Source organism: Python bivittatus, unplaced genomic scaffold (assembly GCF_059951505.1).
Source record: "Python bivittatus isolate LINGU-HERP-01145 unplaced genomic scaffold, Pbiv_v1 ctg000020_np1212, whole genome shotgun sequence".
Lineage (NCBI taxonomy): Eukaryota > Metazoa > Chordata > Lepidosauria > Squamata > Pythonidae > Python > Python bivittatus.
The window spans coordinates 46,909,635-47,404,888 of record NW_028277030.1 but is presented as its reverse complement, the minus strand read 5'-3'; the positions used below and the strand labels follow the sequence as shown (position 1 = coordinate 47,404,888).

General features: G+C 38.3%; 6 protein-coding genes across 18 annotated transcripts; 3 read left to right on the top strand and 3 right to left on the bottom strand.

The window, feature by feature from the left end:
* Positions 1 to 1,818: 1,818 nt before the first annotated feature.
* Positions 1,819 to 17,685, bottom strand: PRSS35 (serine protease 35). The gene is made up of 2 exons (XM_007423872.3): positions 17,423 to 17,685; positions 1,819 to 8,567 (listed from the first exon to the last, which is right to left on the bottom strand). The coding sequence occupies exon 2, from the start codon at positions 8,553 to 8,555 to the stop codon at positions 7,323 to 7,325; it is 1,233 nt and encodes a 410-aa protein (XP_007423934.1). The 5' UTR covers positions 8,556 to 8,567; positions 17,423 to 17,685; the 3' UTR covers positions 1,819 to 7,322.
* Positions 17,686 to 59,959: 42,274 nt separating this feature from the next.
* ME1 (malic enzyme 1) lies at positions 59,960 to 186,003 on the top strand. Of its 2 annotated transcripts, none has more exons than XM_088138093.1 (14): positions 59,960 to 60,203; positions 80,099 to 80,232; positions 90,946 to 91,095; positions 104,017 to 104,092; positions 108,020 to 108,181; positions 129,828 to 129,931; positions 155,837 to 155,946; positions 160,385 to 160,482; positions 163,485 to 163,598; positions 169,498 to 169,603; positions 172,367 to 172,509; positions 174,856 to 175,029; positions 181,739 to 181,837; positions 185,550 to 186,003. In XM_088138093.1, the coding sequence occupies exons 1-14, from the start codon at positions 60,102 to 60,104 to the stop codon at positions 185,715 to 185,717; spliced, it is 1,740 nt and encodes a 579-aa protein (XP_087994219.1). In that variant the 5' UTR covers positions 59,960 to 60,101; the 3' UTR covers positions 185,718 to 186,003. The 2 variants fall into 2 exon arrangements, with proteins under 2 accessions (XP_087994219.1, XP_087994223.1); XM_088138097.1 differs by lacking the exon at positions 59,960 to 60,203 and adding an exon at positions 60,610 to 60,740.
* A 1,179-nt stretch (positions 186,004 to 187,182) lies between these two features.
* RWDD2A (RWD domain containing 2A) lies at positions 187,183 to 194,266 on the bottom strand. 2 transcript variants are annotated; one of them, XM_025164916.2, is made up of 3 exons: positions 193,962 to 194,266; positions 190,839 to 191,063; positions 187,183 to 188,022 (listed from the first exon to the last, which is right to left on the bottom strand). In XM_025164916.2, the coding sequence occupies exons 2-3, from the start codon at positions 191,040 to 191,042 to the stop codon at positions 187,348 to 187,350; spliced, it is 879 nt and encodes a 292-aa protein (XP_025020684.1). In that variant the 5' UTR covers positions 191,043 to 191,063; positions 193,962 to 194,266; the 3' UTR covers positions 187,183 to 187,347. The 2 variants fall into 2 exon arrangements, with proteins under 2 accessions (XP_025020684.1, XP_007425518.1); XM_007425456.4 differs by having other exon boundaries at positions 194,043 to 194,170.
* Positions 194,153 to 213,803, top strand: PGM3 (phosphoglucomutase 3). Its single transcript, XM_007425458.4, has 13 exons — positions 194,153 to 194,273; positions 196,516 to 196,721; positions 197,459 to 197,643; positions 199,967 to 200,034; positions 200,484 to 200,617; positions 201,175 to 201,370; positions 202,872 to 203,029; positions 204,105 to 204,188; positions 205,300 to 205,398; positions 206,336 to 206,452; positions 207,800 to 207,922; positions 208,680 to 208,853; positions 209,733 to 213,803. Exons 2-13 carry the CDS (start codon positions 196,518 to 196,520, stop codon positions 209,817 to 209,819), a joined length of 1,629 nt encoding a protein of 542 aa, XP_007425520.1. The 5' UTR covers positions 194,153 to 194,273; positions 196,516 to 196,517; the 3' UTR covers positions 209,820 to 213,803.
* On the bottom strand, positions 210,751 to 286,404 carry DOP1A (DOP1 leucine zipper like protein A). Of its 5 annotated transcripts, none has more exons than XM_088138078.1 (39): positions 286,335 to 286,353; positions 282,347 to 282,478; positions 274,792 to 274,982; positions 273,933 to 274,114; positions 270,885 to 271,055; positions 270,068 to 270,257; positions 265,261 to 265,359; positions 264,278 to 264,377; positions 259,862 to 259,971; positions 257,943 to 258,051; positions 255,917 to 256,037; positions 254,216 to 254,335; positions 253,644 to 253,758; positions 253,198 to 253,227; positions 252,028 to 252,258; positions 248,973 to 249,606; positions 246,582 to 246,856; positions 245,025 to 245,177; positions 243,485 to 243,585; positions 241,259 to 241,518; positions 238,498 to 240,499; positions 238,278 to 238,389; positions 237,340 to 237,522; positions 235,278 to 235,403; positions 232,285 to 232,419; positions 230,188 to 230,243; positions 229,797 to 229,901; positions 228,381 to 228,447; positions 227,608 to 227,752; positions 226,467 to 226,546; positions 225,116 to 225,225; positions 224,615 to 224,764; positions 223,832 to 223,893; positions 219,237 to 219,389; positions 218,268 to 218,404; positions 215,256 to 215,311; positions 213,878 to 214,042; positions 211,602 to 211,731; positions 210,751 to 211,056 (listed from the first exon to the last, which is right to left on the bottom strand). In XM_088138078.1, the coding sequence occupies exons 3-39, from the start codon at positions 274,927 to 274,929 to the stop codon at positions 210,751 to 210,753; spliced, it is 7,419 nt and encodes a 2,472-aa protein (XP_087994204.1). In that variant the 5' UTR covers positions 274,930 to 274,982; positions 282,347 to 282,478; positions 286,335 to 286,353. The 5 variants fall into 5 exon arrangements, 4 of the variants coding, with proteins under 4 accessions (XP_087994204.1, XP_087994200.1, XP_087994211.1 ...); XM_088138074.1 differs by lacking the exon at positions 286,335 to 286,353 and adding an exon at positions 285,703 to 286,287; XM_088138085.1 differs by lacking the exon at positions 282,347 to 282,478 and having other exon boundaries at positions 286,335 to 286,404.
* Positions 286,405 to 286,419: 15 nt separating this feature from the next.
* On the top strand, positions 286,420 to 376,518 carry UBE3D (ubiquitin protein ligase E3D). Of its 7 annotated transcripts, none has more exons than XM_088138045.1 (12): positions 287,170 to 287,699; positions 298,763 to 298,959; positions 300,631 to 300,721; positions 303,510 to 303,738; positions 309,033 to 309,102; positions 311,541 to 311,610; positions 314,397 to 314,505; positions 315,436 to 315,605; positions 326,187 to 326,325; positions 329,485 to 329,764; positions 342,991 to 343,460; positions 373,336 to 376,518. In XM_088138045.1, exons 1-10 carry the CDS (start codon positions 287,638 to 287,640, stop codon positions 329,674 to 329,676), a joined length of 1,329 nt encoding a protein of 442 aa, XP_087994171.1. In that variant the 5' UTR covers positions 287,170 to 287,637; the 3' UTR covers positions 329,677 to 329,764; positions 342,991 to 343,460; positions 373,336 to 376,518. The 7 variants fall into 7 exon arrangements, with proteins under 7 accessions (XP_087994178.1, XP_087994190.1, XP_087994171.1 ...); XM_025164918.2 differs by lacking the exon at positions 373,336 to 376,518 and adding an exon at positions 343,851 to 344,790; XM_088138052.1 differs by lacking the exons at positions 287,170 to 287,699; positions 373,336 to 376,518 and adding an exon at positions 286,420 to 286,518 and having other exon boundaries at positions 342,991 to 344,790.
* Positions 376,519 to 495,254: the final 118,736 nt, after the last annotated feature.

Below are 495,254 nucleotides of genomic sequence, written 5' to 3'. Positions count from 1 at the left end.
CATTGCTCAGCATATTTGCAGAAGTGATGCATGTTCTCTGTTAAACAGATGATCAAAAACAGAGATTTTCAAACTTTTTCATGTGGAACCTGTTTGTTTTTTAGAAAAATTCTTGGAGCCCCTGATCAAGGGGTGTGGGGCTTCTGAATGTCAGTTTGCAAGTCCCGCTCTTTCCCCTGTACATTAAAACAAATTGCCACAGATGCCCTGGATGGCAGGAGTGGATGTTTGAGTGCATTTTGAGAATGTTTTTTCTCTTAGCCCCTTGCAAAGGTTTTTTTCCCCTTGTGTTGCAAGGGGGACACAAGGGAGACTTTACACAAGTCTCTTGTGTGAAGGACTAAGGGAAGAAGATCTTTCTCCAAGGGGCAACCATTAAGGCTTGCTTATATATTTATATGATTTACCTAGCCACCCATCTCACACAAGTGACTCTGGGTGACTTATAAGGATTAAAACACAGAAAAACCCACAATATATAACTGCAGGTGCACAAAGATCAACAATAACTGCACTCACAGAAAAGGCACACTGCTAACAGCAGAGGTCATCTATCCACCTGATCCAAGGGCCTAGGGGAATAGCCAGGACTTCTATGCCTTGCAAAAGGTTTAGAGTTAGGGCCACACAAATCTCTGGGGGGATGCTGTTTCACAGGGCAGACGCTGCCACTAAGAAGGGACAACTCTGGGGTCCAACAAGATGCCATTGTTTAATAGAAGGGCCATGAAGCATGCCTTCTCTACTAGGTCAGGTGGGCTGAGCAGAAACAATGGGAAAAAGTAGCCTAGCCCTATGCTATGTAGGGCTTTATAGCTGATTTGCACTCGGACACTTCCTGGGAGCTCATGAAACAGCTATACTAGCTCCCCAGGAAGTGTTATATGGGCGTACAGGTAGCCCTTGTTTAATAACTGCCTCGTACAGTGACTGTTTGCAGTGATGACAGTGATGAAAAAGTAACTTTGGGACCAATCTTCACATTTACGTCCTTTACAGGTCTGTAAGGCAAAGAAAAGCTGAAGTAAGATCATAAGCATAGTTGTGGGTTCACTTAGTGACTGCTTTGCTTAACAATCGAGTTGCCGGTCCCAATTGTGGTACTAAACAAGGACTGTGTGTGATGAGAAACACCAAAAACTGCCCACACTGCTGAATTCTAGACCAGCTACAGTTCCGAGTTCTCTTCAAGGGCAACCCCATGAAGAGCGCATTACTGTAATCCAAATGGGACTAAGGCATGAGTCACCATGAGCAAGATCCCCTCATCCAGGAATGGGCACAATTGCTCAAAAGATGACCCTATGCAAAAGCCCCTCTGGTAATGGCTGCCATCTGCTCTTTGAGCAGGAGCCAAGAGTGCAGGAGGACTCCCAAATTGCACACCAACACTGACTGGGAAAGTGCACCCCTATGCAGAGTGACAGATGAAAAATCCATGGAGCCAGGGGCCCTTAAAACCAAAGGCCACTAAGCCTTGCCAGGGTTGAGCCAAAGCCTATTCTCCCCCATCCAGATGGTCACAGCCACCAGACACTGGGAAAGGACCTTGACAACATCACTTAGTTGGCCCAGAGTGGAGATGCACAACTAGGCATCAGCAAACACAGTCTTAGATTCCCTTGCAAAGAGGTTTCCCCCTTGCCGAGCAACTTTTTCCTATATAACCCAGTAATTAATCTTCATGGAATCCTAAGGTTCTGTGGAACCTTGTTTAAAAAATCCTGATCTATTTATTCATTTGAATCCACACAACTTCCAAGCCATGTAATAGAACTTAGGTCTAAATAATTAAAGTAAGTGAATTCCAGCAAGGTATACCCACAAACCTGAGTTATTTTTATTACCTTACATATACATACATACCTAGCCATTGTACTAGTCAACATTATGCAGAGTGCAGAATAGGAGTACAAAATGGTAAGTTTAAAAAAATTAAAGCACATGGTAAGAAGAAAAGGAAACATTGCACCAACACCATTCACTATACCTCTTTTTCTTTTCTTACAAACTATCTTTGTTTTCACCATATCCATAACCTGCTTCATCCTTTAATTAATTAAACTTCACGTATATCTTTTTCAAGATCTCATCAACTCCTTTTAACCACAACTTTTTCAGTCTTCCCCTTCCTCAGTCCATTCACTCTTCCTTCATATACTTGTTTTGCAATTTGATCTTAATTCAGATCTCTTTATGTCCTCCTTTCATACTAGTCACTCCCTTTTGTATTCAATATACATTCTTTTGACACACATTCTCAACTAAATTTCTTCCTGCTTTATTTTTTTCTTATTTCTTAAGTATCCTATTTTCAAGTAATTTTGTAATTCTAACATTCTGAACTCTCAAAGTGTGCAAAATCATACTTGTACACAGCTATTTTTGCAACTTTCTGCAAATATTCATTCCATATAACAGACCACATGTTGCCCATTACCTATCAATATTTTCACATCTAAAAATATGCCCAATTTTCCAGATTCAGTAAATGTTCTTCTAAGGTACATAATTTATGCACTCTTTTTTTACTATCTATGTAAAAATACATAGATAGTAAATCAATCTATCTCTATCTTGGAATTGTTCATTTTCCCTGTCAAATAAAACTACTCTTACATTTGATGTATTATTTTCAAATCTCTGATCCTCACTGCATCATACAGTCTATCTAACAATTGCTGCAGGTCATTCAGGTTCTCAGCAAACTACAGCATAATCTGAAACAAGAGTACACATATATTCAACTCCAATCAACATTCCTCTAATGTCACCACAGGCATTCCTTTCATCCTTCGAATGAAAAGCAATGCCCCCAATGTTTTACATCACCAACAGATAACAGTGCTGATGCTCTAGAAGCTCTGATGTATTCTAGCACGTGTTCAGTTGAGGGAAGCTGCTGCGAGAAAAGGTTGTACAGTACAGTACAGTATTGCTGCTGTTCATGAAACGGAAGCCTTCACCAAGTTCTCATCAGTGCACTTTAAGCAATGCATTGTGATTAAATTTTTGACTGATGAAGGAGTCTCTCCAACTGAAATTCACTACAGAATGCAGGTTGTTTATGATGTTGGCTATGTTGATGTATTATGCAGTGCTGGACCAAAAAATGTAAAGATGGTGAACTTGGAATAGCTGATCTGTGCAATCAAGAATTAAGTGGATGACTGACAGCAACCGTTGAGTTTCACATGAGAAAGGTTTATGAGTGGATTAAGGACAATTGGCTGATCACACAAAGGGAAATTGCTGTCAAGCTTGGCATTTCACAGGAATGTGTGGGCCACTCTTATCACATTCAGCAACATTTCAACTTCCTCTTTCACAAGGCAGTCCATAATGTATGTTTTCATATGCTTTTTCTAAATCAACATACAATTAATATTCTCTCATACGTACTTTTTTCAACAATATACTAACAAGCAAAATCTGGACTGTCCATGTCCTGCCCGGCATAAAGCCGCACTGCCCTTCTCAGACTTTTCTCATGATCTCTTGTACCCTTTCAGTCAGAATGCTGCGAAATGCCTCAATCACAGTTAACAAACCTTGTGCATGAATTGTTAACACATTTTGTTTGTATGGGGGAGTAGAAATGGCATTCTTCCAATTGGCAGGCACAGATTCAGCCTTCTCACACACATTAAACAAGTTACATAGCCTCTCCCAAAGTAAGCCACATCCATATTACACTATCTATACCTGCAGTCTTACCATTTTTCAACATTCTCACAATACTTATGATTTCCTTTTTATCTTTTTTTTTTCTTGGACAACTAACATTTATAATCTTATTTCAATTCTACTAAGAGATATCGCTAGAACTGTGATGCAGATCTCTCCAGCAATGCTTCTAGCATTCCCTGACTTCAGTTTCATCCCCAATCATTTCACCACTCTAATGAGGATTCATTTAATCCTCTTCACCTACTTCCAAAATAAATATTTATTTCTATGGATATGCTCTGCATTTTCTCTGCCTCTTTTAATCTTAACTTTTCCTTGCTTTCTTTGACATTCTTTGCAACTATCTTGTTCTATGTACACATTTTACAATAGCTGTCTCTCATCCTTCTCTGCAGTAATCACACTCTCAAATGCATTTTTCCCCATCCATAGCCTTTTCCTCTCCGTTATTTCACCATTTCATTCTTTCCATTAGAGTAACTTTGTAACTTTTCTGCACTCTGTAACATTCTTTTCACTCTGATCCAAGCAACTACCCCATCCTCTTTCCTTAAGGTCATTTTTCATTCATTCTGTTGGGAGTTGAATTCATTTTCATATACCTTTTCACACTTTTACATTTCTACCATGTCCATTTTTCCTAAGATCTCTCTTGAGACTACCAAAAAACCATTACAGATTGAGAACCTTTTATCATTAAAAACATGTGGAGGACAGAAAATGTGCTCTCTGTGAGTTCTACGGCTCCATTGCCAGGCAGTTTTTGGACAAAAGGAGATCCATAACTGTTTCCCTGCTCTGGAAATGGAATGTTGCATTCACCTTCTGGAGCACTGCACCTTTGGATTCTATCCGAAGCAGACCAGATTCCAATCACAGCAAACAATATTGTGCATGCACATTTCACTCCATACATAGGTTGTCCAAAAGCTATCATACTGTCTGTGGAGTGGTCTGCACATCCCCATTCGTCATTCTTATGTCCTTCACTAATTCTCTGTTTTCATCATAAATTAATGCTTTTATATTTATATGTATTCTTTTGCCATGTGTACTTCTGCTTAAATCTCATATTAACAACAAAGAGATATTGTCTAAACAGTAACCCATTCTTGTGTCTCCAAATAGTCTATAACTTTTCCTGTATTCCCTTGTTCACACCCATTCACTCATGATACCTAGAAGAATTTTTCTTCCTCTGGATCCCATTTATTCAGAGTATTATATAATTTCCCCAAAATTCATATTTGATTCTTCCATTCAGTGAATCCAGTGATAACCATTCACTGCAGTGAAACATGCAACTTTCACTTTCTTACTTTCACACTGAACCTCACTAACAATTTAATGATACCAATTCAAACTTTCTGATACAGAGCTTAGCCTTTTTAAGAGGGACGTCCTATGATCAGATTGCTGGAGACTGTGGCAGGAAACCCATGGTCCTCCGGATATTATTGAATTGGAATTCCCATTATCTATTACTATTGCACCTAATATTCTGTTGAATCTAACAGCAACTAGAATGCCACATTTTCTAGACACAATAAATCTAAGTTTTTGTTTTTGAATTACAGTATTGCAAACTTTTAATATGTTTTATTTATTATCTTGATGTCTTTTGATGGCTTTTGAGAACATCATGATGTACAAATGACATTTATTTGTATGTTTCTGTTATGGATTTCATATTTGAAAAAAAATTCAAAATAATATTTCTGAATAAGGTTTATAGATTATAATTAATTTGATCTGGGATATTTTCAAATGCACAATTCACTTACAGAGAAATAATAAAAATGTCTTTGCATATCAATTCTAAATTTAATACTTTTTCAAAAGTTATAGCAAAAACCAAATTTAAGAATATTTTATTCAAACTGAAGTGCTTTTAAGGATTTAGTAATTTTCACATTCATACACATATTTTACAACCTTTGTTTCTTATTACACATTTCCTTACAAAAATGTTGATCAATTCAAGTTAAAATGAAATTATTATAATATTAATAAAACCAAGATTATATATGGCCAGGAATATTCCACCTTAATGTTACATATTAAATAGAGTCCTGATGATTTTGTTTTCTCCAAATAGCCTTCACGTACATGACAATCTTTGAAGTAGAAAGCGCAGGAGATATTGTTTTGAAAAGCTACTGAAATGTGTACATTTTAAATAACAAGCCTACTTTAAATGCTTTTCTAGTAAAAGCTGAGGTTCAAAACTTGAAATGAACCCAAGAGAATTCTTGCTACATAATAAATCAGTAATATATTTACATAAAAGTTAACCTACATATTCTGTAAACATTAGAGCATGATTTAGCAAATAATTATTGGCTTTGGTAGTTGTGGTGGAAATTTGAGGAACTGTTTCCACACATTGCCATCCATCTGAAGAAAGAAAGGCTGACTGGTAAATCCTAATAGAGTGTTTTCCAACCTCAGCAACTTTAAGGTGTGTGGATTTCAACTCCCAGAATTCCCCAGCCAGCATGACCATTGCTAAGAATTCTAGGAGTTGAAGTTCACATGCTTCCAAGCTGATGAGATTGGGAAACTGTCTTAGTGCAACTTGTGCACCTCATGTTACCTTTATGGTAAAAGCTTTCACGTACACTTCAGCAGACGTGACAATTATGTCTGTTTACATTTGAGAGCACAGGGCTATTCTCTTCTCCTTCAAGCTTCCCTTACCATCAGGACCACATATATGGCTTCTTGGGCTACTGTCATCTCCTAGTTCTAACAGGATGATACAATTAGCTTTTTATAGTTTTAAAAATTAGAATACATAAATGTCACTATTGCACCTTAATAGCAATAAAAAAGGACAGGGATTTGTTCAAAGTGGTGACTGAATAAAGCAAATACAATTTTAATACTCCCAGTTTTATTTTCTAAATCTAATTTATAGGCATTAAATTATATAGTTCCTTCTCTTTTTTCCAAATAGGGAACATGCTACATTGATTAAGCTTCATTTTGCTGTTTTAGAATTCAAGAGAATGGGATTCCCAAGCTTTACGTATTACTTAAACACTAACTTGGCAGGGGCATCAAAGTGTGACAATCACATTTTTCTGTTTCTTGTCTTATCCCCATGTTTCAGAATTTGGATGATCTGTAGTTAGTAGACAATAATGAATGTACAATGCTTATTTGAGCAGAACCCTGAGACAAGTAAATACGTTGAAAATAAAATAATCAATGTTTTAATAATACCAGTTACCAGAGAAGAATCTTTTCTTTAAAATGTTAACTGAGTAACAAACTGAAGGAGTCAAGAACACTTGTCCTTTAATATGAACGATTCAAACTTACCAGTATGTATTTATGTATGTGTGTGTATATATACACACACAAACACACACATACAATATGTGTGTGTGTATGCATATACATACACATATACATACACACACAACCAGGGATTTAACTGCACCTTGTGTCTATGATTAATTTAATTATCCTAGGAAAAAAATTCTGGTAAATGCTCAGTCAATTTTATAAAAATTTATAAAAAAGCTAATTTCTGGTGTCAAGTTCAAATAAAACCAGACCAAGTCAATGTATGACTTTCATTGCGTAGCCCTATTAGATATTAGGTGATCTTGTATTATCTGTCATTAGCCCTGCACACAATTATCATTGTTCCCTATCCAGAGGCAAATCTGAGCATATTTGAGGGGTGTAATTCGAACTGCAACATTGTAATCCTGCTGTTCTCCATTAACATCCACCCACTGATGACCAGAATAAATGGCAATAATTTTGCGTTTCCATTTCTTCTTATTTGGTTCTTTAAGGCGGAGGTAGATTCCTGAACCAGTAGAACCAGGCTCAGCATCACAATACTGGTAGAAGAGATCATTGGATTCATCAGATATGCTGCAAAAGCGATAAACCAGCTGGCCAGCTCGGTCTGCATCATATCCAGAAAAGTGGATCATACTTCCAGGAATCATCTTGCTATTTGGACTGATGCCAAGATCCATGTATTTCTTCTTGTGGGGACGCTTGAGTTCCAAAACTGCATAGTCATAATCAACTGCAACATCTCCTGTCACATCTCTTATCCAGCCTTTGGGGATTTGAGTACTTTTAACTCTGGTCCACTGGAAGGAGGGCTTGCGCTCTGACTTCCTCTCCTTCAACACAGATGTCTTTTGTTTTCTGCCAGCTCTACTGCCAGATCCCCTTTTCTGGAGTTTGGAGTCATCCTCATCGTCCTTGACTTCTGGCACCTCCCTCTTACTCCTCTTGGCTCCCCTGCGTCTCTTGCCACTGCCTTTGGATTTCAGCTTCAGCAGCCCCACTCTCAGTTTTTTGCTGCCTTTAATGTAATCCTTACCATCATGCACACAATGGGCAGCAGTGAGTACATGCTTTGGAGAAATGAGGATGCCACTGCAGCCTGTGGAGATCTTCACAGCTGTGTTAAAAGGGAAGTTGGTCAGAAATCGAGTGTCTGAAATGCTGAATCTGCTGTCTGTACCGTAGACCTGTCTCTTCCTTCTTGGTAGCACCTTAGTGGTAGTGTTTACAGGTGAGTCAGGCTCCACCCCCAGGATCCCCACTTCTGTCAGAGTCCTCGTGCCGTTCTCAAAGACTGTCTCATAGGAAAGCAGATCCTTCAGATCAGACCAACGTGGCACTGGCAATGTCCTTTGGCATTCAATCCCACATACGCCACTCAGTTCTAGTTTGGCACTGGCTTCAAATTTAGGAGTGCCGAGGAAGAAAGTCTTTTCCTTCACAATCCGTGGTATTTTTTCTAACTGCCAGCTAAAATCTTGTAGATTTATTCCATTTGTGAGGCTGAAGGCAAAAGTGGAAATTAGCAGAACTAAGGCCATCATGCTGCTTTGTTTCTGTTTTGAAAAAACAAAGTATGAGAAAAATATTATTTTAATTACCATACATTTACAGAAGCTTCTATAAAGTCTTGTAATAAATGTGTGCCACAGCAAGGATATTAAAAATAGCCCTATAAAGACAATAAATGTAATAAAATAATATATTCATATAACTATCAGCAACTTTTTTTTTCATTTTTAGCTTTTTGAGGTTTTATTCTGCATCTAACTGTATGGATATCTAAGCATAGCACTCATGTGGCTAGCAAAGCCAGAAATATTTATTTATTTATTTATTTATAATCCCTCCCCCCAGTCTTATATGGTGCTCTAGACATTATATTATGTAGGGTTAGAAATAAATTAGTATTTTTTAGAGTTACATCCTTGCTTTTCTCCAGGAGTTCAAGGTGTCTTACATGGGGCTCTCACTTCATCTTGTACTCAGAACTATAATCCTGCGAGGTAGGTCGGGTTGCGAAAGAGTGCCTGGCCCAAAGTCACCCATCAAGGTTACTTTACTGAGTGTGGACTGAAATCAGAGTCTCCCCAATCTTAATCCAAGACTTTAATCACTCTACAACACAGCATATTCCAACTCTTGTATTCCATATTCATAAATACTAAACTGAACTAACTTAAAAAATAATTGAGTCTGAGGGAAAACCGTCACAGCTGAGGCCTTTCAAAAATTTACTTGTTAAGTCTTTATTTTTCATTGATGGTTGCAGTAGTTCTCATAACCAAATTTGTTATATTTAAACATATTTAACATAAAGATGGAACAAAACAGGATTGATCCAGAAGTGAAGTACCTTTCTCAAGAACCTTTGATGAATTTCCATGTTGACTCAGAAATTGAACCCAGACCTTTAGAATACTAGTAAACCATGTAAAAGAAACACACTAAGGCCCCTTTCACATGGCTCCCAGTTTCATCCCTCCAACTCCCAAAAGTATTTTTCTGCTGCTGGCTGGAGCATCTTCACATTTTTCTACTTAAGCCATCCAGTGCGCTCCCAAGTTGGCCAATGAGGCAGCACTAAAAGCAACATCTATCCTCTGCTGTGCTTTCTACCTTGAAAAGCAGCCACTGCCAAAGCCATATTTAGAGGAGAAAAAACTGGCAGAATAGCAACTAAGCACCATGGGACCTTCGCTTCAGGAGGAAAGGGGAAATCCCAAGAGCAAGGACAGGATGGGAAGAACCATCTGCCCTGCAGTTACATGGCAAATACAGCTGATCTGTCTCTGCTGCATATTTTCTGGAGCAAGAGCAGAGTCAGTTAACTTCCAAAGTTAACCTCTGCATGTAAATATGACCAAAAGCAATTAAAGGATATGCTTATTTCGAATTAGCGCAGCCCTTGCATATGAAGGCTTTAAAATTGTTTCCTATTCTTTGGCTGCAACTTTTCTGAAAACGGAGATTGCCTTCCTCTCCCACTTCATATATCTTGCAATACAGAAACTTTACACACGTGTAAATTAAAATGCTTCAAATTATATCACCAAAGTGAAGTATTTAAGGACATGCACCTGGATGGATGTTGTAGTTAGTGTTAAAAAAAATGCAGATCTGTAGAAAAATAATGTTCCCATTATATGACAACATTCAAAAAGGGTTGAAGTCTACATTACGGTGAAGAAAAATAATGTCAGTGTTAAAAACTACTGAAGAAATGCACTTGAGCATGGGCTTAAGTCCTAAAGTAAGAAAAATATAATTATTCCATTAAACTGATATATAAGATATATGAGAATGGCATGTAAAGATGCAACAAAGAGCAGATTATCACTCTTTTGATATATTTCCGGAATAAGAAGTCTTGGGCTCAGAGAAGTAACCTTTTGTTGGTCTCTATGCAATTCATAGAATCCCATGGAGCCCCAACCACCATTCCAGATTGTCCAGCTTATTAGCCTTCAGTTACATAGTGAGGAATGAAGTGGTGTGATTTTAATGGAGCTTTACCCTTCATAGCAATCCAAGTTCAGCCCAATTGCCATTTCTTCACTACTAACTGGGAGAACCTTGTTCTCTTCCCTGATTCTCTTCCTAGTAAGGACCTCCGCTGATTGCTAAGTGAGGAAGGTGCACGCTGGGCAGGGAGAAGTTAGTGCATGATGACAGAGAATATTTCAGGGATCAGTGCATGTATAACTTGAAGCCTGGCCATCCACTACAGTTTTGCTTACCTGTGCAACTCCTAAAAAATTCCTTAATTACCAGCGCATCCTTTCCTTCCATCCCAGTCTCAAGTTATTGTTCTACTGAATTGTGAATTAGGGTCCCTGTAACTTTAATATATACCTGTCTTTATTCAAGAGTGATGCATGTAGCAGAACAAGTGTCTGCTGGTGGACCTGTTGTAAAAATGGCACAGCAAATCAGCTGTGAGGTAGAAAAAGTTCCACCCTGCTATCTAAGGAGAAATAATTATCTCAGACTTCTTTTTTCAATATTGTGAGTAAAGCAAAGCAGAAGGTTCACCCCATTGCTTTCTCCATTCCTATTTGGGTATCCCACTGTAATCTACTTCTGACTTAATGATATTTAGGGCCAAAGAGAGAAGATGTGGGAATCTGACAGCCCCTTCCCTTTCCTCTTGTCCTGTTTCAGTAAAGAAGATCACTGTATATGGAGGACAAAAAAGAAATCACATGTGATAATTATTGTAAATACCATATGTATGAACAGATATTTAATAGGAAAAAGAAGTGGGGGGGGGTGCAGCTCACAAGCCCCCTTCTAAGTCTTTTTTTCCAAATCTGTGGTCCAGCTGAGCCATGATCAAAATGCTAAGCATGAACTGACTCCATCTACTTTAAGCACACAACTTTATCTTGTGAAAGGCATGTCAGGTTAAACATTTTATCTGACATGTCAATGGATACTGCATTATTTAGTCTGAGCAATTCATTAAGCATGGACATAACCTAGTCAGATGGCAATCCCCAGAATTCTGGGAGTTGTATTTTGAATACCTCTGGAGGGCACTAGGTTGAGATGATCTGCTATAGGTTGCCATGGTTGTATATTCAAAAGCAGCAGCAGAAGCAGGTTCAATATTATTTCCCTCCATTTTGATGAATGCTCAAACCAGCAGCAGGCATATTACATTTCTAGTCCTTTTCAACCTGCTGTTTCAGTAAGAGAGATCCTTTTTTAAAACTGGATGGTATTAATAGCATCTCTTGCCTCAGATGGTTTATATAAAAAACAGCTTGAATGTTGCAGTGCTCTGAAACTAGCCCTAACACAACCGCAAGGACCACACCAGCTTCTTGTATTGCATTTTGGTTTGTTAAATATATGCTTCTTACTGCAGCAAATTCAGGAAGGCAACTTGTAATTAGCTGCGGGCACATCTGATGTAATGGAGGATAGTGCCACAGTGTGACTGTGGCTATCTCAATCACAGCAGAGAAGTAAACCCTGCTTGACTCCTCCTCTGGCCACCATATTCTCCTTTACCTCAAAAATGGAGGAGAGAACATCAGTAAGCAGCCAATTCCCTGTCCTCTGTCTCTCATTCACTCCCTTCTCCCAATAGTGAAATAAAACCTGAGGTATCTTCTCCTTGGTCTTCTGCCTCATTTCCATATATACTTTTGTAGATACACAGTATTGTGAGAATTCCTTGGCTTCCAGCAAGGGAGCTTCTTGTAGGTGACAACAAGGCTGCAGCACCCACCACTCTTCATCTGCGGCTCAAATCAAGCAGCCCCCAATATTGCACCTCTGGACACTTTCCTTCTGTTCCTTTAGTAAAGGGAAGCACTAACATCATCACTGTTGTTTTCAAGATTGCCTCTAGGCCTTACAGAAATTCCTTGAAAATAATAATGGTGGGAACTGAAGCCCATTGTTTTATTTCAAAGTGTGATCATTTACCAGAAAAAAGACAAAGCCTGGAGGGAAGTGACAGAGAACATCTTAGGGGACTAGAAGGAGTGGTGCAGAGAATCTTCACCAGTTTGTTTTATGGCATATATGTTAATGACTGGCAATTCCCATCTTTGCAAGCATGTTCTAAACTCACAAAATCCTCTATGACAGTCACAACATAGCTCCAATGTTTAAATGTGCCCATCAGCCAAGGTGATGATGAGGTTGCTGCTGCTCTACTCCTTAAAAAGACCTAAAAAGATAGTTTAGCTAACTATATTCTGCTGTGAGTGTGTGGTTTCTTTCATTGTACAAGATGGGGAGTAGATCAGATGGAAAAATAATGCCTTTGGTGGTGTAAGCAAAATTACGGACATAAACTTGGTTGTGTCCTATGAGAAATGGTTCCTCTAAACTAACTCAGAGACTGATACTTTGCTAGTGCTGATTGTACTAATATCCTATGGACGAGTTTATAGAGACTTTTCTCATTTCTGTCAAGTCTAACCATCGTTTGGAAAAAGTACAAGTCATTTTTATTTAAACTAGATTTAGGGAAGATTAAATCTAAGAGCAGGTTGCTTAAATTTAAGCTACTGAACTGTATCTTTTATATATTGCTTTTCCATCTATTTTTAATTGTTTTGCACCCCAACTTGAAGACTGCATGGATGATGAACTACAGTAAAATAAATAATAAAGTTTCCCTTCATTTTAACTTTCCTTTCACCTTAAACTCAAATATGCTTGTGAAATAACCACTAGAGGGCAGAAAACTTATTTCAAAAGCACCTAATGCAGCATTATAAAAAATGTGTTTCAATAATTCAGACTCCGCTCTTTGAATATGCTATTGTTGTTATATGGTGTGAATCAGCCATGGCTCCCTGGTAGCACATATGTTTTAAATGCTCCCATATCTCCTAGTTATCTTCTGAGAGCAAGGCTAAGAAAACCCCTTACCTCTGAATTTGAAGATTGGTGGTGCTGTAGTGGGTTGAGCTGTTGGCTGTGCTGTAGCAGGTTTGATAAAAGTGCCTTGCCACTCAACCGACTTACAGCACAACCAACACAAGCTATGAAAAGGATAACATTACCATACATCAAAAATATCTCAGAAACAACCAAGAGACTATTACAACCACACAGCATCACTGTAGCACACAAACCAACTAAAGCCCTCCAAAACATCTTAAGTAAACCAGAAGACCCAGTAGCCCAAGAAGAAAAAAACAGGAGTCATCTACAGCATACAGTGTAAGGATTGTAACAGCCACTATGTAGGACAGACAGGCAGAAGACTAGCAGAGCGCATCCATGAACACCAACTAGCAGTCACAAGACATGATGAAAACTCCTTAATCTCACAACACATGGACAGACTCAACCACAGTTTCAAATGGGAAACTGTGAGCATCCTAGACCAAGCTAAATCCAAAAATGCTAGGGAATTCCTGGAAGCTTGGCATTCAGACAAATCAGCCATCAACAGACACATAGAGATAAACCACATTTACATACCATTCAAGAGAGACAATAAAAAAAAGCTAAAAAGGAAACAAAAAGACCAGAACATATCCTCTCCAGCAGCCAACACCCAGATAAGCAGGGATTAACACCAGACAAACAATCAAGCAGAAAACAGTACCGCAACCAAGGAACTACCAAAGAGAAAGCCACACCCCCACCAAGATTGGCAGGGCAAGCTACTGTATATAAACAGGCAGCAAACCCCACACTCACTTGCACTGATGATGTTACCTAATCAGGTAATGAAACGTCTGCAAGCAAACAGCCAAGCTCAGAGAGCACCAAGGACTCCACAAATTCCTATGTACTTATTCACATGGTTCCTCTTTGCTGTTTTGTCCCTTACTTTTAGACTGTAAATCTGAGTAGAGAGGATCTAACTTTGCTTTTTATAAAATGCTTCCTGAATTTTAAATATTGGCTTTTAAAAAATCCTATCTTATATTTCAAAAATATATTAACTATCAGTATAGAATGGAAATAATAATACTTTCTCTGGTGTTATTAATTCTTATCTCCATAAGCTAGCCAGGAAAAACAATCACCAAATAGTAAGTGAAGTTCCATGGGCAGAACTTTCCAACTAAAGGGCCTGAAGAAGATGCCAAGAAGGGAAAGGGGAAAAGTCCCTGTATGCAACCCACAAAGTATATGTAAGATACTTGATCAGGCCAAAGAGGTTTGCAGTAAGCACAGTTAAAGGAACCTCATTGACTGACTGACTGACTTCACCCTTCAGTTCTTTCATTTATTTCACCCATGCAACAAATGGTTAAGGTTTGCCAGAGTTAACAAGAATAACTCAGTTCTAGTTCTGAAATCCTGAAAACATTTTGCACATAGACAGAACCTACTGACTATCAATGGAATTTGCATTTACTCTAATCATTATTACTGTTAGATTGTAAAAGGTTTACAGTACAAGAGGATGCAATTTACTAGAAAGAGTGCCATTGCCATCTATCTTCCTGATATAATTTATAATTTGGAAGGACTCTTGTTTTTCTAATCTGATGAAGATTTAGTTCCCCCAAGGAATATGTCTACCATGTCTCCTAAGAACCACTGAATAATTTACAAGGTGGTGAGAACATTCAGATTTTTAAAATGTAGATGTCCTATCCTACCCTATCCTATCTCAAGGGTTTGGATGTTTAAGTATTACATGAAATGGACTGGATTATCCAGAAAAAGCCTCAAGATACAATACTTGGTCCACTCTTGGGACTCTCACTTAAGATTTTCTTTCCCTAATAATTACTCACTTCAGTTCTTTAACTACACCTGACTGTCCTTTTAGCTCTTGTATTCTCTTCTTGAGAAATTCCCTCCCATCTCCTCCCAATTTTTTTCTTACAATCCAATCATTTTTATGCCATTTTGGGGGGGGGGGAGGTCCCTTCAAGTCAGTTTTTTTTTTTTTTAACTCCCGGCCACTGCCTGGACAAGTTCCTGCAGTTTTCTTGGCAAGGTTTTTCAAAAGCAGTTTGCAATTGCCTCCTTCCTAGGGCTGAGAGGGAGTGACTGGCAGTATGTATTATCTGTGAAATTAAACTTCAGTAGCCTGTTTGCAAAATAAAGCATAAAATGTAGCTATTTCTGAAGGTGTACTTGTTTCAATGTACAGTAATCTGAGACAGATTCCAGAACCTCACAGTTATTTTCCACTTTCTTGAATACTTACATCCCAAATGCAATGTAGAATGGTAAGTTTCCAAAATAATGGCTCACAAATCCATTTATGAATCATTGGAATGTATATGCAAGTCATCAGTGTCACAGTTAAGGCAGAAATTAAAGAGTGGAGACTTTTCAATATCTAAGTGGCAGGTGACTCCCACAGGAAGACAAATTCTCCCCCAAAAACCTCAAAACTACTGCAAGGAGAGAGAAAATTACTTTTGGCAAAGAAACTGTTTTCTCCCCTCTGCGCTGGTAATGACTTAATTGAGTTCTTAGGGTTAATGCTGTCAACACTACTTCCCTTTCACGCTGCAATGTAAGAAGACCTCTGAAATCTCGAAGCACCTTTAGTATGTTACTAAATCACTTTCCCTTCTAAATAATTCCAGCTTGGTCCACAGGGAACAAAAACCCCTCACACTCAAATAAAAACAGGTATGTGGAACTTTGGTAGCCCCGTGGAATGCCTCATGTATAAAAGAGGTTCAGTTTTGCCAATAACAAAGTATAAATGTATAAATCATAAGAAGCCACAGCCAAACCTTCGGTGGGTCTGGTGTGAATGCAAGAAAAGCATTTCCATTCTTCGTGTATGAAATTGGGTTTAACCATAACTTCATTCTGCTTCATGTTCACTTGGTGTATGCAGAAGTGAAGGAGTCTTTTAAGCCAAAAACGTTCAAAGGGACACACGGAGCCTGAATTAACTATTGCAGACTAATCAAAGTGCCTTGTCTGTTTTTATTAAATGCAATTACTCTTTATGGTCCCCCCCCCTTTCTACTTTTCTGCTGCCTTCATTTCATTTATTTAAACAAGGTGTCTGAAGCTGAAAATCAAATAAGTAACCTTAGTAAAAGACTTCTGTGATTCCAACACACACAGCTCAGAGAGGCAATCTGGATAAAATTAGTGTCAGTTTTCCAAAAAGGAAATGCACGGTTGGTTCTGAATTTAAAAGCTGAGTGTTTCAAAGGAGCAAAATCTTTTGCCCTGACAAATCTGTACAGAAGCTCCGTAAACACTCAAAGACCTTTGTGTACCAGTTGTGCAAAACCAAAATATTTGTCATGGTAAATGCATCCATCAATGCCTAAACTCTACTTAAGAGTACACACAGCATATTCACTTCCACCCCGGGCTTCCTTTCCTGGACTTTAAATGCAAGTCTGCTTAATCTTGCTCTGGCTCCACTATTGCCCTCTTAGGAATCACAAAAGATGGTCTCACTTCCAAGAATGATGTCCAACCCTAAGAAAGTGGTGTTAAATTCTGGTCACAGATGCTCCTGAAGCTACCATTATTTCCAGCTAAGTTGTCTTTAACATCTTTGATTTAACAGAGTATTAGGGATGGAGGATGCTTCCCGTCCGTTCCTATGCAGATTCGCCCCGTTCCGTCGCACCAATTCCAAAAGGGGCATGGAACTGCAGCCAATTTTTTTTCAGATGTGCATTTGTACATTGCACTTCTGGTTCACCAAGACATTTTCATTTTCCCACTTTCATTAAATGCACCTTTTGCCACTGATCTTGATCCAAGTTGCCATTCAGCTTTCCCTGTGTCGCCAGGCGCACAAGCGTTTCCTGGGAAGATTCTAGCCCCGTTTAATTCGGGCTTTCTGGCAGGTACGCTCAGCACTGAGGTCTCCCTAAAAGCCGAGCAATGCTGTTGCTTCCAAACAAGCCATTCCCAGCGTAGGGGTTCTTCCTCAGCGGGAGAGGACTGAGGAGCAACGCAACCCCGGAACCCAGGGGCAACATACCTCACGCGAGGGGGCCACCGCTCGCCAAGCCTCTCGCCCGTCAGGCTCGCGCTCCGCAGCCGCTAACGCGACGACGTCCAAAGGGAAGAATCCCAGAATTTCAAGCACGCGCGGAGAGCCCGCCGTCCAAAGGGGCAGCCCCACCGGGGTCCCGCCGCCCTCAGTTGACTCTTGAGAGAGGGCGGTGGCGACGGCAGCGGCGGCGGCGGGAGCACCCTCAGAGCCCTGGCGAAGGCTACTGCAAGGGGCGGAGGGGGAGCCGCCCGCTAGGGTCTTTTCCAGCCGCGTGGGCGGGGAAGAGAGGCGCTAAAGGAGGGGGAGACGAGCCTCGGGAGCGACGGACGGGAGGAAGAAGTGGCGGGAGGACTCACGGGGACGGCGCTCCCGAGGAGGGCAGCTGTTCCGTAGGCAGCGGCCGAGCGGCTGGACGGGCCACCTTTCTGTCAGAGCCACCGGCGGGGGTGAAAGGCACTTTCCGCTCTTTCGCGCGTGTCTCGGGGAGCAGAGATGAGGGTTTTGCTCCCTCATGTGCGCTTTCCTGAGCATCGGGGGCGCTATTTTTGTGGCGGCTTTCTTGGGGCAAAAAGCAAGCAGCCGAACAACGCGGGCAGTCGTAACGGGCTCTCTGTGGCTGAATTGGGAAGTAATCTTCTGCAAGTGTTTCTTTGATAGAAGCACGCTGTGCAAAACCGTGCAAGAGTAATTGCAGAGTGAAATACACAAGCTGGCAATGCCCACCAATATCGCGTCTCGTTCCCCAGCAGTTCCTGCTCGGGACTCCCTCATCAGCCAGTCCAAGCGTGCTTCCGTTTCATCCCGATGTGGGGCGCTCCAGAGCAAGCGGGCAATTACGATTCACTCTCCTTTAGAGGGGCCGTTTAAATAACTCAAGGAGGGAGGGCACTGGTGAGGTTTTTTTTGCTGTATAATTAAATGCACCTCCAATTTAAAACAACGCTATAACAAAGAAGTGGGAGATGAGGTGGGCTTTTTAGATAAGCTGACTAAGCAGAGTGTGTTTAGCAAAAACGTATCTTGGGTTTCTGAGCAGAATGGTACAGTCCAAGTTAGCAGCACACTTTCCTGTGATACGCAGAAGTGTTGGTTTCTTTGTTCCTTACCCCCCCCACACACACACACGCACACACACACACACACACTAACATTTTGTTTTCTCTTCCCTTCCATACACAAATGGGGGTTTTGTTTTGTTTTCCCCCATTAAAGCGTCTATAGCTGGGCTGCAAATACCAGGTGGCAAATGGTAGCAAAGGTTTGAGGTTTCTGTATCCCTTTGCAGCCCAGGCCTCTTCAGTTGCATCCCTGGAGAGGATGGGAAGGAAACACCAGCAGAAGAGCTAAAAAAAAGGAGACAAAAGGTGAGTCGGTTAGAGAGTGGAGGTGGGCAGAGGGGAGACTTTTTGGTGTAATTCCAGGTGTCCCACCAACTCAAGTTCTCTTTCCAATTCAACCATGCACATATACCAATTTATCTTAAAACAAGTTAGTTTGCTACTGTTGTCCCAAGCCTTTTACTGTATACAATTGAGTATAATTTCCTTATCCTTCTTATGCATCACTTAATGAAGTTGGTTTGGTTTTAGCTTAGTGTGTTTTGTGAATTCAGGCAATGATTTCCAACACAGTTTATGGCTTAGCACAGTGTGTGGATCCAGTCATTGTGGCTTATGCAGTAAGCATGGTTAAACAAACAGTGGTTTAGTACAATGTCAGCCAACTGATTGATTTTAGTCTCTTACCAACTTTGGCTTGGGTTCAGATTCACACACATCTAAAGTAATCGTAGCCTGAGCCACATCTCCAAACAATGCCCAGGCAGTGAGGCCTTGTCAAACATGACATCATGCATGCTATGGAAGCTTAAGTCAATTGACTCTTACTGGTACACTAAAACAGGAGCACTCTGGCTTTCATTCTTTCCCCTAAAAGGATACCAAATTGAGCTGCTGGAAGATGGGAGATGGTTGAGATAAAAACATGATGCAAAAGCAGCAACTTCAAGAACAGATCCCCAGAAACCCCAGTTGGGGAAAGGTCATCCCAGTAGAAGACAATCAAGGTTTTGTTTTTACAGTCAACTCATCAGTTATTCTACCATGCATTCGCCTGACAGTATAAGCAAGAGACGGAAGTTCCTTGTCATTTTTGTATATAGTAAAGCAGAAGACAGGTCAAATGTTTACTTGCACCATAAAGAGCTTCCAAATTAAACAGCAAGGGAAACACATTCAAGTAAATTGCTGTGCTCAGGAAGGATCTGCTGTTTGCTGCCATGTTTTTATATGCTGATAATATTTTATTGCTTATTTCTGAACATCATCTTTCTAGCTCTGATGCACTTGATTAATTCCACCTGATATAAGTTGGAACTGATGCCAACAGACAAAGATATTTCTAAAACTTATTTTTGTAAATATACTTAATTTATTAACAAGTAAGGTATTCTTATCCCATGTGACATTTCTCAAATAATTGCATTAAATATCAGTAAGGTATGCAAAGAGGTTTCTTTGAATATTGATAAATGCAAGTCTTTAAGCCTCACACTTTGGGGCAGGGTTACTATTCTCAAAATGAATGTAATTCCCAGGATGTATACCTTATAGTTTGCATGGAATTCCCATATGCATATTTGAAACACATTCTCAAAAATTCTGTATAATGTCCTCTAAATTTCTATGGGTTCTTTTCGGTTCTGAAGATATCTTTGAAAAACATCCAATTGTCAGTTAAAGATAGGGGCTTTCATTTTCTGAATCTTGAATTACACTATTATGTATACCTTTCTAGTACTAAATTTTGGATATCTTCACTTAGGCCCTTTTGGAATACAGGTAGTCCTCATTGAACGACCACTCGTTCAGTGACTGTTTGAAGTTACAGTAGTGCTCAACAAGAGAGACTTACAATGGGTCCTTGTAGTTGCGGCCATCGCAGTCTCCCCGTAGTCATGTGATTGTGATTTGGGTGCTTGCAGTTATGACATCACAGTGTCCCATGGTCACATAATCGCCATTTGCAACCTTCATTGCCAGCTTCTGACAAGCAAAGTCAATGGGGAACATGGTAGGAGGTCACAAATGGTTATCAGGTGACCGCAGGACACTGACTGCATGGGATTCGCCTAATGACGGCAACTGGGACTGCCACAACTGCCGTCGTAAGTTGACGTGGTCACGTGATCTCACACTTTATGACCACATTGCTTAGCAATGGAGTTGCTGGTCCCAATTACCATCATTAAGCGAGGACTACCTGTATTCATATGTGATGTCTTTAGTTAATTGAATTGTTAGGAGTTCAAAATATAATAGATTTAGTAAGTCACTATCACATCGATTTAAAAATTGTGATATACTATTTCTGGAAAATTCCATTTTGATCTTTTTCTTCAAGCTAAATTGATGCTGTGGGGTAATCCAAACTGATTAAAAAAAATTTTTTATGGAAGATTTGGATGGCAAAAAAAAGCCCTCGTTTAGCCTTATAAATACTTGCTAGTGATAAATCAATTTGAAATACAAAATTTAAAGACTGAATAGAATAGGGAATTGCAGATCCTGATTTTGACAAAACAATGGGAAACAGTATCAGTATCAAAAATATCAATAGATCTTAGATTAAGAGGAGCATCCACAGTGATGGTCACTGGCTTGAAAATGGGGGGCACAGCCAGGCAGTCAAAGCCCTGTCCCTTTTTATTTGAGTGCAGTGCCCCTGACTACAGCTTATTCAACAAAAAAATATTATAAACTTATTGAACTTCATTACATTTGAATAGAAAAGGAATGAATAAAGTATGATGTTGGAAATGTAATGAGAATAATTAAAATGTGTTTTTGTGATGTTTAAAAGTTATATTCTGAGAGGAAGTAATAACTTATATTAATTTGACTCTGAAACAAGATTTAATATTTTCAGATGTCCATATTGTTTTAGCTAAATGGTTATTACATAAAAACTGACAGCTGGACAATGAAATGGGTTCTCCATACTTTTCTTATTGCTAAGAGACTAGTACTTCCAACATTGGAAAGATAACTTATGGCTCCAATTACTGAGCAGAGTGAAAATCTGACATTATTTGATATTTATGAACAAATTGCTTACAGACATAGACTGTGTATGGATGATGATAATGAAATGTAGCCATCCTTTATTGAATCTATTGTCTGAATATTTATATAAGTGTATATGGGTGAGAAACTAAGTTATATTTCTTTTTTTCATTTTGCTATTTTTTTGTTCTGTTTTATTAAAGGCAGAACAATTAAAAATTATTATTGCTACTGTTTGTTTATTTAATTTTACAAGTGATACAAAATGTGGCAAGTCATTGTTCAAAGTTCATTTAATTTAATGTTTGTATTTCAGTGTCATAAGTCTCACATTCATGTCTACTAAATAAAAACAAAACCTAATTTGGTGGTATAAATGAAAACATAAAGAGGAACTTTATGATGCCTCTGGCTACTTTTTTTTTTTAAATCCAGAGACTTGGGGCATACAGTACAGAAACAAATGCAGGTTTATAACTTGTATTGTTCAGTTCACTTGTTCAAATAACTATCAATCCCTTTTAAGTCAAAATTTAGTTGGCCAGCGGTTTCAAAGGGCTATAATTCCTGTCTACTTTTTCAATTTCCATCAAGGCTTGACAAGTCAATCCCACCTTGGTACTTTCTCACACCTCTCGGCACTTTTCCATCAGAGTGCCATTCCTTCATGAACAACATATGAGAACAAACTATTTTGGAGTCATCTCTTGCTATGAGAACTGCTTTTCATTGTGTCTTCTTTGAAGATGTCTTTCTCGACATGATGCACAAGCTGTACTCTTTCAGAGCTTTGATTCTATGGTCTGTTTTATATGTGATCTTCATACATGTGGATTCACACTAATATATGGTATAAAGTATACATTATCACTATACATGGCATTATATACTGAATAGCAGTTAGTGACAGTTTATTGGCATGAATGTAGTCATATATGGTTAACATATTCCAATAGAATTGGAGTATAGCAGCAATACTTTTGAAAGTAATTTGAGGTATTTATCTATTTAATTTTAAGCAAAGACAAGCGTGCAGCATAAACTATCTTTCACTTTCTAGATGTCCAGATGAAGTTCATGGGGTGTGGACTGGGTGACTGACCTCATTGGTAGCCCCATGTTATAGAACATATTACTCCCAGTACAGGTGTATTACATATACATACCCATATTACATACAATACTTTTAATAACAGTCAGATAATAAGCCATAATGTGCTTTGTTTGGTTTTGGCTTAACATGATATGTAAACAAGGCATTATTATTTATCAACCATAGTCTATTTTAATATGCTACCTGATCCTCCACAAGCAATTCTTATTTAACCATGATTAAGCAAACAGTGGTTTAGAAGAATTTGTGAAATAGATTTCCTGCCTTGAGATTGAGTTAACTAACATATCAGGAACTTTTATTCTTGCTATTTATGACTAATTCTTGTCTCCTAATTTATTCTATATTAGCCCTAATTTAATGGGATCAAATGAAAGGCCAGTGTATTGAAGGAGACCCAGATTCAAATCCATCTTCAACCACAAAATGTTATTGGCTAACTCTGGGCCAGTCATACATTTTTAGCTGAATCTTCCTTACAAGGTAGATGTTATGAAGCTGAACCTGGCTAAGTGCTATGTATGTTGAGGAACGATGGCTTATAAATCTAACTAATAAATAAAAATGACTTTTGTGAGAATCAAGCCTTCCCTGCCTGGCTTTTATTGCAGAATGACCTGCACTTACAGGTGGGGTTCTCATACCACCATTACCCAATAGTTGTTTTGTCTTTTCCCAAATCATAGATTTCTTTTTCATAAAACTGGAAAAATAGGGTAGTTGCCATTGACTTTTAGATGAAATACTCCATGTTGAAATTTTGACATGATTAATGGGTGCCATTTTTGGTGGGGGTTCTGGAAATTGTTACAGCAGGATGAAGTATAACAACATAATGCTACAAAACTGGTATTATTATTTTCTACCTTCTTTTTTTCCACCACCAAGTTTTTATTTTTATTTTTTTATTTATTTATTAGATTTCTTCCCCCACCCATCTCCCCCACAATAGGGGACTCTGGGTGACTTACAAAAAACATTAAAATTATAAATATATCTAAAACACATAAAACATCCAAAATTTAAAACAATACTAAAAAAAGGAAGATCCAAGAAGATGGAAAATCAGGCTGCGGAGAGCTGGCCACTATGGGGCTAGCATCCCCCTGCTTGAAGTATTCCCTCCCCACCTGTGATGGAATGGAATTATGAAGGCCAGACTCAGGGAGAAAAACATTTTCTTTCATCTCCTGAGGCGCAAGGGAGAGATAAGAGGATGAGACTGGCACCTCCCTGAGGAGTTCACAATGTTGTGGCTGGCATTACTTGGGAGCTGGGATTTCAGTCTGGGAAGATTCTTGCTAGAGGTTGTAGCTAATAAACATTGCTGGACTGATTTTGCATTGTCTCTTGGAGTTCCTTGGGCTAGGCCTGACACCACCCCAGGCCAAGTGGCAGAACCTGGTCTTCAAGGCCCTTCGGAAGGCCAGGAGTGAGGGGGCCAATCACACCTCTGGGGGCAGAATGTTCCAAAGAGCGGGGGCTACCGCAGAGAAGGCCCGCCTTCTGGACCCCGCTAGATGGAGTTCTTTTACTGAGGGGGTCCGAAGCATGCCCTCTCTGTGCAATTGGGTGGGACGGGTTGAAGACGTAGGGGAGAGGCGGTCCCTTAGGTAACCTGGACCCATGCCATGTAGGGCTTTAAAGGTAATAACCAACACCTTGAATTGAACCCAGAAGCAAACTGGTACCCAATGGAGCTCACGGAGCAATGGCGTTACATGGGCCCTTCTTGGGGCTCCAAAAATAGCCCGCGCAGCTGCATTCTGGACCAGCTGTAGCTTCCAGATAGTCTTCAAGGGTAGCCCCATGTAGAGTGCATTGCAGTAGTCTATCTGGGAGATAACAAGGGCATGAGTGACTGTTCGAAGGGCATCCCGATCCAGGAAAGGGCGTAACTGATGCACAACCCGAAGCTGTGTAAAGGCCCTCCCAGCCATGGCTGCCACCTGCTCTTCAAGCAGGAGCTGTGAGTCTAGGAGGACCCCCAGATTATGCACTGGGTCTGTCTGGGGTAGTGCTACCCCATCCAGCACCAAAGATGACAAAGTCCCGGATACAGAGGAGCCATTAACCCACAGCCGCTCCATCTTACCAGGGTTCAACCGAAGCCTGTTGTTCCCCATCCAGACCCTTACAGCCTCCAGACACCGAGAAAGGGCAGTCACGGCATCACTTACTTCACCTGGGATGGAAATGTATAATTGTGTATCATCAGCATACTGATGATACCTCACCCCATGGTGGTAGATGATCTCACCCAGCGGTTTCATGTAGATGTTGAAAAGGAGCAGAGAGAGAACCGAACCCTGCGGCACCCCACAAAGGAGGGGCCGAGGATGGGACTTCTCGCCCCCTATCATCACCGATTGGGATCGGCCCTGAAGAAGAGAGGTGAACCACCACAAGACCATGCCGCCCACCCCCAACTCCCTGAGCCGTCCCAACAGGATACCGTGGTCGACAGTATCGAAAGCCGCTGAGAGATCAAGGAGAGCAAGGATGGTCGCACTTCCACCATCCCGCTCCCGCCAAAGATCATCCATAAGCGTGACCAATGCTGTTTCTGTCCCATAACCGGACCTGAAAGCTGACTGAAAAGGGTCCAGATAATCCGTTTCCTCCAGAACCCTTTGGAGCTGTGAAGCCACCACTTTCTCAACCACCTTCCCCAAGAAGGGGAGGTGGGAGACTGGACGAAAATTGTCCAGTATGGTAGGATCCAGGGAGGGTTTCTTGAGGAGGAGGTGCACCAACGCCTCTTTGAAGGCGGCCGGAAACACTCCCTCCTGCAAGGATATAGTAACCATCGCCTGGATCCAACCACATGTCACCTCCCGAGCTGCTTTCACCAGCCAGGAGGGGCATAGGTCAAGATGGCAAGTGGTGGCCCACAGTCCCTAGGACCCTGTCCACTTCCTCAGGAGCAACAGGATCAAACTGTTCCCAGATAACTGGGTAAGAACGGTCCCTCAGTATCTCCCCAGACCCTGCCCCATGCTCGGAATCTAACTTGGAATGAATCTGAGCGACTTTGTCCTGCAGATGCTTTGAAAATTCCTCTGCACAGCCCTGCAAATGAACCCCCACATCCCCCTTGCCAAGGAGGGACCTAGTGATCCTAAACAGGGCCGCCAGGCGGCATTCTGCAGACGCGATAAGGGCAGAGAAGTATAAACGCTTCGCCACCCTTATTGCCACAATGTAGGCCTTAACAGCGGCTCTAACCTGTGTTCGGTTGGATTCAGTCTTTGTTTTCCTCCAGCGACGCTCTAGACGTCTCTTAACTCTCTTCAGCACCCTCAACTCCTCCGTAAACCACGGGGAGTGTCGGGGCTGATGTGGCAAGAGAGGTTGCATAGGCACGATCCTGTCCAAGGCCCCAGCCGCCTTCCTATTCCAAGCAGCAGCCAAGGCCTCCTCTGGACCGTGCAGCAGGTCCATGGGAATATCCCCCAGTTCCCTCTGAAACCCTGACGGGCCTATCAGGCGCCAGGGGCGGACCAATCGCATGGGTCCTGCCTCCCTGCTGAGGGGGGTGGCATAGGAGAAACTCAGGGTCACCAGGACGTTTTGTTCTCTATGTGCTTAGAGTGGTGGTCTCACACCTGGAAGCCTTCAAGAAACTTTTCAGGGGTAACAGTAGTCTTCTTGTGTCAAGCTCATATCTTGATTGGTACATGGAAATGTCCCTTTTGTTTCCTTGGCAACAATATGGAAGTGGTATGCTATTTCCTTCTAGGATTTTGTGTTGTTTTACTTCCCAGTCTAACCTGCAGTCCCATCCAAGTACTATCGAGGTCAAACACTACTCAGCTGTTTTGAGATCAGTCAAACTTGGCTAGGTGCTGCCACCTGTTGTAACGCTCAAGACAAGGTAGGGTAATCAGAGATTACAATTAGACTACTCCCTTAAAAATGGTTTTTGCAAACACTACAGGTGTAAGACTTGTGACATAATTGTAGGAAATAGTCTTGTGAGGCATTCATGAGCATTTTTTCATAGAAATCATGAATTGGCAGAAGAAACTACCATTTCCAGGACTTCTTATAGTATACATTCTATATTTGCTAGCAGTTCTTCTCCCAGAAATCTGTCCTCCTAAACATCTTGGATGAGTTTGACACAAGCTTATACAAGTCTTTATTTTAGAATAATACCATTGGTGGTTTATACAATATACAGCTTTCATGTGACCTCTAGTCATTTCAATACTACAATCTTATGGAATTAGAAATAATTGCTTTGATTTGATATGGAGTTTTTAAAATCAAATTAGGATAGTTTTATACAGCACACTTCTATAATCACAATCCCTATTTCCAATTAAAGATATTTAAAATGATCTCTCTCCAACTTAGAGACATATGTTGATTCGCCTCCCTGTATACTCTCAATGTTTTCTGTAAAGCTTTGTAACATTTTAGACTTTTCTCTTTTCTTTATAGCAATGGTTCTTAAAGTGTGATCTGAGGTCCCCTGGGGTCCCCGAGACCCTTTCAGGGGGTCCGTGAAGTCAAATAAGGAAACGTTTAAAAATTTCTTAGTTTTAATTTCTACCTCACAAAGTTGTTGTTGTGGGGAAAATAGAAGGCAGGAGCATTAGATATGTTCGCCGCCTTGACTTATTTATAAAAACTTTGGGATAAATAACAACAACAACGATGATGATGATGATGTAAATATTGATAGGTATAACCCACATAATTCAAAGCTCTTTGGGGTCTCCAATCATTTTTAAGAATGTAAAGGGGTTCTGAGACCAAAATATTTGAGAACTGCTGCTACATTAGGACCCACAGATTCAATGAATTATTGTGCATAAGAAGCGGTTGTTTACATACATTCCTTTCTCTCCCATGTGCATTATGAAGGAAGGAAGAAAGTTGCAATTCTGTCTTCTAAACAATTTCATACTGTTTTCAGCAAAGTTATAAGAAAGGCCAAATTCATAGTGTTAAATCAGCATACCTTAACACAGTTTAGGACTAAACAGAGCAGTCTTAAATTAAAACAAAAACAGTTGCATGGATAACAAGTCATATTTTTTATTTATTGTTGGTAAATCATTTCTTGAATGAAGTTCAGACCAGAGATAATTAAAATACAAATAATGCTAGCAATGTAGAACCATAAATAAATGCAACAATGGAGTTAGATATTTCTCTCACCCAAAATCTGACTGATTTGGTGTACACAATATCTACATACTGCACCTTACTATACAATATTAGATGTGTCAGCTGGGCAGGAAGGAGGAAGACCATCTTATGCTGTGACTAGAAGTATCAGTTCCCAGTGCTATAGGAGGTTTACTCCGAAAGCCTGTCAATAGGTGTGAACAAAGTAAGCACATTTGCACACCCCTAACCGTTGTGCTGGGTAGATCAGCAGGTTGTTGGATTTTTATATTTTTATATCTAAGCATTAGCATTTGCAGTTATTGCAGTACTTGAGGAAGGTAAGTTAAATGCTGCTTTCAATGTTCTCACCTGTGCCAACTAAACAATTCAGAAGTTGCAGAGTCTTAGGCAAACATCTTAGAATGGCCCACAGACAGCAATTAAGACTGGACATTGTTCTGCTGGCTTTGATTTTTCACAGAGAAAGAAGCTGAGGTCATTTGGTTAGGCTTTCTGCATTATTTGAATTTTAATGTAAAAATATAATGATTCTGTACAGAATATTATACTAAATTTGGAAGCTAAAACTCCCCATGCACTTAATGTTGTTACATCCATAAATTTAATTCCATATAGAAAAGTTTTGCCCATTGTTCAAAAAGGTACCACTGATAACCTAATGGAAAAAACAAGTTCTTAACTTTTGTATGTATAAGGAGAAGCAGAGTAAATGGTATGTAGTAGTGTTAGACAGGGAAGAAAAATGTTTTAGTGAAAGCATGTTATATTGACAAACATTATTACATACACACATTGGTTAATTCAGTATATGCTTCAGATATTTGGATTACATGATAGGGTAAATTAATGATATCCCCACTAGTGGTACCATTTTTGTTTGTCATGCCAAATATTAAGGAGCTGTGCTTTGACAAAAAAATGGCCAATCTATTTTTAAGGAAGCTATTAACTCACCTTTTACAAATGAAGCAATATTATTTCAGAGTACTTTTTCTGTTATTCATGTATTTTATTTAAATTAAACCATGCTGGGAATCAATTGAGTATTGAATCTGCTCTGTATGTGTCTAATTAACATAGAATGTGTTGCTCTGTTATGTCTACTACTTTTTGTTGGTTAGATATTTATCTATATTTTTTTCAAATAGTAAGGTAGGCAAAGACTGTAAGCTAAGGGGCAGATGGGAGAGCAGGACCTACTGCATTTGGCTCTGCTGAGAGACTAGAACCATTTCTTCACCTTCTCTTCTGGCCTTTTCCATCTGAGCTATCAATAATAATAACTACAGAACAAAGCATTAATGCCAAAATTCACTTGTTTACCTAAGTTGTCCACATAGTGGCTCACAACATATACTAAACTGAAAAGACAAAGCCCATCTAACCCATCTAAAAAGAAAGTAATTTTGCAAGAAGAAATTAATTCCCATTGGATTATCTAATGCCAATTTTTTCTATGATGTACTGTAATGGTATAAACATCCATCTTGCAACTATTCTACATAGGATGCTATGAAAGGAGAATATAGTAACAAGGTGTTCAGACATTCAGTCAATGCATTCTTTTGTATGATTAGTATACAGTATGTTTGCCATTCAATTTAATTCCTTTTCTGCTTAAATAAAAGTACATCATTTATCATATGCTACCTTGACATTTTTTTTGCATCTGTATAACGGACCCATCCAATCTCATTCTCCCTCTTTAAACTAACAGTATACAGCTGCTTCATGTGTTTTGTAAAGTTTTATAAAAGTACGTATTTAAGACTTTGTTCATACTAAACCATGGTAAACTGAATTAACCAAACTGCCTGGGTTTGTCCAACACACTGAATCATGAACTAGCCAACTGTGCTTTGACTAGCATAGTGTGCAAGTACAGACAATGGCCTGATGCAGGCAGGGGAGATACTTCCATTGTCTCTTGAAAAACAGGGCCACAGGAGTCATGGCTGTTGATGTTATGATGTCACTGAGTATATGGAGACAAATTTTGCAGCTTCTTTTCAGTGGGGTTAGAGATCTTTGGAGTTGGCAGTTTTGAAGTGGGAAAATACATACATTAACCTTTGCAGAAATGTAATACATCAGTTTTGTTCTTCCCTTCCCCTTTTGTGGGGGGCAGTTGAAAATATGTATTTCTGCTGGCAAATTTCAGCAGTATAATTTGAAAGTGCTTTCGGATTGCAAAATTATTGGTGAATTGGGATTGCTGGTGTATTGGGACTGCAAAATTAATGAAATGCATTAGCTTGGCAGTTAGTTAGATCAAGAGTTACTAGTGGTTGGAGTAGATGGTCATGCCTGTTTCCTTTAGCCATTGGCCAATGATACCAGCAGTGCTATTGGCCAGATGTTAATCAATCATTGGCCTGAAAATATTGGCAGCCATTGTATGAAGAAAAAGCACTTAGCTAAGTTTCTAGAAGCCTACTTCCTCCAACAGCTTTTTGTAAGCTTTTGAGAAAAAGTAGTTGCTGATTTTAAAGTTTCGTTTTTTTCATTTTTTTCTTTATTTTTGTATTCTGCTGCATGCTGCTCTGAAAGCTAATTGTGATTGGGAGACAAATATTAGGGGGAGACTATGGAGAGCTCTCCTGCTGTTACCTTGCCAAACAGGAAAATCCACGCTGCTCTGAATGGAGCTGAATGGAAAGAGTGCCCGTGTCAGTGTAGAACTGCTCCAGACTGCATGATACCCCACCTAGTCATCTTAAAATGGAGTACATAAGAACTAAATGCAAGAAACATGTAAAAAAACAGTCTATACAGTATTCGCCTTGGTTGTATTTATGGCACATCTCTTTTCATACAGTACCTACCAAATAATTAAATGATCTAATATGATTTTACCAACCAAATTTCACTTACAGTGTGTAATACTGAGACTGTTTTATCAATTACTAGAAATCAGTAGAGTACTGGAGTTACACCTTTTTCTTTTAGTTTTGTTAAATCCTGATTTCCAAGATACTCTGCATGTCTGATATTCTCGTTAATTCAGATGGGCTGCCAGGAGAAAAGAGATGCGTGCCACATGCAGTCTGGAGCAGTTCTACACTGACACGGGCACTCTTTCCATTCAGCTCCATTCAGAGCAGCGTGGATTTTCCTGTTTGGCAAGGTAACAGCGGGAGAGCTCTCCATAGTCTCCCCCTAATATTTGTCTCCCAATCACAATTAGCTTTCAGAGCAGCATGCAGCAGAATACAAAAATAAAGAAAAAAATGAAAAAAACGAAACTTTAAAATCAGCAACTACTTAAAAACAGTGGAAAGGCAGGTATCACAAGTTTAAGAGAATGGGAGGGTTCCTCTTCCACCTACCTTCTGACCTCTTTTGAGGTATGCCAGTAAAGGTGATATTTAAATACTAAGGCAGAGTTGCAAGTGTCCCTTTTCCTTTGATCCAGATTAAGGGAGTCTCCAAAATGATGAAATGACAAACTCCCTGGGGGTAATATTGTCTGCTCCTATTAATCTCCCTTTGGCGAAGTTAGTAAACACAGTAAATCTTTCTGAGCAATCTGGATATGTAGGAGGAACAATCTTTTCTAGGTGCACAGAAATCCACCTTAGCCCATCAGTCCAATTATGCAAAAAGATTTACTGGTAGAAAGTTAAAGAGATTAAAGTCAGGCATTTACACATTTATAAAAATAAATAACTCTTATATTAAGAAAACGTTAACTAGTTAAATCTATAATGTGATATGCTACGCTAGCCCACTATACTTCTCAGGATTCCAGATTCAACAGCATCTCTTAAACTGATCTTATTTGCCGAAACTCCTATAGACCCAACCAGAAACAGACCAGAATTGACCAGGAGCAAGACCAAATGACATCCTGTGATTTTTGTGATGTTGAAATGAGGTAAGTTTGAATAACAGTTGTTCTCTTAGCTAATGGGCATCTGTACACATAGACAGAGCTATCTACGGGAGCAATTAATCTCAGCACTTTCTTGAGGGAGAAGAGCAAGGAAGTGAGTGTCTTCCTGTCAACAGTCTTGCCTGTGTTTGCACAACACACATGCCTACAGTTACCTGAATGATGATTTACTGAATTAACCCAGTGTTTGGAGTTCACCCAACATACTGAGCTAAGCACCCAGGCTGGTCCACACACTAAACTAAAATATGGTTGACTTATTTGTGGCTGAGTGGACACACAAACATAGTTTCTTCTATATTTGCATGGGGGTGACTGGCTGGAATCTGACTAGGAGGAGACGGGGAACGGAACAGATAGCCTGGCCAGCTCAAACAAGATTTTAAATGTGTCAGAAAGTTTGAAAATATCTCATGAACTATATAGAGAGACAAATATAATAGCAGAAATATCAGAATAATATAACTTGTCAACAGTAAAACAGCCAGCTAAAAACTACTGAGGGCTCCCTTCTGCCTGCCTTCACCTTCTTTTCTCAAACTGTAGGGCCTGCACAGGGAATATTAGAATAAAAGGAGATCTGGTCCCTGGAAGACTGTTTGATTCTTCTACCTGCACAGGTAGGTGGTACAGCCTCCCTTCCCAGTACAATCTTGGAGTATCTTCCAAATGTTCTTTAACTGAAAAAAGGAAAGTGTAACAGAAATTAAAAGGAGAATTAATGCAAGAGAGACAGAGACTAAAGAGGGGGAAAAGGATATAACATTTAAGAGAAGAAATGAAAAAGAAATAACAATCCAAATAATGGATGAGATTATTTTCCTTCCCTAAATTACATTTGAGTCCTGAGATTCCCTCACAAAATGTGGAAGTTGTGTGATTATAATTTAACTTCTGTAGAATTGGTTTATGTTTTGTAACAAGATTGTTAACCAGCAAAATGCGATGAAGTTTCTGGAATGACTAATAGGATCTATGGTCTTACAGAATAGAAATCAAAGCACTAAAAATGGAATGCTTTGTAACTGCTGCTGCCCTTAATCAAGTTTAGCTGCAAACCTGTTGTAGGACAGTGCAACAAAGGGAGCAGATTTGGCCACAACACAAAAATATCTCATTTTCAGCTTTATATGGTAAAACATTAGGGAATAAGCCCATCAGGAGATGGTGGAACATCTTTCAGAAGCCACATGTTACCATAAGGGGAGAAAACTGAGCCAGGAGGCAGGGGAATGCAGACCATTGAATGGACACTATTAGAAGAGCCAAACAGCGTGCAGTAATATTGTTTGATTGGCAAAGCTCTCTGGAAAACTCACATCAAACGTCTTCACTGAACCTTAATTGTGTCTGGAAGTCCTGACTCTTTTTGGCTACAAAGTCTGTAAAACCTGACACCCTGTTTGGGTGAGATATTTTCTCAGTCTTAGGCACTTTCTGAGAGCTATTACCTCCTGAGGAGCCTGTGCTGAACTGCAATGTTTAGAAATCCATTTGTCATTAAAAAAAAATGCTACACTTCTGAAGAGGGGTGAAGGAAGGATTAATGTGGATAGATGGGCAGAGCAAGACCCTAGTGGGAATTGTAATATAATAGAGGATTGTATCATGTTAAGGATCTGAAAGTTTTGAAAGGTAGAGAAAGAAGTCTGTTCTACTGCTGTGGAGAGCTGTGAATTCTGGAGTTAGGTGGTTGTTAAAGAAATCCAGCTGGAAAGAGATTTTTGCTGTGTAGGACAAGACAAGCTGAAGTTCTGTGCTATAAAGTATACAAATACATGTACTTGTACTGCTTTGTATCAAATTTTTAAAAAATCAATCAAAATTGCTGTTACAAAAATAGTCCTTCTGTAATGCTGACTTGTATCACCTAGACACATGGCAATTTGCAGCAGCTTTGCTAGCTGTTATACCTCACACACAACCTATTGACACAACATGCACAACAGCAGCTAAGCTCCTATGTGTGCTGATCTGAATACAGCATCTCCTATAGCACCAGCAGTGGCTTCACTAGGCAATCAGGAAGAAATTGGGGATGCTCATACTTGGAGATGCTGCAAGAATTGTATCCAAACTAACTGTGTCTGAATGGCTTGGAGTATCAGATTATTAGAGTGTTATGAAACCATCTTTCAGATTATTCAAGCCCAATCTGAAAGACAACATACTGGAACATTTTCACCATACAGGTGGTCCTCACTTAACCACCACTCATTTAGCGACTGGTTGAACTTGTGACGGTGCTGAATGAGAATTAGTGGTACTTATGACCAGTTCTCAAAGTTCCATCCATTGCAGCTTCCCCACAGTCGTGTGATTGCAATCTGGTGCTTGGCACCTGGCTCATGATTATGATGTTGCAGTGTCCTGTGGTCACATAGTTGCCATTTGCAAACTTTTGCTGGCTTCCTACAAGCAAAGTCAATGGGGAAGCCAGCAGGAGGTCACAAATGGTGACCACATGACATCTTCACTTAATGACGATATGGGATTTGCTTAATGATAGAAACTGGGAAGTGCCGGAACTGCTGTTGCTAAGTGATGCAGTCACATGATGTCACACTTTAACACATGGCTTAGCAATGGAAATTCCAGTCCCAATTACCATTGTTAACCAAGGACTACCTGTAATGGCCAACATTATATTAGATGTCAAGCATGGTTCAAGTTTAAGGCCATAATAAAATTATTTCCAAAGAGAAATCAAATACCACCAATTGCAAAAGAATCTAGGACGTCTACAGAAATGAGTCAATGCAGAAACACATGGAACAATCTTATTACAATGATAGCATTAGAGTGCTCCAACTATTAGTCTTGTGATAGTGACATCAGCATATGACATCATCATATGGAAAAATCAATGAAGAGTTAGCAGATAAAATTGGTGTCCTCTTGCATGCATATGGAGATGCTAAATAAAGCAAAACTTGGGTTTAAGTACATACACATTTTCTGCAAGCGTATTTATAAATTAGCATTTGAATCTCCTGTTACTGTATAATGCAGAATAGGCTGAGTCTCCAAATGCTCACAAAGAATTTTGGAATGCATTGCAGAAAGCAACAGAGGCAATCTCATCAAAAGCCTGATTAAAGATGCACTGGCATTGCCCCTTTAGTGAGATGACAAAGTGCACCAAACCAGAATAAATTTTATGTAGTGCTGAAACTTACCTTAGAAGATATTCTCTATTTACAAGAACTTGTAGTACTAGAAGATGAAGTTAGACCAGCCCTCTGCTCATTACCAAGTCGGAAGACTACAGGAACTGATGAAATATGGCAAGCAACAGAAGTCGGAAGACTACAGGAACCCACTGAAATATGGCAAGCAACAGAAGAAGAATCAGTCAAGGTTCTAATCAATCTATGCCAGCAAATCTGGAGAATGACACAATGGTCAACAGATTGGAAAAGGTCAATCTACATTCCAATACCCCAAAAAGAAAATTTAACAGAGGGTGCAAACTATTGTACAATATCCTTAATTTCATCTGCTAGCAAAATAATGCTTAGGATCATCCAACACAGATTAGAGCCCTACATGGAAAAAGAGATGCCAGATGTTCAAGTGTGCTATAGAAAAAACCAACATGAGATATTATTGCTGATGCACACTGGATAATTGAGAAAGCCAAAGAATATTAAAAAAAAAGTCACTACATGCTTTATTGATTATAGAAAGGCCTTTGATTGTATTGATCATGTCAAGCTGTGGAAAGGGCTCAGAAAAATGGGAATCCCAGAACATCTCATTGCCCCCATGAGAAACTTCCCAGAACATCTCATTGCCCCTGTCCCAGAACATACAGGTCAGGAAGCCACAGTACAGAGAGAACATGGTGAAACAGACTGGCTCCAGGTTGGCAAAGGAGTGAGACAAGATTGTATACTCTCCCCTTATTTATTCAACCTATACGGCAAATATATATTAAAGGAAGCTGGATTGGAAGAAGATGAGTGTGGTTTTAAAACTGGAGAAAGAAACTTCAATAGCCTGCATTATGCTGATGACACTATCCTGATAGCTGAAAATGCAAAGGATCTGCAAGCCCTAGTAATAGAAGTCAAGGAGCACAGTAAAAAAATGGGACTAAAATCAAATATAAAAAAGTCAAACTAATGACAAGATTGGAAAAGATAGAACAACCAGCTTTAGAATTGACAATGAAGATATCAAAGTAGTGGATAGCTTCTGCCTTTTAGGATCAACTATCAACAGTAGAAGAACAAGCAGTCAAGAAATATGCCACAGACTAGCACTTGGTACAGCAGCCATGAAGGCCTTGGAAAAGATATTCAAATGCTGTGATGTGTCTATACCTACAAAGATCAGAATAGTGCAAGCCATGGTATTCCCTGGGGCACTCTATGGAAGTGAAAGTTGGACTTTCAAGAAGCAGGATAGGAAGAGTATTGATGCTTTTGAACTTTGGTATTGGAGAAGACTCCTGAAATTACTGTGGACAGTCAAGAAAACAAACAAATGGATCATCAAACAAATTGACCCAGAGTTTTCACTCGAGGCACAATGATGAGGCTCAAATTATCCTATATTATGGAATGATCCAGCTCTCTGGAGAAGGCTGTAATGCTGGGAAAGGTGGAAGGAAAGAGAAGAAGAAGATGACCAGTAGCAAGATGGATGGACTCAATTCATCAAGTAGTGATGAATGCATTGTTGGAAGAGCTGAAGGACCAGGTTAGGAACAGATCAACATGGAGCAACATCTGTGATCTTCACTAAGAGTGAACAGTGACTTGATGGGATGTAATCAATCAATCAGTTCTGAAAGTCATACCTAAATCTGGTGATGAAAAGCAATACTTTCTAGGCACCTGAGAACCCTAGTGGGTTCTATCATTTGCAAAAAAAGAGTTCTGGATACAGTTGAAGATGCCAGCAACAGTACATATAAGCCTCTCTCTCTCTCTCTCTCTCTCTGTGCGTGTGTGTAGGTATGTATTTGCATGCATACACACACATACACACACAGACACTGTGTGTGTGTGTGTCTATGTTTCTTAGTCTCAGATGGAACATTTGTCAATATAGGTGAGAAGTCTGGTTTATGACTCTCTTCCAATATAAAATAAGGGGAAATAATTAAGAATCTCATGTCTTGTTTGTTGAAGATCTGGTCAAATCTTGCATGGGGATCTGCAAATCACTTAGTGAAGTTGGACATGTATTTTAGCAGCTTCCAGGGTTGAACAAATGTTTTCACACATCAGGTCTCAGAGCCAGATAATTTTTGACCACTACAGAAGTTAACAACTGCCATATAATTTCATTCTCATGAAGAAGTCTAAATAGAAGGCAGTACATGAGTTTCTTACAAACCTCATCAATAATCTTTTACATCCATGCTTTCTAGCTAATATACTTACAATCTACAGAGGATACCAGAAGCAACTGCAAAGACATGGGATTGCTATTCTTGATGTGGAGAAATTGACAATGTAGATAAACTCAAAGCGATTGGCACTGAAAGAGCAACATTTGTTTGGTGAGTGGGTCAAGGCTTTCAAAGATGAAACTATTACAGAGTCAGATGGAACAGTGATGCTGAAAGAAATTCAGCTGGCAACAAAGTGCATGAACAGATGCAGTGAACACCACTAATATGTATCTGACAGGAGAAATGTTGGCACTGCCTGTAATGAAGTAGCAGACTCTCTTGTTGAATTCTTGAATTAGTGCTTTGAAGTTGATACTGAACTATTGCTGATTATGAAGCCTTTTGCCACTTTCCAATCTTCAGTAAACCTGGAAACAGCTCCCAAGGTGTTAAGAACAGACACTGATCTGGCAGGACTTTCATTAGAACACGGGGACATATTTTAACTTGTCAATCTGACCATACCAGTGAAGTCTGCAAGATGACGTTGGATAATGCAAGAAAATGGAACAAATGAGGCAGTCATTATAGAAATGTGACAGCCCTCATGGTAACACTCATAGCAGCTAAGCCTCATATTGCTAATGCTAAAAATCTCATTAGCACCATGCCATGTTGAAATCTGTAGCCAGAAACAGAATCTCAGTGGAGTCAGAAACGTAATACAGTAGGCCTTTTATTTAATTGACTAATAAGTGGAAGACTTGTCTGTTAAAATTGACTTACCTGTTGAATGGCAAACAGGGAAAAAGGGAATTTGAGACACAACAAGAGACAATGTTGTGACTAAAGGCGATTTGGCAATGGATTTGTACACCGGACAACAGGCAGTGTGGAGCTTGAGGATCAGACCTGTGGGTACCAGAGTTTCTAGGGGCAGTGAAGAGAGGGCAGACGAGGCATCAGACAGTTCCAATTGCTATCACCCTGCTTTGTCAGTTAAATCAAAAGTCTGCTCAACCTAGGTTTATTGAGTCGAGAATTTATTGTATGTGCATATTTATCATAATATACCACCACTCACTGAATGGAATCTTAAGGCATCCGTACAGTCTTGTGAATGACTAAACAAGACCACAGAACCAAGGACGCAGCAAAAGCAAGAGAGCAAATGTGGTTCAAAGGAAAGACTTGCAACAACCAGTGCTTCTCCCACCCAGTTCCAGATGATGATACTATCTTCAAACAAAGGAAATTATTCAGTATAGTGTGAGAGGAGGCATAATATACTGTACTACAATGTTTTCTTTCTGTTTTATAACTGTCATATATCTACACAGAGTGCCATACTGTTATATAACTGCCATATATCTACATAGAGCATATCTAGAGAGGATTCAAACAATTTATAACTATTTTAGACTAATTAGGTAATTTGAAAAGAAGCAATCTTAATTTTTTTCTTATACATTTCTACAACTGTTTCTTGTTAAACTCTGTATTTCCAACTGTATACAAATCTAGTTCCCATTGTACAGTTTTCCCCCCCAACAATATGTATCTAGCTACACATTAGAATAAATCTGGTTGTGTGCAGATAAGCAATGCATATACAATCCTGCCCAATTTTCCTAAATGTATTTATTTATGACTGTAACTGCAATTATTATTGCAATTATGCAATATTGTACCTGAAAAAAGCCCCATCAAACACAGCAAGGTGTACTTCATGCATTAGGTTTCTCTGGTACATTTCACTAAAATCATTGGGACAACTTAGGTTAATTTTGCACATCAGGCTAAGTATAAATGTGGTTTTATTTAGTTTTGGCATACCAAGAAACCATAGTTTTAAAAAATGTGGTTTAATTCAATGTGAACGTGGACTTCATGTCTGCAATTAATTTCAGGAAAACTCAGGCAGAAGTTCTAATTATGAATAGATCTGGAATCCAAAATCTTTTTCTTGTATTGACCTTTAGTAATAAAATTAAAATGAAACAAGTAGGCTGAGGGTCAGGAATATTCTGTTAGATTACAATGTTATGATACTTATCCTGGGGTAAGGACCCACTGAGCTGATATAGGATTGTACTGATTATAGTAACAGTAATACATTTGGGAAACCAAGTAATGATGTTCAGCAGCTACTTAAGAAGGAATTTCCTCAAAGACAATATGGGGATAAAATACATACTTTTGGAGATTGATGTGTTCATCAGTGTTCCTGAATCTGACCAATGGTTAGCAGTTGAAGCAGAAAGGAGATATATTTACAAGAAATACATTATAGGGTTAGTTAAAACCTAACACCTACCTAGGTACATCCTACCAGGAGGAGAAGCCAAGAACATGTTCTGTGGATCTGCTTGTGAAGAAAGGTAAAAGGAAGGGACCTAATAATCTGATGGACAAAACAGCACAGTAATAGACAACAGGTGCCTATTACTATTGGTACTATCTTTGCTTTCTTTTGCCATAGTTGCTCTACTTCTATTTACAGGTCTTTATATTTTGTGATTTTCTCCAGTCCTTTCTCTTCTCTTCTGCTGTCTCCAGGTATTGCAATGTCTGCTATCCAGAATTTTTTGTCTTTCTTATCAACAATTGTTAAGTCTGGGGTGTTGTGTGGCAGATGGTTGTCTGTTTGAATCCTAAAGTCCCAGAACACTTTAGCATCTTCATTTTCTATTACTTTGTTTACTTTGTGTTCCCATCAGTTCTTGCTTGCAGGCAAGTGGCATTTCTTGCAGATATTCCAATGCACCTTTGTTGCTACTTTGCCATGCCATTGTTTGTAAACAGTCTGTGTGATCTTCTTGGCTGTATATTCAGATAGTGTTGAGCACCGATTCCATTTCAGATTGTGTTTTTCCATATGGCTTCAGATTGTCCATGTAAAGGAGCCTAGCAGGTGTTTTGATGTTTGGTAGCCATGGCCTGATTTGTTCAGTGCTGTTGACAAAGGAATCAATGCAATGACAAACAGTAGTGGTGATGGTGAGTCTCCTTGAAAGATTCCTCTCTTGATGTCAGCCTCTCCCAGTCTATCACCATTGACCAGCAACTGTGTCTTCCATTGTGCCATTGATCTTTGCACAAAGCTTCTGATGTTTTTATTGACTTCTATTATTTTTAGACACTTGATTATCCAGTTATGCAGCAGGGAATCAAATGCCTTCTTGTAATCAGTCCAAGATACATTCAAGTTGGTCTTCTTTCTCTTACAGTTTTCCAAAAACATCTTGTCAGTTAGGAGCTGATCTTTTGTCCCTCTGCTGTCTGGGCAGTTTCCTTTCTGCTCAGGTGGAAAGAGCTTGTTTTCTTCTAGATGCTGTTGGACTGCATCAGACACCAGTCAGCAATTTGAAAGTTGTTGGCAAGCAGGTAATTGGTATGTAGTTGCCTTGTGCTGCCCCTTTTGTTGGATCTTTCATTATCAGGTAGGTTTTGCCAGATGTTAACCAATCTTCAATTTCACCTCCTTGCAGTATGTTGTTAAACTGCTTGGCAATGAGTGGGTGCAGACCAGTCAGATGTTTCAACAAAAAACCATGCAGTTCATCTTCACCTGGTACTGATCAGTTCTTGATCTTCCTTGCCCTTTTCTCCATCATTTCTGCTATTATTACAAGTTCTTTTACTTCAGCTTCTTTTTTTCCCCCCTTCTCCACCTCCTTTATCCAAGCTGCATTCTTGTTGCATTTCTTTGGGTTGCCCCATAGTTTCGCCCAGAACTGCACTGTTTCTTCTTTGTCAGGTGTTGGCTGGTTCATTGCAATCTCTCCATTGATGGATTGTATAAATGTTTCTGATTTGACTGAAATTGCAGATTCTGCCTGTAATGTGCAGTTCGAGCTTCATATTTGCTGATTTTCTTCACTATGGCTGTTATTTGCTGCTTTACTATTTCCAGTGCTTCCTTGACCTTGTTTCTAGGTGATATTTCTTGATCAGGTATTCTTTGGTTTTCTTGTTCTTCAGCTTCTTTTCTTTCATCTGTTCTAGCTTGCTTGCATCTGAACTTAGCATACTGATCTTATTTTTTAACCTGGTCTTCTACTTTGGCAGTGCACTGTTTGGCTTTTTTCTTTGTTTGTTGATTTGGCATCCAAGGTATTCAGTTACAACTGCAGCCATGCTGTACATGAGTAGGTTTGTTTCTTGCAGCGAGCTGGTGCTTATATTTGATATTACAGTATTGGCATCTTTTAATACTTGTGCTAGCTGCTTTTTTGTAACAAGCTTCAACACAGGCAATCTTATTCTGTTGCTTTTGTGTTGTTCTAGATGCTCAGTTATTCTTTGTTTCAATTCATCTTGTTTTTTAGTTAGAGGGCTTTGTTCTTTCTGAGGAGAAGGCAGAGGAGAGGGTGCCTGGTTTGGGAATGAGAATGGTTCAATAGCTATGCTGGCTTCTTCTACTACTGACTCCTCCTGGTTTGTTTCTACTGTCTGAGCTACTTCTGGCAAGGCTTTGTTTTCCTTGCCTTGAGTAGACCTTTGCAGTTCTTCCAGTTCTACTTCTGTGAATACTTTATTTCATATTATAAATCGACATTGATCTGCTATGCTCTGTTCTGCTATTTCTGATTCTGGATGTTGTTCTTTCCAGAACTAGTGCATTCTTTTCAGATATCCTCTTCTCGTTGGACTTGATTTGTAACAGCAAATCATTATTTCTTTGTTTTCAGTCTTTGCATAATTGTGACGAGTAAGCAATTTTTCTTCCAGTAGTCCTGCAACTGCTGGCCCTGGTTGCTCAGCCAACAGTCCCGAGTCCTGTAGCCCACTTGCCACCAGATGTCCCGGAGCTCCAACACCTAGCGTAGTCCTTGTTGACCCAAGTGATGACCGAACCAGTATAGGTTTCTGTAAGTTACGTCACACCATATTGTTTATGGGAGAGACACTCTTCATTTGGCTCCTATGATGAGACCTGTCCAGTATGGCTGAACCTCTGGCATTGTTCTCATCTTCCTCAGAGCACACAAGCCCCACAACCACATCAAGGTGGTGACTCACTGGGGGCAATTATTATTATGACTGTTATTAGAGTTATTAGAATTCTTAGAGAAACAGAAACAGTTGGAACATCTCATGAGAACTGATACCAAATTGCAAATTTAGCTTTCTAAGTTGAACCAAAATATTATTTTAATTAATAACGGAATCCGTTCTTAAGAATTCTATTTCTTGTTTGTTTGATTATTTGTGTTTCACAGTTTTGTACTCTGCTTCAATTCATAGATTGTGGCAGTGTATCACAGAGTGAAATACAGAATAAAAACAAAAAGACATACAGTTAAACCTGTGCCAAATCTTGTGCTAGTTACAATAAAGAGCAATAATAATGATTTCAGTGTAGAAATAACTTATGGAAATTACATCATAGAATTTTGTTCTAACTAAAAGTCAGAATAAGATAAACTTTATACATAGTGTTCCAAATAATTCAAACACTGTTTTTGTGCTACTGTATTGCTTTTAAGATATATAGGACATGCTGTATTTAGAAACATGCTGTGAAGGTGCAATCCAAAATATATTTGTCACACTGATCTCAGTGGAGCTAAACTTTTTTTCTCAGCAAATAAAAGTACCTCTGAAGTACAGAGTTGGAAGCACTGATTCTGGCTAAAGGCCAGGCCAAGTCATTTTTCTTTCTGGAACAGCGGCATCACCCAGCCTCCGAGTTGTTCCCTAAAGTCCCTTGAAATGTCTTCTTCTCATCCATCACTTGGGCCATGCTGGGCTGGAGTTTGTGGGAGGTGAAATCTAATATATTTGGAGGGCACAGAGGGGAAAATGGCTATTTACAACTTCAAAACGGTATTCCTTCCAACTGCAAACAGATCAGGGCTACAACATTTGAATTATATGATCCAATACTGGTCATTATATTGCTGGTGTAAGAAACTGTTGCGTGTTGTATTCAGTAGTCAAGCCTGAATAATTTAGAATTAGATTTCATAACTGGCAAAGTTCTGAAGACAGATAGACTAAACCTTTGCATTTTGGCACACCAAAGATATTCATTATCTCCATTGGGGGGGAAAACAGATATTTTGTTTCATGTATGCTGGAACGAATTAGAGAAGAAAACAAACAAAAATGCAGAAGTGTGAATGCTGAATTTATTCTGAAAAATGGTCTATTGACTTGAGTAGATATACACATAGTACGAAAACTGCAAACCATACACATATTGGCTTCAAACCCTTCATAGCAAGTCTTTTATGAAAAAGCTTCTAAGCTCTGGAATGTTTACAGGTCAAAACAGTAAAATGGAACTTTCTGTTCTCATAACCCACTTAAACTGCTGCCCGGGCAATTAGCTTAAATAATGCGGTATTGCATTTATACTAGCTGTGCAAACTTTCCAGGAAGCTTCATGATTGCTTTTGTGGAGATTTCAAAATGTGTGTTTAAGAACGTACAACCTTAAAAAAGAAAGCAGAACTATTTTTAAACTTTTTAGCAAAAAGGGGCATCGTTTTTGTGTAGGTTATTAGGCCTGATAAATAGAACTACAATGTTAATGTCAAAGAAATGTTGGGGGCCGTAATGGTTAAATGAGTATGCTTCATAACATTCCATTGTGGTGTTTCAGCATTCCCTTATAAATAGAGGATTGTCACTGAGCCATATGTCAGAGGTCAGTTCCCTTTCTTGGTGTTTGTTTTTTTTTCGTTACTCAGATGTTTTTAACTGAAATCCAGTATGGTACAATAAAAATAATTTTAAGATGTTTATATTTTTACAGCAAGGACTCCACCAATCAAAGCTATAAAAGCCACGGAAATGTGTTGCTGAGATATATTTCATGATGATCTTTGCAGGACGTAGAGGAAAACTGTATTGATAGTAATTGAATATAGCTACTAATTTATTATATTGTAGTTATGAAGTTAGGTGCCTGAGCCTTCTTAAAGGTTTGGGGTTGGTAATAATACGCGGTGACAATAATGACAAAGCTTGGCATTATATGTAACATTTACATTTTTTTAGTGGCTGATGTGCCGTGTTTCAGTGATGTTTACAACTCTGCTATTCTGATCATATAAGAATACAGATTGGAAACTGGGCCCAGCCATTGCTGTACCCAGGGAAATCTATATTAGGCAAGATAGATTAAAGGATTCGAGTGATATGCAGGCAATAGCAGCAGAACGCCTGTAACTGTTAATATAATAATTATCTGTTATAGTGACTGTTGAACCTGACACTCTGACTTAAACACTATATATTTCTATTCAGAAATATGACTCATTGAGTTTTACTGGATTTACTTTCAGGAAAGTAATTATATGATAACAGCCTTCATAAATAGATCCACAGAAAAATAAACATAAGTCTCTTGGTTCACAAACCTAGTCCACACCTGCATACTAAAAAGGGGGCAGCAAAAATTATCTGGGGCAGCAAAAATACAAATGACCATTAGATGGCAGCCACCAGATACAGAGTATTCTAGCTCTCTACTGCCATCTAGTAAGTGGTCTGAATTTTTGTAGCTCTAAGTAAGATTACTCCCCTTTTTTTAACGAGCAACTTGATCTTCACATTGCTGTTTTTGATCATTGTAAACTGCTTTGACAACTAGGATAAAAAGTAGCATATCAATCTTTTTCTAAAAATACAGCTTTCATATGCATTAAATATTTTGCCTATTGTTTTCTGTTGATAAAGGCACAGTATTAAACCAAATAACTTTCTTTTTCTAGTCAGTTGGCAACAATACTTAAGAATAACTAAGATCCATGTGGGTTGATACCTGCTCTTACCAGGACAGAACAGCCTTTTGTTATCTGGGAACAAATAAGTAATACTATGTGGGCGTGGAAACCAGCCAGTTAAGGCAACTATTATATGATGAAAACGTTGCAACTGGCAGAATGGGGGAGGACTGAAAACTTTTATCGCTCTACATTTATTTATTTGTCTAATAATTATTCATGTTAGAAAAAAAATCTTTGTCCAATTTAAGCCCTTAAATTGTTTGCAAGGCAGCTCTTGTGATATTCAAAAGCATTACAATTTGAAATCAATATACAAGGGAAAGTTAAACCTAATAAAGACATTAAAAGTTGTACTTATATGTTTACAAATACTATGTAATCAGTAATTCTAGTCTCTGCTAAATCAAATGTATGAGAAATTAGTGTAGTTATTTCTAACATTCAAAGAATATTAAAAAAAAATTACTCATCCAGGAAGTTCACCCTATTTCTCATGATCTAGATGGTATGGGAGATCATGTTTGCATTCTGACACATTACAGCCGCCCAGAGTCCCCCATTGTGGGGAGATGGGTGGGGACAAGTTAAATAAATAAATAAATAAATAAAAATTTAATTGTTTATGTCAATCAACTCCTAAGAATGAGAACTGTATTATTAAATGGTCTGGGATTTTATATAATGTATTAAAAATACACTATACTCCTATCAATCTTCTCAAAAAAGGAACGAGGCATTTTCCATGTTCTTTTTATGAAGTCTAATAGTTTCTCCTGTAAATGGTCTTTATATTGCACCTTTACCTCAGCAAGGTATGTTGGTTGAGAAACTAGTATTAAAGTAAATTAAAGTTGTGTATGCACTGGTAGCATTTTTGACCCAGATTTGCATGGAACTTTAATATCTTTAAATATATGTGATTTGGGCAGTTGTGAAGGTTTCCACACCCTGTATCTTGGCCAACCTCTGATTTAATTCCTTTACAAGCCTATTAATTATTTCCTGGGCCTTCTAAATAGAACTGGGTGTTAACTGAATAAAATTGAATGTTTTCTGAATCAATGCCTTAGACTGTCTTTATTCCAAAAAAAGCATGCTTATGAAGTAGAAATTCCTTTGAAATAGATTTCCCTCATTAGAACTGATTACATCTGTTCAGATTACATCTGAACACAATCCTATTCTATTTCCTCTCTCATATGCACAAATCCATACAATAAAAGTTGAAAGACCAAGCCAGGTTATAATGTCAGTAGCAGATTCTATCATTCCACAGGTACGTTTCAGAGCTCCAAAGGAACTTCTTGGAACTAATGCCTTTCAGTTACTATACATCTTCAGCAAATCAATCAAGATCTTTCTCTTTAGCCAGGGTTTGTAAGTTGGATAAATAATATCTCTAGCCATTTTTACTGGATATTTATTTATTTAGATTTATTGGCTGCTCAACTCCAGTGGACTCTGGGCAGTGTACAAAAGTAGAGAAAAGATAAAAACAGCTAAAAACATTGAATCGTACAGACAGCCCAGCCTAAAATAATCTACTGGACAGCAAAAACAACAAAACAAAACAGGGGCCATTGAACAAATAACAAACATCAAACCCAGGCCTGGGACCAAAGGCAGGTTTTCAAAGCTTTCTGGAGCCCCAGGAGAGAGGATGCTGTCCTTATTGCTGGGGGGAGGCTGTTCCAGAGAGTGGGGGCGCAACAGAGAAGGCACGCTTCCTAGGTCCTGCAAAATGGCAACATTTAATGGAGGGGACATGGAGTGCACCCACTCTGCTAGAAGGCACTGGGTGGGCAGAAGCAGCTGGAGACAAGTGGTCCCTCAAATACCTAGGCCCTACATCATGCAGGGCTTTAGAGGTAATAACCAGCACCTTGAATTGCACTTGGTAGCTAACTGGCAGCCAATGCAACTCGCATAGCCATGGTGACTCATGGGCATACCAAGAGGCACCTGTTACTGCTCACGCTGCTGCATTTTGAACCAGCTGTAGCTTCCGGATGGTCTTCAAGGGCAGCCCCATGTACAGCACATTGTAGTAATCCAATTGTGAGATGACCAGGGCATGAGTGACTGTCTTTAGGGTTCCTCTGATCAAGGAAAGGGTGCAACTGGTGCACAAAATGAACCTGTGCAAAAGTCCTCTTGGCCACAGCTGCCACCTGCTCTCTGAACAATAGCTGTGAGTCCAGAAGGACCTCCAAGCTGCGCACCAGTCTTGACTGGGAAGTGCAGCCCCATCCAAGACCAAAGATGGTGACATTCTGGACCCAGGGTGTCCAAACAGCCACAGCCACTCAGTCTTGTTAGGATTTTGCTGAAGTCTGTTCTGCCCCATCTAGACCTGAACAGCCTCCAGGCACTGGGTCGATACATTGTCAGCTTCACCTGTGCTGCTTGGGGAGGAGATGTAAAGTTGGGTATCATCAGCATACTCATGATACTGCACCCCAAACTGGTGGATGACCTCACCCAGTAGTTTCATGTAGATGTTGAATAGAAGAAGGGAGAGCGTCAAGCCCTAATAAAATATATTAATGGTTTATATTATAGTTTTGATTGTTAGCTAGCTTGAGTACCCCATGGTGGGTGGGTCTTAAATTGATATAAACAAACAAATTCTAGCTAATATGCTAGCTGTATTTATACAACACATTAAGGTAATAATGTGGCTTGATTTGGGCTTAATTTGTATGAACCAGCTACTGTGGTTTATATGTTTATGCTTTGCAAATTTAGTGCATTGTGGTTTTTCCAGCAAATTACCATTAAACAAATAGTTTGGCTGCTGTATTAATACAGATGTTATGTTGCTATGAGCCCACTAGACCTGGCATAACAAGTATTTGTACTTGTTTTATTATAAGAGTCCATCTGCAGTTTCTCCATAGTGAACAGGCATCAGCATCATGTACAGACATAACTAAATGGAAAAATACAAATTAAGTAGTACATGAATACAGCTATGTTTATAATTTTGTACTAAGAATTTCACATGTGACCACTGGGTCTCCAAATGATAATATTTCTCTGTTTAGCATAGTGTGTTAACTTGGTCCATGCAAATTTTCAATTCAATAGCTCTTACATCAAAAAATTCAGACTCAACAATCTGAAAATATACAGGGTGTACCAAGTCAGGCCCCATAGGCAAATCACAATATGTTTTATTAATTGCTATATCACACACATGGAGTATAGTGCTGAAAAAGGGAGGATTATATACACACCAAGCTGTTGATGAGGGCTTATGCAATAATACATTTGTCAATCTTTAAGTACTCTTTGTACAAAAAATAATATTTAGAATTTATTGGACTCCAGTACAATCCAGAAAAGGATTGTCCAAAACAGTGTTTTGTTGGAGATGTAATCAGGACAATGCCTCTTTAAAGCATATGTTTTTACAATGTCATACACTTACCAACTTTTGGGAGAAAGTAGTAGATTATATAGCATATTTTTCCATGAATAAGATGCCCCCATGTATAAGACGACCCCCACTTTTCCAACCCAAAATTAAGAAATCAGTATTTTAAAGATAAAGCAGAACACATTTTTATTTAGTAATTAGGTAACATTTACATGATACACTCAGTGGGAGGAGGTCCAAACTGTCTCTCTGCAGCTCTATTTCCATGCTCTTTTGCATAACTGATTATATTCAGTTTGAATTTTGCAGAGTAAGACATTTGCTTATTTATTTTTTTATTTTCTGTCATATTTATGGGCTCAGAATGCTCTGACATTACCGGTCCCTGTCGCATCTGTGCACTACCTACACGCTCTCCACCTCCAACGGGATGTATTCCAATTGGTTTGTTCAGCATCAGCTGACATCAGTTACATAAGGCTCGTGATTGGAGGAAGCCTGTTTGCAGAGACAAAGTATGGGCAGTTTTGTAACCGTGTAGTTCTCTCCTCAGCTTATTTCCTTGCATAAGATGACCTTCAATTTTTAGTGTAATGATTTTAGAAAAAAGTATCATCTTATACACAGAAAAATATGGTAAATATGATTGTGTGACAAAAGCTAAAATTTCCAGGGAATAATATTCTTTTGAACTATATACCTAATATATAGAATTTGACATCTGGACAACATAAATGGATTCTCCGTGCCCTTATTGGGGCCAAAAGACTGATTTTGCAGCATTGGAAAGATAAAGGTATGGCCCCATTTATTCAATGGACTGAAGACCTGATTGCACTTGCTACTTATGAGCGGATTGCCTATAGATTTAGACTTTGTATGGACAAGTATAATGAAATATGGGACTCATTTATACAAAATACAGTAGGTTAAAAAAAATGATAACCATATAAATGATGGGGAGATGGGCGGCATATAAATGTGATAAATAAATAAATAAAGAAATCTATTAGAAATATATATGTACTTGAATATTTGTCTTAGATAAGCATATATAGAATTGTAATTGTTTACTGATAATGACATATTAACACTTTTTTTCTTTGTTGTATTTTTTCACTTTTTTGTTAAAGCACTTTTTATGTATTTTTTTTTCTTTTTGTAATTATTTTTTTTTAAAAAGTACTCTGTTATTTATGCTACCGCTCTGGAATCAGTTTGTTGGTGTGTGAAGCTTTTCATATAGCTGAGAAAGCATTATCCTCAGACAGTGATTTCACATCAAAATACTGTTAAAAATAGAGGAACAGGATCTTATTAAAAAAAAAAAAAAAGTGGCAACTTCTGATTACTAGGAATCCATGGCAGAAATCTAGGAACATTTATTACATATCACAATGAACTTTGATATTTACTTCTTGAATTACTATTATTATGTGGCATTAAGTCATTGTCAACTTTAGCAACCACACAGATGGACCTTGTCTTGGATGATCTGTCCCCATCCTGGTCCTTCAGGACTTCCAATGGTGCATCCACTGCTGCTATAATTGAGTCCATCCACCATGCTACTGATTGTCTTATCTTTCTTTTTACCTTTCCCAGCATTATGAAATTCTCAAGGGAGCTGGGTCTTTGCATAATGTGTCAAAAATGTGATAATTTGAGATGGTCATTTGTGCCTCAATTGAGAACAAATGTTCAAAAACATCAATACACATTTTGTTCTGCAATTCTGATCTTTGTAGATATAGACACATCATGGGACATCTTTTCCAAGACCTTCACTACCGCCCTACCAGGTGCCACTCTGTGGCATCTTTTTGACTGCTGATATCTTTACTGTTGATAGTCAATCCTAAAAGGTGGAAGCCATCCACCATTTCTTATTTTCATTGACAACCTTAAGGCTGATTGCTATACCTGATGTCATTAGTTTGGTTTTCTTTATATTTAATCTTAGTCTCATTTTTTTACTATGCTGTTTGACCTTCATTACTACCGTCTGCAGATCATTTGCATTTTCAGTTATCAGAACAGTGATCAGCATAGCACAAATTATTGATGCTTCTTTTTCCAATTTTAAAATCACATATCTTTTTCCAATTCAGCCTTCCTCAATATATATTCAATATACAGTTTGACTAAATAAAGAGAAAATGTACAGCCTTGTCTCACTCCTTTGCCAATCTGGAGCCAGTTTGTTCTACTATGTTTTGTCTGGACTGTGGCTTCCTGTCCTGTGCATAGGTTTCACATAAGGACCATGAGATGTTCTGGAATTCCCATTTTCCTAAGGACATTCCATAACCTGATACTGTCGACATACAACTGAAGATATTTCCATAATCAATGAAGCACATATTGACTTCTTTTTGATACTCTCTGGCTTTCTCAATTATCCAGTGTTCATCAGCAATAATATTTCATGTCCATTGGCCTCTTCTAAAGCCACCCTGAACATCTGGAATCTCCCTTTCTCTGTAGGGGTCTAATCTGCATTGGATGATCTTAAGCATTATTTTGCTTGTGTATGAAATTAAGGATATTGTATGATAGTTTGCAAACTCTGATAAATCTCCTTTCTTTTGTACTGCTATGTAGATGGACCTCTTCCAATCTGCTAGCCGCTGTGTTGTTTTCCAGATTTGCTGGCATAGCTTGGTTAGAATCTTTATTGCTTTTTCTATTGCTTACCGTATTTCTGTTGAGCTTTCATCAATTTTTGTAACCTGTTGACTTGGTAATGACCAGAGTGCTTATATAACTTTAACTTCTAGTAATAGAGATTCTTGTAAGTACAGAATATTCTCTAAGGTATCTTGGATGTTGACATTTGTATGAAGAGAATTTCAGTATACTTCTTCCATCTGTGTTTGATCTTATTAGAATCATTTACTATTTGCCCATTGGCATCCTTTAGCATAACGATTCAAGATTGGAATCCTCTTCCAAGTCTGGAGATCTTTTGGAAGATTTTCCTTGTTTTTCTGTGTCTGTTTCCATCTTTGATATATTTACAGATATTGTAATATTGTTTCTTGTCTCTTCTGATAGCTGTCTGTCTTTCTTGGTTTTAGCTTATCTTCTTGGCAACTTCCATTTGTTTTGACATCCAGTTTGATTTCCTGTTTCTTGGTCTTCTGCAGTCTCTTTTCATATCCATTCTTTGCTACTTTTTTGATTCCATGGTTCCTCCCATTCTCTGTCAATGAGTTTCAGGACTTCAAAGTTATTCCCGATGTTCTCCATAAAAATGGTGGGTATATGGTGAATATCATACCGTGGAAACTGGCTGGCTTTGTTCTTCCTCTACAGCTTGACTTGGAACTTGCACATGAACACTTTGAGATCTGTGAGCTATTCCACCTCCTTGTATCAATGATGTAGTCCATTTGATTTCTGTATGCTCCATCTGCTGATTTCCATATACATAGGTATCATTTTAGTTGTTTGAATAATATCTTAACACTGAATAACTATGTATAATATATACTTTATCACATAAGATATAGGATTTTATTAGACAGAGATTATGGTGAAAAATGCTTATAGTGTTTAAAAACATTTAATGGGAAGAAAAGCAGAAAAGTTAACCACAAGAAAGAGGTATGGGAAGAACCCATTCTGAACAAAAAAAACAATGCAACTTGAACTGATATTGATCACATAGTCACATTAAGGGTGTAGTTCACAAAGCCTCATGAGCTCCAGGTATTTTATATATGTTTCATGAAAAGTAGAAAAGTTGCATTCAGTTTTTCACAAGGGCTTTTTATATGGAGAAATAAAGACATTTTGGTAGATTAAATAAATTCTGGTCATGCAAGTTTTTTGTGATCACACAGAGGGAGACTATTGGTAAAATGCCTATTCACATGATTCAAGTTACAAAATATATTCATCTTACCTTTCTCTAAGAAACTCAAAGAGATGATTGAACATTGTAGTAAATCCCTTCTCCCAAGTCAATCAGTAGACTCCAGTCTCTTTACCAGAGTAGGTTTCAGGCTATTTACATGAATAAGGTTTAAACGGACATTGTTTTCAGTCTTAACACAACTGTAGAATTCTATTCGTGTTTGCTTCTTTTCTCACTCCCAAAATTCTTCCTCGCTTCAACAGTATTGTACTGTATTGTATAGTATTGTATAGTTTTAAGACAAAGCATTTGTTGTGTATTTTGTACTCCTTATCCAAGTTGCCACCAACTTTCTTATAGTTTAAGACAACTCCTAAAGGCCTAAAGCAAAAAGAGAGGAGGGATGAGACACAGGAAGCTGCATTATTCTGTGTAGCTCAATGCAGTTCACACGAAGTAGCGTAGCTGTATTTTTAGGCACTTCCCAGTCTTAACCTGAAATACAGGAGGGACCTTTGGATGCAGACCTCTTCCCTAAAAACTAGGGGCATGCTCAATGCAGTACTTGTCTAGTTTGCTTTATGTTGGTGATTTCCTGTCCTGTCATTCCCCATGTTCATTATTTGTACAAAAACACAAGGAATATGCTTGCTTTTAAAACCAGATTATACACACACCCTTAATCCAACCTTTGAGCCAATAATTCATCACCCCAAATTAATCACTACCTTGGTACAAATACTGGGACATTTTTTCACTGCTTGTGAGATTCTCCATCCACATAATGTTCTTGAGATTTCTCACTATTGCATCATTAAATTGTGTAATTAAACTTTCCTCCACAGTGCACACTTGGCTTAGATTGTTTTCAACTAGTGCACAAGGTCCACCCAGTTTTCTGCATTAATATTGCTTTGCTTATCCTTTTAAACTCTTTTCACCTTAATCTGTGCTTAAATTCCTATATCTTCTGCAGCTTGACCCTATGTATATTTACTCGGTATGCGTGAAGTTCTTGGAAAATACTCCTTGAATCCAGTATGAAGCAATCCAGTTTGAACTCCTCCTGTCTTCATGTTTTCTTTCTATAAAGCAAGTTCAGGGTCCTTATTCTTTTGAATAATCATTTCAGGAAGACAACCATGGTTGAGGAGAATATAGGAACAAAGGATATTATACAATAAAAACCACAAACCAAAAAGTAAAAGCATACATAGCAGAGGTGGGCAACCTTTGAGAGGTGCATTTTTTAAAAATTCAGCCTCTGAGGGCCAAATTGGGGTGGGGGGTAGTCAATGGCATATTTATATGCAGGCAAGATAAAAAAAGCTGGGAGTGAATGTTCCTCTGCATGTAATCAGACACCATGAAAACCAATAAACCACCACAAGAGTGAACAGCTATTAGCAATCATTTACAATTAAGTGTAGGGGGGAAAGGGATTTACTTCTACTGAAGCAAGCCCTGGTTTCATTCTCTTCAATATATAGATGGAAATTTAAAAGTAGGCCACTTTTTTTTTTCCAGATCAGCTGGCTGACCTTGCCCTACCTATGAATGGATATTGAAAACAAGGAGAACAAGCTGAACCACCAAAGCTGTTTGGCAGGAAAAGGCATCAGAATCTCAGGATTGCATAATAATTACTTTTAGCTTAAATCATCTAAACTCCTGGAAATATGAAATAAGATTATTAGGAACTTCAGCTGTATTGACATAAAAAAGTCAACAGAGATTTAAGTTTAATTAGAAGACAGAAGAGATGCTTATATATGGAGTACAAAGGTCCTCAAGAAATATGTACTTGAGAAATGGGACTAAAATGAACTGTTCTCTTAGGTCATTCTTGATCATTATGTGGTTTATTAACTTAAACTTTTTTCACCTGTCTTTCTTGAAAAGTTCTATGAAAATAAATCTGTCAAATAACTGTGAAAATGTATTTTTTGGGTTGCTACCACATTTATAGAAATTGTTTATTTTATTCTGTCAAGTTGGTAACATAGTCTGCATGATAATTTCCAAAAAGCAGTCTCCTGGTTATGTTAATGGTTATTTTACTATGTCCGATTGCTGTGTGTTTTTATTTTTTGTATTGTATGTATTTTGTTTTTATGGTAAGCCACCCAGAGTCATGTATGAGATGGGTAGCTCTATCAAATGGTCTGCCATCATTTTCTTCCAGGATTTTTTCTAACTTTCCAGTCCAGCCTACAGCCCTGGGATTTCCTGATAGCCTCCCAACCAAGAATCAGGCCTGACCTATTTTATTTATTTAAATGATTTATATGGCTGCCTATCTCACAACAGTATCTTCGGGTGGTATACAAAGTTAAAACATCAACCCTATATTCTGCGGTATACAGCTACTGGGTTTACATGGGGATAAACCTGGTACAGCAAAAACATTTAAGTTTGTATTTCCTGCACATTCCATGATATTGACCAAATGGGACTTCAAGATAGCATTCGTTGGAAGAAGGGCAGATACGGAAGATGATTGCCTTTTGTTATTATATAACAAACAACACTGAAAGAGATTCTACTAGAGATTCCTTGGCTGGCTTTTTGTAGAATATTCACATTCTGAAGATGTTATTACATACATAAACAAAATAATGAATTTCAGTGTAAGGCTTGGATTTTATAATATAATTTCCCCCCATTCTGACTTTGGAAAAGGCAGCTAGAAGGCAAAAAGGTCACTGTGACTGAATCAGGTCAAGAGGTATGCTTTGTGGAAAGAATCTCATCTTTTAGAAATTTAATGTTGATTAGTAAAGGAATGGTAAATGTTCTTTCTGAGTAAGGAAAGAATAAATGCCACTTTGAATTGAATTTGCTGAATGTATTGCTGAATATCTAAAAAAACCCAACCCAGAACGATTTTTATTTTATTTATTTATTTTTTCAATTTATATAGCTGATACGTGACTCTGGGTGGCTTACAAAATTAAAATGCAAATACCCCCCCCCCAAAAAATAATCATACAAACATTAAAACTATACCATACAATCAATGGGAGAGCAACAATATAACCATTTTTATAAGACAGCAAAGGTATACTGTATGTCATCAGCCTTAGTCCTATTTTTGCCACCTGCAGCATTCTCTGCTAACAGAGAATTCTCTCCTAATGGTCAATTTTGGCACATTTGGGGCAGTATACCACAAGTGCCACCCAAATCCAGTTTTACCCCAAGAATGATCCTGCTATTCTATACAAGCTAGGACCGCTAATTTAGAGACTAGCTTGTAAGCCAATATACTGCTGCTTTCATCCCATCAACTAGGAGGCATATGCAATATATTGACATATATGTGCTGTCACACATTCAGGACAAATGTGAGAAAGTGTTGATTTAGATTTAGAGAGAGTGTATCATTTAACAGTCTTAAATCATGGAAAGTTTTGCAGAATTATGGAACAAAGGGTTAGTTAGTAAATATGATATGAGAGTGGTATATGAGGGAAATAAATCATGGTAGAAAATAAAGGAATATTTAGCAAATGGTTAGCAGGGAGTAAGACAAGGATGCGTGATGTCCCCTTAGTTTAATATATTCATGGATAAAATGAATAAGAAATGTTTCTAGTGACACAACTTTAGAGCTGTTTAGTTGTTGAAATGAACATGCATGTGTTCTTATGTGCAGATGATGCCATGTGGTAGCTGAGAACCCAAATGATTTGCAGCTAAATGTTAAATCGATTGTACGATGCAATGAAGAGTACTGATCTGAAAATTACTTTATCAAAGACCAAGATACAATAAAACCTTCTCCAGACCTCCATTGAACAGATGTAACAGACAAAATTTTACTTCAAGCTTCATCCTCAAATAACAAAGTTTACTGTTTCCAAAACAATCTGGAAAATTGATGTAATTGATGTCATTACATAACTGATATATTATTTGTGTCAAATTATGTCTTTGGTTTAATGTTGCGACTGACATAATTGACACAAATAACATAAAACATCAACTACTAAATTATGTAATTGACATCAATTATGTAATTTTGGATTTAATGGACATTTGGATTTAACAAATACACCTTCATCCAAATGATCCATTACTGTAGTTGTTTTACTCTAGACTTTTGTTGTTTAGCTTTATAGCAAAAATGGAGTGATTGCAAAAAAAAAAAAAAAAAATGGAGCAAGCAGGTGAATCTGTATTCCTTGGTAGAATGGTGACTAAAAATGAGAAAATGGATGAAAAAATGTGGTAGAAATGTAGTGGGTAATATACATGGTCCAATTCAAGAAATGAATGGTTGTTGAAAGAATGGAAAATGGCTATGTATAAGAGTCTACTTCTGCCTGCTTTCTTATATGGAAGTGAGAATTATGTCTGTCAAAGGAAACATCAAAGCTGAATGCAGCAGGAATGGGGTATTTAAAAGTGTGCGTTCTAGAACAAAAATTGTGGGTCAAGAATATATGGTTGCTGAATGAATATAGAAATGATTCTCCATTATGATAGAGGTACATTGACAATATTTGGTCATACAGATACACTGAATGAGGACTAAATTGCAAAACAAATATAGGAAGAGCGAATGGGGTGGAAAGAAGTAAAGGAAGATTAAAAATAAGTTTATGAAATCCTGAAAAAGAAAGAGAAGAGAAGCATAAAGAACAAAAGCCAATGCATGAAGTAGTGCCTGGATGTGGTGGAAGTAAGAATGGTTTGCAAGGACAGAAAAGTAGGAAATTATGATGGTGTACTTTTACCAATGTTCCCTTTTCTTGTTCTTATCTCATACCTTTATTTGGCTTACTATTTTTTAATCCTTTTCTGTGCTCTGCATAATGTTGCTTAACCAGAAAGGAATAGCATGATGGTGTGTGTGTGTGTGTGTGTGTGTATATGCACACATGTATGCTAAATATACTGGCATGACAGGCATAACTTCAGAATTTTCAGAAAGATTTTGGTTTTTCCCCAAACTGATACTCCTGATCAAATGCTAATTCAGTCAGAAGTGGGTAGAGTACTTTCTGAATAATATTTTTTTTTCACACTTACATGCTTCCATACAAGATGCTCTGGTGGGCTAACACCAAACAAAAGTTCAGGCCCTCTGCCTCGTCAGGAGTAAGCAGGACTGCCAGAATAAAACTGAGAGACAGTTTATTGGGTATGTTGTATCAGTTCAGGAAAGGCAGAAGACAGGCTAGAGTTTTGCTGCACTGCAATCATTATCTTTCTGAGCCCTTTATATCATTCTGTGACCTAGATCCAGGCCACCTCTCAAGACCAATTCAGTGGCAGTTTTAGGAAAGATATTCTTTTGAATCCTGTCTCTTGGGAAGGTTGCGATGTACAGTATATACTGAACCCTTGTCAGACTTTTACCCTAATCCCCTTAAAGTAAATGTTGGATGTAACATTTTCCTATTGTTGACTCTTTTTCTGTCAAACTCTGCCAACAGTAAAGCCAGCTCTGCAGTCTCCAAGACCTTCCTTCTTTTCAACACCCTTTAAGATATTTTATTAAAAATAAACTACTCAGGCAGATAAAATTCAAGTTTTTCATTTTAAAATATTTTTTAAAAAAATACATGTGGTCTGCAATGTACTTTAATATTATTCCTTTACAATGCAGTTATCTTTAACACAATTAACCAAGACCTGGTAGACCTTTCACTTAGAAGAAATTGTTTCCATGTTAATATTAAATTGCTCTTGTTAGCAGCAGCTCTCCTGGGAAAGATAACCTTTCCTGCTGATTCATTAAATGAAATTACATAATCCTGATTCTTAATGAAGTTTATTCAAGGAAATAGTTGGACCTATTTAAACTCAGTTGACCATAGAAAGGGCTGCTCACAATAGCACTGATCTACCCTTTGTGCTAGACTCAGGCCATATCATCTGAAAACCTTGTCATAAAAAAGAATGGGAAAACATTTTGTCCTTTTAGACTTGAAGGTTAAAGTCTGTACAATGTGCTGATCTAGGGAAGGCTTGCTTGCATATTGGTAAGAGCGTGCAACACACTGAAAGATCAGTTACCTTTGATTTCAAGGGACAAGGCATCCTTCTGCTGCTGGGACTAAGAGTAACAGTTCAGGGTACAAGATAAAATGAGCTCTCTCATTGCACAAGAGCGCTGCTTTTTTTGCTTCCCTTATGCTAGAAGTATAACCCAATGTTATACTGTAATCATTGCTGGACTAATGGTGAGAGCCTGGCACTAACATTATCTCACACGGCTAGAAGGCTGACTCAACCAAACTGTCATTCACATGCCACTTCTAGAGCATAGCCAGAAACATTCTTTGCCTCTTAGCAATTGTTGCATTGAAGTACAGGGTTGTATGCTAAGTTTAATTAAATAATGTATGAACATAAACAAACATATCAAGGCTGTGATCTATTTTGGGATAAGCAACTTCAGGTAAATATTAGGCTTTAAAGCATTCTGCCTTCTTACCTCATCCTTTTAACTTGCTCTTTACTAAAGAAAAAAAAAAGATTTTGATACTAGAACCTGCTTCTAAATAAAAAGGCAAGAGGATTTTCTTTGGGAACACCAGTTTGCTTTTGCTGGAAATGGGAAATAGATGAAATAACAAATAAGCTAAAAATATCTTTATATAAACTGCACTAGCAATACTGTGGGCTCTTCTTTCAGATAAGTTATATGTGTGCTGAAGAATCCATATACCCATAATGCCCTTGATTTCTCTGCAAGCTTAGTACACACAGCAGCACATAGTTGAGTTGTAAGCTGACACCATCTTAGGTAAAGTATGAAATGATGTGACATGAAATGTTTGCCAGAAAGTACAAGAGGTATTTCCTGACATGTACAAGTCAAACATCCACGCAGTTCTCAGGGCCGATCCCAGTAGCCTAAAGTGGAGCTGAGTTAGCAGTACTAGCCCAAGCAACTTTCATGAACGTTTTTTTTCTTCACAAAAATATTGTACATTATATTAGCATTTTAAAACTAAAAAGGGTTTTGCCTAATGAAGAAAGAGATGCTGGTAACAGATTAAATACATAGGACTGAAACTGAATCTGGTTGTTAAGTATTATGGCCCATTAGGTAGGCTAGACAATAGCATATTCTGAGAGATTGTGGCATTACTGTGTTAATTTTCAAACAGCGGTAGTGTGCATTAACTGCAATTGGAGGAAAGATGCCCAAATAATAAAGCCATTATTATACAGATTTTTTTATTCATGAGTTAATACGTATGTGAACACAAATACCCTTCAAACCAGAGTTTTTGTTCCAAAATCACCACTGTTCTGTACACACAACTTAAATTTGCCCAGAAATATTTTACAATTTATGGCAGATGTAACCAGGGTGGGTGGGGATAAGGCCACAAAGTAGACGATACTAGCTCAATTGTGAGAGTACCTTTTTGAGAGTGCCTGCAGTTTTTATTTTTATTTTAACCGAAATAAGCCTATTTTAGGGCCTATATTTTTAATCTGTTCCCTATCTGAAGTCACCCTTGGTTTTCAGCAGCCCGGACCAGACGGGCTTGCAAGGGCCACCGTCCTTCGCCCGGTCCTCTATCCGATAATTATGGCAACTCTTACCTCAGTGAAGGCCCCTATCCTACCCTACCTTTTACACGCCAAGCATGCACTCAACTTCCCCGGCATACTTTCCCCTCTTTGCTCAAGGGACTTCTTTCATGGGGCCACCTTCAAACCACCCTCGCACCTTGCCAGACTAGACTCCCCACGGACGCAGGTGTAAACCTAAGCTACGGGCGAGGAAAATGATCGCGGGTAGATCGATGGGGGTCTGCGCCTCTCACGCCCCTGCAGCTCTCCATGGCTGCGCCCTTCGCCAAGGAAAGCCTGACCACGCTTCGTGCCTCCCGCGGCTGCTTCCAACGACTCCTCCGGAATGACTCAGCGGCTCCCGTGCCCTACTGACCTCGGAGGAGGAGGAGGAGGAGGAGGAAGCTTGTCGAAGCTCTTCTCCTTCCTCCTCCTCCTCCTCCTCCTCCTCCCAAGAGGCGGCCGCGGCAACAACCCCGGCCATAAGCGCCAACCACCGGCAACAGGCGTCATCAGCCGACCGGTTCGGACCCACCAGCGAGTCCCTGTTCCATAGCTGGCCGACGCGAGCATGGAAGCCGCCGCCGCCGCCGCCGCACCACCTGCTGGGAGGAAACCGATGTGGACCACCAAGCGGGGCTGCGACGTCTTACGCGACCCGGCCCTCAACAAGGTACGCGCGTCGGGCTGGGTGGAAGCAGCTCCGCGGAGGAGAGGGGCGCGGGGTGAGGGCGGCTGCCGTGGAGGGAGAGCAGCGGGGAAGCCCAAGTCCGGCTCGCGCCAGCCCGTTTTCCTGGGACGGGCTTCAAGCAAGGAGAGTCTTCCGTGGGCGCCGAGGCTCTCCGGCGGCGTTACATTTTTCCACGCTTTCTTGGCGTAACCGAGCCGGGTGGTATTTTTCCGCGCTGGCTCCGCCTCAGCGCTCGCCCTGTCAGCTGGAGGCAGACAACAGCTACCGCCGCCCCGCGCAGGCACGGAGAGGCCCGCCCGCCGCTTTCTGCAGTAATTTGAACCCAGACTCCGTCGGTTGGTTGAGCTCTTTTGGCAGGCTCGACCCGCCGATCGCAGTTGGCGCTACTGCAGACTGGACGGGTTGTGCGTATAAAAGGCAGGATACGCTTCATGCAAGAGGAAGGTTGCCAGAAGAGAAAGGGATCAGCTGCTTTTAGGGCTTAAACACGTTGCTTTAAAGCAATGCTGAAAATAGCAGGTGAATAGCTGTTTCCGAGCGCGGTGGGTTGATGGAGGGTAAAGCCCTGTTAAAGGGACAGTGACAGCTACTAGTAGCCGTAAATCGAAAGTACTGTCCTGTACCTTCTTAAGCCACCCTTGTACCACCCACCCAGACTGCTTTCTTAGGGGAACTAGCTGCCCACCGTGTGAACCTTTTCTGTATGTGTGTACTGTGCACAGATAGTCAAACCCTAATGAGTTTTTGTTCTTGTCAAGGCTGCCTGGCTTTTTCAGCGAGGTCAACAAGTGCCTCTATCACGAGGACATTGTGCCTTTTCATTTTTTGCATCAGGGTGGGCTGTTTAAGGGAGCATTCATTTTAAAAGGCCTATTCCTACACCCCATCACTAGGCCATAACAATCCAAGCAACATTCTCCATAGCCTTTTTAGCTTCACCGCCTGACTAGAGGTGAAGGACCATACTTTGCAGATAAGGCCACAAAGAGGTGGGTGATGGAAGCTGAAATGCAATGAAAAAGCTACTTAATATGGGATGAAGGTGAATTAACTTTGCAGAAGGAAGGCTAACTGGCTAAAGAAGTTTTCAAGTTAAACTAAATGCTTGTGGCTGGACTATATTTTTAAAATTTTGTTTTTGAGAGAGGGAACAGAGTATTACTGCATAGCTTTATAAAACTTTCATAATACCATGCCATGTAGTAAAATATTACTTAGGAAAAAAAGTAACAATACTTGGTCTATAAAAGATGTGATAAGGAAGAAATCTTCCCAAATAAAGATCCTTGGTAACACTTAGAGCTTCTTTCATGTAGAAAGTAGAAATAGGATTTCCTCAGGAGAAAGTCCCATTGCATTTAATGGGAATTATTTCCCAAAGAAGTAATCATAGGACTGCAGCCTTGTTGATGAACTTTGTTGATGAGGAGAAATTCAAGTCATCTTGCATTATGTTGGAATAATGGAAGTGAAACAAAGTGAAACTTCCATTATTGTGCAACTAACTTCTGTCAGCATTTTTGCTCAAATGGCAGTAATTTGGGCATACATATCTATTTTTCATCACTGCTCTTTCCATAGGTTAGAGTTGGTGGAAGGTCTTACATGTTTCCTTGCCTTTTAATGGCATTTAGGATTTTTTTATTTTGTTTTTGTTTTTTGTTTTAATTATATTGTGTAATGGTTTTTATTGTATGCCATCCAGAGTTGGGCAGCCCTATACATTTCTAAAATAAAGAAGTGTGCCTAATATAACAGTGGAAAAAAGAAAAGTCTCCATTATATTGAACTTGACTGTTAATGACTACTTGGACATGTTTGCTTGACAAAAATATGGACGTAGTTTGCCATTAAATTTTTTTTCAAATTCCCAGTCATACAGCCCTTGGATCTTCTGTACAGTAGTCTCACTTGCAGGTAACATCCAGGTCTGACTCTGCTTAGCTTTTCTCAGATCAGACAAGGTCAGGTAGATGCTGCCACCTGCTGTGATAAGAAGGAGTGTCTGTAATAGTGCTAAAATGTTACAGGTCCTAGAAATTAAATAATACGGTGTATGCCCTGCTATATCTGATCACTTAGTCAACTTTATCCCTTTCCACTTTATTTATCTTTATGAATATTTAAGCATGTTGTTGTTTAGTCGTTAAGTCGTGTCCGACTCTTCGTGACCCCATGAACCATATTGCACCAGGCCTTCCTGTCCTTCACTGCCTCCCTGAGTTTGCTCAGTTTCATGCTCATTGCTTCAGTGATGCTATCTAACCATCTCATCCTCTGCCGTCCTCTTCTCCTTTTGCCTTCAATCTTTCCCAGCATCAGGGTCTTCTCCAAGGAGATCTCTCTTCGCATTAGGTGACCAAAGTATCTGAGCTTGAGCTTCATTATCGATCCTTCCAGTGAGCAATCAGGGTTGATTTCCTTTAAGATTGACTGGTTTGACCTCCTAGCAGTCCAGGGGACTCTCAAGAGTCTTCTCCAGCACCACAGTTCAAAGGCATCAATTCTTCGGCGCTCAGCCTTCTTTATGGTCCAGCTCTCACAGCCATACATTACTACTGGAAAAACCATAGCTTTGACTATGCGGATCTTTGTCGGCAAGGTGACTCTCTGCTTTTTAATATGCTATCTAGGCTTGCCATAGCTTTCCTCCCAAGGAGCAAGCGTCTTTTAATTTCATGGCTGCAGTCTCCGTCTGCGGTGATCTTGGAGCCCAAATAAATGAAGTCTGTTACTGCTTCCATTTCTACCCCTTCTATTTGCCAGGAATTGATGGGTTCAGATGCCATGATCTTAGTTTTTTTAATGTTGAGTTTCAAGCCAGCTTTCGCACTCTCCTCTTTCACCCTCATCAAGAGGCTCTTTAGTTCTTCTTCACTTTCTGCCTTCTTCTAGGGTGGTATCGTCTGCATATCTGAGGTTGTTGATGATTCTCCCTGCAATCTTAATTCCGGCTTGTGATTCTTCCAGCCTGGCATTTCTCACGATGTACTCTGCATATAGATTAAATAAGCAGGGTGACAGTATACAGCCTTGTCGTACACCTTTCCCTATTTAAGCATATTTCTGCTTAAAAAATAAAAGAAATGAAAAGATAAACCATTTTTCACAAACAGGAGTTAACAAATTTTTGATGTATTGCAAGGGTACTGTACTACTGACTGTGCTTATATAACACATTGAACCACTAGCTAATCACATTTTAGTTTACATGTTTAACAAACCAAGCCTGTGTTGTTTTGCTTATGGTTATGCAAACCCAGAAAATTGGAGAAGTTTGTGTGTGAGTTCTATACTCCACCCTTTATTTTATTTCCTGCTTTTCCCTTAAATCTCTTTTTATTTTTGGAGGTTGGATTCTAAATCTTTACTAGTTGTTGCAAAAGGTTCTGAAGAGAAAGTATTATCTGAGGGACTGGCTCTCCCCGATTATATCTGCCCGTCCCATCAGATCCCGTCTGCTAGAGAATTACATGCTGTGGATCCTGTCTGCTAGAGAATTACATTTGGCGGGTCCCAGGAGGCGGGCCTTTTCTGCTGTGGCACCCGTCTTGTGGAATCTTCTCCCCCCGGAAGTGAGATTAGTTCCATCCCTCTTAACATTCTGTAAATCCCTCAAGTCCTGGCTATGTGATCAGGCCTGGGGTTTCCAGGGGATCGGGGAGATTTTATGATGGCTCTCTTATTAATTTTATCCCCTCCTGTTTTGTGTGTTTTTGCTGTTTTTTATATGTAGCTGTTTTTATGTATTTATTTTTTTAATTGTTGTATGCCGCCTAGAGTCACCTTGTGTGAGATGGGTGGCTATATAAACATGATAAATAAATAAATAAATAAATAAATAAATTTCCATTTGGCAGTGGAAGAATGTCATCAATCTAATCCAGTCTTCCTCATCTGGGGTTCCATGAGTGATTGCTTGGGGTTCCAACAGAGAATGTGATGGAAAAAAATGTTTTTTGAACTTCCCTGTTGCATAATGCTGAACCTCATACTGGTGGGAATTTTTATGTGGCGCAACTCATCTGTCAGCCTGCCACTTTGCTGTCGTAAATGTTGTAAAGCATGGATTCTGTAGATTAGTAGGGATTGTATTGTGACATTTTCATATTTTTTGATGATTTTTATGTAGGGGTTACCTGAGATGTGAAAATTATTTCAGGGTTCATCCAAGGTAAAAAGGTTGAGAAAGGTTGATCTAGTCATTACATATTGGTATGTTGGGCTTAAATTGGCATTAGGTGTTTAACTTTAATTATTTTAGTTTTATTCCTAGAACCCATCCTAGCACTGTTTTGACTCTGCTTTGCCTGGTTTCTTTTATCAATTGGGATATCAGATTAAGAATAAGAATGATGAAACTATTTCTCAAGAGCTAGGCTTGAACATTACCCATTAAAACCTGTTTGGTCTTTAAGAAACTTCCAGCTTGGGTGGATGGGTGATGCAGGTATCCATATATCATCATGAGTGTGTAAGAACAATGTGTGGTGTTCCACCGTGTTTGCATACAGCTTAAGGTGCACGCTATACAGTATATCCTAAAGATAGCATGTACTTGGCAGCCCTGGGTTAAATTTAGGAATAAATGTCATTTTTTAAAATTCTGGAAAGGCCTACTCTTTAGCATCTAACAATCCCAGGTCTAGACATAATGTCAGTATGTAAACCTACAGCTCTCAAAGTGAGACCTAATCTTCTTAACCTCATTATAACATGCATATTTTTCAGTCAAAAACTAAAATTTAAATATGTTGGCTAAGTGTTTATGCAGAGGAAGGAAGACAGACAAACTATCAGTAATTCCATTAAGTAGAACATTTTCAAGGCTAACTATTTCCTTGTGGTAATAACAGGAAAGTTTAGTGATGCTATTTTAATTAAATGCTGTTAAAGTGATATTTTACCTTTTATTTTCCTTGGAGGTGAAATGTTACATGTACTGCTTATTTTCTGTCAGTCTTGAAAATTATAATTGACACTAATTCTTATTTGGAATAGGAATCCTAGTTCCAAAGTTTGGAAAGTTGGGCAATGTCCATTTTATTTCTTTTATAACATATGCAAGATAATTTAGAAAAATAAAGCCACATTTAATTTTCCAGGGATCCTTAAAGAATACTTTTACTTATTGCAAATCATTTTCCTGAACTTCATTAGAGGCCATATTTAAAAGAAATTGTAACTATAGTCCTCTCTCTTATAGATACTTATATTGTCTGTTTTTAGTTCTTTGTTTATAAGAACATGAAGCTGGGGTTCCTGAAACTTTGATTTTACAGTTTCTACTATTGCTGAACAACAGAAAAGTTTATTCTAACATACGGAACTTTCATATCTTTGAAGTTACATCCGCTGAGATGCTTTTTGCATCTCCCAGGCATGTTTTGTGAGCCATCCAGAGTTGTTTGGAGTTGGGCGGTGCCTAAATCAAATGAATTAAACTAAATTAAATAGCAAAAAGTAACAAAAAGCATAGTTTCCCAGATTATCTATTTAACTTGATTTTTAAAATATACAATTCAAATTTGTGGATTAATAGGCCTGTGCAGTGCTTTGAATTTAAGTCCAGAAATATGCTTTGGAGCATCTGGAGATGCAAGAATAACACCTTTCTGAATCTCTTTAAAGCAACTGTGTCTTCTCTCAGGATCATGTTACAGCTGCAGAGGGCATCTGTGCAATATCAGGAAATGATGCAGTTGCTATAAAGAGTTGCAGGCAGGCGCTACTTTAAGAGCATTTTTGGGAATCAAATCCAAAGTACTGGATATTCTTGTGTAGCTGTGATTTAACACTATGGCTTAGTTTACATGATAATATGTAACAGAGGGATGAGGGGTTGTAACTCAGATATGCCCTTATCACTGTATCTGCTATGGACAGGGGCCATTGGGTGGGATAGTATTTTGGATATGATATAAATATTAGATAAGAGGTATGGTATATTTAGTTATATATTATTTATATATTACAGTATTTATTTATTTAAATTTATTGGCCTCCCAACTCCAGAGGTATTCTGGGCGGTATATAGGTATGTTAAGCACCCCTTTGAGACTCAGTTGGGGTCTGTCATCCTTGGTTCTGACTGAAGGAGTTGTGCCAACGTGCATAGTCTCTATGGCTTTTGTGTGTAACAAAAGAACATGATTGTCATCCTGCTCAGAGCATAAGATATCAGCATGAGTTTTTCTAAATTGTTCATCAGTATAATTTTAATAAAGCAACCTGTATTGTTTATTTCTGTTTGTGTGTTTTAAGCATATCTGCATTTAACAAATATATATAGCACTTGCACTTATTTCTTGAACAGTAGTTTCGGGCTGACCACAGGTGATGAGCAGTTGGTAGGAAAACTCCTGTTTGGATTTAACTCCTACATGGTTCAAGATTTTACTTTAAGACTAATTACCTACCCTCTTAAAGTGAAATTTATAAAACCAGAAAGATGTTTGAAATAGTATTTGGGGCCTTTTTAATGAATTTAATGAATGTCATAACCAACTAATTTTTGCCGGACGTATATATAAGACTTGCCGCTGACTCATCCTATATTTAAATATTTCTTTAATTAAAAGTTCTCGTTCCTAATAGAAATCTTAGCAACAAACAGGGAACCAGTATTTCTGAATCACCCTCAATTTTCTGTTCTGATCTGTCAGTAACAATTTCCTTTAGGGTGCACTTTCTATGGAGTGTCAGCCAGAAGTGACAGGTTCTGCAACTACCTCTTGCTGGTTTGGTATTTCTTTAGCTATACTCAAGTTGGTTCAGCACAACACAGTTCAAATTATACATTATATTGTCAACACATGCAAATCATATATTACTGCATAGTTATATGAGTGTCTATTTGTAACAGTAGGCATCATTGACATGGAAGTTGAAATGCTAAAAGTAGGTTACTGTCATTTAGCTCCATACTGAACGTGGCAGGAAGGCTGAAAGAGTGCCATGAGAACACCTAGTGATTTTCGTACCAGAAAAGTTGTCATTTGTACTTCAACAATACCTATTCTTTTCTCCTCCTCCTTTATACATCCCTGGTCTGCCGCAAAATTAACTGGACAACTGTGCCCTAGTCATTCTTGGTTGTAATTAACAATTAGATGATCAGCTGTCTGCATATTGCTTTTGCTAGTGAATACTATAGTGATTAGCAGTGGGTTACTGAGAAGGACAGGGAGAGGAAGTGGAGTATGTGTGTAAAGGGGAGCATTGAGTGTATACTTCAATTGATGCCTGTGTAGGCTTTTATCCCACAATCTTTGCTATTTTGGAATAAAAAAAATTGTGAGAATAAAATTGGAGAGGCAGAGCAATTATATCATTTTAAAGAAAGAAATTTGTATCATTCCTTGAATTATCTGTAGTGGGAACATTATTTTGTTTTTTGCCTTTTTTGTACTGTCTCTTGCCTTCCATTTCTGTCTATCACATAGTAAAACTAAAGTTCTATTTCCTATTGTTAGTGAGGTGAGGAAATGAGGTATTTGTACATTTCAAATTACTTCATGCAGAGACAAAGTGATGGTAACATCCATTATGATTATACAATTTGAGAGGCATGTAGGCATCTATAGCAATGGTTCTGTTGAATACAGTGAATTGTTAATTATTTTTAGGTAGGTAGAAATGATGCTTATCATTCCAAAATATTGATGTTTAGAGTCCCAGTAGTAAAAAATAGGGCTAGAAGGATTCCTGGTGAATCCAAAAGTTAATCTTGCAAACTTCTGTAATATATCTCTCATGCTCACCAAAGAAGTTGATGACCAGAACTCCCATGCCACTTCTTATGGGTTCCACACAGGTTGTAATCTGTATGAGTAAACATAAAAAGAGAAGGGCAAGATTCAAGCAATCTCTATTAGCAGCTGCCAAATATATACAGTGCATTTGGAAAGTATTCAGACCCCCTTCACTTTTTTTCAATTTTGTTATGTTGCAGCCTGCTATTACAATCGTTCAAATTCATTTTTCTCATTAATCTACACTCACTACCCCATAATGACAAAGTGAAAACAGAATTTTAGAAACGTCTGTACATTTATTAGAAAGAAAAAACTGAAATATCACATGTACTTAAGTATTCAGACCCTTTACTCAGTACTTTGTTGAAGCATTTTTGGCAGCAATTACAGCCTCGAGTCTTTTTCGGTATGACGTGACAAGCTTTGCACACCTGGATTGGGGGATTTTCTGCTATTCTTCTTTGCAAATCCTCTCAAGCTCATTCAGGTTGGATGGGGACCGTCGGTGGACAGCCATTTTCAGGTCTCTCCAGAGCTGATCAATAGGGTTCAAGTCAGGGCTCTGGCTGGGCCACTCTAGGACATTCACAGAGTTGTCCCTAAGCCATTCCTGTGTTTTCTTGGCTGTGTGCTTAGGATCGTTGTCATGTTGGAAGGTGAACCTTTGGCCCAGTCAGAGGTCCTGAGCGCTGTGGAACAGGTTTTCATTGAGGATCTCTCTGTCCTTTGCTCCATTCAGCTTTCCCTCAACCTTGACCAGTCTCCCAGTCCCTGCTGCTGAAAAACACCCCCACAGCATGATGCTGCCACCACCATGCATCACTGTTGGGATGGTATAAGGCAGATGATGAGCAGTGCCTGGTATCCTCCAGACATAACATTTAAAATTGAGGCCAAACAGTTCAATCTTGGTTTCATCAGACCAGAGAATCTTGTTCCTCATAGTCTGAGAGTCCTTTGCAAACTCCAAGCGGGCTTTCATGTGTTTTGCACTGAGAAGAGGCTTCTGTCTAGCCACTCTGCCATAAAGCCGAGATCAGTGGAGGGCTACAGTGATGGTTGTCCTTCTGGAACTTTGTCCCATCTCCACATAGGATCTCTGGAGCTCAGTCAGAGTGACCATCAGGTTCTTGATCACCTCTTTTACTAAGGCTCTTCTCCCCCAGTTGCTCAGTTTGGCTCAGCAACCAGCTCTTGGAAGAGTCCTGGTTGTACCTGTTCTTCCATTTGAGAATTATGGAGGCCACTGTGCTCTTGGTGACCTTCAGTGCAGCAGAATGTTTTTGTAGCCTTCCTCAGATCTGTGCCTTGCAATAATCCTGTCTCTGAGCTCTGCAGGCAGTTCCTTTGACCTCCTGGCTTTTGCTCTGACACAGTATGCATTGTCAGCTGTGAGGCCTTCTACAGAGAGGTGTGTGCCTTTCCAAATCATGTCCAATCAATTTAATTTACCACAGGTGGACTCCAATCAAGGTGTAGAAACAGCTCAGCAACTATCAAGAGGCACCTGAGCTAAATTTCAAGTGTTGTTGCAAAGGGTCTGAATACTTATGCCAATGTGATATTTCAGTTTTTCCTTTTTCATACATTTGCAAACATTTCTAAAATTCTGTTTTCACTGTCATTATGGGGTACTGAGTGTAGATTAATGAGGAAAAAAATGAATTTGAATAATTGTAGTATCAGGCTGCAACATAACAAAATTGAAAAAAGTGAAGGGGCCCTGAATACTTTCCGAATTCACTGTAGATGGTTTTGACCTTCATATCTAGATATAATCTGGCCAGTTTGTGCATCATTCTAAATCAAGTGATTTGTTTTGGTTTTGCTTTAGCTTGTTATGGAAACTCTGCTATTGTGCTTTATAAACCATGACTTAGCATGCTACATATATTCATCCAATTGTGATTTATTCAACAAATCATGACTAAATAAAAGATGGCTTAGTGTGATATGTGAACTTGGTCACTGAGTGAGATAATTCAAACATACTATTTTATTCTTAAAGTTTTACAAGGATATAGCCATATGGTTCTGTATACATTTGAAATGGATCAGTGTAATTATGATGTATTCCTTGTATCTTCCCAAGATGCTCAGAAATTAAAGGGTTTTTTTTCTCGGAAAGCCATTGTTGATATATTTATTAGAAACTTTGACTTGTAATCAAATAATTGTAACAAAAGACCAAAATCCAGGAAAAAATTGTATAGATGCAGATATGTTTGAATTCAACCAAAAGAATTGCACATGGAGGTTATTAATGTGAACATAAAGCAGATGTGACTTTAAAAAGCTGTTTGGACCTGGTCCATGAACAACTCTTGAGGGATGTCTATAGATAAACCTTTCTTTTACCACATGTGCTGGATTAGTTATACTAGCTGGATGAATTCCAAAAACCAAAAGAGGGGAGATTTTAATTTATTTGTTTACCTTTACTAAAGTTTCCAGGCTGATATTATACCTTTTACAAATGTTCAAGATTATTGGTCTTCTATAAGATCAAATGAACATGTAATAATAAATTTAAAATGTTATTACTGTAATATTTTTCCAAATAATTTTTGAATATTTCAGTTATGAGTTCAAACTGTATATAATTGCACTCCTTACTGTATTCTGCAATTAAATGCAAATTAATTGAAATTTAATTAAATTGAAAATAACAATTTCACAAATGAGACTCAGTTTTTGGTAAAGTACTTAGTAGTTAAGATAAGTACTAAGCTTGATCAGAGGTCCCATGAACAATGAATGCATTTCAAATTCAGCAGAATTGTATATATCACCAGCTACTTTGAAATTGATTGAAATGATCCATAATTATTAAGGAAAAACTTGACCATAAAACTATGGTAGGATTTTTTTTTCTTTTTACAAACTCTTGCCAAGTTCTTTATGTATTTCTGTATTCAGGTCATCAAAATAAATTATACCATGTATTAATATATATGACATTTTTTGTTCATAGAATATAATTTCTGAGATTAAGCTATTTAATCGTATAAATTTGCATTGCATTTTGATTTCACATCAGGAACCTGATTACACACAGAAAGTTAGTACTTCCAAGTAAGTTTCCCAGAGTATGATGTTACTTTTGTGACATAAGTATAATGTGTGCATTTGTGAATGTGTGTTTATGTGTGTGTGTGTATAGTTGCACATGATTTTTTGAAGATAAAAGTAGAAACAAATCCCACAAAACGTGGCAACTCTGCAAATGTGTTCCTTACTGTGAAACAGATAGATGTCATTTAGTCTTGTGAGGAGGCTTTAACAAAATAAGTTTGAAGCATTGTGATTTGTATATTTCCTTTTATTTTACAGCAAGACATGTTTTAGATATCTAGGGAAACAATCTCTTAGGTATTAGATTCAGTTTTGTGGGGCACAAATTGACAACTCCCTTTGCCATGTTGCCCACGGCAACACTTTTTCCTTCCACCCTGCCCACCCAGGCAGCCTCCCCTCTTCCAAGGATTCTGTGAGTTGCAGAGAATGTGAAGGAGCAGATGGATTTGTTTTCTTTTCCACAGACTTTGCAGATGGTAGAAGCAGCACCAGATCTTCATACAGTGCTATTTTTGCAAGAGCCCAATACAAAAACTAAACCAGTACTGAAGACCTGGAGGAGAGCAGGGTTTGGGATTACTCCCTGCAGGGATGATTTGAAAGTCTAACAAATATTTTCCCATTATCCCCTTTGCACCAATAATATTATGGTCCCATAAAACGTAGATTAAATCCTTGTTCTCCTAATAGCAGCCTTTGCCAACTTTCTCCTCCCTTGGTCTAGTTCTTCTGGAGTATTTTCTGACTTCATGTGGAGCTTATAAAAATTCAGCAGGAAGCTAGGAATGTAACTTCCAGTTCTAGTTTTTGCTAAGAACTAGAGAAGGAGAGAAATTATTACAGCTATAATAAATGAATAGCTGGTAAGCCACAACAACATTCATGGAACTTTGCATTGGCTTTCATTAGAAAAATGCTAGTTTGGCTTATATTTTTAATATTCTTCCATGATATTTTGAGTATAAAATATAGTAATGGCTCTTGTGGTTGCTAGTTGAGGAAGGAGTTTAATCTGTTTGGATCATTACCTACTAAAAGAAGTAGAAATCTCATTATCCATATCTCCATCTGTGGTAGTAAGATAGTCAAAGTGATAGTCTCTCAGCATATGATAATCATCTGGGGACTGATGAGTTGAGTTTACTCCTCATTTTCCACTATGTCAGTGATTCCGACTGAGTTCATGATTTCAGTAACAATCAATCAGCCTTATTTGTTTGTTTCCTCTGTCTACTGTTTCCCCATTGCTTTTTGTAGCCTCTTCTTTGATGAAGAGATTTGAAGATCTTTTATATTACCTTTGTTTTGGCATGTGGAAGTGGAATAGGGATAATTTATTACCTCAATCACAGAACGTTTCCAAGGGTTCCCCAGTAAAATATTAATATAGGCTGGTCAGGCTGAACCTCTAACATATACTAGTCTGTCTGGCAGAGAATGCTTAGCCCTTCATGATGCATTTTTCACTTCAGCCAAGTCCTAGGAAAAACAGAAAGGAAGGTGCTTTGGATCTTCTTATTAAAAAACTTGAAATACAGCCCTTTACAAACTTTGTGCCAGTCCAGAAACATAAAAGGTAGATGTGTAACCATGCAGTTTTGTAGGTGAGGAAACTTTTAATAAGAAATTCCCTTATTAAGTCAATTGTCAAATCTTAATTTAAAAAAAGGGATACAGAGAAGGCAATAACCACACAGAATTCCAGATAAAATTAATATGGTTAGCTTAACTGAACTATTTATTTATTACCTGGGTGGATAAGATAATTTGTTCAGAATTCATTGTAGAGGGAATTATTGGAGAGAAATGATGTGGTATCTTTCTTGGTTATTAGGCAAGCCTTTCTTGCTATTGCTACTGCTTCTACTTTTTGAGCAACATCAGTTTTATAGAATGTGGAGAATAATTGAAAGACAGCCTCTTTGTGGAAATTGGGAGTTGGTTCCTTCAGTCAAGCAAAATGCTTAATCTCTGACGACATGGATCTACTAGTTCATCAAAAATTATCTCGTGGCTGAGCCCACTTTCCAAATTACTTTGGTTAAACGATAAATGTGCTGATTAGTTTTCATCAATTATGCCATTGTATAAAGCCATTTATATGGAGGAAGCTTTTTTTTTTAGGAAACAAAAGTGAATTTCATCTACTCAGACCTCTCAGCCAACTTATCAGATGCTTTAGGGAGCAGTGGGCTAAAATAGGGTTGTTTTTTTCATCTGAGAGCTTTGCTTTAAATATGTATTTTTGAATTTTTCTTATTCATACAATCTTGAGGGGACCACTTTTTTTTTTTTTTTTATCACTGAAAGCTTTTGAGAACCACCACATAAGCTGGGCATTAGCAATACAGTGCCTGTGGGTGTGATGACATCTATGATACTCCTCATTTGGTGTCTGTAAAACTTCAACATTAAATAAAAATGATTTATTATATTTTAGTAGCTAAAATTTCACTGATTGTGAAAACTTGTGGGATTTTGGTATTCCCAAATACCAAATCTTGCATAATTTGTGGCAGGAGCACCAAACACTCATATTTCAGGCAAGAATGCTAATAACATACATGATTTGGTAAGCTGATGAGATTTTTCCTATTTAAAATTTATTTCATCGTATCGCCATTTTCAGTACATTACAGATGACCAGTAGTGCCCCAAACCATTGGACTGCATAATTACCTTTGATTCATGGTTAATGCTGGAAGTGAGAGGGTAATGATTCCTCTGTTTCTCACAGCCTTTGCATTTCCAAATATCCTTTAGTTTACTGAGGATCTGATTTATTTGGCTGAATTCCAGGTTTATAGATAACAATATTCCAATGTTTGCAGTAGCTACCAAAATTCAAAGTGTGACATTTTGAATTTTGAATTTAAATGTTAAATGAGTCTTTTCATAAAATGTCTAAATTCTTCTTGGGATACCCATGAACAAAATTCCTGGTTTAACTTCACTTCAGACTTTCAGGCCTTTTGAAAATATTGCTAGTTGTTTTTTAGGCAACTATTTCTTAGTTAAGGATAAGCACATTTAGTTGCATGCGAAAGTTGTTTGGATGGGCTCAAAGTTGCAGAAATATTTTTTTTTATGTAGGAGTTGTGCCAGTGTTTGGTCAGTTAGGGATTCATTGAAGCATACATTTTGACAAAGGGTGCCTAAAATTTTGCATTCAACTGTAGGGCATTTTGTGTTTGCCATTCTTCTTCTTTTAAATAATGAATACATAAATATGGTTGCAAGCTACCCTTGGAGATGGATGGGAGAAAAACTGAATTAAGTCAGTGAAATATATTCTGTTCTTGAATATTTATTGAAGAAAGGGGACCCCAAAATGTAACTCAAATATATTGCTAAGATTTTTTCCACATTGCACACTATATGTTCCTGTTTAGTTCTTTTCCATCCCATTAAATAAACTGAAATAAATCTTAGCATTGTGTGCATTTGTAGCTTGAACATCCTTTCATTCTGTGTGTTAAACTGAGCATACTTAGAATACCTATTCTTAGACAGTTGCATTACAGTAGGAAACAGAATCACATTCTCCAGTCTTAAAGAATGTTAAGACCGTTTGCCAGTTGGAATTTCTGAATTCTGTCAACTGCAAGTGGCATGCGGCAAAATCTTTAGTGGTCGCTCCAGAATTAGGAAGAGGGTGCTTGTGTTTGTAATCTCCAGTGGAGTCTCTTAAACTGGACTACATGGGATGCTTAAACTGAACATTCTAGGAGGCTGAATTTGATCTTGCGGCTTCTGTACAAAGTTGAAAAGGTAGCATTATTGGGTGGATAAGTAAGGTCTCTGCTAAGTTCTTGATTCTTTCCCAGGTTTGAAATTGGGTTTGAAAAACATACAGCAAAAGAGCAAGGCAGATATACAGTTTGGTTGATGCAGCTTCTCTTTAAGCCTCATCAAGACAGGTATGGGACATGTGAAACAATCATAAGTGGTGTGTATAGAGTGGCTTCTGTATTTTCTTCTGTCTTTTTTTATATCTGCAGAAGAAGATAAACTATATAATCAGGGTAGGCCCTTAACAATAAAAGTTACTACTTTTCTGTAATACATACTGTCAGAATTTCCAATGTAGGTCACTACTGGGTATTTCAAATACAGTACCACATTTTGATGTATTACTTGAATAAACCATATTTAATCTTAGCCTTTAGCACAAGAAGCCTTTTGTTGTGAAATATAACTTTGTATTATTATAAGTGTAAAAAATGTGATAAGGCAAAATAAATGAGTCTGGGCCAACAGTGGAAGTGAATATCCATAACAGAATTTCCTCTCAGTTCATACTTGTCATATATTAGAAAAGAGAATCAAATGTTTTCTAGGTGTTGGGCGGTTCTGTCTGCCCAACCCCTAGAAAACAACTGGCTCAACTTTTCAGTGATTCAGTTTTTGAAGGGAGGGAGAGAAATCTTTTATGGTTCAGCTTTTGAAGGGAGGAAGATAAGCCTGCCACATTAATATTATTAGCCCAAATGAATTTGCACATTTTCAGAGGGACCTAAAACAAAACATCAATTCTCTCTTTTTCTACTCTGGTGAGTTTTAGTCCTTAATTTAGATATAAAGGTACAAACACCTACTTCTATAACTATGCCATTGGATACCAGTATGCCAGTTACACTGGACAAGATACCAGACCATTCTGGGAGCTGTGGAGGTTGAGGAAGACTACCCTATTGGGTAATTGTTAGTTATATATTTAAATAAATGGTCTATATTTATAAGAGCAGTGCAGAAATTCTTTGAGCTATACAAGTGCCGATCAATCTGAATAGTAAAAAATGTTTTATTTTGATAACATAATTGGAAAATACTGTGTTGTCTGAAATGTTTTACACTTTTTTTTACATTTTTACATTTTTAATCTTTTGCTGTTTAGCCACATCTCATCAACAGCAAGTACATTTATAATGAATAATTTAGATACTGAATGTACACATGGAAAACAGTAGGTTCAGTACTATATATACAAATACTGATAACCTTATAGTGCCAGTATTATGGATTTCACCTCATAGCAATCAGAGGAGATTTGTGATATGTTCTATTTTGTCTTCAATGGGATTTTCACAAATTAATATCCTTACGATTGCAGATAAATGTGTGTGTTATTTTCTTACTTTATTCACAGAACTTTATATGGGAGTCTAATCACTGTGCAAGATGGAAGTCCCACATGCTTGCTGTCTATTGTATTAATACAAGCATATAGAATTATTCCCAGTCTCACGAACCAGTAATCCATAAATTCAGTTTTGTTATTTAATCCACAACAATAACCATCACTTTTAGAGAGGGAAAGCAGAATAATGTCAGTACACATTCATAGGAGAGAAAATTCTCTCTTCCAGATATATTCCTATGTTTTGTCTTCCAAGAAGCCAAGTGGTGTTACTGTCTGGCTTCTGGGTTGTTCCTAGTATGTTCCACTGTAGACATCATAACTACCACAACAGACTTGTGGGATTTTTTTTTTCTTGTTTCTAAAATATTATGAAAATACTGAAAAAGCAAAACTTCAACAAATGATTTTATATGGCCAATGGTCTTAAAATCATGATTGCCTTATGATAAACAACACTAGATGGGGAGGGATTTGTGGTAATATACGTAATTATTTCCCCTCTGGGTTTTTGTAGTGTTATGTAAAGCAGAGGTGTTAAGTTTTATTCTCAGATTAAGAGAGGCTTGTCATTTTCCATCCCATATCTGCTATTCTTATACCAGGGGTTTACCCTTTGATCTGAATATTGTGTTGACAACTCAGTGCTGTGACCTAACTGGACAGCCAGCTTGGTGGCTTATTCTGTGACATCCTGACAACACTGTTGTTCCATCCTCTGCACTTAATTTAAAAGTCTTGTTGGGCAGTTGATAATGCTTCAAGGCAAATTAAATGGCTGCTTTTATGAGTTGTAAATGTACTGCAAAACCAGCGACTTTTAACACAAGATAAGGTTCTGTCCTCTTGAAGAAGATACAGGTCTTTGCTTTGGTTTACTAACACTGGACAAGCAAAGTTTATAAAATGGCACCAGATCAGAATTGATGAATCTGTCATTCATTTTAAAATGATGTACTTGAGATGAGGGTCATTGTTTTAAGATACTCCATCACATGCACAGACGTAGACACAAATAAAACCAGAGCCTTCTCTCTGATGGTTTTTGTCTCAAAATATTATGATGGAGTTGCACCTATTTCTTATTACTCAGTTAACTGAGTCTTTGATAATGAATTTAACTTTTTAAGAAAAGAACAAATGAACGTAATGCTAAATAAGCCATAGATAGGAGGAGTAGCCAAATGATTGGGCAATATGCAGCAAATGCTTGTTTGATCCTAATAAGAGAGGATTTGGGGCGGGGGTGGGGGCTTGCATATTGTGTCTTGCAAATTGGTGTAGAATCTTTTAATTTTTTAAAAATAAAGTTTTCAGATTTTCTGACTTCCATAGCACTGACAGTAACTCTGAACAAGACTTAATCTGAAAATATATAAGGATATAATATAAAAATATATAAAGATATTTTAAAATTTATATTTAAAAATATCTTTCAGCCTTTTTGTCATACAGTATGTGATGGAATCTAATGTACATTCAGGCTATTAACAGGTTTGTTGCTGAACTCAGCAAACTGATTTTAAATATTGTGTGAAAAAAACCCTAAAAGAAAAAAAAATTAACTGTTTAAAGCAGATTTGACATGCTTGAGAGCTACATCTCTCTTTCTAGTAGCAATAATCACAAAGTAAATCTCTTGTGCAAACTCTGTTCATAAAGGAACGGTTCTTTCTGTGATGCTACCTTCATCACATTTCCTCCCATATGTCCTATGGATATTTATTTGACTCAGTAGAAAAGAAAAAAGTAGTTTATCTTTTTAGAAACAGAAAAGATCATATTTGAAAGAAAAGGATGAAATAAGTCAAGTTGTGAAATTGTTTATTTTCACATACAAAAAAGTAATAATATGAGAGTAAAGAATGTGTAGTCCAACCAATAATATATAGATTTCAGGGCTGTTGTGGAGCTGGCCAAAACAAACGAATACTTGACATATAAATTCAAGTAATATGTGGAAATTGTTTTTATCTCTGAGTCCAGGTTTCTAATTTGGCTGCTTGTGGTGTGAACTTTTATAGTGTAGTTTGAATTAAATATGCTTTCTTCAAAATGAATCAAATCTTTCTGCAGTCATGGAAACTTTGTGAAATAGTTTTAACACCTGCAATTTTCATATTCTTGTGATATTTCCCATTTCTTCCTGGATGTTTTTGAAATACTGGAGAAACTATGAATTCAACAGATAGGACCATTACTTTGACTTTCTTAATATTGTTACATTAGAATGGACATTTATCAGTTCTTTTGCCACAGCAACATTGAACCAAAAACCTAGGCATTTGAAAGACCCCTAGTGATTGGTGTAGTCAATGGATAAGGTGTTGGACTAAGTGGGGAGAACCAGGTTCATAATCCACCCTCAGCCATTGAAGTTCACTGAGCAGCTTGGACCACTTACTCTCTCAGCCCATCCTACCTCACAGAGTTGCTAAATAGAAAGAGTGAGCCTTGAGCTCTGGTACAAAAAAAGGAAAATAAATATAGTGGTACCTCGGGTCACGAACTTAATTCGTTCCACGACTCTGGTCGCGACCCGAATCAAATTTTCCCATAAGGTTCAATGTGAATACGGTTAATCCGTTCTGACCCCTACGAATTTGGTTGCCAACCGATTTTGGTTGCGACCCGAATCAAATTTTCCCATACGGTTCAATGTAAATATGGTTAATCCGTTCTGAACCGTATGTATTTTTTTTTTAACTATAAAAATATGACATAAAGTACAGTACAGTACAGTATGAAGAGAGAGAACACTAACCTTGCTTGAGGCGTGGAGGACAGGAAGGCAGGTGGGGAGGCGGTTATTGCTTGGAGGGAGAGTCCCCCTCCCTACAGGAAGCCACGACCACGTGAGTCAGCAGGGAAAATGGCCGCAGATCCTGTTTGTCACCCGATGCGGACTTTGCGAACGGAAGCAAAATTTTGCGAATGGTGCTGTTCGTGACCCGAATTGGTCGTGAACAGAAGCATTCGTGACCCGAGGTACCACTGTAAGCAATTTCAGTCATTTTAATTTTTCTTATTTTGTGTGTGTGTACGTGCAAACAAAATCATGCAATATCATCTGATGGTGCCCGGTACCTGAAAAGGTTGCTCACCCTGCAATAGCCTAATGGCACTTGTCATCCAGGAAGGCTTGATGACTTTCAGAAGATTTGCTCCACAGAAAACTGGATGTGAAACTGGGCTCTAGGGAGGACTTTCAGTTTCTTGCTATTGTATCAGCTTCCTTGCTGTACGGTGATATCCTTATTTCAGCTGCTAGATTCCATTGAAGGTATATCACTGTGCTTCTGTTCCGAAGAAAGTGGAATAGATCTAGATAGAAATAATTTTTAAATAATGTGTATTTAAACATTGCAGTGAGATGAGCGGTGACAAATTTGAAATATAAATACATAAATTAAAAAAAAAAAGGCTTTCAGTTTTAATTCTTTTTTGTCCAATAACTTGTAGGCAATGTTCTAAACAGAGCTTCACTCCATTGTAGCATCCATACAATATATCTGTTATAATAATTCTGATTCATAAAGCATAACTGTTTTATGTTCTAGTCACAATAGACTGGTGTTTTATGTTATTTCAGTTTATCACTTTAACATGTATTCTAGAGAGAGTTTTTCTGTGGTGTACAGCAGAATTGTCTGCTTTACAACCAAAACGATAATATAACTTTTAAGCTAGGTTATGTGTTCACATTTAGACTTAAAGCCTTATATGTAAAATATAAGGGGTGGGAGGGGGGTTAGCATATATTTTAGAAGTATATTATGTTCATATAGTGAGGAAAATATATAGAGGCACTGCTGTACAGTGATTTTTCAAGCAAATTTGCTAATGATTTAAAATACCTATTCACTAAAATAGCCATTTTGTTTGTTTGTTTTTCTATACAGGGCCTGGCTTTTACTTTGGAAGAGAGACAGCAGCTTAATATTCATGGATTACTACCTCCCTGTTTTTTCAGTCAAGAAATTCAAGTTTTAATTGAACTGAAAAACTTTGAAAGACAAGCAACCGACTTGGATAGGTGAAGTCCTCAAAGGGCATGCTTATCTATGTCCTTATCCATTCATATACTGTGCGGAGAATTTTTATAGACACCTGAGTTCAAATAGTTACATATTTTTCATGCTAAATAGCTCTCCCTTTCTTTCATTCACAGCCCAGAACTCAAAGTCTATCATCTTAATTTCTAGTTCTCTTCCAGGAACATGTATACAAATATATTGCGCCATGCCTGCTTCCCTGCTTTCACCTCTCATGCCCACTGTAACATTTCATTATCTTTGCTTCACCCTTCACTCCCTTCCCACTTGTCTATCCCAGATTTCCTGCTTTTCTTTTCCTTTTCATTTAAATGGATACTTGTTGCATCCTTTTTTTACTAAAACACAGTAGGTCCAATTCTTTTTTTGAAGCCACAAGGTACGTTTCATCCTCCATCTGCTATTTCTATGTCTTGATAAACTCTGTAGCTCCGTGTGGACCTAAGGCATTAACTGAGGTGGCTGTATTATTATTCGCATCCACTCTTTACCTAATATTTGTTCTTTTTTTAGCCTTGTGTTTTTATAGTTTTTAAAGTTTTTAAATAATAATAATAATAATAATCTGTATATTTTAATGGTTTGTTAGCTTTGTTGTACGCTGCCCAGAGTCACTTGTTTGTGAAATGGGCGGCCATATAAATTTGAGGAATAAATAAATAAAGGTCAAATAAAGGCAGATTTTTAGAAGATACAGCTGTCAGGTTCAGCCCAAGAATCACACCAGACAGTCCAGAAATCAGCTCAGCTTCTTTATTAGCTTGCACCTAATAGACAGAATCTTTTTTTTTTTTTAATGTTTTTTTTTATTTTTACAACAAACACAAAACAAACATGAACAAACAAAAACATAAAAAGGCATAAAAAAGTATCTTCCATTTTATACCGTGTGTCAACCAGTTAAACTCGTTGGTGCCCCTTTCATAATCTTAAATTCTCATATCATCTATTCAAAATATACTTGTATACTTATCAATTAACAATCATTAATCATTCATAGCTAATCTATAAAATCATATATTACAAAAAATTTTAACTTTCAATAGGATTAGTAATACATTTCCATCTATCTATTATATGTGTATATATATAATAATTAATATCAAATTTCTATTATAAAATTTCTTAATCTATTACATTACTATATTTTCTCATCTAATCATTAATAAAAGCAAATCCCGTGTCATATAAAATTACTTATCTTCTTACTCTAGTTTCAAATCTCAGTTTAACTCATCTCTGCACATTCCATAATTTTCAATAACTTCCTCCTGCATAAGTACTTTTTAATTTTTCCAATTCTTAAGAGTTACAGTTCTAACCAATATCAGTTACAATATCAATTACAGTTCTAACCAAGTTACAGTTCTAACCAGATTCTTCACTACATATTATACAATTTTTAACTATATATCTCAGATTTATACTTTATTCCAGTGCTTGCATAATTTTGAGTTCACCCTTTTCATTCAATATCCCAAGATATCTAACTGTTCATCCCTTTTTCTATATTATTGGATAAGAGAAAGCAATAATAAATGTCCTTTTGAACATTCTGCTTTTGGAAGCTTCTGTCAGTTCCATCATTGTTGTATTCCCCTGATTTTTTCTTTAAACATCTCCAGTAGTTTCTTTCAATATTGTTTTACTTCTTCTTTTTGTGCATTCTCTTAGTACAATTTTCCATTATGATCTTGTATAATCTTTTTCTCACCCTCAGTGCCAAGAACAAATCTGTCTCTTCATTTATCAGTTGATTAACCCTTTTAATTCTCAGTTTATAGGCCTCACAATAATTCTGTTTAATGTTTCTGATTTCTTGTACTATTTCTTCCTTTTCCAATGATCCCGGTTTATATTTAATTAAGTCCATTTTAGCTTTAATATCTTTTTTTCTTTTTTTCTTTTTTTTTTGAGAATTTCTGCAGCTCTTCTTCCAATTCTTTATAGTCATCCTCAATAGTTTAAAGATCTTTTTCTGCATTGTGTTTCTCGTATAGTCTATTATCTTGATAAACCTTCATTGAGTCAAAGGATTCTTTATCTTTGTTCTTGCCAAAAATAAGAGAAAAAAAAAAGAAGCAAAAGGAGAGAAAAAAAAGAAAAGTAAAAAAAAAAGGAAAAGGAAAAGAAGGGAAAGGCTAAGCCTCTTTAAAAAAAAAAAATCCATCTGGGGGGGGAATAGAGAGCAAAGCAGAGCTTCTAGCAGAAAAAAGAGCTACTGCCACTAATCAAGGCTCTTGTGACTAGCTCAAACTTTCCATCTTAATATTTTCATAATCGCTTTCAACTCCACTTTCTTGTTTATAGTTACGGATGGCACCTGTATAAACATGCACATCCCACTATCTTTTTAGAAAGCACAGAGTCCTTGAGCGTGCATCACAATAAAAAAGAAAGCACTAAATCGAGCCTCTAGATGGCAGTGCAACTTTCTTTCATTTACTTTCTCTTAACTCCACTTTCCCCATTTCAAAGTCAAAAAAATATAAATTTCTTATAACAATAAAGAAATCTTAGTAAAAAAAAAAAAGGCTTAAAATAAAGAGTTATTGAATATTAAAAAGATAAAACCAATACAGTTAAAAATAAATTTTTTTAAAAGAAAAACATCTTATCAATTCCACTAAAAAGGGAAAGTTGAAAAGAAAAATTTTCTCCCCCTTCTTTTTTTTAATAGGGTTCAATCTCGCCGCTTAATCCACTTTTCTTCACTTTTAAAAATCTCTTTAAGTTACTTAAGGTGTTCTCTAAGAATAGTTGAATAGTAAAAGTCCATCTCACCCAGTTGACACCCCTCTCTTCCATCTTCCTTTGGAGCTGTCCCGGCTTTCGCAGCCATTTTTGGCTGCCTCTCCTCCGCCGGCTTCAAGAGCTTCTCCTGGGATCGATCTGGGACTTGCGGCGTCCCTGAGATCCGCGGGACGCGCCCTTTGCGTTCGCCATCTCTACGGGACGGCTTAGGTCCATCGGGACCGTCCGGGGGAGGAGATATCAGCTGCGATCCTGGGAGCCCAGGATCGCCCGCCGTATCGCCGCGACGCCAGCTCCGCCCTCCTCTGAATCTTGTCAGACTAACTCTAATCCTCCAACGATATCAACTATAACCATCATGCCCTTAGGGAGGGGCCAGTCTCTATCTCTTGGCTTTCCCACAGTGCATCTGGGGGCTGAGGAGGTGCTTCCCTTGGAATGTCTCTCCCCCCTCCCTGTAACCTTGAAGCTCCATCCCAGAATCCTTCCTGCTCGTGCCTTCCATCACAACAGCTTCTCCTTGAAATGCTTTTGGCTGTCCATTCTGAAAATTAAATTTCAAAGAATTAGAGGAGATTTTGTGGGCAAGGGGGAAGATGTATCCACAAGCACAAGTGTTACCTACTTCCGGAACAGATGCATCAATCTATAACTAGTTCCAATTAATTTTGCATATTTTTAGTTCTTAGTTCATTCCATACAATTTCTGCATTACAAAATAACCTAGAATGTTATTTTCATACATAATCTTCACAAAGTCATTTCTACCTGCATCTTTTGAACTGATAGCTTCAAGGAGTCATGGCCTCAAAACTGAAATAATAAATCACAGAAGTTGTAGAAATCTTAAAGTATAACTATGGTCAAATCTACCTGTTATTCTGAAAGAGCAAGTAAGTTTGATTCACATAAAGGTGGGAACTCAATATTTCCCTTGTCTCTGAATGTAATACAGGTAGCACTCAGCTTATGATGACAATTGGGACTGGAATTTCCTTTGATAAGTGATGCGGTTGTAAGGCGTGACCACATCACTTTGCAACAGCAATACCTGCAGTCCCAGTTGCCATCATTAACTGAATTCCATGGTCGTTAAGCAAGGCAACTTCCTGGTGGCTTTCCACAACCAAAGTCAGTGGGGAAGCCAGCAGGAAGTTGCAAGTCCCAGGCCTGGAGGCAGGTAAGTGGCTGCTGCTGGGTGAGGGAGGGAGCGAGGGGGTGTGCGGGAATGCGGGGGAGGGTCGGGGTGGCTGCGCAAGAAGCACAGTACAGTGCAGGGAGACTGCACAAGAGTATGCACGCAGGTTGGGGAAGGAGTGCGAGAGGCAGGGTACAATGCAGGGAGGGGTGCGAGGGGGTGCACGAGAGGCACCAGGTGGGTCAGGGAGGGTGCATGAGGGTGTGAGGGGTGCATAAGCGGCACCGTGTGGGTTGGGGAGGGTGCACAAGAGACGCAGGTCAGGGAGGGTGTGAGGGGGTGCGTGAGAGGTGCTTTGTGGGTCAGGGACGGTGCACAGGGAGGGGCAGTGAGGGTTGGGGAGGGTGCACAGGGGGCTGGGTGTGAGTGGCTGGCATGGCGTGAGTGCAGAGGGGCTGGGGAGGGTGTATGGGTGGGGGAAACTTACCCCAACAACTTGCAACCTTCCCTACTGGCTTCCCTTTCTGGCGAAACTGGCAGGGAAGGTTGCAAATGGTGATCACGTGATCACGGGGCGCTTAGCAACCAGTCGTAAGTGTGAACAGCTTGCCAAGCACTTAGATCACAATCACATAACTGCATGGGTGCTGGGATGGCCAGAACTCCGAAGACTGGTTGTAACCACCGTTTGATCAGTGCTGTTGTAACTTGGAACGGTCGCTGACCAAATGGTCATAGATTGAGGATTACTTGTATGTAGGCATGTGGTGTATTATAATGATGCTAGGTATTTGTAAAAGGCTTTGATTTTTCTTGTCTGTCTTAGAAAATAAAATACCTGTCCATCAGGTTTAGTACGTAAGATCAGAATTAGTTCCAAGGGCAAAGAATGGTTCATATAAAATTGAATCTGAACATATAGATCAGCCAAAAAAAGCAAACAAAAATTCCCAAGCTACAGGTCAATTTCACATGCATATTTTTGGTCCAGGAGTCAAGCATGACAGTCAAGAGAAAGAATTATTAGTGAATGGGAATCTGAACAAACTTCATGACATTTGAACATTTGAAACATTGCCTACTTTTTCCACCCTATAGAGAAATATTAGCATTAGCTGCAATATTCTTTGCAACTGTAATGCAGATTAAGTGTCATATAAAATGCAGAAAAAGAATTAATGCAATAATATTTAATAATACATAAACTAGGGATGTAAAAGTTTGTGTTTAAAATTATCTAATGTGAAAGGCCTCCCAGAGAGTATAATGATGACATTATAATAAGTAGCAAACCTACCTAAAATCAGAGTTTCAAACTTCCTTCAGTCAAGTTTGAAAGCTCTTAAGTGGCGCCTCTGAAAGAGCAGCTGGTTTCCCCTGAACAATCAAGCTCATTAATGTTTCCCTTTTTTTTTTTTTACTTTTTACCTCCAAAAGCAGGAGTGTTGCAAGGGCAGGCACGAAGGAGCTGGAATTTCTTTGTTTTATTACATTCCACTCCAAGCTCTGGAAACAACTATAATTAATAATAGTTATTATTAGCATAAGTAACCACACGTGTTTTTTTCCCTTTCAAATATGTTTCCTCTCATCAATAGAGAAATTGTGGATTTGAAAGAAATTAAGGAAGGACAAGCAACTTTATTACTACTAATAAAAGCTAGTTAGCTGACTCAACCATGTAAAGTAACTAAAATAGATTGGCATGTCCAGAATTTCACTTCTATTTCTGTTTTTGCTCTTTCTGTTGGTTGCATGCATTGCTCTGAGATCACTCTCTGCTTTCATAAACTTCCACTCCCACATCAGGAATATGGTTACATGAACCTTGTGAGATGATTTTTAAGTGAGGATAGGAATCCTGCCTTTCACAATTTTTACTCATTCTTTTCACTCTTGGGTTTTTTAAAAAATGCTGACCGTTGGTTAAAGAAAGATCAGTTATCAAGGGCAAAGCACAACCCTGTGTAGTTTGGCCTTGAGACAGAATATATGTGGGTGTCTTAAAGGTGGACCATATGCCACTGCCTTTCTGGAAGCAGAACGTAGTGCCCCAGGGTTCTCTTATAGCAGGGTTCCTCAACCGTGGCAACTTTAAGGCGGGTGGACTTCAACTCCCAGAATTCTCCAGCCAGCCTTGCTGGCTGGGGAATTCTGAAAGTTGAAGTCCACCCGTCTTAAAGTTGCCAAGGTTGAGGAACCCTGTCTTATAGGATTTACAGCTGTTCTTCACAGACTTTTCTCTCTTGGTAGTTCTGCAAAACCAAGAACAAAAGGAACCATGGGGATCCTGTGACTGATGTGAAAAGCCTAGGCCCCTTTAGCTTAAATGCCAAGACACACCAGCTTGTTTGGATAGAGTGCTATATACCCATGTAGCGACTTATCCCCAAAATATTTTGTAGGCTTGATAAACTCTGTATTTTTCAAAAATCACAAATTTCATAATTTCCCTAATTATGCTATGTGTTTTTAAAAAGCAGGCTTTGTTTACTGTAAAGGTGAGGACAGTTAAGAAATGGAATAACATCTCAAACTCATGCATTTTATACAAGTGGCTTTCTACTAGTAGAAAGATCTTTTAGCAGACCTTTCCTCATACTTTGCTCAAAAGATAATTTTTACAGAACTTACCAACAAAGATTACTCCAAAGAAATGAACAGAAGAATAAAATATAATTAGAGTTTTAAACAGAAGCAGCTGGTTTTAGAGAAAGAAGACATAAAAAGATATTGGGCAATTGTTCAGAAAAAGACTATGTTTCAGACTTCTGGCTGCCATGCATGCTTGCACAGTTTGGCATACTTTAGATTAGGCTGTGCATAATATGTTTTCCACCTGTCACTTTCCTATGGAAATGAAATATGTGTCTTAAAAAAAAGATTCAACCATCAAATTGTGTATTATTCAAAACCAGGGATTATAAATTCAGTTACTTTAGAGTGATAACCCTCCTGAAATTCAAGAGGGTCTAAGAGAGCTGAAACAGGGAGAAAAAAAATAATTAGATACCTGACACACAGCTCTAAAAAACCCAGATGATTGAGTTTTGTTATTTTTCTCTTTAGCAGATAAATTACTCACTGCCATTATATAGATTCGTAAAGGTTAGGGTTAACCTATAACTATTCTGGGTTGTGATTAGTTTACGACCTTCTGCACAATTAGGACTGGAGTCTAAAGGCACATGAAGAAGCAGATTTCTTTAATCTGCGGAGTCCTTGGAGTTCTGTGAACTGGTTGCAGTCGGTTTGTTACCCAGCTAGGTAATGAAATGTCTACAAGAAAACAACCAAGCTCAGAGAACTCCAAGGACTCCACAGTTCAACCCCGAGCGACATATATTCTTTTCTTTAATCTGCTTGATGTGTGATTGGGAGACTAGCCGGGGAGTACATATGTGGAACTGAGTTTTATTGAAGAAATACAAGTTAGAAACATAACAAATGTGAGTTCTGATTGCAGCATCTAATTTTCAGTTAAGAAATTGCTTTCAGAATTGAATGTCTTGGGAAACAGCTCTTCATAAAGCTTGACAAATGGTGGTGGGAAACTCTTCATCTGTAATACTGAAGCAATTTTATACTAGAGGGATCTTAACTTTTCAGTGTATTTTAAGAGCAGTGTATTTCTTGGGTTAGAAGAATTATAGAGCAAGAAACCAAAGAATACAGTAGAAATGTACTTGTTGCAAGGTATCCTAAAGTACAATGATATTCAGTGGGGCAAAAAAGTATTTAGTCAGCCACCAATTGTGCAAGTTCTCCCACTTAAAAAGATGAGAGAGGCCTGTAATTTTCATCATAGGTATACCTCGACTATGAGAGACAAAATGGGGGAAAAAATCCAGAAAATCACATTGTCTGATTTGTAAAGAATTTATTTGCAAATCATGGTGGAAAATAAGTATTTGGTCAATATCAAAAGTTCATCTCGATACTTTGTTATATATCCTTTGTTGGCAATGACAGAGGTCAAACGTTTTCTGTAAGTCTTCACAAGGTTTTCACACACTGTTGCTGGTATTTTGGCCCATTCCTCCATGCAGATCTCCTCTAGAGCAGTGATGTTTTGGGGCTGTCGCTGGGCAACACGGACTTTCAACTCCCTCCAAAGGTTTTCCATGGGGTTGAGATCTGGAGACTGGCTGGGCCACTCCAGGACCTTGAAATGCTTCTTACGAAGCCACTCCTTCGTTGCCCGGGCAGTGTGTTTGGGATCATTGTCATGCTGAAAGACTCAGCCACGTTTCATCTTCAGTGCCCTTGCTGATGGAAGGAGGTGTTCACTCAAAATCTCACGATACATGGCCCCATTCATTCTTTCCTTTTCCAGTCATCCTGGTCCCTTTGCAGAAAAACAGCCCCAAAGCATGATGTTTCCACCCCCATGCTTCACAGTAGGTATGGTGTTCTTTGGATGCAACTCAGCATTCTCTCTCCTCCAAACACGACGAGTTGAGTTTAGACCAAAACGTTCTACTTTGGTTTCATCTGACCATATGACATTCTCCCAATCCTCTTCTGGATCATCCAAATGCTCTCTAGCAAACTTCAGACGGGCCCGGACATGTACTGGCTTAAGCAGGGGGACATGTCTGGCACTGCAGGATTTGAGTCCCTGGCGGTGTAGTGTGTTACTGATGGTAGCCTTTGTTACTTTGGTCCCAGCTCTCTGCAGGTCATTCACTAGGTCCCCCCATGTGGTTCTGGGATTTTTGCTCACCATTCTTGTAATCATTTTGACCCCACAGGGTGAGATCTTGTGTGGAGCCCCAGATCGAGGGAGATTATCAGTGGTCTTGTATGTCTTCCATTTTCCAATTATTGCTCCCACAGTTGATTTCTTCACACCAAGCTGCTTGCCTATTGCAGATTCAGTCTTCCCAGCCTGGTGCAGGTCTACAATTTTGTTTCTGGTGTCCTTCGACAGCTCTTTGGTCTTGGCCATAGTGGAGTTTGGAGTGTGACTGTTTGAGGTTGTGGACAGGTATCTTTTATACTGATAACAAGGTCAAACAGGTGCCATTACTACAGGTAACGAGTGGAGGACAGAGGAGCCTCTTAAAGAAGTAGTTACAGGTCTGTGAGAGCCAGACAACTTGTTTGTTTGTAGGTGACCAAATACTTATTTTCCACCATGATTTGCAAATAAATTCTTTAAAAATCAGACAATGTGATTTTCTGGATTTTTTTTTCTCATTTTGTCTCTCATAGTTGAGGTATACCTATGATGAAAATTACAGGCCTCTCCCATCTTTTTAAGTGGGAGAACTTGCACAATTGGTGGCTGACTAAATACTTTTTTGCCCCACTGTACATGCCTATTCGAAAGTAAACCTTCAGTGGGAATGACTCTAAAATAAAGTCAGCTAGTGCAGTGGGATTTCCCTCCCCCCCCCATATTTTCCCTAATTATGCTCTGAAGGGTCCCTCACTGTTGCAGGTGCTTCCAAGGAGGGAATCTGTTCTATTGAGTGATGTTATTCTGTGGGCATATGGCTCACAGACACCCAAGGTATATTGCAAGGATGCACAATATTCTTCAAACATAGAAAACCAAACCAAAAACAATTCACACAGCTCTTCCTCTGGCAAGACTCTGATTAAAAAAAAAAAATAACATTACTATCTGGAATGACGTGGGAGGGAGGAAATACTAGGCGGACCTAGGAGGAAGAGCACCAGCTTCATGTGCTACTACTCTGGTTTCCCTGTCACCCAGAGCTAAAACGTTATTCCACTAGGATTCCAATGTGCTGTAGACCCCTTTTATATTTTCTTTCTTCCATAAACTTTGAAACTCTTAGCCGCTGGAATTGTATCATTGGTTTCTCCCAACTTCTATCCTTGCTGTTGGGGCTGAAAGGCATAGCTCAACAGCGGAGGAATACTCCGGCTCTCCATTTATCGAGAATCTCCCCATGCTCAATAAATCCGAAGTTCTTCAAACTTTGATAGATTCCAAATTTACAGAATATAAATTACTCCTTTTCCAAGCACCCTATTTACAAACCCATGAACATTAAACTTGCTTATCCTCTTTTGAGCAAGTGTATGCTTGTGGAAGAGTGATCCCTTTGGGCTATTTTAGCAGATTGCAACAGGGCTTCCTCCTCTGAACAGGAAAATAATGCTAACAATGCTAAGCTTCTGTAGACTGATTAAGTATTCACATCTATATACAATATATCTAGCTTTATGTAGATGTTATTTATGAAAAATAAAATGAAAAAATGATTTAAAAGCATTATTCATGATTACTGAATTCATAATAAGTTTTTGTCATATTTTATTTCAGTCAACAAATAATGAAAGTAAAAGTGAGATCATATGGGGTGTACAGGTTTTTTTTAACTATAGAAGGGGTCTTTATACTCAAACAAATTGGGAACAACTGATCTAGCCCACTCAAAATTGAACCCAGGAGTTTCTCACACTAAGCAAAACATAGACAATTTTTAGATTCTAGAATTGTGTTACAGTTTGGTGCATTGTAATATTATGTTCCATTTTCTAAATAGTATTCCTATTCTTATTCTAACTCATTCTGTCACTAAAGATGTAGAGTGAATAACAAAATAAATGATATATATGCCAAATAATTTAGCAGTTGCTACAGATTTCGTTTCACTAGCTCCACTGGTGATATAGTGAAAAGCTTTCGACCAGAAAGAAGCATTTTCCATAGATAAAAATAGCTCTAATGGGAAAACAATCCCTGTTTTATATCTTCTTTATACTTAATTCACTTCAGAGCTACATATGGAAATCTGTCTAATTTATAATTCATTTTTCACAGGTATATTTTGCTAATGGGTCTTCAGGATCGAAATGAAAAACTCTTTTATAAAGTGCTGACTTCTGACATTGAAAGATTTATGCCTATTGTTTATACTCCCACTGTGGGTCTGGCATGCCAACAATATGGTATAGCATTTCGGAGACCAAGGTATGTAAGGTTATACTTCACATTTAAGTAATTGTATATTTTTTTCTTCCTTTGCAGGTTTCTGCTTTTTTTTCCCCACCAGCATACTTGAGTGTAATCCAAAACTGGAATAATTAAGATAATTCAAACTATGTTAAGTACACTTTGCAAAAATAAATGGATACTTTATTTTTTTAAACCTTGACAATTAAAAAAGGTTTGGTTTAGGTGGCTTTACAGAGAAACCAATATTGCCTAATAATAATAAAAAAATAAAATAGGGAAAACCCTATCCTACTTAGATTTAAAATTTGAAAAAATATTAACATTGTTAATATGTAATAACATATAACCATGGATTTAATTACAAAGGGAAAGTATCTGGAGGATATTTCATAATGTATTTTTCTGTAAAATATTAAAACAGAACTTTAAAAAACCGCTTAAATGCTATTACTACCATTGGCAAGATCAGGCAGCCTCTGCAGTTCACATTTATTTTTCTTCCAGTTGTACTGATAGCCAATTTTTCTCCAGAGCTTTCTCACAGTATATTTGATTAACATTAGTGCTTATAGCAATTATCTTGGTTCTCTTTTTAAAAGGTGATAAACTTAATTATTGAACTGCTTGACCTTCGCTATTATTAAAATACTAGCAAACCAGGATTTTAGACCTTGACTTAAAGGGAATTATCTAAATTAGTAATTATCTGTAACATCAATGAATGAGTTAGACAAGGAAAAATTCTGACTATCCTTGTTGTAACATTGCAGCAATTATTGTATTTATATTACTACTAAGAAATAAATGGAATAGTCCTATAGACAGACAACCTCTTGGCAAGATATATCCTGGAATTCCCATTTTATTTCATGTATATGGATATTTGGTTCTGAGGATGCACCTAAATGATCTGGAACTCCATTATTTGACACATACCCTGCCCCCACCCCCTGCCAAGCTTTTTAAAAAGAAAAAACAAAAAACGGACAGTGATGGGAATCCTATTCTGACGGAAAGCTCTCTGAAGCTTGCTTTCAGGACAAACAGAGTTAAAGAAAGGGGAACAGCATAGTGGAAAATATATAAATTGAATGAAATAAACAAGCAAACAAATAAACAAACTTCTCCCAGTGGCTCATTAAAAAAAAAAGAGAAATCCAGGAACCTATATTTAAACTGTCTTTTAATGTGGCCCTGGCTTTTTAGGAAAAGTTAGAAATCTGAGCTAAGAATTAAGCAATGGTAGTCTTTTGGTTTAATGTTAATGATCAGAAGTCGACAGGGTGAGCCTGAGGTGCACAACCGGCTGCCCTAAGGGACTCTTTATGTAGTCCTTCGAGGCCTTTTCACCATGATTTGCTGAAAGTTTCCTACCCTTTGGCGATAGAAAGAAAACACAAGAAACCTGTAGTGAAAACCCTAATATAGGCATATCGCAATAAAAAACCCCCAAACATATGAAATTCTTCCCAAGTCCAAATGCATGTGAGGTGACCTCACCCATTTTGTAGTCTTTACTTACATCCCTTCCTACGTTATGTGCAGCCTATGGGATAGATTGTGAATGTGAATAAGATACAAAGATACTTGCCTTTTCCAGAATTTACTTTATAATCTTAATAGATAATTACTGGGTAGACCTGCTGGTCATAATAGCACATTGAATCACTGTATTACCAATATTGGATGAAGTTGCAACTGGCTAGTGTATAGCAGGTATGTACATATATATACATAGACACACAAAGAACCATCCAGGATAGACTTTAGCTGAAGTTGGCAAATTCTAAGTTAACTAAGTAGGAAGGGTGGGCATTTCAAACAGTTTTTGTAGGTGTTTATATATATATTTTTTCCTGTCTATCCTTTTTATGGACTATTATCTTTAAATCAGTCTGCCATTTTAGTAAATGTAATATGGCAATCATGCATAGGTATGTTTTTCTTTTACATTCTGTTATGGGTTTAAAGAAGAAATTAAAAGTTCAGAAGCAGCTTCTTTTTCTACAGGTATTCTGGTTTTACACAGGCATGCCTTTGACTGAAGAAAGTTAGGGTGGGCATCACACCAGTAGTTATCCATAATATTTAGTTAGATTTGTGTATCTGTAACTACGCACTGCTAAAATGTTTTAATTTTATCCCCTGTTGGCGTACAGCTGTGTATCGTATAGTAATACGTATACCTATACAGGTTTTTATATACTCTGTGATTTTTGCAAACATCACCACATTCCTAGCAGTGGCTGCTATTGCTAAACCATCCTTCTCCTTCCATCCTTCCTCACGCTTGATACCAGAAGGCAACCCCCTCATAGTGTGCTGGCCTCCACTTCACATCCTCTATTTTAGGGAAGGTGTATAAAGTTCCCGTGACCTCAGATTTCTTTTTATGGTGTTTTGGACTGTCTGTCTCTGTTTCCCATAAACTGTGAAAGTCCATTTCTTCTTTCCTTCCTAAAATAGTGTGGAACCATGCACTAAAATGTGGTGTGATTATAGATCCATGCATTTAATTAACTCTTTTCACTTTGAAAGCATTGTTCTGTGTGAATGCTTCCATTCTGTGTATTGTATGATACTTCAACAGGTCACTAGACTTGTTATAACTAACAGCCTTAAACATACAAAGTGTATGCATGCATGTTTTCCATATAGCACACAATCCATTGCCTCTTTCTTTGTGTGGTCTACTAAGTTGACTTCCCACACTATCTTGGTGGTCAGAAATACTCTGATTAAAAGAACCCCATGCAACAGTTGTCTTGTCAAAAGTACTTCAGCCCTTCATGAAGTCTGGTGGATTCTTTTTTTCATCAACGACTATATCTTTCATGGAATAATCTGGATTAATTTCAAATGCAAATATCTGTTTTCCTTCTTCTTAGATTTCTATATGATTTACGTAAAGAAAATTAAAGTCAGTTACATCAGCAAAGTGTTACTAGGTACTGTCACATAGTACATTTTATGTGCTTGAAAGCTAATAGTAATCTATCTCTGCTTTCATCTTTCAGTGGTAAAAAAAAGTTAATTTTGACAGACAAAAGCCAGTGTTTTTATTTAAATTAATATAATCTATTTGCAAATTTATATTCTTCCTTGTAGTTTAATTTTTTTAAATGCCTTTTAAAAGCATTTAGATTCCAGTTTTATGCTAGTGAATTTCTGCAGGTGGTCTGGCTTATATGAATGGAGTGAAACTGGATCTTTTTTGCAGTTAAAGGGTAAGGGTGACAGTCAGTTCAGATGTTTTTTATTTCATTTGAGCTTATTTTAGCTATTCTCTTCACATTCTTATACACAGGCCTGACATTTATGGATACTGGCTGCAGTGACTTATGTGATATAATGAAAATTGGCAACAGCCATATATCCATGAGTTTCTAGGTTGTAGGGTATGTTTGTTCATCCAGGAACACACTTAATAGCTTATTTAGTATCAAAATGAGTCTGAAATGCCTACACGTTCAACCTTCTTTTGAGAAGTTGCCATATTTCTTATGCATAAAATATGCCTTCCTGAAACTATATAACTAGAGAATTATATAGAAAGGCTTGTATATAGCTTCCTCTGAAGTTCTTTGGGAAATATTTTTATGCATTAAAAGAAAGATTAATTTGATTGTTTTGTGAATGAACATTATCTCTGAATTTTGTGAAAATTTTCCCTTTCTAATCAACTCTGCTTTATGCATAGTTGCATATAGTCTGGGGATAATCTATCATATTACTGCCTGCCTGTCTGTCTGCCTGCCTATTTATTTTTATCTATCTATCTATCTATCTATCTATCTATCTATCTATCTATCTATCTATCTATCTATCTTTTATACCCTGCCCAATTCTCCTGACTCCAGGTGGCTTATATACAAATATAAATATTATTTAAATATAATAGAACAATTATTATTTGAACAAGTATAATTAAGAGGGAACAAGGTGACAGGCACCAAAGCCCTTTGAAATGGGTGCATCCTTGCTGCTTTCCTGAACTCTACAGTTCTGGGGACTGTCTGGGCCTCAGGAGGTGGAGTATTCCAGAGTGATGGGGTTTCCTAAGAAAAGGAATGTTTCCTGCCTCCACCCTTCCGTGGAAGGAAACTTGAAGCATCGCTTTCCAGACTAGTGTAAGGCTTTAGAGTTCAAGAACAGAACATTAAATTGTAGTCAGGTACAGAGGTAACAAATGCAGTACTCATAATATACAATAGGTATAACACTGCTGAAACAGCTCCCACTCGCCAGCATTTGGGCTGTCACATTCTGCACCAGCTGAAGTTTCCAGGTATCTGCCAAGACAGCTTCAAATAGAGCATGTTGCAGTAATCCAATCTCGAGGAAATGAGTGACTCTTGCAGAAGCTGGGCAGAAGCATCCCTGGCCATGGGCTCCACTCCCAGATCAAGTAAAATCTGTGAATATAGAAGAATCTCTCCCTCCGCCCCCAAAAGTTCACACCTACTCTTTCAGGAGGAGTGCAGTTCTGCCCAGAGCCAACATAGAGTTCATAATCGAGTCAGATGGCTTTTGGACAAACTACAACTTCATAGTGCTAGGATTAAGTTTCACGTCGTTTCATCCCACCCAGTCCTTTACTGCCTCTAGACAGTAAGAACCTCCACTATATTTCCTGTCTGACTTGGGGCAGGCAATACATAACTAGATATTATCAGCATACTGATGTTACGTCACCTTGAATCAATGAATGACCTGACTTAATAGTTTCATGTAGATGTTAACATGTGGGAAAGAACCACGCCCTGCAGCATCCTATATAGAGGTTTGATCACTCATCCCCCATTATCACTAATTGGAACTATCTGCTTAGGTAACAGCAGAACAACAGCAAATACTGCCTGCCATTGTCAGTCCTTTTAGTTGATCTAGAAGTATTCATAATCAATTGTTTTGAATGCCACTGGGAGATCCAATAGGATCAGGAAGACTGCATTCCTCTTATCCAGCAAAACAATCAATGTAGCTTTAATACCATGCCTAGATCTGAAATCTGATGGAAAGAAATCTAATTAATCTGTTTAGTTAAAGTGTTGAACTAGGAACAGGGAGACCCAGGTTCTAGTTTGCCCTCAGCCACAGAAGTTTGCTGGGTGACTTTGAGCCAGTCATTCTCTCTCAGCCCAACTTACCACATTCTCCAAAAGCTTCTTCAAGAAAGGAAGGTTGGAGACCAACAGAGGTTATCTAACATGGTTAGATAAGAGATGGCCTTTTTTGGAAGAAGATGTAATACTGCTGCCCTCAAGGCAGGAGGCATGAACCCTTCCTTCAAAGAAATTATTATCACTTCTCAAATACAACCACATACATTCCAGGTAGCTGTCTGAAGGAGTCAGATGAAGCTCAGGTCCATCCCACAGGTGGCAAAGCATATGCTTCTAAGAACCCTACCTACTTTCCCAGAATCTGCAAGATCAAAAGAATCTCATATAATCCTATAAGATGTTGACCTAGTTGCTCCATTTGATCCTGCTAAAATGGGGTCTGTCAAAGCAAATATGAGCAGTTTTGATAGCAAAATGTCTTGCAAACATATCACAGTGACCCAAAGGGAGATATTCCACCTATCCTTTCCCAACAGAGGACAGGCCATCTTAAACCATGGAGCTTCAGAATGATACCTTGAATGATGGTGACAGAAGACAAGTCAAGACAAGACAACTGAACAGAGATTCAAGCCCAGGTTTGGATCCATACCATTGAAATGAAGGCAGATGCCTTGTTTATCATGGAGCCCACTAAACCTTTGGTCCAAGAAAGGCCAATTGAGGAAATAAAATCCAACATCCTCTTCATCTCCATGTACCAGAGATCAACATGGCATGCTGCAGAACTGCCTTACATTTCTGGGGAAATCTGCTGGTACCTGCTGAAAACTGAATGGAGTGCTCAAGGTTCTTGGGCAGACAGTTGACCACCTTAATTTGTTACCAATCTTGTAGAAGTCAGTGGTGCTAACAATGTGCAACTGTTGTATCTGTACTTAAACTTTACTGTGGTAGCTTTACTGACTTGATGGCATTAGTGAACTAGGCATTGCTTATTCCAGTAAATTAAACAATAGGACTTTTCAAATTGGTTCAGTCTATAGTAGCATGTATAATGGCATTTCTGTACTACTGAGCAAGTAAATTGCACTTGCATGAATTAGTCAATTTCTACTTAGAAATATTTGGGACAGTTTTTTGTTTTTTTTAATCAGGCTACTCTGCAAATGATACTTTTATTCTATGGACCGTCCCCACTACTGAATTAATGTTTTCCATCCATTTGTGAATTGGCAAAAGACTATACTTTGCTGTTCCCATTGCCCATTCCTCTTGGCTCTGCTTCCGGTCATTGCCAGTCACCTAACTTCCCTACAAAATAATGGGTGATAATGCCTAGTAGATTTTACCCACCTTGAAGGTGTTGCAGGACAGTGTCATATAAAGGGGAAAATAGGGGACAGTAGCGATTGCAGGATATGGGGAAGGAAGGTTTAACTCTTCCATTGCTATCCTGATGAAAATCTGTTCATCCAGTGCTGCAATTAAACTTAATAACAGAAAACAAAGCTTGTATTGTTGTCACTGTGCTAAGCTCAATTAAAAAAACAAATGAACCATGTTATTGGGAACTATGCCATTAATTTAATATGAAGGAATGTCTTCAATGTATTTCTGGGCTCAGAAAAGGTAGAGGAAATTGTGTGCTTCTGAGATCCTGCTACTTCCCAAGGTAATTGTACGGGCTATGTTAATTATGGGGAAGGAATTCTTTGGAAGCTGACTGTATTTCTTACAACTTTGCACAGTGCACAGAAAACAGACACATCGGGGTTCTTCTGAAGATGCCAGAGCATTAGTTCACTTTGTAATAGGACAGCATATTGATGCATATTTTCTAATCTAGGGTATCTGGATATGTTGATAGGGTGGCATTGTTAGTGTGCTTACTATGTTGTAAATCTGGTAGATCATATTCCTCTTATGTGAAATGTGTCAGGTAGTATTCCAGCAAGCATGCGGCTAATATATGGTTTTAATATTTCAATGGAAAATATTATAATTAAATGTTTTAATAGGTGACAAATGAAACTCTATTTGCAGAGATATTAGTTAATGTATTTAGAAAAGAATGTCAACATAAAAGAGTCTTATTTTCCCTAGTGAGTTAGATAGAGTTTTTAAAATTGATACTGAGCCAGATAAAGTCCAGATGTTTAGTCTTTCAAATGTTGTTTTAGGATTTCACTCCTCTTTAAAAATTTCCATGCTTAGCTTTTAATAGGCCTTTCTTAGTTAGACCCCTCACTAATGTATTTTAATTAAATCATAATTAAAATGTTATACGTGCAATAATTTTTAATTTAAAAATTAATTTAAAAATGTAATAGGTGTAAAAATCCCTTTTTTAAAATTAAAACAAAATGAAAACACTAGACATGGGATATATTATTTTTTCCTCCTGCTCTTCTTAAACATGCTTAGTGCTCTTTGGCAGGAGCAAAATCATGAAATCTTATATTTTCATGACTGTTTCTGTTTGATTGGAAGATCTCCTTGTTTGCAGGTTTCGTTTACTGAAGATCTCACAGTGGGCTGGGTTCATGCAGTATACTAGGCTAACGAAAACACAAACAAAGTGTGGTTCATCACAATGTGCGAATCCAGCATATTAATATCTGTGCCAGGGTAGTTGTTAGTGAGGGCAGTGGAGGCCTTAAATGAGCTACCAGCATCTAAACCTTACCCCCCAAAATTGTATTTTTTAATTTGTTGTTTTTTCCTCAATATTTGGCACTCTGCTTAACTTGGCACTGCCTAGTTTGTATATATAGATGGGTCACCCCTGGTAGAGGGCATTTGGTAAGTTTGCTTTGACCTTAATATGAGGATGGCCAATTTCAGTTTGGTAATGGCTGTGGTTTGTTTTTGTTTCAAAGGGGTTTTTGAGGGGGGAGGGGCGACATTATAAGAATCTGCAGGGGTAGCCTTGGCAGTGACTTAGTAATGTCCCCCAAGACAGATGAATGGTATGTGAGGGGAGGTATCCTGGCTTTTATTTCCCCCAAAGTTGAGTTTCGTTTAAGTCTTCTTTTTTTTTTGAGTTTCTTTTAAGTCTTTGTCTTAAAAAAAAACCATGAAAATATTAGCAGCATAAACCTGGGGACAGCAAAATGGGGCTGGATAGTCCTTGATGCTTATCCTGGGCTTAAAAGGAACATGAAGCATTTTATGAGTGTTGTTACAATTGCTTCTCCTTATTCTATCACTTTCTGCCTTCCATCAGGGCGAGTTAGACTAGCCATTATTCTTTTGTCAGATATCACTGTTTTCTGTTAATAACCCACTTTTTCTTTAGCCATTACTGTCTCTGTAAAGTATGTAGCCATTCGCATTTTGTTTCTTACTGGCTTTCAAATGTAGACATCTTGGGTGCAAGTAGAACACAGTCATCGTGTTAACATTCTTAGACAATGTTGCATTTCAGAGTTCAGCAAATGGTTCAGCAAACCATTACTACTAAACAACTAATGGTTCTTGACCTGTGGCAGATGGAAAAGACCAGATTGTTCTTCCGTATGCCACCTCATCTAAGGATAAGTTTGCTGGTATCATTGCTCATTGTTGCATTGCAATCCACTTGGATGAAATATTGTTCTTCCTGCATTCAATTCCTGTTCTGTTCCCTGTCTGTGTAAACTTTGGCTCTCCCTCTTTAGCCTTCCAGTACCATCCCAAGCTTTGAGCCCTAAATTCAGTTGTTAGCACATTTTCAAACCCTCTACTCCAGGAATTGCCCAGGTTCTAGTAGCTTGGAAGATTTCCAACAAACCTCTGTAGTCACACAAAGGTCATAGTATTCTGGGCCAGTCTCCAAATCTTGTCAGCGCTAGTTCCTGTAGCCTCTCTAATTAGCCTTAACCCTTCTCTTCAGAGTTCCTAGAAGACAAATGTTTACCCCATTAGCTTATTTACCTGAACCGGTATGGTCCAAGAGAAACTTTTCATCTCATTCTTCTTGTGGTTCCCATAATCTCCAGCTGACCCCAACAAACATTCATATTTATCTGTCATCAGGAGTTCACATTTTAATTATTTTCTCCTGTATATAAACTGTGTGTGTCAAACACTGAAGGATGTTGCAAATTAAAATGGAATGATTAACATCTGAAACAGACTGTTTACCAGGACTCAAGACTCTCTCATTTGCTGGATAGGCAGACTTGTAGGTATCAAGGCCCTGAGTCATATAGGCTTTAAAGGTGACAACCAGCATCCTGAATTACATCCAGCAGCAGACTGGTATAGTAATGATGTCGCAGAGATAAAGTATCTGGAATCTACCTGGGCTGCCACATGCTGTACCAGCTGAAACTTCCTGATGGTCTTCAAAGCAAGCCTCAGGTTCAGCAAATTGCAGAAGTCCAGCCATGAAATAACAAGGTCATTAGTAACCATGCACAGGGTCTTCTGATCTAGGAATGGCTGCATTTGGCACATTACATGGAGCTGTGCAAAGGCCCTCCTAAACACAGCCTCCATTTATGTTCAAGCAGGAGCTGTGAAAGAGTTCCTCTTCCCCTTGTAAGCCAGGTCTGTCCAGAGCAGCATGACCCCATCCAGAACTAAAGTTGGACCCACTTCAGATTCAGCTGGCCTTTGAATCCACAGCCATTTCACCTTGCTAGAGTTCAGTCCCATACAGAACCTAAAAGCCTTCAGGCATCACGTCAGAAATTCCATTGCATCCCCAGTCTGGCTAGGGATGGAGATATATAACTGGGTATCACCTTCATGTTGATGACACATCACCCTGAATTAATGAATGACCTCACCCAGTGGTTTCATGTAGACATTAAACAATATGGGGAACAGGCTTCTCTGGTTCAGATTACTTCTTAGCAACAGATGTGAGGATTTTTTTTCAAGATGGACATACAGCACAATTTTCCAGAAATCTTGTGGAATTATTTCTCAAGTGCTGCCGCAACTGATTTGTTAGTCTGGAGGTCAGAACAACCACCTTTTATTTCTTCTAGTAGAGTAATCTCAAAATAATGTAGAAGCAAGAAAGAATTTGGTAGTACTGTAATGGATATTAGTTCAAGTGCTACTTGAATATATTGGAAATTGAACCTGCAATCTTCTACATGCAAAAACTGCATGCTATTTCTGAATCAAATGACTTGGCCCTCGCAGCCATTCTCAAGAAATTATTTTAAAACTGTACATTTTTTAATGTTGGTATCCAAGTTAATATTTTTTCCATGAAACATCCGTGGAATATCCTGACTGAAGTATTTTAATGTTAATCCCTCTGTGAATTATAGAATATAACTAACTGGGGTTTCTTCCCAAGAAACATGAGCCATGTTATTTTAACCCTTTTCTCAAAAAATAGAGTATCTGTTACTGCAAGAATTTATTTTACATTCAGCTTTCCTTGAATAGAATGCCCCAAGCAGGACATTGTATTTCCTATGAGGTCTCAGGGAGATCTAGACTGTGTTTATATTTTGCAACATCTTCTAGAAACGACAGGCTTAATAATTCCATGTCACTAGTTTAGTTAAATATCTAGAAGTCGTGACAGGCTTGATCTTTAATCCTTAAGAAAATGTTAGGAATTTTCAAAAAACGATATTGTAAATACCTCATGTTACAATGCTTTAGGGACGAAATATCTTTAGTCCTATGACTTTTAGGCTTTTATAGAAAACTGCCTAATGGGATACCATGGGAATATTCGTATTAACTGTCTTAAATATGTCATCAGTGCATGAAGATAGCCACATTTGGTTTGGAGATTCTGTTTCTGACTTGCATGATTCTAGAAGTAGTTTTGTGTCTTCTTCTCTGTAGGTTGATCATACTACAGGGCCAGTAAATATAAACCGATCTAAAGATTGGTAATAATAACTAAAGCTGTGCAAATTCTTTGAAAGAGCTGCTTTGGAATATGTGAGTGTACTTGGCAGCGTCTCTTTTTGAACCATTAAACCAACCAGGTCTTTTTCCACACTCACAAAAGTGTTTTCAACTGTCTGTGTGCATGTGTATTACATTTGTTGAATTCTGCATGCTAGTCTTTCTAATCTTAGTTTATAATGCTGGAAAACAAACTTTCCAGAGTTCATATTCATTGAATCAGGAATGAGTCTAATTGAATTGGACCTGGTTAATTGAGGGACTGCCTATGTCCCATAGTATCTTCCTGTCCTATTTGATCTGGTGGGGTTGGCACACTTTGGGTTTCTTCAGTTAAACAGTGCCATCTATTGGGACCTTGGAAGCACACCTTCCCTGTAGCAGTGCCTGCCCTCCGGAACAACATTTTCCTAAGATCCAGATGGCCCCCACCCTGCTGATGTTTTGAAGGGCCTTAAAAACCTGGCTCTTCTCCCAGGACTTTAGTGAGAGACAGTGAGACTACCTTTGGATTGTGTGGGTGTATTTCTTTTTTCCATTCCTGTCCAGTTTCTGTCATCTTGCTATCTTTTCCCTTATCTTTGTTGTGTTGTGTTGTTGTTGTTGTTGTTGTTGTTGTTCCTCCTCCTCCTCCTCCTCCTCTTTACTTGTGGTGAGCCACCCAGTCGTTGGGAGTTGGGTGGCATACAAATTTAATAAATAAAGTAAATAAACTTCAGTAGTGTTGCATGTACAGTAGTTCATCATTAGACTCACAGAATATGTTGCCAGCCCTGGTATGAAAGTAGACAATTCTTGAGAATGCTATTAAATAGTGCTTTTTAATTTTTTTTTTAAGTGAAGTTTAGACTTCTAAATTACATAGTGGCTAATGGATGATCAAGTTTGAGGGAAAATAAGAAAAAAATCCATTCATTTCACAATTGTAATCATTTCCTACTTACTCATCCTGAGTGTATGTTAGTACCCTGCATAAGCCTCCATGATGTGATGTGGGCAAGAGTTGGTTGGCATATAGAGTAGTCTCTAGATTAGAGACCTTAGCTTGCATAGAACAGCATGAGCACGCTTTGGGTAAAATTGGGCTTTTGTTATGCTCTTGGCATTCTTTTCAAAATATGCCTGAACTGACTGATACTGTGTTTATTGTTGGCAAGGAATGCTACATGTGGCAAAGGTACAGCTAAAGCTAGTACCCTAGTCTACCCCTTCTCTAGCTTAAAGCATTGTGTGAAAGCTTTAATTGATTAAAACCATGGGTGGAGAAGTTAATATTTAAAGGCTCACCTGGCGATTACCATGGCACATGGAAGATTGTCCCTTGAAATGTAAAAGGACTAAATGGACAAGAACAAGAATTAACAGAGGAAAAGAAAGATAGAAAAAAAGATATGCTCTGGCTCTGTGGGAAAAAAGGGGGAAGTATATAATCAATCTAAATGAAGATGATCTTATTTATTACTTTGACTTCTGCTGCTGCATCAGTCTAAGTGGCTGATCTTATAGAGTGGAATTGATTGATATCTGTGGGTAAGTGAAAGCTTAATTATGAATGAAAGGGCTAAAATGTACATAAGAAAGCATGAATTGGTGCCATCTATTTTTTAAAAAATATTTTTGAAAGTCTTAAGTAAAAAGGCTATAAGTAAAAAGAAATACAAAATATATAGGAATGTAGGAGATAAACTACAGATAGTAAATATGGATAGATAAATAGCAGTAAAGACTGGTATATTCCAAAGTACAGCGTAAAATATTTAATTTTCTTTCTCTAAACAAAACCTAAATGTCCGCATTGAACTGTAAGCTAAACATGATTAATACAGTGCAAATCACTAACAAAACTATAAATTGTAAGCAATACATTAAATCAATACTGAAAGTTGTAGGTCAAATTAAGGTATAATTCGAGGGAGGGAGGGAGGGAGGAAGGAAGGAAGGAAGGGTTGAAGACTTCATATTTTAAGAACTATTTAAAGTTTGAATTCTTTCCTTACAGAGGACTCTTCATCACTTCCCATGATCGAGGACATATCGAAACATTGTTTAAATCATGGCCTGCAACTACCATAAAAGTAGGTGTCTCTTAGATGCATGTATGTGCATACTAGAATCATGCCTGTAAGTTACTGGTGTAAACAATAGTGTAGGGTTTATTTATTTATTTATTTATTTGTCTCCTGAAAATTCCATAAACGTAGTACCCCACCATACCATGCCTAAGAGAAAGCAAGTCTGGGACTTTGTAACACAGCAGGTTTTTTTTTTTTTAATGTGGGAACATTCAGATGTTTGGCCCTTTGACCATAGTCTTAAATATTTAGTACTAGCAAGAGTTCCACTGTACAATTTGGATGTGATATAGTAAAATGCTTTGAGGTTTATTTAAAATACTTTATCCTGCTTTTTTTTTTTTTATTCAAAAGCGCCACAAAAAATAACCTTAAAAGTTAAAACTGTTATTGCAAAAAATGAATTTTGGATTTTTTCCCCAACATATACGAATGAATAAAAAATATTCATGTGATTTATAGTATTCTAGTATCAAACAGACATTTTGATATCATAGTTTATAGTAGCACATATTGGAAGATGTGGGATATTAGACTGTTCCACTAAATAGTGTTACATAAAACTTCACGAATTCTGCAAAGCCTGCCAGTTATGGACTACTTAGCTTTTTCTACATACATGTTTGCTAAGCCACTAATATGACCAGCATTATTTATTAATTAAATATATTATTTATATTTCTAAGAGTATGCATTGTTTTTTTTCCCCTTTTGACTTTTATGAAAATAGCTGGCTAATATTAAATCCACATTTCATGTGAGAACAGCATTGTCAGCTTATTAAAGATTTCCCTTTGATTCAGTGGGCTCTGAATGGGAGCACTGAAATTATTTGGATACTGGGTACGCACCATCTCTACAGTGGAATGTATAATCTTCTCTAGATCTTGGCTGCCCTTTCAGGTATATGTGCTATCTGTAAAGGCATGCAGGGTTTGTAGAGCAGGTGGTTTGCCAGTTGCTGTTGCCCCATTGCCTATTATGTCAGTTGGGAGGTGGCTGTGACAATAACCGATGCATCTTACCCTCTCACCAGCTTTCAGATACTCCTTTTGGAGCCAGAACAGAAATATGTAACCACTGTGGAATGTAGCATTGAATACCTATTTCTTAAGCAACAATGGCTGTATTCTCAAAGGATTAGCAGAGAAAAACCAGAAACAGATTATTTTTGTTTATATACAGAAACTTTGAAACTGTGGTGAAAAATATCTGGCATGAAAGCTTCAGGTTCCTGAGATTCTTTCTCTGAGAACTTTGGAAGTGCTAAATGCTTTTAAAGAATTTTTCTGGTAGATAGCAGCCGATTTGGTTGCGTGATTCATGAACATGATTTATCTGAGATTTAAGCCATTTTCTCATTTGCACTATTTTTAAAGCAGCAGTGGGTAACCTCTGGACTCAGAGTTTTCTTGTCTGAGCCTCATTTGACTATGTGTGTCTTTAACATCTCCTCCAATTGTCATACTGCTTGCTTGCTTATTTGTTCGTTTACTTATATGGCTTATACCCTGCTTTACTACTCAGGTGGCTAACATTCAGTAAAATGTGAAATGCAAACAATTAAAAAAAAATTAAACCCAATGTTAAGTATAGTTAACAATTAAAAGACTGGCAAAAAGGTGTGTGCTTTGACTGATGTTCTAAAATGGAGACGTATGCAATTCAAGGCAATTCCACAGCCCAGGAGTAACGCAAGAGTATAATTCAGAACTGACATCAAGATCCCTGTACTTTGTACTTACTAGCAGCCTAACAGCAATATTTTAAATCAGTTGCAACTCCCAGTCATTTCTCAGTGTATATTTTACTTTATTGTGCTTAGCAAATCAACCAAATACAAATAAACACAACAGTATTAAAGGATCAATGCAACCTCAAAAATGATCAACATAGCAATGAAAAAGAGAAGAGGGTCCTAGAAATAATGTCCTAGAAATAATGTGATTAATAGAACAGCTCCAAAAATTTTGACCATGTTTAATTAACATTTTCTTCTATTCCAAGACCAATTCAGATGTTGACAACAATATGTTGCTGAGAACCAGGTGTAGATTTCTACTTTAAGTGTTGTATAATAATTCTTTTAGCCAACTCTCATTCTCCCCCCGATCCATAATTCTTGATACCATGATAAATTCCAAATACTGGAGATATAGCAAAAACAACATGTATGTCTTTAATACATATTGTTAACATTATCTATGTTCAGTCATGTTTTTCCAGTAGTCCCACGTAGTTTTTTTCTAGTAGTCCCACATAAACTGCATTGCAGTTGTCAACTGCTCCGTCCTCTTTTTCTTTCTTTTTGCATCAACCCTTGCGGTCACTCCTAATTTCCAGGAAATCCTGCTGGTTGGGAGGCTATATCAAAGAGGGCCTTTGCCCCAGCTGTTTTTCTTTTTTACCCACTGCTTCAGCTGAGCAGTCATTCTAGTAGGATTTTCTCACCCTCCAGCCATCCATATTTCAGCCCTATCTGGGTTGCTTTTTCCAATTCTCCAGGTGGAGAGAACCAAACAGCTACTAAATAAAAGGACAAAGAAGGCTTTATTAGTTAAAGGGAAACATCTTCAAAGATCAACATTTTGGACATTTCTGAAAACAGCCATGCCTGTGCAGGATTCCTCTTCTGTATAAATGAAAAATAATGTGGGATGATCTGTGGGTAGACACCAATTTGAGCAGATGAAATTATTAATGTAGGATGGGGGACTTTTATAAGAGATTAAGGGAGAATGAGGGGATCAATGCTTACGCATGTGCGTGGGGAATCAAGGAAGTCAAAGGAAGAAAGAGAATGATCCTGTCCATCTTGGACTGGCTCTGCTCAGTTCTGGCATGCTGCCTCAGGATGTGTTCCTGGAACAGATGTGACAGTTGGACTGACAAAGGCTCCCTATACCTAATTGGTTGATAATTAATAGCCTGTTGTCAGAAATTAAGTCCTTAAGTTGGAAAATAAGAATTGGAAATAGCATAGTGTCATTACTCAGAGGAGTTAAAGCAGCACATTAAACAGTTATGTTATTTAGTGCAAATGTCCAGAATCATGGTGCTGGGCTATCCGCACTCAATCACAGAGGTTGTGTCAGTAAATGAACTGATTTTTTCCTCCTTGCATCACAGCAAAATGTTGCAGTTTTTAAACAACAGATTCATTAGAGCAGGGTTCCTCAACCTTGGCAACATGCTGGCTGGGGAATTCTGGGATTTGAAGTCCACACATCTTCAAGTCACCACGGTTGAGAAACCCTGCATTAGAGCATCTGATTAAAAAGAAATGATTATCCAGAGCTCCCCAATTAATTGGGCAATAGAAACTGCAGATGGCAATGTCTGTCTTAAAACAAACATTGTCTCCTGTGTCAGAGAGATAACCTTTTATTTGCTTCATCCAAACACTTAAGAAAGAAATTACACCCACTGGTATCTTTTCCTTCACCAAAAGATCTTGGATATTTCAGAAGTAATTGCAAAGTTAAAAACATGATTTTTGCCAGTTTCTTCCACAGTCTTCTATTCTCTGCAAAATCCATTCTGGCAGAATGGGCCACTCTCTGAAATAGGGAAAGGAAATTGATCAAAACTGCCATTTCCTTTTATTAGTAGGGTTAGACCAACTGTCCATTCTGGAAATAAAAGGACATCATTAAAGAGAATCCAGTATGCTCACTTTGTTTGACATGAGTTGTTTCTCATGTACTGATTTAATCAGCCTAGACCCATATAGTTGATTGACCAAAGATCTATTTACTTAAGTAATGGCCTTAAAGAAAACACAGTTTTATGTATGTATATATGTATGGTGGTTGTTCTGAAAATAGTAATAACATGAAGGAGCTTAAACTGGCTTGCTTAAAACTGGTCATAACAAAGACTCCAGGATATCTTTGCAGTTCTATAATCCTTACCATACTTTTTCCATAGGCTATTGTAGTGACTGATGGAGAACGTATTCTTGGCCTTGGAGACCTAGGTTGTTATGGAATGGGCATCCCAGTGGGTAAACTAGCACTTTACACAGCATGCGGAGGATTGAAGCCCCAGGAGTGTCTGCCCGTTATGCTTGATGTGGGAACTGACAATGAGGTAACTGTTTGTTCATGCTGACATCAGTGTTTGACATATTTCAAGAGAGAGATAGACAAAACTGTGCAGTAATATATGCCTATTCAGAAAAAAAGATATGTTTAACATTTTTCTCAGAAAAAAATCTTTTCTTGTTCCAAAGTGATAGCATAGAGGTGTAATTTGTTAATTCCTTGCTTTCCATCCCATAAACATTGAGGCTTTTGTTGCAACAATGACCGTACTATCTTGAGTAGTGCAGGTGGGACAAAGCTGAATAGAAAGGAAGATGCATCAGTACAACTTTTGGCAAGGTAGTTGACTCCTAGGTGATGGTTAGGGCATAATGGTAACCTACCTATGCTTTATTCCTTGCACAATTCTTCTTATAATAATACAATGTTGGTTACATTAATAAATAGGAAACTGGACCTGTTTACTCTGGTTTGAAGTAAGAGAGCATGTAAGATTTTATGTTCATGCTTGGAAATCAACATTGCAGTCCTTTCTCTAGTTCTCTTCATGTAGGGTTGAGTTCCTATACTGAAAGAAAATTTGATAGTCATTACTTGTATTACTGATATATTCACCCCAAGAGGACATATTGTCTTAGATTCTAAGAACTGAAAATGAAGTTCTGCTCATGGAATGGGATTTTCCACTTCCCTTTTTACACTAATGAACTGTAACTGAAAATCAGGAAATAGTTCAGAATTGTCTTCAATGTATTGGTAAGATAGGCAGGCTGCGGTATCATGAAATATTTGGTAGACCTCAGCCCATCCTCTTCACACTCAAAGCAGACCTATTCACACTGAAGTTCCATTTGATCACAAGTATTATCTATTGTTTTAGGCTTATTTGAAGTGAACTTCAATATTAACTGCATAAGGAGAATGTGGTAGAAAAGGAAGATGACGAAATATTTTAGATGACAGAAATCTACGAAGTGATGAAATTAATACAAAACCATCAGATGATTTGCTAAATAGGTTTAATTATTTACTATCACTGTTTCAGAAAACCTGAAGGAATATAAAATTACTGCACAGTATATTTCCCATATTTAAAAACAGACAAGCTTGGAATCAGTTTGAAAAAGAGAACATATTAGTACATACAGCCTATTACCCTACTCTCAGCTGAAGTAAAAAAAAAAAAATCCTTAGAAATTAAACCTGTTAAGCCAAGTTCGGAATTACTGATGGAAACTTTTTGTTGTTGTTAAATACTTGCTTTTTTTAATGGAAAAGTGGAATGTCGGTTTGAAGGTCAACTAAAACTTCCAGCACCTGACAGATCTGTTTAAGTTTAGTTCTTAGTCAAAGGACTATTTGCTCTGAGGCTGTGTCTGCACAGCATTTTCACACAGTTCAGAAGAACCTGTTGTTCATTAGCAAACACAGAAAATTCCCTGCAGAAGAATTACCCCACCCTGATGGCTGGAAGTACTCTGAAATGCTTGCTTTCAGTGGTAGACTGTATAAGAAGCATAATTATTTATTTTCCTCCAAGTTCCATCTCATTGTTATTTATAAATTATGAGCCAAATTGGAAAAGTGGCAGCCTCCCTCCCCACCTTTTTTCCTTTTTTCCTTCAAAACGTTCCAAATATTGAAGGCCAGCTCTACTTCCTGAAATTTGTGTTTGGTCTAAAGCACTAATTAAGAATGATTTCTATGCAAATGCATCTTTTAAAAACTTGGATCCAAGAGAGGATTCTGAATCTGCTCTTCTTACATCCCAAGTAGACTGGGAGAAAAAAAGGAAAATTAGAGAACAGAACCACAAGGACTAAGGTAGCTTTTAAGATAAACCACTTGTGGAAAAAGAATAGGCCTCTCAGTTTGTATTTAAGAGGGTTTCTTGATAAAGGACAAATGTTTGAAATGCATACAGTTTGGCAATTAGAGAAGCAGCTATTTGTTTTGCTTGAGAAAAAATTAAATCCCAGAATGAAGTCAAAACTGGAGGATTTGGATATAACAAACGATTTTCTTCCTAAGGAATATAATAAATACAATATTAAATTAAAAATGCCTTTCCAGTCTGATACTCTCCTTCCCTATATGTTGGGATAAAAATACCACAAACTGGCATTTAGTACATTCATCACCAGATTGAAAGAAGCTGCATTTCAAACTGTTTTTCAGTTCTTCTCCTTTGTTTGAAAATAAGTAAGGAATTCTGTATATATTTTCACATGCAGATAATATGCATGTTTATTTACACAGCAAATTTAATTTTGATAAATCAGTGTTCAATAAATATATAATGTTGAACTATGTTAACCTCTGTCTTGGAACTCTTGAAAATATAGCTAACCATGTATTAGAGCTGAAAACGCAGAATTGTGTTACAGTATGGCCATAAAATTCCATTTCTGTGTTTCAGCTGCAATGAAATAGTGCTGTTGGAATTAGCAACAAATAATAATCAGTTGGAATGCCAAACAGGGAAGTTTATCAGAAGTTTCAGTTTGATGAGGCAGCTATCTAGACTGAACCTATGCATTTTAGTTAGAATGGAGTTGAGAAACCATGCACAAGCCCCGTTGTAACAGGCCATGTTTGTTGGTTCTGCACTCATGGAAGAGTTCTGTGTGATTGTGGCAGTCTTGTTTTAGGAGCCCAGATCCACCAAGGAGACAGCATATTCACATCAAAAATGCTTATAAGCCTTCTCCTCTGCCCTGATGCTTCCACTGTGACAACACTTGGTGTCTTTATCAGCATTTGGGTTCTGCTGATTTAACATTCTTCCTGTTCACATCCCTGCTACTTTCCTTTTGAGAACCCTCTCTCCACAATTAACCTTCCTGAAAATAAATAAAGAAAATTCCTGTGCCTCTCATATAGTTGGTACCTGATGAGATTAATAAGTACAACTAATTCCAGATATGTTATTGTTTTCTTTAAGATGTATTAAATATATTATTTAACTTTGAACTTTTCATCTTTGCAACATATGATACAGATTTAATGCTTGTATATACAAAAGGGGTCCAAAAGGATCTTTTTAGGAAAAAAATCAAATTAAATAAAATTATGACAGGTATAATACAGTTATGAATGAACCGAGTGGAATACCACATGGATACATCAGTCAACATACCACTTGGAATGTGTTTTCTTACATATTTGTGTGGCAGGGAAATTAAGATTTTAAATGCGTTCCTGCTGTGTTTCCTTTTTTTAAAAAAAGGGCATCATTCATTTTCTTCTTGGCTTATTATATCTGTGATTATTTTATTTATTCTAGATTATATTTATCAACTACATGCAGATGCTCATCCGTTATTCTGCTTATTAAAATGCCTAAAGTCTGACAGATGTGTCATGTGTGAATACTTAAGCTAAAGAATAGTCTTCTAACCTACTTTGTACTTTGAGGCTTCCATCTTGTTGCCAGCATTTGTGATCTTATATCTCTGTGTATGGTTGAAACACCACATTCTTGAAATGAAGTATTGGTTCAGATATGGATGGGCATGGCTGCCACTTGGCAAGAATCAGCAAATCTTTGGGTAGGCCTGTAACTCAGCTTAAATATAATACTTCAGGGAATGGTTGAAATGCTTGCAGTCACTTTATACCAAGGAGCCTTTAAAATGATAAACAGCAGAAGGCTGCTGTAGATGAGGTCTCTCTGGACCTTTTCCATGTACAGATGCCATGGTTTTCGAAGATGAGCGGGAATCTACCAGAGGCCTCCAAAAGAAAGAAGAACCAGAGATTTACAGCTGGTTCTTTTAAGCTGGCCAATTTGCCCCTTGAGCTGTTATTTAAAATGTCTTACTTTATTTTCTTTTTCTGCATTATGAAATATTACATCTCATTCTTCTGTCACCCCATTACCAGTCTGAGAGTTAATAACAGTTTAAAATTACAATACCATGTAAAAATACATTAGAAAAAAAGATGATAATGTATTTTAAGTATCATCTTTGTTCCTCACCTCCAACATTTATTAAAGATAGTTAAATTTTTGGAAATTGCTCTTTTTTATTTAAAGATCAACTATTAAAATAGAGCAAAATAGAATGCTAGTATATAGTACACTTCAAATTAAAACATACTGTGCTTCAACAAAATTATGAAAGCCTGCTTCAAATGGGTTAATGTAGCTTGAGAGAAATAGTTAATAATAGTATAAACATTATGAACATTATTTTTAATATAAACATTTTACAGAATACTATACCCATCTCTCCAGCTACTGGCACATGTCTAGTCAAGTTTTTTGGACTAGAAGTTTCACTCAGTCTTGTGTGACCTGTTGAGGATTATAAGTGGATTGGCCAGGAAAAAAAAAGTTGGCAAGAACATAGAAAGTAGTATGTACATTAATATTGCATACATTAAATAAATGAAAAAGTATTCTATTACTGGCAGCAGCAACTTAGAAGGTTCCAAGAATTTCAGCAGAATGGCATGAAAGAGAGTAGGACACTATTGTATATATTTTTGCTACCATTTTACCCAAAGTTATTTTCCTTTAAAATTGTTGTTAAACCTTTCAGAAACAGATATATGTATTAAAAAAAAAAAAAAAACACACCACAGAACCCATTTCATCTTTAAGTGGGCATTTCAAAAGGTAAATGAGCAATTTGAAAGTTAAACAGGTTTCCAAAATATGTCTAAGTTTAACTTAATATAAAGTTTACCCCAAAGTTTTAAATGCAAACTACTGTGCACATTTTTCATTTACCATGCTTTTTCCTAATCCTAGTGCTAAATCCTAAGAGACGATTTTCAAATAGCTCACCACAAACCACACTGCTACCTACTTTGAGTGGCACAAGAGAAGGGGAACGGTTGAGGCCATGCCAAAGTCTTGAAAGGACTATGAGTTGGCCAACTGGGCCTATGGAATAGAATATAGAATATTGAATACAATATAGACTAGAAACACCTAATGCTCTGATCATAAAGGTAGATAAATGCAGAAACATAAAAATTAAGATTTGCTGAGTAAGAAAGAGGCAGCTATTATAAAAATAGCAAGGCATAGTTTGAAATGCTATATAGACATCTCTAGATAAACATAATAAAGAGTACAACTTAATAAGTACTTTTGGAATTGGAGTCAAGGTGGGCTAGAACTTATTAATTTCTTCAAATTTATATATGCCGCCCATCTCACTCTACAAGTGACTCTAGGCGTTACAGATAAAAAACTAGAAAAACCTAGAAAAAATATATAAGTTAAAAACTACAAAAGGTTAAAATTAAGCTAAAAAGTTAAAACTACAATGCAAACTAAAGTGGAGAAAGCATCCTCAGGCTACCAGCCACCCCCAGTGCTGCGAACCCCCATTGGGTCCCCGTGCAAGTTGGTAGAGCCAGTAACCTTTCAGAAGGCCAACAGAGTGGGGGCCAATCTCACCTCAGGGGGCAAGATATTCCAGAGGGTGGGAGCCACAGCAGAAAAGGCTCTCTTCCTGGACCCTGCCAGGTGAAACTCTCAAGGCGAGAGGGTCTGTAACATACCCTTCCTGCCGGACCGGGTGGGACGGGTCGATGTAATAGGGACGAGATGGTTCCTCAGGTAACCTGAGATAGTCTGGGATATATTGATAGTCTGTGGAATTAAATGAAGATATTAAGGTGTTATTCAGGGAGGCACCTTGCTAAAACAAGCTGCTTGAATACTGCGGAAACATCTCATTTCAGAACAAAACATAGAAAGGAATCACAAAGAATTCTTTCACAGCTAATCTATCTTGGGATAGAGATGGTTCAGCCATACTTCCCACCAAGGTTCTGGACTGGCTGGACTGGTGCAGAGTATTCTTGTGAATTGCCTGACTGTGGTGTGGTTGGGGGTTATGTAGGCATTTGCTTGGGTCTGGATTTCCATCTAGAGTTCTATAGGAGCAATTTCAAATTTAATCAGTGGAGGACAAGCATCAAGTAGGCATACTGCCTCCCCATGTTGAAGCTTTCTTGTTCTTGGCATCCTTCAAGACTTTTGCTTTTGCTGTTTCTTCCAGAAGAAAATGGATTCTTTGGCCAAATTGTCTGGATGTTGCATTAAAATATAAAATACACATTTCACATGTAATCCATTAGTTGCAATGTAGCAGCATAAAAGCTAAAGAAATGCAGTCCATTCTATCCCCTTACTTTCCTGTTTGGGCATTACAGATCTATTCTGTGGTGGTATATATTTATATATAACACATGCCAGAACAGTGACAAATTTGTAAGAGATTCCTGACTTTCAGTTGCATTGGCTAGGTTATGCTGATGCTATTTGTTATTACATCGAAAACTTTTGGCTGACATACTTCATTTGCTGATAATTTGGCAGCTGACAGTTTTCAGCAAACTAACACATTTTTGAATTTTTTCCTGATAGTTAATAATTTCTTAAAATAAAATCGCCATCTTTCTTGAGAAGTGCTAAAACATTTACAACTACAGGGTGCTAAATGGCTATTTCTTTTCTTTTCTTTTTTTTTTTAGCTTTGGGATACCAGAGTGTTCAAAGCTTAGTGGTAAATTTAGATTAAATAACCAGAATACATATCAATTCAATGTTAAGTCTACTCTAACAACCAGTCTTTTATGAACAAAAATTGAATGTTGAAAACAGTTTTTGACCAGGTTCTGTTTGGTTGGTTTTGTTTTAAAAAAGGGATCAAAGTATGTTTTATGAATACATGGCTTTTAACTGCTGTAAATCTAACATAAATCTGGGGCCTTCAGAACGCTGTCTTCAAAAACCTGCCTTGTCTTTCCAAAAGGTCTACAAACACTGGACAGGTTTCTGAAGACAGCATTCCGAAAACTCAGGGAGCCACAGGTAGGAAGAGTTCACCAGGCAGCAAGGTGCTTCTGCTTCAGCTGCAGGGGCTGGGTACAAAAGTTGAAAGGTCGGTGTGGGGAACTGGGTGAGAAGACAGCTGGGCAAATGCATGCTTCCTGGGGTAGCTTTGTGTGGCTGAGCTGGGGTGGCTGCAGCTTCGTGCTGGGCTGTGGCTCAGGGGCTTCTTGCAGCCCCAGAGCTGCATGGTTCTGGGGCTACTTGGTGCCCTGTAAGGCGGGGTGCAGGGTGGCCAAAAGGACATAGATGGGGTGGGAGAGATAGGCGGATGGGGGAGTTGAAGCGCCCCTGCAGTCATAAGTGTGGGCAGGCTGCCAAGCACCTGAATTTTGATCACATGATCACAGGGATGCTGCAACGGCTGTAATTTTGGGCATGGGTCATAAGTTTCTTCAGTGCCATCATAATTTTGAACGGTTGCTGAATGAATGGTTGTAAGTCAAGGACCACCTGTACAACATAGATTTGAATTAATCTTTCCATGTACGCCATAACCTACAGAACTTTTTTGATACCTATAACCTGTTGTCTCTGTCCCATTCAACCAGTCCTTTTCCTGATAGATCTTACGGTATAAGTATACATAATCAAGAGAGGTGCTAAATCAGGATGTTCCATAGAATAACAAATGGATGTTTAAATGTTGTTCCTCCCTTTTTAATAGTTCTGAAAAGCTTCTGAGCCCAGAAATTTCAGTTCTCTTACTTGGTCTGGACTTGAGATCTCAGCTTCTACCTGATACAGTCACCTTACCTATTTTCCTGTCACCTTGTATCAAGGCTTTTTTGTGGTGGAGGGAAATTCACATGTTAGGTTAAAGTAAATTTCACACCGAAAGGATCTTAGACAAAGTAGTATTCAAGTATATACTAGGTTGGTTTTTGCCTTCTTGAATATTTATACATATTTTTTTAAAATAAGTACTTGTTCTCATGAAAAAGATAAAGTGTTGCACTCTTGTATTTAGAATAAACATCAGTCTAAAACATGAGTATGCAAGATTTAAAAATTGCCTCTGTCTGGAGATTCATTAGAAGAATAGTTAATGGGAAGTATCCACCATCCATTGACATAATATTTGAGCCAGACCAGAGCAGCAGAGTGTTTGCTAGTTAAAACATTTGTGGCAGAATTTTCTAATTAATTCTGGCATCCCTTTTGTTGCAATTGGAGAGAGCTAGGAGCTGAAGGGATATCATTTGATCAGGTAGTCCCACATGATACTATAGCTGCCTTTCAATGACCAGACCAAAGGAATGGGGTATTATAGGTTGCAGAACAGCAGCAGAGTGCTCAGTGACAGGATCTGGGTACAGAATGATATCATTGACATTGTCAATCTTCTCTGCTCAGGGGAATCACAAATTTGCAGGAACTTAGGCTTGCCTGACCCATTTGAAATCACTGTAGGCCTTGTCACTGTGTAAGCTGTAGAGACAGATTTCTTGGGGGGGCAGAGGGGGAGGAGGAGGAGGAGGAGGAAGCAGTGGCATAGTTTTAGAATTTCTATCCTTTAAGATTCTGTACTGGAATTCTACTTGAACAGTGGGAAGAACGCATTTAAGGAGTATGAGATAACTAAGGAAATGTGAGGCTCTTTCTGGTACTTCTGGCACCGGATCAGATATCAGAATTCTGTGGGGGATTTATTAAAACCATGAAATATCACTAGATATTTTAAACTGTGAAATAAAATCTTCATAGTACGCAACTCTAAGGAAAAGAGCACATTTTTTTGATTCAGAGAAGTAAGAACAATTTGACAATACTTGGCTGTATTTACTACTGTTTTGATTTATTGAACAGCCTAACTGCATGTTTCTGTTCAAAGCTCATCATGTATTTTCAGTTTTTTATCTTCAGACAAGAGCCACTGATAGAGACTGAATCTGAAATAGTAGCTGCTAGTTGGCTTCAGCTCTATATATTAGACAAGCAAATGTATTAAAGATAAGACATGGAAGACTTGCAAATGAAAACCTGAGCTAGACATCTTGTATTATTACTGTTACTAGTTCTACTTCCACTATGAGATCTTTGCAAAGAACTGGTAGTGCATTATTTGGGCCTATTTAAGGTCTATTTAAGATTTTAGTGAAGGGAGAGAGGAAATATGCTCATTAAATAATAATATATGGCAGTGTCTGCCATATAACTTTAAAGAAAGTTTTTGAAAAGGACAATCAAGGATTGTTGATACTTGTGAAGAAAATTGATTCTCAAAAGAAATCATGATCATAAAGATCAAAAGAAATTTTGGCATTATATGTGAATGTTTTCCAGCAGTTGAAAATTGTTGGAAAGGTGATACAGTGGTACCTCGGTTCACCAGCACTGTTTGCAAAATTTTGCTTCCATTCGCGAACTCCGCATCAGGTGACGAACATGACCCGCGGCCATTTTCCCTGCTGTGACACGTGGTCATGGATTCCTGTAGGTGAGATCGCGGTCTCAGACAGACACTGGCTGTGAAGCTTTTTGGTGTGCTTTTTAGCATGGCTCCAAAGAAAGTGCAGAACAAGCATGGTGGTAAAAAGAAAGTGCAGAGCAAGAATAAGGTTTTGAAGAAAATAGCCATTGAATTGAAGAAGGAAATTGTAGAAAAGCATGAGCATGGTATTCGTGTGACTGATCTGGGCGCGGAGTACAAGATGGCGAAGTCGACAATCTCGACTATTTTGAAGAATAAAGATGCCATCAAAGGAGCTGATGTGGCAAAAGGAGTAACAATGTTAACCAAGCAGAGGACACAAGTGCTGGAAGAGGTGGAAAAACTTTTGTTAGTGTGGTTGAATGAGAAACAGCTAGCAGGTGATAGCATTAGTGAAGCTATGATCTCTGAAAAAGCCAGGAAATTGCACAGTGATTTACTGCAAAAAAACCCCTCTACAAGCGCAGCAAGTGAAGAATTTAAAGCCAGCAGAGGCTGGTTTGATAAATTCCGCATGAGAAGTGGCATCCACAGTGTGACAAGACATGGTGAGGCTTCCAGTTCTGACAAGGCTGCTGCAGAAACCTACAAGAAAGAATTCGTGGAATTCATGAAGGCGGAAGGATACGTCACTCATCAAGTGTTCAACTGCAATGAAACAGGGCTCTTCTGGAGGGTTATGCAGCGCAGGAAAAACAAGTGACATTAGACAGATTTTTCGCCAAAACTCAGCCTACAGCTAAGAGACAAAGAAGAGAGGAAACCCCTGAAGGAGATCTCCCCGATGTCCTTTTGGAGGGGGACTCTCCCTCCAAACAATAACCACCTCCCCACCCGCCTTCCTGTCCTCCACGCCAGAAGTTGCCTCAAGCAAGGTTAGTGTTCTCTCTCTTCATACTGTACTGTACTGTACTTTGTTTCATATTTTTGTGGTTTAAAAAAAAACACATATGGTTCAGAATGGATTAACCATATTTACATTGAACCTTATGGGAAAATTTGATTCGGTTGGTGACCAAAATCGGTTGGCGACCACATTCGTAGGGGTCAGAACGGATTAACTGTATTTACATTGAACCTTATGGGAAAATTTGATTCGGGTCGTGACCAATTCGGTTCGTGACCAGAGTCGCGGAACGAATTAAGTTCGTGAACTGAGGTACCACTGTATATCTAATCAGTGAAAATTCAGCACTCTTAAGAACAGCTCTAAGTATTTCAAGATATAGTAATAAAATACCTTTGAGGAGTAGAATTATCTAGTAGATCCTGCACCCCACAAACTGCATCTTTAATTTTATCTATTAACTTATTTAGGAGTTACAGAAAATTGATCTTGTTATATTAAAATTCTCTTTTTGTTTCTGTCATTCGTATTACCTAACTAAAATGCCATAGTGGGGAAGGAAGTGGAATATTTGATTCCATGACTATAAATCTATCCTCCAATCAAAGTAATCCTTATGAATAGGCTACCATTTGTCACCCCAATTATATTGTCTTTGGAGATGGAAATATCTTGGATTTAAGAGGAATCTTTAGTTTATCATTTGCCTTGCCATATGTCACCCAGTCTTTTGTTCTGATCTGATAAATGATGACATTTTTTAGATCTCCATTAGCTGATTTCTCCTAGTAACTGGTTTATTTTATGGAAAAGATAATTGGGTTAATCCGGTAGGCTTCTTTCTCAGCTCCCCACAATCAGTTGAGATGAACTCAGGATTGAGACATTTTTTCCCTTATAGATTTCCTTTTGTACAGCTCCTGGCTCAATCTATCTGTTTGAAATTCAGTATTAGGTATTCCTTACCACAGAAAATATCATTACCGCAAACAGAATCACACTGTGGCCCGAAACAGCAAAGTGATAAAAACATTCTTTAAAAAAACTTGAGAAATTTAGTTTGAAAAATGCATTGATGCTTGCTTTATCTTGTCACAGTGGTCTGTGTTTAAAATAAATGTTATTGCATTTTGATGGGAGGAAAACAAAGTCATTTGTGCTTTCCCCCTGCTTGATTACAGGAGTTCAGGGCTATTTTTTTCTAAATCGCTATTCTGATTTGGTAACCAAATCAGGTTAAGTTAGTTCTAGAGCACATCAGGTCATTACCGTAGCTTTGGATCTGGTCCATAAAGCTGATTGGCTGGTCTCTGCCCATTCCCAATTTAAATCCTGAAGTAGAGGTACATAGTTTGAAGCAACCTCGATAACATAAAGTGCATTTAAACAATAATAGTTGATACATGTTGGAAAACTGATTATCAGACAGACAATACAATAATATAAGAGGTTTAGGTAAGTTTGACTTACTGTCTTTGGTCATATTTGTTTATATCTTATCATGCAAACTTAATATAAACTCTTAATATAAACAGATTTTCTTGGAAATCTGGAGGGTATGCTGATGTACAAAAATTAGAATGTAGAGACAGAAAGACAGTCCTGTTAAAAATCACTGAAAAGCAAAGAAACAACTTGACTTTCCTACTTGAACCAAGATACACATGCACACCCACGCACACACCCGCACAGAAGATAATTTCTCATTCTTGTAATATTGTCTAATAATTATGCACCTGACCTTGCCTTTCATAAGAAACAGGCTTAAAAAAAATCTTGTGAATTCCAGGCAGTATGAGAATGGAGGTTACTGAATAGATCATTAATCACATAACTGCTTATATATGGAAAAATGACAGTTTAGCTAGTACAGAACAAAAGAGTTAGCAATTTTTCATGATATTTATAAAAATTTTAGCTATCTTGTTGTGCCAAAACCATTTTAAACTAAGCCAAAACAACAACAAACCCCTTTTTAGAATGTGGCTTTGGAATGTTCGAGACATTATTGCTGATGCATGCTGGATAATTGAGAAAGCCAAAGAATACCAAAAAGAAGTCATAATGTGCTTCACTGAATATGAATAAGGCCTTTAACCGTGTTGTTCATGACAAGCTGTGGAATGTGCTTAAAAAAATGGGGATCCCAAAACATCTCATTGTCCTCATGCAAAATGTATGTACAGATCAGGAAGTCACAGTACAGGCAGAAAATGACGAAACAGACTGGCTCCAGGTTGGCAATGGATTGAGAGAAAGCTGTATACTCTCCCATTATTTATTCAGCCTATATGGTGAGTATATATTAAGCCGGATTGGAAGAAGGTGAGAGTGATTTAAAAATTAGAGGAAGAAATGACCTGCAATAGGCTGATGACACTACTCTGACAACTGAAAATGCAAAAGGTTTGCAAACTTTAATAGAGAAGCCACAAAGTCCTTGGAAAAGTTATTCAGATGCCATGATGTGTCTATACCTACAAAGATCAGAATTGTGCAAGCCATGGTATTCCTTTTGACTTTATGGAAGTAAAAGTTGGATTTTGAAGAAGCAGGATAGGAAGATTATTTGACACTTTTGAACTTTGGTGTTGGGAGAAGACTTCTGAGAATACCTTGGACAGCCAAGAAAACAAACACACGGATCATCGAACAAATTAACCCAGAGTTCTCACTCAAGACCAGGCTCAAATTATCCTACTTCAGACACATTATGGAAGAAGCCAGCTCTCTGGAGAAGGCTGTAATGCTGGGAAAGATAGAAGGAAAGAGAAGAAGGGGACGACCAGCAGCAAGGTGGATAGACATAGTTACGGTGGTGATGAATGCACCATTGGAAGACCAAGTTAGAGACAGATTGTCATGGAGAAAATCTATCTATGTGGTTGCTAAGAGTCAACACTGTCTTGATGGCACATAATCAAAATCAATTAGAAATGTTACCTTCATTCTAAAAGGAAAATTGTATTTTAAAAATGGTTTGAGTTTGGTCACATCAATACTAAGATAATAGATTCAAAACAGATAGGCTTATTTTCAATTATCTCGAGTTTGATTTTACAACTCGAGGATCTGATTCCCCTTTCAGTAAGTTTTAAAAAAGGAGTATTAACAATGAGAATCCCATAATGAGGGAGATATGATCCTTTGTAACCTTTTTTCCTCCAGAATGTCAGGTTTTTATAAAAGAGCATACTAAAAGGTTGAGCTATTCACAAATGTATGGCCTTCCTTTATTTTATAACAGGCTGTTCAGTAGGCAGTGGAAGAGCTAGATATGTGTGAAGGCATTTTTCTCCATGTATCACCTACATAAACCTTTTTTGGTAGTAGATGAAACTATAACAACCTTATTTATATGGTGATGGTGTCAGATGCTTTGAGTGCTATTATTTGTACCATGTTCCATAAAAATAAACAGCAAAGATAAATATTTGGAGAGAACCATTTCTATCCTAAGGGCTCTGTGGTGCAAAGCAACAGTAGTGTCTGACGGTAGTGAGTTTTGAACTGCTGTTTAGTTTCTAAGATATACAGTGCTCATCCAAATGACAGCTTTAAAAAGTTACTATTGAGCAGAGGCTGTTGCTTTTAAACTTGAATTTTGAACATAGCTATCAAAATGAATTCTCACAATCATATTTGCAAGTCAAGGGCTCAGGGTGTGTTATCTTTAAGTTCCAGTAGACAGAATGTCAGCAATGTGGGAAAATCAGTCCAGAACGAACTTAAGTAGCAAATGCTACTTGCAATGACCTACTGTATGACTTGCCACAATGTATGAAAACTAGTGGCCTCTTTGGACAATAGTTGCCCTGGGATTGTACGCAGGTGTTGAGTGGCCACTTCTGTCCTCACACCTCAATATCGTTTCCATTTATTTGCTGCCAAGCTGGCTAGTGTCTGCTTGACTGTCTTCCATTAAAAAGGAGAACAAGGCATCTTAACGGTGGGGGACTTAGATAATGTCCGACGCAGCTTGGGGTCTCATTCTTTTGCAATACTGCCTGCCCATATGATCAGGGCCAAATCAATTGCTAATTCTGATGAAAAGTGTATGTGAGGGTTTACTTATAATGACTCAATCTGGCATGTGCTGCTTTTATTTCCTTGCTCAGCCCATTTCTGAGAGTAGAAGTGAACTGACTAGGACAAAAAAGGCTTCAAAGAGTGCAAAGGCCAGAGCAAGGGTGGAAAAGGGTAGATTTTTCTCAGATTATTTCTAGAAATAGACCTTGCCCACCATTTTTACTCAACCCATTAAATGGCCTAGGGCAGCTGCTTCTTTTGGGGACATCATCAGTTGAATTGTTCCATTTTTCAGATTCACTTCCTAGTAGTTCCTCTCAGGAATCGATTCCTACTAGTTCCTTTCAGGATTAATTTTAATGAAAAGGTTTTGTTCGAATTCCCTCATGCTCAGTTGCCCTTGGCCTTGACAAATGTGTGTCATGGCATTGCCCACTACAGAAATAAAAATTGGCTAGTGAAAGTTGGCATATTCTTCCACCAAGTGGGATTCCTGGAGGAAAATAGAAGTGTGTATGTCAGAGAAAACGAGCATATATATTGTATATAGTTGCACATCAGTGACTGGAGGATCCAAGGCACTGAAAATCCTAACCCTGTCCCCCCAGGGGAAAAGGTTCTGCCTCGTCCTACACCATGAGACTGAAGCATGTGTTAGACAAGTATGAACAGGCATTATTCTGAAATTGCTCTTTTTGTAAAATTGATTTGGAAGAGCCTAGTTGTAGCCAACAGAGAGACTGTAAATACATTTCTGTACCAATGTAGCTGTGACGCTGATGCTCCAAGGCACAGTGTGACGTTAGTAGAGGCCTCCTGTGTGCCCAGACCAATCCTCTCAAGTTCAAGTTGCTTGCAATCCAGCCTAAAGCAGGTGAAAAACTGGGTTAAGTTTAGAAAAGGCACATTTTCCTTTTTTTGTAATAAAAGTTACATCTCCTTTGAGCTGAGCTAGACTCCTGATGACTTCATGGACATGGATGTGTAGTTTTCTTGGCAGCTGTACAAAGGTGATTTGCCACAGCCTCCTTTGGGGATGTTTTTGACTTCCTGTCTAGCCTAAAGTCCTGGGATTTTCTAGTAGCCTTGCATGAAAGCACTACCCAGGCCTGACAAGGTCAGCTACGTGCTGCCATCTGCTGAGGCTTTTCTGCAATAGCTACCTTACACTTCTGAACTGTAATTATAAATAGTTTCTGGAACCTTTTTGTTAAGTTAGATGAATTTCAATAGTTTGAAAAGTAAATAGTATTTTAAGCAATCTTAACATAAATGTTCTCTATAGATCAAGGGAGAATTTACTAAAGCAACAGTCCACATTTAAATTTTTAGCATTAAACATTTCTTTGTAAGCCATTTCTAACTCATAGCTCTTCTATCTTGCTCCATATATTCTGCTTTCCACTATTTCTATATGCAGGAGGTGGTTTTAGATCTGACTTGCTTCTTGATATGTATGGCCAGTCTTGCCAATTGAGAATGATACCAATTTTGAGTAATCTATCCTGGAACTAACTGATCATGAGAAACTGTCCTTGATTTAAAAATAGTGGTTTTCTATGTCCTCCTTTGGTGGATGAAAGTGGAAGTTGAGGCTTACAGTCTGAAGCTTGAGTGGGCTTGTTAAAGTGGTGAGAAACTGTGCCTCAACCACATAAATATGAGATGTTTTTGAGAGATCACTGAAATGTTTTTGAGCTTATTGCTGCATATTGTTTGAGGCTTCTTCTATTTACAAATAGTCTATGAAGAACAATACATATTATCCACTGTCTCTGGTGTGATCTGTGATTCAGCATACCAATTCCAGCAGATGAGGAAAGGTAATGTTGGTGCTTCTAAATGAATATTTCTGAACAGTGCTGTCTGGTTTCATATCCGCAACAGTGTATTGCTGCATCAATGCAGATATAGTTATATAGATGTTGAAAGTATTGAATATTCTTAATTATTCATTTGTTCAGTATTTTATTATTAGATTTATATCCACTTTTTCAGTACAGCTCAAGGCAGTGTACTTAGTGCTCCCTCATATTTCTTCACAACAACAATCAATATGACACTTTGGAGTATGAAGTAGTTCAGATGTAGTATTAGATCATATTTTGCTCTAATGAGAGTGAGCTTGTGGTTTGAGATTCAAAACACTCATTCTTAGCATGGAACAGCCATCATTTCCCCTGTTGTCTAGATCTGCCCAATTTAGTTTCTGCAGACTCTGATTTGCCTACAACCCAGGACTGCAATCCATGTTCCTTATAAGTCTTCTTTATGCCATTTGGTCAAACTGGCTGTCTAAATTTGCCATTGCATTTTATTTCATCTATATTGCATGGGGGGAACTACTTTGAGGACCAGAGCTGGCAAAGGGAGAAGCAAAGGGCCTGAGACCAGACTGGTCAATTACAATAACCATGCACTGATGCCGACGGCTTCTCCCAATGAGAAGTGAATGGTTCTCAGTCTGTTATAATGTAACAGTATGAGAAAAAGATGGGGGACTACTATGTTTAGGACTTGTATCCTAGAGTTTGCAGTAGCTGCTGTTCCTCATTATTAAAGGCTTTTCTGGTATCTGCAATGCAAGTATCTTATAAGAGCTCTTCACTGAATATCTGATTGCAAGCCTTCTGATTCAAGTATTGGTCTGAGGAAGCACTACATCTACAGTCCTTCAGATGTTACTGAACATCTGCTAAGCTAGCAATATCCGGAAGGCCATAGATTTCCACCCCTAATCTATATGCAAGGTTTATGTGTATATTTTAGTTTTACAAGTTCATAACTCACCCAGTTTAGCAGGGTATTTTAAAAGAAAAATAAGTACAGATAATCTCTTGATGAAGTGTCCTGAAATATGTTTTTAAATTGTTCAATGGCTGTTTAATCAAGTTAATGAAAAATGACAGCATATGGCTTGTGTATAGTGTTGTAGAACAAACTTGTCATTTGCTAAAACAATAGTAATATGAAACAACTGTATTTCCCTATAGTTTCAGATCCAGATAACTACTGTTTCTCATGTGGACCAGGAGTATCTTGTCATTTCTGTTGCATCTTCAATATTACCATCATTCCCTCCCTAAAAACTGATACTGAGGTTCAGAGTATTTTTGGAAATAATGTGTTATATGACAAAACCATATGTTCGCTGGAGGGTGGTTAGTTAGTTAAGCGCCATCAAATTTGATTCCTGACTGCATAGACCAACGCTTGTGGTTCAGCTGGTCTCCAGTAATAACTTGTAGTTCTCCTAAGGGCAGCTCTGTAACTTTTTGATCTTGTTTATCCATTTTATCTGTTGTTATTCTCTCTTTCTGCTTCTTTCATCCTTTCTAAACATAGCTGTTTTCTTCTATCCATCATTCACTTGCATCACATGTCTAAAGTATGTGAGTTTCTGTTTGCTGATCATCCCCTCAAGAGAGAAGTTCATCGGTATTTGGTCCAGGACTGACTGGCTCTTTTTGCAATCCATGGTAGCCCTTAATTTGAAGGGATCTCACTTCTTTGACCCTTTTCCAGTGTCCAGCTTTCATAGACATACATTACCACAGGAAAGGCCGTTGTTTAACATCGTTTAACATTCTGATCTTTGTTGGCATAGAAATACATTTATTCTTCACAATCTTGTCACTACATTCCACTCAAAGTTTTTTTTTTTTACATTTTTCACCTCCCTTTCTTGTGAAGTTACTGTAGATGTGATGGAATGGAATTATGAAGGCCAAGCTCAGGGAGATAAACATTTTCTTAGCTTGCCAGAACCGCGTGAGAGGAACAAGAGGATGAGACTGGCACCTCCCTGAGGAATTCACACTGTTGTGGCTGGAGGACTTTGGGAACTGGAGTTTGAGTCTGGGAAGATTGATGTCAGGCCTAGCCCAAGGAACTCCAAGAGACAATGCCAGTCCAGTTCAGCTATGTTTATTAGCTACAACCTCTAGCAAGAATCTTCCCAGATTAAAACCCCAGTTCCCAAAGTCCTCCAGCCACAACAGTGTGAATTCCTCAGGGAGGTGCCAGTCTCATCCTCTTGTTCCTCTCATGCGGTTCTGGCGAGCTAAGAAAATGTTTATCTCCCTGAGCTTGGCCTTCATAATTCCATTCCATCACATCAGATCCTAAATATATTCTCTCTCTGCAAATGTTCTGTCTATAATCCCGTTTGCAAAGGGCTTTCATAAAATCTTTCCCTCTTCCATTAACCTTGCATCTATGAGATCTCTTTCATATTTGATCTTGGTGCCCATGATAGTTTGTTTAAAGATCATTAGGATCTTTTCCTCTTGACATTTGGGAATACTTTTTCTGCTTCAGTTTTTTTCCCATAGCTCTTCAGGTCACTTTTTAAAATGTGTGCTGAATTTGTTCCTGCAGGTCAAATCTTGGTGACACATTTCTTTAATCTTGATCCATATCTTTGACACTAACAATTTATAATCTTCCACAATTTGCACATGGGACAGGCTTGGCTGCCTGGATTGGCCTTCTCTATCTTCTTTTGCTGATTATGTAATCTATTTGAGTCTGATGCCTGTGTGTAGACTCTGCATTTATGTTGCTTAAACCAGATATTAGCAATAAACAAAAATGTTACAAAAATCTATTTGTAACTCTACAAAACTTGTTTAAATGCTTTAGCTCTATCCATACAGTTTGCTTGGTAATAATATGGAAATTGTTTTCCATTGCCTTCTGGGTTTGATTTTGAGTTTCTCCAAGGGAGAAGCTGCCTTGCCTCTTATCTTCAGAACGCCACCTACTCTTACTCTCACGGTGGATTGCTCTTAGCTTCACTCCTTTCTCTTTAAACATACTGTCAAGGGTGAGCTTACCAGGAACTCCTGTTCTAAGAGTCACTGAAGTTACTGAGCCTTCCTACTATCCCAAGATATAATGTTTGTGAGGAAAAAGTCAGAAGTAGTTGCTCTCTCGTTCTTTGGAAAATGGAAGTGCAATTCTGCTTGCATTAGGAATCTCTGAATCAAGTCCACCATATTTGAATGTATTCCACAAGATCTAGAATCATAGATGACTTTTGGGATTCAGACATTATTTGCCTTGCTTTTATGAGGTTTCTGATAGAATTCAGTCTTGTGAGACAGCTTTTTCAGCTCTTTAGCCTTGTCTTGGTATTATCCAGTGGAAACCATCTGCATCTTTTCAGTGACAGTGGGAATGTAGGATTGAAAGTTGCATGTACAGTGGATTATTGCAAAGAAAACGAGAATTTTTCTTTTCTCTTTCTAATGTATTTCCTCCTGGACAACATTTCTTTTAACTAAGGGAAAATAAATTACTCTGGGGAGGTGATTACAATAGGGAGGGGTCAGGGAATATAGCGCTTCTGCCTATTGATTGTTGTATCTTGCTGAATAAATTATGTGGGCTTCTACTAGCCTTCTACTTCTTTGATTCTGAAATTTTGTTCCAATCTGGCCAGCCATGAGCTTGCATACTGAACTTTGCTGCCAGGAGTCTTATCTGGTGCTATGATTTCCATGCATGCCACCTTGACAGTTTGAGGAACAACGAAGTGTTCTGGCCCTTTGTTGTTTTCGTATAAGGATGGGGTATTTATTGTGTGGTATCACTTTGGTATAGAGGAGGAACATGTTCCTCAGGTTGAATGATACTTCTTCTGAAAGGGAAAAGAAGTAGGCTTCTGTGTCACTAGACTTAAGGGATGAATTTGGGGGGTTACCCATGAAGAAACACACAATGTACAGTATGTGTTCCTCAAACTCCCAAGGTGACGTGTGGAAGTCATGGTGCTTTGGAGTGGATCTGTAATATGCACAGCCTTGGGATGCTTCTTCTCCTAAGTATGCCTAAGAAATGGAAGGTTTTGAGCAACTAGTTGAGCACCATATTATATATTTTTCCTTTGGTCCAAAGTTGTTGCCATTCTGGAGGTCCCAGGAGTGATGGAGAATCCAAAATAAAGGATATGAATTAATAAGAGGCACTGGTATCTGAGTACTAAGTCCCCTTGATGGGATATCTTCTAAAAAAGTATCTCTGGCTATGCCTCATGGGGTTTCAAATACCCAGTGTCCTAATTGGTGCCTCTCCCAAAGCAGTTCTGAAGAGAGATAGATTTAATAAGTCCTCTGTAAAACCTGTGGTCACTGACTGCTCATTGCTAGTGCTACAGCTTTATATGGTATTTTGTAGCTTCAGTGTCCTTGCCCAATGTGAATGGGACACCCTCGAGTCTAGGCATGTCCATCTCTATAACGGCTTCAGTATGAATGGCATGTTGAGCTGGTTCCTAAGAAATGACTCCCCCCCCAGTGAAGATTTCCTAGTCAAACGTGAATTCCAATTTTGTTTTGGTTTTATGCTGCACATTATTGTCACCCCCCATTGATTTTTCCAAGGAGCCTAAGGACAGTACTTAGGCACAATTTCTAATGAGATCTAGAAAATAAAAATGATTCTGTGCTGTCATTCTGTAAGGCAAGGATTATGTGTGTCTACCCCAGAAAGAGGTTTCCTGCAATTGGAAGATGGTATTCGATTTTGTTGTAATTGGTAGCTTAGATTTAAATAACAGTACAATGCCCAAACCATATCTTCCTTCTGAAATACACTTTGCGGAACTCTCTGAAGTATAAAAATTAGCTGTGCTTTGATGTGGTCAGGGGTTCATTTATTCATTTCTGTTTATTTTTGCCTTGGATATTGCATGTATTTGGATTTGCAAATTATAAGGTACAATTTGATATATGAGATTAAAAGCTAACATTTAGTCTTAAAAAGGATATAATGTCTACTCTAAAAAAGCATTATGTTTTCCTTCTCACAAGAAAAACAGTTTCTGTTATGTAATCTGATTTTAGAAATGTATAAATAGAAGTTTTGTTTTTTCAGTTATAAATGACTGAAAAAAATTTATGTAGAATGCTGTCAGCAATTTTAAATTAAAGAAAGTGTTTAGTTTTTACTTTAAAAACCTACTGACCCTATGTGAAGTTTGACTATTGGAGACTATGCAAAGATATCCATATTGCTTTCTTGGCAACAATGCAGAAGTGATTTGCCACTGTTTCCTTCTGTAACTTTTTTTTCACTTCCCAATCTATCTATTTCCTGATAGTCTCCCAGGTAACCCTACTTAGCTTTTCATTCTTACAAATGAATTCACTTATACTTGTGTGTATCTCTAATCCAGGGTTTCTCAACCTTGGCAACTTTAAGACATGTGGATTTCAACTCCCAGAATTCCCCAACCTATCACCATTCATATATATTTTCCAAATGTATTTACACTATATGTACATATCAGTTTTATATTTGTTTAACTCTCATAAAGTATCAAAGGAATTATAGCTCAAGGAGTATACAGTACTAAAATCTTTATGTTGGAGATCTCCCACCATTCTTCTCTCTCATAATTCCCTGGAAGATAGATCAATTTTTCCAATTTAAAGTTGTAAGTACGCTCATACAGTCTTTTTGGATTCAGGGGTGCCAAAAGTTAACTATTATAATGATTTGTTTTCTTTTCTTTCGAACAGGAATTGATAAATGATCCTTTGTACATTGGTCTGAAACATAAACGAATCCGAGGCCAGGCTTATGATGATCTTCTAGATGAATTTATGGAAGCTGCAGTTTCCCAGTAAGTGGTTATATTTCTGCAGTTTACACCATTGGATGTTTCAGGATTTTACTTTCTTGAGGGCAGAAAGGACAACTTAACTTAGAAGTTAAGATGCATGCTTTTTGCAGACTTAGAAATACAGTGGTACCTCGGGATACGAACGCCTCTACTAACGAACTTTTCGGGTTACGACCAGCTCCAGCCGCAAAAATTTACCTCGATGTGCGAACTCCGCCTCGGGGTATGGTCATTTTTCCACCCTGACACGTAGTCCGCGGCCGTTTTCCCGCCCCTGACGCATGGTCCACGGACGCCAGAACAGATTAACGGTAATTACATTGAACCTTATGGGAAAATTTGCTTCGGGGTGTGACCAGATTCGGAGGGTGGAACGGATTAACCGGATTTACATTGAACCCTATGGGGAAATTTGCGTCGGGTTACGACCAACTCGGGATACGCCCAGAGTCACGGAACGGATTAAGTTCGTATCCCGAGGTACCACTGTACAGATGGTACTTTTAACTCATTTATGTATAATGTTGAGCTGTTGTGGATGGATTTCCTTTTTTACAACAACAGCAAGAAGTTGAGGAAGTTGTCATAATCTACCTCTCTCTTTTAAAATGGTTATTTTAAATTTAAGAAAACTAGAATGGGTGAATCAGAGTTTATGGTAAATTTATTGCTATAGTACTTGGCACTGCTTTTTATATCCAATTACCAGAGCCCGTGTCTTACGAAAGAAGCAAATAAAACATAATTTTATTGCAATTTGTGAACAAATTATAGCAGAAAGTTGTATATTGGATTTATTTTCCCTATGTAGAAGTGTGGGATGCTTATGGTAGGGAAGTCGCAGCTGATTACAGCTTCACTTTCATGTACAGTTACAGCAAAGACAAAAACTCCTTCATGTGTACAGTTATCACATGATCTATATATAATTTGCTATGAATAATACTAAAATCCCTTCCAGTTGATACTTTAAATGTGTGACGCACATATAAGTGTACAGACAGAGAGAACTGCTGAACTAGTGATATGAAACAATCCAGAATAATATGTAATATGCGGTTTCAGCAGCTGAGTTCAGCAGTCTTCATACCAAGCATGGTTACCAGATGTAGAGTAGATGTGGTGTGCAAAATCATTTTATCATACAAGTAACCACAATAGAAGAAATATGCAAGGAGTGAGAAAATTCTTAGAATGGAAGTTACTTCATTCATACTCAGCTACCTCAGCAAACACTGATACTTAATCATTGTCAGACAGCATAGTAAGGTGGACCTATCTCAGCAATCAGTAATGTGGTGAGTGCGAGTGTCAGGATATCTGTTGTGCCTCCAAAATGATACCCACAACCTCCCCCGAAATTAAATTAATTTTTTAAACTCTGTCAGTTCTTGCAGAAGAACACTGAAATATCACATGAGATCTCCCAAGATTTTGAGAGATTTTCACATGAACTTGGAATGAGATCACTAAAATTGTGTGAGATTTTTAGCAGTTTATTTTTTTGGGGAGGGGGGAGCCTTGAAGGGCTTGAGAAGCTTGCCAGTTCCTAACCTCCTTGATACAGTGCTGCTGTAGCTTAATTGGCAATGGCTACTTGTTGAAATTATATCAAAATGCATTTGATCGAGAGTAAATTAAGTAATTCTTTTGCTCATAAATAGTTTATAGGTGGTTCATGTATGCATGTAAATGAATTGACTAAACAATCTGTCAGTTCAGTGAATGCACTGACCCCATTAAAAATAGTATGTTTGTCTAGGGATTGAAATATACAGTAGATCTGTGGTGATAGCATCTTGTTAAGCTCTAAACAATCTATGCATTCAGTCAGTGCACAGAGGGGATCATGATAGTGTTGGACTTCCAATAGATAACGCCTCTTCTTCTGAACTGTATGGAAGATGGTGATGGGGACATAAAACTAATGAATACAGTTTCTTATTAATGACCTGCTGCATGTGTAAATCAGAGACAGAATGAGTGGGAATAAGAGCAAGGCAACAGTGTCTCTGTAGCATGCACTGACCACAGATTAGAATTCTTAGAGTTAGTAATATTTCTGTGGAAACCAATGCATAGATGTAGTGCTCATGCAGTTTCTGCTTGACTATAATAAGCAATCTCACTGATTTGAAGAAAATCTAACCTTATGAAATGATCGTGCCTTAAGAACAAAATCAGTAGTTTTTATTTGTTTCAGTAATATGAAATATTTGTTCACAGCAGCGAGAATAATACACCGATTTGTTGGAAAGTTACATAAAGGTTAAAAGAAACAGAAAAGGCACCAAGTAAACCCTTCTCCTTTCTTTGCCATTCATGCAGGATTCTCAGTTTCAATCTCAACAAGACTGATATCATAATAATATCATAAGCATTAGATGAAATATCCCTGTAGCACTAAAGGTGCATTTGGTCAGATGCTTGGTAAAACACAAGCTACATAGGAAGTAAAATCACATGGGTGTGGTTTTTTGGGGTATAGTAGGTTCATGCTTACTGATAGAACAGCGTTTTTCAAGATGACGATGATCTGACCTTAAAAAAGATCTTTACATTGTAAAATTTTTAGTACAGCCAGAAAATAGCATTATAAATTAACCACAATCCTTGTTTCTAATTTTCTAGGTTTGTAGCACCTTACTTGTTATGCATGCTTGTTTTTATGCAGGAAAAGAGGACAGAAAATGAGAGGTTGCTTTAAGCAGGATTGCATAAGCATGACAATTAAACAAAGCTTGTATTTTGCTTCCCTTGAATCATGGTCAAGGTATACACTACATGCAGCCATGTGCATCTTTCATAATTTTCTACTTTTTTTAAACAGAGGGTCTTTCACATGAAAGGCAATTAGGGGAAAGGGAAATGTTTTAATGGAAGATGGTCAGAAGAAATCAAAAATGAAGATGATGATGATAATAAAAAATGTTGGATAAACGTGTGTCGCTGAATATATATGTGTGTGTATGTGTGGGTGGGTGGGTGGGTGCGTATCTCTCTCTCTCTCTCTCTCTCTCTCCATGCTGTCCCTTGATAAAATAAATGTAGTTGCTTACCTTCATACGCCTTTGCCTATATGCTTGATTTTCAGTGATACTGTATAATTACTTTTAAAATTCTGTACAGTGTATTATAATTATTTTTTCATATTTGAGTTCAAAATGTTTTTACCTGATTTTGTGTGCTCAGGATTCAGTTGTGTTGTCATGTGCTGATCACTGGTACAAAATCCATTACCTTCAGCTTTATATAGTTTGCATGAAAAATCAGGATGCTCCTAATTGCCTCTCAGTGCACAGATTGTATGTTGCAGATATATGTGTAGAATGAACTTGAAATAACATAGTAATGTAATTGATGAGAAGTTTTGTATGTCTTAAATTATAGGTAAAGGGTGATTTGATACTGTATAGGCTCTCATACTCAGACAACGTTCTAAAACATCTCAAGCGTATATATCACTGCATCAGCAATTCAGCTACCTAAATATATAGATAAGTGTTTTTTCAAGTAGGCAACTTTAAGATATGTGGACTTCAATCCTCAGAATTCCCCAGCCATGCTACTGAAGTACAGTGGAACCTCGGTTCACGAACTTAATTGGTTCCGCGACTCTGGTCGCGACCCGAAGCAAATTTTCCCATAAGGTTCAATGTAATTACCGTTAATCCGTTCTGGCGTGGAGGACAGGGAGGTGGCTATTGTTTGGAGGGAGAGTCCCCCTCCCTACGACCGCATGTCAGGGGTGGAAAATGGCCGCAGATCACATGTCAGGGGTGGAAAAATGGCTGCGGATCACGTGTCAGGGGTGGAAAAATGGCCGTGGACCATGTGTCAGGGGCAGAAAATGGCCACGGACCACGTGTCACGGGCGGGAAAATGGCCACGGATGCTGTTCGTGACCCGATCCAGCGTTCGCGAACGGAGGCAAAATTTTGCGACCGGAGCTGTTCGTGACCCGAATTGGTTGTGAACAGAAGCGTTCGTGACCCGAGGCACCACTGTATTTGTAGATACTTCAAATTTGTAGCAGAAGTATCTGGTTTTCTTTCTTTTTAAAGCATCTTTCAGTGATCCTTGGCTTCTAGACTGGATAAGTTCCTTTTGTTTCCTACATTTGCCAGTGCTAAAATTCAGTTTCTGGAATGTCTACCCTTTAGGCCTCTTGTATTCTTTATTAAGCCCTTAAATTAAAACTCTGCCCATTTCTGACACTGTCTCTGGATCATGACTAGAAAGTACAGTTTGAAACCAATTGAAGAGTCATTCTGAATTCCATGGGAAAGTAATCCTGAAGTGGAAGAGATCTGATCACAAGCTCAGGATCTGAGCATAAGTTCTTAGAAAATCTGTAAAGGGAACAAGTACCAAACATCTGGTTTTCAGATTAGGACACGAAAACAACAAGCATGGGACAGCACAGATAATTAGGATTGTTAGTTTGTTGCAGTATAAGACAGTGGTTTGTTAGAAATGTAGTTTTTGTTTCTTGAAGTTCCATTTTTTATTGTAGATACTTAGAATTTAAGTGGAATATTTATTGGGGTACTTTGTAGTTTTCTTCCTCAAAAGTAACTGGAACATTTAAACTTAACCTTTTTTGTCTATTGCTCGATCAAGTGTAGTGCAGCCCTGGATTATTTTCTTCAGTTGCTTACAGACATATATATTCCGTAAAGTTCCAAGTTAAATAAAAATGTCCAGATTTCAGAACAATGGTTTTGTTTACCATTTCATTAGAATGTTATTAAAACTTGCTGTTAATATATTCATTTGGCACAGTCTTTTCCTTTGGCAAAGAAATACATTAGGAAGAAATGAGATAAATGTGGCTCTAATTGGAAATTATGAAGGAATGTTCGGCCACACAGAAACTTTAATAGAAAAATTTAAATATTTTTTAAGTCTAAAATTCTTAATTTAATAAAATCTTGGCCTATTATGAATTCTTAATTACCAGTAGGCCCATCTATACATTTCTAGTCATAGAAATTCTTCTGCAAGTTATTCCAGTGTTTATAATCATTGCTGGAAAGAATCTCTATTCTTGTCTGCTTGCAGATTAGCTAACCCATCCAGAATGGGGTGAAATGCGGTCAGGCTGGGAGATCAAGGTAAACCGTTATACCTGTTAAAACTAAGCAATAGGTACACAACGAAACAGAAACTTCTGTCCTTTTTATCTATCTGCCATATTTGGGGTTTGTTTTGGAAAGTGATAATGTATATTTTTCAGTTCCCAAAAGTTTTTGTTTTCTCTATTTCATTAAAATATTAAAACTGTGATGAAGTCACTTCATGACAAGTCTTATTTACAAAGGGAATTGAAAACTTAGAAACGAAACAATAATGTGATATTTGTGCCATAGTTAAGGATGAAGAAATTGCTAGATTAACAATAAGAGTAGATGATGTTTTACACTATAACAGTTTGGGCTTGCTTATGAATTGAGCATACACAAGGTATATAAAATTGGTTTTCCATTATAGCAATTATAGGTCACACAATTTTTTTTTAACTTGGAAAAATACATTTTGTTTCTGCTAGTTATTTTAAAATTTTATGAATCCTTTAGCAGCAGAGAAGACCCTTTATTATATAAAGATGACAAGGAACACACATGGCAATTTGCAGAATGGCTAGCAGAGCAAGAAAATGTACAGAATATATTTCCTTTTATGTCTAAGATCTTCAAGCTATGCAATTTATGATGAATGTCCAGACAAATCAGATTAGTATTCTAAAAAATGAGGTTTAAGTTTGCTGTATCCAGTGTGCTGTCCAAATAGTTTGTGTTTTTTTGTTTTAATATTTTGGTAAGTATTATATTCACTGTGTTAATGAGTTAATCCTTGTAAAACCAGGATTGAAGTATGGTGATGAGCCCTTTTTCACTTACTGGCTGTGTAAATGAGGGATAAGCAGACTTACTTCAGGCTTGTATGAACTTATTTTTTATTAGAATCTAAGGTCTACCTAGCAGAAACAGGATTGCAAATGTGGCTTGAAAACAAGTGGGGGAACAGATGCAAAATCACAGTTAAGGGTGAGCCAATGATCTACAACCCTGGAGCAATACTGTATGGGATGATCTGCTTAGATGTTAGCCCAGGAATTAATTATAAGTACTAGAACAATTCTGAATTCTGTTTCTGCACTTCAACAGATTAATTTAGCAAAGAAAAAGTCTTGTTGCTGCACTTACTAAAGAAATAAATGTTTAAAAGCTGCGCTGATCTGCAGTCAGATCCCAGTTGATGGTCTCTTTGTCCCTGGCCACATATGAGAGTGGGTTGGTGGAATAAGGGCTAATTTGGGAAGAAAAAGCAATGGACTGGTTGATGGAGTACATGGAGTTGCCTCATCTTTAAAGGATTGTACTAGATTATTGTGCACATTAGTGCTTAAACGTAGGATAACTTTATATATCTATATACAGTGGGGCAAAAAAGTTTTTAGTCAACCACCAATTGTGCAAGTTCTCCCACTTAAAAAGATGAGAGAGGCCTGTAATTTTCATCATAGGTATACCTCAACTATGAGAGACAAAATGAGAAAAAAAATCCAGAAAATCACATTGTCTGAATCATGTTGGAAAATAAGTATTTGGTCAATATCAAAAGTTCATCTCGATACTTTGTTATATATCCTTTGTTGGCAATGACAGAGGTCAAATGTTTTCTGTAAGTCTTCCCAAGGTTTTCACACACTGTTGCTGGTATTTTGGCCCATTCCTCCATGCAGATCTCCTCTAGAGCAGTGATGTTTTGGGGCTGTCGCTGGGCAACATCGACTTTCAACTCCCTCCAAAGGTTTTCCATGGGGTTGAGATCTGGAGATTGGCTAGGCCACTCCAGGACCTTGAAATGCTTCTTACGAAGCCACTCCTTCGTTGTCTGGGCGGTGTGTTTGGGATCATTGTCATGCTGAAAGACCCAGCCACGTTTCATCTTCAATGCCCTTGCTGATGGAAGGAGGTGTTCACTCAAAATCTCACGATACATGGCCCCATTCATTCTTTCCTTTACACGGATCAGTCGTCCTGGTCCCTTTGCAGAAAAACAGCCCCAAAGCATGATGTTTCCACCCCCATGCTTCACAGTAGGTATGGTGTTCTTTGGATGCAACTCAGCATTCTCTCTCTTCCAAACACTAACGAGTTTAGACCAAAACGTTCTACTTTGGTTTCATCTGACCATATGACATTCTCTCAATCCTCTTCTGGATCATCCAAATGCTCTCTAGCAAACTTCAGACGGGCCCGGACATGTACTGGCTTAAGCAGGGGGACACGTCTGGCCCTGCAGGATTTGAGTCCCTGGCGGCATAGTGTGTTACTGATGGTAGCCTTTGTTACTTTGTTCCCAGCTCTCTGCAGGTCATTCACTAGGTCCCCCCGTGTGGTTCTGGGATTTTTGCTCACCATTCTTGTGATTATTTTGACCCCACGGGGTGAGATCTTGCGTGGAGCCCCAGATCGAGGGAGATTATCAGTGGTCTTGTATGTCTTCCATGTTCTAATTATTGCTCCCACTGTTGATTTCTTCACACCAAGCTACTTGGCTATTGCAAATTCAGTCTTCCCAGCCTGGTGCAGGTCTACAATTTTGTTTCTGGTGTCCTTCGACAGCTCTTTGGTCTTGGCCATAGTGGAGTTTGGAGTGTGACTGTTTGAGGTTGTGGACAGGTGTCTTTTATACTGATAACAAGGTCAAACAGGTGCCATTACTGCAGGTGACGAGTGAAGGACAGAGGAGCCTCTTAAAGAAGTAGTTACAGGTCTGTGAGAGCCAGGCATCTTGCTTGTTTGTAGGTGACCAAATACTTATTTTCCACCATGATTTGCAAATAAATTCTTTAAAAATCAGACAATGTGATTTTCTGGATTTTTTTTCTCATTTTGTCTCTCATAGTTGAGGTATACCTATGATGAAAATTACAGGCCTCTCCCATCTTTTTAAGTGGGAGAACTTGCACAATTGGTGGCTGACTAAATACTATTTTGCCCCACTGTATATAAAGATAGGGCTCAGCTCAATCACCTGGCAGTTCTTGGAGTGATGCCAAGTCTTTCTTTTTTTTCTAAGTCCATTTCACTGATTTATTCCCTAGCACTATTCAGCATCTGTATTATTTCTAACACTTAAAAAATCTACCCACCAGTCCCTGCTTTTGCATTTCTAATCACTATGATTTATACATACCTGTAAAGAAGATTAAATCTGAAACCCTGGAAAATGAATGGTAAAATAATTATACCTGCTACATTTTACAAATGTAATACTCATTTGACGCCCACAATGAGTGTCTGCACTAACTACTTAGAAGGCCTAGATACTGTATCCAGTGAGTAGCCCAGTTTACTCATTTGCTTCAACAGATGTGGCTTTTAACTGGTCAATCAACAGGAGAGGGCTTGCTGCCCTCCTGCCTGTAACTTGACATCCACCATGCCTCTTATTTTTCCCAGTCATCTGGGCATTTGGTCAGAAGATCCAAAGGGCAGTTATATGTGCATCTTATTTGTTTATTTGTTTATTAATATTTTGGATTTATATCCTGCCTTTCATATAGGAGCTCAAGGCAACATACATACTTCTGTCTCCTCCTATTTTTCCCCATAACCACAGACCTAGGAGAGGTAGGCTGGGTTGAGAGATAGAGTGACTGGCTCAAATCACCCAGCTTGCTGTACAGTTTGGGATCATATTTATTAAGAGTTCTAAATCAAAGGGGGAGTTGTATTTAAGCTAATTCCAGTTCCTCTAAATATTTTCTCTCAACACTGGGAAGTTGAGGGAACATAAGGAAAGAGATGGGCAAAATACAGGGTTGTAAACAGTATGACCACTCTGTGTGGCCCATCCTCTACTCAGTTTCAGACCTTCATATATTCAGGCAGATGCATGAATTAAATTATTGTGTTTTATAAGTAAATCCATTTGATTCCTTCAAGTAACTGTTTCATTGGAAAGACTCCTTGCAGTGCTAAGTTTACTTACTTAGGCCTACCTTCTATTGACTCAGAACTTATTTTTGAGTAAACATGTAGGAGGGCTTTACCAGTCTTAGAATCTCATAAGACACAAGCTGAAATTGTGTGGACTTCAGTATTCCTATTTAAGATTTCAATTGAGCTTTGAAGTTGTTTAGCAAACCTTAATTAAAATGGAACCCTAATTCTGACAATAAATCTTTATGATGCAAAGTTGATACTATATTATGATTAGAATAGGAAGCAATGATTTGACCAGAATATGAACTCAAGAGCGCTCAACTCCATACAGAGCTTTTTATGTCTCACCAATTTTTGTGAGGTAAATAATAAACATCACTCAAATTCTCATTGTTAGCGAGAATTTGAAATATGGGTGCTTACTTAAATTCTTGGCAAAAACTAATTTGGAACTTATAAAATTGATTAAGTGTTTAAAATTGCCTACATTTGTTACTGTATAAAATCAAGAATTTGTTTCAGCAGTTAGAATTGCTATCTTTATTTGCTGTTTTTTCATTAGACCTACCTAGTGGGAAGTAAAATCGTAGCTTTATTTTTCACAAAATATTTTCGTAGCTTCATTTTCCACAAAATATTTTTTATATCTTGTATGTATATTTGGATAGATTACAAAATGATTTAAAATGTAATTATTAATTATTATGTTTATGTTTATAACTTGTCTTTATTCAGCTACGATGATCAGTCTTGCATACATATATACGTGTTGTTATATCTCTAATATATAGGGCAATTAACTCTTTCGGACTGTATATTTTAGAAGGAGAGAGGAGAAATTGTGGTTTCGTTTTTGTTTCCCCCACTCTTTATTATTTTTTTTTATCTATCCTGCTGGTTTCAGGGCTGCCTCTAGTTTCTAAGCATTCTTATAGGCTGGGAGGACTGTCAGTCCCAATATCAGCCCTTTCCCCCCACCCCCCTGCCAGTCTTCCTTTCTCTGTTCTCTAAAACTGGAGGTTTCGGTCCAGAACAGTAATGTCAGTCTTCCAGTATCTCCCATTCTGACCGTGAGGAAGTTCTGACACTATAGGATTGCAATAGTATTTGTCTAAACTTACTGATTCATAATTTTAGTATTATTAATGTTTTCCCATTGCCAATTTTATTTCAGTTCAAGTGGAAACTGCAATTGCTACCATGTGCACATATTCACATCTGACCATCAAGCCTAGACAGATTTTAATTAAAAAAAAAGTAATTAAGAGTAGAGGACATATGGAAGTTCTTGTCAAAATATATCCATCTGGAAAAATCAAATCAAAGATTCCTAGATGAATTGCTTCTTTGATTTATTATTTTTGTATTAGTCATAGCAATTCTCTTTTGTCAACGTCAAATCAACTTTCACACACAAAAAATAGTTTATTCAGTTTTTAATTCTTTATTCAGACATATAATGTTACGCGCTTAGTTTTTATTCTTATTAAAATCTTGCTAGAGATTGTTTTAAGACAGTCTATTATTGAAGCATGACTTCTTTTCATTCCAGAATATATCCAAAGGAAAAAGGCCAAAACAGAAGGGCTTTTTAATCCTTTTCCTTTCTGTTGTTCCTTCTCTGCTCAGGTTTCAGCCTGAATCCCTTCAAAGGGGTACCAGTCTATAGTCTGAGAATAACCTAGGGACTAACTCAAAATTATACCATATACACATAGTAATACATAAGAGTTCTGAAACCAAGTATTCATTAAATCTTGTATGAATATCAGATGCCCTACCTGTTATTAAAGTTTCCCTCAATCAGGCTCAACTCCCATTGACACAGCTATAGACTTTCATTGCTTTTCCAGATGCATAAGAAATCCATCTCCTTCCACAGCTTATTTTAGCTCTGAAATAGTTAATTTATGCTTGAAAGTGCTGGACTTTAAACCTTAGTCTTTTGGGGGAGCCTCTAATTTTTTTTTTTAATAGTATGTTTGTTAGCCTGAAATCTTAAATCCTGCCTTGCAATGCTAGTTAATATTCTCAGACCAGGAAAATATCACCTATTTATGTAATAAAATACCTGTCCTTTAGCAGCCCTATCAGAAAGAAAAGAGGCACCATTCCTATTTTCCTTCTGCTTGAAGCTGAGCAAGGTTCTTCTATGCACAGATAGAAGAAGAAAATGTGTGGTGTTGAGAAATGAAATAGAATTGGTTTAGGAGGAGGGGGAGAGACTTCCATTTGGATTTCCAAGGTCAGATGAGGTTTTGGGGAATCACCCATAGTTGACTGTAAAATCAAGATAAGATTTTGAAAATAAATAGTAAATTTTCGCTTTTAGTGAGTCACTTTTAGTGAGATGGGTGGCTGTATAATTGTGATAGACAGCAGACAGACTTACCAATATACTGCTGACATTATTATTTTTCAATATGTAATATGGAATGACTCAAGGCTGCTTTTCCATCACAGTGTTTCAAAGCTCCCAACTAATTTTGCAGAGCAATAACAGGGTCAACCTAGTAAAGATTTTGCATCTTCTGGTCTGAAGCCAAATTGACTACTCAACACAGGATTTTTCTTCTTCTTAAAGAGTTTGCCAGGAGACCACAGAAGCTGTAAATTATGGATGGAAAGTATTTTTAAAGGACAGTATTTGCAGACTAAATTTACCAAGTGCATCTGGTTTGTTATATTTTCCAAATCAGGTTTTAAAATATGATCCAGCTGTTTGCATTTTGCAATTAGCTGACTTACCAATGTTTTGTAAAAAGTCCTAAACTGACTTCCTGACTTACCATACCCTTGGGGTAATAGGCATTAAACTGGAGTCAGTGGTATGTTGTACTTTATAGATTTTTTATGTTAAATCAGTACAAATGCCTCAGTGTCTTAGCTTAAAGATGTCCATTTTGCCATGAAAAGTTAATACTAGGTTGACTGTGCCATATTTTCATCAATGATCTAAGCAGGTTAATTTTGTTAACTCTGTAACCTGCTGGCAATTCCAATGGTGTATCTCATCTTTCTGCTTTTACTCAGTAGTTCAGTTTAGTTTATATGGATATTAAGAACATTTTCACTGACAAACTAAATAATCAGACCTGGGTGTGCAGCATGACCTGTATGGTTATCTAGCTCAGGTGAGTCAGATCCATTGTGATTATTTCTAGATGCTTAGACAAGTGATTCATGTACCAGAAGAATTCATCCTGGCTTCAGTATTGATTACATGTCATCAAGTTGGTGTTGAATCTTAGCAACCATATAGATTTTTTTCCAGCTGGATCTGTCCTGAACATGGTCCTTCAGATCCTCCAACAATACAGCCATCTTCTTCTCCTCTTTCCTTCCTTCTTTCCCAGCATTAGAGTCTTCTCCAGAGAATTAGGTAAGAAGTGTGATCATTTGTGCCTCAAGTGAAAACTCTGGGTTGATTTGTTCGATGATCCATTTGTTTCTTTGTTTCTAGCTGTTCATGGTATTCTCAGGAGTCTTAACACCAAAGTTCAAACACATCAATACTCTTTCTGTTCTACTTCAAAGTCCAACTTTTGCTTCCATAGAGTGTCACTATTTCCTGCACGATTCTGATCTTTGTAGATATAGACATACCACGACATCTGAATGTCTTTTCCAAGGCCTTCATTGCTACTCTACCAAGTGCTAATTGGCAATGTATTTCTTGACTGCTAGTTCCTTTGCTGTTGATAGTTAGGCCTAGACAGAAGGTACAGTATCTATCACTTCGGTGTTTTCATTGTCATTTCTAAGGCTGGTTGCTGTACCTGTTGCTGTATTAGTTGATCTTCTTTATATTAATCCTATTTTTTTCACTGTGCTCCTTGACTTTCATTCCTGGAGCTTGCAGATCATTTGTATTTTTAGCTATCAGAGTAGGCTTCAGTGTACTGTACTGTTGAAGCTATAGTATTAAAACAGATTATTAAGGTGTTTGATAAAATCTAAAAATCAATATTTAGCTTCATGGAGTTGAATATTTTCCCTTTAATTAGGCTCAGTACTATCAATAAAACAAAAACACTTCATCTTTTTCATCATAACATGTATTTAATCAACATGTCTTTATTAGCTGTGTTTTCTTAATGATGATACACAACAGCTTATTTAATTTAGCACATAAAAACAATTCTAACAAATTTTGATGCAGATTAGGGCTTTTCCCAAAACCATGTTGTGATTTCCAAGAGTGAAATATAAAAAAGAAACATAAATTAACCATTGCACATCCTAAATCAACTTTATTTTCGACCTCATTTTTCAAACTGTGACTTTATGCATAAGCTAAAACTTTCTCATTCATTGCAAGAGCATATATGGAAAGGAAAACTGCTGGTTTTCACTGAAGAAGAAAATAAGTTTAACCAGTCCAGCTTAAAGCATGATTGCTGTTTGCATTCAGGTGAGGAAGTGATCACTAAAGGATGCAGCCTAACTTTATTTTATTTTGTTTTGCTTTATTTTACTTTACCTTTTGTCAAATCTTTGTAAATTAGGTCACCTTATAAGCCTCAGTGAGGTCAGTAATATATCCCGTAATATAACCAGTAATATGCAAAGAGTAACAATTGTTATTAACAAGCACCTATGGCTCATATATCAGTAATGTGTAAGGGCTGATGCTGGGAACCAGCATTACTCAGGCCAGACAGAACCATTGAGTAAATATGGAGTATATGCATTCCAGTCTCAAGACTGGGAAGAAAATGGCCCAATGTTTGTTGACTCAAAAGGATGTGAGGAAATGACTTAAGGTTTCTTGGTACAGATTCTACTTCCATTAACAGAGAATTGGGAAGTAGCAACAAAAAGTTGAAGTAATGCAGGGAAAGATAAGCTTTTCTTCCATAACTGCAGAAAATCACGAATGAGATGAGCTACAGCAACCACAGAAGAAGACAGAACATCTTAAATTTTTCTGTATTGCTTCGCTGCAGGACTAGTTAAAAAAATTGCACATGTACAGTCACTGGGAAGAAATCCCAACTCAGTGGTAGCTAACTAACATGAAAGTGCTGAAGAGGTTAATCAGAGAGCTGGACTGAGGTGTTACCAATATGTCAGTGCAATCCATTTATTCTTCAGCTTTTCATTGAATTTAGTTGATGTTCTGAACTAATGATTGGGCTCGACAAGGGACCGAATGATGGCCAATACACTGAAGCTTCATCCAGTCAAGATAATGAACGTTTTGTCTGTCTGGTTAAGTGGTGCTCACCTTGTTCTGGAGGAGACAGTTCCTCAGTTTATTGCTTGAGAGGTTTGGGGATCCTGCACATTCTGTAGAGACGTGGCTCATAATGCCTGTAATGAATTCAGACAAATAGATCAACTGCAACCTGTCTGAAAAGAGACAGCCTTCTAACATTTATTAATACGTTGATAATCTCCTGCTTGAATTTCTGCATGCATTATTTATGAGGCTGCCTTTGAAAACAGTCTGGGAACCTCTGTTCAAAACAGAGTGGTGAGATTGCAACGGTCTTTAATTTTAAAACTTTTAAACTCTCTTAGAGTTATCTCTCTCATATCTACTCAGACCCTAAGACAGGGATAGACAAATATTTGGGTTTTAGACTTGAAATTTTAAGAGCATGCTGCTGAAGCTCTCACATACTAGCAACCCTGGGAAGCTTGCTTTTTCACAAAACATGATTAAGCAAGGCAAACTAGTGGGGTGCTCCCTATTATACCACCTCTGGATACCCTCTGCCTTTGTGACATCTCTTCCTCCTCCTCCATAAACACATTTTTCCAAATGAGCGGCAATAGCCCGTTTTTTTTCCTAAGAATTATTGGTGGGATTTATGTGGGACCAGTTATTTTTCTTTTAATTTTTAAGATTAATATGAATCTGGAGAGAGCTAAGGGAGATGGCCACAGGATGGTTATTCCTGCCCTAAAGGACACTATCTAAGGTGGTCTTCCAGGTGCCATTTCTAAAGTGAATAATTGCCAATCAGAGAACCATTTTAGTATTACACCCCTTTTGTGGAATATCTTTCCCTAAGAGGCCCACTTAATATCAATGTTATAGAATTTTTGGCACAAAGTAAAAATTCTTTTTATTCTATCTGATATTTAAGGTCCATTTTTAGTGTGTTTAGATTTTTTTAACGTTTGATTCTTCTGCTGTTTTTCGCTTGAATTGATGTGTGGCATTCTTACTCTAGGTGCTAGTTTTGTCACATTTTTATGGCATTGCTTGTTTTCATCTTTTTTTATTATTTTGTGGTTTTTATTTGCTTGCACACCACTGGAAAGAACTCTGGTTATCTGGCAGTCTGAAATTGTAGTCAATCAATCATATTTTGGGAGACTCATGAAAAACATTCATGAAAATCTTATAAAAGCAGCTTTTCCTTACATCCCCAATTCTGATTTCAAGTATTATGACACACTCTGAATGAATCATGTGGGAAACATCAAAACCTGCTTTCTAAAAGTGCTTGTAAATGTTTATGTACTGTCTTTAATGTTTATAGCATGGGAAGGGGAGATTATTCTTAGATCTTATGTGTTCAGATTTGCATTCCTTATCTTTCTGAAGGATAAAGGAATATGTTTGGAGGTACACATATGGTTTCATGTGGCAGTTCTAACAGTGCTACAGAATGTTTGTTGTTTCAATAAAGTTATGTAGGTACTTTGTGCTTTACACTATTTTTTTATACTTGTAGCTGGCAGAAATGTTTGCATTTGCTATTGAGAGTAATGGGTGAATTATTCTCACTCCAGTATCCTTTTTCATAACTGATTCAGAATGAATGTAATGGGCCTCCAAAATTAAGGTGACCAATTCTGAGGTGGCAATTTGTGAAGGATCCTAGATGCTAATTAGTGACCTGTCTGGTAGAATTGTTTTTATAGACTAAAGATTTGTGTTAAATATCAATTGAAAGATTTATTTTCTGCCTTTTTGTGCTCTGTTGTAAATCTTGCATGGTAACAACAGTGACCTCATAATTAGGCAGGAAATCTCAAACAGTGTATTCTTTTTTTGTAGGTTCTTTTAGAAGAGGTTAAAAGAAATATCTATTAGCCACAGCAGAACAGTGCCATTCTGGTCAGTTTAATCCAACAACATATCAGGGACTGAGAAAATATATCGACTAGATGCTGGTTTAATTCTAAGCCTCAGACATGATAAAGTGAAGAATGTGCAAAACAAGAATGTAATAGTGCCAATGATCTGAAAGTCATTGGTTTTTCTATCTGATGTGACCCAGAATCATGCTGAACTGAAATAGCATTACTGGCTGAATATAAACAATTCAGCAAAATGTTATCTTTATAGTTAGGATACAGTGATTAATGCACTGCATGTAAGAAAAAGAAGGCTAGATTGCTTCCCACAAACATCTGTTTATAATTTAAATATTTTAAGATACCTAAAAACACACATACACACTCTACTGTTGCTCTGAGTCAGCTTGAACCACATCCTTCTGCTATTCAAAACCATGCTCCTTCTTCTGTCTTGGTCGTGTCTTGACTCTATTGAGAAGTACTTTTTCTCCTAGAGTTACCAGTGAGGATCATACAATGAACAACTCGAAATCTTTGTAGTTTGCTTTAATGTAACCTTTTAATGGCACTTAACTGACTCATTTAAAAGATCAGAAAGGGACTGCTTTTATCAGATGTATGAACTGTGGAATATGCACCAATGGACAATTTTTTTCTTTTGGCTTCTTAGTTGCCACTTCCTAATGCCAAGTATTATTTCTGTGCCATTCACCTAAAACATATTGTGATACCATTACTGGGTACCTTTGACATAAATTTGCTCAAGCATCCAAACAGAGTTCCCAAAATTTATTTTCCCCATTACCTTTGTTTTCTGCATTTGAGATCTGTCAGGAATGGCATTAAATTAGCCTAACAATTCTAAAGACAGTATGTCATTGTAGTACCTGCCAAAGAGAAGTATTTGTCTGAATTAAAGTATTCTCTGAAGTGTGCTGACATTTCCTTTTATCATACAGAAATGAAATTTGATCAAGAATGTGTATTTTGAATAATTCTGTACCCGCAAAACTTTCTCCAAACGAGATCCAAGATAAGAACACTTTTTTTTTATTTTTATTATTACCATCACATTTAAAATAGGTCTGCCAAATGAAAATGTTAAAAATGATGAAATATATATAATTTAAAATACTAAATGCGTATTTGAAAGATTAGCACATTTTAAAATATGAGTATCTATTATGTTGTCTAAGGGTTTTATGTCTGGAAGGAAAGAAATTAGCATTCTCATCCTTGTGCATCATTGAGGCTACAGGACAGTTCTGAAAAGAACAAGTCTGTCTCTCTCCACCTCAGTACTTGAAAAACATTCCTTTGTCAGATATCTCCTCTTTAATTTCAATAAACTGTACATATCCTTTTCAGGCATCTTTTACCGCTATTGGGGAGAATAGTTTTATTGGCTTTTCTTTAAGGAAGGTTTAATAAAGGTAAATTCAGAATTCAGAATTTTGCATGTTCTTATTTCTCTAGAAGCTTTCATATAGCAATATGAACTTTGCATGAGTTGGTGTTTGAATATCCAGTGAAGTATTCTCAGGAACACTTTACCATAAGCCGAAATTAGTTCAGCTACATCCAGACTTGCAGAATTGAAGTTTGACTTTATTAGTGTGTTTAAGTGTGCTGTACTGAAATTATAGGTTCTTAATCTGCTGGTTTTTGGTTTCCTGGGAAGTGAACAAAATTCTATAATACTTAGTAATCATAGCTAAATTCATTTTGTGTCAGAAATTAAAGGTATGCTTGAATACTTTCTAAGCTAAGTCACAAGAATTTCAGCAATATAAAATTGGCAGTAGTTTTAGTTTTGCATTGAAAAATAATAAAGTGTGAGACAATGTGTGGAATTTCATGTCAGTGAAATTGTTCTGTTTGAACAACATCAAATGAGTTTTGCATTCACTAGTCAGAATGCATTTCCAAGATCTCGTTAATTCAGTTCCTAGGGGGAAAATTTTCTGAACAGACAGATAGAGTTACTGCCCATCTTTCCAGACTGTAGTAGGGAGGAGGTGAATATATTTATGAAATAGTTACGTATTTCAAAGATTAAAATAAGGCTGAAATCTGTGCACTTTCTTAAAATTAAACCTTTAAGGCACCATATGTATACTCGTATCCATTTCAAGCTAATCATGTAAACAGAACAAAGGAAGCATAATCTTTTTTGTAAATGTCCCCAAAAACTGAATAAATTATTACTCTTAATAGTATTAAAATTCTAGCAACAAACTAGAATATGCAGTTAAATCAGTAATAGGTTCATAGAACAGTACTAGTAGAAAATTTTGTCTCATCTGCAATTCCATATACGGAAACAAAAATATGACCCAGTATATTTTGAAAAATCTATAACCATTGTATAATAAGCATTCCTTGAACTTCTTTTTTACTTTTATCCTAGTGAATCGATTCTAGCCTTCTCCCAATCTTCAGACTTGCAAAGGAAAACTGTTCTGTTCTTAAACTGCATAACTATCTTGTGTGGTGTAGTATAGACTTGCATGCTTGCAGTTAGATGCACAATTAAGTATTTATTTTTGCACCTACAAGCATGGATTTTATTATTTAAGTAATATTTTGGTTGTTTAAAATGAATCAAAATTCTAATAGTTTTGAATTAGAGATAACATATTACTTTGATTTAACACACAATTCCTGTCCGTTGTCTCTCTCAAGATTTCTGATCTGCAAAGATGTCCTTACAGGCCACAGAAGGCCTAGTGCAATTCAGTTAAAAACGTTAATCACACAGCTGCTTTTTAAACTTCAGCAGAACTTTATCAGATCCACAGATCTGGCTGCACTTCTGCAGTAAGCAGTATGGCGTATTTATTAGGGCAGTGTAGCACTTCAGATTTGATTCTAAAAAGTGAGTCCATTTTGGCTTTATGACCCTTCTACCTCAGATGATTGGAGAAATGATAAAGTGGGGCCCTAGTGGCTTTACTAAGGGGGAAAAAAACCCAAAGCCCAGCAGAAACATAGGTAGATTAGGGAATTATGATTATTTCTGCCAGGTTTTGAATACGTTCTGTGTGTCAGGCAAATGTTATAACAGCTGTGCTAGTGAAGCACTATTGCTAACAGTATCTGCTGCAGAAATTAGATTGCTAAAAGATGGCTACCGTTGACAGAGGTGAAGAGGCATTCCTGCTTTGGTGTAGCAGCCAATCAACATGCAAGGGTTTGTCCAGAAAAAAGTAAAGCTGGACAATAGTAACTTGAGCCAGCACAAGTCAGCATCTTCTATTTTCATCTCTGAGCAGGAAGACACGGATAAGGATTTTATTCATAGTGGACTGGGAGTGAATAGAAGATGACAATTTCTGTTCCTGACTTCCAGAAACAGTTGACAAGCCTGTACTCCTTTTTATTTATTGATTGATATTTATGAAGAATTTTAATTTTGTCAGGTTTGGCTTATGGTCACTTACTCACACACCCTGTTGAGGCATGCGGATCTTGTAAGCCCGCCAACCCCCTTGTTTTCTACCAGGTTTTCCAGATAGGGGCAGCTAGAGCAGACAAGACACACAGCCCTGGTCAGCAGCTGGGAAATAATTAGGGACACACACAAATCACTTTTAACTGAACACTGAGGCACAACAGGTTCTTTGGAATACATGGAGATGCAGTGAATTTAAAGTAACAGCAAAACTTTACTGGTTAGAATGTACATTTGCTCTTTCTCTCCCACACACACTTCTCCACACTTACCCACGTCCTTCTCAACTAGGCTGCCAGGCACTAGCTAGAGGGACAGAAGCTGCCAAGCATGGATCCAAAGACGACTCATGGAGTGGTCGGATTTCAGGACCACTTTTTATCCCCGAAAGTTCTTGCTTTGTTGATGCACAAGACTTGCAGCTACTCTTGCCTTCTTAGTTTACAAGCCTGGTAGCTGTTAATTGGATGTTTGGGGGGGGGGGTAGTTCCATGTGCTCAGGCCCAGCTTTTGTCTGGTTCAGGTGACATTTTTCCTTTGTTTCCTTAACAACTTGTTTCTTATCTACCTCCCTGAAGGAATCTTTTAGAGAGATTCCTGGCTTTTTGTCCTCTCTGCTTACGTGCCTCCTTCATCTTTAGTTACGGCAACTTCAGCCTACTCTCACACCTGGAAATCCCAGAAACCAAATTTCCTCCAGTAAAAATGTATTTTCTGAAAATCACATTATGTCTAAAGAACATATGTTGCTTATTTCAATCTTTTCCTTAAGCTAAAATTGCTGTCCCTGCTTCCAGCATCACAGTCTAAAATGGGATAAAAAGAATGGAATAATAATTAATATAGTATAAAAAGGTTTAGTAGGACTATTGCAGATTAATGAAATGAATAAAAGGAAAAAAGAAAGAAATTAAGTTTAAATTGTGCCAGTAATTGGTCCTCAGAGTGTAAGTGGCAAAATAAACATCATTAAATACAATTTGCAGTATGTAATCATAGCTAAATCCAGCTTGCCACTGTATGTTGTGCTTCCTGCAAACTAGGGCTGTTGAAATGGGTGAGGAGACCATCCACATCCTTTTCTCACACATGTGGGCTACAACACTTGACCATAATGTGCTGGCTGCTATTGTGTAGTAGGTTTTATGTCCTGTTTTCTGAGCAAAAAATACAAAATGCTCCCTTTCAGAGCTTTTTAATCCTATGCAACAGATGCATTATCATCTAGACTACATAATAAGAAGTATCTTGCATTTGAAGTGCCTAACCTTAGTTTTGAATTACCTATCCTCATAACTGTGTGGGATGGTGTTTTGTTTTGATGCAAAGAAGTGTGAACAGTTTTGCTAACACTTCCCAATGGAGCTTTCTTCTGCCTCCTGCTTTTTGCAGTGCAGAAAGTCTTGCTGAGAATAAAAGTTTCTCCTTAACTTGCTGTGGGAAGTGACAGGAAGGAAAAGTTCTGCTTGCGTGGGTGGCATTGTCTTCACTTTGTGGGAATAGTTTTATATCTTGTCCAGTACCAATAAGTTTTAAAATATAAGACCAAAAGACAAGGCATAATTAACTGAGTGCAAACATGCTTTAAACAGAGAATGATTACATCTTGGATATTTCCTGTTAAAGGCTCATACAGGACATAGCCTTGCACAGGTAAAATCTCGTGTAAATCACTGCATGACATTTCATAACATTTCTGCCAGTCTGAGCTTGATAGATCAGTGGTCTGTTGTTATTTTCCTAATAGAGAAAGGATGGAGATGGTTAATGTGATGAAGGTTTAGGATCTAAAAAACAAAAGAAGTAGATGAATGACACCCCTGCACTGAAGGAAGTGGGACAACAAAAAAGAGATTAAATAGAGTCATATTACTGAGATGTTGAAAGTAACAATGGCCACCATAATAACATCCCATTCAAACTTGGTTGCCTCTTTTTCATGGAAACATAAATTGGATATGTGGGATTCTCACTGGAGCAGAAGGAAGGAGGCAACCACAACACCAGATGGGAAAGTGGGCGGCAGGAATTATGACTAAGAAGCAGTGAGGATCAGGGAATCCAGATGTTTTCTGACTCACGTTGCTGGCCTGTAGCAACATTTCCTAGACTGTCCCCAGGTTTCAAATGCCCAATTAGAATACATTTCAGAAAGAGACAAAGGAAAGGATAGGATGATGATGGCAAAGCGGAAGCCTGAACTCTACTTAACAGGATCAAATGGCCAGAAGGGCTTATTGCTGAAGTGAAAGTTTTGAGTGTGAGATGGAATGACTGTTTAGCAGTCAGTAGAAAACATACAGACAGAGGTAGCCTTTTCAGTCCAACAAGCTACAGGGCTAGGCAAGGCTTAGTGAAAAGGGATAATCACTGTATCTTCCTTAAAGTGTTGAAATGAACTAGCCTAAAGTTAGTCTTTTGTGTTAGGGAATAGGACCTTCAAGCTATGTTGTTTGTTTATTTATTTATCAAGGCTTTACACACAATCACAAAGGAATTTCTACATGAAGTCTTGAAAAAAGTTGATTTGACAAAACTTTGTGTTTCTCCAAACATGTATTCATGTTTGATCAAGTTGGTCACCATTTATGTATGTCAGATAAATACTCCATGGCATTTGTCCATACATATTTGCCCATGGCATATCTGAATACACTACCAGCAAGTAAGCCATAATTTGATCCATGTGTACTTACATGCGCAGGTGAACAAAATGCATTTAATGTAGGTGGAATTACTTTTGACAGAATCTGCATGAGGTTTAAATTCTGAAATGGAATCAGATTCCTTGCAGAATTGCTACCAACATTTTTATTCAGTTCTTATTTAATAGCATTGAATTCAGTTGTTATCTAGACCTTTATTTCAAGAAATAACTCATACTTGGATAACCAGATTCTTTTCACATTAGCATTCTATTAAACAATAGCATTTTAATTCAGGTATGCCAATCCTTAACAACCATAAATAACAGTACAGCGAAAGAGTACATTTCATATTTTGAAATGGTTTTACTGTTTTGGTTTGACACTTCTAAGTTTGTGGGTAAAGGTTTAACATTAAAGTTTTGTGCTAACATCATTATCTGGTAGTGCCATTTTATTAAATGAACCTGAAAAATAAATTAGGATGTTTTGCTCTATACTGCTGAAATGATCTCATAAGTGCTATGTGAAGTTTTATGACAATTCTGTTAAGTTGTGATATACCTTGTGTTGATGTTTATTGAAAATTCTTTTAGTCATTTACTGAAGCAAAACTTAAATGCACTCTTTTGTAGCTGTAGTAATTAAATAGCAAACTAATGATTCCTATGTTAAATCCATAGGAAAAATACATATATTAGTAATAGATTGAACCTTAAAACTCAACCTATTGGGTCCTCATACCATGTAGGGTATATTAATTACTATAAGACTTACATAATTAGTGCTAATTACATTGTGTTGTTCCTAACCACCTTCAGAGAATTAATTCATATAGGGACTTGTGGACTAATGTATAAGAATTAATATGCTTGTATATGAGTCATCGTCACTATTACCACCCCAGATCAATCCACTGCAGGTTGAAGGCCTCTTCAGCTGCTTGCCAACTGCTTTGACATGCACGAATCATTCCCAGTTAACCCCTTTGAACTGAGTGACATCATTTGCCCAGCATTTATTTGGCCATTTTCTGAACCTTTTAAAGTCAACTGGAATCCAGTTGAGGACTGTTGTTGTCTAGCATTAATCCGTTCATTATGCAATATGGCCAGCCCACTGCCATATCTGTGAAGCTAACTGCTTTATTGTATCATATACTCCAGTCTGTTGGTGAATCCATATGTTTTGTTTCTTGTTACATTGTATTATGTTAAGCATTTACCATTCACTGTTTCTTTGCAAAACTTTCAAATTCTGTATAGCTTTTGCATTTAATGTCCATCTTTTTCAATCATATGTCAGCACAGATAATATATACTGATTACAACAATTTCATCTTTAAGCAGATTGAAATGTTGCTTTTGATTATAGCATGAAATTGTTCAAAACTCACTCTCTCTCTCTCTGTCTCATACACATACACATGCAGACACACATATGAAGAATATGCAGTCTTTTACTCTGCCAATATAAGTATATGTGGGTATGTTTATATGCATGTGTGTGCGCATGCGCATGTGTATGGTTTTTTCAAGTATTCAGAGTAGCATAAATAGATTTGGAGGGTAGAGGGTATGTGGGCAGGGATAATGCCCATTGGGGCCCTCCAGATAATGGTGCAGGCAGTGGGGTGACACCTATCAATCCCATAGTATTGTCACCAAGGGTTAGCAGTCATGATCTATTTTTTTGACAGTGGTGTTTTGTCGCTGAATAGAGAAATACTGTTACAGCTGGGCAAAGACAATTTCAAAAATAGTAGCATATTCCCACCTTTCACTTAAAGGAGCAGCCTGTGCTCCTGCCAGTGGGGATTTCTGCAGTGCATTTTCTTCCAGCTCCTAGATTCCCATGAAACCAATGTGCTGGCTTTCATGGTTAGAAAAAGGTGCTGAAATGCAGAATGGCTGGTATGCCAGCATTCAGGTCATACGGGTTTGAAAAGCAATTGAGGTTTGCTGCCATGGGAAGTGAAAAGATTTTGAGTTTTCAGCTTGTGTTTGTGAGGATGTATTTCATAACAATAGATTCAGATGATTGAAGTGATGTATAAATCCTGGCAATCAATCAATCAATCAATCAATCCACAAATACAGTAAGCATGCAATAATACATGAAGCATAGGGGAATGAGGACCCTAACAACACTTTTTGTAAAGTGGGGAATGGCAAGCTGTTTAGGAACGATTCTGCTGGAACCTGAGGTAGTAGAACATGGCATTCAATTACTAGCCACCTTGAACTGATAGTCAGCAAGCACTGATGATTGATCACTGGCCATACTCAATGACTGGCCAAAAAGGCAAAGTGTTGGATGCCTGGTTTTTTATGAACTCTTGAACCAGAAACATTTAGACATGACTTTGTTCACAATCTTGATATCTGAGTATATCCACAAGTAACCCAAACAGCCTGGATCAAACTTGGTTCACTTTAAATTAGGCTGAGAAGGTCCAGGAAATGGAAAGGCTGTTTGGCTGGAATATCTTGTTGTAGGAGTGGAAGCTACTTGCATATCATTGGATATAGTCCTCTGAGTTTAACATTATAACAGTGTAGTCAAAATAGTTCTTTGACAAATTGATTATAGAGAGTGTGTGCATCAAAAATAATGAATCGAGCATACTGTATTAAAAATAAGATAATCATAATTCTGGAGTAACCCTCTTAAAACTGTCACTGTAAATTCAGTTCTCCTTTTTTATTTAGTTAATGTAGAAGCCCTACTCACTAGGTTAATCTGTACAAGTGTTAAGTTACTAGTCTGCCAAAAATATATTTCATAAGAGTTGATAGAAATAGTGCTACTGTATAACATAATCAACAGAACTTTTCTTAGAGCTGTGTCAGTTCTAATAGACATAGTCTGAAAAAGACAACACCAGGAAATGACGCACATAGGAAAGGGCAAGGCTTTGATCATATGGATGGTGCCACCATCTTGACTTTTTTTGACTCCCCTCTGCAGACACCTCTGCTTGCTTACCAGTATATATAATGATGACAGTGAGTCTTATAAGCTTTATATAAAAGTTTGCACCTTAAAGCTGATTACTGTTGTATGAAATGACATATAAAACAAAATCTGCCCCAGTCCACTACTCTGCAACAGTTGCCTTGTTGTGTGGAAATTCAAAGCCTGAACTGTTTTTACTCCAGTTTTGGAGAAATAGCAGAGTCATTCCTTTCAGCACAAGGAGGTATGCAGCTATGTGCTGCCTGGGGTATTCTTCTTCGTGGCTGATGCAGGCAGTGAATTTTGCAGCATCACTGACTGCTATTTTTGCATGCAGAAGGAAATGTCCATAAAATGTTCCGTGTATGGATAGCTTCTAGTTAGTTAAAAGCCATATAATTGACTGCTTCAGTTTTGTATTTAAATTGATTAATTTAAAATAACATTTAAACATATAAATCTGTTTAATGCCTAGTCCTTTGATAACAATTTACAGTATCAGCCTTGTTATCTTTATTTCACATATATTCAGAGTGTGATTTTTTTTTCCTATTAGACTTTAAACAATTATAATAATGTCATTTAATTTATTACTTGTGAAATACTGAACTACTACCTCATTCCAATCAAAAGGGTTTAAATTGTTTGGATCTAGATAATCATTTCATCTATATAGTTCATCATTCCTAATCAGAAAATTAGAAAAATTTGCTGTATTGTACTTTCTGAAACATGTAAGCATGATCACATGTAATTGGAAAAATAGGATGAGCAATCATATGTTATTAATGAATATAGTTTAATTTTACTGCTTTCATTTTAAGTTTATAATGTTTTGTACCTCTAGGTATGGCAGAAACTGCCTCATTCAGTATGAAGATTTTGCTAACCGAAATGCATTCCGTCTTCTGAATAAATATCGCAACTTGTACTGCACTTTCAATGATGACATTCAAGGTAATGAAATATTTCTAACATGTTGCTTAGCAGAGGACAATACTCATTTAATAGTTTAATATTTGTAAAGACTATGTATCCTGTGCAGATACTCATTACACCATTAGGTAATGCTTGAAGTCCCACATGATGATAAGGATAATGTGTACAAGCCGTTTGGTGATTTGCTGCGGTGATCTGAAGAGACACACTGCATGATCTTTGCTGTGTCATTCTTGTCCCATTGTCACATTGTATGAAATAACCTCTAATGAAAGCTTTACTTGCATCCCAAACAATTCTCACAACAGTCTCTTTATCTAAATTATTTTCAAAGAACTCTTTTAACTTCTTTGTACAATCCTCCACTATTGCTTCTTTCTGTAACAGCATTTCATTTAACCTTCATCTGAGGTTTCCTTTTATAAACCAAACTTACTGGATTATGATCTTAAAAAGTCTTTGGAATGTCTATACTTCATGAAACTTGGTAACCAAATTCTTTGAAATCCAAATCATATCTATTCTTGAAAAAGATCTGTGTCTTTCAGAAAAATATGTATACTCTCTTGAATTGCCATTTTTATGTTTCCATATATCAACAAGCCCTAAATTGTCCATCAAGTCAAAAAAAACTTTTGGTAAATTTGGCCTTGTCTAATTTTAATATTTTTCTCTGAAGTTCTATTTGTGAAGAAATCACTCTATTCCAATCCCCCATTAAACACCAATTTTCATAAGAAAAGCCCATTAGTCTATCCATAAGTCCTTTATAAAACAATACTTTGTCCTCATTTCGGGCATAAATTCCCAATATCAGAGTCTTAGCCCCATGTAGATTGACTTCTACCCCACATATCTCTCTCCTTCTAAACAGAATTCAGTCAAAATCTCTGCCGTTTAAAAGTAAAAATCACTCCTTCCCATCAAAATGGAATCTTTTTCTGTTTAAGTCTATCAGTCAGAAAGAAGTTCTCTTTTCTTTTACGCAGTATTCTAATTGGAATTTCTAAAAGCACAATTACATCTGTGTTATCAATCTTTAATCTTGTATTAAAATGCTGTTGCAAAACTTGAACTTTTGTCTTCTTCCTGATAAAATGCACCAGGATATCCCTTAGAATATTTCTTATTCTCACAAATCATGTATTTATTTTATAAGCTTTATCAATTTCTGCCTTTGAATCCTCTTCATCCCGTTGGAAAAAAAAATGATAAAGCTTTAATTACATTTTCTTTGTCTTCACCAGAATCCTCTGGAATCACTCTGAATCTCAAGCAAAATTGGCTGGTGTGGGTCTTCCGGGTTGTGTGGCCGTGTTCTGGAAGTTTTGTTTCCTAACGTTTCGCCAGCATCTGTGACCGGCATCTTCAGAGAGCAGGAGCACAGACAGGAGCAGTTCTCTCTGTGCCCAGGATGATGTGACGATGCTGGCGAAATGTTAGGAAACAAAACTTCCAGAACACGGCCACACAGCCTGGAAGACCCACACCAGCCATCGTATTCCGGCCGTGAAAGCCTTCGACAATACATCAAGCAAAATTCCTTCTCTCTCAACTTCAGTAATGCTAGATTATCTAAATCTCTTTCCATCTCTCTATTTATAATTTCTGTCTTACTTTCTCTTTTTTTAAAAAAGAACTTTATTACATTTCAGTAAAGAATAAAAAGACAGGAAGGAAAAAGAAAATAACAAGAGAAGAAAAATACAGAAAAAAAGAAAGTAACTTCCGATTTTCTTCGGTACAGGTATAGATATAAAATGCATTCACCTCTTACTCTAGTATTTAATTTTTCTGTCTTACTTTCCAAAATTTCCACTTTGTCATTAATTTGTTTTACATCTCCAGTCCCTTGTTTTACAGAATTTTCCATCTTCTTAATTTCTTCTTTCATCTCCTCTTTCATCTTTACAAGTCTTTCATCCATTTTCTCTTCAAAAGCTGTTGATATAGTATTAAGTGATTCAGACAACTTTTTTCCTAATTCCTCAAACATTTTCTGAAGCAACTCTGGTGTAATCTTCTTTCCACAGGTTGCTCAAACAATCCTCTCCTCCCTTCTCCTGTTTTTGCCACTTTTCTGGTAGTTGCCAGAATACTGTAATCCAAAAGTGAAAGTGTCTCAATTATAAAAGGGAAAGTTGATCCAGAAAGAATGTTGATCACCAAGTGAACTTTTCTTATCCTGCCACTCAGAAAATATCTCTTTAACTGTAAATTGATTACAAATGGCGGTGATTAAGAAAGTGAGGCTTTTGTGAACCTTGTGTCCATATAGGCTGCATTAGAGGTGTGAGCTTTATTGAAATCCCTTGATGCCAGCCACCTGACTCACAAGTCGACCACAAAAACCTCAGTTCCTGCAGTCTTCTCTTAAGCAGCAGCTGTCTGGAGTGAAGTGGGTGATCTCATGATCTTTCCTTGTCCGGAGAGACTGCCTCAGCCAGAATTTACCGTCTGGCTGCAGATCGCCACTGCAGTGCCATCCCTGTTCCTTCAGGGATGTCTAGTCTGCCATGGGACCTCACCTGGAAGCCAGTGTTGGAGAAAACTTCTGAGAATACCGTGGACAGCCAAGAAAACAAACGAATGGATCATTGAACAAATCAACCCAGAGTTCTCACTTGAGGCACAAATGACCAGGCTCAAATTCAGACACATTGTGTGAAGACCTAGTTTTCTGGAGAAGGCTCTAATGCTGGGAAAGGTGGAAGGAAAGAGAAAAAGATGGTGACCAGCAGCAAGGTGGATGAACTCAGTTACAGTGATGATATGTGCATCACTGGAAGACTTGAAGGACCAGGTTAGGGATAGATTATCATGGAGCAAGTCTGTGCAGTTGCTAAGAGTCAACACCAGTTTGATGGCACATAATCAGTTATTCATCTTGTCGTAATTGCTTAACATGTCCTAAATATATACATGTAAGTACTCCTAAACCTCATTAAGTTCAGACTTATATTTGAGATCCCAAAGCCCTCCAAGCTCACAGTGCTGAAATTCTGCAGCAAAATGGCAATCTTCAATGCATAGTGTTTGTCATTTTATGATGTCCTTTCCTTGTTTTGTTCAAATTCTCTAGTATTAAATAAACTAGGCTTGTGATCAGCAGGTTCATTTCTTCACATCTTCACTGATTTTCTTAATACATTGTGTAACAGTATACTCTCTTTTATGGACAAATAATATCTTATTTTCCATTCATATACAGTGATACCTCGGGTCACGAACTTAATTCGTTCCGCGACTCTGGTCGTGACCAGAATTGATCGTGACCCGAATCAAATTTTCCCATAAGGTTCAATGTAAATACAGTTAATTCGTTCTGACCCCTACGAATTTGGTCGCCAACTGATTTTGTTCGTGACCCGAATCAAATTTTCCCATAAGGTTCAATGTAAATAAGGTTAATCCATTCTGAACCATATGTATTTTTTTTAAAACCACAAAAATATGAAACAAAGTACAGTACAGTACAGTATGAAGAAAGAGAACACTAACCTTGCTTGAGGCGACTTCTGGCGTGGAGGACAGGAAGGTGGGTGGGGAGGCAGTAATTGTTTGGAGGGAGAGTCCCCCTCCCTACAGGAAGCCACGACCACGTGTCACAGCAGGGAAAATGGCCGCAGATCCTGTTCGTCACCCGATGCGGAGTTCGCGAATGGAAGCAAAATTTTGCGAACGGTGCTGTTCGTGACCCGAATTGTTCGTGAACAGAAGCGTTCGTGACTGTATATATTTAAGTGAATTGCGTTCCTTGTGGGGATAATGTATTGCCAGTAATGCATGATCATAATACACCTATCATTTGATGCAATTCAGTCAGGATGAGGGGAGAAGATGAAAACTTGAAAAGGAGTAGCATTCAATTACAAATAACTTCACATTTTAATTTGTAATTCAGATGTGTTTCCCCCATTGTTTTTACAACAAGGTATTGCTTCATAATAGAATTACTATTGTTTTCTGGGCTTAATTATTTCCTAATTATTTCTTCTGTATAGCTTTCCACTAGCTGCATTCATTAGCAATTTTATATGCTCTAGTCTTTTCCTCCCATTACAATAATTCTCTAATTAGTGTAAGGCAACTGCCACTCTTGGTGTGCTTTCAGGAGCCTTCTTCTGATTTCAGGGGTGGTGGTGACCTTGATTTAAAATGAGTCCTTAACAGACCCCATGGCCTAAATGACCTTTTCAGTTCTCTGCTTCTGTATGTTCCTTTTTCACATTGATGTGCTGTGCTAAAACAACATAAGTTTACTGCAGATCTTTTTGGAGGGAGGGGACCTGGAACGAGTGCTTGTGTGTTTCAGCTTAACAGTAGAAGAGAAAAAAGCCATTAAGGACAAATTCTGTTTTTAAAGTTCACAAGAAAAGATGACTGGTTGGTTAACATTAGAGATAAGCCATTATTTTGATTTAATAACATTATTTATTATTTTATTCTGTTTCAGGAACAGCATCTGTGGCTGTTGCAGGTCTCCTTGCTGCACTCCGGATTACTGAAAATAAATTGTCTGATCATACAGTACTCTTTCAGGGAGCTGGAGAGGTTTGTTTATCTATTGTTCTTTTTTCATTTCTATGCCACCTTTCTAGCAAAAGGTGGGTATTATAATATATTGCTTGTCTAGGTATTTATTTGTTTGTTTGTCTATTTATTGATCTCCTTCTGCTGGTTGGGGATGGAATTGAGTGGTTGTGTGGTTCAAATTGACAAGATGGTAGCCAGAGCACTGCAGTGCAAGCCTCACCCTGTCTGATGTCACTGTGCATGAAAAATGGGTGGGGCTTACACTGTAAAGCTCCAACTCCCAACTTGCTGATTTTGACACCCCCAACCCTACCCCCATGGATGCTGCTGGCTGGGCAGATATATTTTTAGTAAGTCAGCCCTGCCAGACTGAATCCAGCAGCCTTTCTGAAATGAGTAAAGTCTGTGGCTAGTCAGTACCTAAATAGAAATCTTATTTGAATTCCACGCAGACAAGATATAAAATATAAATATGTTAAAATACAACAGTGCATGGAGTCTAAGTGGCTTGACATGCATTTGTAGCCATATCAATGTAGGCCATTTGTTATTGACACAACAATTGTCAATAAATGGGTGCACTATTTGGAGAAGGAATGGGGCGCGCAATTTGGAGAATGAGGTCTTCTGTAGCACCGCAAGAACAGGGCTCCTGCCGTTCTCCAAATAGCACCCCCGTTCTCATGAGACCTGGGGAAGACCACAAGGCTTCCGAAGGATCACAAGAATGGGGCACGGGATGTGGAGAAGGAAAGGCACGAGCGGCTTGAAGAATGGCATGAGCAGTCTTGGGAAGAAGGCCTGGCGCGGCTAGCAGCTGATGAGGCACACCCAGCATACAGTAGGGTCAGGCCAGGTGCGCCTCATCAGCAGTAGGAGAAAAATGGTGAAGATCAGCTGGGTGTGGCAGAGCCTGTGGAGTGCAGGGTGGCAGGTGCAACTGGAACTTTGCACAATGGTGCTGGAGTGGCTGGCTGTGGTGTGGGGCTTGAGGTGGCATTTCTCAGTGGCAGCGGTGGCACTGGGGCTGAAGTAGAAGTCTGGGGCGGTGGCAGCTGGCTGAGACTGCTGAAGGCCCTGGGCCTGTACTTCAGCCCCAGCCCTGGTGCTGCCGCTGACAAGTGCTGCTGTGCAGGGCGGCCAAAAGGGCATAGTTCATGGGGGAGATCGGCAGGTGGGGGAGTTGCAGTGCCTCTGCAGTCATAAGTGTGGGTGAGCTGCCAAGCGCCCGACTTTTGATCATGTGACCACAGGGGCACTGCAATGGCCGTAACTTCAGGCATAGGTCATAAGTCCATTTTTTCAGCACCGTTGTAATTTTGAACAGTCACTGAACGAATGGTCGAAAGTCGAGGACTAACTGTATTTGTTAATGTTTGAGTTGCTTTGAGTTTCTGTGTCAGGAAACTGAAGGACTCCTTTGTTACTTTGAAAGTCAAATTTTGCTATATAGAATATAATCCTGAATATAAGGTAAACCTTTTACATATCTGCATTGAAGTACTCTTTCCTGCTTTCCTTTTTACCCTTTTAGTACTTTTACTGTGAATAAACTCTGTATAAGAGATGAAAACAAGAGGCCTTGTAACATAGTGGTTAGGTTTTCAGACTAGGACCAGGAAGAACCAGGTTCAAATCCTAATTCAAACATTGAGATTATCAGGGGCTTTTTAGCCCAAGTTCCCTCTCTGGGCTGTTGTTGAGAGGCAAATGAAAAGTGACCCCTTGAATAGTGCCTTAAGCTCCTATTAAGCAGGATATAAATGTAAAAAATAATTACATTTTTTATTTGCTTCCTTTGAACCTCATTGTTTATATTCAGATGTAGAAGTTATGTCTGATTAATGAATAAACAGGGAGCTTTTTCTTCATCATTTGTGAGACCTGGGGCATGAGATGTTTTATGTGTATTTTGAAACTGTCTGAGTCAAAATGTATCAAGCTGTACAAAAAAAAACAGTAAAACTTTGCGCCAAATTATTTTTACTGAGGTTATGCAAAAAAGAAAACCCTAGTGTCAGCATTTGTAGATGTTCCAAGCCCATATAAAAATAGGTACAGATGTTAACTCAGAACTAATGTATTGTTTAGTCTTGGTTATTTAAAGAATTCCTTTCAAATCTGAAGTAAAAATTCATTGTATGATTATTCTAAAGTTACTTTTTTCTAAGGTGAGCAAATAGCATATTCATTCTGAACTACAAAGAATAAAAGTGGCAAACTCGAGTTTCCAGTGAAAGCACATATCAAAGGGCATGATAGCCAATACTAATTGAAATGTATCATTAAGAGTTATTGCTGGTTCGAGAGCCAGTTTGGTCTAGTGGTTAAGGCTCCAGGGCTAGAAACCAGGAGACTGTGAGTTCTAGTCCCACCTTCGGCATGAAAGCCACTGGGTGACTTTGGGGAAGTCTCTCTCAGCCTCCAGTGTCAGGCTCGTGCGACAAGCCGGTTGGTCGATTCCTGTCATAACCAGCGGATGAACATTCAGTTGATCCGGGAAAAAAAAGGGACCCTGCACATGCGGGAAAAACACTAGGATGAAAAAAAATTAAGAGTTATTGCTGGTGTAGCGCTAGCTTTCTTTAAGCAGTTCACCTTTTGTTGATCTCTGTAATTTGGAGTGGGAAGGGGAAAAGACACAGTGGGAGGATATTACGGAGATTGTGTGTAAGCACTGCCAGATAGACGGGTCATTCCTGTTGCTTGTTTTAGTAGTGCACTGTGAAAAATTAAAAAAAGGAAAGCATCTATATATTCCTGCAGTGAATATTGTTGTGTATAATGAGTATGTGCTTTATACAGAAATGCAAACATAACAACCTAGAGTTGTGCATAAGCACTAAGAAGGGGGAGTGATGAACATTTTATATAAAAATTAATATGTTTACATATGTATAAATAAGTGTGTACATGGGAAGAATTGAATTGATTTCTATTTTGTGTGTGTGTGTGAGAGAGAGAGAGAGATGGATTTCATATTCTGTTATGTGTATACTAATTCTTCCTTTTCTTACTAGGCAGCCATGGGCATAGCCAATCTTCTCATTATGGGCATGGAAAAGGAAGGGATACCTAAAAAGGAAGCCATAAAAAAGATCTGGATGGTAGATTCAAAAGGATTAATTGTAAAGGTAATAGCATTTCCCTTCCTATTAGAACTACACATTATGATTTAAACTTTGCTAGGAATATTGAACAATAATAACTGAAGTAAAATACACTCAAAACTGGTATTTCTTTTCCTGTACACTTAGACGAATAAAGATTGGATACATGGGATAGTAATACTGTCACTGAGAATGTGGTAAGTTCCTCTGAAAGCCTTCTTGGAGAAAATTAATAAAAATTAAGGATGCATTTAACCTTCTATTGCAACTTCAGTTTTAAATATCTATACATATGTGTTAAGCATCATGAATCACCCTATGTTTATAGTGAACCTAAAATTGTTTATTAAAATAAGCAAAGAAATGCTGATATAAAAGATAAATTTCTGCTGATATTTTCCTTTATCTATGCCAGACCTCTACATAAACTTCAGCTGTATTGCCTCAAATAACTTTTATTGCATAGCAATAAGAGCAGAGACCATGACCTGCACGCTGTGGTTTATTATGATATCAGCAGTGGTTAGACATTCAGATTTGCTCAGAGACTTGTCAAGGCATTCTTACCACATTTCTTCCATATGTTACAGCTAAGACAAAAACATGTATATTTCAAATACTAAAATAATAAAGGGATTTTTAAAGTAATAATTTAAACATTTCTATCCTCAAAGAATATATTATCTGATTTATTTGTCTTCTTGCTTACAGTAGGTTGTATTGGAAACAAAACATAAACCTAGAATTCCTCTTGGATTTCCATGCTTCTCTTTCAAAGAGAAATGCCAGTTCATATGATCGATTAATGATTTATGTTACTGTTACCTGCATGAAAGTGCATATCACTCAGCTCGGATTATATAACTGCTGGGTTGAGACAAATGAAACTTTGAGTGAGATAGATTTTCACATGAACTTATCAAATTGGAAGATATTTTATTATATACTTGATTTCTATCAGGAAGATTTTCTTGATAATATTCTGGATAACTGAGATATGCAAAAGGATTTATGTAACTACTGTTATTCAGGCAAGATTACTGTAAGGATATTCAATGTAAACTTTATCAACTTTACACTGCCACAGAATGGACCTCTAACTATCCATCTATTAGCATCCATAGATCTAAGTTTGTTGTTTGTTAATTGTGCTTTACTCCCTCCCTTTTACATTATAATTAATAGTACCTTATCTCTTCCAGATAAGTAGGTTCACACAATAATGCAGATAAATTGCTATCTACCAGTTCATTTGTTAATTTTGATGCCTATGCTATGCTAGACAATTTTGAACTGAAGGAGCAGAAATACTGAATTTATCTGTATCTAATTTGTTATCCCCCCCCCCTCCTCCTCCTAATAAAGGGTAATGGCATAACAGGATTGGAAGGCCTCACTAAAACCACTAACTAGAACACCATCAGATAAATTACAATATTTCATGGAGTGGGGTGATTGAAGAATTTTCCATAAACTGTTATTAACTAATGACCAATAGTGGAAATTCTGCAAACAAATTCTGGAGTGATTAAATAGTGGAACCAATAGAACAAGTAAACCAAAACGTGTAGTTCCCCCTAAACATGTTAAGGAGTAATTTATGGTTGATCCTCAGAAAAAAAAAAATCATAGGTTAAGCTGAGTTAATTATTGAGGGCACTCAATGAATTTTGTGTCTGAGTGAAGATTCAAAGACAGATCTATCCTATTCAAAATCAACAGGCAGTCCTCTTCATCAAATAGACTCATCTTATTTCACTTATTAAATTATTTCATATTACATGGCAAAGGGATTAATCAGGATGTGCATGAGGCCAGACCTTGGTTTCAGTTTCATATAATTTTTTTATTAAGAATTTTTATTATAATAATGAAATCTAATACAAACTAAACTTAAAGAAAGAAAATAGAATAGAGAGAAGGAGTAAAAAGTGCAAGGAAAAAGAAAGAAAAGGAAATGAGAAGAAAGAAAAAAGAAAGAATATAATAAAAAAAGAGAAAAGAAATATGTAAAGAAGTGACGGAACTTTCATCACAACAGGTATGTCTGAGGAAGACATTATAACCCAAGGCGCTCTTACCATTTCCTAGAGAGTTTGTGATTTAAAATGGGCAACGAAGAATATTAAGTGGGAACAGAAGAGGAGCATTTTAAGTGGAAGTGGCAAAGAAGGATTGCTGCCATGTGCTGTAGCTGAAGATGGGCCGCTAACTAATTGGCAGAGGCTCTGCAAACAGCATGCACATCCAGGGTGCTTAGAGTCTAGAGCAAGAAAACAGGAAAGCCAATAAGGAGTGGGAGTTGAAAGTTGAGGGGTGACTAAGTTTAGGGTTAGTTTCAGGGAGAAGGTAAGATGGAAAAACATTAGCAAGTGACAGAGAAAAGGCCCATCTGCTCTATTCTTCCTTTACCTCAGCCTTTTGCCCTGAAAGTAGTATCAGCCATGTGGGGAAAAATCAAATAATGAAAGAAGGAAGTAGTTCCAGTTAAAGGGAGGATAAATTGCATCTAAAGCATTATGGAATTTGTAGATGTAATCGCAGAGTTTGTGCAGGCTTTTTTCAAAGGTGGGCAAATGTTCTCCTCGTGTTCAAAGAAGACAATAAACTAGGTCCAGGCAATTACTGACAGTTTTTTTGTAACAGTATCTGGAAAGGCTTTAGAAGTCCGTAAGTAGTGTGTGAGCACTTAGGAAAATTTGCTGAGGTAATGGTAGACTTTTTTGTTTGTTTATTTGTGCCTTCGAGTCAGTCTTGACTCCTGGCGACTGCCTGGACTAGCCCCTGCAGGTTTCTTGGCAAAATCTCAGAAGTGGTTCGCCCTGGCCTGCTTCCCAGGGCTGGGAGAGAGGGACTGGCCCAAGGTCACCCAGCTGGCTTCGTGCCTCAGGCAGGACTAGAACTCATGGCCTCCTGGTTTTTAGCCTGATGCCTTAACCACTACACCAACCTGGCTCTCAACAGTAGACTAGCAGAAATTATTTAGACATTTGTTAGATTTAACAGTGCAGTGAAGAGAAAAGAATAGACTGAATCTGACAGAAACAGAAATGCTGTTGACAATTAAAATATTTCAGCATTTTTTAAAAAAAACAAAAATATTTAGGAACCAGTAACACTGCTAACTCCCACTGACAGCTGCTGCAGTATTACCAAAAAATAAAGTAAAATAAAATAAAATCAGCCATATTAGTCACCCAATCACTTTGTACTGAATCTGGTCTTCATGAGCATGCCAAAAAGCAGCCCAGACTGCCACAGTCTTGACAGATTGTACGTTCTCCATCCTGATCACAGGGACCAGATGCAAGTATTTCAGAAGAGTTTGCAATAATAGTCCCAGTGAAATGCTGAAAACTCGTGTATGTTCATTTTAAACTCCAATAATTCAGTCTCTAACAAAAGAAAAGGGGAATGAACAATAGTTAAATCCTGCCCCCCAAATAAATCAAGTGTGAGTCAAGAAAAGCTGGCATACTGGAGGTTTCGTTGCTAGCCACATGTCAGAACTATGCAATCTCTTGTGGTCTCCCTGCCACTGATAATATATTGCCTTCCGTTCTATAAATAACAAGACTTGTGGTTGCTGACCAGGAAGAAATGGAGAAAGAGAACAAATGCAATGATGTAATTTACACCATGGCAGAAACCTGGCAAGTTTGTGTCTGTGTGTGTATATGGTTATTTATAGCATAACATACTTGTGCTGGGCCTGCTTTAAAACCTTGATATTGCATGGTTAAGCCTTACATATCCAAGTATGTAATACATACATGATATATCTACAGGTAGTCCTCAACTTATGACCACAATTGAGACCAGAACTTCTGTCGCTAAGTGATGTGGTCATTAAGTGAGTTGTGCCTGATTCTATGACCTTTTTTCCCATGGTCATTAAGTGAATCACATGGTCATTAAGTGAATTCAGCTTCCCCCATTGACTTTGCTTGTCAGAGGCTCCCTGGGAAGGTCACAAATGGTGATCGTGTGACCCTGGGACGCTGCAACCATTGTAAATAAGCGTGGACTGCCAAGTGCCCGAATTTTGATCATGTGACTGCAGGGCCGCTGTGATGGTTGTAAGTGGGAGGACCAGTCATAAGTGACTTTTCAGTGCTGTCGTAACTCTGAATGGTTGTTAAATGAATGGTTGCAAGTTGAGGACTACCAGTGTATCAAATGGAAGAACAGACATTTTTTTCAAGGAATTCCAAATGAATTGCTGCTGCAAGCCGTCAGAACTATTTCCCTTCAACTGTATATATGATTGCATATTTCCCAGACTTTTATGTATTCAATTTAACAAAGTTCTATCTCTCTGCTTCGTTTGAATCACGGTGGCACTTAGGATTTTCTATGATTTAGGTCCCATTAAGAATTCACATTTATAGTTGAGGGGCAAAATTGTTGAAGGCAGGAAAACCCTTCTTTTTTCTCCAGAATTATTTGGGATTAGGTATGCTTTCTGTGTAGAGGATAACTATCCTCCTGTCAGTTGGGTCCTCCCACACAGCTGCAGCCACAGCTGAAGCAGATTCTGGTTCAGACAGTTTCCAGACCTGAGGTGATGCATGCTGTCCTTGTGAGTCAAACAATCCTCTGCTGTCAACTGAAGGAACTTGGAGAGTGTCCAGTCTCTAGGGGAAAATACAAGATAGCCTTGCTACAAAGAGATCAGGGGGAAAATGGTTTTTTTGGAAGGTTTTGCAAGCAGGGAGGTAGCATTTAATATTTTTCTCAGATGGAAAAATCTAAAATGGACAAATAGCTATTAGTTGTGTGGCCAGAGCTTGGGGCACAGTAGGCAACATGCCTTCTGCCAGCCCACATGTATTTCTTAGACCTCTGTCTTCCAGATATTCCAGCTGCTCACATTCTCCCCTGTTGGGAGTCTTTCTATCTCGCCTCCATGCTTTCATACCCTCTCCATGTACACGCACAATGATGCTGGCATATTTTCTTTCTCTGTGTCCTCTTACATTTTGAAAGAGGTGGCGTACATTACAAGCAGAGCAAAGCTGCAGCATATGTTTCAAAAGGCCTCTAAGAGAAGGCAGATGCAGAGGAAGGCAGCCAGAGCCTTGTTCAAGATATGAGGGAGAATTGAAGAGCTTTGTGCCTGCCACTGGCCTGGGCTTAATGGCATCCCTTATGGATACAACTAGACTTTGCAACTTGTGTTGGTGTTTTTATTCATTTATTTTTTTAGACTTAATAATACAGGGAAAAACACATTTCCCTCTTAATTCTGTTTTTGGTTTGATCATCCCGAAATGTCATCATAGCCATGACATTTGTGAGGGCTTTGCTTGGTGGGAGAGGACCCAAGGATTCTTCTGAGACCTCTCTGTCTGTATGCTGCTTGATACAGGAAGTGAAATGCCATCTTCCTTTCCATTTACCAATCAGTACAATGCGCAAATGTTATACCCTAGTAACATCTACTCCACTCAGGTTGAATTTACATAACCCATTTGCAACTTGTTTATGTTTTGTTACATCATCACCAGGCCCAGAAAACTAGTTGAGTTCTGTGAGGATAGCCTTTCTACATGTATTTTGATTAGGATGGTTTCTAAAATGCATCCTTCTCTTTCCCTTAGTTTGGGAAATTCTTAATTGCATTTCATCAAACAAACTTTGGAAAGTTTTCAGTGCCACTGAGTTCAGAGTATACCAGGAATTTCAAGGACTACATTCCCCTCAAAATTTCTGACTATGCTTCCAAACATGACATAAATGCTTGGTAAAACTCTTTGACTATAATGGTCATTTAATGGATGCCATATGTTTTGCACTTAGCAAGTATGATTAAGCTTACTGATGAGAAGGTCAAAGTAACACTAGTATGTTTTTAAAAGAAGACTGAGCCTTTTCATTAGAATACAGAATAAATATAAAACTGTAATCTTTTTTAACTTAGGGTCGTGCTTCATTAACATCTGAGAAAGAAGTGTTTGCTCATCAGCACGAGGAGATGAAAAATTTAGAAGACATTGTTAACAAAATAAGACCAAGTGTTCTTATAGGTAATAAACTATCTATATGTCAGTTTATCTAAGTTTGCCCTTTTGTTTGATATTTATGTCTGTCTATCTACGTGCATGCGCGTGCGCGTGCACACACACACACAGAGGATGTGTTTAAATTTTAGAGAAATAGGTACAAGTATCTGTTGAGAATATTATTTCCTAATAGTGATCTATGTGCACAAGAACAAATACAGTAAGAATATGCTGGAAATTCTCATAGCTTTGGGAACTAAGTGAGGTTATGGAGATTTCTGAATTATACTGTAAGTAATGTATGAATAGCATATGACCTCAGATGTATTTACATACTAAATAGCTAGGTTTTAGGCTAGGTCTGTTCTATGAATTTGCTCCCTGAGTCATATTAGAATAGTCTCCAATCATTCTTTTTCTCTCTTTAAAATTCTATGCTAGGAAATAGACTAAAACATACAATTTTTTGTAGAAATATTTCTGCAGTGAACAGATCAGATAAATTATTTTGTATCCAATACTATGTAATGCTCAGTGCTGAATATGAAAAGGATATATTTCTTTGAATGTTGTATTTACCTAAGGGTGCTGCATAAGCAAGAAAGACTGATCAGATGTCATATTCTTTTTCCTATTTGGATGATTGTTTAAAACCTTTCCTTGAATAGTTGGGATCACTAAATTATCTGATGTTTCCCCAAGTTTTTCATTAAACTCCAATCTCAGCAACAGCCATATATGGAATATTACTAGACACTACTCAGGAAAATGACTTGTTATTGTTGGACCAAGAACAGAAACAATTATTTTAACAAAACTAGCCATAAAGCATAAATGAGATTATGTTTTCTAATTTATTTTGCTGTGGCTTGGAGTGATTGTCATTTGTACCATTTGCTTTTTAAAAACTAAATTCACATTAAGTAGTAAAAAAAAGTAAGACAGTAACTTTTGGTAAGACCAATTTAAAAATATGGGGAGCTTTGAACTTCACATTCTTTAAGAGTTCTCAGTTGTCAGAGCAAGGAGAAAAGAATAAAGGAAGATTATATGTTCAAGCTGGTGATACTTTAGCTAAGGCTACATAGCTCTTTGGGTCTGTAGCATCTGCTTATTAAACGTAATGCACCTTAATTTAATTTTTGTCAAAGGCAATGTCCTGATTTGAACTTTTTTTATGTTATGACATTACTTTTCCATTTTGCTTGAGCATTCATACAGTTTGTTCTATTAAGATGTTATGCAAAGAAACCAAGATCCTGATGAGATATATTTGGCCTTCTACACCTATCATCTATCTCAATCTCTCTTCCTTTCATCTTACCTTTTTCATTACCATAGACCCAGGATAGGTATATGCAAATATTTCATAAATTGATTTAAGAAACCTTAAAACATATGGTTTTAAAAAATGAAGCCAAAATTTTAGGACTTATTGTTTTATAACAATGAAACAGATGTCATTTCCAACAACACATTTAATAATTGGACTCATAAGGTCAACTACAACAGATAAGAGTAGAGGAATTGTTCTTGCAGAATAAGAGTTTGGATATTGTCTACTTGAAAGTTGTCATTTGCTTCTTTCCCCTTCTCTGAATCACATTTCCAAAGCAAACGTGGAAAAAAATATATTTATAAAGCAGATTGATGAAAGAAATCTCTATGTACATTGGAAAATGTTCCTTCTAGATGAATCCAAAAGATAAAAATATGGGCCAAAGAAAGGTATCAAAGTATCAGAATGGTTATAGAAGAGCAATCTCTTCAGATAATTGCAATTCTGTTCCAAGTCTATCCTGTGAAAATGAATTATTTCCATTCAACGAGAAGGGGAAAAAAGGATGAAGATGACTTAAAAAAAACAGCAATGGAGATTAAATAATGATATTATCTGGTTGTCTCATGAAATTTTCATAATTAACCAAGCACATTGCTCATTAAAATCTTGTCTGAAAATAGCCAAAATTGTAACCATTTCAGATTCTGAAGTTTAATGATCCATTAGAAACTTTCCTTGCATCAGTTTCCTTGAAATGAAAGAATAGCACAAAATAGTTTAAGAACCAATATTCCAATGAAAATATGTCAAGAATATCTCAGAATACTTTATTCATGAGAGAAAAAATGTGCTTTTTGTTTTAAAAAAAATCTTCCCTATAAGAACTTCTATTCTTCTCAATGGGAGAATTTTATTATTATATTCAGTGAAACATCTTAGTGAAAATAAAGAAATAAGTTGGGCTTGATTTATGAAAACCTGTCTTTCATTAGGGGAGCTATGACATTTGTTCAAGAATAAACTGATTTTGGAAAACACCATTTTGGGTTTTATACTCTCACAAAGCAATTTACAGAAAACATAGTGGTGTTAAAAAAATGCCTATATCAAAGTTGCCTCATTCACTACAGCCTAACCCTTCTTATTAATTTCCTGATCTCCTCTTCATATCAGTGGTAAACATACTGTGATGATGATTAAGATGATGATAATGCCATATGTGGTGAATGTAGCTAATTTAAGATGGCACTTCTGCCTGTCTTGTCATTTTATCTTTTTAAAATGTGGAGTAGAAATAAGTAAAATAATTTTTCAATACCTCTGCAGAACAATCTTTTAGAGTAGTGTTTCTCAACCTTGGCAACTTTAAGATGTGTGGACTTCAACTCCCAGAATTCTGGAAGTCCACACATCTTAAAGTTGCCAAGGTTGAGAAACACTGTTTTAGGGCAATGGGCAAATATTGTACATTCTGTAACATTCTGTTATATTTCTGTCTGGCATAGGAGTTGCCGCAACTGCTGGTGCATTTACAAAACGTATTATCAAGGATATGGCTTCCTTCAACAAGCGGCCAATAATTTTTGCGCTCAGTAACCCAACTAGCAAAGCAGAATGCTCTGCTGAAGATTGCTACCACCTAACAGAGGTATTGGGGGGAAGAGAATTATATTTAAATTGATTATACTATGTGTTGGTACGTTATTTATGTATATATTCACACAATTGTCTCTGTGCATGTATTTATCCTGGCAGTTTTCAGTCAAGGCTTATTTGTGGGTGTCTTTAGCAATATTTCTCCATAATTTTAGGTTAAAAGGGAACCCAATTCCATTGGGAATTGAGCTAGCATTTCAGCAAAGTTACATGGCCAACATTTCAATTTATACAGGATTTCATGTATATTCCAGGATCTAAAATAATATATTTCTTCCCTAATAATTGTCACTAGAGAAAGAAATAAAAACTTGTAGCTATTTTAATGATTTAGAGAGGTGTTTTAGTAGCATTCCTGTGTGTTGCAAAGCTCCTCAGAATTGCTCTACCACAACAATTGCCTTTTACTGCAAAGTTTCTAGTTCAGATTTGTAACATAGAGATTGCTGGTATATATAAAAATTGAGAGTAATTATTTAGTTAGATTTTACTAGGGATTTACAAAACATTTTGGTGTTCAGAACAGTTGTTTTGGGTGATCCATGCCTGAACCAAAAGGCATTTGTCTGTGCAGGGAAGAAAACAGGAATGTTTGAGCAGGATAGGACATGCCTCACTGGGATGTTGATGACAACTAAGGAAAGAGTAGGAAGGAAAGTACTGGGGAGTTGTCGGGGGAGGGGCTAGGCCAGTGAAATATGCCATGTTAGGGTATTGAGACCAGGGCTGAAGGAAGGAGGGAAGGCTTGGGGGAAGTTCAGGGGTGGGTGGACTGCTGGGACATTCTCAGTGACTGAGAGGAGAGACGGAGTGGCTGTGCTGGGGAGATGGGGGTTGGACGGGCAGAGCGATCTGCCACATTGGGACATTAGGGGGAGGATGGTATTAGGAAGATGGAGATAGGGGCTGGTAGGATATGCTAAGCTGGGAGCTGTGGAGAGGGAACGACATGCACCAGCCTTGCCCTACCTGCCTGAGTTAGACTTTGTTTGACCCAAAATCTGGAGTAGCCAAAGGATTCTGGGCTTTAGTTCTAGAGACCCATGGCAGGATCTCTGGAACATATTCTGGGGTTTGAAACAAAATATTTTCCCTGTCCCTCCCCTCTTTATGTACATCCCTAGATTTTACCAGTTCTATCAATTTAGAACAAGCAGTTAGAATAGAATTAGATATAAAAATGAATGCAGGCCATATATTTTCTATGTTGTGTCATTATTTTTCCCTAGAATTCAAGATTGCTTATTATTTCTATAAATAGGTACAAAATGTAGCATGTCCTTTTAGCTTACTGAAAAGTGCACATGCAATATGGTAATGGAGCAGGAATGCAAATATTTTTTAAGCAGATAGAACATGGTTCCATCTGGTGACCAGAAGACCTAAAGATACACCAGGATTTCTAATGTTCCATTAAAACATATAAAACAAGCTATTGTAATTCTGCATGACACCAAGATAAATCATATGTTTTAAATAACTGGATGACGTTGATGTTTGTATTGTATCTATGTTTGCAGTTCTTTAATTGAACAAAACTCTTTTTTTTTTAATTAAGATGACAATTGTATGGTTATTCACACAGAAATAATTGATCTTAGTGGGATTTTTCAATAAACCTGTATAGGAGTGCATTATAAAACTTAAGATGCTGAGTTTGTTTCAGTATGAGCAATTTCACACACACTGAATGAAATGTGTACTTGTTATCAGATAACAGTATGTAGCAAATGAGTTAAGTAGATTTTTTGGACTTGTGTTCACTTTTGCAACATTTTTATTGTAACATAGCAGTTATGAACAAGAACAGCTTTAGAAAGATGTAAGGGTATCACCTCAAATTAAGATGCACAGATTCAAAAGAGAAGGTTTAAAAGTTGTGTAGAAGATAGAATTTCACCAGGTGCAGCTTGTCATGCAGACTTCCTACGATAAGAGACATTCAACATACATACACATGCACAGACAGAATCATCACAACACTCAGCCACTCAGCATTTGGAAAAATATGTATTTCGTTCTCCCAGAAGTTTTTTAAAAAAGGTGAATGAATTAAAATGTATAAAACATATGAAGTTCATTCTTGTTATCTATAGTTTAGCAGATGTAAACATTATGGTAAAATTATAGAAAGATTTCAAACTAATCTGAAACTTGCCAAGGTATCAGGGAGGAACCAGAGATATTTATATAACCTCAAATAATAGTTCTTCTGCTCTTCACATAGTTCCTAATATAATCACTTTATAAAAGCATTGCTATCTACATGAACATTTCACTGTATGTCCATCTTTCCCCATCAAACAACACTTTGCAATACTACTTTTGTTTTTTTCAGGGGCGAGGCATTTTTGCAAGTGGAAGCCCTTTTGATCCAGTCACTCTTCCAGATGGACGCACGTTTTATCCTGGACAGGGGAATAATGCCTATGTGTTTCCAGGAATTGCCCTTGGAGTTGTTTCATGTGGAGTGAGACACATAAATGACGACATTTTTCTCCTTACTGCAGAGGTATTAACTATTCTTTTGTATATATAAATGGATATACAAGGACTATAGGTAGTCCTCACTTACCAACTGCCATGTTTACTGATCTTTTGAAGTTACGATGGTTGGAAAAAAAAAGCTTTGCAACCAATGCTTGCATTTACAGCTGTCGCAGCGTCCCATGGTCATGTGATCGCCATTTGGGTGCTTCACAACCAATGAGTATTTACAACCATTGTCGCATCCCATGGTCATGTGATCGCCATTTGTGAGCTTCACAACTGGTTTCCGACAAGCAGAATTAATGGAGAATGCAAAAGCGAAATTGCAAATTGTGGTCATGTGATGTCTCGTTTAATAACCATGATATTTCTTTAACAACAGAAGCGAAAGTGATGTCATAAGTCCAGTGCTGTCATATGATTTTTCACTTAGCGACCATGGCACTTAGCAATACAGTTGCCGGTCCCAATTGTGGTTGGTAAGCAAGGACTACCTGTAATCTCATCATTTATCCTTGAATAGATATGCCTTTCAATAACCATCAGGCTTCTATTGCTTTTATTTTGCCCAGTTGAAAGCAATTGTTAAATGGCAATAATATAATGAGGGCTTAGCCTGTCATGTCTGTCTGTTCCAGATTAGTTATTGTGTGGACACCACTCTGATAAAGTAGAAGGATAATGTAGAAAGTGTCTTCTATATAAGAACTCTAATGACTACTGTTCTCTATGATTTTACTATCTAGAACATGTTATAACCACATTTATTCTCATCCCTGTGATCAAGACATACTCATTGGAAGGGAAACAAAAATAAAAACTCTTCATAGTGTGAACCAGTTTATGAAAGCCAAATCTGTGCCTTTTAGGAGGAGCAAGCATTCTGTTTTGATCCTTAATTACTGATGGTTTCATAGCTTTTTGTTCTACTCCTTCCGATTTCATGGATCCTGTTTCATTTGCCACAACTTTCAGTTCTATTACTGACTGTATGCAAAGAATGTTTATAAAATGCTGGGTTGATATGGTGATATGTGTAACTGCACCAAGCTTTTTTGGACTCAGAAGATGCTCATCAATAATGTAGTGGATAGGGACTTGTGAATGGACTAATACATGTATCAAACTTGACACGGTATTACTTTGAATTTAGGAATACCATTCCCCTTGCCCCTGGGCTTATCTATAATGAGTTTTGTTTTCACTTTAGAACTGAGATCAAGTTTATAACCCACATCAAGTGAATGGACTTGCATTTATACAACAATAATTTTTCTTCCATTCTTCCCAGTACTGTCCTTTCTTTCCCCCAAATCTGATTCAGAGGATTATCAGGCACACCAAAGCAGATTTGGTAGATATATAGGGGGAGAATTGGAGCAGAATCTGCTGGTAATACCTGTTCTGTTGATGGATAGATACAGTTGGATACCACACCAAATAATCCAGATTTCAACATTCAAAGAAAAATTTAGATACATAGAATTCTGGAAGCATCTCCAGTTACAGGGCAGCAGCTATTTCAAGATAACACAACCCCTCTCCTTATTTATAACCCAAATTTCAAAAGTGCTGCAACAAATATATTAGTGTTTTATAGAGAGCCTGATAACTACTGACAGCTGTTCATATCTTAGTAGTTTTGCTTTCTTAAACTAACAGCATTCTAAATTGCTTTGATTTTTAAAAAATAGAAGTTTATCTGTAAAATACAAACAGACTTTCAGGAGAACATTAGCCTGTCTGTAGACCTGAATGACTTGTACTGACATTTTCATCCTTAAGAAAACCTAAGAGAGTGAATCATAAATACTTCTCAAATAGGCAATGATCCATTGCAAAGGAAATTGGTTAATTTTATCCTTCATGCTAAAATATTTCCCTATAATTTCAATCGGATATGGCCATCTTTATCCTGTGTCCTCAGTGGCCATGGTTAATTTAAAGCAGTGCCTTTTAAATTCTAGATGTGGTTCGTTTTGTTTGGTGAAGCAGTTCATGTATAATTTGTAAAATGCTTTGGAAACTTACTACATGGAGTATGAGCTGGACAGTGATGTTTCTCAAATGTCAGGCTGGAGAGGAAGAGAGCCAAATAAGTTTTTTTTTTTTAATAGGCAATTTTTGCAGAAAATGTACTAGAAAAATGAGTTACTGTACTTTGAAATAACTCTTTTGAGACAGAAACTATCATGTGTGCTAGTTTTGCTGAGGTATTAGCTAAGTATAACTGCTATTAACACTTTAATTCTCTATAAACGTTTTGAGAAAATCCAAATAAATTCAAAGGGGGTTATAGAGTACACTTGAACAGGATTGCACTGTGAGTGTAATTAACACCAAGTGGGATTCACAACTGTAAGAATATGCAGGATACTGCCTTACTAGCTCACTTCAAGAATGAATAAAGCAGGTAAGATTTGTGTGCCAGGAGATACAGGACAAGTGTATCATCTCCAGAGGCTCTCCTTCATATTTATATAGCTTTTTACATATCAGGAATGTACGAGAGCCATCCTTGTACACATGGCCTTGTGTGATGCAAAACTCTATACAATCTAGTTTGTGCAATATGGATACAAAATTGTGCAAATTAGAAATGTGTACATTTGGACAAGGCACATAAAAAAACAAGACTTTCAGCTGAATAATAATGTTCATTTACAATAATATGGTATAAAATGCAGTCCAAGTGAAACATGTTTCCTAGTAGAAAATGCCACTCCCTGCTAATACCTACTTTGATTTCTTTCTGGGCTCTTCCTTGCCAGTGGTTCTTCCTCTCTCTTATTGATTAATACCACAATTCACAATAATATCATATAGATTTTTGCCTTTAAAATAAGTTTGAAAAGAGGTTCTTACTTTTGCTTGTCCCTACTTTTAACTAAGACATGTGAAGACATTAACTTCTTGCACTGGTTTGTCAGTGGAGGAATCTGTGGGGATATTTGAACAGGGATTATGGAAAATCTGAACACAAATCTAAGGTTTATATTCAGTATGTAATTATAGGTCTTGTAAATTGTTAAAGTTCTCCAGTTAAAGCTGATAAAAGAACGAGTTTAGTCATTGTAAGCAATGAGTCTTGTTTTCAGGTGCTCTCATTTTCATGCCAAGCAAAGGAGAGTTTGGGGTGATACACCAAGGTTCTGAAGGCTATAATGCCATAATTATAGGCAGATTCACTGTGATGACAAGCATCCTTCTTCTGTGCTTATAATATTTGAGCACTTTAAGCTAATGAAATATTATTGTAACTCTACATGCAATGATTAAGTCATTCTACCAATAATCCTAGGACCAGTTCATTATAGAAAAAAATAATCATTTATTGATTACAATTATTTTTATATCTCTGCATTCTAGAACAACCTCTGGTGATTTTCAGGACCATAAAACCATAAAGCACAGTAATCAAAATACAATTTAAAATATGAAATTAACTGCAACATTCCCCATCTGGCACTCAGTCTCAGTGGTGACCATCATATGGTGGCGAGACATGATTTCCCCCAACCCCTCGTATTTTATTGTTCTTGCTTTTTTAAAGTGTAAGCTGCCCAGAGTCGTTTGGAGTTGGATGGCCATAAAATAAAATGTCCCAGATGCCCTCTCTAATGCCATTTTGCTAAAGGAGAACAAAGGGTACAATAAAGAAACATTGCCTCTGCCCTCTCCCCAAACTGCACAAATAGGGGGACGTTTTTCATCTATTTATTTATTATTATTGAGAAGAAGAAAGAAAAAAAAACATAGAAAGTACTTCAACAAAGAAGTGAAAGAAATACAACAAAGAAAAAACCCGTTAATATGTCATTATAACAGTAAACAATTATAATTCTATATATACTTATCTAATGCAAATATTATTCTAGTACATATATATTTCTAATATATTTATATGACTATCATGTTTTTTTTTAACTTACATGTATTTTGCATAAATGAAATAATGAGTATTTCATTATATTTGTCCATACAAAGTCTATGTCTATAGGCAATCCGCTTGTAAGTAGCAAGTGCAATCAGGTCACAAATAAGGGGACCTTGAACATTCTTTCCTGGGTTGATTGTTTGGGCTGTATCAGTTCTACTTGGATGAGGTGGTCTTGAGGTTATCTGGGAACCAAGCCATGTAGACTATAGGAAAAACCAGTAGTTTGAAAGTGGACCCAAAAGCATATTGGTGGCCAGTGCCAGCGGTTGCAGAACTGGTGTCAATATGGCAGTAGTGGCTCTCACCTACCTATATAATGGAAAAGCCAAGTTCATCACTCTGGTATAATATCCATGAAAATCTAGCATATAATTTAAAGATCATAGCCTTGCCTATGATTTAGCCCACTTTTGCAAGATAATCCCTAGGGTACACATATCCTGTATGGGGAACAAATTGCAGACAACCACTAGATTGATTGATTGATTGATTGATTGATTGATTGATTATGTGCCATCAAGTCATTGTTGATTCTTAGTGATTTTCTCCACTAGATGGCAGCAGATAAAGTTGGAAAAGTCAAAGTCTTGGCTTCTATATAGAGGTCATCTGGATCTATAAGCCTACTTCAAGCAAAAAGGTACACTAGGCTTCTGTTCCAGAAGGCCTGGAAAGCATATTTTGAAATGGAAAAGGAAGAAATTTAAAAAGTGGTTTGTGAAACGGAGTAGGTAAATCTTCAGATAAGAGAGGAAGGGGAAGTCAATACTGAGCTTTCCTTGCATAAACATGTAGTGTAGATTTGTAATAATATACATATTAAAATGATAATGTTGATAAGGCAAGAAAGTCCCTCAAATACACTCTGACGACAGAGAACATTCTGATGCTGAATTTTAACTAAGATGCAGCAACTGATGTCACCACAGGACTTGATGAGATTCAGATGGCCCTTGTCACCCTGCAATCCTTCTGCAAGGCCTCCTGGTTTAAAAGAACTTGGATCTCCTAGACAAGAGCATTGCTTACTCATCAGCCACATCAAATATAGACTGTGCTGCTTTTTCTTAACAACTTCAGCTCCCCCTTGTGGATTTCAAGTTATTAAAAAAAATGTCAATTTTGATAACATTTATTCAACGTTTTCCTGCTTTTAGGGGGAAAAAGAAGACAATCATTTATTTATTTATTTATTTATATTTCAAATTTAGATTTGAACAATAAATCTTTTTTGCACTATAATACATTTGTATATATGTATGCATGTATACACACACAGACAATTTCAAAGGGCTAGTAATATGTTCACTGAGTGAAAACTTTTTTATGGGGAGAGGTATTCTTGTGAACAGAAAAATATCTCAAAAATAGGCAAGAAAGTGAAAATGAAAATGAGGTTTATATAAAATATTGGGTAGGACCAAGATATAGGAATTAAATGTGCACTTATACTCTTTCCATTTAGTTTCTGGGGTGGGACCCCTTGTGTGATTGGATGGAGCATTACTACTACTTGTTCTGAAAGCACTATGGCTCCTCCACTGCAATTGTATATTTGTTCCCCAAGGACTTTGGGTATGACAACATGGTGGGGTTGGATCTTCTCCCTTTTATAGCCTTCTTCAGGGTAAAGCCCTCCAATGGACAGTGCTATCAAGAGTCTAACATTTCTGTTGTTTGTTTTGTAGTTGCTGTTGATGATTTGTCCAGACCTTTCAATATCCAAAATGCTTTGCTACCTCTTTTGCCTCAGTAATTTAATTATAGCTAAATATGCCACAATTAAAGACAGTCTATTCCTGTTAGTTCTGATTAACAATGGGATTGCTGCCTTATGAGAGATTTAAAATACTGGTTCACCTTTCTTAAAGGTGCCTTTGTATGAGACTCCAATACTGATTCATATAGCTTTCTAATGTTAAAATGTAAGATTTTGCAGGCTGTAAGGGCAGCCTAATTAGAGAGATATTTTGTACATTTAGGCAAAGAGGTATATAAATAGCCTTGTCTGGACCTGGAAGCTAGTAGAATTGGGCCTGTTTATGACTGGGATGGGAGACAAGGCTGTACTGGGAAGCTGATAGAATATCCTGGAAGGCAATGGCAAATCACTTTTGTATTGTGCCAAGAAAATTGCAGGGAGTCTAATGTCCACCAGGAGTCCAGCTCCAATTGGAGACTTTGCTTTCAAAGTCAAGGAAACCTTTCTTTTAGCTTTTTCTATATGCCTGAAATTATTTGTTAGGTCTGATGACTTTATGCAACTGATAAAAAAGAGAAAAGGATTTTTGGGGTGCAAAAAGAGCTTACATCACTTTGATTTTGATTCTGTTTCCTTTGCCCTACATTTAATTCTGGTACTGAAGCAGGTCTCCTTAAATATGTACATATCTATGTGAAAGGAAAGAAGAAAATCCTTTTAAGATGATCTCTGGATGGTTGGTCTTCCAAGTCATCTCCATCCTAGCACATTCCTGGTGTTGATAGCAAACAACAGCAGGAGCAGTTGTTTAAATTAAATTAAATTAAATTAAATTAAATTAAATTAAATTAAATTAAATTAAATTAAATTAAATTAAATTAAATTAAATTAAATTAAATTAAATGAAGGATCAGGGCATTGGGGTAGAAAAAAGTAGAACAGGACAGGTATCAGAGATGGAGCTGCTGTCATTTTAAAACTCCCAGATACATTCACTCTTGATTTTTTTTTATTAAAGCAAGTTTTTTTTCTTTAAACAAAGCTATCAGTAATACACATATCTAAAATGTATGTACTTTTGCTTCCTAGGTTATATGCCAACAGGTATCAAAGAAGCATTTAGATGAGGGCCGTTTGTATCCACCTTTAGTTGCAATTCGAGATGTCTCTCTTAAAATAGCTGTGAAAGTAAGTTCATTTTTTACTGACTAATCATGCTGTGTGTCAGCCTTTTGAAGGTAGACCAAAGTTATGAATGCTATTATAAGGTTACGGTAACAGAATCTTGCAGGTCTGGACGCTCCTCTCCCCACCCTGCCTTTATGTTCAAGGGAACTAGGGAGGGTCAAGTCTGAGATGCTTTCTCAAATCACATTCCTGCTCTGGACTCAGGTTTCTCTTATCTGACCTTGTCTTGGTTGTGGCTCTTCTTCCTATTCCTCCGGGTTATTCTTACAGCCCATTCCACTGTGATTTGTTAAAAGGTCGTTAGGGTTTTTCTCAATTTCAGGGACAGAATATTTACAAAAATGCCTCAAATTGTAGTGCAAAAAGTTACAGTGTTGCAAACCAACCCTACATTGTGCCACTTGCTAGTCCCTGTTGAAATTATTTTGATGTGAATTCATTCTCCTCTTTAGCTTTTTAAGAAGGTTTACCTTCCAAGGCGTTGGAAGGTAAACCTTCTTAAAGGTTTACCTTTAGGTTAACCTTGCCTTGCCCCTTCTTTCCCTTTCTCTTCCTTTGAAGCTGTCTGGTGGGATATATATTCCCCACCACCCTTTTTACCCCAGAAACAACTCCCATGACGGTGGATGACTATCCAATCTATGAAGTCCCAAGTAAACTGAAACTGACTTTCCCTAGTCACACCTTCTAACATCAGTATACAAGGCATGCAAGTTTTGTCCAACAGGACAAATAACAGTGAAGCGGTCATTGAAACACAGTCCTGATTTAATCCAATTGGAACATCAATGGAGATTCAGTCACAAATCCTTGGCTTCTGGTGTAGTTTGACCATCTTTCTCACTCTCTGGGCCTCATTCATTTTTCATTTTCTACAAGCTGCCAATTCTTTTCTTCTTGCTTTGTTGTTATCAGTAAGGAATTGCTTCTCTCAGGCACATCTGGTAATCATTTTAAAGCCAGTTGTCATATTTCATTCTCTTCAACTTGAAAATGCAGGTATTTTATTGATGTCAAAGCAAATTTAACTGTCAAAGAATTTGTTTTGAAATCCTGCATTTTTTGTATGGCAAAATTTTTGTTTAGTATAATTTTTAAGCCAGTGAGAAAAATCAACACAATAGAGTGTATTATATAATACAAAATATTTTATATTAAGGTTAAAAAATACAATACAATCAATACAATTACAGTGATTATATTTGACCAATATATCATCTGTATCACCAAATAAAAAATAAGAATGTTTTTTGGAACTCTAACACTTAACTTCATCTTCTCTATACAGTGGAACCTCGGGTTACGAACGCTTCTGTTAACGAACTTTTCGGGTTACGACCAGCTCCAGCTGCAAAATTTTGCTTCGGTTTGTGAACTCCGCCTCAGGGTACGAACAGGATATGCGGCCATTTTCCCTCCCGTGACATGGTCCGCGGCCATTTTTCTGCCTGACACGTGGTCCGCGGCCATTTTCCGCCCCTGACACATGGTCCGCGGCCATTTTTCCGCCCGACACGTGGTCCCCGGCCATTTTTCCGCCCCTGATATGTGGTCCGCGGCCATTTTCCGCCCCTGACACGTGGTCTGCGGCCATTTTTCAGCCCCTGACACGTGGTCTGCGGCCATTTTCCGCCCCTGACACGTGGTCATAGGGAGGGGGACTCTCCCTCCAAGCAATAGCCACCTCCCTGTCCTCCACGCCAGAACGGATTAACAGTAATTACATTGAACCTTATGGGGAAATTTGCTTCGGGTTGCGACCAATTTGGGTCGCGACCAGAGTCACGGAACGAATTAAGTTCGTAAACCGAGGTTCCACTGTATATCACATATAATATCAAAAATATTTTGAACAAAATGTGCAGAATTGTATAATTGCTACCTTGTGAAAAAGTGAATTACAAATTGGAAGTGATGGTATAAAACATACATCTGTGTATTTAGTTCAAATCTGTACGTCTCCCAAAATCCATATCTGTATTTAGTTATTGTGAAAAGAACAACAAAGCAAAATTATTTGAGTTGCAGAAGACAAGTCTGCAGGGTTCCCCATTGATCTGATGAATGGCTGTGTAACAGGGTCAATATTTTGTCTAAAGCAGTTTTATTTTTCACATCTCTTTAAATTCATTTAAATGAAATACATTTAATTTCTAAAGCTTTCCAGAATAATTTTGCAAAATGTATTCTGTCCTGTTATTCCCAAGATGGTGTTTTACAGACCTCAGAATGTGAGTGGAGAAGTCCATTAGAGGTCTTCCCTGTTATGCTTGAGTAGTAACTCGGAAAAGAGATCTGACCTGCGGGATCCAAAGTTCTTTCCTCAAGTAGGACAAAAAAGTAGGTTAGCTGGGTATAGAGAAGTGGAACTTTCATACACAATTGCCAGGTAAAATAAAAAGTCACATCTAGCACCTTAAAAAAAAATACTTTAACTTCACCTTCCTCTTTTTAAGGAAAAATCTATGCCTTACACAAAAGATGTGATAATAAATAAGCATATTTATTTCAAAGTAACTTCCGAGGAAAAATTAGTGGGGCTGATTTTCAGTAAATATACCTACAGCAGAGGTGTAAGGATGATTTCATACATTATAGGTTGGATCCAGATGCAAATCATACTTAAATAAGTCCTGCTTAATTTAATGGACATAAACTTGTTATTACTACCTCCTACCTGCCCACCCCCCACTAATATTTAAGTTCACTCTGCCTACATCAGGATCTAGGCTTGTTATACTTCAGTGTAAACATACAAGGCTTTAAGTCTGCATGTGAACATAATACAGGTAGTCCTCATTTAGCAACTGCCTTGTTTAGCGACTGTTCAAGTTACAACAGTGATAAAAAGTAATTTTATGACCAATCCTCACATTTACGATCTTTGCAGTTCTGTAAAGCAAAGCAAAGCTGAAATAAGATCATAAGCAGAGTCATGGTTTCATTAGAGACCACTTTGCTTAATGACCGAGTTGCTGGCCCCAATTGGGGTTGCTAAATGAGGACTACCTGTACGGTATGCCAGTTGTATTGTGATATATATACAGTTCCCTGAGAGCCAAAATTATTAGAGAATGCTTTCAGTAATCAATTTTGCTTACTGCTAAATAATTTGTGAAAGGGTCTTAGGCTACTAACTAGGAGAACTGAAGGAAGATCCAGAAAATTAAACATACACTCTATTGGGAACATTAAGAGTCTAAGGTTATAGTCATTTACGTGCATTGAATGCAGTGAGGCTTACACTGTAAGATCATTTAAATTGCATTCCTGTAAACATTGTTTGGGAGTAAGAATGGGATATCTGAGAAAGCCAGGGTGGCAGGATTAAGTGTGTTGCCAATTATGACATATCACTGTCATAAAGACCTGAGTGTGCTTGGTGAGTTGGCCCTCTATTGTAATGAGTCTAGGATGCTTGACCCGACTACTTTAAAATAAAATGCTCTGAGCTGAAAAACCTTCAGCATTCAGCAGTGAAGCTAATATGGATTAATAGATGATGATTGCTACAGCTTGTAACACTTCCTTTCAAAAGGTATGATGCGCAGGAATGTTTATCTTTTCTTGGACACAACACAGATTTATTGCTAGCTATATGATGGGAATCTGATACCTGGTAATTAAATTTTGAATTTTCAGCATTTAGTACCACGCTGCCACTCAGGCCAATATGAATTCTAACAATGAGGGATTGTTCTTGTTCTCCTAGATTGCAGAGCTAGCCTACAGAGACAAGACAGCCACTTTCTACCCTGAGCCAGAAGACAAGGAAGCATTCATCCACTCCCAGATGTACAGCACAGACTATGAAAGCTTTCTTACAGACTCTTATACCTGGGCGGAAAAAGCAATGGAAATACAGACAAGAAAAGCGTAACCAAAAAAAAAATACTGTAACAATGGAGCACTCCAGAAGTGGGCAGATTCCCATTTTTTGTTAACTCAGAACTCAATTTTTAGCAGCAGTGTTTAAACCCATGGGTCTGGGGTTAGAAATGTTTATGTCTTTCACTTTAAGCTACAATCGTAAATATGTAAGCAAATGAAAATAATTTGGGTATAATTTTTTCCTAGTTCTTTTAAAGGGCCTCTGCTAGATTCCTGCTTAGGCAGCACTTACTGTAGGAGGAGAAAATTCAGTAAAGTTATTCTTCGTAAACGTTGACATCTGTACAAAATGATGGTTCTGTTAACTAGTTTTGCCATTAAACTCAGATGAAGCAATACTCTGATAAAACATTTATCAGTATAATCACAAGGCTTTTTAAAGTTTTATCCCTTCATTTGCCAGCAACTTGTCTGTAGTGTACCTTTGTGGAAGCTTTCCAGATATGTTCAGTGGTGTACCCTTGAGTCAAGGAAGACTACTCCATGCCTACTTGATCTATGGTTGCAGCTTGTAGATCAGTGAGGAGTGTCTTTTGAAACTTTTCTGTCATTGGTAACCTTTGCATTGGGATCCCCCCTCTCCACCATTCTTAATAGAATTCACAAACCTGAAAAATATTGACCAAGAAACAATCCTATTGATTCTTTTAAAGTTTGGTGTTGAATGATGATGATGATGATGATGCCATTTAACGCTTTGTATACAAAGGGCAGTAATAGAGACATTCACCTCACCATCTTAGAGCGCTTGAGGGGAATTCCTAGTGATTCTTTCCTGTTGTGGCTCTATCAGTGTGACAGAGCTAGACTCAAGTTACAACAACATTCTCATGGTGCCAACCTCTCCCCCTTTTTAAAATTGTATCAGGATGCTTCTATCTCAGGAGGCCCCTTTTGTAATGTTTCTATGAGTCCCAGCTGAAGCAGAATTGAATGGAAAATGGTAAAAAAGCTAAGGGGGGAGTGGTGAATACGGCAGATTCTGGAATTACAGGACACTTTGTGATCATCTCAAGATCACTGCTATACCAGAAAGTTTGTGCTGTTGTAGTGACCCCGTACAACTTGCAAATCCTGCAGTATGAAAAGTGTTTTCTGCTCAAAACATTGCTGAACTGCGTCTTCCTGTCACGATGCACAATATAGGTATGAGGTGTTAGTGTACTTAAGTTTGTGCCAATTCTTTAAAATATGTATTTTACAACACATGGAAGCTTAGAATAAGTAGGGTGCTCTGCATACAAAGATGTGGATCCATCTGGGAAGTTTATAAGTAGCCACACAAGCCTGGATAACTGACATGGCTGCTTTATGGATTTGAAGAGAGGTGCATATTGCACATTGCAAAGCATCTTTTTCAAAGGGGTTACTCAGTCCTACCACTTATTTGTGCTCTGCGCCACATGCGTTTTAATGTTCTCTTCTCCAGAGACGTAAGCATTTTGAAATGTATAAAATTTTAAGGACTGCATTTTATTAAGATGGTCATAATCACACCAACCCTCCCTCTCAATTTCACACAAAAATTACCCAGAACTGTCCTCCCACCACACTTGTTCTTGTTTGGTGCTTGGAGATTTCAAAACCTGGCTAGAAACAGAGAGGGGAATGAACTCGTGCTAAGTGTCAGGACTTTTGCCTTCAATGCCAAACAAGATCTGAAATATATGTTCACTTTGATGTACCTTAAGAAATTCTAGGAATTGACCAAGGTCCATGTGATAGTCATTTCTTAGTCCATAATCACCATGGGCTTGAAACTGTAAATCTTCAAATGTCTGAAAGAGACGAAAACTTTCCCCATTTCCTTCCGTTTCTCCAGTCTCAAGATGCTTGCAGGAAATGTGTTTCCAATTGGGATATCTAATAATATGCCAAAACTCTTCACACTTTTCTTTCATGCCCTCCACACAGATCACTCCAGGCTTCCCAGCTAGGCAAAAACCAGTCAGATTTAATTTCTTTGCATATTCAAAAATCTTTTTCCTCAGTTCTTGTCTGTATATGTGGTGGCTGTAAATCCACATCCGTTTAAATTGTGCTTTGACTACTTCTTTCCTTGTCGTTCTTTCACAAACTTCACTGCCTCCTCCTCTGAATATACTGTTGTCCTGTAACCACTGAACAGCTACACATATACAAAGTTCTCCAGGCTCCAAAGAAGCAATATAAGATGTGAGATCTTTATTGAGCTGCAACTGTTGTTGCCTGTCTAGTGTATTTGATCTTGCAAACAGTTGTGGTGTCACGTAGGGGTAATTGTGAGGCAAATCCACCTGCAAATCTACAATGGCCTAAAAAGGAGAAAAAAGGCAAACAGCATAATGTGTTACTTTGTAGTTAAGCAATTTTTGGGGGAAAAATGTACATCAAAGGAATTACAGGAATCCAATTACAATTAGTTATGATTTTTTTTTAAAATTTCAGTAAAACCTAAAGCCAGTTCATAAAAAGTTGATTATGGCCTTCTTACCAATACCTTGCATATCCTGTATGCCATAAAGGCTGAACTCTGTGACCTGTAGTGCTCATCTGCATACACATTGCACAAGATCAAAATTATGCCTAACAACTCTATGTACAGGCATAACCCAATATTTTCATACATGCCTGTCACACAACAGAGCCTTAAGTATGGTTACCTATAAATTAAGATGACTGCATGATGCACAGAGCTGACTTAATGCACGAGTTCTTGAATCCCTGATATAGGTAGTCCTCAACTTATGATGGCAATTGGGACTGGAATTTCTGTCGCTAAGTGATGTGGTTGTAAAGCGTGATTGTATCGCTTAGCGACAGCAATCCCTGAAGCCCCAGTCGCCATCGTTAACTGAATCCCATGGTCAAGGCAACTTCCTGCTGGCTTCCCACAACCAAAGTCAATGGGGAAGCCAGCAGGGAATGTCGCAAGTTGCTCAGGTAAGTCTCCTCTACCTGCGTAACTGCAAACTGGTTGCCAAGCACCCAGTTCATGATCACGTGACTGCAGGGGTGCTGGGATGGCCAGAACTCAGGACCAGTCGTAAACATTTGTTCAGCGCTGTCATAACTTCGAACGGTCGCTGACTGAATGGTTGTAGGTTGAGAACTACCTGTATAGCAATCTACAAAGTACTAGTTGTAGATCTTCTGCTAAGAATTATTAATTGAAGGGCAAAAGGGAATATCTGTACAATGTCCTGTGATACGGGATGTGGAAAAGACACAATCTTTCCCCAATTCTCACAAAACAAAAGGACGCATACCATTCTCAGAAACTTGTTAAAGCTGATTGAGTTGTTCAGTGGGCATTTTCTTCCTGTACCTATGCAGAAGGAACAAGTGCACCCTTGTTGCTGTATTAGGTAATGTTCATGATTTTATAAGCAGTGTGATTACATCAAAAAGCTAGTCAGCAATAACATCAGCATAGAAGAGATAATTACTTATAACTGTACTGTGACTCTTGATCGTATATAAAATTGGAGACGAGTTTTCCCTTACTTGTCATGAAGAGGGAGAAGTTTAAATAAAATCTCTGCAATTTAATTTTTTAGCATTTTGATCTGTCTTCCTAGTGGTAATTCCTCTTTTTCTACCAATTTTTCACCAAACCCAGCTTTCTTTCTGTTGCTGATATTGTTTTTCTTTATGAATCAGGTTATATTACAAAATGAATTGTAATATATCCACCATTGCAAGAATATCCACATCAAGCCTTAACTTCAAAGGCAAAGATACAAGCCTTGAGCAATTCTGAAATCTCTAATTCTAATGCTAAATGCTCTGTTTAGTGGGGTGATCTCTGATACAGTACAGCTTTCTGGGTCTAGAATATATGTCATATACTAACAATTGCAATGCTTTCATCTTCACAGTATGTTTATTTTAGTGTAGGATCTTGCTGCTCCATTGCCTAGAGCAATAATCCAAACAGATACAGTTTGGGGGAATAAGACTCAATGACACACACAGGTAGTCCTTGGTTAATGACAGTAACTGAGATTGGGAACTCCATCGCTAAGCAATATGGTTGTAAAGCACAACGTCACGTGACCATGCTGACTTACGATGGCAGTTCCAATTGCGGTTGTTAAGCGAACCCTGTGCAGTCATTAAGCATGATGTCACATGATCACCATTTGCTACCTCCTGCCGGCTTCCCCTTCTTACTGGAAGCTGGCAGTGAAGGTTGCAAATGGTGATCATGTGACCGTGGGATGCTGTGATTGTTGTAATTGTAAACCAGTTGTCAAGCATCTGAAGCATGATTACGTGACCATGGGAATGCAACGGCTGCAACTTCGAGGACCATTTGTTCAGTGCCATTGTAGCTTTGAATGGTCGTTGAACAAATCCTAGTTAACTCAGGAATACCTGTACTTACAGGTTGTAACAGAAAAATACTTGACCTTAAAAAGGTGTTATAAAAAGAGAAGATGAAACAAAAACTAGCGTATAACAAGCAACTGTTTTATTTAATGCACTGTTCTGAAATAAAAACAAAACTAGATATGTTCAAGCAAATACTGGATAACCATCCATGAGGATGTTTTAACTGGGATTTCTGCATTGAATAGGTTGGACTTGATGCCTAAATGGCCCCCTTCAACCTTATCTAGAATGTTCATTTATCTAGAGAAGCTATTCTAGATCACAGGATCACAGATCAAGATTTAAAGTGGAAGAAAACAAAACTCAGAAATGGAACAAAATTATTCAATAAACACACAGAGAATGACTATCTTGGGATCCCAGATAATAAAGGTTTATAAGTAAAAAAAAAATATATCCAAAAGTGGTCTGTAAAAATATGCCCAGTGAAGCATGATAGCTGCACTGTTAACTAAAGAAGCTTTTAGACTACCTACGAGGACACCTCCAGTATCCTTGCAAACAGGACACTGTATTGTAATAATATATTTAATCTCTAAATGCAGTATCATAATGTAATCTACAGCTAACAAAAACATATATGACTAAGACAAGATTCAAACAAATATGCACTAGGCCTATTGGTTCAAATTCATATTTTCTTGAGATTGGGCTTGATTCACAAATGTTTACTAAGGTGAAATATAATTGGGATTCTTCAATAATAATAACCAATGAAAACAGATGATCTCACCTTGGTTTCATTTATTGGAACAGCAACTGAATACTCAATTTTAGGTGGGAAATTTTCACTTGTATTGTCCAGGTATCTTTGAATATTCTGGAAAATATTTTCATCTTGAAGAGTTATTTCTCCTTTATTAGGAAACATAGACAAAAGCATTTCCAATTCTGCCACTTGAAGCTCAAGACTGTCTTTCATTTTGCTAGACATCATTACAGATGCAATATCAGCCACCTAGAAATAGGAGATATCAAATCAATAATGTTTTCTTATGCTTGCCAGAATTCTCTCCAAAAAAAGACTCAGACAGTCTGGAGAACCTAATTTTTTTAAAAAATGAAATACTACTTTTTCTGTAATAACAATGAAAACTACAATCCTTAGACAGATTTAGGCATTAGTTGTAAGGAGTTCAAAGAGACTGTTCATGAGTAAAAACAAGTCCCAACAGAGACATACCACATTATGGAGAAATACAAGAAGAAGTGAATCAAAACAAGACATAGAAAAAACCCTTGTAAGCTTGTGGAAGCAACTGAAGATGTCCTTCCGGCCACTCAAGGGATCCTCAGAAAGAATTGCTGCTTGGAAGGCACCAACTAAAAGATAAAGCAAATGGATGCTGACACTCAGATTGATACAGGTAGTCCTCAGTTAATGACCAGTTGTTCAGTGACTGACTGAAGTTATGACAGCGCTAAACAAATGGTAGTTATGACCGGTCCTCAAAGTTCCAGCCATCCCAGCACCCCTGCAGTCACATGATCGTGATCTCAGTGCTTGGCAACTGGCTTGCACTTACCACCATTGCAGCATCCCGCAGTCGCATGATTGTGGTTTGTGATCTTCCCTGCTGGCTTCCCACAAGCAAAGTCAATGGGGAAGCCAGCAGGGAAGGCAAGTTCCTTGGGTAAGTCTCCCCCCTTGTGCACCCTCTCCCATCTGGCAACAGCCACCCCAAGACCCACTGTGCTTGCCCCGCACCTCCCTGGCCACCCGCGTACCCCCTTGCTCCCACCCGACAGCCACTCACCTGCCTGCCTGCCGGCCTGCCTACAAGCTGCCGGGAACTCACAACTTCCTGTCAGCTTCCCTGCTGACTTTGTTGTTGGAAGTTGGCAGGAAGTTGCAAGGAGGTGCTTGCTTAATGACCATAATCCCTGCTTAACAACAGCAACAGGGACTGCAGGGACTGCCGTTGCTAAGCAATGTGGTCATGTGATGTCGCAATTTACGACTGCATCACTTAGCAATGGAAATCCTGGTCCCAATTGCCATAGTTAACTGAGGACTACCTATATTTAGAGAAATCCAAGACAGGACACCGCAAGAACAAAAGAACAGTAGCTTTGACTGATCAATGCTTCAGCTTTTAAAATGGCCTAAGAGAATTCTGCTGTTGTCCTACAGAAAAACAGCAGCTTCCCTGAGTACTTTCACAATTCTGGAAATGTATTTTGGACTGCTATAGCTGATGGACAACAATAAAAAATGCATCGCAGGGCCAGTATTTACTTAGGTACCACTTTCTTATGTCATTGACTGTTTTCAACTAGGAATTTGACAAAATTACCTTAAATCCAAGAAAAGTGTTATATTGTTCCAGGGTCCACATGTATCAATGACTCTATCCTTACATAATGCTAAGCCAGTGTCCACTGGAGTTGGGCAGCTTAATAAGTTTTAATTAATTCATTAAAATTTATTTTTAACATTTGGTTGAATAAACGTGTTCACTTTGCAGACAAATCCATGGCTTTGTCAGCCAATTCCTGATCTTCAAATCTTCTGCCAATGATATCTCAGACATACTAGCAGCAGTAAAAGGGGCGTTTTATGTTTTGATTATTCATAGCTTGGTGTTTGTATGTTTGTGAGTTGATGATTATTTGTTCTTGTGACATGGATACTGATTTTTTAAAAAAATGTGTTGTCCTAAGGACGGATGTCAAATGTCCATCTCTGTTCCAATCAAGGAGAAATGAGAAGCATGGAGAAGAAAAGAGTGAGAGTGGCTAAACTGAAAGAACAGTGCCTTTTTCAGTAATGTTTGCACTGGACTTTTACAGGCTGGCCAAACCCAAAACAGGAGCAAACCAGTGTTCTGTGTACAGATGACAAATCAGGATTCGTAAACCCAACCATGGCTTCTTACTGGGGTTTGCTGTCTAATATACACTTTGATATTTTCACAAATTAATTCACCATGCAGGCTCTGTAGGACAACTGAGATCTTACATTTTCATTATTGCAAAAAGTTCATATATCCCTTTCATTGTTTCCCTGTTAGTATGCAGTCCATTCAGAAGTGCCGCTTAACACGACTACAGCTTCCTTCTAGGTTATGCTGTAAATGGTAAAAATGTCCCATACCCACATCACCTCGTAGACTAACAATTCTTTAATAGCAAACTTACACAGAATTGTTCACAGTGAACTGAAAATCCAGGGAAGTCGTATTTAATTATAAAATGTATAAAACCTTTGTGACCGTGAGTTGGCCTCATCAAGATAACTGCCTTTTCCCTTCATCCTGTATTAGGTTTACCATGAAGGTTAACTGAGAAGCAAGTCCCACTGATTTTCATAAGCAGCCCAGCCCCTTGGCCTCAATCCTGGTTAGCCCAGAACGGAGCAACCGATAAGCCGCGCTGGCCTGCATCTGTTCGGCCTGTCAACTCCACAAATCTAGCCCCGCGATGGCGGGAAACGGGAGGAAGGAGCAGAGGGGCGGCGACCACTTTGGTCCTTCTGGGAGAGAGGGGCGAATTGAAGTCCTCCACGGGAGGACCTCGGGACCCCTGCACTCTCCCGCTCTTGCCCTTAGCCCTCCCTGTCCCGTGTGCAATTCCGTGCATAATGCAATAGCAACACCATCTCGTGGCCATTTGGTTGCAGCATAGATCTGGCAGGCCGATTATTATTACACGTCCGCTACACGCCTCCGGCCCGTAATCAATCTATTTTTCCTTTCAGGCGGTTGTTGCTGAAATTGTTTCGGTCGATCTAGCCTAATAAACGTGCGGGGGAGGCAGGCCTTTCCTCACACACGGGGAGGGCCAGGGCTGAGATGTGTTCGTCAAGAAGCAGTTTTGAGCTCTAAGCAGAGGTTCTGGCCTGGCACTAACCCACCTTCCGCCTAAGATTTCTGCCCGAGCTGGCTACAGACGCCCCGGAACAGACCGAGGCGCTTGATTTCGGAGGAGCACGTACCCGACCGGGCAGCTTACATGGCTGCAGATGAAGGAACGGAGGCGCGGCTCGCCTGTGGAATGGCGCCTGGGCGTCGATGGAATGTTGCAACAGCCTTCGTGCTGGCCCCCGCACGCTCGGCGCTCTGATTGGTGCATCCGGGAGAGCGAAAAGGAAACGTGTTCTGGGCCGCTCCCGGAAGGGCGCCTTGGAGGTGGACACGTTCCCTCGGAAGGCTCCGGAGCGCTGCAGGTAACCTGGTTGCTGGGGCGGCTTTGGTCGTGGGTCCTTTCCAAAAGGTGCGGGAGGCTTTCTGCCCACAGAGGCTCATGCGCATTACAGCTCTGCCAACAAACCAAACTTAAGCATAGCTTTGATTGTGGGAGGTTGTTGCGAATGAAATTGCTGTGGTTTCCTGTAATCTGCATCTCTAGTTTGCACCATCTCCTGGATGTCCAGAAGGAGACTGGTATGGAGAAGGAAAAGCTAAGTAATCCCCCTGGGTTAGTTCCGTTCTTCTCCGTTTGGTGCCCAAGCAGGGAGGCGGCCTGGGGTGTGCGAGGGGAAAGGAGTCATTGTGAGCAGAAGTGGATAACGAAGTTGCAACACTCTGTTCTGCTATCTGCGCTTTTAAAGGTCTTGTATTATAACCACCCTATCAGTTTCCTGGCTGTGCTGATAGCAGTACTCCAACACACCCGGAAGGCATTTGGCTGGAAAAGGCTAGGATAATGGGTACTTGGGACTGGGAGCCTTGGCCTCAGAACTCATTGGGTAACCTTGAGCCAATCTGCCTCTTTAACTTAACCCACATCCCAGAATTTTGTAGGGTTAAAAGAAGAGAAGTAGTGGAACACACACACACACACACACACACACACACACACACACGATTCTGAATTTCCCTTAAAATGGATACTATATAAATGCAATACATGCAGATAAAATAGCAAATGGAATAAGCCAAGTTGATTATTTTTTATTTTCAAACTGGCATAAAATGTGCCTTCAAAGGAAAACGGATGAAACAGATCAACATTTCACTTTCAGCCACACTTATTTGTATAAAGTGCTTTTTTTAGCCATTTCTAGAACTAAAAACCAAGGCAATATACTTCAAGAAATTTCAGTAACAAGAAATACATATATCTATGTACTCCCAGTCTCCAAACACAATTAAAATAAAAGAGTTTCCCAAAGTGTGGCCACTTCTAGTAATCCTTCTGTGTGAAGTGATTTATGCACCTACATGTTACTAGATGAAAAAGGCAAAAACACACAAGCAAGAACACTCCTTCCATTAGTGTCCCCATGCTTGGCGAATAGAGTTGGTCAAGAGACTGCAGTGTTGGCAGATATAGTGAAGTTTCAAGAGAAAAGGAGGCTACTTTCATGCTATAGGTGATATGCTTCTTCCTAATAGAAGGAGAACCAGTTTAGCTGCAAAGGTTAAAAGTTGTTGCAGCAGTTCTAAGGAACAGGAAACTGTTCTGCTAACAGTCACTGCAAACAGTAGAAAATTGGTCAGATGATTTTTCTCTGCTGTTGTCTATTAAAAGAGCCTTTCAGGAAATGCTGTGTTAGGATAAATGATTATGGATAGGAAAACGGGGATCCTTCTGTAGTAAGTCAAACCCCTTTTAATGATGTAGCCAGACTGAACTTAGAAATGTAAGTTTGGTTACAGATCTGGAGGTAGATGTCTGCTCTGCTGTCGTGCCTACTCCCTGTTTTAAGGCTGCTTCATTCACTGCCTATCTTGCTCTATTTTCTTAGACTGATCCTTTTGCCCTTGTCCACTCAGAGCCCAAAAGCATGTTGGGAGGATGAGGGATGATGGGCTTTTGGGTCCTGTGGTTGGGAAAGCTTGACACCAGCTATCTGAATGCACTCTAAAATAGACAGCTCTCTGATCCTCCCTGAAAACCAGAGGGCTGTCTAGATTTGGTAGTGTAAACAATATCTTTCCTGTATTGGCTTGCTTGATCTAATTCGTTATGGTTTTATGTAATTTAACTATTTGTATTTTGACTAAGATGAAAAGAATAGGGAGTCCTGTCTTTTCCTTTTAAATTACCCGATCTTCAAATCTAAGATAAGACATTCTCACACTAAGGTGAAGTCTTTATTTTGGAGTTTCTCATCTTTATATAGTAACTATTAAGACTTTGCCCTCAAACACGTTTCTGGAAGATATAAATATCTGGAAAAGGCAGAATCAGCATCAGACTACTGGAGCACAGGCAGAGCTCTTTTCTGCTGTGACATTCAGATTGGCCTAAATGCTTTTCAGAATGCCATTTGAAATAGTGAATCTGTCCATTCATTGTGTTGGCAAATAATGATTCTACTATTTTTTTTTACCTGCATTCCTTTCTACATAGCATAAAGAATAGATTCTACTATGAATAAAATTCAGTTTATTTTCCTGATGATTTATGGCACCTCTAACATTTCTGGCAATAAACAGTATTATTTCTTGTGCATCCTACAGAAATGGACTTCGAAGCAATTACAAAATACTCGAAACTGCATGCCAAACCTCTGGGACTTTCCCTCCACTATGGAACAGCTGGATTCCGTAGCAAGGCAGAAAACCTCAACCACATCATGTTTCGTATGGGATTGCTTGCTGTCCTGAGGTCCAAGAAGACCAAATCCACTATTGGTGTGATGGTTACAGCCTCTCACAATCCTGAAGTAAGAAAATGAGTGTTAGAGAGAAGGAGAGTGGCTTTTGTGTAGGAGCTCTGGTTCTAAGGTTCTTTGGGCCTTGAAAACAAAGACTCCTTAACTGTTGACTCTCTGTAAGGTTAAGATGCCCAGTTTAAACTGGAAAATATTTTTTAAAGTCAGCGTAATTTTAGGATAGGGGCTTAAGTCCTATTGATTTCAATAGGATGTAACTTGCACTTCTTGGAGCTTTTTCATAATGTGCCCAGTCTTCTTTGTTCAATTACTTACAACACAAAACTATGCATGTTTACTTTGAAATAAGTCTCACTGAGTTCAGGGGGCTTTTTGCAATATAAGCATGAACAGGAGTGCCATCTCTGACCTTTCTCTTCAATGAGATTAAATAATTTCCCCCTTTTTTGACATTCTTTTTGAAAAATTGCTTAAAAGTTTTGGTGTGATTGATTTGATTAATGTTTTATTTTATGAATGTGTTATACTTCAAAACAGAATTTTCCTTGGACAAGTTACAATACTATATCTTTTAAAGGTGTGCAAAACATTTCAGGCGTGAACCATTTCAAATTCAAAACAGTTCCTTTTGAGTTTTTTAAGCTTGAAATAAGTGTTTAGAGTTCCAAACACTTCAAATTTGAAACTTTACACACTTCTAATGTATTTCTTTGCTTCAATTGTCAGAGAAACTAAACCTTCTTTCTAAACCTGCCAAAAACCTTGATGATAATTTTCTGCCTTCCCAGGAAGACAATGGGGTGAAGCTGATTGATCCTTCAGGTGAAATGTTGGCCCCTGCCTGGGAAGAACATGCTACGTTCTTGGCCAACGCAGAAGAGCCCCAGTTATACTGTGTCCTGACTGACATCTGCCAGAGAGAGGCAGTGGACCTTCAGAGCGAGGCCTTCATTGTGATTGGTAGAGACACCCGGTAAGCCAGAAAGCCGATACATGTCTTGCAGGTCAGGGCCAAATGAATTTGCATGGACGATTCATATGGAAATTGTGGTAGATGTGATCTTGGAGGGCTGCAAAAAGAGTTGGATGGCCATGGTTGCCATGGTGCCTTTTTATTCGGCTTTTGAGTGGACTAAACGCATTCAACCCTTTCAACTTTACTTCCACAGCACAGTGAGAGGAGTGTGATGTAGCCCTGCATTCATCCATGGCTTCCTGGTGGCTGTTTATGTATCCGCTTTGTTCTGGCTTTGCTTATAAGGAGAAGCTGGGAGTAGAGTATAGTTTGGTTCCTCGTAGGAAGCATTCATGAAGGAAGGACGATGGGGCTTGTAGGCATTGAACTGGCATTAGAGGGGAGTCTTAAAAACAGGAGAAGAACTGGGGTAGAACTTTGGGAAAAGGTAGATGCTCCTAAACAATTCTATCTGTTGAAGATTTTTGGTTTTAATAAAAATGCAGGCTGGAAAAGCTGAGTTGGATTGGGGAGTGTTTGGAAAGCTGAAGGCTTATTAGTTCTGTGGGCAAACCCAAAGAAGATTGCTGACAAAACTACTAAAGATCTGAAGAGTAGGTTCCCTCATGGGACACGGTCTACCTTGTACAGATGACCCCCCAGGGGTTGAAGAGGATGGAAAATCAAAGGTTTTACCAACCAGAGGAAAGCCAATTGCTAGCCTGACTCGCAGAAAGAAAATTGCTGCCACTGCCCATCGACTCTTCCATAACTTGAAATTAGGGGGTTGGTTAGGTGTAGAAACAGAGCAGTGGATACACACATATATATTAAGCTAATACTGTAGAATGCAGACATACCCAGGCAGAAAACATTTACATGACATGAAATTAAGTAGAGAAAAAAAAGTAACTGCAGTTACTCTGCAATTTAGAATCAAGTGATTGCCCTGAACTGGAAACAGGAAGGCGCTGGGAAAACCCAAGGCTGGCATATGTAGCCGTGCGTAACCTTACCAAATCTGCTAAGGAGTAATTTTCTTGCTTTACTCAGAAAAAGCCTTGGTCAGTTAAAAGAAAAATTAAAATGTCCTCATCACTACCAAAGACTGAAAAGAAGGGCAATTGTGGTCATAACAAAATCTAACACAGCAGAACAGCAGCTATACAGGTAGTCTTTGAGTTGTGCCCACTCGCTTGGTGACCTTTCAAAGTTACAGTGGCAGTGAACAAGGGTACTTATGACAGTCCTTGAAGTTCTGGCCATTGCAGCATGCACCTCCATGGTCACGTGATTGCAATTGGGCACTTGGCAACTGGCTTGCATTTACGATGGTTGTAGTGTCCTGCGGTCACATGAGTGCCATTTATGGACTTCCCTGCAAGCTTCCCACAAGCAAAGTCAGTGGGGAAGTTGGCAGAGTAGGTCACAAGTCGCTCCCATAAGTCACTCCCACCGCTTTTTCTCTTGAGCCCCAGGGATCTCATACTCCATAGCACCCCCCCACCCACCTGCACTCTGTAGTGTGCGCACCTGCATCACCCCCACCTGCACTCCCTAGTGCCCGCCTGTGGCCCACACTGGCCTGCCTGCACTTCATAGTGCCTGCCTGCAGCATCCCAAGCCCTTGTGGCACCCATGCACCCCCTGTGCTCCTTGCCTGGGACTCTCATCTCTTCCCACCTAATGACCCCTGCAGTCTTGGGATTATGATGGCAGGTGGGACTGCCGAGATTGCTTAGCATGGAAATTCTGGTCCCGATTGCCATTGTAACCCAAGGACTGCCTGTAGTAACTGGAATGGCACATAAAATAAGCAGTTCTTAATGCAGCCATTTGTTGCTCTGCGCTTCCCTCTGGTGGCTTGCCTTACTCCTCGCAGTAGGACAGTCCAATTCCTCCCTTCTTCAGCACTTGCATTTCCCAAGGGCACCTTTTATCCACTCAGCATTGGCTTTAACCCTCTCTCAGTAATGGCACCTGGGACTGTAGCTCTGTCGGCGGACCTCAACTCTGGTGAAGGCAGTCACTCTTTACTAGCCCACGTAAGTCAGCTAAAGGTCTGTAAAGAAGAAAGATGGGATGCAGATGTATAAAATAAATCAGGTAATAAGTAGATGCCACATAAATGGTTGGGAAGACTATGTAAAATGCCAAGGACTTCTCAGTGGATGCTTATAAACAACTGCCTGGTACTCTTTGAGTTCCTTGGCTGCTACAATTCCTTCCCTTTTCAGAAAGAAATCTTATTTGGCTACTATTTGTGTTTCAGTTTGTATGTTGGTGGAGCATTTTTAACAAAGCATTTTTGTTTTGTTTTGTTTCTATGTTCTGCATGCAGGCCAAGTGGCAAGGAGCTTTCCCAATCAGTAATCGATGGTATATCTGTCCTTGGAGGTCAATATCAGGGTATGTTTGCCCTTTGATCACCATTTGGTTGCTTATCCTGATACTGATATTTCTCCTGTTTGGTTCATGTAGGTTTAAGGAAACCCATTTGGGAAGTCTGGAACTCAGGGGCAGAGCTTTGCATGCAGGTCGTCTCTGGTTCAGTCTTTGAAATCTCCAGGTAGAACTGGAAAAGACTCTTGCCTGAAACCCTGGAGAACTTCTTCCACTTGTAATAGATAATATAGGTCTCACCTGGCCAATAGCCTGACTCAATATAAGCTGGGAATGGAAGTTCTGGCCCTGCAAATGTACTAACTGCAACTCCCAGCATTCCTTACAATTGACGGTTGGGTTGTTGAGAATTGTAGTTCAACAAAATCTGGATTATTACAGGTTCCTTATCTGGTATAAGGCTTTAGTTGAGCATAGGTAGTGAATGATTGACTCTTCTATCTCTCTCTTATTAGACTATGGCTTAGTAACAACCCCACAGTTACACTACATGGTCCGTTGTCACAACACTCATGGCAGCTATGGAACACCAACAGTGGAGGGCTATTATCAAAAGCTCTCCAAGGCTTTTCTGGAGCTTTCAATGCAGGTAAAAGAACCTTGTTCCCTTAAGAGAAGACCTGGCTTGGATTCTTAAGTGCATTTATTAAAAAATCATGAAAAATCTTCTCCCTAGAAGAGTGTCCTTTTAAGAATAGCTATAACCCTGGCCAGGATATTAACACTCTCAAATCATGAGCTAGAGGACCAAAAATGGGTTTTTTTTCCTGCTGAAGAAGAACTTTAGGAAATTTTGCTGTCCTTGACCCTACTTGCTTTCGAATACGTGTAAAATATTTTTGCTGAAGTAGATGTATAATCCTATAAGCCCAAGTGGACAATCCTAGACCTTTTGTTTATAGTACCCAAGATCATATCACTGAAGTTCATTTATGAAATTTTTAGCTTTTATTTGTTATTTATGTAAAATATGTACTTAGCCTCTGATGAGTTATTTAATGAAAATAATTTAACGAAAACAAGCTGTAGTGGCAGGACAGACCCCATAAAGTGAAAGGTTGGGAGTTGGAAATCTCCTCTCACAGAAACCTGCTGGGGTCTGCCCACCCTTCTTTCCTGAGCTATCTTTTGGTTTCTTCTCTGCAGGCTGCCCCCCAGAGAGATGGCCGAGGGGCCCTGAAGATCGATTGTGCGAATGGCATAGGAGCCCTAAAACTCAAGGAAATGGAACAGTACCTTTCAGAGAGCTTTGTAATGTGCTTGGCCAATGATGGAATGAAAGGGAAACTCAATCACATGTGTGGGGCTGATTTTGTCAAAGTTCACCAGAAGCCTCCTGTGGGTATGCCATTAGAAGAGTAGCCCTTTTTAAGATGATTTTTTTTTGCAAATAGAAAGGGGAAATAAATTATCCCCAAAGCTAAATGGAAGAAAACCAAAGCTGGAATGGAGAATTGTAGCAGACCCAGGCATTCCTACGTGAAAAAAGCCTCTTTTAAAATGATTCTTCTAAAAATGTAACTTGAAGGAAACAAGGTTTAAAAGAGAATTAGAACACATGCTGGTCTCATTACCCCCAAAGGTGATTTTTCTCTATAATATATTTTGCCTGAAAAGACTATTGATCAAGCCCCAATTGTTTCCAGAATTTAGGAGGGGCTGGAGTTACTGAGTGAGCAGATTCCTTTTGTTTTAGTCAGTTGCCTTTCCCAGGGAAAGCCAACTTGTCCCGCTTGCCAGACACAAGTTCATTTCTTTGGTCAAGAAGATATTGGAAAATGCCAGAGGGAGATGAACCTGCTTAATCATAACTGAGTACAGTTGTTAGTGCAACCTGATCAGCTAATTTTCCTCCATTTCCCTTAGATAGGAATATAGTGCACGTGTAGTTTTAAGTATGTACAAAGGAAATTGGAAGTTGTTTTTTTTTAAGGTTCAGTTTTCAGCTTCTTCAGTTTCAACTTGAGCCACTCTCTGTCTCTGGGACATCAGTGGGAGATGGTTTTGATAAAGCAGCAGGTCTGTCTGAATCAAGAGGTCTTGTTTTAGATTAAAAAATTTTAAAAGACAGAATACTTATTTAATTCATCTTTCATTTCCATACTGGGGTGTTGTATAGGAGCTGATTTCTAGAGGTCTTGCTTCTTCAGGTTTATGGCTTGCTAGGGTCAAAGTTATCGTGATGCGACAAATTCCTCTTTTAAATTGGAATGAAACTTAATCTTCTAACTTGAATAGGAATGAAATTAATTCTATGATTTTATGAATAGTATGTTTTTTTTTACAAATACTTGGTCTTTGATGGCAAAAATATTTTATAGACACCCAAGACAAGATCATGTTGTATCTTGGTAATCCCTGGATTGGGTCTTTCCCACCACTAGCTTTCATCCTCTGTTATTTCATGTCATCTCCTGCTCCAACTCATTGCTATCAGGAAAGAGTATTTTGATAAGTAAATTATCTCTAATCTCTAACCATTTTAGGGACCGTGATCAGCTGTACCCCTTACTTTATTAGCATTCTGGCCCTTTGATAAAGTTGAGGTAGAACAGGAAGCTTAAAATTGGTATCTTGCACTGCAAAGGATATCTGTGCCTAGCTATTGATACAAGGTGGCCAGTGAGCATTGCACGAAAGGTTCTGGATTGTACCTCCAATTCATCTGTTTGCATTGGCCATACTGAGTAGGGCAGATGGATGCTGAACATCATCTGGAGGACCACATGTTGCCCATCCTTGGTTTAACTTGGCAATTCATCTAGGAAGTAGGGAAAACCCGTGATTTTTATGCTCCAAATTCTTGCCACTGAATACTTCTGCATTTCTGCCTTGTTTGATAGGACTAGAAATGAACCCTGGTGAGAAGTGCTGCTCGCTGGATGGTGATGCTGACCGAATTGTTTACTATTATATAGATGCTCCTGGCCATTTCCATCTTCTAGATGGAGATAAAATAGCAACTCTAATCAGCACTTTTCTTAAGGAACTTCTAATAAAGGTAATTGAATTCCTTTGGTTGAAGTATATTCTGCTGTGATTAACAGATAGATCTGGCCTGATGTACAGTGAACACATGCACCTGTATATTTGAGTTATCTCCCATGTGGAAGAAGTGGTCCAAATAAAATGCCATAGTAAAAAACTCTTACTTCTTTTTCCTCAAGAGACTCCAGCAATAATAGTAGCTGTATTGTAATTAACAATTTGTACAGTCACCTGTCTTATCTTTTCCAGACTGAGAATTCCTTTTAAGAAAAATACAGTAAATTATTTTCCCCCAAAGTATAGTGCTACTGTTTGAAGGGGAAGTGGGAGCTGTGTTGCGTTTTGCAAAAGACAACAATTGGCTGCTTCTTGGGCTTGAACAAAGATTAAGCATAGAGGGATCCTTGATCTAGGTGGAGCATTTCCTCAGCTGATTAAAAACCACTGGGTTTACATATCACAGTAAACTAAACGAACCACATTATACATATAAATCCAGTGTGGTTTATTCACAGGCAACTTGCAGTAAAACTTTAATTTTATAGACCTTCATTCAGGGGAATTGGGATACAGCAGACTAAATGTTAGTTTGGACTTCACTCCCAAATAATAGGCAAAGTTTATTTTTTCTGAAGCAGTCCACACAGTTGACTTAATCAATGCCACTTGCATTAATTTATGTAAATGGTTGCCAGTGACATTATACAATTACAGGTGTTGGACTTTAATGACACTCTTCCTCTCTAGACGGCCTTGTTAAATCAAAATTTTACTATACAGTGTAAAAATAATGTTAATTGTAAAAAAAAAAAAAATCTAATGAATGCTCTAAAACCTAGCCAGTATTATTCATAAGCGATGGAGTACTTTGTTGCCTTAGCGTTGATCTTAAAAGTAGGATCAGCTAACAGTTAACAAGTTCTGCCAACCAAAGAGGGAAGGCAGTGCTCTTGACCTTCATGCTCAGGTAAAGAAAATACTGCCATCTCTTTGTAAACCTGAATTTTTAAACTTCAGAGGTAAGGAGTCATGTAGTTCTTGCGAAGTTGAATCTTGTTTGTGGAACGTTCCTTTCTCTCTTTCTTCAGGCTGGGCAAACCTTATCTTTTGCAGTAATACAGACAGCATATGCCAATGGGAGCTCTACTGGTTATCTGGAACAAACCATGAAGGTATGAGATTGACTTCTTCCAATCTTAAACAAGTAAAAAAAAAAAATTACTAGGGCTAAAACATCAACACTTCCAACATGGAGTAGGGTGGGGATAGGGGATTGCTAATTCCGCACAAATGTGTTTTTTGTGTAATGCCTACCCAGAGAGAAACTCGAAGAGCATTCCCCAACGAGCTACCTTCCAGATGTACTGGACTTACAGCTTTTTTCTTTGTGGTTAGTGGCCCGGGATTGACAGTGATGCTATCCAACACATCTGGAAGACAGCAGGTTGGAGAAAGCTGGGCTACTTTTTTTTAAGAAATAAAACATTTACTTGTTAAAATCTTGTGGTTGATTTTTTCCTATGTATCCCAAGTGCTGGATTTCATGAGTATCACTTTTGTAAATAAATCAACCCTGCATGTAATGGATTTTAAACTGATACTTACGTGTGCTGCTTTCTGAGAATCTGTTTTATGGCAAGGTATGAAACGTTTAGTTTAGGAAAAAAATCCCAGAACTGATGTCCATTTTTGTGAGAGAGACTTGAGTAATTTGGCTTGCTCCTTGATGGGAAAAGCAGCACAGCAGGAATGCTGTCTCTTGGCCACAATTACTGACCACAAAACCAGCTGCATTTGGTTGCATTTGATTATTTTACTAGGATAACAGAACCCCCCTCCTTTTTTACTGGGTATCTTTCTAAAGTTCTCTGTGGCTGCATTCATACAGCACACTTAACCTGGTTGTGGCACGAACTGTAAACTAGCCAGGTGGGTTGGATTCGTACAGAGTGCTATGCCCCTGAAACCTAACCAAGGTTAACATTAACTATGCTTCTCCTATTGTGCCAATACTTCTGCTAGATCTTTATCTGCCCTAAGTCATGTTGTGTGAACCCAGCCAGTGTCCTTTTGTTGGTGATCAGTGACACTGCTGTAATGTGCTTCTTACCATTGGTCAAGCATTGCCCTTTGGAGTCTTCTCCCTCAAGGGAGTACTGTGTCTCCTCACATGGATGCAGAGTCTTTAACGCAAGTCCTGTCTTTGTAGGTTCCAGCATTGCATAGATTACGTTGCTTGTAATGCAGAATTACAGACCCAGAATTATGGTCTTTCTTTCTTAGGTGCCTGTCCACTGTGCCAAAACAGGAGTGAAGCATTTGCATCACAAGGCCCAGGAATTTGACATTGGAATTTATTTTGAAGCAAACGGTCATGGCACAGTAAGTATTTATTTGTTGACCCAAAGGAGTTAAGAGCCATTCATCAAAGAGTCTAGAGCAGATGAACTATATGAATATTTGCATATTTTTTGTACTTGTGATCTCTTACTCTCTCTGCCTTTTTATTATCCACTTCAGCCTTACACTTAAAACTCCGCATACACTTCATTTTGTACCAACCTTAATGGTAGCATCATTTTCCTTCTGCTCTCTATTGTATCAGTATAATGGGCTTTATAGTAGCCAACACGGTTTTGTGTAAGCAGCAGCAAAGATTCAAATGCCACTTATACCCTAAGGAGTGTCAGGTTGCAATGATCAACTAGGAAAGCCATCTTGGGATGTGGTGGGACATTAGATGAAAATACCAATTCAGTGTGGTAAAAGAAAACTCGATAAAGGAAAGGGATGATGTAGGAAAGATCAAAAATAAAACTGAGAATACCATCACATCTTTATGGAAATTGGTGGTGCAGTTCTCTTCACCACATGTCAAAAAACAAGTAGCAAAGGAGGGGCAGGTACAACGGTTGGGGTTTTTTGGCTTAGTAATTAAAGCAAGTATAGTAGTCTGTATGACGGAGTATGATGTATGGAGAATGGTGATATGAAGATGCTTTTCCATCCTCTCTTGTAATCCTAAAACCCGGCATCGTCCACTGAAACTGCTGGAAAGGGGGAACAGCACATTGAGGATTGAAGTATTTAACACACAGCAGACAGTTCAGCCATGAAATGTTCTTTCCCGATCCATAGCGGTTGCTACACATTTGGAAGCGCCTAACAAAAGGCAGTCTTGTTTTCAAAGCTAAACTGAAACCTTTTGTCCACGGATGAAGCATCTCCTTTTGAGTACAGGGGGTGAGACCATGTTGATTACCATTCTGTTCCACTCCTTCCTCGGTTGATGTTCCACTGTGTTTGTCTTTCTTTCAAGGTATTGTTTAGTAAAGCTGCAGAAGATAAGATAAGGTATCAGGCAAAAGAAGAAAAAGACATCCGAAAAAGAGAAGCTGCAAAAATGCTTGAAAACACAATTGATCTGATCAATCAGGTAGGAACTAAAAACTAAAACTAAAGCTTGTATGTAGTCTTGAAGTCAAATTGGGCTCCTAATTATATACTGGCACCTATCCATAGAGTTTCCTTGGCAAAAGTAGAGAAGTGATTTGCTATTTACCTCTTCCCAGATGTTTGTTTCCCTTCTAGTCTCTAATCCTTGCCTTCTCAGATATTCACCCAGGAGAGATCCTGCTTAGCTTTCTAGATCAGCAAAGGTAGCTTGGCCCTACTACCCAAAGATGTTCAAAGCTGTTACAAATATTTCTGTCTTGAAAAGAGCCCAATAGATGTATTTTGAAGAAAATTAATAATCTAGGCTCCATCTGAGCCACTCAGTACATACTTTGTTTTGTTTTAAATCAGTAAAAGTTCTCAGAGTATACCATCTCAAATCAGTAAATAGGGAGTCACCATTTAGAAGTGTAATTTAAAACAAAAACCCTGACCTGGTTCTTGTAATACCCCAGTATGACCATCCTTAGTCTGGATGCCTTACATAAGCGTAGACTTAATTCCTAAAATTCTTAGCTATGCAGTTGAGGATTACTGGGAGAATGTGCAAAGCTTTTTGGTGTACTGTAGAACTTCGTAAGGGTAGGGGAAATGGCTGAGAGAAGCCATGGCGGTGCAGAATTGTAGGATCTATCTTTTGACCAGTGTAAGATCCCATAGAGGCAGTAGTTTTTTTTCCTAAGCAATGAGAACTGGAAATTATCTGCAATAGCTCCCTAGCCATTTTTCTGTACTGGTGTGTTCTGAATCAGTTTCATGACTTAAAGTCTATTCTGTTCCACCGACTAAAAGGATGACTATATTTTCAGAAGGTGGTTCCAGATTCAGCAGTTTTGAAGCAGAACTGGGAGAAAGAATAGGGGAGCATAATTACACTTTGGTGATTATGAAAAGCCAGCATCTAATAGGCTTTTGTGTGGATTTTAGCTTGTTTCCCATTAGGCTCCTTCAGACAAGAACATTTTGTGAACAATAACCAAAGCAGACTTTAATGATTAGCTAAAAAAATGAAACAAATTGGGGAAAGGATAAAGGCTCTCAGTGTCTGTAGTATCATTTTGATTTAAGGAATAGATTATATAGAGACAAAAACTCCTTACAGGACTCATTCTTACCATAATCTGAGGCAGTTTGGATACTTGCTTCACTCATCTGCAAAGCAAGGTCCTTTAATTGGTGTTTGGAGAACAATGAAATCTAAGTAGGGCCCCGGCTTAGAATCAGTAATGTTTTACAAGGTACCTATATGTGAGATTTTCGGTTATCCAAATGTCGAAGAGATTGCTTTTTCCCAGTTGTTTTTCTTTCTTCTTCTTGTATGCACTAGACGGTTGGTGATGCTCTCTCTGACATGCTAGTGATTGAAGCCATCTTGGCATTGAAGAACTTCACAATTGCACAGTGGGATGCTTTGTACATGGATCTTCCAAACCGACAGCTCAAAGTGAAGGTTAGTTAGGAACCCGAACCAAATGAGTTGGAACTATCTGTGTGACATGTTTCAGATGTTTTTGTCCATGTCAAAATATAAAACTTTCTTTTTCTGGGTAGAAGTGGTCCAGAGATGGGGAGAGCAGAGAAAAACTTAATGATGTCAGCTGCAGGTGAGGAAGGGGAGTAAAGGCATTGGGAGGATTGGGGTAGACTGGTGGGATGCAGGATGCTGGGAGCTGTTGAGGAGAGGTGCGGGAGAGGGTGTGCCAGCAGCTGTTCCAGAATGTGATGGTGTGTTCTGTGTTTCAAACAAAGTATTTTTCCATTTCATGCACACCCCTTGTCCTAGATGTGTAGGCAATTTTTTCGCTATTTTTTTTTGTACTTTTCTCTCTGTGTATAAGCAATTGTACGTTTCCCGTAAGAGATGAGAAGTTGAACTAACAAGTCCTTTGAATAGCTTAGTCATCTCAGCAATCCAGTAGACAGTGTGATCGACAAAAAGAAATTGATAGGATCTAGGAATATTACATGGGGGCTCCTGAATAATGAGTAACTGTAAATGAAAAATCTTTGCAGGACTAAACCTAGCTTAATAAATTTCTTGTACCCCCATGGAGTTAGCATCATAGAACCTCTCATTAAAAGAGGATGGCAAACTCCCAGATTTGAATCTTAATTCTTTCCTATTTTCTCTTCCTTGGAGAATTGGTAGGACCAGTTGGAATTTTAGCAGGTCTGACTATATTGCTTGCTTTTACTTTGACTTGCAGGTTACTGATAGGCGAGTCATCACCACAACAGATGCTGAAAGACGAGCAATTACACCCCCAGGGCTGCAAGAAGAAATTGACCAGCTCACTCAGAAGTTTAAATTGGCTCGAGCATTTGTCCGTCCATCTGGAACAGAAGATATCGTCAGAGTCTATGCTGAGGCTGACTCCCAGGTCAGAATGGAAGTGATGCATTTAGACTCTTTGGGCCGTAGAATTGGGAAGAATTTCTAGAGTGTGCAGGAAGATCCTTTTCTGTGAGCATCATCTGCAAACTAAATGAACTGATATAATCCAAGGTTAAGCAAGCAGCAGTACACAACCCTCCTGAAGATTGGCCATCCTCCCTCCCATCCTTTCTTGGGTATATTTGGAGAAGGAGAAATGAGGATGGTTTTGTTGTTCTTTTCCTTTTCTTGATTTTCTTAAGTAGTTTGGGGCTAGGAAATATCTGCTGTGTTTCTAGCAGCTTTTCTGATGGGAAACAGTAGAGCTTGGGAGCGGGGATTGAAATTTGAACTCATTTGTCTTTCAAGTTGAACAATTTCAGAAAAATGAAATGGAGCAGAATAGGGAAACTTCTAAAAGGAAATCTGTCCTTATTTATACTTCTGCCATCTCTTCCCCATTTACTTTTCTGAAGGGAGTCTCCCTATTTGAGCCAAGCCAGACGTAACACTGAAGTATTTTTTTAAAAAATGCAAACATTCAGTAAATGTAAACAGCAGATGGGGGACAGGGTATTTAATGCTTCCCTTCACAGCTTCACCTCTGCTTAAAAAAATCCTTCTTTCAAATCTGCTATTTACAGTGGGAGGTCCAACAGTGGTATGCAATTATTTAAACTTGCTTCATTGCAGCACAGACATAAATTGGCTCCAACACCTTAACAGTGATGAACACTAAAGTGAGATACAGACTGTGGCATGTGTGGTTTCTGGATCTACTGAACGAAAGAGATTCTTTTGGAAGAATCTGAAGTACAGTATGTCTAAAAATTCCCTTAGCTAAGGTAATTGTATATTTACTTTAGTCTCATATTTTTCTGTCTAGGAGGATGCGGATAAACTTGCCCATGAAGTCAGCTTGGCTGTCTACCATTTAGCTGGCGGATTTGAAGAACCACCCAAGGCTGTTTGATGAAGTGTCACGCTTGGATCTGAATCATGAAATTTTGTCATATAAAACCTTTACTAGCTGAAACATACTCAACGTTTATTATTTTAAAAAATTCACTAAGAAGAGTTTGCTGCTTCCTGTTCTTGCTAAAGTTTCAACTTCAAAATGCTTTTCAGAAAAAATGTAGTATTACAGTCATGACAATCCTAGAGTTGGACTATCGTTCCTATAATCCCTGGGCAAAGTGAGGACTGGCTGGCTGGGGATGACAGGACATTCAGTCTAAGCAGCTGGAAGAGTGCCTGCTGGAGTCAGTGCTATACCACATGAAGAGCAGACTTCAACATTACAATGTACAAGAACCAGAAGGGTATTTGCTGTGAGTTATGAAGAAGCGTAGCATCCCGAAATCTCCCAGAGAAATGACATTCCATAGAAGAACTTATCTGTTTTGGGTGCCTACTTGAAGAAGGTTGCCATGTCACACTTACTTGCTTGTGAACTTGGAACACAGCATCGTTTGTGAAGATAATTTAGTAAAAAGAAAATAATATTCCCTGAAGATGAATAATGCATTCATTGAAATATTCAGTTATTCAAACTACTCATTCATTCCGTGTTGAGAAAGCGATTCCCCTGCAGCAGCACAGGTGCGTAGACAGACAACTAGAAAAATGTGCAACTTGTATTGTAAGGTTTCTTAAAGACAGACCTCAAGATGACAAAAACAAAATGTACCATAAATATTAGGCACCATAATCAATATGTGCCAGTGATATTTCAACTTGATCCAGGCCACATCCAGAACTTATTTACAAGTATTTAAATTAAATACATCCTGAAGTATACATTACGTACAAAGTATGAAAAAGGAAATTAGATGCTCTGGAAGGATGGAGTGGTTTCGTTTGAAATTAACATTACGTAAGATAAAGATTCTGCCATTTACACTTTATGTCTTAATGACCCCTTCCAGAAAGTCCTTCTCAACCATTTCCTCAATTTTTTGTCTCACTTTGCTAGAGAATGTCTTTTGGTTCTCCATTTTGATGTCTTTGTTGGGAAAAGAGTTTGGGTAAAGCATGGGGCTCCCTGAATGGCCAATGCTCCTGCTGGTGACTTTGCTGTTGAAGACTTGGCTCAGGACGTTGAAGAATGGGAGAAGCTGCTCAATGCTGCGGACAGCACAGAGGGTCAGGAGCAAGTGGCCGGGTTCCCAGTTGAGTATTTTCCCTGAGCTGTCCTCCTCTGGGTTTTTCTGTAAATAGCAAGACAAGTATCAGGACTACGCTTGGTACATTTTTCCAAATTCAGTCATTTGCACATTTCCACCAGCCACCAAAGCCAGAACTGACTGATACTACCAGCTTGCATTGAAGAAGATAATGAAACAACTTTAACTAAATTTTCTCATCAACGTCTTATTTTCTTTAGTGGTACTTACTTTTCTATTTTGTTAGAAAGCAAATCATTCCAACTGAAACCACTGAATGGTTCAAGTAACTGCTGTTCCTCTTATTTTAATGAAGTACCAAATGATGGGGGGGAAATGAAGTTCTGCTATGCAACAGTCTTAACACTAGAAGGCTTAAAAACTACACCTGGCGCTGAATTATTCTACCCTTTATATGTCTCCCTGCAATAACTCATGCGGCTAATGTTTAACTTTTAGCCTGTAAAGAGGAAGAGCAGCCTTGCTGGTACACATGGATGAAAAATCTAGTTTTCTATAGAATCTGGACAGTAGATATCATTTACCTACAGTTTAGTATCTGAACATAGATTTTTTAAAAGATGGAATACCTTTGCCCTTTTTCGTAACAGCTTTGCTAATCGCACAACGTATGGTTTGAATTCCCTCTGGTGTGTGCCTTGTCTTCGCACCTCTAACCCGGAATCATCTGATGCTTCTGGAATAAAGGCCCACCGGTACCTGATAAGAGAAAGAACAAATTCACCTCTGAACTATTTTGCATATTCAGCAAGCAAGATTTGGAAAAAAAAACCCCACTCCTGCTTTCCTGAAAGTATTAATATCCACTGCCACATCCAGGCTTAACTTGATGCATAGGACATTAACATGCAAAGACGAAACATGATGCTTTACTACGTAACAACTTTTAGCAGATCTGAAGTGCTGCTGTTTTTCAAGACAGTTATGTTCTGCACTTCTTGTGGAATGGCAATAAAGCCTGTGGTGACAGGGAAGGTTTTATTTCAAATGTATTCCCAGCTGTGCTTGTTGGAGCTTTGTGCAATCATGGAATTGGAAGGGGACAATTAGGCCACTGCACGCAACCCCCTTGCCTGTGAAGAAACCCAAATCAAAGATAGCTGTCAAGCCTCTGTCTGAACACACTGAGCAAAGGGATATCTACCATTTCCCTCAATAACTGGTTGTGTGGTTGAACTTTTACTATTGGGACTTCTTTTTCCTAACGTTCAGTTGAAATCTGCCTTCTACCTTAAACCCATTATTCTGTGTCCAGTATCCTGGAACATTAAAAAGCCAGTTTGGTGTGGTGGTCAAGGCACCAGGCTAGAAACTGGGAGACCCTGAGTTCTAGTCCCGCCTTGGGCATAAAGTCAGCTAGGTGACTCTGGGCCAGTCACTCTCTCTCAGCCCTAGGAAGCAGGCAAGGGCAAACCACTTCTGAAAATATTGCCAGGAATCAAAAAGCTGACTCGAAGGCACACATACTCACACATCCTTTCTGGAACAATAGAGAACTGCCCTCCTGTGTGATACCCTATCAGGTATTTGAAGAGGGCTATTGTATTCAGTCTTCTCAAGGCTAAGCAGAGCATATCTTGCTCCTTTAATTTCAGTTTACAAGACTTAGTTGCTGGTTCTGATTATTGGCGTTGCCCTTCTCTACTTTCTTCCACTTTGCCTCAATCCTCCTCCAGGTGCAGTTTCCAGTGGATACAATACTTGAGGTGGGCTATGATCCCCCTTCCCATGATTTAGAAACTCTGCTTCTGGTCATGCAGCCTAAAATAGCATTTGTTTGGCAGTCAGATTATAAACTGAATGTGAATCACAGTGTAGCCAATTACTATTCTTAGAGTACCAAAGTGAATTATTTTGCATTTCTCTGTTAAATTTCTCTTATTTGCAGCACATTTCTCTAACCCCTCAGATTATTTGGAATGTTGTTTCTAAATTTTAAGTATTAGTTCTGCCAACCAATTTTGTGTCACCTGAAAATCTGATACACAGTCCTTCCACCTCTTCATCCAAGTCATTACTAAAAATATTGACTGAACTTTGTGGCACCCAATGTGATACCTGATACCTGCTTGCTTATGATCTTTGAGTGTAACTTTTGAGCTTGCTATGACTCCATTTAATTTTGATGCCATTCAGCCAACACTTAACTGATTTGCTAATCAGAATTCATGAGTTATTGGTCAAATGTTTGCTGAAATTTACAGCGTTCTCAAAACCTACTAAGGAAGATCCCTAATAAGAAAACAAAGTAAGGTTAGTCAGGCAAGATTTTTTCTTAAGAACTCCACATTGAGTAATATCTTTAAGCATCTTGAAAACGATCTCTTGATAATCTGCTTCAGAATTTTGCCAGATATCTGTATGAGATTGACCACTGGTAGCTCTTTTCCATTTTTTTTTCTCTTTGAAGATAAGGACATTAGCCCTCTAACCATCTAGCATTTCTCCAGTATTCCTCAAAAATATTATATAAATGTATTTATCAGCATACATTTATATAAAAAGTCAGCCAGTTCTTGGGCAATTTCCTTCAGTACCCTACAATGAAATCCATCTGGTCCATTATGTAATCCATAACTGCAAAAGCATTAGACTCCCGTAAGATTCAGTAAATACTTCAGCCCTGTGTTTAACTCCTGTGCTAATTTGCTTCCGCCAACAGTGGAATGAGGCGTGTTTTTCCCATGGGGAGCTGTATCTCCAAATGCCATACTGTTGCTGCTACAAGCAGAAAAAGAGGACATCCTTATAAGGCAGAAGATAGCTTCTTCCACAAAATAGCATCCCTTTTACTACAGTTTTCTTCCCACCAGATATATTTATAGCATTTCTGAATTTTACTTACATCTGAAACTGAGGAAGATTCTCAGAAGGCAAAGCAAGGGCCAAATCCAGAAATTTACAAGCTGACAAATAAAGATTCAACCATCTCTGACTATTGTATGATGTGGAAAATCCATTGCCTCCTGTATATGTTGTTTCTAGCCCAGCCACAGATGGACCTGAAGTTCTACAACCAAATGAAATGAATATACACGTTACAGGTGTGCTTTACAAATCAGTCCTGATCACTTAAGTAAACCTTAAATCATAACAATATTTTCCTTGCAAAATTAGTAAGTCTATGTTATATTTGAACTTTTCTTTGGGTAAGTTAGCTTTAATACTACTGATAAATGAAGTCACCAGTTTTGGTATGCCACTTGCAGTTGAACATACTGGAAAGTACTCAATAAAATGAAGAAATTTTACTGTTGACAAGGCACATAAACTTATAAAGAAATAAAATGAGAAGGGAACAGATGTATAAAGAAATCCTGGCTCACTGAAACGGTTTAAGATAAGCATCTCTGCCAATCATCTGTTTACAACAGGAAGAGTTCAATTGCTAATTTGTTCAAAACAATATAAGTGATAGAAGCAGCAGCAAGTCACAGACCAGGTGTTGGGCTCTATATGCTAAAGGAAACCCTCCACAAATGAGGAGCTGAGCAAAATGAAAGTGAAACATGGAACATTTGCAACCTGTGCTCTAAATCAAAACAGAAAATTGCTCAACGGGAGGAATTACTCCAAGCTCTATGCATCTTGGTGTATAGCTTGCTTCCCCCCCTTTTTAAACAATTTATGAAAATGCAAAATAGAGCCTTAAATTGTGTTGGGAATATGTGTTTATGTTGGCTGCACAAATATTTCTGTTTCTGGGGAGAAAGGCAAGAGTGCAAACAAGCAAGTACAAACTCTGACAAAACTGCTAAGACTCGCACATTGAGTATGGTCGTGGGTCAGCAATGCTAGCAATCTGCAGAATTGTGTTTAAGCCAGAAAGGAGGAGAGACATGTCACATGGGCGGCTCTCTCCTTGCTTTTTATAATTTTATCAAAAATCACACAACCACTGTAATAAGTACATTTCAATTTATTGACTTTTCTTCATCACTTTATAATACAGGGCCCTTGGCTAAATAACATGATGTTTGTGATGAGATGCACCTGTACTCAGGGCATGAGTCACGGTTGGTAGAGTAATGTGTAAATGGGATGAATAACTTCATTATTGTGGTTTATTATTAGCACAGATTATGTTCTTTTCCTACCCTGGCTGAAAAAGTTTTTTCCATCCATTTAGCATAAAATAAAGCTCATGTAAAATATATCAGAATATCATTCAATAGCATTTAACTTATTATGCAAACAGAATGAGCAAACCACAGTGACTTTACCTTGAGATATCTTCATCAGCTGTGAGCTCCTGTTCCATAAGTAAAAATACTTGGACCTGAGGTAAAAAGAACAAATTATACATATTGTTCATAAACAGAAAAATATTTTAATTTATATCCTGCATTTACACCCTTTGGGTACTAAAGGGGGGATATCAGTCTTAAATATAATGTAAACCACTAAACATTAGTAAAAAATACTTAAAATTATTATTAATACACCCTAAAAGCCTGGCTAAAGAGGATCCCACTCTTTTTTCCCTAGAGACAAAAGGGACTTAAGAATAAGAACAGCTAGATGTTACGCAAACTAACATTTTTTGAAGTTGCCATCAAATCACCTGCATCATGCATACAGATAGTCCTCGCTTAGCGACTGTTTGAATTTACGACTGTTGAATGAAAGGACTTATAACCCGCGCCTGAAGTTATGGCTGTTGCAGCATCCCCGCAGTCATGTGATCATGATCTGGGCCCTTGGCAGTCGGTTTGCACTTATGACTCGTTGCCAAGTGCCCCGTGATCATGTGATTTCCATTTGCAATTTTCCCTGCTGGCTTCCCCAGAAAGTCACTGGGGAAGCTGGCAGGGAAGGTTGCAAGCCGCTGCTGCCTGCTAAGAGGATCCTTGGATTTCGGCATGGAGCCTTTTCAGCCAGGCCTCAGAGATGAGAGGGAGTTCTCTCGACTGGGGGCTGGCTGAAAGTGCCCTGTGCTGAAATCCAAGCAGGATTTTCAGCCACAGAGGATTTTCAGCTCCAGAGTCGAAAGGCTTCAGAAACCTCTCAACTCTGGGGCTGAAAATCCAAGTGGTTCTGAGGCCCTTGCACATCCAACCCACACTGTACCCCCATGCACCCTTCCCAACCCTCCCACGCACCCCCTCGCTTCCTTCCCCACCCAGTGGCACCTGGGGCCTGCAACTTCCTGCCAGCTTCCCCACTGACTTGATTGTGGGAAACTGGCAGGAACTTGCCTCACCTAACAATCCGCAATTCTAACTTAATGATGGCAGTTGGGAGTGCCAGGATTGTGGTTGCTAAGCGAAGTGGTCATGTGATGATTTGCTTAACAACCACATCACTTAGTGATCTAAATTCCAGTCCCAATTGTGGTTGTTAAGTGAGGACTACCTGTACAACTTCAACTGATTCAAGTCCATCATATAACACTATGCATGGGAACAATACAATCAAATTGGGGAAGGGATACAACTGCCCTGATTTTTCTGTACTAATTATTGCTCTCCTTCCTGTTGATCCAAGCAATTGACCCATGTAGTTACGTCTTCATGCGTACCACAGAACGTGGGCAGCTGCTTATACTTCAAGTTGTATATTATTACAAATGTATCTAATTGTAATATTTATTGTTTAGCCCAGATTTAGCAAATTATCTTAACTCATCCTTGGGAAAGGAAACTGGCAAAAAAGAATGCCTCCAATATATAGCCTGCGTATTCATTCATCTCCCTTAAAAAAAAAAGATATAATAAAAACAGTAAAGATTCATCTTTGCAAGAAGGAGTGGTCTTGGTGTAAAGACTCTTTCCAGATTTTCAGTTCATCCCTGAAAATCAGAGACACATGGCACAGAACTTTGGGACCATAACACTTGTGCAGGAGTAGTAACCTGAGGTCCCAGGACCACAGGTGGCATCCAGATCCCATGGAACTCCTTCCATCTACAACTGCTAAAAATTGGCAGCAGGCTTTTTCCGCTTACTATACATCACTGTCCCATCCAATGCAGTCCTTTCCATCCCCAGCTGTGAAAGGTAGCCCTTGGAAAGCAAAAGTATGCTCTACCCTGATGACCAAGCCAAGTTGTGCAAGAGGGATAAACAGGACTGTGTTTAACATTCTGACTGCTCAAATTCACAGCTGTGTTCTGTTTCATAGTATAGAAGCACTAAGAATGATACCTGGAATCAACAGCAGTCAAACTGAATGCTCATTTTCTTAATGACTGCTTAGGTGGGAAATTATGAATTTTATTGAATAAGGGATCCCAACAGGGTGATCTAAATCCAAGCAAGTTCTTTAAAGAAAATTCTTCTGCAAGCATGAAGGATTTCCTTTAACATCCCTTTTTCATAAAAGAAGAAAAATACATATCTGACAATGTATGGCTCCATGCTTATCCTGACAGCGAGTATAGGTCTAGTGGTTAGACACTGTACTGAGACCCCCTGTTCAAGTTCTTTCTCACTGACAGAGCTCACTGGGTGGATGTTGGATCAGTCAGTCACTGATTGTGGGGATAAATTGTGAGAGTGGAACCCTGCTATGCTGCCTTGAACTCTCAGAGGATAGCAGAACATAAATGTAAGATAATGTAATGATGATGATGTTGATCAGATCCATCTGGAAATGACTAAATTCTATAATAACAAAAAAAGAAATAAATTGGCTAAGGCATTTTAGGGGAGATGGGAAGGAAAGGAAGAAGCCCAGGTTCAGGGGAAGACAAGGCTGGATAGACTGACTCCCTGTAAAGGCTAGGCATTTCTTGGAATCCTTGGCAGCAGATTGGGGAGCAACGGCCAATGGCATTCATGACTTGCTGCTTCCCAGAGCCATCTGGGAAAGGGTTTGTGAACTCTATGGGATTTGGGTCTGATTTAGTTTTATTTTTAGGTAGTCTACAGTCATTGCAATGCTTTATTGCTGTAACTGGCGTATCAGTGTAAATCTGTTGTACCCGAATGAGCACAACTATGGTGACTGCTATCAGCTATGTGAAAAAGTTACCAACTTCTTTCTTTCACATGCAACAACAAATAATTAAATATAAACTTGGGCAAAGAAGGATGATGATTACAGAAGGCACTCTCTCTGTGTACAGGGATAACATGTAATCCAAGCTTTTGAATGAAGTCCATATATGAAATAATTAGGGACTGCTACTTTTAACAAACTTCTGGAATAGCTTAAAACCGATATTGAGAAATTCTTAGTTGTTCTTAAAAATGGTCTTACTTGCCCGATCGTGGACGCATGCTGGAACTCACCAGTTCTGTGATCATAGTAGGCCAAAGTGAGGTAAGATGCTGTGGAGACATTCTTAAAAGCAACACTCTGAAAAACAGGAATACTTGGGAGTGAAGGGTGGGCACTTGGGGCAGGCGGAGACTTTCAACCAGCCTTTCTAAAACAGAAAAGTTTACAAGGATCTGTCAGAAAACAACCACAGCTAATATTTAGAGCTACAACCTATTTAAAATATCTGCAATCAGTAAAGAATATATATTTAACAATATAAATTAATTTCATGCAGTAACATACATAGTGGAACACGTGTAAGAGATGCACCAGACTTTAGCCAAGCTTAAACACTCACTGATCCAAACAATGAGGTAGAAAAATAACAAAGTTAACACTGTGATTCAGGACACTTTTGCCCACTTTGGCCCAACGTTATGCCTGCCCCACACCAGAAAGTTACCTCCTTATTAAAAGTCAAATTTAAGCAAGAGATTTGCGCTATGAAAGCAGCACTGAATTTTCCCTTCCTTCTACCTATCTGGGGTCCCCTAATCCTTCTCTCCATCTCCCAAATCTGCTCTCAAAAGTCCTCAAACTCACTGAACCAGATTTGTGAACTGCTACAGAGAAGAAAGGAAATCCATTCGGCTTGCAGTGTTTGCATTGGTGGTTTAGTGACCCAGCTGGAATCAAGACTTTTAAAATTTTATTTATCCCATATATTCCAAGCAAGTAGCAGCACATGACTGATCTTGTCTGGACTAAGAAGTTAAGAAGGCTTGGGCCTGGTTAGTATTTGGATGGACGACTATCAGGGAGTATCAGTGCTGTAAGATAGATAGGAAACTAAAACGCGTGTGCATGCACGCACACACACACACACAAACCCACATATATCCTGGAAGAAGACAATGGCAAACTACTTCTGTAACATTGCCAATAAACTCCATGGTTCTATTCATGAAGTTATCAGAGTCAAGCTTGACTTGAGTTACCTTGTATATCTGGAAGGTATTTCTGGTACTGATCCACTTCACTGCTAAAAATGGCAAAGGCCAGCCTCTTCAGGAGCATAGCACGCTGTTCTAGTTCGACATCCCGATTAGCAAATAGGTTGAGGGAACTGCTCTGAGCTACTGCCACACGTGCTAAAAAAGAAAGGGTTCAATTTTGGCAATGCTTTTGGGGAGGGCTAATGTCCTTAGCTTCAAAGAGAAAAAAAAAAATGGATCAAAGAGCTACCAGTGGTCAATCTCATATGGATATCTCTGAAAATTCTGAAGCAGATTATCAAGAGATCGTTTTCAAGATGCTTAAAGATCAATATAATATTACTCAATGTGGAGTTCTTAAGAAAAAAATCTTGCCTGACTAACCTTACTTTGTTTTCTTATTAGGGAACTTCCTTAGTAGGTTTTGAGAACGCTGTAAATTTTAGCAAACATTTGACCAATAACTCATGAATTCTGATTAGCAAATCAGTTAAGTGTTGGCTGAATGGCATCAAAATTAAATGGAGTCGTAGCAAGCTCAAAAGTTACACTCAAAGATCATAAGCAAGCAGGTATCAGGTATCACATTGGGTGCCACAAAGTCCAGTCAATATTTTTAGTATGACTTGGATGAAGAGGTGGAAGGACTGTGTATCAGATTTTCAGGTGACACAAAATTGGCTGGCATAGAATTTTGGGACCGTAATACTTGTGCAGGAGTAGTAACCTGAGGTCCCAGGACCACAGGTGGCATCCAAATCCCATGGAACTCCTTCTACCTACAATTGCTGAAAATTGGCAGCAGGCTTTCTCCACTTACTATACATCATTGCCCCATCCAATGCAATTCTTTCCATCCCCAGCTGTGAAAGATAAGCTTTTTGACTATGAGATCGTTTTAGGTATATGATGAAAGTTACCAATCAGAACACTTTAACTCATTGTCTAGATACTACTCTTAAGAGCTTGATATATATGATTTGAGAGAAAATGTATGAGTATTTGTCACAGGCATTCTGGAGGTGGAAGTTAGAGAGCCAGTTTGGTCTAGTGGTTAAGGCTCCAGGCTAGAAATCAGGAGACTGTGAGTTCTAGTCCTACCTTAGGTAGGAAAGCCGCTGGGCAACTTTGGGCCAGTCAATCTCTCTAAGCCCACGATGTCAGGCTTGGGCGACAAGCCAGTCGGTTCGTTCATTCATTCATTCATTCATTCATTCATTCATTCATTCATTCATTCATTCATTCATATAGCCACCCATCTCAGACTAGTGACTCTGGGCGGCTAACAACAATAAAAACAATCAACATTAAAAACAGTACAAAAATTAAATATAATATAAATGCAGCCAAGAGATCTTAAAAAAATGTCGGTATTAACACAACCATGAAACGGGCCCTTCACACACTCAGGGCCCCAGGCCTGGACATAAAGCCAGGTCTTCAAGGCCTTCTGAAAAGCCAAAAGGGTCGGGGCCATCCTAATCTCAGGAGGGAGGATGTTCCAGAGGGCAGGCACCACAGCAGAAAAGGCATGTCTCCTGGTCCCCGCCAGCCAACATTCCTTGGCTGACGGGACCCGGAACATGCTCCACCTGCCAGACTGGATTGGACAGGTAGAAACAACTGGGAAAAGACACTCCCTAAGGTAACCTGGTCCCAAGCCATGAAGGACTTTATAGGTGACAACCAGCACCTATATTGAATTGTACCCGGAAACACACCGGCAACCAGTGCAGCTCCCAAAGCAGTGGTGTTACATGTGCTGAGTAGCCAACACTATTTACAACCCGGGCAGCTGCATTCTGTACCAGCTGAAGCTTCCGAATGCTCTTCAAGGGCAGCCCCATGAGGTGCGTGTTGCAATAGTCCAAACAGGAGGTCACAAGGGCATGATTGACAGCGAGTAGAGCATCCCGGTCCAGGAATGGGTGCAACTGATGCACAGCCTGAAGGTATGCAAAGGCCCTCTTAGCCACGGCTGCCACCTGCATTTCCAGCAGGAGCCGTGAGTTCAAGAGGACCCCCAGATTGCGCATCGAGTCTGTCTGGGGCAGAACCACCCCATCCAGAACCAAAGATGGAAGAACCTTGGTATTGGGAGGCCCAAACACCCAAAGCCACTCTGTCTTGTTTGGGTTGAGCCGAAGCCCATGGCGCCCCATCCAGGCCCCTACAGCCTCCAGGCACTGAGACACGACATCCACAACATCACTCAGACAGCCCGGGGAAGAGATATAAAGCTGGGTATCATCAGCATACTGATGATACCTCACCCTGAACTGTCGGATCACCTCACCCAGCAGCCTCATATAGATGTTAAATAAGAGGGACGAGAGAACCGAGCCCTGAGGCACCCCACACAGTAGGGGCCATGGACCGGACCTCTCCCCTCCTACCAACACCAACTGGAACCAACCCCGGAGGAAGGAGGCTAACCAGCATAACACAGTGCTGCTCACCCCCAACTCCCAAAGCCGGTCCAGAAGGATACCATGATCAATGGTATTGAAGGCTGCCGATAGGTCAAGAAGAGCAAGGATGGAAGCACTGCCCCCATCCCACTCCCACCAGAGTCATCCAAGAGCACGATCAAAGCTGTCTCAATCCCATATCCCAGCTTGAATCCTGACTGAAAAGGGTTCAGATAATCCACTTCATCCAGAGCCCTTTGAAGCTGCCATGCGACCACTTTCTCAACAACCTTCCCTAAAAAGGGGAGGTTGGAGACTGGACGAAAACTATTCAGATTAGTTGGGTCAAGTGATGCCCCTTGAGGAGGGGGTGTACCACATTTGGTTGATCCAGAAAAAAAGGTGGACCCTACACATGTGGGAAAAACGCTAGGAAGGAAAAAAAATTCTGGAGGCGGGAGTTATTTCTAGGACAGTCCAGGAACCTAATGTATTTTGCTAATGACTGCAATCAAGAATACCTGCTCTGCCAGATGCTATGCAGGCATGGGAAACAGCACTGGAACCTAGGCTGGAGGCCTAATCTGGTTTGTGGAGGGCCTCCATCTGGCCTGCAGGCTACTTTTATTAGCTGTCATTAATTGTTATTAACAGTTATTAATTATTAACTGTTTTTAAATTGCTACAGGTAGTCCTCGACTTAGGATGGCAGTTGGGACCAGAATTTCCATTGCAAGTGATGTGGTTGTAAAGCGTGACTGCATCACTTAGTGACAGCAATCCCTGCAGTCCTGGTTGCCGCTATTAACTGAATCTCATGGTTGTTAGGTGAGGCAACTTCCTGCCAACTTCCCACAACCAAAGTCAGTGGGAAAGCCAGCAAGAAGTTGCAAGTCCCAGACCTGCAAGCAGGTAAGTGGCTGCTGCTGGGTGGGGGAGGAAGCGAGGAGATGGGCAGGGGGAGAGTTGGGGAGGGTGAGTGAGAGGCACCGTGCAGGTCAGGGAGGGCGAATGAGAGGTGCTGTGTGGGTCGGAGAGGGTGTGCAGGGGTGCGGCGTGAGTCAGGGAGGGTGCATGAGAGGTATTATGTGGGCCAAAGAGGATGCACGGGGGTGTGCAAAAGATGCCATGCTAGTTGGGGGTATGGGAGTGTGGTGTGAGTTGGAGAGGGTGTGCGGGGATGTGAAAGGTGCCGTGTGGGATAGGCAGGGTGCATGGGGGTATGACATGGGTCAGGGTGGGTGTGCTGGGGTGTGCGAATGACTGGCATGGCACACGGGTGTGCAGGTGGGGGAGACTTACCCCAGTGACTTGTGAACTTCCCTACCGGCTTTCCCTTTGACTTTCTGGGGAAGCCGGCATGGAAGGTTGCAAATGGCAGTCACGTGATTGCAGGGCACTTGGCAACCAATCATAAGTGTGAGCAGGTTGACAAGCGCCCAGATTGTGATCACATGACTGTGGGGGTGCTGGGATGGCCAGAACACTGAGGACTGGTTGTAACCATCATTCATTCAGTACTGTTGTAACTTTGAACAGTCGCTGAATGAATGGTTGTAACTTGAGGACTACCTGTATGATAAAGTATCTCTTTGATAAAACATGGCCTTTTCCATAAAACAGTGATGGAATGTATCTACGAGGAGGAGAGTGATGTGGGAGATCAAGGGTATCAGGAAGGAGGGGGCGTATTCCAGCAGGGGAAAGGAGGCAAAAGGCAACACAGTCTGCAGGGGGAGCGGGAGAAGAGTAAGAGATTCAGAGTAGCCATTCCTTAGATTCCCCCAGGGTATATCTACTGGTTGCTGTAGTATAGATTTAGTTTGGCAAGATTCTGTCTATAAGGTGTAAGCAAATAAAGGGACTGTACTCGACTGGACTGTTTCATCGTTGTTCTTGGGCTGGGCCTGACAATAACAGAGTATCAAATACCAGCAATCAAATGGCAATAATGAATTAGATACTGGATGGAAATTAACATAATTTTATAGGGAATGGTCAATCAAGTCTTTGCTATCTTTTCAAGTGAAGGAAAATTTGCAGCAACTATCATCACAATACTTGCTTCCTGGCTCAGGTTTGAACTGGACTGTTGTACAAGCATTAAGGGAGCCAAACTTCACAGCCTGAAAATTAACGAAGAGGTATCTATGGATCTTCCACAGAGCAAAAAAAGTTAGGACTCACTCATCAAATCTCTAAAAGTGGTTTTGTCGTGTGTCATCAAATTGTCCATAATCGCTCTCCAACTAGAATAAGAAAAAAAAGTGATAGTATTTTTTTTTAAAAGCATAGTATTTTACTTTTGGTTAAATAAAAAGGAAGTATGGCTGTACAACATTCTCGCAGAATTTGGCACTGTGTATCAGAATGACATTTTGGATTGTTCAAATGTTAAGGTTAAGCACTAACCTGCTGCTTCAGCAATCAAGAATTGGAGGGATGGTACTCAAGAGTAATTTGGCTCGAGCTTGAGAAGGGCTGGGAAAACAAATGTGAACCACCCTCACCTTAGAATCAGCAACAGTGACTGCACTATCCAAAATAATAATTCCTGCCTATAGAAGAAGTGTGTCGAATGAAGCAGAAACAGGAAATGACATGAGAAACAGAAAGAATTTAATTGTAGAAATGGAAAAATATCACTAAGAGCTGAGGAGGTTTCTTGGCACAGCAAGAAGCAAAGCAGAGTACAAGAGATGTGGCAGAGCGCATGCTGAAGGTCCCAGGTTCACTCCAGCATTTCCAGGCTGGGGAAATACTCCCATCTAAGATTCTAACCAGTTGCTTCCACAAAAGCAACCTTAAATAGACGAGCAGCTCATTATTACACTCACACCAAAACAGAGTTTATACGTGGATGAGAAAGATGTGTAGATCACTGGATTTCTGTTTATTTGTGTTTCATAAGAGAATTTAATTTTATTTGCCAGATACTAATATCAAACAGGAGCAACAAAAAATCCTTACTGATTCACACAAGAAGCATCCATTTGAAAGAAACTGGAGTCCATAAAGAGATCAAAAGCTTCCTTTTTCCATGCTCTCCTGGTATACTGATATCCACTCAGACTGCTCAAGAGCTGGACACAGGCTCGATAACTGGCTGCATTGTGGGCACTGGAAGAAGAAGATCAGCCCCTTCTGAAGTTACTTCAAATACAGAACGTTTCTGTGAAAAATAATCTGAAAACACCAGCTTTACAAGAATTCAGAATTATTTTTGCTGGATTCAAAATAAAATGCATAGCAGATGATTGCTGTCCACTATGGCTTGTCCTTAACAGCTCCTCCCTTACTTGCTTCCTCCTTCCTTCTGCACTGCTCCTCTGCTGTGGCTCTTATAGAGGCCTCATGTGACTTTATTTATTTATTTCTAGATTAGAGGAGTGGGACAAAATATGGGGTAAGGGGGAGTAAAGGGCTTTTTGTACTTATAGGCTCTAAAATAGGAGTACTTTGCAAAGATACCTGTGGTTGCGAAGATAAGGCACAACATAGTGCATTATATTTACAAGAAGTGGAATAACTCTCTCCTTCTCATCACTATAGAAAACCATGTCTAGAAGATGAGCCAAAACCTAAAACAGGACAAGAAAAATGTCATAACGTTCATTATCAACCTATGAGTTACTGTTTAAAATATTTTAATTGTTTCAGTAAGAACATAGCAAAGGATGATTTCCAAGATTCTAGGTCATACACATAAACGCACACCCACACTTCAAAATGTTAATCAATTTATAAAGTCGTAAGTACAAGACAGATGATATAGAAGACTACTTCATTTTCATGTCAGTAAATAAACAATCGTATACCCACTGGCCTAGATCAGTTCCTTATACATATTTTCTTCTTGCATTGCTCTACAAAGATGAGAGTGTACAGGCAAAGCTCTGAAATGTTAGTGTATTTTAGAAAAGATACCAGATGTGTTTGAACAACTTGAAAATATGGAGGATGTAAACAAACTCAGTCTCCCAAATCTATGTTTTTGATTCTGCCTTCATTAACCACTGTTTGTTGTGCCATCTCAACTGACAAACCATTGTTAACATGAACTTATCTGGGCTTAGAACTAAGCAGGGTTGGCCTTGGTCAGTTCTTGGGTGAAGACTCTCAAGGAATGCCACAGCTGTAGGCTAGACTGGGGAGTTACAAAATTATTGGAAGAAGACAGTGGCAAGTCACTTCCATACCACTGCTAAGAAAATTACATGGACATACTCATGAAGCCACCAAAAAGTGAGTCTGAGTCAAAGAAAGTTTTATCTTTTTATGATTAGTTTCAAATACATCAACTTCAATCATGGTTTCTATAGCTAACTTTCACAGTTCCAGGACTGACATGGCAGTGGTTTAAAAAAGCGGAATGAAAAGCATATAAATATTTCCTCATGGTTGTGGAAATAAGCATAATTATCCTTCAGCACAATTTCACACAAAACAAAAGAAATGCAGAAATATCTGCACTGACGGCATCTACACTTTCACATTTCCTTTTCTTCTCTTTCTGTTCATAATAATGAAAACATGAAACATCTATTTTTGCTCCAGTTTCAAATAAAATCAGTTAGATGTAGCATGTCAAAATATTACATCTGACATCCAAAATGAGACAAAAAAGAAGCATAAAAGAGAGAGGTGGAATGAAGTACAGAAAATATTTTCATGTCTGTGAATCATGGAATAATTTTGCCTTGAGTCAACATAAAAGTTTCTAAGGTCCCATTTGGTGATTGCAGTAAAATTCAAGAAATGTTTAATATTTTATCTGCCATTACATCTTATGTATGAAATCAAGAACTACAGAAAAACTTACTTCTGACAGTAGTGTTAAGGCATGGACACTATAAACTGATGGAGTTATGCTTGAGGTTTCCAAAGCTGGAGATAACATATCTAAATTAAACATATGAAAAAGAAAAATAATGCTGTTTGCAAAGAAGCAACTTACTTTAACATTTACAGGATATCAAACAAATTGGAATGAAGGCTGAAAGCTTAATGGCATCACGCTTAAATAAATGCTTGCTTTTTCATCTTCACTAAGAAGAAATGTATTGCATCTGTATTATACTTATTTAATTTATTTATTTAGAATTATTTGCATGCTGCCTATTCAACCAACCCTAGAGTGATTTTATACATTGTTATTAGTGCAAATTGAAAGCCAGTTTGGTGTAGTGGTTAAGGCATCAGGCTAGAAACCGGGAGACCCTGAGTTCTAGTCCCATCTTAGGCACGAAGCCAGCGGGGTGACCTTGGGCCAGTCTCTCAGACCTAGGAAGGAGGCAAGGGCAAACCACTTCTGAAAAACCTTGCCAAGAAAACTGCAAGGACTTGTCTAGGCAGTATCTGAGAATTGGACAAGATTGAATGGATTAAAAAAGATTAGTGCAAATTACGAATAGCTAATAATTACTAAAAAAACCCCAAGCAGGAACATTGTTTACATAAAGTTATACCTATATATAGTAGTTTTGATCCAGCCCTCAACATATGGAACAGCTGGGCTTACATGGATGGATCCTTTCTGGGAAATAAGGTGGGAAGTACAGTTGACTATTTCAAAGGATTCAGTAAGTAGAAAAGTAGCTATAGGACTGGGGAAGAGAACTACAAGTAGGAAATGCTTATGTACATCAACACAGTCACAGCCATGTATATCTGTGAAGAGAGTGGCATTTGCTAGAAGAACTACCTGGATTCTTCCTCATCTATTAGCATCTTCTTGGGGTGAGGCTCTCTGGAGCAGATTTTGTCATGGGTGTGGGGAGGAGAGGACATTGACTGCATTTGCCCAAGCAGAATCCATAATCCATGTACATATGGAGGGTGAAGCTCTTAGCCAGATCTAAATGGATTTTAATGAACAAGACTCCTGCTCCAAATTATATTTAATTAAAGTATTTTCTAATTCCAGTCAGATATTCAGATGAACAAAGAAAAGTAAAAATCACCTTCAACATCAGACTCCAGGTTGTTTCCATCAACCATTATTTTGGGAGAAGGCTTAACCTCTAAATTTCGCCTCAGCCATGTAGTCTGTTCCAGGGATGAGCCTGCAATTGCACCAATGGCATCCACTATTTTGTGGGTTACATCCTGGTGAGGTGGCAAATAAACAGAAGTAACAGAAAAGTTCTTGTGAATAATAAAAAATATAAGTTATTGATCCTTCCTTCCTTCCTTCCCTCCTTTCTTCCTTCCTTCCCTCCCTCCTTCCATCCGTTTGTCCATCCTGTTTTGTGTAGAATGCCATTATGGGCTGACTGGTGGCATTCTGAGTCTCTATTTCTAATTACAAAATCTTACATAATCATTAATATTAAATGTATCAGAGATTTAAGGTGTCTGAAACTCTCCGAAAAAAACCCACACAATAAGATGATGAAAACCTGCTTTGTTGCAGAGTAAACTGGAAATGTACATAAATCTAACTGAGGCTTTGACAATGTTACTGATACATAGTGATCCTTTCTAAAAAAATTCAACCAGCTTATGAAATTGAAACAAAACAAAAATTCAACATCAGCATAGCACACATGCTATGACAGAAGATAGCTATTCTGAAAAAGAGAATCCAACAATGATTCAGGATTTAAAAAGGGTCAGAAAAACAAAACAAGGTCAGAAAAATAAAACAAGTGTCTTGGTAATCAGCAGGTTTGCTTTACACTCTTTTTCATATCATACTTGAATTCAATAATAATTGATTCTATATATTTCTTACCTGTAGATCTCTCTGGTCCTTCTTATTATCCAGATTTGGATTTTTCATAATAAACTCGTTTAACACACTTTTAAAGAACAAGAAAAGAAAAACATAAACTTTCACACAAAATCTTGGCTAATATAGGGATATCATATCTCTAAAGACCAAGAGATGACAATTTGAGGAGGCTCATATGATCTTCCCTCAGTTTTTGAGAGATGGATTTCAAGGGCAGAAAGGTTTCAGAAGCCTATGAATAGGAGGGGAAGGCATGTGGAAAAAACTGCAAGGGTTGAGCTAAAGATCATATCTATAGCCCTTTAGATTCCACACTTGGATATCACAATCAACCTAAGCTACTTCAATATCCTAATAGAAGATGCTGGGATTGATTTTAGCAATAAATATGGGGTATACATTTTTATAACAATTCATTTATTAAATACATTTTGGGGAGCTCTTCCTTAGTCTGAAGCCTCCTGAAAGATTACATCTGAGAACTGGGAAAGCTCCAAAGGGGAAAAGAATGGGCATTACAATAGGAAAATTCAGCAAAAATTACAATTCAAGCTCATCTATATGCAGAGGTGAATTACTTGTGGCTCCCTGCAGCCCCTGAACCCTATTGTGCTGTTCCAGAGCACTCCAGCACTGTTCCAGCAAAATTCAGTGTCACACTTCCTGCTGTATTTTGGGGAGGGGCAAAAACAAAGAACACACATAGGGTTAAACCCCGGATAGGTTTCACTCTTAAAATGGACAAAGAATGCTTTGAAACATAAAAATAAAAACCCTGAGAATAATTGGCCCTCGTAGTGTCACTTTCTTCTTCCTGAACAATACTAAAAAAATGCTGCTACATCCGCAAAACATTGCTCATCCATTGTTATCAGACAATAGGCTTATTTCTCCAAGGTTGTGAATTCTGATGAAAGCACGTTCATTCTTCACACTGTTTGGCAAAGGTTATTGTTCTGATAGAAATTACTCCCTAAAAAAGTCTGGGTTCAAAGGGCTGGTCTTTAATCAATTCTAACTAGCACTATTTTGGATTTTTTGTATGCTGGTATGACGAATGCTTACAGCACATGTTTGAACTCATGAAATTTGACCTGATCTTAAACTAAGTGAGCAGCAAGATGCAGCTACGGCATTCTCACTTTGAGCTTTGTAAAGGTTGTACTAATGGTTCTTACTATAGCTAACAATAGTGATAAGGTTATCCATGACATTTGCAAGATTTCAAATGTCTTGAAAGTTTCTAGTCTTCCCTACAACTGGAGGACTGAAAACTGTGCTCAATATTAAGGAGCAATCTAATTTTCAATAAAAAAGACCAGCATTTCTTCTAGATATTTAAATAGCTACTCCTTCTTGGCATCTTTCAAAAGGAAAAAAAAAATCATCCCTGTCCACAGTCACAGAATGACTCACCCAAGTATTAGAAACTGCCCTGGAGCTGGAAGGCCAAGTGGTATGGAATCCTTTAGAAGGAGCAGCAAGGAGGCCCAGCTGTCTACTAAGTTGGAGACCGGGATTCTACAGGAAAGAAAAAGAATCACACAACCATATCCAAAGGATTTTCATTATAATGCTTGGAAGGCTATTTTTACAGTTAATGCTCCAAGTGTAACGTCAGCATATAGATCTAAGGAGGAAATTTGAGGCTCCTACTCAGACTGAAGTTCTACTGATTTTTAAATAAGAGTCTTATCTAAAATCTGGAATTCTGAAGCTCAACTCCTTCCTTAATACTTCAATCAAATGTCTCAGAACTCTCTGACTTCAATTAATATTGAAGGGGATGATAGCATAGAAAACCTACCTCTGGATGTATGCAAAGAAAAACTGCAACATGCAGACTTCCAGTGAAAGATGCTTCTAGAAAGATTTTTTTAAAAAAAAGTGTTAAGAGATAAACATTACTTTTCAAGTCTAAAGTAGCTGTCAATTCTGTAATTAAAAGATAACATAAAATTTTGCTGAGACGCTTTTTTAACACCAGCACAATTTTGTCACAGTTGAGTGGCAGAAAGTCAGTGTGTGATCAGTTAAGAATATTTTAAAGAGATTTTTTCCTTAGTTATCTCTCTTTCTGGGGCTGGAACGTTAATTTTGAAAAAGGAAAACTGGATTCAGAAATCAATTTATTCTTTGAAAAATAGATAATATTCCCAGGAGAAAGGCAAAGGGAGAATTGTATCTATTAATAGAGCAAGAATCTTATGAACACTAGAAAAAGAACCATGTTCATATCAAAATACTACACTTTTTAAAATAACACCCATTTTCATTACAAAACACAAAACAACTGGCTCTTTAGTCTGCATTAATGCACTTTTAATGCATGGAACAGCAGCTTTAATAAGCTTTATATTAGTTTATTTGAAGTCATTTTCATGTATGTGTGTGTACAGGTAATCCAGTAACTGGGACTGGAATTTCTGTCACTAAGCGACATGTCATAAAGCGTGACATCATGTGACTGTGCCACTTAGTGATGGCAGTTCTGGTAGCCCCTGGTTACTGTCATTAAGCAAATCACTGCAGATTGTTAAGCAAGGACCTCATGTTATCGCAGCTTCTGACTTCCTGCGAGTTTCCCCATTAACTTTGTTTGTGGGAAACCAGCAGGGAAGGTCAGAAATTACAACCATGTGACTGTGGGACACTGTGACAGTCAGAAATCAGGGCTGGTTGCCAAGTGCTCAGATCGCAATTAGGTGACAGCAGGGGCGCTGCGACCGCTAGAACTTTGAGGACTGGTCATAACTACTGCTCGTTCAGTGCCATTGTAAGTTCAAATGGTTGCTGAATGAGAGGTTGTTAACCAAGGACCACCTATAAGGAGGTAAATGTTACTTGAGTATCCATGTACGGATGAGAGTTGAAGGTTGTAGGTGAGTAATTAACAGCATGTGTATATACTCATTCATATTAAGTTAAAACAGAACAGAAAACACTGTTTAATTTAACTGGGAGGAAGGTTCTTACCCTCAATTTCTAACACAGCATAGCCATTCTGGTGGCAAGAGAAATTGTATCCAGTTTCTTTATTTAAATAATTATTTAAATTATTTGGAAAGATAATTTCAAATAGTCCTTGTTTAGTCACTGCCTCAGACAGTGACTGTCTGCAGTTATGACAGTAATGAACTTTATGATCAATGCCAAGCTTTACGTCCTTTGCAGCATCTCTCTGTATTGTGTTCACATTATAGTCAGCTGGTACACATTATTCTGTGCCTGACCTGTTTTTTTCTTCCTCCCCCCCTCCCCCCACGCAGAGCAGAGAAATTGCCTAAACAAGAAATCTCTTCCTGAGTTGCTTTTGTCCACATCAAATCCCTAAAAAATGCTAAGAGCAAGTTAACAAGCTCAGCTCTGTGACCTTAAATAGCTGATTAGAACCCTCCCCAGCTGCTGCCTGAAATTGACAAGACCCTAATCAGTTTCAAACTAAAGGCTTTTGTTTGCTTCCTAAGTAGCTGGTGGCTCCCAGCCAGGAGCCAGTGCTAGTGCATTCCTTTCTATGTATATTCCCCATTGTGTGCCTGGTACTCTCTTGTAATTCCTTCCTCTCCAATGAATGTAAATACAAACATCAATTTTCTTCTTACTAATTGTCCCAGAGCATTCCAAAGGGAGGGGAGTAAGGAAAAAGGGCTATAAGATTTGCCCTTTTACCCAGCTTCCTCTGAGTCAAGTTCTGGAAACTTTCCCCTGTTTGGGGTTGTATGACACTGTAAAACAAGGGAAAGTTGAAGAAAAATCATAAGCGCAGTCGCGGTCATGTGATCCTCCACTTAATGCCTGCTTTGCTTAACAACCAAGTCACTGGTCCCAATTGTGGTCACTAAATGAAGACTACCTGTACTTAAACTGTTTGAACCATTCAAACATTATGTTATTGGTTCCATACCTTGTCCTTGGCAATCGCTGGTGGTTGCTTTAAGACTTCTTTCACTGTTTGCATTACAGTCTCAGTTCTCATAACACTGATGGAACGAACCAGCTCCACTAGCAGAAGCTGCTCTTCACTGGCACTAGGGATGACCTGGAAAGTACAATCACACCACTGGCACTGGATCCCAGAAAGCCAAGTCATGACCACTTCAAAGTCACTTACAAGAATTAGGCTGCAACCCTATACACCCTAACGTTCATATAAACACTACTGATATACAGCGTTGCATCAATGGCAGGATTAGCATTTTGAATTGACTTGGACTAAAAACAAGGAACTATAATTTAATTTTAAAAAGTTGGAGTATTTGTTTATATAGCCAAATTGGTTGTATTACTTCCACAAACATATACAGTACATAATACTCTTTCATTTTGGGATAAGCAACATATGAAAAGTACAGAAAAGGAGTTAAATATAATAAACTGATGAAATTTTAGGCATAAGAAAAAGAAAACCAAAAACAGTTAAATCTGGTTTATACCAATCATTTATGTCTCCATATCTTTCTATCCTTTCTTCCATCACATACATGTAGTACTTTATATACTACTTTTTGTTCTTTAAACTTCTCTTTTTTTCAGATCTCATCAACTCCATCAAACCAGGACTTTTTTGGCCTTCCCCTTCCTCTGGACCCAGTCATTCTGCCTTCATATATTTGTTTTGCAATTCACTCCTTTTTAGTTCTCATTATTTGGCCAAACCACCTCAGCATACTTCCTTCATAGTAAGCCCCTCTCTTTTGCATTCAATCCACATTCCTTCAGTGCCTATTCATTCATATTCTTTCTCTTGTTTAATCATGCACACTTAAGTAGAGTTAAAAACTCAATTATGAATTATGCAAATTCATGCAAATGATATAACATGTCAATTTTGTAATTACACAAATGACATAAATTACAATTGAACAGATTTAGGAAACATTTGTCCCTTATTTTGGGTGTGAAGCCTGAAGTCTGCTATATAGAAGTTTGGTGAATCAAGGTTCTATTTTACCCCATTCCCACTACATTCTCCTGACATATCCAACTCTCACTTCTGTATAACAAAGTGGTCAGAGGTGCATACAGATATTTTTCCTTCTTACACTGATATTCATTACTCACAACAGACTACACACTATTACCTAGCATCTGTACATTTTAAAATTTCTCCATTTTTCCATGTTTAGTAAGCATTCTACCAAGATACACAAATTCATGTACTTGCTCTAACTTGTAATCATTTGCTCCATCCTCACTATCAAACACTGGTATTTGATATATCACTTTTCAGATCCATACTCTTCTTTACGTCACACTTCATAAAATTCACATAGGTTCTCAGCCAACAACACTGTATCAGCTGTATGCAAAAGTACCCCACCTTCATGCTCCCCATCAATTTTCCTCTAATGACACCACAGCAACAACCAAGGGTATTTCATACAATTTTTGTTACTGTCTGCTCAATATTGAACTATTTGGTAATATTTCATTCACTCTCACAGATGCATTGCTTCTATCGTGTACCCCTCTTAAAGCATTCAGCAACCAACCTTCAACTCCACTTTTAATCAAAACATTTCATAACTACTATTTTCACTTTATTGTAATACTTCCTCTAACTCAATAAGCATATGATAAACTTTCCTTCTTATATGCACACACTTTTACTAACTTATTTAAGACCAGATGTTCTACACATCCTCTTGCCAATAGAAACCAACACTGCACCTCCCAAACACAGTAAGAATTTTGCTAAACACCTTCCCAGACACAATTAACAGAGATATCTGCAGTTTTTGCAACTCTTGCTTCCTTTCCCTTTGTGCAGGGGAACAACAAGGGCATCCTTCCAATCCCCAGAGATGCAGTCTTCATACACATTTTGTACATTCACTCCAAAACCAAACCACATCCATACTGTATCGTCCATTCAATAACATCATCTACTTCTGCAGCCTTACTATTTTTCAACATTTTCACAGCATTATTTTCTTTTTGTTGTTTTAAACAATACCATTTATAGCATTCATTTTTTTCTCCACTCTTCAACGTATCACTGTTATTCCAATACAAATCTATAAAATACTCCTTTCAACATTTGTCATTCTAAATCTATATCTCAAATCATTCATTACTTTTATTTTTAATTTGGTTCACTCTACTAGAGGTTCCCTGTTCAACCCTTTTCACCCACTCCCAAAACAAATGTTTTACTCCATCAAAATCACTCTGCATTTCTGTCTTTTTTTTTTTTTATCTTAACCGTTCCTTGCTCTCTTTGTCTACATTTTTTGCAATTACTTTTTCTCTATACACATATTATACAATATCTTTCTCTCATCCTCATTTTTTGCAGCCGTTCTTCTCTTACATGCATGTTTCTCAGTTGCAGTCTTTTTCACTTCCTTGTTTGACCAAGCAGCCAGTTTTATGCTTCCCATTAGTATAACTTCACTCGCTTCTGTGGCATTCTGCAACAGAATTCCCTTCGTTCTGTGTGTGGTGCCAATTTGGGTCTTTGTTTCTTGTGTTCGGTGAGGCTTCTCCAGATTGGTTGCCACTGACTAGCTTAAAGTATCCTGACATTTCTCAAATCATAAGAAGAGGAAAGGATTTTCCTTCTTTCAGTGTTGCAAAAGAAATGGAAGCAAATACTAGTTGAAGGCAATAAGTGCTGCATCACCCTCAGCTGTCCTGACTGGGTGGTATGAGATGAGAAAGCACTTTACAGTCATGCATTTGGATGTATTCAATATCTACAACTCTAATATCACTTCAGTGAACCCCGTCAGATTCATAATTTCATATATGACTGCCCAGGGGTGCCAAACATCTGTTTAGTTTAGACTGGCACAGTATGTCAATCTGCAGATTAATAAGCTAAATAAGTACACTAAATAAAGCAGGAATCTCCTGAGCTGAACTAATTTCAGACAAGTGCATCAGCTAACATACCTTAGTCCTTGAAGCTTGTTTGTGTTGTTTCCTTTCATTCCAAACAAATGCAATAGCTGCCATAAAGTGAACGCCATGGTTCATTGAAATTGGACCGAGCAATTCAAGAATCTGCTGCCTCAAATTCTGTAATACATAAAATACACTAAATTTAAAAAATAAACAAAACAAAACAAAATCCCAACAACTGATTCAGAGCAGAATACAGTTATACACTGAGGGAAAATACTGAGAAATGTAACTTGGACCATTTATTTTTTGGAACGTGGAAGAGAGGAAAATATTTTACAACAAGCTATTTCTGTGTGCTAATTTTTAGAATGTTTTGAATTCTTTACTGCTATGAAAATCTGATGTATTTCCTGGCACAATCCAAGTGCCTCCTGAAAACATACTTAAGAAAATTTAACCATGGTGTGACATGAAGTCTCAATGAACAAGCATGTTCTGCAGTTAGAAATAAATCAGGATCAGAAAGCAGAGACAGTTGGCAATGTTTTGCATTGCAACTGGATATGACACCTGATTAGAGAAATCATAACTATCACTATTTGCTCCTATACATTAGAAATAGCACTATTAGAAAGTAGAAAATGAAAATGTACAAGAGGTTCAAAACTATGGTTTGACAGATGCTTCAATGCTCAAATCATATTTGTCTTGGAAAACTATGGTTAATACAAACATATAGTTTGGTGAAATGTCTGAATGGCATTTTTGTATATATATCCTTTAACTTTTGTAGCACCTGAAGCATTAAGGTCTCCATATGGAACTCAGTTTTTTTTTTTAAAAGGATATTTGACCAAATATATTACCACCATCCTTTAAAAGGGTCTACCATGTAGTTTATTGTAAGAAAGAATATACATGTTACAACTGCTTTAGAAATGAAAAAAAAATAGTATCTGAGCATCTGGTGGTACAATATCCTCCCTTGTACATACACAAACTATATTATACAGTATACAGATATTAGACTGTTTTCTGGAAGAATGATTAAATGTTGGGATCATGTCAACATCCTGGCACTGGTTATTCAAGGATTTGAGGAAAAAAAATTGTGTGTGTCTTCGAGTCAGGTTTTTGACCCTGGTGACTGCCTGGAAAAGTCCCTGCAGTTTTCTTGGCAAGGTTTTTCAGTAGTTTGCCATTACCTCCTTCCTAGGGCTGAAAGAAAGTGACTGGCCCAAAGTCACTCGGCTTTGTACCTAAGGTGGGACTAAAACTCATGGTCTCCAGCCTGATGCCTTAACCACTATATCAAATTGGCTCTCTTATTCAAGGATTACATACACTAATAAGAAATGAAGAGACATGAAATGTTACAAATATACTTAAAATATAGAAAGTGTCTTTAAATTGTTTTGTTTCTATAATATATTTTTAGAAAACACTAAATCTTCAATCCAGATAAGAGAACAAATCCAAGTGCCTGAGTGTGCATTAAGCAAAGTGATAGTTCTGAAAAGTCACAAAGCATGACCAAAGTGATGGCCTGCAGAAGTGCATCTGTATCTTAAATCTGTGTATTGGTGGAACAAATGTTTTGTCAAATCAGATAAGCCAAATGTAGAATGTCCAGGTTTCCACTGTATAGCAAGTCACTATTCTTTTCTCTAAAACAGGGACGTGCAATTTCCAGCAACTTGAGAACCGCATGGCTAGGGCCATACTCTTTCAGTGGACAGGGCTAGAGCCTATTTTGGCAGGCAATGTCTAGAATTGTAGAGTGAAATGAGTGCCTTAAGCATCTGGAAAATTTAAAGTACCTATATGGGGGGAAAAGCCCAAGTTTTGAGCCTCTCCAGTAGTTTGGGAGGTCATATAAAAGTTGTTGGAACACTGCTTGCAGCTTTTAGGCTACGTTTTTGTATCCCTACTATAAAACAAATAAAACCATAGATATTATGGTTTATTAATTGGTATTTATTAGTGTTTACTATGACTGTGTTGTGCAAATACAACCACCATACAGATGATTTGTACATATCAATTTAAAGTAGGACAATTAATTACAGTTAGACAAAATCATTTGTACACATAACTCCAGGGTTCTAACCTTTGTTGAACCAAGATTAATAGTGGTTACAGATGCAGCTGCTGCAGCAGCTGTTTTCTCTGAAGAGTCTGCCTGGTACAGGATGCTCCACAAAAGTGTGACGGATGACATGATAATGTGAAGGATAGACAAGATCCCACTGCGTGCTTCAAACATGTGCTTCTGATCTACATTAACCAGAAGCTAGTAACAAGAAACACAAAAACATAATTATTGTCAGGGACATTAATGTACAGGAATGGTTCCCCTACTCCCCTTTCACACTCTTCCCTTTTCCCACTTGAATCCTCTCCCCATTCTGTTTCAGATAACATTATACCTTCATTGAATTAAATGCTAATCAGAATTATCTTCAAATCGGTTTGCAACAATAGTTTGAAATAAATTTCAAGATCTGATGGGATACAGATATAATGCTAACTACAGTTCTATTTTTATCAAGTTTTAATATATGAAGCACTTCCTTCAAATCAAAACAGATTTTATCAAGAGAAAGCATGATTTATTTATTTATAATTTACTGAAATTCTAGGTCCAGTTTCAATTAAAGATCGAAATCGGGTTCAGCAATTCCAAAATCGAGTGTCTCAAATTCTGTTAATTTATAAAATAGTATCTTAAGATCAAAATGTGTATCCATAACATTATGCTAATGATACCCAAAATGTAACTTAAAATCGCTCCAGTAATATTAGGCGTGAGATCAAGATACTGCAACATAGTAATAAATTGCACACACATAATAAATTGCACATACATAAAAAGTACAGAATATGCCAAATAAAGCTCTCTGTTGTTTCAGGAGTTATTTCTTAGGGCCAATGGACAGGCTGCAGAATGCACAGGCTGAAACAAGCTATCAGAGAGGCAAGAGGACAAATAAGGGCACATTGATAGCTGGAAAAAAAAACTAATTGAAAAAATCTAAAGATGTTTACCTGATGATACTGTGTGGATGGGTCAAGTAAGCAGTAGTGAATAACTGTTGTAATGCCTTCCAAAAGAGTAAGCATCATATCTGGTGGAGTAACTGATGCCATCCAAAGGGGCCTAAAAACGACATTGAATCTGTTGCAATTTTATAATATACAAATTATACCTTTTTTTAAAGAGAATGAAAAAAATGTCAAGAGAAACAAGACAAAGCAAAATACGTGCCTACTGTCAGACAGGCCCATTTCATATCTGTATTGCTGAATCAGATTATCCAGGTTCCTGCAAAGCTGTAGGGTCACTGAAACCACCACTCTTTGGAGCACTTTTCCCATGTACGGTAGAGAAGCAGTGATTAATCCGATCCATTGGGGATGCATTTTACAGGCACAATGCTGGTGTAATGCTCTTATCACAGCACAGAGGAACATGCCTTGGGAGGTTATTGGCTGAGAGTGTAAATATTGAAGGGAAGCCATTGGCTGTTGAGGATTGATGTGCTCCAAGTCAGTTACAACAAAATCAAAACCTGCCTCATTCTCCTCAGGCACAGTCATCACTCTGTGCTCTAGAACAATGAGCCGCTGGAGGACTTTTAAGAGCTGTGACTGGAGAGTGCTACCATTATCCAACTCATCCTCAGAGAAGTTGATAAGGCTGTCTTCAGAGAAACCTTCTTCAACAGTCCCTATATTTTTTCCTGCAATCTTCTCACTGTGCCACTTCTGGACACTGAAGATAGAGGACAGCAAACAATGCAGAATCACCTTCTGGACTTTGCATTTGGACAGCATGTCTGAAATGAAACTGGGAAACCCTTTTGTGGAGCTCTCCACCACTTTCGCCAGCTCTGCAAAAAGAAGGGACAAGATTTCAATACTTATCATCTGCATGTTACGATTCCCTATCAGGTCCTGTGAAGAGACTTTCACATGAGTTGGGTAGTGGCTCCGCATGTAATATAAGCACAAAGAAATGAGGATCTCAATATACATGGAACTTCGGAAACTATGGTTTGAGTCTACCGGGATATGGCTATAAAAGTCTTTGCCCATGACAGATATGCGATGCCTGGCCAAAAGATTCTGAAGTAAGGAAAGCTGGGGTGTGTAGGCATTATTGACACTGGTGGTAGAAATGGCATTCACAAAAGCAGAAGGATTGGTTTTCAAGATAGCTTTAATGGCAGAGAAAGCATACAGAGTCCTTGAGGAGTCATATACTTGAAGGTACAGTAAGACATGTTGATATAAAGGATGTATATTAAAATGGGGAGATTTCCGTGCTCCTGGTGACCCTGCATCACTCTCAATTTCCGAGATTTCGCCCTCTCCACAGCTATACCAATTTTCCAAGTCAAGGCCATCACTGAAGAAAACACTGGTTTGCTTAAGCTTCTCAGCTTGTGCTTTCTTCTTCTCGTCATCTTTCCTTTTAGCTATTTTGACTTTGGGCTTTGCTCCTGGGTGTTTACCAGATTCCTTCACAATGGTTTCCTTTTCTGACTTTTCAGGCAATTTCCCTTTGAAACTGAATTGGATGCTACTATGACTTCGTTGCCTTGACCTTTCTTCTGTTGAGGTGAAAATTTGGTCACTGAGAGACTGCTGGCTTACTGAGATGCATGGCGATGAACTGTTTCTGGAGATTTCATTAGGAATACTTTCAAGTCCAATTTCAGATGAGACAGATAATAGCTGAGTACTGTCATTGCTAAGCAAACTACTCTGACTGTCCTGAATGTTTGGTTCTTCAGATCTGGATGCCTCTTCATTGGAATCTAAAGTATTTAATTTAGTTGAAGTATCGTCTGGATATGTATCCTTGTCTGACTGTGCATCTTCTGCAAGCTCATTGTCTACTTTGCAGATCAGGTCAAGGACCACTTGTTGTATTATTTCATCTAGCGAATCTCCTTTCAAATGTTGAGAACTATCTGGTGCAGTCAGGCTTTCAGCTTCTACTTCATAGCTGAGGCTATCCCCAACAGATGACTGGGAGCAGCCAGAGTCTGAACTCTGCATTATTTCTATCTGATTATCAGGAAGGTCAAAATCAGATGCAGCCAGAGGAATAGTTTCACTGCTGGTACTCAGGAGAGAGATCCTGTCACTTAATGGGTTGACTGTAAGACTAAAATTCTCCATTTCCTCCAAACCCAGTTGCTTTTCACTGTTCTCTTTAGTTGACATGCCTTGTTCTTGATTTGATGGTATTGTGCCAAATGCTTAACAAAAAGGAAAACAAAACAAGTAATTATGAGCTTTTTCTTATTTGGACAGTCATTTAGAAGTTATTAGCATAAATCATATAATATCCATTTCTGCAAGACATCTTTAAGCTGTTCATTCTGATGTAAACTAAAAAGTTAATATGCAATATGACTCCAACAAGAATCTGTTTAAGTTATACTTTAGTAACTATTTTGAGCTGAGAGCAAAAATCTGATGGCACATACAAGAATTACAATAGGGACAATATTAGTGTTCAACTCTGAAATGAAAGAGAAATCCTTGATTGCTATGGATATATGGAGTGCTATGGGTATAGAAAAGATCTGCAGAACTTTGGATCAAACATTTCTACCCTATAAAAATGAGATAATATCCAATATAAAAAGAGAAAACCGCCAGAAAACTCTGCCAGTGGCCCAATCTACAATATGTGGAAAGATGTTACATTATTATAAGCATTATTTATATGTTATCATACTTGTATCTGCACACTTCTGGCAGGCCACCCTGTGGTATTTTACAACTCCAGATAACCGAAATGTTCAAATTATATAATTATATAGCTGTCAATATATAAAACAAAATCAAGACTAATAATATAATGTAAAAATAAAAATATGATATTTTATGTTATACAAAATGTTATTACATATAATATAAAATATAAAATGTTATTTTATACTACATTATATCACTATAATACCAAAGTGAAGATATCATGAGAAATCTGTGCCTAACTAGGCAGTACTTACAACCACTACTATGAAATTTATGCATAAAATGTTTTTCATTTTCATCTTCTGGATAAGTGGGCGATTTATTCCAGTAGCATTCAGCCTGTACCCTTTGAACAGAAATGCGTTGGGTTTTTGGATGGAGAAGCAGCAAAAGCAAAGGTTCCAGGACTCTTGCAATGTCATGCCGTTGGAGGACTTGATTTAACCAGGCTTGACCAACTGACCAGGTGGAGCCATCTAAACTGTTAAGACTATCTAGCATGATAAACAAGGATCTGAGGAGGAAAAAAAAAACAAAAAACAAAAAAACAAATTAAAATAACAGGCCAAAAAGTGGCCGGGGGGGGAGGAACAAGCTTTGAAACAGTTGTCATGATCAATTTCTCCAGCTGGGAAAGCCAAACTTTCTCTTGACCTGATAACACTAGTGCTTCTGGAGTCTAGTCTTCCAGGTCAAGGTCAGCCACTCCATCTAGCACAAAGTCCCCCCACACCTTTCAACTGGGGAAGTGGGACAGATCTACTAGATGCTTCATGGATGAGATAACTTAAGAAATAAATTAGTCAGGCCAGTGGTGTTCAGAGCTATAAGCAGAGGTGAGTTCCAGATATATTCTGGGGCTATCAATTAGCCATTCAGAAGAGTTACTAAAACATACTATTTTTTAAATAAAGTCATTCAAGGGAAATTCAAGATATGCAATGTTACACAAAATTTAAAACTCAAATTCAGTTATCTTCCGCTACTCACTGGGCACATTTCTATATGCCAGATGCGACATTTAAGATGTCTAGATGTAAGTATAGCTTCTTTTTTCCCACATGGCAATTAAACTAAAAATATGAATAAAATGTATAAGGAGATCTCTTTGGGTCTCAATAGCTGGCAGTCTTTAAATCTTACCTTTTTGGGCAAAGTTAATAGTCTTAAAATGAATGCATTTCCTAGAATATTGTACATTCTATGTGGAATTCCAATACACATACCTGTAAAATATTCTAAAAAAAAATTGTTTTTTAAAAAAATTTATGGGGTGATCTTTGATTCTGAAGATATCTTTTAAAAAGATGCAATTGCCTATTAAAGAAAGGAAATTTGTTTTTCCAAATCTTGAATTTCTGCATATCTATTGGCTAGTATCAGTATCAGTTTCAGAAACACCTAATTTACTATAAGCAAGTTTTAAATCCAGTTACACAAAACATTACTTTTTATAAAAGTCTGTTGGTGATGATATGTTTTGATAGGCAAACCTTAAAGTCTCAGAGGAATAAAGAAGTAAATGTTCCCGTTTTGCCTGGACAAAGAGAAGAGGTGCTAACATCAATACCAAAAATTTCAATACATCTTAGATTATGTCAGATCTATTGGATACCAATAGAAAAGATTTGTGTAAAAGATCATACTGTTGAAGAGGCAATGAGATTAATACTCTATTTAAATCAACAGCCAATCTTCAGAGATGGCTACCCATGTTATCTATTTTTTTCAGTAATTATTCTCCAAGTAATATAGTTAATTTTACATTAAATAATTTCTGCAATTTAAATAACTACTTTACCATTGAAATGGCAAATTGTATTTGTCATGTACTATTAGACCAGATTAAGTCTGCTGCTTTGCCATAAAGTATTTTATTTCTATTTCTCTATCAGTTGTATATAGATTAGGAGCAATTTTTAAACAAATATTGTGACAGATTCTTTTTCTACTGCAAGTTGGGCCAAGCTTCCTCCCATTTCTGTACATATAAATAATAAATATTAATGCTGATACATTAGGTCATCAGCTTTATCCTACTTTCTATTTCTTGTTTTCCCAAGGATATTCATCTACTGTAACATCAATTTATCAGAGCAGATTTTTTTTTAGATTTTTTTATCCCGCCTTTATTATTATTTTTATAAACTCAAGGCAGCAAACATACCTAATACTCCTTCCTCCTCCTATTTTCCCCACAACAACAACCCTGTGAGGTGAGTTGGGCTGAGAGAGGGGTGATTAGCCCAAAGTCACTCAGCCGGCTTTCATGTCTAAGGCGGGACTAGAACTCCTGGTCTCCCCGTTTCTAGCCTGGTGCCTTAACCACTAGATCAAACTGGTCTAACTTCATGTTCAAAACTATTCTTTTCTGGAAACTTCTATAAGCATAATCTGGCTATTACAGAAAAATGAATATGAAATTTTATTTATTAATAGTTAATACTTTTCTATTTCATCTATCCACGTATCTAACCAACCTGTCAAATGAACGACCATATGATGAGGACTTGTTAATATGGAGGTCTCTGGTGAGATGCCAAAGTACTGCAAACTTTGCATGAGCTTCCATTCTGATTTTCTACAAAATGAAGGAACAAATACATTCACACTTAACATAATCCATCAAATTGGGTAAGGAGAAAATTGTCCAAAAGCAGTAATAATCAGTATAGCTTCATGTGTTTCTTTCATGATTATCAGTCTGAAGAAACAGCAACAACAATAATTTTAAACTGCCCAATAGCCAGAGCTCTCTGGGTGGTTTACAACTTTATTTCTATGAAACTAAAAAAGTATTTTTAGATCTTGTAGTGAGCAAGAATTTTAAAAATTACAAATTCATGAAATGGCAAGGAGCAAAAGTCAGCACTACAAGTAGCAATTTACCTTTAAAGCAGAAGTGGTATAAAAATTTCAGAATGCCACCCCCCCCGGCCAAAGGTGAGGAGCTATTTTTACAATTTTAAGACCTACACAGTATGCAACTGGTCCATTTCTCCTGAAAGACTTTCTGACATCAGTGTATTTAGCTAGGAGCTGATTCTCCCTCTCATGCACCCTCAAAAATCTGCCCTGAAGGGGACTGGAGGACCTTCCAGAGCAAACTCAAAGGGTGCATGGAGACATACGGGAGGGAGTGGATGGATGCTCATACAATGAATGCTGTCCTAAAATTCCAAAATAGAAAACGAGAGTCTCACATAGCAGTTAATGTGCCAGATTTGGATAGGTATGATCCAGGTCCAACTGCCATTTGATAACAGAACTTACTAGATAATACAACTTACTAGAGGTTGAGTAAGCTAGGGCCAATAACATACCTCACAGAGTGATTGTTGCAGAAATCAAATAAGAGGATATGTATGCCATCTCAAGCTCTCAGAAAAGGCAGGATATAATTTTATCAATCAATCAATCAATCAATCAATCAATCAATCAATATCCCTAGATATCAGCAACAATAATAAAATTATAACTGAAGAAAACTGCCCAAACAATGATCAAGGCATTGCTACATGTCAGAGATCACAACCCTAACTCTAACCCTAATGAAAAAACACCTATCACAATTTCCTTTCAGAATTACAATGTGATCCTAAATATATTACTCAGAAGAAAACTGGAAGTGATGTTCACTGCTAAGAAAATATTCAGAATTGCATCCTGAGACACTTGTGAAAGTGACACTATAAATTGTTCAGCCCAGACTGCAAGTACAATGCCACATAGGAAGGGTGAGCTTGTCATACATAAAAAATTACACTGTTACATTAACTATTTCATACTGAACATACAATGATATAAACAATGTATAAAACTATTCAGATTGCATCTGGAGTGGGAAAGAGAAAAAAGACAGGAATGTCATGAAGAACAATCCATTTAAAAAGAAAATTAAAGGCTGCAGCAGAACAAAATTAGAAGAGCAGTCCTGGTTGCAAAGATCATCAGAAGAAAGTAAACATGGAAAAGGAGGTTAGACAAGGACGCAACTCAGAAAAAATAAGAAAGATTTACCTTGTCTCTGTGGGTCAGCTGCTGACTGATAACATCCTCACAAATGCTAGATGATGGAACTAGGTTATGCAACTGGAAAAAAAGTTCCACACTCTTCTGATGATATTGGGGTGTTCCGTCACCCAGTTGGTCCCATAGAGTTAATGCCACATGCTTTGGAAAGTACAACAGAATAATCACATATATAACAGCATTTGGTTTAAAAAAAGTTTCATCAACATAACCACTGAGGGATATCCTTTGGATGTTCTATTTCAGGTATTGAAAAAAGCACTAAATGATTTTGCTTGGATCCAATGTATTTTTGTATTCTTCTTGTATTTTAATACAAGGGGAAGGCACTTCGGTGCACACTGCTTTAAAACCAGAATAATGCTATGGCTAAGGTATCAGACATGACCAGGGAGGCCTAAAATGAAGTTCCCACTCAACTACAGAGCTCCCTGAATGACTTCAGTCTAGCCATTTCTCTCTCAGCCATTTTCCTAGCAGGGTTGATGTGATAAAGATAAGATATGGGAAGATCCCCATATATGATATCTTGAACTCACAGACAAAAGGTGAGATGCAAATAGATAAATAAATAATAAATATCCAGCATCTCTAATTCAGTTAATTCCTTCCTACTTCAGCTCCACATGTCACAACCCTTAGCATTCCACAGCCCCACTGCCAATTCACAGGAAAAGCTTTTCAGAGATCAGGGGAAGAAAAAGCCCCATTGTACAAAAAGAGTTTCACTCATATGGTTTTGCATCCAAGCCTATATAAAGCCCAGAAATAAACTTTGTAAAATGATAATTCAAAACTTGTAATAGTTTTGTACTCCAACTGAATGTTCTTAGAGAATTATGCTTAACACTGAATCACAGCAACATTAGTCTGATACATCCATGTAGCAATACAGTAACAAATTTTACTCTGGAGAAAAAAAATTATAAAAATAAAATTGTACCCCGTATAGGAGAGGGACGGCATTAAAATAAAAAATAATGGATGGATGGGAGTTTTGCATTTCATAAAATCCCATATCTCATGAATAAACACCAGCTTGTACAATGGGACTATCCCCTCTTCCCAGCAGCATCCAGTACTTCCTTCTCCAATCTGCTCCAGGAGATCTCCCAGATATACCTTTATGCCTACATGCTCAAAAACTATTACAGTTTAAGAAACAGTGGCTCCTGATCTTTGACTAATGTACTAGTGATGGCTAATGATTTTTTAAAAAACTAAAATTTATGCACATAATCCCTTTTCTGAATTCCTAAAGGAATAAACTAAGAATGAAAGAATGCTGAGTTTCCTAAAATGGAAGCACTTTTAGTCACAGAACAGGAGAACACAGTGATGCCCCACTTCAGCCCTTCTCCTGGAGCTCCCCACGTGCCCTCAGAAATTGTTCTGGAGGTTCTCCAAACTGGTTTTGATGGAAAGTGGGCGGATAGGAGGGGGAAGAAAAACCAAGGGAAATTTTGTTTACAGCTTCTTGATGCTGATAACACAATCTCTCCAAACTATAGATCTTGACTATTACGAAAATTTTATGAATGGTACCTTAAAAAAATCTGTCTTTTCAGCCATATATCTGAGGTTGCCTTGATTAAGAGGAGGTCTGATAACAACAGCTACTCTTCCCTGGTTTGGACTAAGAGGTTGCGAAGTTTCTACACTATTCCGATTTTCTCCAGTGACAACAGCAATTGACTGAGTCAATCCAACTAAGTCCATTATTAAAGAAATAGTAATGCCTTGGACACCAAAATCATTTGCTTGCCTGCAAGCACTCATAAGTGTCTGGAGCCACAAAAGGGGCTGCTCTTGCTCACAATCTGAAAAGAAAGAAATACATTTTATTATATATGTTTATAATATAAAAATATAAATGTATCATATATTATATGTTTTATTATATTTGATTTATATCTGGATAATATTTTTCCATCTTGCTTATCTACTCAACTATCACCATTACTATATGTCTTCATTTATAGTTTTGTGATACCTAACACAATGGATGATTATTTATTCATTTTCTATTTAGGCATTAAAGAAACATAATTTTTCAGTTACGTAACTTTTAATGAAGGGCAAGATGGGAAGGCTGTTAAGCTTATAGAATGCTAACCAGAGACTAGTTTGCTTATGGTTAGTTATGCCTTTCTGAAACTCCACCTTTGCCAGCACCATAGCAAGTAAAGTTTGATTTTGAAACTCATTACTCAAAAACCATTTGTGATGGCAATTAAAAGTAAAAAAACTTATTAAGCATTCATCAGACACATGGACCTATCTAAAATACCTCTCTAGAATGTGGCCAGCATCTAAATTTGTGATATGTAAACATTAAACAGAGAAGAAAAGACAATGTAGAAGAGAGAAACAGAAGGGGGCAAAGAAATGCACTCGAACTATTCTATTTATATCACTAAAGGCATCAGGTACAATTACTAAAGGCATCAGGTACAATTCTGCATGCTGATTTACAGATGCTACTGAAAACAAAAGTGTAGGTTTATAGGTTGTGTTTGAATTTTCAGACCTATATGAATTTATATAGATAATAAATAAAAACTAGGGATAAAATGCCGTTCAAAAAGCTTCATTCCAGCTTCCTGAGTGACATATAATATTATGGTGCACTGAGCTTTTTCAGGTATGACAACTGCTATTTATGTTCAAAAAGCAAAGTGCAACACACATAGCAAAAAGTAATACAAGCTTAAATGGCTGGAAGCACTGTTGTTAATACTTGGGTGTGAGTTCAGGTGCCACATAAAGAAAAACTCAGATAGATTATCAAAGAGGCAAGCCAATGACATTTCCCAAACTTTGAGACAGAATACAGAATACATAGTATTAAGAAGGGAATCAGATGGCAGATATAAGAATGGACTTTGGAGAAGAAACTATAGCTCATTTTTAAGAATCTAGAAGAGCTTTCCACAATCTCAGGGATTTCAAGACGTGTGGACTTCAACCCAAGAATTCCCCGGTCAGCATGGCCTTTGCTAGAATTGTAACAGGAGAAGTCCTCACATCTGAAAATCTCTGAGGTTGACCTAGAGCATGCTCACAGAAGAAAAACTTCTAGAGTTCTTTAAGATGAATAAAACTATGCTATTATTAGTCCTCTCCTCCCCAATGAAAGGATTAATAATGCCACATTTCAAGTGCATCACCAAAAGCTTTTCATTATGTTAATGAACCCTTACCCACTGGTCAGCCAGGAGTAGTTGATATATGCTGCCTAGATTCCATTGGAGTTGGGCAGCTTATAAATTCAAGTAAATTTTTAAAAATGTAGCTTGGACTCTATAGCCAATCAGTATTTGCAAGGCATTTTTGTGGTTACTATGTCTTGGCAGCAATGTTTATAATAAAGCACTTCTACTTGTCTTATTTCTAAGGAGATCTGACAGTCTGGGGATTGAACAACTGGTTGATTGGGTTCCTGGATTTACCCTAAACAGGGGAGAATAATTTGACTAGCAATTAGATTAAACTCTGCCTTCCTTTCCCCCTCCATAGTACTGAGTGGATTAGCAGGTCCAAACAACATACTTCCCTGATTAATTGTGTTGTACAAACCTGACTAATGTCAGCATGTCATAAAAAAACACTAAAAACATAAAAAACACTAAAAGCATTTAATTCAATCTCATGTCATGCTGAACTCTGATGGACACTAATATGCTATATGCATATTAGTCTGGAGCAGAATCTCTTCAAATTGATTCCCAAAATTAACTCTCAGCATATCTCACATCTAACTTTTATTGGGAAATGTTCTAATTTCCCAACAAAGCAAACATTGTTCTGTTCTTTTGCTTACACAAAACAGGAAACAAAGTAATGTAGTAATACTCTCCCTCTCTCTCCACCTCCCATGGATTAGTCAAATATAAAAAGAAACTTAAGACAAATAACATATACACAGTTACTCACCAATATCTGCTTTCTCTGCATGGATTTCAGAGGGGTGGTTTCCTTCTGCAATGTAAACTGGAAAACTTGAACATTCAAGAAAGAGCTGACATGCAGCAATAAATGCAGAGAGATACTCTTTTGGTGTTGTCTTCTTAGCTGTTTTTTTCCCTCTAGCTGCATCTCCTTGCGACTCTCTTGTGCATTGTGCAGCGTCTCCTTTCCCTCTTACAAGGTCCTCCTGAATCCCTGTTGCCAAAGGCCAAGACAATGAATTGCTTGGAATGATGTAGAGGTTGATAAATCTGGTTAAAAACTGTTGGACATATTCCAAACAGCACTGCATTGCAGTCTTTTGAATTGTCATTGTCTTCCCACTCCGAGATCCTGTCCCCTGGGTCAACTTGGAAGGAGGCTGCACAATGGTTTCCTCCGAACCCACTGTTGAGGCAGTCTCTGTCTCGGAGGAGGCACTGCCCATAAGGGGGATGGCAGGTACTCCAGGACCCCCACTCAACATCCTGTCAATCTCTTCGGTTGTATCTGCTTGGTATTGTACAAACTCAGTAAATCCACTTTCAGATGATTGACTGCTTGGGGGATTTTCACCATCCTCAAATACATCATTGGGATTTTCTACAGCAACTAGTGGCATCTACTCAAGACAGAAGAAGAAAACAGTAAGATTTAAGTAACACATAAAATGACCTTTCCCTTCTTTTAGATTATAAGTAAAAGACAACTGCAATAATATAAAGTTCTATACTTTAGAACTTTAATGACTCTCACCCTCAATTTACGAAATTCACCTAAAATTTAGACTGAAGTAATCCTGTTCAACACTCTGTGGCCTCTGCATACTAGAATGACACGAAGCATGATGATAAAATCCCTTTGATGAAGTTAATTGTTCTTAAATTAAACCATAACTAAGTAAAGACCCATTGATTTCTAGTGTATAAAAAACTTTGAGTCTGAATTATTTGAATCAAATTAAATGAATATCACTACCAAGCTATTTGATGCATCTTGATAACAAATTACATAAATTCTAAAATCATATATTTAAGTCTATAGAAGTGTTTAATGAATCTGAAGCCTTTCTGTTCTGTTTAGTACCAATGAGTTACTGTGATTATCTCTCCATATTCTTTTATCTGGTTTGTCTTCAGTTTTGCGGGGCCACTTTGTCAACAAGGCCTGCCAAAATGGGCTTTTGCAAAAGGCTTCGTATTAACTTGTAAAAGTAAGACTTTTATATAGTATACCAGAGCAATACAGTTCCTGTACACAGAGGACAAGCAGTGTGGTACAACTCTCCTATGCAAGAACCAGATGCATTTGTGGCTTCAGAGCCATTGCCTTTTTCTCTAGAGAAGGAAAGATGATTCAGAGCCAGATCTGATTTTTGTCTGGTGGATCTGCTCTTGACTAGGCCACGCAGGATATAATTCTGTCTTATTTTCCTGCTGATAGCTTCTTCTGTCTTCAACTTTGTTTTTCCAACTCGTCAATTGACAAAATTAAAAGATCCCAGGTTTTTCAGAGGTCTGCAGTTAAGGTTCCATTTATAACAAAAATTAACAACATTTAAAAGTATATTCCATCAGTAATCATAATTATTATATCTGACTAAATTATATTCACACTTAATGAAATCACCATACAGAATAACTATGAGTAAACCAAATTATGCATACTGTTGTTATATTAATTACATTATTGTTGATTTTTTTTATTGACAGTGGTATAAAAAGGAATACTGTATATATATTTCAATTTTTTTTTTAAATCAATTTTTATCCCTCCCCTGCTTTTCCCTGTAACTTCAAATGTTAGACATCTAAAAACTGAACAGATTACCAATATTAAGGATTTTTATCTTTACTTTCAGGGAAATATAGTATTGCTCAACTGTAAGGGCAGGAAATATCTTCTTTATTCTCTTCTATTACTAGAGAAAGAAAACAAGCTTATAAGCTGTGTTGCTGATGAACATGAAGTACCCAAGATAGGTTTTAGCAGAGAAAACATACAAGATCTTAGAGGTAGTGATAATCTGATCATTCCTGTTGTAGGTCAGTGACTTTTAAGAAGCAGAATAATACATAAGCCGACAGCACACCTTTTTAAAAAGCTACTTGTTCAGTCGTTAAGTTGTGTCCGACTCTTCGTGACCCCATGAACCATATCGCGCCAGGCCTTCCTGTCCTCCCCTATGATGAAAAGGGCATCTTTTTTTGGTGCTAGTTCTAGAAGGTGTTGTAGGTCTTCATAGAACCGGTCAACTTCAGCTTCTTTGGGATCAATGGTTGGGGCGTAGACTTGGATTACTGTGACGTTGAATGGTTTGCCTTGGATTCGCGCTGAGATCATTCTGTCGTTTTTGAGGTTGTACCCCATTACTGCCTTTCCCACTCTCTTATTGACTATGAGTGCTACTCCATTTCTTCTAAGGGTTTCTTGCCCACAGTAGTCGATATAATGGTCACCTGAATTAAATTCACCCATTCCCGTCCATTTTAATTTGCTGATTCCCAAGATGTCGATGTTCAATCTTGTCATCTCATGTTTGACTACATCCAGCTTGCCTTGGTTCATAGATCTTACATTCCAGATACCTATACAATATTGTTCTTTATAGCATCGGGCCTTCTTTTTGCTTCCAGATACATCCACAGCTGAACGTCCTTTTGGCTTTGGCCCAGCCTCTTCATTCTTTCTGGAGCTACTTGGAATTGCTCTCTGCTCTTCCCCAGTAGCATATTGAACACCTTCTGACCTGAGGGACTCATCTTCCGGCATCAAATCTTTTAGCCTTTTGACATTGTCCATGGGGTTTTCTTGGCAAGGATACTGGAGTGGGTTGCCATTTCCTTCTCCAGTGGACCACATTTTGTCAGAACAGTCATGACCTGTCCGTCTTGGGTGGCCCTGCACAGTATAGCTCATGGCTTCACTGAGTTACGCGAGCCCCTTCGCCACAACAAGGCAGTGATCCATGAAGGGGTAAAACAAAAAGAAAAAAAAGCTACACTGTAATCTTTAAACAAAGTAAGAACATCTGCAGGGTTACCTTTTTCTCTTCCCATTCTTTGAGAACATTGTGCCTGTTTGGTAGTTGTAGGACACCATCAGTACCAGCAGATAACAGCGGAGGTTGAACTTTGCTAAGAATCTTTGAGCAGAGTTTCAAGGAATCGGTCAGCTCACACAAGTGCAATGTCTGAAGGTGGCTTGTCAGTGCAGAGATCATTCTAAGTAAAAGCTGAGGCAGATGTTCTGTTTGTATTTCAATATAGGTTTCCTAAAACAAAATTAAAATCACTTTATTAAAATCAACACTATTTTATTAATCTAGTGAATTGTAACTACAATGTAAATATGCAATCAATTTCCAGAAATCAGATTTCTTTAAAAAAAGAAGTAACATACAAGTTATGTTAATAACTTAATCCAGAAGAATTAGATAACATTTCCAGACCTCTCTTTAATATTGGAAAACCCTACTCAGTGTGATGGGTTATAACACAGGGGCCTAAGGAGGTGAGGGGAGGGGCCAAAGCAAACAGACAGGCATGGATGCCTTCTAAAATAGGGGCTCTAAGAACAACAGAAACTGCCTCCATGTTGCTTTTATTGATTTCCCCCTCAGTTCCATGCATCACAGTTCAGCTTATTCAACAAATTTCTGAACTGACGGAGGCTTTAGGAGCCTGGTGGAAACTGAGAAACTGTCAGAATAACAGAAGGAAAGGGAGGGCCTTTCCAGAAAACCTTACACGATATGACCTTATATCCTACACACACATTCTTCATATCTATTTATAGGCAAATATACATAAATCCACATATTCCAGCATACAAGAGAAATCAGCACAACCTTTAAAGAATTTCAGAAGTGACAACTTTTGAGTAATTCTCATGCACTTCTTAGACCTTCTTTAAAGCAATGAAAACATTATTCTGGCTAATTCCTTTTTCTCAAATCAGTATATTGGTCACTGAATTCTTTCAATGTGAAAAATACTCACATATGTATCTCCTAATGAGATATAAATATTTTAGTTGTTCTGTTGATAATATCACTTGAAGACAGGTTAATAATGGAAATTGATAATTCAAAAATGATGGTCTAATAAAGCATTTTCAGTTTTCACAACAAATTTTACAAAATATATATTGTCAGAAGCACGTGCAAAGGATTGTTTTTAATTAAAAAAGAAAAACAGTAAGAATGCCATACCTGACAAAGCACTCTCATACTTCTAGTAGGCTTTGAAATAAAAAAGCAAAGAATTTGAAGATAAAAGAAAGATAACAGGGAAAAAAGCATTTCCAAGTGCGTCAATTAACATATATCGTTATCTAACAGACAGTTGTGATACACACAAAAGAGCTACTGTTATTTAGCAGATTTAACAAAAAAAATCAATCTATTCTATAGTCAAAGCAGCATAGTAATCAGGAAAAGAGAAATTACAGTGACAAAGAAATGAAACAGATCCTACATATATATATATATATATAAAAACTAGTCTTCATGTTATAAACTCTAATTGTTAATAAACTCAGAACCAAGATATTGTTTGTTATCTGGGTTAAAGCCAAAGATTAAGTTTCTCCATCCCTTGTTATAAAACAAAAGGAAGGAAGACTATAGACATAAAGAATAAGTAAAGGGAACCTTACCAAAGAGACTATATCCAACAAAAAATCAACCAGAAGGCAGAAATTGGTAAGAGGGAGTTCGACAGGTTCACTAGCACCTCCAGGCACAGCCTGTAATCGAGCATGCAGAGTCCGCCTATGAATTCAAGCACAGTTTATGCATTGGTAGCACAGCATTTGCAGGAGAAGAAAATATAAGCAGATTGCTTACTGTAACAACAGTTCCTAAACTGTTATTTTATGTTATAAACATGGTTATTTTTGTTTTAAAGGGTTATCAATGCTTTATATGTTTGTATTTTGGTTTTTAACTAGTTTTTTATTAGGTTGTAGTTTTAACTGTTGTAAGCCGTCCAAAGTCACTTAGGTGAGATGGATGGCATGGCCTGTGCACACTCTCTCAAAAAAAATAAAGTAACACCTTCCACATCAGTTCCCCCCTTTCTAAAAGATAGATCACTCTGAATATTTGGAATTTTGCAACTTTTCTTTCCTTCAGATCAGAGAAAAATATAAAAAGAATATAATAACCCTTTTATAAAATATACCTTATCAACAGCAATATACAAACACTTGCATGAAATGTACTTTACCTACAGCATTCTTCAAACCAACGGGCAATGTAATCCCACATATAATAAGGCTCAAAAGAATTAAACAGAAGATTGGCAGTTTTAATCAGCTCTGCTGTTTTCTTATTTTCCCTCAGTTTGCTGAAAGAAAAGCACAACAGCTCCGTGAACTATATAAATAGTCAATTATCTGCATTCTTAATTCAAACTTATTTCTTTGTTTCTTCATAGCAACGTTTCACTTTATTACCATCCTTTCTTCCTGAGCTTTCTGGCTCTCTCTCTCGCTTTTACCATTTTTTCCACACAGGACATTTCATAATACTTCTTCTGTATTAAAAAGCATTCGAAAAGGTGGGCAAACTAAAAATGTCTGCTGCCCTCCATAAGTTTCCTGAGAGTCATGTACAACTAGGTGTCAAAGAAGTTGAAAGTATAAATAAACCATTTTTTTTTTAATCCGCACTCAATCGTGACCGATTCTGTGGCGACTGCCTGGATGAGTCCCTGCAGTTTTCAGGGCAAGGTGTTTCGGAAGTGGTTTGCCCTGGCCTCCTTCCTAGAGCAGAGCCCAGATGGCAAGCGCAGGAGGCGGGGTTTCCATTGCTTCACGCCTTTTTTGGGTGTGCGCGGCTTCCGCGTTACTGGCAACTGGTTCCGTCTCTCCGTGCAAGGCGCCGCCAGCATTTTTCCTCCCACTGGGGTGAGAGTACCCATTTATCTACTCACGTAAGTTTTTGAGCTGCTGGGTTGGCAGGAGCTGAGGGGGAAGCAGGAGCTCACTCTGTTGCGCAGAGCTGGGCTTGAACTGCTGAAGTGTCGACCATTTCTGGCCGGCAACTTTCAGCGTCATTAAGCTGCTGCGCCACCGCGTCCCCCTCAAATAAACAAATATCCTTTCCCTGATACAACTCTTCAGCAGTCACACATTCATTTAACTTCATGAAAGTGACAAGAAGCAAAGGAAATAATAGCAGGGGTAGTGGAGAGTTAAGGCTCAAAGGAGCACAATAGGATGGCTGAAAACCAGAGAGAAGTAGGATCCCCACTTGTCACTTACGGCATCTTCTAGTGTTAGCCAACCATCACTGCATAAGTGTAACAGTAATGAAGTCAGCCTGCATGATGAAATAAGTGGCTAGTGGGGGAATGGCCAGAGACAAACTGGGGTGCCCCATCTTTGCTAGTCTCAGCAGGTGGCAACACCTGGTTAATGTGGTGTGGACTCAGAAGCTAACCAGGGTCTGGTTAATATCTGGATGGGGGACTACCTGGAAATACTAGGGCTGCAGGCTAAACTAAAAAGTCAAAATACATCTCAAAAGAAGGCAATGGCAAACCAACTCCATACTGGGGCCAAGGGGAAGAAAAAACACAGATGTGTTCTTAGTCATCAGAAATTCAGGTGACTTGAGGGAGAAAACTTTACTTTTTAAAAAAGATTCATTCCTAGAATATGACCCTACTCACAATTAGCATGAAATATTATCTCCAAGAAAATGCAATTCATGTCAGAAAAATTCTCCAAAATCCAAAATATGACCACCTATTTGGTGACACAATGCTTTCCCCCCCTCAATTTTCTGCATTTTTTTTTTTTTTTGCCCAATCAGCATGGAAGCCTGCTATTAACAGAAAACTAATTAACAGCAGCCTTGTGGGAATAACTGAATGATCAGGGCTATGGCAGCAATTTATTTCTTTTCCCCCCCTCATAATCACCTGCTTAGTTGAGTATGATCTTTACTGAAAGAAGACTCCATCTGAAGATCCAGTTCTGCTTTGCACTGGGTGTATAATGTCCTAAATACTTCGATCAGTACATCTTCTAATATTACAGGTCCTAAAAAGAATAAGGGAAAGATTTGCAATTACGTTGATAAGTATCCTGCACTGAATGTACATTTGGTATTATTGTTATTAACAGATTTCCAGAAATCCTGCAGAGATTTGATCAGCATATTTTCACTGCAGTTGAAGTGCTGGGAAAATATCTTTGCAAATGCTGATTATAGCAGGATCTTCTTACACAGCAAATGAATAATTGTGCATTGACTGTATGACAAGTTTGCTAGCTTATGTCTCACTGCTTTCAGTTACTAAGTATAAGTAATTATCTGAAAGGGCCCACTGACACAATTGAACAGTGTTTACATACATTTTTTAAAATTAATTTAAAATACAAACTACAAAACACAAAACCAATAATAACAAAAACATAAAACAATTCAATCAAACAACCAAATAGAACACATATAAACTTATCCTCTACGTGTACCCATTACCTGTGGGACTTACAACCCTCCTTATCTTTTTACTTTTTATTATCATAAATTTTTATTATTACTAATTCTTAATAAGCCCTCCTCTCCAAAAGGATGATATATATTGATCTGGTTTTACTCCCTTCCCTTTAACAAAAACATATTCCAGAAATCCACCCCGTATGACATCAAAATCATTCCTTTTTGCCAGACCCTTTTTATATTTTAGTTCACATATCAATTTATCATTAATAGCAATATTCCATATTTCTTTAAACCAATCTTCAAGCTCACATTCAAAATCCACTTTCCATTTTTTAGCAATTATTAATCTTAAGGCAGTAACAAAAATAATTATCATCTCTTTCTTTTGCCATTCTAATTTCATATTTCCAAAATTTAACAGTAATGCAATTCTTGGACTTATTTGCAAATTAATGGATAATATTTCATTAATCTCAACAAAAACCTTTTCCCATATTTTTTTTTACCTTTTCACATTCCCACCATAAATGCAGATAAGTCCCAATTTATTTTTTACACCTCCAACAATTTTTAAAATTACTTCTATTATAATAGCTTAAAGCTACTGGGGTCATAAACCATTTCCAAACTGTCTTATAACAATTCTCTTTAATTCTAACAGACATATTTTTCATAATTCTTTACATCTAAATCTTTGACCATTCCTCTTCTGTAATATTAATACCTAAGTCACTCTCCCAACTGTATGTGTTTACATACATTTTATGTCAGACGTTTATGTCACTAATACTATTAAATTTATCAGCTGGGTAAAATAATTTTTACACTATTAGACTGAGTAAAAAAATTCTGAAAACTGTTGAAAATGATTACACTGTTACCACTGATTTCAGGAGGAAGATGACATTTTGGTACTGGAAAAAAATGCACTAATATGATACCTATCATTGTGTTTGTTTTATGAATTCTTAACATGTGCATGCTACCATTAATAGTAAGGCTACAATCTTAGTTATAGTTGCATTTTTCTTATATTACTTATGATGTGAATTTTTACTCACAGTTTGACCCAATATTTGCCTGCTGACGTATCTAGCTGCACTTACATCCCTACAGTGCTAGACAGCTGTTAGATCCCCTAATCATTTCCCATGATTGTTACATTAGCACAATTTTAACTCTTCCCAGCATTCCCCTGGACAAGTCCCACCTTTCCTATTCTACTCCTAATGACAACAACATTGCACCACAATCTATGTGATAATGGGCTGGCGACAGCATTTGAAGATAGGACAAGAAGGGCATGGCTTCAGCACAGTAACTTAGATGACAAGAGAAGGCAAGGAGGAAAGGTTGACTATAAAAATCAGGGTTACTGCTTTATTTATAGTGCATGAACACATGTACTCAGAAAGTCCACGCTGGTGTTTTATCCAGGATCCAGTCTAATGCAACACTTGTCGTATGCTGAAACCCAGTGTCAACTAACATTTAATTACCTAGCTCAGGTTTGTCCAGTAAACTGATAAGAATCCGAAAAGGCTTTAGATCTTGCATCAGTGTGCTCTCTTCACTATGCACATTGACTTGCAAAATTCCCACCATAGCCTGTAAAAGAGAGTACTTTAGAATCAAAAAGTTTGTATGTATTTATGAGAAATTAGGCAAACTGCAAGGTTACTCACAAATCTGGTTAATGGATTGCATTAAGCTATGGTTTGCTTAACCATGTTTGTGGAAGGAATCACAGTTGGGTTTTCACATTGTGCTAAGTCATAAATCAAGATTTACAAGTCACAATGGCTGAGTATACACAATATCCTTATGTCAAAATCAACTGAAATTTACTATGGTTTAGCATATGTGGACCCAGATCCTGCAACCATGTGGGATAAACACTAATAACAACAGTAACAATAACAATAACAATAATATAAACAAAATATACATGAACCCAGATATAATGATGAAGTCTATCTCTACAAATAACACTTTGTAGGATCAATCTTGTTTCTTGCTCTTGTGAATATACACTCATATGGACCTAGAATAGTCTAGCTACAACCCTATGGTGTGTGTGTGTGTGCGTTTATTGCAAAAGTATATTGAACTACAACAAACTTTCTGTCTGGTTAATCATGAGAAGTCATGAGTCCATTAAGTAGCTTGCTATGTTTTACCTCCATGAAAAATATCGCCACCTGATAAATACGGAGAAACACAGAATTGGATCTAGATATCCTAGAAGAATTCCACTCAAGGAATGCTCTCAGTGGAGCAAGGAAGACATGCGAATATTCTTTTTGTCTATTTCATGCTGTCCCTGAATCCCTTGAAAAGCTGCTCTGGAGAATTAAGGGATCCTCTAAAGCAATACCAAGGGAATAGCTATTATTCTATAGCCAACCTCCCCTTTTTCCCTTGGGCTTCCACTATTGCCATTCACACTACGCAGGGCTGTCCCTGAAGACCATCTGAAAACTACAGCTGGTACAAAATGCAGCTGCCTGTGTGCTTACTGGACAATCACGGCATTGCTACATAATCTGTTTTGGGAGCTGCATTGGTTACTGGTTTGTTTCCAAGTGCAATACAAAGTGCTGGCTAATATCCGTAAAGTCTTAAATATCTCAAGGTCTGGGTAATTTAGAGGCTGCCTGTTCCGAGTAAATTCTGCCCACCCAATCTGGTTGAATAGAGTGCCTGCCAAAGGTCAGAGGGGACACAAAGGTGAACATTTTTGATGACTGCTCCCATCCTTTGAAACAACTTACTCCGCAGGAAAGAATGGCCCCCACTCATGGTTTTCTGGAGAATAATTAAGATCTGGCTTTTCCAGAAGGCCTATGATATTTAAAGAGCTACAGAAAGATCTGCAGCATTGTTGTTTTGTTACTGTTACCACTGTTTTTTATGGTATTACTGTTTGTACTGTAGTCTGATTATTTTATGCAGTACCTAGAGCCTCTGGAGTAAAGTAGTTTATAAATCCCATAAAAAAATAAAATAAAAAATAATTAGATTTGGGGGAAAAGCAAAATCCATTCTGATCTTCCCCAGTAGGAGATCTTGCTGCATGTTCATCCCTTCTGTTCATAGAACCAGCTAATTGGTGTACCTGTGGGATACATTCAGTGGCATTCTTGGAAACTGATCTGTAGAGTATCTCCCAACAACCCTAAGACAATTTAAAACCATTTTGTGGGAGAAGGACATTTTGGATATCACATTACATAACTGATGATCCATGTTCAGTTTAATGTGATTTGCCAAGGTTTATTTCTGATGCTACAGCATGCAAAAAAGCACACACCATAATCATGATTAACTTCAGCACTCAGCAAATTATACAGCACACAGAGATATATATCTTCCTCCCTCTAACACACACAAGCATATTGCCTGAACTACTGATTACCTGAACTAGCATTTCCTTAGAGAATGCATTGAAGTAGTATGTTGCATGTTCTTCAGGATTACTATGTCGAGTACTTCGAGGTCCTATAATAGCCCCGTTGTTATCAAAACCTTCAAGCAAAGAAAATAAAAGGCCAATCAATGCTACATTTAAGTAAACTGATAAAGAGCAGAGAGCACAATATCTGAGTTATGAGAACTCACCATTTTGCCATCCAAGTATTGTTGGCAAGAGGAAAGACCATTTTAAGTTAAATTTAATAAAAGGAAACTAATTTAATAAGAGCATAATATCAGGCTGCTTTTGTATTGATAAAGATCCCTGAATGCCAATGCTTTTATTTCACAAGGATTCAGGATACTGAAATAGTAACAATTCTGCAAAATGCACATGCATACATACATACATTTATATACGTATAGCTGAATGCTTAAAGTGCTCTGTGAGGGTTATCTTGCCCTAATTCTTACAGCAATCCTGCAATATGTAGATGTACCACAGAGAATAATGGTGCAATAAGACTGCACGTGACATTTTGCTGCCTTAAGCAAAGCAGACGGTACTCCCTGTTCTATGTACAAAAACTGATTGGACTAATACCTGAACTTCACTTTAATATGGAAATGCAATATACTGCAACATATCTGAGGAATAATTGGCTAGTTCAGGGGTGAAGGACAGCCTGGGTAGAAATATGAAGATCCATCCTCTAAGAAAGGAAAGTAAACAGTTGACTTATAAGGAAGAGCTATCTTAATTAAGCAACTGCCCTACTCTAAGGGAGGAGTAGCAATGAAGCAACTGATTTGTGCAGTCTTAAAGCACACCTAACAGGTAGTAAGCTGTACTGCATATAATGGGGAACTACTTCAGACAAAAAAAGGAACTCCACTGCTAAACGTTTTATAAGTACAAAAACATATTGTTTTTATTGTACTGCTTTGCGTTATATTCTGATTATTGTATACAATGCCTAGAGCCTGTGGAGTAAGGCAGTTTAAAAATCCTATCAATAAATCAAATAAAAAAGAGTTTGGGGAGAAGAGCTGAATCCATTGTCATCTTTCCCAGTAGGAGATATTGTTGTATGTTCATCCTTTCTGTTTATACAACACACCCCTCCCCTTTATTTTTTTGTGAGATACACTCATGGCATTCTTGGAAACTGATATGCAGGGTATATCCTGACAACCTATTTATTTATTTAAAATATTTTTATAGCAACCCATCTTAGAGCACAACTCTGGGTGGCTCGCAACCAGAATAAAACTACAAAAACCATAAAACTATATTGCTTCACAAGCACAAAAAGTTTCAAAGTTATTACCAGTTAGTGGAAATCTCGTTAACAAAGTTAATCTAGCTAGCATATTCATGATTCAACACAAGCTTGGTATTTCAAAACTGGAAGTCTTTGTGCATGAAATGGCTGGTTAGGAAAAAGCATTTCATTTACGTAGTTGCAGAACAAGGCCTCATGCTCTAATGTTTAAAACTACTACTTGGACTTGTGTTCAGAAACAGCCCAGAAATACTGAGTTGTTTCAGCCCAAGAATAATACTCTCCTTTGGTTCAGTCTTGTGATTAAATGAGAGATTGTATTTTGAATGAATTGAAGTCTCCCATCCCTTTTCAAAGGCAGCCCAGGTACCAACTAATAACACAGGATATGGTAAATTGTTTCTCTTTAAAAGATACAAAAGAAAGAAAAAGAAAAAGAAAACGCCCTAAGTGCTTCATTATGAAAGTAATATTTTGCTTTTCACAAGAGGTTACTAGAGTCTTACTGTCAACTGCCTTTCTTTTCCCTTACGTCCTCTCCCTCCAAGCTTGCTTGCTTGCTTGCTTGCTTGCTCCTTCCTTCCTTCCTTCCTTCCTTCCTTCCTTCCTGCATGCATGCATGCATGCATTCATTCATTCATTCATTCATTCATTCATTCATTCATTCATTCATTGCTGCCCATCTCAAGTACATGACTCTAGATGGCTCACAACATTAAAAACAATTAAAATATATACAATACCAAAAAAAAAAAAAAAAACAGCTGCAGGAAAATTATTAAAAAAATTCAACATAGCCAAGAAACTAATTTTGTCCCACATTTGGGAGCTCAGGCTCAGGCTCAGAACCAGGACTTCAAAGCCTTACAGAAAACAACAGGGTGGGGGCTAACCTAATTACAGGAGAGATTATGTTTCAGAGGGTAGGCACCATGTAGAAAAGGCCCTTCGGGGCCCTGCCAACTGACATTCCTTGACTGATGGTGCACGCAACATTCCTTTTCTGCTGGATAGGATAGGATGGGTAGAAATAACTGGGTAGAGATGGTCCCATTAGTAACCTAGCCCCAAGCCATGTAGGGTTTTAAAGGTGACTACCAGAGCCTTGAATTGCACCTGGAAGCAAACTGGTAGCCATTGCAGCTTGTGGAGTGGTGGTTTCACATGCACGAAATAACCTGAGCCATTAACTGCCCACACTGCTCCATTCTGTTCCAGCTGAAGCTTCCGAATGCTCCTCAAGGGCAGCCCCATTTAGAGCGCATTGTAGTAGTCCAAACAGGAGGTCACAAGGGCATAAGTGACTGTGGGTAGAGCCCCTTGGTTTAGGAACAGGTGCAACTGATGTACAACACAAAGCTGTGCAAAGGTCTTCCTAGCCATGGCTGCCACCTGGTCTAGGAGCCATGAGTCCAGGAGGATCCCCAGATTGCATAGTCGTTCTGTCTGAGGTAGTACTACCCCATCCAGAATGAAAAATGGAAGGTGCCTAGAACCAGGAGGCCCAAAACCCCACAGCAATTCTGCATCCCATCCAGGCCCCCACAGCCTCTAGGCACTAAAACTTCCATGGCATCAGACAGCAAAGGATGGAGAAATAAAGCTGGGCATCATCAGCATACTGATGATACCTCATCCCAAACTGTTGGATCACCTCATCTGGCAGCTTCACCTAGATGTTAAACAGGAGCAGAGAAAGTACTGAACCCTGCAGCACCCTACAAAGTAGAGGCTGGGGGCTGGACCTCTCCTCCCCATCAACACCAACTGGAACTGATTCCAGAGGAAGGAGGAGAACCTGCACAACACTGTGCTGCCAACCCCCAACTCCCAAAGCCAATCCAAAAGGATGCCAGGATTGATGGTATCTTAGCTTTATGGTTGCCTCTGTTTTAAGGCCAGTTAACTTTCTCCTCACATCTAATAGACTAATAAGATACCATTTCATCATAGGGGACATTTGGAATTTTGTTTTGCAGTAGACTTTATGCTCTATTTACACATTTTAAAAACATACACACTTAAAAATTTGCAAAGCAACTGGAACTTGAGCACCATTGCCATCTGGTGCTATTAGATCATCAGTGACACTCTCACCCCTGCCATTTCTGAATAGACGCTAGGAATGGGATAAATGTATGTCTGAACAGCATAGCTAATAGTCTCTATTAAAAAGGTCAGATACAGTAAATCAGGTGGTAGAGAAGGGGACGAAGCAAGAATGTTAGAGGGAAGAAAGTAAGCAGTGATACTGACAGAATGTTGAGGGCCACTGGGACCTCCCCAGTGTTATTCTCCCAGCCTAAATCCAGGAGCAGTTCTAAATCTGGAGGAGATTTCACTCAACCTAGCATCCACCAGATTTGGAATTATTCCCAGCCAGCATGGCCAAATTCTGTGAGGGTGCCAGACTGGGAAAGGCCAGCCCTAAAAGTACCCAAAAATTATACCTCTAAATTCTGTGCAGAGAGGGCAGAAACTGGAACTAATTGGAATAATTACCATATCAAACAAGCCTCTACCTATTAATAAGACCCCTTCTGCACAAATTTAACTTGAGGGGGAGAAAGAGTTATATGTTAATGATGATTTTTTGTCTGAAAACTTTAAACACATTCTCTAACCTATTTATTTTTTATTTTGAAAATAATTAAGGAAAATAGAAAACGTTGCAGACACATGGGACCAATCACAAACAGATACAGCAGCAGCCTTCCAACAGTAATGTCACTGGAGGTTACTTGGCTTCTTTTATTTTTTCTATCGGTGACATAAACTATTCAATGTGTGTGTGTGTGTGTGTGTGTGTGTGTGTGTGTGTAAGTGCACATGTGCTTGGCTTTGAGTCGATCTGTGACTCACGGAGACTACCTAGTCAAGTCCATGCGGTTTTCTTGGCAAAATTTTTGGAAGTGGCTTGTCATCTCTTTCTTCCTAGGCCTGAGACAGAATGACTGGCTTTGTACCTAAGGCAGGACCAGAGCTCACGTCCCCTGGTTTAACCACTACACCAAACTGGCTCTTATTGATTCAGTTACTCATACTTTTGCATTAGTGTTGAAAAGCAGATTACACATTTCAAATAAATATAATATATGCATAGATATAAATAAATATATAAATCCTACACCTACCTAGAAGCCAGGCATAAAGCCTTCTATTGAGGGACATATCTCTGCGCAGAACTACGTGAAGAGATGCTGAAAGAATTCGGATCATGTCTGGGCGTGTTGCCTAAAATTGGGAATGTCACATTTAAAAACAAGTGTCACATTCAAGAGCTTTGTTATACAACAGAAAACTGATTGTCTACTTCACTTTCAAGCACCTATACAAATTTATACAGGCTGCAAATTAGATCTGAATGCATCTTTATTAACAAGCCACTATCTAGAAATAGGTGAACATATCATAGCTCCCAAGTACAAGGCAATAAAATAATTAGCATGAGACAAGATGTATTTTTTTCTTCTTAACCCACAAGTTTAAGGCAAATTGAAATGCTCAAATTTATATAATCTAAGTACATTTTCAGTAGCAAATTCCCATGTATGAAATTAAACAACATGCTATAAGATATAAAGTGGTTGCACATGTTCATGTATATAGGGGCAGCCAGAAGCACTGAAGTGGCCTCACCAGCCTAGAAAAAGATTTATCTGCTTTAACTGTAAGAGACTTCACAGTGTTCCTGTAGTTATGAAGCACCATTTTTGAAGAATTTGTACAGTCCTTCTTTTTATCCTGGAAACATCATTAAGTAGCACGATGGCCCAAGTAAAAAGGGCCACACTTTTCCAGGAAAAGACTTGGCTTTGGAAAGTCATTTCCAAAACATAGGAGACTTTTGAGAGCTGTGTACTTTAAGATACGATGGGTTGCTACCAGAACAAAAATGGATTCTTTTGTTTCCACTACTCTATGCATGTACAGAAATTTGAGAGGAAGCTTTGAATACAGGAGATATGCTGAAATAGAAGTCTAGCAACTGAAGAGTTACTATTTCACACTAGAATATTATGCAGATCTTGGGAAATTTGAAGAAAGGAAGACTGAAATTTGTATTTGTAGGTAATATAACAGTATTTCACTCAATAAACATTCAGAGGTATTTTACCTGACTCATGTGGAATGGAAAACAGAACAATATGAGATCAAGTGTGCTCCTCTGCACTAAGACACTGGAATCCTGCACTGAAGTGCTTACTGCTTCTACCTGAAATAAAATTGCCATTAGAAAGTGGCACAAATTAATAATGCTGTTTAATTACTTTTCTAAAAATTGCACTTTTACAAAAACATTACATACTTGAATCCCTATTCAGACAATTTTTCTCCCAATTTTCTCTCTATGCATGGAATGATACACATAATTGTGCATTCCTCTCTGTCCTGTAGTCTGGATATTGGCTTTTAAACATGTAAACCTATGCATGGATGCCTAATAGCTGTCAGGAAAAAGGACAGCTGCATTACATAGGTCAGGAAAGAAGCTGAAGAAAGAAATCAATGAATTGAACTGGCTCAGTGCCAAAGTAATGTTTTACCCAGAAAGAACAGAAAGAGTGCAGACTTTACCAGCAGAGAGAAAATATGAACTATTAGAAGTATCAGCTACTCAGACCAAAAGTAATGTAAATAATAGGGTATGCACAATTTGAAAATGATCTGGAAGAAGTGCTCCTGTCCTTGTACAAGTGTGAGCTCAGTTGATGCCCAGGATAAAAATATATGAGTCTCACTCAATAAATAAACAATTATAATTTTTTTACTCTCAGTTGTGTAATAGTGAGTCAAAGGAAGAAAGTAATCACTTACAAGTTTGTACAATATACTGTAGGTCCTTAATAGACTCTTTGCATTTTTTGGATGGGACTGGGAATTGCCCAGTAATCTGGGGTTTCCAGGTGAGGTGTTATGGCTGGTTAGTCATCTCTGAGAGTGGCTCTGCAAGCAGGGATGGAGCAGCAGTGGAATTTTCAGCCAGGAGATGGTTCTGGCTGACAGAAATTTCTCCGGAGGAAGGAGAAATGGTGTGTGTGTGTCTGTGTGTGTGTGAACCATTTCTGCTCTGGAAGAGCTGCTCTTCATGAGAAAACTGCAGGAATTTAGTTTCTTGTGGTTGATTGTGGGTTGAGCGGCTTGGGAGCCAGGATTTACAACCTGACCTAAACTGCTGTACAGCCTTTATGGACATTGGACAGGCAAAAGCCTCCCCTTCTTAATCACTTTACAATTTAATTGCTTTACAACTTAAGAGAGATATTCTGAATGGCAATGAAACTCAAAAAAACTTGCGGTGAATACCTTCTTTTTGAAATTAAGATGAGAGAAAAGAGAAAACATCTTAAAGGATTTTAATTTAAAAGCAAAAAGCTTAATAAGATTGTGAAATAAGAAAGTGTCAAAGAGGACAGTGATTTTGAAAAATAGAAGAAATAATTTTTTCTGATGACAGTGCCTTTGAAAATAATAAAATTAACTAGATTAACAGACCAGACCTTCAGGAATGTTGTTTGTTTATTTTTAAGGACGGAAATAATTGGTGGACTTTATAAAACAAGAAGATAAGAGTAATATGAGCTAGACTGTATTACTGTGACTACGGAGTGCCTCTTTAAAGTATTAAAGATATAAAGAAGCAAAGCGGGAAAAAAAAAGCTTGCCTTTCACTTTTACTGTATTGACATACAGTGGAACCTCGGTTTACGAACTTAATTCGTTCTGTGACTCTGGTTGCACCCCGAATTGGTTGCAACCTGAAGCAAATTTCCCCATAAGGTTCAATGTAATTACCGTTAATCCGTTCTGGCGTGGAGGACAGGGAGGCGGCTATTGCTTGGAGGGAGAGTCCTCCTCCCTACGACCACATGTCAGGGGCGGAAAAATGGCCGCGGACCGTGTCACGGGAGGGAAAATGGCCGCGTATCCTGTTCGTACCCCGAGGCGGAGTTCGCAAACCGAGGTAAATTTTTGCGGCTGGAGCTGGTCGTAACCCGAAAAGTTCGTTAACAGAGGCGTTCGTAACCCGAGGTTCCACTGTACTTTCATTTTTTCACCATTGCAACCACAAGGAAAGCTGCAAAATTGGGGCAAGAATGCAGGGGGTCATTAGAACAATTTACAGATAAGGATATTTCAATAGATTTATTGCACAAAAAATTTGAAGAATTTGGCAAAAAGATGACTGCAACAGTTAAAAAAGGAAATGGAAGAATTTGCAGAGATGAAAAAAGATTTTAAAGAAAAAGTTAGGAAAATTGAAGACTCTGTAGGCAACTGGCTGCAGACTTAAAACTAATTACTGACAAAATAGAAGTTTTGGAAAGTAAGACAGAAGTTATAAATAGAGAGATGGAGAAGGATTTGGACAATCTGGCATTATTGGAACTGAGAGAAAAAAAATTCTGCTTAAGATTTAGAGCAATTCCAGAAGAACATGGAGAGAATATCAGAGAAAAGATTGTTAAATCTCTTGTCTGATTTCCTGGACTGGGAGGAAGATGATACTGATAGAGAGATTGATAAAGCCTACAGAATCAATACATGTTTTGCAAAGTTAAGAAGTTTGCCAAGGGATGTTCTTGTGCACTTTGTCAGGAAGAAGACAGGAGACCAGGTTCTACAGCAGTACTTCAATACTAGACTGAGGATTGATAATGCAGATGTAATTGTATTTAAGGAAATCCCAATTAGAATACTACATAAGAGAAAAGAGTACTTTTTTCTGACAAACTTAAACAGAAGAAAATTCCATTTAGATGGGACAAGTTGGAAGGAGTGACTTTTACTTATAAACAACAGAGATTTAGTTGAATTCTGTGCAGAAAGCAAGAGATTTTCTAAAACAGAACTTTTCCTTTTAAGATTAATGGATGAACAGAGAAAAGCCATGGAAGATTATTTAAATATATGATTACTGTGGTGAGATTGCTATATGCACAGAGATGGAAAGATTCGACACTACCCACTATGGAGAAATGATTGGTAAAGTTGACAGATTTTTCTGAAATGGATAAATTGACTTCTTTGATTAGAGAAAAGACACTATCTACATTTCTTGGTGACTGGAAGCGTCTTATAGACTTTTTGCGTAAAAATGAAAAAAATGAACTTGTGATTTATGGTTTTGATGATTAGACAAGATAGATTACAGAAAGAAGAACAATATTATGTACCATTAAAGAGAGAGATTATTGATAATTAAATATTTTCTATACTAAAGTTTATTAATATTATGCAACTTTAGTAATTTATCAGGTTATTCAACTGACTGGATTAAGTGAATGCCTATAGATTAAGTGAATTTCCTATAGACTCTAATATTTTTATGAGAATGTATACCATGAAACTTTGATTCAAGAGACCAGATGCAGAGAGGGAGCATCTGTTGTTCTGTTTCTGATAAACACATACAGCATTGGGGCAATTTATGTTATTTGTATGCTTGTCCTAACACAAATGGCATAAAATGCCCACAAATAACATAAATTCAATGGAATTTTCTGCATTTTTAAAGTTCCTCATCTGGACTATTTCATATGCAATTGATACTTTGGAGAAATGGTCAGATAGAATATTTTTATTCACTGCATCCAAAGTTGCTAAAAGGGGGTCCATTAAAACAAAGTTTTATTGTAATAATTGAGGATTCACTTGTTTGAATTCTTTTAAGTATCTGACAATAGTTATTCCAAGGAAACTTTTTATTTGTGGATATAAATGTTATCAAATCTTAAAATCTCAGATTAAAAACTGATACATATAGCTCCATTTTTAGCCAAAGCCCTGTTGTTTTTCCTGCATATAGGGTGCTAGGCACATTTGGAAGACTTTGGGTCAGGAGCATAATTTTGAACTTTATTCACATTCTATTATGAGATAGTATCAATTTGAAAACAGTAGCAAAACTTTTTCTTTGGGAGTTACAGGCAACTATTAATTTGTTATATCAGTTTATCGCCAATAAGATCTTCAAATAATTTGAGTTACTAAAACAGGAATTTGAATTATGTATTTTCAGACTTAAACAAAACCCTGAAAAAAAGTCTGCCTTAACAAATATCATAAAGGTGCTTTGCTCATGCAAGATCCAAAGCACTTCTGTGGCACTACTATATCTAACGTAGTAATACTTAAATGCATTATTTAAATAATTCTCTGAATTGCAAACATTTATATTGCCAAAAATGCATACCAAATGATCTTTCATAAAACAAAATATTTCTGTAATCAGAAATAGTATTCTGAAATAAATTCCACTCAGCATCATCCTGCTGGTGAAAAAGTACATAAATTTACTTATCTCCTCTTTTTCCTGCTGCCTCCAATGTCCCTTCCCACTTTCAAAGGGACATGTGGGAATGGGAGAGTGAAGAACTGAGGAAAATAATTATTTTCCTGTTTCACTAACAGGATACTTCCTCCAGATTATTTTTATTTATTTGAAAAAAATGAATCTATTCTTCAAAGCAAATTGTTTTCTGTCTGCAGGAAGTACATTCTGATGTAACCTTCTCTCTTTCAAATACATGATATACATTTATCTGTAAAATACTGATATACATTTCAGAGATACCTAAAAATTAAACATCAAACTAAGTTTTATAAAACAACAACATGAATAGGCTTCTTTAAAGTTACACTTATTCCACAGGTAAGAGTCGAATTTCTTACTGGAATCAACTGACAATGAAATGTGTTCTTTGATTTGCCCAGATTAAAAAAATAAATAAATATTGAAAATAAATATGTAAATAGGTTCAGAATTCATACCAGTATTTTAAAGGTACTGTTTTTCACCATTTAACATGCTGTTGGTTCAATATAGGCAAGATACATTTCTTTATACAATGATTATATCAAAAAATTAAGAAGGCAAAGAACCGAAGGCTATCATTATATATAGTTTCACAAATACTTACCATTAATTCAATGTCACTGCCTATTATATACAGCTGATCCTCCATAGAGAGCTTCCTGTTCAGATGGGAGAGGACATAAGTAATGCCAGGCAGCCGAATTGCAGGACTAGTAAGAAGACTACCCCATAGTGCACTGTAGAAAGCTGATTGGTCCACTGCTGCAGCAACTTTCTCTAGTAAAGTGTTAGTTCTGGGACATAAGCAACAGTAAAGGATAAAATAAAAATCAAGGAAGAGACAAGAAGAAATGATGCTTCTAGTCAAGGCTTTTATCATGTGGAATTTATTGGAAGGTAGGGGCTAATATCAACTTCTCCTGTACCTTTTTAGGGACAGATCCTTTGTTTGACAGGATCAAGAACTGTCTTGCTGGAAGCAATTTTGTGCCCAATTTAAATGTTAAATGTAAAAGCTAGAATTCTAAAGAAAGGATGTAAAGGAGGAATATACCATGGATGATGATTCAGACAGAATGCTAAACTAACTATGTATAGAGGCCTCCTTGCTTGGTTGGTCCTGCAATAAGTACCATGCATTAATTATAATGAATTCTGGCTGAACCTGTATCTCATACAAAAGTTAGGCACAATAGACTTTCCCCAGTTGAATCACAAATAGAATCTGAATCACAGATACAAGAAAGAATACAAGTAGTTTGATGTTGAAGCTAGAACTTACAAATAGTTTTTTTTAAAACATGTATAAGAATGTTTGATTTTTTTTTTTCCTTCAAAAAGTTAACTCCCATATCATAACCAATTAAAACAAGGGAGATAGGTTTTGGTAACAGTTACATTCCATTATTCTTCAGCCTTACCTTTCATAATACTCAGACCCCTCCTCCAAACCAGGAAGTATCCCAGTTAACAACCCTTGCAGGCCTGGTTTCAATGTTTTGCCCAAAGGAAGGTAATAAATTTCATATAAGCTGAGCAATGCTGGCTTGACAGACATTGCAGCATTAGCAAGAAGAGGAAATAGGCCAGAACTGTAAAAACATACAAGCAAAAAAAAAAAAAAAAAAAAAAGACAAAGGTCAATGTCACAGGTATGAAACACAAAACTGCTTTGTGTACCACCTCATTAACATAATATGTATTGTGGCTGTCCAATCCACACACAAAATGGAGCTTCCAGTTGCATACTGTGCAACATTATATCCATTTGAGAAACTCCAAGGATACATTAAATGAGTTTGTCCTGTACTAACTCTTTTTTGGTATTCATTATTTCAATATAGCAGATTGAATAAAACATATTTTAAAATTACTGATTACTGAGAGAATTGCAAAGGAAAGTAGTAATTGTTATATCCAAATGACAGATTTATAAATTGTGTTAAGTGATTTGTGAAACCCTGGTTTATTGAATAGTTGGATGGGTTCACGCTACCAGATGAAGCCATAAGCCATCATTTATAAACCATAATGCCTGGATTCATGCAACAAGTTAATTAATCATACAAGCCACTTATTATTTAACAATGTGTGAAAACTTCCATTGTTCATAGATATTTCAATGTGCAGTGTAGTGCATAAATGTGTGTTGTGTGATTTTTAAGTGCTTCTTTAAGATGAAGGGGGATGGAATTTACAATATTTTCACAGAATAATTACCCCTTACATCAGAATATTACTGTGCACATTGTCAGTCAAGTTACATTTATGTAATCACTGTCTATTAAAAAAACAAAATTATTTCATTTATGTTTAATCACACTTGTATCATAATTCTATTTTCAAAAGAATCAGACATTACACTAGTACTCATTTAAGAGGACCAGGGACCCCATTGTCTCAATACAGTTAGAACTAATGGTGCCATTCTGTGTGCCAAAAGATTCTTCCATGGCAGCGAATTTGGACCAATATAGTACAACAACTCTGGGTGAAAAGAACAGAAATTAACTTTAGTGCTGTGCATCTCTTAGTACACCATGTCTTGCACAAGGCTTCAAGAGGCCAGCTGACATGAAGTGGTGAGCAGCCTGGATCTTGCACAAATCTCTAGACTCATTCTGTTACAAAATTGCCAATTCTTCCCCTTCTGAACATATCACTGCTCCTTTGCTTTAATAATTTATCATGAAATTCAAATTCAGAACCTTAATTTAAACAAAATGCTTTATATTTAATAATGCATCATTCAAATTTGCTGCTAATCATATAAAGCATGCCAAAATAACATTAGAATTTAACTATATATTTAAATATCAAGAGCCAATAAAAATTCAGGAAGGAAATTTTCCCTGATTCCAGCTTCCCATGCAGTTACTTTATCACTTCTCATTCTATTTTGAACATCCTTTGATTCTTGTTTCAGGGAACAGAGGGGCTGTGGAAGAATCAGTGAATATCAACTCTACAGTGATAATATATTTCCCATAGAATATTGCATTATTTATTTACAGGTCTTATAAGCCATCCAAATCAAAACTGACTCTAAACAGCTTACATCCCCTACTGACATACATAAGATTAAAAAGGACAAAGTCTGAAATATAAATGACAATACAGTATAAAACAGTGCCAGAATTGCCTGGGTCATAGCCTAAATTTCAGATGCTAAAGTTTAAAATAAAACTACTGAAAAAGATTTGTACCTAGCTTAAAAATGAAAACATATTAAATTCCTGCTTTTTATTTACATTGGGTTTCAGTGCTTATACAAGTAAAAACAGAGCATAAATCAAGAGACTGACTTATATAGACAAGGCACTTTCCATTTCCCTTCACATTTGCCCCATTAAGTAACTAATTATTGTGGCAACTCCTGTAAGTCTTCTTTCAAAGACTTCTAGACTCTTTAGGATTTTTACTTAATTATGAAACATCTGGTTTTGAAAAAAAAAACCCATAATTTTTCTTCTAGTCTTAATTTATGCCAATGTACAGAATGAGGTTCTGTTGGGTTTTTTTTACAGCTACTGTACATACAAGCTGTAAGTACTTTATTCAAATACCCAGTTAGATTTAGCATCACAATCAAAACAAAAATACCAGAAAAGATCAGATAGAGGCAAAATGAGAGGATATTAAATTGTTTCAATCTATTTTTGTCTTGTTTCCACATTAATTAAACAAGATAAGAGTATGATAACTTTTGGTCTTAGAACAGGATAACTAGCACTACTTCTTTTTCTGAGTTAAAAGAAAAATGAAGATACTTATCTTAATATGCACTGCTGCTATTCTATTCTAAAAAAGTGCTTAAACAACACACAGTTATTGAATTAATTGACATTTTTCCTTTTGCATAATATATTAAACCATAAGGCAATGAAATGGGATGCAGAACATACTAAGCTCCAAAAGGTTAACACTAACCAAATTTAGTTTGTTGGTTGAGAGTAGCTATTTAATCTGACCTGGTTAAGAGTACTATATGAATATGGTCACTGACACACATAAATATACATATGCACTGTACAGTGAAAGCTCATTTTAATGGACTAATTGGAAGGAGAGGATGTCTGTTATTCAAAAATATCCTGTTAAATCAAAGTGTAAAGCATCATGGGGATTTATGTTACTTATGTGATAACCCTATGCAAATAACATTGTGTAATGATATAATTGATACGAATCACAGTGGAAAACTGGTCCACTGTGTGAGAAATTGGTTACATCAAGGTCTGGTAAACTGAGGTTCCAGTATATACATATACAGGAATAGCTTTCTCCAGCCTGGAAGTTTCTGGTTGACGTCTATATAACTGCCAGCTCAGTACAATGGGAGCAGTAATCAAGCACATCGAGAATATGATTTTGCACTATGGGGAAAATTTTATTCTATTGTACAAAATTTTATTACAGTAAAAGTTGTAACTAAAATAAGAGCATGATTGAAATGTAATTTTGTTTACCTGTACAGGAAGAGATCTTTGGCCAGACGCTTGGGTCCAATGATTTTGAAAACAATCTCATACGTCTCTAGGGCCTTCCGATGCACCCCACCAGGCAGGGCAGGATGAAGACATTGTGCAAGGCGCTTTCCTATGGTCAGCTTTTTAGGTACAACTTGGTACTTTGCATTATTTTGAAGAACCTGACAAGAAACATTGTTAGATCTCTTGAAAGGTACTGCAAACAGCTTTAATCAGAAAATTATTTATAGGATTAACAAGTCTGAAAGCAAATTTTCTGAATATATGCTATCAAGAAAATCATGATACAGTAAGAAAATCCACTCTTGAGTGTAGCTGCTCAAAGTTCTTATTTAGCAAACTGGCTTGCATTATTAACTTTCTGCCTTATTTACAACATAAAACTGAGCAATAGGCAAAAATAGTTTACTATTTGTTGCTACGTGTTATTTAAAAAAAAGCTCCATATCTGTACAGAGCTAGGATTTTTATCTAATGTCACGCTAGCAGAAGTGGCTTCATTAACTTCTTCATTGCCCCCTCAGGCCCTTGCTCAGTGCATTAAAGAGGTCTGTAAGGTCTCTTCCTAAATAGAATGTATTATGTTATAGCATCTGAGCAGAAATGAGGAATCTCCAAAGATCAGGCATAAAGTCTGCTATTACTTTTCCCTTTAATACTTATAAAAATAACAGTGAGATTTTGTCTGGTAGAACAACTAGAAAATAACACGCATATAAAATACGCAAAACATTTCACTCCAATTTCAGCAAACAGCCTATAGTAATAAAATGAATTTCAAGTCTTTTACTCCACTTCATATTTTTTTCCAATCAGTCAGAGGGCATCTCCATCTTACCTTGTTTAGCTTTCCAAGAGATGAGATCAAATCAGCCCACTCACTAGAGTACTCAAAGCTTTTCAGGGCCTTGTCAACAGCTGCTACATAGTTCCTGTACTTGGAATCACCCAGCAGCTCCAGCTCCTCTGCATTCATCCTCCTGCAGGATCCCACCACAGACCAATTTGCAATTCATGTAAAATTGTTAGCTGAAAAAGACAGATTCACACTTCACCAATCAAATCTTTTAACTTGTCAGAGTAATAATATCTGTTATTATTAATAACAAATTATTATTATTAATAAATAAGTAATACTATCTGTTTAACTGAGCTCTGTTAAATATAATTACCATGAAATCTGCAAAAATATTAGCTCCTATCAAGTGAGAGTGGAAGGAGTTCAGGTTTATACCTTCCACATCCTCATCTTCAGACAATTTCCCAAAAGTCACTCCTGAGGACTTGGAATGCCATCTTGAATGAGGTGGTTTGTGGGGCAAAGGAAGGGATTGTACACAATGGGCAGAGACATTTTTTCTGAGTATAAATTCTGTTATTGAAAGATGCCTCCAACCTGTGACGTTTGAGGAAGAGGGGAATCAGGGAACTGCTAGAGAATGAGCGGATATATTTAAAAAATCTGTAGCACCCTCTTTGCTGGCCATACTCTCAATTCAAAATAATATCAGATTAGTATATATAGAAAGTAGATCTGGAGAAACGTTTCATTATAGAAAGCTTTAGAAGAAACTCATCTAATTAGAATAATTGATACTCCAATAAGAAATTAATGTATTGCTAATCAAAGGTTTTTTTAAAAAAAAATTCCTCAGGCCTTTTAAATTATGATGTGGAACAGTTCTTGATAACATTATTATAGCTATTAGTATTCTTCTCCCTACTTTTAAATGATTTGCTTGGATCTTGATATATTTCCACATATTTTATTTCCACATTGTTTTAAAATATGTATTATTTTATTCTGTAAGCCACTGCAAGACATTTTTCTGATATTGGTAAATGCATAACAGCAGGCATCAATAACGGTTTTCTAAACCTGTTGCTCCTTGTAGGAACACTTTGTTGTTTTTGCAAGAAAAGGAAGCAATAGGAAGTGTTCCAAGGAAGACTGTATAAGGGGATGAATCATCAGCTTAATCATTTAATATTTTTACTATGGCTCCAATAAAAGAGGAAAGAAGATACATCTCATAATTCCACTGACACAGTTGCTAAGCAGATCTATCTGCAAGCAAAGTATCACTTTCAAATAGGTGCTGCAAAAACTAATTTTACACCTTGGTATGACACACAGATTTAGCATTAGGAAAGTGTGAAACAAAGCATCCTGCAGCTATACAAAATAAAAATGTACATACACGTCTACAGCCCAAAACTGGAAGAATCCAAAGTTTTAATTCAACCGAACAGAACAAAATGAATACAGAAAACGGACTATGTAAAACAACAAGCCAACTTTGAATTATACACTACTGGTATTCTTTGAGTAGTCAGAGATATAAAATACAAATTACAAATTAAGACCCACTAAGGTGAAGAGATTATTCCACAAAAGAAATGGGCAGATCTTTTATGTTCAATCCACTTGAAAGTGGCATATCCATTATCCACAAAAGTTTAGGGTAGAAGAGCAAACACTTAACTTCACTACAGTACTCAAAACTGTACCTATGCAGTAACTTTCACAACACCAACTACTCTGTCAATACTTGCAACCAAATAACTGCTAATAATTACTTGTCTCTACACATGACATGAATGCTGCGTGTGGCATCTAAGGCTCCCCAGCCAGAAAACCAAGTCCTATCTTTCAGTCTATGAGCTTGCAGAAAAGTATGCTGACATAAACTGCACTGCCTTCACGGCAAAATCTCTATTCAGCTTCACTAACAATCCTGGCAAGTGGCACTGTCCATTTTATTTTAATGCAGCACAAGTTAAAGAAAATGATTGACGGACCTCCCTGGCTTTGTATCTCCTCCCGCCAAGTATTACTTGCTGGTCAGAAAAGCAATTACTAATTGCTCTCCTTAATATGTGGTGGAGTAAAGATGGGCACCCTTGGAAAGATTCTCAGAGCAGTTGATTTGGTCTATCAAATTGCCTGAGTAATAGATTGCAGGTACAGAGGTGCTCTGTACCTATGACTGGGCAGTTGAGCTATATCTGAACATAGGTCTAGCAGTCTTCTGAAAGTGTTAAAACCTTGTCCAAAAATAACTTGGCTGACAGGCCACAGACATTGTGAGAGTTACTTTCGACCAATGAAAGGCATGTCAATTATCAAAACAGGGAACAGATGGAAAACACCTCTTTCTCAAAAGAGGGGAACATTCAGCCCTTTGCACAGAAAGAGCAGAAAGAAATAGGCAAGAGTATGCTGCTCTAAAATTGTCTGTGTCTTGATCTCTGTTTTTAAAGTACAATAATCACTTGTATTGTGTTGTAACTTTACCTTCCTCTTTGAATTGGAAGTCTTGATCCTTGTACTGTACCTTGGATTGACTGTTTCCAGTCTAAACTGCAAGATGGGAACTATGAGGGGGTGGAAGAAAGGCACAGGATGAAGCAGAAGGTAGTGATCAGTACAAGCAAATTCTGTCCTTGGCTACTGCTGCAAGAGAATGGCTGTGCTGCAATGAGAAGCCGAGGCCTGAACCACATGGACATTACCCATGAAACAGGTAAAATTGTCCCTTTCTAAAGAAATAAAAGCAATAGAAAGTACATCCACAGAAAACATTACAGAACCAGCTGGAGGAATGTAGTTCTCTTTTCAGCTTTGAATTAACCTTCAGTAAAACACAGGACCAGTACTCTCTAAAGAGAGCTTATCTGGTTTTTTTAAACACAGGTCCAGCATTCCTCTAAAAGTACACTAAACCCTGAGTAACAAATGCTTCAGAAAGTGTCAAAGATTTCATGAAGAGATGATTCTGCAGAAGCTAGGTGCCTAGCCTTTCTTGAAACACATATAGGTAGTCCTTGGATTATGACAGCAATTGGGACTGGAATTTCCGTCGCTAAGCAATATGGTTGTAAAGCGTGACATCACGTAACCGTGTCAGTTAGTGACGGCAATCCTGGCAGTCCCAGTTGCCATTGTAACCCCAGGACTGCATAAGTTGTTAACTGAGGACCTCATGTGACCATGCTCTGGGAAGAGGTGGGACTCCCAGGCAAGCAGGCTGGCAGGCAAGAGCTGTGGGTGAGAGCTACAGGTGGGCGCTACAGAGCGTGGATTGGTGGGTTGGTGCCACAGCCAGGCACTATGGAGTGCAGGCGGGTGGGCAGGTAGGTGCTATGGAGCATGGGCAGGTATGCAGGCAGGCAAAAAAGCGGTAGGAACGGGAGTGACTTGCAGGGAAGCTGGCAGGGAAGGTCACAAACGGTGATCATGTGATCACAGGATGCTGCAACTGTTGTAATTGCAAGTCATTGCCACGTGCCCAAATTGCAATCACATGACTGGGGATGCTGCGACAGCTGCAACTTTGTGGACTGGTCATAAGTCCCCTTCATTCAGTGCTGTCATAACTTTGAATGGTTGCTAAATGAGTGATCGTAACTCAAAGCATTGTACCAAAATGACCATGGGAGGCATTGCATGATAACCGGACAGGACAGGCTGTTTCAGAGCAACCTAAAGTGACCAAGAGAAGCTTGGCAGTCCCAATTCCTGACCCTGTTATCAACCATATTGTTCATGCATGCTGTATTGTATCCATGGAAAAAAATGTACCAAGGAAGAAGAAAGAGAACTGGAACAGCTAAAGACAACTTTAAACTACCTCAGTTGGAGATGAAATGAAGGCAATGTCATAAAGACATGGTATTAAAAAAATGGTTACTGGGATATGTTGATGCTGCATTTATGGGCTGTGAGGATGAGCCCTAAGTCTTAACTGTTTCATAATGAAAAAAAATGGTCACATGAATCCATAAGTCAGGATTAACCTTTTTAAAACTTACCCTTTTTAAACTTCTAATGTCTCCTGCAGCAGGTACAGACAAAACTGTAGGTTGGGCGGACTTTTTTTTTAGTTTTCTGGGATGTGTAAATGACATTCTTGGTCCCATAAGTCTTGCAGAAGCTTAAAACACCAATTTTACCCTCAACCTCGCCCCTTCCATAGCCCTTGTTTCTGGAATGTGGTTCTCAAACCTATGGAATTTGTGCACATCTCATTAAGATGTTTCCCTTCTGCATTTTCTCTCTTGGATCAAATAGGTTTTCCAGAACAAATATATTGTACATGATTCCTCTGCCACAGTGATGGTGGCATGAAAGAAAAAAGACATCACTGCCAGTACTGCAACATCATAAGTGTCAAATGGAATCTATAATGCTCTGAGGGAATTGGCAAAAATCTTCTACAACTGCATTTAAATTGATGAACTGTCCAAAAAATAAAGTGAACTGCTAATGTCAAAATGAACCATTTCTGAAAGATTAGTAAATGATATAGCCAATTAGTGCTACTTTTCTGGTTCATTTTTTTCTGAATCAGTATCTGGACTCATTAATGAAAGAACTAACATTCATTTCATGATTCTTCTCCCTTTCCACAAGTTTTTGCTACTTGGGACCTCCTTCTCTCTAAATCAAGCCTTTGCACGTTCATAGTTGTGCTGCCAAAATGGCACAAGAAAGAAACATTTGTAGATTCGGGGTAGATTCAAATCTTGACAAATTTTCCCTAAAAGGAAGAATTCCCAAAAAATGAAGAGAAAAACCTGGCAAGGAAAGGAAGACTCAAAATCATCCATAAAGATTCAGTTGAAAGAAAACCTTTGACACAGGCTAGAAGAAGGATTAATTTAAATAGATATGCTTTTATAGTTTTTATTTGTAATTCTTTTTATGTATTTATTCTTTTTAATTGTTGTATGCGGCCCAGAGTCCCTTTGTGTGAGATGGGTAGCTATATAAATACGATAAATAAATAAAAATAAAGAAATAGCAGGAAAGAAATGTCTAATTATAAAAAGCGTAGAATGAAATATTTAACTGTTTGGGAAAATCTTTTCTTGAGAAACTCTTTTAAAATGCCTTAGAGGTAGAAACAAAAATTGTTCTAGACAATAATGACTGACTGAACATGTTCAGTAAGAACACAAAGAAAGCCATGAGAGGAAAGAAGAATGGAGTACCAGGAACCCTAGTTATGGCTGGACCTCATTTGTTTTTCCAAAATATTTCCGGTTAACAGAAAGGAACAACAGTAATACATATGAGCCAAATGACATCATACCACAAAAAAGTGAAGTGTTTTGTTTGTGCATGACCAAAAGGGGAAAGCTTATTTATTATAATACTGATATAGTACCTAACTTTTACAAATGCTTACTAATGCATTACAAAATGTAATGCCCATATGCATGTTTAAAACAGATAAAGCTACAGCTAACACTGCACAATTCTACTGGTACACTGTTCCAGTTAGTGATAAACAGGCCACATTGCGGGTAATTCTTATTTGACAAATAAGCCATGATAGCTGGGTCCCCAAAGAATGTTAAATCATAAACCACAGCTCATAAATCATATGCTCAGGGCTGGTTTGGACACAAACCCACTCTGGAGTATATCATACTCTACTTCCATTCTTTCTTTAATAGCTACTAATTTCTATGAAAAAAACTTAGGAACTTTGAGAGGAATCATCCTGATCCTTGCCCCTGGGATCATTATTTCTGGGAGATAAAAAGATCTTGCCCCTTTTACTACACCCAATCTATAGAATCAAAGAAAACCACTTGTAATCAATAAATATACTGGTGAATTTGGATTATCATTGAATATTAAAGAAAACATTGTCAAACAACAGGTAATTCTAGAATTAACTACCATACTATGTGGCAGTGGTCTTTGATTTAGAGAGTCTTAAACTCATATAAGATATCTGCCAATGGTCTGATTGTTAGATAGATATAATACTGAATACCTAATACAATCTTTCTTATTCTGGATGGAGGTGATAGCTCTTGTAGCCCAAATCAATTCACAAACATAATAAGCAAGCCTATTTTACTACTTCTAAATATTGCCTTTAAGAAATGGAATAACTGTCATCAACAAGATATCTACTACAGAAATTGCTCTTCCAACTCTCAGTAATTATATAACAAATCAATATAAGATAGGTGCATAGTGATATAGATATGCAACTATATAACCCTCTGATATGATTCTTATTATAGATAACAGTGATTGAACACTTTACATAAAGGAGGTAAGCTACAGTACACATTTTAATGAATTCCCAGTTTTTTCTGTCTATCATTTGAAATGCTATACTGAATAATTTTTTTTCTGTAAAGAAAATTCCAGTGACATCTCATTCAACATGAAAGTTAGGTTTTCTAGATGCTATGATCAAACAACAAAATCCCAAACTATATATATTTTAAAACCTTATTCAGTATATGCTAGATATTCCATCTGGTGAAAGAATAAAAATAAGTGATACTTCATTAAGGGAATGGAAATATTTTAATTATTAAGAATACAGTAGTAGTGTGGTATTGAAATAGGCGACAAATTCAGGATAGCATCTTATTATGATAAACTGACAAAGAATATCTGAACTCTTCTGTGTGTTCAGGTAGCCCAAGACTCTAGATAGGACCTCATAATTAAGGTGCAAATATATCTTAATTTAGTTTCAATCTTATTTAGGTCTATCCACATCAGTAGCCTGGCTGTTTCTGCTTTCTGAAGCATCTTCTACTGTACATCCCTATCTCTGTGGCATAATATCACCTTTTAATTTAATAACAATATGAACAGCATCTTGCTCTGTTTCTGATTGTCACCTTAAATCATACTCAGATTCCAATACTGGTCTGTCTTGATGAAAAAGGCAACCATACTCACTTGTAGCAATAATCCAGTCCCCCAGTCAAAATGCTTCAAATAATTTATATTGAAATCTTCAATGCCTGGCTCTGTTTCACAATCATGATTCCGTTTATATTTTGTTGCCATGTTTTGCATTGTTTATCTTTTCTAAAGCCATAAAAGGCTTTCTGTCCTATGAAAGAATTGTTAAGACCAAGGTAGGCAATTTGAAGCCCTCAACCTCTTTTTCAGTAGTCACTGGAGCGTCCTCTAATCATAATTGCTGAAAATGAGTGATATATGATTTACCAATATTTTGAGAGGAAATATGCAGAAACATATGTGTGGTTGCATAGATTACCAACACATTTCATATACACTGTATTAGCAGTGATTTAAGATAGGGAGTAATAGACTCCTGATTTGCTAAACATAGTTGCATGTAAAAAGATCACCTTTGGTTACTACACTTTCAACATCAGTTACAAACAGTGCTTCATTTCTTAATTAAGCAAAAAAGAGCATGAAGACAAAAGAGTTTCGGAGAAAACAAGAAAATCAATTCAAACAAAGGATCTCCTGTACCAATATGATAATTCTACTGTGAATATGAAAGAGCAGTCTTTATAAAATAAAGAAGACCCAGTTTGGTGTAGTGGTTAAGGCACCAGGCTAGAAACTGGGAGACCATGAGTTCTAGTCCCACCTTAGGCACGAAGCCAGCAGGGTGACCTTGGGCCAGTCTCTCAGCCCTAGGAAGGAGGCAAGGGCAAACCACTTCTGAAATCTTGCCGAGAAAACTGCAGGCACTTGTCCAGGCAGTCACCAGGGGTCAACACTGACGCGAAGGCACCAAAAACAACAAAAAAAGAAAGTCCATCTACTATCAACAAAGCTACACATGTTCATTTACTCTAGTTAATGTTAAATATTACACATAAAATTGGCTATTCTGAATCTCCATTGCTAGGTAGTTACTCTGTATTGCTCAGAATTTCGTCTTCTTACAGAAATATAAATTTTTTCTACCTTGAAGGAATAATTAAAACTTTCTTTAATCAACTCTTCCCTGTAAAACAAAAGCGAGAGTTACCCTGTATTGCACTTTCAGAATAAGGACAGTTCTATCTGTTGTTATATGAGACAGCCCCATTTTATAATGCTTGTTTGAAAAATACTGCTATAGTCAGTCCCCGGATTAAGAATGTCCAACTTACAGATAACTCCTACTTACGAAAAGGCTGCCTGTTACTGAAAATGGTGGACGGTGTTCTCCTTCCTTGAGCCAATGAACTGCTGAAGCCGTGTGGTGTTTTGATGAACCAATGAAACTGTGCATTTTTAATATACAGCCGGTTTTCAGTGGTTCATGAAAACATCACACGGCCTCAGTGGTTCATCAGCTCGAGGAAGGAGAACGCCATATGCCATTTTTAGTAATAGGCAGCCCGTTTGTAGGTACAAGTTCCAACTTACATACAAATTCGAGTTAAAGACAGGCTTAGGAATGGAACTCATTCTTAACCTGGGGACTCCCTGTATTTTGTTAACTCAGCTTTAAAAGCTTTGCATATTCCATCACAAATCCTAAACTGGGGACAAAACTTCTGAAATACAATTATCAGTAATAACTGAAAATGATATTTTATGTTAAGAAGCATCCAACAACCTTTATCAAAGGAGTAATGATTTTAAAAAAATACTAGCATCAGAAAGGCACACTGTTGGGGGAGGCATAAGTGTTGACTTTACAAAATGGCAGAACATCAGTGCAACAGCAATACAAATGTACACATTCCCTCTATCACTCCTTAGGCAGCAGATATACTTATGTGACTCAGTTGATCACCTCAGATGTGTTTTCCTTTGTATCTAGACAATACAGCCTAACTGTGACATCGTGACAGTTCACTTGGAATTCTCCTTTGTGGACCTCATATACTCTGCCTAAGCTAAGACAAAAGCAGTACAGAACTACTGTATTATGCATATCCCAAAAGCTTCACTTGTTTTTCTAGACCAGGGAAGAAAATGCTGTGTGCCTGGCCTTTTTGCCCATGTGCAAAACATGCCCCAACAATGGCTCACAACATATTCTCTTCCATTATATTTGTTCCATTTACCAACAGTGAAACATTAACCAAATGTTGATTTTCCTTCATCTTAGAAACCAGTTCCTGTTTTCCTTTTTTTTTTAACCTTCCTGACTCGGTCTGTTGGTTTGTTCAGTTCTCCTATAACTTGTGACAGAACTGACAAACAGCTTTTAAGAACTCATATTCTCTTACATTTTCCTCTCCAGGGGTTGGGAGAGGTTAGCCTTTTGTTTGGTGACACAAACAATTTTTGCAATGTGATATTTGTGGTTCATCAAGGGCCAAGCCCATCATTCCACATTTTATTCAATAATACATCCTATCTCTGATAGTATAATTGCATGTGAGGTTTTACATTTAAATACTATAATTCCTTAATTTCTATTAGTTCATTTCATGAACAAGAGATAAATGTTAATCAAGTGGGTACCTAATATAATAATATTCAGATCTCAACAGTTCTAGTTAAGAAATCAAAACAGTTACGGCTTCTGAGAGTTTTCAGTTAAACAAGCCTGCCTAAATGTAAATCAGAATAATTCATTTGCATATATTTTACGTTCAAAGGTTTTAAAATAATTTCTTAGATAAATATCCAGAATTTTATTTCTACAGTAGTAGATTTCACTATCATTCTTTAGTGCCTATTGACAAGGTTTTATTTACTTACTTGTACCAGCAAAAACTTAATATGCTATTGATATAATGAAAAAAAATATTTTTGATGTAGTGTTTCCATTTTATGCACACAGGGTTGAACAGTGCACACCCTTGGCTTAACAGGAAGTATCATCAAAAATAATGAGACCTCCCATGCAAAGAACTGCATTGTAAGGTACAATTGTTCAAAGATTTTTAGATCCATGACATGCTGATTATCTACAATACTTGTAGGGCCCATAGCCACCCCCTCCCTGATGGTTGTCAAGCTCACAGCCCCACCTGACTTTATTTTTTTAATGATTTCAGTACATTAATAAATGGAAAGCAGATAGGCTTTGAAGTAAAGCTCCATCTTCCATCTTATTTGCAATTTCCAAGAATGTTTCTAAGCCCCAATAGATCCTCTCTTTATTCTTCAATGCCTTTCCTTGTGTGATTGATAGACAGATATTGGCCCCACCCACACTACACAATAGCCAAAATGGGGATACTACAGACTACACCAAATCTTTCATGAGAGGACTTCTACTTGCACAATACAACTCCTTCCACTAGTTTACTACAATACAACTCCATCCCAATAGTTTACTATTTCTACATCATGTACACTAGACACATTTTCTCTTCTCTTAGCACTTTTTTTTAAATTGAAGTCCATCCTCTGACTATATTAGCCACATCAATATTTCAGCCTGCATCATTAAATAATGGCTGAAGCTTCCCTGAAAACTTTACAGAGGGAGGTTCTGGCATAAGTAATCATCAAAAACTACTCGTTCTTTGACTGAGAAAAACCTAGATATGCAAAAATTGAAAAGATGAAGGCCGAATACAAAGCATATTTTCTAAGAAGCAAGAACAAATTTAATTTTTTTTTTACATTAAATAGTGCTATGAAAATTACTCTTTTTTTCAGTGAAAGAAATATTTTAGGTTCCCACAGTACCTCCTAAGTAAGAGGCAAAGCTTATAGGGCCTTTTAAACCTCTTTCCAGTGACCACAAATAAATAAATAAATATAATAAAACTACTCTAACATTAACCATTTCCTATGGATGTTGGATGAAGAGGGTAGAGGAAAAATTGATTTGTTAACTTTCCTGTGTGCAAACAGACTTTCAAAAAATGAAGCAACTCTGCATTATAGAATGTATAATTGGCAAAAGACAAACTGCATTTAAGGCACAGAAAGCTGAATGTAAAGAAGAGGTAATGGAGAACATGATGGAAAAGATATTTGTACACTACTACACATATTTAATCACAATAAGCCCCACAATGTTTAGCAGGGTTTGTTACTCACGCTTTTAGGACTGCTATTTGACTGGCAAACTAAAAGAAATAATACACGCTCTCAATCCTGGAAATCACATTATACATAAACCAATTTCAAATAACCACCCCAATTTCTGCTTCTTTATTCCCAGCCGCTAGAATCAAAATTCCTTAGAGTGGATTAGCTACCCCTTTACACATTTAAAATGAAAAATGAAAGGATGGCTTTTCCTCTTTTAAATTTAAATAAGATAAAAACCCACAGATAGTCCTTAGGCAAATAACCCCCAAAGTATGTAAAAATTCCCACTTCATCAAAACAATAAACGGCAGGGAGGGCGACATTTCCCAAGCAAAGGAATGGCAGACAAAAATGTAAGGATTACTTAATTCGTTTCAAGTACACCTTATTAACCAACAAGAACAAGTAAGTCTCCGTTGGCTACGCCTCCTCCCTGCGTTTACTGCCAACCTATCTCTGCAGCCGCCCCGAGGAAGGGGGAAAACCCCATTGAGTCTCTGGGGTCCAAACAGGGATGCCGCCCTCGCCGACCGCCATTCCCATTTCTCCCTCTCTGAACCCTTTCCCCCCTCAGCCCAACCCCATTGCTTGAGGAAGAAGGAGGCCGCAGGACCAGAGAGGAGAAGGAAAAGGGTTACCTTGGCGCCCCGAGCCGGAAGAGCCGCGCCGCAGAAACCCCCGGAGGCACTGACAGCTCCCAGCATGCCGAGCGGCTTCCTTCTTTCCTCCTCCCCCCCCCCGCCTCGCCTGACGTTATGACGCCACCTGCCGCCGCTCGGAATTAGCACAGCTTCTTCGCGTGGAGCCGGGCAGCGATTCCAGGTAGCCCCTTAAAGAGAAAGCCCGCTTCGAGGCGGGTGGGACGGCTCCGTGCCGTTTTCTTCTAGGCAGCAGCGGTCCAGAAGCGGGTTTGCACCTTCTGAGATCCCCCCCCCCCCACTTCCCAGCGTATCCTGGAGCTGAGGTGGTTTCCCGCCTGGCTTACTACTTCCATGCAAGCGGGGAGAGATGCAGGCTAGCCTAGTCCCTGCTGGGATTGATCTGCCTTGCGCGCGAGGAGGAGTCTATTGTCCCCACCGCGCGACTATGTGTGCTCACGTTACGGGCCAGTCTAGGGTTACGTCGCATGACCTGCAGAGTATTCTGCAGCTAGAGCATGCCTCTCGGTTGGAAACTAACACGTAAATCATGAAACCGGTTATTTGTTGAGATCCGTTCCTTTCTCCTTAATTTCTCGTAATCGAAAGCCCTGCCGCCCTCTTCTGAACGTGGATAGGGTATATATCCGTAGTACTAAACAGCCACATCAGATAAGCATTGTTTGGATGTAACCCAACCTGTAAAGCTTGTAGCCATGCCATAGGAAGCCACAGTTTACAATCGGCTGCACGCTGATCCGAAAGCAATTGGGTGCAAGGCGTTGGGTAATTCAGCACAGGACTGCAAACTACTAAAGCTGTAGAGAGACTGACTTCTGAGTAAACGTAGAGAGGATTGGACTGCAAGCTCTTCGGGGAAAAGAAATCAATCTTCCCGCTTATTCTACCATGGAGGAGGGATGCGAGAGACAGCGGGCAAAGACATCCATCAATCATGTCAAGCGGGCCCGGCAGGGGATACAAACCCTGTTAATGCGCAACCCTCTTTCGTAATCTAAGTAGTCGCGATCTCCTGTAAGAGGATGCCACAGTATGACCGAGGGCATCTTCGCGACGATTAAAAGAGCTGTAGAGCTTTTTATTTTTTTCCCGGCTGAGTCCGGGACTTCTCTCGCAGAGGGCGCTGTGTGAGACGGGGCTTCTCCTCTCCGCCGAGGACCTCAAAGCGCTTCCGGGATCCAATTTACTGCGTTTTCTCCGAGCCACGTGGGTGCGCTCCTTGCACGCTTCCGAGCCTTCTTGCTTTCCCTCGGCCTGGCCCTGCGTCGGAGCCGCTGCCTGCATGGAGGCTACTCTGTTCTTGGAGATTAGGGAGAGGATGCAGAGCGGATCGCTGATTATTCGGTACCTGACTTACTTGCTTTATGTCTGGCTTTTTTTTTCACCCTCCATTTCCCACTTTGAGAGAGGCATAACCGGGTTATGTTGTGTTCCATCTTTTCTCCATGGAAGGAACGCTTGTCCTCTTAAAGGCCCGCTTTCAGCTTTCCACTTTCCGTCCAGGGACGGCGGTGACCCAGTTTAATATTTTCGCAAAACTTCTACAGCATCCCTTTCCACAGCGTAATACATTAGAGGTGAATATGTGTAGCTCGGGGTTGAACTGTGGAGTCCTTGGGGTTCTCTGAGCTTGGTTCTTTTCTTGCAAACCTAGCGGGGTAATGAAACGTTTGCAAGAAAAGAACCAAGCTCAGAGAACCCCAAGGACTCCACACCATAATACCTTAGGAAATGCCGCAGGGTATTTGTATCTGTGTTGCCAGACAGCAAAGGCACTCCAGAGAGCGTGCTGTATGCCTTGGAAGCCTAATTGTGCCATGAAAGAAGTTAATGTTTTCCAAGCATCTTCCTGATGCAAACAACTTATTTCTTTAAACTTTGATTTCTGAAAGGATAGTCTTGGATGCAAGCTTATTTGAAAATACTGTATACCTTCTGGCTTGAAAGATCTCCCTAAGCTGCAGATGCAGGTCCTTTAAATCTTCTGAGAAGCCCAGGCTGAGTTGAATGTTCATTCAAGCATCCTACCACTGCTTCCTTGAAGGTGTACTCCCTGTCAGTTTATGTTTTTCCTCCATTGCTTTTTGTCCACTGAAGTCCAAAGCTCAGTAACATCATGGATAAACCTGGGATATTTTAATTGCTTTGCTGTCTTGAATAAAAACATATCAATCCACCTGATTGTATTGGATATTGTGGATGGGGTTCCCTAAATGAGACTGCCCAGGCATCTCCTCCTTGGTCTCCCTTTAAAATGCTCCTACGTAGATAAGATGTGCATAAGCTGTTTGTGTAGCTTATATGCTCAGCATACATTCACAGTGCTTCCTTCAGATTAAGTAAAACAGCTGAGGTCTCAGGACAAACCCCAGAGAGTGCTGCCCCCTGTTAAAGCATGTTTATCACTAGGGCTTGTATGATGGTCTCATGTGCTTATCTAGCAGTACTGTAACTGAACTGAATTCCTTGAACTGTTTGAATGGAAGTCACTGGCATGCTGGCAAAATCAGAAATGGATTTTTTATGTTGTGACCTTGTGATTCTCTCAAGCTTACCCTCTGTGTGAAAGATGGATGCCACTGAAAGGAAAGGGTTTGTGATGCCTAGGAAAATGGAAGCTGTCATTCAAAGAATAGTAACCCCAAGCACTAGATACTCTCACCTGGATTCCTGAGGGAACAGGTATAAAATAGGAGAGCTGAGGTTCCCAGAGGTTCTTCAAACATCAGCTAGAAGAGAGGGAATTGGGAGGTTGTGGTGGAAGACATCTTAATGTGAAGCTGTATGTTCTTACTCTTACATTTCTTCTAGCCATCAAAGGCACAGGTTCAAGTAACTGTAACTATACCTTTCTGCTGTGGTGTGGGAGAAAAATTACTAAGAATACCTTGGAATGCAAGAAAAACAAATCATTCAAAACTAGATGAAGTAAAACCAGACCGCTCACTGGAAGCATTACAGATAGTCCTCGTTTAACAACTGCCTCATTTAGCAACTGTTTGCAGTTATGATAGTGGTGAAAGAGTAACTTTATGACCAATCCTTGAATTTATGATCTTCACAGGTCTGTAAAGCAAAGGAAAGCTGAAGTAAGATCATAAGCACAGTCTCAGTTTCACTTAGTGACCACTTTGCTTAATGACCAAGTTGCTGATCCCATTTGTGATTGCTTAACGAAGACTACCTGTAATAATGAAGCTGAGGTTGAAATATTTTGCACATATAAATGAAAAGGAGTCATTGGAGAAGATCCCAATGCTTTGAAAAATTGAAGGCAGTCATCATGGGTCTGACAGAAGACAAGGTGTCTAGATACCATCATAAGCATGATCTTAAGAACTCAAAAAAGTGGGGCTTTCAAGGGAGATAGGGTGAATTGAAGATGGCTCTGCAAAAGCGGAACCAACGATTGCAGCAAAGACCAAGGAACCTGTGAGTAGACCAGTTCCTTGGAAATAATAATAATAATAATAATAATAATAATAATAATAATAGGATGGGAGATCGCCCACATGTACTCTGGATGGCTGCTTCTTGTGAGGGGACTGCAGGACAGCAGTTTTCTGTGGGTTTGAGAGCCAGGAGATGATGGGATTAGCTCACAACCATGGCAGTAGACACTAAATTTGCAAACCTCACTTTCTAATCACTTTTGGAAATTGCTCATTAACTACTTCTAAACTGTTGGAGACCTTCAGAATGACAAGTTTGAAAATGCCAGGTGAGTCTGCCTTCAATCCTGAACAAAAGAAAATTTTAATCATAAGCTTAAGAATTTAAAGAATCTGAAATAAACACCAAAAAGCTAAGTAAGATTTTGATCTTAGAAAGTTATAAACAGACTAAGGGTCCAGATAAAATTGGAATATTGAAACTCTTACAATAAGATTTTAGAATTTATAAAGTACAAACAGCTTCCTGTGGGAAATAGATCCTGTTTTGGGTACAAGACATAGATAAATAGTTTCATGATTTCAAAAACTGGACACTAGATGGGACTAAACATTTTAGGTAGAGGAAAGATATAGAGACCTGTAAGATGATGAAAAACATTATAACAGTAAAAATACTGAAGGAGACCTTTGAAGAATGGAATCAGAAAATAGTAGCCACAATATCAACAATGTCAGTAATAATGTCTCCTTCTATGGATAGACTATGTCCAAAAGATGTTACTGAAGAAATGACAGATTTAGAACAAATTTTATTGGATAAGATAGAGATGGTATCAAAAATGGTTTTACAACTGACACATCAAGAGAATGATTTAGAAAAGGATGTTTCACTGGATCTACAAAAGGAACTGGCTGAAGCTTTGAAATGTAAAAAGGAAATACATTCTGTGCGATGGGCAAAGAAAAAAATGAAGAGAAATCAAATCCTATGACAATATTTGAATGAACTAAAGCTTAAGACTATTAGAAGTAAAAGGAAGGAATACAAGGTTGGTTTATTCGATCAAGGTTAAAACAAGATACGCTGTTACTTCTGGCCACCCTTTATGGACTTTCTGCTGACAACAGGACTGAAAAGATGATGTTTTATGGATTTGTTTATAGACAAAAATGGGATATGGGATGAATAGATAATGTTTGTAACTTTAGAGAGGGTGAAGAGTTCCTAAATTTGTTTATACTTGTGACAAGGTTGGAAGTCACTTTTTAATATATTTTTTCTTTCGTTATTCTCACTTTTCTCTTCTTTCTTTTTCCTTGCACTTTTTGCTTCTCTCTATTCTCTTTTCTTTAAGTTTAGTTTGTATTAGATTTTACTATTATAATCAACATTCTTAATAAAAAAATTACATATATGTGTGTGTGTAATGAGAAAAAAAATGAATTTGAACGATTATATCAGGCTGCAACATAACAAAATTGAAAAAAGTGAAGAGGGCCTGAATACTTTCCGAATGCACTGTATATATGTATAAATTTGTGATGGAATTATGAAGGCCAGACTCAGGGAGAAAAACATTTTCTTTCATCTCCTGAGGCGCAAGGGAGAGATAAGAGGATGAGACTGGCACCTCCCTGAGGAATTCACAATGTTGTGGCTGGCATTACTTGGGAACTGGGGTTTCAGTCTGGGAAGATTCTTGCTAGAGGTTGTAGCTAATAAACATTGCTGGACTGATTTTGCATTGTCTCTTGGAGTTCCTTGGGCTAGGCCTGACGAAATTACTGAAAGACAGTCCTGGGGAAAGGATGTCCATGAAAAACCAGAAGCAACTGAATGATTGAACAGGTATTAACTGAAGAATAACCTTAACTGGTTAGCTGAAGTAGCTAGATCAGGTTGGAGAATAATCTCTGGAAATTGAGTTGTTACCCTCAGCAAATTTAATTGTAAAAAATACTTACGAAGCTGAGCCTGAGTATCTTCTAAAAGACTCTCTTGTCTGAAGAATTAAGGTCTGTATCCAAACATCAAACTTGTTACTTTATTCAATATAGAGAAATGCTAACTTAGCTGATTGAATAATAGATATTATTTTATTCTTGTTTCTAAGTGTTATACCACTGACTGAATCTATCCATATAGATTACTAAAATAGAAGAAATTCATTTCAGGAAAAAGATTTGTGGTGGAAACAACTATTAGATCTTATATAACTCCCTAGAGGAACATATTCCTTTAGGAAGTTATACAATACTAAATCACCTACTGGTTCCCAATAGGGTCAAGCCTGTGTTTTAAAGTAGGGATGAGTAATGTATAGGCCTGTGTAGCTCCAGACTCCTCTGGAGTCATGCTAGTGGAACAACATAATTTTTTTTCATGTTTTGGTGGAATAATTCTTTGTAAGCCTTCTTTTAGATTTCTCACCCCAAGAAACAAAATAAGAAAAATAATTCATTTCCCTAAAATAGAAGAAAAAAATCTCAATCCCACATACTACCGTTATGTCACTGTCTTCCAATACAGACAGTCCCCTACTTACAAAGGGGTTACGTTCTGAGAGGCTGTCTGTAAGTCCGTTTTGTTCGTAAGTCCAACAAGCAAAAAAAACATGCGCAGTTCGTACCTTGCATATGCAGCAGCATTGATGTAGGCACTTGCAGCGCTTGCATGCGCGCTTGCAGCAATGGTGTAGGCATTCGCGGAGATGGCGTAGGCTCATCCTCTGTGCTTTTTCCCACCTTCCTGAAAAAGTGGTCCAGTGAACTTTGGGTGAGGGTCTTCCTCTTCTCATAAATGATGCTGTAGCAGTGGATTGCATCATGGACAGCTGCAGACATTTTGGTGAAGCGCTCCATGTTAGGGTCCTGCATCTCAAACAGTGATAGCGCTTTCTCAAGCTGAACCCTCCACCATCAGCTTGGTCTAGAACTGCTTTGGTGGTTCGATCTCTTCCTCTTCCTCTTGTTTTTGCTGCTCCTCCAACTCCGTGAGGTCTTCATTGGAGAGGTCCTCTGTTTGTGCAGCTAGCAGTCCCTCTCCTCCAGGTCAAGCTGAAGTTCCTTGCTGAGGGCAACCAAGTTGCTGATAACAGCCTGTGACTCCCTTTCTGCCACCTCAAGCCCGCGAGAGTCTTGAACGAACTGAGGGCACAGACGTTTCCACACCCCATTCATGTTCGCAGGGGTAACCTCATGCCAGGCTGCATCAATGTTCTTGATGGCCTTGTAGATGTCGTAGGACTTCCAAAACTAGCACAAGGTCATCTGTGAGTCCACTTCGGTTGCCTGGACCGCCTGCCTAAATGTGTGCCGATGATAGTATTTTTTGAAGGTAGCTATCACTCCCTGGTCCATCGGCTGCAGGAGGGAGGTGATGTTGGGAGGCAGATATGCAACCTTCACATTTGGATGGAAATTGTCCGGGTAAGGAGGATGACCCAGGGCATTATCCAATATCAACAGAATCTTGAACTCAGCGTTTTTCACGTGGCAGTACCTCTCCAATTCCAGGATGAAATGGTGGAAAAACCAGTCCTCAAAGATGACAAGGATGACCCAAGCTTTCTTGTTAGCCTTCCACACAACAGGAAGTGAGCTTTTTGAGATGTTTTTGAGAGCTTGCCGGTTCTCAGAGTGGTAGACTAGTAAATAGTTTTAGGCTCAGGTCACCAGAAGTGTTGCCACTTAGCAGCACAGTTAGCCCATCCTTCACAGCTTTGAAGCCTGGCATGGTCTTCTCCTTGCTGATGTACATTCTGTCCAGCATTTTCTTCCAATAAAGCCCCGTTTCATCCACACTGAATATTTGCTGGGGCGAATAACTATCTTCCTCAATGATCTCCTTGAGGGTTTCTGGGAACTCCTTGGCTGTAGCCTCGTCTGCACTTGCTGCCTCACCACTGACTTTCATGTTATGAAGATTCATACAAGCCTTAAAGTGGTGGAACCACCCATGGCTTGCAGCAAATGCCTCTTCAGCAGCACCTTCACCAGCCTTCTGTTGTAAGTCATGGAATAAGCTCTTAGCTTTCTCCTAGATCATCATTAGGCTAAGCGGCACATGTTGCTGATGCTGATCTTCAATCCACATGCCAAGCAGCTCCTCCATCTCTTCCATTACTTTTTCTCTCCTCTTGCATATTATTGTGGATTGCATAGGCACTGAACTTTTCACATGTTCCATGATCTTGTCTTTGTTCTTAATGATTGTTCCGATTATGGAACAATTCATGCCATAGGAACGTGCCATATTCGCCATCTTCTCCCCCCCCGCATTTTCTTCAATATCTCCATCTTCGTGAGCATCGTAATGGATTGCCGCTTCTTCGCACTACCACCCTCCTCTTCAGGACTCTTGCGCTTAATTGCAGACATTTGCAGTTAAGCAGTTAAGCAATTTGCAGTTGCCACACACCAAACACAACCGACCATGCGAGAAATCAGGACCGGAAGTCAGCGCAAGAAGTCAGGAGATGGTGGGAAAGAATTAGTTTTCAGCGTGCTTTCTCCTGACTTCCAGCCCAACTTCCAGCTCCAACTTCCGGGTCCATCTTGTTTGTATTGGCCGAAGTTTGCAGCTTGAAAGTTCATATGTAGGGGACCTTCTGTAGTGGAAGGCATGTGCGAGGAGGGTACTGGAATGGAGGATCAAGGTTATCAGGAGGGAGGGGGAGCATTCCTGAGCAAGTGCTTCTTCAGCCCGCAGCACCGTGAGAAGGTGAAGAAGCTGAGACTGGCCCCTCCCTAGAGTCACATGGGGTATAGCCACTAGTTGCTTTAGCTTAGGTTTAGTCTGGCGAGATTCTGTCCATGAGGTGCAAGCTAATAAAGGAACTATACTGGATTGGACTGCCTCGTTGTTCTTGGACTGGGCCTGACATCTTCTGTATTATGGCTTTTGGTGGTTTTGTTTTGTTTTTGTTTTTTAATGCAGGCCTCATGTCACCTGAAATTTGTATGCCAGATTTGTTGGGGCCACCAGTTTTTTCACTCTATATTGCCCCCCCCTTCCCCATTCTAATAGGCTGCTGTGGGAGATACAAAACTTTTTCGCCAGAATCCTCAATTATTTGCTTGAAGGGGGATTTTAAAATTAGATAGAAAGGCACAAATTATATGTTTGCCTATGAATAAGCCTTTCTTCTGAATAGATGTGGGTGCTGCTAAGCCTCTCCCCCATAGTTATCTAAGGAATTCCTCACTCTGCCAGTAATGAAGGGAGGCTAAGATTTCAAATACAATTTGCACAAAAGGTTTTCAATAAAAAGGGGGCACATGTATACAGTGATTCCCAAGAGAAACATTTCCTTCCTAGGTAGTCTTGCTTTCTCTTTTTATAAGTGGGTCTATTTTCTCTTTTCAAGATGATTGCCAGAATCTTTCTTCAAAAATGACATCTGGTGAGGTGAACTCCAGTCCACACAGACTTATGGCACAATAAATCTGTTAGCAATGAAGGTGCTAGTTCTGCAACATATTCAGTTGGCTGTTCTAAATTTGTCCTGGTAGTCTAGAGATCTTAACTGAAATTAGTACGTTGCATTAAGGAGCACCGTACCGTACTCTGTTTAACTGAGCTGATCCATTGACTGGCTGGTTTCTTAATCCTGAGGTCCCTGATACAATGGTGATGGGTATTAGAATGCCCTCAGAGACTCTGGTATCCTTTTCTTGTTATTTGCTGTCGCTCCTGTTCCTCCCATTCTTTCGCTTGCAGTAAAGTATCAACCTCTAGTCCCTTATTTCCATGAATCTATGTGCCAACCTGTCTATACAATGAATGGGATAATGCACAGTTTGGATGATAGCGAGGTTTTGGAGATGAAGGTGTTGGGGAGACTCTTAGGGGGGGAATTTACCATGAAGGGAATGTGCTGTCTCAATGTGTTTACCCCCACATCCTAGGCTATGTGTGTAAGTGCATCCCATATCAGTGTGTTTTTTCTGTGTATATACAGTATGTGGTACATGTTTTGGGGGTCAATTTTTGCTTTTGGGTTTGTGCATGTGTGTGTATGTAGGTATAGGGATTTGCTTGTATGTATGTGTTTCCCCAAGCATCACCTGCTGTGAACTGAAATTTTGGTTTTGATTTTGAAATTTTTATTTGAGGTTCAAATATATCAGAAATAAGAAACTTTAGCTCTCCTATTTTCCTAAGTTTTCTGAGAAGGCAACATTTTAGCCTCACAGATTACCCTCTTGTGATCAGTTATGCTTTCCATAACAGCTATTTTGTGAATAGACATTCCAACCCATATTTGTCATTTTTTTGTGAGGATACATGTGGTAGGTTTTGGAAATTGCAAATATGCCCATTGACCCAAAAAGTTGAGGTCATGCTTCTACAATCCAAGTCCTGCTGCAGGTCATCAGTGATAGAGACCGGTGCAGTTTGCCCAGTCTTCAGAGGTGAGTTACAGTAACAAAGAAATATAATAATAACATAAGAAGTAAATGATTTCTAGAGGGATGACTAGGTTCCACATTTGCAGTAGAGACCAAAACATCTTGTGATGCTTTGGAATCTTAACAGATATATTATCACATAAGCTTTCATGGATCAAAATTTACATCAGCAGATGTATGAAGGACAGTCCTGACAGAATATTACTACTTTTAAATAACATGGATGGGAGAGAGAAAAGGGAAAATTATTAAAAGAGAGGCAAGATACTGAATTGCTTAAAAATGACACTGATTATTCTTGTTGCAAATAGCTAATTACCATAATTTCCAGAAGATTGGATCTGTGAGAAATCGTGTTCTCTCCTCCACTGAATTCTACCTTGACTATTTTATTGGTGCTGAAATCAGTTTCTGTAACTTCTTTTTACAAGGACTGCTGCCTTGAGATCAGTATGATCCAGGGAATTAAAATGCTCTCTTGGATTTTGGATGTTGATATTTCTCTGCCCATTTGGGGCTTGCGTGCAACATCATAACACCCGTAGACAAGGGGAGGGGTGGATGACCCTCCTCTCTCTCTGCTTTCTTGCCCCCCCCCCTCCATGAATGGGCTTCAGCACCATTCTTTCTTTGGTGCAGAGATTGGCCAGTTTGTCCAATGTAAAGTATAGTTGGACATTGGTGACATTGATTTTACTGCTACCAATTTAAACAGAAATTACGGTTGGGTATCATTGTGCTATACAGCATATAACAAATTAACAATAGGGATGTAAACTCGTTTTTTTAAAAGCTGATATTGCCATTTAACAGGATCTCATTGGCATTTCTTTCATTTGCATGGATATATTGCTTGCCTCTTTTCAGGCTCCGAAGCAAACTTTTTCTTAAAATAAAACCAAACATAATCAAAATCAAAGTAATTTAGTTAACAAGCACAGTTTATGTTAATGAGCATATTCTGGTATACCAGTTTTGCAGTATATAAAGTAACATGGGCAGTTCGACATAGCTTTAATAACAGCAACAGCAACAACCAGGTCCATGGGGAGGATTTGATAGGTGGATAAAAATGCTAAATCCAGTCTAAACATTTGGCTGACTGTGCAACCAACAATAATTTATTAAACTTGTATACCACCCAAATCTCAATGACTCTGGGCAGTTCACAACAATCAAAGAAATTACAATAAAGTTAATAAAACATAAAAGACAAAGATAAAAGATGGCAAGCACAATGAAGTGAAGGGTCTCCCTCTCCCTCCCCGAAGGCCTTCACGCCTCTTCTAAACAACAGCAGAGTGGGGGCCATTTGGATCTGGGGGGAACCTCATTCCTGAGGGCAGGCGCTGCTACAGAGAAGGCACTCTTTCAGGGTCCTGATAACGTTATTTAACTGAAGGAACCCAGAGCGTGCCAACCCTGCAGGATGGAATCGGTTGGGCAGATGTTCTGGGAGACAGGCGGTCCCTCAAGTAACCAGGCCCTATGCCATGTAGGGCTTTATAGGTAACAACCAGCACCTTGAATCACACCTGGAAGCAAACCAACCAGTGCTGCCTGGTAACAGTATGGAAGAAGATTGTCACGGCCTTCTTCTGGGATGGTGTTTTGATTTCCATGGGATTTTCTGTCTCGACTTACCCCTTCACTTTTTTTTTTTGAGTTCACTCAGAAGTTGGTAACATTTTTAAGAGATAAATATTTATTTTATTTTATTTTATTTTATTTAAATTGGTCTTTCCGGCTTTTTCGCCTGAAAACCTTTTTTAACCTACTTTATTTTTAGGCCTCAGATTAAAACATGTTCATTCTGCCAGGCATTTTAATGTATCATTTAGTCGTGTGTGTGTGTGTGTGTGTGTGTGTATACACACACACACACACACATGTATCATATTGGAAGGATGTTCTGCACTTAGTATTGGAAATAAAGTTTTCCACTCTGTTGTTTTAATTGATCTTTAGCTATTTGTGCTACTTGTTTTATCAGGTAAACATCAGTGTTCAGCGAACCAAAAAAAAAAAAGCTTGCATAAGGATTTTTCACACCTGCTACTCCCTGAAACATCTGTTCACAGGATCAGGAGACCTGCAAAATATAAAGAAGCTCGTCTTTTGCAGGTGGGACCCATGTGTGGTTCCAGGAAAAGGCACATTTAGTTCCAGCAAAGGTGTGGTTTCTTTGAGGAACTGCCAGATGCAAGAGGATACTCCTGCATCTGAAGCACATTTTGCCTAAAGCCAAGTAGAAGACTCTTGCACCCTTCAAATCCCATGCAGTTCCTTATCTTGGCATTTTCCCATCCCAGTGCAGCCTGGGATGACGTCATTCACAATCTTTTGTACGTCTCCCAGTCCTGATCAAGGATACAGGAGCTCCATTATCAACTTGCTTTCCATTTCTGCTGTGCTGCATTTGATTGATTTAATTATTGTGTCTGTCTTTTTGTTTACATTGTACCTATTTATGAAGTGAGGTACAGAAATGCCTTAAATAATTTCAAATGTGTCCTTCTGAGAATTTCCCAGCCATGTTGATTACTATTGCAACTATCTACTAATGGGGTATCATTGTTCTCTCTTAAATCCCTGTAGTGAGTTACATCCAGAAAGCTGGCCCGTGGATATTGCTGTGATGCCTTCTTTAGTAGAGCTAAAAAGTGGTAAAGCTTGCAAAGCTTTCAGCCTTCCACCAGGGGTCGCGATTGTGCCTTCCTCCTGTCGAGGGCTGCAGTATCTGCCTGGGGAAGGCTTACATCTGAGACTACTCGTTCAAGTAGATTTCAGTGCAAGTAAGAGTGGACTTTTTCTTCTTTCTTCCCTAAACTATCTAAATTGGGATCGGTTAAGAACATTTTCTAGGAAAGATGCATTTACCTATCAAACATTGGATTAGGAACAAAACAATGTTTAGTTGTGAGATGTGGATAAGGGAATCCCGATTTAGGCGACTTCCTTTTTTCTCATTGCCTCTAAAGTTTCATTCGTCTAACTCGGATTTTGTTGGATTTATTCCTTGTTCTGACCCTCATAGAAATAAACATTATTAATTTGTCATGCTTCATAGGCAAAATATTAAGAGACTATTAAAACAGCTTTCTGTTTCCTGGCCCAAATGTTGAGACTTGGAGAAATTATTCTGTTCTCTCGTATCAGAAAATGATATTTTTAATCAGCTCCCAGTGCTACATGTTCTGCACTTTACTTTTCTCTTTAGGAATCTTAGTTCCGCCTACATTTACTAAGAGCTAAATCTCACTGGCCTTGTGAAGCTTATTTCTTAGTAGATGTGTATAATTGCACCATAATTTACAGGAAATGTGGTTTGTAAAGAGGAGACTTTCTAATATCATGTTATTAACAGATTGGATATAGTATTGCTTGACTGGATTTGTGCTATTTTATCAGATCTTTGGGATAGCAGATTATTTCTTCAAGGACTTTAAAACACCTTTTGAGAGGGACAAATTACTTAATCATATAATAACAGAATATATTTTAATAAAGTTAATTTTAATGAGGCCTTTAATTTTTAAAGTAATAATGCTAATACATTTTATAAAGGTTTTACTCTTCAAAAACATCTAATTCTAACTTTATTTAAGGCATAATTACAAAGACCAGCCAGATGTAATGAAGATATTGATAGTTAAATAGAACTAGGAGGTTTGAATATAAGTCATGGAATAAAGCTGGTGAGGCAGAAACCACCAGTTCCCAGACCAGGCAGAATCATAACGTCAGCATCAAGTCTTCCAATCTCGAGGCTGTGAAGAAAATAACCAAATCTCCATTGATTTTAAAAAGGCAGGATGAAAAGGCCTTAAATTTAAACCCTCACACATACACTCTTTCTGTGTACTGCAGGAGACAGATGGCTTCTTTTTTATCTGCAATAGAGTAATTAATCTAGTTGTGTCATGTCCACGCGCTTCTGTTATAAGAAATTCCTGAATATGGGGAGTCAAGATTCATTGTCATGTCTGGCATGAAGCCTGATATTTGCCTTTTTTATCCTTGAGGATCAGGAAGACTCCTGACTAGCAGTCATCGAGTCACTGAAATCTTTATCCTCCAGAACAACCTTTCCCAACATGCAGATTTCTAAATGTGTGGACTTCATCTGCAGAATCCCCCAGTTTGCATGGTTATTTTTAAGAAATCTAAAAAGAAGGCCATCAATCCAGTCATCTCCAAGGTCGGGGAAATTGCTCCAGATCTTATTTCAGCTATGATCTTGCCCTGTAATCCTTATGCTGTTAGGCTAAAACCCATTTTGTGGAATATGGGGTGATAATACAAGACTCCTTTTCAGGAATGTTTCCTCATTACTGACATGATGTGGTGAACAATTGAAATATATAGTGTAAGATTATTATTGTTGTGAATCCAGTGCTACACTGGGCACCTTGTGTGAACATGACTGTAGTTTTACCATTGTTATATTCTTCAATATCTTTCAGAATTGATGCCAGCTGTTGGTGATGGCCTGAAATCCAAAAAGAGTTGTACTTTTTACTGCCAGTCTTGCGGGGAGAGTGTAATTAATAATAGGTAAGTACTGTACTCTGTGAGAATTTTCCTATTGATGAATGTTTTTGCAAATCGTTCATACTAGAAGAAGTGGAACAACTTGGTGAAGCTTGAACTCAAATAATCTGGAAGTGAAGCCCAGACCAGAAAGATAAGGAGTTAGGAGTCCTTTTGAAAGTTTAAAAATCACTGTTGCCCGTATACAATAGTCGTCGTATACTATGAATGGCATTTTTCTTTCCCCTCTTTTTACTTTTATTAGCACCATTCATACTTTTAGATGTCTTGCAATGTTCTGTCTTTGAGACCTTTTTCAGCTGAAGAGCAGGATATTAAGATTTCCAAGCAACAAGAAAATTGCAGGTCATTTTTAAGCTGGATTTTGTTTAAAATCAGCTGTTGAGAAAATGACAGTTACGTTCAACATGTGAATGTTGTTAATAAATTAATTTAAAAATATTTTTATTGGGATGTACCAAACATGGTGAGTTACTGCACTAGCAAGCTTGTCAGGTTCACTGTATGTTTCTGTAGGACATTTGGCTTTTAATTACAAAGAGGGACGTTTTTGCTTTCCCATAGTCCATAGGGGCAGGCCAGGAAGATTTCCCCCCACTAATTGAAGCTGCAGAGACTTGGCTACATTATACTACTCAATTATAGACTGCCTATTTTTCTACTGCATAGATTGCAAAATCATACGATTGTTGAGGACCCGAGAGGTTGTGTCACCTGACTATTGAGCCATGTTCATGCTTTTCACAGACTGTTTTTCTGCAGGAGGCATGGGCGTAATGCTTTTCATGGTATTGCCCTTGCATTCAAAAGATTGGAACCGGGTAGCATGCCCTTTAAATTAATTTTCCTCAGCTCACTTTTTTGGCCTCGACCCTTCTCCATTAATCCCAAATATCACTGCACATTTGCTTTATAGGAACACTGAAAAATAAATTGCAGAAGGGGTCATCTGTTTAAACTACCCTTTTTGCATTACATTTTCTGAGTCTGTGGAAAAAGACCTAGCATTGCTTGCTATCAAAATGTATTGCTTTAGCATAACCCTATACAATATGCTCTTATTTTTCTTTTCTGTTGTTGTAGAAACTGATTTATTTGTGTGTTTGTGTTCTAAAAAATGAAAACAAAAATATGTAGAACTAAGTACTGAAGTGGTTAAGAAAAAGTCACTAGAATTAGTTGAGCTGCCTAAAAAGAAAGAGAGATTTGTGTTATCCTGGCTGGATTTGTATATGGCATGACTGAGAAGATGCCAGTTGGCTATAAGAGGAAAAGTTTGCTCCAGACATTCTTGTATGGACTTCTGCTGAACAAGTACCATCAAAGCACATTCTTGTCAGGTTTAGCATGAAATCTGAGACTATGCTTCAAGTCATTTTGTGTCTGAGTTATACTGTTTGGCCACTTGAAGGTAAATCTTAAACCACCATAAGATTTTCATGAAAGACTTTGTAGGCTTCTCCTGGCTAATTATTAAACTAGAAGGCTCGCAGGCAGTGATTCAGAGGCACAGCTCTTTAAGAGGTATGTTGATTGCAAGAACTGGGAAAGGTTTGTTAAAGCAAAAATCCAGCAACTCCCAAATGTAAGATACAAGCCCTATTTATAGTAGGAACAAGGTTCAGCTTCTGGACCCCTTTCTTCCACCTATGTGGGATAATAGGCTGAGAAATGCCAACTGCACATTGTTACTGTGATAATCTGGTCTCAGACTGTATGTTTCCCCCTTTACCAAAACTAGCCCTTGCATGTTGTCCATATTTCTTCTGAAATACTAAATCATAAAATTTGTGGCTCCTTTTGATAAAGTCTCTTTAATGTTATCTTTAGGGTAGGATTGAAGCTTTTATATGGATGTAGACATGCTGTTGAACTCATTGCTTTGCCCCTGAACTACTCAGCTCTGCTTTTAAGGGTTCATCCATGAGGCAAGGAAGTACTGCGGGGTGGATGACATTTTTCTCCATTATAGCATTCCTGGAAATGATATAAGAGGATGTGCATGTCCCCACTCTGCCTATTTTTGAGTCAAACTGATTAAGTTTGTATAGCACTAGCTGATACTTAAAAACTGGCACTGGTGGAATACGTAATATGATGAAACAATTATAAGTAATAAGTAGCACAGAAAACATAAAATCTATCACTTCAAGCCTTGCTTACTGTAGGAATAATACAGGGAAATGGATCGATTCACTGGCATTACCAGTGCAATACAGTTTCCCCCTCTCACCTCATTGTCACATCTAGGCATAGCCATAGTCACATCTAGGCATTTAATACAGTGAATGAATGCATACATACTTACCTGCATGAATATTTTTCTTATTTCAAAAGAAAAAATTTCCTAGGTACCTAGTACCTGCTATTTTAAGAACCTGTTTTTAATTTCCGAAACCATGCGACTTTGAACTATGCCTGTTCTCCTGATCCAGCCCATCTAACGGTTAAGAGTAAATTGTTTTTTTGTAAAGTATATTCAGTCAGAAGCTGCTTTGTGTCCTGTCACTGAATCAAACCATTCCATTCCATTAATAGCCCTAGACCAATTTCTCCCCTGTGGATGCCTTCCAGTGGTCCAGAAACCATTACTAGCATACTAAGATACACAAACATAGGTTCTCCCCTGCAAAGTTAGAATTATTCTCCATTTTTTTATATGGTTCTCAGCATGAGAAACAATAGAAAATCAGGTCCCATTTCTTTATTCAGAAGAATGTTCTGAAATCTGTACAGCCTGAATTTTATGTTGCCTCTGTTACAGTAATCAACTCATTTTCTTCTTTTTTAGGACATTTCTCCGAGTTCTTTCCCTTCCTTTTGAGAACTGGAATGATTTGGTCGAGGAATGGTGTTGCCATCCTAACCCTTTCAATGACAGCCTGCTTCATCCCCAGAATGATGACTGTTTTCTTGGGCACAATTACCTCATGATTAATTCAAGAAGTGAGTTATCTGGGACAGAATCTGGAATCCTGTATTCAGAAGATGAATGGGCTACAAGTTGTGAGTCTCCCTCGGTAAGTATACACAAAAAATAAAGCAGAAGACTCCATTCCTTTGAATTGCAGAATTAGTTCTCTGCTATTTTCATTAAGCCAGGTACTAGAAACAGTGTTAGGTCACTGCATTCTGGCCATTATGGGACTTGTAGTCGAACAACACTGCAAGGGTCACAAGGTCTCAATTCCTGGGTTGGAACTCTTATATAACACTCCTTGGGGTTTGTGCCAAGGATTTTGGAGATTATGTTAGCCAAGAGAATTGTTTGCTTGGGTTCACTGATTGTGCTAAAGCTGGGAAGGCCACATTTGGCTGATTAACATAACATGCTAAGCCATAAACCATGTTTTGCAAACCACAGTACTTGAGTTCGCTTATTGTGGTAAGCCAAACCATAACAAATCATGTTGTAACATGGTGCAATGTGCAGACCCAGCCAGTGTAAGGTTAGTTAACATATGCTTGTGTTACTGCACTTAATGTTCTTTTGTAAAAAAAAAATATAAAAATAACTATAAACTGTCACAATATGAAGAGTATGGCTTTTATAAAGAGATTTGCAAAGTGCAAGCAAATTAATGAGAACATTATAAAAGGAAACATATCTTTCTGATATCTGTGAATTATTTTTCACCCCTCTGGTTCTGGAAAAACACAATGATGATCTGTTCTGGGGAACATCCAGAGGAATTCATTGGCCATTCTTGGCATCTCTTCTGACAAGGGTGGAAATTGCATCCCTCCAGCACTGAAATATTTTGAAGGCAAAATCAGCAATCAGTTACTATGTGGGGCCCAGGTGTGTCTGATTAAGGACTTTGGAAACCTGGTTATTCAAAAATGGCTCCATGTTTGGAGTTTAGGTGATCTCACTTGAGACCTGAGTGTAGCTCTTCTGCTTTAACTACTGGCTTAAAGTAGTTTTCACCTCTGGATCTTTTGACACTTTTGAAGAACAGTCGCTGTTTTACACCACAGGTTTCAGTCCTCTTGGAGATCTTCAACTGAAATTGAGTTGCACCTTAGTGGATTTGCAGTCCTTAAATTCCTTGGGTTAGACAAAGCTAAATACTCCTTCAGGCATGTGTATATAACACTGAGTTTCAAAAGATCGGAGTATGATTTTTGTTCACTATTTGCTTGGAAGAATCAGGAGTTACTTGTTTAATATTACCTAAACAGAATGCAGAAGAATTTATTACTCTAGGTTCAACCTCTTAATAATGGTCTTATTGATGGGAAAATGCTATAATATTCCTATTGCTACTCATGTCTGTGTGGAGCAGGTGAGAAAGTCAGTGGTCCATGTGTAATTACACTGCTAGATTTATAGGGGGCCCTATTCATTTTTATCATGCCCTTACTGGTTTAAAGGTCAACTAGAGCAGAGGAAGTCCATGTTATTTATTTACTGTCAGTGTAAATGAAATGGTGCACAAAAAATTACACAATCATGGCATCTATTTGTCAGTTGTTATTCAAAGAATATTAGGTGTTTTGTTATATAATTAATTATATATGATTTAAATTTTCTTTTAGGTCAGTGCTATATTGGTAGTATGATATTTTTAATTTGGCTGGTTGTGGACTATAACTGAGAGTCACCAATGTTAACTGGGGAAAAAAACCCAAAATCAATAACATTCAATAAAATCATGAGCAGGATCTAAACCCTTGTATTTATAACTGAAAAACCTAAAGGCCTGTAACTTAATCTTCTTCCCTTGCTTCCTCCCCATACACAAACATCTTAAATTATTATGTGTGTCTTGCCTTTGAAGGCTGTTGTTTCTCGTAAATCTTGGAGAATGTTGAAGTGTATTTTCATCACTTGGTAATTGTAACATCAGGCAATAACCTGATCTGTGAAGCAGCCATCACAGAGAGAGGACTATTGACCAGTCCTCCATATCATTTGAAACAGGACTCCTTAATGGAGCGGTTCACCCATTTTGCTGATCCTCAGCAGGTGATAAGTCATTGAATAATGAACCCTGAAGCGGTGCACTTGCACGTGTGCCAACCTGCATGCCACTGACACCGCCTTATTTTCTGTGTCTCAGACAATTCTTCTTCAGATCATCACATGACATAATTTTAGATGCCCCAAGGTCGCAGACCGTTCTAACACTTATCTCTAGGGGAAAATGTTTTCTTGCAGACAATATCAAGGACATTTTCAGATAGAAGTGGGCGGAAAAATTAGTGTGCAGCTAGCCAGCAGCTGAAAGTTGTCACACAAGATACATTGATTTAATTTGTGTGGCAAAAACATACTGTTATTTCTGTTCAGGCCAGCGAAACCATGGAGTTCTTGGTGTATGACTCTTTTATCATTACATGAACTTCTAATCAGGAGAAAATACATTGGACCATGGAGTGGTAACAACAGAACTGTCTGTGAAATGTAACATAACCTTTGAATATTTATTTTGTAAGAAAACTTTTTATAAAATAAGCTACTTATATTCATTATGAATTAGTTAATGGACAATAAGACTTTAAAACCACTAAACCGAAAGCAATTAGCTACAGTGGTTTTGTTAAAAACAAAAATAAAACCCTTCCATGTTCAGGAGCTTCTGCAACTGCCCAGAGTCACTTTTTTGTGAGATGGGCGGTATCTAAATTTGAAATATAAATAAATAAATATTGTACAATAAGATGGAAAGAACAGGAGAAGCACCCGAAGGTGAATTTGTATGGTCCATAGAGCTAAGAATTAGGTATGGTGTTAGAGGGAAGCAACTTGGTGCCCCAAACAATATGGCCATTGGCAAACAATTGTGGCAATTTTGGAGGCACTAATTGGGTTGCGCTGGCTCTTCAAAGTTTGAGAAGTCTAGTTAGCTCTCCTTGGAGATACAACAGATTACATTTCTAATTGCTGGATCAGGAGGCCCTCCAAACAGCCACTCATGTCCTAGTCGCCTCATAGTTGGACTATTGTAATGAGCTCTACATGAAGCTGCACTTGAAGACCACCCAGGAGCTATAAGTGGTCCAGAATGCAGAGGTATGGGCAGTGCTGGCAATGCCTTGGGGTACCTATGTGATACCTCTACTCCACAAGCTGCCATTGAGTTTCCAGGTGCAACACAATTCTTTGTTGTGGCACCTGCCCACTGGAACAATATTCCCCCAGAGATCTGTATAGCTCTCATCCTGGTGATGTTCAGGAAGTCTTTAAAAACTTGGCTGTTCTCCTGGGCCTTGGGGAAGGGTGTTTGTTGAGTCCTGTTGGTGATGTTTTTTGTTAGAGGGAGTATATTTATCTGGATGACTGGGATTTTCTTTTTATTGTTTTCCTTTCATTCTTTTTATTTTTAGTGTAGGTCACCAAGAGTCATTTTGGAGCTGGGCAGTCTCTAGTAAATCTAATAAATAAATAAATTAAATAAACAAACAAATAAATAAATACCTTTTTCTAGAACCATATGCTTGGATTCAGTTGAAAGCAAGATAAACTTAATGTTCCAATCCAGATAGGCTTTTTAAAAATATTTTTAAATTATCTAGTATAGTCTTCAGCAAAAGTCTAATCAAGACTAGTCATTTTGCATACTGTATCTAGATGGCCCTTGTTATTTGCAGGAATTCTCTTCCAGCTGAGCAACCTGAGATAATGAAACCACAGATAATGAGACTGTGAAAAAACATCCATCTTTATGTGTATCTGTAATATTCACAAAAATGTGGCTGAAATTGTGGATATGCAAAACTGTATGATACAGATACTAAAGTCTAGTATGTATTTTTAATTGTGGATATATAAAGAAACCAGAAAATGAGGCTGTAGATAATGAGTGCTGCCTGTATGGACTAGGTAATTCCTCTCTCATGCCATAGAATTGGGGTTCATTTTAACACAGAATTTTGTGTTAGGTGTGGTGCTGGGGATATTCAGTTTATGTTGCAGAAGTTCAGAATTGCATAGATCCTTGGCTTTGGACTGCTTGTAAAATTTGGAAAAAGATATTTTCAAGTCCACGTTTGGCCCTTTTGAGGAATCTTAGCTGCATAATCCTTTATTAGTCTAGGCAGTGAATATAGTTGTCTTCTAAATGTTGGATTACAGTCAAGCTGGTGGGGATTATGGGAGTTCTGGTCCAACAGGTCTGAAGAACACCAATCTAGGTTCAACTCTCTGTTTAGTCCTGAAGCTTTCTGGCTAACTCTGGGCTAAACCATCCATTTGTTTCTCTAGCACACAGTGCTTGTTTTAGTCGCTTTTCATCTGAGAGCTCATATCCTTACCAAAAGAAAGGACATCATAAAAAAAGACATTGGGGTTTACATGTTGTGTTGTGGGACTTTAAGTGGCAATGAGTCTGCACAAAGCCAGTGATCTGGAGTTGTTTAACTTTGCTCTACTGCTTTTGTCATTGTATAAAAATAACAGGATGCTTTAAGTTGTGAAAAGTCTTTGCATCTGCTCCCTCCATCCCAGCCTAGAGTTCCGCTTTCAAGGTGTTTGAGTATGTTTAGCAATCTGCGGACAGTTCTTCTCTTTGGCCTTCTTTCCCCCATCTATCCATCAAAGTAAATGTCTTATGGGCAAAGTGTCATATCATCGGTCCACCTGGCTCAGTTCAGCCAACTTGGACTGGCAGCAGCAATCCATGTCCTCTGGTAAAGGGGTTGTCCCATTTGCCTGACCACTTGGAGATGCCACAGGTCTTCTGCCAAGGAAGTTATGTGTCCTGCCACTGTACTTTCCTCCTCCCTTTTTCGTCCAGGATGTTGCAAAATGGAAATAATTATTCTGACCAACACAACTTACAGGTTTGCTTATGAATTACTAGAGCACCTTACATTTTTAAATATGGGGTTGACTACTTTACCTCTTCTCCTATATGCAGCTTTCTCTGCTTTTGGTAATTTGATGCTGAAATTGCTAGTACTTTTCTACCATGCACGTATCTAGAGTTCGTGGTGAAGTCTTCAGTCTTCTCGGTGATTGAGTAGATACATCCTTGCCCTCAATTTTAATAAAATGTTCTCTGCAAATAAATCATCAGCTTTACAGTTTAATGACTGTGCACTGGTGGGCCCTTTGTTGTAGACAGTAATGGCGGGGACCAGGTTCAGTAATTTTTAAAGGTTGATTGGTCATTGTCATGGAATTATAATAGTCTTCCTTAATAAGTTCAGGATGGGAGTTTGAAAGAGACATGGGCTCATTTGTCTGGAATATAACAGGAGAATATTGTCCAATAGATTGAATTATTCGTAGAAATTTTAAACACATTTTCTCTTCATATCCCTACTAAACAGGGAGACATTTAAATCTTATTTCTTTGCTTTGCAGAATTCACAGGCAAACAGTACAGTAATTTGCAAACGCTGCAAGACATTGTTGGGAGAAGCTATGCCCTCAGGTACTGAATTCTAAGACAAAAATTTTGGAGACTGTTTTAGTCACCTGTTGTTAGAGATGTTTTAAAATGGCCAGTTAAAATTGCTGTTATTTATATGGTTTTTAAAGGGTTGAGGTCTTTCTTTCTTTTACCCTAAATATCTTTTCATTAGGCAGCCATAACATTTGTCTGGATTTAGGAGCAATAAAAATAATAATTAGGGAGAATATTATAAATGTTTCCTGCAAAGTCAGGGAACATTTTACTACCAAGCAAGTAAAGTTGTCCATCCCAAAGAGTTAAGGAGAAGGGTTGCTATTTCCAATGATGGTGTTCTGTTAGTCTGTCTCACCACCACAAGCGTCTTTCTAGGGTAAAATATTGCTCCCATTTCCCTATCAGTCCTAAGCAGAGTAACATCATTTTGAAAACTATCCCCTGTGATTTTTTTGAGGGGGGACAGTTTATTTGCCTTGTTTTTGTTTTTCCTCATTTTAACAAAAAATGTAGCTAGGCTGCAGCAGCTGGGTAACCTTGACTGATCTTGGAAAGCTAAGCAGAGATTAGTCGTTGAATGGGAGGCTAGCAGGAAGCCCCAGGACTGTTCACTAGACTGGGGAAGAAAAATACATCTCAGAAGAAAGGAACAGCAGCCCCTTCTGTATATTTGCCAAACAAAGGATATAGATATGTCTGTGATGTCACCAGCTATTAAGCTTGACTCAAAGGAAAGTTCACTTTTTTTGGAATGAGCAAAGGGTGTTTTGGTGTTTTAATATGTAGCAGATGGGAGCAAGGGAAACAAGGTTGCCAGTGGGGCTGGGAATGGAAAAAGGTTGAGTGAACAAAAGGGACATTTCAAAATACCTTTAAGACTCTTTCCACATGATTTCAGTTTACAAAGCAAATTTTGGTTATTCTTCATACAGTTCCCCTATAGTTGAAGATATTGGAAGGATTATATTCTCAGAGTGAGGAATTATACAAGTATTTTGGAGTTCTAGACCCAGATAATGCTGGGGGAGGGGAAGAGAAAGCCACGGAGCAGCACTAGGGAGATATTAGAAATGACGAGGTGACAGCTCCCTTAGGGCCCCCCATACACTTCAGCTCACCAGTTGTCTCTGTAGAAAAAGTAAGAAGCTCTTGCAGATATCATTAAGAACTAGAGAGCACAGACTCTCCCTCCAAAAATCAGTTCCAGGTTTTTCTGATAGAATAATTTCATTGTTCTGCAGCCTTACTTCCTGAACAGTTTTGGCCTTACCTCAGCCTTCCCCAACCCTAGTGACTTTCAAAAGTCTGGTCTTCAGCTTCCAGAGTCTCAGCAAAGGCCATCTGTCCTTGGAATTGGGGGAGCTGAAATACACCTCTCTCCAGGTGGCCCAGGTTAAAGAAAGCTGTCCTAGCACACCACTTGGTTAGGCTGTTAAAACCTAGTTTTAAAATCTTTTGGGAACAATTTCAATTTCGTACACATTAATAATGTATTTGAATACTATAAGCATCCCTGCTACATCCCTAGCAGAATGTAAATATTTATGAAGTTGCCACATATTTTTTCCAATTTGCCATCTACTCAGGTCTTTAATAATTGACTGACATGCAGAAGTTTAACAGGTAAAGATTTTCTTTACTGCATAGCTCCATGTCAGAAATGGAACATGATCAGGCCCAGTAGAAAAGAGTCCCCTCCAGCTCTGCTTATGGATAACTTTGAATAAAGCCTCAAATTGTAATTCTTAAGAAGAGCCAGACTCAAAGGCTCATTTTGCCTAGTGTCCAACAGTGATCAACCAGGTGCCTTTGGAAAATTGAAAAGGATTATTGGATTTATACCCTGCTCCCACTGTGGACCATATGAGATGTGTTTAATGGTGTGCTGTGCTCTGAATTAATCATTAATCATCATTGATTAATCATCATTGTGACTAATTGCCACTTTGAAAATGAAAAACCTCTTGATCCTGGAATGCTTCTCAGTGATCTTAAAGCATCATTTCAACTTATGGGGCTTCCTGACTGGCAGGCAGAATGATTGGCTGGCCAGGCTACCTGGAAGAGTGAGCACTTTCCCAGTTGATCCCATTTTGTAAGGGTATCAATGTGTGTATGGTGGATCTGCTTGAGAAAGAAGGAAAGACACTGGGAAGGGGAAGCAAAAAGCAAATACCATTTTGTTGTTTGATCTGGGCGCACATGGAGTTAATCTGGATAGGCTTGAAATTGTTGCGATGTTGGGAGCAGGAAGAATATTTCAGCCCCTTTCTCCATTTTAGTGTTCTCTCTATTCCTAGTTCCTTGTGGTTCCTGTCTTATCTCCTTAGTTCCATGTGACCCATGTCCCTGAACTTGTGTATTATTTCTTTATGATGTTTTCATGACTTACTGACTTAAGTTGTATTTTCATTGTACATAAATTCATATGGTACAAAGATTTCATTTTTTTCCCCTCATAGGTGTCATAAAATACTATTTCACAGAATTACTTGTTCAGCCATCTGAAGACAGTTTCCATGTAATACCAAGGTAGTAGTATGCATTTCTATATTAAAATGGTGTGGCTTGTCAAATATTGCATGTAAAGCAACTTTTCCATAGATATGGCTCTCTCTGGGAAGATTAATTTAAAACCCTGTATGTAGTTTAAGTAATGATAATTGTATAGTTGCTAAATATATTTGTTTTTCCTGCTCTCTTTCTCTCTCTCTTTCAGATGGGTAATTAGGATGGGACATTAGTGAATGGAATCATTGAAATCAAATATCTTGAGGATCATTAGATGACTCCTATATCAATTTCTTTGATATCAAATGGCCAATTTTAAAGGCATGATCTCTCTTCTGCATTACAGACTTGGCCAAGAGTATAAGTACCCCTCCACTTTTTCCCAAAGAAAAAGCAATCACGAAAATGCAATAATGGCTTTTAACTTCTAAAGGGTACCAATAATTATGTCCATGCCATTTTCATTTGTTTTATTATTTACAGGAATATATTAAGTCATACATCAAAAGCAAAGTGTCTGCTCTGTGGAATAAAGAATTAATGATGTCATTTACTTGTCTCAGTTTCAACTTATTTCATGGCAAATGGGGATTTTTTGGGAAAAAGTGAAGGGGTACCAGTACTTTTAGCTACAGCTGTAGATTCAAAAGACTGAATCGTGTCATTTTGTTCAAGAGATGGCTAGAGAAGATTGAATTACTCTTGGCCAAGTCTGTAATGCAGAAGAGAGATCATGCCTTTAAAATTGGCCATTTGAAATTGATATAGGAGTCATCTAATGATCCCCAAGATATTTGATTTCAATGATTCCATTCACTAATGTTACCTGCTTGCTTGTTCCCATAGTGCAGGAATCAGTAATCTTTTCAGATGGCAAGCACTGTTGTGTGATTTTGCACATGTTGCATGTCACCCCCAATAAACAAACAAAATTGGAACATTAATTTAAAAGAAAGAAATAATTAAAAATAAATCACCCAAATCTTATGAGACTTCATGTGAGAACACAGACATTTTGCACAGTTTAGCATTCTTATATAATTTTTACAATTATGCCACCCAGAGTCACTTGACTGTGAGATGGGTGGCTATATAAATATGACAAATAAACAAACAAACAAACATTAATGTAACTTAAAAAAAAGTTTTAAAGGTCCTTCAGCACTAGCTGTTTTATAGCTTTGAAGATGTGGTTGCCCCATTGTTGACCCTTCTTCCCAAACAAGTTTTGGACAACTTTGGTAGCTGGTAACAAAGTAATTAGAGGGGTACCCGCTCTTGCTGTATCTGCAAAGTCAAATCCAGAGTTTTATCAGAATCAGTAGTACTTTTATTCTGGACTGCCAACCCAAGTATTCATATTGGTTGTTCTGCCCTTGAAACTGTTCTTAATGTCTTGACAATGTCCTTGTAAAATCATTGTTTCCAGTATGCTTACAACAGAATTAATAAGTCCCCAACCCAATCATTCATTTGCTGCTATAGCAAGTGTTAGGGTTAATCAGTAGCACATTATGCAAACCTAATGTTGCTTCAATTAATTTCTGCCAGGAATCATATAATTGCCAATTAAAAGCTAGTATCTAGCCATCATTTTCTAGCCTATACAGCTTTCAGATTCATTAAAGTTTCTTGCCTTTTTAATTGTAGGATGACATTTAACTAAAACACACCACTTTGAAGGCAAAATCACAGAATGTAGTCTGTTGTGATCAGTATGTAAGGGGGGATTTTCTAGGACATGTTTTATGCCTGCATCACACTGGACATCAAAAATGTAGTGATGAGCAAGAATAAGTGTATACTGGGAGTCATTGCAGTTGTATGCTTGTAAGTATAATAAAAATAGTTCTGAAAGAGGCCCTAGCTCTGTTGGTGGCTGGACACTGGGCTTCCTTCATGCTGTGGGCCTGGTATATACTCATAGCAGGTGATCTTAATAAGATTGGTGCATGTTTTAATTAATCTAAGATACTTTGCCTTGGACCCTTTCTGAGTTCTGGGAAAATAGGTGTGGTAATTTATTAAGATGTAGGGAATAAGAGTTTCTGTAACTATGGAAGAAGGATGGGAATAGGAAGGGAAGGAGAACAGATGGATTGCTATTCTTAAAGAATTCAAAACTGCTTTGGACCGTAATTTGTTAATGATACTCTGTTTTAAATGAAAAAAAATCCATTTCCAAAGCCAGGCTCATCTCCAAAGAAGCTTTTGTATTGACTACAGCAGAGTTTTATGCCTGCCTCTTCTTCTCTTGACCCGTCTTTTCCAATAGGATCCCTGTCTTTCTCTGTTTCATATTTGCTACTGCCCCAAACCTTGATAAATATTTTTACCATAGTGGAACCCAAAAAAGGTAGAGATGCTACTAGAAAATGCTAAATCATCTTAGGGTGGCTAGGTCAGGTATAGCCTTTCCAGCCTGATGCTGTCCAGTTAGGCTGGGACCACAGGTCTTACAGATGTTGTTCTGGTATATCTTAAGGGCAGTGGATGAGAGAAGAATGCCCTAGAAGATTAACAGGCAGCATTCTGGCTGTATGTGACCCTCAGAAGTCCATTTACAGTCTCAGTGCCCCCAAATGGATGAGGGCAACATTTTCTTCCCTGTTTTCAGGTGGTGTCAAAATATCACCAGTAATGTGTTGCAACACCCCCTAGCAGTTATAAGCTGAAACTACAGCTACTGGGATATAAAAATGTTGGTTACTCCAGCCTAGAATGTTTCTTTTATGTTCTCACTTGTTTTTCAAATAATGGTGTTTCTGGGTATTTTGTATGTGATTGCCTTTTCTGCTCCAAAACAGGTCTTCCTTTATACGGAGTGTTATAGCCCGGTGCTTCATGGAACTCGCTTTTTCTAGAAGCACATTTAGGTTCAGCATCCAAGGAATGGATGGCACAGTATATATCTTGGTAAGTCAGAAGTCTTAGTGCTGTCTATAACAAACTGCCTCATCTTATTACAGACTTATCCAGCTGTTAAGATCTGCAGGGGGGCTCTTTTGAAGAAGCTCCCACTATCAGTTGGGCAAGCCAAGGTGTTCTCCTGCATTGTTCCAAGATTGCAGAATGTACCTCCACCCAACTTTTAATTCTTAAATTATTTTAGTACAATTCGATCGCTAATTTAAATCTGTGTTTTTAGTTTTTATATTCTGTTTTTGTTTCAGAATTTTGATAGCTGCTTCGAATATTTGCCAAAGTAGAAAAATGGAGTATAAACCTAATCAATCAATCAATCAAATCAAATCAAATCAGTCAATGCCTTTGTTTTCCTAGAAAGAGTTCCATTGGTTAAATCCAACCTGATAACTTGATCTTATCTCCTGGCTAAGCAAACTCCTTTTATCTTTCCAGCAGTTAACGTAAAATGCTGCTTGGATGTGGAACCCACACATCATGGCGGGGCGGGGGGGAGCATTGCCAACTTACAACAGGGGCTCATTCCATCATCGAATCATGAGTTGTGAGGTCATCATTTCTGTTTTAATTTTGAAGGCACGTTTTCTACATTTCTGAAATAACAGCCAGAAGCCTTTCTACAAGCCTTGAAATACCCTTTCCTCTTTTTTTTACCTTTTAACAAAACAACCAGAAGAACATTTTTCTATAAAGAGAAAGCCAATACCGGCATTTTCCAGAGAGCACAAGAGCTTTAAAACTGGATAGCATAGTAGTAGTGCCTTCTGGGTCCTCTTGTGTGAGAAAAGTAAGTCCTTGGGATAATTCCACTTTCGTTTGTCCCCATTTGTGTTTGCTAATAAATAATCTGGCCATAGTAAGATTCTATATGTGGACTAAGCCCAATAAAATGTGACTGGTAAGAATGTCCCTTATCCGTAGATCTGGATATTGAATTGTGACACACTGATGGTGGAAACTTCAGGAAACCCAGCTTCCAATAATGTTTTTACATTACTTGAACCTGAGCTGTCATCTTCATTGAGGCCTGCTGAGATTCATAAGGCTGTTAAAGTTCTTTACCATCCTTGCACTGAGAACAGAAATAAGGAGTAAGTACTGATTCTACATTTTTCTTTTTAAATAATAAAAGTACTGTAATAGATGATCCTCATTCCCAAATGTTAGTATAGTATAATTTTTGAAATCCAAATGTCTCTTCAAGCCAGTGAAATCGGTTTCACAAATCTCTTCAGGAAAGTTCTAAGTTGTATGTATATATATGTGTGTGTATGTATGTATATGTATATGTGTGGGTATATATGCATATACATACACACACACACATGCATACACACACACACACACACACACACACACACATATATATATATATATATATATATATATATATGCTGCCAACTCCATTCAGACTCAAGGCAACTTACAACATTAAAACATCCTCAGTGTAACACAAATAGATAAATAATAAAACATGCATAACAAATCTGTACAACATTAACACCATAAAATTAAAATGTCCATGGTAAGAATAAACACCAACCAATAATACCAGAACCCAATTAAATCATAATTAACATCACTGAACACATCACAAATAATAGCATAAAAGAAAACCACAGAATTAAATATCAGACAACACCAGCAAGGCAACAGTAACCCACCAAAAGCCCTTCCGGAACAATTCAGTGTGTAAACATTTCTGGAAAATCATTGCATTGGGACAAGCCTGTTATTAAAAAGGACATAATTCCTCAGGATTGGAGACATTATAGAAAACCACTATGTCCCAGATTCAGCCACTCTAATTTCACAAACAATTATAAAAAGGAAACATTCCTTTCTGTGTTGGGTGTGTATACTGTGTGTAAAAACTACAATTTATTAACAACAGGCTATTTTGGTTAACTCTTGGATGCTTAAGCATAGTTCTTTAATATATTGCTTTTTAAAATAAACATGTATGACCTAGGAGCCTTGAATGAATGCAAGTGTTGATATTGCTGGGACATGAATCGATTTGCTGGGTTTTAATTTTCTCTGCTTAATTTTCCACTTAATTTAATATATTTGAATTCTGAGCTTCAACAAGAGATTATTTCTGTTCCTCTGGAAACAACAAACCTACAATGGAGAACATCTTGAAACAGCTCATGGCTGGCTGCACTCTTGTCAATAGCTTTTAAAAAGATAACTGTTTTTAATTTTTTAAAATGCATCCTCTGCAATCCATATTTGTGCAAAATCTTTTTTTCTATTCTTGTGGTTTTAAGAAATGTTTTAGAGCTCCTTAGAACATACAGCCAAGCAACTATTTGTCATCTTCATACCTCAAACATACAGGAATTTTCTTGAGGGGCTTGAAATCTAATCCAGAAGGCATCTGGGCTCATCTGAGAAACTATGACATGGGCTGAAAACAGGGAGTTTATAGTGACCAGAACAAGAATAGGGTACCTTATGGCCACAAGGTGTGTTGAATTACAGATCCTCAAAGCCCCACCTAGCATGGTCAGTCTGAGATTATAAGAGTTGCAGTCCTAAAAATATGGAGGGGACCTTGTTGCCTCTTCCTGGGCTAGCATGATAAACTACAAAATATCCAGTGAGAAGTAGTTGAAGAAGCTGGGTATGTTTTCCTGGGAAAAGGAGAGATTATCTGGAGACAGGATTGTTCAAATAGTTCTAAGTCTGTTATGTAAAATGTACCTTAGGATATGTTTTAGTGGCACAGACTTTATAATGTAAGAATTAGTTGTAGAAGAACTTGTCTTCAGAGTTACTGGGCTCTTGTGAAAAATACTTCTAAGGTTTATGGACTAGTTTTATAAGAAAATTAGCAATTACAGATTTGTGCACGACTAAATCCACGCTTTCCCCAGAATTCCTAATTAATGTGGCCCAACAATCCTGACTCAAGATCCAAAGAGCTGTTCTGTATTCTCAATACATCTGGTGTATACCAGATTAGGGGTAAGTATATAGTTGACTTCAATGATTATATGAAGGGTAGGCAACCTAGTGACTGTAGACACCAGTGGGCTCACTTTCTGTCCTGACTTTATTTTTAGATACTTTAAATTATATAGGAAACTGCCTTCTGCATTATTTTTATTTCCAAGAATGCTTGTGTATCTTGAGTGCTTTTTAGAACATCAAAATGATGGTTGACTCCAGCCCAATCTTGGTTTGAAAACGTGTCCACTTGGCCAGAAAAAATAAGTTAAACAGAGGTGTTAGAGCAACATAGGAAGGTGGGGGCAGACAGCCATCTTCCAGTTTGCCTTCTGGTAAGTGAGTTGTGAGTGGCCACAAACTACACAGCATCCATTTTGTGAGAGTGCTCATAACAAATTCTGTATAGTTCCAAATGTGCCTAATAGCCCAAAACAATTTACTTTGAATTTCATCCAGGATGTTTATAGATTCCCTACAAGAATTTGTACAGTGAAGGAAATGGGACCTAGTCAGGTAAATCGTTCACTACACAGTTTTTGCATATCCTGTCATGACGTTCTTTCCAGAAACTCATTTTTCCAACACTGCTACCACAAATGTAATGACAAATGTTCTTTAGTGCTCATTTTTATCAACTGAGCTTATTAAGCAGGGAACATGGGCTTTTTGTTTTCTTGGTGTTTGTAAATCTCCTAGCAATTACTAAGCACTTCTGTAATTTGAAAAGACATTATGGAGAAGGATTTCAAATAACAAGTTCTTAATCCGTTCAAAAGCATTTACTGATCTCCTAAAACATTATGAATTCAAAAGACAGAGTTACTCTTATTGAGCTGATATTTTTCATCTGCATGCAGTACAGAATGCAGCACAACTCACTTTTGTCCAAATCCCATTTAAGTTGTCAGAAATAGGCCTGCATCATTAATTGGAAATGCAAGACAGTATTTCTCTTTGGGTATCAATGAGATGAATATAGCTGCCAGAAATTAATTAAGTAATGGGCAGTGCTTATAATCCACCCCAGTCCTAAAGGACTCTAGGTAGCATACAATAGCAAAACAACAACATATAAGAAAAACATAATAAAATCCACTAATGTTTAATTTTCAATGGAAAAGCTGGGTTGTGCCAACAAGGACAGACTAAAGATAGAAATAAATGCATCTAGTAGATGTGCTGTCAAAGTACACAAGAACCATTAAAGTTAACTATCTGATGTTTTATCCATGACAAACCAGCTCCATCACCACAGTTGGATGCTGGCATTGAGCTAAATTTGTATTTGTTTTCTTCTGTTTTTAAAGATTAGCAATGGAACTTGACCCCTGGGGTATCTTGAAGACAAATGAAAAATGTGAGGAAATTATTCATTTCTAAGGTGTATATTTCAATTTTTACAAAAGTGATTTCATAATACTACAACAGTAACTAAGACAAAAATGATGCCACCAAGTCAGCAGGAACAACATACAACCATAATTGGGTGGGACAGCGATAGCTAAAAAGGTCAAGAAACCCCATTAGAAGCTTCAAGGAAGAGCAATGAACCTGTGATTGGACTCTCACAGTTATTGGCTTCTTACTCCCATTATCCTCAACTGAAATAGTCAGTGGTCATAGTGCTTCTGATTAGAAAGGCAGAATATAAATCAAATAAATAAATGATTAATCATCATCATCCTACCTGGAGAACAGCAGCTTCTCCACCATTAACCTAAATGAATAAAACTGAATAGGTCTAGTGCCTTAAATATAGTGATAGCTGACCATGCCTGGGAAAGGATTCCATGGTTAGAATGTTACTACTGAAAAAGTCTCTTGTTTCCTTCTGAAAAACAGCTAGAAAATTACCTTTCACAGATACCATAATAGATGAGCAGAGGAGAGAAAGCAGATGCCGTAATTCTAGACCCTTTGGGCTTCAAGCCCCAGTCCAAGACCTTGAACTGAACTGTAACATGAACTGGTGGCCAGCAGAGATCTAAAGTAGTATAGAATGTTCATGGTGGCCACAGTACAGGAGTTGTAGCTTCCACATGCAGTTTAACCGTGCAAAACAATGTGCAGAATGCTGCGGCAGTGTTGGTGCTGAGACTGTCTCCTTTAGTGTTAGTATTTTATATGCAATACGGTTTGTATGATGGGAGAATTGAAATACTACCCCCACCTGCCGTTTCTAATAGTTCAGTCCCTAAATGAAACCACGGACTTTTTGGCTTCCTGCAATCAATCATTGGGCTAAACAAGAGAAATATAGATTTGTGCCCTCCAGAATCTAAAATCATGATACTTATTTGATTGTGGTTTTCATTAGGAAAGTAGCTAAGGTTCCTGATAGTTGGACTGCCTTTATAATTTTGTTTACTTGGAAACTAGATTATTATGTCTGAAAATAATCTGTCATTAGCTACTGTTTCCAATGATGTATCATAATTGGCTGCTTTATATCCATTTCAAATAGTGAGGCACATGAATTTGGACAATCTCTTCCCCAAGGCGACATTAGTCAGTGTGAGCTCAAACTGCTGGGTCAACATTTTCCTTCTCCGAAGTCATACACAAGTGTAAAAATTTTATGAGGTGACTTTAACAAGGCCCACTGGGATTTGGGATTATTTGTTTTAAGTTCTCATTAAAGAGAAAAAGTTTTGTCTGTGTTTAGGTGGGTGAAGTAAAGCTAGTTCAAGGCTGTACTGTTGGTGTAGGGGGAAAAATTGATAGAAAGTATTTGAAATCAAAGAGAACTTTTCTTCTTATGTGTGCTAAATGTATTTTGCCAAAGTTTTAACTGTGACAACATACCCCAGAATTCTAAAGTTATTTCTAGATTAATAAGAACAAGTTTCCTTTTGTGCTTGGAAATAATCTAATAAAAAGGGATGCCTATTGAGATTTTTTTTTTTTGCAGTATATTCATACAGCATTATATTTGGAAAAAGCTACCGCCTCTCAAGAAAATCAGGTTGGGATCATGATGAAAAGAGTACCTTACTGGATTGCTGAAAAAAGACAAACTAAAAAGAAATACTTTTTCTTGCTCTCTCCAACCCAAAAACGAAATAAGGATGATGCATTCTATTTAAAAGTAGAAGGCACCCTTATTTTGAAATACAGCTAAAGTCCTAGTTATTTCATTGCTCAGCTTGGACTATGGTTTGTTGGGCTGGGTAACCTTAAGCCAGTTTAGGATCTCTTTCTCTCCAATGGGCATAGCGACTCCAGCAGGCAATATAATGTGTTTCAACAACAACTACATAGATTTATTGATTCGCCTACAACTCAATAAAAGAACTACCAATTCCAGCTGCCCAAAGATATACACAGTCGACTATACTGTCTTCTTAAAGGGGTAAGCAGAGTGATGTCCAAACTGGGGCTACTGGGAATGAGTCCTGTTACCCTGCTGTTCTAGGGAGGCTTGTACTCAAGTTAGGAGTACAAGCCTAGGCTAGGACGGGATAGGTAGGTCAAATCAGAATAATAAATGGAACGAGTTATTTGATCTTACTAATTTTAATCTATTCACCACCTCCACATACTGTTCCTACTCCCTTGGAGCTTAGGTGAGCGTAAGTTGCCACTGGAAGGACAAGTCACAAGACCACTCCTGCCTCTAGACCTGGCTCCTGCAGAGCCAGGATAGATAAGCCACCACTGACATCTGAGCAGAACGTCAGTAAATCTGGCAGGAAGCATGGTTTTTCCCAATTTATTATGCCCGATATCTGTTTGGATTCTAACACCAGAATTTATGTACATCTTCAGTTCATTCACTTTTATGTGAACTGTTGATCACTCTCCCCACTCACTCTCACTTACGCATCACTCCAACCAGCAAGGCACATCTTAAAAGAGTTAGTTTTGCTTACCTAACTATTGTTCAGTTGCAGGTTACACCAATAGAATTGAAACTTATCACTTGCCTAAATATTCCTACTCAAAAATAATTAAAATGGCAGAGTTGGTAAGGTGATCTATCTATCTCCAACTTTGTTGCAGATGAAAAAAGCATGGATGGCTAATCATACATCGTATTTTCCACCTGTCAAAATGAAAGCCAATGAGAAAATGTTAGGAGCTAAACTACATCACTGGAGAGAAAACTGGATGAAGGGCTGAGTTAATTAGCCCTTCTTTCTTTCTCTTCTTATAGTACTAAGCAGAACATTGTATTAGATTCTGACTAGTAATTTTCACTTAATTTAAATTTAAGCATTATTACAATTTTACTCCCTGTTTGGAAAGGAGAGGTTGAGACCTGTGATTTTCTTCTAATCCCAGGAATGTTATCTTCAGATACTGGCCTTCCACAGTACCTTCACCCATCAGAATGAACAGTTTATTGATTGCTGGGTCTCATTTCTCATGCCCTTCCAGCCATTCTGTGTTCGTCTTTGGTATAGTAGTGCTGATCTGGAATGAAATTATCTTTGTATTCATTCTGGTATGACCTTCTTTTCATGTAGTAATGTTTGTAAATCAGAACATTCTGGGATGCCTTTATTCATTAAGCTGTCAGCCATGCATTGTATATGTTCACACAGGTTACTTTTTGCTCAGACATAGATGGTCTTAGGTTTAATCAGGTTCTACGTGTCTCCATATTTTGTCTCAAGGTAGGCCAGGTTTCTGGTCTATTCCGTTCTTGTTCTCAGTCATCTGGGTTTTGTTTCTTTTTCACATACTCTCTGGATGATGTGTCATATCAATCCATGTTCAATATAATTCTAAGCTTCATTGTACCCTTGTTCCCTACTCTTGCTGCTGCTGCTGTTTTCTTGAAGATAATGCCCCATTAGAATGCTTCCAAGCTAATTCAAAACTTTCCCTTACTATTTGGCTCAGCTCAATTTTCCCCAATAGGGAATAATCTTTCACATCCCTCAGAACTTTTTCTTTGACTTTGAATGTTAGGAAAAGCTTTTTATTTCCCCTACCCTCAAATCAAGTACCTACGTTTAGCCTCCAACTCAGTAAAAGGACTATCAAATTTGTTTCTACTCTCTGCCTGAAAAGAAAACAAGTGTTGTGGCAGTTCTGAATATTTAGCAACCGTTCTATATTCTTCAGAAATGCAAGAGTAGCACTGTTGTCATTTTGACCCACTGGTTTATTTTATTTATTTCTTTATTTGCAAATTTTTTCTGGCCCCCCATCTTAATCAAGTAATTCTGGGTGAATAACAAAGCAGAAAACAGAAACCTACATATGAAAACAGTAAAAAAAACAATAGAAGATGACAGGTAAAAATAATCAGCTCATCAAAACTGTCAAACAATGCAGAACAAAACACACAGACTGGGCTCCCCTACCATTCTGACCTTGAAGCTGGAGGGAAGAGCCAGGTTTTTAAGGACTTCCAAAAGGCCAACAGGGTTGAGGCCATCTGAACATCAGGGGGGTGGGAGAGACTTTCATGAAACCTAATCTGGTTTATACCTCCAGCTCCCCCACGTCAGGTGTTCTTGGCATGTGCTGAAAACTCCCTGAACTCCCAGCCAGCAAAGCTAATGGGAAACTTTTGTCATGTCCAGCTTTTTCTTCCTCTTCCTCCGCTCCCCCGGGGATTTTTGTTTGTTTAATTTCCAGCCTGGATTTCTTTTCTGAGAAGCTTGAAAGCATGCTCACTCTTTTGTAGCAGTAATTAACATTCATAATATTGTACTATTGTTAGAAATCCCTTTGGGCCAGACGCTTCTCCAAAGGAGATTAATTTCATAAAGTCAGCATTTGCTTATTTTCAACAGAGGCAGAAGTGTTGATACGTTTTGGGTTTTAAACTACCAACATCCCACAGTAATGGGGCTCTATTCATCAGTGCATGCTCCAAAAGGCTGTATAATGAGCTGCTGTTGAAAGAAGTGAGATTCTTCGTCATGCGTCGCTCTGCAGGGACTGTATGTACAGGATAGGTTGCCCAAGTATGATGAATACAAAAGCATTTTTAATCAAATGGTTCAGCATATAGACTCATGTAAACCTCAAGGATCTAACTGAAGGATAAGCAGTTTACAAATACTTGAAGGCTGTTTTTCAATGTGTGCTTCATCGGAGCAAGGACAGTTTTTCCCTTGTCAGTTGGTGAGAATTAAGGTACAGTGGTTACAACAACAATAGCAACAATATATTTTATTACAGCTGTTGGCCTGCAAAAACTACAGTGGTTGTGGCAGCCATGGCAACATAGTAAAGATTTGGATCACCAGAGAGATACAGGTTCAAGTCTACCAGCAAGAAAGTTTGCTGGGTGACTCTGGGCCTGCCACTCTCTCTCAGGCCAACCTATCTATCTCACAGGATATTAACCAAAACTGGCCTAACAGTTTTTAAAAATTTCCCAAACCCTGGAAGAATTACAGAACATTCAATCCCATCTATGTTTTTGATGTGATTCATTCCACTCTTCTTTCCCTATCCTCCCACAAATATCAAATGGCTCCATGGATTTCTCTATCCTAGCTGTTCCTTCTTAGCTATGGTATTTTATCCTTTACACAATTATTGAAATGTAATAATTATATGCTAGAAATACAAGAGAATGTTATTACCTATAAGATGAAAATCAACAGTAGTATGCTTTGTCAAGGTGTGCCATACTTTTAGCCAACCTTCAGTTGTCCAAGTAGTAGCAAACACTTCCTAAATTGCATATGATTTGCTTCTCTTTTATATTCTAGTTTTATCAGTTGAATTGCCCTATCCTCCATCCAGTATCTTTGGGGCCTTCATTAACATGAACTTTAATAAAATGGTTTGTTCAATGAGCAAAGCAATTAAAAGAACGAAAACCCTTTAAAACACACTTGAAAATTGAATTGTGTCTCCTTTAATGAGATTTTCTCTGACTTTCTGCTGAGCAATTTCATTGAATGGGTATTAATGAGCAACTGTAGTCATCTTCTGTCTTCGTTTAACTGGAGTTTCAACTCATATTTTCTCTCTCCTCGCCCCCCAGAATCCATTTATAAGAGCTGATAGAGCTGTATAAAGTTTGCATTTAAGCTGCATGCAGATCTGCAAGGAGTGAAAGAGAAACATGGTCAAATTCCAAGTAATTGGCTATATTAGACAAGTTTTCCCCAACTCACTGCCTTCCAGATAGGTGGATATTAAAATTTCCAGAATTCTTGGCCAGACTGCAGCCATGCTCATTGGTAATCTTGGGGAAAGTAATCCCAATACATCTAGGAGTACAAGGTTTGGGAAAGCTACATTAACCATTATATGAGTGGCCACATATAGAATTGCTGTCTTAGAATGAAAGCAGTCAAGAATGAAGAAATCAAAGTAACTAAGGAATTCCTGTCCTTTTGGGGTCTCATGGGAAAAAAAAATCCCTTCTCACCTCTGTAAGTGGTATGTGTCTTCTTCAATCTCAGGTCCTCTACAGGAGGCCTGAGAGTTTGAGGGTTCTGCACAGTATCTTAGCTGTTCCTGGCACTGCGCTCTTCTGGACAGAGAGCTCTGATGTTGTTCCTGGGATCTGTTGGAGCCACTCTCCCAGCTTAGGAGTTACAGCCCCGAGTCGTCCTACCACCACTGGGTCCGCTTTGGCCTTTACTTTCCACATCCTCTCTAGTTCCTCCTTCAGGCCCTGGTATTTCTCCAGCTTCTCATACTCCTTCCTGATGTTGCTGTCACTTGGCACTGCTACATCTATCACTACTGCTGTCTTCTGGTATTTGTCCACTAAGCAGCTGGATAATGTAGTGGTTAGAGCACTACCTTTGATGCAGGAGACCAGGGTTCAAATCCCAGCTGGTACCTACCTTACCAGTAGGAGTCCTTGGGCAAAGACACCCTAATGCTTCACCTGCCTACCTCAAATATGAGAGTGACACGAACTAAGAGAGTCATGCCAGCTTGGACGTCGCCTGGCTTAACAAGGTCAGCGTCAGATGTTGGGGAACCAGGACAATCTGACGATAAGTGGACTACTGGAACAAATCATGCATGGACAAGACAAGTCTCATGGAGATAGATAGATAGATAGATAGATAGATAGATAGATAGATAGATAGATAGATATGCATGCATGCATGCATGCATGCATGCATGCATGCATGCCACCCGACTCCCAGCAACTCAACTCTGGGATACATTTGGAGAATGTGTCATGGGCCCCTCTTGAAAAATCTACTTCTCATCACTTATTCATGCACCATGCTCGGTCCTAGCCCTGCTTGTTTTTTGCACATTCTTGTGGATAGATAGGAACATTTCCAAGCAACTGGAATAGGTACCCTTTTTTTTTTTTTAATTTTCTAAGTAAATTATGAATCCAAGGAACATCCTTGGAAATAAAGATGCAGAATATTTGTGCCTGACTTTGCAGAATGCTAGCTTCTATATTCATGTGTAAAAGAACAGGTGGAGCAAGGATCATGGCAGAAACCAAGAAAAGTATTCCTAAGTACACTGGGGATTCCAGGAGTAACATCTTTTGGTATGCCTTAACCTTCAGTACATTTAGCTGGCTGCTACTGTAAATGGAGTACCAAAATAAATAGATTTTTTTAATCTGATCTAATTAGGCATTTATGATTATATGTCAACTACTAACTAATTGAATAAGATAGTGTTGTATCTGTTAGTCTATTCCTGTATAGCTAAACCTGCTTATAAGCAAAATGTATTGTGTTTCATTTATTGAAAGTTTAAATTCCCTGCATATTACATAAACAGGTAACAGTATTCTTGTTTTTTTCCAGTCTCGTTGATTCATGGGGAGAGGATATTGGAGTCTCTTCTCTCACATTTCCATCAAAAACCTGTTTGGAACTTCTGTTGATACTGTCCCAGAGTAATGCTTCATTGCCCCCTTCCCTTCGCTGGATGAATTCTTTCCAGGTAAAGAAATCATACTCTTTTCACATAATTAACTAACATTGCAAAAATAAGGTTTAGAATCCAAATCTTTATCCAGATTGAATAGTTAATAATACCAGATGTTACACTGACCTTTCTTTGCTCTCTTCATTTATTACCCAATTATGGTTTGGATGAATCATTTGTATCCATATCTGCACAAAATGGAAGATAATGTATGAAACTGAAGATAAGGTTGCATTTGCGTCTTTAATTTACTGAAAATGTTACATGTTCTTCCTCCTTTGTGCAAGATGTGCTGAGTGCTTCTAGACAGTGATTCTTTTCTGCCTTTTGAATGGTCCTCTCCCCCATCAGTCATACAGCATTGTCTTGAAATGTTATCTAATGCGCTCATGGAAGATAAATTTCCAAAACTCCAGTTACTCACTGTCTTTGGGAAATCCCTTTCTCTTCTTTCTGCTTCACTTCATAAATGGATGAAACCCAAAAATCTAATGAGTTCATCATACTTGTGGGCATATTTTTTCACTGGAGTGACTATCTGCCACATTTTTAGCCACCAGCCGTAACTAGTGCTTTTAGTTATCAATTTAGCCCAATCTAATAACATGCTGCAGTGATCCTTGCTACCAGGGGAAAGCTCCTGGATGCAGTTTTGCTGACATACTACTCTCTGTTGTATCCCTAGGGGTCCCAGAGTCAGGAGCCAAGCAGGGCTCTGACAGGGACTCAGACCACGATGAATCTCAGTTTATTCCTCTTAAGGGGAAATGCTCGACTCCATTTCCTCTGTTTTAGGAAAGCCATCAACACTCTCGCAGATGGCGGATATAGCCCTCCAATCACCTGATAGGGTTTCTAGGCCATTTTGGAGAAAGGGACAGCTGGATAGACAGCACCAAGAGGGTACTGAGCAAAGGAATCCTGTGGCTCTTAGGACCTTTCTTGAGGAGAAATAGGAGCTGGGACAGTAGTTCTTAAAGTAAGCGCTAATCCAACCTGTACTTTCTTACTCTGAGCTTTATTCTCTGCCAGAGCCCAGACCTACCTCATTTGTTAGGAATACCTGTCCTTAGCTAGCTATTGTAAAGACTTCAAAGAAGCCAGGGGACTGTCTCAGGTTTGCCCCCATCTCATCCTCACAGGTTTTCCTGGGATGCCAAACTTCCCAGGGCTTACTAGAATGCCATCTTAACCTTGTTTTTTTTACAGCACAGTTCTGGCACCATGGTAAAGAAAGATTTTGAGGCTTTACCATGCATTTGTCACTATATTTAAAAAGCAGTTTACCTCTTGCAGTCACCTTCATAGCAATTAGTTGGGAAGATTCTTTTGCAAACCACCAGGAAAATGTACAAATATTGCTATGTTATTTATAAGTTGCTGATTATGATAAGACCCCAGGTTTTTATAATAAAAGAGTACATTCTGGATATTTTATCTGAGGTCAATGTGATTTCTGTTTCAAGTAGAAATAAGAATTCTCTATTCTGTTCAGCTATGCGGATATAATCATTTAAGGGAGGCAGGTACCTTGATATGCTTGTGTAATAAAATGCTGAAACGGCTGTAGCTGGCTTGAGGGAAGAACTTTACCAGTAAATGGAAAATTCAGATAGGAAGACTGTTTGGAATAGAATATAGTCTTCTATAGTTGGTGGGAAAGCCACTCCTAGGAGCCATTCTGTTAAATTGGATAATAATAATACATTTAATTGCATTTTGGGTCTTATTTTATTTTGGAAATATGTAAGCTGTATAAATAAATACATCAGAAGTAATTCCATCACTTTATGTCATATAGGAGGTTCAGCATCACAAAGACAGAATACAGGATTTTTTTCTAAACCATTGGAAAATCCTATTCCAGAAATACAATTTTAAAGCCACATAGAGATTTTGTTTTAATAAAGAAAAAATGGAAATGATGGTTCAGGAGCAAGATGAAATCACTGGATTTGACAGGATCGATATATTTTCAACATAAATACCTATTGCCACTCCTCTTAGAATCTATTCAATCTGTTTAGATTATGGCCTGATGAGAAATGACCACAGAATCTACAGATACTATTTTTTAATGCAAAGCATTAGGATACATAACTCTGCTGTTATCCAACACACACACACGCACACACATACACACACACCTGCATGCTATCCTTGGCTGCATTGACTTTATATTTCTTGCCTGAAAGAGCTAATGTACATGCACATTTTCTGTTATGAACGGCTTAAAGAGAAACCAAAATTACAGCCTGGAACATTACATTTCTCCTCCCCCACATTCAGTTTTATATACCCATAAAAGAAAACATCAATGGTCTGTTTAATTCCAGCAATCCCTGTTTCACTTTGTAACCTTCAGAGTTAATGTCTGACAGATACTAAAGTGAAATGCTTGCTTTTTCCACAACAGCAGTGCTGGGAGAAATGTGTTAAGTTGTCTGATGTACCATCATAAAAATTCAATATCTAAAATGTTGTATGCTTGAGTTCTTGTTTGCTTTGGTTTTCTGTAGCCCAGATGTCAAAGAAGTCAAGGTAACACTAGCAAAACACCAGCAGAATTTGTTTCTTGTTTTCATGCATTTGCTTATATTGTCATAAACACTAAAGCTTAATTCTATAGTATCACCTTTTTATGCTGAGAAGCTTACCAGTTTGATACATACACGTGGAGGTTTTCTATAAGTTTTATTTACTTTAAACAGAAGCTTCATAACTAAATGTTATTTGAAAAATACATCACATAGACACAGATGGAATTAGAAAAAGGAAATTAACCAACAACTGGGAAGGGCAGAGACACTTCATGGAGCTGCTTGGAGCCTGGATTCAAATGCAGAGCTTTTAAAATGTTCTTAACAGACTGGCTCAATTTGGACAACTGCTTTTCCTCTCCCCTTCATTTATTGCTTGTTGACTTTAGTTCAGAGACCCTACCTGGCATCATGTCACGATGCCCTTTATATCCAAACTGGGAAACTCACTAAATGCTTATTAACAAGCCAGGAAAGGGGAGTTCTGAATGCAAGTTAAAATCTTCACCCCAAACCAAGAAACAGTGGAGGAAAAGGGAGTATCCCAGGTCACACATTTTCATCAGCAAACATCATTCTTTTGGAAAGCCATCTGAACGGCTATCTTTTTTATATTGTTCTTGAATGTTCCCAGGGAGGCCAAATTGGATACGAGCACAAGTCCTATAACAGAGAAGAGATGGAATGTATTCTCATGAGTGGAGGCCCTTTATTGGGAAGAAGAGATTCTGCAGCCAAAATCCCAGGACGTTTCTTTTTCAACATGTATCAGCCTGTCAGTTTCAACAGAAGTAGTCTGAAATTTGGCAGAAGGCCGTCTGGCTAGTCCTTTCCGTCTAAAGCTCCAAAGACACGTGGTGCCAGCAGAACTCACAACTCTGATTCCCGGTTGAACGCAGGTCCAGAACAGCAAGGTTTCCATATATGTACCTTTCTTGTCTGTTGTCTAGTGCTGAGCACAAATGACTTGAAATCGTGGCCCCTCAGCAAAATGTTAACATGCAGAGCATTTTCAGTTAGTGAAATGTTCTGGTTTATAAAGTAACTTTGGCTGTAATTTCTATAAAATCTCATCATTTCTAATTTTAAAATGAAGATCGTCTTTAAAAAAAATATTCTATTCAACTCCTAGAAAAAGAATAGAGTAGGGTTTTAAAGACTGGTGCATCTGATGCTTATTATTTACCAAGCGTCAAAAGCGAAACAGAAACCCACGCCATGCTGATAAATATCTCTAAAGTCTTATTGAAGTGTGGTGGTATTTCATAGCCGAGCAAATGTGTTTGAAGACACTAGGGATTTTAAAGGAGAGGACTCTCCCCCACCCGTTTCCATTTTTTGTTAGGAAACAAAACTACTTCTCTGAAACACCATTCCATACAGGAAGAGTTCAAAAGATGATCTGGTTTCTGAAAAGCCAAGTGACACTGAGTCAACATTCTTTCCGAAAGGAAATGTGTAATATTACTGAGGCTTGTAACACACTGCGAGCTATGGTTGTAAAACCGAAAAGCAATTTGGATGTGACGAAGGGTACTGGGCTGGAGAAGAGAAGTTATTAGACATGTCTTGTATTTGCTGAAGTACAAGAGGTGCTTGAGTGTATTACATCCTTTCCTTTGGTGCCCCAGAGTGTCGTCTCTGACAGCTACATGTAACTTGCCTGTTCTCAGTGAAATCAGAGCCCTTTGTTTCCTCACATTGGTAATGATGAGGATTCATGTTCCAATCAGGCCACCCCATTTTTAGTTGATGGCCTCTCGATAAAGAATTGTGGGCTGGTTAGACCCCAGAAAGAAATAATTGAAAATGGGCCTGCTGCTTAAATGGAAGCATCCAAGTGATTAAATGTGCCTGTTTTAGAGAATGACAGAATCCTAAGAAGTTGCTAGACATGAAGGAAGCAGTTTCCTACCCTTAGTTTGAGGCAGGCAGGATAACAGTCCTGTTCATAAGCTTTCATTTGGGTTAAAAGACCAGAAGGAAAGGCGCAAAGTTATCATGGGCCACTTGGTCTGACTTTGCAGCTCTGGTTCCTATAGTCAGCAAAGGAGGGTTTGCTTTTCTTTCAGTGTGTAGAATCACATTGCTTTTGGCGTGTAGAAGAGCAAACACCTTACTCTCCTGAAATCTCTTCCTCTCCAATCTCTCTGCTTTTGTGGGGGGGAGGGTCAGGCAAAAGAGAGAGTGCCTACAGAAATTGCTTGCTTTTTTCTCTCCATTCCTCTCACAGAGCGAAGAAGTTGGAGAAAAAGAGATTTCAAGAGAGTACTATAAGCTGTTTGTGTAGTGGTCCTGTGCCTCCCAGCCCTGGGCTGTGGTGCAATCGCATTGCTTTCAATGTGTACAAGACAGCGGGCATTGAGTATTCCAAAGGGCAGGGGAGTGGTTAGGAGGCAAACAAAAGCTGAAGGTGTGAAACTCACTAATCTTGTCTCTTTCCAGCCTTAAAGCACAGTTGTGGTCACATGATTTCCCACTTAGTGACCACTTTGCTTAGTGTGGAGTTGCCAGTCCTAATTAGGATCGTTAAGTGAGGACTACCTGTACCTGTATGTTACTGAAAACTTCTCAAAAGTGAAGTTGATAGAAGTAATTACAGTTTAAAATCTTTTCATGTGTTTTGCCCATATCTGTTGTGTAAACCAAAAGTAATTCTTATCTTGTGTTATTAATTATAAAAAATAAATTATACAAGCCTGTTGCTCTCCAATCTTTTGCAAACAACCTTTTGCTAAAGCCCTCTATTGCTTATGGTCTCTAGTTTTGCTCTCCTGAGATTGGTCTGACTCTGACCATTGTTTCTGTTGCAATGATGGGTGCAAATGTCTCTCTTACCTAATGTGTCTAAAAATTCTGAAACCTCTTTTGGGATGAAAGTTTTCTAATGTTCTTGCTTCACCTAGGCCAAATGATAGCTGGGCAGATTCTGATGTGATTATCCCATGACAGTAGTTTGTAGGATTAAATCTAGCCTGGAGCTAAAGCCCAAAATTGGGTTAGAGTTATATTTAGGATTAGGATTATATTTGACCCAACATTGATATATTGGACATCTGCAAACACACACAAAACCAGATGTGTTGGCTTTCCTATACAAATGCCTACACTTAACATATTGATGCTGCAGGATCAAGCCAACAGGACTACATCATCTCAGGGATGGGGAAGAGAGGCAGCCTTGTTCTGTGTTTCTCCTTAAGGAGGTTTTTTTGGGGGGGGGTGCCTTCAAGTCAGTGTTGACTCCTGGTGACTGCCTGGACCAGTCCCTGCAATTTTCTTGGCAAGGGTTTTTTGGAAGTGGTTTGCCCTTGCCTGCTTCCTAGGGCTGAGAGAGAATGACTGGCCCAAGGTCACCCAGCTGGCTTCATGCCTAAAGCGGGACTAGAACTCACATTCTCCTGGTTTCTAGCCTGGTGCTGATATGAAAAAAACTTTGATGCACCATTATCAAAAGATGAAGACTGGAATCATAGAGTTGTGTCTAACTTATGGCCTAAATATACTTTTAGATTCTTCTCACTGTGAATATCTTACAAATTGATTTGTTGTGCAGCAGTTAGAAAAGTTTGATGACTTTTTAGTAGGCTTATGGTCTTAGTTTATCAAGGAGGTTCTTTTTAATATGACGCATTCTTATACAATGCATTTGCAAAGTAAAGCTACAGCATTTGGGTTAACTTTCTGAAATTTTAAAACAGATTTTTCTTTTAATATCCCTCTGTCCATCACTGACATTTCTATATTTCCTCTGAAGAGGAGAGAAAATCTGAATAATGCCATGTGAAAGCAGCAGTGAGGTTTGAAAAATTGGATAAGGCTTTCTGGTGAACTGACTTTAATGCATCTTCTGTTTCTAGTCACATTTTTCTCTGCCACAGTTAATGAAAGTACTTTCAGGTGTATTTTTTTCTCCAAGTAGTAACTAGTGATGTCTGCAGTTAATCGCAGAGTTGGGTTCCTTCGGGGTATCTTGAGGATATATTCCATTAAGAGATGTTCTCATTAAAACAAAAACCTATAGTTAAGATTGCCTCTAAAATTATCCATTTTGTAAGTATTTTCCCACTCTTGACATTAGATAGATCCCATTGTACCCATCAAAATTTAACTGCTTTTTAACTCTAAAATAAGTACTGAATTGGGCCTGATGCATAGACAGGAGAGATTCTTCACGGTGGATGCTTTCAGGATTTGGAATTACTGCTAATTGTCCAGGCAGAAAAGTTGGTTCCTTCTAGGTTATCCTTCTGTCAACAGACAAATGTATGTTTATTTAGGTAGGCTTTTGGTGCAAGGACTGGGTTTGTTGCTGGTTAGGGTGGATGCTTTCTGTAAATGTGATATTAAACTAATATTTGATTATGCTTTTAATTAGTATTTCTCTTTATAATTTAAAACTGTTCTGAGTATCCTTCCTTGGAGGAAAGATAGGACATAATTTTTAATTGTTTTAAAAAATATCAAGCAAACACCGCCTTTTTTTGTTAGATAATATAATTAAAGGGGGGAAAAAACAGTTTGGGAGCAACCATAAATACATTTGGAATCTTAGGAACAGATACATAATTTTAAATATATATAATTCAGTATTTCTGCCCTGAAATACATTTCTAAGTTTCAGATAATGTATTAGGAATTGTTTTGTTGATACAGCTTAAAAAATAATTTCATTAAATAATGGCAGCTCTTAAGTACTGATATTTGCACTATTTAATAGCAGTATAAATTGTCAACTGAGAGCCTATGTTTTTCAGTCTGTGTGTGTGAATCCTATTTCATACAACTGTTTCATGTTTACATGCTGTTAACTATTACATGTGGGAGTAAATCTTTGAAGTTATGTATGCCAGGTCTAAACTATCTGTTCCAAGAAGAATGTGCCTCTAAACTTTTTGATTTTTTTCCATTTCTTAGTTTTAGGATCCCAGTGAAAGTAGATAATAGCATAGACATTATTATTGATAAGCTGAATGATGAGATTAAATGGGAGCACACCCACTTTAAGGGAGGAGTGAGTGGCTTCAGGTGGAATTTTTTGAAAGAAAGAAAAATGAAAATTGGTAACTTTAATAAATGATTAAAAGGAATTCTTTCTAATTCCTTTTTGAATACAAACAGTTGAAGCTTACTTGACATCTTCAGTCTGCTATGCTAAAGAGTGAGATGTTTATACAGGTAGTCTTCTTTTTACATCCACTCGTTTAGTGACCATTCGAAGTTACGACAGCACTGAATGAGGGTACTTATGATGGGTTCTCATAGTTGCGGCCATTGCAGCGTCCCCATGGTTACATGATTGTGATTCAGGTGCTTGGTGATCGGCTTGCAATTATGATGTCACAGCAAACTGCAGTCACGTGATCACCATTTGTGACCTTCACTGCTGGCTTCCGACAAGCAAAGTCAATGGGGAAGCCAACAGAAGGTTGCAAATGGCAATCGCATGACAGTGGGATGCTGCAACAGCACAGGATTTGCCTAATGATGGCAACTGGGACTACCAGAACTGCTGTCGTGAGTCAGCATGATCATGTGATGTTGCACCTTATGACCACATCGCTTAGCAATGGAGTTCCTGGTCCCAATTACCGTCGGCAAGTGAGAACTACCTTTAGTTCATTTCTGCTTGCATTGTGTGGTGTTTGTGATATAGTAGTTCTACAGTATATGCATGGCTACATAGTGTTTTTGAAGAAAATGTGTTAGTTACACTAAATAAATCTTGTTGGAAGTTCTCTTGTTAAATTTCATTAATGCTTTATGCTTCCGCAATGAACTAATTTAATTTTACTCCTGCTGCTAAAGGTCTAGGCATTGTCCCTCCTGCCTCCACAAGTTTTATTAAAAACATACATCAGTAAGGACAAATGCAGCAGAAATTCTGCATCTAAAATTACTTGTAAATTCACTGCATCTGTTGCTTCTTGGTGTAAGTAGATAATAGTTGTGAATGGTAAGCTCCTGATCACATTTCAATCAAACATAGGTTACCAGTTATTTCCTACCTATAATTTTGCTAAGTAAATTGTGTACCCAGCTTCTCCTCAAATTGTTTTTATCCTCATTTTAAATCTAAACAACTCTCTGCTCATATTCTTTTTCTGAAACTTTCTACCCATCGAACATGATGAAGGGAGAAAATCAGGGAGTTTCAGAGGTGCAGAAAGTCATTTGACTTTCAGATATAGTGAAATTAATAGATTTGTATCTCTTACAGAGCCATCTAAGACAAGGTGTTCCAAAATTAATTGGTCTTTCACTCCTTCTTTTTACTATTCTATTAGCTTTTTTAAAAAAGCTGTCAGTAGCAATACATTTTGAAAGTCGCTACATCCTGTCTTAGAATGTAGGGTCATTCCTATGGATATGGCATCCATTTGAAAGCATGTATATCACATTTATAAAAATAAATTCTTCTGTGATCATAGAAACACTTTTGTCATCTATTAGAGTGCCAGCCCTTCAAGGTAGATCAGACCAGGAAATCAAAGTAATGAATGCTAATATTACTTTTATTATAAGGTCACAGTAACAGAATCTTGCAAATCTGAATATGCTTATCCCCTCCCTCCCTTCATTTTCATGAGAACTAGGGAAGGGAGGGTCTTGTCTGAGATGCTTTCTCAAATTACATTTCTGCCCCGACTCAGATTTCTTTTATCTGACCGTTGCCTTGGTTATGGCTCTTCCTCCTGTTCCTCAAGGTTATTCCTTCTGCCTATTACATAGAGATAGGGCAGACTCAGGACAAAGTTCCAAAGTTGCTTGATTTAGGTATTTCTAATTGAATGAGTATTAATTAATCTCTGATTCCTAGTACATCACCTCTCAGCATCTGTATTTGTCATCTTGGTATGCACTGAGTTGCTAAATTTCTAAAATGACTCTTTTTCGGGACTGCATTCAAAAGCCCTTTCAAGTTTAGACATAAGAAGCATAGAAACAGTTTAGCATATTTATATGCCAGAAGTTCTCAAAATGAGTGGGGACCCCCTGTAGGGTCACAAGTAATTTAGAGATCACAGATTTTTAAAAACCTGTTTATGCTTGTACAGGCAAACTGGGAGCTTGCTTCAGGCTTTCTTTTGCCTGTACATGCCCCCCACTGGTTCACAAAGTTGGAGAATCCCTAGGATATATAGATTACATTTTAATTTTTAAAAGTAAGCAGTATATTAATTTCTTGCCCACAGCTAGCTCCAATGCAGTTATTATTGTATTCATAGGGGGAGGGTCACACACATTTATAATTTTAGAGTTCTCAAGTTTAAGAAACCCAGTTATAAGAGACAAATGTGAAGAGTACCAGTATATGATTTCTGGGATGGAAGATAGATCACTATGGCAGAATTGTTACTTTGGTCTTGACATGTCCTGATCAAAGCTCCATTCAGATGGAACTGTGTAGTCCAGCTTTCTCCTGCCCTTCCCATTTTTCCTAATAAGCCATTTTGTTAATATATCTTAGTAATGAATATACCATAATGACAGTATAACTTGGTTCATGTGTAAATGGTGGTTAGCGGCAAAGGAAGAAATTTGCATTAGGATTGGTCAGCACTGCGAAGAGCATGAAACTCATTCAGGTCAATATCAAATCACCTATGTCTCATTAGCTGATTCCTATCTACACAGGAAGAGATAATGTAAGAAGAAACAGTGATAACATAGATGTAGACACTGAGACAGATATTCATTTTCTAGCTTCCCATTTCCTACCCCACATGGTGAGCATATGCAACAGGCAATCATAGGTACACTGTACTATTGAAGCTGTATCTCACCCTAAGTCTTTCTGATTGCCTAAATTTGTACTTGAGATATAGATATCCATCTTGCTTCAAAACATATTGACGGTATGCAAACATGATAAAATAATTCAAGTATAACAGTATAAGACCATTTGAATCAGCCCTGAATCGTTGCTATAAAATTGTTGGAGAGAGAGAGAGCTTACTTCATGTGTATCAGGACTGATGACCTAATTGAGTAAAATTGCTGGACTTCCATCATATACAGAGCCACCAGGCTGGATGACATCAGTGGGCAAAACTTCAGGCAGACAGCATCCCCTCCTTCAACCTAGACACAGAATTCCATTCCTTTGTGCAGAGGAAGATTGAGAGGAATCACTCCCTACCTCTCTTGCCCCAGAAAAAGCCATCTCTCTGATCTGGGTAATATAAAATGAGTGTGAAAGTGGCAGAGTCAATAGAGTAAAGGTGTGTTGCATATAATGAACATCCCCTTCTTAAGTCCTACACTGACATACCTGAGAATTAAGGACGTTTTGGGCATAACTCAGATACCTACTTTCTCAGGGCTTATGAGTGTAATGCCAGCATCAGATTCTAAATATGTTCTACATTCCATACATGGCTAAATCCTGTTTAAAAAAATAATGTTGCTGCCACCTATGAATTTGAATTCTTTCTCCCAATCATGTTAGATGTCATGCACACGTTTACTTAGAGCAAGTTCCATTGGCTTCAGTGAATTACACATTTTAGTTTCTTTTAGAATTTCCATTGATTAGAACTTTTAATGGTTTCTTAAAAGAGAAAAGACCTGGTGTCAGCAATATTTGTGGATCTGTGCTTTCCTGTTCAGGGCTTAACAAATGTTGCAATAGGATTTTAAGAAACCTCAAAGAAATCACTATTTCTGTGTTAAGAGCCCCACATAACAGTTTGATGCCTTCTAGGCTGGAGAGGTGCAGTCAGGTGCCCATTCTCTCCTTTAAATCATCTGGGACTGAAATTTTATTTTCCACTTTGCTATTAGCCAAGGTAGACCAGGTTAGAAACAGGTGTAGAAGTTTGACTGAAACTATACTTCATTGATACACGCTATGGAAACTGAATCTTGAAAGCATGACTGTTTTCCCTTCCCTTTGTCTTGGGCTTAAAGCATGCTTTTGTTTTTATAACCATTTCTGCATAGTTATGGTCAAACCATCCCTATGGCTCTTTAATTTACTTTTCTTTTTTTTTTCATTTTTTTACCACTTTAAATTTCATTTTTGGCTAATGGAGTTCATAAGTAACCTCTACATTTTCACCTATCTGCTGCTGCCATGACACAGTGTTTTCCAGTAATCTTATTTGTTTAAAGCAATTATGTCCCACTTTTACTCCAGAGAGGTCAGCTAAGTGTATACATAAAACCTTGTTAAACTTTACAATAGAAAGTAGAGTCATAGTCATTGGCATCCTTTGGAAACTCCAGTTATGCCATTATGAATATGCATCAGTCATGTCATTGCATAAACATCATGCAAGATACATCATTTGCATGCTCAGTCATGACATACATGATGTCACTCCCCTTCCCATGGATACTCATGGTCACATTTTAAAAGTCAAGAAGTAACAGATACATGCTATAAAGTGATTTTAAATTCTGATATTGTTAATAAAGAGAAATGCAAAATATGAAGATTACTAGAATTCTGCAGTTGAAGCCAAAATTCTGAAGATCTGAATAAACAGAACAGCCGAGGGGCCAGAAGAATTAAAGGTAGGAGAGCCCACTGCCAGAGTTAGGAAAGAACACTAGTTAATTTTCTCTTTGTAAACAGCGCTCACATATCCTAACTAGCTCTGAGGCACAGTCTTCTGTTTGTTTACTGCCATCTAGATAATTTAGTATAGGGAATTCAGTAGCTGAGGCTTGTAGATTTTTGCAGTAACTATCATATGCAATATCATCACTAGGAAACTAGGAAAGTCCTTTGGGGACCTTTTGAAGTTTTTAGTTCAAGTTATGTTAATGTTAATCAAGATTAGAAAATGTTAATGAGTATAGAACCCTAGTGCTAATATTAGTAAGATAGGCAGCTTAAATCAAAGTTGTGTAGCCTGTGATCTTCAAAGGAGCATCATTCTTGATTTTGCTGAGACGGTGGTTAGAATGCTCTTTTCTGATTGGGATACCCAGGGAGAACATCTGGTCAAACCCTTCATAGCTTCTTAGGTACAACTTCTTCCCATGTTCCTAACGCAATTATGTGAATCTTCTTTTGGATTTTCTAACCCCAATCCTTTACCAGAGGACTGATTAATCATAGTTTTGAAGAATATGAGCCAGGAAGTTCCTGGTTTAGATATCAGTTTTGTTAATTCATTGGATAATATTATGACCAAGCTAGAAATTCAACTGGAGATTCATGATATAATTCTAGTCAGGTATTTAGTTTCCATTATATCAGGAAATGCAACAGTGGGAAGTTGCAATTGGGACAGGAAGTATTGTGGGGGCAGATCTGGGTTGGATCAACAACCTGTTCACCTTCAGTTCATTTGGTTAAGTCAGTGAGTGACCATGGCTGCTTTTTAGTGAAAGGAAACCCTCAGGAGATGGTTGCATACATTTACTTTTTCTCCTAGCCAAAGCACAAGAGAATGCATAAACATTTGGCAGAATTAAGAAGGCAAAATTCAAGATACTTGAGAAGACAGGTTTTATTTATAGTCTTTCAGCACTTTGTAGGAGATGTGTTCTTTTGAGCTCTTGCTTGGAAAATTAGAAAAAGAAAATAATAAAGTACAGCTATAAAGCCCCAGACCTTTGCCAGTTTTTTTTTTAAGCAGTTTTATTTAGACCTTTTTGGTTGTCTTAGGTTGTGTTTTTGTTTTCTCTTGCTCCAACCCTCACAAATACTGATCCATTTTGCCGTACTATAAGGAGTAATGACATAGTTCATACAAAATGAATTGGGTTACATCAAGCATCATCTTGCCAAGTTGAATCTGCCTGTCTGGTAAGAACATCACAAGGTGGCCTGTTTGGGTACCTCCTCTACTTAAGGGAAGGAGAACATGGACCAGGTGGCTGGCCTTTTCTGTGCAGTCCTTGTATTTTGGAACTCCTGGCCTCCAGAGGTTCAGGCAGCTCTTCCCCTCCTGAGATTTCATAAAACTGTTAAAACAACATTATTGTACCATGCTTTTAACTAGCATTGAAATAATCTGTTGGCCATCTGGGGAATTTATTTTAATTCTATTTCTTTTATTTTTGCTTTTATTCTGTATCTTTATACTCTGTTGTACCTTACCCAAAGTCTATGGGTTAGGGTGGGTTAAACACACACACACATATACACACACGGAAATAGGCAAGAATTTACAAAGTGTATTAAATGACTCTTGCACTGGTACCTATGTCTACCAGAAATAGATCTGTTTGAGCTTAGTAGGAATTACTCTCACATAAAATATATATATATTGCATCCTTAGAATCTTTACTATATATTTTATATTTATATTTATCTATATACCAAATTTGTCACCGCCCATCTTGTTGAAATGACTCTGGACAGTTTACAACTAAAAATATATATTGCACAACTGCAACTTTTGACAAATCAAGAATTTAATGGGTCATCCACCAGTACCCACCTCTTTGTTTTGAACTTTTGTAGGAAAAGGAAAAAAAAAAAAAGCAGAAGCCAAGAACTGGTGGATGAATTGGTTTCTGAGCTGGTATATCAAGTGATAATAATGTTTTTCTCTTGCTATATACAAGCAGGAAATTCAGTAGAACTCTGTAGTGGTTTTCTTTCTGTCTCTTGAAACACCAGAAGTTGGAATTAGAATGACATACAAGCATTCAGTAGAGAGTTTCAAGTTGATATTGGAGTGTTGCCTATTCTAAAGCAACTAGACTGGTAAAACATAAATTCATTTCAAGAAAAGGAATTAAGTGGGTATTTATGTGTGTATTTATGTTTTAGCTTTCTTCTTCTGGGATGAACTATAGAAAGGCAGGGTTAGCGTTATGAAGATAATATTGTAAAAAGTTGTCATTTTTAAGATTAGGGGGAATGTTTGCTTTGATTTATTGTGTTCCAATGAAAGCACGTTTCAGGTGACACATTTTCCCTAAAAAAGTAGGTCCTCTCACCACACAGGTCACCTATACCTTTGAAGATTATGATTTGTCCCATTCACTTGAGAAATCAGTTGCCAAATTGGGGGAGAGAACAACGTTCCTGTATTGATACAAGTGCAGATTGTCTCGTGAAGGGTTGTCGGCCGCTGTGAAAAAGCAACCCCCTTCCCACCTGAAATTAAAACTTTTATGCTAGGAGAATTTTAAAAAGTAACTAAAATTCATAGGCACTTTGGAAGTTTCATGGTTCTTTGGGGGGAAAAAAACCCTTGTGACTAATGTCAGGTCTTCATGTGTCATGTTGAATTGCTTGTCCTTTTTGTAGCCAAGAGGGCAGTATTGAAAAATAAATCCATTTCTTTATCTTATTCAAGCCACATTCGGTTTGCCATCAGAAACTTTGGTTTCTCCTTTGACTTTGAGCTTTTCTTACCTTCTCATTCATTTCTTGTATCTCAGCATCTCTATTGCCAACTCCATAGAATTTGGAAGGCCTTGTTTTCTTGAAATGCAGTGCCTGTCAAGAATAAGCTTTTCTTTCCCAGCTTCTCTAAACAAGCTATAGCATCTGCCACGTGGTGAAATTTGCCATTGCAGTTGAAACTAGATTTCTTCCTAAGCATTTTCAAAATGCTAGGTAGTAATGATTGCTAATCTGAAGATTTCATATATTGCTAGTTGAGAAAAGTAATCTCCCCTTGATAAAACATTAAACAAATATGACATAGATCTTGCCCGATGACTAATGTTCTGAGTTAGTCGTCGGAGTTTGGAAACCAAAAATGTAGGTTAGGTATATAGGTGTAGCAAAAGCACTGCATACTTAAACTTGTGAGCATTTTCTTGGATTAACAATAGCTTCAAATGTCTTAACTGCATATGCATTTTGGGGAATCTGCTTGTGTTTCCACCTTCAGAGAAGAAACAGGGATGTCCTTTGCATGGCTATTCGTAAGTAAGCCTCATTGAAAAAGAAAGAACTGTTTTGTACACAGAAAATCTTTGCTCAGTCTCAAGCATCTTCAGATAGGGATGAGAAAGACCATTATCTGCTGCTTTTGAGCTACTTTGTGTCAGTAAAGACAGTGTGCTGAACTAGATGGACCAATGGGTCAAATCAGAATAAAACAGTTTCCTGTATTATTACCATCTGCAGCTACTTGGATTTTTTGCATTTCATTTTCAATATGAGCAAAGTTAGCTGTCTTCAGTTAGCTGCCTTCTTTGCTATTTTCCATGATACATGGCACCTCTTAATAAGAACCGAGATACATGGAATTTTCTAACATGACAAATAGAATAATGTTGATATGGGGGCTACAGGGAAGCACTATATCTTTAATTGTCTCAGGAAATAAAACATCACTGTTCCAAAAATCACAAAGGGGGGGGAGGGAGATCAGGCTCCATGTTACAGGGCTCTTCCTGCTATGTTCATGTAGTCCTAGAACTATTTTTCCTGGGTCTTTTCCCTTCAATTTTCAGTAATCTCTTAATGATGCAGTATTCAAGCAGAACATCCAAATGAAATCTAAGAATCCTATCAAAAACTGCCCTCCTGTATATTGAAACCCCAGCTCACAAAGCAAGCCAAAGGAGATTGTTTAGCACTGCTTTTGAAAAGTCCCATTTTAACCGGTATGCCACAATGACATGCAATCACTAGCTATCAGCTTTTACTGATTTTATATCTGTATTCATCCTGTTGTTTTTATCTTAGTGATTACATTTTCTTTGAATTATTGCAAATGGGTGTTTATGTTTATTTCATAAATTGATGTATATCATCATAAGAAGTGTATTAATGTATTAAATGAGTGAAGATGGAACTAAATGCCCAGATTCTGTCAGTGAGATTCTTCAGGGCATATTAAGTTTTGAAAGGAATTTTGACTAACTCAAAGCAGAGCATTTTTTTGTTTCTTTGTTTTCATGAAGTGAAAGTTTCTGTATGTGCTTGATGTTAGTAGTAAATGTTGTATTACATCCAGTGCATTGAATGGTTTCAATCTATGATCAGAGGTCAGAAGAGATAAAAGTGAAAATGCTGTTTCTTGAGAGCACTTTCTCCTTTGTAAGTGATTGGAAGACTTGTCTGCACTGTTTATCTGGCTATAACTTATTGAGAATGGTTCTTTTCATTTGTGTGTGTGTGTGTGTGTGTGTGTCTGTATATTGGTGTGTATGTGTTGAAGCTTAACTGTGCCGATGCTAATTTTTTGGTTATATTTTGTTTTCTTGCAGGTTGCATTTCTGAAACTGTAACAGGACCTGTAAAGAAAAAATCCTCCTAGGCTAACCTTTGTCTGTAAAGAATTGTGGAATGTAAGAACTCAAGTGGAGATTATCTTTCTCAAAGTGACACTGATGATCCTGAATCAAAAAAGAAAGCTGTATATTTCAGCTGCTGTTTGTTGACTTTGGAGTCTTGAGATATTCAGAACATTTGACAGAGGCAAGTTGTTCAAGCATAGTTTTAAAGCAAGAGTTCAGAGAGTGAATTAATTTGAAATGTCAGGAGTCTGAGATCACTGTAACTAACACCCTACCAATTCCCCAAGGAGAAGGCAATTATCTTCTGAAACAACATCAGCTTTACAAAGAAGGCATGATAGCAGCTCCTTTGCCTTTTTTGAGGAATAAAAACTAGCTGCCAGGATTATGTACTGGATATTTCGATGTCCAAATGGAAAAGTAAACTTCAACCCTTTATGGTAAGCTCTGTTTTAGCTATAATACTTTTGATAGCCCATGCAAAGCTAATGGGTTAAAACAAGGGTTCCTAGATTATGGGTTGGGATTTCCCCTCACTGGAGAATCTAAGCAACCTAGAGTGTCACAATGCTGTAAAAAATTTGTGATGGGGCTTGTGCAGGTAAAGTGAGAGCACTGTCAAAACCTACTTTGGGCTTTGCTTTTCATTTTGCTTGAGTGAGCCCAGAGGGAGCAGTTGCTGTACCACAATGTTTAAAAATCTCTGTGATGTATGAAGTAAAATTGAATTATTAAAAGTGATAGATTTATTCCTTGCGCATTCTTAACCCCAGTGAAATCAATAATTTGATTTGATGGGGGCATTCACACAAATTCATTTATCATTTTAGGGGGTGACAAATTTGGAGAGCCATTGGAGTAGAGGCTGCTTTCCATATGCATGTGCTCCAAACCAACTGATTTCTCACCATTTTATGACTGATACAATTGTAAAGGGCTATGTCTGAATGATATGAAAAAGGTGGAGCTGGGAAATGATGTGGTGGACATGCTCTGATATGCCCCATTAGAAAAGATGAAGTTTGTCCAAGAACAAAGGAGATGAAGAAGATGTCACTGGGAATATTTCGTCCTTATAACTAGACATGTCATAAGAAGGAGTGGGATGTTGCAGAGCCATGCAAGCTGTGTGATAAATTTCTGAACATCATGTTAATAAGCTTTTAAGAGTGCCCAAAGTGCTTTAGCCTAGCTATGTGGCAGTACCCAGCCGACCTTGGCGGAATTTGAAAGCTAAGTAGGGTTGACTTGGTTGTTACTTGGATGGAAGACTATCGGAAAATCCCAGGACTTTGGCTAAATTGAATAGCCACAAACAAACTCAACAAACTAGAAAAAGGCAGTACCAAACCATTTCCTACATTGTTACCAAGAAAACTACATGAATTGTGTCATGAAGAAGCCAGGATTTGAACTCAACTTGAAGGAAATTTACTTTTTAAAGTACCTTAGTATTCCCCATACCTCAGACCAAATATTAAGGCTATTTTCCCCCCTTTTAGACAATGGACAATATGAATCCATGTACAGTATATAAAAAGACTGTATGATATATTGTGTCTTGAAATCACATAAATTATATTGCAGAGCATAAGGCAGTAAGCCATGCAGATCTCAGGAGCACTTGAATTCTTAGGCTTAGTTGCAAAGATAGTGCCAATGCGTTATCAAATGGAACAATGAAATGCCTTATTGAACTCTCATGAAAGTGGTATAGAATTGATCCATGCAAATATGCAATGATTTCGAGAAATAAAAATATGCACCATAGTCTTTAGTGAATTTTCTTAATTGGCTTTCTTGTTAATTCTATATAAACAGTTAAAGACTGCACTGCTATATACGTCGTTAAATTAAGATGACATTTCTAATATGCATAGTTGTGTCCTGCCACTTGGGTTTTTTTTTTTTTTTTTGAAGTTTTACTTTATTTCAGCCAGCACAAAAACAAACATAAAAACAGTTCCATTGCACTGACTGTTTTTTCAGGTTACCAGACTTGGCCTTTAATAGACTTTGATTTATGTGGTCCTAATAAGAGCAGAACAGGCAAAAGCCTTTATTGGAGCGTTGAAAAGAAAGTAGATACAAGACAATTTACAGTGTGCTTAGCTGCAAAATGGTATTGTGCAAATAGCTGAGGAAATATATCCCAGGCACTTTATTAGGAGAGCTTTAAAAAAATAAATGGCATCTTAAAGCAGAAACTTGAGCAGTTATTATCGTTCATTCTTACTTTCTGTTAAAATCCTAGTATGAGGCTGTGACTTATAAACATAATTTGGCTGTTACCCATTCTGCTCCTCAGTTTGTGAAGTAAGATGTCCTTTCCCATCTACAAATGGGTTTGTAGCAATCCAGGCATGTTGGCAGTTCTCCATTTATTCAGCAAACAAATAATAGGAAATCCCACTAATTCACTATCAGCCAGAAAGCAACAGGAAAAGTGTCAAATTGGCTGCTTCCCATGAAGGAAACAAATTAACCAACCTTCAGAAGAAATATTTAAGATCTTCCCAGAGTCTCTGCAAAGTAATGTGTTCTTTGTAAAGCTAACATCAGCAATGGAGTTTCCAATAGAAGAGAATATCTGTAGCTCAGGGTTGAACTGTGGAGTCCTTGGTGCTCTCTGAGCTTGGCTGTTTGCTTGCAGACGTTTCATTACCCAACTAGGTAACATCATCAGTGCAAGTGAGTGTGGGGTTTGCTCCCTGTTTATATACAGTAGCTTGGAGTTTTCCTTGCTAAATACTTTTGTATGTTTATCAAATGCACACACTTACAGAGGGAGAGTGCTGTAAAGGTACCAGCATTTATGAGTCTTTTTGTTAACTCACTGTATTATTCTTGCATTTAATTTTGTGAAAGGAAAATCCAGAAGCGTAGTAATGTATATTTTAAAGCTGTCCTACAAATTTTATGAGTATAGATATTTCTAGCCTGGCCAATTCTTGGCCCCAAATATATTCCAGTTAGTAAAAGATATTTACTCCAGATTTCGGCATATATTCCTTATTCCATTGGGAAATGGTATAAAAATACAGTTTCTCTCTGTGGTGGAATCCTATCCATACATTCAGCAACTAGAAATCTGAAAAGTTCACCTTCCGGGTGGGAGAGTGGGCAGCTGGGTGAGTCTCTTCCTTTTCTCCTCTTCCCTGCCAACTAACAGCCAGTGGATTTTAGTTTTTTTTTTTTTTTAAAGATCTCCAGATATGCATCTTCTTATTTAATACAAATCATTCACTGCCCTGACTGTGGGCAGTTACTTACTTAGAACAATTACTTATCTGTTCTGTAGTTATAGTGTAATGTTGGGTAATGCCCTGTATACCTAACTATAATTTCTGGCTTCTCTTCAGTGATGATTACCAAAAAAGTTCATTCCTAAATCATAACTTTTCATTATGGAGAAAGAAAACTAAAAAAAAATCCTATGATTATAAGATTCAAGAGATGGGAAATGTTATCTGATGGAAATAACAGAAGTAAGTTGTCCAGAAAGAGAAGTCTGTGCTGATTATTTGCTTTACCTGGTTTGACAGGTGTCACTGATTCTCATCCCTTGTCACCAGAGTCTCAATAACTGTGTGTTTGCACATAGGGGCAGGTGTATCTTTGCCAATACTGCAGATTTAATTACTGCTTTGCCTGCTCTGCTTGCCTGAAACCTAGCAAATGAGGAGCATTTAACCAGCATGCCACTAGCACTATCCTTGGTCGTCTTATGTCAAATATGACTAGAATGGCAAATGGCCATTTAAATTTCTCAGAATGCCATGATAACTTTACCTGGGGTCTCTGCAAATAATCAGCACAGATTTCTCTTGTGGGAAGATAGCTGTTTCAGCCACCTAGGAAGAATTGCTGTTTTGCTCTTATCAAATATGCCCCGAAAGTCCCATCAGCATAAAATGTCTGATGTCCCCTCAAACATGGAGCTTCTGTGTATATACTTTCCAACACAAATTATGTGGGATTCGGAACAAAGGTACACTGTGAGGACAAATTGCAGCATCAAAGTCTGCTGAGATAGAAATATCCCTTTCACCAGGTTTGCCAAAAGCTTATGGCTAAACTTTTGAGACAGAGCCAAAAGTACCACTTACAGGCTTCTCTGTGTGTGTGAATGTGTTTGTGTTGATTTCATTGCATTGAAAAGCTTTGGGCTACCTATATCTCTTCCAAAAAAAAAAGATATTTCTTCAAGAAAAGAGTTTCAAAATATACATACCGGATGAACAAGGCACAAATGTTAGAAACAGATGGAATTATATTGAATTATATTGCTTGTTTTGTTGGTTGAATGAAATCTATTGAGTGGAAGGAGTATAGGTTTAGTACTGTCACACTGTAGTTATTTCATTGGATTTTAATATTGAAAAAAATAAGTCTCCTCAAGCTTTGGAAATTCAGATGTACTGTAAAATCTGCAAGATTAACCTGGCCTTCAGAGTTGAGATGTAATCAGGAGTTGCCAGGAAAGTTTGAAAGTCTTCCCTTACATGAGCCTACCTCTAACCTTAGATTTTTGTCAGAAGCTTAACTGAGTCCCTCTCACTCATTCTCTCAATGAGGACAAGCTTTCTCAGCAGCGGTTATGTGTTATTTTCGAACCTTATTCCCACAGCAGAGTTTGTTCCATATTATACACATACATCCATTTTGACATCAAGCTGAAAGAGTTTTATTTTCAGAGAACTCAAGAGCGCACTTGGCTATTCTTTTGACATATTTCACTTTCTTTGGTATCTGATTTTAGTTATGCTTCTTTTTACTATTTAATTATTCTATGTTTTATACTTTACGTCTGTTCTCATTGCTGCCCTGTAGTCCCAGAGTCAAAAGTTGGGAGATGGATAAGGTCCGAGTGTACTTCTCTGGGAATAAGTCTTTAGGAGAAGTAGAGGAGGAGTCTAATAAGTTTTTAAATGCTTGTGTTTCCTTGTGAACAGGCTCTAATCTCTATACAGCCACAGTTCATTCTTGTATTTTAGAGTGTACTTGGCATATATTAGAGAGCTTGTTCTACTCTTATCTGCAGGTATAATCTTCCCATGCATTTAGTTCTGCTAAAATATTTGTAATGGATGTGAGGAAGTATATTGGCCATAATCCGATGGTAACCTAGAGTTCACAGACATGAGCCAAGCAAGAGGCCCCTGGCAGATATCCAAATTTCTTAAATTCAGAATCCTTTTTTAGGCTTATCCAGATGGGCTGCTAACTAGCCCAGATTACTACAGTAACTCAGTATTTAATTGGATAGCCTTTTCAACATTTTTATTGCTTGCATAATTCACCAGGAAAGGGAAATTTTTGACCTGACAAAATCTGACAAAAAAAATTCTGCAATCTTGATATTATCCAGTAAAGAAACAAACATACACAACACAAAGCTCATTAATAACTTGTTTTTTTTTTACTGTGATTATAAAGAAATGCAAGCATAGAGCAAAGCATCAGGGCGCTTTATTATGAAAATGAGGGCCATCTGTCCTGACTAGTCATTCATTTTTCTTTCTGTGATTTATTTTAAGGAAAACAATTCTGCAGAATTAGCATGCTTGATTATTCTCTCTATTTATTAGAAACTCCGTGCCCGAATGCACTGAACAAGTTAAAGCTGCTTGGCAAGAGCTGTCAGATAGGAGGGCTGCAATGAAAAACGATCCCTGTCAAGTAAAAACTGATTTGGCATCATTAAATTTAGGCAAGGTTTTCATGCTGCACAGCCGGTCAGACAAACTCCCACATTCAGGTGTGCCCATTATACTCAGGGAGCTGTTACCTGCCAAAAACATCTTGGACTTGCATCTAGGAACACTTGTTCCTTGTCAAATTATATCCAAGTGTACTGTATTACAACTTTAAGCGCTTTTTTTAGCCCTGCATCTCCTTGTACCAGAAATCTCTCCTTGAACCATAAATAACTCATCACACCAATAGAAGCGAATATGCGTAGCTCAGGGTTGAACTGTGGAGTCCTTGGGGTTCTCTGAGCTTGGCAGTTTTCTTGCAAACGTTTCGTTACCCGGCTAGGTAACATCTTCAGTGCAGAAATGTTTGCAAGAAAACAGCCAAGCTCAGAGAACCCCAAGGACTCCATAACTCATCACACCTTTGCATTTTTTTTCCTTCAGAAATCAGTGTTGCTTGATTTTTATGTTGCCAAGACACACACATGAATATATATGTTTTGTAGGTATACGTTGTCCATGGAACTAGTTCAGGTATCGTCAGTTTTCAAGGTAGGGCCAGGTCAGGAAATAGACGCTGCAAGGACTATTGGAACTTTATTGTTGTAGGGTATAATAACAGAATCTTGAAAGCCTGCCAGACTTTCCTTCTCTGTTATACCAGGCAGAAGCAAGGGAGGGTTATTTTGAGTCTCTTTCTCACACTCTTTCTTTTCCCAGGGCTGAGATGCCATTTACGGTTTCTTGTATCTGCTAATGGTTTTTGCATACCTTCACCAACTTTATCTCATCTTTCCTCTACAAATAGATATATTGGACAACATTATTCATATGAGCAGAAAAGCAGCTATGCTGCTCCCCATTTACCACTATGAAGATAATGTGAGATTTGAAATCTTAGTATCTACATGAAAACCAACAATGTTACATTTTGCATTCTCCGTTAACGTTTGACCAAGCACCCAGTGACATTAGGATTAACAAGCTTCTTAAGTATAGATAGGATGGTGTTAAGATTTCTACCTAAAAGGATGGTAAATACACACATTACATAAATTGGTACTGGCAGTGTCTTATGGTTTCTGATAATGTTGTTGTTGTTGTTTAGTCGTTAAGTCGTGTCTGACTCTTCGTGACCCCATGAACCATATTGCGCCAGGCCTTCCTGTCCTTCACTGCCTTTCCAATGATAATTTCTCAGATTTTAAATGCTCTAGGAGCTAGCATGTACCTCTTTCCAATCGTCTGTAGATGGAGATGAATTTTTTTCTGATGGGGAAGGTAGTAATTATGAACAATAGACCAGTGTTTCTTTAAGTTGGCATTGCACATAGGTTTTTAAAAGCAAGACAGCTAAATCCAGGGGGACCTTCTTTGCAATGAATTAATTATTTTGGTGGTTCTGCATTCTCTGAGAAATTAGGGAACTATTCTTGACTACCCTCCAACTCTAATGTGTATGTTGACCTTTGAAAAATCAATAACATATCTCTTAATGATCACAGGGAAGTTTTTATTATTTAAAATGGGTGAAGAATGGGTAAGTCTGAGTAAGTCTCTTTTTTAAAAAAATGTATTTAAGCATTTATTACTAAGAAAATTAAAAACCCTTCTTAAGAGATCTGGTTTGCTTTCATTTTTAATAATAGTCACCACCACCACCACCACATGAGTAATTGGTTTTTACTATTGCCTAGTTTAGCAGTTTCCTTCTTAGACCACTGTGCTCCTTCTGAAATTCCCTTTCATAACAGAGCACATATTGGTGTGATGAACTGAACTTACTGCATACATTCTTCCGACTTAGCTTCTTTTCCACCCATCCTGATGACACAGGTCCACACGATTTGCAAGACTACATACTGCCACACCAGGGATCCCCAACCTTTTTTAGTTTGGTAGGCAAATTTGGAATGCTGAAAACAAATTGTGGATGCTAGAAAGCCTTGCCCATTCACCATATAGCTGGTGTATATATATATATCAGTGTTGTCCAAACTTGGCCACTTTAAGATGAGTGGACTTCAATGGCTGGCTGGCTGGGGAATTCTGGAAGTTGAAGTCCACTCATCTTAAAGTGGCCAAGTTTGGACAACACTGATATATAGCATCGACTTATTAGAATGTAATGTAAAGATAAATAAGGGTTAAGAGGCAAACACAACCCTCCAATACAAGTACAGCAGCCTGTCATCAAGTTTATGAGGTCAGTTTGGGGCCCAGAAACTTTCTTGCCAATAAAGGTGATGCTGGGGCCTGGCACTTCGCTACACAGCCACCTGCTTCCTTAACATATTTTTTTTCAAAATGATTTTTCCCCCTTCATTTTGGAATGGGAAGTGCCATTGGCACATGGATTCCCCCTCTGACTATGCTTCACCAACTGAAATTTACCTCAGTAAATATTTTCCATCTCTCATTTCCAGGGATTATAATGTGACAACAAATACTTATGTAATCCTCAGAGGGTGATTTGCAAAGCAAGCAATTTCAAAGAAATGCTTAGCATTAATATTACTTGACTGTAAACTGAAACATGCTGATCTGCATTTTTAGAAGAGATTGCAGTCGCATACTAAACACTGAATTCTGATTGTTCAAGTATCTGCACATAGCCGTCGGGATGTCTTTTTAAAATTAAGAAATGCAGCTTGCAATAATCTTCTGTAAGTACCAGCGGGTCTCATTTAGCTGTAAAGTCATTATCTTATGCAGAGGGAATACTGTATGCAGACTCTAAAATCACTGGATGCAATGCTGGATTCTCTGTAATCATTTCACAACTTAGTTTGACAGTTTCTCTTTTAGAAAGAAAAATTCCGTGGAGAAGGATCTGAAAGAGGAATGTAAAACCATGTAGGTAAAAATCAGCAGAGAAAAAGAGAGGATAGATTACAAGCTTGGAAGAGACAAAGTTGCTTCCTCTTTCACTGCTCTTGAAATGGCCAAAAAGAATGTCCATCTGGTCATCTGGCAACAGATGGTAGAAGAGATTGTGTCATTCTTTGTGTATGCAGTTCAAACATGATAAACAATATGAACTTTCTTGATTAGTTCAATTGCTCGGGATCTGTGGGTATGCCAAACAAGGTCTTTGTTATTGTGATGGCCCAGTTGTAAAATCTGCTTCCAAAGGATTCCTGATTTCATCTTGTTACTGCCTAGTTATGGGATAACAACTTGGCATTTGAGAGAATTACTGAGGCATCCATGGCTGATTTGTAATGACTGGAGGGCTGTTTTTTACTGTCACAGTCATTTGTTTCATCATCTCTTTTTAAATTGTAATTATGTTAAATATGTGTCTCTGATTTTTTAATTTTAATGTTTTGATAGAAAAAAGTAGGACTTTATAAGCACAACTGTTGTGATCAAAGCTGCTGTTAAAATTTTAGTCTAATACCTAGAGATCTAAAGTTGAAAAACACTGGTAGAGTAGAAACCTTTGCTTTGGACGGATTAACCAGGAATTCCTCAATGCAGTTGTTTCTATTTCTGTATTCCTTTAATAAGCTGAACTTCACTAGAAAATTATGGTTAACTCATAAAATGGGACTACAAATGGTTTGCGGTTGTGGAGTATTGTGAAAAAGAGAGAGAGAAAGAGAGAGAGCGCACATATACTAATTCAGTATTATTATCTTCCTTACTGACAAATTTATTTAATGCTGTGTATGTGTGTGTTGCTTCAAGAAAACATTTAATGTTCCAACCAATCTATTTCTTTGGCAAATACTGTTTGATAATATAGCTACTTAAAACAGAACTTTCAAGTTGGTATCCATGTCTAAGGATGGTGAAAATTGTGGTTGATTCAGTTCCTAGAAGAGAACTGATAGATAGGGCTATATATGAGCTTTGCTGGATCCAAGCCAATGAAAATTAAATCCATCTGTAGTTGGTGGAATATCTGATAAATAAATTTGTTTTTATAAATCTTCAAACAGGAGCTAAATTATAAATAAACCTGAGTTATCTAAATTATCTAAAATTATCTAAATCACTCTTCCATATACTTATTTGTGATTTTTAATGTGACAACTACAGTTATTCAACACTGGTAAAAATACAGATTTATAGAATATTATTTTATATAGTCAATATCCAAAATATGCTGTTCAAACAGGGAGCCAGAGTAGTTGCTACAACAAGCAACTTTCTGGATTCAAAGTTTTGTAATAGGAATGCTTTTCAGAAATTTTGGGACAGAATTTTTCTCAAGAAAACAGAAAGCCAAACTGAAGTTTCAAGCAATTGACAGCTGAGAATCCTTTGAAGTCTAATCCAACTTTAACATTGTAAAGGTTATAAATGAATTCAGATTCATGTATAACCTTTACAATGTTAAAGTTGGATTAGACTTCAAAGGATTCTCAGCTGTTTCTCCGTCTTTCCTCTGGAAGTCAGTTTAAAAGTTGCTATGACTCTTTTCTGAGTTTAATTCTTTATTATAATATGTGTTGAGCATAGAAAAATCAATACACAATAAGGTATATAATGTATAATATCGTTCTAATGAAGACAAGCTTTATAACCATTGAAATCAATCAATACAGGTCTAGATGGCGATAAGAGGTTATACATTTATTAGCTTCTTAACAAATCAGGGGGAAAATCTCAACTATCTGCCTGCTATATTTTCCTTTAATTAAGTCCCTTTCTAAATAAAGAAAAGTTTGTGTACCTGTAGAAATGGTGAATTCTTGATGTCTATAAAACTGATTTATCAGTGCCTTTGTTTGTTTGTTTATATATTCATTAAAGGCTCCTGAAGCCCAGAAACTCTCAACTATCAGTCTTTTTCTCTATGTAATTACTAATGTGACCATCTCAAGAACGGTAGCTGGCAGTTGCCTGCATTTGACATATCTTGAATGTGCATAAAAAGGTTGCCTACAGTTGCAATTCAGTAAATTTTAGTGTCCTATGCTACAGAGTTGTTACGGAAGTTGTTGTGACCTTCAAGTGCTAGTTTTTATGGCATTGCCTCATATATTATAATATTATAAATGTTGTTATGGATGCTAAGGATTCAGTCTATCTTACTGTTTTCATGCATTTCCATAATCTGGAAATCCCTGACTCAGCTCTTACACCTATTGTGCCTAATGCTTTCCTCTCAATTACAATTTGTCATGTAATTCAGAGTTTATGCCGTTTATGATGGAACACCAAAATAGATATTGTTGCATTTCTCTTTTGATGGATTCCAGTAACATTCATAATTTGATAAAATGTAGGGTACCTATGGACATACATTTTCTATCAGAAAAAATAACGTTCCCAACCAGTGGAGAGTTCAGTTCCCCTGATAGACTAATTCCCCCTCCTCATCGCAAAAGTGGCAAAGGAACTGAAATTCATTGTGTGAAGCAGACAAGCTGAAATCCTCTAGAAGATTTCATACCGTTGCTCATGGATTAAATACACACCAGAGCTGCTTACCACATTTGATTGTTTTCCAGTCAGTGCAAAAATGTGTCTCACTAAAAGACAAAAAAAAGAAGCAGCTTTAGTGAATTCCAAGGCAGTTCTGTATTTTCTCTTTCACCATTTCTCCCCTGGGGAGCTGGACCCCTCTGCAGCTAGCAGCTATGGGGCGTGTGGTTCCCATTGGTGGGAACTCCTACCCCATTGGGCCTCCCAGCTCCTGCCATTTCCTGCCTTACTCTGGTAGCTTTGGCATTGAATAGCACCTGGTCATTACCCTCCCAGAGGGTTTGCTGCTCTTCTCCAGCCCGGTGGCTGGTCATTCTCTCCTTCATTTCTCTTCTCCTTTTCTTGCTTTGCAAAGCCAATCTGGCCGGGGAAGAATTGTGTCCATCTGGAGGAAGCACTGACTGACTCACTTTTGGGAATCCTCTCTTAATGGATGGTAGGGAGGACCTATGGGATATAGGGGATAAGAAAGGGTGGGAATAAGGACCCTTGGAAAGGATTGAAGGCAAGGCCAAGGAACCTATGCTGGTTACTATCTTGATCTTGGTAGCGGAATTCTGGATAAACACAAAAAGAACTATTTATGGTGGCAACATGGGGGTAGGGTTTCATTATTGCCTCCATTCTTCACACTTTCAGTATGTTTTTTGCATAAAGTCTGCATTTTTACACTGAGCAGTTCATAGGGATAGAAGGCCTGCCAGCTAGGTACACTAAATTTGTGTATGATTGGAGCATAGCCTGATGCCCCAGTTCTCCCCAGTTGTTTCTCATCTTGTCAGGTTTTCAAAGTAGACATGCTAAAAAAAACAGGCTTTGGAGGGATTCCAGGAATGTTTTATTGTTGTAGGGATAATAATAGCATCTTAAAAGCCTGTCAGAGTTTCTCTCTACCCTACCTTGTACTAAACAAAATGGGGGGGGGGAATTTTTAGCTTCTTTCTCACATTTTTCTCATAGGACTGAGTAATCTTTTCTCAAAGCCCCTCCCCCCTTTATAGTTTGCTCCTTCTTTCCCCATTCCCAAAGCCAGGTCTACATTCCTTCATTATCTGTAGATTTGAGTCCAATTATATTGCAGGTAGTCCTCATTTAGTAACCACAACTGGGATCAGTACCTCCGTCACTAAGTGAAGTGGTCACTAAGTGGGAAATCATGTGACCGCGACTGTGCTTTCTGGCTCGAAACTGACAAGAGTAATCAGTTTCACACCTTCAGCTTTTGTTTGCCTCCTAACCATTCTCCTGCCCTTTGGAATGCTCAGCCCGAGCTGGGATAATTAGCAAGAAAGGAATTAATGTTTGCATTTACATTCATTGGAGGGGAAGAGATTACAAAAGAGTAAGCAGGCACACAATGGGAAATACACATTGAAAGCAATTCACTTGGGCTGGCAGCCGTGAGCATACTACGCATACAGCCTGGTGTAGTCCCCATTGAATGCCTGCTTATTCTCTTGTAATCCCTTCCTCTCCAATCTCTCTGCTCTGGGGGGGGGGGGGGGGGTCAGGCACAGGAGAGATTGCCTGCAGAAATTGCTTGGTTTTTTTCCCCCTCCCACTCTTGCAGAGGGGAATGGGGAATACACCGGCAGTATGGGTAGTATGCATTGCTTTCAATGTGTATTCCCCATTGTGTACCTGCTTCCTCTCTTGTAATTCCTTCCTCTCCAATCTCTCTGCTCTGCAAGGGGGAGGGGAATAAAACAGGTCAGATTGCATACTGACTGTAATGGTGATCACGTGACTGAGGGATGCTGCAAAGGTCGTAAATGCGGGCATTGGTCCTACAGTTATTTTTTTCAGCACTGTGGTAACTCCAAACAGTCGCTGAACAAAGCAGTCAGTAAGCGAGGACTATCTGCACTACCAGCCTTCATGCAAACCTTCAAGAAAGAATAGAAAATCCTGGTTTTCAGTGGCAGTGTTATAAGCGAGTACCATTCATCTAGCCTTTCTTTCCTCATTGGCAGCTGATTCTGTGATGAGCCTGTTCTCTTGTCAGCAGTAACAGCTACTATCCCTCCACATATGTGAGACCTGCCTTCAAAATATCTCAAATGCTTACATGCTTTCTGGAACATTTCAAGTTTAGACATGGTGCAGCCAGAGTTGCAAGTGGATCACAGTTACCTTAAATCAGAATTGTAAAGTTGCACATTTTTTGGTATCTACCAATATATTTTGTTCAGAGCCGATGTGTTTTCATGTGTGTGGATAGGTTGTCCTGTGTTTAGCACTGTAGTTCAACTGTGTGCATTTGTGCAGGGCAGGAACCCTGCCCTCTTCAAAGAGAAAGAGAAATAACGAAAATGAAAATCACACAGATGATAAGGTGGCAAACTCAATGACTGGTTGCACAGAACATTTTAAATATCTAGGCTAGTAGTCAAACATCACATTGCATCACATTCTTACTCAGAGGTAAGTAGGATGGCAGCCTGAAATTCATAATTTTAATGAATATTCTTCAGAATATATTCCTTTATCCACAACTGCAAGTGTTCTGTTATGTCAGAGCTGTTCCTACAAGAACCAGGACATTATTCTGAAGCTGAACTCATTATCCATAAGTGTGAGATCTTTTTATTGACCTGCCCTGTTTCTACAGCTAATAGAACTGTCACTTCTGCTGTCATTCTCATATCATCTGTTCCGGAAACCTATTAGAAACTTTGAAGGAAACACAAGAAACAGCCCTTTCGAGGACACAGAACTTCCCAAAATAAAATGGATTTCTACCTGAACTATGCATTGTGAACTAGTCTTTATAATTAAAACTTTTTAAAGAGTATCTAAAATTAAAATGTTAAAATAATTTTAAAATAGTAACATTATTTAATCTTATTTCATATGCTATCCTGGAAATTCTGATACAAACATCTCAGCCCATTTCAATTTATTAAATTTATAAGGCCACTAGCGTCCATTATAACTTTGGGCAGTATACAATGTTAACACAATTTAAAACAAAACAAGACTCTGTGTGTGTGTGTGTGTGTAGAGAGAGAGAGAGATCTGGAGCTATTTGTTTAATAGCAATTAATGTCCAGACTAATTAATTTTGTAATTTAATTAATAGTACCTGGCTGATGTTGTCTGGGCTCAAATGCTAAACAGGATTGGGTCTGTTAGTACTTGGATGGGAGACCACCAGGGAATCTTAGGGCTAAAGGCCAGACTGTGAAGTCAAGAAAACACCCCAGAAAAAGGTGATATACTGCTGTCAAAAAAGCTCCATGGATAAATCCATGCAATCACCAGAAGTTGTGCTATACTGGAAATAAATGTTACCCTCTTTCTGTTAACAATTCTAGTAAAAGTACTTTACATTTTCCTAAAGTTGGCTGTGATTTCAGCTTCTTCATATTTGGGAGCCATTTTTAGTTTGGGCTATATTCAATTTTTTTACACTCCAGTGAATCATTTTTATGTAAATAAATCACATCAATTAAATTAAATTTATTTTGGAGTGGAAATATCTGAATCACTCTTTTAAAAGCTTCTAATGCAAATCTTCAAAGTTTTGCAACTTATTTTAGGTTATTGTCTAGGGGAGCACAAAAATTTAAATATTAAAACAGTTTTTTTTAAAAAAAAAAAGGTTAATGTATTTTTTTATTTATCAACTTTCAAGGCTGCCCAACTCCTTAGTGAATCTGGATAGCATACAAATAAAAAGACAATACGTACAAAAAAGAACACAACTGTAAACAGAACATACCTACACGTATGATAAATTGTTCTGGATGTTCTATCACCAACAATCTGATACCCACCACGCAGATATTCTCCAGGTAAGGATAGTGTTTAAAATGCTTTACCAGGCAAAGCATTTCTGGTTTTTATTCAGTGTGAACAAAACTCACAAATCCACAAAATATGTGGATCAAAAGTGTTGATCTTTGCTGCTTAATGGATGGAGTAATGTTTGAAGAGTAGTGTTTATAAAGCTTCTATAGGACAACTGTAAACTAAATCCAGCTGAATGCTGTAGAATCTATTTACTACACATTTTTATATATCACCCATTTCCACTGATTTAAGGCAGTTTCCAAAAAATACATTAAATAAAATCAGACAGAATCCGAACCAAACACAAAAGGCCGCTCACCCACCATTTGCATGGGCCAGCCATAGAGAAGGCATATCATTGGGCCCTACCCCGCCATTTCACTTGGCAGGGAGTGGGGACCCTCAATTAGCCCTCTCTGCAAGAAAGCCTGGGGTGGGCCGAATCTTGCTGGAAGACGCTGTTCTGTAGATACCTGAAGCCACGCCATTTAAAGGGATAACCAGTCTTTGAAGATCAGCAGGCAGTGCAGTGACCATAGCATAGAAGTTATATGGCTGAAACTACTACCATCTATTAGCTGTTAGGCCGCTGTTCTCTGGACCTACTAAAGCTTCTGAGTCATCATCAAAGCCAGCAGTCTAACCATGAGATGGCGTTGCTCCCAGGTAACTGTGTTTGGATTGTAGTCTCACACAACCAATGTTTAATATGTGAAGAATAATAAATATTGGTTGCACCTCTGTTACTACAGCAAATCCTGGTTTACTAAGCCAGAAGATACGTAAGTCCCATATTCCACTCTCACTCTGTTGGCTACTGCTTTATAGCATTCTCTGTGCATGTGACAAAATACACCAGAAAGTGACAGTAAATCAAACGATCATTTGTTTTGCATAGGTAATCAGAATAGCCAATTAAAACAAACATGACTGCTAATCGGACAATGTAGCTATGGCTTGTTTAATGTTAATTTCTGCAAGTATTCCCTAGTGAGCTCTGGCTGGAAGTATTCCCCATCATGAATTTATAATTGTGTAGGGAGCTATGATTAGTGGCTTCTAAACAAGCCAGACTAGAAAGACTCTAAACTGTCCTGATCGTTTTTGTTGTCCTTTTCATAATTGTACAATTTATGTGATGCAGAATATACATACTGTTCAAGGATGATCACATGATCAGTTAATAAAAAGCCATTGCAGTATTGGAGGTTATATTTTTGATCCTTTTCCTAAATATCCAAACATGGAATCTACCAGCTTCTACACATTGAGTCGATCGTTTTATCAACTTCAACGACCCTGAAAGCTTATGCCTTTTAATAAAATTTGTTAGTCGGAAAAGGCACTACTAGACTCCTGATTTTTTTACTCCAATCCCAGGATCTCTCTCCTTGTCAGTCACTACCACCAGAAAATCCATGCATATGTGTATGGTAAATTGCACTCTTAACCCCATTGTACCTCACTTTGTACCTCATCTAAATTTGCCATGTTATTACATCCATGAGCAAAATCCTTTTGGAGCTCATTTTTTTGTTTAATGACCCTGAATAATTTAAGAGTTATCAGCAAATTTTACTGCACATCTCACTGCAAATACTCACTGCACATCTACAGCTCCAGATCATTTATGAGCAAATCAGAAAGAGTCTTCATACAGATTTCTGAGGACCTAACTGTATTTCCTTCCCTAGCAAGAACAATATCTTAATTTCTTCTCATGTCTTTTTGTTTTTTAACCAGCTCCAAAGCCATACAACAATCTATCATCTCCCAGCTATTACATGTATTCTCCTTTGGTTAGCAGCTAACAATTTTTAAAGCGCAGATATATTTCTGAGGGTTTCTGTTGAAACGTTACTTAAGAGATTTAGAAAACTGAGTGGTCAGTTCTAATCAAATGCTTGGCAAGCTTATAATTCAAATGTCCAGTTGCTGGTAGAGTCTTTTAAAATAACAAAATCCTTATTTTCCCTTATGGCACTCATATCAGTAATCGTTATATATCATTAGAGTTTGTTTTTTTAAAAAATTGAAAGTAATTGAATTACAAATAAAACACAAAGTCAGTCAAAATATAATCCATCATCCAGATCATTATTTTCCCTCAAGTACCCTGCCCTAATATTACAAATGAAATTAATGAACAAGAAAAAAGACTAATCACATGCCTGTCCAAAAATATTAACCAACAATACTCAAATTTTAATTATTTCAAATAACTTTATACAAACGAGATCCAGAGAAAGACTTTTTATGTTGGTTATTGCAAGAAACAGTAATACTATTCAGTAAACTAATTATTTTTGCTACTTAAACCTTTAGCAGTTTATATCATATATATTATTTTTCCATTAATGCAATGATTTAAATTCTTTCTCATAATGTTAAGAATGTATTACAGTCATTAATCAGTATGTAACAGAACTAACATGTATAAAAAGGTGAACCATCATGTTTAGTTATGAACATTTAAGTAAAGTTGATCAAATATGCAATTTAGCTACTTGGAGTGCTGGGAAGGAGAGTGGGATCAAATAATATATAAATAACATCTTTTATTCTCTTTATTTGGGAACTTGTCCAGGATGGAGGAAATTAAATCTGTCCTCAGGTCTTTAGAAAAGGTACTGTGCAAAAGGAAATGGGTGATATATTCTACTGTCCTCTCCCCACAAAGACAATGATGTCCCACATCCAGTATCTTCCCAATATCTTCCTTCTGTTACCGTGGAGATACAGCATTATAGCGGGCCAGGATATAAATCCTTAGGAATTTATATATGTCCTTAGGATATTGATAGGGAAGAACAATAATCTGCTGTGGTGTCTTTGCTTATATTGGCCATCAGAGGGCAGCACACGACTGGTTTCATTCTATTTGGAACTCATCAGGTGTACATAGCCACAGGTCTTACTTTATAAAATCTTGTAAAATAAGGGCATGACAAAATATTGCATCTATACCTCTCTGAGAGTTGAAAAGGAAGGTGGACTACATATACCATTATCTAAAGATAGATAATAAGCTGCTGGAGAACTCCTACTGCTACATTTAAATATAATGGGAAGCCATATTCATTGCCCACTCTCATTTTACATCAACTCTACGCAGTCATAACCCACGGCCACAGCAACTCAGTGAACAGACCGTAAAGCCAGTTATGCTTAATGTCCTTCTTCCACTGTGTTTCATAGTAACAAGATCAGTGGGATTAAGAATTACTTTATGGCAATAATTGACAGTTGCGAACCATGATATTTTAACTATGTGGCGATGCCATGTGGAAGATGATGATGAAGACAGTGATGATGAAGATGATGGGGGAAAGGAGCTTGATTGTTATTTTGCTGTCAAGAATATAATAGGGACATGTCCATGTATTTTTGATGGACTGCATGGCTTGAAGAAGTAACAAACAATTTAGTTATGCAAGCAAAATTGTCATCAGCCTGCTCTATGCAGGCTTTAAAATCATAGAGGCAGGTTATTAATAGATTTAAGCAAATCACTGTTAAAGGTAAATCATAAAGCTTTCCATAACTTTGCATTAAAAGCTTGGCTTGCCTCCATTTTGGGTATCTCTCCCAGCCAGCTGCTCAACATTGTTTATAATTCAATTGCAAGATGACTAATATGTATCTGACAATAGGTAACCTCTACACAATGAAATGTTTTTGATGAAAATGCTAGAGAAATGTCCCTTAAAGGACATCTTGAAATAGTGCGTGCCCACTGCCATCCACTAAGCACTTAACTGAGACTGCTGTATTGACAGGAATGACACTTGCTTAATAGTTACTGGGTGTGAAATATCCTTGGTTAGCCTTTGTATGATGATGCCTCTATCAGCTTTATCATCTTTTAGACATTTCTTGGTCTGCCTTTCTGTTTTCCAGCAAAAACGCATCCTAATAGAGATTCTGAAACCTTGAAAACTCAAACTTCTTAAAGTGACTTTAATCTGATGAAAGCTTCCTTTGCACTTGAGATTCCATTCAGTGGTAAAAGGATAATGAACAGAGGCATTACAGAGAGTCCCTGGGTTAAGAGTGCCCAGTTTAAGGATGACCCATTGTTAAGAATGAAGCCTATTGTAGCAAAATTTGAATTAAATACACAATGATTCAAGTTAAATACACAATGGTTCAGGTTCATTACCCAATACTACTTATACAGTACTTATACAGTATAAGTACAGTACAGTACTTATACAGTATTATACAATAGTACTGTTCCAGCTTACATATAAATTTGACTTAAGGACAGACCTTGGGTATGGAACTCATTCTTAAATTGGGGACTACCTACACTGCCAAATCTTCTTCCTCTTCTTACCCCCCAGAAGAGGACAAAGGTGGACACTATTTGATACCTTACAGCTTACCCTCATGGGGAAGGCTGTGGATATTTATCACTGTGCTTACAGGTAGTCCTCGCTTAACAACCCCAATTTTAAGGTATAGCCTTAAAATCAAATATTGTCCAGCTTTTTGAGTGTTTAGTGTTGGGACTGTTGTTGTTCTGGAGTGTTTTCACAACGGTAGTCATTTAAACTTTTATGTATTGTGACCTTGTAAATTTTCTGCTCCTTACTTTCCCCCACCTGTCAACAGACTCAACAGTCTAGATTAACGTTATTTAATTGATTCCAGCAGTCGGCTTCAATCCAGCCCCTTCAAATCTGTGATCACTGTAGTCTGTAGATCACATGATTCCTCATACATTTCTATGGTGAAATTTGAAAAATCCATCTATATTACGGTTAGCATATGTTCTTGAAAATATAGATTTGTTGGAAAAATATTGCAATTGAAAAACCAACAGTAAAAACCAACAAGAACTAATATTAAAGAAAGAAAGTAAAAAGAAGAAAGAAAGATTAGAAAAAAAAGAGTAGTCAAAGTCAAAAGTGCAGAAAACAAGAAAAGAAAGGAAAAAGCAAAGGAAAAAAAAGAATTGACTTCTGACCCCCCTCACAACAGATATAAGTAGCAGTATACATCAAACTCTTGCTCTAAGTTTACAACATAACTTTCATTATTTCTATTTACCCATATTATTTCTAATCATCAAATCCATACAACAAAATTTCATATATTTTTTTTCTGTTTCCTCGAAAAAGTCCAGAAAAGCCAGTCTTTCTGATGCTGGAAAAAGTAATTTCATATACATGTAGGCTCAAGTACTTTTTGCGGGGGGGGGGCAATTTTTTTGCTGCAATTCTTTTCATGGATGCCAAAAAAATTAAACAGTTACTGTGTCCTCCTTTCCCCCTATCTGTCCTCCTTCCTAATTGTCTGTGTCCTCCTTTGCCTCTTCAGATATCTGGTAACCCTACACCTAGCTGAGTTTGGCTGACCTCAGAAACCTCAGGGGCTTATAGGTTAGGCCTTGGATGGGCACTCACCAGAAATCCCATGGCTCTAGGCTAGGGTGAGAAGGTGATAGCAAGCCACTTCCATGTTGCTGCCAGGAACACAGTGTGGGCTATTCCGATAACCCCCAGAAGACAAGCTGGACTTCTGGGAACACCTTTCCTTCTTACTGCAGAGTAGGTCCCCTTTAAGGACAACAATTTATTCATAACATAAACAGGCACCTGTCTCATGTCAGTGTTTCTCCTTCTCTTTACAACTGGATCAATCTAATGTTGAGCCTCTAAATTGCACCTATAGTCCTTCAACCAGCCTCTCTTAATCAAATGTGAATATAGGCATCTACACAAAATTGGGGGAGGCAATCATACAATGTGAAATCGTTCTGGTGTGGTGTGATGGCCAAAGACCAAAATCTGAAATTAAAAAACCCAAAGTGGATAAACAGGTAGGTAGCTTAAAAAGCAATATGGAACATTTTTTCAACAGATTAAAAGGCCATCATATATATTTTTTCAGTATGTATCATTTAAATATTGCATTTAAGTTGTCATGCTCTGCACGGATAGTTACAAACTAAATGAATTAACCTTTTCATTAACAATGTACATATTTGTATCATACATCGGATTCTTTTAACGTATCTCTGATGAATCAATTCCCTGGACTCTAGCAGTAAGCATACCTAGTAAAACAAAATATTATCTTCTTAATACTAATACTTAATACTATTTTTGTCATTTTTTAAACATTTATTTTCAACATCTCTTTCAAAATTTTACCAAATGAATACCTATCCATTTCCAGCAGAAATCTAGTATACTACAAGCAATTTAATATATCTGCAATTCTTCCTGTTATCTGACCAGTAGATTTCTCAAAACCTTGAATATCAGTTTATGTTATAGGCTTTCAGTATACTTAATTTTTAAAATCTAAAAATCTAAAAATTAAAATTCTTGTTGCTATGGTCCATTTCCTTTATAATTACAATTCTCACACTCTGTTAATGTTACATATTATAGAATCTAGTCCTGATGATAACTCCAGCTTTGTCTAAGTTCAGCCCCAAATTTGTGCCAGGTCTAATGTCTTTAGAAACAATAATAAAAAATGTGGTGTTTTATCAGCTGCAGATCACATGCTTAGGTTTAATATATATACACAAAGATTTGCTATTATTGGTGGATTTTTCCTTGCTGTATCTTTTTTGAGGTGTCAGCTGCTGGCATATTGTCTTGCATTATTCAGATAATGCAAATATCTTTACAACATTCAAATGTGTAATGTAGCAATAGTAAAATGAAATTATATGAAGAAATTTAGATGAATTATACGAAGAAATTTAGAAATCAAATCTCCAATTGATAGTTACTGAGAAGAAACAAAAGGTGGAACAGGTGGAGAGCAAAGGAAGACTCCCACATCCTCAGATTCAATAGAATGAATTGAAAAAAGATTTCTACTACTAGGAAATTCATGAATCCCTCTTACTTGATATGTTGAAAAATGCTGTGGGTAATCTATTTTATTTTTATGTATTTATTTTAATGGGTTTATATGCTGTTTCAGTCATTGACCAACTGTGTAGTTTTCAATGCTACAATGCATAAACAGAATTAAAACAAGTAGGAACTGAACCAGATAAATAACAAGCATTCCATCCATGGATTTAATACAATAATTTTAAAATATAGATTTTTAAGTGTTTTGAGTTGACCATTGTGGGATGACATCATCTTTCTTGTTCCCATTATTGGGAAGAGAACAGTTTGTTTTTAAGATAAAAACCAATTAATTTTATTAAGAAACTTAGTGATAACAGAATTATCTCTCTATACTGAGGACAGACATATTTTGTTAGAATGGTTATGGCTTTAGCAACAGTTTGGGCAAGTAACCAAGGCACTTGGCAAGAAGGATCAGTCCAACTGACAAGGACACTTGTCCTAACCCATTTTTCCCCCTGCCAGGAGCCAATCTCCATCTCCCATTGTGTGAATGATTGGAATTCAGTGAGACTTTTCCTCTTTGCTTTTCTGCTACTCTTCCTTTTGCTTTTATCTTGCATTATAACCAAGACAACTAAAGTTCACAAGGAGCTCGTTCTGTCAAAGTTTTTGCACATTCACAAATAATAAGTTTAAACAGAGTTGGCTGAGGGGTGGGGGAGTGGGAAAGAGAGGGACTGAACTCATTTGCCTTTGAGCTATGGAGCCAGGAAAGGGCTCTGCCAAATCCTGAACCTATTTACAGTGAAAAGAAAGTCTTGGGTCTCTTCGCCAGATTCTTGGTCTCCATCTGAATGGTTTGGTGAGTGATAATGTTGCTAACCCTTCAGCTCTTGCTGAGTTCAAAATGTGGGTCTCTCCAAATGCTGCTTCAACAGTTATGGGGTGAAGTGTCCTGTGTGAAAATATTTTTGGTGAGGAAGGAGCCAGATTATATATTAGTGGCTGGAGTCTGCATTAACTGAGGAGGGTGTTATGAGGGCCACAGAGGGGCAGTGATGGTGCCTAACATGGGACTGGGGCTAGGATTTCTGCTTTTCCTTTGGCTTCCTTTTAAAAAAACAACAACAACTAAGCCTCTCATACGTCAAAATGCTAGCACCTAATGCTAATTTTATTCCACCGTAGTTAGCAGGGGATTTGGGAGCTGCCCAGAAATGGGTTCTGAGCCGGGAAGTGAAACTGGAGGCTCAGGTTGCTTATCAGTTATATAATATTATCTATGAAGTTTGGTATGCTTTTTATTTCATTAAAATAGAAAAAAAGCTGCCCAGGTGAGAAAAGCCTACCAAAGGAAATTGTCCTAAGTGTCTTACCTCAATTAAACATCTTCCAGGATGGCCTAATGATGTTTCTAATATTATCTGTGCCAATAGATAAACTTCTGGGTAGGAGTTAGTTATTGCTTTAATATGTAGGAGAAAGTCCTGGGCCCAGTCTTCTGATACCAAGCAGCTGTGCTCTTTCTTTGATTTTTATTGCTCATGGCTCAGGTGCTTCTGGTGGGGAAACAGGAAGCATTAAAGTAAAATTACTTACTTCATCATGGTGCATTACAGAAATTTGTTTAGAAGAGTGTGTCAGTATTTGGTTGAGGTTGGAGGCCTTTGTGGGTTGATAATCGTGTTATCAGGATGGGATCTGGGCCAGATACCTGAATGGCTGCCTATTAGAGCCAATTACATTTCTCATTTCAAATTTCCTCACATTTGTTCTGCATGAAAGATTGCTAAAAGCAGTCCTGGTTACCTCTAATTAATTTTAATCTCACCGCTTTAGGAAGCCACAGATGTTAAATGCTCACGGAGGCATTCACTTTTTCTGCAGCTCTCACCAAAGGTTCGGGGTAATTTTAAGATCCATTTTATAAGACTGGGGATTACACAAAGTCAATTCCACTAAGATTCATTGCAGGGAAATCCTTAATGTTAGGCATGTATTCATGTTTATATTCACTCTGGAGTTTTTCACCCTGCCTTCAAGGCTATGGGGAATAGGGGTTATGATGAAATTGGGAAAATAAATGGAGAGTCGAATCTGTCTTTCACTCATAGTCAAATGGCTATTCAAGCTTCCTCTGAGTATGAATGGATCCTTTTTTTGTTGGAAAGTAACAATAAGTGACCTAGAATGCAGGTAGTCCTCATTTAGTGACTGCCTCATATTAGCGACTTTGCAGTTACAATGGTGGTAAAAAAGTAACTTTGCAACCAATCCTCGCATTTACAACCTTTGCAGTTCTATAATGCAAAAGAAAGCTGAAGTAAGATCATAAGCCTAGTTACGGTTTCATTTAGCAACCACTTCGCTTAATGACAGTTGCCAGTCCCAGTTATGGTTGCTAAACGAGGGCCACCTGTAACTGAAAAATATCCAAATGCATATTTTGAGAATATATATATATATATATATATATATATATATATATATATATAACACTACAAAAAAAAGTTCCAGTGATGTTTCTAATGCAAGAAAACTGTACAGTGTTTTCCTGCATAATGCAAGAGTTTTTTGTATAATGCATTCCTATTTGATTGAAATCTATCGATGTCTCAGTAGATACTCTAATTTTTTTAAAAAAATAAATATATAATGTTTCCTCCAGCATGATTTAAATTAATCATGTATGGGCAATTACGTTATCTTCCCTTCAGGAAGAAGAGTGTAAACTATGAATGAAATCCTCTAAATGCCTTTTGGATTTTATTACCTGTGAAATTTGGCAACAGTTCAGAAATGTGTAAACTTAGCCCATGCTGCCCACTAAGAATATTGGACTATATTTAGCCTTTCACAAAGTTTCTATGGATGTTTTGCCTTTATAGGTTTGAAAATCCACCTTAATGTTTGATTTAACGGAAATTAATTGGCAGCTCTACCTAAAATGCTCACAGATGTAAATATTCTGCCAAGTCAAGCCAGGTTAGTGACAAATTATGAACTAAGTGACATGTGGTTGCCAAGGGCTCTGCTGAAGTAGATAATTATAAAATAACATTGCAATAGCCTAGCTATCCATGTCAAGATATAATGCATACCATCAATAAACAAAAAATGTAAGCTGCAAAAATAACTCTATTCTATTCCTCTTCCTTTGCTGATTTCTAATATCATAATTTTTAATTTTCTGAACTGTTCCTTGTAATGTTATTGATCTGAAAATCAGTATTCAAATATAATGAATGAATGAATAAGTAAAAAAAAAAAAGTTTTCACTTTTCATGTGACTAGAAGAACAACCAGACTAATTCTCTTCAATCAATTCCCATTGCCTATTGTCAAGTCTTACATTGCTGGCAAACCAAGGAAGCAAAACCACATGGGTTTGAGGAAAGCATCTTTAATGTGCTAGCCAGACATTCATGAATTAGGGGGAGTAGGGGGAGTCTCTTTGAAATGCTTGCTTTCTACACTGCCGCATCTGGGCGGTGTTTGTTCCCTCCCCTCCTTTGAACTGCACTCTTCCTCTGCTTCCTCCCCACAGTCTTTCACACCCATAGCCTTTCTCTGCTTCATGTCCTTCCAAGGCATGGGAACTCAGACTCCCAGAATTTCCAGACAACACAGAGAAAAGCAGAATAGGAAGTGGAAGCTAGAAGGTAAAAGCTGGGGACTCATTTTCATCCTTACCGAAACAACAAAACCTATAGACCCATTATGATCATTTCCAGTGGTGTCTGCAGGGTGTGGTCAAAAAAGTCAAGATGGAAGCTATGATGACACATATTAAAAAGGGCTTCAATCACTTTGTTGTAATGTGCATTGTCACAGCTACCATCTTGACTTGACTTGACCTGACCATACCACTTGGACAACCCTGATCATTTCTGTTCCTTGAAGAAACAGAAAATCAACAAGAGAGGATGACATTGTAACATATGAGCAGCATCACAAAAATGTTTTTATAAAAAGGGAGGAAACGAGAAAAAATAGGGATAAGAAGAAGCAGAACTATGTGTGGTGTGGGGGAGAGGAAAGATAGGAGGTTCATTACAAGTAATAGTTGTGAGTTATTTTTGTTGTCTTTTCCACTTTGCATAAAGCAATATTATAAAAGTTAGTTTATTTATATTTATATTTATTTTTATTTATATAGCAAATTTGTCACCACTCATCTCATTAAAAAGCGACTCTGGGCAGTTTACAGAAAAGATAAAATCAATTAAAATACAATATAAAAGTAGTCTTAAATAAATAATAGGTTCCAAGATTATCCATTATCCATATTCCAAGTTGGATTATCCATAGATTTCCTTACCAGTAATTTTGCTATATTCTGGAAAAAAAATATAAAGCAATATTTATCAATTTGGCTTATTGCACAATTGAAGATGTAGATAACTGAAATTTTGGATTTGCTAATTTCTTATAAAATGAGATGAATTTATATTAGGCGCTGAGAAATAATAAAACGAAGAAGAAGAAGGAGGAGGAGGAGGAGGAGGAGGAGGAGGAGGAGGAGGAGGAGGAGGAGGAGGAATTTTTCCTTATTCATTTGTAGCTTCTTGTTGCTAGAAGTACAGTGGGCCCACTTGTCCCATGAGACATTAATTCACAGTAATCAACCAGGAATGGAATAATTCCTGGTATCTCTGTGTCCACACTTTAAAAGAATTATCACAGCTCATTTAATATAATTATATTGAAGAGAAAAATATATATAGAAGCTATCCTAATACCCCTAACATCTGTTTCATTAAAACATTAAAATATGAAACAGTAATTAATTTCTGGATATTAAAATGTTTCCTAATATTCATTGTGCACCAGCCTTCTCCTTTTAGCTCCAAATCATGCTAATTGAATTCAGGGTTTAATCTGAACACACACATACGCACACACGGTAAATCTGAGTTATTGGACAGCCCAATTAAATATTCAGACAGTGCTAAAGTTGATTTAACTCTTTATTCCTGTGCCATAATCCCAATGAAAATTGTCCTTTCTATCAATGGTATTTTCATTGCTGGTTGATGACAGTTTCTATCCCCATGCAAATAACAGCTTTACTGTAGGAAATTTAATTAGGGCTGCAAGAAAGAAATAAAGAAAAGGCTCATGGGTATGGTTCTTAATCCTTACCACTCTGTGACTCCTTTTTAACTAAAACCAAACAGAAATACTTGATATGCAGCTTGGTAACTACTAAATATTCATAAAATATGAAAATAATTCCAGAGTGACAATGATGATGATGATGATGATGATGATCCATCAAATTGTTGTTGATGCTTAGCGATCACATAGATAGATTTTCTCCATGTTGATCTGTCCCTAACCTGGTCCTTCAGGTTTTCCACTCTTCCATAGAGTGTCACAGAGAACACTCATCACCACTGTAACTGAATTCATCCACCTTGCTACTGGTCATCCTCTTCTTCTCTTTCCTTCCACCTTTCCTAGCATTAGAGCCTTCTCCAGAGAGCTAGGTTTTCGCATAATGTGGCCAAAGTAGGATAATTTAAGCCTAGTCATTTGTGCCTTGAGTGGAAACTCTGGGTTGATTTGTTCAATGATCTATTTGTTCATTTTCTTGACTGTCCACAGTATTCTTAGAAGTCTTCTCCAACATCAAACTTCAAAAGTGTCAATATACTTCCTATCTGCCTTCTTCAAAGTCCAACTTTCTCTTCCATAGAGTGTCACAGAGAACACCATGGCTTGCATGACTTTGATCTTTATAGGTTTAGACACATCACAGCATCTGAATATCTTTTCCAAGGCCTTCATGGCTCCTCTACCAAGTGCTGGTCTGCAGTGTATTTCTTGACTGCTTGTTTCTTTACTGTTGATGGTTGATCCTAAAAGGCAGAAGCTATCCACCACTTTGATATCTTCATTGCCAATTCTAAATCTGTTTGTTTTACTTGTTGTCATTAGTTTGGTCTTATTTATATTTAATTTTAGTCCTTTTTGTTCACTGTGTTCCTTGACTTTTATTACTAGAGCTTGCAGATCCTTTGTATTTTTGGCTATCATGGTAGTGGCATCAACATTAGCAGGTTATTAATGTTTCTTCCTTCAATTTTATTATTTTTTTAATAACTTTATTTCTTCCTTCCTTCTTTCAATTGTAAAGCCACACTCATCTTCTTCCTATCAAGCTTCCATTTATATATATGTAGCATAAGTAGAGCAGATTAGTCAATAATGCTTGAACTCCAGTTCAAGGTTTTTTATTTGAATCTCCAGTACAGGTGAAAGTGCAATAGCCCCATTATAAATAAATGAGTTTCCATAAAACATCGTAGTGTGAAAGTAAGAGAGGAATCATGTGTTCCTGTGCTTGTCTGCCTTCAAATCAGAGTAATCTTGCCCATCATGCTGGATATTTGAGTGATAGTCCTAGTTTGGTGGCATTTGCTGGTTGATCTGAGCTAGGAACCAGCTGATGTTTTTGAAAAGGCAAATAAATTCATCCTATTTACTTTCTCTACCACTCTGAACAATCAGTTCCATAGCATTTCAGAAGGGGCATAACTGTTCTTCTTGAACATGTCTTCCCTTTGCACAAAACCTCTATCTGAAATTTAGGATAGGTGATTGGTACCAAATATTGCTGCAATTTGCATCACTTTCTGCCCCAGACAAGGATATTCCTGGAGCAATGCATCAGATCCCCAAAGTCAGTCAGATGGTTTCTACAAACCTCTACTATTTTATAACCACCACATACTATTTTACACATAATAAGATTCCACAAACAGCAACACAGTTCAGAATACCCAAGAATATATGCTGATGACACCCACATTTACTTGAAACATTTAAAAGGTTAACATAATGTTCTAGTTTGTGCTATATCCAATCTCTTTCGGGGCTGCAGGTCATTCCATAGGAACAGTGTTGTGGAGATGAATTGGCCTGTTTGGATGAAATGTTTAATTTTAGCTTCACTTTATAGATCTATTGTTTTCCCTTGGGTAAGACAAACCTATCCAAAAAAGGCAACATGGATTCAGAGGCAAGTTCAAAGAACTAAACTTTGTTATAGCAAACCGAGCATTAAATTAAATGTTTGTTAGGATATTCAGATTGACAACTAAATAAGGTGAAATTTATCCACGACTCATACAAAGATATGGGTAATTAAAAAAAACCCAAACCTTTTTTCTTATCAGGAACACTTTATTTACATATTTGTAAATGCAGAACGAAACACACACAAAAGCAGTTCTCTTGTCAATCCTGCCTTTTCACAGGAATTTACCTAGGAATTTAATTCTAATGCATGAATCCCAATGCCAAATGAATGGCCTTCAGTTTCGGATTATGCACATGTTGTGAACATAATGTAAGTTTCAAATATAACATCACCAAAGAGACTACATCCAATAGTTCGGATGGCTATCAAATCATTACTAAAAATATTTTGCTTATCTATGGGTGTCCATAGGGAGGGGCTCCAAAAGTCAACATGGCAGCCGCAACCATGCCATGAAAGCCCTGCCCCCTTTAAAACGTGTGTGGTGGCACATATAAAAAGGAGTGGGACTTGGATCACATAGTTGAGGCCACTATCTTGACTTTTTTGGACCCCTGTCCCTGCAGACACCTGTATGCCTTGATCTTATTCTCTCTTTCTTATACCATCATTTATTGTAACCACCATATTTATTTATTTATTAATCAGATTTATATAGCTGCCCATCTCACACAAGGTGACTCTGGGTAGCATACAACAATTAAAAAATAAATACATAAAAACAACTACATATAAAAACCTATAAAAACATACAAAACAGGAAGGGATAAAATTAATAAGGGAGCCATTGTAAAATCTCCCCAGTCCCCTGGGAGCCCCAGGCCTGATCACGTAGCCAAGTCTTGAGGGACTTACAGAATGTTAAGAGAGATGGGGCTAATCTCACTTCCGCGGGGAGAAGATTCCACAAGGTGGGCGCCACGGCCATATCCACAGCCATATCCAATAAAGGCTAGTCTTTCTATTCCTGAATAGTGGGTTAGTGGGTTTTTTTCTGCATCACTCCTCTATTCTTACAGAGTTGAAATAACCTCACTCTTTGCACTCCCCCAATGCCCTCAAAATTTATTGCAAGCTCCAGCTTTTAAGGGCATTACTGCCTTATTTTCCTTCCTTCATAAACTGTCCTGAAACCTGCTGTCTCTTCTGTTTCCCTTGGCACTAGCTAAGATGTTGTTACTATTGTTTTGAAACTATGCACCTGTGTGAGGGTTTTTTTTTTAATGAGGTGTCTGGTGAGAGCTTTTAAAGTCTCTTGCCTGTGAAGATCGTGATCTAGAGTAAACAAAAAAGAGAAAGGATGCTACTCTGTATCCCTCAGTCTTATGCTTCGCAGGTGCATCTTACAGTATACATACTTGGAATCAAGTCCCATTAAAGACAATGGGCTGTTTTTTGTATATAAGTTTGCACTATCCTACCTTTATCAATATAAATCTAAGAGTTTGCATTGCTCCTAGGGTCTGTGTAAATCCTCCTTCTCTTTACCTTCTATTTTCCTCAGAGATGCCTCCACATGGTTATCAAACTTCTGAATGGACCTCACAACAGTACTTCATGCCCTCATCACCTGGACTACTGCAATGCATTCTACATGGGGATGCTCTTGAAGATTACTCAGAAACTTCAGTTAGTCCAGAATGGAGTGACCTGTTTATTAGCTGGTACTTGCCACCATGTTACAACGTATTACTTGTACTCTGAGCCCTGCACTGGTTCCCTGTTGACATCTGACTGCAATTGAAGGTGCTGGAAATTACCTATAAAGTCCTATATAGCTTTGGCACCGAAGTATCTTCAGGACTGGCTTCTCTCGTTCCCCACTTGATTTGCAGCTTGACATGCCAAGAGAGCTTGTCTACTTCAGCCATGCTGAGGCAGAAAGAAAATGCAGACAAGGAAAACCAGCAATGTGATGGACTGATACAATAACAGCAACCATGGAAGCCATTCTAGGAATTATTAGCCACCTGACTGAAGATCAGGTACACTTCAGGACAACTATCCACAGGACTGCCATGAGCTGATGTCTTGACGGCCACTAACAACGACAATGTAACACGGAGGCTTGTAGGTGCTGCTTTTCTGTGGCTGCAACTCTACTTTCAAACAGCTTCCCACGTGGCCTGATGTTGGCTCTCATAGTTTCAGTCTATGAAACTATTTTCTATTGAAAATAGAAAGCCTGTGGTGATTCATGATGCCTAGGAGGGCTTTATGATTTTTCAATTATGTAAATTTAATTTTTTTTTTTTTACTACAGATCTTTTATTTCTTTGCTTGTTTGATCAATTTGTATGGCCACTGAAATTGCAGTTGTGATTCTGGATGGCTAACATGTTAAAAGGAAATAGAGAAAAGATAACAAAAATAAATTAAAAGACAATCACACCCAAGGCCAACCTTAATTACTCTCTTAACTCATACAGAACAGCCTCATCTAATGCCCCACCTTAGTGCCTCACGGGACTCCCACAGGGTGGGGGCCATCTAAATCTTAGGGGCGTATGCTGTTCCATAGGGCAGGTACTGCAACAGAAAAGGCACACCTCCTGAGTCCCGTTAGATGACAGTGTTTTATAGAAGGGACTCAGAACATGCCTATTCCATTGGGATCCATGAGATGGGCAGAAATGATCAGAGATAGGGGTTCCACAAATAACCCAGCCTTGTGCAGTGTGGGACATTATGGGTGATAACCAGAACCTTAAATTGCCCTCAGAAGCCTAGTGGGAATCATTGCAGCTTGCAAAATAGTACCTTTGAGATAGGCCAGATGAGGAAAGTGACAACACAAGGAATACAAGAATGCTACTTTATTGTTGTTGGGTATAATAATAGAATCTTGAAAGTCGGCTAGAATTTCCCGCTGCCCCTTCTTATACCAAACAGAATCCAGGCAGGGTTATTCTGAGCTTCTTTTTCATGAAGCCTTCCCCTTTCCAGGACTGAATTGACTTTTATTTTCCCTTAATTATTCCTGCATTACTTGTCAAAGTTATCTCTGCATTCCTCTACGCCTGGGCATATCGTGGTATGCCCATAACTACCCATGCTGCTGCATTCTGGACCAGTTGTAACTTCCAAGTGATCTTAAAGGCAGCCCCATTTACAACACATTGTAGTAGTCCAAATGGGAAGCAAGCAAAGCTTGAGTGACTGTAAGCAGGATCTACTGATCCAGGAACAGGCACAATTTATACCTATGCCTGATTGTATTTACTCTTCATTCTCCACCATCATCATTCCATGTGTTGATTCTGACACTTCTTCTCCTGGAGTTCCTTAGTTTTCAGAATAGTGTAGAAATAGATTGTACAGAACCAACTTATCTGTAGTCATAATGTTGGCCAATAATTCAATATTGCTTGTTCCTCCAGTGATATAGGTTACAGCTCCTCTAGTCTCTTCTCATTGATTCTGCTGGCTGGGCCTGATGGGAATTGAAATCCAAAACTTCTGGAAAATATCAGCTTGCCTAACCTTGGTTTGCTCAGATCTCAGGCATGGCTGTTACTCCCTCTGCAATCTTTGGCTAAAATGGTAGGGTTTGCACTGAAATGGTCTATGGGCAAATTCTATCCTCGGTCATAAATTATGGACCCTAGTATTCTATTATTTTAAAAATTCATGGAAAAAGCTTTGCCTTGAAGTTGCATTCTAATTTTGGCCCCAAATGTCAACTTTTAAAACACCTTTGATTTCAGAAGCCCTTACTTAACTACTCTCCAGTGGAATAAATAGGTTATAGATGTAGTAGTCTCAGCCCTAAAAATTTATTTCTTTTAAAATCGTATCACAAAACAATTTTAAATTAATACCTTTCTTTTGTTCAACTGGGAACTAGTAGAGGAAAGAGAGATATATCATTATGCTACTTTTCATATTTCATTTGTGAGTTGTGAATGTGAGGAGATTTTTAGTATTATTGGAAAACAATAATAAGTTACAGTAGAAATGAGGAAATACATCTCCAGTGGAAAATTAGTTCAGGTGAGGAGGGAAAGGTTTAGGGAAAGATATGGAGTTAATAGGAAAATCTTACATTATTTTTCATCAGAAGACAATAGGGAAAAGTTGCTAAAATCATTAGTTGAAGTTATTAATGAAGTGCATTCTTGTAAGTAAACAAAACCATTTCAGTTTATTACAGCTACACTGGAAATAATAAATCATTTTGTTTAAAAGAGAGGGCTCAAATCATCACTGAGTGCATTTGATGCTTTGATTTAATAGCAGCATTAATGTGTCAGAATTCTGTGTTATATAAGTGCCATAACCACATATTTCAGAAAAATACATACACTCTTATTTTATCTGTGATAAATGGAAAAATGCCTTTAAAACTAAAGAGAAATGAATATGATTTTCTTAAAAATGTGTGCTTTGCAAATGGAAATATACATTAAATAGAGTATAAAAAGGAAACATCATAGGCATTTTTATTCACATTTTTGTATAACCAGTATATGTTTGTATTGGTACACAACTGATAAGGTTTACATATGTATGCTTACACCTATATAAGATATAGGTGGGTTGAATATTTTGTGAACGTGCCATCTCTCTACAAAGAGTTCTCATCTCCATCTAACAGCTGGCCTGAGACCTGGAAGCTAAAAGACAACTAGAAGATTGTAGTCTCTATCTCCCAGAAAAAAAGAGCGGGGAGATGTACCACTCCTTCCATTGATCAGATAAAAGACAGTTTCTGGGAGACAGAGTTACTTCTCCAATGCTTGTTAGTGCTTAGAAAAATGTATACATCTTTCAAGAGTCAAATAATAAAAGAAATGTTAAGACAATCTCCAAAATAAATAAATCATATTTCTAACCTAATCTTAGCATTGGTGACATGGCATAACATTTAAGACTACTCTAATACATGCACTAGTATTAGACATGGACTTAAAGTGTGTTGGTCAATGGTGGTTAAGGTGCTGGGCTAGGATCAGGTAGACTTAGGTTCAAGTCCATTCTCAACTATGATTTGGGGACAGTCACTATCTCTTAACCCACCAAAGCAACTTCATTCCACAAAATTATTGTAGGCGGAAAATGGAGAAGAAAGTACAATTTTGTTGCCTTGAGTTCCTGGTAGAAGGCAGGATATAATTTTAATTTTAAAATGGAATGGTCTTCAGCCTCTTTTCAGCTGGGTTAATTTTGAAGTCCAAACATGCATGTGAGCACTCCCCTCTTAATTTGGATGAGGATGGAAGGGCTGTGGTTTGGATACACTTTAGATCAAGCAGTGAACCTATAACCTGTCTGCTGAAGACCAATGCATTATATTCTACCTTTGATCCAGACCTCATTGTAGATGAAAACATGACTCCTATTTGAGTAAGTCTCCCATTCGCTTTTGCGGGTGGAACAAATAAACAGAAGTGTTTCTGTGCAATTGAGGGTGCTTTGAGCAGAAATGTATGATAGGATTAAACAATGATTTATGATTCTGTAGGCCTAAATTATATCTTGTTTCCCCTCAATTCTTTGAATTACTGCCTAATTGAGCTCAGTGCTATCTGATTCACTGAGTAGCTATGGAATTTGGCTGTTACAAGCAAAATGCAATAGCAGATATATTATGAGCTGTGCGGGCTTTTTCCAAATAGCAAACAATGTCCAAACTATTGATTTGTTCTTATCTTGGATGACTCACATTGCATGTAAGGGAGTAAAAAATCAAGGCTGCAGTGACAAAAATAAACACAAGTGACTGATACTTTATTGACTTCTATATAATCCTGTGTAAAGCAAGTGATTCTCTATAAATTCTTTTCAGTTACTTGAAAGAATTGGAATCTTCAAATCACAGAAGTAAATTTGATTGCAGTTCTGCATAAATCTGGAAGCATAAGTTTAAACCAAATGCATAATTTGACAAACTGGGTGCTAAAAGGAGACCATAGACAAAACAGTTATTGATCTGAAGCTTTGTTAAGTCCCTCCTTGAAAGAGCAGTAGCAAGATTAAACACTTTGGCTAAGGAATAACTCCACAAAATAAGTGAGAAGTAGCAGGCAGGCTCTGAAATATTTCAGATTATTCTACTTTCTCCTCTTCATTTACTGTATAAGCATATTTGTTGCTAATGCAGGCAGCCAAACAACATACATTTCAGTCAAGGTCTTTGCCATCTCTTTTCATTTCTATGTTAATGTTTCTAGAGATGCTGTTCTTCATCTGCTATTTTGTACTCTGGACAAGGAGAGCAGGCAGTGAAATGGCTTTGATAAGAAAGCAGATTCTTTTCTTCTTTCCTGCCAGTCATTTTTAGACTGTCATTCCACTCTTTCCTTCCTTCTTTCCTTCCTCTGTCTTCCCACTACTACAAATATCAAAGTAGTTTAAAATGAAAACAGTGGAATTAAGCCAGTATCAGTCAGTACAGAAAAGGCCATAATGAATTTAAAATTGAGGAAAAGGAGGAGAACCAAATAAAATCAAAGCCCTACATACAACATTCATATATGGAAGGCCTTGGTGAAGGCACTTATTTGCAGGCTCTTCATAGCTGCAGTTAGAGGGTCAATGTGGTATAGCAGTTAAGGATTGGATGAGCAGCCGGGAGATCCAGATTCTAGTCCACCTTCAGCCATGGAAGCTTATTAAGTGTCCTGGAGCCAGCTATTCTCTCTCAGCCCATCCTACCTAACAGGGTTATTGTTGTGAGGAAAAATAGAAAAAGGGAGCTGTTGGCAAAATCCTCAAGATCTGGAGATGGTATCTTCAGAGGTGGGCAGACTATTACTTCATTCAAATCTAATAGCACCTTTCCATCATTGCAAAGATACATTCTCCATCCTCCATCCTCTGAACCTGTCTAGTCCGCACCACCTCCTTCAGTAGCCTGAATAAACCTAGTTGTGGTAGGGCCCGTATTCTATTTTAGGTACCCAGCTGCCTCCTCCTCCTCTTCCTCCTCCTCCTCCTCCTCCTCTGATGCAAGGCCACTCTTGATAGAAGCTGAGTCAAGAGCTGGAGTCTAACAGGGGCAGTTCTGCTGTTAGACTGGGTTAGGCAGCTGCATCTAGTAATAGATGATGGAGGACAGAAGTGCAGTCTTGGGGAGCAGACCTATGTGGGCCAGCAGTGTTCTTTATATGCCTGTTGCCTTCAGGTGAAATGGAAAGTCACCAGCAAAGAAGCAAGATTCCACTATTGATCTGGTTGGCTTTTTTACATTAAATAGGAAAGGATGCCACTTGGACCTTTACCTCTGGCAGAAAAATATCTGGCAGTAAATTATCTTGGGCGGCTTCTGAGGCTTAGTCCTCAGCAGGTTATCTAGACTGAATTTCAGACACCCCTATTTAAAGAGGGGGGGGCTGGCTGAGGCAGTGATAAAGTAATAGAAAAGCCAGGCTGGCTTCCTGAGAGCTGCCATCTGTCCTCTCCTGTAGTAAGGATTAAAGCCACTGACGTTCTCTCCCACAGAAAGAAATGGGGTATCAATCAATCAAATCTTTATTATGGTCATAAACCAGCATAGAATGGGGTATAAAAAGTATGTACTTTGTCTTGGAGGGAGATACAATCATGCCAGTTGCAGCCAAACTGAGAGTTGTTCTGTGCCACAATAAAGAATATGCTGTATTAATTCAAAACAGTGTGATGGGGAATCACATATGGTTTGTTCAAAAATTAAATCACAACAGGAGACCTGGATTTCAATTACTAAATTTTCTATTACGATGACAGATTAGTTAGTTTCACAAATTACATCAGGTCTCCATCTTTCATGCACAGGTTTTATATTTGTGGAACTTGAAAAATTGGTCAGGGAAGAGAACTACATGAACATGGTTGAAGCACCCCCCTCCCCGATAATTTGTCCATGACAAGTTGGAGCTGTCCCACTTTCTCAAAATTTCCTGAAGGCTAGCCTTTAGCTGCTTCTGGAATAACCCACGGCAAACCCTTTAAAAACTTGACAGGCAGGTTATTCACACTATCTCCTATTATTGGAGATAAAAGCAGTGCATTTAATGCTTCTCCAATATGTGTTCTCCAAGTTTTATCTGGATGTTCTCCTTATTTAACTTTTTTTTTTTTTTTTTGCAGACAAGCAAGAGAGGACTTTGTGGTTATCTTTGTTATTTACAATTTTTTACATTTTGATCCAATCTGCATTTACTAGGTTTTCAATCTGTTCTCATAATTTATTTCCTCTAGCAATGTAACATCCTGGAGTTTTTCCACAGCTGTATTGGTCTTCTTTCTTTAAATCATCCGTTTTTAGAGCTTGCTAAGAACAGATTCATTTTAGCAACCTGAAGTAAGCAGTTTGGTCTGCACTTTAAGATCCACTGATATTTTTATACTTCTGCATTTTAAAAAATTGCTCCTAAATTTATGGAAGCTTGTCATAAAATAGATACCTTTTAACTACAACACTGATAACAGCTGGGTGAAATGTCTGGGAAGCAATTCATAAATTATGAGAAATTAAAATGATTTGGTGAAAGTAAGAAGAGGCTGCTAGATCAGACCAATGGTCTATCTATGGATGGATGAATCTATGGATTCATCAGCCTGTTTCCCATAGTAACTAATCATATAATTCTGGGTAGTCTACAAGCAGCACATGGAAGCAAAAGACTTATCTTGTTGTGTCCAGCACCTAGCTAGCATATTCTACCTCTGAATCTTAAGTCTGCATGTAACTATCATGTCTTACAGATACTGGTGGTCTTATTCTTTGTATTGTCCCCTTCTAAAGCTATATGAAGCTAATGACTATTCCCACATCTTGCAGCAGTGAGTTCCATAAGTTATAATAGAAATACCAACAATGTCAGGTCACTATCTATGGATCTATGCTCTGTTACAGAACAATGCTATGCTATGTAGGCAGAACAATGTGTTTAATGCTCTATCACAAAACAAAGGATGCATCTAAGATCTTTTGGGATTTGGTAACCATAACTGGTTCTCATGGTGAAAATGACATCTGTAGGAACACTTAAGACTGGCAAAATCTGGAATGTTTTTCTTCAGGATTGAAGAGGACATACCAACAGAGGAACATACTAGAAAGTCTGAGGTTAAAATAAGCTGAACTACTGTAGTTAATTTGCTAGTTGCCATTGAGTGAGGTTCAGCTTTTGGGACAAATCTTTATTTTGGGCAACAGTTTCTACATTGAGCCTCCTGAAGTTAAATGCCTGATTTTCCCATTTTACAAAACATTCATCCCTTTTCCCAGTGATTATACAGACAACATTTTTAAAGGTTGCATAGGTTTTATCCCCATAGAATAGCTTTCTGCAGTTTGGGGTTCTCTAAGTGTGCTTGATGGTGTTGGCTGTGATTACGAGAGTATCAGTCTAGAAAGGATAAAGGGCAGTAAACTGGGAAACCTCAAAGAATCACCATTTAATCTATTCCTGACAAATAGATTTGTTCTTTGGCCATTGAAGTACCAAAAGAAGCATAGATTAAACATTATCATGGACAGTATCAATCTGTAAATACTTCAGACTGATAAATTACAAATTGTTGTACACCTGAGCCATGGTGGAAACAAAAGCATACAATGCAGGTAAAGCTACAGGAGCTGTTTAAAATGCCCAAAGCTTGAAACCAGAATAGCAAAAAATTGGTGGTTCAAAAAAATCACCCCAAGGAAACATTTCCATGTTATATTTTAAAAATGAATGACTCTGTTTAGCAAGTTCATCAGTTTTATTTTCAGGCTGAAGAAGCAGCCTGAATTGTTCAGAGGAACTCATGGCAAATGTCAGCATTGAATTCAGACCAATTTTATAGACTTCCATTTTAAATGCTTTTGAGCTTCTGTGCTTCTGGTGTGCTTGTGGAAAGGACAGAAATTCAGTTGTAAATACTTTTATTAGACTTTAAAAGATGGATTTACAGAATACTGTGTTGGAAGCTGCCAACATTTTTATGTATCTGATGAATCTATGCATCTTTCTGAAATGAACAACTGTTCTCCTTTCCCCACCATATTTTCCATAGAGCTCTACATATTTGGGAATAACTTCCTCCCTCCCCATCCTGTATTTAAATTGCACCTCCCTAGAGAAAGAGATAACGCTTTAGTTATCATAACAGGTACAAAATGTGTCCTTGGCCCTTGGACTCTTTTTCAGGGAGCATGGGCTGGCCCCTGAATTTATGAATTGTGTGGACAACACAGGTGGAAATAACATGACTTGTCAGTTTCATCAGAAGAGGAAGTAGCGCTGGGTCAAAAAGGGGAAATACGCACAGGCTGGCTTTGTATGTTATACTAAGCCATAATGAGATTTGTCTGGAGGTATTTGAAGCCATCTATTTTGGTTCATAAACCATAGTCTGTAGCTCAGCTGATCCTACATGAATCAACCAGCTGTGGTTTATTGGGGATGTGCAAAATGTTTGGTGCACAGAACTACTGCTATTGAGTGGCCATGCCCAAACTGAAATGTGTGTTTTGCATATTTTGGTCCACGAAGGGAAAGAAACAGGGTTGTTTTGTTCTGGATAGGGAACAAAACGTGGTGGTTCTGGGCCGAAGCAGTTCAGAGGCCTGCAAATGGGCAAAAGCCAAAGGTGAGTGGTTTCCTTGGTAACTGCCAGTGTGGCAAGGATGGGGGAATATCCCTGCAAGCCAGTGGGATGTGTGGTACTCTGATACCAGCAGCAGCGGCTGAAGGTGGCACACAGGAAGGGAGGAAATGGAAGGCACTAGGGGGATTGAAGGGCAGGTGGGACAGTGAAAAATGCCCCATAAAAATCACAGGGATGGCTGGAGAATTCTGGGAGTTAAAATCCCCACTTCATAAAGTTGCTGAGCTTGAGAAACACTGGAATAGAACATCAATTGTAGGGCTACTAGATCCAGGCTACAAAAATCTGAGCAACCATCGATGGCAGGAAAGAGGCACAGAAATCTCTGCCATTTGGTGATTGTCCAGGGGTGGGTCACCTTCTTGATGCAATTACTCTGCAGTTTTCAGAGCAGGTGATGGGCGCTCTCGCTAAGTGACCTCCAGTCACCAAACATTCACCAGATTGGAAAGATTGGTCCACCCTTTTACTCCCTCAAGGTGCTCCTTACCAGTCCAGTTTACTGTAGTCTTTCTGTCTGGGTATTTCAAACAAAGCAAAGGACTTCAGGCACCAGTTGTTTTTATTTTGTTTAAAGGAAGCTTAAGGAGCACATTTGAGCTCATTTGTGGGGATAAAGATAGTGCCGGAGGCTGATGTTCCTCTTTGCAACATGCCAACTTCAGATCATGTTTTAAAAATGTGTTGTTCGGTCATTCAGTCACTTCTGACTCCTGTGACCCAATTAACTTTTTTTTTTTTTGAGTCAGGATTGTCTGTCACTTACCGTTCTTTTGAATTCTTGTAAGCTGTTTGTGTCATCAGGGATAGTATCTGACTACGTTGTTTTCCATTGGCTTCTTTTTTGATTGCCTTTGATTTTTCTGAGCATCTACATCTTCTCAAAAGTCTTTTGCTTTTACAGGACCTGTCCAAAATATTTCAACTTTAGTTTCATTATTAGTGCCTCCAGTGAGCTCTTTGATTCACTTCAGGAAGTATTGTTCTCCTTGAATCCAAGGTATTCTTAACATTTTTCTCTAGCACCACAATTCAAAGGTATAATGTTTTTCTTTGTTCATGTTTTCTGAATGATCCAACTTTCCACAGCTGTATGTTATAACTGTGAAACTTACAGTCTTGACAGCATAAACCTATATTGTCAGTGTGATGTCTCTTCACTTTTTATGGCTATAATCACCATTTCTGTGAATTTCTTAGCCTAGGAAGAGAAAGTCTATTACTACTTGAACTTCTCTGCCTGTTTGGATTGGATTGCCTGTTGATATGATCATAGGCTTTCTTTCCTAAAAGCTGCAGCCTGATTGTGCACTCTCTTATTTTACCTTCAACAAAACATTCCTTAAAAGTCTTCCTATCAGGCCCAGCCCAAGAACATCAGGGAAACAGTCCATCCAAGTTCAGTTCCTTTATTGCTTACACCATATAGACAGAATCTTGCCAGACTAAATCTGTATCACTCTGACCTAGTGGCTATACCCTGGGTGATTCTAGGGAGTGGCTATCCTAAATGTCTCCTCTTCCCACGCTCCTGCTCCGGACTGTGCTGACTCTTGTCTTGCCCCCTTCCTGGAATGTGCTCCCTCCTTCCTGAGAACCTGCTGTGCTATTGCATCTCCTCACTTCCAGCCATCTGAGGTGGTTGATATTTCTTCCAGCAATTTTAATTGCAATTTCTATTTTTTCTAGTCCAGCATTTCTCATGATACATTCTCATGATAACATTAAGTAAGTAAAGTGACAACATGCAACTTTGGCGTACGCCTTTCTCCATTTTTGAGTCATTTAATTGCTCCTTTTCTGTTCTAACTGTTGCTTTCTGGTCATCGTACAAAGTCTTCAATAGGCAGGTGACATCAAAATACTTAGTTTAATCAATAAAGCAAAATTAGACATCTGTTTGCAACTCCTTTGCCTTTTCCATGTGTTCTTAGATCCCTCTGCCTCTTCTGAATCCAGCTTGTACACCTGACAGTTCTTGTTCCATGTCTTGTTGAAGTCTGGATTCCCAAACCAAACATTATCCTCCTAAAAGAACCTTCAAAATGTCAGATGAAGCAAGAAAAGTATCCTTGAATATCAGGTTGTTACCCTGAGTTAGAATAAGTATATATGTGCTAAAGTTCTAACCCAAGAACAAATAATTCTATTATTGTTATGTGTCTAAACCTATGCACTCAATGTAGATCTGTCTTTCATGAGTGATCAGAAACTTCAGCTGATGCAGAAAGTGATAGGCTGCTTCATGAGTGGACATGTAGGTATCCTTACTTACCCCCAAATGCCTTTCTAAAGAACCCTGCTTTTATGGTTATCCAAAAATATAGTGAGAAACTCAGTGAAACCCAGATGGGCACAACTCCCCCCTTAATATTCAATAAATGTATTAATGCTTACCATAACTTGGTTTGTTTGGGTATATAATATCTAATTAGTTTTGTGATGATCTAACATGCTTAAAAAGACACCTTCTTTTCTTGTTATAAGATCGTGATCAAACAAGAGACTCCATTTAATATTGTGACATGTAACCTTTTTTTTATAATGTATTAACTTTCTTAATGTGCCTCATAAACTGTGGGATTGTTTTTTCCCCAGAGATTTGCCATAGTTTAGGACTGTGTATTTTATTTTAACTGTGTTTCTGCTATTGGGGATAAGGTGACAGAGTAAATCCCCTCCCTAGGGTTCATTTCTTTTTAATTTGCCTTAATTGCATTGGCAGACTAATATTCATAAACTGATCGCCATTCCTTTAAATCTCCCAATGAAGTTGGAGATTCAGCCAGAGGACCACGATTCACATTTTGGGAGATGCAGTTAAGACAACAAGAATCAGTGGTACTATCAGTGAAAAGTTTGTACAGTACACAGAAACTATTGGCAAGAAAACTTTACAGTAGATTGGTATTTGGAAGTGAGCAACAAATATTCATTCATTAGGAAATACGCTGGTTTCCTTCCCAACAAACATTCTCTTAAGCTTTCCAGCATATGACATATTATTTCTGTCTTTGGAACATTCTGGACTTTTTCAGTATTCCCCCTGAGTCATTCTTCTAGCTGTAGAAGTCACTGTGTTTGCAGTTCACTTCCCTTTCTTTTTTGAAACAAAAATCCCAGTAGGAAATTTGGCCTATTTACCACATTTTGCTTGGTACTGCACATTTGTGATTTTTATTGAAAATTGGTTAATAAATAAAACCTCTAGATTCTGATATTAGGGCATAGCTTCATTTCCCCTGCTTATCTATCATAGTCACAGCAGTAAAGATCCTGTACAGCATAAGAGGGTGTGCTCATTTGCAGCTAGTTTACTCATCAACTTTCCATATCTCCCTCAATTAGTTATAAAATGGCAAAAAATAAAAATATCAGTAGATAATGTAGATATTCAACCAGAGCACTGCTACCTGAGGGGGAACAGGGGAGTCAGGTGTGCAGCATCTCCTGATCTCTCTCTCTCTCTCATACTCTCTCTCTCTCTCTCTCTAATCTATCTATCTATCTATCTATCTATCTATCTATCTATCTATCTATCTATCTATCTATCTATCTATCATGCATACAATTTATATGCCACTCCATTTCCAGAGACTATAAGTGGCTTATAGTATTAATATCAGAAGATCTTAAATCAATTAATACAATTATAACCTATCAGTCTGATCATCATTTGGATTAACATCTGGAGTAGCATGATCTTACTTACCCCCAAATACCTTTCTGAAGAATCCTGCTTTTATGGTTATCCAAAAATATAGTGACAAACCCAGTCAAACACAGATGGGCACATCTCTGAGCAAAGAACATCACCACGACCACTAGTCTGAGTGATAGCTGCCAGATCTACCCTCTCATCCAAGACTGAATCATGGATGAGAATAGGCTTATTATAGGCAGACCTGGCATGCAATAGCATCAGCTAGAACCCATGGTACAATTCTCCTCCCCCTAGGATAACAGAAAGGAGCTGGGACCATTTTGTAAAACCAGTCTAGAAAATGGACTGGGGGAAAACAGAGGTTAAGGGAAGGGAGAAGGCCAAGAAAGAAGAGAATGACTAGAGGAACAGGACTGTTATAAAACAGCCTTTCCCAGTCTCGCTTTGAATCAAGCCAGCCTCAAGAAAAAGAAGACTCACATCAGTGCAAGGCTGAGGATAGGGAGTTTAATACACCCCTTGTACTGCTTTCTTGTTAGGGTTAGGGTCCACTGGGAGACATGTACAGTTACTTTGATGAAGGGGAGGCAATACTGATGAGTACTAGCCCTTTTTCTTTGAGTACCATGATTCTGATCTAGTATGAAGTCTTCCCACTGCACGCAAGCTACTTTTTCTTTAAAATAACAGGAGACCCAGTTTTTCTGGATTTCTTAACAGATGTCTAGCTGACATTGGGTTTCTATAATTAGAAAAGAGATGTGGTGAAAGTCTTCTCAGTAGCTATAGAGCAAAGCCAAGAGCAAACTAATATTACTAAGTTAAAGTTTCTGAGCAGCCTACCTAGGAGATGGGTGCGTACCAATCCCAAATCTCTAGGGGTAAAAAAATGCAAGAGGAGGGGAGGGAATGAGGCAGTGACAACAGGCAGATAGATGATTGCTGAATTAGGGCTTACACATTCACACGCCAAAGAGTTTTTGTCCTATTGTTTTCTTTGTCTGATTTTCAAGAAAAGACATTGATGGGGAAAGCAATTTCAAGCAATGGAAGCACAGGCAGCAGGGGTTCACTCTGATGCATTTTATGAACTCTGCCATTCAACCAGCTATTCCATCTACAGTACAAATAATTCCCAATGTTCTTTAAATCCAACCCACATTTTTCCAACTTTATCCTCACCAATTGTAGATCAAAAGCATGATATTGTCTATAAACTTGCAAGTCTGGAGTTTGCAGATAGCACCTTCAGCTTATCATTGTTCAGCCCAAGTCAGCCAATAATTGAATACAGAATGCAAACCCATCAGTGCTGGTTCAGCTTCAAACTTGCCAACTGCTGAGTTGTCTCCCTTGCAGCTTAACAAGGAACCATTTCTCCAGGCTTTATAAGAAAGCAAAAAAGTTTCTCATTCCCTTTGCACCATGTAAGCATTTGCTCATATATATTTGTAAGTGTGTATTTGGTAATCTGCAAAAGTAGTGTTGCCTGCAAGGGAAGTTTGAATTGTTAAACTTATCAAATACAGAGGAACCTCAGAAGGGTTCCTTTCATCATGACACCAAATAAGCTAGCCCTGAGAAGCCCCCAAACCCTTCCTTCCTCCATGATGTCAGATCTGCAAGCTCTGAGCAGAATGTTGACAAAAGCCAACTGTGACTACGATATTGCAGATGACCAAGTATAGGAAAAACCTGATGAATGCACTTTTCATCTCTTCCTGAAGCACTGAAAATAAATATTTTTAAAAAAAACTGGTCTTCCAAGGCTGGCCAGGAACATCTGTTTGAATTATGTTACTAGGACTTTCTGCTGGCGTTGTGCAATGGGGCATGGGCAGGGTGCCTGCAGAAAGTGTCAACAGCATCAAAATGGCAGGTGTGACTGGGGCAATCAAAGCTCTGCTCATTTTTACATGCATGCAAACACATGTTAACACATGTTAAAAAGGAGCAGGGTTCCCATTGACTGGTCACGCCCACCACTTGCCTCTGGAAGCATGCAAATTGTCATTTACACACATGTATAAACCATGAAAAATTATGAGTATTTGAGTGGCAGGATAATACACTCACAATGAAATCACACTGTTTTTAATATTTGGGGAAATACCAAATAATGGAAAGTTAACAAGCGCAACAAATATTAAATAATGGACATAAACATAGCTCAACATCCATAAACAGTAGAGAAGAATTTAATTGACACACTGAAGCAAACCAGAAAGCACAGGAAAATCTTCATTAGATTTCTAGGGGAGAAAATGGCTGGGTTAGCAAGTCCTTCCCACCATAGGGTCCAAGGCGCTGATTCTAATAATCCAGACCTAAGGAACCAAGGCAATAGGAAAGGCAAACAGCTAGGGAATTAATGGAAAGCTTGGCTGCTCTTTAAAATGAGGGACTCAGTGACAAAAACTGATAGATATAGAATGGGGAAATAGAAGAAACAGAACATGTGAAATTTAATTACCTCCAAAGGAGCAATATGGATTACCTAAGTAATCAATATGGATTACTTCTGAATTCATAGAAGGATGGCCGGCATTATTTCATACCGGTTAGCCTCTACAGTCTAAAACCAAATTGTATGTGTAATATATCAAACTATGTTGATATATTAGGGAAAGCCATACCAATAAGATAACTTTTTCCTAACAACCTTTCCATGGCAACCATGTAGAAACCAAATGGAGGCTATCTATTACCAGGGACTCCGGAACTCCAGTTGGTTAAAAGTAGATTTGTAAATACAGGCAGTCCTCGTTTAGTGACTGCCTCGTTTAGCAACTATTCACAGTTATGATGGTGATGAAAAGGGAACCTTAGGACTAATCCTTGCATTTATGACTTTCGCAGGTCTGTAAAGCAAAGGAAAGCTGAAGTGAAATCATAAGCACAGTCGTGGTTTCACTTAACAACCACTTCACTTAATGACTGAGTTGCTGGTCCCAATTGTGATCACTAAACAAGGACTACCTGTATCCAACAGTTACAAGTTAGCCCAAGATTTTTGCAATATTTTGCTGATTGTGAGCAGCCATTACCTCAGATGCAGCACTGAAGAGACAAGCAATTATGAATACCGCTGTGCTATGCATGCAACTGGGCTGTGGATTCAATGGATACTTGAAAAAACCCATTTTGGACTGATTTCTCTTAATAACAAAACAACAGGCTGATTGGTGTTGAAATAAAAGCTTACATAGTACAAATTAACGAACTATACATGAGGAACAAAATCAATCACAGGTTAATTTTTTTAGCCAAGATTTAGATGATGGTGGTGATGATAAGGATGATCATGATTTATATTCTGTACTCTATACTTTAGAAATAAAACCCGTAGGTAGCAGTTCTGATTGGAGAGTGGATAACGGCTGGCTTAATGATTCAATGCTAATCTCTAGACTGTTAAAACAGAAAGAACATTGTGATGGCCTGGATTAGAGGCCTGTTGGCTCAGAGAAATAGCAACCGAGGGCACCTCTTCTCAGTTTAAATTCCAGAGGCAGAGGGGACCAAAAAGAGAGCAGTTTGGCTGATGTGGGTAGAGATTGCCTGGGCTGGGGAGCAACCTGTTTCCATTTACCAGTGGGAGACGGGTGGGCCTCTCTTGCCTGCTTGCAAGCACTCCAGAAGCATCTGGTTGGCCACTATGAGAACCTAAATGCTGGACTAAGACGGGCCTTGCCTTGAACCAGCAGGGCTGTTCCTAGGTTCTTACGGATGTCCTCTCTATCAAATGCCACGTTCACAGGAAAGGCTAAATGCATTTTAAATGGCAACTATGTTAACAATGAGTCACACTGAGTGCCTTCGGCTGTGATAGTCATAAACTAGCAGCCACCTATTCTTAACGCTACAGATTAATGCTAACACAAGCTACAAGAACAGGATAGGTAGTTCAGTTCCACCTCTGCGGATTCTTACATTACTTACCTAATCTACAATTATGTTGGCCACCCAGTCTCCTTCACTGCACCTATCCACAACTCATTTATCATCTGCAAAATAGCCTTTCCGCTCCTTCCATGCAGCAGCGTGAAATGCGTTGATATTATTCTTACATTGTTGTGCTAAAATTACTGCTGTCATTGTGGTTGAGATTTTCAGCAAATAGTTCCCTCCATGTAAGCATGCCTTCTAAGGCTAAGGAAAAGATGACTGAAGATAGGGCTCGACTACTGTGTTGCCCACTTTGAGAAATTCACTCCATTGACATGTTCACTGGGTGTTAAAAAATCTATTTTCTTTGAGGTGCCAGGCAACGTACTTTTTGCATTCCGAAACTTAAAGAAGACTTTAAAAATATTTAAAAACCTACTATTTTACCTGCTGGCCCTGTTATTTTTATATTTTGGATCAGCTCCAATTGTCAATAATTTTCCCTATTTCTGTTGGTAATAAACCACTTTGAGGTACCTTTGTCAAATACAGGTAATACATCATATATGTAAAAATCAAAAAGGAGATGCCCAAAGATCTCTGTTCCTTGCCAGAGCCACAGTTTGTAGGGTCAGATCATATATAGCCTTGATTCCCAAGTCCTACAATGACTTTGGTATCCTCTGGAAAGCAAAAAGGCCCAGAAGCAGGAATGTGATTTAAAGATGATCTAACTCTGCTGGAAGAGACAAAATGGTATCCACTCTACTTGGAATCTTACTGGGCCCTGCAACATCTCCAATCCTAAAATACATTGCAATATCAGTAGACAGAATTCAGTATTTCTGGAAAAAATATGCTTCAGGGAACCTCTGATTTATAAGACAATCTCAAAAACATCCCAAAGATATGAATCTAGTTATTTTACATAAAGTCTGTTCCAAAAGAATGAAACTGTTTTATAAGTAGATTAATAACATGAATTTATTCATTTGGTTCTAAAAGGTACACTCAATTCTATTGATATGAAATTTAAACAAAGTGAAATCAAATCTATTGGAGATGTTAATCCATAAAATATGGGATCGTATGTAACTTTACTTTTCTCCCATTTTTCTTCAAAACACAAAGCACTCTCTAAAATATAAATTAATTCTATAGCTTGGAAAAAGACCGTCTAAAAAAAGCACATATTCATAGGGAGTGGGGTTGTTCATTACATTCATATTCTGCTTTTCGTGCAAGATTTCAAGTGGCACGATATCTTATCATGGCTACTGGGGCTACACAGAGCTTTGGGTACCATCTCCATCAAGTGCTTTGGAATGCAGGAGAGGGTGAACATGGCATCTATCTTCAACACCTTAAGGGAGCTGCATCTGTTCCTGGGATCATCTATGAAAAGGGATGGTTACTTGAAGGTGCTGTGTTTGTGCTTTTGTGTGCTCCAAAATACCTATGAAAATTGAAACCATAGCTTTTGATTGATTGGTTGATTGACTGATTGACTGATTATATGCCATCAAGTCAATATCGACTCTTAGCGACCACGTAGATAGATTTTCTCTGTGACGATCTGTCTCTAACCTGGTCTTTCAGGTCTTCCAATGTTGGACCCATTGCCACTATACCTGAGTCCATTTGCCTTGCTGCTGGTCATCCTCTTCTCTTTCCTTCCACCTTTCCCAGTATTAGAGCCTTCTCCAGAGAGCTGGGTCTTCGCATAATGTGTCCGAAGTAGGATAATTTGAACCTAGTCTTTCGAACCTTGAATGAGAACGTTGGGTTCATTTGTTCGATGATCCATTTGTTGTCTGCTTAGCTGTCCACGGTATTCTCAGGAGTCTTCTCCAACATGAAACCATAGTGCTGTTCTAGTAACTTTGACATCTTCAGCTGATATTTTTGTGATGTCTTCTTCTTGAACATGACCTACTATTATTAAGGACTCCAACAAATAATGAACATTATAAGAGGTTTACAGTATATTACTTTCTCTTGCCAAACTGTCCTACCACATGGTATATATGGGTGAAATGTGTTTGAGTGATGGGAGCAGGAGCTGCAATTCGATTGGAATGTCAGTGATAATTGCAAAGCATGACCTCATTTGGTGAAATTGCAATTTTGAGCTGATAGACTTTTTATATGTCACTGGGACTCTATTAAAGCAATTGTACTTGAAAGGAAGATAACCCTAAATTTAAGGAAGAATTATAAAGACAAACAAAATCCTGTTCAATGCTCAACTTCTCCATTTGATCAATCTATGAGTGCCAGGTCTAGCTGAATCTAGTCTTGCATGACTGTTATCATCACCAGTTGACCCATTGCTATTCCTCTAGGGAGCCAAATAGCCTGGGCAACATTGGAAATTGGCACTGCAAAGTACTTAATTCTCCCACAGCCCTTCACTGAGGGAAAGAAAGCCTCCAACTGCTCAGTTGTCTCTACCAGATACATTCCCTCCCTGAAGCCCCCCAACCTTCTACTCCTTAGAGACACCCAGGAAAGATCATAGTATTCCAAGTCGGGCCACTGCTTCTGTGGATCAGGGCTGCATCTGTGACCAATCAAATTATGGAAGGGAAAAAAATCCAAGAAATTTCTTTTTGGGAATACCCCAAAAGTGCTGTGAATCACAGCACAGGAGGTCAGAAGAAGGAGAGGAAAACAGTGTTGCTTCCCATATCTCCCCCTCTTCTTCTCACCAGAAGCCTCCTCTCCAAATCTTCATTGCAAGAAGACAAACCAAACAACCAAATGGAGTAGAGCAAACAGTCTCCCCTCCTCCTATCTTATGTGATTCAGATACTGGAGTAGATAGATAGGGAGGAGGGTGTCAGCTTTTTCAGGTAGGCAAGGTCAGGAAACAAGAATTACTAAGAGTCTTGGAATGTACTTTAATGTGGTTAGGTAACAGAATCTTGGAAGCTTTCAAAGGTCCTCTCTACTTTAACTAATACCTAACACAACCAAGGTGGAGTGTTTTGAATTTCTTTCTTACATTTTCTATTTGCCCAGGACCCTTCTGCAGGATGCAGCATTCCCCTCCCCATTCTCAAAGTCAAACCCACATTCCATCATACCATCTCCCCTGTAAGAGTCAGTCCTCACTCCTGTGTGCATAGACAGGCCAAGCAGCTTAGTAAGATCAGTGGATAAGTTTGAGATAGAAAATTTAGACAAAATTGAAATGTGCCACCTCCCTTGTTGCCCAGCCACAGCAACTGGAGAGATCAATGACAGCAAGGAGTTCTTTTTTTTTCTAGTGATAATTGTCTGGTGAGTCTGGAGGCAGATTAATAACATGAATGTATTCATTTGGTTCTAAAAGGTACACTCAATTCTATGAAATTTAAACAAAGTGAAATCAAATCTATTGCAGATGTTAATCCATGAAACATAGGATCATATGTAGCTTTACTCTTCTCCCATTTTTCTTCCAAATGCAAACCACGCTCTAAAATATACATTAATTCTATAGCTTGGAAAAAGACAAACTAAAAAAAGCACACATTCATAGGGGGTGGGGTTGTTTGTTACATTTATATTCTACTTTTCCTGCAAGAGTTTCAGGTGGCATGATATCTTATCATGGCTACTGGGGCTGCACAGAGCTTTGGGTACCATCTCCATCAAGTGCATCAAGAATCCAAAATATACTCTATCTCATATTCCTTTTCCCTGTCTAAAAGAACTGATGAGGGAGGGGAGGGTGCTGAAAGTAAAGGACAGGAAGGCTGATCCTGCGCAAGGAGAAAGTGGTGAAACACCAGAAATACTTTCACTGAGGTGGGCAACTGCAAATGAAAGGCCACTAGGTTGATCTATCTCTGAGAAGGAATGGAATCATAAATTTTGAGTCTATGAGTTCCTTGGATGGATAGGAGGAAGGTAAAAACTTAGTATAAAGTCATACCAAATCCCCTATAGCAGTCTTGGTGCCTTCTTGCCTATGCACATGTGCTATATGTCCGTACTCAGTCTTGGCTAAATCTAATTGTTCTTTTAAGAGCAACTGTGCCACCTGTCTCTCTTGGAGAAAATCAGAGACTTGAAGAACCACGAGGCAGCAATTTTAGAGGGAAAAGGTGGGGATTATAGCCATAAACTGCTTGAAAGCAGAATATGGTAACTGAGAAATGCAGAAAGTTGTTGCAAATTCTTCAAATGACAAAAAAAAATCAGGTCAATTGTCTTGTTGGTTCCTATCAACTAACAACTTAAAAATTGCTCCAACATATCATTAATTTTCTCTGAGTGCTCATTTTATTGCATGGTGATGAGACAATGACAAATGAATAGGAATATTTCAGCAAGCAGAAGAAAGCTTTCCAGAACCTGGATGTAAATTGAGAGCCACAATCTGAGATCACATGATTGACTAAGGCCCTATGCCAGAAAATGTGGTCTGGAAGGAGTTGTGGAGTCTCCAGAGTAGATGGTGGCTGCTTACATGGAATAAAATGAGCCATCTTGATAAACAGGTCCACTACCACCAAATGGTCATGTAACCTTGCACATCTGGAAGATCAATAATGTCTTCCATGGTTTTGCAGGAGAGGGGAGTGAATGGAGCAAATTGGTCGAATTAGCAATGATGGCCTTGACCCAGCAATAGACATGACAGGATGATAGATAGTCATTGATATCTACTCTCACCCTTGACTACCAGAATTGTCTGAGCAAAAGATGCAACATTTTGAATACTCCCCAAGTACCGCACATGATAAAGTTGCACTATGTCTTCCCTTAGAAAGAGAGGAAAATATAAACAGCAAAACAGCTATCCTGTGGGGCTTCCTGCAGGTCATCCATATGAAACTTGACGTATTGGTCTTGTTGCTGTAAGCCAATCGTATTCAACAGATTTCCTGCTTGCTTCTCCACACCTAGATTCTCTGGAATGTCCCTTCTGGGGGAATGCTAACTCTGTCTTTGCCAGGGCTTCAGTCCTCTAGGGCAAACAGATGCTTCAGCTCATCCCTTGAAACATAGAATACTCCGTCAGGAGATGAATGAACCAGCCAAGACTGCCATCTTCATTTGGCAATGTTCAGTTCTTAACCAGAGGCTGGTATTTAGAGTGGCTTCTAGGAGACAACTACAGCTGAAGAATGGGAATGTAGATTCTAAATCCAAATTGATACCAATATCAAGCCCAGTTAAAGAGGGCAAACTGAAGAAGCCCTAATTTCTTAATGTAGCCTCCAGACTTAGGATTTCCTGGTGATTTCTCATCCAAATACTAACTAGGACCATCGTGCTTACTTCTGGAAATCAGCCAAGGTCACCTAGATGCTGCCAACTAGTTGAGTCTTCAGGAATAATCTTAAGGAATGACCAGTTCTGAGGTTCTAAGCTACATAACTCTTTATCATGTCATTCAGTTGTAACAAATCTATGTTTACCTTTAGGCAGTCCATATTATAAACATTATTCTATTAATTTTGCAAGAGCTAGGGAACCAAAGAATATTTCAGGACTGATGTTTTCATGGATGCAGACCAAAAAGAAATGAAATATGGATCCTTAGTCCTCCAAAGAAAACTAGAAAATTGGTGAATAAAAATATGACCTTGGATAAAGCAAATGTCCACAATGTAGAGGTTTGCCAGAAAAATAGTGTTCCCGGAATTCATATTTCTCTCATCTGAGTTTATTTCCTCCCTATGGAGATAAAATCTAGACTCAGGGGAGGGACTATAGGGCAGTAACAATGCAAACCTATTGTATTTGCAGATTGTATGGATGGGATGTGCTGGCAAAGCTGCCTATTCTGATGTGGTTTCTGCCATGCCTCTCCCAGACTGTGACATGAGGATGGGAATTTGCATCTATATGCTTATCACATGCATTAATAGAAATTGGTAATAAGAACACTGCCCTCAATTTTGATACAGATTAGACTGTGTTCCAGCATTATGCTGTTGAAACAGATAATAATGAAGTTGCTTGTTTTTTCAAAAATGTTTTTCATATTTTCCAGGCTTGGCCAGGTTACATTTTCATTAAACTTTTAATGGGGTTATTTGATTTTGCCTTTTGATTGATAACCTCCCTGAAGTAACTCTATGCAATCTTTGGGCAGTTCTTTATCTAATGTTCTGTTGTGATAACTAAGCTGTTTATTCAGGGGGTTCCTCCCTCCCCATTGGCAATCACACAGCACCAATTTTATATGTAGCTAAATAAAGTTAATTTTGCAGAGGTATGCAAAATCTATAACACAGTAGGTGCTAGGCCTTTGATCATGTTTTTGTAAGAGGATAACACAGCAGGCAAAAGACAGGAGTATGTGTGGTGTGTGTGTCTGTGAAGTCAAGTATTATACAACAAATTTGCAAACCAGCATCCTCTAGCACTGGGTATAGGATTTAAATGGTTTCAGACTTTAAATTCAAGCATGTGGCTGGTGTCAGTACAGGGAACACTGGTGGATTTACAGAGGTCCTATCTGGAATATTTTTTGTTTCTACAACACCTCTCTATCATAGCAAACCAGTTTTCAATAGGAAAACTCCCTCATCAAAATGCTTTTTAGAGTTTTACCCATCCCTCTATCACTATCTGTCTCACATATATTCTATATCTTTAGATAAAAGTGGTTGCTGGATATATTGGACTTTCGGGGCAGAAATGGAGAACTGAAGATGGTTCTGCTGAGAGTGGAGCTGATGATCGCAGCAGAGTGAAGAGCCAGTGAATGGATTGACTCTTTGTGATTCTCTCCAGACAAGGAGAGGACTTGGGATCACCCACAAGTGCTCCAAACAGTTTTCCTCATGAGGAGACTGCTTGTCCTGGGTCAGTCCCTTCCTCAGGACTCCAGTGAGGAGTCAGCAGATGAGCTCTCCCTGTTGGACTCTCAGGAGGCTGAGGAAGAAGTGGCAACAGAAGCACTTCAGCCTCACAGCTCATCCCCAGCCCTCAGCCAGCATCCAGCTGAATCTACTCAAGCCCTCAGCTCTCTAGAATCACCTGTGGAAAGATGCAGGCATCGGCTGAGGGCTGAGTTAAAGGAAAGGTGACATAGTGCTAGGCTTACATCTGACATCTGACACAGGACTCTGAGTCTTTTCAGGATGCATCTGACAGTCTGCCAGCTGAAGATAAACACGAGGAAGACAGAGAGCCTGTTGTGGATGCAAACTCATGCATTCCTGAGCTGAACTGCTGACACTTTGAATCTGATTCCTTGGCTTCTTGACCTTTAGACTGGACTCAGACTTTCTGACTTCTGCATTCCTGACCCACAGCTTGTGTTTGGACTACACTCTTTGGATGCTGAATCTCAGCAGCTTCTGGCCTTGCAGCTGCTGCAATCTGATCCCTGGCCAAGCCAGCACACTGCAAGACAGTGGTCTCCAGCAGGCTTAGAGCTCTGGGAGATGAGGGAATGCCATCTTAGACCAAACCATAGTTTGGTGCCTTTCTAAAGGACACTGGGTTTGCCTGCTTCCTTTTCTAACCACTTCTGGAAATTGCTTGTTAACTGCATTTTAACTATTAGGAACCTTCCAAACAACAAGTTTTATATACCGGATGAGTTTCCTTCAATCCTTAGCAAAAGAAGTTTTAAATGCAAGTTTAAGGACTTAAAAAAATTTTTTTTTGTAGTAAACAGCAAAAGGGTGATTAGTACATTGATTTTGGAAAGTTACAAATGGACTAAGGGTCCAGATGAATTTGAAATAAGATTTTGAAATTAATTATAAGAAGCCTTCCCATGGGAAAATGCTCTTGTTTTGAATTCCTAAGAAAAAATATGACAGGATGGGACTTTGAAGGTTGGCCACTAGAGGGAACCAGAAGGAAATAAAGATTACAATTAAAGGAGAAGAACACTTAAATTTGACTTACTAATATAGAATGGAACAAAATACTTTAACACTGGAAGACATTTGTAAACAATGGGCCCAGAAGCTAATTTTAAGAATGTCTGCCATTATAGATAGACTGTGTTTAAAAGATGTTATGGACGAGGAACAAGTTTTACTGGACAAGACTGAGACTGATTTGAAAGTAGATTTGAAAATGACTGAGACTGATCTGAAAGTGGACTTTAAAATGACAGGCTACAAGAATTTTAAAAAATGCTACACTGGATATACAAATGAAACTGGCTGATGTCTTAATGATTAAAAGGGATATGCAAATAATAAACCAAAAGAGTGATCTGGATAACTTTTCTATATTGGATTTACAAAAGAGACTTATTAAAGTTTTGAACAATTTTGTGAGGAGGGACAAATAAAAAATGAAAAAGAAATCAAGTTCTAGGACATTATTTGGAAGGATTAAAGATTAAGATTGTTAAAGTAAAAGGAAGGAATATAAAGTTGGTTTATTTGATCAAAGTTAAAATAGATACTATGTTGTTATCGCTGGTAACCCTTAATGGACTTTTGCTGATCAGGACTGAAATGATGAAGCTTTAAGGATTTGTTTATAGATAAGAGATGGGATATGGGAAGAAGAGAATATTTGTTGTATTTTAAGAGGTGGTAAATTACTAAAATTGTTTATATTTGTTGTGATGAAGGGGGAAGTCATTTCTTTATATATTTCTTTTCTTTTCTTTTTTACTATATTTTTCTTTTTTCTTTTAAAAATTTAATTATATTTTATTTTTTTCCTTTTTTCCTTTTCCTTTTTCTTCTTTTCTTTTTCTTAGTTTGTATTAATTTTATCTTTTTAATTGTAATGTTTAATAAAATTACTATATTAAAAAAAAATAAAAGTGGTTTCCTTGGCATCTCACTCTTTGTTGTGTCTTCTTCTCTTCCCCATTGGCTGTTTTGTGGTTTAAAAGGAGGAAACTGATCGAAGCATCTTTAGTCATCAAACTACACAAACCTGACTCACCAGTATTTACCTGGAAGTGTTCCAGGAGATAGATCATAAGTCTTGGCTTCCTTGTCCAACCTTCTACATGGTTCTTTATCAATAGATATCAGAACAACATTCATTTGGGTATTTGGGCCCCAGGCTGTTTAAGGACCAGACTGTATGGCATAGTCTGTTGCCCGGTCCAACAGAGGCCTTAGTCGCTGCTTGGAATGAGAGGGTGGCTGTGGCCTTGGATTGGATTGTGCCTTGTGACCTCTCCCTCCCTGTGGATCTGGGTGCTCTCCATGGTTTACAGAGGAGCTGAGGGAAATGAAATGGGAGAAGCAGCATCTAGAGCGCCGCCGGGGTCAACGAAAGATTAACTTGACCAAACATGGGTAAGAACTGCTGATAAGGCCTACCTTGTGGCAGTAAGGGCGGCAATACTTCTCTGCTCTTATTGCATCCATGGATTCCCATCTGGCAGCCTTGTTTCAGGTGACCTGAGCCATTTTAGGCAAGGGGAACCTGAAGATTCATCTGCAAGGCTGGGTGGAAGAATTTTGGGAGTATCTCTCAGACAAAATTGCTTAAATTCATTTTCAGTTAGATGTCAACTTTGGTACAGGTCCGATGGAGATGCCTGGAGCACAGTCTTGCCCTATTATCTGGGAATGGTTTGAACTTGTTCGGCCTGAGGAAGTGGACAAGGTCCTTATGACTGTGAGCTTGGCCACCTGCTCCTTAGATCCGTGCCTCCCCTGACTGGCGAAGGCCGCCCAGGAGGGGACATGGGGCTGGGTTCTGGCAGTGGTTAATTAATCCTTGGGAGAGGGGTTGGTTCCTTTGTCTCTTAAAGAGGCACGGTTTGTCCCCTTCTCAAGAAGCCATCGCCGGATCCTACCATCTGGACAATTTTAGTCTAGTGTCCAACCTAAAATCTATATCACCCATCAAACGGTAACTGAACTTTCTAAGATTTTCTACATGCAAGAGATCACTGGCTAGTCTATGGTGTGTAACTGTAGACCATCTTTTGCTGGAGAACTGTCTTTGTGGCAGAGGCGTTCCATATCCTCCAAGTTTTACATTATCTGGGCTTTCAAAAAGAAAAAAAAACAAAAGAGAAAGAAACAAACAATTTCACAGCTAAAATGGAACAGATCATATTTCTTGGGATGGATGCCTTTTAAAGCCATAATGGCATTTTCATAAATATCTATGCAAATTATCATTCATTTCTAATCCATTGCCAGACTGACTTTTGCTATAGCACTGTATCTTCCCCATTTTTCCCCCTGAATGCATAGCATAATTGTGTATGCATGGAAGCACTTTTTTTGTAACAGAAGTAGAAATTACAGAATGGTTATTTTCCATGGATCATTTAAATAAATGTCTATCCAGTCAATTGAATAACGGGGACAAAAGATCTTTTGTTACTATTATCATTTTTGTTTCATTGATTGGGCAGGTTTGCATAATGCCTGGCTGACACAGCTGTTCCAAAAAGGACCTTTCCTGCATTAGACGGGCAGCTCCGGAAATAGTCATGTGTGATCAAAAGAACCACCAACAACCTCTTCTATGGAGAATTACTTGTCAGTAATGCTACCGCTGCAAAATGCCATTTTCTCAGGTTGGAAATAGGGAAGAGAGTATTTAAAGATTTTGCTCTCGACTTGTTACCCAATGAAAACCACTGCCAGGGATGCCATTTGCCTTAGCGGAAAGTGGAAGAGTGTTTCGGCATGCATGTTCTTCTTTTAGGATAGCTAGCAATTTGGAAGAAATAATTTAAGTGTCGTGCAGAAATGATTCAACTCCCTGGACCTCACGACTTTTCCTACAAACAAAAAACAAAAACACCCAATTCACAGTAGCTACCTTTCAGTTTTTCTAAAAAAGAATGTTTGGAAATAAAATATGGATCTCTTAGATGTTGTTTAATGGGGCACCTAGAGTATAGGTCAGAATTGCAAGGGAGTCTGGAGTTGCATTCCTGCTTCCAACCCGAGCTATTCTTTGCAGAATTCAAACAGGAGTGAGGAGAATGTGCACCTCTCTGCACGTGCCAAGAGCACTCAGTGCTGTACTCTTCTCCAATCCACAGATACCATTCTACTGTATCTCTCTAAACATTTCTGAGAAATATTCTTGCCCCATTCCCAGGATTTCAGGATTTGGGTGAATCTGATGCATAACCCTAGTACTTTGGTATTATTAAAATCACAATGGTGGTTGAGACTATTTAAAAGATTATACTCAAATCATGGGAGCATGGTGTGACAGTGAATGTATGCTCAGCTCCTTGGGTAGCCCTAGTCTTGCCCCTTGAAAGAGACAGAGGTATAATGCTGTGGATTGGGAACAGAATATAGAGTTATGTACATAGTACACATTTCAATGCTATATGCCTGAACTTTTGTTAACTTAAAAAATGTCAGGATTCACACACACACAAACATGTATCGCCTCAAAAAGAGAGGGACATCAAAGGAGGAGGGCATTTTTATGAGGTTGACCAGATAAAATATAACAATTATATTTAAAGGCTAGATTTAAATTGTTCAAGTTCTTGCAAAACACATGAGGCTCTTGGAAAGTTAATTATTGATGTTTTTTTCTTTTAAAGATTGATGCCTCAAGGTCAATTACAAAATCTTTTCTCTCATAAACTTCAGGCTGTATGTAGGACCTCACACAAAGCATTTGGTATGCCTCTGAGAAGTGTCAAAAAGTGATTAATTACAAGGGTTAAAACAAATTTGAATCAGTAGATTGTTAATGGCATTCTTCAGCCAGGTCTTTTCAATCTCCTGCTCTGGCAGATGGAAATTTATCTCTTAGTGCTGCTCATTTTCTAGAACACCGGCTACATATTTTTGGTCTGATTTTTTTACTTCCTTTTTGTTCCTGTTTTAGTTGCTAAATAGAAAATGTCTTATTTTTTTCATGAACCATGTTCCATCATACCCAAACCATTTCTCACAGAACAATTCTAGAATATTTTAAGATACCTCATATTGCCCTAAGGCAGGTAAGGGGCTCTGAATTGAAAACTCATCTCCAGTTATTTTTAGTCATTAAAATGAAGATTTCCAGAAAGGTTTTCCATCTGGTACTATAAGAAAATGCTATGGTGAACAGCCTGAGAATAAATTCTCCATTAGTCCCTGTCATGTTTTTAGCAATCTCCATGCACATGTAGGCTACAATTTCTCAATGGTGGTACTTTCCAAGAACAGATGGAAAATGGTTTTTCAATATTTACCTTACCTTGCGCTGTTGCAAGTCCTTCTGTTTATTGCTTGAGCATGCTATATCCCAATTGTCTGAAAAACTTTCTTCTAAAATTCTGTCCAGACTTATATAGCCATTTCTGACGGGGTGATTCTCCACCATCCTTTTAAAAAGGCAATACTACTCAGCTCTGATTTTGCCAAAGTTTTCTCCATGAAGAGGCTGAGTATTCAGCCCCAATTGCAAAGAACAGTTTGAAAGGGCAGAATGGAAAGTTGAGAGCTGATAGAAATATAGTCAGAGAATATTTATTTATTCTGAATGCGTTTAATCTCCAGGGGCAGATGAATGGCATCCCAGGGCACTGAGGGAATTTATGTAATATATAAAACGTTTTGCATTATCCTTGAGAAGCACTGGGGAATGGGTGAATTGCCAAATGATCAGAGGAGGGCAAATGTCCTGATATTTCAAAAGAGGGAAAGGAGAATCTAAGGAGCTTGTCTTGTATCTACACGTGAGAATATGTTGGAGTAGGTCATAAAAGTGTAACCACCTTGAAAACAATCAACAAACAGTGGCTTTGTCAAGAACAACTCTTACTAAAGTAAGTTCATTTCCATTTTTTAATCAGATAAATGTTGGGGATGCTGTAGACATAAAGAGGTTTCAGCAATGCATCTGACAAAGAACACCATAAAATTCTGATTACCAAGCTAGTTAAGTGTGGGCTGCATGTCATTATAATGTTATAATACAAGTGGATGCATAGCTGGCTCATAAATCATCAGTAGTTCCTCAACTGGAGGAAGGGGTCAGCTGGCTGCCGCAAAAGTCAGACCTAGTTCTTCTACTTTTCAACATTTTATTAATAATTGGGATGTGGATATGCTAATCAAATTTGCAAATGATACAGAATTGTGTGGAATAATTATCTTGTGAATAACCATCCTGCATTCAAATATTGCAGTGTTCTTGCCCATCTAAATGCTAGCCAGTATCTGGCTTTCAGTCAATACGCAGAGGGAAAGATCCTCTTTCTATCATGTATGCAGAAAGCATATTCCTTCAACCCCTTACCTCCTAGATAATTTGGTTCATTCTTTAAAAAAACCCTCCAGGGACATGGAATAAGATGTTTCTGTGCCTGAGCTAGGAAGATTATTCCTATTTCTCTGAGCAAGTAAGGCATTCTTAACATTTTAGGCTAAGTTCAAGAGTTACTTTTCTCCTTAACTTCTTTGGAGTTGATACATACCTGAAAGCCATCTGTTAGCCCCACTAGGTAGACCAGACCAGAAAATCAACTCCATAGGAAGACTATAATGATACTTTATTGATATTGGCTATAATAACAGAATCTTACAAGCCTGATTGTGCTTTACCTCCCCACCTTCTTATAACCTAGTAAATCAGGGAGGACCTGCCTGAGGTGCTTCCAAGTACTATCTTGCTTCACAGGACTTAAACAATGTTTTGGCCCTCTTTGCTTATATAACAGTTGTAGAATATTTCTTTCAGCGTAATCTCCATGATGATGATTGGTCAACTCAGGTTGGTGAGTTCCTCCTCCTCCTATTTTCCCCACAACAACAACCCTGTGAGGTGGGTTGGACTGAGAGAGAGTGACTGGCCCAAAGTCACCTAGCTGGTTTTCATGCCTAAGGTGGGACTAGAACTCACAGTCTACACCAAACTGGCTCTCCTACTATCTACACCATCTCCCCCCTGATCAGTACCATCTTATGTTCTGCTGAGAGTATTGCGTATGTTTTTATAAGTTGGGCTTCATATATCATATATTTTAATTTATTTTTTTTTTAAAAAGTTTGATTTTGTTTATATATTGTGAGATTGTTTAATCTCCCAAAAAGAGGAAGGTTGAAATTGCTAGTCATGCATCTTTATGCTACATGGCCCGCAGGTCGTATTATAGAAATTATATCTAAAAGACTGAAATATAATAAAAATGATTTCAATAGGTTAAAGAAATAGATTTAAAAAATAACAGAATGAAATTTAATAGAAAATTCTTCATTTAGAAAACAGAAATTGAATGCACAGTTATAAATGAGGATATCAGGCTTGGCAATAATACCTGAATTAACAATAATCCAATAGTAGTTGGTTACAAATTGAGTATGAGTTGGCACTATGACGTGGTTGCAAAAAAAGACAAATACAATTTTAAGCTGCATTAAAAGGACTACGTTTTCTATAAATCAGTATTCTACTTTCTTTGGCCTCAAAAATTATGTTTGCACCTTGAATATTTGACCTCACTTCAAACATTATATCCAGTTCTGTCACTATACTTTAAGAAGGATTTGGACAAACTGGAACAAATTCAGAGAAGGGGAACAAGAATGATCAATGGAGTAAAAATTAAGTCTCATGAAGAGAGTTTGAAGGGATTGTGGATATTTATCCCTTAGAACAGAGGACCGAGGGGAAACATGATAGGATTTTGAACTATAGGTCAAAACTATTTTCTTAAACCCTTGAGTTCCTAACACTGCAATAGATTTCAGTTAAACAAAAGGATTTTCTAACTGAATATTAGGAAAAAATCTTCCTAACAATAAGAGCAGTTTAGCAGCTGAAATGGAGATGATGAGCTTCCCTTCAAGTAATGTCTTTTACCATCAGTCAGGGATGTTATACAGTGGTACCTCTAGTTACGAACGCCCCTCCTTATGAATTTTTCGAGATACGACCAGCTCCGGCCCCAAAAATTTACCTCTACTTGCGAACTCCGCCTCGAGTTACGAACCGGATCTGTGGCCATTTTCCCTGCTGCCACGTGGTCGCGGCTTCCTGTGGGTGAGATCGCAGTAGCAAGGAGACATTCGGTGAGGCTTGTGGGATGTTTTGTGGCGTTTGGAAGGTTTTTGGTGTGCTTGTCAGCATGGCTCCAAAGAAAATGCAGAGCAGGCTGGCAACTGACTTTAGACAGGTTTTTCCCCAGAACTGAGCCTGCAGCTAAGAGGCAAAGAAGAGAGGAAACCCCTGAAGGAGATCTCCCTGATGTCCCTTTGGAGGGGGACTCTCCCTCCAAACAATAACTGCCTCCCCACCCCATTCTCCCTCTTCATACTGTGCTGTACTGTACTTTTTTTCATGTTTTTGAGGTTTAAAAATAAAATGCATATGTTTCAGAACTGTTTAGCCATATTTACATTGAACCTTAGGGAGGAAATTTACCTCGGGTTGCGACCAAATTCGGAGGGCGGATTAGCGGTATTTACATTGAACCTTATGGGGAAATTTGCCTCGTGGTGCGACCAAATTCGGAGGGCGGAAAGGATTAACCGTATTTACATTGAACCTTATGGGAAACTTTACCTCAACTTGAGACCAACTCGAGTTGCAACCAGAGTCACGGAACGGATTAAGTTCATAACTAGAGGTACCACTGTAATTTGGATTCCTGCACAGAGTAGAAAGTTGGATTCCATGCCCTAAATGGCTGCTTCCATCTCTGTGTTTCTATGGTTCTGTGATCTGTGGTGTGCTAGTAGCTCATGGATCAGTCTTGCGGTTGAAAGAAAAAGATCACTGTTTCTGAGCACCCTCTTAGTGGACTGTTCTTTCTAGTCATTGTCACATTCCTGAAATAGAAGCCATTCTCTAGTCATTGTCACGTGCCTGAAATACTCAACAGAAGACTAAATCAACTTTTCTCCAGTCTTTTATCTGACAGTTGTCAATGATTACATAAGGGTACAAGAGTTGTCACTGAAAATAAGGTTACAAAGGATATTACTGGATAGAAGGCATTTTGTAGTTTTTAACTCCTTGTGACTATTACCTACCCCCCCCCCCCCTAATCTTCTTGTGTGGATCTGAGGAGAAACATGAAAGAAGTTGACTGATGCTGTCAAAAGAAACTAAAGGGTTCAAATATTTTCTGCATCTTTTTGGTTGAGGAAGAAAGGCTTTGTTTTTTGCCTTTGTAGAAAGCAATTCTTACTTCTTTTGCTGTTGTTGTCGTCACCTTTTATGGCTACAGATAAATATTTCAGAAATCTCCATCTAATTGTCCTGCAAGAAACAGGAAGCTGATGTTTTGAAGCTTTCCAAACATAGTGGGCTATGTTGATACAATATGCTTAACTTGATCAGGTAAAGAGCTTAAAAATGCATTCATGCAACATGGTAAGTCTGGTTACTATTAAGCTCAGTTGCACGTGTGTGTGTGACTTAGTGAATTGCATAAACCCAGCTCAGAAATTGAGTGAATTAAGAATGAACAGATGAAGTCTGTTCTGTGACTGCAGCCATGCAGTAGATCTTTGGAGCTGGGATGGATCCAGAAGAGTGAACTGATTATTTCACACTGTAGAGAGAATGAGGTTCAGTCTGCACAGATGGGAAGGAGTTTGGCAGAGGCCTGGAAAATAAGGTTACAATTGCACCAGCAGGTTTCTGTGGTTGGCAACCTAATAAAGAAAGCAATTATCTAAACACATTCTTCCCATTTTGCTTCTAATTACTGCTAACTACAAGCTTAGTTCTGCACTTTAGGTGCACTTTAATTACTCTCCTCAGTGTTGACTTGCTACATTATGATCTCTTTTACATACACTGGAGGAAATAGACATTTAATTAACCAGATGGCATTCAATAAATCTTAACTGATACTCTCTGAACTGGAGAAGAAAGCCCTAGTTATTTAAAACCCGGAGTGGGCAAAGGTAGAGTTTTGTTTATGTGCTAAGTTAATACTTGTAAGGAGGACCACCTGGGGGTTACACTGAGAAACTGGGGGGAAAAAAACATCCTCAAAGAAGGCAATGGTAAAACACTTCCAAATCAACTGCATGGATGTGTCCAGCTAGTCACCGGAGTCAAGCTACATTTGAGGCTGCTTCATCTTTAGAGTTCTTTAAAGGCAAAGAAGTTCATGCCTGGGAGGCCTGAGAACAAATTGCAGACATAAATGTTCATGAGCGTATCGTTAAAGAACCTTCCTACTGCTGGTATCACTCTGATCTCTTGGAATTATAGCTGTCATCATTCCTGACTCGGATGGCCATCATGCTGGCTGCACGAGAGAGAAGTAAATTCTGAAACAAATCAGAGTCCAACGGATTCTGTTTTTCAGCTGCATCTCCTATAGGGAAGAAGAAAAGATGGGAAAAGAAAAGTCACAGAACATGTAAAAGGAAAAAAACAAGCAAACAAAGCAAAACAAAAAACCTGGAGGCTGTAATTGCTAGAACAGTAATCTTATTAATCTGTGGCAACATAATAAACAAACAAAGCATGAGACCTCAAGAACTGATATAGACTGAAAGGCACCTAGATAGTCAGTTTCTTTTACTACTAATGAAAAAACAGTATGCACATTTCCCCTTTAAGAGTTTTAAAGTAAAAAGAAGGAAGAGTTATAAATGGAAGATGATAATGTATGGATTCTTGAGACATAGCAATTCTATATTAGTTTTGTAATATAGAAGCCACTTCCAAGATTCCAGTCCTGAAATCCTCTATTTGTCTACTTAGCCTATTGAGTTCATTGGCTCATACTCCCAGGTAAGTGGGTATAGGACTGCAGCCCCATAGGCTATTTTTTGTTTGGGATGCTGATGAAATTTCAACCGAAAGGAACAGCAGCAAACAATATAATATTCATGCAGATGATCTCATTTTCAATTTTGGTCACCTACAATTGAATAGATAACAGGTAATGGAAAATAACTATTTGTGAGATCTTAGAAAGCCACTGTCAGGGTAGATATTAGGTGAGATGGCTGAGTTCATACATTATCACATACTATAATGTGATTTTTTTTTTTTTTGGTTTTGCCTTACTACATTGTGTGAACCAAACTATTGTGATTTGTGGACCATGATTTATGGCTCAACAGAATATGTGAATCCAGGATACTGAACCTTATTCCATATGGGTTATAATATATGAATTCAGGTCTGCTTGACTATATAATTAAATCTCCTAAATTTCAAATGGGACTTTAGTTGTTCCTAGCTTTATAGCCAGGTTCCACCACTGATAAAATGTTAGTCAGAGCTACAGTACAACCAACTTATAAATTTCTGGATACTATATGTTAAACCTGCATATTCCAACAACACATGTCTCTATCCTACAGAGACATCATATACATGAAAAGAAGTCCTGAACAGGTTGGTTCAAGAATCAGAACTGTTATTACTATGAAATATATACCAGTTTTACAAACATTTTATTGGCATAGAACACATCATTTCTCTGTCCTGGATTATGTTCCATAATTTCCTCACTGATTGCACCTGAATAGCTTCCCAGAAGTCCACCAGATTATATTTAAAAGGAGAGCTGAAAGACCCATCTTCTTGGCAAAGTACCTAGAAGTCTGTCCTGTTTTCTTAAGCTTTTGATTTCTGAAAACTCTTAGCTACAACTAGTTTCCAACATTTCATTTGTTTTATGCTTTGTTTCTCTTTAAAATTACAGGTGGTCCTCATTTAACAACTACTCATTCAGCGACCATTTGAACTTATGACAGCGCTAAATGAACGGTACTTACAACTGGACCTCATAGTTACAGCCGGTGCAGTGTCCCCATGGTCACCTGATCATGATTCAGATGCTCAGCACCCAGATACTGATTATGATGTTGTAGCATCCCACAGTCACATGATCATGACTTGCGACCTTCCCTGCTGGCTTCCCACAAGCAAATTCAATGGGGAAGCCTGCAGGAAGTCAGTCATGTGAGGTGCTCACTTAAAGATCTGCATGGTCCTTGTTTAACAAAGGCAACTGGGATTGCTGGAACCGCTGTCACTAAGTGCTGTGATCATGTAATTTTTCGACTTACGACCATATTGCTTAATGATGGAGTTTCCAGTCCCAATTAGCATAGTTAAACGAGGACTACCTGTATTGTGTTTTTAAAAAGTATATGAATGGGGAAGAAATATTTCTTTTACAGTAATATAATGGTAATGACTTCTACAATTAAACCAATTACATGGCAGCTTTCAGATAAAGTCAGTATCTGCCTCATCAAGGAATTTCACTTAGGGCCCAAACAAGGCATTTTCTACCTGTAATCCTCCTATATTCTGCACTGCTTTCTTTCATTCTCCCATTTTCGAAAAAGGTATGAAATTGGTTGCAGAGAAAAACTAGAATAGCAACACAGATTCTCTTAATTGGTGGAGCTGGGAGGCCATCTGCAAACACTCCATCTTTGGTGTCGGTATCTACCTATAGTAGCAATATAGATAGAATGGTGGCCTCTGTGCAGAAACAGGAACGATGCCCCTTCTGTTAAGGATTTTCCCCATTTATACTTTGTTGTTACTGTCACTGCAGGAAGCAGCCACCCGAGAATGCCCTACATTCATTCTGCTCTCAGGAAATCATCTGCATAAGAACATACCCCCTGGAAAGGTGCTGGAGATCTGCATAGTTCATTCGTGATCATATGCCTCTGCTGGGCAACTGCTGGGAGAGAGAATTTGCCTAAGAGGGAATTTATTCTGCATGCAGTCTTAGATTAAAAGAAAGAACCTTATATTTGGAAACAGCATTTGTCTTGCTGGCACTAGGCTTTTAATATTGATGTACTGATACCAAAATGGTACAACGTTTGGATCATTTTTTATAAAAGGGGGAAAATCAGCCTCAGAATTGCTGAAGTTGAGTTACCGTGTTGTTTTCTTCCCCAGTAAAAATGAACTATTTCTGATTTAAACATTTTTTTACATTCTTTAAAAATATTTCTGATTCTAAACACGGAATGGTGTATTCAGAACTCTACCTGTATGAGAGCGCCGCTAGGCATTATGGGAAATGCATGGCCGTCGCCTGCTTCATATTCCTGAGTTTCGACATCTTCACAAATGGATTCCAGTCAAGAGCAGGGGAACAACTGCACCTCAGCTATCCTTAGCTCTTCTTTTGTTATGGCCTTTGTTAATTTCCATTGCATTTTTACCATACATCACTCTGAGACTTCTTATTATAGTTAGATTAGCAAATGTTGGTAGTAAAGTAAAAATAGCATTTTATTTTAGCTGGAAGCTACTGTGACTATGGGACAAGACAAAGTTTGTATTATAGTGATACTGATGGCTGGATTAATTCCACCTAAAGAGAAATTAACAGACACATAGAAATATTCCTGACACTGTGCTTGAAAACATTCAACAGCATATATCCTGAGTCCTCATTTTAAAACTTTAAAACATAATCTGCTTTATTTTTTCTTGGCTGAGTGCAGTGTGCAAATCCATCTTTAGCTTTTGGGGTAGTGTTGCATGTGAACTTAGCCATTATGTTTTTTTTTTTTTTTTAACAACCAAGGTTTTAAAAACCCTAGATTAGCATTGTGTGAATATAACCTTTGCAACCTCCAATCATCTTCCTTTTTAAAAAAAATAACTAGTGGATATGGGAATTTCATTTTTCTAGGGCAGCTGCAATGTATTATTAGCTTTTTTTTTCTTCACTAAACATTTGCACTTTCATTGATAAAGGAAAAAGGGAGTTAGATACCCCAGTGGTATCCTCTCCTGGAAAGGTTGGATTATCTTTGGAAACATCCTTCAATCTTTATTATGATAAAAATAGAAAGATTCTTGAACAGAGATTTATTTATTTATAATTATATTTAATTATCTGTTGACCTTCAAAAGGGCCCCAAGACTGTTCACATAGCTCACATGACTTCACTTGTACCTCTGCTTCCATGAGTGTCTTTCCATTTTTGAACCCAGTTTAAACTGGAGGCCATCAACACCTAGTTTACCTTGGCTGATCTCAAAAAATTAAGTTAATTTGGATCTGGATAGTACTTGGATGGATGACACTAGCACATCCCAGAGCTGAAGGATAGAGCGGGAAGTTGGAAAAAAAATCTCAGGAGAAAGCAATGGGAAACCATTTCTAAATTCTTGCCAAGCAAACTGCGTTGGAATGTGCACAAAGTCCCTCAGAGACATTAAGTGTAAAGTAGGGATAATCAGAGTCTTTTTGGGATGAGGCCCATAGTGATGGCAGTAGTAGGTGAGGCTATGAATCACCCAAACAGTCTATCCCCCCCCCACACACACACACACACCACTTCAACTTCTCGGTGATGGTTGGGCTTAGCAAGCCTTTGGTGACCAAAACCTCTATTTCTTACCTGAGAATAACAATTAGAAATAAAAGTTTATTCCCCCTAATCTCTTATCATTACTGCAGGGTGAGGCTGCCATTTAAGTCTTTCCTCTCTAGAGGAGGGTAACAAAATAGCATTCTCACCCTCCCCACTCCCAGCAGTCAGAACTGCTGTTTCTTTCCTGCAGAATATGCTGGGGGTGGGGGTGGGGAGTTAAATATGGGCATCTGAATAGGATGGGCTTAGGAGGGGGCAAGGGGAGATTGAATCTTCCCAATAAGTTTCATAAATATAATTGGTAAGATTTTTTTTCCAGGGCAGCTGAAACATCTTGGGCGGAGGGCATTCCTGATCTAGACCCAGATGCACATGTGTTTAGCTCACCTCACAAATGGAAATCTATCTCCAAAAATCATTGGGTTCAATAAACCCAGTTTGAGAATCTGTATTTGAGGATACATCTCTCTTCTGCTCTCTTTGCAGGTGAATATGGTTTGAGACAGGGAACTGGATGACTAGGAGGGAAACTAATGATTCCCTTTTTGCAGATGATTCTGCCTGTCTGAGTTTCATTATCAAGAATTTGATGGAGATAGGACAAGGCCTTCTTAACAGTGAATATTTGCCACAGGCAGTGAAAATCTGCCACAGGCAGAAAATCTGCCACAGAATCTGCCACATTCAGTCACATGCGATAGATACTTCAACTCACTTTTTCTGATTGTTCTTTATTGAGATTTCTGTGTTGTATGACAAAATGTTCTGTTTTAATTCTTTTTTTAATTGTTGCAGCTTTATTTTGTATGGAACCATTGATGAAAAGTGCTCTTTGATTAGGGGTGAGGCTATCACTATGCCCTCAGGACAACACTTGGCCGCAATTTGAAAACTGCCAACAAAAAGCTAATGCCTCAAAACTGTTGCTTAGCATTTTTTCAGTGGAAGAGATTCCAAAAGATTTCTGAAAAGGCTAAAATTTTCTTTCATTGTTTAATGATCTAAAACATTTGTTATTAATCTACTGACAAGTCTGTTAAAGCTTTCAGGGCTTTTTCAAGTCGATTTTGCTGTTCTTGTTAATGCTGTATCAAAATCTGTCTTGTGATTTTCTCAAAGGTTTTCTTCCTCCTTTCTTTCTGTACCTTATTCTCAGGATGTTTGAGCTTTTATGTTTTTCTTGGTGATTTTTTTTTGGGGGGGAGGGCCAAGGTCATGACTGCCAAGGGGGCCAAGGTGAAGAGGGCCAAGATCATGACTTTTCTGTATTCCTTTTCCCACCACTCTGAAGTGTCCCTGAACTTCCCAGTCTGAACAGACCCAATGTTTGAGTTCCATCATGAGGCCTTCTTTTGGGATTTAACTGAAATATGAGAAGCCCGGGAGTCTGCAGACTGCTAGGGAGATTATTGTACAATGAAAAATAGTACTTTCACATATCCATTTTGACCATTTAAATGAATGTACATTCCACTTGTGAAAATGTAACTGATACTAATTTCTTCTTTGAAATAACCTTGAAGAAAATTCTCTCAAGTGGAATGAGAATTGGTAGGGAAAAAATGCATAATAATGTTTTGCATTGCGACTTCCAATATAAGCCGTCTCTCAGACAAAGAAGTCAGGATGGAGGTACATCTAAACAGATACAATGGCTCGCTCACTCACTCACTCACTCACTCACTCTATCTATCTATTATCTATCTATTATCTATCTATCTATCTATCTATCTATCTATCTATCTAATCATCTATCTATCTATCTATCTATCTATCATCTATCTATCTATCTATCTATCTATCTATCTATCTATCTATCTATCTATCATCTATCTATCTATCTATCTATCTATCATCTATCTATCTATCTATCTATCTATCTATCTATCTATCTATCTATCTATCTAATGACCACCCAACTCCAAACCAACTCTGGGCAGAAACCATGTATGTCCAGAGAAGACAAACTGCATATACTACAAAATACTACAAAAAAATACACCTGACAGGGACTCAGCAGCCACCCTCTTCCAAAGCCTGGGGAAACAGCCAGGTTTTTAAAGACTTCCAGAAGACCATCAGTGTGGGAGCCACACCGGACCCTGGAGATGGAGACATCACACAGAGAACTGTTCTGCTCTTGTTCAGCTAAGTCTGATGGAGAATGACCAAAAACAACTTGTTATATATGATACCTGCCAAAGATCTTGAAGTCTTTTCCGAGTAGCATACTGATGTTGTGATAGTACTAATATCTGTAACTGTTTTGTTTTTCATCCTATGTTAAGCTATACCATTTTTTCATAAGCCTTTAGGTATCAATCCTAATCATATAAAGAAAAAAAATCTGGGAATTAAGATATTATTCTTGAAATGTGCAGTTGCAAATTGGACGGGTGTTATTCAAATTGAGAAGCAATTTGAATTGGTGGAGGAAGGAATTCAGGGAGCAAAGTGATGCCAATGTAGATTCTGTAGATCTTTGTACTCTTTATACTCAGCTATTGGCATTCTTTCCATCAGCTTTCTATCTCTGAGGCAATTGTCTCCTCTATCCACCCTCGCTTCGATGAAGAAATTCTGAGGCATAAGCAGTCTTGTGTTTTGTTTTTTAATTAGTACAGATATTACTGGGCCAGTAGCTGGGGTACATTTCTGAAGCTCAGTAGTTAGTTAAAAGTTTGCAATGTAGTCTTTTCTGAAGAAGCAGATTCATCCAATATGAATTAAATACGGATACTGTACATATTCATCCAATATTTATTAAACCAAATGCCATGATGGAATTTGGGTTAGTATCACATCATGCTAAGCCAACTAGATTTATTTAGTGTTTACTGACAAATGACATTGTTTGTATTGCAGTTGTTAAGCTCATTACATCTTTTCCACTTTCCTACAACGTTAAAAGAAAGAACGCTAATGATGATTATTAGATTCATCTGCTTCTTCAATAACGCCTCAGGACTTAATTGCTGAGGTTAATTATCTTCCTTCTTAATTGATTGCTTTGGATAACACTGGAAAATAATTTCAGATAATTATACCAATCTCTTGTTTTATGTCAATTCTGTTTTTCAGTGTCCTTTACTAAAGTTGTGCAAGTGCATATATGTGTCCTTGGGAAACTTTTCCAACCAAAAGTATCCAAACGGCCACTTCCAGTTCTGTGAGTTTCACTCCCAAAATATCAGGACAGCATGATATTGGAGACGTTCAGAGTAACCACCCAGTCTTTCTATTTTATTTCCTTTCCAAAGTAATAAGCGCATAACCGTAAACAACAACAAAATTGTCACATGTAAATTGCCTGATATGGCTGTCCCGGGTCCCTTTTTAACCCATACCCAACTAGACTGACCCAGACTCAGGAGAGACACAAAAGCATTGGACCCTGGACCAGGTTGTGTCTTTATATCGCCCTGCAAGTGATGGGGAGACTTTTTATTTTGTAAAACAAAGGTATTTTATAAAAGCGATGTGTAAAACTTACAAATGTATCTGTGAGTGCTTCCTATTACCTCTGTCCTGTACTCTATTCTATTGCTATTACTTCTACTGTATATTATTACTATGACAATTACAATTACCTCTGTGCTATATTCTACTATTACTTTAGTGCTATTACTATCACTATTACAATTAGCTTTATACTATTACTTCTATACTATTACTATTACTATTGCCTCTATACTATACTCTATGCTATTACTATTATACATCTGTGTGTTGTTACAGAGCCTGTTCTGCTTAGTTCCTCTCTCTGGGCTTTCTTCTACTTTTTTCTTCTCTGATGTTGCTTTCTAACGGCCAGCACGTACAGCTGTTGCACCTTTCCAAGTGGTGCTTTTCCTCGCTGGGCCTTTAGACTTCTTTTTTCTCTGGACTGTCCACTCCCTCTGAAGGAGAAACACCTTCTTTCTTTTGGCTTCTCCTGTCGCTGGTGGCTGCAGAGCTCCAAAAACCCACCAGGCCGGGCCTCCCTTCTCCTCCCATACCTGTCTCAAGGTTGCTGCTTTATTGGCAACTCCGTTGTGCTGACCGCAGGGAGAAGGCTCAGATGGGAGGGAAAGGAGCCTGCCATTTTCTCCAGCAGCCTGCTCTTCCACAATGGTGCCACTAACCCCTTATTTGCATTGGTGACTAGAGATTAACAAGAGACATTTTCCCAAAGAACTATGAATTGATAAAAAATAGACATGAGTGGTTAATCTGATGTCAAATTGATAAACTTCCATATTTGATTGTGTGACATGTCAGTTGAATTCATATGCATGTAGAGGCAGATTCCCAGAGGAAAACTGGGTGGGAAGAAATAGCTGCCTGAGGGAAAAAAAGGGAAGGCAAAAAATCCCAAATAATTTCATTCAATAGTTTACACTATGGTTTTTATTACAGATATGATGCCTCTGAAGAATGGCCAGTTCAGTTTGAAATGCACTGGGCATGGAATAATTACATTTTTCCCCAACAGCAAATAGATTTCTTCTGCCCTTTTATTTTTTCTATCTAGTGGGCAAACTTCTTGACACACAGGAGAAAAAAGAGATGGGTTGATGCCCCTTGCCTATAACTTTGAAATCCATTCATGAGGAGGCATAGAAATTGTATTAGTTAGAAACCTGATGAAGAAATGAAGGTGTTGGGCATATTTATTTATTTATTTAATTTGTATGCCGCCCATCTCCCTCAATGGGTGACTCTGGGCGGCTCACAATTAAAACAAAAAACCCAAGCCATTAAAAAACAATATCATATAAATAATTAAAATTAATTAATCAATTAAAATCTGACTATAAAACAACCCTATACATAAATACTAAAAAACATTCAAGATGATGGGGGGGCAATATGAATATGAATATGAATTTGCTTCTGCTGTATAAGATGCCCAACACATTCTTTTAAGGCAAGAGAAAAGACAGGGGTGCCTATCACTAACTGTAAATAGGAAATAGGGAGAAAAGATACAAAAGAGTGAAGAAGAAGAGCCCAAATAAGGGCGAGAAAGAAGGAGAATGAGGAAGAAGTAGGAAGGAAGATGTGGCACTAGGAATATGTCTCAGGGATCTCTTAACCTGGTAGCATGACTGCCCACTTAGAGCAATCTCTTTTTTTAAAAAAATATTTATTATTTTCCCAGATATAGGTAAACCTGTTCAGCAGTTTTGACTACGTTAGTCTTCCATTATTCAAATCTTAATCTTATAACTGTAGACTGATAGAATGAGAGGGACTGATCAACTCACCTTCCCATCTCATTCCAGAATACATTTGGATCATGTGCGTGTTGCTCTACTTCATCCTGTTGAGGTATTCCAGAAATGACATAGCCCTCGGCCAAAGCTTATATCAATCTGCACTAGTAGGTGAAGGGCATTTTGATAAGAAGTCTACCTTGCTACAGTTTCATCCATTGCCAAGTTTTAGATGTAGGAGGAGGGTTTAGGGCTCTCTTTCCCTCTCCTTGCATGTGAAGAACCATCCAATATTGGTTTCTTTGTACATTGCATCAAGTCCCGACTTCATGGGGACTGAAGTGCAGTGTTGTTTTCTAGTCCCTTACTTCAAAAATGTCTTTCTGAACATTTGGCATTAAAAGAATCTGACTTAAAATGTATTCATTTATTTCATATATGTGGAACCTCCTCTCTTTTTAGTTGTCCCACAAATAATTATGGAAGATATATGAGTATATATAGTGTATAGTGAGATGGGCGGCATATATAACTTTGAAAAATAAATAAATAAATAAATAAATAAATAAATATTTATAATTATTGTTCAATTGATTTCATCTTGCACTAATTTCTCATTTCTAATTTGTTCACTTCTTGTGAAAAGTTTCCAGCCATTTTAACTAGCTGTATAGACTGACACTCTTGCATTGATTTTGATATTTTTTAATATGTACTTGAGGTTTCTGGGAATTATCTTATTCCATGTTCATGTTGTTAGTTGGCAGAGCCTCTGGGAATGGGTGGCATACAGGTAAAGTAAGTAAGTAAGTAAGTAAGTAAGTAGATAATAAAAAGTCACTATTTTTTCTCTGAAGTCTTTCTAATTAATGTAATTGCAACTGAGGAATTAAAACTCACCTTAATCTTGGGGAAAAAAAGACAATTAATTATTCTTCTTGTCCCACTTTCTTTGTGTTCTGGCCAGAAAGGAGTATTATGTTCCATAATACTTCAGGAACACACTATATTCCATTCATAATGGAATTTATAAATTATCAAGCCTTCAACCATGCATGTGAGTTGATCTATTATAGAACTAATTCACAGTTTTCCAACTAGAACAGTGAAACCAAATCCATTAATTAGTTCCATTAATTTTTTTAAACAGGTGGTGATGGTGGTAGAACTCAGAAGGAACTGAATTTTACTGTGTGAGTAGTGGTACAGTAAGGCTGTATATAGAATTTATTTAGGGGATTTAAAGGTGAGGACTGACCTATAAATCTGCATCAGCCCATCCATAGGCCTGATATAATATTTACCATGCCATGGCAAATCCTGGAATAAGGATGTTGCATGCAAAACTAGATTTGTTCTCTTCCCACCACATATTTTAGAAAGAATTTTATTTAAAAGATGGCCACCCATCTTAGAGCACAATTCTGGGTGGCTCACAAGAACTTTAAAACCACAAAACAGTAAAACAACAACAATAAAAACAAAAAGAACTCCAGCACTTCAACCATCCTCCTATATGAAAGATGGCATCTAAAGAGGGCTTAGAATATGGTGGAAGGACCATTCTAAAACCACTATGAAATCTGGCTAGACTTCCAAAGAGATCTTAAGAAACTGCTTTGATTCATTATTGGGTTGTAGATGTGGAACATCTGAGTAGCTCTTGGAAGTTAGAATCAGCAGAGATTCAGGGAGCCGTACTAAGATTAGCTTTGCTGGTTTTAAGTTTTATATTTCACTTTCTCCAAACTTTTTCAGGAAGCAGTGCTCAGTCTATGGATTTCTCCATGTGTGGCACTACAGAATCAAGTATTCAGGAAATACATAATTTGCAGTGATTTCTAATGTTCTCATATAGTTCTCTTGAAAATTTTACTATACCAAAGGGCTGAACAGTACCAGCACTGTCCTCAGGCAGAGTGAGGCAAATGCCTCATTCAGTCAGAGCACAGAAATCGCATTTGCACATGCATCAGAATTCAATAAGTTCCTTGTTGCACACTTGTGCCAGTCCAATTTTTGCAATCAACTTTTTTGCAGGAGGATCAGTGGATTGCAATCTCTGGAAAAAAGTGAGGAAGGACAGATTTGGAAAAAATATATAGGCTACAGGGATGTAGGGGCTGGGGGAGAAGTAACCCCACATCTTCCTTATCCACCTCTACATTTTAAATTGCCCTAAAACAAGATAAGAGAGCCAATTTGGTGTAGTAATTAAAGCAGCAGGCTAGAAACTGGGAGGCTGAGAGTTTTAGTCTTGCCTTAGGCACGAAGCCAGTGGGGTGACCTTGGGCCAGTCACTCTCTCTCAGCCCTAGGAAGAAGGCAAGGGCAACCTATTTCTGAAAAACCTTGCCAAGAAAACTGCAGGGACAAGTCAAAAACTGATTGGGAGGCACACAACCTCCCACTGATGCCCAATAGAAGCTTTTTCCCCCCCTTTTGCATGCAATCACAACAATCTTTTAGACGTCTAAGAAATTCCTAAATTTTGAGATGATTGGTTTTTACCTATTACTGTCATTCTTCTAGTTCATTAAAACTTCTGTCGTTGTTATGGACATGACTTCTTTTTCTAATCTAGGTGGCCTTTTCAAAAGAGAAACAAAGTCAAAATTATAAAGGTTAAAATCTGCATCCCTACAAATGCCATCTGGTTCTGTGGGAGTTGAAGCTATCAAGAGAGATATTGTATAGGATGCTGAACAGTTTGGTAGGATTTGTACAGGCTTTTGAGCCTTGCTAAGATGACTTAGTTCTGATATCCAAGAAGATTTGTCAGGACATTTTTAAGACAATGTCCTGCGGCAAGGGGATCTCAAATGTTATACAAGGCTCAAAAAGTCAACTTTCAGGTTCTTGGGAAACCTTGTGTGTTCATGAGAGAGAAAGAGAGAAGGATAAGATTTTCATAGTTGTGGAAATAATTAGCTTGTGGAAATGATGTGTAAAATAACTGGTAGGATGTTTTGGTTGGTATTTGTTTCATATTTTAAAATCTCCCCTTCGCATTGGATTGTTGTAACGATAAAATGCAATGCATGAGTCGCTCAGAAGAATGGTAGAATATGCATGTGGAAAAAAAGTAAAAAGAAAAAAGAAAAAGTCTATGGAGACTGAATCATAAATATTAAATATTGCTGGTATTGGATATGATTTCTTTCAGAATATCAAGACATGTATAGCCAAATTCTACCAACAGAAATTTTTTAAAACCCTGAACTTTAATTTTAAAAGGTTCAGTTTTTAAAAAATGTGATCGCTGTTATTGTCAGGTCCTTGACAAACTTGACAACTTTTTTTACATAGTTACCCTTTATTTTACAAAGTTTAGCTTAGAAAGTCTCATTTTCCAATAATACAGTGCTAGACATATTGCTGGAAAATGTGCCTCACTGCTTATTTCAAAAAATAGCTCATTCCATCCACTTTCAGTCAAATCGTCAGCTTTAATATGCAAGTGTTGTTGCTGGTGGTAATGGTGGGGAGTGGAATTATGGTGAAATTCCACTTCACAGGGGAAAAAACAAATATTTTTATCAGAATATTTTTATTCAGTTAGGTAGTTTTAGTATTTGAATGTAACAGGCTTAAATCCCCTTCCCCCAACTTCCATATTAATACATTTTCACTTCAAAATCTGATCAGCACATTTCAAGAAGCTCTCCTGCTCGTTTTAATGAATGGTATCATTTGGGAAGTGGCCATAAGTCCATGGTAAAGGAACATGATTTGCATGGCAGATAGTCCCTGATTTGGTTAGGGTTAGGAAAACCATTGTTTGAAATCTGGGAGAGCCATTGCTAATCCAAGTCTACAGTACCGGACTGGATGGATCAATTGTAATTTCTTATATTCTTCCTACATTGTAGGAATGCATCTTCATGTGGACTTCTTGGTCTGAGAATAAAGCTAGAATAAAACATCTCTTGAAAGCTCACATTGATGTCACGTTGTGATTAAAATAAACTGTTTTTTTTTACATTTAATTTGCTATAAGCTGATAAGTTTGTGAATGGAAATTCAGGAAAAGGGTTAGGCTACCTGGAGGATTGTGGGCAGTTTTATTGTCCAGAAATGAGATGTTTGGATCCTGAATTGGGATTTGAGTAGGAACTCAGTATATTGCCTTATTTATCATCTATCAATCTATCAATCTATCTATCTACTTATGGTGGTTTGTTATGAACCACCCAGGGTTATGTGTTGGGCAGTCATAACATTTCTAAATAAACAAATAAATAAATAAATCGTATCCTGGTATAATAACAGGAACATGTCCAGTTATCTTGTACAGCTTACTGCATATAAAATCCAGCAGTATAGACTGATTTTTGGAACAGATAGCTCAAAGAATAATTTACCTTATTAATTGTTCATTCTCTCTCTCTCTCTCTCTCTCTCTCTCTCTCTCTCTCTCTATATATATATATATATATATATATATATATAGTTACAAGTTTAATGGGGTGAATGTAATTGGTGGTGTTTGCAACATTTCTGCCACTAAGTAATGAAATATTTGAAAGGGGTCATGATGAATAATAAAGAATGATAAATTCACTATTGAAGCTATCTAACCTCCTGTGCTAATTTTTGTCCTTCCATTATTGCTTTTCAGAAAGAGAAACTCTTGGCCTAACACTATCAATCATGTATAGTTACTAAATTAACAGAAGTGAATTGCAATGATACGCAGTGCACTATTTTTTTTTTCTTACAGTTACTTTAATATTGTTATTTCTAGCAGTGGCCCAGTGGTTTGCAAGAAGATAAAATCATGCTGCTCTCAAACATGATCTTTCCTTCATACAAACCAGCTGTAAGCAAATACCTTCACCATTATAATAACAAAATAAACTTCTAGAAGACATTGCCTTCTGGCTATTGGCCACCAACAGATTCCTAAGGGAAAACATTCCCCTTAAGAAAAAATAAATCCCATGTTTATATTAAAAGAGCAGTGACAAAGATGTATAATTCTAAATGATGTGTTTGCAACTTGCTTGAGTAATGGCTGGCTCTCTCATATTATCCAGCCTCAAAAAACTGTGAAGTTAAGGCAATTATGTGTTTGAGAAATGAGTTGCTGAATCAAATTATCAGCATCCATGTTTACTTTCTGTGAATAGCTAGTTTGCTGGGTCATAGCAGCTGTTTGGGGCATTCATGGAGGAGATAATGATATGATCCGGGCAAACAGGACAGAAGACATTCAGGTCATTAAGAATTTCAAATCCTTGTGCGAAAATTCTCTGAAGACTAAAAGAAATATCATAAGCCAGACATAACAATCTGTACGTGTTTGTGTATGAAGAGGTAGAGGATATTCATGTTGAGAGAAAACTTGGGATCTGGTCTGAGGGAGATCACCAACAAGAAAATCCCCAAAAATGTCCACACCAAACCCAGAGGGTTCCTGAGCAGTCATATTTTTCATATTTTCAATCTCAACAATTGAGATTCTTCACATATTAGCCTGGTCCATTTGACAGAATCCAGCCATCCCCTCTTCCAGTCAGTAGATTCATTATCATGTGCTGGCAGTACATGATCAGGGCTGAGTTGGTCTCTATGGTGGCAGCCATTACTTGAGACTTTCAGCCACTACAAATCAGGAAGGGAGGTGCCACTTTCTGCCCCATTCCCCCTCCCCCCTTTTCTTCTCTTTTTCTAACCTGGAGCAAAAAGGAAAAAAGAAAGGAATCCATTGCAGTGCCACCAAGTTGATGCCATTATGCACAGATTTGGAGTCTTATCAACTTCTCATCCATTTCTCCTTTTTTTCAATTTCTCCATGTGGTTGTGGGTGGAAGTGGTGGGAAAAACTGAAATAGTCATACAAATTAAGTGCCAATATTGATCTGAGTGCCTTCATATTGATTTCAGAAGAAATAAGTCTTGGTTAAACTCATGGTCAGCAGATTCCACAATATAAGTGACTCGATGGAGTTAATTTAACTTTGTGCATTCCTAGATTAATGGATGGCTTCAATGGGTCTTTGCACCTTTGGTAGGTGTCTTGGAAGACCTTTTTGATCATTTTCTTAGTTATTGTGATGGAATGGAATTATGAAGGCCAAGCTCAGGGAGATAAGCATTTTCTTAGCTCGCCAGAACCACGTGGGAGGAACAAGAGGATGAGACTGGCACCTCCCTGAGGAATTCACACTGTTGTGGCTGGAGGACTTTGGGAACTGGGGTTTTAATCTGGGAAGATTCTTGCTAGAGGTTGTAGCTAATAAACATAGCTGGACTGAATTGGCATTGTCTCCTGGAGTTCCTTGGGCTAGGCCTGACATCAATCTTCCCAGACTCAAACCCCAGTTCCCAAGTCCTCCAGCCACAACAGTGTGAATTCCTCAGGGAGGTGCCAGTCTCATCCTCTTGTTCCTCCCACGTGGTTCTGGCGAGCTAAGAAAATGCTTATCTCCCTGAGCTTGGCCTTCATAATTCCATTCCATCACAGTTATTCAGGTCTTCCATGGATTTTTATTTGATGAAGAATTTGGGTCTCTACACTGTCCCTGGTCTTCCCTGACTTCTTCTGTGCTGTGGATAGGAGGAAGTCACTTGCACACATTGACTCTGATGGGTAGGCACCCTGATCTGACATGATGCTCTGTATGAACTAGAGCTGGGGGAGGGGTAAGATGGAGTCCTGTTGGATTGCTGCCCGCTCCAGAGGTGGCTGGGGATGGCGAGGAAGTTGGCATCAGGATGATGGTATTTTATGAGGACTGGGTAATCCCTAGCACTGTCATGCCTGGTGGGGGTGGGGGGCAAGAGAAGTTCCCTTGGGGCTATACTATGCCTTCTGAATGGATGGGACTAGTGTTGGTTTTGCTGTGCTTTCCAAGAAGTGGGAAAAGGGGTCTATCAGGATGTTTGGATATTGGCTTGTGGGAATGGATGTCAGGGTGGCAATGTGATTTGACTTCAGTTACAGCTCTATATCCATAGGCCCATTTCATAATTTATGATACATTTTGCTACAAAACATGCATACAAATAGTTCAAAACAAAACCTATTGCAGCATCTTCCTAACAATGTTAGAAAAGCAAGGGGTGGGGGCGAGAAAGAACCCCCCCCCCCCCCCGCAGCAATGAAAATTACATGTTTAACCAGCCTCTTTGGTATTGATTGGATAGCTATCATTTGTTTTTCTGCTTTAACCTTATGTATTTGGTTACAGTTACATTTATACAAGCATGGGTATTTCTCAGACTGCTTGAAATTAAATATTGGGGTTTGCTGAGCCCAGACATTAAACTCTCTGAAGCAAAGACAGCATTTTCAGTTGGGTGAGGAGGGTCAGCCCAGTGATCCTGATCAAGGGCTTTGGGCCCTGCATTGCACAGCTAGTAAATAACAGCAAATAATCCCAAGAATGTAAAGAGATTGTAAAGTTAATGGAGCAGGGAAACGGCCAATTTAGACTGGATTTGCAGACAAAGCATCTGCATGTATGCATGTGAGAAAGATACCTTGGTTTTCTTGGCAGAATGGGATGAATAGAAGGATATAACAGAATTAACAAGTTCAGGGACTGATGTCACATTTAAGATAAATACACTGACGTTTTTATCAAAGTGCTTTATGATGTATAACCCTCCTCCAGGGTGGTACATACACACAAATGAACTAAGCTGTTGCCTAGGACACCATGTTATGCAGGGCACACCTTTCAAGAAAAAAAAATCAAGTAAAAAAAAACATTTTTGGGGGGTGGGATGGGGGTGCCCATTTGTGGCAACTAATCTAGGGCCACAATTGCTGTCCCAATTCAACTGATTTTCTGACATGGAAGGCAGACCCTCTGGAACCAGATGCCCACATTCAGCAAGGAATATAATACTGGAGTTACATTTGCTACTGTCAGAGTTATGATGTTGATAGTATCCAACTCATGACTGAGAAGTCGAGAAAGTGGATGTGAGCCAACTGGCAGGTACAGAAGAGATTGCTGCCTTGAAGTAATGGGTCCCTTGAATGACTAGGCCTTGCTTATGAGTATCCCTTATTGCCAGTTTCTGGGTGTGCTCTGAAGGCAGGGGCATAAACAGAGGCATTCACAGCAAGCCATGATTTCATCACAATGATGAAACATATGTCATGCTTTGACAGTACAGGCTCCACCTTTTATGTACTTGCATGCAACATTCCAAAGTACATACATAGTACCATGTTTTATCATTTACCATCCCCTCCCCCTGCGGACACTCATGGGCACTCATACATTAAACTTATAATAGACAACATTACCATTACATTGTTGCTCTGCTTTGAACCTTGTTTGCCAAGCAAGTTCTGGATATTTTGCATGTGAATCCTGGATCTCTTGCATTGTGTTTTCTTTTCCCTGGTACTATTTACCTAGTTTCTAATTCCTACTGATTGTTGCCCTCTTCCTTGTCCTTTACGGTTGCCTCCATTAATTGGGGGGGTTTCATGACTAACTTACTACTACTACTACTGTAAAACAGCCTGTGGATTGATACTGGCCCTCCGTTAGCCCATCTGAAAGGCTCTCTTGGCAGAGTTTTGTGCAAGGTTTTATGGACCAAAGCAAGCAGGATGCTACATTACTCTGTCTGGTACAGGTAGTCCTCACTTAACCACCACAATTGGGACTGGCAACTCTGTTGATAAGCAATGTGGTTGTTAAGCGAAATCACATGACCATATTGGACTTATGATGTTACTTCCACCCTGGTCATTAAGCAAATCACCTGTGGTCATTAAATGAGACATCACATGACCGTGACTTCTGATTTTACTGCCAGCTTCTCCATTGAATTTGCTTGTCAGAAGCTGGCTGTGAATCTTGCAAATGGCAATCCAGTCACTGTGGGGACATTGCAGGGGTAAGTTTGAGGACTGGTCATAAAGTTACTTTCTCAGCACCAAAATAACTTTGAATGGTTGCTAAACAAGGCAGTTGTTAACCGAGCATTACCTGTATTAGAAATCAGCTTTCCAAAGCGTCCGTTAGCATTTCCGTGTATTGTTAGAGAGCTCAACCCTAACTGAAGTTCAAGTCCAATTCCAATGTAAAAGCCCAAAACTTACCATATACCCAAAGTCAGAAAACTGCATTTCCACCTGAAAATGGAATGTCCTATCAGAACATCTGAGTCCCACTTAGTTGTCTAGCCAAAATAATGTTTTTTTGATGCATGAAGTCCCAAGGAGAAAGACATTAACAATGGTTAAGAATTCTTTCCATAATGCTGTTTGCATTTTAGATGGAAAAGTTCATCCCTATAAATGCTTGTATGACCTTGGTTTGAAATTGCAGGCGTTTGAAATTCCTGCGAAAGGGATGTATTCCTCCCACTGGAATGGGTGAGTAATTTCCATTTGTGGAGAGAAAAGATCTTCCAGGGTGAATTGTCCCCTCCTCCCACAGGAAAACAAGTTACAAATTGCCATGTAAACCAGTTTGTTGGCAGAGATTGCATTAAGTGGGAAATGAATGTATGTGATAGTGAGGGTTCCTGAAATCATAACTTGTCTTTCCACATTTAGAAGTCAACAAAGAACTTCTTTGAATTAATTTCCCAATGTTGCCAAAAGTCTAGGGCAGACTCCATGTAATTAACTGTGAGCGGACTTTCTCCAGCTAAGTTCTCTGTAGTACACTGATTTTAAATTTGTTCCATTTCTTTTTTCCTTTGGAATTATATTTTAGTCTGGAAGTTCTACCAGTTCTCTCATTGCTTACAGACAAGTGATGAGTGTGAGTTGCAGTATGTGGAAGAAATTCATTAGTGTCATGCCTCTTATACACCTAATAAACATAAAAAAGAGAGACAAACCTTTGCACACATGTACTTTCACAACCCACAGTAATATAAGATTATAGGTTCTGCAGGGATGCAGGCAGCACTATTATTATAACATGTAGAAACCCTATTTTGAGACCCTCCCTTTAATTATTTTGTCAACAATTCCTGAACTGCCAGGATCCTAATGACTCATTATCAGGGCTATCAGGACCAATAGTGGAATTCCACTCTCTTTTTCAAGAGCAATTATTCTTGTCCTTGTACTATACAAAGAGGTGAAAGCATCCACATTACATCATAAAGTTCTACTATCATTACTAGCTGGAAGAACTCAAATGATCCTTTTTAAAAAAACCTACCAAGAGCAAACAGTAAGGAAAAAAGGATCTGTCAATATTGGTTTAGCAAAAGTTTTATTTTTATCTCAAATTCTTTTTGTCTTGTTTATGAAGGAACATGAGTTTGTAGTTTCTTTTTCTTTTAAATAGTATTGAATGGAATTTTCATCCATCTGGATTGATCAAATTCAGTCAAGAAAGATATACCTGTGATATAGCTATTAAAGATGAAAATTCCCTACCTCAACACTGCAAAAATGGTGAATTACACAGTAATGCCAATCCAGACTTTTCAGAGCATTTCAACTCCCTATGTTTATATTACGGTATTAAACTTGTCAAATGTCCCAATTTTATGTTGTGTGTGGGGGTGGTGGAGAAACCCCAAATTCCTGCCATTCTATCTATTAAGAGATTTGTGAATTTTGATAAATTCCTAAACGAATTAAGCAAAAATCTCACCCATTCCTAGGAGATAAGTGATACGTTATGAAGCTCCAATATATAGATTCATATCAGTTTAGTTTAGTTTATTACATAGACCAGTTCAAAATAAATTCAAAATTAAAACATACAGTTCCCAATGATGAGTACTGATAACAAAGAATAGGTACAAACTCTGAAACCTACAGTATATATGGCTGACTAATTAGAAAAACTAAAAATGAGTAATCAGCTTGTTTGGACAAAAGGACATCTAAAAACTGCTTGTTGGTATGTTATGGTGAAATACTAGACAACAAAACAGCATTTAGCAACTTTCATTGAGACAGAGTCAGATTGGTCAGACAGTTATAGGTGGAAATAAAATAAATCTGAGTGACCAGGAATATACTGATGTCTTCATATTGTCCTTAAGCACTTTGGTACATAATGCACATACTGTCTGCCCTCCTGAAGGACGAGAAATTCAAGAGGCAGCACTTCCAAAGTTGGCCTCTTTTGTACCTGGGAGGATCTTTTCTTTTGTACAGTTTGCAGATGAATCATTTTTGTCATGGCTAAATAATACCCAAGAATATACGAATTTCTGCATTATTGGAGAATTGATACAAGATGCCTTAAAATTTTCTGTGTTAGAGAGAAAGAGCCTGCAGTGTTGAGTTTTCATACCAGTGGGTGGGAATCCTAGTTCCTTGGCCATGGAGAAGCCCGGTGAGCATAGAACCAAATGCTTAGCCAGTGGGCATATAATCAGCCATCAGGTGACTTGGCCTAGGGCAGTGTTGTCCAAACTTGGCCACTTTAAGATGAGTGGACTTCAACTCCCAGAATTCCCCAGCCAGCCATGCTGGCTGGGGAATTCTGGGAGTTGAAGTCCACTCATCTTAAAGTGGCCAAGTTTGGACAACACTGCCCTAGGGTTACGTGAACAGCTGACATACGGGGAGCAGAGGCAGCATGGAAGGAGCAGCGTCCGTAACCAACTACAGTGTCAGCAAAATGATGACATATATGCAATGACCTCATTGTGAAAATGCCTCAGTTGTGTGTTATGACACTTACGCAAGTCAGAGTGTTTGCATGTTGTCAACATGCATGTGTCCTTGTTTCCTCCCCTTGCCCTCTAGTGGACACTCACTCTGCTCTACCCTGCACTGCACTATTTTAGGGGCATCACATTTGGATATGGCTAGAGATGAATGTTATGAAATAACTGGAGATTTTTGTGCAAAAAAGGGAGGAAGGAAGGTAGAGAAACATGAAGACCACTGGATAAGAATGAATACCTGGAGAAGACAACCTGTATCTGAGTTGCAGCTGAGTTTCTTTTCATGTTTTTTAATAGCTAAATAAATGGACAGCTAGCATGCTATGAAGTGAAGTGTGAGCTTCAAGCATAGTCTTTATTTTCAAAACTGTTCTGCCCCTCAGTGTATACACTGAAGGCATTCTTGGCAAATTATGATACAGGCTTCAACCCAATGCTCAGTTTGGAAGTAAATCCACCCACCCACAAAATATTCCAGGGCAGAGAGAAGGAGTGATGGGGGACATTGCACCAGTTTGTCTTCTGCTCTATCAGCGTTTTGTGACTGGTCACACCCATCGTTGTAGCCATATTGTGAGGGTGTCCATAGCTTGCATTCTCAAACTTCCAAATATGCTCACCAGTTCAGAAATGTTGGGAGTTTATTTTATAGATAGTAGCAGCGCAAAAAAGAAAAAGGAACAAGGATTTGTGCAGCAGAGAACTGATGCATCATTCCTTCCCACTGAAACCTTGTCTTGCCTTCCATACTAAACCCATGCTGGACAAGAAGTACCTAGACCAGGTTACAGGTACCAGGTTTCCCACACTGTGAGGTGTACCTCCCTTGGGGAGGTGCAGACAGGGTCCAGGGGAGGTGTGAAGAACTTTTTAGTTACATTGGTACAATAAATCCACCTTTCCCAAAGTTTCACTGTATTGTTTTCATTGTTCATTTGTGTTCATTTTGGAGTTTGGATTTTTAGGGGAGCTGTGTACATTAAGATTACACTAAAGGGAGGTGTGATGGCAAAAAGTTTAGGAATCCCCGGCCTAGACTATTCTTGTAACAACAGGGGCAAAAGCATGTTATCTGATTTCTTCCTGGCGTAGTGAATTCACGGGTTCCTCTCCATTTCATGAAAAAGATACATGGCTATCTCTTTGAAAATGGAAGCAGGGTAATAAACTGAAAAAAACTGATTATTTCACAGTAGCAAGTAGCTTTATTTTATCATTTGGGCACGGTGTCCATGAAATTTCCCTGACATAAATTTTATGGATCGTGTGCCTGTAATTAGTTTAGAATGTGCTTAATGTTGTCAGAGAAGGAGCTCCTGAGGACTCTGGAGCAGAACAGAAGTGTCAATGTTCTTGCAGTAAAAGCCCGCATTCCCAGAAGGCCTCACTCTGATGCACAGTTTTATAAATGGGATGAGAGGAAACTTAGACAAGAGGACTTAGATAAGACATGAGAGGAAACCTTAGACAATTTCAAATAGATTTCCTACCATATGCTTACATGTGGGAAAATGCCACTATTCTTTTAACCACTCTTCGGGAACAATCACTTCTTTGCTTGGGATCCTGGAAAGTTAACATAAAAGGAAGATATGTCAAATATGCTGGTTACTATAGATAATTCCTTTCATTGGCTTTTAATCCTGTTGCAGCAGAAGAATATAATTTTTTTATGGAGAATGCAACGAGATGACAGACCATGGGAAAGATGGAGGAAGGAAAAGATGTTTTCAGCAGTGAAAACAACAGGACAATTTTAAGTTGCAGCTTTGTGACAAGGAGGATGCCAGGTATAATATTTTGGCATTTTTGTTCCTGGATTCAGGGCAGTAATTCAGAATGCCTGGGGTTAATCTTAGGCTAGAGAGTCCATCCCAGGATTGCAATTAAACTGAACGGGCATGGGCTTCTAAATGAAAAAAAATTAGAAACTGTCTGCATGCCAGGTAGGGATGTGAATATTACACTCTGCATCTGCTAAACGAATCATGCAGTTAGATTCCAATTTTGAAAAGTGTTTGAACTCAACACCCAGAAAAGCTTGTTTGAATCTCCCTATTCTTCTAGAGAAAGAGAGTAATTTAAATAGCCCTTTTTATGCCCTTTCCTTCATTCTTCATTCTGTTTCCTCAACATCTCGCTCAATTTCCTGTGCCTCCTTCTCGACACTCATTCTCCAAGATGCTCTGAACTCTGCCCTAGACATTTTGTTCCATCCACAAGAACAAATGAAAGGAGCAATATCAGTGATGATGATTACTAAGCCAGTGCTGTTCCTCAGGCTTCTGACAGCTGAGATAAATAAAATTAGAGACATAACTCAGTCATACACCTAGACAGGTTTACTAATACGGCATGAAAGAGTAACTTAAGACACCCCCCCCCAAAAACGAAAACACCTAGTCAAAGGAGTCGCTCTTTGTCTCTCTATATAAGTCTTTCTTCTTAATTGAAGGAGCTGTGAGATGGAGAGAGGTGAAAAGCAAGCTCCCTCTGAGCACAAATTGTAAATCTGCCACAACCTTGCACCAAGAATAACCAGAGGGATGCAACCATATTCCATGGAAGGATGCAAAAGAAGATATTATTTATGGCATTACATTTATATTATGCCCTCCCTCTAGGAGCAAAATCAGGTTATATGGAGGGTATGGCTTCTCCAAACACTTTGTATGACCACCCTGTGGTGTAGACTGGGTTGAGAGATAATGCCTTACCCAAGTCACCCAGCAAGCTCGGTGGGTCAAGTGGGGACTTAGGTCTCCCTTGTCCCAATCCAAGCACTACATTACCCTGGTTCTTACTGGATCAGTCTACTCTCCTGTCGGGATAGTCTAATATAATGTTTTTCAAACTTTTGACAACTTTACGATGTGTGGACTTCAACTCCCAGAAGTCCACACATCTTAAAGTTGCCAAGTTTAAAAAACACTGGTCTAATAGAAAGAATCCAAGGCAAAACTAATATATTACTATGGGGCAAAGAGGGAAGTGATCTGGGCAAGAATTGTTTGATTGCAGGGCCTGGTTGCTTAGCTGCATCGTAATCTACCTGTTCTACAGGCCATGCCAAAGTGCTTTAAAGCCAAAACACATTTCCCTCAGGTTGATCTCACTTATCATTGTTCAGGAGACACTAGAGAGGAGAGAGGGGTCAGAAATTAGCAACTATCTTTTTTCTAGGCTTTTTCAATTCTTTTGCGGAGAGAGTTGCTTGAGTGCAAGTGGTTTCCTAAACAAACAAAGTAACAAGTGTGAGTCGGTACACATCCCTTTTATGCCCAAGATGTGTGCTTGGCCATTGAACTAAGGCCCTTTCCCCTGTGGTTACGTAGCCCGAACCATTTGGTAGAGCCAAAGTGATTCTTTTAAATATATGCAACTTTGGAAATAATTTGATCCCTTCATCTTCTCCTCATTCAATTAGCATCTTTCAGGAGATAAATCATAATCTATATTAAATGTATATTCTATGCACCCATCTGCAGTTCATTTATAAATTAAGCCGAAGAAGCCGTGCTGTCAACCGAAGATGAATCTTGCATATTTTAATGCCATCTGTTGAGCGTACATTTTGTGCAAACTCATCTTTTTTTTTTCTTTTTCCCCAATTTTGGATTTGCTGTGCATTTTTATCTTGTAAACCACATGTACTCTTTTGGAAGGAAAAAGGTGCAACATAATATAGACCATTGCTTAAAAAAAAGGCATAAATGCTTTCGGCAAATTGTAGTTACATACTAATCCCAAAACATCTGGAGGGCAACTGACTGTAGAAAATTACTGTTAGAACAGTATATCCCATCTTTCCTTAGATGCCATACTTCTCTTTAGCCTGATTTATACTCTCTGGTTTCCCAGAAATATATCTGTGATATACTGAGTCACTGGGTTTCTTCATGGACTCTCTTTTTTATTTTTAGATGTTTCCTTTTTCTTTCTTGGGGCAGGGCGAAACCTGTATTTTTCACTTGATCTCCATATAAAATAATACTTTAACTGGGAAAAGAAATATTAAAGTAAGCTTGGTAATAGATTATTTTAAAAAGAAAACTGTAAGAAAATAAACAAGAAGAGAATCATACATAAGGAGGTCAATGTAAAAACAGTTCAAAAACAGTTTAAAAATTTGGTGGCAACCAAGATCAAGGCAAACCCCAGTCAAGTAACCATTGCTAGTGTATTTATGAGTTTTTGACCTCTACTTGTATGTCATGTTCCAGAATCCTACAGTTTCTTGCCATCAATAGTTAGGTGCTCTCTAGCTGGAAACCATAAGGACAAATGTTCGCCATCCTGTGCTGATCCCAGTGACAATTCACAGAAACCACTTTTCTTGAAAGATTAAGCAAAGAGATATTTTCAGCCTTCTGGCCATCTCTCAAGCTTTCAACCACCAGAGCTTCTCATTTTCTCATTCCTCAACTGTCATGCCCAGGTGCCAGTGGTATTAATTTGAAGAAATGCCAACATTTGCTGTTACAATTATAACTTCCCAAAACATAACCAGACAGAATTCACCTAATGTGCTGAATCCTCAGAACTCCATATTTGTAAAAGACATGAATCATTGGCCACCAAGATTTTGAGCATTACTGAACTAGGATTTTATACTCTTAATGACTAGGCAGTTAGATTCATTATCTGTCAAAGATTGATCATCCTTTCAACTTTTTTCATAAATGGTTGCTTCCTTTTTTAAAAATATGTGATTAGGACTATAGTGTCAAGGAGTACATTAGCTGAAAGAATGGGGCTACTTTAAGAAGAGCGAGGAAGGAAGACTTAAGAGGTCTTTGCATTCCTTGAACTGGAAGCTGCATTCCAGCAAGTATTCCCCAGAAATAAATCCCTGCGCATTTACTGGCCTTGCAGCTATTAAGGCTTTCTGCAGATCTCAAGTCTGTACACAGAAGGATTAAAGTCCCTATCCCCATTCGGTGTCTTTTCTGTAGATTTCACACATTGTAAGGTCAGCCGAACGCCTGTAGAAAATCCCTGCAAATGAGGACACTGGACTTGTGTTCCTAGTTCTTTATAAGCACTTTAAGCCGAAGTATATATGCATTGAAGGCCCTATGGCAAACTATCCCTTCTCAGCATCCATCCATCTGTAAAATGTCTAGGATAATATCCATACACCTGACAGGGTTGTTAGAAGGATTTCAATACATGCTTGCCTTTTAAAGTATTACAACTGTATTTTGGTTACTGTATCGTTATTAAAAATTCTTGAAATAAATGGAGGGGCATGGTATACAGGACCAAAGGATTGTGGACACAGACCTTGACTTTCAATTTAGCTGGAAGGGCTGTGACTTTCACCATGTGGTGTCCAGTTGCCCCTCATTTTTCTCTCTAGGTGATCTCCTACTGAAAGCAAGCCTGGATTGTCCATATGAATAACTAGCCTTAGGGGAAAGAAAACCATCTCTTTCTTTTACATTTTTTTCCCCTTTTCACAGGCCTCTCCTTCCCCTTTGGGCTGCCCAAGGGGCCAGCTGAACCATATGCATTATCAGGAGCTGGAGCAACTGAAAGGTCTCCATGCTGAATTTCCTGGCAGGGACCAGAAGTGCCGAGGTGGGTGGAAAAGATCAGAACCACCCAAGCTACAAAATCTGGAAACAGTTACAGAGGCTTCAAAGGAACAGTTTCCTTTTTTAGGCAAATTTTTAATGACAAGAAGAAAGGGGGAAAAATGTGATTTGATAACTGAAACTTGCTGAGCCCCAGCTGTTGCTGAAAGATTGCACTGACTAAAGCAGCTCTACTTGTGGGCCAGAAAATAAGATTATTGCTCTACTTTGGCTTGCATCTCACAGTATGATGCTTGTATGATATGATATATATCTTAACAGGAAACCCTTTATTACCACCAGTTGCATAATCAACAAAAAAGAGTTCTGACAATGCCAGTCCCTCTTTCTTAGGGCTCATCCTTCCTTACTCCCACTTAAAAACACACACACCTTTTGTGAGGGCTACATCCTTACAGAGGAGGAGCCTTTGTCTTATGACCAGCCCACTGCCAAGGCAGGCTGGAGTAGTCCAACCTTTGCTGAAGTCCTCCAGTGATGGTTCTTGCCCTATCCTCAGGTGCTATGAAGAACAAATCCACACTCCCTTCCCGTGGCAGCCCATCAAGTATTGGAAGGCTATCATTCATTCATTCATTCATTCATTCATTCATTCATTCATTCATTCATTCATTCATTCATTCATTCATTTTGTATAGCTGCCCATCTCCGCCCAGAGTCTTAGCCACCCAGAGTCACCCTCTGGGGGAGATGGGCGGCATATGAATTTAATAGATAAATACATAAGTAATAAATCTCAAAGCAGTAGCTCTGGTTGGCGAACAATCATAAAAACAATTAAACAATTAAAACACAATACAAAAAAGAAATTAAAAACAAATAGCAACCAAGAGATATTGTAATCCGTCGGTGTAATTTCATGTCTCCTCCTAGGCTTCTCTTCTTTAGGCTAAACATACCCACTTCCTTTAACTGTTCTTCATAGAATTTAGCCTCCCAGCCCCTCACCATCTCGGTGGCTCTTCTTTCCATTCCTTATTATCTTTGTATTGTGGTGACCAAAGTGGGCATAGTTCCAAGTATTGCCTGATCAGTGCAGCACAGAGCAGAACGATCACTTCCTGTGTAAGTGATGTTATACCTCTGTGGATTCAGTCCAAGATTGTATTAGCTCTTTTGGCAGTTGCAGCACAGTGGTGGCTTGTGCTTAATCTGTGGTTCTCACAAGTATTACTGCCAAGCCAGGCAACACCTATTTTGTGCCTGGGCATCTAGTTTTTCCTACCTAAGTGCAGAACCCCCTACATTTCTTGCCATTGACTGCATTCTGTTGGATAAAGCTCAATCTTCAATTCTGTCAAGATCCTTCTGATTCTCAAGTCATCTTCTGAAATGTTAAAGCTTTGTGTTCTCTGAAAATTTGGCGTGAAAACAGATTCATAGCTCAGAAAACATTATGGGACACCATTGAGATGAATTAGGCTGAGAAGTGGTGACTGGTCTCAGATCACATGACTCAACAATAATAAAACTATCATTCATCCCTCTACAGAAGCCATGATGTACATAGTAACATTTTTCTAGATTTCAAATTTCTTTTTTAAAACCAATGAACAATCATGACTAGAATAATTTGGCCCTATTAAAAACTACTGATACAATCTGAAGCACTCTGTCAGTAAACTGTTTCTGTATGAAGTAATCTCAAACAGGAATGAAGGAAAGAAAAATAACTTGCTGAAAAATGTGATTCCTTTCTTGGAATACAATGATACTGATATTCTGAGTGCAGGTGATAGATTAAAGAGAAACATTTTTTAAAAGAGTACTGTGTGTGTGTGTGCGCGTGCGTGCGCGCACCTTCAAGTCAGTCTTGACTCTTAGTGGCTGCCTGGACAAGTCCCAAGGTTTTTCAGACTGAAGCTCTGCCTATTAAATGACACACAAAAAATAAGCAGAGTTTTGATCATGCTATCCTGGCCACCATCTTAACTTTTTTGACCATGCTCCATGGACACCCCTGAGTAATCTAAATTATCCAGCTGATAATTTAATCAATTTATAATTTAGAACGGATAAGCCAGTTCCTTAATGCTGCAGAAAATATAAGCATAGGCAGGTTTGCTAAATATGGTACTTAGTTTATGATCCCTGGATGTTTTGCTGTTTCATTCCTAAGATATACCTATGCTGATAGTGAGCTTAAAAAAAAGAAAATTTACCAGTAAACAGACCCTTAATATTAATGAGAAAGATGGTGCAAGAAAGGAATGGCAGTGTTAAGAAGCAACATCAGGCATGTTCATATGAGGACCCTGGGCCACTTCAAAACTGGCTCTAAATCTTCCTGCAAATATTTTGAGATCTGAGTTGGTCTTTTTCTGACTATGCTGGGGGCCAGTTGACCTTGGGGTACAACTGAGTTCTTCTTCCCAACGTTGTTGTGCAGCTTATGGATGGTCTCTTCTCCAAGTGCAGGAATTCATGCCCACCCATCCTGCTGTCTCCTGGATTCAAAGTGGTTTTTTCTGGTACCTGTCTTTAGGCACTATTTAAAATAAAGCTCCATCTTTTCCCCACTTGCCCCCCCCCATCCCTAGCAATATACAACTTTAGAAAAGAGTACCTAGTTGCAAAAATACTAACACAGTATTCTTTTACTGCTATAGCTTGCAAGAGCTGTTAATGGGGAAGAAGAAGGTGACTTTGAATCTCTCCCTCTTAACACCCTTTATTTATACAAACACAGAGAACATGAATTAAAATATGGGTGGAAGACTCCATTCATTCATTCATTCATTCATTCATTCATTCATTCATTCATTCATTCATTCATTCATTCATTCAATGTCAAGTGGTAATGAGGGGATTTTCAGTTTCTCCGGTATCTGTGGCAGTTCAGGAAGCAGATACTGACTGAACAATGTTCTTTTCACTTTCCTATTGCTCAGCTGGAGACAGCACTGACTGGCTTATGGTGTTTTCTACAAGTTCTCAGTATTTCAAGGTTGATAAAAGTAAGGATGATTACAAGTTGGCTTTAAGCTGCTTTGGAGGGTTTGAGGAGTGGAAATAGCAATGGCATTGAAGAGTCCGCATGTAATCCATGTAATGTACTAGAACGGTATCATCAGTACACCAATCTCAAAAACACTCAGCTAAATGAAAATTCCTTCTTCATGGTACTGTTAAGCTATTAAGCTACAATAGGTATGTGAATGCCAGGAGTCTGTGGGAGGAACTGAGTTACTGTTTCCTAGCATGTGAACTGGGTGGCCAAGTTGCCTGAAAATGAGCCAACCCATGTGGTTAGAATATTCATGCATATCTCCCAGCAGCATGGGATTATGCTATAACACTTTTTAGGTGTTCCTTTTGTTTAGGACAGACCACAATTTGACTAGTATTCTTTGAAAAGTTTTTTGGGAGGGAAAAAAAGTCCGAACAGCTGAGAGCTCACAGCTTCTTCTTTGAATTGGACTGCCAGCCACCATTTCTAGAGATACTGGGGAAAAAAATCTGTAATTATGGCCCTCTGTCTCTGTCACATACACAGAGCTATACATACATACATACATACATACATACACCAGCCCTGTATTTTCATACAATACTACTGTAACAAGTTATCATATCAGTCTTTTTGGTCAAAGTCCAAATTAAAGGGGAAAGCCTCTAGGTTTTGCATAATGTCTCTTCTAGATAGGCTGCAATCAAATGTCATCAAATCAATTTGGGGTTGGATAAGAAGGAAGAAGACAGATTTGGTCCCCAGGGCTCAGAGTCTGTAGTTGTAATTGTTCTAGGACGGAGTTCAAGATGTGATACCCAGATGGAATGAGATTCAGTATCTCAGCACAATCAGTGGTCCAAGCCATCTCCTGTTTGAAATATGGCATGCCCTTTAACATCCAATAATTTTAGCTCTGCCTGTAAATGGGGCTGATTTATTGAGACAAAAGGCAGAGGAGATGTATGCTTGTTTTCTTTCATGCTTCCACTAACCTTGCACAAATTTCTGTATGTTTCTTCCCTTTAGACCAAGAAACTAATTGCTCTGGGATAGCTTTTAATTCCTCCACCTGAGATCCCCATTTGCTCTGCAGATTCCCGGATGACACCATTATGCAGCTTTTGCAAACAGTTATTTCCAAAGGAAATATTGTAAACAGCAGGGAATGAACATAAATCTAAACAAATGTTTCTTTTTTGGAAGAGAAAGCTAGGGATGGTGGTGGCGGGGGGGGGGGGGGAGGTCCCAGTTCCTAGCAGAAGGACATATTGTTCTTACAGAGAAAACCTTCTCCAACCCCTCCAAAGAAGTTGGAAACCAACCCGTAATTGTCTCCATGCTGTTGGCCTCAAAATAGAGGAAATATGTTGATATCACCGTGACCCGGCCAGTGCTCCCTCCAATTGACTAATGGAAAAATGGAAAAGAAGCACTGCTTTGGGTCTCATACAAAGAAAGATCCCCTCTCCTCCAAACCAGACAAAACAATTAAACAGCAACAACAACAATGAACAAGCAAAATTGGCCTCTCCTGTGTGTTGCTATGATGGGAAATTACATGAGGAATGATGATCTGTAAAAAAAACCAGAAGCATCCATGACTGCCACACTACAAGTAAAATTATCCAAAGTTGTAGTCATCTTACACTGTAGTGTAACCAGATGCTTTCCCCAGTATCTCTAATTATGGTGGCTGGCTCCTAGAGGAACTAAGGTGGTGAGAAGAAAAAGCTAAATCTTAAATAGTGCAGACAGGCTCCAGCAATTGTACTTTAAAATGTCACCAAACTGGATCTGGGCTGGGTTGATTGTTTGCAGATCCTTGCCATGCTTCCTGCAGGCATGCTAGCATAGCATGCTAGCCCAGAATAGACAAACAAGAGCGAAATTGACAGAGTTCTGTTTCCCCCTTCCCTGCAGTGGGGGACCAGCACCTACGAACTGGCTGTCTGCCTGGATTATTTTCCAGGGATTGCCTTAAGACAAAAGGATTCACTTGAGCCCAGGAGTGAGAGGCAAGAGAAGACAGAATGTCCCCAAGTCCCAGCCCTGCAAATGGGGTATGCCGGGAGGGGTGGGGGAGTGAGGTCAGCTTTGCTCTAAGTTCAGATAAATTTGCACCAAGTCTGAAAACCCCATCTCAACCATGCCAGTAAGCTAAGCTCATCTGATAAACAGGTCCAGAGCCAATTTTGAATGTGGAAGTGTCCCATGATAAAAACACAGCAAAGGAAAGAAGAAATTGGAAAAGATCAGCCTACCTTTTCTCAGGTATGTCTGTGCACATACCATTCCCTTCAAGAGATCATCTGCAGGATAGTTTGGGCTACAGCACTAAACTGAATTGCCAGAAAATCAGACCTAGTGGGAGCAGTGAGATATAGTTCTGAGCAAGTATGAAAGGCCGAGCTTTGGGTTGTGAAGTTTTGCCATTTCTGTGCTATCACATTTTGTACTGGATGGCTCTGAGCAAATTGGAAGCCAAAGTTGGATTAAGGAGCAATCAAGTCAAGACTGAATGGCAGCCAAAGGATTCTTCCATCAGGGGTGTAAATTTTAAGTTGAGAGAAAACTGTTATACAGGAAATAATCATACTATATAAACTATAATTGGTAAAATTTTAGTTTCAGTACTTCTATTATATTCATTTTTAGACTTATATGCAGCCTTTCTTCCAGGAGCTCAAGGAGGCATACATCACACTCTCCTTTACTTTTTCCCCACAACAACTGTATGAAATAGATTGGGCTGCGAATGAATGAATAGTCTAAAGCTGCCCCATAAATTTCCATGACTGAGAATGGACTTCAGCCTGGGTCTCTCCAGTCCAATAGCTTAACCAGTACACTGCACCACAGTTCCTCCCTCCCTCCTTTACAATTCACCCCAATTCCAAAGGACCCTGGTTGGTGTGCAGTAAAAAAGAAAACAAAAAGAAACCATTTAGAAATAAAATCCAATACAGAACCCAAGGTAGATGCCATCAATCAATCAATCAATCAATCAATCACTCAATCAATCAATCAATCAATCAGCCACCTAAGGCCAAAGGCTTGCTGGAACAGATTTAACACACATTTGGAATATCAACAAAGTGGAGGTCACATGTTCCTCTGGAAAGAGAGTACTCTAGAAAGTAGGGGCCATCGTCTGTGCTCCTCATGAAGAGGCCTTCTAAAAATGACCAGACCAGATAGGGATCTAGCAAGGAATTCCTGACATATCCCAGTGGTATACCATGTAGGACTTTAAAGGTAATGACCAGCACTTCAAAATGAACCTGGAAACTCACTGGTAACCAACGCAGTGACTTTAGTATGAGTCCTATTCTACATTGGCAGGGTGTGACATATGGGTTTTGTGGCCAGGCTGGCTACTATTGTGCTGGTTTGAGTCAGCAGAAGGAGAGATGGAAGAATGGAGAAGAGGCTCAGGTATGGCCTTGAAGTCCATCTGTGCTGTCATGAGGGCAGATGAGCTGACCTGGCTGCTAGCCAGGGCTGTTGTGGGGAGATGTAGAGACACCAGTCCCATTAGCCAAGCCTGGTATATAGGTGCTGGGGACTAGACCCTGGGGGGACACCCACCTTCTCAGCTGCTGGGGGACATGCTGCCAGTCTGACCCAAAATTGAAGCGAGAAAGAGAGAGAGAGAGAGAGAGAGAGAGAGAGAAAAGAAAGAGAGACACATTGCCGTATTTTGAGCCTGTGCCACTTTGAGGAATTGAGGCAGTAGGTGTCTTGGAGTGACTGTGTGGGAAATTGGTGGGTGGAGAGAGACATCGCTGGGAGTGCTGGTCTATTGGAGTGTGCAGGTGCCAGTTCCTGGCCCCAGAGAGAGAAGAGAGTGAAAATGTCAGCTGGTGGCTTCTCTGGGGGAAGAGAAGCAAAGACCTGGATGGAGTGACCTGCTTCACCCAAGCCCAAGGGAGACGGGGACAGAGGTAAGCCGCTGCCTGAAGAGGGATGCCTGGAGTCTTCAGGGACGACCCAGACTGGAAGGGCTGGGCAGAAGACCCAGAGGGAGGTGCATCCCGCAACCTCTACACCAGTGGTTCTTAAACTGATGGTAGTATTTGGGCAATAATTTGGGCATATCCTGGGTGTAATGGAGCGGTTTGTAAACTGGAGTTGAGGATCCCGTTTGAGACTGCTAGTGCTGAGATGCTTGTATAAAACAATAGAGCTTTTTTTTTTTTTGGTGGGGGTAATGACATTTTATGAGATTGGAAAAAGAGATAATTGAGTCAAACAGCTTAAGAGCCACTGATCTATGCAGAGGGACAAATGATGAAGTCTGGAAAAGCACGAAAAAAGGCTTCTTTCAACAAAAAGTACCTATAAGATTTCCAGTCTTTCAAAAAGGTCTTTATCATTTTTCCTCTGACTAAATGGTCAGCTTTGCCATTTCTGCAAGTTCCATCAATTTTATAATCCAGTCTTCTACTGTGAATATTTCATTATTTTTCCATCTTTGTGAATACAGTGATCTTGGCCTGAATGGTTCCCAAACTCTCAGTGATATGGGAAAGATGAAGAAATTGTCTCTTCTTTTAATTCAGTTTTATCTATTCCACTGCCCTCCAGATGTGTTGGGATACAATTTCCATCCAGGAGTGGGTGCTTTAATAGAAAGGAGATTAGGATACATATATCAGTATGTAGATGTAGCTAATGCTCTTTCCTGTTCCTCTTGAAGTATTGTTCCTGCTTTGCATTGTGCTTACATCATAAATTTGTCTCACTTGGAATTATTGTATATTTTAAAGAAAGGAGTTATTTATTTATTCAATCCAGATGCATTCCAGGTCTATGGACTTCAATCCCAGAATTCCCCAGCCAGCATTGCCATCTGAAGGTGCCCAAATTCAGAAAGGGATCTTAAGGGAATTCTGCACCTGTACATAATTTACAAACTGACTCCAGTGTGTGTGTCTCTCTCTCAGACCCTGATTCAGAAATTCTGGGAATCTGAATAGAGAACTGGGTAGCACATTTCCCTTGCTATTTTTGAGAAGTCCAAATATCAATCAAACCATCAGGAAAAAGAAACTGGCATATTGGCATCTGTGCTGAGATACTGACCTGGTGACAATTGCTGTTAAATTGCTGCAAAACTCTGAAGAGACTGTTTGCTCTAGAAAGATTTTGGCACAAGGAGTTGAGTTAATTATCAGTGTTATAAGTGTGCAGAATACATTGATTTAACTGAGCCTGAAGACCAGACTGGCAACTATCTGGTTTCAGTAAACTGTATATAAAACGATTATGCATGAAGATTTCAGTGCTTTGCTTGATAGATCATCATATATACATCCGTTCGCTGCAGCTGTGTTTGCCAACATTCATTTCAAATCCTCCTCTCCTCTCTTTCTTCCTTTCAGAGAGCTGGTTTGATGATGCTCAAACAAAACTGTGAAGTCAAGGTCTTCAGTTTACTATCGAAACATCAACCTGGGAAAGAGAAGCTTGCTGAATGTGTTCCTCAGGAATACTTCAAGAACACAGCATGTTCACAGGCTCATAAAGGATATTTTCAGAACTTCTTTAGAGACAGATAATGCAGCCAGCCTGTTCATGAAAGGAGTTGGGGGCAGAAAAAACAAAGTGTGATAATAACTGCTATTCCCTTGGAAATATCACTGTGGAACAGATGATCTCAGGGATCTTATCCAAAAGTGTGTCAGTTCCTCTGCTGCAAAGGGATGTCCTTTGCTCCCTGTTATTGGCAACCCCTTGGATCTCTATATATTTCTCACTATTTATCATTATAATTGACTTTGGCAGACTTGCTGATTATGGACCACAGGTATTTTAAGCAATTAATGTTAGCTGTCATTTAGGAAGACATGATATAAGGTAGGAGTTATGGAGAGCATATAGTAATAGCAGATCTACAGTACAATGTTTACCTTGGAATGGAAAACATGATTTCACAGTTATTTACTTTGCAATGTCCAATACTGCAACTTTCAGCATCCTCACTGTGACCATGCTGAATAGGGGTGATGGAGCTAGAATTCAGGCAGAAGAAGACCACATATTGCCCATCTCTGGTTTAGTTGATGAATATGTTGCCAGTCTTCTTTACTGTGTATAGACTGACATATCACTGAACATTTCTGATTATATAGTCCTTCGGCTCTTCCAGCAGTGTACTCACTGCTATTGTAACTCAGTATATCCACTTTGCTTTGTATATAAATCCACAATTGCAACTGAAAATGATATTATCTTATGATCAAGGCAGATGTGTGGGAATGGAAATTAATTTTTAGTATATCCACTTGCTGCTAGTCATCCTCTTCTTTTCTTTCTGTGGAGTCCTTGGGGTTCTCTGAGCTTGGTTGTTTTCTTGCAAAACTTTCGTTACCCGGCTAGGTAACATCTTCAGTGCTAGCCAGGTAATGAAACACTTGCAAGAAAACAATCAAGCTCAGAGAACCCCAAGGACTCCACTGAGCTACAAATATTCTCTTCTATGGGTCTTCTCTTTCCTTCCACCTTTCCCAGAATTAGAGTCTTCTCCAGCGAGCTAGGTCTTTGCATAATGTGTCCAAAGTAGGATAATTTGAACCTGGCCATTTATGCCTCGAGTGAGAACTCTGAGTTGATTTGTTCAATGAATCATTGGTTTATTTTCTTGGCTGTCCATAGTTTTCTCAGGAGACTTCTCCAACACCAAAGTTCAAAAACATCAACATTGTTCTTATCCTGCTTCTTCAAAGTTCAACTTTCGCTTCCATAAAGTGACAAGGGGAACACCATGGCTTGCATGATTCTGATCTTTGTAAGTATAGACACATCACGGCATTTGAATATCTTTTCCAAGGCCTTCACGGCTAAGGAGTCAAGTGGTAGTTCCTTTATGGTTGATCCTAAAAGACAGAAGCTGTTCACCGCTTCGATATCTTCATTGTCAATTCTTAGGCTGTTTGTTCTACCTGATGTCATTAGTTTGGTTTTCTTTATATTTTAACTTTAGTCCCAATTTTTCATTGTGCTCCTTGACTTTTATTACTAGAGCTTGCAGATCCTTTGCATTTTCGGCTATCAGGTTAGTGTCATCAGCAGGTTATTGATGTTTCTTCCTTCAATTTTAAAACCACGCTCATCTTCTTCCAATCCAGCTTAATATATATTCAGCATATAGAAAATTTTTGAGGAACATCAAATAAAGTGGGGGTGGGGGGGAGGGAACAGGATGCACGTGATCCTCCCCTAGATGGAATCCATAAGTCCCCAGAATTAAATGAAAAAAAAAAATTAAATGGCTGCAATTTTGTGAGGCTCGTCAAATTTTATGAAACTTAAAGGCTTCCTTTTCAGGGAGGGCTGACTTTTATGGTACTGTTTTAGAGAGCTTCGGGATAACTTTAAGGAGCAAAAGGGGTTCCTCAAACCTTAAAAAGTTCTATGGCACCCACTGTAACCCTTAAAAACCCAGCTTGGGGCACTTTTCCTATTTTTGCCCCAATCCCTCCAAGTGCACAACAGCAAAACAGGATCCCAAAATTTTGGCCCTACCTGTTTTGATGATGTCACATGACTAGCTATACTCCCTGTAGTCCTCAGCCAAGGTAGCAAAGTATAGTGCAGCCCACTCCAAACCCCCCAAAGTGGTCCATCTTGGGACTAAATGACCTGCAAGCTCCCTCCCAAACTTGTGATGCTAGAAGGTCCTTGTTTCAAGTGCAGATATTTGGGTAATAAAAGGCAATCACATTTGGGGACAATGCCATGTCTTTGCTCTTTCATCAACAGTTTAGGACACAGATTCAACTTAAGTATGAGGATTAATACATATTTAAAGATCATACTTTTCTATTCTCTTCTGAGAAGGATGCAAAGAGTTTTTGATAACACCCAGTCTTTTAACCAAGGGCTATTTGGGCCAGAATCTGGCTGTGGTACCCTTAAATTCCAAAAGGATCAGGGCATTTCCTCAAATGTAAATCATGCATGCGTTTTATGCCCTGGAAAAAAAAAAAGATGCTTGAATAAGGAGATGGCAATTTCCCTTTAGCTACTAGTGAAGCTGTGTTGGTTTAATGTGACCTTCATTATATGGGAGCTTGCAGACACAGGCATCTAGTATAGCAAACAATCTATAATTGTGTCCTTCATGAAGATATGAGAAGAGGAAGACATCAAACAGATTATCCTGTAACATTTTGTTTTGGATATCTTAATGCAGAGGGTTTGCAACTGACTTCTTTTAAAGAAAACATAGCAATTGATCAGGCTGTCCTTATTGTATCAGTCCCTACCAATATGTACACATATTCAGGTGTATGATCTCACGTTTAACAAGAACTGTAATACAGATCCATTTTTTCCTTGAAAACGTGATGATTGATCACTCTGATTATTTCACCAATGCATCTCCGTTATGTTTCACATTGAAATAAAAGTGTATCCTTAGCTGGCAGCAAATGCTAAGAACTTGGAAGTTATGCAAACTGTGCCTTATAATTTCCTGTTGGTAAGGAGGTAAGGATTTATGGAGAAAGAGAAGAAGCAGCTCTTTAGTGCATTGAAATCTTTTTTTTTTTTTTTTTTGAGCCCAAAGTACAGTGATCTTGGTGCACAGCCATGAACAACGATCCACCACTGTGATGTACTAGACAGAAAGGTGGAGTGGCTTTTAAGACACTTGAGTTCATATCTCTACTCCATGGGAACTTTGCGTACTGGAGGCCTCAATTTGCACTGAGTGACCTAAAACTGTCTCCTAGTTTACTTATGAGAACAACAGGCAATGGGAGAGCATGTGTAATGCTTAAGCTTCTTGCAGCAATGGTAAGGCTATAAATGTAATGACTAAGAGTAGGGTTTAGAGTTGGTTAGGTAGTGCAACCTGCTGTGACCCAATTGTGTTTCTTATGTCTTTCTAATAAATTGGAGCTGAAGAAAAAATGTTGCTTTTGTACTGTGGTGCTGGAGAATACTGTGGACTGCCAGTAGAATAAATAATCTGGTATTAGGTGAAGCTAATGCTTACATATTTTGGATATATCACATGAAAGCAAGAGTCACTGGAGAAGACCCCAGTGCTTGGAAAAAATCAAAGACAATTGAAAAAGAGGCAGACAGAAGGATGAGTTGGTTAGATAAGATCACAGCTGACACAAACTGGAGCTTACAGTTATTGACAGGCAATCTTGGTGAAATGGTGTCCATTCCGTAATGAAGAGTAAAAAATGACTGAAACAAGAAAGAACAATAATAACCCAGCCACAGCATGAGAAGAACTCATGGCCTTGGCTGAGCTTGAAAAAGCTAAAAATAGGCCTTGCACTACACTTAGGTGGAAGTGCCTATCAAATACAGTTATAATAATAAAATCTCTCCCTCTCTATTCCAGAAGAAAATGGCAGTTTTCATATTGCAAGAAAACTCCACAATGCACAGATGTATTTACAGTATATGGTGTGTGTGTGTGTGTGTGTATTATATAGTATATAGTATATGGTATATAGAGTATGTAGCATGAACTTGATTCAGAGGAGGTTTTATCTTTTTTAGCAAGTCAGTATAATCCAATGTAAACTTGAGTATATTTAATAGAATTAGGAAAGTATTCATTTAACTTTATTAAGCTGATTTGATGAACCATATTTTGTAATATCCCTAGCTTTCCAACCTTGTAATGTCTGTGCTTCACATGCAGATATCTGACTAGATGCATAACCTTTCTATCTTTTGTATCTTTTTATTAATGCAATGTATCTTAAAAAATTTTTTTCTGTTAACATGTTATCATGCTTTTTTCCTTTGTTGGAAAAAAACCCTTAAGCTTTTAAAGGCATTTTTTAAAATTGTTAGCTTAGCACTAGTAACCATCTGTCTGAGAGCTCTCCAAGATATGTCATCATCTACTGTTCTACACAATTGTCTCTGGTAAGAGAATAAGAGCTTGGGAGAAGTTGTTTCCCTGAGACACCAAACTGCAATGCACTGGGCTATGTGATCTCTATGTTAAAAATACTATATTCAACTTCAAACTAAGTTTCCAGGCAAACTGCAAAAAACAAGATAAAGAAATGAAATATAAAAAATAGCATATTAATTCAGCAAGAACTCTATTAAAAAAACCCAAGAAAACAATATCAGTATCTAATGGACCAATGTGTGTCACAGTGAGCACTCCTTTTTTTTTTTTTGCTCTGGCCATGTTATCTTGAATACCAGGAACATCTAAGGAATATCTCTCAAAAGGACCTCGGGATAAACCATGATGGCTGGGGAGTCCATTTTCCTTAGGTACTTTGACTTCAGTTGTTCTAAAGAAGATTACCAGCTCTTTCATTGAGATTCCTCTACTAGCTACTGGCCAGATCTTGTCAACAGCATGAGGGCTGTGGTTGGAAGTAAGTATGTTTCCCAAGCAGTCCTGAAGGGCAATCCCATGCAATTTGTTGTGTTAATCAAATCTGAATGTTGTCAAAAGAGCTGGTGCACTCTTGACTGTGTTTATGTATTGTGGGGAAGGTGTTCAACATTGTCAGAAGCACTCTTTATCATCATCTAGTGGGAAATAGACAAAGTAGTGTGCCCAATTTTTTTTTAATTCCTGGTTGATTCCCAAGAGAAATACCTGTTAAAAGGAAATAAAGTTAAGTGCAGTCTCACTCAGCAATTTAGGACTTTTTGAATTATTATTATTATTTAATACCTAATACAACTGTTATCCTAGAGCAACATTTGCATGGTTTGCATCATATACAGATAATGCAGTGAACATATACACATAGGTTATTCTCACCATGACTGGCATACATTTTTAGTGGATTATATAAAAATGAATGAAGTTACTTGGAGCATTCATTTGACTGGAGATGCATCTTGGATAAAGGTCTTTCTCATCACCTGCTACCTGATCCTTCACAGAGGAAATATTTGGTATCAAACCTGGAATCAACTTTGTCAAGAAGAAGCAACCTGCATCCATAGCCCTAATTTCATGCAGACTCTAGTTCGGTGATGACAAACCTTTTGGGCTCGGTGTGTCAAAAATTTGGAAAATACCTATCTTGATTCTGCTGATGTGTCACACCTCCCACCCAAACAAAAGAGAAACAATTCTGTACATATTCATTTATTTTAAAGAAATACAGTCCAGTCATGTGTGGTGCTATGTATTATATAAAGAAATGTCAAATAATTACAAAAATGTAATACAAATAAAACAAATTCAGTTTCTTTGGTAACTCAAGCAGGGAGAATAGTTGTTGTCAGGTGTTGGTGAACATTGGTGTGTCACCCAAAATGTTGTGGAATGTCACCTTTGACACATGTGTCATAGGTTTGCCATCACTGCTCTAGTTTCATTTCAAAAGCCTCCAAGATATCAGTTCATATTTCTGTAAGAACTACCCTGAAACCTGCTGCTTGTGGGAGAGAAATACTATGTTAGAAAGAGAAAAATGGGAGTATCAAGAAGAGAATGTGTGCTGTATTGTCAATTCTCCCCACCATCCAGACCCCAAAATACTACCCCAAGGGAATGTGGCCCTGGCAGAAAAACATTTACTTACCATGTTCTATGTTCTTCTGTGTTCCACTGAAGTTTTGCCCAAAAGTGACATAAACTGAAAAGTTCTGAAATGAAAACATTTTTAGAGCCACAGACTTCCTCCAGAAGCATTCTCATTCATTTGTATAATGTTGGATAAGAACATGTACCTCTCTTGCCAGAGCCAAGCAAAGAAATCAAAAGGCCTACCTGAACCCAGTGGTGTAGGAAGGTGGGACTGTTGAGCTGGAGAGTTTGTTTTCTGAGTTGCAAAAATCAGAATAATTCTCTGGCTGAAGGGAAGCCAGCTATGGAGAGTGGGAGAGTCAGAAGTAGAAGATGGCCTTTAGCACTGCCAGGGCCCTGGAGAGCTCATCTGTAAGTGGCTACAAGCTGGGTTAACTATCAGCAAGAGAGTTGTTGCTCCAGCACCTTTTTGTACTCAGGGGAGGCCTTAACAACGTTGACAAGGCCAGATAATCCCTTTTGCTTTTCAGACTAGCCTGAATGAATCCACAGTCTTTTCTGAATGATCAGACTCCTGCAGGGCTGAAGGCCGCAGAATCTGTGGAAGAGTCATCCTCTAAGACGGAATTCTCAGGTAACAGGAGGGCATCATCTTCAAGCTGGATGGCACAAAAGATACTAGCCAGGGCTTCTCTTGAATCAGGGTGACCTGGGTGCATCATACACTTAGTCCTCTTTAGGGTTCGATGCTATGGCCATCACCCCCTGTGATATTCTTTGTATAGAAATCTCACTTTTCCCCTCCCAAAGAGTTATTCAAATATATAGAAAATATAAAATATTTACTAAATATCAGAACAATAATAACATTAATAAGCTAGAAGCATAAAGACTAGCACAGCAAATAAAATTATGTCACAGGAGATAGCTGTATCTGTTAATGGAACAAATATAAAGAGAAAGATTATCTAAGCATTTGTAAAGTGCAGAACATCCAGATAATGTTCAGAAACTGCTGAGACACCTCCCTAATTCACATAAGAAAGGGGAGGAGGTACAGCACAATCAGATTTGTAAGATTCTGTTATTATAGCCAGTCTTAATAAAAGTAGTTTTAGCCTTTCTCTGGAATTGATTTCTTGGTCTGGTCTACCTAGTGGGGCTGACACTATATCCAAAAAAGATGGACCTGAGCAAAATATTTCTGACCATAGCAGAAGCTTGAGCATTTAACAGCAAGGCTGGGTCCTGATAAACTCCAAATTTATGACCTGATATTTTAAGTGGAGTGCAACTCTATCCAGAACAGGCTCGTATCCTATTTTTGGACGGATATACTTCTTTATCAATAGCATTTGTTTTCTTTGATTTAATTTTAGGTTGCTCAGTCTCAAGCAGTTTTCATTGTCTCCAAACACTAATTCAAAACCAAACAACATCTTCAAAGTATGTCAGAAAAGAGATCTAAACTTTTGTGAGCTGCAGCTTACTTCATCAGATGGATAGGGTGGCTAGACTGTACAGCTGTAGGTTACATGTGAGACAGATTACAACCCTTATCAATTAACAATTGTAATGTGTTAAAAACCCATTATGTTTGTTGAGATCTTCTGAGATTGCCTGAAACCTTTTGATGTGTGTGAGTTCAACAATTTCTTAGTGGTGCTGTTAAAGTCCTTCTTTTCTAAAACAGTCACTTTAAGGTCTGTTATGGATTGTCCTGGGAGGTTAAAATGCTCTGATATTATTTTGCCTTGTTTTGAATCATGATTTCAAACTTGTGTCTGTTAATTATTTTGTGCAAAGTTAGTCACATGTTGGGGCCTGTGATGGTGCTGTTGGTGTAGGTATGGGGGCAAAGTAGACATCTGGTTTTCTTGCAGAGTCTGGTTTCCATCCTGGCATCATCGTCCTGTTGTTTTTCCTAGTAGTTTCATGTACTGTAGATCAAAAACAACATGAATCCTAGGGGATAGTTTTGACCAAAGGGCAAAAGTAAGTAGGAGGCCCTAGCATCACTTTTTGAAATCTATCTGCAAGGTAGAAATGAGATGACCATAAAATGGTCCCTCAAGCATCACCCCAGCAGGATGCAATGCTCAACAATATCAAAGCCTTTGACAAGTCCAGGAGAACCAACAATAATATGTTCTCCATTACCACCTTCCAAGGAGAATAATATATTAGGGTAAGCACTTTCTGTCACAAAACCAGAATATTTATTTACATATTTTATAATTAGAACACTCTGTATAAAATATAGTTCAGTATGTAGGAAAGTCCTACATACTGAAGTTCTATCTTTTATCATCTGCCTCTACAAATCCCTTCTTAATATCAGAATTTGCTATCAATCCATAAATTTCATGACAGTAGGTATTCATTCTGGGGTTGTGATTCATTCATGCATCAAACTGAGCAATCATTTTTATCACACTTGGGAAATTGTTTAATTGTTGGACTGAATTTTACCTACAGGTTAGATTTATGGGGTGTTCTTCCTTATTCATCTCCTTCCTTCTTAGCCACCTATTGCAGTTCTTTAACATTTTTTTATAAGTGAAAATGTAATTGTTGATGTTGGTGCTCAACAGAATACAGTTGGGCCCATCAAAAAAGTTCTATCCATCATTCTACCACTTGGGGATAGTAAGCCTATTAGCAGAGATTTCAGCCTTATTATATTTTAAGTGTGCATTTGAAAAATAGGCTATTAAAATAATGGATGAGTGCTGTAGAAATGTTCACCTCTGGATTCAAATCTGGGTGGGCTACAAGAAGAGGAAAGCTTCCAAGTGACGCTAACAGTGCACAATTAAAGTATTATGAATTTGATTAATACCATTCAAACTTATTTTTAGAGTGTATTCATTAAGCTGCCAAAGTCAAGATGCAAAGGGCTAATCTCCCTCTCTTTTGATTAAACAGGTTTTTATCAACGTTTTTGAAAAAAATCCTATCCATCAAAGGGAAATGTAGTATTACTGAAATGAGGAAGAAAGCTGTATTTCTTAAAATCAGTATTTCTATATTTCTCTCTCTAATGTTCTTAAGAGAACTGCATTCATATACCGAATTAGCATCCCTAGTTCTCCAATACTTTGGATAATCTAGTACTCTTCTTTTCCCTCTGAATATCTGGAACACCTTTTTTTAGGACTGGAAAACAGAGCACTGGCTGTGAATCAAATTATGGATGGAGGCTTCATAGTCCTCTGTAATATGACTGGGCAGCACTTTATACACTTAAGTTACTTTACATTGAAACTTTGTCCAAGTTCTCTTCTTCTGTACCTTACTTTTCTGTGTGAACGTTCAATGCACAGAAGACAGGTAAGTGTGAGTTGCTGATAGATAGCTGAAATGAATAAAGGGGATAGCTGTGAAGACTGAAGGAAGGATGAGCAGAGGGTAGTTTCAGATCTGCTGATGGAATTCTGGATGATTTGAAATAGATTATTTAATGTTGTACCAAAATGTGTATTTCAATTTTGTCAACACTTTTCTTTCCTAGTAAAATAGGCTTCTGTTTCTCTAGTTCGATCTCAAAGAGCTTGAGAAATTTTTGTGAATTTATTTTGGTGGTGTTTTTGAGCTGACTACTGGTGGAAGTGCTGAGGCATGTTACTGCTAGTATTTTCTTGTAGGTATGCATCTCCTCAACACTGTGAAGTTTTCTTTCTTTCTTTAAAAAAATAACTTTATTAATTTTTTTTTAAAAAACAGTAAAAACTAACAAGAACTAATATTAAGAAAAAGAATAAGAAAAGAGAATTTTAAAAAAGGATAGTAAAGATCAAGAGTGAAGAAAAAAAAGAAGAGACAAAAGGAAAAAATGGACTTCAGATCCTCCTTGCAACAGAGATACATCAAACTCTTGCTCTAAATGTACAACATAACTTCTATTATTTATATTAACCCATATTATTTCTAATCATCAAATCCATACAACATACTTTCATTTTTTTCTGCTTCTTGTAAAAAGTCCAAAAAAGGTTTCCACTTAGCATTAAAATTACACAATGTCTTGTCTTGAAACAAAGCCGTCAATTTCACCATCTCAGCCAACTCCATCAGCTTCACCATTCATTCTTCCATTGTAGGTAGTATCTTATCTTTCCACTTCTGTGCATATAAAAACCTTGCTGCTGTTATTCTATATAAGAACAAAGTTCCATAAGTTTTTTCCAGCTTTTTATCCATCAAGCTCAAAAGGAAAGTCTCTGGTTTTGATTGAATATTAATCTTTAAAATCTTCTGTATGAAAATATGTATCTCAATCCAATTTTTTTTTTTTTTTGCTTTTTTACAAGTCCACCAGAGATGATAAAATATCCCTTCTTGTTCACATTTCCAACATACATTCAAAGTACCTTTGTACATTTTAGATAATTATTCTGGCAACAAGTACCAACAATACATCATTTTATAAAAGTTCTCTTTAAAGGTATAACACAATGTGAATTTCAGTCCTTTGTGCCACATATTTTCCCATTGTTCCATCTGTATATTATAGCATAGGTTTTTAGCCCATTTTAACATACAGTCCTTTACTTGCTCATCATCTGTCTCTAGTTTCAATAAAAGTTTATATACCTTTGCAATAATATTCATCATTAGTACATAATTCTGCTTCAAATTCAGTCTTACCATATTCAAAACCATAAGTCCCTTTATTTATTTTAGATCTTTCTTGTAACTGTACATAGGAAAACCATTGACACATGTGTCCTTCTGATATCAATTCATCTCTTATCTTTAATTTGAAATTCCTTTGAGAAAAATCCAATATGTCACCATAAGTTAACCATATATGTTTAGTTAACATTTCTCTTCTGTAAAAAGCTTCTCGTGGTGACAATTATAAAAGAACCTTCAGAGACACCCTAGATTTATATTGACTCCATATTCTCAATATGGCATGTCTAATAAAATGATTTTTAAAATCTACATTAAGTTTAATTTTATCATACCATAAATAGCCATGCCACCCAAATCTTAGGTCATGTGCCTCTAGTTCCAATAACCTCCTATTTCTCAAAGTCACCCACTCTTTCATCCAAACCAGACAACAAGATGCAAAATACAGCTTCAAATCTGGGTGACCTAAACCTCCTCTTTCTTTAGCATCTTGTAGAATTTTGTACTTAATTCGCGGGTTTTTGCCTTGCCACACAAATTTAGAGATGTCTTTATGCCATTGTTTAAAGGGAAGGTCAGTTGTCATAGCAGGTATTGTTTGAAACAAAAATAACATTCTAAGGTAAAACATTCATTGTAATTATAGAAATTCTTCCCAGCAATGACAATTGTAATTTTTCCCATCTTAACATACCCTTTTTAACTTCATTCCAAGTCTTAACATAATTATTTTGAAACAACATACAATTACTATTTGTCAAATTCACCCCCAAATATTTAACCTTTTTTTCAATCTTAAAACCCATTTTATTCATCAGTTCCTCTTGTTCTTGTATCCTCATATTTTCTGTTAACATTTTAGTCTTTTATTCATTTTAAAACCAGACAAAACACCAAATTCTTTCAATTTTTTAATTAACACTTTGATTCCCTTCAAGGGATTCTCTAACACCAACACCAAATCATCCACAAAGGCTCTCAATTTATATGTCTCTTTCTTAATTTTTATGCCCATTATTTTCTCATCTCTTCTTATATCTCTATTCAAAACTTCCAAAACCAGAATAAACAACAGGGGAGATAGTGGACAACCTTGTCTTGTTCCCTTTGGTATCTCACATGATTTGGTTAAGTCTCCATCCACAATAATTTGTGCTTTCTGTGATGTATAAATCAATTTCACTCCTTTTATAAAGTTATCTCCAAAATTCATATCTTCCAAAATTTTGAACATAAAAGGCCAGTTTACATTGTCAAAAGCTTTCTCTGCATCCAAAAAAATTTAATGCAGCTTGTTTTTCATTGTGCTGTTGCAAATATTCTATCATGTCCAACACTGTTCTAACATTATCTTTTCATTGTCTTTTAGGTAAAAATCCACACTGATCTTCATGAATAAATTATTGTAATATAACTTTCAGTCTAGCTGCTAAAATTGTGAACAGCTGATGATCATTATTCAATAATGATATTGGTCTATAATTTTTAGTTGGACTCAAATCTTGTCCTTCTTTAGGTAATAATGCTATATTAGCCTCCTTCCAAGACTCTGGCATCCACCTTCTGCCAATGTAGAGTTCATAGATTCGTCATAGATTGGAGAGGTTGTAAAATTTCATCCTCAAAATTTTTCTAGTATGCTCCTGAAAACCCGTCTGGTCCTGGTGATTTACTTGGGTTTAATCAGGGACATGATACACCACTAGGACTACCTAGTGGATGTGGATGCAACCATCTCACCAACCACTAGATGCAGTAAAGAGTTGGGCTTTTCTGTTTTTTGCTGCCATCTTGTGGTTATCCCAATCCAGTAACCCTATACTTCACTGATGGAAATTTCTCTGAAATCCTCTGCTCCCTTGAAATTGAGGAAGAATGGTAGAAAAACACAGCGTGGCAGATACCCTTGTAGACACAGAGGTGGGGAGCTGATCAACAAATAATAGAAAACAAACACTGGACTCTCCAAGAGGTAGAGAACCTGCTGAAGTTTATTCCCCCCAGTCCCTTGAGCATTCAGGGACAGGGGTTGAAAATAAAAACACTCTTGGAGCCTCAGCAGTTCAAACCAAGAACTCAAAGCAACATTCAAAATAAAACATCTATCCAAGGAGGTAACAGCTGGTCTGGCAGCAGCTGTTTGAGGCTTGTTCTCCTGTTTTGCACCAAAAGACTCTGTCAGCTTTTCAGCCTCAGCTGTAGGAATATAAGCAACTCCTTACTTGTGTAGTCTCTGTCTCCCACTTCCTTCCCTCCAAGGAAGACTTTCCAGCTTGAGGAACCAACTCTCTTCTCTGCCTGGACAAAGAGCTGAGTCCCAGCCAGCCCCATAGAAGGGTGGGGTAGTTTGTTCATACAGGCTGAGGAGAGTAATCCAGCAGGTGCTTCTCTGCAGGCTTCTCTTTGTTGTCCTCCGCATCTGCCCTCAATCTTCTTCTCCAGCTCCCACACCTGCTCTTTCTTCAGAGCAGCCTTTTTGTTCAGCATACACTGAGTCTGCAGACATTCATATTCTGCTGCTGTGGCTTTTTCAGAAGGAGGCTGGTGTTTTCCGTTCACCACGCACAGGATAATATTTCCACACAGCATCAAGATCCGTGGTTTAACAATTACAAGAATGGTTTAAGTCTCCCTTTCCTGATGAAATAACTCTTCTTTGTTGTCTTGGTTTGCGATGAGTTAAACCAACAAGCGCAGTCGTGGGTCCTGGCATTGCTCAATTCAAAATCAAGCTCCTTTGGAAAAAAAGAAAAAGAAAAGAAAGATTCTGCTGTGAAGAAATATTGTCCAATGTCTTAGGCCAGGATTGAGTAAATGTTCTGTGGTGAGAGAAGGACCACGCTTAAAAAAAAAAAAAAAATGAGGGGGTAATAACGCCAAATGACATGCCCAGTGGGTTGTGCTAGTCTTTTTACTTTTTATTTTCAAGATATTTGTGTTTTTTATTTGTTTCTTGTAATTTTGTATCTAAAAGGTTAGCATATCTTAATTTCTTACAAGTAAATGATAGGAAATTGCACTACCAATTTTAAGTGATTGAATTTCTCTTAATCTCTGAATTTCTGCTGTGCAAATAAGGCTTTTATGGATTATTCTTTAACATTAAAATATACTAAGATATTTAATTTGTTCATATGTTAAACAAACAGCAGCCCTTCTTAATAGAGCTTTTCAGTCTGAAATTTCCAGTCAGTACTGTAGTGAGATAAACATATTAGAAAGGCAATATGAACTATCACTGGGCTTTTTCATGCTTTTCAGTTTTGCTCCACTGATGTAATAGAGAAACATCATTGTTGCAAAGCATGCACCAGGATCACACACACTTATAGAGAAACCATAATGTCAGAATCTGCATCAAGTTAGAACTAAAGAACACTGAATTTTTGTTATGTTAATACAAAAATATGCTACAGTTACTTTTTGCCTGGATCTTAAGAAGCTTGGAGAGAATGTGTGTGTGTATCCCCTCTCACCCCTATGGGTGGTATGTGTCTTCCTCAATCTCAGGTCTTCTACCAGAGGCCTGAGAGTTTGAGAGTTCTGTGCAGTATCTTAGCTGTTCTTGGCACTGCACTCTTCTGGACAGAAAGCTCTGATGTTGTTCCTGGGATCTGTTGGAGCCTCTCTCCCAGCTTAGGAGTCACAGCCCCAAGTGCTCCTACCACCACTGGAACCACTTTGGCCTTTACTTTCCACATCCTCTCTAGTTCCTCCTTCAGGCCCTGGTACTTCTCCAGCTCCTCATACTCCTTTTTCCTGATGTTGCTATCACTTGGCATTGCTACATCTATCACCACCGCTGTCTTCTGGTCCTTGTCTACTACCACGATGTCTGGTTGATTGGCCAGCACCTGCCTGTCCATCTGGATCTGGAAGTCCCACAGGATCTTAACCCTGTTATTCTCCATGACCTTCTGTAGAATCTCCCATCTGGACTTGGGAGGGTCTAGCCCATACACTGTGCAGATGTTCCTGTACACAATGCCAGCTACTTGGTTGTGCCATTCAGTGTATACTGCTCCTGCCTGCATCTTACACCCTGCCACTATGTGCTGGACTGTCTCTGAGGCCTCTTTGCACAATCTGCACCTTGGGTCCTGTTTAGTATGGTAGACTGCTTCTATGGATCTGGTGTTTAGTGCGCATTCTTGTGCTGCTATGATCAGTGCCTCAGTGCTGTCTTTTAGTCCAGCCCTTTCTAGCCACTGGTAGGATTTCCTAGGGTCAGCCACCTCAGCTGTCTGTCGATGGTACATCCCATGCAGGCGCTTGTCTTGCCATGGCACTTCTGCTTGAACTTCCTCCCGTGTCTGCTGCTGCCACACACACACACACACACACACACACACACACAAAATCTATATCTATATCTGCATCTGCATCTACATCTACATCTGTAACCCTTTTGACATATCAAGACAATCCTATAGATTAGTTCATTATTGTATCTTAACTAACATTATAGGGATAGGTGAATTAGGGTTAAATTTCAGTTATATCTAGTTCCTCTGTGAGAGACATGTATGGTAAATATTTGAGACACCCACACTGTCAATTAATACTGTAGCTCGGTGCAAGTAAAATGTGCTTCCTACTCAGTCTAGATTCACTATATTTAGCTCTGTGCTGAGGCAATTTGGATAATTGGCTTCTTAAGAGGATCTCCATGTTGGAACTGTTTCCTGGGTTGGACGTAGATTTCTATGCAACACCCACCAAAACAGAATCTGTTGTGACACAAATTGTAGCATTTGCTGAACTAGCATCTATATTTCTCTGGCCAAAGATCTTCATTCAATCCTTTGCTCGTAAGACAATTTCTTCGAAAAATCCAGTATTTTTTTAAAGTTGCGTATGTACCATTGAAGCAAAGACATTTGTGCTTCCAGCACTTTATAGTTACAATTCTGGTTGCTAACCATCATGTTTTTATGCAATAGTTTTTCATCTGTTGTAGGAAATATAGGCAGTAAACCCACTTGGGATTCATTTAAAAAGGCAGTGTGTGATTTTCTGTTTCATTTAATACTTTTGACTAAAAAAAATGGCTGATTGGACATCACCACCAAAGATGAAAACGTATGCCAATTTGTTTACATTCTTATCAAAACAATGTAGAAAGATTATAATTAGTTTAATGGAGTTTTAATGGAAGATAATGCTATGATATGTTCATCTTTGTCATGACTTGATGATTTGCTGAAATGGTTTTAAAAGTAATTTGATGTCACAAAGCATTTGACCAAGTTCAAAGTCTAAATCCAGTTTCCAAATATAAATGGATAAATTTAAAAAATTTATATAAAATGATGATATGATTTGTAAAGAAAGGAATGTTCTTGCTTTGTCTGAAAACAGTCTGGAGCTTCTTTTTATTCCACCTGCAATACACATTCAAGGTAACAGGTTTATTCTCTGTAATTAGGTCACTGGCTTCATTCTCCCAGTTGTATTGTTTTAATTGTTTTCTGACTTTTATGTTGTTGTGAGCTTCCCAGAGTTGTGCTCTTAAAATGCGGGGGGGAGGGGTGTCATACAAACCTTTTAAATAAATATCTTGACTTGATCAAATTTATCCTCATACTTGTAAAGTGGAGGATCAAAAAATAGCGTAAGGGGAGTTCAGATTAGAAACCCAAATATGTTTTCATTTTATCCAAACTTCTATGAACAGTTTTAAGTAGGGGCTTATAAAGCTTTTACTAGTTGCTTAGCATCCAGATAAAATGGCTAAGCTCTAACTGAAGAAAAGACAAGTGCCATTTCTGTTTATATCCACGGTAATTTAATATTTCTAATAATATGAAGTGCTTGAATTGAATGTAATATTTCAGATTAACACTTATTACCACATGTACTAGAGACTTGCTTATAGAATAAATTCGTATCCAAATTCCATTTCTGATAGTAACTAAAAAAAAATGTTTTCCATCATGTAAAAAGTTTTAAAAATATCTGTAAAATGCAGAGTTGTGGAGATTTAATATGCTTTGCATAATAAATTTTGTTTAACACTCTTCAGAATGAATCACCTATAGTTCTGTTAGGGACAAACTGTGCTTGAATTGTATTAGTAATTACACGTAATAAATGTGTTTAACTATTTGGCCATAAGTGCATTGTTTTGTTTTATCGTGATTTAACAATGCAATAGGTGTATTTGATACCATCAGTTGGGGGTCCTTATTTCGTTTAGGGATTATTACCAATCAACTTTGCTTCCATGGCTCCTTTTAATATCTTTAAATATGTTATAGTATAACTAGTACTAATACAGATTTAACTAGCACTTTATAATATTCAGGACTAAGCCACCAATCCTTGGAGCTTTTTCAATTTTTGGTTTTGTTCTTATACTGTTTATGGATGGATAAAAGGAAGGATGTAGGATGACTTGGAGGAGGACAAAATTTTCTAAATACTTTTTTAAATGCTTATTTTCAGAGGCCGTATTCAGACTGTTGTTTGAAATCCATTTTTTTCAATCCAATTGTTTTTTTTTCTTTCATTTGGATAAACCAACCAACTGGGCGCCCATTTAACATGAAGGCTTGACCATGGTTATGTCTAGGGTCCAGTGTGTGCTGAGAAGTTGTGATTCAAATTCTGCTCCTTGCAGACTCTTACCAAACATCAGGACCCAAGTATAAAACGAGTTTCCGTTGTGATGTCACAACAGAAGTGTCATCATTTTGAAGCAATCTTGGCTTTACCTGCATTTATACTTATAATTAGCTTGCAAAATGCTTACTCCTAAACAGACTAAGTAAGATAATGCCACATTGCTTGGCACGATAGAGGATTCCCAATATACTGTAGAAAGGCATTTTGGTGAGGATTTTTCTTTTTGACAGGAGGATGAGGAAAAATTGGGGGAAGAAAATCACTGCCCCAAAGACCTTGTCTTTTAGGTGTCTTTTCTGTTTCCCAAATGATGATGGTGTACAAAGGTTTCTTCACTGGGAATTAATTAATTTGATTAATTAAAATGGGCTAATATTTTAGTAGAAGCTGGCTTTGTGTTATCACTGCAGAACAGATTCTGAAAGAATAACTTTCAGTCTTTCTGCAGGCGTAAAGGTTTATCAATAGCCCACTATGACATTAAACAGCAACAGTGACCTACTTAGGAGACATAAAACGCCTAAGATAAGTGCTTATACTTCTGGTTCTCAGAAGGGGAGCTGGAATAAAGGGGGCTGCTCTTTCTTGCTACAGCAACACATATTATTTCATTTGGTTATAGAATCAGGTAAGTGAGTGGTTCCTAGATAGTTAAGCTTGAATGAATTTGGTTGAATTCTTTTAAGTTTTCTTCCCAAAGTAAATGCTTTAACAGAAAGGTGGAAGTGCACAGAATGAATTTGCACAATCTTGAAGTCATCATTTTAAATTATATGCTCAGCTAAATTTGCAGGGCTTGGAGAAGAGAAATGCCCCATTTACATATGAAGACTTCCCATTTTAGGAGCATAGCAAGTGTTGTCCCTTTTCATTGAAATCTGTGGATGCCAATTTGAGGCTGTCAACCAAGCTATGTTACTGTGAAGGGTGGGCGAACATGTAGATGTTGGTTTTTTGTGTGAGCTATTGGTTTGCAGTAACCCAGCTGAGAATATGTTGGACAAACTAAGAGTGTCAACCTTGGACTTGAGAGATCCAGATCCAGAGAGATCTACTGACTGTCCTATGAGTAGATATTATCGCCCATCTAAGCTATGTAAGGTTATTATGAGGGTAAAATGAAGCAGAGAAGAGATTAGTCTACCAGCTTGAGATCCTTGGAATAAAAATAGATTTTAAAAAACTAAAGAATCTTGTCACAAAACAGCTAAAACTGAAAAGCGATTTCTCTTGAAGAGCCAAATGGCATAATCTAGGCCAATGGACATAGATGGGATTTGATGTCACTGTAGAATGATGTGTTGGGCAGGTGGGAAGAGCTATAAAAATGTGGTATATTGGATCGGATTATAGTTGACATACTATCCAATGCAGTTCGGTGCATTTTTCATTAAAATGCAGAATGGGAAAGACCTTGAAATACTTAGTGTAGGAGACTTACTCCCAGACAGGAGGTCATCCTTCACTAAATTATTTAGAATAGTTCACTGTTTCCCAGTGGGAAATGTTTATACTTGAACAAATATTTTTATTTCAATAAAACTTTTTTCCCCACAGTATACAAGAAGTGGAAACCCAGTGTGCAAGAAATTGGGCATAACCTCTAGCAATTTCAATAATGTCCATGACCAGAAACCCTGGAAGAACAACAACCAGAAATCTGATTCAACAGCCTTCTCTGATGCGGTGCCCTCCAGATATAGTTATTTATTTATGTATTTATTAGATTGATATCCCACTTTTCTAGTCAATTCAATATTCAGGGCTGCTAAGGACAATGAAACAGATTACAATATGAAACACACAAACACACACATTAAAAGCTAGTGCTGTTAGCAGTTAAAGGTCCAGTGAAAGAGATGCATTTGGGCTGATTTTCTAAAGGTTTAGACAGTGGAGACCAAACGTAACTCCTAAGAGAGTGGATTGCATAGCCTGCTTTCTTGTGCCTAATAGGTAGGACTCAGAAAGAAGACTCTCCTGCAGGTTTTAATGGTCAGGCAGATTCATAATGGGAGATACAATTAGGCCATCATCCACTTAAGACTTTAGAGATAAATGTAGGCCTGCAAAACAACTAGCAAGCAAAGCAGATCTTTCAACACTGGCATCATGTGCTTCTGCTATTGTGTACCAGTTAACATATTAGTTGCTGCATTTTGCACCACTTAAAGATTCCAAACACTATTCCAGTCTAGATGAAACCAAGGTGGATAACCATTGCCAAATCTGGTCAATTCAGAAATAGTTTGTGCTCCTTGTATAGCTGCCATCTAGGATTCTAATGACTACTAAGGATCAAACAGCTCTCCCAGATCACAGATGTGCTCTTTGAAACATGAACCCCATCCTCAATTGGGTTTTTGTTGACCAGCAGTAGCTTTCTCTTATCTGGTTTTTTTAAGGGATTGGGCAGATGATTATGGTCCTCCTGATTTGGAGATCCCATGTTGGCCTTACTGGAACTAATTTTAAAGAATTCTTAATCTGGGTCATTAAAAAAAATCCTCTCGCTGTCCCCATGTTGCCTTCATAATAGCATTGCTCACCGAACTTTACAACACAATATATTGAATTTAAAACAAAAACCCTGCTTCCGTCCCTAAAATTAGACACTCAGCACAAACCTTTTCAGGATTTGCACACACAGTTCAGGCAGCTTCTATTTGCCCTATATTTTTCTTGTTCCATTCTGTATTCACCAGAGCTATTTTTGCCGAGGGTATATATAAGATTGCTAGGTGATGGCGCATCATGGCTGTTTATTGTTTTGCTTTGGAGAACTTGCCATTCCAAATCAAGGCCATGTTTTTCTTCACTCAGGTTTATCCATTCTCCCTAATTGCCTCCAAATTTTGCTTTTTCTTGCTTTTCAAAAAAACAAGTAAAGGTCACAGCAGTTAAATGACCTTACTCAAACATGAAGACTGACACTTCTAAACACAGGGTAACAAAGACTCGCTATTGTTTGATACAACCCACCTCTCTCAGTGAGTCAAAAAAGTATTTTGGAAACCGTTGAAAAGTAGAAAGAGTAATTTAGAACACATTTTTCCTATAAAGTTCTTCTCTGCTGACTCCTTTGCTCTTTTTTCCCCCCAGTTCTGGAGTGAAACCAGAAACCACCCTAAATGATTATAGCCACACCACTTCCCTTCAGGTGTTTGCTGTGACTATTCAGAGATGGCAGCAGGAGTGCCCTTACAAGCAAGGGGGCCAAAATGACAGGTGCAGTTATGGATTGAAACTGCTCCACTTTCTACACACATTAGTGTTGTACACACATATGGGACTTCAATGGGGCTTCAGTGCATGGTTGGTCCCCCTCTTGTAGATGTGCCTGACTAGAAAAACAGTGTTGAATGGATGATGGTAAACACGTAGAGATAGGATACAGATAGGAAATTATGCTTCATGGCACAAATTTTATCCTTGTTTTTTAGATTTAGATGCAAAATTGTTGTGAGTAGAGGAGGTAATGAGCAACACATTATTTCTGAGCAATGAGTTTGAAACCAGATCTCTAACTAATCTCTTCATTTATTTACTTTGGGTTAGGAGAACATAAGGACACATTGAAAAATCAAAGTACCAAAAAATGTGGAGTTGCTGAACAGAGCAATGTTGCTGCAGACTACACAGGTAAAACACAAAAATCACAGCCTTTGAAGCCAATAATTACAAAGGGAAGATCTGAGAAGCTATCTAAATATAAATAGCTGGCCCAAAAAACTTTGGAGAGAGGAGCGTTGTGCTTGAAAAGACCTGGAATGCAAAATTCCATAGAGAATTTAAAAAACCCACAATATGATTCCTCCACAAAGTTCCCATCAGATAACTCACCTAAAGTTAACCAACCAGTGTTTGTACTTCCCTGATGATGACAATTATTTTATTGTTGAAATATAGTATTCCTGTATATTATTTACAATTGCTTGTACGCTAAACAAAAGTGACTGAAATGGCCAATGAAGCAGATTCAAATAGATAAACCAAATGCTCACAGTCTGTTCATTGCTATGTAATTTTTCCTGATGTCCAAGCAAAATCTGGTCATTTAAGTCAATTGTTCTTGTTTTTTTCTTGTCTTGTCTTTGTCTTGTCTTCAGGAAGAACTTCAAACAAGTCTGCCCTGTCTTCTATATGACATTTTCCAGATATTTGAAGAGAGCTATCACGCCTTTTCTCTCACAGGCTAAACAACCTCAGTGCCTCTAGTCTTCCCATGTAAGTTTTTCATTCAGGTCCCTTACTCTGTTCTGGACATGCTCTAATTTATCAGTCTCTTTCCTAAAATGCAGTGCCTAAGACTGGATCCAATATTCTAGGTGTAGTCTAACCAGTGCAGAATCATCATCATGGGGAGAGTGGGAATGAAATCAAGAATTCCCCTCTGAATCAGATTTTAATCAAAGCCAGAGAAAAAAATTGGAGATCATAAACCTCATATAATTTCTTATACATAGGAGCTCCCCAAGCCCATGTCATGCTTATATTGGTATCTGAACTTGGTGAATTTGACAGACTCCCAGTTGATTAGAATTTTCATTTAACTTGCTTCTCAGAAAGTATGCAAACCATGCCCAGGGCTGAATAGAGTTTAAAGTCATAAGAAGCACATAATAGTCTGTAAACAGTCATATTTCAAAACTCATGTGCTCACATGAACAGAACAAGAGAAAAACAGAGCTCAGAATGTATGAGATGAAACAGAACTGAAGCTTTGAATGAGATTTTAAGTTTGAAGACAACAGGGACATCAGGAACAAACATTGCAGGCACAGAAGTTTGAACTTTATAACACCTCCTTTGACAGGAATAAAGGCTTCCAAATGTTTTCTGTAGCTAGCTAGGAGTCTTTGTATTTTTGTTTTTGGAAGTTTTCCTGTTCTTCCTTGCAGAACTCCTCTAGTTCAGAAATATTTTAGGTCTCTTTGCATAAACTATATGTTTGAGATTTCCCCACAGATTTTTCAGTACTATTCAAGTCCAGGGACTTTAAATGCCATTCCATAAGTTTGATTTTTCTTTCCTATAAGTATTTCATGGTTGATTTGAATTGTTCTCTTGCTAAACTATCCAATCTTGTTTCAGCTTCAGCTTTTTTGTGGGCTGTGAAATATTAGAATCTTAATAGGTTGATAGAGTTGAATCCTTTCTTCCTTCCACATGTACCATGTGGAAGTCAAAAGCTATCAGCTGTTCAAGGCTGACCAGACTAGGAAACCAATGTCATGTAGGTCGGTACAACTTTTATTGTACAGCTATAGTAACAGAATCTTGCAAGTCTGAATGTGCTTCCCTCCTCCCTCCCTTTATCTTTGGGTAAACTAAGGAGGGGTTTGTCTGGATGTTTACTCACATTACTTTCTTGGCCTGGGCTCAGGGCCCTTTTATCTGACGGTTGTCTTGGTAGCAGCTCTTCCTCCTGTCCCTCAAGGGCATTTTTTCTACCCATTACATTTTGTTCCAAAATGTTTCAGGCTTATCAAGATTTTCTTCTCCATACTTAGACAATGACTTTTGTGATGAGGTCAGAGAAAAAGTTTGCTTCTTTTTGATAACTTCTCTCATGCACATCATTGTTATATGAGCAATGCTGTACTAAGGACCCATGGGCAATTACTCTAGTACCAGCTAATTATTCCAACAGACCATTTGCCATAATTGGTGGGTTCTGTTTTGCAGATCTGACTAGTTTTCAGACTGTTCCAGCATGGGTTTTTCTTGGTCTTCCAAATCTTGCCTTGACTTCAACCCTTCCATGTAACTTCAATTCTTAAAAACCTTTCTTACTGCTGAAATTGCTATATGGAAGCACTTAGAGATTTTTAAATAGCCTGCCCCTGCTTTTAAGAATGAATTATCTTCACTTTCAAATGCTTAGACATCTGCTTAGAGGAAGCCATGGTTCTTAAAAGTAGATAGAAAAACCATCACAACCTGAGAGGTTCAAAGGATCAGAGTACTTGTTCACCTGTGGAATTGTATTCACTTGGTAAATTGTAGGTCGAATGAGTGAATCGCTTTTCGAGGCCTTATTAACAACTTTACATTAAAAAAACAAACCCTCAATCAACTGGAAGGGTGATCCAAATTTATGCACCTGTCCTAGCCAGTATTTTCTTATTTTGAATCTGCACACAACTGCACATAAATAGTAAATACGTATTCAGATTTGAAGAAAGATGGGTTGGTACCCTGCTGAGGTGTGTCAACTTCTGTTCACTTAGAGAGTCATTGAAATGTACACTTTGACCATTGATACCTAAACATTTTCATGCAACTGTAGGTTAGACAGTGACATCTCCTGAGCTGCTTCCTCTCAATTAGGATTCAGCCACATTCGGCCAGAAGTGAAAACATAGCAGGAAAATAGCTTCCTCTGCAGCCAATTCATCTAAATCAGATTCATAGCAATGTATCATGCAGCCTCCCTCACTGAGCTCAGGAATGGCTACATTACTACCCTCTGGCAAATCGGTTTTGCTACACCAGGGTATGTGCATCCGAGACTGCTGGCATTGCTTTCTGTTTTTCACAGTGCAAATGCACAGGCGACAGAAGTGAATATAACAGTGTAAGTACTGTACCTTATTGTTACTTCGCTAGTCATTGGAGGATCACGTTCTACATTAATACAATAATAACTTCAGCACGGTTTGTTATGAGATAGACATCACCAAAAGCAAAATAGAACAAAACAGATGCCCTAAGCAGTACTTCCTTCCCTGCTATATTTAGCTGCAATAAAGCAAGCAGAGGATTTGTTAAAGTCATTGTCCAAAACTTCTCCCTTTCTTCTAGCAAATCCATCTGATCTTTGGGCCCATCCCTCTGGCTCTTTGAACCCGCAGGGTCCTATGCAAAGGGCCTGGTGTTTGCAGTACTGTAGTTGAAGTAAAAATAAGGTTAGTCTGCCTGTTTATAATGAATTCAAACCATTTCCTAGTCATGCTGTGTTGTCTCACATTTCTTTTGCAGTATGTTTCTTCTCCAAAACCATTTGAGAGAAACTGCAAACAATATGCTGCCATTATTACTATTACTATTATTATTATGGAATATTCTGGCTAGATTTTAGACTTTGATTCTCAAGTTTGAGTTATACTTGCAGTGACCATACGTCCAAAAATAAATAAATCTAAAGGACAGCTTTCTGAAATAAAGGACAGTCCTTTATTTCAGAAAGCTGTCCTTTAGATTTATTTATTTTTCAAAAACTCCCCTTTGTCCTTTATTTTGGCCCTCTAACTTTTACTGTACAAATGCTACCACTTAATGCACAGTCTTTCATGTTCATGTGAAAAATATGGAAATTGAATTGTCTTTTTTTAAATAAATTTACATATGCTGTTTGAGTTTAGATATTTTTATTAGAATATGCATTTTTATAAAGTTTTTCTTGGTTTTGCTCTTGACTTTTCCTTTGTAAAGCAAAGTTATAAACATAAACAATTTTTTTTATCCTCATGAACCTCTTTCAGATTTGCCCTTTTTTCAGGTTTGTCTTTATTTTTTGCAAGAAAATACGGTCGCCGTAGTTATACCTATTGTAACATTAGAACTGTCTCTCTCTTCTTTAAGAAGATAAAAATGAGATAAAAATTATACATGCAAGCACAGCTACAAATATTGACCGGGTCTGTGTGGCACTTTGACCTGCTGAAAGATGAAATGTGACAGAATAAGCAGCATATTGCCTGCTTTTCTACTCCAGAGTGAAGCCCATTCAGAGTCCTTCATACATTTCTGTTTGATGACTGCTGAAAAGGAAATATGCGTACCTCACAGGTGTGCTTATGATTCAAAGCATTATCCTATTTTGAAGTCAGCAAATTGCCCTGCCGTGACAATTGACTTTCACGTTTGCCTGCCTCTCTGCATCCAGCTGGAATATAAGGTATCGGCATGCCTGTTCGCACATTATGGAGCACACGAGTCATCAGACACCACCAATATGAACTTGCTTGCCTGAAATTATCTTCCAATCAGAGACCCCTTCCATTCTGATTCTCTAGAACAGTGTTTCTCAACCTTGGCAACTTTAAGATATGTGGATGTCAACTCCCAGAATGTGAACTGAAATGTGAGAAGCTCTTTCAAATCCCCAGTTCACTACCTCAACTGGAAGTAGTCTAGTAAGCTGATCTGCTGTTTGGAAGTGCTTGCTAGCATGCCTAGCGCCCTTAATTTAGCAGCTGTTCCCCGCGGTGGATGTATCCTGCGGCTAAAAGAGCCCTGATGATGTTCCAAAAGATGACACTGAGAGGACTGAAGTAACTTCTGTGGAAGGACACTTGCCCAGGTGTCTGAAGACCCCAGAGCTGAGGTGGTGTGTGTGTGAGTGTGTGCTCTTTTGCCTGTGGTCACTGTCACATTGCTGACTTCAGAATGCTGATTGGCAAAGGTTGAATCAGTTCCCCAGGCTGCATGTGACCCTGAACTCATTTTTGTGACCCCAAGGCTCCCTCTGCTGATCACAGTTGATTGGTGGCATAGTTCCCTGCCTTTTTAAAATGGGACAGACCTAAAACCTCTAATGGAGGCTCTAAAATAAACGACACATTGTTTTTAAAAGCACCCCCCCGCAAACCGAGGAGGAAACAGAACATTCTGCCCCACTTGCACATATGACACAGCCAACTACTGGGCTTCATTGCTTCACCACTGCAGCTTTTGTACTTACCCTCCCTCCAGACAACCCTAAATGTGACGTGAAGTTTCAAGTCTCTGGGAAAAGCAGAGTCATCCCCAGCCACATCTGATGCCTCCTTGTACTTTGCATGCTTCCACTCAATGAGTTTGGGTCACTCTGAGGATGCCTTCAGAGCTGCCTGCTGACATCACACTGGCACTTTGCAGAGCTGAATTGCTTTGTTTTTCTTCTCCTGTGCCAAATTATTTAAAGAGGGTTGTGTGTGCATTAGTGGGAATCATTGACTTCATCCTGCCTTCAGGCTCTTGGGTTCAGGTAAGTCTTATTTGTCTCCTTCCTCTTCCTTGAACTAGAATGACTCATTTTTCTCCCCCATTCCAGCACCTGCAACTATGGCTAGAAGTATTGATGGAAGTGTCAACAGCTGATATGCTGGGGAAAATGCCAAGCATATTAAGGCTAGCCATTATCTTCCAATCACAGCCCCCTTCCATTCTGATTTTCTAGAACAGTGTTTCTCAACCTTGGTGGCTTTAAGATATATGGACTTCAATTCCCAGAATTGAAGTCCACATATCTTAAAGTTGCCAAGGTTGAGAAACACTGCTTTAGAACTATAGAGTTGGAAGGGGATATGTGGGACACTGAGTCCAACCCTTGGCTAAGCATTGGAGTCCAAATGATAGGGCACCCTTTACTTTTCCAGGTAACTGGTTTTACTGTGACAGTGGGAAGCTATGAAAGAATCATTAAGGATGGAAGAAAAGAATAAGTCATAATGGACAGACTTGGTGAAGAGATGCCACAGTCCAGAGACTGAAGGAATATGAAAAAGAAGCTCAAAATAATCCCATATTGATTTTGTTTAGGGAAAGATGGGATGGAGAGAAAATTGGACAGGCTCTCAAGATTCTGTTATTAACATCCTACAACAGTGTTTTTCAAACTTGGCAACTTTAAGATGTGTGGACTTCAGCTCCCAGAATTCCCCAGTCCACACAGTTGCCAAGTTTGAAAAACACTGCCCTACAACAATAAAGTAGCACTTCTGAAATGTCTGCCGTGTTTGTTTCTTCATCTGGCCTACCCTGAAGAGCTGACAGACACAAAGTGCTTGTACAATTAGGAACTTTTTTTCACCTAACATTTAATAGCAATCTGCCTTCTGGTAATCTAAATCCGTTCTTTCATATCCTGCTCTCTAACATGATAGAGGACAGATCTTGACCTTCTTATCTGTGATTTTATTTTCAGCTGTAAGAAGAGTGTTATCATATTCCCCCCACTCTTCTCTTCCCAAGCCAAAAATATTCCCAGTTCCTTTAATTTTACTTTATGAGACTGAGTTTTTAATCTCCCATTACCTTCACTGAATTTGGTCTAAATTCTTCTTTAAAATGCATGGTACAATACCGACACAGGACTAAGCAATTACTTCCTGTGATTTGGAATCTATCCGTCTGTTGACTTATTTTTATTTTTTATTTATTTGAAGTCACTTTGTGTGAGATGGGTGGCTATATAAATATGATAAATAAAAAATAAATAAATTTATAGCCACCCAACTCCAGTGGACTCTGATGCAGTCTAGAATTACATTTTCCTTTTTTGCAGCCACATTGCAAATGGAGTATTAGTCAGCAGTGTAGTTACCGCTTTTCTAAAATCTTTTTCACAAGAATTATTATGGAGCCAGGTATCTTTTACCCCATATCTGGGCATTTGATTTTCGTCTTCTCAGTAAATAATGTTATACTTTTTGTGTTAGACTTCATAGTTATTTTCAGTCCACTTCTTGAAGTTCTCAAGATACTTTTGAATTTTGTTTATCTTCTAAGGTATTAGCTATCTCACCTGATTTTGTATTATCTGCAGATCTGATAAGCTTTCCCTTTACTTTTCCATCCAAATTGTTAATAAACATATTTATGAGTGCCAAGCCCAAAACTGGGCTGTGTGGACCTCACTCAATATCATTTTTCATAAGCAATGCCCTACTGGACCAGATCCCTGGTCCATCTGGTCCAGCAGTCTGTTCTTACAGTGGCCAAACAACTGCACAAGGAAGCCCACTCATCTTCCAGCAGATGGCCTTCAGAGGCAGGTCTACTGCCATCAGGGCTAATAGCCATTGATCACCCTGACTTCCAACAATTGGTACAACCCTTTTTTGAAGCCAGCCAAGCTGGTAACCAGCACCACATCTTGGAACCATTGCTGGTCTTCTTTGAGTATGATTTTTCAGCCAGCTTATATATGCAGTTAATCGTAATGCCATACACCCATATTTAACTAGTTTGCTAATCAAAATGTCATGCAATACTTTATTAAATGCTTTGCTGGAATCAAGATATATTACATCTACAGCAGTGCCACGATGTCCTACAGATCTGATCCAAAAAAGAGATAAAACTTGCCCTTGTCAATTCTATGCTGGCTTCTGATAAGTACTGCATTGATCTATACGTAACCTGAAATTAGAAATGATACATAAAAACATTGCATTAAAAATTGCCTGAAAAAGATGTGTACCCTAGAAATATGTGTACAAAAATGATGAACATGAGAAAATTGCATGAAAATATCATTGAATTTTTATGGGGATTTTTTTTTTTAGCTGAGTTCATAAATTTACATTTAGCAATATGAGTATCTGAACATAATGGAAATTAATACATTCATCCATTGATTGATTCCTAAGAAATACATCTTACTTTAAAAAAGACTGAATTTTATAGATTAATAAATGTATGTACCCACATACATATTGCTCTAACAGGCAATTATATGAAAACGACATAGCACTTCTCCAAGTCAGGCCGTTAACCCAGTATTCTTTCTTCATTTTCATTTTATATAGATCTAAAGTTCTCCAAAGAATCACAGTAATCTGTTTGATAGTGCTTGATGTCTTCCATTGACATTATTCAAGAGTTTCACAATGCAAGCAGAATTCTTTATAAATCCTCAGTAATCATCACAAAATTCCAGGGGAGTTAGTAACACCTTTCAAATATGCAATTCAGGCCCATTAATGAGGACTGAAACTATCTCAGAGTCAGCCATAATTCCTTCTTGCAATAAAATATGTTCCAAATTCTTTAAAAATATCCTGACAAACTGACATTTAGATATTTTTAGACTATGTGGAACTTTAAGCAATTGCTTGATTCTTTTCCTACAAGAACTAGCCTTCCAACTCTTCTATAGTTCAGCTTAAGACCTACATTGTTCAAAGAATAAATTCTATTGTAATTTCCACATCAAGAGAGGTCAAGAATCCACGTAAATAGATCCGGTTTTTCAAAGGTAATTTTAGGGTTAGAGACAGAAATCTTTGCTGATCTGAGCAAAATAGCCAGAAGGGTTGTTTGCTAGGAAAGCAAGCAAACAAAGGGACATGAACAGAGAAGCAGCTGGACAGATTCTCATTTTGTTTGCCCCAACCAAATCCACTGTCAAAATTTAGTAAGCCATATCTCTTTTGTTTATGCTTCTATATGATCAAAAGCAGAGTACAATTTTTCTCTGTAGGATTTATATTTCATCCAATATATCATGTTTTCTGAGATACAGGAATTATAAATAGGAATTAACAAGAGTTTCATGATTATATATGATTCTGTGTTTATAAATTGTATTTTAATTGAAACTTCTGCCTGAAAGGGTGGTTGTTAGGGACAGTTTTGATTAAGAATGATCTGAAAGATAAAATGGGCATGTTGAGGAGTGAGAACTTGGTTTGAGGTATCATCTGCTTTAATAGTATTCCATAAAGTCCCAAGAACTGTTTGGAAAAGAGATCTAGAGATTCCTGATCGGAATTCTCACCAATCTATAATTCTGGGATTCAAGCAGGTGGCATCTAGCAAGGTGAAGAGTGCCACAAATATTACTGTTTGAGTAGAAACATGTAGTGATCTGGATTTGAAGGAGAATGGTGATTCTCACATAGCATCTGTTGGCAATCCCTTAAAGAAGCTGGATATTTTCCAGACTCTACATGCTTCAGTCATCTTTTCCTCCTCAAGACTGGATCTGTATAGTTCTATCAATAAGTTGACAAATAAAATCCTGTACCTAAACTGCACAACAAATCAGACCAGGCTAAAAAGCTGCTGCAGAGCATAGTATATCCTTTTGTACCAACAAAGAAAGCTAAGGAATTAATTTTGGCTCCAATGGAGTGCTAGACAACTCACATCTAGAACTATTAATTAAATTGCAGTCTCCGTGGTCCCTGCTACTATATCTGTTAAAGCTCAAAGGATAGATTCTTAACTTACATTCTTTTAATGTGATTTCCTGCCACTGATATGCCAATATGCTTAATTTACCCATCCTGGAAAGTGCATATCTAGTCTCAAAATAGAATTGCAGACTAGGAGCTACAACCAATTCTTCTAGCCTCAATGTTCTACACTGGTCTTAGTACGTGCTTTCAACTCCTTCGATGGGAGAAAGGAGGGGAGACTGGAAAAGTCAGGATCCTGGGTCTGTATGATGCTACTTAGATATATAGTATGGTAACTAGAAAGGACAGCATGGATAAGCAGAGCTGTTAGAACTCTTTTCATGACAATATTTTATGGAATGCAACCCAGCCATCACTGAAGTGATATAAAGCATGTCCTCATAACTGTTATTTTTCCAATGGTTGGATGATTCTAGAAGATGCTATATGTTACTAGTGGGGAAATTACCATAATGAGCACAGGTAACTTTCATGTCATAAAGTGCCCTTTTACTTAACAACAGTTTCAACTGGCAGCCTCATTAAGATAAGTTCATAAATTGCTGTAGTAATAATACTGTACTACTGTAAGCCTGGTTGCTATGATATAACAGTCAGTTCTCCCTTTATGCTTCTAATTCTGTGCTAAAGACACAACCCATATATTTATGAGAGCATTTAAATATTTCTGTAGCAACATTAGATATTAAACGGCTTTCTCCATGCTGCAAGATTTGTACTCAATATGTTTTTCACAAGTCTCCCTTATAAGGATTATTTCAACAATTGCAGTAGAAGCAGCATGAATCAAATTGTAGGTGATATGTGTATTTATTTGCTTTGTGTAGTCAGTGGTTTCTATGGCTACTGCACATCTGTTTAATGCAATTTGCCATGCATTTTTGGACTTTGTCTCAACCAGATATTTAAAACACATGACACCCATTTGACTGAGGAGACCAGGCAGGCCACCTGACAAGAAAACTTGGGCTTTTCCAAGTTGTGGATCCTGGAAAGCTAATGCTTAACTCTCCAAAAGCTACTACTGAAAAAATCCCAACTTTGTTACCTTTATTAAAAGACAGTGGCCACTCCTGTGCATTTTATCTTCTGTGATATGTAATACTGCATTCTCTCAACAATCCTAGCAATGCCCATTTTTAGGGATAAGACTGCAACAGAAGCTTTCCCAAACTGGAATCGAACACTGCGAACTGGGTAAAAGTTTTGGTGCCCATCCTTGATGTTGCCTGGAGTGATTGAGTATGATCAAATTAAACCATGTGAATATTTCAGCACTTGCTGTCCATCACTGGGAATGCCTAAAATGTGCTTACTATTTTGCCCCCATCATATAAATGGGGTATATTTTTCCAGCTTTGGTATCATTTGTTTATGTTCTGTACTGTTTCTCCTGAGTACTTTGTAAACTTGTAAAGCCCATTAGAAAATGTTGCCAAGTGACAGAAAGTTCCAGTCTTGAGCTTAAAAGCCTGACAGTTGGTAGGATTTACTTCCAACTCCATATCATGCAGATGTGTGTAAACATTTGACTGCTATAATAAGGACAGGCCTTCAAGCAGCGGTGCCATGAAACTTGAAATTCATGGAGATCTTTTAAAAAATCCCTGTCTTCTAAAGTATCTCTACATACATTCACTTAATAGTAAACATATATAGGGCTGTTTGCAGTTTTCAGTCTATTCAGCGTTTCCTCTGGAGCTGCTTTTCCACACTACCAGCACAGCATTTCTGTTGGGTAGTCTGATCTAGAAGGTGACAGGAAATCAGCCGATTCAGTTCTAATGAAGGTTGTTAGCCCATCCCTTGGTCTTCATTGCAGTGTCATCCAGAGTTGTGCCTAGTCACAGTAATAGTCTGTTTGGGGCAGGGCTGTCTCAGAAGGCTGTGTTCCAACTTTCATCCCTCTGAAACATGTCCATCAAACTATTACTTGTATTTATGGAGCTGAACAGCTTTAAGACAACAGATTAGATAAACATAGCTGACTTCCACATAAGGTTTTACCAGCTGGGAGCCCAGTATAGTGTACCAAATTACTGTACGGTGGACCAGAGGAGTGATAAGAACACCCCCTGATTGTCTTTTCCCACCCAAATAAATTACATCAATACCAGTTACCTACTGAGGTGAGTTTTAGTGGAAGTGTTGAAATGGTCCCAAGCATCCTATCTTTTTCTCCTTCCAAAAGCTCGTTGTTGCTGCAGAAATGAAATTATATACCATCAGGATGATGATGATGATGATGATGATGATGAGTATGTGTGTTTGCCCTTCTGTTTGTTGGGGCATCTGAATTAAGGGAGCCAGCAAGGCTAGTTTTTAGCCAGCAGCATAGATCTAAAAAAAAAAAAGCAGCAAAATTGATCATGGCAAAATGAGCAGATAGGCATGACTTCAACCATGTATATCACCCTGAGAGAATATATGATCGATCATTTTCCTTCCTTGTTTTGCTCTGAAAAATACCTCATTTGTCATCTGCTAGCAGCTTGATGGCTTCTTTCCAACAGTTTAGAGCCTTAATGTGGTCATAAGTATGTCACTCTCAGCATCCCAGCAGAAGGGCTGCCGGCAAGAACCCCAGAAGCGCTTCAGCTCCCAGAGACCAGAAAGGGAGATTGTCACTGCCTTGGGAAGGCAATACTTGCCTGAGAGGGTGCAAATGGCTTCCTGGATTACAGGAGGGGCCTCATGGGCTCAGAAGGGCCTCAGAATGGTTTAGCAGCTTTGTCAGAAATCACTTTTTTGGGGGAGGGGAGCTAATGTGCCAGTAAGAAAGCTTGATTTGCAGCTGTATGGTGCTGACAAATGCATTTTCTCTGGTGTTCCTCATATACTTTGAAAAGTAGTGTTTCCAGGACAAAGGTGGCTCCTTTAAAGCAAGCATTGTCAGGATATAAGTTAATCACTAGGTTATTCGTGGATCATAATCCAGCCCAATTATTGTTCCATCTGCTGCTGAAGGAAGAATATAAACTGTATGATTATTTCACTCTTACCAAATTTGATTGTACTAATATAAGGCAGGTCAACCAAGTAGGGCAAGATAAGCCAGGTGAGTTTGGTTTGGAGTGGTGTATGTGATAGGCTGCCCTTAAAACTCTTGAGACACTGTTTTCAAGATCTGTTTACCCATGATTAAGGTGGCTGTGGGTTTTCTGAATATCTGTGTTGCACAAACCATAAGCTTATTCAGGATGTAGTTATAGAAGTACTAAATCTTTCCCCTTTTATCCTACTGATCACTAGGGGCATTCAGAGTTCATATAGCAAACAAGTCTGTTCTTCGTTTTGTCTCTACTCTGCTTTCCCCCAGTTGGAAGAACAATACTCTTACTCACCCCTTCGGCTGTTTCTTACAGGAAAAATTGACCTTCTTTCTTTTCCTTTTCCTCCATCTATAGAACTGAAGGTTCACAGTTGCAGTCTTTCTATTATAGTGTAGAACATCCTCAATAATTTTTATTTGTTCTTTTGGATCTTTGGTCTTCATCAAAAACTCATAAGGGGACTGGTTCTACTCACACATGTATGCTCTGCTAAATATGGACCCTAGTGAATGGCCTCAAAATCTTCAACTAGGGTTATCTCAACATTTTTGTTACCCAGCTAACTTCATGGGCTGGATTCATACAGGGTAAGAGACTAAAACTTATGCAGCTCAGCTGATATGCTGGGAAGGTGGGTGCAACGCAGGAAGGATTTAAGAATCCTTACTTAAATTGCAGAATGAAGAAAGCAGGCTCTTTGTGGGTGGATAAGTAGGTAAACAAGGGTACAGATTTAGGGAAGAAATAAGATTTTCCTGCAAGATGTGCTGATGCCAGGTTATAGTTAACTGGCCCCAGTCCTAAAGATCAAGCAGTGGGAGGATGATAGTCTGGAGGAAGGGAAGCTAGTTTCAGGGGACAGAGAGTTAGCTCAAGCATATATAAGACCCCAATATTGGGTGTGGCAGGGGAAGTGAGCAGGGAAGAGGACAGGAAGAATGTTTGAATGGCGGAGAGCCCCACTCTGCTGGCAGAAAGACTACTCATGAGCAAGGTGAAGGAGAGGAAGCATGAGCCTTTGTGCAAGAAATACAAAGCAACTATTGGCAGCTGAGTCAATGTGGTGGGAAGAGCTGAAAGTTTCACCTGTGAGGAGAAGCTGAGAAACTGTTGGGAGACCTTACTCAAGAGAAAAAAAGATGCTAGGGATGGAGAGAGATGAGAAAAATGACTTTGATCTGACCTGTGAAGGGAGCAGTGAACAACTAGCTATAGGAAACATGGGCAGTGATATTAGAGTGAGCTCATTTTGGAAGGACTGGGGAGGAGAGTTGGGAGGAGATTACTGGACTGTTCATTCAACAGCTTTAGTATACAATTTCTTTTGTACCAGTGTGTATACCAATGCATATGTACCAGTGTTTCTCAACCTTAGCAACTTTAAGATGGGTGGACTTCAACTCCCAGAATTGCTGGCTGGGGAATTCTGGGAGTTGAAGTCCACCCATCTTAAAGTTGCCAAGGTTGAGAAACACTGGGGCATACTATTCATATGCCAGTATGTTGTTTCCTGATAATCTAAGTAAAAAGGAAGATGTTCTTTTTCTTCTTGATGGCCTAGCGGGGAGGGAAGGAGCTCCCTCTTCTGTTGGACCTGATGAGGATCAATTCTACAGGAGCTGGAAGAAACTCTGCTTGGCCAATCTCTCTGGGATTTGGCTCTTGAACTCAGGATGGCTCCAATGTTATAACTGGGGTTCCTTGTGGTTGTTGGCGTATGGAATAGCTCAGTGTGTCCTGTAAACCCAGGCTAAAGCTAATCATGGATAGGCCACAACCTCTTTTCAGGATCAAGAGTAGGCAGACCTGATGCCATTGCGCTGGCTAAAAACTCAAGCAGTTGAGAAATAACAACAAAATCCAAAACAGCTCGACCTTGCCAATTTTCTCTCCCTGCCTCCCAAATTAGGTTTTCTCTTATGCATTAGGAACTGCAGAAGAAATCCTATCCCAAGTTTTCTTGCTTTGTGAATTTAAACTGTCAAAGCATGAAACACGGCCCACTTGTTCTGGTACCCAAACCCTTGAATTCCTTCTCAGAAGTTGGAGAACATTTCTTGTGGCAAGTTATGCATGGTACAGCTGGTCCAGAATATGGCAGCACAGGCCATGATTGGAATGTCATGGTATACACACGTGTCCCCACTGCTTTGGGAGCTCCACTGGTTGCCAGTTGCATTCCAGGTGCTGGTTGTCACTTATAAAGCCCTTCATGGCACAGGGCCTGGTTACTTGAGGGACCACCTGTCTCTGTATGTTTTCACTCATCCATGAAGTCAGCTAGAGTGGCTACACTCCAGGTCCTGTCAATTAAGCAAAGTCAGTTTGAAGGGCCCAGGAAGCGTGCCTTCCTGGTAATGGCTCCTGCCCTGTAGAGTGATCTCTTTCCAGAGATTCCTACTGCTCCCACCCTTTTGACTTTCTACAGACTGCTTAAGGCCCAGGCTGTGGACGTGGATGGTGGTTGAGCCCCCCCCTTTTTTTTTTTTTGGTGTTTGAGGTTTTGTCTCCATCATTTGTCTTCTTTTTTTCTCGATATATTTTGCTTTCTTTTAATTTTCACCTGTAAGCTGTAAGCCATTATGGAGCTGGGCGGTCTCAGGTTTGAAGCAGTAAATAATACTAAATAAGAATAAAAACCTTTGGTTAGAAAATATCTTACTGAAGTCAATTATAGGTTCGAGTTCTTAAAAAAAGGAGGAAAAGATAGGAAATAATTTATTGCATCAAAGCCCAACACGTTTTGGATAATTCCTGTACTGACAGCACTGGCCCTTGAGACATTCTCTTCCAGGTTTTTTGGGGGGTGGGGGAGGTTCAGTGGCTGCCCTCTTTTTCCTTTGGAGTTGAGAAAAATTGATCTGCAAAAGATGACGTGGAGGAGAGAAGGAATGTTCAATAGGCTGATTTATACTGAAGCAGCCACATTATTATGAAACAGCACAATAATCTGTGAGGAACGTAGTGGTTCTAAAGAATATAGATTGGAAGTGCAGCAGGCCAATTGGTAACCTGGAAGGCAGCTGCTCCAGCTGTGGGGAGCCTGCCTGGCTGCTCTCATTTTAATTCATTTTCACGTCTTACATTTGGGTGTTCTGGTAAATCCAATTTCAGAAACACGTTCATGATCCAATCTCACTCCCTGCCATTTGGAGGCCTGGCTTTGCATGTTCAGTTGCTTGTCACTGAGTGGGTTTTGGTACTTGGGCATTTTATATGTTCTGCTTTCTACCTCAATTGTTTTAATCTTTATTTGGTCTTCTAATATCTGCAGAGAGACTTTCATACACCTGCAAGGGAAAATGCCACGGGGATGAGCCTTTGTGAGTCAGCTCTGATTTGATTTGTGTTGGGGACTCAGGATTCAAAGAGAAGATGACTCCAGTTTGCAATTCAGGAGCAACTCTTTCAGTCTGAGACCTTTTGAGATTAAAAAAAAAAATTGTTCAGAGGTTATGATGGGAAAACAGCAAAGCACCTGGAGCTGTTTCATTTTTGGCAAAATAGGATGAAAATAACAACAAAGATAGACCCTTCAGACATTAATCCTGCCTGGTCTCATTCCATATACCTTTTAAATTTTAACTGCAATATCATTTGGAAATTTTAAAACAGGAATGAGAAAAGGACAGCTCAGCAGCTTCAACTCTCCAGCACAGATTCTGTAGAAAATCTATGCAGAAGCAGTATGGAAAAGATCTTATTCTATTTTTTTTTTAATCATTTTTTAAAACTTTTACTTTCCATTTGCTTTGCAGGAGGTTTGCTGTGAAAATAAAGAATGCCAGCCTTATAAGATAGGGTAGCTTTTCTGCTTCTGTTCACTGAATTTAACGGGGTAGTGATGGTACTAGGAGGTTGGCACAGCTGACAGGCAAATTTGGCCCTTTCTTGGAAGGGCCTTTTACAACTGGCAGAATTATGGTGTGGAGCCAAGATGAGCAGGGCATAGTGGCAAAACAGCTTTTGTTGAACTTAGCTTTTTTTCAGTTATGCCAACGGTATGGCTTGTTGGCAATAGTGAATCAGCAGAGGCGGTGGTAGGAGCAGGCTGGCACAATGAGATGCAGTGCCACAGAGAATGAGGCTGGCACAAAGAAAGTGGTATTCTTAGTCTTGGCTCACTCTACTTTTAAAACACTAAACTGTGGTGGCATAGCATTTGTGTTAGCTTGATGCCTATCCATTCTTTGCCAAGAGAATTAAACCTGCCCTGATTGTGCAGAATTTACGCTTGATTTTACAATGTAATCTGGACTGGTCGCCACTGAGCCTATACTCAGAGTGCTGAGAGTTATACTGAACTCCCATTTGTGGTGACAGGACCAGAAGTGTAAAGTTCCATTGGGATGAGAGAGGGCAAAGCTAAGGCTTGTGGTTGAACACAGGAACAAGGATGAGAGCTGAAGTGAATGAAGCTCAGAGCAATGCCAGCTTTGCCACCCCAAAAGGGCTCTGATAGGCAGATACTTTAATGAGTTGGTCAGAGAACTCATCGCAGTCCTCAACCCACCCCCTCCAATTCAGCATTCCCTGTACAGGCAGTAAACTTGCAAAATTTGCACATTTTTTGATAAGAACCTCAGAACCAGCACAAAAGCCATCCAATTGGTGAAGTGTTTTGCAAGGTTCAAGCTGCTTTGAGGCATGAATCTGCTTCCATGGGGCAATTTGATTAAAGCTTTGAATAAATTTATAAGACGTATTGTGTGCCCCAAAAAGCCTGAGTAGTTACTCTGAGAGGTTTTTTTGAGAGGAAACTTCTTGGCCACAAACACACCGTTGCTCTGCGACATTTAAAAGCAAGCTGTTATGGTGAAATGATAACCAATAAATGAAGCAGCAAGTGTTCTCACTCATGGGAAAACCTTCCTTCCTTTGCAGAACAATGGCTCCAATTCTTGACACACTGGCATTGTGCTGTAAGTTTCTGCCTTATGGCCAGTTGATCTAGAATTTCTGTGCATGGTCTATATGTTCCAGAGAGGCAGCAGATATCGGTGCTTCTTGTTTTCCTTTAACAAGACTGTTACTGGTCTTTTTATGTAAGTATTTGATTTTATTTTTAAATATAGAAGTTAATTACAGCTTGAAACGCCTTTCTCCTGTTCTCTTAGACATTTCTGGATCGTTCTAGGAAAGATGTTACTTTGACACACTGCCCAAATACTGATGCAAACAACATTCTGCTAATCCTTAATTTAGTTCTTGCTTACTATTATGAGAGAGTACAGTCAGGTAAGAAATCATGGCTTGTTAGGGTAGTAAACTCCACCATGAAATCATAGACTTATGGCTATCCATAATGTCTTAATGGAGACGTGTGTTTGTGTTTCTTTCTTGGCTTATTACTGGTGTGTGTGTTGTGTTCTATCAAAGTCTCTAAAAAGATCACAGAGCTACAAGAGAAGAGGATAAAAAAAAAAAAACCAAACTAAGGGAAACCACAAACAAACCATATTTCCAACTTGTCCAACAAACCATGGTTTAGCACACTCATGAAACTTAGGTGGACCAATGCTTTACCTGATGTAAGAGAGTAACTTATGCTCTTCTTTAAGAAATATGATTTACTAGTTTGTCCATCTTTTCACATTTGACTAAAAATGTTGGCAAGCCCCAAACCACATTTGAAAACTACCCCAAATCTATTTCTCTTTTTGACATTTTTTTTTCTTTTAAAGGAATTCTTTTTAGCATTTTGAAATCCAGAGAGTTAAAAATATGCTGCTTATTCTGCGGCATTCAACTTTTCTAGATGTCCATGATCAAATTTTATAGATGTAGGTTTGCTGTGCTTTTTCATCCCTACAGATGCCAGTGAGGTGGTGAGAGCACCAGTTCGTGCTTCAGAGGTGACTCACAAAGGCTGGCAATAAATCATGGGTTTCTTTGCAGCCCTATTTTTGGCTGCTTTCATGCACAGCCATGGTGAAAAATCCCAGGTGTTCCTACTTTGAGCCAAGTGAATATTCAAGGATTGCCCTGAAAGAAGGCATTGTGCTCATTAAAAATAGTTTCTGGGTAAGAAAGTAAGACAACTGGTGGTTGAGCTTTTCTTTGCTCAAACCTTGGAAAGCACAAGTCCCACGTGAGATTTCCATATCTTGAGTTGCTAGGGAAGTGGAAAGTGAATCAGAAGAATTGTGGGTTATTTGGAGGATCCACTGGAAACACCTCCAAAATGTTGCTGTCCCAGCCAACCTTTTGTGATCAGTTCCTGTGTACTGCAGTTGTGATCACAGGCTAATTGACCAAATTCATGCCAATAGGTTGCTGAAAGGGAAAATGGAAGATGTAATCTAAAGTTAAACAGGGCTATAAGCTAGATGGAAGGGGAAGAAAGAGGAGGAGGAGAAGCAGAAACAGAAGCCTGCTATATTGACAAAAAAAACAATGTGGACGTGCCCAGGAAATTACTAGGGGTTGTACTTGATTTGAGGGAAACTTTACTTTTACCAATTCAGTTGACAGTTGAGGTTAATTCACAGATATGGTGCTTCCGAAAGACTAAATGCATTGGGCTAGAGAGTATAGAATATGAATTCCTTAAGTGGTAACTGAATGGCAGCCCCACGTTGCTATTTAAGAGATGTGTCAGAGAAAGAGCTCACCTCTAGCACTTCCATGCATTGATCAAAATATGATGCCTGCCAGAAAGTCCTTCTCTATATTGTTTGTTGTCATGAGGAGGAGCGTGGGGATAGAGTTGATTGCATCTGGCCATAATTCCTTTCTTCCTTATGTGAAAATGCAGACAAATCTAAAAAAGCCAGTTTATCATAAGTGACTGAGGCAATGTGCTGTAGGTATTAATACTTAGAGTCCCACTGCTAAAGTTTTAAGTAGTTTAAAGTGTTGTGTGCAAATAAATCCTTTGGTCTCCTATGAAGATTCCTCCCCTTTGCCTGATTTTCATATGAGATGATTCTTATTCCCCAAGCATTATACAACCAAATGGAAGAGCTGAAATAGACACTCCGGGAGCTATTTTTCAAAGTAACGCTTTCAATATCTCATATTGCAACAGGGGGGATTACGTATTTTAGAATGCCCTGCCTGTGCTGCATGATATTCAAAGGATTGAGTGCTGCCTGCCTGTTTTCTCGTTTTGTTGCCTTTGTCAGCTAAACATGCTTTATGCCATTGATAAAGTAATGAATGTTAACATAGGCAATTAATACTGGGCCAGAAACATGCATGCGGGCAGTTTTGCTGACTCTTCTAAAGTCAATGCTTATGTTTTGCTGGTAATAATACACTCTTCTGCTAAACGTGGATAGCCTTAAGTTATGTAATATATTTCATTCTGAGCACTTTCCAACGATTCTGCATTTAAATAAGGAAAATTAATCCTTCTAATATTCTTGTTTGCAAAAGTACTGCCATTGGGAACTTCTGAGTTTCTCCTATACAAAGATGGCCAGATAAAATAGTACCCATGCAGAACTAGAACATTAATTTTCAAATGTCTTTTTATTATCTGAAAAGTTATTGAAACAAACATAGCAGTCTTTTTTTTTCTCCAGAGGAAAAATATATAGGGGTGGGTCAGGGAGAGGGTAAAAGATGTCCTGAACCACTTTCTCTGACTTTTGAAGAATTAAGGCCCTTGATAACAATCAGCAAGACATGACTTATTTTTGATCTTCTCAAGCAATTCTCTCTTGATAGTATGAATAGAACTGCTAACTCTTAAGCCCTCTTTTCATCACTTCAAACTTCCTTGTTGCCATGTGACAAATCTGTACATTCTTGTGTTGAGGTACTCAACATTTCATTGACTGGCCTGCTCTTTTGAGGGGGAGGAGTTATGTTGAAAAGTAGGTTGGGTCCAGGAAAAAAGGGGACAAAATGATCTAAGTTTCTCAATACTCTACCTGAAACACTTGAAAATCTGAAATAAATCTTAATATCGACTGATCTAATGTGTTGTTATGAGTACAGGTAGTCCCCGGGTTAAGAACGCTCGGGTTACAGACGACCCATAGTTAAGAACCTATTGTAGCAAAATTCGAGTTAAATACATAATGCTTCAAGTTCATTACACAATACTACTACAATAATACTGTTCTGGTTTACATACAAATTTACTTAAGGACAGACCTTGGGAATGGAACTCAGTCTTAAACTGGGGACTAACTGTATATACAATGGGGTGCTATGAATAGGGCAGTCGATGCCTCAAAACTGATTTGGAAAGAGTGCAGCACCTCTCCAATACTCATTAAGGGAGCTTATGTTTCTCAGGCTTCTGCATGTGCCTGAAAAAAAGATGCCACTTTATCCAAGCACCTGTATAAAAGGAAAAGGAGATCAGAATCTGCTCCAAAAGATGGATCTAGCAGACCCTGCTAACTGTTGAGGACTCATAGTTGCAGACCAAGGCCATCACTGAAATGTGCAGTTGCTGATGGAAATTAATGTTCTTTTGAAGGTGGGATCCTCTGATCAGAAGAACATACCTCTCTGCTCTAAAATCATACTTTCTGAGACCTTCTAATACATTAATTAGCCAGAAGAGGAATCCTGATGAATGGGGATATGATTGCACATTTCTGGAAACCAAATAAATAAATAAATAAATAAATAAATAAATAAATAAATAAAATCACACAATTGAGTATTTTAGTTCTTGACAAGTACTTCAAATCTGTTCTCTCTCCCCTTTCCCCCATGTTCTGGCAATATTCCAACCCTTTTAGCGTTTTTACTTGTTTATGTTATCATCCGATTCTGAGCTGCTTTGCCGAAAAGAAAAGGAGCTAATTTGTGCTGAAGGGATTTTGGGACTTTAGGCAAATAAATATAAATGGAGGAAGGTTGCTCTTCCTTGAACAATAAAATACAGTAGCTTTAAAAAAAATTATATATTTCTCTCTAGCGCTTTGGAAATTTAAATTTCTCAGTCTGAGAAAGGACGTTCTGTGAGAGAATTTTGGGAGATTTATGCATGCAGGAATAGGGGAAATGTTATTATCTCAACATTTAGGCACTGTTTTCCCTAAGCTGGTATTCTCCAGATGTGTTGAATTATATCTCTCATCATATACTGTATCTCTCAGCAGTGATGAGCAGTGTGTATTCCATCATACGTAGAGAGCCTCAACTTGGAACAGACTGATCACTTAACCATTATATCTGCCTCCTTGTCAGTGTAATAATTCTGATAGTTACTAGTGGAATGATGTTGCAGTTGTAAGGTCTTATTAACCATGTTAGAAGACAAGCATACAGAACCTGTTTTTAAAAATGCTTAACCTTTTCTGCAGGCAGGGATATGCTCCTATCCAACTGTATCCCTATGCCTTGGCCTTTGCATCTCCAGTGCCCCGCCCTGAGTCATCCATAGGTCCTTGGATACAGGAGCAGCAACTCTTTCAGACCAGCAGCACATTTGGAATGTATGAAGCACTGTCTAAAAAAATGGCTGCCTTGGGGAAGCTTACCTGTTCATAAAACATGGCTGTACTAGGCGTGGCTAATTACAGAATTCTCTTCTCGGACACCAAAATAGTTCTTTGACCATTTCTTCCAGGGACCATTTTTACTTTGCTTCCCTCTTGCAGAATTTCCCAGTGTCAGGTTTCTTCAGTCTTCTTTCATGTTCCCATTCTCCCAATTGATTTCAAGTAGCTACTGTACTTTCCATTCTGTTTCAGAAATGTAAAGTGTTGTCAGCAATAATCAAAAGATGTCTGTGAGAAAATAGCAACTTGGCCAATGGTCAGCATAGAGACATTAATCAGCAGGCAGTATCTACTGGTCTTGCTACCTTCTAAGCTTTCCCAATGTGGATGGGAGTTGGCATTACTTCAGCATATCTGGTAGGTACCAGATTGGGGAAGGGCCTTGTTGTAATTAAGCTACCAGACTTGTTCCTTTCTCCTCTCTTTCTCTCTTTACCCAGAATCAAATTCTAGAGTGAGGTAGAAGAATTTTGAATATCAAGATCAGGCACACCACCATTTCTGCTTTGTTCTTTATGCAGCTATAGCAAATGAGGAGTAATAAATACTTAGCTGCTCAGTACATACACATACACACACATTTCTTGAGCACTCTTTGCTGTTATCCTGGTATAAATGGCACTTATTCAAGCGAAAGCTGTTGCTATGTTCTTCCTGGGATATGAAGTGAAGGGAAATTGTAAAGGCAACCTAGGCCAGGGAGAAAAATAGTGGAGTCTGCATGGAAGGGAGGTGGTGAATGTCACCATTGCAAGCCTTAATCCCCCGGGTTTTCTCCTGAAGACAGCTTTACGTTTTGGCTTCTCTGATTAAGGTGGAATGCAATTCTCTCTTGAATGACCTTTTAAGAGTTGTACTTGATGAGAACTTTTGTTCTGACAGGCATTTGGGGAGACATTGTAACTGTATTTAGTAGTACAGATCTGTGTTTCTCAACCTTGGCATTTTGAAGATGTCTGGATTTTAACTCCCAGAATTCCCCATGGCTGGGAATTCCAGGAATTGAAGTGCAGGCATATTAAAGTTACTAAGGTTGAGAAACACTGCTATAGATTATTCATAGTGATTACAAAACCCCCACCTTTTAAAAGTCAAATTCTTCGCATCCACCGTCTTCCGCTGCTTGGTCATGAATAAATAGATCCTACAGGGTGGCATATTTATAGTACATACATTTGCATAAAGAAAGCTGCATTTACTGATCATGTCATAAGGATCTTTCTCAATTTTTTTTTCTTTTGACTCTTGAGTTGGGATAACCTCTGCTCCATCTGGTAGAAGTGTCCAGGAGTAAGTTATATAGGTTGCTTAACAGTTTCAAATCAGTGCTGTTTGGAAGCAGGCTATTAGCTAAAAAGTGATTAAATATTTTTTTTTTAAATTTTAAAATTCCCTTTAGTAAAAGCAAGTGCCAGAGACTGCAATGTAAAGTGCCCCTGTTTAAGGTACCAGCCAACTCATCCTTTTCTATGTTCTTCCATTCTAATCCTTCCTCTCAATTTTCTGAGTTTCACCACACTGGTCCTCAGTTTGCTTAGTCCTCAGTGGGTTATTTGGGGGTTATATATATATATATATATATATATATATATATGTGTGTGTGTGTGTGTGTGTGTGTGTGTTATCTTTTAGTTTTCCCCCCCCCTCAATGTTTTGTTTCTGTGCTTGTACTTACCCCAAGCCTGAAATACCATCTTCTTTTCTATGTGTTACACTGTGTTGGCAATAGTAGATTGATACCAAGTGAGTGGTATCATTACATTAATTTCTACATTAATATCAATGCTGGAAAAAAATGGGTTAATTAAACAATTTTCAGACAACCTCCTTTTTTCTCTTGTCCATCTCTCCATTTCCCCAGGCTGATAGACTGTGGCCTAATAAACCCAAATATTGTTGGACAGGGTTATAAAGCTATACACTGGCAACCTATCTGCCTTCTGGAAGACATATATTTATGGCCAAAAGCCACAATCACCAGCCTTAGAGAGGTCTTCCAATATAGATTTATAGACTGGTAGTGAAGCCTGGGCCTGAAATTGCTCAGCAGCATCACTCTTGCAGAAACACTGACCAGTAGTGGACATGCAGGGTGATAGGTGAACAGACCTTCACCTGCTTGCTCCATTCCATGTTTCTACACTCCATCTAAAGCTGGATGGAATAGATGGAGTGTAGATGAGTAGATTTTGTGTGTGTACAACTTGCAAACCTGCATTTATGCTCTGTTTGGATTAATTTGTTGTCTATGAGTGAACATAAGATGTTCAGTTGAATCTATGATTTTCCAGTTGTCACCACATATATCATGAATCTAAATATCTTTTTAAAAGTCAGCTCAGCCTTTTTTTCTCTCTCTCCTTTCCTGTCTAAATTGTATTTGTCTATATACTGTATTTATTGAAAGGGAAAAGGAAGAGGATCCCCCACTCTACCAGATGATGATCAGAATACAAAACAGTACATCTCCTTTCCCATATTTCCAGGAATCCTACAATGATCCTCCAATTCTTAAGTTAAACTATTTGTGGGAGAGAAAGCTAGTATTCCCTTCAGGCTGATTCTGAACTACCTGTTATTCAAGGCATCTCCAATCAGTGAACAATAAAAATACATTTAAAAATAATAATATAAAACACATAACTGTAGCCAGGACTATTTCAGCTGTTCCATGTTGCCTGCTTTCCTTCCATTTGTAGCTGTCAAGCACGTTGATGAAAGCCAGTTTGGTGTAGTGGTTAAGGCACCAAGCTAGAAAATGGGAGACTGGGAGTTCTAGTCCTGCCTTAGGGACAAAGCCAGCTGGGTGACCTTGGGCCACTCACTCTCTCTCAGTCCTAAGGAGGCAAGGGCAAACCTTTCTGAAAAATCTTGCCAAGAAAACTGCAGGAACTTGTCCAGGTAGTCACTAGGAGTCAACACTGACTCTAAGAGTCATATATATATGACTCTATATATATATATATTTGAACACACACACACACGTACATACATACACATACAAGTACACTGACTGGATTAAAAAGATGGGGCAGAAATACATGCTAAATAAATGAGTCTTGGAATAGAATGCTTATGTAGTCAGTATGTACACTGCTCTTGCTCAACAGTTGGTTTTAAAAAAACAAGATAACAAATGCATCTTTCCCCCTCTCTTTCTCTCATTCATTAAATGGCAGGAAACTAAATGGATGCAGAGTGGTCTCAGAAAGCAGGAGCCATACACTTGGGCATTTTTCTGGCCTATGGAAAGTCCTTACAAATGAAACAATTACATAAGTATTTTGGGGAACTTCACAGTAATCAGAAGATTTCTTTCAGACATTCTTTCCTACAGAGGAAATAGACTGTCCTTTTAAGGATACATTAGCATTAGGAGAAGAGAAATGGAACATGAAAGACACACACACACACAAACACACAGAGCTGCATGCAGAGATAGCAAACAGCTGCCTGACGTGAAACTGCAGTTACATAGGGCTTCTCCCCCCCCCCCGCCCCACATAGAGATGAAAGAAAGAAGGCATGTGTGAGGGCATCATGGAGTGTTATTGGCATTTTCAAGAGAGCAGTGTTAAGTATCTCCAATATTTAATATGGGCAATAATTACAGCTTGAGTAAAATTAAACAATGGAAAACATAGCAAACTGACAAGTGCTTTAAGAGTCTCTTCCATCATCTTTCCCTCTCCAAATCTCCACGGTGGCTGAAAATTGCCTATAGATTTTAATTCTGTTTATTAAGTTTTATTTCAGCTTCATGACCCATGCCTTTAAGAAGGCTACTGTGTCTGGACTGGAAAACTCCATAGAACCTCTTGATGGCAACAGAGAAATACCACAAAGAACAACAACAAAACCCATCACTGTGCTCGTCTATTGACCACCAGCAGCAAAACCTGACTTGCTGTCCATTCTCTGCAAGCCCCGTAGATGCCCAGACAAGTGAACATGTCATGGTGCGTTCAAGCGGAGGCTGAGCAGCCATCAGCTGGAGGTGCTTTTGTGTGGATTCCTCTATCAGACAGGGCAGCTGGATTCAGTGGCACAGTGGCCCTGTCCAATTTTATGATTCTACATAATGCTTTTCTCTACTATATAAATGGTAGTTCAGCTTCAGGCACTTTGTTGCCTGAAGTGAAGATGAAGGGGATGTTCCAGAGCAATCCATATCTGCATATGGACTCTCTTTTAACCAACGGTGTCTATTTGAACAAAGCAGTCTAGTGCACACTCGTAAGTAACTGGGATAGATGAGACTGGCTCGGCATTGACACCCACAGCTCCCCATCTCAACATGTCGCCATCAACCCCACACTCCTAGTACCTGCTACCTGAGGTATCTGCATCAGCCTCCTTAATCCTACGACTGACTCTGAATCCGCACACTTTGGACAAGTATGCATAGACTTCCCTCCTGCTCCTTATGAATGGCTTGGCACCTGGCAACCTGCAAGACTGTCTGCTGCAAACAGAATCGGCCTGACCTGGTTGTATCCAGGAAGAAATTCCTCATTGTCCCGTAATTCCAAGAAACAAAGGGAGCCAGTGCCAGAAGGCACCCCGTCCCTGTAGCAATGCCGGGCTTTGGAATAGTTTCACAGCAGAGATCAGGCTGGTCTCTTCCTTGTTGGCTTTCAGGAAGATGCCTTCTTGCAAAGAATGTTTTAACCAAATTAATGCAATATGCCATCTTTTATTCCTCTTGATTCTCTGTTGTTTTTTAGGTGTTTTATCTTGGTTATATCGTGCTTTTCAATTGGGATTTTATGATTATTTTATTAGTATGTTTAATCAAACCATGGATGTTTAAACTTTCTTGCTGTATGTAGGCCATTGAGAATTGTGGGATTGCAGCTGGACATAAATGCAATAAATAAATAAAGGATTTTTTTTAACCACTTATTGGACTGAAAAGGTAAACTGTCTCAATTTCCATGCAGGCTTGGAGCCTATTCCTTTGATTTTCTGATTTGAGATGGTAATGCCTTTTCTTATTAACTAAACCTGCATTGAAGCAGCTGGTTTCATAGTTCACTAAAAAAAAAAAAAAACACCCAAAAAAACAAAACCTGAGCAATAATCTCTAAAATTAATATTGCTCAAAATGTTCACATACTTTAAATAGATTTCCAGAAAACTAATGCAATATAATACAGAAGATCACTGAAAATAAAACCAAGTAAACAAGTGCTTTGGATGCCAATTGCAAACATTGCGATTCTTTGTATTATAATGAATCTGCACGCAGCCGACATGAACTAGATCATGTGAAAAAACTATTTCATAATAATGTCATATTTTACAAACTCAATGTGGTACAGGTCATGTGTATATTAGATCATTTCTCATATGAATCCCTTGTGGACGGAAGGCAAAATGCAGTGCTCTAGATATGGAGACTGCAGCTTCCATCCTCACAACCCATTAGTCATGTTGGCTAGGATTGATGGGAGCTGGTATGCAGCTACCATCTAGAAGATCACACATGGTCCATCTCTGTTCCAGATGCCATTTTTGCAGATACCAGTAGATTTGCTAGATGATAACACCATAATTAAGGTGCTTTGATGCTGGAAGCATGCCAAAATGCATTTTCATTAACAGCTAAAACTTTATCTTCAATAGCTCTTCAAAAGTTCAATATTTATGTTTCTTTGGCTTAAAAAAAACCCCTAATACTGTGAATTAAGAGTATTCTGGGATGTTCTGCTGTTACTCTGGAACATTTGAATTACCTTCAAAATAATTTGTATTGATGTAGACCAGACAGGTACAACCCAAAGCCCCACACCACATGCAGTGCCCACTTAAGGGTGACCCCAACCACACTGTAGTTCTTAATCTGACAAAATGTATATCACCAGAAAGTAATCATATTAGCAATATCTAAATGTAATTACATGTAATTGGAAATGAAATGAGAGCAAATATAATTCTCTTGGACTCATTATTCTTTGGCGGTCAGACACCTCAAAGGTCAAGTGCAACCCTCAACCTATACCAAGTTGTACACCCCATTTGAAAGTTATTTTTGTTTTATTTATCAGCATATAAATGTAAAATCATTCTTGCAGTGAATCATAAGTAAGAAAATGAAGAAATAAATGTAGAAATCTCAATCTCTCATTTTCCAGAGTAAAAACTATTACAAGCAATAGTGCATCCAGGAACATCTGCAGGTGGAGGAAATATCAAAGGAGTCAAGATAGCAGCTTCAATCGTATAGTTATGGCTACCATCTTGACTTTTTTGACCCCTTCCCCTGGACACCTCTGAATGCTCCAATCTTTTAATGCATTTTAAAATAACTCTTGCAATTTACACTCTCCCTAATAGAGCCATGAGCTTACTTTCAGGAATCCTATCTTAATCTTTCCTGTTTCACTCAGTATGGCAGTAGAAGTTACAGTATAAACTATGTAATATATAGTTACTTTTTGAATGTCTGTTTTCCTAAATGGTATTATGTCATAGATAATAAATGAATGTTTGAGACTCATCCACTTTCCCTTTATACATCCATGCTATTTTTAACTCTGTCATTTTTGTGCATAGTATGATGTTTAGTAACTGAAATTGATCCTGGGATAGGTTTTAAGCATCGTTCAGTCTCATTTATCTGGACTGCTTGAGGGCGCATGTAAACCATTTCAATTACTAGAGGCTGAATAAATAAAATGCCTCTTTATACAGGTCCCTGATCACAAAGATTGAATTCAAATACATGAAGCCTTTGGATAAAAGTCTGTTGCAACTTTCTCCAACCTACTGCACTCCAAATGTGTTGGATTTCAATTCCCATGATCCCCATCCAGTACAAAGTTGAAGTCGGGACATCTGAAGAGCATCAAATTTGGAGAAGGCTGTACCATTTTTGCTTGTGTAGAAAAGCCCGTTCATTCTCAGCAGATTTCCTGATGGCTTTTTCAAGGTCTGTATTAGTAACATTTTGTACTTGGGAGAGTTAGGCTAAAATGACATTTCTTAAATATTTCTGGGACAGCAGCTATTTGGAAATAATAATGGTAGACATTAAAAAGTACTTGAACTAAAGATTATGGCTGGATTCACTCATTGCACTAAGCTATAATTTATTTGATGAATAAGCCCTACTGACCTGATTCATATATAATGCTTAGCCAATAAACCATGATTTAGAAACTACAGTGGCTAAGTTCACACTACACATTAAGCCAAAGCAAAGCACAAACAGTAATGGGATATCATGAAGTGTCAACTCCTTAAGCTGCCCTTTTTGAAAATGTATCACCCACTCCCACCCCCTCAGGCTAACCAAAAATGAATTTGGCCCTTGGGGTGAAATAGGCTCCCTTCTCCTCAGTAGTCTATTTAATGATCACAGTGGTTGTATACTTCTCACACTCAGAACAAACAGTTAAGCATTTTTGGAGTCCAATTTTTATAAAGCCACCTCCAGCAACCCCCTTTCTTTACAGAGAGGCAGGCATTTCTGAGGATGGAAAAGATACATACAAATCTTTTTGATTCCACCCCACCTCTTTTTCCCCTGGAATTACATAAACGATAATATCTTGCAAACCATCTGAGCAAGAGTTTTTATTTTGCCAGAATTGTGAACCATGAAGATGAAGATCCTTATTGTTGATAAACTACAATTCCCAGCAGCCACATCTAGCATGAAGAAAGGAAAAGAATACCTTTAGTACACCTACCTAGGCTAATAGAAACCATCCACTAATAATCTCAGAGTAAAGAAGATGATTTATCTTGAGTGTCCTTATAAAAAGAATAGTATAAACTGAAGTTGATACCGCAAGCCTTCATATTCATATAGTGACTGGGTTCATACCTTAGATGAAGGGGGTTTCTTCACAGTGAGGTTACCATACATCCTTCCAGTTCCTGAGCTGGCAGAAAAAATAGGTAAATAGGTAAATGGTGCTCCCAACAGCTGAGCCCTGTTCTGCCTCAGAGGTGGACAATTTGGTGCTGTGCTTACAGTTTTAGTGCAGAGCAATTTTAGGGCACAGATTGGGTCCCTCTGGTTGCCTTTCCTTGTCCATCTAGCATCACCTGCCAGTGTGAAAAGCAACTGTAGGCTTGAGCAACTGTAGGTGGATACCTGGGAAAGGCTGTAGCCACATTTCAAGTTGCCCAAGTGAAAGTTCATAGGCACAAGGAAGAGTTGCAGTGCAAAATGGGACTCGGTTCTCTTGGTGTATCAAACAATCTCCCTTCCATGACTCTCCTCCTTCTGTGATCTGTCAGGCAAGTTAAAAGGGGAAGCAGACAGAACTCTTGCCAGCTTCATCCCAGCTCCCTATATCCTGCATCACTAAAGGAATGGCTGTGTTGGCAGTGATTAGCAGGGGCTGGTAGAACCTAGATATCTCCTATGAAACTACTGTGAGAGACCACAATTCTTTCAATGACCACACTGGACTCTACATGGGGCTTCCTTTGAAAACTACCTGGAAGTTGCAGTTGGTGCAAATTGCTGTAACCTGTGTGTTATTGGCACTCATTCCCATGAGCACATGACACCTGTGCTGCAGACTACCTACCAAGAGGCTTCTACATACAATTCAAAGTGTTGGTTTAGTTTCTCAAGCTCTTTATGGCTTGGAACCTGAGGGCCCCTCCAGCTGGAATTGACTCATCCAATAAGATCATCCTGGGAGAACCTGCTGATGATTCCCCATTTCTGCAGATGCTGCTTCTCAGTGGTAGCAACTCTTCTGCAGAACAGTCTCCCACCTGAGATTAGGTTAGTCACTCATTTGGTCACCTTCCAGAAACAGGTTAAGACTGAACTTTTCCAGAGGGCAATTCAGTTTAATTGACTGATGCAGTTTGTTGTTATTATTGCTCTTTGCAGTGATTTTAATTTTCCTTAACATATTTTATTGATATTTAGCACAGCGGTTTTAATTTATCTTGTTCTTTGCACTGATGTTTTGAGATGTAAACCTTTGGAAGTCCATTGTGAATGTGATAAAGAAAAGACACAATATAGGAGTAGACAAAATAGCCCCCTCTCAGTTCAGAGTTTAAAATACGGCCACATGAAATCCCACGTCAGCAGAAGCAGGGGAGAACCTGTCATGTACTCATTTGGGATAGGACAACTAGTAGAACCTGACTTCCATTCCTGGTTTAAATCAACCTTAAAGGCAGGACTAGTGCTCTTTCAAAAGGTCACTAAACAAGTGTTAAAAAGGGTTTTACCACTCTTCCAGAAGTGTTAAAGCTGTATATATAAGAAGCCACATAATAACCAGTCAGACATCTGCAAAAGCCAAGTGTCTGATCAATTTGCCAGCCCAAGCCAAAATGGTGGTGGAGGGTAGTGCCCAGTGACCAGAAGGGAAGGGCTATACCTGCAACAGTCTAGAGTATTCAGTAGATGCTGGGTAGATCTCAGCTCTGTCTGCATCATGAACATCATCAACAAGCCATGGCAGATTGTTTATAAGGTAAGACTTAAGTCAGAAAAAGATGGAAAACACCTCTTCAACACTTGAGTAGCTAAATATTAATGAAAGCTGCCTCTGTGAAGGATTGGGGATGAGGTGAAGGTGATATCATGACCTTTAAAAAATTATTAGCATGGCATTTTTCTGCTTTGGTTAGAGGGTTCGTTTGTGGTTAGTCTGTGGTTTAGGGCATTTTATAAACTCAACCACTGTAGTATATTCACTATGACTTTAATCTAGCCTGCTGTGTTTTGAGTGTAGTCAGTTCTAGATTATTTAATAAAAGATGGCTAAACAATCAGATTTAATATGCTGTAACCCAGCTGTTGTTTTGATCCTCAAATCTTAACTTATACCAGATCTAAATATTGAAGCTGCCCCAGCAATGTTAGGCTTAGAATTAACCAATTCCATCTAGATGGAAATCTCAGAATAAGGCCAAAAGGGGATTAGTAAGAGAAAGGTAAGATTTACTTGACATATGTCACTAGCAAAGATTAGTCGAACGTGGAGCAACATATACTGAACTCCAAGCTGGTAAGTCCTAGCCACTGTAGCTAACAATGAGTCATGCCATTCAACATAGTAGCATCTATAACAAGCCACAACAAGGTCAAATGACAAGTATAGCACTGATGCCACGGTCCAAAGGATGCAACTCAGCACCTGCATTATGATGTCTGACGCATATATATAAGTCACATCATTTGCATCAGGACATGTTATTTGCCCTCCCAGAGACGTTCTCTGTTCAACAACTGGAAGGCTGCACTTTGCTTGTGCTTTACAAGCTTTACATCAAATGATGTAGGAGTAGGCAAAATACTGTACAGGTAAAATTCTGTGATACGGCTTTATCTCAAAAGAAACAATTTACAATCTTACGTGGGCAGCCACTCTTGTACATTTAATTGTACATTTAATTAAATCTACTGATTTAAATGGAAATGAGCAGGGAGCCCTCAGCTCTTGGATTCCCCCTTCCTGATAACTGTATTGAGCAACGGGCACTGCTCCATCCCTGCTAAATTGAAAACCAAAGAAGCAACATGGGGGACCTCAGGAGGCAACCT

Coding starts and splice junctions, on each gene's coding strand:
- PRSS35 (XM_007423872.3), bottom strand. CDS start 8,555: ATGATGGCCTTAGTTCTGCTAATTTCCACTTTTGCCTTCAGCCTCACA.
- DOP1A (XM_088138085.1), bottom strand. CDS start 274,929: ATGAATGCAGAGGAGCTGGAGCTGCTGGGTGATTCCAAGTACAGGAAC. Junction 225,226..226,466: donor CCTTAACACTACTGTCAGAA/GTAAGTTTTTCT, acceptor GTCCTGTTTTAG/GTTTTGGCTCATCTTCTAGA. Junction 214,043..215,255: donor GCTGATGAAGATATCTCAAG/GTAAAGTCACTG, acceptor ATTTGGTTGTAG/AACTTCAGGTCCATCTGTGG.
- RWDD2A (XM_025164916.2), bottom strand. CDS start 191,042: ATGATGTCTAGCAAAATGAAAGACAGTCTTGAGCTTCAAGTGGCAGAA. Junction 188,023..190,838: donor TTCCAATAAATGAAACCAAG/GTGAGATCATCT, acceptor TCTCCTTTTTAG/GCCATTGTAGATTTGCAGGT.
- PGM3 (XM_007425458.4), top strand. CDS start 196,518: ATGGACTTCGAAGCAATTACAAAATACTCGAAACTGCATGCCAAACCT. Junction 200,035..200,483: donor CCTTGGAGGTCAATATCAGG/GTATGTTTGCCC, acceptor CTCTCTTATTAG/ACTATGGCTTAGTAACAACC. Junction 207,923..208,679: donor ACCGACAGCTCAAAGTGAAG/GTTAGTTAGGAA, acceptor TTTGACTTGCAG/GTTACTGATAGGCGAGTCAT.
- UBE3D (XM_088138045.1), top strand. CDS start 287,638: ATGGAGGCTACTCTGTTCTTGGAGATTAGGGAGAGGATGCAGAGCGGA. Junction 287,700..298,762: donor AGCGGATCGCTGATTATTCG/GTACCTGACTTA, acceptor AAATCCCTGTAG/TGAGTTACATCCAGAAAGCT. Junction 309,103..311,540: donor GGGAGAAGCTATGCCCTCAG/GTACTGAATTCT, acceptor TTCCCCTCATAG/GTGTCATAAAATACTATTTC.
- ME1 (XM_088138093.1), top strand. CDS start 60,102: ATGGAAGCCGCCGCCGCCGCCGCCGCACCACCTGCTGGGAGGAAACCG. Junction 91,096..104,016: donor ATAGCATTTCGGAGACCAAG/GTATGTAAGGTT, acceptor CTTTCCTTACAG/AGGACTCTTCATCACTTCCC. Junction 169,604..172,366: donor AAGACCAAGTGTTCTTATAG/GTAATAAACTAT, acceptor TGTCTGGCATAG/GAGTTGCCGCAACTGCTGGT.